General features: G+C 39.7%; 5 protein-coding genes and 1 pseudogene across 23 annotated transcripts; 2 read left to right on the top strand and 4 right to left on the bottom strand.

The window, feature by feature from the left end:
* Positions 1 to 58,103: 58,103 nt before the first annotated feature.
* On the bottom strand, positions 58,104 to 96,948 carry LOC106841589 (glyceraldehyde-3-phosphate dehydrogenase-like; annotated as a pseudogene).
* Positions 96,949 to 104,643: 7,695 nt separating this feature from the next.
* NHLRC1 (NHL repeat containing E3 ubiquitin protein ligase 1) lies at positions 104,644 to 111,858 on the bottom strand. Its single transcript, XM_070515597.1, has one exon. The coding sequence runs from the start codon at positions 111,783 to 111,785 to the stop codon at positions 110,598 to 110,600; it is 1,188 nt and encodes a 395-aa protein (XP_070371698.1). The 5' UTR covers positions 111,786 to 111,858; the 3' UTR covers positions 104,644 to 110,597.
* Positions 111,859 to 119,465: 7,607 nt separating this feature from the next.
* TPMT (thiopurine S-methyltransferase) lies at positions 119,466 to 139,905 on the bottom strand. 2 transcript variants are annotated; one of them, XM_044773182.2, is made up of 10 exons: positions 139,799 to 139,895; positions 138,992 to 139,061; positions 134,836 to 135,019; positions 133,568 to 133,660; positions 129,140 to 129,272; positions 126,175 to 126,227; positions 125,448 to 125,522; positions 121,980 to 122,065; positions 120,572 to 120,616; positions 119,466 to 120,144 (listed from the first exon to the last, which is right to left on the bottom strand). In XM_044773182.2, the coding sequence occupies exons 3-10, from the start codon at positions 134,973 to 134,975 to the stop codon at positions 120,032 to 120,034; spliced, it is 738 nt and encodes a 245-aa protein (XP_044629117.1). In that variant the 5' UTR covers positions 134,976 to 135,019; positions 138,992 to 139,061; positions 139,799 to 139,895; the 3' UTR covers positions 119,466 to 120,031. The 2 variants fall into 2 exon arrangements, with proteins under 2 accessions (XP_044629117.1, XP_044629119.1); XM_044773184.2 differs by lacking the exon at positions 138,992 to 139,061 and having other exon boundaries at positions 139,799 to 139,905.
* A 50-nt stretch (positions 139,906 to 139,955) lies between these two features.
* On the top strand, positions 139,956 to 188,103 carry KDM1B (lysine demethylase 1B). Of its 2 annotated transcripts, XM_014857687.3 has the most exons (22): positions 139,979 to 140,215; positions 140,530 to 140,573; positions 143,988 to 144,087; positions 145,039 to 145,166; positions 146,219 to 146,308; positions 146,844 to 146,955; positions 149,489 to 149,605; positions 157,571 to 157,609; positions 160,855 to 161,059; positions 163,028 to 163,212; positions 165,570 to 165,746; positions 166,121 to 166,195; positions 168,386 to 168,523; positions 169,455 to 169,626; positions 172,358 to 172,485; positions 173,722 to 173,853; positions 174,456 to 174,530; positions 177,490 to 177,606; positions 178,306 to 178,431; positions 179,319 to 179,441; positions 181,070 to 181,222; positions 185,575 to 188,103. In XM_014857687.3, exons 3-22 carry the CDS (start codon positions 144,001 to 144,003, stop codon positions 185,656 to 185,658), a joined length of 2,463 nt encoding a protein of 820 aa, XP_014713173.1. In that variant the 5' UTR covers positions 139,979 to 140,215; positions 140,530 to 140,573; positions 143,988 to 144,000; the 3' UTR covers positions 185,659 to 188,103. The 2 variants fall into 2 exon arrangements, with proteins under 2 accessions (XP_014713174.1, XP_014713173.1); XM_014857688.3 differs by lacking the exon at positions 140,530 to 140,573 and having other exon boundaries at positions 139,956 to 140,215; positions 185,575 to 187,569.
* Positions 187,961 to 218,337, bottom strand: DEK (DEK proto-oncogene). Its single transcript, XM_044773178.2, has 11 exons — positions 217,975 to 218,337; positions 217,405 to 217,558; positions 214,252 to 214,353; positions 213,928 to 214,037; positions 212,563 to 212,657; positions 211,065 to 211,185; positions 206,016 to 206,204; positions 194,579 to 194,714; positions 194,102 to 194,250; positions 189,987 to 190,055; positions 187,961 to 189,516 (listed from the first exon to the last, which is right to left on the bottom strand). Exons 2-11 carry the CDS (start codon positions 217,547 to 217,549, stop codon positions 189,505 to 189,507), a joined length of 1,128 nt encoding a protein of 375 aa, XP_044629113.1. The 5' UTR covers positions 217,550 to 217,558; positions 217,975 to 218,337; the 3' UTR covers positions 187,961 to 189,504.
* A 1,886-nt stretch (positions 218,338 to 220,223) lies between these two features.
* RNF144B (ring finger protein 144B) lies at positions 220,224 to 526,308 on the top strand. 17 transcript variants are annotated; one of them, XM_070515588.1, is made up of 12 exons: positions 220,224 to 220,459; positions 270,094 to 270,210; positions 323,242 to 323,442; positions 352,961 to 353,065; positions 361,881 to 361,941; positions 377,325 to 377,529; positions 379,627 to 379,771; positions 383,137 to 383,226; positions 384,388 to 384,478; positions 461,495 to 461,608; positions 493,322 to 494,060; positions 494,744 to 526,308. In XM_070515588.1, the coding sequence occupies exons 2-10, from the start codon at positions 270,130 to 270,132 to the stop codon at positions 461,545 to 461,547; spliced, it is 1,032 nt and encodes a 343-aa protein (XP_070371689.1). In that variant the 5' UTR covers positions 220,224 to 220,459; positions 270,094 to 270,129; the 3' UTR covers positions 461,548 to 461,608; positions 493,322 to 494,060; positions 494,744 to 526,308. The 17 variants fall into 17 exon arrangements, with proteins under 17 accessions (XP_070371689.1, XP_070371686.1, XP_070371687.1 ...); XM_070515585.1 differs by adding an exon at positions 252,451 to 252,573 and having other exon boundaries at positions 493,322 to 526,308; XM_070515586.1 differs by having other exon boundaries at positions 493,322 to 494,892; positions 497,814 to 498,443.
* The last annotated feature ends 1,849 nt before the right edge of the window (positions 526,309 to 528,157 follow it).

Raw genomic sequence — 528,157 nt, 5'->3', positions numbered from 1 at the left:
CAGTGCTCGCGCCCCGCCCGCCGGGGTCCCCGCGGCTCTGGGGAGGCCCTCCCGGCCGCGCGCGGCGCCCTCCGGAGCGCGGCGGAGCCCCGGGTGGGAGCGGCTCCGGGGCCGCTGGAATCCGGGGCAGGACGTCTTGTTTGCCCGGGCGGCGGCTCCCCGGCCAAGCCTGCACCGGCGCCTGCGGGGACCCCCGGGGACCGACTTGAACTCGAGTCACCTTCTGGGGCCGCTGTCACCCGCAGACCCAGAGCCCTTGGGCGTGCCGGGTGGGCAGGCCTTCCCCACGGGATGAACTGCGCCTCAGCCGCCGTGCCGGCACGCCGCCCCCGCCGCCCGCAGCGGTATTTTAAGCCGGTGGTGGTGACCCGAGGTTAGAAATTCATCTGTGCATCTACCACCGAAAGAGTGTGTGTCTGTAAATAGTGCTCTCGCTTCCTTTCCCTTCCCTTCCACTTCTCCTGTCGTGGGAGAGATGTCAAGTGGGCTGGGAGGGTCATTAACTCTTACATAAGAATTTAATAGCAATGGATTCTGTCGTGCTGCCAAATGCAGACCTCGCTGCCAGGGCGGAACTCGGTGAATCTGATTTATTCTGTTTGGTTCAACAAGTGCTTATTGGGTGCTTACTGTGTGCCAGGGATTTTGAAACGTGTAAAAGTCTCAAGTCCGGAGTTTAGATCTGGGGAAAGCTTTCCATTTTGCTTAAGTGTGGAAATTCGATTGTTCATAAGCTCATTGAACGTTGTATCCGGGGCCTACTGTGTGCAGGGTGCTCTGGAGGACACACAAGAACATGAATAAAGTTATGCATCCTGTACTCCGAGACGCACTCTCTATGTGGGGAAAATAGCGGGGAGTCGGGTAGAATGCTAGACTGTGTGGCAGGTGGTAGGAGAGAGGTTCGGTTCTGTCTCCAACAGGTGCCAAGTTATGGGCTTGACTTTAGGTGATGCTCAACTGATGTGACTTCTTCACCCTTACCTTATTTCAGGGCCGGCTGATTCAGTCCACCTCTGAAAGGCCTATGGCATCTTTCCTTCCTCTCCATTCCCACTACCAAAGCTTACTTCGTCCACCCGTTCATCTATTCAAAAAATGTGTACTGAGCATCTCCTATGTGACAGACACTGTTTAGGTTCTTGGGATATATTGCTAAACAAAAGAGGCAAAATTAATAGCCCTCTGGGTCTAACAATTTAATTCTGGGTCTATGTCCTCACCCTTGGGCCACTGAGACATCCTTTCACCTGAACGTCTCAGCTTTACCTCCTATAATATGTCCTGTAGCCAGCTTCCATACTGATTTTTCGTAACTAAAAGTTTATCCTTTGATCATGCATGCTGTTCCATGGTTCAAAAAAGCCCTCCTGGTAAACTGGCCTACCCTATTTGATATTACCTCCCCTGTTCCTAAAATTCTTCACTTTATCCAAGACATTTTCACAAGCAAGTTTCCATGCCTGTGCTAAGCCAGTGTTCTGTAGTTTCCACCAATGTGAATTACAAAGGGTTGAATTTGTCTCCCAAAGATAGCTTCAACTCCTAACCCTCCGTACCTGTGAACATGACCTTGTTTGAAAATAGGGTCTTTGCAGGTGTAATCGAGTTAAAATGAGTTCATACTGGGTTAGGAGGGGCTTTAAGACCAATGACTGGTATCTTTATAAGAGAAAAGAGAGGAAGAATTGGACCCACAAACACAGGGAAGAAGGCCGTGTGAAGAGATGGAGATAGAGATTAGAATGATGCAGCTACAAGCCAAGGAATGCCAAGAATTTCCAGGAGTTCTGAGAAGCTAGAAGGAGGCAAGGAAAGATTCTTCCCTAGAGACTTCAGAGGGAGCGTAGCCCTTCCAACACCTTGATTTTGGACTTCCAGCTTCCAGAACTGTGAGAGAATAAATTTCTGTTGTATTAAACTGTACAGTTTGTGGTAATTTGTTACAGCAGTCCCAAGAAACTAATGCAGGAATTAATCTCTCTCTCTCTCTTTGCCTCCTTTCTCCCTTCACCTTTCCCCTTCTCTCTTTTCCTTCATTCTCTGCCAGATCGTGAAAACCTTGAATGCCTGCTAAGAAATTTCAACTTTATTCTAAAGGCATTGGCAACTGAATGAAGGTTTTGGTTTTAGAGCGAGAGAATGACACGTTCAGAGCATTCTGAGGAATGACTCAGAAAACTATCCAGAGGATGGCTGTAGTCATCCAGATAAGAGGCAATGATGGCATGAGCAAAGCCAATGACAGTGCAGATGGAACACAAGGAACAGGTGCAAGATTTATTGTGGAGATAAGAGTGGAACAACTTAGCAACCAATGGGATATGAGGATTGATGGAGGCAAAAAGATTGCAAGTGACTGGGAAAGTGTCTGGAAGGATGATGGTTCATAACACACCAGAATGGATGAGAAGAAGAAGAAGTCTTAAGGTGAGCGGGGCATGATTAAATTGGTGTTGCTGGTTAAATAAACAGTTTCCATTGGTTCTTTGCTGTGTGGTCCCTCCTGCTTTTCACCTTTCCCAACCCTCTGCATCTTTAAAGGCTCAAATTAGTCCTCACCTCTTCTAAGAAGGTTTAATGAAATGTTTCTTCTTCAAAACAGTTTTAGCCTTAACTCATTGGGAACTATATCTTTTTAGAGTTGGAAAGTACCTTTGGGGTCTTCCAGACGCTTCTACAACCTCCCCAAAAGTGATCTTCCCTCTGTTTCAGTATGTCTGGTGACAGAGTGCTCACCGTTGGGTAACTGTTCTAAAGTTCTACAATTAGAGAAGACCTCCAGGAAGAATCAAATTTGCCTCTCTGGAAATTCCAATGGTTAATATTAGTGCTGCCTCCTAGAGCTTCATACGTCAAACTCCTCCTGTACATGACAGCCCTTCAGACGCTTGAAGATGGCTCTCATGTCCTTCTGAAGACTTCTGTTCCTCAGAATATGCTGTTCTGGATATGGTTGCTATATAACACACTCTCCCCAAACTTAGCAGCTTAAAACAGTTTGAGAAATGCTCATCTGGGCAGTTCTGGCTCTGGTTCTATCATGAGGTTACAGTCAGATGGTAACTGGAGCTAGAACCATGGGGGACTGGAATAGCCAGAGCAGGCCAGCCATTTCTCTTTCTCTAGGTAGTTTCAAGGTTTCTCCATATGGTTTTTCTGCATGCGTAGGCTTGAGCTTCCTCATGGCATGGTGGCTCGGTTCCAAGAGAGCATTTCAAGAGTACCAGCATAATCTATATCAGCTTTTATGACCTTACCTTTGAATTCCTGTAGTGTCACTTCTGCCATAGTTACACAAGTCCTCCCAAATCCATGGGGAGGACTATGGTTCCCTTGTCTCAACAGGGGAAATGTCAAAGTTAATATTTTAAGGAGATCATGTGAAGTAGGAGATATTTGTTAACAACGCTTTTGGGAAAATACAATCTGCTATGTAATATATTCCCTCAATTGTCCTTGCCATCCTCCTCTGAAAGTGTTTTACAATAAGGTATAGGAATTAGATGGCCTGTGTTTGAGTCTTGTCTCATGTGTAGCCTGGAACATGTTATTTAACTCCACTAATGTTCAATCAGTTCATAAGTAAGTGAGGAATCTGAACTCGTACCACACAAGACATAGTATACATTTTTTTTGAGTAAATGGCCAACATGCAATCTTCTACTTTTTCTGAGAACTGCTATTGCCTTTCCTCCCACACCCCAGCCCTTGGTTCCTAGGCGTCAGCTGCCATGTTTGAACCATATAACCCCACCTGCCTGGTACAGTTCGTTGGACCCTGAGGGCTATTCGTGCCACAAGCTGAGTCTATCAGATTCTTCCTCCTGGAAATCTGGGCTTTGGATTCAGAGGGTTGTGACTGAGGGTGTGACCTTTGGAATCAGACTGTCTGGTTTGAATCCTGAACCTTCCCTTTCTGAACAAAAAAATCTGTATTAACTCTTCTGGGCCTCAATTTTCTTATTTGTAAAATAAGATGATGGTGATTGATGATGTAAAAGTATTTACTTCAGAGGGTTGTTATGAGGATGAAATGAGTTAATTCCTGTGAAATTCTCATCACAGCACTGTGAATGAAGGCTGGCGCCTCCCTCAAGCCAACCTGAGGTCTGTGGAGTGGCTGTTTTATTTTTCATAGTCACAGGGAGGCCCAGAACACTGCTCTGAAGAAGAAAAATCATGAAGCCATTGTGTAAAAGAGAGAAGAGAAAACTGTTTAGGTTTTGAAAACCTTCCAGGTTCCACTTCTAGGCTCTATCAAGGCTGAGCCTCTTTCTTGCTCCTAGATTCTACAATGAGGATAGAATTAACCTTGGAAAAGTGCCAATGTGACTGAGAAGACAAGAAGATGCTCAATGAACAGTAGCTATTGTTATACTTTGTCAGCGTGGGGAATGTCAGTAAATTACCCAAAATATTGCTGACATCGCCATCCATCCATAAGTCCCCTTCAGAAGGGGAATATTTAGAGTTGGATACATAGATGAAAACATGATGCAAAATGAAAGGCAGCATCGTGCAAGGAGTAAAAGCATGGACTTTGGAGTCATGCAACCCAGGTTCCATTTCCAGCTCTACCACTTGCAAGCTGTGAGACCTTGCTAAAGTCACTTATCCTATCTCTACTTGCCTTTCCTGATCTCTAAAATGGTGATGATGGTGGGACTTATCTTGCTGTGCCAGACACACTTAGATCAGGATCTGGCACACCGTATGCGTTGAATAAGCATCGGGTGTTGTTGTTGTCATTATTGTTGTTATTACCATCGTCATCACTATCAATTTACTTATTTATCCAGGACTACCTTCAGCAAGCCAAGGTTACACAACATTATTCAATAGATCTGACCCTACTGTATTCCTTAAGTGTCTGAGGTATTTCATGGTATGATAAAGAGTGGTCCTTAAAACGTTCCCCAAGAGAGTACACCCAGTACTGATCAGCCCTCCCGGGAGCCCCTAAGAAGTGCACTCGAGGCCAAAAAGGGAACCTGTAGTCCTGCCACAATTGGCTCTGCAGGCCAGATTGCTAGGAAGGGGTGGGGTGGGGGCCTTCCCAGAGCCTTTCCCTAGAAAGGAGGTCCCAAAGGGTGGGAAGGGAGCTTGCGGGAACAACCTCAGACATTTGGCAAGCAGAAATCCCAGTAGTTATCCATCTAAGTAGTCACAGACTGTGGACCAGTGATTTTAACTGGATGACTTCTTAAGAAGAACCTGGAACTTTTTAATTCACTCAAGCTTGGGTTTTTTCTTATCCTTACCTATTTAATTGAAGTAAGCAGTAAAAAAGGCTAATAAAAGGAAGGAAGGCCTTTCTTCAGGGGCAGCAAGGAAAGTTCTGGGAGCTAGATGGACAGTGTCCCACTCTGGAGTCAGTCTGAGGAAAAAGAAGCCCAGGGAACATCAGGACATCTTGTCGAGGTCATGGGCCTGCTGGGTAGAAGTAAAGGTTCACCAGAGAGCCAGCCTAGCCTGAGAAGAGCCCTCGAGTGGGCCTGGGCTGTGGAAGGGCTGGTGGGGCTTCCCTCGTAGCACAGCCTGGCCCAGACATTCTTTTCAAGCATCTCTACAATCCCCAAAGACCAGCTTAACTAACTAATACAGCTGCTATGCGCAATAGTCACTAGACAAGCCCCAGTCTATGCACTTTATGCATACGCTTTGTTAGGAAATCTTGTTAAAAGGGCTTTACTTTAGAAACTGGAAATGCCATGGTTTCTGAAGAAATGACAGATACTTGATAACAGACATCCCGGAGACTCTGCAGTCATCCGATTTCTATAAGACGATGTTCCAAAGGTATTTCAGTTGGAAGTGGGCTGCCAGGCTGATGTAAAAATTGCTAATGGCTTAAGTCTACAGAGGATCAGAGACTAATGATGGAACAGGCAAATACTTAAATAAGAGGCTTTCTGTAAATCTAGTTTAACAACTGTATCTGTCAGCCTAGGCTAAGTTATACCATGATGACTGATGACCTTCTAATCTCAGTGGCTTATAAAAACAAGGCTTTATTCCTCACTTGCATGAGTTGTCCATCACACCCTGGTTGTGGCTAGGCTCCTTTCATTTTCATTCTGGGTACCAGGCTGATGAAACAGTCCCTAGCAGGGATAATGCCAGTTTTGCAGCAGAAGGCAAGGAGAAGGTGGCAGACCACACAATGTCTGTTCAAGCTTTTACTGAGAAATTGTGCATCTTGCTTCTTAATTTTTATTGGACAAAGAAAGTCACATGGTTAAGCCTAGCATCAATGGGGCAAGAAAAGGTAATGATCCCCCAAAGAGGGTGTGATATTGTCATATAAGAAGAAATGTATATTTTGGTGTCCATCCCTGGTTCCTGGCTCACAGCTCCTAAAACTCTGGTAATTACTTGTTATTAGAGCGTGGGATCATCTTTCATTACACTATTTGGTTTTTACCCTTCATTCCTGAAATAGCTCCAGAGCATTAAAGGTGAAATTAGGTGATTTTTGGAAAGCTCTTAGATAACCACAGGATGGGACTGGTTGCCAGGGGAACCAACCATGTGATTAGAGGATGGGAACTTTCAGCCTGCCTACCTCGGAGCGGGGAGGTGATGAGCTGGAGGTTGAATCAATCAGCAATGGCCAACAGTAGTCAATCATGTCTACATAATGAAGCCTTCATACAAAAACAAAAAGGATGGGGTTCCAGGAACCTCCAGCTTGCTGAACACATGGAGGTGCTGGGAGGGAGGGGTGCCTAGAGAGAGCATGGAAGCTGAACACCCCTTCCCACACACCTTGCCCTCTGCATCTCTTCCATCTGGCTGTTCCTGAGTTGTGTCCTTTTATAATCAACCAGTAATGTAGTGAATAAACTGTTTCCCTGAGTTCTGTGAGCTGCTCTAGCACATTATTGAACCGGAGGGGAACGTGTTGGGAACATATGGGCCTTGACTTTCACCTGGAGTCTGAAGTGGAGGTGGGGGACTGGTGGGGCATTGCAGTCTTCTGGGACTGAGTTTTTAATCTGTGGGATCTGACGCTAACCCCACGTGGGTAGTTTCAGAATTGAGTTAAATCGTAGGACACCCAGCTGGTGTTCCTCAAGAATTGGAGGATTTCTTGGTAAGGGGAAGAACCCCACACATTTGGAGGACGGAAGTATTCAGCGAGCAGTAAGTAGACAGAAAACACACTTTTTCTTTTACGGAAGGGCTCAAAACCATCTACCACAATAACGTTTATATTTCACAATAGTTAACAGGAGCAAACATTTATTAAAACTTGACTACTCACCAAGAACAGTTCTATTATTTAATCCTCACAATATGCCTATAAAGCATACACTATTGTTATTATCCTTCATTATACTGATCAGTAAAAAATAAAGAGAAAATTTAGGTAACTTGTTCAAGGTTACAGACCTGAGAACTGGTGGCCTTGGGATTTGAATGCACATACAAGTTGAAACATGCACGTGAGTGGTTTTCCTAAAGATGATAATAGACTTGCCCTGTCTTATCTATATTTTTCTGGCACAAAAAATAAGTAATATAAATAATAGTCCATTAGTATTATTCTTTACAGTTTAATACAATATGTAGCTTTCAAAAAAGAGTCACAAAATACTATGGGAGTTAGAAGAGAAAATAATTCTTTTGATGGCAGTGATCTAGTATGGGGGGTAGCATTTGCAGAGAATGTTGGGCTCAGAGTGGCATAGTAGGAAAAGCAGAGTTTGGCGTCAGACCAACAGTGGTTTGTTTTCCGCTTCTGTAACTTACTTGCTGTGTTTACCTTGGACACTCAAGCCTGGAGTCCCTTGTCTGTAAAGTGGGTACCATAACATCTGTTTCACAGGGTTATCGTGAGAAGTAAATGAGACAGTGTAGGTAGAATGTCTGACTTGGTGACTGGCACATACATAAGAGATGTTCAGCAAACGGTAGGTGTTCTTGTTGCTACTACTACTACTGTTGCTGTTGAGGAAACGATAGAATTTCTATATGAATATTCGTGGAAGAGCGGTCTATGTGGAGGCACCAAGGGAGCAGGAGCATGGAGGCAGGAAAACATTGAAATGCTGTGCTTTAAGAAGCTAATTGGGCATTGAAAATGATCTGGGAATGGACTGTCAACCTACAAAAACAGAAACCAGTTTAAGAGGCAAAATGTTTATTTGGGATCAAAGAATTGCAACTCAGGGAGCACAGATTCAGGTAAAAATCCAAATAGTGTCCTGCTAGGGAGTAAAAGTCAGGGGTTTTAAAGTTGAAGAAGGGAGGTTGTGTTACAAAGAATTTTAATTGGAGTTGAAGGTAGAGAGCTAGTCTTGTCCAAACATTGACTATTGATTCTATCTTCAGAAAGTCCACAATCCTCAGTCTTTGTGATCAGGATGTCCGTTCTCCTGCTGACTTCTCAAACAATTGCTTGTAAAACAATTGTCGTTTTGGCCCAGTCCAAAGGTTTGGCCCAGTCCAAGATTCAAGACAGCAGAGCAGTTTCTCTGGAAAGGCAGCTCTGACTCCATTTTAAAATGGCTCCACTATAGTCAGTTTTGACAGGACCGTCCAAGCTAGAAGTGACGTGGGCCTGAGTGGGAGATGAGCAGGGACAATGGTGAGGAAGAGAAGGGTCAGGAGACATCCCTGGATGAAAGTCTCCACCTACACCACAGGTCGGTAGAGCCCTCTTGCCCTGCCCTCTTCTGAGCAGTACCAGCAGCTGATCAGAACAGGGTCCAAGGTCTCTCTTGATGCACAGACTTGTAATCCACCCTCATAAGCACAGTGACCTAGCCAGGGGGTCCCAAACCTGCCTGGCCATTCTTTGGAGCCTTTGGAGAAGATTCCTGAGTCTTCTCTCAGACAGAGACTGATTCAAGAGGCCTGGGCTGGGCTGATTCTGGAATAGCCCACACCTGGACTGGCATATCTTGGTGAGGCCTCCCGGTTACACTGGCTGCAGCCCATAATGTCAGGGGAGAGGGATTGTCCCTGGCTGTTGTATAGCCTTAGTTCTTGAAGATGGAATGGTTTGGAACTAGCCAAAAACAAAACAAAGTAAGGTGAGAGGAAGCCCAAAACAAAATGTACGCCTTTCCTGAGGAATGTATCCAGCTGTGAAGACTTCAGGTTGGAAGTGGGTAAGAACTCAGTTACCTGCTTCCAAGGAGTGTAGGGGACCCAGTGTACTTTAGTTTTAATTCTACAGAGATCACTGATAGAAAGTGGAAAAGTCCCCTCCCACATACACCCATCTACTAATAACTCCATTCATTTATCAAATGTTTACTGAGCAGCTGGCACATGAGGTACTGTGAGACTTGCTGGGAATTCAGAAACAGACATTGTCTCTGCCCTCAATGAGATCCCGGGCAAGGAGGGAACAGCCAGATGCCAGCTAAAGTGGGTTACACTCTCATGGTTGTGTGAACCAGTTCAGCTAATCACACAGAGCAGCAAGTAATACCTTGTCTTCTAAGTAAATTCAGGTCCAGTTAAAGTCAGGGTGTGTGTGTGTGTTTTGAAGGGAGGAGCGGTTAGTGATTGAAAGAGTGGAGACAGAGGAACCAAAAGTGTTGACAGACTGAAAAAAAGGCTGAGTCAACTGGGCAGAAGAGATGAGTGTGCAGGGGAGAGTGGGAGCCAGCAGAGTGGAGGAGGAAGAAGAGGACATGAAGGAGGGGGGAGGTGGGGGCGGGTAGGGGTCAAGGGCACTGAGGAGGAAGGGAGGTTGTGTATGGAACTTGGAGTTTTCTGGTCCTCTGTGTGGTGGGGTTGGCAGTTAACTTCCCCATTCCCACCATGTTTATCCTGCTGCTGTGCCTCCACCGGAAAGGGTATTTCCTTTCATTTGGCAGAAAAATAGACACTGATAAATCTCGACATCACCTTTAAGTGTGAAATCCTTGTCAGACTCCTGTCCCTATGATCCTGCCTGTCATTTCCCTTCTAGATGTGAAGCACATCTAATCAACCACAGGAAGCAGCCTAAGTAGGGAGATGCTCCCGGGACAGGTGGGAGGGGATCAAGTCTGGGCTGTTCCACACATTCTGCACTCTCTATGAGTGTTGGGTGCTGGGGCAGGGGGGTGCAGAGGAGGGAGTGTGTGGGAGTGTGGAAGCAGCATAGTCAGTGACACATAAAGAAAGGATCTGGAAAACACAGGGGTGGTAGATAGAGATCCTCTTGAACTGTCATGTCACCTATGGGTCATAAACAAAATGTCCTGTTCCAGAAGTAGAAGGTCCCAGCACAGTCACTCAGTGAAATGGAAGGAGAGGATGAATGGCTCACTGAAAAGTCTGGGGCTAGAGTGCCTGTCTTTGGTGCTGTGCTCATCTTTACCTTCCCCTGGTCACTTTGGTACCACACTGCCCTAGCCCCCTCCCTTCTGTGGGGACCCTTATCTGTTTCTTGGCTTCTGGGCCTGCATATGCTTTGACACCCTCAGGTAGTTCAAATATCACATAGTGTAGAAGGATTTATAAAATTATAAGCCCTCGTCCATCCCTTCCTCCCTCTTGTCCTACTTCTCAGGGGACAACCACTTTTAACCTTATATACCTACTAGCTGTGTGACCTTGGGCAAATTACATAACTTCTCCACGCCTCAGATTCTTCATCTACAAAATGTCACTAATAATAGAACTACTTCATAGGGTTATTGTCAGAATTAAATGAGATAATTCATGTCAAGTGGCATTATGCCTTCACATAGTAAGAATTCAGTAAATGTTAGCTATCATTATCACAGCGCATCATAATCCATTAGTTTGATTGTCTATCTCCCTGCAGGAAAGTGAGATCCTTAAGGAATTAGAGTCTGTAAAGTGATGGGCACATTGAAGGAACTCAGTAAAAGGTAGTTATTTTTATTATTACTGTTGTTGTAGATGGGAGAAAATTTGCCTTGTTCATCTGAATATTGCCAGCCCATGGCACAGAACTTGGTATCTCATACCTTCTCAGTGAGATGTCCACTGAATGAATGAATTGTATCTCATACCTTCTCAATGGGATGTCCACTGAATGAATGAATCGAATAGTTGATTTTCTGTTCTTTTCAAAATAGCATGGACGTAAATGCACTGATTATTTGAAATTTCTAATTTTTTTCCCCTTCAGAGCCTGTGACACATTCTTGTGCATATTCTTAAAGTTGGCAGGTCTTCATTCATTACCTAGTCCTGGATTTTCAAGCTGGAAGGGATCTTAGAGATCACTGAATCCATCACTTTGCCTTGGACAGATAAATTGGCACCTGAGACATTAGGTGCCGTGACTGAGGTCACACAGCCAGCCAGGAACAAAGCCAAGAAGATAGGCTTGATTTTCATAAACTGCTTACAACTATTTGTAGTTAAGTCTGGAGGTAAAATAGGTGAATTGGCTGGGAAATATTGGTTGGTTCCAAATAGACGTATGAGTGAAAATAAACTAGACCGTCTTGCTCTCACGAGAGGGAAAGCAATTCCAACAGAGGAGTCCCCAAAGTGCTTAGATGTCATCCTTGGAATGTGTGAGCTGATTTTGAAGGGGAGTGTCCAGACCAGCTCCGCCTCTCCCTAACAACTCTGGGGCTGTCAACCCTTAGCCAGGTCACAGGTTTTTCACTAAAAACTCCCTTCCTGTGAGGTTGCAGGCCTGAAGACCTGAAGCATCTTAACTGACCTCAACTCCAGACATTGTTTGAGAGCCTCTGCCCAGGCTCTGCCCACCTCTTCTTCTGACTTGATGCTTTGGAGACTTTTGTCAAGCCAGGTTCCTCCTCCAAACCATAGAACATGGAAAATGATTTGTGTGATTTCTTTTCTCCTTTCTTCCAAGGTTGGTACACAACCAGCCCTGCTCTAGATGCCTAGGAGAGAAGTCCTGAATTAAGTACACACAAGGGATGCCTTGGGCCATTAGGGCTTAATTCTCTTGCAGAACCTGGTGAAGAAAGGCTCCCAGTTGGCCGTCCCTGTAATTCTCAATCTGCCAAACTCCAGGGTCTTTGCTTCACGTCACCAAAGACACAAGTCCACCCTGCCCAGCCCCGACTCCCTTCACCCCCGCCCCATGGGGATGTTCAGTTAGAACAAGGCTCTTGTCAGCAAACAAGCACTGAGATATTTGTTTTAAAAGAAAGTTTTCTCTTAGTCAAGTTAATATCAAGACTGACAACTAGTGAAAATTCCATGGGAAAGTGGCAAACGAATCTTGTTTGGAGTCAGTTAAAAACAGCTGTAAATTAAGTAATATTTCCCACTTCGTGGAAATGAAAAGACCCTTTTTGCTTCACTAGAAGATTCAGGATATGCATCTGATCCTTTGAACTATGACTCCTAACCTCCTAGGCCCTCCTTAAACATTCCTGCAGATTTTTGCCTACACGGATTATAGTTGTCTCCTAGAAGGTCTTTAAAATGGAAGGAAAACAATAACCTGCAAAATCTTTCTCCAGGCAGGGTGCCTTCTGGGAGCTAGGAGGAGTTCAGGTTTCTACGTGAAGCGCTTGCTGAGGCGTGGTTTATCTCCCTGCTTGCTGGCTCTGCCTTCCAGGTAGGGCTGCAGCTATAGCTTTGTAATTTTAGAAAGCATTTCCTAAAGACTTTGCCAAAATTCTGAAGAAATACGGCTCTAAAAATGACTGTTCCCTTTTGAACAAGAAAATCCCACATTTTTGTGGAGGGAGTAATGTACTGTAGTGGCAGCAGACAGATGTGTTTCCAAAAATAGATTGCAAGGCTACTGAGACCCTTGATGGTTATGTGAATGCTTTCTCAAGAAGAGCTAAACTAAGTTCAAGCATCTACTGACCTTAAAAAGGCTTTAGCTACATATATATTTATTGCCTCTATAGTCTATAAAATCATTATTACAAAAGGTCAAACGTCTTTATATATTTGACAAAGAGAGGGAGGAGTGACAATACATTTTTCTGTAAGACCTTTTAATGCAAAACTTGACCGAATGTAGTGTGTGGAGTGTTGGATTCTGATTCAAACAAACTGACTATAGGCAGATATTTGGGAGCCAATCAGAAAAATTTCAATATGGATTGGGTATTAGATGATAATTAAGGAATTATTGTGACTTTTGTGAAGCAATAATAGCATTTTGGGTATATAACTAAATGTCACTTTTTAAAAGATGCCTACTAAAGTAGTTAAAGGCAAATATCATGATGTCTGAGATTTGCTTTAAATACTTTATCAAATATGTATAGCATTATGCAAAAGTGGCTAAATGTCAGTTATTAATATAGGTGATTGTTATGTTGGGGTTTATTATAATCTCTCAATTTATAATGTTTAAAAATATTCCATAATAACGTGCTTTAAAAATAAAAATAAACACAAATAAAAAGTTTAAAAGAAAGGCTCCGAGACTACAAATGGGTAATTCTTCACAAAAGAAATAGATGCACTTTGCAAGTGGAAATGATAATGAAACTGAAATAGATCATTAGCAAACCTACTGCAAAGCAAATTAAATTTTTTAATGAACTTTGTCAATAATTCATGATCAGACACAACGAAGATTCTGAACGCAGGAGCATGACCATGATAAGGAAATCAGAAGGCTAAAATAACAAAATATGTTTCACTTACGTTAATCCCAAAATGCACTTTTAGATTTAAAAAAAGGGAAAATCAGAGTTTTTTTTTGGTACTTGTTTGATAATTTGTAATAAAATTGTTTTTATCTATGTAAATATACTATAATACTAATGTCTTTAGTGTTGGTTGATTTTTAAAAATATGTGAGTTAAATTTACAGATTCTTTACATTAGTGGAAAAGTAAAACCAAATTGCATAAACCCAATCAGGAGCAAGGCTGTTTCATTTGTGTCTAACACAGTAACAACAGGATCTCATTCAGGGATGTGTGCTATTGCGTACATTCGGATGTGTCTCAGGTCACGTTGTCTCTGAGGATGCAGCCCGTGGAAGAATGCTTCTTCATGACTGACTTCACCTAGACTTAAGTGGAGCAGGATTTCAGCTTATTCTGGCCGCTGCTGGGATGTAGGCACATCTAGACTGTTTTCTGAAAGCCTATCAAGGCCAGCCTAAAGGATATGGATTTGAATGTGAAGCTGAAGAGCCTCCTAGGACAGAACTCATTTGAAGGCAAGAAGAAGAGACTAGACACAAAGCCTTGGTCATTGAAAGATGGGGAGGGTTCTGCATAGAACAGAGTGCATTGTGCTCTAATTCTGTTTCAGTCAAAGCAACCCAAAGATGAGACAGAGGGCCTCCTTAAATTAGGATAACTCGAGGAGAGTTTGGGGACCATTTATACAGTGAGGGGCAGCTTCAGGGACAGGGGAGTAACCTGGGTTAGAACCAGTGGAGGTCTTGCACATGGAAGCTTGAGAGGAAGGAGTGATTACCATCAGCAGATGGAGGGAGTTGTGAAGAGAAGGCCACGGTCAGAGGATCATGGACCTTTAGTTCAGGGACACAAGCAGCCCAAGATGACCCTGCAGAGAAGGAGACAGAAGAATAAATGCTTCCCCACAACAGGTTCTATCCTCTTCAAGGGTTGACCCAGCTGGCGTCAGAGGGGAAGAGAGCCTGGCTGAGACAGAGCAGGAAGGGGAGCATGGAGGGTGGGTGTGGGGGGCACGCAAAAGAGATCTGGCATATACTCTCTTCTCCTCTGTCCAATATCCACAGAGCAGTAGGAGTATTGTTTTAAAAATATTTCTAAGATTGTGTCATTCCTATGTTCAGAACCACCCCATAGCTTCCCCTCACACCTGGAATTAATCTAAACTCCTTCCCAGAGCCCGTGAGGCCGTCATGGCCTCTGTGCTTCCTGCTCTCCAGCCTCACTCTGAACACCCTGCCTGGGCACCCTCAGCTCAGCCACACTGGCCTTCTTGCTGCTCCAGGACACACTAAGCTTTCTTGACTCAGGGCTTACATCCAAGTCTCTGTCTGGAAGATTGTTCATGTCCCGGCTCAAAGGCCACCTTGGAAAGGCCTTCCCTGACCACCCTATCTAAAATGGCTACCTTTCTCCAGGCATCTTCCATCCTCTTGCCCTGGGTTCAGTGTGCCCCTTATTCCTGGACACCTGATGCCCCTGATTGGGGTGCAATGCTTTAAAGGACAGCCCTGCTCCAGCCATGCCCTTCCCATAAGACAAGAAGTCCTCAAGCCCAAAGGGATGTGCCCACCAAGAGCCCATATCTCTGAATTAGGGTTCAATCTGAGAAGCAGAATCACTAGGGGATGTATCTATCTACACATATACACATATACATACACACACACACACATATACACAGAGAGAGGGGGGCAGTGGGGGAGAGAGATATATCACAGGGATTTGACCTTACACAGTTACAGGAGGATTAAGCAGACTCTGTAAGGCTGTTGTCATGGTGTCTGATGTTGGAGCTTGAAATTCACAGGGCAGACAGTTGGGAAGGGAAAATGGATGTAAAGTGGAGAGATGAAGGGCAAGCTGGAACCCACAGGATGAGCTGGAGCCCACGGGGACAGACTGAAAGCTGTGTCAGTTCTTGTTTACGTTCACCTTATATAATGTAGGCATCCTGTAGAAGCCAGTGTCCCTTGTCATGGAGCTAAACACACATCTGGCCTAGGAGTCAGGGGAGCTGAAACAGGACTCAGGGGGAGGAGATGCAAGCTGCTGCCTTGTGGGCATGAGGTGAACCAGCAGATTAGCAATCACGCTTGTGACTTACAAAATGGCTGATGCTTCCTTTCTGCCTACCAAATCTCCCACAAGAAACATGGGAAAGGGGATTCTGGGAAATAGAATTCAGCCTAGCCAGCTTGGATATGTTAAAAATCTACCACACCTGTTCTTGACTGCTCTCCAGGCATCTCATACCCTGAAATTCCCAAATGACCTCAGTGCTATCTCCAAAATCTACAGAGACCTCTTTCCTCATTCTATCTTTCTTTGGGCCAGCCACGCTGCTTTGAGGGGTGACCAAGGGATGGCTGTTTTCAGAGTTGTCAATGGCATTTGAACATGCAGGCTGGTCCACGTGTGTATGTGGGAGGCCACTCATGATTCAGGACAGAGTGGGAGGTGGCAAGAGAAAAGGGAGGGCCACAGGCCAGCCCTCCCCCATTATTACATTCCTGAGTGAAATCCTGAGGAAACCAAGAATTCTAAGTTTAGCATTAGGAAGGCATTTTATCAAGGTCGATGGATAAAACATGTTTATTTGTTTTCTACATATACATAAATTTATATAGTTATAAATTTTAAATATTTAGCTTTGTGAGGGGAAGGTATCCGTGTGTCAGTAACTGGGAGGCTGACCCAAGGAGACGTATGTCGAATAAATATCCCCTACCTGCACAGTATCCGCTTTTCACTTATTTAGGAAAGCAAGAGCATGTGTCAAGTCAGAAAGACTCTTCAATTCTTCTAAAATTTGTACTTATTTTGCGAATTCACGTGATTCAAAACTCGAAAGGAAAAAATGATATTTAGTAAAGTGTCCCTCCCATTTCTGTCCCCTTGTAGCCTAGTTTCTCTCCTCAAGATAAGAAATTTTGCCTGTTTCTTATGTTCTCTTCCAGAGACATTCCCTGCATATAAAAACAAATTTGTACATCTATACCCCCCTTTAAAATTTTTAACCTAAATTTTAGTGCATCATTTGTACTGTTCTTCACCTTGCCTTTGTCACTTAGTGTATCTGAGAGATTGTTTCGTACCAATACATGAAGAGCTTCCTCCTTCTTTGTTTATAGCTGAGTAATATTTTATAATTTGTTTAACTAGTTCCTTATTAAATGTACATTTAGGTTGTGACCAATCTTTTTCTACTACAAACAATGCTAAAGTGAATACCCTTGAACATACAAATGTCTCCAGGAAAAATTCATAGGTGTGGGTTATTGGTTCAAATGGCTTTAAATATACATTTAAAATTTTGAGAGGTGCTACCAACTGCCTTCCGTAGAGGTTACACCAAGTTCCACCCACATCAGAAATGTATGAGAGTGCCTGTTTCTCTCTACCTTTGCTAACAAAGCATGTGTGACGGCCTTGAAAATGCACCACTCAGACTTCTTGCTGCAGAAAATGTAATTACTGCTGGGTTCTGAATCCACCACTGTGAGTGCACTGAGGCCAGGCTTCCCACAGGCTGCTCCCAGCCAGTGACTGAGTGCAGCCAGGCTGCTAAGGAAGGTCTGTTCCTGCAAGATTCCAGATTCCTCTGTAAGTGACTTCAGCTCAAAGATTCTCCATCCAACTCTCTTAGAACTGTTCTGGAACCTGAGACTCATTCTATCCAACCCTCCCTCCTTCCCTCCCTCTCTCCATCACGTGGGTTAGATCAGCATCATGGTCCTAAGGCTCTCTCTACCTCCTCCAGCTTCCCTCCTCTTTTTCCTTCACAGGAATTCCCCCCAGTTTATCTCTTGCATATTTCATTTCATCTCGATGCCTTCTTCTCAGAAGACTTGAGCTAAGACAGCATGTTGTTCCATCTCTACCAGTATGATAGGTAAAAAACTAACATCTCCAAAAATTCTTTTTTTTTTCACTTTTTAGTATAATTTTAACTTACATTTTTCTTATTATGAGTGGAGTTGGGAATGTTTATATATTTGAGAATCATTTATGTTTTTTCATGAGATAGCTCCTCATCTCCTTTGCCCATTTTTCTATTGGGTTAATGGTCTTTCTTACTGACTACAGGACCTCTTTATATTTTAAGGAAATTGGACCTTGGTAATACGAATTACAAAAGTATTTTTTATAGTTTATATCTTCTGCTTTTGTTTAAGGTGTCTTTTCCCAATGCAAAAACTACTTATTTGTTGTCAAATTTATTTTTCTGTTCTTTCATGGCATCTGGGTCTTGCTTCACATTTTGAAAGTTCTTTACCACTCAGAGAGGATTTAAAAATCCTCCCACCAGTACTTTTATTTTATTTTTAACACTTAAATCTTTACTCTTCCTGAATTTATTATGATATAATATATGAGATAATAATCCAAATTAATTTTTTTCCAGATGGCTGCCAGTTGTTCCAACCCAATTTACCAAATAACCTTTTTCCTACTAATTAGAAATACCACCTTTATCATGTGGTGAATTTCCATCTGCATGTGGGTCTTTTCCTGCATGTTTCATTTGATTCTACTGATCTGTCTCAGAGATATGCTTTGGCCTGTCTTTTATTAGTTGGGTATCATATAAAACAAATAGGCAGATATCCAAGACTCTGGCATTTATTTATTCCAACTCCATCCAGAGCAATATATTCAACAGATGAATTTTTCTTTGGGGAAAATATTCAAAAACTCTGCATCTGCTAAAATCCAATCTTCTTCATCTGTTGAGGCTGAAGTCCAAACCATAACTATTGTCAGTATTAGTCCATGAATCTTGACTTTTCTATAGTAAAATAGCTGGCTAGTGTTGGTTTTGTTTGTTTTTGTGGGTGAAGTTGGCATGTTAGTGGACCATGCTCATAGTTAGGGTAAGACATTGATCCTACTATTTCTCTGCTCACCTTCTTGCTTTCTCCCTAAGCCTGGTTCTGTTTTTTTGTTTGTTTGTTTGGTTTCATCAGCTGCTTACAGTTAGTTCACTTAATTTATATCCTTACCACAAGCCACCATTTTCTCAGTACTAGTGGGGTTTTGATTTGTAGGTAGCTTTCAGAGAACCCTGAGACTATGCTTTACAGACCTCCAACTTTGAGGAATGTAACTGACCAAAGATCCCAGCTGCTGTGCTCTGAAATCCATTGAGATGCGTGCGCTGAGTGACGCCTCCCAAGGGCTGCTCCTAACTAGTGACCGAGGGAAGCAAAGATGCTAAGGCTAACTGTTCTGGAAGACGGGGAATGCCTCTCACGATTGACTTTGGCTTCCAGACTATGCTGAGCCTTCCTTTGATTGCACAGCAGTCAAGGACACTTCTACCACCTTCCTTCCTTGTCTCCTTCACCTGGGGTCAGATGTGCACGGTGATCTGATGGTTCTCCCAGCCTTAACCAGGTTTCTTTCCATTTTCTCTCACCCCGGCATTTTCCCTACTAAAATCCTTGCACATTTAATCCCAATTTGATATCTGACTCTTGGAAGACATGCACTAACACAAGCTTCCTGTTCTTATAGCCATTAAATGTATTTATTGGTGCTTTCCCTTCATACCCATCATAATTGTACTCATATGTTGGATCTTTGGCTCTTGGCCACCTGCTTCACTCTCTGATGGTGCATTAGGAATATAAGAATTTTCTCAGTTGAGCACAGCATCCTGCCTTTTAACCACAGAGATCATTAAATGTGTATGTCAGTAAGTTAGGGCTTTCAGACTTTAGAGCTCACACAGCAAAGATGAATGGAATATTCACCTTAGGAACAACTAGTGCCTGACTAATAATACAAAGAGATAATTTTAACGTGAGTTTCATAAGGGGTGTACCCAAAGAATAGAGCTGCTCCCGGGGCTGAGATCACCCTTTTGCCTGCAGGTGAAGCAGTACTAATGCATCATCTTGATCCACCCAACGATGAATAGACACGCCCTTGAATTTAGTTAAGTATCCACCCCTCCTGCCTCTTCTAAAGTTCAGTGTTTCCATTGCTGTGGTTTAATTACGAACGTTCTTCCTCTTTCCATTTTCAGGGATTCCGAAATTCTGTAGAAACTAAGTGTGATCTGAAGCTTAAAGTTCAGTTATTAATCGTTTCTCAGAGTTCCAGGATAACGTTACTAGTTTTCAAGCATGAAATGCTTCACAAGAGAGCTGTTGACTTCCAGCCTGACCAAATCCTTTCACGTTGTGGCGTGCATGATGCACGATCGTTTTGGAATGTCTCTGAGATGACTTCTGCAGGTGAGTCTTCCCTTTGAGTGTCTTTGGGGCTAGATCAGTCATGTCCGTTTCATTGCTAATGAGGTGTTTGTGTGAAAAGAATTTTCAAAGGCCTACTTAACAGCTCTGATTAACATTTAGCATTTGGATCCTAGTGTGTCAGTTATGGACATTTAATCTCTCGTCATTAAAAATTCCTGCCTCTTTCACTGTGCAAAGGAGGATGTTTATGAGCAACATGTGGGTGGATTTGAGCTGAGAAGGAACTTAAGGAGGGGAAAATTAGACAATCTCCAATTTTTTAGAGAGAACCTGAATTTTTACCGGCGACCCCACTAATTTTTACAGGCTTGCCTCAAAGGTTCCTGTCTGTTCACAAACCATCCCAGTTTGGTACTCCAGCTGAAATGATGTGCAACTCAACCCCATTTCCTTTTTTCCTGGCCCTTTATACTCCACTGTCAATGGGATGTACTCATCCCAAACTACATTCTCTAGCAGGTTGCTCTTGATATAAGGCTTGTTGAACAAGCCAGTGCTGTCATTCCCTGGGCTGGCATTCCTCACTGGAGTGGATTGTGAAGAGTCATTGCCCCCTATAGACAAATTCGAGTATTAATGAAAAGACCAGGCCTCCTAAAACTGCCTCAGAACTTTGACAACCCACCATTTCATAAATTTTAAAATGTTGCAAAGAAGAAATTCTAATTAAAAAGATGAAAAATCTCCACCCATGCTCATACCACTTTGTGCATCTATTTTATAACTATGAAATCCCTTCCAATCTGTATTGATATATGCATGTAGCTTTCACAGAGTTGGATCATAGTGTATATAGAATTGTATCCTACTTCTTTCACTCATTTCAATATTATGTGGTAATCATGATACTTATTATTTCAATAGCTACATGACATCCCATCCATGATATGTAGTTCACTTAATCACCCCCGACTGTTAAACATCTAGGTTTTTTGAGGTCTTTGATTTTTAAATGTCCTATTAATGCCACTATAAACATCACTGTATGTGGCGTTTTCAAAATGTATGTCCCTTGTGATCAATTCCTAGGAATAGTACTGGTGAATCAAATAACATAAATATTTTAATAACTTTTGGTAAGTAGCCAAATAGTCCTCCAAAAAATGTAATACAGATTTACAAGGCTACCAGTATAAATAACATATAAGACATATATTTAAAAAAATAATTCATTATGTGTTGCTATCAAACATAAAGAAGAATAAAGTTAAGTGCCAATGAGCAGTTCAAATCAGGAAGACTTAAGAAGGAGCAACACACAGGACAGCAAAAAGGCTTAGAGAGAGCTGCTCTGTTTTAACTGAGGAGGGCTCTGAGGGTGAGAATGTCATGTGTGAGGTATTAATGTCTTGTTGGCAGTTTCTTTTTGAGAACAATTGGGTTTAAATTGGAATTGGGAGAAGATTATGGTATTAGTAGCAAAGGAACCCATATCAGTGGAGTATAACAAGGATGGATTTTGGACCCAGAAAGACATGAGTTGAAATCCCAGACCCATTTTTTTTTAACTGTGTGGCCTTGGGCAAGTTGCACATCCTTTCTCAGCCTCATGGAGAGCTGTTGTAAGGATTAGGGATGGTACATGTGAAGAATAAATATGTGATAACCATCATCATCAAGAACAGTTTCACCTTATTAGTGGCAGAAGATGGCACAATCTAGAGATTGCCACAATTTTGGTAACAAGATCATAAAGCATACGAAGGGCTATGGAACATGAGGAGGTGAAGAGGAAGAAGAGAAGGAAGAGATGGAGAGAGAGAAGGAGAGAAGGAGTAGAGGAAAAGGAAGTAGAAGAGGAAGCAGAAGAGAAGAAGGAAGGAAGGATGATAATATGAGATGGGATGAAAGATAGGGCAACTCATTAGGCTCTAAGCTTTGCTCCTTGTGACAGCCCTGCACTAATAGCCGTGCAGGGAGTATTCTAAAAGTAGCAGGTATTTGAGTTAAATGCAGCACTATATCTATATCTGATGTGGGGAGACTAAGCTTGAGCCAGTGTGACTACTGTGATATGGATTTTTGATAAGTGACAGGTTTGCTTGCTGGTGCCCCATGTGGTTTGGAGGAGGATCCCAGACAGTGACTGGAAGCCTGAGGGTAGAGTTTACTCTCCAGAGTGGAGGATGGAGGCTTGCTAAATCTGAAAAGGTGTCAGGAATCAGACAAGGGGACTGGAATTCAGGCCAGCTTCAGTCTCCAGAGGAAACTGAAGAATTAATTGGAAAGTAAGAGCAAAAAAACCTTAAGTTTACAGACTGGATAGCAAAGACAGGAATTAGGGAGAGGTAGCAGGTCCCAAGCAAGAGGGTACCCAGGCATCACCCCATACAAGACACTGGTCCAACATTGAAAAATTGCTTTCAGACATCATCTGCCAGTTCATTCATTCACTTCTGCAACAACTTTTGCTTGAAGGCCAGACTCCGTGCTTAGTCCCGGGAATATAAAGGTGAGGAAGTCAATGTCTTATGCTTAAGGAGATCTCCGGTGTGAGAGAGAGAGACGTAAATACAGAGTGATCAGTGCAAGGAATTAAAGGATGCTATGCTGAGTTTTATAATGGCGATGAAGTTTGAGCTGAGTCTTGAAAAATGAATAGAGAGAAATTGGAACCCTCATGCACTGCTGGTGGGAATGTAAAACGGTACAGACACTATGGAAAACAGTTTGGCAGTTCCTCAAGAAGTTAAACAGAATTACCATATGACCCAGCAATTCCACTCCCAGGTCCACACCCAAGAGAACTGAAAACATATGTCCACACAAAAACCTATACACGAATGTTCATAGCATCATTATTCATAACAGCCAAAAGGTGGAAACAATCCAAATGTCTATAAACTAATGAATGGCTAAACAAAATGTGGTATATCCAAACAATGGAGTGCTATTCAACCATTGAAAGGAATGAAGTACTGATACATGCTACAACACAAATGACTCTTGAAATTATGCTAAGTGATGGAAGCCAGTCAAAAAAGGTCACATATTGCATGATTCCACTTACATGAAATATCCAGAATAGAGACAGAAAGCAGACTAGTGGTTGCCAGAGGCTGAGGGGAGGGGAAAAAGGAGAGCGACAGCTTCATACGCATGGTGTTTTCTTTTTGGGGTGATGAAAATATTTTGGAACTAGATAGAGGTGATGGTTTACAACATTGTGAATGTACTAAATGCCATAAAATTTTACACTTTTAAATGGTTAATTTTGTTATGTGAGTTTTACTTCAATAATAAAAAAAAAAGTAAATAGAGATCTGCCAGGTAGAGAAGGTGAAGGAAGCCATTCAATGGAGTACATATCATACGCCAAGGCCCAGAGGCACAAGAGAGCATGGATCATTTGGAAACGTGAAGTACTTAAGGGTAGCTGGAACACACAGGGGACCAGCAGGAGATGAGACTGGAAATTTGAGTGGAGGCCAAAAACTAAAAGAATACAGGGGCTTTATTTTGTAGGAAATGGGCACCTCCTGAATTGAGGCTCAAGAACTGGTCAGGGCTGAGACTGTAGCTGAAGGCCCTCTGTCCAACGTTAGCATGACCAAAATGGCTGCTTATCATTGTTCACAGAATCTTAGAAATGAAAAGGACTCAGAAAATATTCAGCATAGTCTTTCCCAAGGTGGAGCCATAAAACAATGGTCTCGCATATCACTCTAGGAGGAAAAGGGTTCTGTAGTCAAGTCGCTCATTCACTGCTGTGTCCCCAGGATCTAGAACAGTGCCTGGCACATGGTAGACACTCAATAAATAATTCTTAAGTAAATGGAATAAGTTTGGGACAAGCTGCATACTATATTTCCCTCCTGGAGGGTAGCTATGCACATTACCAAAATAGAGTCTCTGACGAGACCAGCAGTAAAAAGATCAGTTTTCACTTTCGTTCGTTTGGCATTTCTTAGCTAACGTGCCCACACGTCTCTTTTTTCATAATGCTTATGCACATCCTGTAGATCTAAGGCCCTGCAGAAAAGTTTGAGAGATGAAAACCTGGGTCATCTGTATTATACAGGTGAGTCATGGAATGCCAGACACACAATTTTAAATTAGACCCAATCGTAGTGAAAATTAGAAGTATCCAAATTGCAAGGACCTAAAGCCCAAGAAAAACAAAGTCTAAGATGGTAACAAAATGTTTTGAGGAGCGAATTGTCCCCTGGTTTGGACAGAAGCAGAGATGTCTGGGCAGCCTCTTGTTTTTCCTGCCAGCATAATCTGAGTTGTAACCTGGCTGAATAAAAGCTATTTCCACTAGGACACCCTCTGGTCATTGTTTATACTTCCCTGGGTTGACAAGCAGCAGAATGCTCAACCTTACTGACCCCAGCTCAGACGTATACTAATGGAACACCAGGTTTTCTTATCTGTAAAACTGAGATAAGATACTACCTCCCTCCCCGTCAGAAGATTTACTATGAAACATTTGAACCTTAAGCCACAGGTCTTCCACTTAGATGGGTCTCTTTTACAATTTTTTGCAATTTCTATATAAATATTTGGCATAATAAATTTGTATTCTCCTTCTTAAAGAGCCCCCATAATTGTGGCCCCATGCAACTTGGATCCCACACTCATGGAGCATGTTAAGTGACCAGACTGGATGCTCAACGAGGGCAAGAATCCTCTGCATCCACCACTCAGAGCCTGTCTGACTATTAGTAGGAACACAATACAGATTTGTCGAGGATTGACTGTTTAGAAAGCATGTACATTAAGCACTTGGCAACGAGTCCTCATTGCATGGAGTTTTTATGAATGAGCAGTCAGAGGCAGAAAGGGAACGTGCACCCAAACATGTTTATATGCAGAAATATGCAAATTTTTTTTTTTTTTTTTTGAGGAAGATTAGCCCTGAGCTAACTGCTGCCAATCCTCTTCTTTTTTCTGAGGAAGACTGGCCCTGAGCTAACATCTGTGCCCATCTTCCTCTACTTTATATGTGGGACGCCTGCCACAGCATGGCTTGCCAAGTGGTGCCATGTCTGCACCAGGGGTCTGAACCCGGTGAACACTGGGCTGCCAAAGCAGAACATGCGCACTTAACTGCTGCGCCTCGGGCAGGCCCGCGAATGTATTGGTTTTGAACTGACCCACAATTCCTGTGAAGAATATTCAACATCATAGGAACAAACTGCACGTTTAGGAATGTAAATTAGTCCCCTTGCTCCTTCCATCGTTTACTGTCATATAGTATATCCCGACTTGTTTGGAAGGCAGCCATGGCAGCCTGCCCTTTTCTGCAAGGGCATGACAAAGGGGACTTTGATGAAATGTTAATCACATTCTGAGCTTCACACAGTGCAGGTGAAATCATTAGAACAGAAAACACTCTGTCTGATGTTCCTTAAGAGATAGCTGATTTTTGCGTTCAGTAATAACCGTTCTTTATAGTAACGATGCGGAGCATGAGGGCTTCCAAGGAAGCCAATCGGAAGGCTGTTGGCGGAGTAGGAATAGTTGCATGTGCCCTTATGTGTGTGTGTGGAGTGTGCATGTATGTGTGCACTCTGTTACAGTTGCCTCTGTAAGTGGAAAACCAGCAGAATCCTCTGGGAATAGTAATTAATGGCAACAGTCAGCGCCTGAGCTATTAATGTGGTGAGCACTAAGGCAGCGCTAGGCATGAGAGACTCTGCTCTTCTTTCTTCCTCCACACCTCCCACCTTCTCCAGAATCCTTCCTAGAAGGTGCTCACCCTTCTCATCATTATCATAAATAATGGCCGGAAAGTGAGGATAGCTGGAACTAACCCCTGCCATTTTGTTGTCTGAGTCTTAAACACTGCTCCAGTCTAGTCAAAGGAAATGAAAGCAGAAGGACAGCCCAGCTTATTAACACTGGGGACAAGATGTCAGTGCCATCCACTGCTGGACTGAAACACTGGGCTATTTATCACACAGAGCCCCATCTGTTCAAGGCAGAGGAATGCTATTTGCTTGGAGAGGAAAGGAAGAATTGATAGCAATATTCCCTAGCTTTTTCATTAGAGAGTTTGAAAAATAGCCTTTCAAAAGAAAGACACCTTTATATTCCAACTGAGTTATGAATTTAAAAGCATCACTGGGCTGACATTCATTACCTGCTTTAGTCAACCCTAAGATGCAGCAGGACTCCAAACCTTTCCTTTGAGAATTCTGCTTTATGAATGAATCCCCCGAATCTTTGGCAATTTTTTGCTGCCAAAAAAAAAAAAAAAAAAAAAAGCGTTTGGCTTATTATTTTATAATGAGCAGAATTCAAAGGGCAAAAGGATGGAAAATACTAATGACTTTAGATAAGAGACAAGAACATTTGCAGAAAACTTATAAATGGTCATTTCAATCCTCAGCAAGGAATGTCTTTGAAGATGACCTCCAGAATAACCTAAATCCTCCCTTAATCCCCAGTTTTCAGAAAATTCATGATGAAAGTGCCTTAGTATGGGCCTTATTTTTATTACTATTATTATCATCATCTTCATTATGTTGGGCTTTTGTGGTCCCTTTAAATCTGAAAAGTTGTGTCTTGCAGTTCTGAAATATTTCTTTAATATGTCATTGATAATTTTCTCCTTTCTATTTTCTCTATTCTCTCTTTCTGTAAAACCTGTTAGCTGGATTTTGGGCCCCCTGGAATGATTCTGTAATTTTCTTATTTTTTTTACTCCTATTTTCCATCTTGTTCTACATTATGGGAGATTTCTATACAACATTTCTATGGAATTTTTTTTACAGGGTTAGTCTATTTGTTTTTTAGTTCCAAGAGCTCTTGCTTTTTTTTTTTTTTTCTTTTTGAGGAAGCTTAGGCCTGAGCTAACATCCGTACCCAACCTTCTCTATTTTATATGTGACATGCCTGCCCCAGTATGGCTTGATAAGCAGTGCGTATGTCCATGCCTGGGATCCAAACTGGTGAACCCCAGGCTGCTGAAGTAGAGCATACAAACTTAAACCATTGCACCACCAGGCTGGCCCCCCAAGAGCCCTTTCTTGAATTTTGTTCTCTTTTCGTAGAACCTTGCTCTTATTTATTATTATTATTATTGAGGATATTAATTCTAGTTTTGTTTTAAAAATTTTTCTTCTGTTCTTTGCATTGTTTTATTTCTTCTGTGTTATTTTGTTTGTCTATCTGTGTGTTTTGGACTCTCTTGTAAGCAAATTATTAGCCACTACCCATGGATAGATGTACATCCCTCCTTCTGGAAATCTCTCTTTCCAGGCAAAGTGAACAACTGGGGATCTTGCTTGATATCCTGTGCACCAGGAAGCTTTCTCTTTCCCACTCTCCTCCATGGCCACTCCTGACTGATGGCATAATGCTGCAGCCATCCAGCTGATGCCAGCATGTGGTGTGAAGCATTCTGTAAACCATTCTTGAATTTTTCTTCCTCAGTTCACTACTTTGTAGGAACTCTGGTGAGGCCATAGGTATGAGATGAGGAAAGAGAGCAACACAGCAGGAGAGGATGGTATGAAAGTCATGCTTTATGACCTGCTCAAAGCCAGTCTTGTTCTTTCCCATTTCCATTTGATGGTAGATAAAGCAGTAAAGAGCTGAATGGAAGTGATGTGTGTGTGTGTGTGTTTGTGTGTCTGTATATATGAGGTGCGTTTGTGTGTGTGTGTATGTGTGTGGTGTTTTTCAAATTGTGGGCCTTAGAACAGGATAACCATGTGACAAGCCAGCTTTTTCACTGAAACATTGAAAAACATTGGAACACTAAGCATTGGAAATGCCAGTTTCTAGACGTCTTTTTTCTGGGACCGCTGATAGCCTTATGAGAGTTCTGTTTTATGTGATGAGTTGTTTTTCTCTTGCTGCTTTCAAAATTCTCTGTTTTCCTTTGACTTTTAATGTTTTGATTATAATATGTCTTGGAGTAATTCTTTGAGTTGATCTTTCTTGGGGTCCTTTGAACTTCCCGTACTTGGATGTCCATATCTTTCCCAAGATTTGGGACGTTTTCAGCTATGATCTCTTTGAATAAGCTTCCTGTCTCTTTCTCTCTCTTGTCTCTTGGGACTCCCATGAGGAGAATGTTCATTTGTTTGATGGTACCCTATAAATCACGTAGGCTTTCTTCACTCTTTTTTATTCTTTCTCTTTTTGTTCCTCTAACTGGCTAATTTCAGATACTCTGTCTTCAAGTTCACTAAGTCTTTCTTCTGCATGATCAAGTCTGTTGTTGAAGCTCTCTACTGAATTTTGGTTTTGTTTTTGTTTTTTAGTTCTATCATTGTATTCTTCATCTCCAGGATTTCTGTTTGTGTTTATATATATATGGTTTCTATTTCTTTATTAAACTTCTCATTTTGTTCATATATTGTCTTCCTGATTTTTTTTTTGCTACTTCTCTGTTCTCGTGTATTTCATTGAATTTCTTTAATATAATTATTTTGAATTCTTTGTCAGGCAAATTGTAGATCTCCATTTCTTTTTTGTTTTATTTTAAGTTTGACTTCTTTATCATCCAAATATGAAATTGCTTCATAATTCAAAATTAATTTCATAGCCTCTTGTATTATATACTTTAATGTTGGTGATCTAGGTTTCTCACTTTCTTTGAAGAGTAGTGTGATTGTGTGTGATAAAGTTGGATCTCCATTTCTTTAGGATTGGTTACTGAAGCATTATTAGTTTCTTTTGGTGGTGTCATATTTGCCTGATTCTCAGTGATCTATGTAGGCTTATGTTGGTGGCTGTGCATTTGAAGGAGCAAACACCTCTTCCAGTCTTTACAAATTGGTTTCAGCAGGTAAAGACCTTCTCTTGTTGGTTCCTGGGCTGATGAGATTACCTCCAAAATCATAGTCATGCTATTGTTGGAGCCAGTTATGAGGCTGTTGCTGGGTCTGCAGTGGGGTCAGGCTTATTGGTTTTCAGGATTGTTACCAAGACCCTAGGTGGGCATGGATCCTGTCTGGTCCCTGGGTGAATGAGATTGCTTCTAGAGCCTTGTTCCGTAAGGTGGCAATGGGACAAGTGTCTGCTTCAGGGTCCACAGTTGGGTCCTCAGACAGCAGACCTATTACCAGCTGTGCAACAGGTGTGGCTCCCCCTAGATCCCTGGGAGGGCCCCTGCCTACTCACTGGATGGATCCCTGGGTGAAGTAGACTGGCCTTGGACCATGGCTGAGAGGGGCTAGAACTGAGGCCCAGGACTGTTTCAGGTTCCACAGCCAACACTAAGTTCTGCAGACCTGGCTCTAGAGGCATGGATGGGTGTGTCTCCCACCAGGTCCCTGGGCAGGCTGCACTGCTCCAGGATCACAGCTGGAAGGGCTGGAGCCTATTAAACAGCCCTTTCAGGATCCCTGATGGTGCAGTCAGGAGTGTCTCCTGATGGATCCCTGCAGTAGTAAGACTGTTCACAGATAGCAGCTGGGGGCGCTGAAGTTGAGTATAGGCCCCTTGCAGAATCTCCAGGGTTGCAGACAGGAGTGTGTTCTGCCAGGTCCCTTTGCCAACAGGACTGTTTGCAGACTGCAGCTGTGATGGGCTAGAGCCCAGTTACAGGACCCTTTCAGAATCTACAGTCTGACTGAGTTTGGCAGACTTATCTCTAGGGACTCTCAGACCATGGTTGAGAGGGCTGGAGCCAGTTCATGGGCCACTTCAAGGTCACAGCTGGGACCAAGGTCTGATTACCCCATACATGGTGGGCGTGACTCCTCCCAGGTACCTTGGAGTATGGTGTTGGTGACAGAACAAAAGCCAAATGGGGCTATAGCTGAGTTCCTAGGGTTATGGAGCTGTTTCTGGGTCTATAACCAGGAAAATGGTTGGTGATTCAGCTGCCTGTGTGTGAACTTGCCATCTCAAAATGGCTCTCCTTGGTTTTGGACTGCACTGGGGTTTCACAATCTTCTACCTGGATCCCAAAGCTCCCACACAGGTACTTTTGTCCGTGGATGGATGCCAAGTTGTTGTTGTTGGATGAGGGGATATGAGGATGTTTTATTTGGCCATCTCTCTGATATCACTTCTAAATTCTAAGATTTTGTGAGGTTCTACAGAGCATATGAGTTTACTGCTCATTTTTGCCGGCATGCAGATTTCTTGAGCTATCTCATCCACAGTTGTTTCTTCTATTGCCTTTCTATTTGAGTATTTGTCTCTTTTTTCAGTAGCTTTCATTGAGTGATTGTGAAAGACAATTCTAAGATGACGCTCAAGATTCCCACATCTTGGTATGCACACTTTGTATAATTGTCTCCCTCCTGAGTATGGATGGGAGCCAGTGAATATGACAGGACATCACTGCTATGATTAGGCTATTAATTATTTGGCTTTGAGTTAATGAAAAGGGAGATTATCCGAGGTGAACATTTTAAAAGAAGGTGAAACATCACAGAGATATACTTTTTGGCCTGAAAGAAAGCCACCCACCATGCTAGGAACTGCCTATGGAATGCTCCACATGGTTAGAAACTGAGAGTGGCTCTAGAAGTTAAGTGTGGTCCCAGGCAACAGCACCCCCCCCCCAAAAATACCCTCAGGACCCTACAACTGCAAGGAAGTGAATTCTGCAAACAACCAGAATGATCTTGGAAGCCTCAGATAATAAGCCAAACTAATGCCTTCATTTCAGCATGGTGATGCCCTGAGTAGAGGAGTCAGTTAGCCTGTACCCAGACTTCTCACCCATAGAAACTGTGAGATAATAAATCTGTCTTGGGGCTTGCCCCGTGGCCGAGTGGTTAAGTTCGTGCACTCTGCTGCAGGCGGCCCAGTGTTTCGTTGGTTCGAATCCTGGGCGCGGACATGGCACTGCTCATCAGACCACGCTGAGGCAGCGTCCCACATGCCACAACTGGAAGGACCCACAATGAAGAATATACAACTATGTACCGGGGGGCTTTGGGGAGAAAAAGGAAAAAAAAATAAAATCTTTAAAAAAAATAAATAAATAAATCTGTCTTAATTTAAGCCATTAAGATGGTGGCAATTTGTCATACAGCAATAGACAACTAATACAGTGGGGTTTTGGAGGTAGAAGAAATAGATTATATCTATATAGAAACATGTTTTTATTTACCAGTATCTTTCCTAGAAGAAAACCACCCTACTTAACTCTATGCAGTATCAGTGGGGATGTCAATAGTGGCATCACCTCTTCCCTGACTATAAGGGTATATGGACTCCAATTAGCCACACTAATTGTCTTAAGGATGGGTATGTGACCCCAGCTTCACTCATCAGTCTCTCCTGGAGACAGAAGCTTGTTTCCCTCTGGAGTTGTTAAGCTAGAAAGATATAAGCCTGAGGTGGCTGCATAAGTTATTTTCTGTTGTGTTTCTGACATTGCAACTGAAGAATTGTGACAAGTACATTACATTTGATGGTTTCAGAGACAGTGTTCAGAGATACTGAAGGATTTGACCAAGGTCCTATAACAAGGCAAGTATTTAGGTGTCTATCGTCTAACCAAGCATCAGAAATGTTGGCATATGGAAACTCTGAGACGACTTGCCTATCCTGCCCCCTATCCTAATATCTGTCATTTGGCCATAATCATGTTACCATCTTACCTCCATTTTCCCTTCTCGTCTCCTGCTCTATGTTCTTCTCGGCATCTGATTAGGTCACAGAGACAAAGCGAGGGCCAAGTCTGATATTATAACAATGTGGCTGCTGCCAATAGCAAATTTATCTACACTCAACCTGATTCCTGTGCACAGAATCATTTACCAGACCAAGAATAAGTCTTAGAAATCTTATGAGTACGTTTCCTCCATTTTATAAGTGAGCAAGCGAGCACTCAGTGTCTTATCCTGAGGTAGGGAGCTTTTCATGGAAGTGTGAATCAACCACAGGTCACCAGATTTTCAGTCAATGTTGGCCTCAAGGGGGAGTTGGAGGATTCTGGTCTGAATGGTGAAGACCAAGTTTTGTGACTTTGGTTGAGAGAATGGAAATTTTATGTGACAGACAGTAAAACTGTTGAGAGGAAGTGGAAAGCCTTCTTCTTGGATTGACCCTTTTGGATTGGTTTCCCCTACATAGCTGCTGGCCCAGGGCTATCTCCCACCTGAAGGACACTGGATAATTGGGGGAAAACACTTTAGATTGGCTTTGCTCAAGGCTTTAGATTCAAGTAGCTCTCTTCTTTCCTTGGCGCGCTTTCTTTAGGCATGTCTCTCCTTGTCTCCTCTTGCCACCAGAACACTAAGATCTGGAGAGCTGATATTAAAATGAGGACTTGGAGCAGGAATGCTGAATGGGTTTCAACTTGTTTATCACTCCAGTTGGTTTGTTGTAGTTACTTAGAGGACTTTTTTGAGAAAGATCCTTGAGATTTATCCAGGCTCAGCAAGAAAAAATAGGTAATATGATTAATTAGGAATGTATTCTGACATGGCCACTGTTTTAGGTGGATTTCACAGAAACAGATTTTGATACCCAAAGAATTGCTTGCAGGAGGTTTATTAGGCAGTATACTCAGGAACAACACTGGTAAGGAAACAAGGGAAGTAATATGAGAATTGCAGTTACAACAAAGGCCATAACAATCTCAAGAAGGATCTCTGAAGGTGGGTCATCCCAAATAAGACAAAATGCTAGGCCTTAGCACTAATCTCTTCCCGCCATTCTCCCCAGTGTTGACTCTGGAGGGCTGTCACCTTGGGCAAGGGAGAGCTGCCTTTGGCCAAAGCCATTCTCGGAAAAGATGCAATCATGAGCCATCAGTGGCCAACACTCCTGGCAGCTGAAGGAATGCATGCATGAGTCTGTAAAGGAGGATCTGGGTAGCATACCACAGTATCCACTATAGCCACAGAAGTGGGAGTAGCCACGCATGTGAGAGATATTTGTCATTCTGGCCTAGGGAAGAAGGCCAAAGAAATTCTCTACTACTTAAAGTGTGAGCCTTAGGCCAGAAGAATGAGATAAGACCATGCAACAAACAAGGCCCAGTCTAGCTCACTAGAGGACAATACTGAGTTTCAGGACCCAAAGTTGTTGTCATCATAAAGTATTTCTGTTCCTGGTCTTGTCTGTTGTGCATAGACCTCCCTTGAGAAACTCACATGGGGTGACAGCTGCTTCATTAGCAACTGGAGAGGATTTGGGAATTATGGGCCCTGAATTCTGGTCATCTTTCTCAACATCTTTCCACATCAGAGACATGACTAGCATCTATTTAACGCCAGCTCATCATAACTAATGATATGATTCTCCTTTGCTTACCCGACCCTGAGCCTCCTCCTTGCCTCTTGGCTCAGAAGGCGTCTATGTCAGAGGGTATCAGGGCTCCAGCTTGGCTTTCACCAGAGTATACACTGACTGCACAAGCAGCCCAACAGCCAGTGTGAGTCTCAGCCCTAGAGAGGGTGGTCTTTTGAAGCCTAGGGATTCTCTACAATTCTGCTTATTCTCAACCCCCCCAAAATTCCTTAAATCTTCCCCAATTCTTTATAAGAAATCCCAAGTATAGCTTGTCCGTGGGGCCAGAGTTAGAATCAGAATGTTCTACAGAGTCACAGCACTTGTTCTTTCACCCTGGTGCAGGCATACTGTGTTACTGACAAATTTCAACACCCCCAAGCTAAATAGTGGATAACCTCAAGAGCAGTCTGCCATCTATACTTCGATTAAGCTCAAGTTCTTTTTCCTCTGATGATTAAAAAAAAATCATAGACCTAAATAGGAAAGCTAAAATTCTAAAGCTTCTAGGAAAAACCATAGAAAAATATTTTCATGACTTTTGGGTAGGCAAAGATTTCTTTGACAAGACACAAAAGGGATAGAAGACAAGATTGAAAATTAGACTTGAACTGGCACTTCACAAAAGAAGATAACTGAAAGGCTATAAAACATATGAAGAGGTCCTCAAAATCATTATTCATCAGGGAAATTCAAATTAAAGCCACAATGATATGCCTCTACAGACCTGAATAAATGAATACAATTAAAAGACTGACAATAACATGTGACGTCAAAGATGGAGGAGCTGGAACACTCGTATGTTACTGGCAGGAATATAAAATGGTGCAACCACTATGGAAAGCTGTTTGGAAGTTCCTAACAAAGTTAAACCTTACAACTCAGCAATTGCACTTCTGGGTACCTACATATAAATGTTTGTATATATGCACAAAACAATTTGTATGCTGAGGTTCATAGCAGTCTTATTCATGATAGCCCCAAATTGGAAACAACCAAAATGTCCCATCAGTAGGAGACTAGTTAAAGAGATTGTGGTATAATAGTACAATGAAATACCACTCAGCAGTACAAAAAATAACAAGCCACTGATACAAGCAACAAAATGGATGACTTTCAAAAATATTAGAGTAAGTCAAAGAAGCCAGACACACTGAAGACTATATATTGTATGATTCCATTTATATAAGGTTCAAGAATAGGAAAAAACTAAGCTATGGTGGTAAAAGTCAGAATGCAGGTGAATGAGTCTTAACTGGAGACAGGAGGGAAGTTTCTGGGGTGATGGAAATATGCCATATCTTGATCTGGAAGGTGGCCACACAGGAGTGTAGCTATATAAATATTTATTGATTTTTTTTCATTGAAAAATTTGTCTTAAAACTTACGCATTTTGCTGTATGTAAGTTATATCACAAAGTCCTAGTAAAAGAATACATGATCTTAACATAAAAATTGAAAGTATAAAAAAGCAGAAAACAATTGCCCACAATCCGATCAGCCAGAGGCAATCTCAGCTAACACTTCTCCTCAGTCTGGTTTCAACATATGTTTTATATGGATGAAATAGCGTTGCTTACACATATTTTACTTTGCTTTCTCCCCTTATCATCACATCATAAGCACTTTCTCATGAAATAAAAAACTTCTCATGAATGGGATTTTAAATGGCTGTGTCATACTTCATCATCTACAGTAAATTATTTAACCATCCGTGTAATGGTTGGATTGTCTGCTTAGATTAAAAAAAACCGTGTACCTAAAGTTGTATTTCCTGCTTTTTTAGGTTATTTATTTAGGTAACATTGCCAGACCTGGATCAGTTGTAATCCTCTAAAAGAGTAGAAGAAGGAGCAGCAAAAACCTATCTCTAGAATTTCTACCCAGTGGTGCAGTGCCCTGGCATCCTGCCGTGGAGATGAATGTAGCTCCAAGCTGACTTATCATTCAGCAATAAGCGTTATTGATATGTAGAGGAGATCCTCCTCTGTGCCGACCCCTGGGGGAGATATAAGACAGACTGAGATGAGGATGGCACAGTCCCTGCTCTTATGGACTAAGCATTCAGGGAATAGGGAAGAATTCAGAAGAGCTTCGCAGAAAAGGTGACAGTTTAACTGGTCCGAAGGATGAGTAGAGTTTTGCCAGACAGAAAGGGAGCTACAGGAAACGAGCAAAGGCATGGAAGCACAATATCATTAGGTGCTGGGGTCATGGAAGTGTTTAAGGGTTAAAGTGACACCATCATATTTGTGTTTTAAAATTCTTCTCTGGCAATGTTCTAGGTCTAAGAGGATGGATTAGAAGTGGAAATTGAGACAGGTATTAAGAGTGGTGGACAAATTAGGGGACTCAATAAACAGGAAGGGTTTGTGGAAGTGGGATGGAGAAAATTAATTTGAAGGGTATTTGGGGACAAGCCTTTAGAACAAGTGGCTGCTGGGGGTGAAGGGGAGAAATCTTATTCAAAAACAACTTCCTACTGAGTTTACAATGATAGCTATGCCACTGACTGATTGTATGGCTTTTGGGAAATCTCTTAACCTATCACGGCTTCAATTCTCACCCGTAAAATAAAGAGATTGGACTAGATCAGGACTAGATTGAACTCAAGATGTCACCTGCCCCTCCTATATCAAAGGCAGATGTCGCTAACTGAATGGAGTGCCTTTCCCTGCTGAATTGAGACAGGACTTCAGGCAGCCAACACCAACGAGGGGTTTTGGAAGAGCTGGAATCTATATGCTTGCATTGCCAGCTCTGAAAGTACAACTGTAAATTACTTCATTGCATTCTTCGAGTAGGAAGTGAAATTAGAAAATCTGCTATTAAGTAAGGACCTGTAAGGAGTACTTCACTTGAAATAATGTGAACTTCTTCCCATGTTTGGGAGATTTGATTTTAACAAGAGGAATTTCTCACAGTCAGAGTATAAATAACAATCTACACTAAGCAATAAAAATGACACAATTTCCTATAATTAAAGAAGAGACTTAGTCCCTTAGTTGCTATCATTTTCCCAACCATATTCTCAGATGAGTTTATTATCGAAAAATATGTGTAAAAAAATAAGCTTACAATCCTCTTGAACTCATTATTTGCTTACTTATTTATTCACTTATTTTTTGTAAGAGAAGGTACATTCTACTATATACTAATTCTGAATGTAAGTAAAATCAAATAAAGAACATTGTACTTATGGTATTTTTAAAGGAAGAAGTAAGCAGTTTCTGAAACTTAAGTGAAAATATTATCTCTTCAAATGGGAGTACATCCTGGTTTTTTTGTTTTTTAACATTTAAGTAATTGTTTACAGTGTTGGCTACCAATAGCCTAATAAAAGTAAGAGAATTACAGCTAATCCATTCTTATCATTTATGTTTCTAAGAGTTAAGGATATTAACAGAAATAAGACTAAGTGAGATAAACCAAAATTATATAGACTCCTGGGAGTGAACTTTGACTCCTCTCTTTCCTAGCCCCTTCTCTCCTATTCTAAGGGTGATTAAGGAGAAAGCCCTGATTTGTAGTGTTTGCTGATGTCTGTGGTGTAAGTTCCCTCACCACTGTGACTGATTTCATGTAACAGAACACAGAGTAGGGAAGCGATGTGCGCAGTTAGCTCTCTTGAGCTAGTGATAGCCGACTCTAGCTCAGCAGTACTGGTGTTGACTCTTTTCCTTTCCCTCTGCTATCAGCTTTGCTTAGGCTCAGATTGTCGGCCAGTGAAGAAGCCTGAAGAAGTATTCGTTTGGCTGCCACAGTGTTTTTGTTTTTAATTTGGATGTAAATGTCTCCAAATAGAGCATGCCGTCTTCCCTGGCCACAGACTCCACTACTTTTAATGTCTCACACCAAGCCCACCTGTTCCTGAGGCTTTGAGTTTACAACTTCTGGTTTGGACCATTGTCATTTTTCATCTGTCCTGCTGTTTCTCTCCTAACACCACCTACATACCTCTGTCGCTGTCTTCATTGCTTCTTATTGAGAATCCTGGTGCATTCTCTCTACCCCTAAGTCAAGAGCTTTTGTATGTGTCTCTGAATCCTAGGGGCTTAACAAATATCTGATACATACTGGATATGTCATACAATATATGGTACATCATATATTAAATGTCTGGTGCATCAATAAATGTCAATTAATATATGAATGCATAAACAAATATTTACTTATTCCATGAGCACACTTTGTGTACAAAGCACTATGCCAAAACTAAGTACCTTCTAAGAAATAATTCCTTTGACATTTGAAGATCCTTCAGAATATCCCAAGATGTTTAAAAACTAAACAATAGGCAAATGGAAATGCCATGCATTAGATAGGAGCTGCTTTTGTATAAGGGTTTCTATCTACCATCATCATTTTTGTCAACATTAGACAAAGATATCCAAGGTTTTAGAAACAGTAACATTATCTGATTTCTAATGACAACCATATCCATAAATAATATTGTGCAATTAATAATAATAACAATACTAATGTGTTATATTTCTATAGAATTTTATAAATTTCTGAGTTCTGGTTTTCTCTCCTTCTTAAATTCCATACAACAAAAATTTATTGAACTACTATTATGAGCCAGGCTTTGTGTTAAGTGTTGGATATAGAGCTGTGAAGAAAATATAAGATGAGAATATAAGGAATTAATAGAGTGGGACTGGGAGAATATGTATGGATTCCTAACTTGGAAGTTGGCTTCCCACACGTGAGATCTGAGAGGTGAGGAAGAGCCAGTCAAATACATGTGGGAAAGAGTTTTCCAGGCAGATGAAGCAGCATGTGCAAAAACCTTGAGCTGGGAAAGAGACTGTAGCATTCAAGAACTGAAAGAAGGCCAGTGTGGCTACAGGAGACTGAGGGTTGAGACAGGGACAAATTGATTTGGGAGCAGTACATAGGGGTCATTTATGAGGGACCTAACAGACCAAGATGAGTTTGGATTTTATTTTAAATGCAATGGGAAAAAGATCAACAAAAGTGACAAACACTTAACTAGACCAACCAAGAAAAAAAAGAGAAAACTCAAATTCTAAAGTCAGGAATGAAAGAGAAGACATCACTACCAACTTTACAGAAATAAAAAGGATTACAAGGAAATACTGTGAAGAATTGTATGGCAACCAATTAGATAAATGAAATGGACAAACTCCTAGAAAGACACAAACTACCAAAAGTAACTCAAGAAGACATAGAAAATCTAAACAGTCCTACAATAGGTAAAGAGATTAAATTAGCAAAAAAACAAAGACAAAACCCAAAGCTAAACAAAACGCTCCCACAAAAAACGCTCAGGCCCAGATGGCTTCACTAGTGACTTCTATCAAATATTTAAAGATGAATTAACATCAATCTTTTACAAACTCTTTCAAAAAGCAGTAGAAGAGGGAACACTTCTCAGATGGTTCTATGAGAGTAGCATTACTCTGATAGCAAAACCAATATTGACAAGAAAGGAAAACTACAGAACAACATCCTTTCTGAATGTAGACATGAACATTCTCAACAAAATACCAGCAAACCAAATACAGCAACATATAAAAATCATTACACACTATGACCAAGTGAGTTGGTCAAGGTTGCAAGGTTGGTTTAACATATGAAAATCAACTAGTTTAATATACCATACCAATAAGATAAAGGACAAAAGCCATGTGATAATCTTAATAGATGCAGAAGAAGCATTTGACAAAGTTCAACACCCTTTCGTTGATAAAAGCTCTCAACAAACCAGGAATACAAGGGAATTGCCTTAGCCTGATAAAGCTCATCTATGAAAAAGCACAGTTAACTTTATTCTTTTTTTTTTTATTGTGCTCATAATAGCTTATAACATTGTGAAATTTCAGTTGTACGTTATTATTTGTCATAAACCATGTAAGTGTGTCCCTTCACCCCTTGTGCCCACCCTCCACCCTCCACCCCACTTCCCCTGGTAATGACTGATTTGTTCTCTTTGTTCATGTGTTTGTTTACCTTCCACATTTGAGTGAAATCATATGGTGTTTGTCTTTCTCTGTCTGGCTTATTTCACTTAAAATAATACCCTTAAGGGCTATCCATATGGTTGCAAATGGGACGATTTCATCTTTTTTTTCTGGCTGAGCAGTATGCCATTGTATATATATACCACATCTTCTTCATCCAATCATCAATCAGTGGGTGCTTGGGTTGCTTCCACGCCTTGGCTATTGTGAATAATGCTGCAATGAACATAGGGGTGCGTAATTTTCTTTGTATTGTTGATTTCAAGTTCTTTGGATAAATACCCAGTAGTGGGATGGCTGGGTCATCTGGTGTTTCTATTTTTAATTTTTTGAGAAATCTCCATACTGTTTTCCACAGTGGCTGCACCAGTTTGCATTCCCACCAGCAGTGGATGAGGGTTCCCTTTTCTCCACAACCTCTCCCAACATTTGTTGTTTTTTTGTCTGGGTGATACAGCCATTCTAATGGGCATAAGATGATATCTAAGTGTAGTTTTGATTTGCATTTCCCTGATGATTAGTGATATTGACCATCTTTTCATGTGCCTATTGGCAATCTGTATATCTTCTTTGGAAAAATGTCTGTTCATATCCTCTTCCCACTTTTTGATTGGGTTGGGGTTTTTTTTGTAGTTCATTTTTCTGAGTTCTTTATATATTACAGAGATTAACTCCTTATCGGATATATGATTTGCAAATATTTTCTCCCAGTTAGTGGGTTGTTTTTTCATTTTGATCTTGGTTTCCTTTGCCTTCCAGAAGCTCTTTAGTCTGATGAAGTCCCTCTTCTTTATCTTTTTCTTGTTTCCCTTGTCTGAGTAGACATTGTATTCAAAAAGATCCTTTTAAGTCTGATGTCAAAGAGTGTACTGCCTATATTTTCTTCCAGAAGTTTTATGGTTTCAGGTCTTACCTTCAAGTCTTTGGTCCATTTTGAGTCTATCTTTGTGTATGTGGAAAGGTAATGGTCTACTTTCATTCTTTTGCATGTGGCTGTCCAGTTTTCCCAACACCATTTATTGAAGAGGCTTTCCTTTCTCCATTGTATGTTCTTGGCTCCTTTGTCGAAGATTAGCTGTCCATAGATGTGTAGTTTTATTTCTGGGCTTTCAGTTCTGTTCCATTGATCTGTGTGCCTGTTCTTGTACCAGAACCATGCTGTTTTGATTACTATATCTTTGTAGTATATCTTGAAGTCAAGGATTGCAATGCCACCAATTTTGTTCTTGTTTCTCAGGATTGCTTTGGCTATTCTGGGTCTTTTGTTGCCCCATATGAATTTTAAGATTCTTTGTTCTGTTTCTGTGAAGAATGTCAGTGGGATTCTGATTGAGATTGCATTGAATCTGAAGATTGCTTTAGGTGCTAACTTTATTCTTAATGGTGAAATACTGAATGCTTTTCCCCTAAGATCAGGAACAATACAAGGATGTTCACTCTCACCATTTCTATCCAACATTGTGCTGGAGGTTCTGGTTAAGGAAATTAGACAAGAAAAAGAACTAAAACACAAACAGATTGAAAAGGAAGAAGTAAAACTGTCTTTATTCACAAATGACATGTTCTTGTAAATAGAAAATCTTAAGGAATCCACACAAAAAAAACACTAGAACTAATAAACACATTTGACAAGGTTGCAGGATACAAGATCAACATACATACAAAAATCAATTGTATTTTTTATGCAATTGAATAATCAAAAAATGAAATTAAGAAAACAATTCCATTTATATTGTTATCAAAAAGAGTAAAATAGGAAGAAATTCAACAAAAGAAGACTTGTACACTGACAACTACAAAACATTGTTGAAAGAAAATAAAGAAGATCTACATAAATGCAAAGACAGCCAGTGTTCATAGTTTGGAAGACAATATTGTTAAGAAGGCAGTATGCCCTGAACTGGTCTACGTATTCAGCGCAATCTCTATCAAAATCCTAACTGCCTTCAAAAAATGTTTTTTTTTTAGAAATTGACAAGTGGATCCTAAAATTAATATGGAAATGCGAGGCACCTAGAATAGTCAAAACAATCTTGAAAAGGAACAAAGTTGGAAGGCTTACATTCCCAATTTTAAAGCTTACTGTGAAGGTGTAGTAATACTAACAGTGTGATTCTGGCATGAGGACAGACAGAGTAACAGAATAGATTTGAGAACCTAGAAATAAACCTTTACATTTATAATCAATTGATTTTTGACAAATGTTCCAAGACAATTCGATGGAGGAGAGAGTATTCTTTTCAGCAAATGGAACCGGGACAACTGATTGGATATCCACATGAAAAGAATGAAATTGGACCTCTGCTTCACACCAAATATGGAAATTAGCTCAAAGTGAATTGCAGACCTAAATGTAAGAGCTAAAACTACAAAACACTTAGAATAAATTTTCATGACCTTGGATTCGGCTTCTTAGATATGACACCAAAAACACAAGTGAGGAAACAAAAAATAGGTAAATTTGTGGGCAAAGTATTTGCATAGAATTTTCTTCAGAAAAATATATATATAAATGGCTAATAAGCACATGAAAGACGCTCAACATCATTAGGCATCAGGGAAATGCAAATCAAAACCACAATGAGATATCACTTCACTCATGGCTATAACCAAATGACAGATAATAAGTGTTGGTGAGGATGTGGAGAAATTGGAACCCTCATTCATTGCTGGTGGGATTGTAAAACAGCACAGCCACTTTTGAAAATAGTTTGGCAGTTCCTTAAAAGGTTAAACATATAGTTACCATGTAACCTAGAAATTTTGTTCCTAGGTATATACCCAAGAGAATTGAAAACATATGTCCACACAAAGATTTGTACACGAATGTTCATAGCAGTATTATTCATAATAGTCCAAAAGATGAAACAACCCAAATGTCCATCAACTGGTGGATCGATAAACAAAATGTGGTAATTCATACAATGGAATATTATTGGGCAGTAAAAAGCAATGAAGTACTGATGCATGCTACAACATGGGTAAACTTTGAAAACATTTTGCTAAGTGAAAGAAAGTAGATATAAAAAATCATGTATTGTATGATTCCATCTATGTGAAATGTCCAGAATAGGCAAATCTGTAAAGGCGGAAAGTAGATTAGTGGTTGTCAGAGGCTAAGAGGGAAGGGAATAAGAAATAACTGCTAATAGGTATTTGGTTTTCTTTTCAGGGTGATGAAAATGTTCTGGAATTAGGTAGTGGTGATTGTTGAAGACCATGAATATGCTAAAAACCACATTGTAACATTCATTTGTAAGCTTAAAAGAGTGAATTTTATGGTGTGTGAATTATATTTTAATAAAGATGTCATTTAAAAAATATAGTGTAAAGCCATCAGAAAGATTTAAGCAGGAGAGTGGCATAACTTATGCTTTTAAAAAACATATGTGGAGTGTAGATTGGGGATGGGTGGGGGAAGCAAGAGAAAAAGTGGAGACACCAGTTAGTGATGCGGGGTCCGTGAGCCGAGGAGTCGAAAGAAAGATTTCTTAGACTCTCAAGATCTGGCAGTAGTGCTCTTTTATTTAGAGAATAGTGTGGAATAGCATGGGGACAGGACCCATGGGCAGTCAGAGCTTCTGCTGCCCCCGCTGGCATGGGGACAGGACCCATGGGCAGGCAGAGCTGGTGCGTGGGGACAGGACCCACGGGCAGTCAGAGCTTCTGCTGCCGCCGCTTCTGCTGCCCCCGCTGGCATGGGGACAGAGCCCATGGGCAGGCAGAGCCGCTGCTGCTGCCCCCGCTGGCATGGGGACAGGACCCATGGGCAGGCAGAGCTTCTGCTGCCGCCGCTTCTGCTGCCCCCGCTGGCATGGGGACAGAGCCCATGGGCAGGCAGAGCCGCTGCTGCTGCCCCCGCTGGCATGGGGACAGGACCCATGGGCAGGCAGAGCTTCTGCTGCCGCCGCTTCTGCTGCCCCCGCTGGCATGGGGACAGAGCCCATGGGCAGGCAGAGCTGCTGCTGCTGCCCCCACTGGCATGAGGACAGGACCCATGGGCAGGCAGAGCTGGTGCGTGGGGACAGCACCCACGGGCAGTCAGAGCTTCTGCTGCTGCCCAGAGTTGAGGGTTAGGGCTAAATTTAAGGCATAGGTATATGATTCATCTCTTTACAAGACAAAGGAAAGAACATGAGAAAAGTTAAAATGGTATCAGTACAGGTGGGGTCTGGTCATTGGGTGATCCCATGACTTTTAGACAAGAATCAAATCGGATTAAGTAAAGGTTAGAAAGGTTAGACGCCACCACCCTAAACCAGTTACATGAGATTGCCAGACAGCAACCAACTTAAGTTCTTGCCTTCCCCATTAAGAGCTTCTAGAGATAAGACCATTCCCCCTTCTTCCTGGCACAGAGAGGGAGGCATCTTCACAGATAGAGGTTTCCCTTAGAAATGTAAATGTTTCCCAACAAAGGGGCAAACAAATTCCACTCCTTGGATCCTGAATCTCATCTGTAGTTTTAAAACTAACCAGCCTAAAAATCCTCATCATAAGCCATTTTAAAATTAAGCAGCCTAAAAATCCTCATCAGTTAGGAGATCAGAGCTATAGTCAAAGTAAGAAACCATGATGTGTGAGAGAGTAACAGCTGTAGCAACAGAGACAAGTGGAAAAATTTGACATATATTTTGAAGGTCGAACCTACTAGATCTGCTTTTGCACTGTGGGGACCTGGAATTGGCAACCCCAAGATATGTCTCTTTGGCATCAGGATTATTTGAGGCTGATCGCTTTTGATAAACTGGGACAGGGAAGGAGGCTCTGAGGAATGGAACTTGCCCTTTGTTAGGACACCTTTACATTTGTAAGGTAAATCTCTATCTGTAAAAGGTGCCTCCCTCTCTGTACCAGGAAGAAGAAAGGAGATGACCTTCTCTCTAAAAACTCTTAATCAATACCAAAGGCAAGGACTTAAAATCTGCATTTTATTGTGCTAGTCTGGTAACCTCCTGTAACTGACTTCCCTCCCCCTCCCAACTTTGGCATTTCTTAAGGATTAAACACCTTTCCTTAGGCTAGGAACTGATTGCTGCACTCACCTGTGACCGCCCAGCTCCAGACAATAGACTTGCCTCCTGCTACGCCCACCGAGATAGCAGACCCACTACCTGCTGTGTCCATCAAGTGCTGACAGGGTGATCTTGTGACTATTGTGGGAGAGACATTTTAATCACATGTGAAACACCCTGTTTGGGGGTATATAACCACTATGTGCACCCCACTTCTTCGGTGCCCTTTCTTCCTTCGGGAAGAAAGACCCCGGGCCATGGTTCCTCATAAAGCTTTGTTTAATTTTCTCTTGCTATTCTGTCTCATGTGAATTTAATTCGTTCTCCGGCCAGACGAACCCCCATTTGGGAAGAGGAAATGTCTTTTCCCCTACAGCACTAAACGCAGGGAGTGAGAGAGCAAGAGGTATTAGGAATGATTCATAAATTTCTAGCTTGGGCAACTGAATGGATAGCAGTGCTATTCACCACTGGAGAAGATTCATTCATGTCTCACCGAAGACTTCTGAATAAGTCATACTCTAAATATTTGATAGACAAAGAAATTGAGGATCAGAAGTTGTTAAATTAAAATTTCCCAAACTAAACAGCTGGTAAGGAAAAGCATCAATATTGGGACCTTGTTCTAATTCCAAAGTCCATAGGCTTTCCACTGGGCCATCTGTTGCTTGTGTTTTCTCTACTATACCTAAAGGTGCTAATTACGTCAAGAATTTGCATTTAAGAAAGTAACATTTTCAGAAGATAAAACTAAATTTTTTTAAAAAGTAAATTGAGGTACGTATTTGGCTTTTAAGAAAAAGAGACAGATGTGCATATATTTTTAGCCTGATTGTTGACTAAGGTGAGGAACTTTTCACCGTGGAAGAAAATAAATTGTTTTAACGTTCGTATGTGAGAAAAGAAAACAAACAAATCACCATTTTTTTGTTGATTTATGACTTTTCTAATCACTGAATGTTAGAATTTAGAGGACAATTCCACGGTTCAGTAGGTTAGAAACAATTTTTGGTTCTTTGACAGCTGAAAGTATTTGTTCTGTCTAAATGCTGTTTTGAAAGTGCTTTCCTTGGCTTGGCACAACTAGTTTCTGTTACTAACTTTCACATGCAATTTGGGACAAATAGTTCATTCTTAGGTTAACCAATGTCATTAAAATAGAAGAAAGAGATCCCGCAGAATCCCTAACTCTGCTCCCCACAGGTCAGCCAAAGAGAAGGGGCATCCCTAAGGTAAAATGAGCATCAGGATTCAGAGAACTCAGAAGACACGAAGAGAGTGTAGAGAAAGCTTTACACAGAAGCAACCAGAGTAAGTGTCCACCACGTGAGGGTATTGGAGAGGCCAGAAATACTTGTGCCCGATAACATATGTCTGGCACTGTGCTGAAGTCTGAAATCGTGGCATCTAAGTTTTCTCTCTTTAGGTTAAGGCGGGTTTCTCAATCTTTTTAACTCTGCTCTCTCAGCTAAGGCTCCACTTCAGCTTCTCACAGTCCCCATTTTCTACCAGCTGAGATTCTCATATAGACTCCTGGGGTTTATCATCCTCAGTGCTTTGCCACCAGCGAGATTAATTGAACTTCACTGTCGGTACCTGGAATTACTTTAACATTTTCCACTACAAATTTGTGTTAAAATATTTAATGTGCCTTTTCAAACAGCAGTCCACCTATGCCTCTCCAGCCCCCAACAAAGGGAGCATTTCCCTTTTTTTTTTCTTCCTCCCTCTCCTTCCGGTTTGAAAATCAGGAATTAAGGAATTACCAGTAATTTCAATGTGGATACAATGGAAGAGAGAAATTTAACTCCAATTGTCAATGAGGTTTATTGTGAAGTGTATCAGAGAAGATCTAAAAGGATTGATTGGAAACAAAGGAAAAGATGCTGAAGGGCACTGGGGAGCAGGGGCTGCAGATGGGTGAGCTGTTGCTTCTTCTGGTTCCCCCGCCAGCCTCCCACTGCCGCCCTTGACCTCCAGGTGTTAGGACTTTAGGATAGGTGTTCTGTATAGTTTGAGGAGCTCAGTAATTTTCCAGCAGGGTGGGCTTCCACACACACTTCTTGCTTCTGTTGTAAGTTAATATGTCTCAAATGCTTTCCAGTGGGACTATTCTGCATTTTACTGAAATAGGTCGGGACTTAGGCTGGACAAAGAAAGCACAGTCCAGCACACTAGGGAGTCGAGGGAAGATTATTCTGGCTTGGATGCTTTGGATTTGAGAAAGACCCAATACAATTATCTTGAGAAAAACGTGATTTATTGTAACAATACCTAGGCACTGGCCCTGAATCTGAAAAGGAGCCAGGAATGGGTGCTGCTTCAGGGACCTGAGGCTCCCTGTGGTCTCTCTGGGGACACTCAGTACCTCTGCTTTTCTCTGTCACCTCTCTTCTCCCTTCTGGGTGTTTCTTCTGCTTATTCAGTTTCTATTCCTTCTTTTCTTTGGCTTAGCCCTCACAGCTACAAACCTACCTTGGGCATCACTTTCTGCATCCTTTTGACTTCTGCCCTTCTAGCTGCTAACTATCTCCATTTCTTGTTACTTTTCACTTCAAATTACTGGCAGAGAGAAGCTTCCTGGTTGTGTTTAGGCTAGAAGTCATGGCTGGTCCATGTAGAGCTCATACTTCTTTGGGTCCAGGGCCCCTTCTTGGTCCCATCAGCCGTGTCCAAAAAAGTCTGGTAGAAAACATGGGTGCCTGATCCTACCACTTTGACAAGCAGATATCAGTGGGCAGGCCCCATGGAAACTGCTTGGCCCAGCACTGCTGTTGCTGGAGGTAATGATGACCACAGCAGTAAAGATTTTCACTGCTTTACCAATGCTCCCCTCCGGAAATTCCAAGTCAGAGAGAGTCACGCTGTGGGAATCTCACACTAAAGATGGCTGGAAAGCTTCTGTTTGCTTTAATGTTCGCCTCTCAGACTGGAGAAACTGAGGCAGCTTAGCAGACTTTTTCCACAGATAGCTAGCATCGGAATACAAAGTAAATGCACATTCTTTGATATTTTCATTCTTCTGTGGCCCTAACTCCCTACCTGCCTTCCAAACTGTGACAAGGTGGGGGCCAGCATGGCCACCATATGTAGTTGTGCAGGTTGTGCATTGCACAACTCCAGGGAGTACCTTTTTCAAATCATCATCTGTATCCTAGCCTCACCTTTGCCCACAGGTCATTCACATTTTCCCAGCAGTAGAGCAGAGAGAACAAGGGCAAAGAAAGGGAATTCCAATCTTTCACCTTCTTCCTCCCATCAAAAGGTCCTTTTCCAAATACATGCACCCATGGTGGACCATTTCATCCTCCCTGTGCTGTGGGTGTGACCTGGGCCCATAGGAAAATGTTTTCTGATTCAGTCTACTCGAGCTGCTGAAAGAAAATACCACAGACTGAATAGCTTATAAACAATTTGGCTGCGGGTGCAAGATCAAGGGCCAGCACAGTCGCCTTCTGGGGAGGGTCCTCATCCTGGTTCACAGCTGCTGCCTTCTGTCTGTGTGCACGCATAGCGGAAGGGGCAAGGGATCTCTCTGGAGCCTCTTTTATAAGGCAGTAATCCCATCCATGAGGGCTTCTCTCTCATGACTTAATCACCTCCCAAAGGCCCCACCTACTAATACCATAACATTTGGGGGTTAGGATTTCAACATATGAATTTTGGGGGGACAAAAACATTCAGACCATAGCATGGTTTTCCTCTCTGGAGGTGAATTAAGGAAGTGTGTCCCAATTGCCTCTTGACTTTAATATCTGGAAGGGTTCTCTTCCTAGAGGTGATGAAGGTGCTAAAAAGTAAAGTGGACAACTTGTGGAAGACAAACCTGATCTGCTTCATCATTTTGGCCCTGCCAGCACTGGCGTAGGAGCTTTCACATGACCATTAGCACAAGGACAAGCAGCCTGAATCAGTGCATCCCAGGATAGAAACAGTTCCATGTGGGGGCTGAAATGATGTTTGACAAAGAAGCCCATGAGGCTCTTATCCCTCCTCTCCAGCACTTTCTGTCACCCCTTTTAGAAAAGAGAAATGTTGCAAAGGATGGAGGAATTGCGTTGGAAGTGGAGTCAGATAAGTCTCAAAAGGATTTCTGTACTTCCTTGGCGCCATTTCACATACAGTATCTGTATCTATTTGGTTGACAAAGAGGAAAGGAATCACTTCTCCCTGGCATTTCTTATCAGTTCATAGTTCTCTATTCTTTGAACACATCCAGTACTTTCTGCCTCAGACTATGAAGTTCTCTGCTTTGAACTCTGTTATATTGAAAGCTTAGCAAAATGTAATTCCCTTTAGCCAAAATATTTAAAAAGTTTTACTATAAAAATTTTTAAAAGACAAAAATAGGAAGAATGGTAGAATACTATAATGCTCAGTGTAGGTTGAATGGTGGCCCCCAAAAGGGTGTGTCTATGTTCTCACCCTGGGAATCTATGAATGTGACCTTATCTGAAAAAGGGTCTTTAGAGATGTAATTAAGTTACAGATCTTGAGATGAGATCATCCTGGATTGTTCAGTGGGCCCGAAATGAAATGACAAGTGTTCCCATAAGAGACAGAAGAGGATAAGACACAGACACAGGGAAGAAGGCCATGTGATCTTGGAGGCAGAGGTTGGAGTTAGGCAGCCACAAGCCAAGGAAAGCCTGGAGCCACCGAAAACTGGAAGAGGGGAGGAAGGATTTTCCCTTGGAGCCTCCAGAGGGAATGTGGCCCTGCCGAAACCTTGATTTCAGACTTCTGGTCTCAAGAACTGTGAGAGAGTAAATTTCTGTTGTTTTAAGCCAGGGAGTAATTTGTTATGGCAGCTACAGGAAACGAATACACCCATATACCCATCACACAGATGAAAATCACAATTTTGTCACATTTGCTTTATCTATTCCTTTCCTTCCTTCCTCCCCTCCTTCCTTCCTCCCTTCCTTTCTTCCTTCCTTCTTTCCTCCCTCCCTCCCTCTCTCTCTCTCTCCCTTCTGAAGTCTTTGAAAGCAAATTCCAAATATCATGTCATTGCAGCCCTATATACTTCAGTATACATCTCAGAATTTGTGGACATTTTAAAATTCAACCACCTTGCTATTTTAACAACTAACAACTAAATAACTAGAAATAAGTTTTTGGTATCCAAAATGTCTTTTAATATTTTTCCTTTACTCTATCTCTGAAATCTTATTAGATTTATCACTCCTCTTTGAATTACCCTGTGTTTTTTAGTTATCTTTGTAGAAAAGAAATGCCTGGGATTAAACACACCATTACAGGCTCCTAGGTGTTTGAGTGAGAAGTATCTCGATGTTCTTCCCCACTCAATGATGAAAAATTCTTGGAATTCTTTTCTCATGTTAAAAATAAAGATTTCTCTTTTCCTTTACAATGGGGGCTTTTGTTTAGCATTGACATTCAGAAGTTCCCCTTCAAAGTCATGTTAGAGGTGGATGAGAATAAAGTCATGATAGAAAAAAGTAAGTTGGATTCTAATATTTTTTCCCCAAATGTAGAAGAGCTTAGTTTTGAAAAATGAAATAGAAAAAAAAAAATGATGAAAACCAGGAAGTTACTCTACAGTGGCTTTTAAATGGTTCTCGCACAAGTTGCTCATTTCTTCAAGAAATTTCTCCACCAGTTTAAAAATGAAAATTGTTACGCTCTGAATAATTGCATTTGGTAGTCCTTTCATGGCGAAGTATGGTACCCGTGGACTGTATTCCAGTGTTTTCTCTTATAGAGGCACACTCCTTTGGCACTTTACCTGTGTTTCCAAAATTGCTTTTCTCTTCTAAGGAGAGTAATATTGATCATTCCCCCTGACTCCTAATAAAAGGGGCTAATGGCAAATCACTCTTATGAAAAGGGAAGATTGGCAACCATTTAGGGGATGTGGTATGAGAGGTACAGGTAGGATCTTTGCTTGAAAAATATACTCTCTATATCCTAGGTGACTATCTTAGAAGCTTCTTCATTCTAAGGTACTCCTTGTCAAAATTTGAATACTCCTTAGAAACGTTGCGCCTTTACATGTTCTGAGATATGTTGGTGATGGGAGCAAAAAGGTCAAGATTACTGTGGTTAACCACTACCTGAGAGCTGGACTTGCAAAAACTGGGTACTGAATATTTGGGGGAGACAGAAGACAGTTTAGTACCATAAGGAGTAGAAAGAGGCAGCCTGAATAACAGAAAAGTGTGAGGGTACCAAAGAGAAAACCCTCCAGTTTCTTTTTCCATTGTTCCTCCTTCAAACTCTGTGCCCCTAGGCTCAATGCTGACTTGGCCACCAGGGCAATTGCTGAGTGCAACTTTTCTGTCTGAAAACAGTGGAACCTCACCATCTGAGTGGTTTTAGTCAGATCTTGGGATCTAGCCAAGTGACTCCTCCTTCCTTGCCTCCAGTCATATATATTCCATGAATGGCTCTCTTTCAACAAGGTAACTACACCTCCTTCCTGAAGACTTTGAAGCTCTTGGTTTATGCAACTTGTTTGTTCATACTTAAATGAAAGCCTTGGCAGAGTAGAAAAGCTTATTTAAATCTCTTTTCCTGGTAATATTTTCTTCTATCATAACCCAGTCAAGGGGAAGGAGGAACACATATGACAAGCACATAGTTTATAGCGTAAAGAGTTAGGAATTAAGAACGATGCAGTTTGAATTCCATCACTTGCCTACCTTCCTTAATAACTTTCTGTCTTAGTGCTCTCAGCACTCTTCCAAAAGGAAGAGAGAATAGATCAGTGGAGGTCTTTCAAAATATAAGAGAGGTCTGGTTTCAGTACTGACATGTAAAATGTTTGGAAGTCATCACTCCTGTCCTTACAACAAGAAAAAAACTGAGTAAATTGAATATCAATAACTTTTCTTAGACTTACCAGAGAAATGAGGTCACAGGGCAAACTACCACCCTGACCTCTACCTGAAACTACCTGACGCTACCAGGTCAATAAAGAGAATAACTGAGATTAGCTTACCTGGATCAGCAGCAGCTAGAGCCATAAACTGGTAAAACTATTTAGAAGGTAATTTTGATGAATTGCTAAAGGCTGAGTGTAGATTAGCTGGAGAGTGATAAATTCAAGGGGGCCCAGTCTAGGAGGACCCCCCACAATTTCATGAGTTTGACCTCTAGGAACCCCACCAAGTTCTCAAGATGAATATCTGAGAAAAGTTGTCTCATGTTTCTGGGAGAGGGAGGGGAGAGCAACCATTTTGAAATTCCCCTGGAGTGCTCTCCATACCAAAGTCCTACTCTCTCAGGACAACAGTTTTACCTGAGCCTTGTCTGCTTGAGGAAAGGGCAATTAGCCAACTCCAACCTCCTCTAGCCCTCTATTTTCCCCTACTGAGAAGAAAAAAGGATAAGAAACATTTCTGAAGATCACACCCCAGGGACCTAGGCTTACTTAAAAGATTGGGATTTAATTATAAGACTATGGAGCACTTCTCCTCTCCCACACCTTACCATCAAACCAGCAGGGTTGCAGCATACTTACAGTAGGCTACAACTAAGGAAAGTGCAAGACACAGGCTCTATTTAAATTCTTGGGGAAACCCAAAGAGAAACAGGAGAGAAAAATAATAAGGACACCAGAGGAAATGGAAGCCTCTGGCACCTACGTCTACAGAAAACATTAAACAGCCAAGTTCTTAGCCAGATTAACATAAAATCTCACAGTAAGTCTTGTTTACTGCAGTTCCTATCATCCAAAACATCATGTCCCGCTTTCAGCAAAAAATGACAAGTCATGCTAAAAGGTGAAGACAAACACAATCTGAAGAGACAAACTAAGCATCAGAATCAGACTCAGATATGACATAGATTTTTGAATTATCAGATAGGGAATCTGAAACAACTACGATCAATATGTTAATGGCTTTAATGAAAAAAGTAGACAACATGAACAAATAGATGGGTAGTGGGAGCAGAGAGATGAAAACCCTAAGAAAGAATCAAAAGGAAATACTAGAAATGAGAAGCATTAAAAATAAAAAATGCCTTTGATGGCTTCATTAGTAGACTGGTCATGGCCAAGGAAAGAATCAGTGAACTTGAATATATGTGAATAAAAACTTCTTAAACTGAAATGAAAAGAGAAAAAAGAATTTTAAAAAAAGAACAGAATGAGCAAGAACTGTGGGAAAATTGCAAAAGGTATAACATATGTGTAATTGGAATTCCAGAAGGAGAAGAAAGAGAGGAATGGGCAGGAGAAATATTTGAAATAATAATGGCTGAGAATATCTCAAAATTAATGACAAATGTGAAACTTCAGATCCAGGAAGCTAAGAGAACACCATGCATGATAAATATCAAAAATCTATACCTAAAAATATCATTTCCAAACTTCAGAAAACCAAAAGACAAAGAGAAAATCTTAAAATAAGCCAGAGGTGGGGGGAAACCCACCTCACTTTTAGAGGAACAAAGGTAGAAATATATCTAAGTTTTTATCAGAAACCATGCAAGCAAGAGGAGAGTGGAATGAAATATTTAAAGTGTTGAAAGAAAAACCCCACCAACTATAATTCCATATTCAGTGAAATTATCCTTCAAAAATAAAGGAGAATAAAAGACTTAGACAAACAAAAAATGAGGGAATTCATCACCAGTAGACCTGCTTGTAGGAGATGTTAAAAGTAGTTCCTCAGAGAGAAGGAAAAGGATATAGATCAGAAACTCAGATCTACGTAAAGAGAGGAAGAATGTTAGCAAGGAATAAATGAAGGTAAAACTAGATATTCTATTTTTCTTATTCTTAATTTACCTAATAGGTAACTGTTTGTTCAAAGTAACAATAGTGACAATGTATTGCATGATTATAGCATATAGGTAAGTGAACTCAATGACACCAATGTCATAAGGGATGGGAGCAAAGAGTCAGGAATATTTTATGAAAAGCTATGTGCTTTTCTAGGGCATCCACTAAAAAAATCTTTTTGAAGAGGAAGTATAATTGATATACAAAGAGGGGAGAGAAAATGGAATCACCTAAAATGCTCATTAAAACCAGAGAATGCAGAAAAAGAGGATAAGATTTAAGAAAAGAAACAAAGAACAAGTGCAACAAATAGAAAACTTTTACCAACGTGGTAGATATTAATCCAATCTATCAATAATCATTTTATATGTAAATGGTCTAAATAACAACAGTTAAAAGACAGAGACTGTCAGAGTAGGTTAAAAAACAAGACCCAACTATATGTTTTCTATAAGAAACCCACTTTAAGTGTAAAGAAAGAGATAGGTTAAAACAAAGTAAAGGGATGCAGAAAGATATACCATGCTAACACTCACCAAAAGGAAGCTGGAGTAGCATATTAATTTCAGACTCCACAGTAAGGAAAATTATCATGGATTAAGAGAGCATTCCATAGTGATAACTGCGTGTTCTTCCTTTCAATAGCATTTACTGCTGTGGGCCAGGCACTGCCCTAGATCACCACAGACATTCAGATCAATTAGTGGGTCATTAACATCACTGTGTACATCAAAACAATGGTGACAGACTAGAAAAAGTGCAAATTCTCAGCACAAATTATTCACCCAATTTTGCATCTACTATCAACCAGGTGGATAGAATGAGAGTCACAGGAAATCGAGGCCGGCTCTTTATCTCTTTCCTCCTCTCTTCCTGTTCTCTGGCTGCACAGAAGCAGAAGTCTCAGGTAGCCAATTGGGCCTTTTTTTCCTGGAAGAACTTAATGAAAGTTTCATTAAACTTTTTACTAAACTCTTTTTTTCATTAAACTTTCATAACGTTCTCCCAGCCACATTGAACCCTTGGTGAGCTTCCTCTGGAACTCTAGGCAATTGTATTCATTCATTTCTTCATTCATTCATTGGTCACCAAGCGCAAGATGCTGCACTGGGGATTATCCCAAATGCAAAAATAAGTAAACCTCAGTCATTGCTCACTAGTAGTTTGCAATCTGTAATATTCCTTCCAAAAAATTCCTGCAAGCTTCTTACCTGTGTCCTGCATTTCACATACTTGGTTACTTTCACTTAATTATGTTTTCTTCCTCACTTTTCATATCTTTTAGAAGCACCATACATGATATGGGAATAATATTCTAATCTCTCTTTATACGTATATTTATAATTCCATAATCATCCAATAAAACAAAACAAAACCCCTTTAGCATAGATTTAAGAATCAGAAGATTTGAGTTTGAGTCCCATCCATGCCTGTGTGGCCTTGACTTAACCTCTGTGAGTCTCAGTTATTTCGCCTGTAAAATAGGGCTAAATATTTTTGCCTTATCTGTCGCACAATTTTTGTGTATGTGTGGATCAAATGAGCAAATGTGTGTGCAATATACATTTTCTATGATATAAAATGATATTCAGATGTATGTTATTATTAAGAGTTTGTAACCAGGGGCCAGCCCCGTGGTTGAGTGGTTAAGTTCATGCGCTCCACTTTGGTGGCCCAGGGTTCACTGGTTCGGATCCTGGGCGCGGACCTAGCACTGCTAATCAAGCCATGCTGAGGTGGCATCCCACATAGAAGAACTAAAAGGACCTGCAACTAGGGCATATAACTATGTACCGGGGGCTTTGGGGAGGAAATAAAGAAGAGAGAGGAAGATTGGCAACAGATGTTAGCTCAGGGCCAATCTTTAAAAAAAAAAGAAGTTTGTAACAGAATCAACCTCAGGATTTGCTTATGTATACAATACAAATGCCATAGAAATTGTAACTAGGGGCAGAATCTGGCCAAGGGCATTTAACTAAAGCAATTTTTTAAAAAAGGGAGCGGAAGGAAAAAAATCAAAGACTTTTTATTCAAAGTAGAAAACTTTCAAACTAGAGTCAACACTTGCCAAGGACATGGTTGCTAAGTGGATCTCCTCGAGGGAAATTCAGAGGCGAGCTTCAGAGAGGAGCAGCTGAAAGAGAAAAATCTTTCATGTTATCATCTTCCTTCCCCACCCTTGTTTAGAATTCCTTATCTAATCAACTGGAGACACACATCTTAACAGTCAAACAATAAAAATGGGATGCAGTTTAATTACGGATCATTACAGAGGCCAAAAAACATTAGGGTCAGGCTGCTATCATTGTGTCCAGAGGGCACTAGACTCCATTTTCATTTTTAAGGGAATTACAAATAAAATGGCTTTCTCTCCAGGGTTTCTGAAGTGTTTTGCGGTTAAATCTGGTTAAAATATAGTGGTAAAAATGACATTATGTTCACAGATCCTAGCAAAGGAACAAAGTTTATTCTCAGCCCCTCTGATTTGAATAGGTAAGTAAAAGGGAATGCAGTGAAGTGGGGGGAAGGAAGGACTTCAGCCACTCCTAATTTTTCCAGTTTGGACTCCTGTGTGTTCTAGAAAAGCAGAAATAGGAGAGATTAGCAGAAGTCCGCTTGGTGTAAGAGATTGGGATTGTTAAAATGAGAGGAGGTGAAGGGAATTGGAGAGCACTAACTACTTCAATTAAAAACAAAGAAGAAAATCTCACACCCATCAGGATGCCTACTATCAAAAGAACAAGTGTTAGCAAGGATGTGGAGAAACTGGAACCCTTGTGCCTTGTTGGTGAGACTTTAAAATGGTGCAGCTGCTATGGGAACAGTATGGTGGTTCCTCAAATAGTTAAAAATAGAATTGCCATAGGATCCAGCAATGCCAATTCTGGGCATATATCCAAAAGAGTTGAAAACAGGATCTCAAAGAGATATTTACTCACCCATGTTCATAGCAGTATTGTTCTCAATAGCCATGACATGGAAGAAACTCAAGTATTTACCAATGAATGAATGGATAAACAAAATATGTGACAAATATATACAATGGAATATTATTCAGCCTCAAAAAGGAAGGAATTCTGTCTCATGCTACAAATTGATGAACCTTGAGGAGATTATGCTGAGTGAAATAAGCAAGTCACAAAAAGACAAATACTGTATGATTCCACTTATATGAGGTACCTAGAGCTGTCAAATTCATAGAGACAGAAAGTAGAACGGAGGTTGCCAGGCCCTGGGTGGAGGTGGAAATGGGAACTTGTTGTTCAATGGGTACAGAGTTTCAGTTTTGCAAGATGAAAAATTTCCGGAGATTGGTTGTACAACAACGTGAATGTGCTTAACTGTACACTTCAAAATGACAAATTTTATGCTATGTAATTTTATCACAATTTAAAATTTTAAAATTATTTTCAAAATTGAAGAAAAATGAAGACGAAAAGAAAAACTAAATGAAACCTTACTGCCCAGATTAACTATAGCTAATGACCAAGTTCTAGGCTTATGGATTCTGACAGTTTCCAATGCCTACAGGGGTCCAAACCCTTTAGAACAGCATTCAAGGGCATGTTGGCGGTGGCCCCCATGACCCTTCTTCTCTTCTGCCACCTCTTGCAAGCCCCACGTTCCAAAGTCCCTGCCCTGGAGTTCACTCTTATCTCCAAGCACCTTCTCACACTGTGTCCCTTCTTTGTAGTGCCCTCCTTTCATCTTTGCCATCCAAAGTCTCATCCACCTACTGGGTCCATTCGAATGTCCTACTGAGCCTGCCCTGGTCAACTCCGAAGCAGAGAGCTCCCCTGTGCTAGGTTTGTAGTTTGTAATTCATCACGTCATGCCCTCTGTTCTACGTGTTTGTGCAAACATCTTTTAGGAGCGGTCAGCTCCCCACACGCAGGGTTGGTGACTTAATCATTCGGCGTCTTCACAGCACTGTGAGCCAACACATGTTTAATGTAAGGCAAATCATGTCACTCTTCTGCTGAGAATCCTCCAGTGGCCACAGTCACTTATATGAGGGTTTCAGACGACAGACAGAGTCTCCCCCAGCCTGCTTTCCCACTTCTCTGCTCTCATCTCCTACTACTTTCTCCTCACTCACTCCTGGGCTCCTTGCTGTTTCCTGCACCCACTGGGTATGTTCTCACTTTAGGGCCTTTACATGGGCTGATTTCTCTACCTGGAATGTTCCTCCCTCAGGTTCCTAACTGGCTCACTTCTTTACTTCCTTCAGGGCTTTGCTCAAAATTCCCTTCTGGAAACACCGTTTCCTAACCAACCCACTTACAATTACAACCCAGTCCCATCTCCACCCAGCACTCCCTACCTCCTTTCCTGTCCTTATTTTTCTCCATGGCACTTACCAACAGGTGATGTTTATTTTATTTATTTGTTCATTCTTTGCATCTTGACTGGAATGTAAGCTCGGTGAGAACTGGTATTATTTTATGTTTTTATTCACTGCTTAAAAAAAAAAATCCTCAGCTCCTCATACAGTGCCAGCACACAGTGGACTTCCAATAGTCATCCAATTAATGAAATGATTGAACGACCATGGAAAGCACTTGCAGTCTAAGATTATTGAATACTTTCTAATTGTTTGTAATCCAAATCTTTGTTTTCTGTGAGCACTCATCCTGGGCTTGGGAAAAAAAGTTGCAATACAAGCCCTTCTTTGTCTCCACTGAGCAGGATTTAACCTGTACTAAGCAGCAGTTGATTGATGTTTTTCTGTTGGCACACTGTTTAATCATTTCCTGTCAGGAATTAAAGCAAAGGTCATGTTGGATAAGCACTCAATTAAGTCTTTAGATGATGGTGGTGTGTAAACAGACTGATTAGTCCATGTGTGTAATTAATTCTCACACTATCTTGCAGCTTGCTTTAACACTGTAGTAACAGGATCCCTGCTAACTTGCTACCTGTATTCCGTAAGGAGTCCCAATCTTTGAGTAAGGCCCCTCCACCAACATCTTATTGTGAAAAATTTCAAAAGCGTAGGCAAATTGAAAGATTTTACAGTGAATCTCCATGTACCAGTCCCCTAGTTTCTACTATTAATGTTGTAGCATATTTGCTTTAGCCCTTAGCTGTCCATCTATCCATCCCTAATGAAGTTTTTTTTTCTTTTGGCTGGGTATGGTGCACTTTATTGATGGTGCATGACAGGGTAGAGCTCCCTAAACTCCTGCCCTTCTTCAGAGGGTCTGGGGTGGGAACTGTGTTGAGGATGGAAGATTCTTAGTGTGTTGGGAGATCAAGTTGGGGCAAGGACTCTCCAGCAACTGAGGGTGTCTCTCTTCTTCTCATGCTTTTGCTGGGGCTGGTGATCCAGGGGGCTCTTACGTATTGGAGGTCACGTGGACCATAAGGTCCATTGCCCTGTTGCTGTAGCCAAATTCATTATCATATCAGGAAGTGAGCTTGACAGATTGTCGTTGAGGGCAATGCCAGCCCCAGCATCAAAGGTGGAAGAGTGATGTCACTGTTAACATTGCAAGAGATAACCCGGTGCTCATTGTAGCCTAGGATGCCCTTTAGGGGCCCTCTGATCCCTGCTTCACCACCTTCTTAACGTCATCATATCTGGCAGCTTTCACTAGGTGGCAGATCAGATCTATGACTGACATATTGGGGATGGAGACATGGAAGACCAGCCAGTGAGCTTCCCATTCCACTCAAGGATGAACTCGCCCACAGCCTTGGCAGCACCAGTAGAAGCAGGGATCGTGTTCTGGCAGCCCCTTGGCCATCACACCATACCTTCCCAGAGGAGCCATCCACAGTCTCCTGGGTGGCAGTGATGGCATGGACCGTGGTCACAAGTTCCTCCACATTGCCAAAGTTATCATGGATGACCTTAGGCCATTTGTTTTTAACTATCCATTTATCCACCCCTAATTAACTCTTTTGTTCCCCCTCAAAGTGTAGTTGTGAGTTAGAAGTGCAAATGATGGAATCCTACCCTAGACCTGCTGAATCTAAAATTGGGAGGGAGGGCTGAAGGGTCGGGGAAGGATCACAATCTGGTTTTTTAGCAAACCCTCCAGGTGATTCTGAGGCTTGCTCAAGTTTGAGGAGCACTATTTTAAATAAACCAATATGACTTAGTCTGTTTCCATGGAGATCTACTCACATTATTGAAATTAGAGGTCTTCTCAGGTGTTTTACCAAAGAAAGAGACTCTAATGACACAGCTGCACACAGGAGCCTTCCCCCACTAATACACGCCAACTTAGTTGTCAACGTAAACTGGTGTGGTACAGTTTTAGTGAAGTGGTTAAGAAGTTCAGACTTTGGAGCTAAACAGATCTGGAGTAGAATTCCAGCTCTATCAAATGCAAACTATATGACCTCAGCCAAGTTACTTTTCCTTTTTAGCTTCATTTTCTGGTCTGTAAAATGGGGTTTTGAAGAATAAACACCTCACAACAGGTAGATATTGAGACCTTCCTATATACCGGGCATTGTAGGTCCTGTTCTAGGTGCTGGGGAAATAGGGGTGAAGCAAGACACAGCCTCTGTTCTCCTGGAGCCTCCATTCCACTGGGAGAGACTGACAACAAACACACACAAAAAGAAAGAATGAATTTCAGGGAGCAATGACTGTGAAGAAGAATGTAAAACAGATTATTGAGACATGGTGATGGGGATGGAGGAAGCTTACCATAAAATGCGTGGTTGGGAAAGCCCTCTCTGAGAATGTAAGGAAAGATGGAGGGACAGAAGAAGGTATGGACACAGGACAGTGGGAGGAAATGAGGCCAGAGAAGTAGGCAAGAGCCAGTGCAGCACCCTCCTCCATCATCAGGAGCGTGGATTTAATTCTCATTGCAGGTGGGGTCTCAAAGTTACAGTGGTGTTGGGTTAGCCCGTTGTCTAGGTGAATAAGTTTTAAAATTATTGTACCACAGAGAAACAAGCAAATTAAACTTGCATATAATTCAATTCTGGCTGATTTTGTTAGCATCTTCGCTCCAGTGAACGGTTCTGCAGACACTGCGTTTTGTGCTGCTTCATCAACAGTGGAACAGTGGAAGTCCACAAATGATCAGGTGCCCTCACAAAGAACCTTTTCCATTGTAATTGACATTTAAGCCTTACTTTACCAACCTCAGATTGGCTAAGAATTTGCAAAGCCAAGACACAGAACTGCTGAAAATGAAAATATTAGTGGGTAATTGGAAGTGCAATAAGGAAAGCACGCAAAGGTAAGAGGACATCTTATATGGACTTGATTGTAAACCATCTATGTTAGCATTTTGTGGTAAACTTTTTAATTGAAGTAGAAAAAGCACCCAAATCACAATTGTACATTTTGGTGAATTTTTCCATGTTAACACACCCAGGTCACCACCCCCTAGATCAAGATATAGGACGTTCCCAGCATCCCAAAGCTTCTCTTGTGCCACCTCCCAGATATTAGCTCTCCCTCATTCCTTCACTCTCTGCAAGAGTAACCAATGTACTGACTTCTATGCCATTTTACCTAGGTTTTTTTTCAATTATTTTATTGGGGTCATAATGTTTTATAACATTGTGTAATTTCAGGAGTACATTATTATTTATCAGTTTCCATATAGACTGCACTGTGCTCACCACCAATAGTCCAATTTTTATTTTTTGTGATGAAGATTGGCCCTGAGCTAATGTCCGTTTCCAATCTTCCTCCTTTTGCTTAAGGAAGGTTGTCTCAGAGCTAACATCTGTGCCAGTCTTCCTCTATTTTATATATGGGATGCCGCCGCAGCATGGCTTGATGAACAGTGTTCAGGTCTGCACCCAGGATCCAAACCCACAAACCCTGGGCCACCAAAGCGGAGCACAAAAACTTAACCAATACACCACCAGGCCAGCCCCCTAATAGTCTAATATTTATCTGTCACTGTATATATGTGCCCCTTTACACCTTTCACCCCTCCTCACCCCCTTCCCCTCTGGTAACCACTAATCTGTTTTCTTTATCCTTGTGTTTATTTATCTTTCACATATGAATGAAATCATGTGGTGTTTGTCTTTCTCTGTCTGGCTTATTTCGCCTAACATAATGCCCTTAAAGTCCATCCATGTTGTTGCAAATGGGACAATTTTGTCTGTCTTTATGGCTAAGCAGTATTCCATTGTATATATACACCACATCTTCTTTACCCATTCATCAGTTGATGGGCACTTGGGTTGCTTCCAAGTGTTGGCTATAGTGAATAATGCTGCAATGAACATAGGGGTGCACAAATCTCTTTGAATTGTTGATTTCAAGTTCCTTGGATAAATACCAAGTAGTGGGATAGCTGCATTCTATGGTATCTCTATTTTTAATTTTTCGAGAAATCTCCATACTGTTTTCCATAGTGGCTGCACCAAGTTTGAGTTCCCACCAGCAGTGTATGAGGGTTCACTTTTCTCCACATCCTCTTCAATACTTGTTATTTCCTGTTTGTTAATTATAGCCATTCTGATGAGTGTGAGGTGATATCTCATTGTAGTTTTGATTTGCATTTCTCTAATAATTACTGAATTGCCAATTTTTTTATATTTTCAAAGAACCATCTCTTAGTTTCATTGAATTCTTCTATTGTTTATTTCAAAGAAGATTTAATACCAATCCTTTTCAAACTCTCCCAAAAAATTGAAGATGGGGAATACTTCCTAACTCAATCTATGAGGCCAGCATTACTCTGATACCAAAACCAGACAAGGACAACACAAAAAAAGAAAATTACAGGCCAATATCACTGATGAACATGTATGCAAAAATCCTCAACAAAATACTAGCAAATCAAATACAACAATGCATTAAAAAGATCATACACCATGCCATGATCAAGTAGGATTTATTCCAGGGATGCAGAAATGGTTCAACATCCTCAAATCAATGTGACACACCACATTAGCAAAATGAAGAGTAAAAATCACATGATCATCTCAATAGATGCAGAGAAAGCATTTGACAAGATACAGCAGACATTTATAATAAAAACTCTGAATAAAATGGATATAGAAGGAAAGTACATCAACCTAATAAAGACCATATATAACAAACCCACAGCCAATGTCAGACTCAAAGGAGAAAAACTGAAAGCTATCCCTCTGAGAACAGGAACGAGACAAGGATGCCCACTTTCACCACTCTTATTTAACACAGTATTGGAAGTCTTAGACAGAGAAACGAAGCAAGAAAAAGAATTAAAAGAGATCCAGGTTGGAAAGGATAAAGCGAAACTGTCACTATTTGCAGATGACATGATTTTATATATAGAAAACCCTAAAGAATCTACCAAAAACTTTTAGAAATAATAAATGAATATAGCAAAATTGCAGGATACAAAATAAACATGCAAAAATCCGTTGCATTTCTATACACTAACATTGAAATATCAGAAAGAGAAATTAAGAATACAATCCCATTTACAATTTCAAGAAAAAGAATAAAATACCTATGAATAAATTTAGCCAAAGAGAGGAAAGACCTGTGCATTGAAAATTATAAAAGATTATTGAAATAAATTGAAGAAGACACAAAGAAATGGAAAGATATTCCATGTTCTTGGGTTGGAAAAATAAACAGTTAAAATGTCCATACTTCCTAAAGTGATCTATAGATTCAATGCAATCCCTATCAAAGTTCCAACAACATTTTTCACAAAAAATAGAACAAAGAATCTTAAAATTTATATGGAACAACAAAAGACCCCAAATAGCCAAAGCAATCCAGAGAAAAAAGAACGAAGCTGGAGGCATCACAATCGTTGACTTCAAAATATACCACAAAGCTATAGTAACCAAAACAGCATGATACTGGCACAAAAACAGACACATAGATCAATGGAACAGAATCAAGAACCCAGAAATAAACCCACACATCTACGGGTAATTAATCTTTCACAAGGGAGCCAAGAACACACAATGGAGAAAGGAAAGTCTCTTCAATAAATCATGTTGGGAAAACTGGGCAGCCACATGCAAAAGAATAAAATTACACCATTATCTTACACCATACACAAAAAATAACTCATGATGGATTAAAGACTTGAATGGAAGACCTGAAACCATACAACTTCTAGAAGAAAACATAGGCAGTACACTCTTCAACATTGGTCTTAGCAGCATATTTTCAAGTACCATATCTGACCAGCCAGGGCAAACAATAGAAAAAATAAACAAAGGGGACTACATCAAACTAAAAAGCTTCTGCACAGCAAAGGAAGTCATCAACAAAACAAAAAGACAACCGAACAATTAGGAAAAGATATGTGCAAATCATATATCTGATAAGGTGTTAACATCCAAAATTTATAAATAACTCATACATCTCAACAACAAGAAAACTAACAACCCAATTAAAAAATGGGCAAAAGACCTGAACGGACATTTTTCCAAAGAAGATATACAGATGGTCAACAGGCACATGAGAAGATGTTCAACATCATTAATTATTAGGGAAATGCAAATCAAAAACACAATGAGATATCACCTCACTCCTAATAGAATGGCTATAATTGACAAGAAATAATAAGTGTTAGAGACAATGTGGAGAAAAGGTAACTCTCATATACTGCTAGTGGGAATGCAAACTGGTACAGCCACTACAGAAGATCCCTCAAAAAATTAAGAATAGAACTACCATACAATCCAGCTATTCTGCTGCTACATATTTATCCAAAGAACATGAAAACGTGAATACATAAAGATATAAGCACCCCTATGTTCATTGTGGTATTATTCACAATAGCGAAGACAAGAAAGCAACCTAGCTGCCCATCAAGAGGTGAATGGATAAAGAAGATGTGGTATATTTACACAATGGAATACTACTCAGCCATAAAAAAGATGAACTCTTGCCCCATTTTCAACAAGGTGGATGGACCTTGAGGGTATTTATGCTAAGCAAAATAAGTCAGGGAGAAAGTCAATTGCCATATGATCTCACTCATAAATAGAAGATAAAAGCAACAACAAACAACCACATAGAGACAGAGATTGGATTGGTGGTTACCAGAGGGGAAGGGTGGCGGAAGAAGGGCAAAAAGGCTGATTAGGTACATGTGTGTGGTGATGGATGGTAATTAGTCTTTGGGTGGTAAACATGATGTAACCTACACAGAAATAGAAATATAATGATGTACACCTGAAATTTATATAATGTTATAAACCAATGTTACCTCAATTAAAAAAAAATCTTCTTTGAATGTTTGGTAGAATTCTCCAGAGAAGCAATCTGATCCTGGACTTTGTTTTGGGGGAGGTTTTTGATTACTGTCTCAATCTCTTTACTGGTGGTGGTCTATTCAGATTCTCTATTTCTTCTTGGTTCAGTAGTTTGGGGAGGTTGTTTGAGTCTAAGAATTTATCCATTTCTTCTAGGTTATCCAATTTGTTGGCATATGGTTTTTTATAGAATTCTCTTATAGTCCTTTGTATTTCTGTGGTATCCATTGTAATTTCTTCTCTTTCATTTTTAATTTTGTTTATTTGAGACTTCTCTCTTTTTTTCTGAGTCTGGCTAAGGGTTTGTCAATTTTGTTTATCTTCTCAAAGAACCAGCTCTTAGTCTCATTGATCCTTTCTTCTGTTTTTTTGGTCTCAATTTCATTTATTTCTGCTCTAATTTTTTTTTTTAAAGATCAGCACCTGAGCTAACAACTATTGCCAATCTTTTTTTTTTTTTTGCTTTTTCTCCCCAAATCCCACAGGACATAGTTGTATATTTTAGTTGTGGATCCTTCTAGTTGTGACATGTGGGACACTGCCTCAGCGTGGCCTGACAAGTGGTGCCATGTCCACGCCCAGGATCTAAACCAGTGAAACCCCAGGCCGCCGAAACAGAGTGTGCAAACTTAAGCACTCGGCCACAGGGCCAGCCCTCTAATTTTTATTATTGCCCTCCTTCTACTGACTTTGGGATTTGTTTGGTCTTTTTTTTCTAGTTCCGTTAGATGTAGTTTAAGATTACTTATTTGAAATTTTTCTTGTCTGTTGAGGTGGGCCTGTATTGCTAGGAATTTTCCTCTTAGAACTGCTTTTGCTGTATCTCACTTGAGCTGATATGTCGTACTTTCATTTTCTTTTATCTCCAGATATTTTCAATTTCACTTTTTATTTCTTCATTGATCCAATGGTTGTCTAGTAGCATGTTATTTAGTCTCCACATATTTGTGACTTTCCCAGCTTTTTTCCTGTAGTTAATTTCTAGTTTCATAGCATTGTGGTCAGAAAAGACGCTTGATATCATTTCAATCTTCTTAAATTTATTGAGGCTTGCCTTGCTTCCCAACATATTGTCTGTCTTTGAGAATGTTGCAATACTTCTATCAGAGAAAGTAGACTTCAAGATAAGACAGGTAAAGAGAGACAAAGAGGGGCAGTATATAATGATCAAAAATTCCATTAAGAAGAAATAACACTTATAAATATCTATGCACCCAACCCAGGAGCACAAAAGTACATAAATTAACCATTAAAAACCTAAAAGAAGACATTAATAATAACACAATAATAGTAGGGGACCTCAACACTCCACTCACATTAATGGATAGAAAATCAATAAGGAAACAGGGGAATTAAATGAAAAGATAGAACAGTTGGACTTAATAGACATATATAGAACACTCCATCCAAAAATAGCAGAATACATGCTCTTCTCAATGCATGGAACATTCTCAAGAATAGACCATATGTTGGGAAACAAGGCAAGCCTCAATAAATTTAAGAAGATTGAAATAATAACAAGCACCTTTTCTGATCACAATGCTATAAAGCTAGAAATTAATTACAAGAAAAAAGCTGAGAAAAGGACAAAGATGTGGAGACTAAACAACATGCTATTGAACAAGCAATGGATCACTGAAGAAATTAAAGGAGAAATCAAAAAATATCTGGAGACAAATGAAAATGAAAACATACCATACCAACTCACATGGGATGCAGCAAAAACTGTACTAAGAGGGAAATTCATCACAATACAGGCTCTCCTTAACAAACAAGAAAAATCCCAGATAAGCAATCTCAACCTACATCCAACTGAATTAGAAAAAGAAGAACAAACAAAGCCCAAAGTCATCAGAAGGAGGGAAATAATAAAAATCGGAGCAGAAATAAATGCAATTGAAACAAAAAACGCAGCAGAAAGGATCAATGAAATGAAGAGCTGGTTCTTTGAGAAGATAAACAAAACTGAGAAACCCTTAGCCAGACTTACAAAGAAAAAAATGAGAGAAACCTCAGATAAATAAAATTAGAAATTAAAGAGGAGAAATAACAAAGGATACCACTGAAATACAACAAATTATAAGAGAATACTATGAAAAACTATATGCCAACAAAATGGATAATCTAGAGGAAATGGATAAATTCTTAGACTCTTATAACATCCCCAAGCTGAATAAAGATGAAATAGAGAATCTGAATAGACCAATCACAAGTAAAGAGATTGAAACAGTTGTCAAAAGCATCCCAAAGAATCAAAGACCAGGACCAGGCAGCTTCCCTGGGGAATTCTACCAAACATTCAGAGACGATTTAATACCTATCCTTCTCAAGCTATTCCAAAAAATTAGGGACGATGGAATGCCTCCTAACACATTCTACAAGGCCAACATCACTCTGATACCAAAGCCTGACAAGGACAACACAAAAAGGAAAATTACAGGCCAATACCGCTGATGAACATAGATGCAAGAATCCTCAATGTAATATTTGCAACCCAAATACAGCAATACATCAAAAGATCACACATGATGATCAAGTGGGATTTACACCAGGGATACAGGGATGGTTCAACATCTAGCAAAATCAATCAACATGATACACCACATTAACAAAATGAGGAATAAAAACCACATGATCATCTCAATAGATGCAGAGAAAGCATTTGTCAAGATCCAACTGCCATTTATGATAAAAACTCTTAACAAAATGGGGATAGAGGGAAGTTACCTGAACATAATAAAGGCCATATATGACAAACCCACAGCCGACATCATACTCAATGGGGTAAAACTGAACGCCATCCCTCTGAGAACAGCAACAAGACAAGGATGCCCACTATCACCACTCTTATTCAACATAGTACTGGAGGTTTTGGCCAGAGCAATTAGGCAAGAGAAAGGAATAAAAGGAATCCAAATAGGGAATGAAGAAGTGAATCTCTCACTGTTTGCAGATGACATGATCTTATATACAGAAAACCCTAAAGAATCCACCAGAAAACTATTAGAAATAATTAACAACTATAGTAAAGTTGTGGGGTACAAAGTCAACTTACAAAAATCAGTTGCATATCTATACTCTAATAGTGAACTTATAGAAAGAGAACTCAAGAATACAATTTCATTTTCAATTGCAACAAAAAGAATAAAGTACCTAGGAATAAATTTAACTAAGGAGGTGAAAGACTTATACAATGAAAACTACAAGACATTATTGAAAGAAATAGATGATGACATAAAGAGATGGAAAGAGATTCCATGCACATGGATTGGAAGAATAAACATAGTTAAAATGTCCCTACTACCCGAAGCAATCTACAAATTCAATGCAATCCTAATCAGAATCCCAATGACATTCTTCACGGAATTAGAGCAAAGAATCCTAAAATTCATATGGGGCAACCAAAGGCCCTGAATTTCTAAAGTAATTCTGAGAAAAAAGAACAAAGCTGGAGGCATCACAATCCCTGACTTCAAAATGTACTACAAAGCCATAGTGATCAAAACAGCATGGTACTGGTACAAAAACAGACACACAGATCAATGGAACAGAACTGAAAGCCCAGAAATAAAACTGCACATCTATGGACAGCTAATCTTCAACTAAGGTGCCCAGAACATACAATGGAGAAAAGACAGTCTCTTCAATGAGTAGTGTTGGGAAAACTGGACAGCCACATGCAAAAGTATGAAAGTAGACCATTATCTCATGCCATACACAAAAATAAACTCAAATAGATCAAAGACTTGAAGATAAGTCCTGAAACTGTAAAACTCCTGGAAGATAATACAGGTAGTATACTCTTTGGCATCAAACTTAAAAGGATCCTTTCAAATACCATGTCTTCTCAGACAAGGGAAACAAAAGAAAAATAAACCAGTGGGAGTTCATCAGACTAAAGAGCTTCTGCAAAACAAAAAGAAAAAAAAACTAGGATCAAAACCAAAAGACAGCCCAACCCAGCAATTGGGAGAAAATTTTTGCAAATCATATATCCCAGAAGGGGTTAATCTCCATAATAGATAAGGAACTCACACAACTGAACAATAAAAAAACAAACAGCCTGATCAAAAAATGAGCAGAGGGTATGAAGAGACATTTTTCCAAAGAAGATATACGGATGGGCAATAAACACATGAAAAAATATTCAATATCGCTAACCATCAGGGAAATGCAAATCAAAAGTACCCTAAGATACCAACTTACACCTGTTAAAATGGCTATAATCACTAAGACTAAAAATAACAAATGTTGGAGAGGGTGTGGAGAGAAGGGAACCCTCATACTCTGCTGGTGGGAATGTAAACTGGTGCAGCCACTGTGGAAAACAGTATGGCGATTCCTCAAAAAACTAAAAATAGAAATATCATATGTCCCAGCTATTCCACTACTGGGTATCTACCCAAACAACTTGAAATCAACATTCCAAAGTAACATATGCACCCATGTGTTCCTTGCAGCACTATTCACAATAGCCAAGACACGGAAACAATCCAAGTGCCCATTGACTGATGATTGGATAAAAAAATATATGGTATATTTGTATACACAATGAAATACTACTCAGCCAGAAAGAAAGACAAAATCATCCTATTTGCAACAACATGGATGGGGCTGGAGGGAATTACGCTTAGCAAAATAAACCAGACTGAGAAAGACAAACACCAGATGATTTCACTCATATGTGGAATATAAACAAGCACATGGACGAAGATAACAGTTCAGTGGTTACCAGAGGAAGAGGGGTGGGAGCTGGGCACAGGGGGTGAACGGGAGCACCCATGTGGTGACAGACAAGAAATAAAGTACAACTGAAATTTCACAATGATGTAAACTACTATGAACTCAAATTTTAAAAAAGTTACTCTGGCCTCAAAAAATGAGTTGTAAGGTCATGTCATCTGGATAATTGTATGGAAGGTTGATATTATTTCTTTATTAGATACTTGAAAAAATTCCTGGTAAAGCCATCTGGGCCTACAGTTTACTTTATAGGAAGGTTTTTAATTATTCAGACCTTCAATTTCTTCTTATTTCCCATTCCCTTATTTCCCTTATTATTCTCTTTTAGTACGTTATGGTATACAAAAAAAGTGCCAGTTTTACCAAGATGTTCCATTTATTGGCATGAACTTATTCATAATATCTCCTTATTTTCTTAATATACATAGGATCTGTAATGACATTCTGTTTTTTATTCCTGGTGTTGGTAACTTGTGCTCTTTATTCTTGATCAGTTCTGCTAGGAGTTAATTTTTCAAAGGATGAAGTTTTAACTAAATTTTTTCTATTGTCAATTTGTTTTCTATTTCCTTAATTTCTGCTCTCATCTATATTATTTCTTTCCTTCTACTTTCTTTAATTTGTTCTTCTTTTCTCTAGGTTCTTGTTTGATCATTTGCTTTTAGGCTTTCCTTTTTTCTAATTCATGCATTTAAGGCTATAAATTTCCATCTAATCACTATCTTAACTTCATGTCAAAAGTTTTGATATTTTCTATTTTCATAGTCAGCTTGGACTGCTATAACAAAGTACCCTAGACTGGGTGGTTTATAAACAGCAGAAATTTATTTCTCACAGTTCTGGGGGCTGGAAGTCTGAGATGAGGGTGTCAGCTCTCTTCAGGGCGGCAGACTGCTGACTTCTCATTGTATTCTCCCGCGGTGGAGAAAGAGCGACCTAGCTCCCTGGCTGGTTACAAGGGCGCCAATGCCATCACGAGGGTTCCGCTCTCATGACCGAACCACCACCCAATGGCCCCGCCTCCAAGTACCAGCACACTGGGGACTGGATTTCAACATCATAAATTGTGAAGGGACACAAACATTCAGTCCATAACAATTATTATTTAGTTCAAAATGTTTTCTATTTTTTACTGTAACCTGCTCTTGATCTGTTGGTTATTTAGAATTACACTTTTTAACCTTCAAGTGCTTGGGGATAAATCTGGTTATCATTTGTTAATGATCTCTAGCTTAATTCCACTACGATGAGAGAAGTCTGTATAAATTTAATCCTTTGAAATTGTAGAGGCTTGCTTTTTGGCCCAGTTTATGATCCATTTCGTTAAATATTCCATGTGTACTAAAAAAGTTTGGGTATTTTGCAGGTGTTGGGCATACGGTTCTTTTTATATGAATTAGTTTGTTTTCTATGTTGTTTAAATCGTATTGCTAAATTACTGTTGTCTAATTACATTGTTTAGATCTAATCTGGTTATTTATCTGCTTGTTCTATCAGTTTCTGCACAAGGCACATGACAGCTCCCTACACACACACATTTTCTAGCCCAGCGAGTCAACAGTGCCAAGGTAAAGAAACTTGCCATAGGGCATAGTCCTTTAAGATTCTCAACTGAAAAGTGGAGTATTTAGCAGGCTTTGAACTCCAGCTTCTGTCTCCCCAGCACTGTAAAACTGCCAAACCTTTGTTTTCCTTTAAAGTCTCTCAGCGGCTGCCTTCTGCTTGGTGTTTCAGCCTCTTGCCCTATTTATACACAGTGTTGGAATCAGCAGCTGCTTCAAGTGGGAAAGGTAGTGGCAAACGTTGGTATCACCTAACCAGGGTCTCGGTCTCTGCATGCCTGGCTGCTTTGGTTGATTGCTGATGCCTTAAAGAAGCTGCCCTTTGTTTTCTTATTTATTCGTTTTGGTGGTGGCTGTTATTATTCTTTTGCATCTTATCCAGCTTTTATGTTTATTCTTGTTGGCATGGTTATTAGGATCCAGCCTTCTCTGTCACAGCCAGAATATGAGTGTGCTGTGCTTACATGTAACTGAGTCAGTTTAACACCAGTTGAAAGTCTTTTGGTTAGTAAAATCTCCGATGATTATTTTGATCACTAGTTATTTAAATAGAAACATCTTTAGGTTTTATTATCTGCCCAGATATATGATATGAGAAAATATTTAAATGATAATATACCTTTAACCTATTTCCTCACTGTAGATAATTTAGAAAAATCACAGGGCTGGCCCAGTGGCACAGCGATTAAGTGCGCACGTTCCACTTCTCAGCGGCCCGGGGTTTGCCGGTTTGGATCCCAGGTGCGGACATGGCACCACTTGGCAAAAGCCATGCTGTGGTACGCGTCCCACGTATAAAGTAGAGGAAGATGGGCATGGATGTTAGCTCAGGGCCAGTCTTCCTCAGCAAAAAGAGGAGAATTGGCAGTAGTTAGCTCAGGGCTAATCTTACAAAGAAAAAAAAGAAAGAAGAATAGAAAAAACACAAAGGATAAAGAAGAAAATAAAAAATAAAAATATTTTCCAGGACTCAAAAGCAGCCATCCACAATGTTTGTATAGTTTCTTTCAGTATTTCTTCTGTGCATTCCTAATAATGTTTGATTCAGGACTAACTTATAGGCCTTCATTAATTTACTCTGCATTTTAAAAACAGTTTTTAAACAATTTTATTCGTGTCTAATTTATGTAATAAATTAGTGTAATTTGTGTAATCTAATTAGCATAATATTTAGTTGCTTTAAGTGTGCAATTCAATGATTTTTAGTAGATTTAAATCTACTAAATGCAACCATCACCACAATCCAATTTTAGAACATTTCCATCCCACCAAAAAGAATGCCTATTTGCAGTAAGTCCTTGTTCCTGCCTCTGGGTCCCAGCAACCACAAATCTATTTTCTGTCTCCACGGATTTGCTTGTTCTGGACATTTCATATAAATGGAGTCATACAATATTTAGCTTTTTGTTTCTGTCTTCTTTCATTTAGCATAATATTTTCAAGGTTTATCCATGTTGTAGCACGTGTCAGTACTTCATTCCTTTTTATGGCTGAATAATATTCCATTGTACAGATACACCACATTTTGTTTACCCACGCATCACTTGATGGATATTGGGGTTGTTTCCACCTAAAAATATTTTAATCAAAATAATTTAACTAGTGAAATGGGAAAATATTATGATTCAAGTGGTATATCCATACTTTTAAAATATTCTCAAGAGTATGTGAACCAAAGGTTATATTAAAGAACCAAACAATATAACAAAGAAAAACAAAACAATAAAGCTTAACAGAAGAGCTAAGATCCTTTCAGTGGCTCTGCCTGACATGGAATAACCTCTATGCCCAGATTTTTCTTTATGCAAACTGGAATGAACAAAATTCTCAAATACTGTTATGAAAACTGAAAAATAACCACACAGAAATGCCCTTAGAATGGCACATTGAACAAAGAAGTATAATGGATAAATGGGGGAGCGATGGAGGTGGGCTCCAACTGGGTAGTTCTATTGCTGACGACAGAAATCTCTAGAGCACTGAGTCTCCACAATGGCAGTGTGATTGAGAAGAACAATATTTATTCCCCAATTTCCTTGCTCTTTGAGGGAGTGTCTTTGCCTCCTATCTCACCACCATCAAAAAGCACGCCAGCCGGCTCACTCGATTAGAGAAAGGGGCTCATGAGGCCAATTAATTCTGTTCTTTTTCAGAGTGATAGACTATCTTAGTTCCAACTGCCGTAACAAAATACCATAAACTAGGTGGTTTAAACAAAAAATATTTATTTCTCACTGTCCTGGAGGCTCAGGTGTCCAAGATCAAGGTTCTAGCAGATTCGGTGTCTGGTGAGAGCCCTCTTCCTGGATTGCAAACAGCTGCCTTCTTGCTGTATCCTCACACGGCACAGAGAGGGAACTCTCATATTTCTTCCTCTTTTTAATATGGGCATTAATTTCATCAGGAGGGCTCCACCGTCATGACCTAATCTAACCCTAATTACCTCCAAAGGTCCCAACACCAAATATCATCACAGTGGGGATTCAAGCTTCAACATATGAACTTTGGGAGGACACAAACATTCAGTCTACAGCAGAGACTATAATCTTAACTTCAGGCATTAGTTTTGCAAATGTGGGGCATTGTGAGAAACTATGAGTAGTTTGATCCCCCAAATGGCTGTGCATTTACACACACACACACACACCCCTTTCTCAGCTCCAGTCTCACCACAGGAGAGCCTATATTTTTATCACGTGTCCCAAGTGATTGTGATGTGCTCAATCTATGGACCAACCAAAACCACAGACTTAAGAAAAACGTAACCTCTGCTAGAAAAGTAACTCCCTGTAGATATTCTCTGAATGAGGTATACATGAATTCTAGTAGAATAGAACCACATTGTAACGGTTTATAGGGCAACCTCCGTCGGAAACATTCAGGGACCTTGTAAAAGTGAGTCTTATGAAGGAGTCATTAATCAAAAATTCATTGAATGCCTGTTGAGTGCCAAGCACACAGGTTTTGTGATAGTTGCTGGGGTCACAAGAGTGGACCAGACAAAAACTCATGCCCTCAAAACCAAGTAGAAAATACAGCTATGTAAACAAAAAATTACAGTAAAGGGAAGAAGTGCTTTGAGGCAGGTAGCCCAGGGAGGTGTGAGGCTATGAGAGCTGACAAGAGAGACACCTAACCTTATCCCTAAACATAATCACCCATAGGTGACCCTTGAGTTAGGTCATTACTGTCCTAGAATGAGTAGGAGCTGGCCGGGAAAATGAGACCGAGAAGGGCATTTCAGAAAGAGGAAACAGTAGTGCAAAGACATGAGTGATCATGATGTGTTTGGAAAAAGGGGTAGGATGCGCATATGGAGGCATGCAACGTAAAACAGGGAGGGGAGAAAGGGCTTGGAACCTGAAGGGTGTTCATGCTACATTAAGTATTTTAGACTTTATCCAACAAGAAAGTGGTGTCCAAAGTGGAGTATGGAGGAAATGTTAGAAATTCTATTTATATTTAATTATGGCATCCTTTTTCATTCTTAATTGTATATATTTTTAAATGTATTTAAAACATGCATGTTATTTGTATCTGATATTATTTGTATAGTATATTATTTCATTTGTGTAGTAGAACATGCATGTAAATATATATGTGGGTCTATATATTTTGGGCATGCTCAAAAAGTTTTCTTTGGAGGAGCTGGAGTCCACTGTCGTGGGCAGTGAAGAGCAGGAGAACAATGTTGAACAAAGGAATGACACAATCAGGAGGGCATTTTACACATAGCCCTTGGTACTGAGACATCACTAGCCTGGGAAGGGGTTTCTCAGACTGTGGTTTTGACTCTTGAAACTAGGGCAGACTGAAATTTTCCCCTCATTTTTCCAGTAGTTTGGCCTCCATGCCCTTGTTTAGCCTATTACTTCTGGTCAACTCTGATTTTCTGCTATTTCTCGTGAGCTCCTACAGAAGTGCTAAGGGAAGACAAGGAAGAGGGGGTCTTTTGGAAGGGAAAGGCCAGAGGCAGGCCCCCAGTCTGTCATAGTGTGGCAGCAGCAGAGGTGCACAGTTCGGGTCTCCCTTTAAGAGGACGTGTCGTGGGGAGTAGGGTTGGCTGACATCCCCAGCCACTGCACGCTCTCCTGGGCTGCTTCCAGCCGATGATGAGCATGGCAGGGGTGCCAGAGCCGGAGGATGCAGGACTTCTCTAACAGGCCGCCTTTCCTCAGGGACTCCCCATACAGTTGCCACAGTCTGAGGCTCGTCCTACCGAATTCTCCTTCCTCTTCTCTCTCACCCCACAGATGTCAAACCTGCACTGTAGTCTCAGGCACTCTCTACCTCCTTCTGTTTTCTCTCCCCTTTTTTCTTCACAGGCACTTTCCTCAATAAATCTCTTGCTTGTGCTTTTAGGCTACCACAGCAAATACTACAGACTGGGTGGCTTAAACAACAGAAATTTATTTCCTCACAGTTCTGGAGGCTGGAAGTCCAAGATCAAAGTGTTGGCAGCATCGGTTTCTTCTGAGGCCCCTCTCCTTGGCTTTCAGATGGCTGAATTCTCCCTGTGTCTTCACAGGGTCTTCCCTTTATGTGTCGGTGTCCTAATTTCCTCTTTTTTATGAGGACTCCAGTCATATTGGATTAGGGTCCAACCTAATGACCCTATTTTAACTTAATTACCTCTTCAAGACCCTATCTCCGAGTACAGTCATGTTCTGATGCACTAGGGGTTAGGGCTTCAATATATGAATTTTGAGGGGACATAATTCAGCCCATTACACCCATTAAATTGCATCTTGGTATCTGCGTCTCAGATGCCAGGTTAATCTAATAAGAGATATAACCAGATGACATACTCAAAATGACCAGTGAGTCCCCTGCTCCAGCCTGACTCCATAAATCCAATTACAAAAGACTAATCAATATGTAAAAACACGAAAAAATATGTTTCCAATATGAAATAAATCTCCGTTTTCTTGGGTAATCCCTAATCCCTTAGAAACCCATAAAAGGAATATCGTACCATGGAAAGCAGTGAGCGACAAGAAACAAAAAAGATTCTCCCTACCAGTGACCCCTCTAAGTAGAGCAGATGACCCTCAAGTCAGTAGGACTTCAAGTGTGGCTGACGTGAGGAAAACCACAGACCTGTCCCTTTGAGCCTCACACTAAATTCCATCACCAGCATGGGAATAGTCCTCTCCAGCCAAGATGGCAGATGAGAGATTTAAAAAGCTTGGGTTGGCAAGAATGTGGCTGAAAAATAAACTCCAGTAGAGATTTGGTGATTGTGTCACTTGTTGGCTGACATCTGAAAATTATTGGCAGTGTTTTAGGCATATTTTGCTTTAACAAGTAAGAAAATGCTTTAATTGGTGCCCTTTATTTACAATTTTTGTCATTCATGTACACGGAAAATTCCAACATCTTCCATGTTCATAATTTCTGGGAGTTTGGCAGCATACCAGACCAGCAACTGTTTTAATAGAGAGAAATCTCTTTTCTCATTCAGCAAACATATTTCACTGCTTGGAAGATTTCTGTCTATTAATACTACGTGGTAAATCTTAATATTGTCCTTATAGTTTATGAGCTATTCCTCTCATAATTGTTTTTTCTATCACTCCACTTTTTTAAGAGTTGGTCAACATTTAATGAGCGCTCATGTATGTCAAATTCCATATTAAACAGGATTGGGTTTACTCAAGGGTGATAAAAAACAGATACAATCTTTGTACACTATGTGTTATTTTTGAAATCAGAATTTCTTAATTTCATCAGGGTGACTTGGTTGCCTTTATTTTTTTATTCTGGTAAAGTACATACGTCATGAAATTTGCCATTTTAACCCATTTTAAGTTACAGTTCTGTAGGATTCATTACATTCACAGTGTTGTGCAAAAATCACCACCATCTATTCCAAAACTTTTTCATAACCCCAAGCAGGAACTCTGTAACCACCAAATAATAACTTCCTATTTCCTTTTCCCTTCAGTCTCCAGCAACTAGGATTCTACTTTCTGCCTCTATATATTTGTCTAGTCTAGGTATTTCATATAAGTGGAATCATAAAATATTTGTCCTTTGTATCTAGCTTATTTCACTTAGCATGTTTTCATGTGGTATCATGTATCGGAACTTCATTTGTTTTTATGTTTGAATAATATTCCATAATATGTATGTACCACATTTTGTTTGTCCATTTATCTGTTGATGGACGTTTGGGTTGTTTACCTCTTTTGGCTATTGTGACTAATGCTGCAATGAACATTGGCACACAAGTATCTGCTTGAGTCCCTGCTTCCAATTCTTATGGGTATATACCGAGAAGTGGAATTGTTGGGTCTTATGGTAAATCTATGTTTAACTTTTTGAGGAACCACCAAACTGTTTCCCACATAGACTGCACCATTTCACATATTCACCAGCAATACGCAAGGGTTCCAATTTCTCCACATCCTTGCCAATGCTTGGTAGTTTCCATTATTATTATTGGTAGTAATAGCAGTAGTTAGTATTGACATCTTGGTGGGTGAAGTGGTATCTCACCATGGCTTTGATTTGCATTTCCCTAATAGCTAGTGATGTTGAATATATATATTTTTTAACTTATTTGTTATGTTTTTTTGCAGGGGAAGATTTGCCCTCTGCTAACATTTGTTGCCAATCTTCCTCCTTTTTCTTCCTTTTGTTTTTCTTCCTAAAGCCCCAGTACATATTTGTGTATAGTTGTAAATTCTTCTGGTTCTTCTATGTGAGCCACCACCACAGCGTGACTACTGACAGATGAGTGGTGCGGTTCCTTGTCCAGAACCAAACCTGGGCCACTGAAGTGGAGCATGCCGAACTTTAACCACTAGGCCATCAGGGCCAGCTCTGAACATATTATGTGCTTTTCAGCCACTTATATATCTTCTTTGGATAAATGTCTATTCAGTTCCTTTGCCAATTTTTTAATTGGGTATTTTGTTGTTGAGTATTATGAGTTTATTATATATTTTGGATACTAGACATCATATATCAAATAGATATATGATTTATAAATATTTTCTTCCATTCTGTATGTTGTCTTTCACTTTCTTGATAATGTCCTTTCATGCATAAAAGTTTTTAATTTTGATGAAGTCCAATTTATCTCCTTTTTCTTTTGTTTCTTGTGTTTTTGGTGTCATATATAAGAATCCATTGCTAAATCAGAGGTAATGGAGATTTACTCCTATGGTTTATTTGAGGAGTTTTATAGTTTTACATCTTACATTCAGGTCATTTACCCATTTTGAGTTAATTTTTCGTATATGGGATGAGGTAGTGGTCCAACTCTATTCCTTTGCACATGGGTATCCATTTGTTGAAGAGATTATTCTCTCCCCATTGAACAGTCTTGGCATCCTTGTCCAAAAACATTTGGCCGTAGATACATGGATTTATTTCTGACCTCTCAATTTTGTTCTACTGGTCTATGTGTCTGTCCTTATGCTACTACCACACTGCTTTGAATATTGTAGCTTTGTAGTGAGTTTTGAAATCAGGAAGTGTGAGTCCTCCAACTTTGTACTTTTTCAATATTGTTTCGGCTGAGACCTCTTGCTCTTCCATATGAATGTGAGGATTGGCTTTCCAATTCCTGCAAAAGAGGCCATTGGCATTTTGACAGGGATTGCATGGACTCTAGGTTTGGGAAGTATTGACATCTTAACAATGTTAAGTCCTCCAGTCGATGAACACAGGATGTCTTTCCAGTTTTTTTTAAAATGTTCTTTTCTTTTTTTGAGCAATGTTTTGTAGTTTTCGGAGTGGAAGTCTTATATCTCTTTGGTTAAATTTATTCATAAGCATTTTATTCTTTCTGTTGCTATTGTAAATGGATTTTTAAAAATTCATCCCTTTTGAGTATACAGTGTGATGAGTTTTAGTAAATTTATACTGCTATGCAACCCTCACCACAATCTAGATTGTACAGTTAGAACACTTGTATCAGCCCAGAAAGTTCCCTTGTGTCTATTTGCAGTTAAGCACTGCTCTAACCCCCTATCCCAAGCAGCCTCTGATCTGTTCGGTTTATAGTTTTTCCTGTTCTGGACTTGTCATATAAGTGGGTACTTACATTTATATAAAATGCATTTAGGGGGCCAGCCTGGTGGTGCAGTGGGTAAGTTTGCAGCCTCTCCTTCAGCAGTTCGGGGTTCACAGGTTCGTATCCTCGGCGTGGGCCTACACGCTGCTTGTCAAGCCATGCTGTGGCAGGTGTCCCACATATAAAGTAGAGGAAGATGGGCCTGGATGTTAGCTCAGGGCCAGTCTTCCTCAGCAAAAAGAGGAAGATTGCCAGTAGATATTAACTCAGGGCTAATCTTCCTCAAACAAAAAAAAAAAGCATTTATAAGAAACACACCATCTCCTTCTCTTTTTCCTTTTTTTCTCTCTCTCACCCAGGACACAAACATATACACCTTCATTTGTCTAAATCCAGGCCTCCCAAATGACCTCACCTCTTACGGCATCAACTAGTTACCAAGCGAGAAAATCTTGGCTCATCCTCATGTCAGAGGAAGATGTCAAGAGCCAGGCTAAGCAGAGCAGGTTCTGAGTGGGCTAGATCTTGAGAAAATACCAATGTATATGTCTGATCCCCCAGGCATCTGCGGCTTATGAGTATGTGCTTAGTTTCTGTTACATAAAGCCATTGCAGAGAGAGACTCAGTATGACTGAGGACTGCTATGGCTTCCTTTACTTTATTGAAAACCCCAAATTATAGACATTGTTTGACCACTGCTTAGAATCTGTTAGAAGCTGCTGTACATGGTTAGCTCATTAGAATATAGTCTTGCTGTGGGCCAGGTTCAAAAACTTTAATTTTGTGAAATGTGAAGTTGCATTATTGCAAGTGCATGAAATGAAAATAGGGGCTGAGCGGAGGATGGGAGCCAATCACCAACTGCCAATACTGGATTCAAATACAGCCACACAGTCCAAACCTAAGCCTTCTGGAGGATGGCCCAGGCATCGTAGTAACTACACAGCTTCCTATACTCCACTTTCCCTGGTAGCCTTTGTTGACTCTCCCTTTGAATCCCCTAGACACCTTATTTGTACTTTTGCTCAACAATTCTCCTAAGGAGGGCCAATCCAAGGCTAACAATGACTCAAAGTGCTTTCATAGTTCAGATAAAAAGCTCAGTTACTTTAACCTACTTCTCTCAGCCAACTACAAAGGCAATGCAAGGCTCAGATGTTACTAGGAGTTTCTGAGCACTTTGCTGTTCAAAAGAATAAGAAGACCAGGTTTCTTAGAATCCAGCAAAGCCTCTTATCCTGTGGTTTATGAATTGTTCAAAGGGTGGGAGATGGGGTAGTACTTTTGGTTGAGATGAGGGGCAGAGAGGCTGGAAGTTTGATTTGTTTGAAATTAATGGGGGAAATATTGACTCAGAATTCATTTGAGTTATTGTTGTATCCTTGTCAGCTCTCAAGGATACAACAAATATTTGCCAAGGACCTACTATGTGCCAGGCACTGTTTTAGGTCCTAGGGATATAGCAGTGAACAAAACAGACAAAAACCTCTGCTCTTCTTTCATTCTAAGGGGAGAAGACATAATAAACAAAATAAACAAATGAAATGTAAGTCCTAGATGAGGAGAGATGATCAATGCCTTCAATCTGAAATAGAGTGGCCATGGAAGTCTTCACTTAGAAGGTAGAAAGTGAGTAAGGAGCTGAAAGGGGTGAAGGAGCAAATGATGCTGGCAGCTGAGGGAATGAGCAGGCCAGGCAGAAGGAACAGCCAGGGCAAAGGCCCTGATCTGGGAGTGAGCCTGGTGTGAGTAACCTGAAAGAGCCAGGGAGGGTAGAGGGGAGAGCGAGAGAGAGAGAGAGAGCAGGAGGAGATGGGGAAGAGGGCAATCAGGGAGGGAAAAGATCATGTGGGGCCTTGTAGGCCTTTATGATGACTTTTGCTTTTTCCCAGAGTGAGATGGGAACCATTAAAGGATTTTGAGCAGAGGAGGGACTAGATCTGATTTAAGCCTTGACTTTTTTTTTCTCTGGCTGCTCTGTTGATTGCATGGGATAAAATGCTTAACGTCCTGCTGGGCACATAATATGCATTCTGTGAATGTTTATGTTTTGCTGTATTCCAAACGCATGCAAGTTATCCTTGAGTTGAAATTTGGAACATTTCCCCACATAACTCTATGGCCCTGAAGTGGCACCTTCTTTAACATATGGATAGGTTGAGAACATTTAGACATTCACTTACTTACCAAATTGTTATTAATGGGTGTCTACAATGTGCCAGGCACTGCTTATTTCAAGCAGTGGGGACACAGCGGTGAGTGAATAAGCTAGAAAAAGTCCATGCCTCGATGAGGCTTTCATTCAAGTGATGGGAGGGAAGAAAGTGAACAAATAACATATAAATAAACAAATGCATATATATGTCAGGTAGTGATAAGTGCTAAGAAGATAAAGTAGGTAAGTGTGGGACCTCCCACACTTTTGTGAATTTTGCCCCCAGGGTCTCTGCAAGGTCCTCACAGTGAATATCAGAGAAAAATCCCCTCGTGCTTCCAGCAAGGGGAGGGGAAAAGGAACCGTTTGGAAAGAAATATACCTGAGCATTCTGTTCTTCCTAACAAGATCTGCTCTCAGGAGAACTATTTAAGCAGAGACAATCTGCTGGTGTTTTATCAAAGCCTAAATGATCTGGGGGAAGGGAAATACGCAGCCCCAGCTGGGTCTAGCCTTCCATGTGCGAGAAGGGAAATACACAACTCCAGCCCACTCTAGCCATCCTGCCCACTAAAAGGGTAGGGGGAAATTGAATAGCATGTGTGAAGTTCAAAGTCCAGAGGCAGAGGCTCACTAAAAGGCTGAGACCTAATTATAGGACTATAAGATGCTTCCCCTCTCCCCACCACTTATCACCACCTTACTGAAACCTCATTTACAGGGGTTCATTTTACTCAGTATATTGTGTCCAGCTTTCAACAAAAAATTACAAGGCATACTAAAAGGCAAAAACACAGTTTGAAGAGACAAAGCAAGCATCAGACCAGACTCAAATGTGGCAGAGATGTTGGAATTATCGGACTAGGAATTTAAAATAACTATGATTAACATGCTAAGGGCTCTAATGGAAGAAGTAGACAGCATGCAAGAACAGATGGGTAACGTAAGCAGAGAGATGGAAATTCTAAGAAAGAGCCAAAAAGAAATGCTGGAGATAAAAAAACACTGCAGCAGAAATGAAGATTGCCCTTGATAGGCTTATTTAGTAAACTGGACATGGCTGAGGAAAGAATCTCTGTGCTTGAGGATATCTCAATAGAAATGTCCAAAACTGAAGAGCAAACAGAAAAAGGCTGAGGAAAAAAATCCCAGAATACAATATTTAAGCACTGTAGGACAACTACAAAATCTATAGCATATATGTAATAAAAATACCAGAAAGAGTAGAAACAGAGAAAGGAAGAGAAGAAATATTTGAAATAATAATGACTGAGAATTTTCCCAAATTAATGCCAGACACCAAACCACAGATCCAGAAAGTCCAGTGAACATCAAGCAGGATAAATACCAAAAGAATTGCACCTAGGCATATTATTTTCAAACTACAGATAATCAAAGATAAAGAAAAAATCCTGAAAGAAGCCAGAGGGAAAAAACAGCTTACCTATAGAGTAGCAAAGATGAAAATTACATCTGACCTCTCCTCAGACATCATGCAAGCAAGAAGAGAGTGGAGTGACATATTTAAAGTGTTGAGAGAAAAAAACGCCAACTTAGGATTCTGTACCCTGGGAAATTATCCTTCAGAAGTGAAAGAGAAATAAAGACTTTCTCAGACAAACTAAACCAGAGAGTGCTTTGCCAGCAAACTTGCCCTGCAAGAAATGTTAAAAGAAGTTCTTCAGAGAGAAGGAAAATTACATAGGTCAGAAACTTGGATCCACATAAAGAAAGGAAGAGCTTTGGAGAAGGAATAAGTGAGGTAAAATAGAATCTAATAAGTGGATATGAAACGTATCAGCATCTGTATGACAAAGGTACTCACAAGGGGTGGGGTCAATCTTTGCTTTTTGAATGACAAGATGGGTAAATGACGAAGTGGCTTGTGAGCAGGCACAAACAGAAACTAATTTAAGACAACTGCATCTGATTTCCCTACTCACAACTTTATTTATGTTGTCACTGCCTTACTTGGAACTCTTCAGGGGGTGCCAATTGCTGATGGGAAAGTCTACACCTCTGAGTCATCTCCATAATCTACCATTCCAAACTCATCTCTTATTGTCTCCCAGACTCTCCACTTCAGACTGTCATTAAATGTTGAATTTAGCAATCCACTTTCCTTTGGATGGTCCAGAATGCCTTCTCCTCCATTATTTCACACCACTCCTTCAACCCAGAACACAGCAGAATCATTACAAACAAGATGAGCCATGTGGAGGCAAACATTTTAACTCCGGCACTTAGCCACAGAATCTAGACAATGAAGCTCTCGTAAATTTCAGAGGACATCAATCATAGCATGTCACCTCCTTGCCAAAAGTATTCAATGCTTCCTATTTCCTAGGGAATAAGATATCAGATCTTTAGACTGGTAATCAAAATCTTCCAAGATACAACCCTAAAATACCTTTCCAAAACCGTCTCCTGTTACATTGCCTCCAGCCCATATATTTTACTTACACTCTGCTGGAACTTGTCTTTGTCATTTCTGTTCTTTGCTCAAGCTGGTCCCTATTCCTGGAATGTCCTTTTCCTCTTTATCCATCCATCAAATTCTGAGGTTGAAAGAGGCTCAGTAACTTGCTCAAGGTCACAAAGTTTGGGTAAATTTCACTTTTTCCAAAACTTTTTTAGGTCAGGATCAATCTTTTCCTCCCCAACACTTTTGTAATACTTTAATCCCAGTACTTATCAAACCCTACCTTGTTTTTTAATTATTTATATATAGGAAGAGATTGGTGGATAAGCAAATGGCTCCAGAATTACACAGCTTAGGCTCAAAAACTGGCTCTGTACCAAACTATGTGCCTCGAACAAGTAACTGGACCTCTCTGAGCCTAAGTTTTGTCACCTGCAAAGTTGGACATAAGAAAATTTCTACCTTTCAGAATTTTATAATAATTTACTTCACAATTGAAATGGACTTTTTCAAACTTGTATTTCCTTTGGCTCTTAACCCAATGTCCCATAAACGATATAGCTCAAAAAAACCCTGACTGAACTAAGTACTCTGCACATTTTGAATCATGTTGTTAAAAGAAATTCTTCAGAGAGAGGGAAAATGATATAATTTTCCTTTTTAATTTTTAATTATTAAATTTCATTTCTTCTCAAGTCACAGTGAAACTTTGGTGTTCCTTCCCTTCTTAAAATCAGTACTTGTTCCATGAATAATAGGCATCTTAAAAACTTTTCACTTTTCCTTCTTCTTCTCAGGGGCATGATACTTTTTTACAGGAGCAAATGGTACCATGAGGAGTACGAGAATTTCTGTCAGGAAGGGTAGAAGTCATTTCCACGTGGGAGCTTTCTGGGATTGAAGAAGGAAGGTGTTTACTCAGAAGCTGTCTGGTTTCAGGAGGAAATCCAAGTGGTGTTTTCTAATATGGGGGAGGGTTTGCCTTTCCTTGCTTATTTAAGGAAAAAAGAAGGGAAAGAAACTTGTTTAAACAGGTTCTTACAGAATTGTTTTCGCCAAGTGAATGTTCTACGTGGTATACTCGGTTTGTTATAGGAGATTTAACAGGGACAAAGACTTTCGCTAGTTCTTGAGGAAGCTCTGTAAGTAATGCACATGAAGGGTAATCATTGTGCTTAAAGAAACTGGCATGAATGGGGTTCAGATTGAGTAGTGAGAAATGCACCAGAGTTGGGTTTGCGCCTTGATTCTGCTCTTTACAAGTTGTATGATTTGGGGAAATTCTCTAAAACTGTTTTCTTACTTCTAAAAGTGGAGATAATTACACCTGTCTCAACTATATCACAGACTTATTATAAGAATCAAGGGGGAAATGAATTTTGAATCATTTGTGAAGAATATAATGATATAAAATAAGAAGTACTATAAAGCTGAAATTTGCATGATTTTAACTGTCACAAATTCCATTTGGAAATAGATGGAATATAATAAATAAATAACGGCTACACACAGCTGAAGAAAGAATAGTATATGATTACTTAACAAAACGATATAATTTGTAGTTTGGGTTTGTAACAAATATGGAGTTATAAGATATTTAAAATACCTAAATTATTAATTCATCTTGCTGGCAAATATTTTAGTCATTTTTTTTGACAGGTGGCAATAGGTCATATTCATAAAGATATTTTCATTGAAGAGTGACAAATGGTGTATCCAATTTACTACAGCTTTTGAAGGAGCTCATAACCACAATTACAGGTTATGTTATGGCCAGGTGTATGTAGCATTCGACTGCCAAATTTTACTCTTTTATAAAATAGTGCTATGTGAGTTTAAAATTTGGAAGATTACATACAGCCTTGGGCTAGTTGGAATTTTTTTCTGCCATCAGGAGTATATATTAATAAGATTTGAAGATTCTGAGATTAGAATATTAGTATCTTCCAATATTATTAATTTACCAGTATGAAGCTGTGATAGGAAGCCTCTAAATGACACCCCCCTCCCCCCTCACACGCACAATGATCTCTGCCTCCTGGTTCACACCCTTGTGTAATTCCTTGTACGCGGGCTGGACTCACTGGCTTACTCTAAAGAATAAAATACAGCAGAAGTGGTGGATATCATATTGAGATTAGGTTATAAAAAACTGTGGCTTCCATCTTGGCCACACTCTCTCTAGCTCCCTCTTGGATTGCTCACCCTGAGGGAAGCCAGTTGTCTTGTCATGAGACAGCTCTATGAAAAGGTCCATCTGGTGAGGGATTTAAGTCTGCTAATAAACACGTGAGTGAGCCTGGAAGCAGCCATCTTCACTCCCCACCCCCGTTCACTTCACACCCTCCGATGAAACTGCATGGCCAGCCAACAGCTTGACTGCAGTCTCATGAGAGTCCTTAAGTCAGAGTCACTCGGCTAAGCTGCTCCTGAATTCTTGACCCACAGAAACTGTGTGGTAATAAATACGTGTTTTTCTGAGCCATTTTGGGATAGTATGTTATACAGCAATAGAAAACTAATACAAAGCCTCATTTATCTTCTATCCATCAAAATTAAAAGATATATTGGGCCAGCCCCAGTGGCCTAGTGGTTAAGTTCAGCACACTCTGCTTCAGCGGCCCAGGTTCAATTCTCAGGTGCAGACCTACAGCCCTCTGTTAGTGGCCACGATGTGCTGGTGGCCCACATACTAAAAAATAGAGGAAGACTGGTGCAGATGTTAACTCAGGGTGAATCTTCCTCAGCAAAAAAAATCAATAAAGTAAAATAAAAAGTAAAAATATAGAAGATATATGTTTAAAAATAAATATCGTCATTAATAACAACAAAGGCTTATTAAAACCAAGTAGTGCGAGACAATGACATGGAATGGGGAGAAGTTAGACATTTTAAATTAGGGAATATGAGACCTCTAGAGGTTATAATCTTAGGAGCTTCCATCAAAGGTAGGGGTGCTGTTATCTCTATAGCATCTGGTATATTATCAATGCATTATGCCTGTATCAAACTGCAGTGATGTTGCAAACTTTCAAACTTTAGACTAAAACTTTCGGAGGCAGAGAATTGTAAATAATGGGATGTTAAAAATGAGACTTTTGCTGGCTTGGTTTCAGCTGAGCTCCCCAAAGCTGAGGGCAACACAATAGTGTCAAGTGTCCCCAAGATGGTGGAGGGTTCTGGTTCACCCACGCAGGGCATCTTAAGACAGCTGATCACCTATACTTACTTTTTCGAGACTGAATTTGAATAATGTATCCTAGAAGGAGGATTTTTGGGGGGATAATTTTTAGTGTGCTGGGTATTCCAACCCCACAAGCAAGGAAAGAATGGGCTTCAAGTCAAGGAAGAGGAGTTTGAAGAGAACCACTTGAAGAGCTGGGGGTTTGGGGTCACGGGCAGTGGTGTCTGACTCTTGCCAAGGGATCCAGAAGTGAGAGAACATGGCTGGAACTGCTCCTGCCTTGTAGTGGAGTGAAGACTGGATGCCTTGAGGGTCAGCTGCATTTCCACTATGTTCTTCTAGGAGCTGGATTTGAAGGCAGCTGGCCTGGGATTTGCTTAAATGCAACTCTCCCTAAGAGGCCTACTTAGAGGGGTAATGTGACCCAGGCAGAGGTGGTGGACAGGGGAGGCCCAGGGGTCATGAGCAACTAGGGGGAGTAGGAGGGCAGATCTCTGAGGGGTCTTCAAAAGCTCACCATGACAGAAAGCACCTGCCATCCAGAGAGCCCAGCAGCAGGATCACAGCAGCCCAACTGAGTGAGGCTGTGTCCTTGTCCTGAATCCCCTCTCCCTGGACCCAGCCTTGCAGAGGTATAAACAGCAGTTCATTAGTGGGGAAGCAGAGGGAGTGAGGAAAGAGAAAAGAAACTGACTATACCCTCACTCCTGCCTCCTGGCTTGGGCCAGGTCCAAACTAGAGAAGAGAAGAAATCTTAATTGGATAAAAATCTAGAGTTCTGATTTTTATACTAGACTAGATGAGAATTATATGATTATTAAATGGACTTTATTTTTTAATGCCCAAACAAGGGGCTTTTCATTTATTTTCTAAGAATGACTAAGAAAGCCATGGAACATGCCCATGATTCCATCCTCAGGCAAGGAAAAATGAGACCATGAAGTGGTTTGAAGGGACAGAAGAAGAAAGAATAAAGTTATTTTATGCTTATACCCTGCCAAGTCCAGCTCATTCAAGATGACTACAAGCGTTTATGGAAAGAAGGAAGGGAGGGTCCTGCTGCCAGGAACCCGCCTCTACCTACAGAGAATGTATGGATCACTGAAGATAAGAGTTTCCCAGTGATGTCTTAGATATCTTCCACTTGCCTCCCCCAAGGTTCAGGCCCAACAGAGAACCCTGGGAACACCAATTCCCTGGCCTCACTCAACAGCTGCTAAGGAAATTTATCTCCTTGAGTAAGAAGGATTCTGGTTCCAGGAGGGCCAGGATTCTCTCCAGTTAGTCCAGAATCTTATAAGTCTAAAGCCCACATCCATGTTTTCAACAGTGTTTCCACAAAACGTGACATCTGCAAGATCTAAATAGGCATTGCCAAGGAAAAGAGGGTTCCATGGTCAAAACGTTTGCAAAATGCTAAGTTAAAACAAAAGAGTTACCTTTCCTTGAGGACTTCTCAGAGCCTTTAATAAGCTAAGGTACGCTCGTCATGTTTGTCTAAGAAGAGACCACATTGTACAGCATTTCCTGCAGCTTCCTTCACTGCAGAACATTTTCCTTAATTCCCAGGAAAACACCTTAGGAAACACTGATTCTTGTACCCGAGAATGGTACTAATCAGATGACCCACAGCTGCCGGAAAGTGTGGATTACGGTCCTGAGCTATCAGGGCAACCGTTTCCTTGGCACCCTCCTTGGTTCTTAGACCAACCCCCTTGAGGTTTCTGCTTTTCTCATCCAGTCTCCGACGTTGTCCTGCCTTCCTCCCTCTGGTTCCATGACTTCCCTCTACTTTTGTCCCTTACTGTATACCTACCCAAAGTTGATGGCATGTTCTCTGACCCAAGCCCTGTATCACTGTGTCCTGGAAGTCTCCTCCAGCCTGCTGGGGCTTGCAAAGCCTTGAATTAAGGAGAAATTTCATCTCCCCAAATATCATATGTTTATGCGAGATATATTGCTGGAAATTCAAGCTCTAGGGGATAATCTAAGCTTTCATGTTAAATCCCCGCTTAAACATGTCCATGTCTCCCCTTGCTCTTACTCCACACTCCAGCCAGCGTGGTCTGACCCTGGTTACCTCCTAAGTCTCACTTTTTGCCCCCTCCAACCCTGTTCTCCAAACTCTAGCCACATTCATCTGTTTCAACTCTTCGCAAGTACTCGCTCTTCCTCTTTCTTTCCCTCCATCTCCAAATACCATCACCACGGGGATTAGGGCTTCAACATATGAATTTTGAGGAGACACAATCAGTTCATAGCAGTCACGCAAACTACCCCTGATATGGTATGGGAGGGGACTGCATGAGATTGTGAATACTAGGAAGCAGAGATCTTAGGGGCTATCTTGGAGGCTGGCTACCACACAGGCAAATCCTCTCCTCCAGCTGGTCCCTTATGGCTCCCAGTTCGGCTCCTGGGCTTCTGGAGCAACCCGCCCCCGCCATCGTCACTGGAGGTTGTCTGCTCTTCCAAGTGACCTTTTGGTGAGACTTGCTATTGCAAACCGGCTCCCTTCTGCAGGACTATAGGTCCCCCATATAGTCCCTGGGAAATATACACCTTTGCCTGTAGTGGCTAGAAGCGCCGCTCACTCCCAGTGCAGTGCCCTCCTCCTCATCCTGTCAGCATCAGCCAGACTCCGGCCTTTGGCTTTCACAGGCATGTTTTAGAAATGAGCCCCTGTGATCTCTAACCCCATGGAAAGTTGGCAAGTTCTTTGAGTGGTCCTCTAGAACTCCCATTCTCACTTAGCTTAAGGTGAAGAAGAGAATCCCTTTGTCTTCCTGTTTGGAGGTGGGTATTGGAAATTTGCTGTACGCTGAAAATTTCTCCAAAATATTCCACTTTCTCTTTCTTTCCTTTAATTTTTATTGAGGTAACATTGGTTTATAACATTATGTAGATTTCAGGTGTACATCATTATATTTTGAATTCTATGAAGACTGCATCGTGTTCACCACCCAAAGTCTAATTGCCATCCGTCACTGTACACCTGGGCCCTTTTACCCCTTTCGCCCTCCCCCCTCCCCACTTCCCCTCTGGTAACCACCAAACTATTCTCTGTGTCTATGTGTTTGTTTCTTATTGTTTTTTTATCTTCCATGTATGAGTGAAATCATATGGTATTTGGCTTTCGCCCTCTGACTTATTTCGCTTAGCATAATGCCCTCAAGGTCCATCCATGTTGTCACAAATGGCAAGATTTCATCTTTTTTATGGCTGAGTAGTATTCCGTTGTGTATATATACCACATCTTCTTTATCCATTCATCCACCAATGGGCACTTAGGTTGTTTCCAAGTCTCGGCTATTGTGAATAACGCTGCAATGAACATAGAGGTGCATATATCTTTTTGAATTAGTGTCCACTTTTCTCCAGCCTCTTCTACCATGACTCTTTTATAACCTGAGGGTGATTAATGCCAGTTTTTTAATCTGTCCACATACCCTGCCAAGGGGACTGTAGCAGACAATTTCGGTGCCCTGCCCCTTGGCCCTCATGGCTGCCCACTCATGATGTCCTACTGTTAGTGCCTTTGACTCTTTACCTGGGGGAACATGATCAGCCTGGGAACAGGAAAACTCAGGACGCCTTGAAGTTAACACTCTCTGGAGAAGTCATCAACCAATGATGAGTGGGAGTTGGAGATTCCATTACCCGACTTCCTCAACTGGGACCACTCTGAGGCATATTCTACACTATCTCCTAGAAGTCCCCAGTGGGACTGAGCTGTTGCTGAGTGCGGTGGTAACCTACTTATTAACACACCCTAAATTGACTTCCTACCCTTCTCTGTCTCACTTCTGTGCTCCTCCTATGGATGCTTCTTGGAATTACTTCCCAAGTAAACCATAGTCCTAGGGTCTACAACAGGAAGAACGCAACTTCATGGGAGTGTGACCTGTGAAATGCTTGTATCTGGTTTAATGCTCTGCTGTTGCCATCTTGAAATTATTAATAATTTTTTAACAAGGAGCGCCATGTTTTCATTTTTAGCTGGGCCCTGCAAATTACATAGTCAGTCCTGAACCCAACCTAAGACAGCGGTCTAACACTTTCATCTAGGATCGAGGTACTTGGTACCTATTGTATTATTCCTAGCCTTTGGGCTTATAGTTCGTGATTCTATTACAAATGCATGATTGAGAATTCAGAGAACAGCTGGGTTTTACTCTTTTGTAAGGAATCACACTTGATTTTGTGCTATGTGATTTTCATTGGTTATCACATACTTGGATTGTGATTATTCCTTAAAGTTCAAAAGACAGCTAATTATATTTGTAATGTGTTATCATTAATGCTCCACCAGGCCTGTGTTCATTATTGTAATTCCACAGACTTTTATTTCCGTGACTTCTTATCAGTTTTCTCAGCCTTTTCAGTCAATTTCTAAACACGTGGAGGCATTTTACATGGGAATAGTCAGTTGGCTCAGATTCCTCTGTTTCTCTTCAGATTTGTATTAATATAGACTCCCAATCCATAAAAATCTGTTCTCATGAGGAAGTGATTAAAAGAAATATGGGAGAATGTTTCTGTGGAGCTGGGCCTGCTCTGAAAGACAAAATATGTAGCTTAAAATTCAGATTTAGGCAAAAAGAGGTGATCCTTCTCTTTTGTTATTGTTTGGCCAAGCCAAAGCATTTCATACCTCAAGGGGGCTGTGTTTTGAATTAACGGGGAATCTCTTCCGTCCGAGTCAATACACTGTTCAAGAAATGTTTCTACTTTCTAAAGATAACATCAACATACAGCTTTACCCTTTTCATTCACCCCATAATGATCAAATAAGATAGTTTCAGCCTCTTCAACTAAAAATATCCTCCCAATAGAATGTCCAAACATCAAGAAATTATTGAATGCAGGTGGAAAGTGGAATTTGAACTCTCTAAACTTAAAATAGAAAAAACGAGATTTCTGCAGGGGAGGGAAAGGTGGGCCACATGGCCCTAAGCTCCCTTCTAACACCAAAATTGCAGTTTTTATTCTAGGTAGTGGATCAATTATTATGATAAATGAATCTCATTTTATTCACACTTGATCTTGTTGTGTAATGATACGTTTCTTGGCAATGAATATGAATAACGATGACCATTGATGTGCCAGTCATCTGCCACAAGCATTCTCTCATTCATTTAAAGTAGATACTAATGCTCCCATGCTACAGATGACAAAAGTGAGGCTCAGAAAGTTTAAATAACTTACGAGAAGGCACACACTGAGTGGTGTCTAGATCCATCTGTCCATGCTCTCATGCACTAAGTTATATCACTTGCTTTTGGAGAGAGAATTTCAGCATCTGAGGTGTTATTTAAAAGCCTTGTTACAATAATCTTCCCCCAGCTTCATTTCTTAGGAGTCCAGTCTAGTTTCCATCGGGCCTTAACTTTCTACTAATTTTAGAGTCAATTGGCTGGTCAGGAAAAGCACAAGCAGCAACAGTGAAAAGAACTTTGGGGAAATAATGTCTTTGGAAGAAATCTGCTGCAAAGTAACATGCTGACTTAGCCATATGGAAATGGTTGATGGAGGTCTCTGCGGTAGATGCAGCTTTGCTCTTTCGGTCTAAACACTGTATTATTTCTTCCCTCCTTGCCTTTGCCCACATTCTCCCTTATACAAGCCCCTTTCAACTGGTCGCTCCTATTCACCCCTCTTAACCTCTGTATAGACATCATTTCCTCCAGGAAGCCTTCCCTGCCCTCTCCCACTGCCCAGTCCTGGGTTGGGTCACTGTGATTAATCAGTGCTCCACAGTGCTTCCCAAACTCATTGTGCATAAATCATAAATCCAGAACTATTAAAACAGACTGTCTAGTGATCTGCTTCTCCCACTGGACTCCCACTGGGAGTAGGTGTGATACTTTATCCATCTTTAACCTTTGCAGAGTTGCAGCTTACCAAACCTTTGTGGAATGACTTTCTGACTGGCTGACTGCCTGGTGAAACACAGGATCTCCTTCCCAAGAACCGTGTCTGCCTGAGCCTCTCTTAAGCGGAGGATGAAAAGGAACAGGCATTGACTGCACAGAGCTCAGAAAGTAGAACTCTTCTTGGTGAAGGAAAATGACAGCTGATCCAAGCTCAAGTGTGATCTGAAAGGAAAATTTGCTATCAGACCCCACCCTTGGACTTGGCTAGTTCTTCCTTATTTGAGGGTGTGTCACTCCCTTTTGTCAGATCTCAGACTCCACAAGGAGGAGTTATTTGTGTCTATTTTAAATGATGAAAGAAGTAGGTGCCCTGAGGGACTCTGAGCCTGTTATTGAGTGAAGGGCTTTCATTACAGACATAATGGCATCTTGGTATAATGGACTTCAATGAATACAGGGCCTGAAGTTGTGAATATGAGACAGCCATTTGACTTTCATCAGCTCTTCATCCTTTAGGCTTTACTGACAAATGCAAAAATAGACAGATTCCGGGAGTTGACACAGCAGTGGGCTTTCCGTTAGTAGTGGATTCAAGTTCCAGTTTCTTGGAGTTCTTAGACAAGTCACTTAATGTTGCTCAGTCTCCCGTTGATCAACATTAAAGTAGATATTATAACATACCTAATTTTGTAGTACTATTGTAAAGTTTAAGTGACATAATTTATAAACAAGATACCTAAAAGGAAATCATTGATAAATGTTTCCTTCTTTGCCTCCATACTTGTTTAGGTCAAGATCATTCACTTGGCGGCTTATCTCTGGCAAGCCTCCTTTGAAGACCCCTTTTTCAATCCTCAGTGGTTTAAGAATCACCTGGGATCCTTATTAAAAGGCAGCTTCCTGGCCCCACTCCCAGCGATTCTGGTGCTCTGGGTCTGGGTTACCACCCGGCAAGTTTCATTTTTAACAGCTGTCCCAGGTAATTCTAGGTCAGGTGGACTTCCAGAAACATGATTTGAAAACTAAAGTCTTTCTTTATCTTAGCACTACATCAGCAACAACCCAAAGAAAAACCCCTTTAAACCAAAATATTTAATTACATTATGTTACCACACCAGGTTCGTTTCTGCCCACCGCCTGGAAAGCCAAACACCAAGACAAGGAGGGTGCAGCAGAGAGAGGGTTTTAATCATAAGGCAGCCATGTTTGGAAGCAAGAGTATGTGTCTCAAATCCACTTCCCCGAAAACAGGGACTCACGGATATATATGGGATAGCGGGCAAGGTGGTCTGAAATGTAGAGAGAGGTGATTGGAGGTGGGGAGAGGTGAGGTTCTTGATCTGCACAAGTGTAGTCAGACTCCATGCCTCTTTATAGGAAGCATGCTCACAAAATGGCGGCATTGGCATGATCTGAGGGTGGAGTTTTTAGCCTCTTGAGTCAAAAGATCGCATATTGGATATCTGTGCAGGCCCAGTTGATAAGTTGGTGGTCTCAACTTGCCAGGAGTGGCCAAAGGGGTTCTAATTCCTGAAGAACAGCTCAAACACCCATTACCATGGTGACCCAGACCCTACGGAGATGTTATCTACAGGAACCTAGTGGGAGTCAGATAGCATATTCCTGAGCAACACACTTAACAATGGGTGGGTTAAACAGCTAAGAGCTATAATCAGTAATTGCAAAAAGGAAATAAATATTTTAGTTCGTAGCTACTTAATCATCAATGGCTGTTTGCAGTTTTCACAAACTCTGTCTTGAGAAGTGTTGAGAAAAACAGGCAGTAAGCTAAGGAGGTGGTAGAGGTGATGGTGGAGGATGGGGAAAGTTGGCATTTTTCATCAGTCTATGGAGTATGCTGTCCAGACCCCTTGGGGAGAGGTGAACAGGGAGAAATGGAGCAGATGGCTTATACTGGAAGTGGGGATGCAGGAAGGGAATCTGATGGGGCTGGAGAGCTTCCAGCTTATACCAAGTCAGTGCTTTGAAGTAGAGCTTTATTATCTTACTGTAAGGGCTATAAATTCCTTCTACATCAGACACATTCAAATGTAAGCATCAATACTCATACATATCCCTAAGCCAATGTGAGATACTTTGTGATCACCAGCGGTTGGGGTTGCCGAGTCCCTGAGGCTTCATTAGAATAGAAAAGTGAGAGGTGAGTAGACATCTGCTCTTCCTGCCTCTTGCCAAACCCCCACTGAGGCCTGCAGTAGACGGGGCCTTGGGCTGCCTCACCTTCTCAGGCGCTCAGCAGGGCATTTTGCCAAAGGACATCTGGCAGGGGCTCCCCAAAAGGCTGATAACTAACTAGGTGTGGTCTATTCCTGGAATTTCTCTCTTATTTTCCACTCCCCCCGCTTTTGGAACATCATTGGAATTTGGAATTCACTGCCTTTCAAGAAACACAATATGTTTCAGGGTTCTCTTGCCCTATGCAGCTTCCTCACCTTTGTCCTGCCGCCACCTAGTCACTAGTACAGAAGGCAAGTGGTTTTCTCAGCTCTACATCTAATCAACATTTTTTTAAAAAAATTGTGGTAAAATACACATAATATCAAATTTACCATCTCAACCATGTTTAAGTGTACAGTTGATCAGTGTTAAGCATATTCATTGTTGTACAATCAATCTCCAGAACTCTTTTCATCTTGCAAAACTGAAACTCTGTACCCATTAAATAACAGCTCCCCATTTCTCGCTCCCCCAGCCCCTGGCAACTCCCATTCTACTTTCTGTCTCTATGGATTTGACTGCTCTATGTACTTGATGCTTAAGTGGAATCACACAGTTTTTGTCTTTTTGTGACTGGCTTATTTCACCCAGCATAATGTCCTCAAGTTTCTTCCATGTTGTAGCACGTGTCAGAATTCCCTTCCTTGTGAAGGCTGAATCATATTTCATTGTATGTATTTACCACATTTTGTTTATCCATTCATCTGTCGATGGACACTTGAGTTGCTTCCACTTTTTGGCTATTGTGAATAATGCTGCTATGAATGCGAGTGAACAAATATCTATTCAAGACCCTGCTTTCAATTCTTTAGGGTATCTGCCCAGAAGTGGAATTGCTGGATCATATGGTAAATCTATTTTTAATTTTTCAAGGAACTACTATACTGTTTTCCACAGAGGCTGTACCATTTTACATTCCTGCCTGCAGTGCACAAGGGTTCCAGTTCTTCCCTATTCTGACAACACTTGTTATTTTCTGATTTTTTTATAGTAACCACCCTAATGGGTATGAGGTGGTATCTCGTGGTTTTGATTTGTATTTTTCTAATGATTAGTGCTGCTGAGTATCTTTTCATGTGCTTGTTGGCAATTTGCATATCTTCTCTGGAGAAATTCAACAAACGTGTTTTGGTTGTCTATGGGATGCCTGTCCAAGAGCCGTTTCCTCTTGTCCTCCTGCCTGACCTCTGATTTCATTTCTCCCTGATGTGTTTGAGGGATACATTGTGATTAATCTAAGTGAGTGCTTTTTAATCCTGGCTGCACATTAGAATTGCTGGGGATAGCTTTAAAAAATATCCATGTTTGGGCCTCCTCCCCAGGCCAATTAAAAATCAGAATGTCTGAAGTTGGTCCAGGGCATTGGTATTTTCAGAAGTTTCCTACTTAGCTCCAGATATCCAAATACACTGCCAGGAGTATGAACCACGGTTTTATACCAAACATGGTGGTCCCATTCCTCTTGCCAGTGATTGAATTAGGATTGGTCATATGTCTTGGTTCTAGTCAATGTGATAGGATGGCTTCTAGGAAAGAGTTGCTTTTTCCTAAAATATGACCTGGTACAGGGTGGGAGGTGGGACGGAATGGTTTCTCTTCTTCCATTGAGTATGACTCTTAGAACTAGGGCAGTGCTCTTGCATCTGTGAGAGCAGTTGTGTCAAAGCAGGAAGATGTAACTGAACATGGGTAGCTGATGAAGTTATTGAACTTCTGGCTTGACCCACCTTGGAGCCAGCCCACTTCAGGAATTCTGATATAAGATCATAAATGTCCTTCTTATTTAAGTTGTTTTGAGTTGGGTTTTCTGCTGCTTGTGGCTGAAAGTATCCCAACATTACACTTACTATGTGCTGGGAATTTCAGGAAGGCAGAGGGCCACCCATACGGAGTATCTGTTATGATAGAAGAAAGGAACAGAGACATTGTCTTGAACAGACTTAAACCCTGGATTCTCATGTTGAAAGTCTGAAGCTGTACTGTCCAAGGGTTTTAGGCTTCATTCAGAACCCAGGTAAGACAGGAAACCAGGAGAGTTGGGAAGGCTGTGCCATCAATAGCCAGAGCAGAACTGGAGGCATTCTGAACTTAAATCTTGTCTCTGCCTCAACTTGCCCTTTGGTGCAGCCCAAGTCCTTAAATCTGGGTCAGTTACAGAATTTGGATGCACCATGAAAAGCGAAAGAAGTTGGATACATAAGAACATTCTGAGTCCAAACCACATAAGTCTTTAGAGATTAAATTTAACACCTTGATGTGATACCTGAGCCCAAACGAGTAACTTATTTAAACTAAGGGCCAGCCAGGTAGTACTTATCAGGCTACCTGATTCTCAGGTTTGCAGTAGGAGTAATCTTATTTAGCCTCTTCTTTCCTGGATCTAAGTACTATCAGATCAGGCATCATGTCTGCTACATTTCCTTCAATTACACCTGTGGCAGCGGCTTATGAGTAGGCAGCAGATAGCACCACTTAGTGAGTCCGAAAAGCGAGGCTGGTTGAGGGGGTACACGGGATATTCTGTCAGTTGGTCACAGTTCTCTGCCTGTGTGCCAATTAGAGCATACGTTCAGAACTGACACATCCCAAGGTACAGCAAAACTTTCAAAAATGAGAAATGATCAGCTGCTAGCTCACAGCACTATGTGACAAGAACCAGCCATAGGAAGGTCTGATTCAATATAAAATAGTGAAAGGGTTTGCGTATGTCTCTAGGAAAGTCATTGAAGTAGAAAATACTAAAAGCATACTTACCATCAGCTTTTCAGAATCCATTTTCTGATTTATTCTTATAGATAGGATCAAAATTTGAAGTGAACATTAATGAGTATAAAGTTTATCCAGATCTCCACATGTCAATACTTCGTACCTGACCTTTGAAATTGCTTGTTTGGCTTTGTGGCCTCTATAGTGAAGCCAAAGGCCTACATGAGTATCCTTGAAATTCCTCAAAAGAGAAATTTGCATAAAGTGCACCTCAGTCTCAGATTGAATGTGAAAACTGTTAGGGAAAGAAGTGTGAGAGGGATAAAAGTCATGGGGTGTTCAATTAATTGGATCAGCATTAATGTTGGTTAATCATACACCTTTTCACCGACACAAGCAGCACAGTGATGCTCCCAACTCTGCCATTAGGTCTGTGAAGAGCTTTGAAAAGAAGGAGATTTTGAGTGTGAAAACTGTGAGTGAAGATAAATCCAACCCATGTGCAAAATATATTCAAAACTACTGCTAGAATTTTGAGACGCAAGGCAAAAGTAGAAAACACAGAAGAATACTTTAGAAAGATAAAAGACAGCCCCATACTCAGTGATATTTGCTGCAACTCTTAATAAAGGAGGCTGATTCTTCCAGTCAAAATATAAATGCTATCCTGGACAGAGTGTCAGCTTGTCAGGAGAGAAAAGACTAAATGCTGAGTTGAGACAGATCTGCTCATGAGATAATTGAAGTCAGGAGAGGGGCTTCTGATGATCGGGTAATTTGCAGAGAGGTTCTGCTGCCAGGCTTGTGACTGGAAAGATGAAGAGGACTCAATGAGTAGAATAGTGGCTTTTGTGGCACTTATGGGCAAGCCCTTGAAGGTATCTGTACATGCTGCTTTTTTGCACAAGCCTACCTTGGGGTGTGGGACATAGAGATATAATTAAGTCAAGGCTGATCTTGCCCTTCTGAGTGAGCACAAGCTGATCTTTCTTCCTTAAATCTGCCAGGAACATTGTCTCATCGTCTCTCTTTACCCGCAAATAAAGGCCACACACAAAAAGGCCAAGGGAGAGCACCATCACCAGAAAAGCAATCAAATATGGAAACTTGGGGAAATAGAGGGATGAGAGACAGAATGAGAATTGAAGGTAAGAATTAAAAGATGGAGATCCGGAAAGACACCAAAGAAAAGGGCAGAATTGAATCACAGGGTGGCTGTTCAGCCTTGGAAAAGTGTGAAAATTCAGGCCTTTAATACGGCATTTCCCAGAACACTAGCCCCAAGGGTCAGATAAGTTCGGAAAACACTGTATCCTATATCTAACCACCTCCTATATTTTACAACTTATAATGAAAAATAGCTTATTAAGGGCTCTGAGAAATACTGCAATAAATAAACCTGCTTAACTCATAAATTTATTTAAATACAGAACTTCTTTTTCCACATTACCCTGTTCTAGTAACATCCTGTAGGGCTGGAGTTCTACACGACACATTTGTTATTGCTGTATAGTATGTTAAGTAAATATAGCGGCCACGAGAAAAGTGTTTACTTATAGGAAGAAGCGTGATACGATGGGAAAACCTAACTAGGTTAGGAGTCAGGAGAGCTGACGTCAGCTGCTGACTCTCTCCAATTCTGCATATCTAGGTAGAAAAAAAGGCTCTGTGCAGCTAATATTGCTGAAAATCCAAAAATCAGAAAGAATTCAAATGGCAGCAAGCTTTAGAATTCTGGTTTTTCTCCTAAGAAGATTAATCACTTGTCCAAGTTACTTAACCTCTCCAGGCTTCAGTTGACTCATTTAGAAAGTAGGGGAGTTAGCCATCAAGATCTCTATGATCCTGGCACACTTTAAAACCTTACATATCAAAGGAGCTTTGAGAATCCAAAAAAATCCTTTCAATTGGTATCAGGCAACTCCCCTCCCTCTTGTCAAAATAGTGAAATGATCTGTTAGTAGTTTGACATCCCACTCAAAACTCAAGGGAACCAAATTATTTTCTTCTACTGCAGAACTCTGAGCACAAACTGAAAACTAGCTTTGTGCTGCCTTGACATAAAGCGTAAAGCCGAGTCCTTGTAATGTGTGATGGTTTCTAGAAATGTCTGCCTTGGACTCTCTTAAGTCTCCTTTAGATGAAAGTCACAGACACTCAACTCAAATTCATTTAAGGAGAATAGGGAACTTATTGGCTCAGATAACTAGGACATCCTGGGTTGCATCTCGCTTTGGGAACAGAAAAATTGGGGGACCCAAACAATGTTACATGGATGTTGACCTCCTCATTCTCTCAGCTCTGCTTTCTTTTCTACAGGTTTTGTTGTCAGGAAGGTTCTCTTTACAGGGGAAAAAAGGTGGCTTCCTGAAGGTCTAAGCTTCATGGTCCTTAACTTCTACACTTAAAAAAAGAGGTATTGCCTTATCCTAAACAGTTCAAGCAAAATAATGATTGCTAACAATTCCTGAGCACTTACCATGCGTCAGGTGCTAGTCTAATGCACATATATAAACTTATTTAGGCCTCACAACAACTCCAGAATGTGGGCACTGTTAAATTTCCATTCTACAGACAAGGAAACTAAGGCTCAGAGAGATTAAATAGTTTATGTGATCTTGGGCAAATTATTTATCCTCCCTGTGCCTCAGTTTCCTCATCTGTAAAAATACCAACAGCAACTATTTCATAGGCTGTAGTGAGGATTAGATAAGGATGTGTAAGAACTGAAGGATGAGCCCCAACATAGAGTTACTGCATTCAGCAGGAAGTCAATAATTCTTGGTGCCATTTCCACTTGCTATTCTCTCATCCCCTTGTTGGTTCACAAACTGGCCCCTACACACAGAGGGAAAGGAGAGACTGAAGAAAGAGGCAGACCACTCCAGATTGGTAGGCGGCAGGTTTAATATGCAAGGGAACTTACATACAACATTTGTCTTGGGTGGCTGCGAAACAAGTAGATCTCTGCACCCACCCTTCAGAATCTTAAGAGTTTATAGAGAGGCCTTAACTGGGCTCAGTCATGTATTCAGTCCAAATGGTCTCAACAACACATTGCTCTCTCGAGGCTGCATCCTTGAAAATGGCTCATACTGTGAGAATGGTGAGCAGAACATACATTCCAAAGACAAGCAGGGTGGGGTGAGGAGTCTCTGATTGCCCAGGTCCAGCTCATGGGTCAACCTGCGGTCACATCCTCTCAATGACCTCTTCTAATACCCCTGCCTGTATTGCTGTAATGGTCCAAAAAATTCAACTTCCTGCATTCCACAGTCTCTAACAGCATTAGATAAGAAAGCGTCTCAATGGATCACAGCTATGGATAGAGGGAAGGAAACTGAAAGTAGCAGAGCTAGGGCAAAGCTGGGACCAAGATGTAGTATCCTCGTTGGGACGATGGAACTGAGGGTAAAAGCAAAGTCAAGGCTGCCAGTCTAGCCTAGATGGGAGCCAGTAATAAGGCCTATGCTTTGGATGGCAGACCCCAGGCTCTATATAGGAAAACCTTTAACTGGAAGCCTCTTGTACTGCTCCTGCTGGGGCGGGAGCCAGCTTCAGAGTGTGCCGGCAGGAGAGCTGCAGGTGGGAGCCCATTCTCCCCACGGGGGAGATGGTAATGAGTTAACTTGGCTGGAAGAGAGAGTATGGAACCCAAGCGAAGGTCATATCCTGACAGGAAGCCTTTCATTGATGATGATTACATGAAGAGATGGTGCTAAATATTATTCATAAATTATTTGGTAAGTTTCACAACAAAATAGGATCTTATAGACAATTTAACACATGCCCTGGCAAAAAATACTTCTTAACACGTTTGTGAAATATCCCATCAAATAAACACATTATTGAAGGTGGTTTCCGTTGGAATTGGAGATGGTATTCTGGATATCCTGACTGAGTGATGGTGCCTGGAGTCAAAATGATTCTAAGGCTCCATATTTCTCCTATGCTGTTCTTCGAAATTAGTCAGTGTTTCTGACCTGTTTTAACATACAGTTCCTAATCCATTAAAAAGAGCTATCAGGTGAAATCTTGCAATCTCTTTATCTTGAATATTTTGCCTTTGCTTGGTCCTTTGATTATTGCACAGAAGCTATGCCAGCCGAGTTATTTAAGTCGGGTAAGGGGGGGACTCAAGGAACACCCTCAGTGCCAAGGTGTTCGGCAAAGTCCAGATTCCTCAATGCCTGCTGGCAGGTGCTGAGCATCCAGAGACAGGACAGGAGGACACACGAGGACACCCCCAACGACATCCTGAAATAGGGAAATATTTGTTATGTCAATTTGACTCCTATTCCCGTAAAATCTGTGGCTGCCATGGTGATGGGAAAGAGCTATATGATGATGGGAGAGGATTATAAAATATTTCACTGAGGGAAGTATTTTATTGTAACATAAATCAGCTTTGTTCAAAAATGGCATTTTTGACCTGAGCAGATATTGATCAATTTACTACTGTGGTGTTGAGCTAAATGTGAAAATATCAGTAAAATCTCCTCAGATGCTCTGAAATACAGCTGTCATTTTGTTTCTTTATATGGTCTCAGAATCTTGACTGTTACAGATATAGAAAGTGAATCCTGATATTGGTAACCCAAAGAACCAATGTAGGCTTAAATACAACTATTTACTTTTAGTTTGTTTTAGATGAAGCAAGCAGTATTTATGACATTGATCAATCTGGAATTCTAGGGTGACTTCATCTCTTCCAATACACCTTTCCAGTTTTGGCCATTTGGGCTTCTCTCTCCCTCTTCATAGCGCCTAGGACATATTTGTATGTAGCACTTACCCTTCTCCACACCAGAACTCTAGTGCCTTAAGGGCATCTTTATATCGCTGCTGCTTAGCACATTGCTTAACAGACAGTGAGCACAAAGGAAATATTTATTGTGTAAATTCTTGCCAAAAAAAAATCAAAGAAGTTTAAAAGTTATTTTTTTAATTGATAAACTTTATGTTTCGGCATGATTGAGTAAGCTCCAACTGGCCAATCTTTCTACAGAAAACAACCATAAACTCTGACCATGCCCAGACACAAACGCCAAGAAATCTCCCTTGCCATAAGATTTCACTGGTGAATTCTATCAAACATTTAAGAAGAAATAACATCAACATAACGCAAACTCTTTCAGAAAATAAAAGAGGAAGGAATATTTCTGAACTCGTTTTATGAGGCCACTACAACCCCTGTGCCGGAGCCTGCCAAAGGCATTATGAAAAAATAAATAAATAGGCTGATAAACTTCATACGTGATGGGAATGCATTTGGATGTCCTCATGGGCTTCACTTGTACAGATAGTGCTTCTAGGAAATTTAGCAAATTCATATAAATTATATCTTACTGATTATCAGAAGAGAAAAATTAAAAATTTTAAGATTTATATTTTAATGTTCACCATGGAGGACTGGTATAATCTTGCAGAAATCAACTCCAGGATGTAATAAATTGGCCTCCTATATCATCAATTTCACAGTCAGTCCAGATATATCAATTATTGGTTTGAAAATGGAAAAAGATTGCGTGGAATTGTATATCCGGGAGAAGGTCATTACGTTGAAGTCTATTCTGGAACACCTTGCTCGTCAGAATGCAGCCTGGGTAGAGGGCAGAAAGGGCTGACGTGAAGAAATTGGAGTAGCAGGCTCCTCTGATTCTGTCACATGTCACCACGCAGCTCCACAGTGCCCCAGGCAGCTCACAGCCCTGCTGTTGATGTCTGGTTTCACATATTTATGAGCTCTTCTCCCTTTGGGCAGCAGCAAGAGCGAATCACCCTCATGACTGGTGAAAAAAAACCCTGAATATATAGTCTAAACTGAACATTCCTGGTTATAGTGCAAATTTCGATATGATTGAAAAGACTAGGCACTAAATTAGAGTCCGCTTACATTTTACTGTATAAAATCTAAGCACAATATTTTCTCTCTGTAAATTATGATTCTTTCATTGTGAACCTTGAGACCTCTGCTTTAACTCAAAATTTACTGGTATCTTCACTTTTTCCTTCTTTTCTCATCTCACAGAAACTGTGCTGCTTCATCTTGGGTCCTGTTCACAGCTAGAGCTAGTCTCACGGCCGTGCTGAACTGCAGGCTGAGAAAAGGGGAAGGCGGATGCAACATTTGGTGGGTACCACTCTGTCGCTCTCTTGCCACAGAGGTTGTGCCTGCCATGTTGTGGGATCTCCAAACCTGAACTTCAGCTGAATGTCACTAAAATTCACTTTGCAGAAGAGCTTGCCATTTATGTGATACATTCACTGTTTTACAAAATTTCAGTCTACGAAGGGATTTCTAGGAATATTAATTCCACAGAGATGAGTCAACTCAATTTAAGAATGGTAACAGTTGGGGCTGGCCTGGTGGTGCAGCGGTTAAGCACACGTTCTGCTTCAACGGCGGGGGGTTCTCTGGTTCGGATCCCAGGTGCGGACATGGCACCGCTTGGCAAGCCATGCTGTGGTAGGAGTCCCATGTATAAAGTAGAGGAAGATGGGCACGGATGTTAGCTCAGGGCCAGTCTCCCTCAGCAAAAAGAGGAGGATTGGCAGCAGTTATCTCAGGGCTAATCTGCGTCAAAAAAAAAAATGGTAACAGTAGTTTTTGCTAATAAAAAGTGATTAAATATTTCTATGCTTATCTAGGTTTTATAACTCTACAACGAGCACATGTTACTTCTACAATTCACGGGTGGGGGGATTACGAAGAGACATCCACCAAGGAAAGGGCAGGTAACACAAGGGAGAAATGGAAGAGAGCTCTGGGGCCTCAATGTTTGGAAAGAGTGGCCTCTCACAGGACAGGCTTCTGCCACTTGGCTCCCGGCTCTTGAAGCCTCTTCCCACCTTAAGAGTTCAGCTCTACACTGGGTGTCAGAGAGCTACAGAGCACTGTAGGCCACGCAGCTAAAGAATTACACTCTCTGAGTTCTGAAAATAACAAGAACATTTCATTATCCTTTAGCAAAAGCATTTGGTTTAAGGGAAATATCAGAACTTGACACCCATCACTCGGAGCCCTCCTAACACCCAGTCACAGGCAGCTTCCGCCTTGCCATGTAAACAGGCCTTTTCTCTCCACAGAACCTCAAAGAAGGCGCCATTGTGTGGATCGTGTGGCACTTAGAAATCGACGGATTCAGTCGACATTATGAGTTGAAGCTCTGAAACCTGAGGAGGGTAGCAACATTTCTTCCCAAAGAGCATTCTCTAATGCTGATACAAGTTGATGTGAATGGGAGATGTGGTGGGGATAACACCACAAAGGGACAGCTGGGGCTTGTTTTTCTCTTAAGCCATGGGACCCAACCCTGGCTGCACACAGAGTCACCCAGGAGAGATTTTTAAAAATATCTGCTCTCCCCCAACCCAAACACAACAGGATTTGGTTATGCAATCTTGGGCCTCACAGCATCTTCACCTGTAAAATTACCTTAATAAAACCTGTTGTGGGGCTGGCCCTGTGGCCGAGTGGTTAAGTTCGCATGCTCTGCTTCGCCAGCCTAGGGTTTGGATCCTGGGCACGGACATGGCACCCCTCATTAGGGCATGTTGAGGCGGTGTCCCACATGCCACAACTAGAAGGACCCACAACTAATATATACAACTATGTACTGGGGGGGCTGGGGAGAAAAAGCAGGAAAAAAAAAAAGAGTGGCAACAGTTGTTAGCTCAGGTGCCAATCTTTAAAAAAAAAAAACCTGTCCTGTCCACCTCAAGAGATGTTGTGAGGACCAAATAAGTGAACAGTGTTGTGAAACAACTTTCAAGTATTATGAAAATGTTAGTTATGTTTAAGTTCTTTAATCACACTCGCTTGAAACCAAAGGCTCCTTTTTATAACAAGGGCATGCGCTACTGGCATACATTTAATGACCATGAAATAGAATGAATTTCTGTGGCCCCATAGGGACAGAGTCTTGTGACGCTGGACTCATTAGGGCATACTTGTGCCACCACTAAAGAGGCTGGCCTCATGGTTATGGTCTAATTGGTCAATTTGGAAATACCATGGTGTTCTCTTGGGCCAGTGTGCATACAAACCTGGATGCTATTTGAGAAAGAAACAGTAGGCCATCTCAGTAGATGCAGTGAAGGAATAAAATAAAAGTTGACTTAAGGAAACTTGGGACAAAAAAGGTCGATTTGTAAAGAATGTAAGAACTTTACCAGTAAAAGATCTCACGTCAGTGACACATGTGCATGTACACGTGTGTGCGTATTCCCAGACTTTGATCTTTAGATCCTTTCCCACCAGGGGGGTCAATGTAGAATATGGAAAGGTCCAGTTTCTAGTCCTGGTTCTGCCCCTAACTACCTGTGTGACCTAAACCAGTTCTTCTACAACTCAGTAGGCCTCGGTTGTCATTTCAGTGCATGGTAATAGAAAATTTCGAAGTTTCCTTCCAGTCCTAAAGTCTGTGGCTTGAAGCACAATTTCATAGGATCGTTCTATAAGTGATTTTAGATTTTTGTTGTCGCTACTCTTATGACCTTGTTAGTCAAACCAATGACTGATTTGACCAGAGGTCTGTCAGGAAATTAGCCCCCTTTTATATCATTATTTCTTCAGGAAAATATGAGCTGCTCTTCAACTACTGTAATGGACACAGCACGTATCATAATTTGCAGCCAGTCAGTCAACAAAGGTCTGTGGTTGGGCTGCCCATGCTGTATGAGTGGTTCCTGGGAAACTAGAATCCTCTTTATGTATCCATTATTAGCCAAAATTAACCCTGAGATGACTTCAACAGTGCTCCAAGCCCACCACCAGTGAGGGATAGAGGACACTTTCAGTTCCTCCTCTTCCCTCCTGGAGTTGACATCATGGCGATATTGGAGAGCAAGGACACTGGTGTTGTCTCTGCTCTTCAGTGTTTGACAAAAGATGCGACTCATGACTACTCAGGCAACCCCCACACCTCAAAGGCCCATGTGCTTGGTGAAAATGGAAATGTGGTAATTTTCTTCACCCAATATACAACCCAGGCTACCACAAAGTCACCATAATGCTTTTGTAACTGTCTATGAGTCACTCAGCAAACCCACCACAAATTGTTTTAATTCTAGACCAGCTTCCCCAAGCTACCCAGCTACATACAGCACTTCTCCTTTATTTTGTAAGCATTTTATTTTATTTTATTTTAAGATTGGCCCTGAGCGAACATCGGTTGCCAATCTTTTTTTTCTTCTTCTTCTCCCCAAAGTCCCCCAGTACATAGTTGTATATTCTAGTTGTAGGCCCTTTAGTTCTGCTGTGTGGGACACTGCCTCAGCATGGCTTGATGAACCGTGCTAGATCCGCGCCCAGGATCCGAACCAGCAAAACCAGGGGCTGCCGAAGCAGAATGCACAAACTCAACCACTTGGCCACAGGGCCAGCCCTAGCATTTCCCTTTTATCAGCAAAAGGAACACATAGTCTAGAAAAATTCCTTGGGAAAAACATATGAATTCAACAGATATTTCTGGACGCCTACAATGTGTCAGGCAGTGTTCTGGCCACTAGGGAAACAGCTGTGACCGACACAAACGTCTTTGCCTTGGGGAGTTGACATTCTAGTTGGTAAAGCTGCCAAAAAACATGCTTTTCAGATTCTTCTTCATATCTTTTAAACACAGTCCAGCTTGTCATGATCTTTCTTAAGATGTAGCACCCCCAAATTGAGCAAAAACTCCATCCAAGTATTCTAAAGTAGAACCTGGCCTTCCAGATGGTGATGAAAGTGTATTTTTAAACTTATATTTACCTTTGTCAAGACAGAAGGATTGGATGTATTTTATTTAAGAGTTTGTTGGCTTGATTTATAACTCAGATATTTAGACCTGTGGTATGTGGGCCTCCACTTGTGCTCTCGTCTCAGGACCCACCTGTACTGGGGGCGGATGCATTGACGGGACAGTGCTGCTCCCCTCAGAGTTAATGTCTTACTTATGGCATCAAAATCAGGAGGCTTAAGTTCAATTTTCTCCAAACAAATCAACAACATAGCATAATTTTTGTTAGGTACTTTCTGTTGCAACAAACTCGCACAGCTTAGCTTCCTGGGTGCGTTTTCTCCTCCCTTTCTAACCTGGATTCCTCGCAGCTGTCTCTCTTCTCTGCCCCACAGCTGCTTCCCAGCCCTGATTCTGGCTTGCTCACAGCTGCTGTGCCCCTCTAACTGAGCAGGCTTTCAGCATCCCCCCACAGGCTGCCATCTGCCTGATTCGCATTTGGAGGGACATTGATGGCTAGGCTGTTCTTTAGTTAGTTGTGCACCCCTGTCCAATCAGCTCTTGCTGGAGGGGGTCATGTAGTAGAAAATATGGTGGCTGAGAGCTGGCTCATCAGTAAGGCCTGTGGGAGGAGCCATTTTCCTTAGAAGTGTCTGTGGGCACAGGAGACACCATGATGGTTCGGTACAGTAGTTGTGGTGAGTCTTGCAGCCTCCCTATCATAGTTTCTACACATTCTTCCAGAAAACAGTTCATCTCCTTATTAACCGTGATACGTCACCATAGCGCATCACCGTTAGTGGAGCACTAGCCACCAGGACCCATGTTTTCTTTCTGTGGCAGATGTGAGGAGGATTAAATGCGATCATCACTAGTTCTTCCTCCTTTTTCTGAGGTGCACGGGACATACTGCTTTCCTCAAAAGGTGCATAACTCACCATTGGTGGGGTCTGCATCCCACTTAGTTGGGAGTCAGGAAAGGTCTCGAGAAGGCCCTAGCAAAATGGTGATGGTTTGGGTCCTGGGATCCAGAGTGAGACTTGCTGGAGGGGAGATTTATGAATCTGAACCAAGGTCCTTAGAAAAGGCCAAGGGAAAAGATTGAGAAAACCAAGTTCACAAGGCAGAACAAGGTCAAAAACAGGAGACAATCCAAGGATCAGGAATGAGGCAAAACTGGAATGGATGGAGAGTGATGTGAGAGCCGCTGAGATGGGAGCTGGAGTGCCTGCACTTGGCTTTTATGGACTCACCGGTGGCGCATGGCGGGCAGCACTGGCCTAAAGGCTTGTGACTGAGGGGGATGTTCAGGAAGAGCCTGTTTCTGCTCCTTCTCCATTTACTCCCGGCGACATTCTTTTGTCTCCACTCTCTGGAGAGTCATTCCAACTGCCCTCCATCACCTTTGACTTTCTGCTGCAGTTATTTCCTCCCGCCTGTCTCAGACTCTTCAATCTCCTTCATAACCTGGAATTCAGTGTGACATGCTGCAAGCCCTTTAACCAGTTTGCTTTAAGGAACACAGCCCAGAAGATGAATTTAGCATCTGCCTTGCAGGTCACTGAACCTGTTCCCTCAGCAAGCACACGCTCGGAGATCAGGAACAACAAGCCTTGTGTCTTCCCCAGGGAGACCCCGCTCCCACATTACGCCATTCCTGGGAAAAGCTGCTTTCTCTTTGTGTTGTATATCCTGCCCCACCCACTCCCAAGCCTAATAATCTACCAAGTAGAGGTATCAGTTAACAAAGTCACTTGTAGCAATTCTCTGATTGGCTCCCACAACCTCTCACAGGCTCACACCCCATTCTTCCAGTTGAGTAATCCACATGGTAACAAGTAATACTTTGGTCACACACCTCCACGTGTGCTGCATATACCTTTCCTACAAGTGCTGTCTGAAAAAGACACACACACAGCTCTATAGTCAAAGATGATGCCGCTGATAATTCCAAATAGGAGGAAGTCCCTTGAATTGGCTCAACTGAACCTGAGGCCATTAAAATGTCATTATTCCTAAGGAAACCCTTTTACAGATTAATCCACAGTTGCTCTACTTGCAAATGACGACGTCAGAACCCATATCTCTACCTGAGACAATTTTTCCTGTTACACAATGCAGAATACCTGTGAAGTCGCCAACCTAAGGGTGACTTCCAAGGGTGGGGTGAACGTAGGGGCAAGGGCGTCGTCCCAGAATCCCTATTTGGAATGCATTTACACATGGTGGTCCAAGGTGCCTGGCTTCTTACTATTGTGCTATAGGATGGGAGCACTGAAAGCAAGGTGGACTTTTGTGGACTGGCATGGGAGCCAAGCTCTCTCTTAGCTCTAAAGGACAGATTTACAACCTTTTGGAACATATCTTCCTCATCATTTGGGGGCTGTCTCTAGTGTGTACATTATATCTATTAAAACTTTGTAGATCCAGCCCTGATGGCCCAGCAGTTAAAGTTCTGAGTGCTCTGCTTCAGCAGCCCAGGTTTGGTTCCTGGGCACGGAACCACACCACCCATCTGTCAGCAGCCATGCTGTGGTGGTGGCTCACATAGAAGAAGCAGAACTTACAACTATACACAACTATGTCCTGGGGCTTTGAGGGGCAAAAGGGGAGAAAAAGGAGGAAGATTGGCAACAGATGTTAGCTTAGGGTGAATCTTCCCCTGAAAAAATAAAAAAACCTGATTCCTTCATGGATTCCTTAAAAGCAACAACAAAAAACAATTCTTTGCATAATAGAATTCTGTTGTTGATAAAGCATCTGCTACGACCTAATGCAAACTTTTACCTTTCAAAGCCAGTATTTTCTCCCTAAGGAAAAATTTTTGCTGCTGCTTCTGAGGTGCTGGTTACTTGGTACTATTTCAACACCCCTAAACTCTGAGGTATTTACACTAGCTGAAAACACCAACTTATAAGGAACTGGCCACTTCACCTGAAATTTCCACCTATTCATTTACTCAATTGCAACATTAAGCAGGCCTTATCTTGGTCAATGCTATACTTCAATTCAGGAAGTATTTAAGTGTTTACCATTGGCCTAGATGCTGACTTAGGCTCAAGGGAGGTGTTTATTGAGTACACAGTGTTTGCAACAGAGAAAAATCCCATCCTAGCAGTGCTTCAGGTTACCATTGATAATGAAAAGGCAGGCAAAATCACTTTTGCCACGAGGCGATCATGGTGGCTTATCTCCAAATTAACATAAACATGTAACAGGAACATCATCCAGCCCTTGAACACTGGTATGGATGTAGAGTGTTTTGCAGTAGTTTAGAATCAACGCCAATACAAGCCTTTCTCAACCAACCAACTAGTATTCCCTGAGCGCCTGTAGTGGGCGAGACACAGGTACTAAAAGACACATCTACCTTTTGAATAAGCAGTTCAACTGTTTTTCTTATTCAAGTAACTCAGGATCCACAGTAACTCCAGCCAATGTGCCATCAGAGGAGTTGCAAGTTGAACTGAAGCCCACTACGAAATCCTTTTTCTCTTGCCCTCTCTATAAAGTCTCCTTTCTCTGTGCATCCAACTAAAATTAATAGCTAGTAAAAAGAGCACACATAGCAACAATCTACAGTCACGTATTTTTTTCCACATCTCTTATTTAAGAGCCAGGGGTTTTGGAGTCAGAATTGAGTTCCAATTGTCAGAGTAAGGAAATGTGACCTTGGGTAAGTCACTTAAACTCTCTGGGTCTCAGTTTTCTCTTCTTTAAAATGGAATTAATAATCGAAATTACCTCACTGGGTAGCTGTAAGGACTAAATAAGCTAAGATTTGCACATTTCTTAGCACAGGGAGTCCATATTCAATAAATGGTAGATTTAATTATTATGCTTTAATAATTGCCTGAACCTTTACAAGTTTGCCAGGCAGTTATAATTCTCTCTGTTGGACAGAGGAGATTAAGTAATTTAGCGGGGGTTAAACAATTCATCAGTGGCAGTTCCAGGGCTTCTGAGTCCAGGCCCGGGGACCCCCACCACACCCCATCACGCCCAGTCCACCTTGTAGACTTTTATAGAATGGGCTGCACTGTCCAGCACAAGAAGAGCATTCTCCTTGGTGAAGGTCAGCGCCACAGGATGGGAAAGACCATGGGTGATGATGGGCTTCAGTACCGGAAACTCCTCTGGTTTTCCTAAGCATAGGACAGCCTGACTAGACGTGTCCGCAACAATGACATTCCCCTGGTGGTCAAAGGTCACAGCAGAGGCAGTTATTTTGGAGGGGAAGAAGAGGCTCAGTCCAAAGGTATCCACCTGGCCGATGAGCTGCATAGTCGCGTTGAACACCTTCACCGTGGTGCTGCAGGCCCCGGGCTCCAGAGCCAGGGGGCGCTCGAGGACCGCAATGGCACCGGTGAGCCAAGACACGGCCACCCCTCGTGGGTTGCACAGATGAGCTTGCAACCTTTCGGTTCTCCGGAGGACCCCTTCCGGAAAGTCGACTTCCAGGAGGTGCAGGGACCCTGCCTCCGCATCAGTTACCACGACGCCATTCTGAGGGGTGGTCTCCACGCCCCAAGGTAAGGAGAACTGGCCTCCAATGACAAGCTTGATCTGGCCAAAAAAATCAAACACTTTGATGGAGCGGTCGCCGGCATCGGTGACAACCACATGGCAGTCGTTGGTGACGGTGACATCAAGTGGGTACCTAATCTCCTGAGCAGCGTCCCCCTTCTCTCCAAACTGATGAGCACATCCTCCCCCGGAGTCAAAGATCTTGACTCGCCTCCTGCCGTCGTGTACCACCACGACGCGCCCCGTCTTGGGACACAGCGCCAGCCCGGTAGGGTTGACCAGGGTCCCCCAGCCGCCGAAGGTGTGGTGGCAGGTGAGGGCCCCGGGGCCGCAGGGGGCGGCGCAGTGGGCGGCCGGGGCCGTGCGAAGCGCGGAGCCCAGGAGCTCCAGGAGGTGCAACACTGGCAGGCAGTCGCTGGTGTCACAGCCCCGGCAGGCTCGCCGGCAGAAGGGGCACTCCAAGGCCAACGTCCGAGGGTGCGCCAGGGCGGCCACGCAGGCCAGGCAGACCACGTGGCCGCAGGGCAGGTTGCGTGGGCGCCGCTGCTGGCGGTGGCCGAACCTCTCAAAGCACACCTTGCACTCGAGCAGGCTGATCTCAGCCTCGCGCACGAGTTCCCGCAGCGCCGGCCCGCTCCCCGTGGCCTCGGCACCCATCGCGCGGCCCTGGGCGCTCCTCTTGAGCCTCCAGCCTACCCGGCCGGACGCCGCCCCCGCGCTGCCCTTGGTCACGGTCACGGGGCGGGGCGCTGGTCCTGACGTTGATCGCTGCAGGCCGCTAGGACGCGATCTGCTGCCCCCTGGTGGGCGCGCGCGGCAGTCTTTCCTGATAGTGGACATTTACAGAATGCAGCCGCAGCGCACGGTCAGACCTGTAATTTTCACAGCAGTCGTGCATGGAAACAAGCGGGTTGCTCCCTACCCTTAAGTGGCAATGCAAGAACCAGAACTCAGTCTTCCAACCCTGGTGCCCTGCACTTTCCAGTTCGCAGAGCTGGGTGCTGGGTGCTAGGACTGGCCGGGCATAAAACATGGTCTCATAGCTCGTGATGCTTATGATCTGATTGGCAAAACACAGACACACGAGGGAAGTTAAACTTCTAGGGGGTGAGGCAGGTGTGTGTACTTCTTTTGTGTCTTCTATCACATTGGTATTAAAGTAGATGCTTAATGAATACTTATAAAATGAATTCATGTGTGAACGAAGGAATGTTATAGAACAATACAAGAAACCTACCAGGTGAATGAGTGTCAGATGGGGGAACCAGGGCTGGGAATGTCTTCCAGAGGAATTAATATGAAATAAGAAAGCTGCTACTCCTAATTGCTAAAGAACCTACTCCATGCCTGCCCTCTTTTGAGTGGTTTCCATAGATTGTCTTATTTAAACCTCATGGCACTCCTTTAAGGGTATGTTACTTTCATCATCCCTTCTCTACAATAGAATTCACAGAGGTTAAGTATTTTGCCCAGGGTCACATGGCTAGGAATTTGACAGGACTGGGATTGGAAGCCACACTCTTAACTATCCTAGTGGTTTTCAAACTTGGCAAACTTGGCCCATGGTAAATACCTGGGTCTCATCCCAAGGTTTAATTCGTCCAGGGTGTGGTCTGGGCATCTGGAGTTTTTTAAAGCTCCCCAGATGATGACAATGTGCAGCCAAGTTTGGGAACCACTGTACTGCAATACTCCCTTCAAACAGCACCCAGTTCAGTTCTTCCAACCTCAGTCAAAACTGAAAGAAAAGAGAACCGACCATATGTTAGAAAATCTTCAAACAGGAGACAACGCAATGTCTCTCAGGAATCCATTGCAATACTACAATCTCTCGTTTTTAGGAGTTCCCCCTCCCCTCCAATGTCTTACATGAACGTTGTCTTTATAAAACCACATGTCAGATCACTTCTCTTCATTTAGAGATCATTACCATGACCATTCACCCTCTCGTTTGCTAGACTTCTGAGACAACAAGGAATTTTTATCCCCTATTAAAACCTCTGGAGGGAGCTTTAATGTAAGACAAGAAAGAACATTTTCTTGTTAAGTGTTGCATAATTCAAAGATTATCTGTGTAGTAGAACATAATAACCAACTTAATATTATAATTTCAGACTATAATGCATTTCCATTCCAAATAAATAGCCAACTAAAGTCATATCAAATAGAAATTACTGGGCCAGCCTAGTGGGGCAGCTATTAAGTGTGCATGTTCCACTTCAGCAGCCCAGGGTTCACTGTTTCGGATCCCAGGTGCAGACGTGGCACCGCTTGGCAGGCCATGCTGTGGTAGGCATCCCACGTATAAAGTAGAGGAAGATGGGCAGGGATGTTAGCTCAGGGCCAGTCTTCCTCAGCAAAAAAAAAGAGGAGGATTGGCAGCAGATGTTAGCTCAGGGCTAATCTTCCTCAAAAAAAAAAATATTAAAAAGAAAAAAATAGAAATTACTTTCTAAAGTAATCTTTAAATCAAGAAATAGATTCAAGACACCAAAAATGGAATACTTTTGGAATAGTATTGTCTAATAGAAATATAATGAAAGCCACATTATTAACATTAAATTTTCTAGTAGCCACATTTTAGAAAGTAAAAAGAAACTAGTGAAATTAATTTAATTGAATATTTTATTTAACCCAAAATATTATCATTTTGACATGTAATCACTATAAAAATTATTGAGGGTTTTTTTTTAGTGCTAAGTAAAAGCTAGTGTTTTATGCTCACAGACATCCTGTCACACTAGTCCCATTTCAAGTGTTCAGTAACCACATGCAGCTGGTGGCTTTCACACGGAGGAGGACAGATCTGAAACAAGTCTGTGCTATGATATATTGCCTTCTCAAGGTGCTTTCCAAACTAATTGATCTTTGACTTGTTTCTAATTTGTCTCTGCTCCAGCAATGTTTTAAAATGGATCCAAAGACCTCAACTCATTGCTGACGGTGGCGGAACTTAGACCCTTCAGTGACATTCTGCCAGCCTGGGTGTGACTCCCAGGAGAGCAACTGCAGGGCTCAGCAACCTTGCTCTGCTCCCAGATAATCTTACTTTCTTCTTCTTGATCCTTTGCTGCCCCCGCAGGGCACCCGGTAGTACTGCACCAAGAGCCAGAAGGTGTTTGGGGAGGTATACCAGAAAAAACCGCAATAAACCTGAGATATTTAAGAATTTCGCCGTAATCATTCTACCGCTTGGTAGTTAGGCAGCACAATGGCTCTAGAAAGTGCTGTGGCACATACATAGACAATCCACCCTAATGATTTGCTGTCAAGACTCTAATTGGTAAGTTTGAAGTATGGAAATAGAACTTCGTGGCATTTGATTGGGAGCTGTGGTTTTTTCAATTACACAAAGCCTCAGAACTAAAAGCATGTGGGTTTGAGTCTTTCACAATTGAGGATCCCCACATTCTAGCTGGGCATCCTTAGCAATCATTTTTTTCATGTTTGCTGCCTCCATGTGGAATTAAACACAGATTCTGTTCCAGCATTCCTGTCAATCCAGTCCTCTCTTTGCTCTTGTCCTTTTTCTACTTTACCAAGTATATGAAGTTCTATTTCTCTTTTTATCCATTCTTAAAATTGCTCTTTTTTTTTTTTTAAAGATTTTATTTTTTCCTTTTTCTCCCCAAAGCCCCCCGGTACATAGTTGTGTATTCTTCGTTGTGGGTTCTTCTAGTTGTGGCATGTGGAATGCTGCCTCAGCGTGGTCTGATGAGCAGTGCCACGTCCGCGCTCAGGATTCGAACTAACGAAACACTGGGCCGCCTGCATCGGAGCTCGCGAATGTAACCACTCGGCCAAGGGGCCAGCCCCTTAAAATTGCTCTTTATCTGCATCTCCTCTTTCTTTTGCTCCTGTCTCTGAAGAGATAAACTAAGTTCCAGGAGAGCAGGAACCACGTCTGGTTTTCTTTGATACCATATCCCCAGCGTCTGGCACATGCCTGATACACAGTAGGAGCCTAACAAATGTTTTTTAAATGGATGAATCAATGAATGAATGAATACTTAAAAGGATACTACTTCCAGGCAGCGAACTCAAACGTTATACCTTTTTTTTTGATGCTTCTCTGGTATTTATAAGAAGAGTTGTTAGGAAAGTAGCATTTATCCAGGAATCAGGCTAAGCATTTTGCTCATCTCTAGAGTCAATGCTGATAGGTTTCTCAAATACTTTGTAGAGTATAATCTTTGTCACATATATGCACACATTGATTAACAGAAGAAATGCCCTGACTCTGACTCTAACACTGTAAGTTTCCTGTGATGAATCTTTCCTCCCCATGGCAGAGACTCCATGATTTCCACTGTGATTCCTCTAATACTCCTCACTTAGAAGGTCCTGAATAGCATAGCCATCTCTTCCTGCTTCCACCTAGAATGAGCCCTGAGGGTTGTGAGGGCAGAGGGCTTGAAGAATAGAACTTGTGGTCAGTGGGTGACGTATGTGCAAAGGACCGTGGGGCAGAGGAGGGAAAATGGGGACCCAGCTTAGGATGGTTACAGCAGGGAAGAGGCAGTGCAGGGGAGCAGGCTGCGAATCTGGGGAGGGAGGGAGTGCTGAGGCAGGCAGCTCCTGGCTTTGCAAGTGTGGCAAGATACGCCACATCTGTGCAGTTTAGAAGGAGTCCCAGAACAAGTGCAATGATGCAGTTACATCCCAGACCGTACCTGACAATGGCCTGAGAGAAAGGCAGAGGAGCAAGCCATTTGGAATAGAATCTCTGTTAGGGAGGAGAGGCGCCACCTTTCAAAGGAGAAGTAAAAACAGTAGGCGCTTTAGTATGGGCTTGGGAGCCCACGAGAGCGAAAATGTGCTACCTTTGCCAACTTGAATCCCTCCTGGGTTGGTCGGTTTTGAGTTTCAGACCAGCTTCAGGGCACCTCCTCACCAGGTGAATTTCGTATTGCCTGTGTGGTTCCTTGGACTCTGAACTGAGCGCTGGTGACAGCTCCAGCTTTGTTCTCCCCCAGGAACATCCTGTCTTCCAGCGCCCCCTCTGACCACCATCTAATTTCGTAACTCACACTCAATGTGCTCGGCTTCCCAAGGGTGAGGGGTTTGGCGGGGAGGGGAAGAGTGGTTCGGCCTTGAATGTTTTGAGCACCTACAGAAAAATGAGCTGGAGCTGTATGGGTGGAAATGGGAATTTGGAGATTTTAATGTTTCTCAAATTTGAAAAATTGGAGTGTTTCTCAGGGCGCCATCTTTGGTCTTTTTCTCTTCTCTTCCTACCTGCTTTCCCTGAGCAATGTCTTCCTCATTTATTCATGGTTTAAGTGGCCACTTATTCGTTGACCTGTGTGTATCCCTAATGCAGTCTTACTACACTAAACAGTAACATTCAGTGTTTGGTCTCTGCCATTAGCACCTACAATTCCTCAGAACAGAACTCTTGTCTTCAATCATCAGTGAATGCTTATCTCCTAGCACTTTCAAGAGTACTTACATTTGTTGAATGACTCTAATAACAGGGAAAGATTAAATAATTATGGTACTGCGATGTGACAGAACATTATGCAGCTATTACAAAATCTTTTTTTAAAAAAAACATTTAGTGACATGAGAACGGGCTGATGAAATACTAGAGAAGATAGTAGAGATCCAATATCCATATTATGATCTCAACTTTACAACAATATACGTGTGTGAGCAGACAAAAAAGATAAGAAAACAAATCACCATTTTAATGGTAAACATCTCTAGTTAAAGGATTTGGCTGCCTTTGTTTTTTCTCCTTTAGAATTTCCTATACTTCCTCGATTTTCAATGAGAAAGTACTATTTTATTATTACTTAAATATAAATAAATGTTAATATCTTGTGGCGTATTTGATTTCTAAATGCTTCCCTTGATTATTCTCTTTCTACCTGCCCTTGAGAGTTAACACTAATATTGAAACAAATTTCTATTAATACCTACTGGTAGGGATCACGGATTTTCAGGCATATATTTTCAGTTAAAATTAAACTACACATTAAAGCTACACATAAAGCACATAATAAATGAAGCTGGACCATGATTATTTGCCACAAACCAGCAGAGTCACTGTGCTTAATGTCCTTGTATGAAATTCTATCCTCGCTGCATCAACTTAGCCACTTCAGTGAACTTCCAATATAATGTTTTATAAGAAAGAAAGCAGATCAGATAAGAAGCAATGGGAAGTCAGAGCAGTAAGGATTAAGGACAATTTTGGTTTTTTAAAAGCTCTAAGTAGAAATCTTTTTTTAAAGGAAAGATCTTTAAAGAGTGTGTGCTATATATATATACACACAAACACACATCTGTATCACACTCTTATTAAAATAAAACAGTGAGAGGTGTGCACTACAGTTGTGAGTGGGAAAAACTGGGACTAATTTCTCTATGGGTGAGATTTCTAATTGTCACTTCATTCTTCTGCCTGGGGAATCCCCTTTCATCTGACAGTATCTCTCACAAGGTACATCTTTCGGGCCACCTTCTGAGGTCCCCATACCCTTAACCCTTTAGAGAACCGCCAGCTCCTCAGAGGTAGGTGTTAAAGCTTCGGTTGTATTCCTTTGTATTTTTCCTTTCACACTCACCTAAATAGACTATGACATACTCCTCTTGTTTCGTCCAGCCACTGAAAACATTAAGGGTGCATATGCTGGTGCACACATGCCTGATGTTCAAGCAGGGCAAGGCATTTCCTAAATCACTGTGTGCAGGGCCCAGAGGCTCAGGTAATCTATTATTTGTATTACAAGGTTAAATAAAAGGCATTTTTGGAAGATTCTGAACATAATTCAATTGCTCTAAAAATGATGTATATGTAGTATATCCTCCATCTTGAGACTTTTTGAAAGGTATTTCCCCAAGGAGGATATGCAGTATGTAAAAGATCAACTACATAAGGATATCTCATTTAATTCTTTAGGCACAAGTTACAGAAACTAACTCCAGCCAGAGAAAGAGATAAGAGGTCTATCTCACAGGCACACAGGGTGCTCTCTCCAGGGCAGCTGGGCTTCACGAAGGATGAAAACGGAAACCCCGAACACCTGGGGCTCTCTCCAGCTTTCATCTCTGCTGCTCTTTCTGCAGATCAGCATTCTCTATTTCTCAGATCTGCATAGTGGAGTGTGGCTGCCCCACAGTTCCTGGGTTCACTTGCTACAGTTTCACCCACTCTAAGTGGCTAAGTTGTTTTTCCCGCCCCCATTCTAACTGTGAAGAGAATTGCATTGGTCCAGCTCAGGTCAGTTGTCCATTCAAATGGCTACGGAGGTGTAAGCCCACACTATGGACCAGGGGTAGGTCTCAGAGATGCAGGAACTGTTGTGAGCAGGGAGGGGCTCCAAATTAATAGCCTTACAAGTATACTAGAATAAGACCAGTGCCAGAGAGCGTGTAGGGCGGCAGCTCCTAAATGGGGGTGGACGAGGTGGGAAGGTCAACAACTCTGAACCCTATGGAAGTTTTCACAGTATTCTGCTTATGACATATCTCTGGGGAGGGTATCAATAGCTTTCATTGATATTAAAGGGGTCTACGAACTTCTCCATCAACGCCCTTTAATCCAGCACACACACACAATTAAGTAACTTATTTTTTAAAATACACACCATCCTATTAACATGAACTAATCACTTAGGTATTAGGTAGTGCAGTTAGAGAGGGAAGTCTGATTTAACAAAATGTAATTGTTAAAGGAAAACTGAGTTGTTGTTTTTTTGAGGAAGATTAGTCCTGAGGAAGTCTGGCCCTGAGCTAAGATCTGTGTCCATCTTCCTCTACTTTATATGTGGGACGCCTGCCACAGCATGGCTTGACAAGTGGTGCGTAGGTCGACACCCGGGATCCGAACTGGTGAACCCCAGGCCGCTGAAGCAGAACATGTGAACTTAACCATTGCACCACCAGGCTGGCCCCAAAACTGAGAAGTTTTGAATCTAAACTTTCATAATGAACAGTCATGAATCCAGCTCTAAGTACATTGCATTGCATAAAACTTTACCATTCAAACAAGATTAAATCAATAGAAACAAAAAACTGCCAAATCAGGAAAAAACCTTTTTTTAAATTTATTTTTACAGTTTGAGAAAAATATTTTGTTCCATATAGGATAGTTTATTTGATTAATTATTAAATTGGTTTCTTGATTCTGTTACAAATAAAATTATAGGAGAAAAAATGTTAAAAGGAGTGCTAGGATTAAGTATAACACGAGGGTTTATAGTAAAAACTAGTATTTTATATAATTTCTTGGACCACTATCTTTTACCTTGAAAGAAAATGAAAAAGTGTTACAGTTCTCCAATGATTCTAAATTTCCTAAAGAATGGCACTTTTCCTATGTCTATTACATTTCTTTTTTTTTTTTTAAAGATTTGCACTTGTGCTAACATCTGTTGCCAATCTTTTTTTTTCTCTTCTTTTTCTTCTTCTTCTCCCCAAAGCCCCCGAGTACATAGTTGTATATCTAGTTGTGGCTCTGCTATGTGGGGCGCCACCTCAGCATGGCTTGATGAGCAGTGCTAGGTCTGCGCCCAGGATCCGAACCTGCGAAACCCTGGGCTGCTGAAGTGGAGTGCACGAACTTAACCACTCGGCCACGGGGCCGGCCCCTCTATTGCATTTCTTTAAGTTATATACCTTGCGTTTCTCCTTTATTTTTAATTATACAAGTAGTGCATTCTGATTGTAAAAAATGATTGCAATCTCTGAGTAGAAGACATAGGTATTTAACATTTTAGTATATTTAACATTTAACATTTTAGTATGTGTTTTTTTCTAAAGATTTTTGAGCAAGATCTGTGATGTGATTTGTGAACAATTCTTTTCAAAAGTCATCCATTATATTTTCATGCCTTAGCATAATTTTCCATTGTTCAAAAACACATTGATATTACTTGCTTTTATTTAGGTCTCATTTACTTTTCTGTAAATAGATATAACGTTTCAACCAAGTAGTCAATTCCCCAACTTTTATGGCGTTCTTCCAAAGCATCAACTTTCTCTAGACAACGAATATTGCACACTGAATCTGAAACAAGAAGAAAGGGTAATAAGTTAAAATGTTATAAAGAATGCAAGCAGGAGTTCTAAAAACACATCAAATGATTTTAAAATAGTGTGTACTGAAGACTTTTCTTTTCTTCTTAATGAAAATATGGAAATGCTGAGGGAAAATTACCCGAACTCTGAATTGTCACTATCACTCATAACTCCTAAGAACTCAAATAAACACATCACCTCTCTAGAAGAATTTAAATGTCTTTAACATAAGCATAACACTAAGTTAAAAAGGCACATTACAGAGGTTGGTCCCTTTTCTAGGATAAAATCATCTTCAATAAAATGGTTTCTGACTTTTCAATTTTATATACTTCTAGATACTAATAGTTTGCTAACAACTCAAAACAGTTAACTGTTGACTTTATTTAAAAAGTTACAGCACGTCCATAACTTACCAAATAGTCTTTTAACTTCAGCATCCGAAACAAAAAATGGCGGGCCTAGGTAAAAGAGAAACAGAGTGAAGAATAATTTCTATAGATCTAATTCTAAAGAGCAATAAATTCTCTGCCCATTTCTCGGCTTATTTCCAATGACCTAGGTATACTTATTCCAACACAATTTAATTAGCTAAATGGGTGAGGATATACAGCTTCTTCTGCTTCTTCTGCACATCTCATACCAAAGTCTGGTTTATGCGGGGACTGGCAATGTGAGGTGCCCATCTCCAGCTTAGATGAGATGGCTGAGCCAGCCGTTGGATTTGGGAACACTGAAATCAGAATGGAGTTCATTAACAAATTCCCTTGGGGTTTCCTTCAACTTCTAGGGTATTGATTTTCTAGGACTCCTGCGCTCACCCATATTCTATACACTCTTCCCACTTTGCTGTGGGCCATTTACTTTAAAGGAAACTTAGCTTCTGCCCTTTCTAGAGCAGTCTTCTAAGCCTCCACTACCAGACAGAGCCCGCTGTGTTTTCTTCCCACAGGCTCTCCCTTAAGCTTCCTTGTTCAGGAATGGAATTTAAATCAGATTATCAAAGCGGATGTCTATCTTCATTAATTTCTATTTCCATTTGATTGTCCCAGACTTAATTACAGACCCTAAGTCTCATCTTTTAATGAGTTTTAAAATCCAATTTATTCAAACAGGAAAAAAATACTAACATATGTAAATATTTATAAAAAACAGCACTTTTAGAAAGCTCAATTAAAAATCAAAAAGGGATTTTTACAAATTAAAAGTCTACGCATTTGCTTTTCACTTCTTCCCGAAAATTAATGTTCAGCCAGGACAAAGGTTAAACTTTAATGTTCAAACGCATCAAAATGAGTCCAGAAGAAAACATCACTTTTTATAAAAGAATGCAATCAACTATAAAATTTCAGAAATTAAAAAACAGCAACAAGTAATTTAGAGATTTTCCTGCACACCCTCTATCCCCCAGGTTCACTTCTCACCCTATCATCCTATGAGGGTATATTTGTGTGAATTCATAGGCATCTGCCCAACACATCCCCAACACCATGGATGACAAATATGCTATATCCAGTGCAGGATAACCAAATCTTTCTTCCTCCTAAGCCAGGGCTCATGAGATTCCTTGTTTATACAGGGCCCCCTCTCTTTTACAGTTTGAGCTGTGAAGGGTAAACAAAATAGGAATGGAATACAAGAAAAACATGCTATCAAGTGGGAAGAGAAAAAAATGTTGGTAGTTTCCATTATCCAAAAGTAGACTTATCTTCATGTTTATAGGCAGTATACTTCGTATGAGATAAATTAGGAGAAAATAATGCTATCCATGTCATAGCATTAAATCAGGAAATGAAGCAACTAGAAAATGAAAAAGGACTTTACCTGCATGTTTAGTTGGGTCATAAGAAAGAACAGCCAAAAGGTAGTGAAACCCTTTTCTAGTCAGGGACAGCATTATATCCACATAGCTGAAAAGAGCACAGAAAGTTTGTGTTACATTTTTTGACAAAGGCGAGGCTGGCAGGGGGCAAGAGGCAGGGAGGGAAACCAGCATTTACTTTCATCTATATTACTGAGTTTAATCCTCCCAACAACCCCATAAAGCTGATTCTCATTCTAAAAGCCAAAAATGGGTTCAGCAAACTATGTCACCTGTCTAAGCTGGGAAATAGTAAAGACGGGAACCAAAACGAGGCCTGCTTCCAGAGGCCATCAGACCAGAAGACATCACACAAAGACGAGCAGAGGCTCTTGCAGCCTGACGTGGTACTCAGAGGCCTACTGACTTTGAAGACATCCTTTCTGAAGGACTGCCATGCTTCCACATGCTCTGGGGCAGTAGTTCCTAGACTAGCTGGGTATCAAAATCACCTAAGCACCTGACGAAAGGAAAGATGCTTGAGCTCCATCCCCAGGCAGACTCAGTTGGTCTGCTGTGGGGCTGCGATGCTGCAGTTGAACAAATATCCTGGGTGAGTGGGTCCCCTCCAGGGGCATGTGGAAGAGGTACAAACATGATCTCTTTCCTCCACTTAGTTGGAGAGAGAAAAAACGAACAAATAGGCAAAAATTCAGGGTATCAGCATCCTTGACATAAACTCCCCGAACAGAGCTGGCCTTGATGAGTCGCTCTTCCTTGCAAGCAAAGGAACCAGACCAAAGCAACCTTTTGAGCAGAAACCTTTACTTCTTAACTTCCTGACTCTTGTTCTTAAGAAGGAAGAAGGAACTTGGTGTCTGGGTGAAGGTGATCAGTCCGACTAGTTTAGCAGAGTTTCCCAGGACTGACAGACTTCATTCCTCTTGGCATATGGACTTTGTCTCTCAACCAGTTTCAAAAAATTCAGAAAAATGAGGGCAGTGTGCCCCACCAACTTACATTAGACAAGAGACCCGAGAGTCATAGCAGAAAACGCACCAGTACTTGCCCATGGGCAATGCAAGCAGAAAGACACTCAATACTAACGATAGGACTGAGATACAGTACCAACAAACTAAGTACCAGTACTAAGATATTGGCTCTAAATAAGTAGTTATTTTGGTAACAAAGGCCAACATGTTCTCAGGTGTGGTTGGGGCTGTGACCCCACAGATACACATGGCTGGGAGGGAAGGAAAGAAAGTGGGAAAACTAGGGAGGACATAGGGTCTGTGGCCATGATAGAAGTGGATTCCCTAAACAAGAATTCCAGAGGGCCGGACCAGTGGCCAAGAGATTGAGTTCACACGCTCTGCTTCGGCGGTCCAGGGTTTCACAGGTTCGGATCTTGGGCGCGGACATGGCACCGCTCATCAGGCCATGCTGGGGCATAGCACAACCAGAGGCACTCACAACTAGAATATACAACTATGTACTGGGGGGCTTTGAGGAGAAGAAGATGGAAAAAAAAAAGGAAGATTCACAATAGATGTTAGCTCAGGTGCCAATCTTTTAAAAAAAGAAAAAAGAGTTCCAGGAGGGGCCTCACTAGTCTTTGCTAACCATGAATTAAACAGCTCCAAGGCCACCTAGATGGCCTCTATATCTAGGACACAGGAGTTGGTGGTGGCTGGCAGGAAACAGCGTATTTCCCTTGCTCTGATTCCAGCTTGCTTCATTCATTCAACAAATTTTTATTAAGCTCCTACTATATGCTAAATATATGCTATGCCAGCTGGTAGGGAAATAACTGAACACAGTGTACGCTGTCTGCCCTCACAGTGAGCTTTGTGACTTCCAGTTTGGTCCCGATTGCCTTGTGGATTCTGACCATGCAAAGCAAACGCCCAGAGGGACTAACCTCCCTCTGGGCCTTTGAGCATCCTTAGAGAGTGGGAAACACCTCCAAAGTTAGACGTTTGGCAGAAGGAAGTTTAGCTGACAAACGTGGTGTTTTATGGACACAAAGAGGTCTCAGGTGATATTTCGAGTTGATAAAGGAAACTGATGTTACAATGGAAATGCAAAGCAGATGCTGGAAATGTGATGGGGATGTTTGGGAGAAAGAACAGAGCTGGAAATATAAAAATGATCAGGGCAAATCTCATGTATGATTTATTCAGTTATTTCCCCAACATCTGACAGAGTATTTAGAACAATGTAGGAACTTAATAGGCATTTGTGGAATAAGCGAATGAAAGTCCCGGGAGAACTGAAGCGACCATTAAAGGAGCAAGAATAAGAGAGAAAAGAAAAGGCTGAGGATGGTCCCTTAGGGAATGAGGACTTCCAGGCACGTGAGGAAGGTGAGGGCTCCAGAAAAGAGATAAAGGAGGAGTGGTGACAGAAAGAGAAGGGAAAACAGGAACATGAATTATTACTGAAGGAAAACATGTATGAAGAAGACGTGGCATGGTCTCATTAAAAAAGATTAGGTTTGGCAATAAGCCTTACTCATGAAACAGTTAATTTTTTAAAATAAAAATTTTGTTTCACTGATTCCAACCTTTTGTCCCATGTGTGAAAGAATCTGCCTCCCTACAACTAAATAATTCAATATTTATGTGCTATATCCAAGTAAGAAGGTGAATGATATTTGAATTGGAAAGTACATAGGTGTAGTCACCTTTTACTCAGTATGCTTTCACATATTTTAATTTTATTTTCTAATAAGGCTGGGTACAAGCATAAGCTTGGTCACAAAAAATGTCAATAACGACAGCCTTAATATTATAGCAGCTACTATTTAAACATTTATTTAGAGTTGACAAGGCACTTTCCACATGTCATTTCTTTTAATTCCCACAAAAACCCTTTGAAGTAGCCTAAGGTGGGGATCATGAGCGTGGACTTTGAAGCCAAACTCCCTGGGTTTGAATCTCAATTCTCTCATGTACTTGCTGCCTAACTTTGGATAAGTAAATTAATTTCTTTGGCCTTAGTTGCCTCATCTGTAATAACGGGAATAATGATAGCCTATGTATCACAGGGTTGTTCTGTGGATTAAATGTCTTGGTCTACATAAAGTATTTCAAACAATGCCTGGCACATGGCAGCTGCCCCACAAGTGTTGTTACTGTAGTACCTGATAAGATCAGTGCAGGTGGTGATGGTGGTATTAATAAACATACTACAATTTTGCAGAAGAGTAAACTGAGACGTAGAGAAGTTGGGTACCTCCATCAAGGCAACAGAGCTCAGAAGTGACGGAGCCACAAGCCTTGTACTCAGGTCCCTAACGCCAAATCCTATTATTTTTAGACAAAGATGGTATTAGATTTAGGTCTTTTAATCCCAAGTACAATAAGCTTTTTTCAAACTAGTAAAAGTCTAGCTAATTATCCGGAACTCAGAAAAAGTACAGCATACTATATTGAGAAGGCTACAAAAAAAAAAAACCCCAGCATAATTAAAGAAACCAAATTACTAACCGTTTGCGATCACCTGGATTCACAGCGACTAATGCTCCTCTATCCCAAATCCTGTCAAATTTGCCAATATTTGTTCTACCAAAAAGAAAAAGAAAAAAGAAAACACTTTATGTAAGAAAAATAAAATCTTTATCAAGACAAACAGTGTTGCCCGTGGCATATGCTGGTACTTCAGCAGCTGTCAGGAATTGAGATCTCACGTCCATTCTTCCTCAGAGTCCATAGAGATGTGTCGATGCGGGTATGAGGAGCTGTCCATTCCTCCTAGTTTTAGAGCTGGTGGCAGCAGCCTCCCCCTTCTGCTCTGACTTGGGAGCACAAAAGGGGAACAAAGGACAGTTTGTGACAACTCTGCCCCCAGCCTTTGGAAAAGGTATTGGAGACTTTCCAGAGATGAGATCTCGCCTCCCTCCGCACCTTGAAATTCATTTCTGTTACAGAGCCAGGCGTGAAGGGGAAGACGCCCTCTTGCTCTCCCTTCCTTTTCCCTACCTGCCTAGGGTCCTAGTAATGTTTTCCACAGTTTGGAAGCTATCCAAGGACAAAGATAGCAAGTGTACAGATACGTAGGCTGTAGTAAAAATAACTGTAGAATAGAGACTCAGATCAGTGCTCCATGGCCACTACCGTAAGTAGACAGGAGTGATGAAGAGACCCTCTCCCCACCCCAGCACTGCCTAGCAAGCACTGGAGTTTTTCAAAGTGCAGAGGTAGTATTCAGTCCTACCTGGGAAGATCAAAAATGTTGCAACAGTACAACGAAATGTTCCCTGAAGAACTCTGTAATGAAAAATTCAAGAAAAAAAATTCTATTGAATTAGGAGACACTTGAATGGTCAAGGAAAGAGGGACAAAGCGAAGGTAGTGGAGAGAGAATGTGTAATTAAACATCAAGAACATAATTTTACTTCAGATAATAAAATTTTACTGAAAATAATTTTTTTAACAACATCTTTTTTTCTTTTTTTAACCTGTATGGTGAATGATATTTGAATTGGAAAGTACATAGGTGTAGTCACATTTTACTCAGTATGCTTTCTCATATTTTAATTTTATAGGGTTCTTCTGGATTAACTCAAAGAGGAAAATTATAGAGAGGTTAATCCTGAAGATCAGTTAGCTATTATTCATTTCAGAGCTTGTTAAATTTTAGCAGTGTTTACCTTAGCAGAGTCCTGAGATTCTGACTCTGCTAAAGGTAAGTACACAGGTCAATCACCAGGCAGGCTGAGATAGAAAAGTCCAATATTTGAAAAGTTATTCATGAAAAGTACACATGCTGACTCTCCCTTTTCTCCCTTTCATTCCTCGGCTAATGGGCATTTATTTCTGGAGCACCTCGTGGACAGGACTATCCCAGCTTCCAGATAGTGGGTGTGAACTTGACACAGTCTCTAACCACATGAGGACAGCCTGGTGGAGGAGACATGCATGAGTACAGAGAAACATTACAATACAGAATGGCCTGTCCCGTTCTGGTTATGTGCCCGAGAACCATGGGAACACAGAGGACCAAGCACAGCATGGCCTGGGAGCACTGGGAGAGGCCAAGCAAGAGGCGGCCTCTAAAAGGGTGTCTGGATGCATCTGCTAACATCACAGGGGGCTGGGCTGGGGTGCATTCCAGGGGGAGTAATGTGGCATAGACTCTGTGATGTAGGGACGACGGTGAAGGGCGAGGTAGCCAAGGTCTGTCAGGACATGAAACTGTTGGATTTTATTCTGAAACGAGACGCCGTCAGAGGTTTACAAATGGTGGAGGGAGGGTCTTTGAAGACCACTCTGGAAGCCCTGTTAAGAGTCAGCTCAGAGAGGGGTGGGCCTGGAAGCGGAGAGAACAGCCAGTGAATCTTCACTTTGGCTGCAGATTGGAATCACCAGGGAGATCAATAGCACTGAGGCCGGGGCCCACCCCTGGAGATTCTGATTTAATTAGCCTTAGCATTGGGAATTTTAAAAGATCCACAGATGATTTCAAACGTGCCACCAGGGCTGAGAACCATGGCTCTGAGAGGAGTCTGGAAGCAGGACTAGCCTCTGAGGACGCAGTAAACTCCTGGGCTTCTCAGACGATGAACAGGGTGGGAGGAGGGAGGAAGCTGTAAAATCAAGTACCAGCAAGCCTCCTACTGACCTGAACAATTAATTTCAATATTTAGAAAAGAGAGTAGTTTGTGAGGGACTGAATGTACAAACACAAAATGGCCAGACCATCCATGTCTCGGAGCCATAAACCCTTCAGCAACCAGCCTGGGAAACCAAACCAAACCACAGCCTCTGCAGTGATCATGTGGTCAATAACCGCCAGCCTCCCAAATTTTTACCACCCTTGCTCCCTTCCTACTCAAGACCAACCAGAGAAAGCCAAATTCGATTCCCAAACCCATCACGTAGGATGCCCCCCTCTAGATAGCCTGCCCCCAGGTTCCCCATGCCAACAGCCTCTGATCGGGGCATGCCTGAAGCCTTAGCATTTTTTTCACAATAAATTTAGCTTTCCCTCTCCCAGGCCTGCTTTTGAGCCTCTGCCAAACGCAAGTGGCTGACTCCCTCTGAATAAATAGCCTCCTCGTGTTCTCATTTGGGTGGTCATTATTTCCACATTATTACCCAAGTTGGTGAAGCAGTTCCACTGGATGGTTCTGATCATAGGATGAAGACAACTCCCAGACCTATCATTTCCAGCCCAAATGCTGCCCTGTGCTTCAGAGTACAGAAAACCATTTACCAGCTATATCTTTGCCATTCCACAGGTCTGTTTATCTCATCATCTCCGAAACAAAACTCTTTTTTCTCTGCTTTTCAACTTGCTTCTCCTTTATTCTCTACCATCCAACCAGTCATCTGAGTGGAATTGTGAACTCATTGTTCCCCTATCCCCACTCACTTAATCACTAAATCCTCCCAGTTTGACATCTTCAACATTGCTTTAATCTACCCGTTTCTCTAAATGTCCCTATCATCTCCTCAAGCAGGCCTCAAGATCTCTTTCCTGGACCACTGCTCGCAGCCTCCTATTTGGTCTCTCTGCCAGGAGGCTGCTTTCCTTCAAATGTACTTCCATTGAGGACACAAGGGTGGTTTGTCTCCAAAGAAAATCTGGCCATGTCATGTTCCCACTTAAAACCTTACTGTGCAGGATGAAGTACCAGCTTCACAGGGCATCTGAGACCACGAACCTGAGCCCCTGTCTGTCCCATGCTTCAGGAAGCACCCCCAGGCTGAGTTAAGTAACTCTCCTCTCTGTTCCCTTCATATCCTATGTCATTACACTTAGTTCCATGTATGACAAACAGCTTTCTCGGTGTTTCCCTTCTCTCCTAAGCTAAGAGATGCTTTAGGGCAGGGACTGTGTTTTTATCTCTTCAATGTCTTATGCAGGGTGTGGCCCAAGACAGGTTCTCAGAAATTCCTGTTCATAAACAAAAAAATCAACCAAACCCAAACCTAAAACATGAATACAGATGGGCTTTCAGACCTCAGTGCTTATATATACATTTGTCCATATCTAGCTATCAGCATCTTTCATCTACCTTTTTAACCCCTGGTTCTTATACTATATAATGTCTAGGTGAATCTGTGTGATAAAGGGTGTCATCTGACACTCGTATAGTATTCCTGCTTACTCACGCTGAGAAAAACCTGTTTTTGTGGGCATATGGAAATAATTACTTACCAAAAACAAAACAAACCTTGAATACTTTGGCTCCAGGAATTTCTATGATTGGTTCTTCTGAATAAGAAAGATTCTGCTCTGTGAAAAATTCCCGTATCCCAAGTTCACTGATTTCCACGCCAACCACACTGTGTCCTCGGTCTGCAAACCTGCATAAAATCATATATTTACACTTAATTTTTATTTCAAATACAGTACGAAATAAAAGGCTATACCCCAATAAGCATACATTTTCCTTAATTTTAAGGGAGTTATATGAATTCAGGTTCACAGGGTTTCATAGAAAGGGTTTCATATGTAGATCCATAGAAAATGGATCTATATATTCTCAAACCTTATGTTATATGGGATTCTGAAAAACTGATTTCTATGACCTTAGGAAAAATTTTTAAAAATTGCGGAATTAAACCTTAAAATGTTGATTTACTACAAATAGATTTGATTAGAAGCATTTCTAATTGAAAAGCTTCGTACAGATTAGAAATGTTTTTCAATTTCTCTAAATCAGCTCTGTCCATTAAAACTTTATGGGATATGGAAAACAAATGGGACTTCATCAGACTAAAGAGCTTCTTCAAGGCAAATGAAAACAGGATTGAAACAAAAAAACAACCCACTAACTTGGAAAAAATATTTGCAAGTCATATATCTGACAAAGGCTTAATATCCATAATATATAAAGAACTCTCACAACTCAACAACAAAAAAATCAAACAACCCAATCAAAAAATGGGCTGGAGACATGAACAGACATTTCTCCAAAGATGATATATGGATGGCCAATAGGCACATGAAAAGATGCTCATCATTGCTGATCATCAGGGAAATGCAAATCAAAACTACACTAAGATATCACCTTACACCCATTAGAATGACAAAAATATCTAAAACTAATAGTAACAAATGTTGGAGAGGTTGTGGAGAAAAAGGAACCCTCATACACTGCTGGTGGGAATGCAAACTGGTGCAGCCACTATGGAAAACAGTATGGAGATTCCTCAAAAAATTAAAAATAGAACTACCATACGATCCAGCCATCCCACTACTGGGTATCTATCCAAAGAGCTTGAAGTCAGCAATCCCAAAAGTCCTATGTACCCCAATGTTCATTGCAGCATTATTTACAATAGCCAAGACATGGAAGCAACCTAAGTGCCCAGCAACAGACGAATGGATAAAGAAGATGTGGTACATATATACAATGGAATACTACTCAGCTGCAAAACAGAACAAAATCATTCCATTTGCAATAACATGGATGGACCTTGAGAGAATTACATTAAGTGAAATAAGCCAGCTAGAGAAGGATAATCTGCGTATGACTCCACTCATATGAGGAATTTAAAAATGTGGACTAAGAGAACAGTTTAGTGGATACCAGGGGAAAGGTGGGGTGGGGGTGGGCACGCAGGGTGAAGTGGTGCACCTACAACACGAATGACAAACATTAATGTACAACTGAAATTTCACAAGATTGTAACCTATCATTAACTTAATTAAAAAAAAAAACAAAAAAAAAACTTTATGGGATATGGAAGTGTGTGTGTCCGTGCTGTCCAATCCAGCAGACACTAACCACACTGGCTGCTGAGTACTGGAGATGTGGCTAGTGTGATTTAGTTTATGTTTAAATAGCCACGTGTGGCTAGCAGCTACTACATTGGAGTGCACAGCTCTAGAACATTAGCATCTATTTCTATAATAACCTCATAATTTCCATTTATTTACCATAAATGCTAGGCAGAAATTTATTTTATTACCATGTGCAAATAACCAGTGTTTTTCTGGCAAGCTTTATAGTTACAGAATTCACAGTCTTGGGATCTTGGACTCCAGAGAAAACAATACTAATGGCACAAATACCTAGGCACAGTATCAGTAGTGATTTTATGTCAAATGAAATAAACACAATCAGTTCTGCTATAATGCAACATATGCCTCCCTAAAAATCACCACACTATGCAAAATCATGCAATGAAAAACCACAAGGTTCATGGGGAAAATGGAGGATGTGGCACAATGTTAAAAAACTTCATCAGTGTCACCTTCAAAGGAAAAAGAGGGGCCTGCCCGGTGGCCCAGCGGTTAAGTGCGCACATTCCGCTTCGGGGGCCTGAGTTCACGGATTCGGATCCTGGGTGTGGACATGGCACCGCTTGGCAAGCCATGCTGTGGTGGGTGTCCCATATATAAAGTAGAGGAAGATGGGCACGGATGTTAGCTCAGGGCCAGTCTTCCTCAGCAAAAAGAGGAGGATTGGTAGCAGATGTTAGCTCAGGGCTAATCTTCCTCAAAAAAAAGGAAAAAGACAGAAACCTAATGGCAGCACTGTTTTACACATGTTAAATGGTTACGAAATAATATAAATGCTATGATGTGGCACTTTATCTCGAGAAAGACCTGAAGTTTACTGGTAGCAGTGGGCATTGGAAGGGCTGTAGCTTTCAAGTTACTGTGAAGTGATGGCAGGAGGATTACTGAAAATCAAATGGAAACTTCTCAGACCAGCTGTGGATGGGAGTGGCTGACAGCTGATAGGGTGAACTGAGGTATCAGAGAGATGTCTGAGGTGTGCACATGGGTGCGTTTTGTCTATTCTCACATGGCTTAGTTCAGCTGGGCATAGCTTTCTGGTTTCACCTCATGTTTCTCGCAGATGAAATCACACAGAAGCAAATGTGAAATTCACGTGATGCTCAAATTGTTCCCTCATATATCAATGGAGTTAGAAATGAAATTTGCACTTTCAAAACAAGAAGGACAGCAGAACTGACTGTACCTATTTCCCACACAAGACTACACACTTTCAATGTGGGCACAGCATGAGCTATTTATAATTCGAAAATAAACATACTAATAACTTGCCTTTCATATTTCCTAGGAAATTTGTAAGTTAACACACAGGGAATATATTTTTGTATTCTTCATATTTTTTTGAAATTACAAAATATAAACAAAAACATCATCCCAACAAGCTTCGTGGATTTTCCTTTCCATTCAACATATGGAAAAATGAAGCATAGCCTACTACAGACTGGCGTAGGCTGGATTATAGTGGAATATATTGCCCTTAAAAAAAAAATCTACGAAAATGTCTTAAACATTTTATTTTAATGCTTTTGGGCCTCAGCTCATAGTTTATCTATTCACATCTGCTATCTGTATAGACCTCAATACACAAATTAGTTACATAAGTGAAAAACCCTCTAATATAATAACTTACATGCAATTACCATGGCTTAGTTCTGGTATGTTTATTACAAATGACCTCAGACCCAAAATATTCAACGATCCCATTTAATTGGCTGTTTCATCATACCATTTCCTAATCTTGTCTCAAAACCTCTGCTACAGCTGAATTGTTAGCACTTATGACATGGCAATAAGACAATCCATTTATGTTTTTCTTGCACGTAGTTTCCAAAGTAACTCTTTCTTCTGGTTCAGTGAGTTGGTAAGGGTCTATATAAGTCTACCAATATAGTTTAAATGTTCTCAATTTCATGGCCACACTAGACTCTTACGCTATAGCAGCCATTTCACAAATTCTCTCACCTACAAGTTGAGACAGTGTGGGCTGGCTGCAAACATGCCCGCATTTCTACTCCAAATGCATACGTATTCCGTGGGTTGGCCACCTATATTTCTATAGGGAACAGAGCATTTTGAAGTTACTAAGTTTTCATTTACTAATCTTTTTCCATATATATTTTTCTTTTTCTTTTCCTGCTTAATGATCAAAGTTCTTAACATTCAAGCTTATAAATTAAGGGATGTCTTGGCATGTACGATAGTGTCTGTATATTATCATTACAAACAGACTTCTGTATAGAAAGGATTGCCAGGCTTGTGACTTTAGTGTAACTCGTAGGAATAGTAGCTTGTTAATTAAGATGAATTCTCTTCACAGAGAATTACTCACAAGAAATACTTTCTTCATCACTGGCTTTATAACAATGATTCATGAAAACAAAAACTCCTATGTGCTCATACTGGGCGAGGAGAGTTGAGCTGAACCGTGGTCTAGACACACTGTCTTGCTAAAAACTTGTAATTCATTTTGAATTTTTCTGTCCATCTCGACTTAAACTATCTAAAATTAACTTAGCTAAATTCCTAAACCACCTACAAAAACTAAACTGTGCACAAACATGTAGGAGATTTAAGAGGGAAGGGTGGTAGAATGGTCCCCCCACCACTATTGGTTCCAAACTAATTCTTTTATTAGAAACTAAATACAGAAATACTAGGTCACATCTGTTTCTGCTGTGTCTTACTATTTGATAATATTATCTCTATGAACCCATTAGTAATTGTCTACAAAAAGAAGGAATCCTTGTGCATTTCCTGAGAATGGAATTTTTTAACCTATATCCTGTTAAACATTTACTCAAGGTATTTATCATCAAAAAAAGAAAGTGTGTTAATGCTTATCTGCTCGTACCATTTCATCTCAACTGCTTTTCCACAAAGAGGAAAAAACACCTTCAGTCCACTCTCGCCTTTAAGAAAAGCATCCAAATGCTTCTTTAATAGCCTGGGGAGGAAAAAAATATTCTTTGTTTTAATTAGCCCAATGCACAGAGGAAAGGACGACACTTGTATGATGCTGCATACTTTTCATGCATTATCTCACTTAATTTTCCTAACATCTTTACAAAGTAGATAACATTAATTATTATAATCTCCAGTTTACATATGAAAAAACAGGAAGGTCAAGAAACTTACTCAGTCACATAACTAGTAAGTGGTCAATCTGACTTAAACCTGGAGCTTTTCTGATTAGTAATTAAAAATTATTTTTTTCTGTGGTTGATATGTTTTGAAAATTCTTTATTAATTTCCCAAATGTATATGTGTGTGTGTGTGTGTGTGTGTGTGTGTGTGTGTGTGTGTGTGTGATGTGGGGGAGCCTCTGGATCCACTGAATTTTTAATCTTCCTTTTATAGTAAGGTCTCTGAATGTGTACTCAGCTCTCAGAAATAGCTCTGAAAAGTTTAATTCTTGTAGTTAATTCCCTCTGTAAAGATGTGGCTCTTCCAAGGCCATCTACACGACAGAGATAACACATACAATAGTTCTGGGATGATACCCGAACTACCACATGTTGTGCAAGTGTAATAAAAATAATGTCCTTTGGGAAGTCGAGGTGGCTGTCTGGAACAAGGAACGTCTGTCATGATCACTTTACTCAGCACTGGCCCATCAATTATTCTTGCTGCTTCGAAGCCTACTACTACTACGAATATGTTGGTCAACATCCTAGCTCACTTATTAATTTCTCTTAACTTCTCTTCTTCTACCATACAGATAACACTTTATTTGAACACATGCTATTGGAAAGCAAAGTCAGAATACCACCATTTTTCAGTATAAAGAGATATAAGCATTAATGTCACTTGAGCACCTGCCATATATATAAATATGCATGACTGATACATAGATGCTACACGGGTTTAAAAAAAGAACATATTTCATAAATCTAAGATGCCTTCGATTGCAAGTCACACCATTATTCTCCATGAGAAGAGATAACATTGCCAGTTAACTTATGACATGCCATAGATGCTTTCTGATTTCAGAGATGTTAAAATGTGAAAAACTAAAAATGTACATCTTAAAATCAAATAATGTGTACCATATTATTATTTCTATTTCCAAAGTCAGTTTCTGATAGAGCATTTCTCTGGTATATACCAAACATTTCTTACTGATGTCCTTGTTCTTGATGAAATACAGTTTTGCCGGTCACCCATTTTTCTTGCCATTCTTCCAGAGTTAGTACTCGGTTTTTCTGTACCTCACTATCAGGGTACTCTTTAATATCAAGTACAGTTCTCGTCCCATCCATAGTTTCATAGACACCTTTGCCTCACAAGCAGATGTCTTCAATGCCTAAAGGGAAAATATTAGCAATGTTGTCATTTAAGGGCATTGCAATTCTATTGATGAATGAAATAAAAACCTATTATCATCAGCAGTATGGCTTTTTAAAAATATTTCAACATCCAAGGAAAAGCCATACAAAAAATTACTTTTCTTGAGTCTGATGGTAGAAGCATACCTCATATTACACATTAGGAAAGATGTTTAAATAAATTGAATTATATCTTAACATTAGAGTAAAAGGGTTTGATTTAAGTTAACAACAACAACAAAAAACAGAGAGGACAAGAAAATAAACAGCCATTCCACACTTCATAACTTTTGTAAGCTTAAAAATTTTTCTAGCATTTCACTTTTTAATTTAAAAAATTTCTTTTAATGTTTATTTCTCATTTTTTATTAATGTTATAATGCACACAATTTAAAGAGTTCAACAGAGTTATGAAAATAGCAGTCTCCATTCTCAATAAGAGAGGCAACCATCTTAACTCTTTTAATTGAGTCTTGAAATCTATCTCCAAATAGCATGCTTATTTTGTTTCTTCTTGATTTTTCATTTCTAGGTAGCATCTACAGAAGATAAGCACTTAGCTCTCTTTCAACTTTCCAAAACACACACACACACACACACACACACACACATATCACCTTCTCATTTTTCCTATCCTTTCAATATAGACATAGCATATTTTTTACTAAATATTTGGAGTACACATTATTATGACTAGGTAACAAGTCACAGCTAAGCCACATAGTATTCTATGCTTACTTTCCTTTTCTGTACAACTTTTTTACTCTGTAGTGAATAACTGTCTTGCTTTTTCATTTATAAAATTTCTATGTACTTGTTACTAATTCTCAGCTCTGCCAATTGTCCCAACCTCCTACCAATACACTCACCACCTCTTCAGTTATCAGATATTCTATCAACACCACCTTCTTGGAGAAGACTCTCCTGCAGCCTTCTGACCTGCATGCTTTCTACTCCTGGTGCACAGCTAGCATTCTAGGATCTCTCTTGATCATCATCCTGGATATTTCCTTATCTTTTGATGAATCACCAAGTTTCCTTCATCTGATTGGTTACCACCCTTCTACTGGTAAAGCACAATCTCCAGCAGCTTTCTGAGAGAGGGTGCACGGGAGAAAATGTTTTTGCAACTTTGCATGTATAAAACATCTTCATACTATTCCCCAGGCTTGATGCGTAGTTTTGCTGGGTATAGAATTTTTGGTTAGAAACCATTTTCTCTCACAATTTTGAAGGAATCATTCCACTGTCTTCTAGCATCCAGAGTTATCACTTAAGTTCAAAGCCATTCTGATCATGATACTTTCCATATGGCCAATATTTTTTTCTCTCTCAAATATTTTCTTGGCCCCTAGTTTTTGCAATTTCATAATTCTATGCCTTATTTTGGGTCTATTTTCAAGTTCTTTTAATCTGGAAGCTCATATGCTTCAATCTGGAAAAAAATCTTGAATTATTCAGATGGCAATTTACATCCTTCTTTTTTTTGTTTCTTTTTCTGGGACCCCTTTTATTTGGTTGTAGACTCTTCTGACCTAGTATTGTAAATTTCTCATTTTTTTCCTATTTTCTATTTCTTCATCTTTTTGCCCTATTTTCTGAGACCATCTTAATTTTTATTTCACCTTATCTTTACCTTTCTATTTAGATTTTCTTTTCTGCTATCAAGTCTTTAATTTTCAAGCACTCTTTTTTGTTTCTGATGTTCTGTTTTTATATTATTTGTTATTATTTCATGGATAGAAGGGATACAATATTTTCTCTTATTTATCCGGATAGTCTGTTACTTATGAGTTGCTTTTTCTGCTGGTTTGTTTTATCTTTTGTTTTGTCTTCTATCTTTCACTCTAGTGGCTTTCCTCAAATGCATAGCAATACTTATTATCTGTTCATATTTAAGAGTAGGCACCAAAAAGCTGATTAGAGGTTTAAGTATGTGGATGGGGCTTATTGACTGTAAGCTTCCCTGTAGAATGATGGATTTCATTTGGAAACCTAGATGTCATTATCTTTATTTTCTGTGGACTGGTCAGACTTTCCAGACTTTCTAATCCCTGTTGCAAGGATCAAGCCCTTGGAGCCATGATTTTATACTCCCAAGAGAAAAGAAGGGTAGAAGTGGGAGAGAGGCTCCCAGCATTCATTTCACCTGTGTTCAATTAATCCCCATATTTTCAGTATGGTACCCCCATCCTCAACTATGTACTGTGTCTTCCCAGTCCAGAGATTCTTTGCTTTGCCCTCTCCAGGGAATAAACCCCCAGAAGTCTGCCCGTGTGGCAAGGGGCAGATACTTGGTCACAGGGAGTGAGAAAGGGATCTGGAGATTGAGTCTTTGCTGAATCAGAATTTCAAGCAATCCTCCTAGTTTCAGCCACACCCTTCCCCCTACCTCCAGCTATCTGGTGCTGCTAATTCCTGAGCATTTGGGGATTCTATAATGCAAACAGGGTCGCTCACTCGCTTTCCCCATTGCTAGTTTAGAATTTATCTTTCTTCAGTTGGAAAAATCCTTTACTGCTTGTCCAGCTGCTTTCCAGATTTCAAAATTTTATTGCTTTTATCTCCTCTCCTGTCCTCCCTATCCTACTGGTTTATGCCTTAAAAAATCCTGTTGTCATTTTGGTGGGGTTTCAGGAGGGAGCAAAAGAAGATGCATGGGTCCAATAGCCTATCTCCACTCCATAAGTTTGTATTTTCAAATAATTTTCTAATAACTTCTTTTTTTGCATGGGAAAATGCACACAAAGGGAAATGAAAAACAAAAGGACACGTAAACATAACTGCAAATCTATCTAAAGGTATGAGGAAAATACCTGTCCTTTCAATGTCAACTTTGCAATATTAAGGACAATTTGTTGTTGTTAGTGTCCTCACGTAGATTCTCACTCCTAGCGACCCTGTGTACATCAGAGTGGAACCCTGCCTGGTCTTTTTTGCACCATCCTCTCAACTTCCAGTGCTATATCAGACAATGCTCTGCCGATAGTCATAGTTTGCATGGCCAACTTTTTCAGAAGTGGGTGGCCAGGTCCTTCTTCCTAGTTGGTCTTAGTCTGGAAGCTCCACTGAAACTTGTCCACAGTGGGTGACCCTGCTGGTGTCTGAAATACTGGTGGCTTAGCTTTCAGCATCACAGCAACACGAAATCACTACAGTATGATAACCGACAGACCGGTGGGGTGGTTCTCTGACCGGAATGAACCTAGGCAGTGAGAGCTCTGAATCTTAATCTCTAGACCACCAACTATTGTGTATAACACAATAATTCTAATATTCCTTTTGAATCATTAGTGAAACTAATTTAGTTTGGATTATAGTAGCATGCTATTATTGGAGGGTCTAATTTAATGATTTTTCCATGAGAATAGAAAAACATCGCATAAAAGCAGGTATTTCAGGTAAAGTTCCCTTTATTAAAAAGTTTGGCTTCAGTGTGCCTGGGATTTAAGGAGAAGGTACCTCCCTTGGAATTGGGACCATAAATTCACTTCTCAGCAAACATTTGTTGATAAATGGCTTTTTCAAGGCCCTGACATCAGGAGGTGACTCAGTTTTCTGAGAAGTCAAGAGGAAGTATCTGATTTTATTGTATATACAAAAGCAAAAGAAAGTTGCACTTTTCCCATCTCCCTTTTCAGCCAGAAACTTTGGAACCTAAGCTTGAGCCTTCATAAAGCAGTTCTCTACTTAAAACAAAAGAGAAGCATAATTTTATCATAGAGCCATGGCAACCTGGAATTGTACAACTCTATCCCTTTCACACAAACTTGAAATACAACTTAACATCACGAATATAAATTAGTCCTTAGCTGTTCCAATAGCTTCTCAACGGGTCCTTGTCTACGTCCTTTCCTGGAGAAATAAAAAGTTTCTCTCCACAACAAGATAAAAGTGCAAATTATAAGAATCAGGAAAGGCCAATTCCACAATCAATCCCACCCACGTACGGAAACAGCAGATGCGCCAGTGCCGTCACAGAAGTCCTCCTTGGACTCTCAAGTCTAGTTTCCTCCCTCACTTAAAAAAAAAAAAAGAAAAACATGTTTCAGCTTTAGGTTTATTTTTAAATTTCGCTAAATTAAAGAATAACTTCCCTAAAGTGCACAAATTGTAAGAGCATGGCTCAGTGAGTTTTTACACATGCATACACCTGTGTAACCACCACGGAGCAAGACAATATTTACAGCACACCAGTCCGTGTCCCCGCCCCCCCTAACGCGCCCCCAGGGCATCACTCACTATTATGGCAATGATTTCTCTTTTCTTAAAAAATCACTGATACAGGGAGCTGGCCCCGTGGCCGAGTGGTTAAGTTCGCACGCTCCGCTGCAGGCGGCCCAGTGGTTCGTCGGTTCGAGTCCTGGGCGCGGACATGGGACCGCTCATCGAGCCATGCTGAGGCGGCGTCCCACATGCCACAACTAGAAGGACCCACAACTAAGAATATACAACTATGTACTGGGGGGCTTTGGGGAGAAAAAGGAAAAAATAAAATCTTTAAAAAAAAATTAAAAAAATCACTGATACAAAAAATACTTCGGGGTCACTTTAAATCATGGACTCAGAAAGGTCACGGCCGGCCGGACTTTGTGATTTCCAGTTCCCGCTCTGCTCCCTGAACGCCATTTCAGGGCGCAGACGGCTGGGCCGTCCGCGCTTGTTAGGATGCCCATTCTGGAATCCTATCACAGGATCACGCCTAGCCAATCGTCCCATTTCTCACCGGCACCCTCTCCGCGCCCTGTGGAGCCTACCTCTCGCGCGCCCGGCCGCCTGCAGCTGGCTCCGGCGTCCCGGCGGCGGCCACGGGCTAGGACGGCGCGTCCCGTCTCCGCCCCCGGCCCCGCCCCGGCCCCGCCCCGCCCCCGCCCCGGCGGCCAGGCCCCGCCCCCTCCCCAGGCGCCCCGGCTTGCGCAGCGGCGGAAATGGCCAGGGCGGGGCGAGCGCCGCAGCGAAGGCGAAGGCGGGGACCGTCCTCCTCCCTGGGCCCGCCGGCTCCTCCCACCCCGGGTCACGCCGTGACAGGGGCGGAAGCGGCGGCGGCGGCGGCGGCGGCCGAGCGGAGGCTGCGGCTCGCGGCGCGGAACCTGCTGTCCTGTGCTCGCGGCGCGCGGCTCCGGAGAGGCGCCCCCAGCCCGAGGCGGCGCGCACCGTCTCGCCGGCGCTCCGAGGTGGGGGGCCGGCGGCTCCTGGGGCGGGCGTGGGGGCGGCGGCGGATTTCGGGTGACAGCTCTGCACAAAGCAGTTTAGCTGGGGTGCAAGCTCTCCCTCTCCCCCTGTGCAGCGCCCCTCGCCCGGGTGGGCGGTGGACGCGTGCCCGAGGGCTGAGACCTCGCTCCCCGGCTTGGAAGCGGGGTGCGGGGTGGGGATCCCCGTCCGCGGAAGGGGGACTTCTCAGGCTGGGGTGTTGCGAGACCGCGTTCCCCAATTCCTCGCGTGTTGCGGGTCTCTCCTAACCCCCCTACAATGTTTCCTTTCTGTCCAGCGGTGCCTTCTCCACGCGACTCCTTGCACCTCTTCAGCGCAAAGGTGAGCCCCGGAGGCTGTTGCTTCTCCGAGTTCGGAGAAGAGACGAGAAAGCTTTTCGGAAAGCGAGGCGGCTGCAGCTGGCCCAGGGAGCGTTGGGGCTCCCTCCTGGGGGCTGTCAGAGCCCTGTCACCTGGGGAGCGTCTGCTGCGGGGGGAAACCCATAGTCCGGGTGTGGGAACTCCCTCGCGTGTTCTTTCCAGCCGGTAGTGTGGCGGCGCCCAGCCGGCACAGCCTCGCAGGTGTTGTAGTAAGACTCCGGCGCAGCCGGCACGCGCCGAGACACGATCAGCATTGCCAGGTTGCTGGGGTAACTCCTCCGGGACTGGGGACCCGGAGGGGGCGGCCCGATTACGGTAGCTGTGTTAGTCAACAGCCTGGCAGCTGGCAGGTGAAAGAGGAAGGAAGAGGCAGGCCCAGCTGTAGAAAGTTGGGGTTCGGTGACATGGAACCCAGCCAGATGGAGGCCCAGCCTTCCCTGGGTGAGCGTGGAGATCCGGCGCTCCACATAGACGCACACAACTCAAGGCTTTTGCGTTTTGTTTGGTTGTGTTTAAAAAATCTCTCTTTTAGTGGAAGAAAGGCGAGTGGAGAGGTTTCTTCAGGAGGTACGTGGGAAAATGACCATCAATAATTCATTGTCTTCCAGGCAGAGAAAGTAGTCAACAAAACATTTAGGCAGTTGAACTGGATCCATATTTCGGAAAATTTCATTAGTGTGAGTGTAGTCAGGTGCTCGTCCTGCCGTATTTTAAGCAGCCCAAAGGGAAATTCCTGTTTCTCTGGTCTCTGAAGAAGTTTCTAGTAGTCTGTCCTATTTTTAGAAATTATGCTGACATCACTGTAAATTTTTATCCCAACCTGGAGTCCTTTTGATTCGTATTTTTATGAATTCTGTGTGTTTTTTTAAAAAAAACTTTCTGAATAAGCTACTTCAGAAAAAAATCCTGGGAATTATTAAAATAGAAATCTAGACATTGATATATCCGCTTACATATTTACCCCCCAAAAACCCCACTGTTTTTCTCTCTCTTGTCACATTAAAAGAAAACCAAAGCTATGAATTTAAAATTAGGAAGAAATACGCTTATAAAATCACATTGAACCTGAAACAAGTTGATTATAGTTAAAGTTAGGTGTGTTTGTTAATTTGAAAAACCAGGTGGGAAAGCACTTTCAGTGTACTAGTTTGTTTTAATGACACTTTGATCAGCATTTCTAAGATTGTATTTAAAAGCGCAATAAATGTAGTCCTTCCAACTTTACTTAAAAATTTTTCCCTCCATTTTAATCGACAAGAACTCAGTAATAGTGAAAGTACAGAATTATAGGAAGTGTCAAAAAAGGGTAAGGGTACATAACTATTAATTGTATAACTAAAGGTAAAAAATGTGCTGTCCTAAAAATCTTCAGTTATATTTTTCCCAGATAGCATAGACAATAATGGCTTTTGTAGCTGATATTTTCGTTTCCTCTTAACGACTTCCCGAATATATTATTTTCTATTGCAATTAAATACATATTTTCCAGTATACAGTTGGATTAAAAATGTTTGGTGAAATTTCCAGAAACTACGCTTTCTTTTGGGAATTCTTGCATTCCTGGATGACAGGGTCAAATGTTGCACAAACCTAGGCTAATTTTATTTACGTTCCCCGCATTAGATGCAAGTATTTTTGCTGCAACACTTACATTTACTGTACATTTACATATTTACATATGCTTTATTTGTGGTTCATTTTATGAATAATGTGAGATACGTTTTTTATATAAAGAGATTTGTTAGATTGGACAGCCTTTGGAAACTACAAATGTGATCCCGAAAGCCTTCTTTGGGTCTAACAATTATAGATAGACGGTAATACTTTAAACATGATTAGCGCTTTGTGTGGCAGTATAATGAGTGCTGCAGAACTAAATGGCAACTTATTTAATGCTTGAAGAACTATAATGCATTTCAGAATATGTATAGGCTTTACGTGTTCACAACTAACAAAATGGTTTTGAGAAAATGAAGACTGAGTCAAAGGAAAATTATCCATAACGTTGGTATCAAAATTTCTCAAAGTCGATGTGGATGGCATACTGAAAGTTTTCACATGATGTTAATAATCCATGAAAAATGCTCTTAATGAATGTTGGAACAACCCGGAGATGTGAAACATTAGGATTACAAGCTCCTCAAAGCTTTTCTCAAAGCTCGAGATTATATATGTGAAATTTGTATCTTACGATAACACTTTTCCACTTTCAAATTCCTTATCCATAGGTATATCCTATTTATTTTTCATGCTATCATTTTCTGTAAGTGTGTGTGTAGTAAATATGCTGGATCAGGGGAGGAGACGTGTGATAATTGTAGAATCCATATATTATTGAGTACTTATTTATGCTAAGCATCTTTCATTCCTTATCTAATTTAATTGGAAAAATACTTGATAACTCTTAATTATTCATGATTACTATGCATTATTTTCTTGTAGACTTTTGGTTCTTAATATTTGTGTAACTGTGCTGTTATTAGACTAGTTTGAGAACTCATAACATTTTTTCAGTAGAAGATACCAGTGACGCTCTAACCCAGATTCCCATATTCAGTAGTGACTGTACAGTGTGCCTGAGATTTATTTGTTGAGTTCTACTGGGAAGGAATGAGTGAGTTTTCCTTTTAAAGTATAATAAGAGATCAAAATTCAGGAACTGCTAAGAAGACACAGTAAGATGGAGAGGAACATAACAGACAAAAACTAGGTGTTTTTACTTATTGAATTTTAGAAAGATAGTGTAATTTGTTTGTTGGTCATTTGTGTGGTGTGTTTCTCATTTTTATATTTTGAAATGTACATACTACTAATGGATAACATTTGTTGAATACTTGTAATATGACAGGCCTGGTGCTTTAAATAGGTTATCTTACTTAATCCTCACTCCAGTACTGTGGTACACTCTTGCTATGCACATTTTATATATGAGAACACTGAGGCTTAAAGAGTTTAAGTAACTTGAAAGCAATGGCTTTACACTCAGGCAATCTAACTGCAGAGTATATATTCTTTTGTTGTTGTTGTTGAGGAAGATTGGCTCTGAGCTAACATCTGTTGCCAATCTTCCTCTTTTTGCTTGAGAAAGATTTTCACTGAGCTAACGCCTGTGCCAGTCTTCCTCCACTTTGTATGTGGGATGCAGCCACAACATGGCTTGATGAGCAGTGTATAGGTCCCTGCCTGGGATCCAAACCCATGAATCCTGGGCTGCTGAAGTGGAGCATGCGAACTTAACTGCTATGCCACTGGGCCAGCCCCCAGAGCATATATTCTTACCTACAAAATTACATAATAACACTGCTCCAGAGTGTTGAAAGTATTAGCAGATGTTAATATTTAATTATTTCTTTTCTTTTCTTTTTCTTTTTTGCAGACTTTCTGATACAATGGCAACTCCACGGGGGAGGACAAAGAAAAAAGCATCTTTTGATCATTCTCCGGATAGCCTTCCTTTGAGGAGCTCCGGGAGGCAGGTATTAGCCATTCATTCATTCAGTGCATCTGTTTTGAGCACACGGCATTATTATGATTGAGACTGAAGAATTAGAGATGAAAAGATATAATTCCAGTCCTCAAGGAATTTGCGATCTAGTGGAGAAATTCACCCCAGGACAATCACAGTCCAGTGCAATAAAGTGATAGTATGTAGAAAAAAGCATATCTGGCAGCAGAAACAGCAAAGATAAGGTATAGAGCATAAATCAGCATGGGTGTTTATAGAATTGCAGCTGTGTGATTGCCTCCAGGCTATGAGCTGGGGCCAGCTCATACTTGACTTGTGTCACTCACAGGAATTTGGACTTCAGCTTGTAGTTGGTTGGGTGCTGTTGGCGGGTTACTTGCTGCCATCTCTTTTGTAGGGCTTTTAAAAAAAATATTGAATGGTGTAATTCTTTTTCTAGAATTTTTCTAGTTTTTTAAAAATTATTTTATGGGGGTCATATTGGGTTATAACATTGTGTAAATTTCAGGTGTAATCACTATATTTCAGTTTCTGTATAGACTGCATCGTGTTCACCACCAACAGTCCAGTTTTTATCCATCACCTGGTTTTTCATCTGCAGTACTGAGAGGATGTAGCTGCTCTAAGTAAAGGAAAAAAAAAAATCTTAATTTGAGAGTGGCTTTTATTTTGACTGATCGCAGCTATTTCCTAAGAAAGCCTCATGTGCATTTTAGTTCTCTGCTCAGAGACCTATTGTTAAAGTGCTACTTCTATATTTCTAGCAAGTTAGTGAATTATTTACGCAGTGCAGTCTCAGGAAAATTGCTGTATTGTCAGCTCCTAAACTATTGCCACGATGTCGTTGACCTTCACGTTTAGACCTCCTCCTAACGTGGAAGTGATTTCAGTAATAAACCTTCCACCACCTTCACCCTTGACTATGCCAGTGAAAGGTTAACCTCAGCTGGTTCTTCCTCAGGCAAAGAAAAAAGCAACAGAGACAACAGACGAGGATGAAGACGGTGGGTCAGAGAAGAAGTACAGGAAATGTGAAAAGGCGGGCTGTACAGCAACGTGTCCTGTGTGCTTTGCAAGTGCTTCTGAAAGGTCTGTTTAGATGGTGTGTCTTGGCCTCACATTCCTGCCTGTGAGAGCATTCTTTGTGGGAACCATCATCCTCGAAGATAGTTTTCCTAAAGATAGATATACGTACTGTAAGTCATCTAATAATAGAGACAGTACTCGTATATTCTGTACACACCACCCCCTCTTATATGCTCCTCCTGTTAGACCTAGCCTTATCAGCTCTGCATAGTGGCCAGTGTCCTCAAATCCGACTGACAATAGCTGTACCTCTCTGGGGGGGTTGAAGGTGGGATAGGGTAAGAGGTGGGGAGACGGTAGAGAGAACCCTTGAGCTCCCTGTAAGACCACCATGTGTTTACTTTTCTCTGTGCTCTCCCTCATATAACATACCTCCTCTTCCAATAGACATATACAGGTCTCACTGAAACTCTGTAGCTAATTGCACTCTTGCCATTTTTATTAGGATGACCCAAGCATGACTTTTTACTTCTAGAGAAAAGTCTTCAATTAAGGCTTAAGATTCAATACAACCTGGAAAAAAATCGCATATTTTTTTTTTAATCACAGAGAGGTGAAGTGCTAGTGTTCATAATGGCATTGTATTTCATTCTTTTACTACATTATTGGCTGTTTGACAGGTTATGTTTGTCAGATTGCTTGCTCAGTGGTCAGATTCCAGTTGGCCAGACTTGTTTACTGTTCAGTATTGGGTCAGATGTTATTGCTAGAGACTGGGCTTCTCTCCTTCAACACGCACCTTACACCAAGCACAGTGACACCCTTTGTTTCATGTCGTAAAACGCTATCATTGCTCCAGGGCGTCTTGATAAAACTCCAAAGCCCCAGGCCCTTCTGAGGTGCAGCCAGCTGGGTTAGGTACCACTGGTCTAGTCCCTGTGTCCTCACCATGTCTTATTATGTATCATTCATCCATTTTGTTTCCCCTGTTGTTAGGATTCTAAGTGGAGATAATGCAAAATGGGCTCATAGGAGGTGCTTGATCCATGTTTTAAAAAAAAAGTGGGAAGAAATGTTTATTTGTCACCAAAGCTACATGTTTTTGCTGTTTTCAGATGCGCCAAAAATGGCTACACATCTCGATGGTATCACCTCTCCTGTGGGGAGCATTTCTGTAATGAATGCTTTGACCATTACTACAGAAGGTTTGTTCGCTAATTGTTTGAGGTTTCCGTGGTGGAGGGGACAGTGGCAGGGGCAGTGGAGGGAGTCAGACAGTTAAGACTGAGCCTCCAGGCTTACTGAATTATTCCACCATTTCAGTCAATGCCTGTGCTGACTACAGTTGTGCCAGAACTTTGATGACATAGTATGCATGTGTGTGCACGTGCTTACGTGTGTGCACGCTCAGGGCTCAAAAAATATCTGCTGTGAGACAGTTGTTTTCTTTAGTCTGCAAGTTCTGAAAAATCTAGGAGCTGCTTTGCTGTTGTGTGACGGTGCGTGGGGAGGGATGCAAAGATTTTGGGGAGGATGCTGACGACTAGAAGGCTCTGGACAGGTAGCCACCCCTTCTTAATAGTTTCAGATACTCAACTGACAACTCGTTTTATGGGTGCTGGAATAACATTCCCCCTCCTTATAATATGGCGAGTTAAGTCCTTTACATAAGATTTATTAACCTGCCTTCTGTTTTGAAAACCTGATTAACTTGATATGTTTATTATTTTTTTTTTTCAGCCATAAGGATGGATATGACAAGTATACTACGTGGAAAAAAATATGGACTAGCAATGGAAAAACTGAACCTAGTCCCAAAGCTTTCATGGCAGACCAGCAGCTGCCCTACTGGGTAAAAGGATAACCCATTATTGTTCTCTGAAACATTTGTGGAGCTAAAAGCAAGAGCATTGGATGAAAATACCAATTTTCAGCAAATCTTTTTCTCTTACTGCATTTATTGTTCTATGTCTAGTAAAGCAATTCACATTTTTTATTTTTGTAGAAAACTTAGATAATTTAACATAGTATAAAGAAGAAACTAAAGACTCACCACCAGCTGGTGGTAGCTGTTGCTAAGCTTGGTACATATCTCTCTGATCTTTTTTTTCTGTTCAATTGTTTTTTTTTTTTTGGTGAGGGAGATTTGCCCTGAGCCAACATCTATGTCAGTGTTCCTCTATTTTATGTGGGATGCCACCACAGCATGGCTTGACAAGCAGTGCTAGGTCCACTCCTGGCAGCTGAACTTGCTAACCTCAGGCTGCCAAAGCAGAGTGCATGAACTTAACCACTATGCCACTGGGCTGGCCCCTCTGTTTGTATTTTTATGTGTATGTTTAAACACGATTCCATGCTTTATATACAAATCCTAATTAGGTGTAAAATCATACTTTGCATATAAGTTTTTGGTAACTTTGTTTTTTTATTAATTTAACTTTATATTATTTTTCCATTTAGCCATTCTTTGAAAATATGTTTTAGTGATTGCGTATATAAGGTAAATATATCATCATTTAATAAATGATTTGCCAGTTTTTTTAATGTAGGTAATTCTGAGCTTCTCTTGCACAATTTTTTTACTGAAGTGTAATTCACATAACATAAAATTAACTATTTTAATATGTGCAATTCAGTGGCGTTTAGTATATTCTCAATGTTGTGCAGCCACTACCTCTTATCTAATTCCAGAGCATTTTCATCATTCACAGAGGAGACCTGTGCCCATTAAGCAGTCACCTCTCATTTCTCTCTCCTGTCAGCCCCCAGTAACCACTAATCTGCTTTCTGTCTTTATGGATTTACCTATTTTGGATGTTTTATATAAAGGAATCAGGCAGTATGTGACCTGTCGCGACTGGCTTCTTTCATTTAGCATAATGTTTTTGAGGTTCATCCATGTTGTAGCATGTGTTAATACTTAATTCTTTTTTATGGGTGAATAATATTCCATTGTATGGATTTGCCACGTTTTATTTATCCATTCATCTGTTGATAGTAATTCGGGTCATTTCTACCTTTTAGTTATTGCAAATAGTGCTACCATGAACATTTGTGTACAAATATTTGCTTGAACACCTGTTTTCAATTCTTTTTGGTATATACCTAGGAATAAAATTGTTATTGTCATATGGTGATTCTATGCTTAACTCTTTGAAGGACCGCCAAACTCTTTTCCTACCTAATAGCTGCACCATCTCTCATTCCCACCAGTAATGTATGAGGGTTCAAATTTCTCTGCATCCTCACCAGCTCATTTTCCATTTTTTTTTGATTCTAGCTATCCTAGTGGGTATGATGTGGTATCTCATTGTGGTTTTGATTTGCTTTTTCCTAATGACTGATGCATCTTTTTGTGTGCTTGTTAGCCATTTGTATATCTTCTTTGGGGAAATATTTGTTCAGATCTTTTGTCCATTTTTAAATTGTGTTGTTTGTCTTTTTTTGTTGAGTTGTAAGAGTTCTTTATATATTCTGGATACTAAACTCTTATCAGATGTGTGATTTGCAAATATTTTCTCCTATAGGTTGTCTTTTCACTTATTGTGCCCTTTGGTGCACAAATGTTTAATTTTGATGAAGTTCAGTTTACCCATTTTTTCTTTGGTTGCTTATGCTTTTGTGTCATATCTAAAAATCCATTGCCAAATCTGAGGTCATGACATTTGACTCCCATGTTTTCTTCTAAGAGTTTTATCATTTTAGCTCTTACATTAAGGTGTTTGATCCATTTTGAATTAATTTTTGTATATGTGTGAAGTAGTGGTCCAACTTCATTCTTTTGCATATAGATATCTGCATACTTTTATTTTAAATAAAATCTTTTGGCACAATTTTACATTTACAGAAAAGTTGCAAACATAGTACCGAGAGTTCCTATATATCCTTCACCCAGTTTATCCTAATGTTATCATACAACACACCATGATTATTTGTCAAACTAAGAAATTAATGTTAGTATAGTAGTAATAACTACGTTACAGACTTTGTTTGGATTTCATCAGTTTTTTCACTAGTGTCTTTTTACTCTTCCAGGATCCAAACCAGGAGACCACGTTACATTTAGTGTGTATGCTTTCTAACTGTAACTAAACTTAACTCTGATTATTTCCTTGGCTTAGAGCTGGAAAATCTTTCTGACAGCAGTAGTCAGATCCCCTTTGCACTTTCCTGGTGCCTGAGCTAGTATTGAATCAGAAATTACCCGGATGGGGTAAAAGTGGATTATGTGGGTGGCGGTGATGCAAGGGGAAGAAAGAGTACTTAGAAGTGCTGAAAGCTTGGTCAAATCATATGGAGAAGATGACAGAGTGAGTGGTAGAGGATAAAAATGTCAGCTGGAGATTAGGCAACTCATTGACCTTGACTTACTACTTTCCGTCTAGGTTCAATGTACAAAACCCGAGTGTAGAAAATGGAGGCAGCTTACCAAGGAAATCCAGCTTACTCCACACATAGCAAGGACCTACCGGTGTGGTATGAAACCAAACACTGCTGTTAAGGTATGATCTCTGTTGGTTTCCCTTTGGAATTAATTGATAGGTTAATTTAGTTGTCAGTAATGATGTATAGTTTTCATTTGTTGTATTGATCATTGTTTCAGAATTTTATTCATCTGCATATAAAAGAGCTCCAACTACAATGGCTTACCAATTAAGGATTTTATTTTTTCTCATCATAAGCAGCTTGGAAATAGTCTGTCCAGGGTTGGTGTAGTTGCCCATGGAAGTGTCCTTCTAGTTTCCAGTTTTGCCAGACAGTGATTTAGCCAAAATTTGGGTCAGCCACAAGATGGTTGTTGCACTGTCAGTCGTCGTGTCCAAATGCTAAGCAGAAAAGAGGGGAAAGGCAAAGGGCGGGAGGAGAGTACCAGCTGAGTCTTTCCCTCTTTTATTGGGAGATCAGGAGCTTTCCTGGAAGTTCCGACAGTGGATTTCTATTTATATCTCATTGGCTAGAACAGAATCATGCAGCTACTCTGAATAACTGTAGGACAAAGGGAGAAAATATTTTATAACTGAGCATGTTGCAATATCAAGCAAAATCACACTCCTGTTAGTAAGGAAGAAGGGATTAATGGATATGTGTGGGCAACTGGGAATCTGCCGTACCTGGTATAAAGTGCCTTTTTTGACACTTGGCAATTACTTAGTGTTTAAAAGTGTAATTGCCTTAATGTGTTAAAGCATTAGTCTGCTCAAATGTCCCTAGTTCCTTCAGTACATTAAAGAATATAGGAGACATTGTAATCTCAGAAGTAAAATACTTTTGTTTTTTTAAAATTGAGATATAATGCACATAACCATAAAATCACCTTTTAAAGTATGCAATTCAGTGGTTTATGGTATGTTCACAAAGATGTACAATCATCATCAGCAAAATATTTTCTTAGTTCAAATATTTCCCTTTTAAAGAATGAATGAAAAGCTTTATAAAGTTTATGTTCAAGTTTTTAAAAGTCTAGGGTTTAAGATATAAATATTATTAAAGCAACTCATGATTATTGTAAAAATATTTGGAAGCTTTTGCGAAGTGAGATGAGAAAAAGCATATGAACACTTGGGAGTTATTTTACTGTTTTAAATTTTACAGAAGTATTACATGAATATAATCTCAGGGGTTAAAAAAAGTAAATTGAATATATGTATACACACACACACACAGACATGCACATGCACGAATAAAAGTGGAAGTCTTTCTTAACAATCTTTTCCTTCCCACCCTAACAGATAATCACTCTTAATGATTGATTTATCCTACTGGAACTTTTTGAAGTGCATTTGATTACATATTTAGGGTAGGCACGTTTTTTAAGGCTCTTGATTCAAATATCTAAACTACTTTTTCAAAATACAGTTTTATTAGATCTATTTTTATTTTTATTATTTTTGTGCTGAAGAAGAGTTGCCCGAGCTAACATCTGTTCCTCTTTTTGCTTGAGGAAGATTCACCCTAAGCTAACATCCGTGCCAGTCTTCCTCTATTTTGTATGTGGGTTGCCACACAACATGGGCACTGTTGAGTGGCGTAGGTCTGCACCCGAGGCCTGAACCTGGGCTGCCGAAGCTGCGTGCGCTGAACTTAACCACTAGGCCATGGGACCGGCCCCCTTTAAACTACTTTTGAAGGTTTGAAGACCTATTGCTCAGTGATCATTTTATATAAACCTTACCTGCATTGAGTGGTAGTGTTTTTAATAGATGTAAACTGCATCTTGTTTTTTATTGAGGTATAATTACATCCTGTAATTATATGCACAGATCTTTACATGATGTTTTCACCATCCTAACAAATTCCACTTATTTCCTTCCCTCCTCCTAGAGGCAACCACTATTCTGATTTCTATGCCCTAAGCAGAGTTTTGCCCGATCTTGAACTTCATAAAAATGGAATCAGCCAATTTATACTCTTTGTGCTTGGTTTCTTTCACTGAGTAAAGTTCTTTTTGAGATTCATGCATATTGTTGCATGGATCAGTAGTTTTTTCCTTTTTATTGCTGAGTAGTGATTCATTTTATGGATATACCACGATTCTCTTAACTATTTTCTTGTTGAAGTGCACTTGAGTTGTTTTAGATTTTTGCTGTGATGAATAAAACTATGGTGAACATTCTGTTCAAGCGTTTTTGTAGACCTTTGTTTTCATTTCGTAAGAGTAAATACTTGGGTGTGGAATTGCTGAGTCAGAGGGCAAATTTATGTTTGTTTAAGAAACTGCCAAATAGTTTTCCACAGTTGCTGTAACATATTACAGCATTTGGTGGTGGTACTTTGTTTTTTAATTTTAGCCATTCTAGCGGGTGGGTACTGGTCTATCATTGTGGTTTTATGCATTTCCCTGATGACTAGCGATGTTGGGCATCTTTTCATATGCTTGCGGGTCATTCATAGTAGTTCTTTGGAGAAATATCTGTCCAAGACTTTTTTAAAAGTTGGATTTGTCTGGTAGGAGTTATGTAATATGGATATGAGATATGTATCTTAAATATTTTCCCACTGTTTGTCTTGCCTTTTCATTTTCTTAATAGGTCTTTTGTTGAGCAGGAGTTTTTAATTTTGAAGCCTAGTTTATCCATTTTTTCTTTTATGCTTAGGGCTTTTTGTATCTTTTCTGAGAAATCAGAAATCAGAACTTGCACAGATAGTCTCCTATGTTTTCTTTGAGGAAGATAAGCCCTGAGCTAACATCTGCTGCCAGTCCTCCTCTTTTTGCTCAGGAAGATTGGCCCTGAGCTAACATCCATGCCCATCTTCCTCTACTTTATATGTAGGATACCTGCCACAGCATGGCTTGCCAAGTGGTGCCATGTCCACACCCAAGATTCTAACTGGCAAACCCCGAGCTGCTGAAGCGGAACGTGTGAACTTAACCGCTGCACCACCAGGCTGGCCCTTTTGAGGAGCTTTATAATTTCAGCCTTTACATTTAGATCACTAATCTAGAGTTAACTTTGGTTTTGATGTGAAGTATAGGCCAAGATTCAGTTTTTTTCATATAAATATTGAGTTGTTCAGTACCATTTGTTGAAAAGACGATTTTTTTCCATTGAATTATCTTGGCACTATTACCAAAAATCAGTTGGCCGGACATGTAGGTCTATTTCTGGACTCTATTCCACGGATTTCTTTGTTTATGCTTACCCAATACACTGCTGTCTGGATTATTCTATTTTTATCGTAAGTCTTAAAATCAGGTAGTGTAAGTTCCTGTGGCTTTTTCTTAAGATCGTTTTGGCTATTGTAAGGTCCTTTATGTAACCATGTAAATTTTATCAGCTTGTCAGTATCGACAGAAAAGCCTCAGGGATTTTGATTGGAATGCATTGACTCTATAGATCATTTGAGGAGAATTGACTTCCTTTCACTTTTCTGTCTTCTAATCCAGGGGTCAGCAAACTCTTGTTCATGGGCCAAATCTGGCCCCCTGACTGTTTTTGAACATCAAGTTTTTTTGGAATACAGACATGCTCCTTCATTACGTATTGTGTATGGCTACTTGCATGGTACAATATCAGCGTAATTCCGACAGAGGCCATATGAGCCACAGAACCTACAATACCTACTATCTTTACAGAAAATGTTTCTTGACCCCTGCTCTGACCCATACGCACAGTATATCTCTCTATCTTTTCAGGGTCTTTAATTTCTCCCAACAATGTTTTCTGGTTTTCACTAAGGATGTCGTTTGTTAACTATTTCTAGATATTTTATTTTTTCTGTGACTGTAAGTAGAATGTACTTTTAACTTCTCTTTTGAGTTGTTTGTTGCAATTATATAGAAATACAATTTATTTTTGTATATTGACTTGAAGCCCAGAGACTTTGTTCACTTCACTTATTAAATTCCATAGATCTTTTTGTAGCTTCCTTTGGGTTTTCCACCATCGTATCAGCTGTGAATAAAACTATTTTTTTTTTTTAAAACTCTGTCTTTTTGCTCTTTCTTACCTTATTACATTGGTCAGGACCACCGGTACAGTGTTGAATAGAAGTGGGAAAGCAGACATCCTTGCCTGTTCCTGACTTTAGGAAGATCGTGTTCAGTATTTTATCATTATGTTTAATATTGGCTGTAGTTTTTCTCAGATGCATTTTATCAGATCAAGGAACTTCCTTTCTCCTCCTAGTTTACTGAGAATTTTTTATGATGAATGGATGTTGGATTTTTTGGGTACCTTTTATGATGATCATACGGTTTTTGTTCTTTAATCTGTTAATGTGGTGAGTTATACTGATTCTGGAATGTTGAAACAACTTTGCATTCTGGGGAAAAAGTTCTACTTGTCTTAATGTATTATCCTTTTAATGTATTGTTGGATTCGGTTGGCTAATATTTTGTTAAAGATTTTTGCATCTGTGTTCACAATGGATACTCTCTGTCATTTTCTTTTTCTGTAATATCCTCATCAGGTTCTGCTGTTAGAGTTATCCTGGCTCCATAAAATGACCTGAGAGGTATATCGTCGGTCTCTATTTTTGTTAAAGAGTTTGTGTAAGGTTATTATTTCTTCTTTAATGTTTGGTACCAGTTGGAGAGTTCAGCCACGGAACAGTCAAAAATAGCAGGCTATTTTAACAGATCCTCGCCTTTGGGCCATTTTCACTCACCCTATTTCTGTGAAGTTTCTAAACAACTAAAAAAATATTTTGAATGATTTGTGTAATAACAGCATGTTGCTAAATACTAGGTGTGATTTTAGTTTGTATTTTTATATAAAAAGTTTATATTAAAATCATTTTGTACTGTGCTTTGACTAGCTTTGGTTTAACTATAGTTTTGGTTTATCCATAGTCTGTCCTCTCTCTTACCTGCTTATAGGAGAATGTACAATTTTGACTTCATCTCTACTAATCATTCAACTTATCTGTGTCCCTTTTTTTGTTTACTTGATTTTTCCTTGGGTGGTATTTGTCATTTTCAATTTCTTCAATTTAAGTGGTTTTTGAAAAGTCTGAAGTTTTCTTTAGAATGAGTTTGTTCTTAGACAAATGATATGCGTTTATCATTGAAAAATTCAAGCAATATAGAAAAGAACAAAGATGATAGTGAAAAAAAAATCATGCAGACATCGTCATGAAATAGCCATCATTAAATGAGATTCGTTCAAGAGTTTTCCTGCACGTATACAAGGAGAAAGCCTAGCTGATAAAGAACTAGTTTTACCTAAAATGATTGAATTTAATACAACATAACTTAAAATAAGAAAAAGAAGCCAAAGTGAAGTAAGAAATTGCTCAACAAAGGATAATTATTTCCTCATCTCAAGAAATAGCAGTTTCTAAAAACTCCGTAAAAGGTTAAGAAAATGTATGATGAAAATGTTAAGAAGTTGGAATCACTCTTAACTTTTTAACAAAATTGCATGTTTCAATTTTGGGTTATATTAGTCGACACCCTGCTTTGAAAGAGGAAAAAGTAAATTACATCATACTTCAGCCCACTTCCCCATTCCCCTCTCCCTGTTTTTGTTAGTGTTTGCTTTGGGTTTTAGTTTAGTTTACTCTGTTGGAGTAAATGTATCATTTATTTTCTCTAACCATAGTCCCTCCATTGTTTACTCTTGCTTCTGTATTTATGTGGATTTACTGCTCCCCACAATTTCTCTAACCACAGTTCCTTCTCTCCCAAGTTCTTTATTTTGATTCGTTGCCTGGTTGGATGTATTTTAACATCAAGTGCTTTTTTCCAGAAGGGTTCAGAGGTGTCAGATTCCTTAAGCTTTTGAAAACTTAATTGCCTTTCTTTCCTCCGAGCTGTCTTAAAGTTGAAGGCTTTATGGTCTTCCTCAATTCCAGCTTCTAAGCATGGTTATCACACCTTTGAAATCTCTTCCTCCCACCTCCCCCCAGAAATCCTCCTTGGAGACCTTATTGCTCCAGCCCGAAATGATTGCCATCCAGAGCCTGAACTTTTGAAATATTTATCTAAATGATGTTTATTGACCCAGAGTCACTTTGGATTTCAGTGTGGTATTCCTTCAAGGACAAAGTCTGGATAGGTTTATTTGTCAAACAACATGAGAATTCAGAAGGGTAGCAAACTACGCACTGTTTTGGAGCTCACTTTTGTCATTTAATATATCTCAGTGGTGCTTCCGTATCAGTACATAAAGATCTCTTTCTCTTTAAAAACTGTGTAATAATCAGGCCACTGACTGGCTGTATCATGATGAATTTAGCATGATTGAAGGGCGTTTAGGTGACTTTTAGATGTTTACCATTAGTGACAGTGCTACAGTGAATAGCTCTATATCTATGCCATTTTTCAGTATATTTATAGGATCAATTCCTAGAAATGAAATTTGTGTCAAAGAGTATATGCAGTTGTTTTACTATGAAATAATTCATAAGGAGAAATGGGGATTTATAATTTGTATGTAAGGAATGAAGAATTAAAGCAACACTCGTGCACCCAGCACCCAGTTTTTGTTTGTTTTTTTTTTTTTTGAAGATTGGCACCTGAGCTAACATCTGTTGCCAATCTTCTTTTTTTTCCTTTCTTTCTTCCCAAAGCCCCCCATACGTAGCTGTATATTCTAGTTGTAGGTTCTCCTAGTTGTGGCATGTGGAACGCTGCCTCAGCTTGGCTTGATGAGCCGTGCTGGGTCCACGCCCAGTATCTGAACTGGCAAAACCCTGGGCCACCAAAGCGGAGTGCACGAACTTAAGCGCTCGGCCACAGGGCCGGCCCCTAGCACCTAGTTTTAGAAACAGCATTACCAGTGCCCCGTAGGAGCCCCTTGGTAGTTATCTTCCTCTCCCTCCCCTGCAAGGGCAAACAGTATTCTGAATTTTGCATTTATTTTTCCTCTGCTTTTGGTTATAGAGTTAATACATATTTATGAAACCCTAAATGACATTAAACTTTTGCATATTTTTGTACTGGTTATAAATTGTATCAAATTTTTGTATTCTTCTGCAGCTTGCTCTTTTCACTCAACAGTGAAGTTTTTCACATACATCCATTTTGATGCCTAAAGGTCTGGTTCATTAATTTTCCCTGCTGTGTAGTATTGCATAATGAGAATCTACCACAGTGTATCTATTCTCCTGCTCCTGGACCTGAGAGTTGTGTCTAGTTTTTGGCTTTTACATACGGTGCTCCTGTGAGCATTCTTGCGTGCCTCTCCTAGTGCACATGTGCAGGAGTTTCTCTGGAATAGATTTGAAGGGCCGGATTTGCCAGGCCATATGGTATGCCAATCTTCAGTTTATTTAGGTAACTTTTTAATTGAAATATAACACACAAACAGAAAATGCACAAATCAAAATGCATTGCTCAATGAATTTTCACAAAGTCCCCATTTAGCCGGCTCCCAGTAAAGAAATCAAACATTTACAGGCCCCTCTTATACCCTCTTTCACTCACAACTTCCATCCCTTGTTCCTCCACTTATTATTCTGATTTGCAACACTTTAGGTATTTTGCTTGCTTTTGAACTTTATGTAGATAGAATCATACAGTGTGTGTTCTTTTGGGTCTGGCTGGTTTCTCTCGCTGCTGTTTGAATGTAATACAGTGTTGTATTTACCATACTACTGTTGATGGACCTCTGGGTTGTTTTTAGCTTTTTTCTATTACGAGCAACGCCCCTTTGAACAATTTCTAGTACTTCTGTTGGTGCACATGTACGAGAATCTCTCTAGAAAATATAACAAGGTTGGAGTTCCTCGGCATGTAGTACATACATCTTCAGTTATACAAGATAATGCCAAATTATCATGCATTTAAAAGTTTCATATTCTGTCAAATTGCTCTCCAGAGTCGTTATATTCCTTTAGATTTCCCCCCAGACATCATTATTAGAGTGGCTGTCCTCCCCACATCCTTGCTTACACAGTATTTTATCACACTTTTTTTCTTTGAAGGTCTGATAGGTGTAAAGAGATCTCTTATTGAAGGTAAATTGACACATAAGACTATATTTCATGAGTAAACCTAATTAATGTTTGGTTTTCTTTTGCAGCCCGAGACCTCAGACCATTGTTCCCTTCCAGAGGATCTAGTGAGTATTTCTGCATGTTCTAGGCTAGAGTTCATTATGATAAGTACTATAAGTAAATGACAACAACAGTTTTATGAGTTTCTCTTTATTTGGTTACTGATCAAATGCTGTTTAATCTAACATGATAACTATACGATGAAAATGCTAGCAATAGTGGTATTATGGGTGATCCTCCACCAAGTTAAAAAAAAAAAAAAAGTAAGCTTATATTGCTCTGCATTAAAAGGACATTAAAAGGAAGAAACTGCTCCCTTGCATTACTACAAGGATCAGACTTGTTATACTTGTTTTTCATGGATGACTTTGTGACTTTATCTCCACTTGAACCCTTCCAAGAAAGAAACAAGAGGCCTGTAATTTAATGGTCTTGGCCGAGACTCAGCTGTGAGAGTGTTCTTGTGTATTCTGACCTCTGTGTAACTGCTTTCTCCGGTCCCTGCCCAGATAAGGAAGGACAAGCAGCATCTCCACCTGGCAAAGCCTCGGCCCATTTCATTTGTCTTATAAAATGTTGCTACCTGAGCTGGCAGATTCCATGGGCCGTGAAACCAGATGGAACGGCTGTTTTAGAAAATTATTTTTTAAAATTCTGGGTTATTCTGCATTTCAGTGATTCAGGATTATAATTTGCAGTTTTTCTAGATTTCTGAATCTCAGGGACTATGATTGATTTTTAGGCAAAGGGAGGATTGACACCTAACAAATCTACTGTAGATCCATTCTGTTATATAAAGGGGTGTGAGATGCACACACACGTGTGTATATATATTTTTTAAATAATTAGTTGCACCCTCAAACATTTTCATCATAAAGCGGTGGCCCAAATAATTTCTGGATTTAGGGTAGACAGGATGACATTATAGAAAGAAAGTAAAAAATCACTTTAAATACAGTTACAATACCTCATGAGTCCAGCCCCTAGTATTCAGACCATTTTGCATGCAGGAGAATCTGAACTTTGGGAGAGAGGCCATATTCTTGGGATCTAAGAACTTGAAAAAGCTGAGAAGAGTCCCTGGATGCTCACCTGCCAGTTATTTATTTTTTGCGTTCGGTTAAGAAAGAGCCAGGAGCAAGTTTATAGCCATAATCACTAACCTTATGCTTTTTCTATTACTATGGATGTTAGGGTCGCTTTTAAAGCGGTTTCTAAATTTTGAGCGCCTGAGTTAGTTTCCTAAGGCTGCCATAACACGTTACTGCAAACTGGGTGGCTTAAAGCAACAGAAGTTTATTGTCTTATGGTTCCAGAGGCTCTGAGTCCGAAATCAAGGTGTCAGCAGGGCCGTGAGGTCCCTGACGTCTCCAGGGGAGGGTTCTTCCTTGCCTCTTCCAGCTTCTGGTGTTGCCAGCAATCTTTGGCGTTCTCTGGCTTGTAGATGCCTCACTCCAATCTCTGCCTCCATCGTCACATGACCCTCTTCCTTGTCTCTGTGTCTCCCCTGTCTCTGTATCTCTTCTTATAAGGACACCTGTCATAGTAAATTTAGGGCTCACGTTACTCCAGTGTGACCTTGTCTTAACTAATCATATTTGCAAAGCCGCTGTTTCCAGATCAGGTCACATTCTGTGGTTTTGGGTGGACATGAGTTTTGAGGGAATGCTATTTAACATAGTATACTGGGTATTTCATTGAATATGCTAGTAAGTTGACTATATCAAGTCTGATTTCTTCAGAGGTTTGTGTATTAAAGGTAGGAGTGGGATTTTCGATGGCATGTTGACAGAATTATATCCAGGTGTTGAGGAATGGTGAGTGTGTTGAGAAACACACTTGGAATGGCAAGATCAAGTGGTGATTTATTAGTCAGCATTTGAGTTTCTCGTATTGCAGTGCAGAGGCTGGTTGGAACACCCTCAAGTGGGCTTAAAGCAGGAAGAGAAACTAGGAGGTTGTTACAGGATGGCAGGGTGTCTTTTGGGTCCTGACTCAATTTATCAACAAAGCTGCAAGACCCAGAAAATGGAAGAGAATGGAAAGAGCCTGAATTCATATTTTTTAAGGCACCTACCTTCTGCTCTCTACGTGGTCCTTTTGGAATGTTGGGATCTGAACACTCATTTTACTCTCTCCTTGGGGCTGAGCTCCAATGTAGGTCCAGAGAGGCGGCCCTGGTGTGTTGGGGAAGGGACTGAAGCTTCCCTTCTTTTCGCTACAGCACAGCCTGGTCAAGGGTAGCCAAACCTAAAACAAGCCTTGAGAACAAAGATTGCAGACTGACATGGCCTGAGGGGCCAGGAAAGTAAAATGAATGTGTGAAGCAGCTGGATTTATTTCATAGGGGATGTTGGGGCTTGTAGTAAACTGAAAAACGCTTTCCCCAGATTTTGACCCTGTGAAGTGTGGAGGCCAAACAAAATGTATCTCCAAACTGGATTCACCCTGTAAACTTTTAGTTCTCAAACCCCTGCTTGATGGCAAGTGGCATTTGCTGGGAGCCTGGAGAACTAACATCAGAGGGGCCCTGAGTTTGAGGTTTTTCTGTACCAGATTCTTAGAGTTCTTGGAGTATACATTCAAGATCATGTTTGGAAAAGGCTGCCTAACATAGGATTTGTGATAGTGTTTCTAGAAGCCAAGTAAATTTTATTTTTATTGCAATAATTAGTCATCACGGGATGCTTTGATCCAATGACTCCATATGTTAAAGCAACTCTGGAATGTGATCACATATTTTAAGACCGAAAATAGCTTTTCTTGTTCATTTCTAAATTTAGCATCTTATTTTGAGGATTATAGTGTATTTTTCCCTCTGAAAGTTTTTTAGTAGCCTCTGGTGAGAAGCAGGAACGCTTGACTACTGTTTAAGAGAATAATTTTTCATGGCCAGTTTCTCAATTTCAATTATCTTTCAATCCTAAATAAAAAGGGAGGATGGTTGATAAATGATTACTGACTAGAAAGAAATTTCTTGTATCACACTTAAACCTAGGCTTGCCATATAGTAAATAGATGCAGCTTTAAGACTTACCTGGAGTTGGAGGTTTTTTTTGAGGAGGAGAGGGGGAGAGGCGAAGGCTGTTGCCGTATATCTGAAAGGAAGCATTCTTTCTGGGTATTGCCAACCATTTTTGTTTCTAAATCTGAGTGTGCAGAACTCTGGTGTAGGATTCTTGAGTGGGAAGAGGCAGAGTAGAGGGTTAAGGGTGAATGCAATGAAGAGAATCATCTGTCCTTGGCTGAATCTGCATGTACATTCCTTGTCTGCCCTTGTCGCTCTTCGTCTCGCTCTGCTCCATTTCAGAGAGTGTCGGAAGTTTCCAACCACTGGTGGTACTCCATGCTCATCCTACCTCCTTTGCTGAAAGACAGCGTGGCAGCACCCCTGCTCTCTGCCTACTACCCCGACTGCGTTGGCATGAGCCCCTCCTGCACCAGCACAAACCGCGCAGCCAGCGACACCAGCCCCGGGAAGCTGGAGCACTCCAAGGCGGTCCCCTCTGTGCTGGGTGAGAGCTGGTCCTGGCATGCCCTGCTTTCCCTTCCCCCTTCTTTTCCTGGATATGTGTGGGTGAGCAGAATGGAAAAGACTTTTTTAATGTGTGCATCATATGACATAAAGCACTTCATTGTTTCACGGATTTGGTTATACTGTGGATCGCTCATATCATTTGTAAATATTGTGCAGTTATCCCACAACTAGAAGGACCTGCAACTAAGATGTACAACTATGTATGGGGGTGAGGTTGGGAAATAAAGCAGAAAAAAAAAATATTGTGCAGTTAATTTTTCCCTCAATAATTGGAAAGTCTAACACTTGGCCAGGAATCATGTCTACGGGTTTTAATGAGTATTTATTTGAAAGTTGGATAGCTGCATGATTTGATGATAATGCAAATTCTCACATATCAGAAGAAAGTTGTGACTGTATGAGCAGCTCTTCTTTTTTCTGAGTCTTTCTGCTTCTAATTATGCCATTGGTGATCTCGGCAAAATGATCCACTCTTGAAAAAACTCACAACTTCAGGTCAGGGCAGGCATGTACTTTAAAGGAATCTTAATTCTACATCAGAATTGCTGGTGCACAAGGAGAGGTCTAGATCTTCTGCCTGCATACTAACAAACTTTGTTTTTGGTGGTGCAAATAGATTTTTGACATTGTGGCCCTATCTTAAGGTTTCTAACTCATAACGTTGGGCCCTCTAAAAAGGTAGATATGGTCGAAATCAAAGCTGAGGTGATAAATTCCAGTGTTAATGAAGGTGGAATGAAACAGGAACTCACATACTCTTAGTGGGTGTGTACCTTTATGAAGGACAATTTGGCAGTGTGAATCTAAAACCTTAAAGTAGATCCCCTTTGACCCTAGGAATTTATCCTAAGTAAATTATCAAAGTAAATTATCAAAAGTCCAAACATTTATGTGGAATGAAGTTTGTGTGGCATTGTTTACAATAGTGAAATAATTAAATGAAATTTAAATGTCCAGCAGCAGGGGAATGGTTAAATAATAAATAAAAATTGTATGTCCTTTGAAGTCGTATTTAATGACATGGGAAAATGTTCATGATATCATGAATTTTAAAAAGCAGATTAGAAAACAGCATTTTTTTCCAGCTTTGGAAAAACAAGTATCTGTTATATCAATATTCTCTATTCGTAGAAACAGAACTGATTTAGATTGTCCTTCTAAATGTAACCCCACTACTCAAGGATTGTCAGGAATTAGAAATTGTTATTTACTTCTGTGAACCTATTCATTCCATAATCAGAAAAATCCAATAAAACTTACTTTTAAAATATATTTCCATAGGGAGTTGGTGTTCAGTGGGTATAGAGTTTCAGTCTCACAAGATACACAAGTTCTGAGGCTGGCCCTGTGGCCAAGTGGTTAAGTTTGCACACTCCGCTTCAGCGGCCCAGGGTTTGGATCCTGGGCGCGGACATGGCACCGCTCATTAGGCCACGTTGAGGTGGTGTCCCACATGCCACAACTGGAAGGACCTACAACTAAAATATACAACTATGTACTGGGGGGATTTGGGGAGAAAAAAGCGGGGAAAAAAAAAAAAAAAGATTGGCAACAGTTGTAAGCTCAGGTGCCAATCTTTAAAAAAAAATAAAAAAAACACAAGTTCTAGAGATCTGTTGCACAACATTGTGAATATACTTAACGCTACTGAGCTGCACACTTAAACATGGTGAAGATGGTAAATTTTATAGTGTTTATTTTTTTACCACAATTAAAAATCTAAAAAAATTTCTATGCCATGGAAATTAAATTTGTGAAAAAATAATGGGAAAAAATATTTAATTCAAGCATATTTTGTCTAACTGGATGGAGTAAGCAGAAATATTTCCATAGGACGGACTGTGGGCCTTGTCTAGGCTATCCTTTTTGGTTTGTTTTTGCCGTTTAATTCACCGGATTTGGAGGTTACAGCTTGTAGGATTTGCCTGTTTGTGTCTTCTGTCAGTTCCAGGCATGAACCGGTACTTCCAGCCTTTCTACCAGCCCAATGAGTGTGGCAAAGCTCTATGCGTGAGGCCGGACGTGATGGAGCTGGACGAGCTCTATGAGTTCCCAGAGTATTCCCGAGACCCCACCATGTACCTGGCTCTGAGGAATCTTATCCTCGCACTGTGGTACACTAACTGCAAGGTAAGTGGGGGCCATGCTAGCTAACAGTTCGTGGACAGAGCCTTCTCTGGAGAGAGAGGAGCCGTTCTACCTGTGGCTGAAACCTTATGACCAGGGTTTCTCCACCTCAGCAGTGTTGACATTTTGGGTGGGTAATTTTGTGTGGGGGGGCCATCCTGTGCATTGTAGCACGTTCAGCAGCATCCCAGCCTCTACCCACTAGATGCCAGTGGCACTTCCCAGTTGTGACAACCAAAAATATCTCCAGATATTGCTAACTGGGGGAAAGTCTCCCTTTGCTGAGAACCACCACTTTAGACCATATGTCATCAGAATTCTTGACTCGCTAGTGAGTGAGTATAAGGTGCAAAGTTTGGTTCAAAAAGTTCCAATGGCAATGTCACAGAGAAAAAATGAAACACCCAAGATTGGATTTTAAACCCCTTGAGGGCAGGGATTCTTATTCACCTCATTATCCTCGAACAACTGAGACCGGTGCTTTGCTCTCTGTTGGGACTGAATAAATGTTAGGGGCATCACACAGCACCGCCTTGAAGTTGGGTGGTGGGGGCAAAGCCTTTCCTGACCGTAGTATTTTTCTGATTTATTAATTTCTCCTGCAATTATTTGGGTAACTGCTGAATGCAGAACATTTTGCAAGACTGCCAAAGTAATCTTGATTAAAGCGAGAAATTCCAATTCCACTGAATTAGACTCCAGGATGAGATGACCTGATTAAGCGGTTAATGCCGTGTATACGTATTATACCCAGATGAGAAGGTAGACAAGGTAGATTTACTCATTTCCTCCCCAGTAGGCTTGAGGTGGGTGCTCAATAAACATTTGCTGAACTGAACAATATTGTGGTCAGAATTTCCTGTACATAAGTTGTAAAGAGGCACTTTTCAGAAACAACCTTGGATTCATTTTTCTTCACATTTTTTATTTGACTTTGAAATTTGACTTATACAGGGGAAGAATCTTATAGAAAAAAACCCCTGACCTTGTCAGTCTGGATCTATTCTAATTTTTTTTACAAGAAGATAGTATGTATTGTGTATATTTAATACTCTGGTGGAAAAACACAAATATGTTTGCCTTAAAAGAATCAAAGACTTTGAAATGAGTTTTTTTAAACTTTGTGAATACAAATTTTTTTATCTGCTGCAGCAATCCAAACCAATGTATACATGTTATTTCTCGAGCACTTTGAGTTATATAGTCATTTTCCTGTGTTTGATCAGGGTCTGGTGAAGCCTGGGTGCCGGGAGCCTGGGGTGGGGGCCCCCCGTCCCGTGCCTGTGGCACGCTGGGCCAAGGTAATGGCCTAGATGTTCTTGAATCTTTGAAATGGACCAAGGCCTTGCCAAAGCTCGGGTGAACTGAGAAAGGCAGTGTGGGTTTTTTTTTGGTAACAAGTTCCTAAATCAATTGCACCACGTCTTATTGGTGGTAAGAATCCAGCTTTTCCTGCTGACAATGCAGGCAGCAGCCTGGGTTTCTGTGGCGGCCTTTGTTGTGTGGTTTATTGGGTCAGGGGTATGTGTGGGTGTGATCTGCCCCCACGCTCCGTGTAGCAGTCATTCTCCATGAGGGGGAACTTAAGTGATGAAATACAAATGCCTGTTTCCTCCTTTGGTCCCTTTCTTCTTTTTTTACTTCACCAGGCAAACCTCCCTTTGATCTTACTATATCTTCTTGATAAATGATGGATTTGAATTACCCTGAGAAGTTTCATTTATTGTGGTAAAATACATACAACATAGAATGTACCATTTTTAACTGTTGTAAAATGTACAATTCAGTGGCATTAAGTACATAAACAATGTTGTATAACTGTCAGCACTAGCTGCTTCCAGAACTTTTTCATTACCCCAAGTAGAAACCCCATACCCGTTAAGCAGTGACTTCCTGTTCCTCCCACTTCCCTCAGCCTCTGGCAACCACTCATCTACTTTCTGTCTCTATAGATTTGCCTATTCCAGGTATTTCATATAAATGGAATCATACAATATGGGGCCTTTTGTAACTAGTTTCTTCACCTAGCATGATGTTTTCATGGTTCATCCATGTTGTAGCATGGATTAGTACTTCATTCCTTTTTATGACTGGATAATATTCCATATATGGATAGACCACATTTTGTTTATCCATTCACCCATTGATGGACACTTGGATAGTTTCCATCTTTTGGCTATTTGAATAGTGCTGCTTTTGAACATTTTGTTTGAACATATGTTTTCAGTTCCTCTGGGTATTTACCTAGCAGGGCAACTGCTGGGTCATGTGGTAATTCTATGTTGAACTTTTTGAAGAAACAAGAATTGTTTTTTATTTGTTTGCTTTGTTTAACAGTTTGGCTTTATTTCCAAACACAGGAAGCTCTTACTCCTCAGAAATGTATTCCTCACATCATTGTCCGGGGTCTTGTGCGCATTCGATGTGTTCAGGAAGTGGAGAGGATACTTTATTTTATGACAAGAAAAGGTCTCATCAACACAGGAGTTCTCAGCGTCAGTCCTGACCAGCATCTTCTTCCTAAAGATTACCACAACGTAGGTGACTGTCTCCAGCAATAACACCGCCACTTGTCGTGATAAATGCTAGTTCGTACGTTGTTAATAACACTAGTAAAAGTCAAATTATCACCATAAAAGTTATAAAGCAAGATTTTGTTAGTATGTGTGTCTCCGAGGAGGAGAATATCAAGCACTGTTTTCCTAGACTGTAGAAAAGAGGAAGGGATTTCTCAACACAAGTAGGACTGTAATCTTTACGAAATACGTAACTTTCTACAGACATCAAAGAAATGTAGATGAGCTAACATTGCCTGGCAGTTAGTACCTTCCAGAACAACTAAACCAGTACATTGTTTTCATTTCTCTAATTAGATTTTTGTTCCCTTTTCTCTTCTTTTTTTTTTTTAAAGAAATCAGTCATAATTGTCGGGGCTGGTCCAGCAGGATTAGCAGCTGCTAGGCAACTGCATAACTTTGGAATTAAGGTAAGATTTTTGGCACATGGAGGCAGAAACAGATGGTTAACTGCTCCTTTGGTCCAGATTTTCTAAGACTTAGAAACCAGTTCCTGATTTTAGCAAAGAATGCTAAATACCGTATGTCTTCATATCTTTACAATCGATCCTAGAAAAGATACAAAATTTGAAGTTGGTTTGATAAAAGAAAGGTAGAGGGAAATAGAAATTCCCACAGCTTTGGAGAGGGTTTTAGACTTGAATGAGCAAATCAGAAGAGGTTCTAAGATGGTTAAAGCAGAAATTCTGGACAGGTTGTTAGTGACATAATAAAGGGGTCATTGGGAAAAATCCCTGTTTCTGCAATAGTTTGGGACAACAGATAGCAGCTGGGAAATTCGCTGGTTCTTGTATAAAAGTTTCTGAAATACTCTTTTAAATTTTTTTACGCAAATCAAAGGCACCCTTTGAATACTTATTCTGAGAAACAAAAATCTTTGCTTTTGGAAGCAGACTGAATTAGTTAATCCATTGGTTGAGACAGAATTACATGACTTTTAAAGTACAGTATGTATTTAAGGTAGCCTGCCTCCCCAAGATGGAATATTTTTTCTTTCTATCCAGTATGTTGCCTTATTCCAGTTGTTCAAAATTAGGCAAAACAGAGACTATTACAGAAAACCGTTTGTCCAATTCAGTATCTCATTTCCGTTAGATTCATTCAATTAGCCATCCCCTAGATTTCTGTGACTTCCTAAGGTCTGACACGTTTCTCCTTTTTAAAAACTTACTTTGCAAAGATTTTGGTTTTCTGTTAAACCAAACGTGAAAATTAATTTGCTAGAATTGAATTGGTCTCTTCACTCTTCCTATCTAAAAGAAATGATGGCTTCTTTTTTCACAATATCTTCTCTGCTCAGAGTTTCAGAGATGAGAAAAGTTTTCAATAGCAATGCTTAGGAGAGGCTTTCCTTTTGTTTGAATGGAAGACCTAAGTCTTGAATTATACTATATTGCTCATCAAACAGAGGAATCTGAGTGAGATTTATAGGAAGTGTGTTTCCATTTTGAAATGTTTTTTAGTAGTGTTAACTATGAGGTGTTTTAATTGATCGCTTATTTATTTCAGTGTTAGCTATTAGGGCCCAAGGTTTCTTGTTTTTTCACTTGGCAGTCCTACAGATTATATTACAGGAAAAGTTATTAATATCCAAAGTCTGGGGGGCTGTCATTAATGTTCAGCGTTCCTCCTTCACTAAAAGGAAACTAGAAATGGAGGACTCTATGTTAATCTGAAGTCAGAGAAAGAGAGTGGGGAGGGGAGAACCAGCAGTTGTAGCCTTCGTAGTTGGAGAAAATGAGGAATTTAGGTCTAAGGAAGAAGAATATTCAGGGGACCCTTTTTACTATCCCCTTTCTCTCACCAGGTGATGAGGGAGACGCCTCTGAGACCACCCATCCCTCTCATGGGTGGGGAATAGATTCCTCCGAGTAACCTGAGAGATGGCTAACTGGGCACCCTCCTTGAGCACTTTGAAGGGGTGTTTTTTCGGGTCCAGAGATGAAATGACTGGCCTTGTACTGAACAGGACTTACATTTTCAGTTACTGCAGCCCAGGGAGGTGCTGCACTTGAGTCATAGGCTTTTCACCTGAGAGCAGCTCCTTGTGTCACCAGCATTAGTAGTTTGGAGGATGAGATAGCCTGGGTGTGGGACCAATCTGCTTAGACCAAGCCAGTGAGGTCCTCCTTAGATAGAATGGCATATGATGTTTTAAAAATAATAGTTATGTCTTAGGGAAGTTAAGGCCTGTTTGCTTTGCTAAACGGTTTTTGCTACATACACAGATGTTTCATAAGACAAAATCACCTCTCCAACCTAGTTTTCATAGTGCTTTTTAATTTATGGGATACTTTTTAGTAAGAGCTTTCAAAGTGCATTTCATGTGCTGGTTCATCCAATCTTATTATGGGATTGGAGAGGGAATAGTTTGAGGGATTTCTTCAGGAGACACTCACTCCTTGATAGAATCTGGATTGTTTGTTTTAACATCTATTGTGGCTTCTGTTCACACCGCCCTCTTTAAAATTGTTCCTCTGGTAATGTAATACGTTAACCAAATAGGGAACTTATTTAACTGTGTCATTCTGCATTTATAGTCCTGCATTTGATATGACTATTCCATCCTATTTAGCTCCCCTCATTGTCTGTCTTTTTAGGTGACTGTCCTGGAAGCCAAAGACAGAATTGGAGGCCGTGTATGGGATGATAAATCTTTTAAAGGTGTCACGGTGGGAAGAGGAGCCCAGATTGTCAATGGCTGTATTAACAACCCAGTAGCGCTAATGTGTGAACAAGTGGGTTTCTTTAAGATTTGTATTGTAGAGAAAGAAAAGAAAAAATGGTCTCAGTTTGCTGTGTGTAGTATTAATATGCTTCTAGATAGTATGTAACAACCCCAAATGTTTTTTTTTTTGCCGACTTATCCCCTTTGAAAAGTAAATAAAAACAATTACAGTTGTTCTTTTCTGAGAAGGTGGAACTAGAGGACTTAAAGTATTTTTTTTCTTTTTCTCAGCTCTTTAATTATCTTTGTGTGCTATTTGCAGGCCACTTGATTGGCTCAGAGTTTTAGGGTTGCCAGATTAAGCAAATAAAATATAGAATGCCCAGTGAAATTTGACTTTCAGATGAACAAGTAATTTTTTAGTATAAGTATATCCCAAATATTACACAGGCTATTTTCCATGCAAAATTTGGGATATACTTATACTAAAAAAAAATTATTTGTTGTTTATCTGAGAGTAAAATTTAACTGGACATCCTTTTATTCGGCAGTACGTAGTTTCTTTGAAGACCTGGTAAGCCCAAGGTTTTTTCTGAAATATTTGTTGACAGCAAATTCAATTACAACTTATGCTGTGAGTGAGTGTGTGTTTGTGTGCTCATTTACCTGAGAGTCTGTAGAGGAGACAGAATGTCAGCGCAAACAGAGGCAGTGCACAGCTATTGCATCTGAAGCACTAATAAATGTTGGCTGGAAAGCTGTGGAGTGCATGGCACAGAAGCTCTTGCTGTCACCCTCACGTTCTCATAAGGTCTCATAGGTTTCGTGCTGTTTTTTTCACTGCCTTAATTTGCTGCCATTCCCCATTAAACATATTTAGCTTTGTTTTTGAGAGGTACTAGACCATTTTCTCCCTGAGAGCTCTGTCTAATTTCAGCTTAGAACCTGTAAATATTCTTTCCAGGGAAAATTTTCACCTTCTTATTCTTATTATTTTGAAGCTTGGCATCAGCATGCATAAATTTGGAGAAAGATGTGACTTAATTCAGGAAGGTGGAAGAATAACTGACCCCACTCTTGACAAGCGCATGGATTTTCATTTTAATGCTCTCTTGGATGTTGTCTCTGAGTGGAGGAAGGATAAGACTCAGCTCCAAGATGTCCCTTTAGGAGGTATGGGGAGAATGGTGTTCTGATTGTTCCATCTGAGTCTCGTTCTAACCTAAGCTTGATGAGCAGTAGCATCACGCATCTGCAAGGTTGGACGTGTGCAGTCAGTCCTGATGAGCATTCCTTTTGGACTGATGAGTTCTCCAGACCGTTCCTCAGAGGAGAGCAGAGCTTCCTCAGGGACCCTTATGTGCTCGTGTGTGCATGCACACACACAAATCTTACTTTACACAATAGCTGGTGTTTAAAAAAATTATTTACATGTTTAATTTTCCATTTCCTGGAGGAACTTACTTTTAAGGAAACGTGGTAAACCCTATGTGAATTGTCACCCCATAATGTCTTTTCCTAGATAAAGGTTTCTGTATGCCAGGATTTCTTCTCTTTTCCTTTTAGGTTAAGATTTTTTCAGTATGTTTTGTTTAAGAATGCAAGAATGTGTATTATAATTTAAGAATTTTAATGCAAAATCTGTAGGCTTTGGTGCTCAATGGATAATATTAACCACAACCCTTTAGAAAACTTGACTGTCTCTAATGACTCATTTCCATGATGGTGCCAGCTTTAATGTGATAGATTTTACCCTTAGATAGATTTACTTTTAAATTGATATTTATTTATTTACCCTACAATTTTATGACCTGAGTGTATTCACTTGAAGTTCTTGGAGCCCTGTCGGAGTTTCTTAAAGTGTGATTATATGAACTCAATTTGCAAGATGCTGATTTTCTTCAACTGTACATTTCTTTGCAAGAGTTCTCAATTCTCCATCCTAGTGTATACTCCATCTCTGTTTGGAGTACGCTTCTCAGTAGCGGGGACTGTCTCTTCTTTTTATCCGTCCCTCAGCTACCTCCACCCACCACCTCTGAGACTGACTCACATTCTAATCGCTCTTAGTAAGTGTTGACAGATGAACCGTAACAGACCATTGTCAGAGATTTACTGGGGTCAGCAGGGATATTTAATCAAATGTGGGAGTGTCCAGACCAGGTGGTGAGCTGTTGAATTTTCTGGAATTGAAGACAGTTGATAGGCTGACTTGCAGGATGTTCTCAGAATTTGGTTAGTGTTTTGCACATGTGTAGTAGTCACTGGATGGGGTTTTTCATTACACTTCTTTTGGGGTCACCGATAAAAAAGTTAATAATACTGCTTTGTCTTGGCCTTACTTAAGAAATGTTATTAAGGGAAGATCAGCAACACTACTGTGTAAGTAGTTGTTTCATCTTTTTAATATATTTTTTTTAAAGTTTTAATAATAGTGCACACATCTCTATATAAGGTTATAGTTATAGCCTGCCTGGCAGTATCTGACTAAGATCTATCTTATTAGCACTTAGCTGAAAAAAACAAAACATAAATACTAAGAGGCTAGAGTTAATTTTGCAAAGCATATGTACGAAAGCTTTTAAATATTATTTACATAAAAATCACATTATGTCTTCTCTCAGTCTGTTTGTACTTAATTTTATGTACTATTCCAGCAATCTTGGTTCTTTCCAAACCTCTACAAAACCTAAAGGAAAATAGAAACCGCATAGCAGGAGGCAGGAATGGCACTGCTACAGAAAAGTACTGAAAGTGGCAGACAGGCCCAGTGGTGTAGGGGCAGAAGCTAGGCTCAAATCCAGAGGTGCTGTGGACGTCCCCCTATTACAATCTAGTGTAAGCATTGAAAATTTTAGTGAGAACCTTGAGTTGTCCAAAAGAAGTTAACTGATGTTCAGTTCTGTTTTGAGTCAAGCAGGTGCACAATACTTTATAGAAGCTTTGAGTCCGCAACCTATGTGTTGGATGGTTGTCATCACTGGGGAGATATGAAGAAGTAATCTGTGCTAAGATGCTTATAATTTGTGAGACTTGAGCCTCCCCTCCACACTCCAAATAAAGGAATCTAGGATGACAGTTGGAATGATATCACAGGGCTTGTGTATCTGTAATTGAAAGTTCCAGCTGCATGGGATAGATATGTGCTGGGATCGATAACAAAGGTGTGATTCCCGAAGCTTGCAGGTGATGCTGGGCTGTACAGGATGGATGGGATTGGGTGGGGAAGGGAAGTCCGGTGAGGTGAGTGGTAGTAGCAGACCTTACAGGGTTGGAATTTACTGGGAAAAGATTGAGCGGCAGCACAGCGGAGCCTGTAAGTGGGCAGGTAGTAGTTGCTATCTTTGGGAAGGCTAAAAATGTGCTCGTGTTGTCTGGCTGTGGGTTTTGGAACTTATTGCATAGGCAGTGGAGAACCAGTAATTAAAGGTATTGAGGCAGAGGGCTGATCTGACAAAAGTCCATAGAGGAATATTCTTGTTGGGGGATGATACTGCCAGTCGTCAGTCTACTATAGATGTCTTAGTTGAGGCGAGATGCTTTAAGCACGTGACTTTAAGCTGAGGACAGTGGGACCAGAAGGGGCATGGGAGCCCTCTGTGTGTGTGTGTGTCTTTATATGTGCAGGGGGTACTTCTACGTCTTGAGCAAAAGAAGAAACAGTTTCTCAACTAAGCAGATGTGAAACATGGTTAAGATATAGAACCTACATACTTTTGTCTCCAGTTAGGATAGGCGTTTAATTCCTGAGAGAAACCAACCTTATCAAGATAGCCTTTTCCTCCCGTTTACTTGGGAGAGGACTTTGGAAGTTTGGGGTTTTGTGGGGTGCAGGAGGTTGAAAGCTAAGGGTGAGGAAGTAGAGAATAATGTTTTTTTCCTGCTTTGATCCATTCCCTTACAGAAAAGATAGAGGAGATCTACAAAGCTTTTATTAAGGAGTCTGGTATCCAGTTCAGTGACCTGGAAGAACAGGTGCTCCAGTTCCATCTCAGTAACCTGGAATACGCCTGTGGCAGCAACCTCCATCAGGTGTGACTGGGTTTTGTGAAACGCGTGCTTCAAAAATGCTTGTTTTTGGTGTATGTACGTGTATTTTATATATTTAAATATTGAACCTTGGGCTGGTTTGGATAAACAGGAAACAGTGGTACTACTGCTTACAAGTTTGAAAACCACCACTTTAGAGCTTATTACCCCAAAGTGGTTTTGAATATTTCTTTTAAAAAAAAGCAAGAGAGAGGCTGGCCCAGTGGCGTAGTGGTTAAGTCCTCACACTCTGCTTGGCGGCCTGGCCTTTGCTGGTTCGGATTCCAGGTGCGGACCTACAACGCCGCTCATCAAGCTGTGCTGTGGTGGAGTCCCACATAAAATAGAGGAAAATTGGCACAGATGTTAGCTCAGGGACAGTCTTCCTCAAGCCAAAAAAAAAAAAAAAACAAGAGAAAGAGAAAGGTTTCTTCCAATACTGCCTGTGAAGAAGCTCAACATGTAAAACCCAATACAGGGAGAGGGCCGGTTGGGCTGAATCAGGGAGGGACCAGCAGCCCTGTGCCTTCACTGCTTCCTTGGCCCCACAGAGGCTCTTGAGGCATTTCTGTGGAACCGTGGTCTGAAAACACTGCTCTCAAGAAACCAAAATAGAGTGTCCTTGCAGTTATGGTCTGTTTGTCTTGCTAAAATAAATTTAAACTTGCCCAACTCATTTAACCAACTGTGGTCTTGATACTCAGATATTGTCTATTATGCATAGAGGCTCCACGGATGATTCCTGAGTGAATTGTCCTCTGCAGGACCCCTCTCTTTCCATTCAGTTCTTCACTACAGTTGGAATAACAATGTTTTCCAAAATCATGCTGCATTTCAGCCTCTAGAGAGATTCCATGTTGAAGACAAATAGTTGGCATGTTTCTCTGTGGAATTGATCAAGTGCAATTTTACTCCCGTAGAATTCTCCTTTCCAAGTTGATATATAATACAATATTTATTTTTATTAAGGAATGGTGCCCATGTCCAAATCATATCTACCTTTTGTTCTAAAATAAGCTTTCCTGTGTGTTATCGAGAGATTTCTTGCTCCTGACAGTGGTATCCACCGGGTTGTCTGTTTGTCCCCTCTGTCCTTCATATTTTGTCCTGTGCCTAGGCAGCCCTGCCCTCCTGCCTTGGATGGCTTTTTTCCCCTTGAGCTCCTTTATTGTCCCTGAGGCGCAGGCTGAAGGATTTACATGACCTTTTCTGTTCCCGTCCTCTCCTGTTGTGTCCCAGGTGTCAGCTCGCTCCTGGGACCACAATGAATTCTTTGCCCAGTTTGCTGGTGACCACACTCTCCTAACTCCAGGCTACTCTGTCATCATTGAAAAGCTGGCCGAAGGACTAGACATTCGGCTCAAGTCTCCAGTGAGTGTGGACAGCTGTGGGGGGCTCTGGGTGGGCCTTGTTTGTGAAGGATGTGAAGTTGGGGGCATGTGGGTTACACAGGAGACAGGCGCTTACTTTGATGTACAGCCGTGTCTGCAGGGACTTTTGTGGTACATGGTAGCCAGTGGGCAGCAGCATTGTCCATGTCAGTTAGGTGCCTGCTGCTGTTTGGAAACAGCAGTGGCTCAAAAGTATTTTCCTTAATAATATAGTGTTCAAGTTGCTTACAACCTCCCTGACCCAATGCAATTATTTTCACTTTTAAATTTTCCCTTCACTCTTTGTCCCTATGCATTTGTATTGCACCTCGTTAGAATCATAGAGGTATTTGTTTATATGCATATTTCCTTTTACACTGTATTATAAAGGTTTTCCATTTTCTGACATAGTGTGCATAACTATTAATGGCTGTGGTAGCTCCCTGAAGTAAGCTGTAACTGTTGTTGAGAGCTCTGAATGCTGGGAAATGATTCCCCATAGCCGTGGGGAGGGAAACGCACATCACAGGAGAATTGGAAAGGCTTCTGGATCATATGGTTCTCTCCCTCATTATGTTTGTCATCATTCTTTTTCTGGAGCAGGTACAGAGTATTGATTATTCTGGAGATGAAGTGCAAGTGACCACCACTGATGGGACAGGATGTGCAGCCCAGAAGGTAAGGCCTAGAATTTTACTAGCTGCAGCCGAGGGCCTGAGGGGAAGGAAGACAGTTTTTTCCACCAAGCAGTTTGCCTTTGACCTCTGAAGAGTTGTCTGTCTCTGCTTCATTGTGTGTGGATGTGCAAATCTGGTTTAATTAATCTAACACTATATAGGTTCATGGCAGATGGAATTCTGAATAGAGTTTCTCAAAATGGGTTCTATGGCACGTTAGTCCTGAGAGTTGAACAAGAAAAGAAATTCTTTGGCCAGATAAGTTTGGAAAAGTATTGTGTACTACTGTCGGCTTTTAGGGTTAAATATGAGCATATTAAAGGCTCTGAGGAGTCCTGCATTTAAAAAACTTATTTTGCTTAGTTCAGATAAATAGAGAAAGTTCAGATAAGAACCTACTTTACTTTGTTTAATTCACTGCTTTCCAAGTTGGTGTTGTTTGTTTGTTTGTTTTACCATGAAACAATTTTTCAAATAGAGAAAGCTCCATATTTTCATTTTGAAACTGGCAGGAGTACTTTCCTATCATTTGAGTTTTTGGTAAACAGCTTAAATAAGTGGACAGTGAAAGGTGCTGTCATGTAATATGTGAAGTCATACTGGGATTTCTATATTGTTGGACAACAAAGGTGCTTACTTGGGTTGGAGGGAGATAATAAACGTCCTAAGTTTAAGTTCAGGTATGTCTGAGGTGATTACCAAAATGTGGAATTGACGAACTATCACCTGTTCAAATATTTCACAGTCCTTGATATTCATACAGAGATGGATGTGCTGTAGTGTGTGAGTCCAGGGGCATGGGTTCTCCTGTTAATCCTGCCATTAACTAGCTGAATAGTTAGTAGTGATAGTGTAGCCTTTGGACTAGCTGTAGGGGTTGATGAGGTTCTCAACGGGGCTGCGTGTGCGAATCACCTGGGAGGTGCTTAACAAGAAGGGTTGCAGAGCCCCACCCTGCAGAGATTGTCCCTGAATGGGGCTGGGCCTGTTTGTAAAGCTTCCCAAGTGATCCCAACATGCGGCCAGAGTGGAGGCCCCCTGGGCCACAGTGTCCTTGTCCGTGAGTCCTGAGATGAGAATCAGGTTCCTGTCTAAAGTTCTTCCTAGTGGTAACTTCTTTTTAAATACACCTTTTTAAAACTTCAAGTTAGCTGGTGGCTCCAACCCTGTTATTCTGTGACCCTTCCTCTTGGCGTCCAGGACAGCACTAGTCCCCCTTACCCTGCTGACCTTCCTTGCCTGACCCTGGACAGGCCATGTGCTCTGCTTTCTTTGTCTTCTGGCTCTCCAGAGATCCTAGGGCGTAGCTTCAGGCTGTTTCCCAACCTGCTCTGAAATGTGTAAAGCAGGTATTTTTGTTTTTATGCTAGTCAGGACACATCACACTGTCTGAATTGGAAGTTTCCCCAGCCTATAAGTGAAAGATTTCCAACCCAACGTGATATGCCGATAAACATTTGACACACTGTAATTCACTCCAGGCTGCCTCCGCTGAGATCTAGCTGTAGTTCCTTCCCAGGGTATGTTTATGTCTTTTGCCTACTTGTTTACCTAAGTTCATGTGCTTTTGAAAGCTTTTTTGTCATTAAAATATCTAGGTCTTATTTCCTTGCAGTTCTTATGTATCCAAGAGAGTAGTTGCTCCTCTTTTTTTGTTGGGGGGGGTTGCATGGTGGCTGTTATCTATAACCAGATGGAAGATAGAGAACATGTTTTATACTCTATGGAATTTTCAGGTGGCAGAAAATAGTAACAAAATCACAGGAAGAACTCGGAACTTCCTATGGTCCTGGAATTGAGGTTTAAGCCAAATCTACTAAATCTGTGATGAAGGCTAGGATAGATACGGGGCTTGGTGTTCGTCCCCATGCCACTCTCATCATAGTGTGTCATCCTGTACTGCAGATGATGGAAAACACACACACTTCCCAGACTCCTTTGCAGCTGAGGTTCTAAATATGAATTAGGTCCAGCCAGTCAGATGCGCTTCATGAGACTTGGAAGGTGTGGTGTGGCTTTGCCTCACTTCTGCTGCCTCTGCTGACAAGCACAGTGGTCGTGGTGTTGGGTTCCTCTGCACCGGGGAGTAGAGCTGCCAGGGTCACTCAGGAACTACAAGGGAGTCCGGGCACCAGGCGGCTGTTTTGCTGGTGCAGGGTGTTCTATATGTGACATGATTCTGGTGCTCATGGCTCCTGATTGTGGCAATGGCAACGTAGTTCTGGAGCCAGAAATTTCTTGATTATATGGAAAGACAGCAGCTCTCTTTGATGGCCTGGTTGTGTGGCGTGACTTTGAGAGAGATTCTTGAAGGCTCAGCCTAGCACCTGCATCTTTTGCCCTCCTAAATGATTCTGTAAGCCATTTGCGACTGCAATAAACTACTTCCTCGAAAAAAAATTTCATGTGGCTTTTCATGATTATAATAATCTCTAATGTTTACCCTTTATGAAGCATATTTATGTATATTGTAAGTGTTTTAGTTTAGGCGTTACCACAATCCTTTGAGGGGCAAATATTCCCTTCTTTTTATAGATGTTTGGCAGAGAAGAGTGGCGGGTATTAGCCACGCATTAGGAAGTGTCAGGAATGACACGCAAATCTACTTCTCCCGACTCTGTTTAGGGCCGTTTCCTCTTATAGCACTGCTTTTCAGGATGGGGTTCTGTTGACTGTCCTTACCCAGGGTTAGCATTAACCATCAAGACCTTTATTCATATTCCTCCATTGGATGTCCCTTCCACTCAGCCAGGTAGCCGCATGCAGTGGACAGTCTGTACAATTGTACATGGCAGCCTTCGTTCCTCCCAGTATAGCAACATGGGATGTTGGCAGTCTCATGCCTGGCAATAGAGAAGAGTGTTCTTTAGGTGTTGTTTTCCTAGAAATGAACCCACTGAGTAGTTGTGGTGTTAGGTTCAGTTGCTATTTGTGTGTTAACTGTTAATTATTTCCCACAGGTATTAGTCACTGTACCACTGGCCTTACTGCAGAAAGGGGCCATCCAGTTTAATCCACCGTTGTCAGACAAGAAGATGAAGGCTATCAACAGCTTAGGCGCAGGCATCATTGAAAAGGTGAATGAGTTATTTAAGCCTCAGAAGTAAAGAGATTCATCTCAGATGACAGGAGTTCCTTAACTTCTGACATTGGGAAGTAGTGGGTAATTTTTCATCCCGAATAAAATTCAAAGATTTCCTTTTCATTGGAATAATTGTTCATGAAGAATACAAAAGGATATTATCAAGACCAAAGGAGGAGAGCTGGCTGAGGTCTGTGAGTTTTGACTTTAGGAGAGGAATCTGTTATTCAGAATTTGAATTTGGCATATAAATGAGCAATTCTTTTTTTTTTTTTTTTTCTGCCTTTCATGTCTACCCTCCACTAAATGGCCCCTCTGAGGAAAGTGTTTTACTTCTGCTTTTAAAATCTCCTTTAGCAGAGTCTGCTAGGGTTGGAGTAGATCCTGGCAGACCTATGAATAGTAAGAATTTGTCTTAGAGACATGAGCTTCAAGACCAAGTCTCGGGAATGCTTTGCATCTTCAGAATAGCCTAGAGGTTGTCATTGGGCCCCACCATTATCTGTGAGCGAACAAGACTGAAGGGCATGAAAACCCAGATGCTCAGAGAGAACAGAGGAGGTAGGAGAATGGAAAGGGATTTTGGTTTGATTTTCGAACACAGTTTTAGTTAAGAGCTATAGGTTGCTTATTAGAGATTGCTGTGCTTTTGGTTCAAGAAACTCTTAACCATCTTTCCCTTCTCACTTTCCAGATTGCCTTGCAATTTCCTTACAGATTTTGGGACAATAAAGTTCAAGGGGCTGACTTTTTTGGTCACGTTCCTCCTAGTGCCAGCAAGCGAGGGCTTTTTGCTGTATTCTATGACATGGATCCCCAGGTAAAATGATGGGTCAAATGTGGTTTTAATCCCCTCATTACAGTTCGGAAGTTGGTTTGGTAATTACTCAGGTGTCAAGCGCAGGATCTAATGGACATCGTGGACATGCTGGGTGTATGTTTATACTCTGGGAGGATACTTGGACTGGGAGATTTCCTAGAGGAACGGAGCCCCAGTGTCGGCCATATTTTCTTGAAGGACTAACATTGGTCCCTGGGAAATGAATTAGTCGCTTGTGGAAACCGTTGTTTCAGGCTGATAGAGGAATTCCTCTGAAGGAGAGCTGGTGACAACACAGTCATGAGTGGTCCTTGAAAAGTACTCTCCAGGGGTCCTCCAGGGAGCTCTGGTGGGGGTGGGTCCTGGTGTCAGGAGGTGTGATTGGTGGGAGGAGGAGGAAGAGGGGAGGGCATGCCCAGGACTTGAAAGCTCTGGCAGTGGTGATGTCACGCCACAGTCACAGTTGTTTCCTTCTTTCTCTCCTTCCAAGAAACTTAATCTTAAAAGGTTTCACCTGGGAGCCAAGGGCAAACTTTCTTTACCACTTGAGGTGGTTTTTTCCATTATCTTATCTACAGACTTGCCTTCTCAACCTCGTTCTACTTGTTCTAAAACAAGTTCTTATAAGGGAAAAGCCAAGGGCACCGGCAGTTGGATGTTTTTACCACTTCCCGAGTTTTTTCAGCAGGGAACAATAAAATGTATAGATGAACAATGAGTGTTTGTGAGGAAAATGGACTGGTGGTGAAAACGAGGAAAAGGGACAGTAGGAAATAATGAAACTTAACTTGTGAGGATGAGCTCCTTATGCATTGGGAGCCGTGCGTTTGGAGACTTCTGTACCCAAAGCAAAAAGTGTAAACTGCTTTTTCGTTTCGCATCTCCAGAAGAAGCACAGCGTGTTGATGTCAGTGGTGGCTGGGGAGGCGGTGGCGTCCGTTAGGAACCTGGACGACAAGCAGGTCTTGCAGCAGTGCATGGCTACCCTGCGGGAGCTGTTCAAGGAGCAGGTCAGAGAGACCTCGTTGACAGGAGAAAGACGTGCTTGCTGTTAACTTAGTGTGCTCTCCAGAGTGCTGGGATCCCGAAGCCCCCATCGTTCCTGACGAGGAAAAGAGCCAAGGCAGTGGGCAATGTTATTCTTTCTCCCATTATCCGACTTTCCCCCCGGATTAGTCAGCTCCAGCTGCCGTGACAAAAGACCACAGGCTGGGTGCTTTCAGCAGTGGAAATTTATTTTCTCACAATTCTGAGCCTAGAAGTCCAGGATCAAGATGTCAGCAGGCTTGGTTTCTACTGAAGTCTCTCTCCTTGGCTCACAGATGGCTGCGTTCTCGCTGTGCCCTCTCATGGTCACCCCTCTGTGTGTGTCTGTGTCCTAATCTCCTCCTCTTATAAGGCAACCAGTCATGCTGGATTAAGGCCCACCGTAACGACCCCATTTTGACTTAGCGGTCCTTTGTCGAATACAGTCACATGATGAGGTACTGGAGGTTACAGCTTCAACGTAGGAATTTTAGGGGGACACAGTGCAGCCCACAATACCCCATACCTCCTTTCACACTGTCGTCTTCCTTTTTTCTCGCATCATGCACACCCCTTTTTTTCTAAGGATGTAAAAGGCTCAGCATTTTCCATGGATTCTGTATTTACCCAAACCCTAGCAGGCTTTGGTGACAACTTCCCTTTTAACGGGATATTGTCCAGCATTTTCTCGTACCCCACATCTGCAGCCAGTCCCTTTTCTGTCTTTTCTCCAAGGAGCCCAAGGTACTTTATATTTTTATATTTAGTCAATTTATATTTTATATTTAGTCAGTTTACTAAATCTTGCAATCTCTGGAGATTTATAAATGATGTAGCATGTATCTTTTTCAAATAAAGGAGCAGAAGTAGAAAGAAGTGAAATGACTCAAAATTTACATAAATTAGAGAAAGGCACCCGGGGGTGTTGCTTATTTTGCATGATGTGATTATATCTCACAGTAGTCCCTAGCTTGGGGCTTTTGTCCAAAAATTGTTTCTAAAGTAGTTCTTTGGAACTTAAGACACAGTTTCCATAGAAATATTTTTCATGGTGGTGCTTGTCAGAGGCCAGCCTACAAAATTATTTGAAACTTAGTATGAAAGATATCTTTGTAATAATAGCTGTTTCGTGGAGAAGCAGCTAAAGAAACACAAGGAACGAGGTTTTTTGCTGGTGAGGCGCGTGTCATGATCCTGAAGGTCTAGGGAGGTCCCCAGACTTCCCTCTCCTCCTGTGGCCCAGAGACCCCTTTCCCTCCATCTCTGCAGCACATGCCCGGCGGTGGGAAAGGGGGTGTCAGCACCCTTAGCCCTTGGCGATGGCCCGTGGTAGGCGGGGGAATGCGTCTAGGAGACGCAGGATGAAGTGGAGAAGCGAGGAGGTGTGCGTGGGGGGAGGTTGCAGAGTTTGGGCAGGCGATAGAGGATGGTGCACATTTAAGTAATGGGCCTGGGTGGAGCTGCAAGGAGGTAGGAGGAGCCTCCTGAGAACTGCTGTTTCCGAATCAACTCATTTTCTAGAGGGAGGGAGGACTGTAGGTTTACACTTGGAGTCGCAGCACGTCTGAGTCCCTTCTTGATCCTGTTTTATGATTCCTTCTATTTGACGCAGGAAGTCCCAGATCCCATGAAGTATTTTGTCACTCGGTGGAGCTCGGACCCCTGGATCCAGATGGCCTACAGTTTTGTGAAGACAGGTGGGAGTGGTGAGGCCTATGATATCATTGCTGAGGAAATACAAGGAGCAGTCTTCTTTGCTGGTGAGGTGTGTATCAGAATCCTGAACCCAATTATTTTTATTTTGATTCTTCTCTTTTAATTAAAGTAATCCATGTCCAGAGTTTAAAAGCAGTCAAATACTATGAAAAATCTTATGACAATAAACAGCAGATACCCTCTCAACATCCTTCTCAAACTCCCAGTGCACCCATTGTTTTAAGATATGCTTTTGTCTACATATATAGAGAGCAAGGTTTTTTGTTTTTGTTGTTTTTTTTTTTGCTGGGAAAGATTTGCCCTGAACTAACATCTGTTCCTGATCTTCCTCTCTTCTTTTTCTCTACTTTTTTTTTGCTGAGGAAGACTGGCCCTTAGCTAACATCCATGCCAATCTTCCCCTATTTTTTTTGGTATGTGGGCCACCAGCACAGCATGGCCACTAACAGAGTGGTGTAGGTCTGTGCCTGAGAATTGAACCTGGCCCACTGAAGCAGCGAGAGCACCAAACTTTAACCACTAAGCCGTAAGAGCTGTCTCCAGAGCAGCCATTTTTAACTCTCTCTGCTGTTTCTTCTGGAATTTACTTCATGTTTTAAAATATTTATATTGTTGTCTTCTGATTTAACAAGTTATACATAATCTACTGACTTCCTATCAGGCTGAAGATTTAGCCCATTGTCTTTTGGCAACATGGTTATTTCACTCTTTTAATTCAGTTGGTATCAGTGTTTATGGAACGTGGCTGTGTCAGTGTTGCTTACCGTTGAACCAAGGAGGTGTTCATTGATTTCTTTCTGACAGTTTTCTGTTTTCTTGACAGTCATAATGGCCCTTTTCTCATTAGCTTTTTTTTTTTTTGAGGAAGATTAGGCCTGAGCTAACTACTGCCAATCCTCCTCTTTTTGCCGAGGAAGACTCGCCCTGAGCTAACGTCCATGCCCATCTTCCTCTACTCTATTTGTGGGATGCCTACCACAGCATGGCTTTTGCCAAGCGGTGCCGTGTCCTCACCGGGGCTCTGAACCGGCGAACCCAGGGCCACCGAGAAACAGAATGTGCGAACTTAACCGCTCCACCACCAGGCCGGCCCCATCATTAGCTTAATTCTTTTCGTACCTCTCCTCCAGCCTCCCCATCCTCTGGTCGTCTTTGAATCACAGTTGAATCCTGGTGAGCTGGCTTGTTCGCTCCGTCTTTTGAAACACCGCTTCCTGGCATCCTCGTCCCTTTGCTCCAGTCTGCACTGGGTGACTCCGGGGCTCCTGCACGGTGTCCTCCTGGGACTCCTCCTTAGCACTTTCCAGAGTCAAAGTTTTATTTTCTAGATCCCTCTTCTTTCTTTTTAAATTTATTTTAAAAATTGTAGTAAACTACACATAACATTAGGTGGGCCATCTTAACTGTTTTTAAGTGTACCGTTCAGTGGCATTAAATACGATCACATTGTTGTGTGACCGTCACCATTATCCATCTCTGGAACTTTTTGTCCTGCAAAACTGAAACTCTGTACCCATTAGACAGCTCCTCATTTCCCCTCCACCAGTCCCTGGCAGCCACCACTTTACCTCCTGTCTCGATGGATTTGTTTTAGGGACTCATCTAAGTGGAATCATGCAGTATTTGTCCTTATGGGACTGGCTTATTTCACTTAGCATAATATCCTCAAGGTTCATCTATGTTGTGGCATGTGTCAGAATATCCTCTTTTTTAAGACTAAATAATATATGTATATATATCACATTTGTTTATCCATTCATCGTCATGGACACTTGAGTTGCTTCCACCGTTTTGGCTATTGTGAATAATGTTGCTATGAACGTGGGTGTACAAATATCTTTCACGAACCTCCTTTCGGTTCTTTAGGGTATCTACCCAGAAGTGGAATTGCTTCATTGTATATTCATTCTATGTTTGATGTTTTGAGGAACCACTGCACTGGTTTCCACAGCAGCTGAACCATTGTACATTCCCACCAGCAGTGAGCAAGCGTTCTCATTTCTCCGCCTCCACCACTTGTTATTTTCAGTTAGCCATCCTAATGAGCGGCTTTTCTTCTTTCTCGGTTTACTTCTGTTAAGAAATGTTTTGCCGTTTTGATTTCTGATCTCTTCTGTGCCTTTTGTTTTGACTCCTTGTAGTCTAGAAGCTCTTGTCCTTCATTCTGAGATTTTTTTACTTTTGATCATTTTCTCCCATTTCTTTTTCTTCTTTCTAGATCTTCTACTATATATATTGGAACTCTTGAATTTGTATCTTATTTTCTTTTCTTTACTATTGCTCATTCTACTTTTGTTGTAAGAAGATTTTTTGTCTTCCAATCCTTGAATTGACTTTTAAAATTTTGGCTCTTTTACTTAATGAGCGCTTAGTGTTCTCAGAGTATTTTCCTTTATTGGTAGCTTCCTCTTCTTGCTCCATGACTTGTTCCTTGTGTGGCTCTTCAGAGTTCCTGTTTTGTTTCCTTTAGCCTCTGCCTCCCACATGTCCAAGTATCCAATCCTTGACTGTCTGCTTAGATTTGAGTGAGGTTTTTTTTCTTTTTTTTTTTTTTGAGGAAGATTATCCCTGAGCTAACATCCGCTGCCAGTCCTCCTTTTTTTGCTGAGGAAGATTGGCCCTGAACTAACATCTGTGCCCATCTTCCTCTATTTTATATGTGGGAAGCCTGCCACAGTATGGCTTGACAAGTGGTGCATAGGTCTCCAAACCAGCAAACCCTGGGCCAGTGAAGTGGAATGTGCAAACTTAACCACTACACCACCAGGCTGGCCCCTGAGTGAGGAATTTTTTAAAAAGCCAGTTGAAAGTTCCAGCAAACTTATCAATGGGTGGTTGGATCCCCAAACATCAGTATCTATCTGTAGCTCTTTTCTCTGGGAACATGTAGTTTCTCTTGTTTGCATGGTGGATGCTCAGCTCCTGGGATTCTGGGAGCTGGAAGCCTTGCTCTTGGTTATAAAGACTTGACCCACTCACCGTTTTGTTTGGCGCCTCACCTCTGCCCTCTACCTCAGTCTCCTGGGGGTTTGTAGCCCGTGGGAGTGGGGAACCTGGTGAGGGCCCAAATTGCTCTTCCATCATTAATCCTTAGTTTTCACCCGTGCCACACCTCTACCTCCATGGTTCCTGATGCCTCCAATGGCTGAAATTTGGAAAGAATTCTTTGGAGTGAGTTTGCTTGCTTTTATCATCTCCCCATCCCACCCCACCCCCAAACTTATAGTGAATTCTCAGTGTTCTTTCGTGCTTTGTGTATAATAGTTTGGGATTACACCATCTGCTAGTTTTCTTCTAAAATAGTGTATTTGTTTTTTCTCTTCGTAATTTTTGAATGATGACAAAAGAACATTTTAAAACCTCCTATCTTTGCTTATTCCTAGGCCTCTGATGAGCCAACTTTGTAGGAACAGAGCCAGATGGCTACATGGCAGGCAACTGTCAACGCTTCTAAGAGATGGCTGTAGTAGGCTGATGTGCTGGAAGGCCATGAGCAAGCTCTAGAACCTTTTTTGCTTTCCTTTGCTGCTTTGATAGTTGTTACTTCACCTTCTTATAAAACACATTTCTTTAAGGTTTCTGTCACTGCCATTCTAATAATTGTGTTCCTGCTGACCTCCTGATCATTATCCCATTTATTGAAATCTTTGACACCTGGATGTTTCCCCTTCCAGCTCAGCCATCACTTTAGATGACACAGAACCTAAATTAGTTCACATGGAACTTCTTACCCTTCTCCATTTTCTTTGACCTGCTCAACTCCACTGCAGCTACTCTTCCCCAAAGCCACGTCCCAGACCTTGTCTTGGTTACCTCCTCACAGTCACTGACTCAAGCCTTACTTTCCTGTCCTGATTTGGTTCTTGCTCTCCCACTATCACCTCCTTGAGTGAGGTTCTCCCATTGACAGTTCTCACCATTTGTCTTTTCTCTTCCTGTTGAACGAGGCTGTCCTTTGAGTAACTCAGCCCTCTATCCTTTTGTTCCACCCGTCTAGCAAAACTCCACCCGTGGATGAATTGTGATTCACTTTTGTGCTTGTTTCATTTATCACTGATTCTCGTAGCTAGATGACTTGTCTGATGGGAGGGACTGTGCCTTATTCATTCTTCTTAATTCTAGTACCTGGCATATATAGATAATATCTTAATGAATGCCACACAGTACTTCAGAGGAGTGCTGAATATATTGTAGAATGAATGAATTTGGTGAAGCATGGTGAGATAACCAGAAAAGTTCAAGTGCTATGATGGGTGAGTAGATTGTGAATATGAGCGCACAGGAGTGACATCAATCTTTATTTTAGGATGATCAGAGGAAGTATAAGCTTTTATTACCTTTTGCTTATTATCTGAATTCCTTATACATGATCTCAAATTATGCATTTTTTTTTTTTTACAGGCAACAAACAGGCATTTTCCACAGACAGTTACAGGTGCATACTTGAGTGGCGTTCGAGAAGCAAGCAAGATTGCAGCATTTTAAATAGAATTCGTCTGGACTCAGCTTTCTTCTCTCCCCCAAATGGGAAGTTTGAAACACATTAAACCTCACTTTCATAAAATCAAAAAAACCCTCTCTGGATAGCAAAACAGAAATGTTTGTAAGGTGGTATGATAATGTAAACCCATTTCACTACTCTGAAAGCACTAGATCCAAGAATCCTTTTATAAGCACTTATATTTAATTGCATTTTCCACAGGCCTGACTAGTGCTAAATCTTCTGGATTTCAGAATAAGGCAGAATATAACCTTAAATTAAGACCTTGGATATGATTCTTCCATGGTTGGAGAGGCCCTTTAAATCTGACATTTGGTTTGGCTGATTGATTTTCACACATTGAGAATCCAAGTCAGTCAAGCAGGAATCACTAAAAAAACCACATTTAAGCCATGTATTTTTCTTCTATGACAGTTTATCAGTATCTTTGCCAATGAGCCTTACGGTTTTTATATAGCTCCAATATTGAGCTTTTACTTATAATTTAGATAGAAATTTTCCTTTTTGGATACTGCACAAACTCTTCAGTCAAAGGTAAATGAAGTTTCTAGACTATTTTATATTGTACATATTTCTTCCCATTGGGTGTTCAAAAGAAATTTAAATTCAGGTATCTTTTGTGACAAAAGCTTAGATTTGTGCACTCATTGGCAAAACAGCAAAATTTTCCATTCCTTAAACAGCATAGGTGTTGTGTCATTGAGAATGGGGTAGAGGTGGTGTGGTGTGGTCTTCATACTGTAGACAAATATGGCTATTTTTCTTAGAGCCAAGTTTAAGCTGATAGCACACTTTAAACAGCCTTAATTTTGGCAACCACTGGCAAAAAGATCTTGTCAGATAACATAAAGCCTCTGCACTGCCTCTTTTAAAAATAACTGATTCAACCTGTAGGAGTATTTTCTACAGAATTATGTTTTCAGTATTCCATAGGCAGGTCCACTGGAAAACTGCAGAAAAATGTGAGCTATCCTGGTAAATATTACACCTTTTATAAGCCATATCTTAAAAGCCTGAGAACATGGCAAATACTTTTTCCTTTTTCCTTTTTTCACTCACGACAAAAAAATACATCATTTAAAATCCATCGGTTTCGGGGTCTTCAGGATGCTTATCTTGCCAAGAAACTTCAGTTTACAGGTTAGAAATATGGTGGCTAACTTAAGTGCTTTTGTTTTAAAAAGTCTTTGAACAATTCTTTCAGTTATATTGGTCTGCTTAAAAAAGGGACTCAAAATGACTTTAAAGCCACTTTTCAAAATATTAGGTATTTTTAAAATTTAAAATGTCAGCTTATAAGTAGAAATAGTATTTTATGCAAAGAATGTACGGTGAGCTTTAGACAGTTCAGATACACCTCCCTCCCCATCAAAGTATGATCCAAGTGAGAGAAAACAAATAGCGGTTTATTAGTTTCAAAGTTAATGCAGGGAAATGTTAGGTTAGCTTACCTGATGAGACTCATTGGTACTGACTGGGAAATATTCTGCTTTAAAGTGTTATGTATTCAAATGTTTAAAGAATAGCATGTGTTAAGTGATAAATGCAAAATATTTAAAGTTCGAAACGGTTCGCAGTAAATTATTACTTTAGTATCTGGGCACTTAAACTTGTACTGTGTTACAAGCAAACTAAAGAAAAACCGACTTTAAAGTATGGTAAATGTGTATTTAAAAAAAAACCTCATTTCTTGTCTCAAGTGACATACTTCATTTGACATTTTGTTCTTTAAGGAACCACGGTACTTTTATTCTTGAGTTACTTTGAGTATGTTTTCACTGTTGTCTGAAGATTCTGTAATTGAGTAGCAGTGACTACACAATATTTTAACTGCAGATTGTGAAGAGCTGGCTGTATAAAACTGCTTAATAAAAACTAGACTTGTTTTTCAAACACACTGTGCACTGTAGTGAACACACTCTTATAGCACAGGGACATCTTCACTGCCTTTTACATACACCAACTCACTCCCCTCACCTCCAAACCTTCTTGACACTTTTTAGGTCACAAGCATTACTACTTATCCCTTTGCAAGTAAATAGTCATAAAATAAACAACTGTTAGCCTTGACCAACTTGATAGTTTTGTGAGATCGCTTCAAATTTTCCTAGCAATTTCCTTGTAGTGTATTTATTCAAAGTAAAAGTGGTCAGTTATCACTCAAGTTATCCACATTGTAGAGGCTGTGGGGCTAAATTCAGTTAGTTAAAAATCCTTGTTTCAAAATCCTCAGAGGGGGAAATGCCATAGAAACCTATAATAAGATATCAAATGTAAGAGACAAGATCACTGGTTTATTATTTTTATTGACAAGGTTTATAAGAACAAATTAAATATTTAAAATCAAAGGCCAATTCTTAAGTCTGTTTTTCATTCCATTCATTTGTATTAACTATACCATTTCTCCAATGTCTTAGCAACTTTACCAAGAGACAATCAAACCTGTGAAAATACCTAATGGTCAACATAGATCATTTCTATGATGCAAAGATATTTTTATCTTAAACACTCAATTGGTTTGTGAAAGGCCTAATTCTCTCATAAGCAGCATGTTTTATTTTAAAATTCAGAGATTTAATAACTGATTAAGACAGTCAATTTAAAAGACAAAATTATTCTTTTTCAGGAGGGATCCATATGTTGATCACCTACAATCTTGATTGGACAAAATTTAAAACCCCACAGCCCTGATTCCACAAATACATTACATTTCTTTAATGTTAAAAATAAGTCTATTATCACTTTTGAGAAATACTTTGTCAAGATATCCACTATTGCCTACACGTTATCTTCTTCGGTCATTGTACCTGGTACTTTTACCATAATTATAAAGATGGCCAGGTTTCCTGTAAATATCAGCATTTTATATGGGCAAAAGCAGTTAATAAAAATCAGTTCACTATAAGCCAAATGTGCTTATACTTAATCTCACTCTTTCTCAAATTGGTGAAGTTCTGATGTGTTGATTTTGGTCTAGCCCCTATATAAAATGTATCTACAGACACTTGCAGAGTTAACACTAAAACTACAAATTGATGACACTTTCAAGGCAAAGCAGAGAACTATCAGTTCCTTCAGCGTTTTCTTCACTGAATTCTGACTTTCACTGCTCCATCATACCATCTGGCTGAACACTGACATTTCATAGTTTTTAACTGTAAAGATACCTACCTCTATGAGTTTAAAAATTGATCTGCACAAAAGAAATAAAAAAACTTTATATACAACAAATTTGTTTTTAAAAATACAAAAATAATATCTGTCACTTTTGTCATGCTGACAATCTGACATATATACACATGCAGGAGAAAAGTTCCAATTTAGTCATCTGGACTGCTAAAGCTCGTATATTTTTAATATGATGAACACACTCCCACTGAGGTTTTACACTGAGAGATGTGTATTCAAAATATTTCATATACTAAATACTGTAATACTCTCTGCATGTATAAATGCCAGTTATAATAGTTTCTGTTCTACTTGATTAAAAGTATGTCTTAAACAAGCTAATATTAAGCGCACTAAAAACTACAACAGTTCAAGAATCTATGACCTTATATAAAGAAATCCAAAATGTACAAAATACAACTATAAAAGCAAGGAATAATTACTGCCATGCAAAATTTTAAACTGAAAACTGCATAGAAATGCAATTTAAAACTGCAAACTCAAATTTACCTAACACTCAAGATAAAAAGGTCAGCAGGAAGTTCTACCAACACAATGCTTGCAAGGATTTAGAAAAGGAAATACATTCTCTTTGCTGGTATAATGGTATAAATCAGATCTTTAAATCCATGAGAACAAGTCATCGGTCTCTGTCCTCCATCTCAAGAAATTAGCTGTAACGAAAGAGAAACATCATTTTCCCATACCCGACATACAATATTAAGTACACATAAATCAAAACCTTATTTCATTTTCTAACCTCTATTTTACTACTGTGACCTTGGGAAATCAGTTGGGATTGATATAAAACTATAGCTACTGTGGCTCTTGTCCTGCCTTTGAATGGTGGACAGGAATAAGTGCTCAAGTCGTCGTGTGAGCTGCTCAGAGATAGCACCCGTGCACACCGTGAGCCCGCATCTTAATCTGAGGTCAGCTTTTGTCACTAAAGTTCAGACTATTTTCAAGCTCTAAAATGGGGATGAACATATCTTCCACCATCTATTGTGAGTAAATTTGAGGATCAAATGTGATATTTTGTGACCTGAATGAATATTTTGAAAAATAGGCAGTATTTGATATACATAATTTCTTTTGTCTTATATGTCCAAAATGATCAGTTGGAAAAGGTGGATATGTTTACCTCTTTAACAGTTGTTTTTATGAACTCTTTTCTTTCAGTTAAATCATAAGCAGGATAATTTTCATACACCTATAGTAAAAAGGAAAAATAATATTAAAAAGTAGATTAAAAAACCCAATATTCTCTCTGGATAAAGAAGAAACGTATGCTAAGTACAAATAGCTGCGCGTACGTTCTAACAGTACGCTGGTTCACCCTATAAAATTCTATTACAAGTGAGTAGTTTTAAAAATATTGTATACAGAGCAGAAAAAACTAGCATACAAACATTCTCAGTCTTTTTATAAACTGAGAGTCTCAGCTGAATGAACAGTAAACATGGATGAGGCTAGATCATGGATCAATCCATCTAGACAGACTTTATTTAGTCAAGTGGACTAAGTTCTTTATATTGGTAGGTTGTCTGCAAGCTGTTTTTCAGGGATACCCTCTTCTCTGTTACGTCATCCAACATCACTCACAATTCCTCAGCTTGAACTCTGATGAACTTGAGCCTCTACTCCACTGCTCAGTCACCTCCCCAAAGTTAAATCACTGAGATCCAGGTGGTCTCAGGAGTCCTCTACTCCTAAAGTTTTATTCTCTAAATTTCCCTCTCTTTTGTCAACCTGATACCTGCTGCTTGACTTCCCAATGACTTCTAGTCCTGACTTTCCATATGCTCACAATCTGTAAGCACCTTGCTGGCTTCACTCCTGCGGTAGAGTTCAAGATCAGCAAACTTCTGTAAAGGACCAGATAGTAAATGGTTTCAGCTTTTCCAGTGACAGTTTGTCGCAACTACTCCATTATGCCATTGTGGCATGAAAGCTGCCGTAGATAACACTTAAATGAATGGGTGTGGCTGTGTTGCAATAAACTTTATCTATAAAAACAGGTGGTAAGATGGATTTGGCAACCTCTGCAAATATAGTCAATCATTGAAATTACTATGGCTACTGTTCTTTCTCTGCAAAACTCTAATCCTGAATTGGTCTAATTACCGTCTTTTCCATGGTTAAGCCCAGACACAAGACTGCTGTGGGAAAATATAACAACTTTGAAAACAGTGGTCCTGTTTTAAGTTCATGGTATTCAATGTCAAAGCCTCCCCAGCAATCCCAAGTATCTCTGATCAGGTCCTCCTTTCATTCCCATCAAGGACAATTTCCTCCCCACTCAAGTGTCCCACAGTCTTGCTCTCAGCCAAGAAGTCATTTTTATGAATTCCTTCACCTTTCTGACATACTGCTTCCCCTCCAGTTTATTTGTATCTGGATTCACCAATATTACCCGTTTCCTTCACTTCTGCAAGGACGCATCCCTCAACTCTCCTTATCTTTGGCTTCTCCTCCTTTCACAGCACTGTCCCTTCGGCCTAACACACGCTTTCTCTCCCTTTCCTTCTTCAAAAATATTTTACAAACTAATATCCCTATTTAACAACTTCCCTTCTAAAGTAAGCTGCTAAAAACAGAAGGTTTAATTCATTCACTTCCCTTACTATTCATTAATTCTCAATCCAAAAGTAAATAACCCTTACATTTACCACCCCTCAAAATTTCTATGTGAAAATTATCTCCCAACTGCTGAGTCCAAAAAAACTCCCTCAAGTCCTTCTCACCTGACCTCTTCATGTTATTAATAGTCCCTTTTAAAAATTACACAAATGTATTCACAAAAACCATCAAATGGATAAAACGAGTTTCCCTTCAATTTCCCCTCCACTCTACCCTCATCCCTCTCCCCTAAGGAAACCAGGTATCAGTTTGGTCTATAATCGTCCAGACCTTTAAAAATGAGTTTATAAACAAATGCATAAATATATCAATGGCAATATAGTTTTCCTATATTTACATAAATTGGGTAATATTCTTTATGTTTAAAAAATTTGACAATACCTGGAAAATGTTTCCATGTTCTTTTGAACTGCTACAAAGTATTCCAAAAATACGGATGTACCAGTTTAACCATTTCCCTATCCATGATCATTTAGGTTGTTTCTGATTTTTCAAAATTACAGACACGCTGAGCATTATTGTAATAACTTTGAGCAGATGTGACTATGTCTTTAGGATAGAGACCTAGAAATGGAATCGCTAGGTTAAAAGGTATTTGTAATTTAAATTTTAAGATAATACCTAATTGTTCTCCAAAGAGGTGGTTTGCATGAGAGTACCTGTTTCCTTATATTCTTGCCAACCATGAAAACTGTCAATCTTCATAGTTTTGGTCAAGCTGATGAGCAAAAATATTTCCTTTTAATTTCTATCTTCCTGATTAGTAGGGAAGGTTGAGTGTGTTTTCATATGTTTACAGGTCATTTATTTTTTTCTGTGAACTGCCTCTCCATAGCCATTGCCCACTGTCTCATGTAAGTTAATTACCTCTTCTTAATTGGCACTACTCTTGCCCCTTCTTGAAACTCGCTCTTCTCCTGGCTTTCACAGCACCACTCTTGCTGGCCTTCCTTCTACTACTCTGATTCTACAATTTCTTACATTTTGCAGAAATTAAAATTACTTCTCAAGTCTGATGTTCACAGGCTCCAGGACTCTGTCCTTCGCTTTTCTCACCTTTTATCTTCTTCCTTGGGCTACCTTATCTATACTTCTGGTTTTAACTCCCAGCTACATCCTCGTCAAGGTTTCTCTAACTTGGAGAATTACAATGTTCACAATTTCTCCCACTTGGATGTTCTAAGCACCCCATCTCAAATCGTCTAGAACAAAAGTCATCTTTTCCTCACAAAGTATACCTTTTGCTCTATTCCCTATTAGGATTAATGCACTCAAAGCCCTTACACCCACACTGAAGCAACCTCTGATCAGGCTCCCTTGATTTCTGACTTGGATTATGGCAACCCTGTAACTTTGATTATGACATAAACTGGGTTTCTTGCCTTTTGTCACATTCTTCACCAGTTTGTCCTTCTTGATGCATGTAGGATGACTCATAAAAAATAAAAATCTGATTGGGTTATTTCCCTGCCAAATAGCTGTCAATTATCTACCTAGCCTCCCAATTCCCCATTAGTTTCAACAATACCAAACTCTGTAAGAAAACCACACCCTAAATATATACGATCTGCAAAACTCGTTAGTATTCTCTCCTAACTTCTGTGAAGACTTCCTTTCAACTCTAGTCTTCAGCCACGTTAAACTAATTACTATTCCTTGCTGTCATTATTTGTCATATTTTATGTAACTGTGTCCATGTCCCTTAATTGTATGGAACAGCTGATGCTCTAAGATCTCTTCCAAGATGCTTTTCCAGACTCCCCAACCCCCTTCCCTCCTCTTGATCCAAGTAGGCACTTTCTGTTCTGTGGTGGTGTGGCACCTTCTGCACTCCTTTTACAGAGCCCTCACCTACTGTTGTACTCTAATTACTGAAACAGTGGTCTTTTTCTATCCCACTATACACTAAGCCCCCAAAAGCCAAGTAATGGCTTCTCTAGCTCTACCTCTAACATCTATCCCAGTGTCTGATGTGTTGTAGAGACTCAGTGGATGGTGAATGAATAAACAAAACAATAATCAATGTCTTAAAAAAGTACAGAATATTTCACCTTTGGTAAATTTCAAATTTTAATTTCATTCTATCATAAGAAACTAGATTCTAAAATCTCCCAATTTTGATCTAGGGTATGGAATTTCTTTGGAATCATAATCAAAACTCAATCATTTTATTTCCAGAGAAGTATGAGAAGAACTTCACAAAAGTTTGAGCTAAGAACCTAATCTATAACATCTCATTTACCAGAGTAACACTAAAAATAAAGTGGTCCATGAGATTCTATTTTTTTTAACTAACAGAATCTAAGGATGCATCAATAAAAACAGTTTTCAGATCAGGAAAAGAAAGTTTCTTATGCAGTTTGGAACGTATCACTTTAACTTTATTCACTGTATACATTCTAATGCTATTTATGAAATAACTCCAACAGGAGAAAGACCTTGACTATTTTATTTAATGTGGTATCCCAGCACCTGTAAGAGTGCCTGACATGTAGCAGAGTTCAATAAATATTTGTTCAATGAATGAATGCACACAAGAATCTAGCTTTGAAGTGAAGGATGGGTAAGAGGATTTTTTAAATAAAATCAAAATGATATAAGCATTTGTCCAATTACCTCTTTGCAAATCTGCTTCATTGTGACTTCCTCCAAGTTAGCATTGGCCAATAATTTCTTTACTGTTTCCTTTAACTCTTCATCTGTTGGAGGTTTCTTCAATTTTTTAATTAAAGGTTCATCATCTGAACTATCCTCAGATTCACTTTCTAAAAGTAAGATTTTATTACATGTGAATAAATATTTTTCTTACATAGCAAAGTAACATTCAAGACAGATTGGGAAGAACTCTGTAAACATTCACCAGATTTTCAAAGGGATATTATATTAAAAAAATCATAAATCACAACTCTATAAATAAAGCATGCATTGAAATTTTTGTCAATTTTGAAAAATTATTAAAAAAAACTGTATACTACTCCCCCCCCAATGTTCTTTGCAATTTGCCTATTTTCCACACACACTTAAAAATTATGTTTGTTACAGCACATAATTTCTATCTTTACAGTTGCTGAAAACGTGTCATTTCCAACATACCTTTTTTGGAACTGTTTTGATTCTTCTTGGTGGTGCTGCTATCTGCTTTCTTAACGTTAGCACTTTTTATAGATTTTTTACTTTTAGGAGTGGCTTTCTGTTTAGCTTTTTCCCTTTTGGATGTCTTTTTTGGTGGCTGTTGGAAAGGAAAGCAGAATACAGACACTGATGAGATTAACTGCCATCCCTCTACTCCTCTACACACTTCAACAGTATTAAATTGATGTATTCAATATCAATGAAAAGTTATCAATTTTTGAGATGACTAATACACTCAACAAACTTAATTTTATCCTAACAGAAGACTAAGTCATGTGAAGTCAAGATTCAAACACTGAAAACAGATGCCCACATTCATTCCACACTACAGATAGAAAACTTTATATGCATTACCTTAATCTTGGAAAAAACCTCTAAAATATAGGTACTATTATTATTCTGTTATTTATTGTCAGTCTCTCTCAACCAGAAAGTCAGTTCCGTGAGGACAGGGATTTTTTTTTTTTGACCCTGCTGTGTCCAGTGATGTATCCCTAACTCCTAAAACAGTGCATGGTGCGCAGGAGTTGCTCAATAACTATTCATGAATACAAGAGGAAACTAAAGCTCAGAGAGGTTATTTGTTCAGCTTCATAACTAATAAAGAACTGAGATTCAAACAGATCTGACTCCAGAACCTGTTTTCTTAAATATGAACTCATAGCTGATAAAATACAAGCAAAGTATATATATGTGTGGATAGATTGAAATGACAAAATTATAGTTTACAGTTACTTTGTCTCAACCAGGGTCTATGAAATTAGGCAACATTAATTCTATATTTAATTAACATTCCCAAATGTAAAAGCATCCCATAAAAGCAAATATCTCAAGATAACTTAAAATCTCATCTTTATACACCAAAAACACTGCAAATCACTTTTGATAGAATGTTTCTCCAAATGTTTTAACACTCAATTTCTGCTTATCATCATAATTCAATCTTTTTTTTTTTTTTAAAGGAGAGACACTGTGTTGAACTTATCCTTAAAGAAAATTTAAAGTGTACAGACCAATCTGTTCCAAAACTTAAGTGGGCTCAGGCTATTTTTAAGTGCAGTTCATTGGATTTTAGTGTTTGTTTTTCCTCTTGCTATACTGCCATCACTGTACATATTTATACAAGCCTAATAATACCCTGCACTACCTCAATAATATCCTGTTAGCTGGGAACTAGCTAACCTATCTAGTTTAACTGCTACTAAAAATGCATTTATGCGATGTCAAGGGGCCAACATGCTTCTAAAAGTAAAGTGTATGAGCTTTACTTACGGATTTTTCCTATTTAGAAGCCATTTTTACTTCTTAATTCTCAGAAGTGTTCCAGATAGTGGGGGTCACTGGAATGGCAGCTCAATGGTTCATCAGTTTTATATGATTAGCTTGAACTAAGTTTTAAGTTTATTAAGTGTCCACCTAATTTGTAAGAACCACACTAGACTCTGAAAGGGAATGCTAAACATTCCTAAGTTCTGTTGATGCACTTAGTAGACAGAACAAACTAACCACCATTACACGTCACTCTTTAGTCAAAGGTTAACAAAATCTGCACCTGTAGGTCATTCAAATATTTTACCGGAAACTAAGTTATTACAAAAAGGGTTGGGGAGGGTGAGCAAGGGATAGCAACAATGTTATAAGCATTATTATGGGATCCTCATTCAAATTAGATAATTAGAATCAGATAATTAAAATACTTCCAGAGCCTTTTAAGACCAGGGTATAAGGCTGTCATTAAAAAGCACACACACAATGTGGCATCGTTTTTAAACCTGCAAATTGGGAGTAGTAAGTTTGACAAAGCATAAAAAATTGCAGTGATAAAGGATAATCCAGCCATCTCCATAAAATGTTACTATTGGACAAACACAAAGAATTAAAACTATGCTTCTTACTATATTTAACATCATCTTCTAGAAGGGATAGTGTTCTACAGTGTTTTAAATGGATAAGTAGCCTATCGTCTATTAACAAAAGACTGCAAACATACTGTCACAAGCACTATAGAAGATACAACCTAATAGGTAAGAGTGTGAGCTCGTTTTAATTTCTAGCCCCAGTACACCTTTGGGCTCGAAGGGAAATAACAGTACTTAATGGTTTTATAGGGAATAAATGCATGAATACACAGAAGTGCTTTTAATGGTGATGGGCACATAGGAACCAATAAAAACTAGCTATTATTACTATGAAGGTTTCCTTTCATAAAGAAAAATTCATTATACAAATGTAATTTCCTCAAATAACTTGAAGTTTATAAGTTTTCTTTAAAAGCAAGGCAGATACATAGAAGAAAAGCAGTAAGATAGACTCAACAACACCCATGTTAACTAACCATGATACATCACATTTATTTCATTAGATTCCGGTAGAACGGTCTGGACCCAGCAACATCTGAATCTCCATAATAAATTATATTACCTTTACTGGATTTCACTTACAAACATCCAAATCTCCATAATGACAAATTATGCTATTTATACTGGATTTCACTTATCTTTAGTAACCAGTTACAAATGATTCTGGGATAAACTTACGGCAGGAATTCAGTAAGATCTTTTTTAGATAGATAAATGTTGGTACAGGGAAATAGTGAAAGGTGAGTAGTAAAATAGACTCTGTAGAAACCCATTCCTATGAGTTTCACTTTGAGCAGAGGGCAATCAGATAACTGATTAACTCACACTGCGTGCTGTTGCCTTGCAGGTGTTAAGAATCACTTCGGGTGCCCTGAAGATAAGTCACGAGGTAGAGGAGCAAGAAGTAACTTTGGAAAGTGGGGCATCTCAAAGGAGAGACCTTGGTATTGGGACACAATGGACAATTTCTGGAAGTTAAGGCAAATAGAAGTGATCTGGTATTTTGGTGGCAACGAAAAGGAGCCCTGGGAGAGCTGAGAAGGAAAATTAAACCATGCCCAGTTAAATTTTACATGAACTTCCAAATCTTCATTACTTTCATTCTCCCTCCTCCACTTAGGAAAATCTCACTCATGATTCTACACCCAACTTAACAATCATCTCCTCTAAATCTTTCATAATATCACCAATTTGATTAATCCATAGTTCTACAGTACTTGACCTACAATTTATTTATTCCTACTTTATGAAAGGTATTAGAAGTGGTGACTAAGAACACAGATTTTAGAGCCAAACTTCTTGGTTCAAATCCTGACTCCACCACAGACCTATTTTGCATTCTCTCAAAAACTTATCCTGCCGCCTGCCTGTTTCCTCATCTGTAAAATGGAGGTAATAGTACCAGACTTTGCTGAATTGAACTTTTCACACTTTCATCTCTGATATTGGGGTACATTTTACAATTTACATTAAAATGATTCCCCATAGGCACTGTAGATTTGATGAACTATGGCTATATAGGTAGAATTGTTGTGAAGATCAAATGAGTAAATAGATATAAGGCAGCAGAGAAAACATTTACGTTTATTAAACTGTATTTATTTCCATATCTGTTTTCCCACTACACTGCACGATCCTTAAGGGCATATCTGAACCTCCATGAGAAGAGACACGTGACTATCATATTTAGCTCTATCTGTCCCTAGCAACTATAAGAGTGTTTGGCATGAAGTAGCCACTATCTCTGTATCATCTGTGGAATCTGGTTTACCTGTACTCTGAACCCAGGATGTAGTTAAAAATGCAATTAAAAGGAAAAAGCACTGCTTTCATATACACTATCATCTCATTATGAGCTAAAAAAAAAAAAAAGCCAAAAAAAAACCAAAGACAAAACAAATGGTTTATCTCATTATAAATGAGGAAAATGTATCTGAGTAGTTAAGTAAGCCAATGCCTTACAGCTAGTAAGAAGCAAGACTTGATTAAGACCAGTGTGCATCCTACTATATAAGTTGCTTACCCAGTCACATGCTGCATTATGCCATTTTGGTCAACAACGGACCGCACATATCACGCTGGTCCCATAAGATTAGTGCCACGTATAGCTTAGGTGTGTAGTACACTATACCATCTAGGTTTATGTGACTACACTTTATGATGTGTGCACGACGACAAAATTGCCTAATGACGCATTTTTCTCAGAACGTATCCCTGTCATTAAGCAGCCCATGACTAGAAATGACTAACGTACTTATGTTTCTTTAAGCCAGAGTTCAAACTACTGAACTAAATTATAGTAATAAGCCAGTGTATACCATAACCTGCTTATCATATTGTTAAATTTAACTCCTCTTCAATTACATGCATGCTACCAGCGATAACAAAGAAGAAAAAATGCTGGCAGGAAATACAGAATGGCAACAAAGGACAGCCATCTCTGTATTAGCGTTGTCTCTGGCCCTGACCCTCCAAACTTTGTATGGGCTCCAGGATCGTTTCTCTAGAATTTTTTTAAGCTAAGATAGGCCGTGGTGTAATCCAATTTTGTATAAGTAGTTTTCTCTAAGTCCCTTTCTTTCACTATGCCAGCCTTTCCTGTTTGTCCTTTAAGACTCAGATCAAACTGTTACCTCCAGTGAAGTTTCTGTCTGGACCTTTGCATCCCACATGCCCCCGGAAAGGGGTAAATACTCTATCTTCTTAGCTTTCACATTAGGATCTTGTCCATACCTCTTTTTTAGGTTCTATTCTACTGTACTTTTTCCCTCCTAATCTTTGACTTCTCTCCTCCTACCAACTAAATTGAAGTGCTTAAGGGTAGAGACTTTGTCTTATATGTTTCTTAATCTCCAGTGCAGAGCTTAAAACCGGCACTTAGTAGTTGCTACGTAATTATTTAGAAAATTGAGATGGGAAAAGATCCTTGGAGACTACACACCCTTTAAAGAGCTATTCCAATCCCAAGATTCTATTTCATTAAAATCACTCTGCTTGCTAAGACAAACATGTTTTCTATTAATAGCAGTTAGGCAAACTTCTTGATTTTTAATCACTGTCTTCTGGCACAACTTACCTATATAAACTGTCTATTTAAGAGGAAAAAAAAGACAATTAGATCAAATCATCAAGGGTGGGGCCCAAGCATCTATGTATTTTTTTAAAGCCCCACAACTGACTCACCCAGCTATAATCCACATAAAATGAGAGATAAATTTATGGTCTAGATCTGACACCAAACTTTTTCTATAAAGTGCCAGGAAATAAATATTTTAGGCTTTGCTGGCTACATATGGTCGTTGTTGCACATTCTTCACTTTTTGTTTTTTACAACTATTTTAAAAATGAAAAAACCATTCTCACCTTCCAGGCTGTACAAAAACAGGCCATAGACTGGATCTGGCTTACAGGCCATAGTTTGCCAACTCCTGTTTAGATTATGAATTACTGGAGATACACAGGGAAAAGGCAAGAACCAGACAGAGCAATCAATAAGATAATTCTTCAAGTTATAAATTTATGGCAACAGCTTTTAGTTTTAAGTTTTTAGAAACAGAAGTGGATACTCACATTAACTTTCTGAAAGCTACTGCTTAAAACCAAATTTGGATCTAAATCAGTAGTTCTATATAGACGATTCTGAAGACAGAACTACATGAACTAGAAGCTCTGGAAAGAGTGATAGAGAACACATTTAAAAAATTATATATTTATTATATCCTCAAAGTACAAAAAATGAGGATATATTGTCTTCTCTCATGGAGTCAAGATTAAATGAGATACAAGATGTGCAGTTACAGGACACTCAGTAGTCTCAATAGTTTCCTCCCTGCACGTATCAATAAATGCTGAGCGAACGAATGGTCCTCTCTCAGGTAGACTGGCAGTTCCTGGAAGACGGAGGTTATGTCTCACTCTCTTTTTCCACACTTAGCAAAATGCTCAGGCAGAATAAGACAATCCTTTTGAATACACAAGAATGATGAATCTATCCCCAAAGGTTGTATTATTCACACAACGCCTAACACCTCATGGGTTCTCTAAAATCTGGCTTCAGTGTATGTTACTGTAGCTTCATCTCTCGTTGCTTTACTTCTGGACACACTACCTAACCACAAACAAGTGTTTGTCAAAGGTGCCCTGAACTTCCTGCTCCCCATCTTTGTTCACATGTCCAACTTTCCTTCCTATTTCCAAGGTCAATTTCAATTGGTACTTCCATTTCCTCCTAAAACTTTTCTTCATCAACAGATAGGGAGATTCTCCTTCTTTTGAAATCCTATAATATTAAGTAGCACTCAAATGGGATTTGAGTTGAAAATATCTTCGGTAACCTACACAGCACTTAGCACACTCCCAATTTACTCAATCGAGTAATTGAAAAGCAATTACATTAGAAAATAAGTACTAGCCCTCTATTTTAAGTCTCTTTTAAAATATTCTGAAAGTTTTAGTAATTATAGTAAATACATTATGTAGCATCATAAAGGAAAAATGTTGGGGGTATTCATGATAGTTAACGATTCTATTATTTAATCAAATAGGAGCCAAGACTTGAGTCTTTTAACAAAATCTATGGGAAAAAATGAGGTGGTAATTAAAAAAAAAAAAAAAAAAGAAGACAGAAAAAGCTACTTTCCAATTCTCATAGGAGTTAAGATTCTGGCTTGCTATATTTGAATAAGCTGTGAGTGGCTCAATCAGGACCATCCAGTATTGTAAGTATTTTTGATGTGCTAAAGGGAAACAGATAAAAATTGACAGCTGCCATTAACTTCAGAGAGTACAATGTACTGTAATTAAATATTTAAAAGGTTAGTAATATAAATTTTTAAAAATTTGAAGGGGATTTTCCATGTCTCTGATAACCATGAAGGTACAGAATCAGAGGAATGACACAAGCACTTTTTGAAGGAAGGCAAAAAAAAAAAAAAAAAAAAAAATCTTGGGAGAAAAGGCTTACCTATCTTTTATAGGCAGCAGGGCTCTTGAAGGAGGGTCTCCAAAAAAGACGCCCGTCACAGAGCCAGAATCCTGTCCTCACAGCAGAAAGGTTGTACTGGGTGAACAGATGAACAAAATAAAAATTAGCTTAAATACACTATTCTTTTAACAACTTGGCTGAGAAAACTCAAGAGTGCCAAGAGTAAAGAATGTGCAAGCCTCATCATATTTCACAAAAGACTATGAAAGCAAGTTTAAGTCTAAATAGACTTTATTATGATAATTATTCAACTCTGCCTTCCAACAAAAAGTTACAATAGTTTACACAGTTTTCTAATTCCTCTGATCAAATTATGAGATGGCGGAATTCTTATTTTTCAGAACATAATTAAGGACTAACAACTTTCACATTTACTCTCCCACCACGACCAAATAATTCCTCGAATGGTCCAAATATGTAAGTTTACCAAAAATGATAACTGAAAGCTTCTCTGATTGGGCAAACATTGTAGGATGGCTCACTCAACACCCCACTTTTTACTTGCCTTCCCCCTATAGAGACAGTAAAGCTAACACCCAGATCTCACAGCTTCCCTTACAGCTAGAGATGGCCAGTAAACAAGGTTCTGGCCAATGCAATGTACATGGAGGTCTGCAGTAAAAGGCATCCCTTCTGGGGAAAAATAAAGCCAAAACATCACGAAGAAAGCCCTTTGTTCTTCCCTATCTGCAACAGGGATATGATGCCTAAAGGTAAAACACCAGATCACGGGATTAAATGCTACATATAAAGATGGTGGCTCGGGAAGAGAGAGAGCACCCAAATCTTGATACATTTCTTGAGCTGCTGTACTGGCCCAGAATGGCCCGTCTGCAGATTTCTTGTCACAAAAGAAAAAGGAACTCCTGTTTTGGACATTATTAGTGAGGTTTTTAAGTATTTAGACATTTGAAGACATTCCTGATACAAATGGGAACATTCAGATAAATTCTCAATACTCGCAAAGTAAAAATTCAGTTTGTTTAATACTTTTCTAGAGGTAAGAGTGTATTATAAAAACACTAGGAGACAAAAACTCAAGTATTTGGATAAAATGAAAAAAGGAAATTAAGCATGCTTTTAAGGGTCTAAAAGATTATTAGAATTGTTTTCTCTAATGTAGGAAGCACTGCTTCTCCTTTCTTTTTCTGTACTTTCAGTAATTTCTCTGTGTCTAGGGTCTAACACCTATGAATGGCATGCCTGAGCATGGTTGAATCTCACAGGTTCATTTTCATCTTAGCCATCTTCCCCTAAAGATGCTAATCCAACAAGAGAACCAGTTAATTTTCCGAATAAGTTTATAGAAAATAACTAAAACTGTCATTTTCCTATTCTCTCATTTTAAAGAAACTTCATCTACCAATTTGTTCCTGGTCCCAAACTGTTCTCCTTCTACTGCCCTAAAAAACAAATGTCCAAGAGCCAAGATGATAAAGAAGTTTAAAACATCTCTTTTATGAAGGAATTACTACCCGAGTCACCAAGAAAGAGCATCTTGTTATTTGAATTAATGCTAAAGAAAAGGAGGATTAAAAAGTGTAGTGAACCACTCACCACATATTACAGAAACAGAGGTGGACAGGTACAGAGAACTTCAAACAAAATGTCTTAGCAATTACTGGCTATCATGCTAAATGTGACACATTTTCTTATAAAAGACAAAAAAACCCTGTCAATTGTTTTAACTATGTGGTTTTTGGGAATTTCAATCCTACATTCAAAACGTAGTAAGTTCACTTATAAATTAAGTTTCCTAATCTTTCACACAGCTAAATGTGAATATTAGAAGGTGAATGAATATTCAACCTCACATAACCACCGATGGATAACTATAACTTGAACTGGATTTCTGCTTGAGTAAGATTTTGGACTTCAGCAATATAATATAGATCACTCAGTCCAAAGTCCTCAATTTATAAAGGAAACCAGAAAAGGTAAAATTAAACTACGACAGTTCAGTTATTTACTCCAAGAATCTAAAACAGAACAAGAAACTGATATTAATGGGGAGAAGTCTTTTATTTATGAAAGAAAAATTCATTTCAGGAAATAAACAGAATAATATTAACTTAATTTTCTACGAAAAAATCTGCAAAAAAAAAAATCCATCTATAGGTAATCCACAACTTTTCCAATCAAGCTGCAAGTCTTTATGGCCTCTTAGAAAAGACGTCCTTTCACAGTAATGACCAACACCTCCATTTATGAAGTCCCTGAACAAGGTTGCCACTTAACTGAGTCTTCAAAAAATGAAAGAATAAGGAAAAACAAAGTTACCATAGAAATACTATTCCTCTTGCTAGCACTTACCTTTTAAAGGCATCTAGAACCTTTCACAGAAACTGAATCAGCAATAAAGTTTTAGAGGATAGCCCTAAATTTGAAAGTCTTCAGAGCAATGAAGAACACCTGTGCTTACTGGAGGAAGATTTATTGGGGCGGGGGGGAGATTTCTCAGTCCAGATTTTACTGGCATTGAATTTTATGAAGTCTGTGAGTACCAGCCCAAGCAGAAAAATCAAAGAAGAAATTAGAGCATCATGATCATAGCTTTTATACTGTGTGACTTTATATACCTAATGTCTGTTAAAGCATTTTTGTGTCTTCTTTTTTTCCATCATTTGAGCTGGGTTTCTAGCAAAAGATCCTCATTTATGGCAAGGCAGAAAGAAAGACTTTGATTTATAGCAAGACAGTTCCACCTGTGATCATTATCCAGGAACCAATATGGTTATAAATCAGGGGTTATCTATATTCACAGACCTCAGCTACCTCTACTTAGAAGATAATCCGGAAAGCAAGTAAGAAAATGAGCATAAAATACCCTAACCTTTTAACCTGCACCTTAGTAATGATAGGAAGATTAGATTATAGAAATCTTACATATGATAAAACGTCATTTTAATACTAACAGTAATAGTATCAGCTAATACTTACATAGTACTTGTGCCAAGAACTGCTCTGAGTGCTTTAAAAAAGGTCATTTAACACAACCCTTTGAGAATGGTACAATTATTATCCCCATTTTACAGATAGGAAACTGGGGTATAGTTTATAACACAGTGATACCTGAAGGTACAGCTGGTATTTGAACCTAGATAGTTTCCAAAGCCCATGCTTTGGTAATCATATTGCCTCTACGAAAAAATTAGATGTTTAAATTCTATGACAACTTTTTACGCTTTAACTCTGCCTTTAAAAAGGTTTTAGGAAACAGAGTGGATACACGTAGCAGATAACCAATAATCCGTTGAATAAGGAACACTATTACTGCAAAATTGCCACTATTATATATTCACATATAAACAAACATGTTTTCCTCCCAGACGTTAAAATTTATTCCATAAAAACCTTAGTGCTCAGATTACTCATCTTCCTTCTCACCAAAAATATATTAAGATATTTATGAAACACATGCTAGATTTGTAATATTCTTTTTTAAATTATGAAGCATTATATACTTAGCTTTATAGAAGTCTTTATAAGAAGTGACATTAAAACAAGCATGGATTTTAAATACCTAAAGACAAATATACGCAAAATATACACATATATAAAATCAGAGTTCATCACATCTTTATTCCCTCCAATCCAACAGTTATCAACTGGAGGTAATTTCGTCCTTCAGGGGACATGTGGCAACGTCTGGAGACATTTTTGATTTCCACAACTGGAGGCTGGGGAGGTGTGCTACTGTCAAGACAGCCTTCCACAACGAAGAATCATCTTGGCCCAAAATGTCAAGCCACATTAATCAAGTCCCCAACTTACAGACCAAGTTCTGACCACTGAAGGGGGCACCAAGACAAAGTTAAAATAGAGTCTACCAACACATCACTAATAGGAACCCATCTCCTTGTACCCACTCTCCCTCATCTACTTGATTGAAGACACACATCAAGGAGAGGGTAAAGTTAACGCTTTAAATGGTTCAGCAGCTCTCCTCTTCCTGAAGTTTCACTTTGGAAACTAAATATTCTCAACATTTTACAAAAACTGCCAAGTAAAAGAAAATGGGAGGCATTCCTAAGTGATACCAAACTTGCCCACCAATCAAATAAACTTCAATGCTGTTATTTTCATTAAACAATCCCGAGAAAAAATGGTGATCCTTAAACTCCTTGCTTTTTGCATAAAACAAAACAAAATGGTTTAATTCAACTATAAAACACTAACACACTATGAAAAAGTCCTTAAAAAACCTACTCCTTTGTGCTCCTGTTCTGGATATGCACCCCTCTCCCTGTCCCTTCCCTTCCCATTCACCTACTGTAGTCTTCAAGGTCCAGCTCAGGGCCCATTTTAAAGCCAGGCCACACCAACCTCACTCTTTTCCAGCTCGTATGCTCTGGCATGGCAACAGAACTAAAAGCTCCTTAAGGGAAAGAAGGGGTTTACACTTAACTATTCCTGTGGCTTGGAATTAAAAACAACCAATATGGTACTAATAGTTCCTAGAATCTATGTTTTCTGGCTATAACTATTACATAGTAGGAATATTTAACTCTCCCAAAGGAAACAGAAACGAAAAAAACCAAACCCAACATTTTACCTCCTCTTCACTTTCTTTATCTTCATCATCTGAAGACTCTTCCTTGTTTTTCTTTTCATCTTCATCACTGCTAGACTCATCTGACAGAATTTCAGGACATTTAGTTCGCTTAGCTTTCCTTGCCATTCCAGAACTGTTCCGTTCCTTTTTGCTGCCTTTGCTAGAAGTTTTTTTAGACTTTGGCAACGGCTGTGTACAATAAAATTAATAAAGATAACATTAATGAGGTACTATATTTCCAAGTCCATCAACTGTTTTTGATAGCTACTTAATTTTTCTTGTTCCTGTCTAAGAAATTTTATTTCCAAGTTTAGCAGTTTTACAGAGAATGATTAATCTTTAACTTGATGTTTCAAGTTAATCTAAAATTCTGTCTACACTATAAATACCCTTTCATTTGTGTTCTAAAAACCTAGGCAAGAGACTCTTCAGAAATAACGAAAGAAACATGTATTCTACATTCTGACACAGGCCTAGAAGCCCAAGTACACATTGTGTTAAGCTTACACAGTTGTTTACACTTTATCAAGACAATATTTTGAGTTTAAGACTTGTAATTTACTGCACTCCTATAAGCATTAAAAGTATCACTGTCAAAAGAGCTTCTTGCTTTAGGGGACCCTCCAGCCAAAGAACGTGGAGGAACCATCCATAAAGGAAATAAAACCTCCCCTTACACATCCTGAATTTATGAACTATATCATTTATATTCATATTACCTCCAGGCTCTATGTTCAATAATGTCAGGATTATATTCTCACTGATGATTCTAAATGTGCAATGTGTTGAGTATGTTAATTATGAAACTAATTAAGAACCACAAATGCATTGCTATTACTTTGATATTCAATTAAACCACGCATATTTAAAAAGCAGAGCAGATCACATGAGGAAAATGACTTGCTTATACTAACCAACAAATTTAATTTCTAAATAGTTTAAGGAAGTAGTTGATAACTTCTGAAATTGAAAACTATAAAATAACCTTGCATAAAGGATCCAAAAAGATATACACTAAGGAATTAAAATTACTTCTGGAATGGGTATCTTTTATTTTTGCCTATTATTTTACTTTCTGCAATAAGCAGAAACATTAAGGAAAATTCCTTAATATAACCTTAAGATATACCATTGTATAAATGCTGTTGGTAACTTTAGGCAGTATCTTTCCTGAGACTAGAACATCCCGCAGGTCCCTTCTCTCCCAGAAACTTCCAGTCTCAGGGGTCAACGTCACCTCCACAAAACTTAAGAGAAGGTGGGTGCTTTGTGTAATGTAGTGTTCTCAGGCTATCTACAATCCACAGGTTATCCTTTAGCTTGTCCAAACAACCTATCTTTCTAAAGGCAGATTGGAAACAGCCAATCTAGGTCACTCCAGAAATTTTATGTTAATGAACCAAAGATAGTTTTCAGAGGGATTCTTTAGAGGAAACTTCCTTGAATGTATACAGATATCCTTGTTATGTGAACTAACTACCACCAGGAACTAAATCCATTTGGATAAATTCTTTGATACCAGTGTCTGGAGAAAAGGTGACCCTCACCATTGAAACTCTCACTACTCACTATATGAAATCCAGGACTTAAATGTATTAGAAAAATATGATACTCTCTATCTCAGCTCAGGAAGCCGATGCAGGTACTGAGAATATAATCTGTGTATGGAATTAGTAATATGAGGACTGGAACGGGTGCTGGATAAATCTATACAGAAGAGTGAAAGGATGTTAAATCATTCAAGTAACTAATCAAGAAAAGGCATTTTCCAAAAATAAATGAAGAGCTTTTAATTAAAAAAAGTAATAAAATATAAATATTTTTGGAGCTTTCCTATATTGGTTCTAAAAATAGCTGAGTCTCTTAATCAGAATCCAGTGTCAACAGCATAATCTCTTTTGGGAAACGAAATCTGATTAACAAATAAAGTTAGAAGGTAGAAATACAAAAGGATAGTGGGCCGGCCCTGTGGCTGAGTGGTTAAGTTTGCGCAGTCTGCTTGGCAGCCCAGGGTATTGCCGGTTCAAATCCCGGGTGCGGACATGGCACTGTTCATCAGGCCACGCTGAGATGGCATCCCACATACAACAAACAGAAGGACCCACAACCAAAATATATACAACTGTGTACTGGGGGGTTTTGGGGAGGAAAAAATAAAATCTTAAAAAAAAAAAAAAGATAGTAAAACAATGTTAAATTCAGTAGTTTTAAGGTTATTATAGAGGAGAAAAAATTAGTAGTAATGAGTTAACAGTGTTTTTCTTAAATGATAGATGCATATGATAGTATAGAAAATAGCTTGAGATTGATACCATTAAGGGCAATCATCACAGAATCAGAAGTGAAAAATGGATCTAAGAGTTAGATTCCATAAGAAAGAAGAAAACAGTGGGGTTTCCTGAGACCTTTTCAGAAGCCCACAAGGTCAAAACTATTTACATAATACCAAGACATTATTTATTTGCTCTTTTCACTGTGTTGCCATTTGTACTGACTGTACAAAAGCAAAGGTGGGTAAAACTGCTGGTACCTTAGTATTACTCAAGGCAGAGGCAGCAAACTGTGCTGGCAGTAGTCGTCATTTCTCACAAACACTTGTGGGGGGGGGGGGGCAGGGAGATGTTCCACTCAAGAAAGTCCTCGATGAAGCAGCAAATACTAATCATAGTAACTCAACCTTTGAGCACATGTCTTTATAATATCTGTGTAACAAAATGGGAGGTACGCATAGAGTACTTTGGCTACATATTGAAGTTCACTGGTTTTCTCAAGCCCTTGCACAATTGAGTTGTAAACTAAGCTAGCTACTTTTTTCATGGAATACAACTTTTAGAAGAATAATTTAGAAACTATGGTTATTTAGCCTTAGCTATCAAGGAAACGTGTTCTCAAAATGGAACAATGTGAGCCTGCCACTTCAAGGAAAACTGACAGTATTTATTGCCAAGGATAAATTTCAAAATTTCAAGTGAAAATTAGAATTCTGGAAAATTCATCCACTACTAATGAATTTGACAGCCTCCCCAAAACTACAGATTTTTCTGATGTGATGGTGGTTATATATATTAATGATTATGACGTTTAAACTTTTTTTTTGCTGACGAAAATTCGCTGTAAGCCATCATCTATTGTTAATCTTCTTCTTTTTGCTTGAGGAAGATCTGCCCTGAGCTAACATCTGTGCCAATCTTCCTCTGTTTTCTACATGGGACCCCATCACAGCATGGCCCACAAAGAGGTGTAGGTCTATGCCCAGGAACCAACCTGGGCTGCCAAAGCAAAGCACGCCAAACAACCCCGAGGCCACAGGGCCAGCCCTTGAATGTGATTTGATAGTGTTTAATGAAATATGACAACATTCGGAAGATCTGCGTAATTCAGGGCGCCAATATTTCCAAACGGTGAATGCATATTACTAACTCACGCATAAGTAAAAGGTCCAAGTTCATTAACATGGTTTCAGATACCACATTACAACCTACTTTTAAGAAACTACCACTACAGAGTCTTGGTGATGTATCAAAGGAGAATATGCACAATTATCTGAAGAACTTCTAAAATATTCTCCTTTTCTAACTACATATCTGTGTGAGGCTGGACTTTCTTCACATACTTTAAGCAAAACAATACATTGTGAAAGACTGAAATACAGAAGCAAATGAGAAAAGAGCTGTCTTCTCTTAAATCAGATATGAACACATTTATGAAAACATAAAACAATGCCATTCTTCCAAGTTTTTACAAGTACAGTTAATTTTCACACAAAATATTACTTTTGTTAACATGTAGTGGCCTTACTGTTATTTTAGAAGTTTTTTAGTTTTAATTTAGAATAATTTAAAATATAAAAATAACCCACATAAACAAAAGCTCTTGGGGTCCTCCTTAATTTTTAAGACGATAACGGGATCCTGAAACCAACACATTTAAAAATCACTGAGGAAAAGATGAATATAAACATATCCCTCATAACTTAGGCAACTTAGTAACTGCTTCTGGGGAAACAGTGTTCAACTTGTCACATGAAAATTCTAAAAAGGTAGAGGTATAGCCACAATAAACATTTAGAAAAATAGAAAGATAATCTCTTATCTTTAAATAAGCCAATTAGAAACACCAAGGAAAAAAAAAATCCCCATTTGTAGCTGCATGACAAAAATATCCTTTATCTGTCCTTGTCCAGCTAACAGTATGCAGGACCAAGAGCAGGCAAAAACCAAGCCCCAGAGCTATTTTCTGGTTTCGAATCTTAATGCCCTCTCCCCTCACTGATGGTGTTCCTCTGAACTCCTAGGCCTTCTAGATCTCGCCACATTTCTTATCAAAATGAGGAAGAATATGAAAATATTTCCTGATAGACTTAAAACAAACTGAAAATGCAAGGTCATGTAAATAACACTTCAATAGACATTTTCGTCAGTGATGTCACTTGTTAACTGTTAAACAATTAGGGAAAACCTAATCTAGATTTTAGGAAGAGCAGGGGAAACTCCAAGTCCATTTTACTTCCCTGTCCAGATCCAGAGCTCTGCTGAGGATCCTAGAAACCCAACCCAAAAAATGTGTAAGAGTCAGCCTTTTTCATGTTACTTTTTCACAGCCTTATTCCAGTATCTAGAAAACATCTGGTTCTAATATACCCCATCTCGTCTTTCCTGACCTGATTATAGGTTGTACATCCCTCTCTGCCAGCCCAATACACCTCTTCCTTAACTCAACCTGTTTCTGTTCTTCTAGTGCCTTCTAGATATACAATCCTGGATACTTTGTATTTCAGTCCCAACTGACATTAACTTAATTAATAATTACTTTTCTTAATCTTATATTCTTGATATCTCATAAAGGAGAACATATCATATGCCTTCTGTGTTATTTCTATCATGCAATTGTTGCAGATATGTCAACAGAAGGCATATTCTTTGAATGTACAAGATATTCCTGAATGTTGACAGTAATACTGCTAACTAAATTTGTTCCTCAAAAAACAGAAAGTAGGGAGAGGCTATAAATAACTGATTTGTTACTGAAATAGTAAAAATTGGTCCTCACTTTGCCAGAAGGCTTTGGATGCATTAAAAAATTCAAGATCCTCTTCACCAGCTCACTATTTACACCTGATCTCTCCAAATCAAGAACCTCACAGATGCTCTTTAACATGGCATTCCTAAATCTGAAACAAAATGGAAGAAACCAAGGTTATTACATAGAAAAGTTTATAAGCGTTAGCCACAATACAAAGGCAACAGCTAACCAAACTGGCTCAGCTACAGACATTAAAAAAGCAGCCAATATTTCCGAATCTTAGAAATACTCCTAACAATCTTGACTACTGTACAAAATATAACCAGGTATGATTATTAATAAATTGAAGACACCATTTATCAATTAAGTTTTAAAGGTAGTAAAAGAATAAACTAAGTTATCCACTAGAAAATAATGTAAAGTTTTCAATACTATAAAATTCACAGACTTGATAATAATTCTGGCTGGTGATTAAACATTATATTTTTCCCTCAGCATTACCACTATGATAATGTTTCAACAAAGGAATAGGTAGGGGCCAGCCCAGTGGCACAGCAGTTAAGTTCGCACGTTCCACTTTCTGGCGCCCCGGGTTCGCCAATTTGGATCCTGGGTGTGGACATGGCATCGCTTGGCACGCCATGCTGTGGTAGGCATCCCACATGTAAAGCAGAGGAAGATGGGCACGGATGTTAGCTCAGAGCCAGGTTTCTTCAGCAAAAAGAGGACTGGCAGCAGTTAGCTCAGGGCTAGTCTTCCTCAAAAAAAAAAAAAAAAAGAGGAGCTGGCCCCGTGGGCGAGTGGTTTAGTTCATGTGCTCTGCTGCAGGCGGCCCAGTGTTTCATTGGTTCGAATCCTGGGCTCGGACATGGCACTGCTCATCAAACCACAGTGAGGCAGCGTCCCACATGCCACAACTAGAAGCACCCACAATGAAGAATATACAACTATGTACCAGGGTGCTTTGGGTAGAAAAGGGAAAAAAGAAAAAAATAATAACAAAAAAAAAAAACTTTAAAAAAGGTGGGGAAAAAAAAAAAAAAGGAATAGGTAATCATCTTTTCTATTTAGAGTTCTTTAACTCCAGGGGATTTAATAAACAAAAGCTCTAAGACTCTATCATCTTGCTTGCGTTACAGTGAAGGACACTGTTTCTATCAAACTGATTACCTTCAAAATAGTTTAAATAGTACCTAAAAGAGGGGGAATAAAGTAGCTAACAGGGGACAGGAATGAGAGAGATTTCACTATATTACCTTTAGATCTGAATTTTGGACTGTGTGAACAATTTACCTGTGTGTATCATTCTTCTAAAAATAGAAATGTTTTGAGTTCAATAATCTTGACAGTCACTATTTATTGGAAAGTAATGAACATCCCAAGTCAACAGTTATGAAGATAAGTCAGATCTTGGCATTTAATGAAAGAATTAGCAGTCTATTGAAAATATGTGTGGGCATATTTAAATGCTTAAAAGTAAATTTAAAGCACATTGATCAAAACATTATTCATAAAAATAACTTACTTTTTCAACATTTCTTCCTTCTTCTTATATTGGATACTTCCTTTTTCAAATGGAAATCCACTGAACTGACCCACATTCTTCTTTAATGAGGACACCTGAAAATATTTCTCTTATTACAGCTATTTATTACGCAGTAATATACATAAGAAAAAATTCAAAGCCAACAACATCTTTATAGTCATATCTGTTTCCAAGTTACAACATTGGTTTATTCAATATTTCTTATTCACAACTGAAAACTATATTTGTTACTAAAATATTAACATTATAAAAGGCTTACAAACTTAATTCTCTGAAAATAATAATTTCAACAAATTCCCACCTGGGAATTTTTACTGGTAATTCTGAAAACACAACTAAATGTTCTCAGACAGTACCAGGGGATGTGGAAAGTTACTACTTAAAAAGACACCCTTTCCCTAAGTAACACAAGTTAATAGTAATATTTCCTATTGTCCAGATCAGAAACTCAGGGATTTTATTCTTTGAAAAGAACAGAGCACCTCCAAAAGTTAGTATCACTTAGCAATAATGAGACTTGTGGAAATTAGACTGCTGTGAGGATCAAATGAGATAACAGGCATGAAAATAAATTATAACCATGCTTCAGACATTCTAACAACATCAAACTTTACTTTGCCCACGCACAATCCAAAGCAAGGTTTCCTCAATTATACAGAACATTGAAGTTGTGTGTATGGTATAATAATTCAATAAATAAGACACTGATCTATTCTAACAAATCCATTCTCAAAGAATTACCACCTAATTCATGAGATATCTGTTCAAATGAGATAATTTCAGTCATGCATTGCCTAACGATGTTTCAGTCAATGAGTGACTGAGAGACTGCATATACAACGGTGGTCCCATAAGATTAGTACTATACAGCCTAGGTGTGTAGGAGGCTATACCATCTAGGGTTGTGTAAGTACACTCTATGATGTTTTCACAACGATGAAATCACCTGACAACGCATTTCTCAGAACATATCCCTCTCATTAAGTGACACATGCCTGTATACTGCATCATTTATTCTGAATGGCTAGAAACATCCCAAAAATAAATATCCTCTAATACATTTAAAGATCACTAAAAGCATCATAATTTGGATTTCACAATTTGAAATTTCAGTTTGGCATAAAACAACTTTAGTAGAAAGAGCTCTAATTGCAAATATCCAGCTCTATGTCTTGCGATAAGCCATTTAACAAGTACGTGCCTCAGTTTGCTCACTTGGTATGGTACGGAAATTGAACCAGTTGATGGCTAAAGTCCTTTCTAGGACTAAAATTATGGTTTTTCTTGTGAAGTATTTTAATATATAAATATGCTACTAGGTTAAAGGTATAAAAAACATCTTACTGTGCCTGGTCTGTTGTAAAGCAGTTTATGTAGATTTCTAAGTTCATCCGTTTTCTTCTTACTCAAGAAAAAATGTATCCTTTCAATTTCACAAAGTTTCTGTCCCTTTCCTAGAAAAAAAACACCATAGTAAGTTAAATACCCATTATGCACTAACACATCTACAAAGTTAATTTAATCAGAATTATTCTTACAGCATAATTTATATATAACTTTTGTTCTAATAAGGCAAATTAAATAAAATTATACTAGTATATTACTACTTCGTAAACACTAAAAAACTAAGCATTTTCACAAAATGAAAGGAATATAGAATAAACTTACCCTGTGCAATTGTAAATGGCTCTCTCTGTAAGGAAGAGACTTGCATTGTCAACCTCTCTACTTTCTTCTTTTCCCTCTTGCCTTCCACGATGAGACTCTTTTCTAGAAATTAATTTAATACTTCTTAAATAACAAAAAGCTTAAAGAAGGCATTAACCCTACTGGATAAACATACACAAAAAACTGCAGAAACCTAATACCTTACTCTTCTTCTGACCATGATTCTGAGATGCAAATGACATAATGGAGATGAAAATACTTGATAAACTAATAGCATCACCAAAACTTTTTTGGAGAGTAACATTTTACTTACCGGGTAACCTCACAGAGGATCCAGTTTAAAAAAAAAAAAAAAAAAACCAGAAAGCAAGCAAACTTTTATCCAACTACAATTATTGCTATGGAAGAAGTCCAGTCACTCTATTTGTGAAAAATCACCAAGGCCCTCACAAGCCTACTCTTTGATTAGACATAATTGTATTAATTGGTATTCACAGTTTACATCAGAAAATAGCAAGTTTAGATTAAGATTATAAGAACTTCAAACGATATATAGAGGAAAGCAATAATTTAGTAACCTGACGAAAGAAACAAAAATGAGGACCCTACGTAAGGCAGAGCAGCCCGGAGTTACTATGGATAGGATAAAATTCTACAAGTTTACATTTACTGCAATCAACTGGGAAGGCATTACTTTGTAGTTTAAGACACGATGTTCATAACAATAGCGATAAATCATTCTAAAAACATTAAATTCTGTTTAGTCCAGACTGCTTTAAAAATAAAAAAGTCCTAGAAAATATATAACATATACTGTAAAACTTAAAACATTAAGCTTGATTTATCTAACACCATTTACTTACTGGCTGAGATAAAGTCAGATAAAAGGACATTATTTATTGTTGGAGGTCCTCCCATTCATTCAACTGAAGGTTTTGTGCAAAGCTGCACTAAATACTAAGGGGGGGATGAACAGATGCTTAAGACACTGAATATGTCTTGAAAGAGATCATGCCTACTGGGGGCGATGAGATACAAATATTATAATTCAAAATAGGTGATAAAACACCTTAAGGAGGATACAAACAAAAGTTCTGAGTTGAGGAAAGAGTAATTATTTATTTTTAGATTAGGGAAAACAGGATCAAAACACTGCAGCTGGCTTTGAAAGACAGGTAAGCTTTGGAGATGTAAGGATTTTCACAGAAAGAATGAGTAAGGAGAAAGGGATTCAGCAGGCATATTTCTGGCAATGATGTATGGAATGAAGAGAGCACTCTAAAGCAACACCTGTTAACTGTTATCGCCCCACTTCCTTTCCCACGAGTGATTTAAATCATTTGCTTGCCTCTGATTACCATCTATAAGCCAAAGACTTTCCTGATTTATCTTCAGGCCAGAGCTTTCTCCTGAGCTGCAGACCAACTAACAAGGCCATCAACTGGACAGCTCCACTTCTCATCCTACAGGCACCTAATTTAATGTATCCAAAACAGAAGTCACAATCATCTTATAAACTCCCTCACCTTCCTAAATTCTATTTTTCTGAAAACAGTAATATTATCCACCCAACTGCCAAAGGCAGAAACCTCGGAGTCATCTTTTACTAGGCATCTCCCTTCCCCACCCCTGCCAAAACCACAGCCAAGTTAAGTCAATTCCATCCCTTATTTGGCACAGACTTCATTGCCTTGTTTCTATGATGCCTCAGTAGCAGAGTTAAATTTTCAGGGCTAAGTCAGATAAAAACATTCAGAATTTTAGTTGTTCCACAAACACCTCAAATGAAGGAAACAATAATATTTTAGAACATAGAACTGCTTGGGGATAATTTTTTAAAATTTTCATGTTTAAAAAAAAATCACAGTTTGAACTACCAGTCCCCCAAGCATTACTGTACTGGCCATTTATAGTATTGTTACATGACTTCTATAATTTTTTCCTAACATGAAGGAATTCATCACTTCTGTGGTATGCAAACTGCATCTTAAAAAAGACTAAAAAACAAAAAACTGGAGGAAAAAGTGCTGAGAAAGTCTTGGACCAGTAGTGAGATACTGCAGTCAATTTTCAGTTATTGTATCATGAATAATTTTTATTTTTTTCTAGGCATTTCTGTGCTTAAACGTAGGCCTGCTCCCTTTTTACAGCACCTACCACTTTAAACAAACCAAAGGCATCCCATGGAACCTCAACCCAGATTGTATCTAGAAAATGCTGACCATGCACTGGTTTAGGTATAAAAGAAACTGACAGACCTGGAAAAAAAACTTCAAGCCTCTTCCCAAGTTTGGCTCAGTTGTAGCCATATATTAAGTAAACCTAGATTGGACTAAAATCATCAAAGAACGCTAAAATCTGTGAGACGGAGTTCTAAGTGGTTGGAAACATCCTAGGAAGCTGGCATACCTCAAGGAGAGACCTCCCCAGGCATCTTGAAGGAACTGACGCAGGGCCATTCCTTAATTCCCCTTAATTCCGTGACGGCCTGTCTCACGCCGCCAGGCAAACAATGGTTAACACCGCTCTCCCTCAAGTCCAAAACCGAGACAGCTGTGAGCTCATATTCAACTTTCAGAATTCACTGCCTTCCTATTTAACGACTTTCACAAGTAGCGAGAGCTTTCACTGGTGTTTCCCCGTGAGAGTAACTCCCCTAAGCCTCTGAAAAGAACCTCCGCTGAAGTCCGCCCGATACCTTACAACTACTAACCTATTTCCAGGACTAGCATGAATAACTGAAGTCTCCCGTGTGCTTGCGTTAAAAACCTGACAATAACTTCAAAAGACAAAAGATGTGTACTTAAGTTAGCCGAAGATTAAAACCAAACGTTGCTTTAGTAACGTCAAAGGCTAAGTTTTATAAAGCAGGTCTGAAACTTACAAACTTCCTGTCAAATGAGATGTGACGAACGTACACCGCTGGCGAGAAGTCAACTGCGCTCCGAGACACCTAAGAACAACGCTGACAAGCATTTTCTAAAAATTCGAATTCACAAAGTTAATTCTCCGCTATTGCTCAACACACAACCTGAAAAATTTCGCAAACATCCTTGCTGAAAAACACTCGGATTTACCGTCTCTAAGCGCAAAAAAGAGCAAGAAAACTGTTCTCTGTGAAACCCATCTCTAGGGACACGACTTCCTCCCCACCTTTTTCTTCCTCCTCTTCCTCCTCCTCCTCCTCCTCGTCGTCCTCCTCACTCTCCTCCGTCGGACCGGGCATTTCGGGTTCCTTCTCCGACGCGGGCTGGGCGGGAGTGCCCTCTCCCTCCGCAGCAGGGCCGGTGGAGGACATGCTGTCGACCTGCGGGCGGGAAGGAGGCCAAACGTCTCGGTCCCCTCGCCTCGGGCAGGAGGAACGGGGCGGCCACCGCCACTCAGCCGAGCTTTGCTGGCCCCAGGCAGCCGGGGGCCGCGAGAACCCTGGCCTCAAAGTTGCCGCCTCCCGCAGCCGGGACAGCGGAGCTCCCTCCCCCGGGGCGGCTTCCCTCCCGCTCCGCCCGCCCGCCCGCCAGCCAGCCGGCAGGGCATTCCCGAGGCGGGAAAGCGCGGCCGCCGCGCCGCCCCTCCCACCGCCTGCCTCGCGCCGCCCCCGCCCGGCCGAGCCGCCGGCCGCCCCGCGTCCCCTCCCCCGCCCCAGGCCGCCGTCCAAATGGCCGCGGCGGTGCGGGCGGGCCCGCGGCGCCCTCTCGGCCTGCCCTCCCCCGGCGCGGCCCTCACCGCGGGTCCCGGCCGCCGCGGGCCTGGCGCGCGACGGCACAAGCAGGCTCCGGGAGGCGGCGGCGGGAAGGCGCGCGGGCCGCTCTCTGGCCTGCCGCTCGCGCTGCGCTCTCTGCTCCCCAGAATCAACAAGATTTTCAAAATGGCGGTTCGGGAAGGAAAGCGGGAATGCGGCAGCCAATCAGGGCCGCGGGCTGGGAGTTGGCGCGCGCGGGGTGGGGGAGGCGGGGCGGGGCCGCCCGGGCCGCGGGCGGAGGGGCCGCGCGCTCCCGGCCCGCTCGGGGCCGCGTCTGGCGTCCCGTCGGCGCTCGGCGGGCAAGAGCCGGCTGGCCGCGTCCCGGGCGGCGGGCAGGAGCGGGCGGAGGCCGGCCTGCCGGCGAGGAGCGGAAGAACGCTAGCGGGCCTGCGTGTGTATTGTCTCCCCGCTTCGTTCCCGGAAAAGAGGAGGAGCAGTCAGTGGCCCGGGAGGGGGCGGCGGGAGGTGGAAAGAAGTTTACAAAGCACGAAGTCGCTATCTACAGTATTTCACCCAGCTCGGGGGGAATTACTAAATGAACAGACTCATTTAGGTGCCGGAGACCGTGCGGGGCATGACTCCTGAATCTGCTGCATCTGAGGACCTCATCGCTTGTAAGGTGCACCGTAAGGAAAAAGACCCTACCGCGTTGAAGGTTCACGTCACCAGAGACATAAATAGATTTCCTGATGTGTAAATGTAGGGGGGAAATGTGTGTTTGTGTGTGTTATAATAGGGGAAATACGGTATTGCTCAGTCCAGACCCTTCTAGCCGAGTTCTAGGCCAGCTCCGCGGATACCTTTGAAGCTCAACATTTTAGAAACTCAACGCACTATTATCCCCCCTCATATGCTGCCTCTTTCTGTATGTGATTTCCTTAATTTTCTCCCAAGTCCTCAACCACTACCTGCCCAAAGGATGCTTTTACTCAAGGGAGTCAATGGAAATGTGATCAGTTAAGTATGCCTGAATGGACTCCAGGTTGCAGGGTGAAAATTGGACATTTTCTTTGAATCCTCTCTTTTCCTTTTATGCCTTTATCCAAAACGTAAGCAAATCTTGTCATCTCTACCCTCAAGTTTTATACCATTTCCCACTCTACTGATGTCACTCAACTCCTGTTCACTCTTTTTTGCTTGGATTTCAACATAGCCTCTCACTAGTCCGCTGGCGTCCACATTGCCACCCCATCCCCTACTAGTCACACACGAGCCAAGGTGATCTTTTTTAAAAAAATTATCAGATTGGTTCCTCTCTTGCTTAAAACACTTTGGTGGCTCCCCATCATACTTGGAATAAAATTCAAAATACTTATGGTTTGCAAGGTCCTATGTAATCCAGTTGCTGACCATTTCTGATCTCATCTCTGACAGCGTTGGCTGTTTCAGTGACACAGGCCTTTGATGTTCCTCCAGAAAGCCAAGCTCATTCCTACCTTTGGGCTTTCCACTTATTTTTTTCTGCTCTTCTCACAGAATCATCAAATGATTTGCACCTTCGCATCATTGCTTCTCTGCTCAAGTGTTTCTCCCCCACTACCATCACTATTCCCTTTCCCTTCTTTTTCATTCATTCATTCAAAAGTACTTATTGAGCACCTACCCTGCCTGGCACTAGGAGCTAGAGAGCAGGACTAAGTCTCTGCCATCTTCAGGCTTACGTTCTAGTTGAGGCAATTAATAAATAAACAAGTGAATATTTTGTATGACAAATAGTGATAAAAGTAAAGCAGGTTAAAGGAGATAGGAAGTATCCTTAGGGTGGATGGGATTTTATTTTACATATTTGTGATCATTAAGGAAGATCTTGTTAATAAGATGACATTTGACAAGAGATCTGAACTAAATGAGAGCAGTGGAGACAGACTGGATATATTCTAAAGAATTGTCTAAGGTATTGGATGTGGGGTATAAGAGACAGAAGTCAATGATGACTTTGGGTTTTTTGGTTCAATAATCAGGACGGAGCAGTTATTTACTGAGATGAGAAAGACATCTGGGGTTAGTGGGGGGCAGGGCTTTTTTGGGTGGGGGCAAGGAAGGGGTATTGGGAAGGGGATCAGTTGTTTTGTTCTGGACAGGTTAGGTCTGAGCTTCCTGTTGGTATCTAAATGGAGATTCAGAATAAGCAGTTGGATATGAGAGCCTGGCATTCAGAGGAAGAAGCTTTAGCTCAAGATATAAATTTAGCAGTTGTCAACATGTATTTAAAGCCCTGAGACTGGATGAGATGACTAACAGTGAATATTGGTAGAGATGAGGAGAGGGTCAAGATTATACCCTGCAGCTCTTCAGTGTTTAGAGGTTCAGGAGAGGAAGTGGAACCCGCAAAGAAGATGAGAAAGAGCAGCTGTAGCCAGTGAAGTGGGAGGACAATCAAGCGAAAGTTGTGTCTCAGAAACCAAAAGATCAAGAAGTGTCTAAGAGGGAGACCGTGATCAGCTGGCTTAGAAGTTGCTAAAAGATCAGGTGAGATGAGAACTGAGAATTGACCACTGGATATAACAATGATGAGTTATCAGCGACACTGATGATCTGCGTCTGTGGGGTGGTGAGTGTGAAGGTACCAGGAGTGGGGATCTAGAGAGACAGGCAGGCAAAGAACGGATTCAGACACTCTTTCCAGGAATTTCGCTATTCAGGGGAGCAGAGAAATGGAGTAGTAGTGCAAAGGGAGTTTGGTTTTTAAGAAGGGAGGTATTACTGTATGTTTATATGATGATGGAATGAATCAGTTGAGTGGGGAAAATTGATGATAAAAGAGAGAGAAGGGACAATGGTTGGAGCTGACCTAAAGTAGGTATGTCAAGCTGGGTTCTCTGTAAGCACATGCTAAAGCAGAATTTGGGGTACCATATGTTTATTAGGGATCAATACCTATGAAAGGAAGGAGGAGGAACCAAGATTGGTCAAAGGAAGAGGTCAAACTTTGAAGCAGATCTGACAAAGCCTCAGCCAACTCTGAGGGGAGCTCTGGAGTGAGTACTGCTCTTCAGAGTGTCCTGCCTGCCTGGGCTTTTATACCCCTTGCTCAGTCACTGCATGCAGGCTGCCCCAGGAAGGGCGTGACCTAAGGTGAAGTGACTCCAGAGCTGTGGCAGATCCTGAGGGAGATGACAGATGGAGGCTGTGTGCTCACTGTGGGCTCTGCAGCTGGGCTTCTGGGTGGCACATCTCCATGTCTACTACAGGACATGAAAGGAGATGGAATCTAGTGTACAAGGGGAGGAGTTGTCCTTCGTTAGGACAATGAACAGTTTCTACACAGTAACATGAGGAAAGACAGAGGAAATGGGTACAGACGCTGGATGGGGGTTGGCAAATGTAGTGGGCGTTTAGGAAGTGGCCATGAAGTCAAAGTGAGACCAGTCAGCATTATTTTCTCCAGCCATATTCAGCTCCCTGGGAGTAGGTGTGAAGATGGCAAAGACTGGCATTTAACCAGGTTAGGATTTCGCCAGGCAAGTATGAAGGAAAGAGAAGGGTGAATTGAGGATACGGGCAGGACAATGAATATAATGGTGGAGCACAGAATCTGAGTTAAGTAAGGAGGAAAGAAAGGAAATGAGAGGGGTGAGAGGGTGAAAATGGGGCAGGATCAAGAAGCAAGGTCTTTCTTTCTCTGTTGTATTTATCACTACCTGAAAAATTGGTTTATTGTCTGTCTTCCCCACTAAAACATAAGCTCCTTGTAGCTGGAAGGACTTTGTCTTGTTCATTACGGTATTCTCAGCACCTAAAGCAGTGCCTGACACATAGTAGTTAGTCAATAAATATTTGATGAATGAATGCAAACCAAAGTAGACTCTATCATGAAGATTCAAAACTTTTTGTTTAATGTGATGATACAGTGTGTTAAGATATGACAGGTTATTTCAACAAAAGCTTTTTAATAGCAGTTCAACAGCAAAAGTTTATTGCTTGCTCTATAACGCTCTCCATCAGTTCAGGCAACTCCCCAGGCCCTCCATTCATGTGATTTACTCATTATTCTTGGTTACTTTGGTCTTGTAGATCTACCATCTCAACACAAGTCCTTGGTGTTCACTGTGGTAGGGGAAGAGAGCAGGATGAGAACGCATACCCACTCTTCTATGATTCTGCTCATTGGCCAGTGGCCACATCAGTCATATGACCCCACCTAACTGCAAAGAATCTAGGCAATGTGGGGCACATATGGAATAGTTGGTGAGGATTGCTGTCTCTGCACACAATGGGCTGATAATTGCAACCAGATAAGGTACACTTAGGATGAACAGGAGATGTGTCTGAAAATAACTATTGGTTTTATTTTGGAAATACTAAAATGCTGAATCTTAAAAACAAATTTTCATTTTGCCTTAAGTTTTTACATACACTGGACACATGTATCTATTTATCTTATACACATATCTAGCTCTTATATATACATATCTTTCCCAGACTATAAGCTTCATATGGGTGGAGACCATGTTCATGCTGTTTATTATTCTCTCCCAGTACTTGGCACAGTGCCTGACACATAGTAAATACTTTTAAAATATTTGTTTAATTGAAATGCACCCCCTTTTAGTTCTTAGAGAGTGACATGAGTCTGTTGTCTTGGTGCTATTTAAAGACATTCCAGCAATATCAACTCAGTAAGTTAACATGGCTTGAATAAGCTGATGACCAGATTCTTGGTCATAAATATAAATAGAGTGACACATTTGGTTCTTCTAAAAACAAGATATCATACTCTATTTTGGTAGAAAGAATTAGCCGAAGTATGGTTTAGTAATTTGAGATTAGGTTTGAAAATATATGAATACAGCCGTATCCAGTTGGTTGATAAACTGGATATTCTAACTCTGACAATGGCCAGGGAAGACTATTCAAGGTAAGTGGTAGAAGACGGTGAGGGAGATGGTGTGAGACTTATGTAAGTAGGAGAACAAAGGATAAATGGTTACAAAATTTTGGCTCGAGAATCTAATTTTGCTTTAATTTTAGCAAGTGTTATTTGTAACACATTTCATTAATATATCCTTATCAACTGTTCCATGGAATGAGACCAAAGAAATAGAGAAGTGTAGAGCTTTGGCATTATTTTTCATGTTCACTGTAAAATAAAGAGATCCTCTCTGTTGAAGGGGACTTTTCAGCTTATAGTCTAACATTCAGTGCTTAGATTATATTTAATACCATCGTTATTGGTGGAATCATAAAATCAGAGGCAATAAAGTGTTTTCCAATATAGGTTGGCTAGAATCCTCAACAATGTCACAAGATTGTCAAAATGGAGTGCTATCGTAGAAAATAGATATGTCTAACTCTAAAATATCCCCATAAATCTTAATTTGAATCTAGACTTTTATAAATAAAATATTTCTTTTTATCACTTATTCTTCATTTAAGGGAAGTAGAAAAGTGTTGGGTGGGTATCTGTCCCATAGGCAGCCTGGGTTTAAAGAATTAAATTTAGAGTTAATAGATGTTTGCAAATTAGGATAAGAAAAAGATTTTTAAAATGTGATGCCACCTCCTAGTAATATGTTTTGGAAAAATACATTTGTTCTGTTTGTCTGCCATCTACATCTCAATATAATGCAGTGGTTCTTAAGTAGGGGAGAGAGTATTATGTTCTCAGGGGACATTTGACAATGTCTGGAGGCACTTTTGGTTTTCACAACTGGGGAGAGGTACTACTGGCATCTAGTGGGTAGAGGCCCAGGATGCTGCTTAAATGTCCTGTAATGCACAGGACAGCCCCGACAACAAAGAATTATCTGGTTCAACACATCAGTAGTGCAACGATTGAGAAACTCTAATCTAAAGCAACGTATTTTCCTTTCTTAGCACTCCACTAAAACCGCTCTCATAAAGATCAACAATGATCTCCAAAAAGGCAATTGAAAGGCTTCTTTTGAAAACTCCTATAATATTACTTAGTTTCTATGCAGCATTGGATACTGTTTAGCATCCACGTCTTTCAAAAACTTTTTCTCTTGACTTGCATGGCATTGCTTTCTCCTGGTTCTCCTCGTTTATTGGCTGTCCTGCATCTGTTGGCCTCCCAAATGTTGGTGTTCTTCAGGGATCCACCTAGGCCCTTGGTTCTTTCCTTACACATGATTTCCTAGGTGATCTCATCCACACCCATGGTATCAATGACCTCTAGATTAATAAAATCCAAGTCAATATATTTAGCAATTTACTTTGTCTTTGAGCATCATATGCTTAGCAATTGCGTATCAGATTTCTTACTCAATATCCCATCAATACCTGAAATTTAACACATTAAAAGCTAAATCCATTCTCCTCTTTGGCAAATCTCTCCTCTTTTTACTGAGTCGGTTAATTGCTTTGTTGTCCACCTTGTTGCTCAAGCTTGAGTATTTGAAGTGATCTTTGGCTTCTCCCTCTTCACAACTCCCCATATCAAGTCCTCTGGATTCAGAACCTCTGAATGTCTCTCATACACATCTCCTTTTCTTTCAGGCCAAATCACCTCTCTCCTTAACTGTTGTAGCAGTTTCCTTACTGGTCTCTCCCTGAAGCCTTGTCCTTTCCCTTCCTTACTGAAAAATTAGTCCACCAAACAAGGAATAAGCTTACAAATCCTACAGACTAGCTGGTGTGTTTGTCTGGTTAACATATATTAACCTTTTAAGACTCAAAACATTGCCTTCTCCATAAAGCATTCCTTATGTCTCTCGAGTTGAGACTCCTTCCTTTCCCTCCTACACTGTGTTCCCTTAGTACGTTGTTCATATCTTTATTATAGTATTTATGAAATTATATTATCATTACTTATTTACATATCTACCTTTGTAGTAAACATCTCTTAAGTTGTCTGCCTTTTTCTGAAGAAGCGTCCTCCTCCCAAGCTCCTCAAGGACCCTTCCATCCTTATCCTCGATCCTAGCTAGCCACCATCTGTATAGTTACATGGAGAACTTATGTAGGCATGTTTTTATGTCATGACCCTGACATCCTGTCCTCCTTGACTGGGCATCTGACCCAAGTAAGGCCAGTTAGTCCCTGGGAATTTGGAAGTGAGAGAATGAAGATGAGATGTGAATTAGGATAAGGGAAGAACAGAGATTTATGATTGTATCCAATCTAGAGAGCATGGCCTAGAGGAAGCAGCATGAACTTTGATTTCAGACAGATGGGTTCAAACTGAGGGAGGTCATAAAACAATTAGATGGTCAGAGTGAAAGATAATAGGAATATAATAACTCTCAAAAGGAGAGGGGAGCTGGGTTAAGAGCATGCTAGTTTGCTCTTACATAGTGGGAAATTTGGAATATATATCAAAGTGACTTCTGTGTGTCAAATTTTCCTTTAATTTATTTCACCACTCAGTTACAAATCAACATTCTTTTTATCTTTGAACTGTATGAGAGAGAGTTACTGTGTATTTTGTAAAAAACAAAACAAAACAAAACCCAAACAAACCATTTTTCTCTTTATCTCTAATTTCTTTTTACCTCAATTGTTTCTCAGTTGTTTACCACCACCGACTCTCCTCCCTCCCCACCGCACTTCAGGAAAAGTTTGTCTCTCCAGGGACTTGTCATGGGATTCAACTTAGATTCCGCAAAGGCATGAGGATCTATACACTGGTATCATTGATCACATGCTGCTTCTAGAGCTCTTCTCCCTGACTCTCTCTCCTCCTCATTTGTCCTCTGCCTGTGCAGTAGTCTTTCTCGGGTAAAAATCTGATCTCATCCTTACCTTGCCTGTAACATTTCAGTGCCTTCCCCTTGGGGAATAAAGTGCAATTTTGAAAACATAGCCTACAAGACTCTACATGATCTGGCCTCTGCTTACCTCTCTAGCCTTGTCTCTCCATTCTTCCTGCCAGCCATTCCCACTCCCACCCCCAAGAAAAAATCCTCCACAATAAGCCATAATAAGCTTCTTTAAATTCTTTGAGTTGCCATGTTCTTTCTTACCTTTGGCCTTCTCCATGTTATCCCCCCTACTGGAAAACTCTTTCTCCTCCTACTCTCCCGTCCGTGACCAAGTTATACTCGCCTCCAGGTCTTAGCCTCAACGTCAGTTCCTCTGTGCTTCATGTGTACTGCCCTCCACGTGTGCCATCCTCCATCAGAGCGTCTACTTTTAACAGCCTGTTTACTTGTCTATGCCCCTGTTCAGCTGGGTGAGGGTAGAGATGTTGCCTTTCTTGTTAACTCTCCCATCCATACCACTAGCAGTGTCTCAGACTAGCAGGCATTCAATAAAATATTGGTAGAACGAATAAGAAGGCAAAGAGCCTTTGTGGTGACCACCACCTACCCCCTTCCTATATCACCTAAGCTGGTCCTTTCAGTTGCAGTAATTTATATGATGTGTTTATCTTCAGATACCCACCTCCTACCCAATGGAAAAACCTGATAATTCTAGTAAGCATCCATTTTTTTCCAGCCCTCAGATTAGAAAGTTATCTGATAAATTTAGAAAAGATAATGGATTAATATGGAGTCTCTTTTTTTTTTTCCTTTTTCTCCCCAAAGCCCCCCCCCCCGTACATAGTCATATATTCTTAGTTGTGGGTCCTTCTAGTTGTGGCATGTGGGACGCCACCTCAGCCTGGCTCGATGAGTGGTGCTATGTGGAGCCCGGGATTCGAACCGAAGAAATGCTGGGCCGCCTGCAGTGGAGCGCAGCGAACTTAACCACTCGGCCACAGGGCCGGCCCCAATATGGAGTCTCTTTAATAGGTATGCATTTATCAGGGCTCTGTAATAAACTAGTTGCTTCTCAAGTTAATTCCTAGCATCCTTTAAATTACAGCATGACTGATTATGAATAATACTGCAGTGCTTCTAACCTACTCCATAAATCTATTTTATATTGATAGGTAATGAATGAATAAATGGAGTGCCGTTTAACAAGTCACCTTCCACATTCCCAGTAGGGATTAGGTGACAGGTAGCTCGTGCATGCTAGTGATACAGTGATGTTTTCAAGGATCCCTTTGCATCGTTCTTGTCTTTTATATTATTCAGTATGGTCTGCCCATTGCTAGTTCCTTCGCCATTAGAAGTCTCTGAATACATCCACCTGCTCCTTCCCAGAACTTTGGCTTCAGAACTGCGACTCTCCTAAGTGGGAACGGAGGTTCCAGGCTCTGGGCATGTTCAGTAACCAAAGCCAGGTGTAATTAACTTCCCTTGCTCTGACTCCGGGCCCTGACAGGTGGCAGGTATCGACAATGCTGGCAAGAAACTTGCCTTGTCTTGTACAGCTGAACATATGCTTCCTGAAGCCAATCTAACATCCTGGCAACCTAAGTTTAAATAGTGGGGACGCCTGGGTTTTTAAAACAATAAAATGGAAGTTATTGTTTTGGAAAAATTAAAATGACTGGCAGGCGATTCTCAGAACACTATGTAGATGAATATCAAGTGTTAAGTGATGTTGTGGTTAAGACAAACGAGGACGGAGACGGGATGAATGGAAGTCGTGCCTACCTTGAACCTCACAGGGCAGATGAAAGATTTTAAAAGGGTTTTTCTGAAATCGCCCTGCCCCAGAATTTCAAGGACCACAATCGCTGCCTCCTTCCTAAAGAGAGTGCGTTCCTGGGGGAGGTGTGTGCGTGCACGCGCTCGTGGAGGGAAGGCTCGGGAGAGGGGCCACCGCTCTCAGGAATAAACAGCAGGGGGAGAAGGGGAGCGCGACGCAGGGCCGCCGGAGGGGGATGAGCAGGCAGGCAACAGGGGCGAGGGCCGGAGGAGGGGGCCCGAGACGCGCGGAGGGGCTGGTAGCTAGGAGACCCGAATGCCTCTGATACCTGGAGCAGCTGCCTGGCGAAGCTGACAGCGGACCCGCAGCGGGCGCACGCCCTCGCCCTACCCCTCCCGGGTCTCCCTGCTCCTTACTCCGACCTCGCGCGCAAGGTAAGAGGGGCGCGCCGTGCCGCCCCCGCCTGAGCACCGCCCGGGCCCGCCGTCCCAGCTGCCGGTTCGGCCTCCCCGGGCTGTCACCTCCTTCTTCAGGGACTCCGATCTCCGCCATCCTCGCTTCTACTCTGCGGCCCGCGGGACCCCCGTGTCCTCTCCACCCTCACCCATCACTTTTTCCTCGAGCCCTGGGCGCTGGGGTGGGTTGGGAGGGAGCGCGGGGGAGGAGGCAGGATGTCTTCCCCCCTCTCCAGGTGTGTGGCGCAAACACCGACGCACCGTTTTCCCCGAGTCTCATAATCTCCGGGCGGAAAGATCGCAAATCTCCTTTCTAAACATATTACTGTCCTAACTTTGCAGGGGGGAGGGGCTGGGTAGATACTAACGCTTCGTCAAGGTAGGTGTGCCGTCTTGTCTTTTGTAGCTGCACTAAACAATAGGTTGAGGTTCTTTGGGGTTTATCTTTTGTGAAAATTAACTACTGTGGTAAGTTTACAAGGTTTTCTGGGTGGCTACGGGGCTAGAACTTTATCACAGCCTAAAGCAATAGCTCCTACTCGGGCACTGAGATCCTGATTCAGAAATCCGGAGTTTGTGTGTATGTGTAGGCTTCAGTGTATTTAAAAAGCACTCCAGGTGATTGCGATGCACTCTCTTGTCATAATCCCGTGAAAGTATCTGTAAGGTCTGCATAGGAGAGAGAGGGGGTACCTAACTGTTGGTAAGCATCACCTGGAAATAGTGTGACTAGAGAATAAAAACGGAGTGAAAGCTAGTTCCCTTCAAGTCGATGAATTTCTTGTGGTATCATTGGTTCTAAGAGGGCAGTTTTAGGAAGGGAGACTTAAGGTTCATTGAAAACTCAGACATACGGTGGAGAGAAACATCGTACTTCTGAGTCCTTGTTAAAGAGGTAGCTTTTAAACGTCAATTTTTACTTCACAAGTGCTCTGGCGATTAGAAAAGACTGAGGCCTTTTCTCGTGGGAATCAGAAAATTTTTCTTCACTATGTTTGCATTGACTGACTTTCTGTTAATGACCACTGGCATTTTTACATGTTGATTATTTTAAGGCTGAAGACCCCAGTGGTCTTTGGAACCAGAAGGAGAAATTATCATATAAATTAACTTAGATACTGTTTACATTCCTAACTATTTGAACCAAGCTCTTCCACCCTGACTTGGTTAAGAGTGTCTGTAAATTATAGTATATTTGAATTTACACAAATACTGTTTCTCCATTTTGCACTTTGCCATAGATGTGCATCTTCTGCTTTTAGTATGTGTCTATCTATGTACCTGAACCGCTCTAAGTACCTAACTTAGCATGTAACTACCAGGGGAAATAAAGATTTTTATTTCTCTGTCTTTTGGGAAATTGAGGTCAAGGACTAATTTTTAAAAGTGCTATAAGGTAGGTATGGTATTAAATCATACAACTGTTTGTGAAATGAGATAGATGTTCCTTATGAAACAGGGAGGATATTTGGTACCTGCTTTCAAGGATATTAGGGAGAAGTAGGAGACTGTAAAACATTTTGAACTTTTAAGAAAAGAGTCACTGTCTAGGTGTTGAACCAATGTGATTGTTTTCGTGGCAAACTTTTTCTCCTTTCTAAAATTAACTTTCCCCTCGGAAAATAGCGCAGATGCACACAATTCAGCCAACCAAGTCCAGAAAATACTGTGTTTGAATTTTAAAAGTGACCTTAATGCATCCCTTATAGATGCAGTGTTTGCAGCCTATGCCACAAAATATGCAGAAATATTCATTGCTAGCTGACCTTTTCAAAGCATTGCCTTAATGAGGGGCGTTAAGGACAGTACAATATTATGTTATGAATGTCATTGGCTCAGGCAAAACTATTATTATTTTCCTAAGGTTTTTGTGTCTATATGTGTACACTGGGTCTGGGACTTACATAATTATGTATATAGATGTAACACATGTTTTTAATAGGAACAAAAACCCACAATATTTTTCTTTGTGGCGGAACACTGTAAGCATTAGGTTTTGATTATTTTTTCATGGAAATTTTAGTATGACAGAACTAAAAACTTCAAGGAAATATATCTATAAAGACCTGTTTGGAATGAGGGCCTTTTTAATAAAAGATGTTTGAAGCCCTTCGTCTGTGTACTTAGCCTTCATCGAGCAGTCCTTTGTGAGCCAGTAAGGGTGGTATATCCAATTCTGGCAGCCTCAGTCAGTGGATGATTAGACCCTGCCACTCTTCTCCAGACCTTTAATTTGGTTTGTAACTTGATGCTTCACTGACCCTACACTCTCCCTGCCATGCTAGCTCACAGAGGAATTGCTGGCACTCTGGATTGAATTTTTTTTTCCCTCTCATCAATTAGAACATGTTTGTATCGGTTGCAGAATGCAGTTACATTTTTAGCTCAGTATTCTAAGAAATTGCTTTAGCCACGAAGAGTAGCTTTAGTAAAGCCTGGATCACAAATTGCCTTATTTCCTTGTGCTATGTTAATTTCCCAATGATTCAACTGTGTAGAAATAATAGAGTGATAGAGTATTAAAATTGAAAGGCATGTTAGAAGTCATCGAGACTCTCATTATTTCTTTCTACAGATGAATATTGAAGCACTCATAGCCATAATCTCAAACTTTGAGAGTAGACATTAAATTTTATATTCTTTCCAGTTCTTGTAATAATGAAGATTTTGCTCATTTGAAATGATTTTATATACGAATTCGATAATGTTGGATTGGCAGCAAAGGTGCGAATCTTGGCTAGATTTCCAGTGAAACTCAAAGTGTGACGTTAAAGGCAATGTAGGTCATTTACAGGGGCCGTGAATTATTCTAAACTGGCATCCCATGTTTTTCATTACCTTGGGTGGGCACTACTTCAACTGCTGACGGAAGAAAAGGATGCACTAAGAAAGATGTGTCTAAAGAGAAAGGAGTAAGGTAGTGGGGAGTATGAAGAGCATGATTTTCTAAATCAGCAGATCATTCAGGAATGATTAGCCTCCAGGCCTCTGCTCAGAGATTTTAATCTGAAATAATGGAAACAATTGTTGGAGGTTCTGGCCCTCAAAACCCTACTTAATTGAGGCTTGCCTTTTGGAAGAACCACTTATTTTTTTACGTTTTATTGAGGTAACATTGATTTATAACATTGTATAAATTTCAGGTGTACATCATTATATTTTGCCTTCTGTATAGACTGCATCGTGTTCCCCACCAAGAGTGTAGTTAGCATCTGTCACAGTACAAATGTGCCCCTTTGCCCCTTTTGCCTCCCCCTCTGTAAGTCCCACTTCTTGATGTTTCTATCTTTTAAGATCTTCTGTCTTAAAGATCTATCTTCCCAAGATCCTAGTGTTGAGACATTTTTCTTTTGACACTGATTGTAAAAGAATTTGTCTTGATATGTAGGCACTACAAGGATTGGATCCAATCTTAACAAACCATAGAATCTATGGAAGTACAGTAGTCCCCCTTATCCATGGTTTCACTTTCTGAGGTTCCAGTTACCCATGGTCAACCATGGTCCAAAAATATTAAATGGAAAATTCCAGAAATAAACAATTCATAAGTTTTAAATTGCCTGCCTTTCTGAGTAGTGTGATGAAATCTCACACAGTCCCGCTTCGTCCTGCCCAGGACGTGAATCATCCCTTTGTCCATTTTATCCACACTGTTTACGTTCCCCGCCTGCTAGTCACTTAGTAGCTGTCTGGGTTATAAGATCAACTGTCATAGTTTTGCAGTGCTTGTGTTCAAGTAACCCTTATTTTACTTAATAATGGCCCCAAAACACAAGCATAGTGATGCTGGCAATCTGGATATGCCAAAGAGAAGCAGGAAAGTGCTTCCTTTAAGTGAAAAAGTAAAAGTTCTCAACTTAATAAGAAAAGAAAAACAATTGTATGCAGAGGTTGCTAGGATCTATGGTAACTTTTGTTACAGAATATTGTTATAATTCCATTTTATTATTAGTTATTGCTGTTAATCTCTTACTGTACCTAATTTATAAATTAAACTTCATCATAGGTATGTATGTAGAGGAAGAAACATAGTGTATACAGGGTTTGGTACGATGCGTGGTTTCAGGCAGCTGCTGGAGGTCTTAGAACATATTCCCTGTGGATAAAGGGGCCGGGGCAGGGCGGGGGGAGGGAGGGGACTACTGAATTCTTGCTAATGCTACAACGCACTACCATTTATTGAGATACTTTACATACAGTAAGAAAATATCTTTAGAGTCCTAACAGGTAGCAATCCAGGCAGAGTGCCTCCGTCTACACACCCCTACCCCCACCCCCTCCTGGAGAGTATCTAAGTGCCTCGGGAAATACTGCTTTAAGTTTTCAGTATGGCAACACCTGCTTTCCTTTGTTTACTATTAGCTTGGAGTATCATCTTCCATCCCTTCACTCTGAGCCTGTGTTTGTCTTTAGAAGCCGAGATGTGTTTCCTGGAGGCAGCATGTAGTTGGGTCTTATTTTTTCATCCATCCCACCACTTTGTTTCTTTTGATTGGAGAATTCAATCTGTTTATGTTTAGAGTGGCTATTGATGTGAAGGCTCAATGCTTCCATTTTATTGCTTATTTTCTAGTTCTTGTGCAATTCCCTCACTTCTTGTCCTGTGTATTTTGGACTACCAATTCAATTTGGTAGTGCTGTATGATGGATTTCATAGTTTTCTCTTTATTTATCATTTGTGTCTCTGTTCTGATTATTAGTTTAGCAGTTACCATAAGGTTTGTATAAAAAAATCTCATAGAGGGGCCGGCCCAGTGGCGCAGTGGTTAAGTTTGCACGTTCTGCTTCTCAGCGGCCCAGGGTTTGCCAGTTCGGATCCTGGGTGTGGACATGGCACCACTTGGCATGCCGTGCTGTGGTAGGCATCCTGCATATAAAGTAGAGGAAGATGGGCACAGATGTTAGCTCAGGGCTAGGCTTCCGCAGCATAAAAAGAGGAGGACTGGCAGTAGTTAGCTCAGGGCTAATCTTCCTCAAAAAAAACCAAACTCATAGATAGTCCATTTTCTGATAGCCTCTTATTTCCTTAGACTAAGCTGGTTTAATCCCTCTCGTCTTCCCCTTCTAAGATATTATTGTCACAATTTATTCCATCTTGTGAGTTTGTGGTTAAAATGATGAAATTATATTTATTTTTGATGTTTTCCTTCTCTTTATCTTTAATGTTATAATTGTTTGCTAACCTGTTCTGATAGAGAGCTGCAATTTTCTGATTTTTGTCTACCTATTTATCTCTTTGCTCAAGCCTTCATAAGCCCGTTTTTTTTTTTTTTTTTTTCTTTTCAGGTATGAGGGCCTTCTTGAGCATTTCTTGTAGGGGGGTTTTGTGGCAATAAAATCCCTTAGCTTTTGTTTATCTGGGAAAGTTTTTATTTCTCCATCAACTCTGAAGGATATTTTCATTGGATAGAGTATTCTTGGCTGAAAGTTTTTGTCCTTCAGAATTTTGAATATATTATTCCACTCTCTCCTAGCCTGTAAAGTTTCTGCTGTAAAGTCCGCTGAAAGCCTGATAGGGGTTCCTTTGTAAATTCTTTTCTTCTGCCTTGCTGCCCTTAATATTTTTTTTGTCATTGACTTTTGCCAGCTTCACTGCTATATGCCTTGGAGAAGGTCTTTTACATTAATATAATTAGGAGATGTATTAGCTTCTTTCACTTGTATTTCCAGTTTCTTCCCCTGGTGTGGGAAGTTCTCAGCTATTATTTCTTTGAACAAGCTTTCTGCTCCATTTTCCTTCTCTTCTGCCTCTGGAATACCTATAATCCTTATGTTGCATTTCCTAATTGAGTTGGATATTTCTTGTAGAATTTCTTCATTTCTTTTTAGTCTTATTTCTCTCTCCACCATCTGAAACATTTCTATATTTCTGTCCTTTAGACTGTGGATTCTCTCCTCCATAATATCAGCTCTGCTATTCAGGGAGTCCAGATTTTTCTTTATCACATCCATTGTGTTTTTAATCTCCAACATTTCTGATTGGTTTTTCTTTATAATTTCAATCTCTTTTGTGAAGAAGTTCCTGATTTCATTGAACTATCTGTATTTTCTTGTAACTTTTTGAGTTTTTTTATGATAGGTATTTTGAATTCTCTGTCATTTAGATTATAAATTTCTGTGGCTTCAGGATTGATTTCTGGGTGCTTGTCATTTTCCTTCTGGTCTGGAGAATTAATATGTTTTTCATATTGTTTGATGGTATGGATTTGTGCCTCCACATAGTGATAGGATTTGGTCACAGCTTCCACCTACCACCACTGGGGGTGGTCACGAACTGTGTATTCTAAGCCCACCACTACCCTGGCTCGCTAGCTCACAGGTGCTGCTTTTCTAATGTATGCGCAGGTGCTCTGGCCAACGGGCTGAGCTGAAGTGCCAGGCAGGGGGAGGGGCACTTTCTTTCATCCGTGCAATCCAGGGAACTTCTTGCTCTGCCCTTGCTATGTGCTCTCCTGGGGTACTGGCTTGATCAAGACACCCCTGCAATAGCTTAGCCACCTCTGTGTGGGGCTTTCCCATGGGCTTGAAGGAACGTGGAGAGTGAGGTTGTTCCCATGGAGGGCCACCCCTCCCCCCTCTCCTCTCAGAACTGTGTGGTCCTGTGCTCTGGGTCCGTGACATTGGGGAAAGGAGAGGAGATCCCCTCACCTCCTTCCACTTCCTCTGGGAGGGGGTCCTCTACCTTCAGATGTGTAGCTGTGTGGGTCTCTCAGATGTCTTTTGTGTTGTGTGAATGTCCTCTGTTGGTATATGAATGTCCTTTTCATTGTATCTTAGAGGGGAGAGTCTAAAGAAAGAGCTCACTCCTCCATGATGCTGATGTCACTCTTGCTTTAAATTTTCAAGGAAGTTCTTGTTACTTAATACTTCTTTTCCATAATACTTAATTAGTCTTGACTCTGACTTTTTTTCTTTTTGAAATCACACTCTCCTTTAGCATGTTTCAGTACTTTATCACTATTTAAATGTTTTCTGGGAAACCGTGTGAGCAGAAAGAGGTAAGAGTGTTTGGAGTATTGAGTTTAAATTTGTTTATAAATATATTTAAGTTTATGAAGAAAGTTAAGCATTTAAGACAATTGACTAATTTTCCATTTTGGTTTGGAAAATACAGTGAAGGGTAAAGGTGAATAGCAGAATCACCTCTAATCCCACTGCCCAGAGATAACCACATGTAACATTTGGGTATAGCATTTCCAGTTTTTTAACTATGCATATGAGCGTATATGTATATGAATGTCGTTGTTACAGAATTAAGATTTTTTCCTATGCATTCTTTTGACCTACTTTAAAAACATTTAACAATATGTTATAAGAATTGCTCATGCTATTTCATGTTTTCTTTTAGTTATCTGGACTAGATTATATTTTCTCACTTTTCCTCTGATAGATTGAAAGATATAAATCATATCTTAAAAATCTGTTACTGCCTTCAAGGTGTGGGTTTGTTTTTTTTTTTTTTTTTTGGTGAGGAAGATTGGCCTTGAGCTAACGTCTGTGGCCAATCTTCCTCTTTTTGCTTGAGGAAAATTGTCCTTGGCTAACATCTGTGCCAGTCTTCCTCTATTTTGTATGTGGGTCACCACCACAGCATGGCTTGATGAGCAGTGTGTATGTCCATGACTGGGAGCCAAACCCATGAACCCCAGGCTGCCAAAGCAGAATGTGTGAACTTATTCACTACGCCACTGGGCTGGCCCCTTGTTTGTTTTTTAATATATGTATGAGCTTCTTTTCCCTAATCAATGTCAGAAAGAAATGGTATTTATTAACTTGCTTTCTGTAAGTTGAGAAATTTGATACATTTACTACCTCTCTTTCTCCAGCTCCTTTATTTCCTAGTTTTTGTTTATATAATCTAATATTATTAAAATCAAATTTATTATTATTAATAAATGCTGAAATCATTTTTTTATTTAAAGAATTGCTTTTGACATTTTTCTTTAAGATTTATGCTCATATTGACCAAGACTTAACTCTGAGTGATTCTGCTGCTTACACCAGTTTGATAACAGTACAATTCCTCCATCCTTAAATTCATGTCACAACAAATTTAAGTGTATATTCAAGTAAAATTTTTAGGGAGCCATCTGTAATTGAGAATATGTTTAAGAAATTGTTTGGGGAAGCCTTGTATGGGTGAGAATCCTCTTCTGTTTTCCTTGCTTTAGATAAAACGCTTGAGTCACAGTCTTTACCTCAGTGCTCTCTAGGTAATGCTTGTTTGAATTTTATCAATAGGGTTGCAGAGGAGAAGTCTGAGTTCTGTTTGATTGCTATTCTTTTGTGGGTAATCTGTTTTTCTGTCTGGATCCTTATAGCAGTGTTTTCTTTTCTCTAACACTAAAGAAAATTTTTACCACATGATATCATGGTAATATTCTGTTTTATTAAATTTTTCCTGATACTCTTTGAGCAGTTTTGATTTGAAGACTTGAAATCTTTTTTTTTTTGTCTCTGTATTTGATTATTTTTCTGATTATTCTTTGTTGGTATTTTTCTTTTTGGAATTATGCATACCTTCTCTATTCATCTTCTGTATCTCATCTTTAATAAATTTAATTTTTGCCTTTTCTCTGAATATTGGCAGAATTTCTCAAGCATATCATCTACTTTGATTAGGTTTTCAGTCATTTCCAATCTGTCAGTCACTGCCTTCATTGCAACTTTTTATTTGGCAGTGATATTTGGTATTGAGGTTGTCGTTGCTCATCTCAGATCCTTTCTGCTTTGTGATTACCTACTCTGGCTTCATAGCTATGGTGTCCTTTTCCTTCTTACTGAGTCCACTAAATAGAAAATCTATAAAAGTTATATATATATAAAAGTTTCTACTGTGCAGCTACTGTATTTTAGTAGACACTATTTATAGTGGTTCCATAGAAGAGTCTCCTTTTAAAATACAGTCTTTTCATACACCTAGTATTTTTTGTCTGTTTGTTCTACCTTGGAGAAGTAATCCCTAAGTCAGTCCAAAATCAAGAGTTAAGATGGGTCCTCTCTCTATATATGGACCCCTAGCTGACTCCATGGTCAGTAAAAGGAGAAGGAAAAAGTTGAAATGTGCTCTGATTTACTTTACCGCCTTACAGAGAAGGGAGAGAGCAAGAGACAGATAGAATTAAAAAAGGGAACTTTGGCTCTTTACAAAATTTTCATTACTGTACAATGCCCGAATTTCATTAAAATAGAAACCTTTGTCTCAGTTTCCAAACACTTTTATATATTATTTTATCCTTAAAGCAATTGCTTTATGTCAAAGGGCTATGGCCTTTGGATTCAGAACATTGTGGGTTGAATACATTCCTTAACATTAATAATATGACCTTTGTAAATTTTAATTTTTTTAGCCTCATTTTCTTCACCTGGAAAAAATAATATTTACCTCATGGAGGAGTACAGATTACATGAGATAATGATATAGGAATTGTCAAAATGCAGATGGTGGTAGAAGGTGTGGATGACATGGCCTCCGGAGAGTGTGGAGCAAGAAGAGGCCTTCATCAATGGAAACCCTGAGGACATAGAGGAAAAGCCAATAAAATAAAGATCAGGAGAGAGTAAGATCAGGGAATCAAAGGGAATTTAGAAACTTAAGGTTAACTTTCATTGGCATCATGAGGTCAAAGAAGTTACCATGGGGCTTGGCAAGTAGGTTAGTGTGACATCAGCCACAGACAGTTTCTTAGAGAAATGCAGACTGAAGGAAGACTGCAGTGGAATGATTAGTGAGTGTAAGGAAAGTAGGAAAATGTAAACAACTAATAAAAAAGTGTTTCTTCCTTAGGAGAAAGGAACAAGATAGGAAAAGAGACAGGTCAGTAGCTAGACTGATACTCAACATTGGGGAATTGGATTTGGATTTGAGAGAATAGCAAAATTTCAAAAAAATTTTAAAGACTGAAAGCTTGTTAAGTTTAAACTCTTTTCAATGAAGTATTAAAAATACTACCATCTTGGGACCGACCCTATTGCCTAGTGGTTAAGTTCAGTGTGCTCCACTTTGGCAGCTCAAATCTGGTTCCCAGGCACAGACCTACACTACTTGTTGGCAGCCGTGCTGTGGAGGTGATCCACATACAGAATAAAGGAAGGTTGGCACAGATGTTAGCTCAGCAACAATCTTCCTCAAGCAAAACAAAAGAAAATGAGAATACCACCATCTAATATTAAATTATTTCAGAAAAGAAAGAAAATATTCACATTAAAAAGCTAAATAAATTTAGCTTTATGAGAGTCAGTATCTTAGATAGTGAAGTTTTTTCTCTATTGTCCAAGATTTATCTTTTTCCTTGGGTTCAAGTTTCCATCTCTCCTTTTCCTTTAGGGATCTGGTTTCACCAATTGTCTTCTCTCTCAAATATTTTCATCTCTTCTTCTCTGTTAACTCTTTTCCATTACCATATAGATGTGCTCCACTGTCCTATTTTAAAAAAAAATAGATAAGAGTTGAGGACCTAAATGGAAACCATGGCAGAGGGGATGAGAAGAGAGGTTAGATAGGAGGGATGTTTTATAAATAGCATTAATAGGACTTGGTGACTGATTGGATATGGCAGGTGGAAGAGAGGGAGGAATCTAAGATAACTCCCAGGGTGACTATGCTACATGGTGCTATCATAGAGGAGGAGTGGAGCTGGGGGAATAAAAGGTCACGAACTCAATCCAGGGTGCAGTAGGCTATAGGGGTTGAGAACTCTGTGTCTTTGACTCTTTGTCCTGTATGCTTCTAACCAGGACCCCACCTCACCCTGACACCCACCTCAGCCATTGTCATTTCATCCTTCATGGTTGGTGCTTAACCCTCAGTTTCTGGAATTATTTAACTCTTGGGTGTTCAAACCCTGCTTGTCGGAGTTTGTGAGCCACCCAAATACATATATTTTCTACTGGGAAAAAATAAAAATGAACCAATTGATAGAAATATGAGTACACACGTAACAGGATGTTAAAATGGAACCTTTTTAGTTTTCAATTTTAGCTGTGGCTTAAGACAATAGAGGCCATATTCCAAAGTCAGGTATAAGACTACAATGCAGACTTGGAAAAGGAAGCACAGGACAACAGTTGTTCGCGGTGAACTCATCGATCACCTACAGCTGATAAAACAGGTTGGCGAGGCCAAGAAAATAATGATTAGAAGAAGATTTTTAGACAATTGGTGGCAGGTTTGATTTCCCCCTCCTGGCCACCCTGACAGAGGGCTGTGAGGTATTTGCCCATTCAACTCAAGTCTAGAGAAAGGGGTTTTATGTAGACCATTTGGAGTGTTTAATGTGTATCCCCTCCTGATTGGGATGCATATTGGATCAGAGATTCATGCCTGAGAAATCTAAAGGGCAAGAGACTGGCTGCCTAGCTTCTCTGATGGTGGATCAAAAGAGCAATAACTGCATTGTTCCATAGTTTGGTAGAGCACAGAGTGCAGGATTGCTCCCCAAGGACCAAAGGTAGACCATGCTGGGGAGTGAGCTAGCTGGGGGTCATCTCAGGTCATATGTAAGAGGGCCACCTGGACCTCAGCAGAGTAAACTGAAGAGACAGCCATAAATAACCATCTGCAACAATGGATCTGTAGGTGATAGGTCCTCAGTGATGGGGGTAGAATGGAGGCTTTCCACCTCTCTGTGCCCGATTCCCCTCAGCACCATTCCATCCCTGGCTCAAGAGGAAAAGTAAGCTTTAAATACCTGCCAAGCTTACAGATCGCCAGCATTAGATCATTACATCTGTACTAGTCAAGGAGGAACTCTCTTGCCGCCTCTTCTTCCCCCTACCTCATCCCTACTTTGGTATCAGAAAGTGGGGCAACCTACATTAAGAATCAGCTAAAGAGAGAAGAATCTTTCCCTGTCTACCTTTCCCAGTACAAGTGGGAAAGTGTTCAGTAAAAGTGCTCATTAAGCCATAATGGAAGGAGGGAGAAATTTAACTTTACATAAAGTTGGAAGAGTTTGAGTGCTATATTAGATTGGACATATTAATTACAAAACTGTGATTGATTTTTTGGACTTAGAGTGATTTGAAGTGTCTTCATTGTTTAAGAGTGACTAGAAAAGTCATGACAGGTGTCCTGAATGTCATCCAAGGATGAAGGAAGAACCATTCCCACAAACTAAACTTAAAGAGGCAGTGGAGAAAATAGATAAAATCATTTTCTGATTATACCCCATGAGTCCTGCTTGTTCAGTATGAGACTCACACATACAAAACCATCTATAGTTTTTCAATAATACTTAATTGACAAGACGATAGAAAGGAAAGGCAGAGATGGTTATTATAGGAATTAAACTTATTCACAGGAATGTCACAATAACTATTTTCATTTCCTAAATTGATGCTCGGAGAATTTTAATTAATCAATTAAAACATACATTAGGTAATTTTAAAATGAGGTTTGCAATCTGTTCCACAGCTGGGGAAGTGATCTGAAATATTGCTTTTGTGTAATAAGCACATAAGACATTTTTACCCTTCTGTTTCCAGAGACTCACAGAAGCAATAAACAGTTAAGATTAATTGTTCACCATTTGTATTCTACCATTGATCAATTTAAAAAAATATGTGTTCCTGTAAAACAATAAAGATGATGCCCATCAGCCAATAAACTCTAACATAAACAAGAATGCTAATAGATTTCTCTTTTCAGCTTTTGGGAATTTTAAAAGGGCTTTAAACTATTAGCTTTCATATTATCTTCCTAGAATTTGTAATGTTATTCAGTCAAAGTCTTTTAATGTAAAAGAGTGACAAGGGGAAAATCTAAATAAAGTTCCTCTTAATGTGTTCTTAAAAGATGAAAAGACATCTTGAAAAATACATGTGAGTCACACATAAAGTGTTTACATTGGCAGAGAACAAGTGCAGTTTATTCCATAGAAGAGGAGTTTTGTGTCTGGAGGTAGGATATTAGATTGACCTGAAAAGGTGGAAGAAAGGTGATGACCTGGCATGGGGACATGAGTTAGTCTTCTACGGCTCTAGAGGAAGCCCTGCTGTGCCCTGAGGATGCTGAGGGCAATGTCGTGTTGTGCCAATGCTCTGCTAAATGCTATGTGCAGATCCTTTAGTGGTTAAGAGCAGAAGTAATAGAAGTGGTTTGATCAGGAGCATAGCTTCTAATATTGCTTTTTCCCTGTGGTAGGCAAAATTCTGAGATGTCTCCCAAGATTCCACCCCCTGGTGTACACCCCTGTAAATCTCTTTCCATTGAGTGTTGGCTGGAGCCTGTGAAGATGATGGGATAGTTACTCTCTTGATTATGTTACATTATTTAAGACTGGAGTGGGATTCATCTACTGGCTTTGAATAAGCAAGCTGCCATGTTGTGAGAGGGCCACATGACTAGGACCCTGGAGCAGCCACTAAGTTGATGGTAAATTGTTTCATGGCAACAGAAAAGTAGTACATTCCCCATTTTCTCTAGTCTATACTGTCAGAGTTATTACAAGCATATGCTGAAAATTCTTATTCTGTCCTCATGTCTCTTAACTTTATATATTTTCCATTAAAGTTGTTTCTCTGTATTATGTCCTGGGCTTTCTTTGGATTTATCTTTAATTTCACCAATCTTCTCTTCAGCTGACTGCATTGATCAGCTTTTGCTTTTTTTTTTTTTTTTGAGGAAGATTAGCCCTGAGCTAACTACTGCCAATCCTCCTCTTTTTGCTGAGGAAGACTGGCCCTGAGCTAACATCCATGCCCATCTTCCTCTGCTTTATATGTGGGACACCTACCACAGCATGGCTTTTGCCAAGCGGTGCCATGTCCGCACCTGGGATCTGAACCGGCAAACCCTGGGCCGCTGAGAAGCGGAATGTGCAAACTTAACTGCTGCACCACAGGGCTGGCCCCCAGCTTTTGCTTTGATAATACATTGTAACAAACACCTTTACAAACTCAGTGGCTTACAACAAGTATCTCTTTGTTGCTCACATTGCACATCAGAGGCTGCAGGTGTCTGCTCCAGAAGGTGGGTCAAGTTCAGTCAACCCTATATGCCTTCTTATTCTGAGACCCAGGCTAAAGGAAGACAGCACCCTCTCTCTGGGATGTGAGGTTCTCAAGGTATGCAAGAGGGCAGACCAAAGCTTGCAATGCTTACTCAAGCCTCTGCTTAAAACTGGTGTAGTATCACTTAGGCCATTGACCAAAGCAAGTCATTGGCCAAGTCCAACGTCAATGAGATGGAGAGCTAGACTGTTCCGCAGGGGAAGATGAGAAGAAAAGTTTTAAACAATACAATTTTTTAAATGGTCTACTTTTTTCTTTTTATAAATTAACGATATTTTTAATTTGAGATCTCTGTGTGATTCTTTTTGAAATCTCCTTGTTCTTTTGTTTTGTAATGTCTTGCCCTTGATGTGTATGTTCTGTTCCATCCTTTATCTTGTCAAACATTTTAAAAACATTAAAATTCTTAGAGTGCTCTATTATCTGTACTTTTGGTGGAGTAAATTCTCCTTTTTGATTCATCTGTTAATTTTCTCTTTCTCATGGTGGTTTGCTTGTTCACGCGCCTTATCATCTTTGTAAGTTTGGCATGTGAGTTACGTGTGTCCTGGGTTGTGGTGGTGTTCCTACGAGGCAGTTTTACATTTCATTTGTTGAGGTCTGCATGTTTCCTCAGTTTGGGATCTGGTTTCCAATCCTGTGTAGTTGGGCTTCATTTGAACTCGTTTCTTGTGCCCTGAACAGGCTTAAGTTTCTCATGGGTCACTCTTTTTCCATCTCTAGCTCAGGGCCAGGCTTTTGTACTGCTTCCCTTCTGAGAGGATGGAGCTTTTCTAGTCCTTCCCCCTCCTGACTTTATATAAGGTGCTTAATTCCAGCTCCACGTGATAGATAAACTCTACACTCCAAGGCAAATATCCTATTCTCATATTCCTACTAGGTCTGCAAGTCCTAAGCACAATTGTGGGTTTTGAGTTTCTTTTTTGTTTCTGGGAGATTTCCCTTTCTTGCTTTATGCCCAGCTATATATTTTTAAATACTTTGTTATATTTTATATATGTTAGCAGAGAAGAATGTGGGATGGGGTGGCAATGAGTGGGGATGAAGTAGGCTTCCTAAGTGAGCCCAGCATGCTCTATTGGCCTTATTGACAAGAAGTCCTTAAATTCATTTTGTGACCTTTTCCCCAAAAAATACCAGTTTACTTTTTATTGGAATCACATTGAATCAATTAGTTTATACAGAGTTTATTTATTTACAGTATTGAGTCCTTCCATTTATGAATCTGGTGTGTATCTCACCATTTATTTGAGACTTCTCTTTAATGTCCTGCTGAAATTGTGCAATTAAAAAATAGATACTGTATATTTATCATTAAATTTAGTTCTAGGTTTTATATTTTATTCTTAAGTATTATTGTTGGTTTGTTGAATAATCATGAACAAGTTATCTAGTCATTGAAGTTTTAATTTGGTTGAACTGTTTAATTACTATTATTTAACTCAGTTACTGAGTGAATATGAAGTGACAAACTTACTGGAATAATTCACTTGTTTCATTTTCATTTATGGGTTTAGTCTTAATGTGTTATTGTTCAGAAATTTAAAGTTGTGCATTAATAAAATTACCCGAAATGCACGAAAATAAAACTTTTTGAAACATAAGTAAAAATAGAAACTACTGACAGAGCAGTGAACTAAATTAAAACGTATGATTTTGCTGCTTGATGCATACCAGGATTGATGCAAATCAGGATTTGTAAAATCATTGGTTGAAAGAAGGAAATTGTGGAACCTAGGTCTGTTGCTACACCCAGGAACTCAGCTTTAGACAACAGACATTAAGTGAGCTGAGTGATCTTCATGGCTAGGATATGGTGAAAGTCAACCCAGTCAGAACAGAAATATTCAGTTCCTGAAGAGGCCTTGTAGAGGCATCAGCAGAAACTCTGGGACCACGCCCTCTATTGGCAGCATAGAAACTGCATACCCTGGTCTCATGTACCCTCAGTTTTAAAGGATTTTGCAAAATTATTGTGAAAACTTACTATTTCTTTTAATTAAAAAAAAATAGATGTATGGGGGGCAGCCTTGTGGCCTAGGGATCAAGTTCACATGCTCTGCTTTGGCAGCCTAGGATTCACCAGTTCAGATCCTGGGTGCGGAACTGTGTACTGCTCATCAAGTCATGGTGTAGTGGCATCCCACATAGAGAAATGGAATGACCTACAGCTAGGATATACAACTATGTGCTGGGGAGAAAAAAAAGAAGAAGGTTGGCAACAGGTGTTAGCTCAGGGCCAATCTCCTCACCAAAAAACAGATGTATGGCACCACATGTCAGATGATATAAGAATCGAAAGAGGCAGCCCCAAATCGGCCAAGCCTAACTGGGCAAATCTTCAAATATATCAGGGATTTCTGGACAATATTATCTACATTATCTTCAGTTATTCTGATATGCTTAGATAGCATCCTATATTAAAACTTTCTCATTTGAGGAAATTACAGCTTTGCTATTTATTTTGTTATTGTCTTCAAAATTATTAAAAAATATTTAAAATATAAAGTCTTAAATATGCATATGTAATTATTATTCCACAGAACTCTTCTTAGGTTACATTAGGGAGGTTGTGGGAAATTAAAAAGTCTCAGTATGTGATTTACTAAAGTGAAATACATATGTGAAAGACAAGTAGGATATCCATTATTGAGGTTGAAACTCGTATATGATTTTATGGTTACAAATCAACTTATTTGTTAGGTAAATAGTATACTTTCTTCACATTTAGGTAGTTGGTTTTGTTTTTGTCTTTATTCTTTCTTCTTATAATATGGGAATGAAGAAAGAAAACTAGGGTGAAAGCAAGTCAAATTTGTCACCTCTGAGAAGCCTGATGAAAGACTGTTAAGAGTTGCTATATGATGACCTCCCTTTATATTTGCATAATATTAAATATGTGGTAAATAACTTGCATATATATAATCTCACTTGGATCTCACCACAAGGTATGAAGATATTGTCATTCCTACTTTACACAACTAAGGCCCACAAGATGAAGTGACTTGCCCAAGGCCTTCTATTTGTTTAATTAATTAATTTATTTATGTATGTATTTTTTTAGGAAAATTAGCCCTGAGCTAACATCTGCCACCAATCCTCTTTTTGCTGAGGGAGTCTGGCCCTGAGCTAACATCCATGCCCATCTTCCTCTACTTCATATGTGAGACGCCTACCACAGCGTGGCTTGACAAGCAGTGCCATGTCCTCACCCAGGATCCTGGGCCGCTGAAGCGGAACGTGTGCACTTCACTGCTGCAGCCCCTCCAAGGCCTTCTATTTAGAAAAGGGGAGGTTTTGACTTGGAAATAGAAATGACTTAAGTGAGGTGTGGGGTTTAGGAAATAATAATAAGTAAACTCAGGTTTGTGGACTATTGGGTATAATATTTCACCTATCTACATGCCATAACTAGAAGGACCCACAACTAAAAGATACAACTATGTACTTGGGGAGAAAAAAAGCAGAAAAAAAAAAGACACTAGAGTTTTCTCTTTAAATCAAAATGTTTTATTGGTTTTATAATTGGTTATAAAACACAGGAAAAGGCTTATCTTTAGAGAAATGAGGAGACAGAAGCAGGAGAAAGTGTGATGGGTTGGGAAGTGACCTTTACGCAGCACCTGTTATACATCCAGCCCTGCGTGAGGCACTGTCCGCAGGTGAGAGAGTGATCCTTATTCCCGTTTTACACATGACAAAACAGGCTCAAAAGGTTTAAGTTTAGTAGCTAGTGAAAGATTAGTTACCCAGCTACTAATGAAGAAGCAATAATTTGAACTTGGGCCAAAGCCTGTTCCCTCTTCTGTGTACAAGACCATCTGTGAAATGCAAATCTAATATGAAAGGCTTCTCAACAGCTGTACGACAAGATGGAGACCAGGTGTGGTTCTCCTTTCACTACAGTGCCACTGTGTAATCAGTAAATCATTGTTGCTTGCAGAGCCTTATTGATTCAACCCTGTAGAGCTCTTTTCTGATTGGCGTCATTTCTCAATGTAGAGCTTAGAGCTGGAAGGGACTTCAGAGATTTAGAATTTACAAACTGAGCCAGCCCCATGGCCGAGTGGTTGAGTTTGCGCGCTCCGCTTCGGTGGCCCAGGGTTTCGTCGGTTCAGATTCTGGGTGTGGACTTAGCACCGCTCATCAGGCCATGCTGAGGCGGTGTCCCACATAGCACAACTAGAAGGACCTACAACTAGAATATATAACTATGTACTGGGAGGCTTTGGGAAGAAGAAGAAGAAAAAGAAGATTGGCAACAGAGTTAGCTCAGGTGCCAATCCTTTAAAAAGGAAAAAGAATTTACAAACTAAAAGTGTATATCAGAATCCTTTCGTGGGACATTTCCAAAATATATGTGCTGCTTTCTTATTTGGTAGGTCTGAGATGTGGATGGATCTGTGCGTTTGGAAAAATTTCCTAGGTAATCTGATGTACTTGCCTGGTTAAGAATCATTTCTCTAATCTAATCCCTTAATTGTGTAGATGAAAAAGTTTTCTTGGAAGGAAGAAAAATGCGTCTCATTTAAGATTGCCTTGGTTAACATAGGTAGTTAGAAAATCTAAGCCTTAATGATTCTATTTCTCCAGTTCTTTCTGAGCTCTTATTTCACCACCATCAACCTGCAATTTAGTTTCTGATTTAATGACTTGGGGCTTTAGGTAGACCTTTATTTTCAAAACAAATCTCTATTTTTCTATAATGTAGATGAATGAACAATGCTCTGCACTGTGTTTTGGGTTCAGAAATTGTGAGAAGCTCTTTAATGATAATAATTCAAGTTAGTTGCAAACAGCTGCAGTAGGGAGGGAGCAGACAGAGTTGGGTCCGATGCTGGAGGCCACACTGATGTTTGTGCAGTGTTGATGGGACCAAGACTTGGCTCTAGGCAGGAAAAGAATTTTTTAAAACCCACTAAGTTTAGTTTACATTCCTATATATCTGAAGTGATTAACAGCATGTACAGTTTATGACTTGGCATCATCTCCCGCCCTGTTCGTGTTTAATGACTTATGGAGACAAGGAGAGCAAGAGTGTCTTTTCCTTACGTTAGATAGTTGGGAAAAACTCCATGGAGGAATCTATCATTTGTGGAAGAGAAAAGAGGATAGTTAATTTTAACCTTAGTTGAGACCATCCACCTTAGTTAATCAGTAGCTAACAAGGGCTCTCTTTTCATTCGTTACGCCCCAAATTCAGGTTCCTTAATAGCACAGATCAAGATATTTAATAACCTAGGATTCACATAGAGTTTTTTGGGTTCAAATGACTTGCCCTATAATCTACCTTTTATTAAAATGGATTCACTTTTTAAAAGGAGTCATATTTCTAATTTCACATTTTCCTTTCTCAAAGAGAAGCTTATACAGTTCTCTTTCCATATTTTGTAAAACATTTTTTTTTCTGTTAAGATTGTTCTTAATGATTGGGAGTAAATATGAGTATCCATGTCTCCTCAACTGGTTGGACAGAATGACCTTACTTCAGGTAAAATGTCACGGGCTGATCCCTGTAAGGAAGAAGTATAATGCTACATTATTGCCTTTCAACCTGCTAAGAAAAGGGACAAATATAAGCAGAGATAAATAAATAACAAAAAGATTGTGCATCTAAGCATGGTAGAGCGTGGTCAGGTCCAGAGTGAACAGAAAACTCTTGCTTTGGTTAAGGAAACTATTCCTAGATGTTGCTGTAGGATTCTTTGGAGCAAGCTCTCTGCAAGCTACATGACATAATTTCTTGAACAAGGTGAGATTTTCAACTTCTGTGACTATTTTGGGTGGCGGGGGGTGAGGGGGGACAGGAGGATAACAAAGTAAAGAAAAAAAAGAAAAACAAGTAATCACCATTTTTTTAAATTGGTTTTTTAAAATTAATACTTCTGTATTTGAATACTGCATTTTCAAGAGAATATATCTTGATTTTAGCATTACTAATGCAACCAGTGAGAAGTCCTCCTGTACACACTCATAAACTCAGTAAGTTAGGATTGCAGGTCTTGTAAAGGCTAGATGGGACCTTAGAAGTCACCCTTTCTTGCCTGTTATTTTGCAAATGAACAAACCGATGTGTCTTGCCAGGGTCGTTGGTTATCTGGTGGTTGAACAAAGTCTACTGCTAAAGGTTCTTGATTCTTAGTGACATTCTTTTTAGCTTCTTTCTGCTTATGATAAAAAAAATTAGACGCTTAATAAACTTGTGTATTCAATCAAAGAAGGTCAATGCCCAGTTTTTCGTATTTCTGACTTTTTGCCTTGAATATTGCTTTTCTTGACCCCATGTGGTTGGGTGGGATCATGTGACCAGTTTAGACCAATGACTCGGGAGCAGAACTGTGTGTCACTTCTGAAGCAGAGTGTTTAATCCATAGTCTGACACCCTCTGGGGATCTGTCTAGGGTAGCTCTCCAGGGTCCTGTGTCTCTGAATGATGATAATGTCCAGTGCCCACTGTTGAACCAGACTGGATATTTAGCATGAGTGACAAAACCCTTTTTGTTTTAGGCCACTGAAATTTGGGGCTTATTTGTAACCTCAGGTTACAAACCTGCTAAAGGGTTTTTAAAGAAGAAAGTGCTTCTAACTTAGGCGATAGCGTTAAAGGGAAATGAAGAAATTAGGTGATACGTTTGACAATTTAAGGCAAAAAGAGTGATAGGAATATTTTTGCTCATTGAAGTTATCTTTGGTGAGTGGGATGTTTCTGTGTCATTATCTTGATTCTTCACTTTGGTTATTTTTTTAAAAATTTTTTTCCTTTTTCTCCCCAAAGCCCCCAGGTACATAGTTGTGTATTCTTTGTTGTGGGTCCTTCTATTTGTGGCATGTGGGACGCTGCCTCAGCGTGGTTTGATGAGCCGTGCCATGTCCACTCCCAGGATTCGAACCAACGAAACACTGGGCCGCCTGCAGCGGAGCGTGCAAACTTAACCACTCGGCCACGGAGCCAGCCCCCACTTTGGTTATTTTTTATCACCTATGGTAGCAAAGTATACATGGAATGACTGCGGCAACCAGTCTCAAAGTTTTTTGAACTATTGTCATTTTAAATCACAAGTAAGATTCAGTAAATTAAACTAGGAATCAAGGAATCTGGGTCCTAGTTTTCATTTGGCCACTGCATGACCTTCATCCCATCTGGGTCTCAGGACATGTATCTATAAATAGGTGTTGAAACAAATCATCTTGAATATCTTTCTAGCTCTGTGGATCTGTAATTCCAGGAAATCAGAGTAACATGCTGCTAGCTATTTTGGGTTAGGATCTGAAACGCAATTTTAAAATATAAGAACCAGGTGTAAGTATATCTTGGTATAGCAAGTCAAGGAATAAATGATACTTAACCGAAACTTAAACTGCCCCAGAATGTGATACATTGTACTTTCAGGGTCCTATTTCTTTTGTAGGTGCTACCCATGATTTTTTTGCAATGCATTTTCCAGGTTTTTCTGATATATAAATATGTTTTTCTTGTATTTGAGAACTTTTTTCTTCTTTGGCATTCAGGAAAAGTCTCCCAAGGATGTAGTGGAACTGTGTGTCTCTTCTGTTTAACTTGCTTTGTAAATTTCTCCAATTTCTTATAGAGTTGTGGAAACCGAGATCTCTAACACTTTTTCACGAGATTTGTCAACTTTATCTAAATTTACCTTACGCTTTCTGACTTCTAAGACCTTGGGAAAGTACTACCAGGCTCAGAGTTAGCCTCTCCTTTGGTTGGAAGTACAATGGCTGCACTGAAAGGTTTAGCTGTCAGATCTTGAGAATGTGCTCATTTGTAGTCGCTTTGGAAGGCTCAAATGACAGAGCCTTAAGGGTCAATTGCTGTGTGTCTTAATGGTGGAAGTGGTGTCACTGGTTTCTTGCTCTGGCTTTTGTCTTCTTGGAGCCAAAAGTAAGCCGGCCACAGAGCCATAATGCCACAGTCCCTGGCCAGGAGATACCCACCTAAGTTATATTAATTTCATCACTATCCTAATGGATTGGTAAAGGGACTAAGTGATCTATGAAAGCCAGTTCAGTTGTTTGCTTTTATGTGGACAATGTTCTGGATTGTTCATTTTTACTTATTTTTTTGTATATAGTTAGTTTTGTAGCATGATATTCTTTTATCTTCTGGAGGTATTCATGATGGAGAAGGTTACTCATAGTCATTGTCATTCTTGTTGGTTGTAAAATACACTTCTAAGAACCAGACACTGCGTGAATATAGAAGCCTATTGAATTGCACTGAACTCCCGGCATCCTTTTTTAATTCAATGGCAAATAAAGTGCTCTTTATGTAAAACTCAATTGTTAATAAAGCAGAAATGTGACATTTTGACTAGTGTTACTTATTTTGTGTTCCTAAAACATTTTTATTTTGTTTTCATCTGAATCTTAAATATAAAGACATTTTCAGTGAATTTACCCAAAGAAATAAAGGTAACACGAATACAAACATTACTCGGTCACGAGAATTCTTATTGAGCTGAAAGTCCCCTGTACAATGCACCATTCAGTGCTTTAAAAAGCTGGAAAGGGTGATCTTAGCAGTACAATCTTATCTTCAACTAGTCGTCTTACCTGATCTTAAACATTGACTACTTACAATGGAGTGCAGTGTTAGAAAAGGTGATTCAGTGCCTCCAGATTTCGGTTAACTCTGAGGAATGCATCAACCCCCAAGGCCGAGGTAATGCACTGTAAGCTTTCTGTATCTTTGTGAACCACAATCTTGGGGTCTTTCCATAGGCATGAGAGGTATGCAGGGCGAGGTATTTTACTGACTCCTCTATACCACCAGGCTCACAGCCCTCAACTGAGCTAAGCCAGGATCCGCATGTCACAACTTGGGTGGCTTAATTGGTGAGAAGTGTAAACTGGATGGAATGTGGTAGCAGAGGATGTCCTGAAATACATTCAGATTTGATGATGTTTGAGATATGTGTATTTTGCATGATTATTTCCAGTGGAACACTTGCTATTTTTGACACTCTTTCTTAGCCTTCTAAAAACAAGTAGTGTTGTTTGCTTGGTTTATCATGGCCCTTTCTCCAAGTCCAAGGGATAATATTAAGAAATGATGGATGTTAACCAAACCTATTTTGGCAATCATTTCACAATATATGTAAATCAACCCATATGGTGTGTACCTTAAACTTGTACAGTGATGTATGCCAATTATTTCTCAATAAAACTGGAAGAAATTCTAATAATTACATTACCCTGGTCTTTCAATGTAATACAACCATATGGTTTCTCTTAGTTGAGCAACTATTCACAAAGGGAATGAGCTATGTTCTTAGGGTGCTTAGCATTTGAGGTAAGTGCAGAGCTTTTCATTCACAATTGAGACATTTTACGACACACATAAACTCTACCTACATGCCCTAAGGAGATGTTAACAATGATAGGTTTGCTGTTTGGAAAAAAAAAAAAGAAGTTTGAGTGCATCAAAGTAAAAGCAAATTAAAGAGCAAGGAAGCAATAATTTTTGCATAGTGTTCTGTTAACCTGTCTTTGTTGGGCTGTGAGGGCAAGAGTGAGCCGTTGCTTCTGGGTGCGTGTTGGTGCCCAGCTTGCATCAGCTGCTGCTTTAAGTGTCAGTTATGTGGGGCCCCTGACCCCTTTCCACTTTCAGAACAAGAATAGAACTAATTGTATCATCAGGATGCAATGCATTCTGAAATATGTTTACACTGAAGCAGTAATCTCTTCCACATCCGGCAAAGCAATCAAGAAGGACATATTTTTTGTCACTTAGGATTTTTTTGACATTGGATTTGAAACTCTACACCTCAAATGTGCTGGAAAAAACAGTACAAATAATCCAGTTTGTATGTAGTTCAAATCTTTTAATAATGAACTCCGTGAAACCATCCACAGTCTCTACTATGTTGGAGTTGTGCTGTGTTAACTTTTACTTAAAATAAGAAAGCCAGTTTGTTTTTTTGTTTGTTTGTTTTTGGTGAGGAAAATTCACCCTGAGCTAAAATCTGTTGCCATTCTTCTTCTTCTTCTTTTTTTTTGGCTTGATGAAGATTAACCCTGAGCTAAGATCTGTGCCAATCTTCCTCTATTTTGTATTCAGGATGCCTCCACAGTGTGACTGATGAGCGGACTAGGTCCACACCCGGGATCTGAACTCATGAACCTGGGTTGCCGAAGTGGAGCACATAGAACTTTAACCACTGGGCCATGGGGCAGGTAGAAAACCAGTTTTATAGAGAATCTTCTGACAATGGTAGTTGCCCTAATGGCCTTGGGCATTTATATCCAATCCTAGGCCAAATCATCAACTTGGCAGAGTATGCAGCTCTTTTCTTCATTTTCTTTATTCTTTAAAATTTGTCTCCTGCTCAGAAGCCCTCTCCCTCTTTCCAGTAAATTCCCAGTATTGGACAAAGTCCCTCCTTAACCGCAGTAAAAAATCTGATCTTCAGAAGGAATGTAAAACAAATACACACAAAGGTATCATTGATCAATAATAACGAGCAGAAATAGGAGACCTCTAACTTTGATGCCCCTGGACTAACTTCATCTAACAGTAGGATGTTTTCATAGTTTATGCAGCATTTGGAGCCAGAAGACTTGAGTCGAAGCCTGGCCTGGTCCCTCTCAGCACTCCATCTTTCTCAGCTTCCATTTATGTCCATTACTTGGGGGCTGCAATGATTCTACACCATGGTATGTATTGAAGTGTTTTGCAAAACAGGAAGCATTTTGCAAGTGTTCTTTTTCACAAAATTGCTTTAAAATCATGCAAAGAACTCTAAATAGGAAGTCAGACATCCTAACCTTTGGGACCATGGAAAGTCTTCTAACCAGGCCTGTTCCCTTGTCATAAAAACCTTCAGGTTAACCAGGATATCTTTAAAGTCCTTTTCAACCCCAGGCATTTTACAATTACATGAAATAAAATTATTTGCAGAGAAAACATTATGACTCTTAGCGTCAGGAATACAGAAAGTGGCATGAGTTTGAACTAGGAGGCAAGTAGAGGCATAAAGGAGATGATGATTATGAGGGAATCAGGCTTAATCCTCTCAGAGGAGTGCAGATGGGAGCTGGAGAGCAAGCGGTCCATGAAGTGTATGTGGCAGGACCCCTAGAAAGTGGGAGCATTAGTTTGGACGGGCTCACGGTTTGGAGTGGAAATTGCAGGGATGTCTGGGAGCCAAGTGAATAGGATTATTAGACTTTTGGGAGGCAGTGTTGCCAGGTGAGTAGGATCTAAGGCTGCAGGGATTTTAGAGGTCAACAAATGCAGGCGTGAAAGTGACAGGAGTACTACTAACACAACAACCAGCTCCTTAACTTGTCTCCCCCTCCAATCCACTAAGCAGTGAGACGGACCAACTTAAAATGTAAATCAGATGACTTCTCTCCCTTGCTGAAAGCCCTTTAATAGCTTTCATTGTATTGAGATTAAAATATGAATTCCTTATCTGGGCTTTCAGTTGCCTGAAGGAATTGGTTCTTGCTTATCTCTTTAATCCTCCCCTACCCCTTCTGCCATTCCACTCTGCCTCTTCCTTTATGAATTCTAGTCACAAAGTCATCTTGAAGTCCCTAAGGTTTTCCTGCCTCAGGGCCTTTGCACATACTGCTTCTCCACCATTCTTCACAGGGTTAGCTTTGATTCTTTGGAAGGTTAGCTTAAGTATTTCTTCAGATAGACTTTCTCTGACCACTCCACCTGTGGTACTCTCTGCTCCTTGTCTAAGCTCTTTATTTGTTTCCTTAACAACAGCCACAATCTATAATTATTGTGCCCTACAATGGTGTCTGACTGAAGAATTCTTTGTCAAATGACTGAATAAATGAATGAGGAGTTCACATTCTCTTTTCCCTTTTCTTTCTTCTCTTCTTCTTCTTTTTTTTTTTTTTGAGGAAGATTAGCCCTGAGCTAACATCTGTGCCCATCTTCTACTTTATATGTGGGATGCCTACCACAGCATGGCTTGATGGGCGGTGCCATGTCCACACCTGGGATCTGAACAGGCGAACCCCGGGCTGCAAAAGTGGAATGTATGCACTTAACCACTGTGCCACCGGGCTGGCCGCTTTCTTCTCTTCTTAAATCTTTTTTCTACTTATTTGGTCTTTCCCTCACTTTTTCAAAGTCAATAGAGTTTACATATACTTTTGATTATAAAAAATAGTATGTTCCATGTCCAAAAATTAAGTAATACTTAAGTACCTAAGGAAGAAAATGAAAATCACTGGAATTCCTTCACCCAGAGAAAAACCAGAACTAACTTTTATTGTATATACTTAAAATCTGGTTCTTAATTTTAGAAAGCAGTTGAGATCAATGTTTTTCTTTCCAAAATTTGACAAAACCAAGTTGTTTTCTCCTTACAAGGCCTTTGAGTAGTCAAGGCTGTGCATTCTTCCCAGAAAGCTTTTCCTCCCGTTGACATTGGTACCATTCTTCTTTGCCGAGGAGTTAGACTGACTTTCCTTTTTCAGGCATAATCCAGCATTTATCTTTGGGAAAAAAAAAAAAAGTAACTGTTATTCTGGTCTTTCACTGCCAGCATTGCAGACTGTGCATTTAAATGCCTCGGATTGTGTATTTGGAGAAGCTAACAGCTGCATGTGTTATTTCCAATACTCTTTAAGATCCACCCAGGATGTGGCCATGGGAATGCTTGTCATTTTTTTGAGGGGGGCGGGGTTTAGATGTAAAATGGGTGACTGACATGCAGAGGTGAAAACTAGGTGAGAAATTCTTCAACAGATTCTAGGCTTGCCATGTGATATGTAGAGAAAACTGCATTCCTTTGAGCATCTCTTAGAAGGCTCATTGCCTGAACTTGGGGCAGCCACAGAGGGTGAGAGCTTTGGAGACTCAAGTAACATCAGTATGCTTCCAAAACAAAGAAACAAACAAACCCCACTCTCTCCTGGAGAACATCACCGTTGCCTAGTCTGTCAATTACCAACCAACCAACCAATAAACGAAATGAGAAACCTTGATATTTCTCTTTAAAAAAGATAAACATTTGGATCCATTAGGGGGCCAGGGACAAGGCCTTCCCTTTTTTGGAGTGTTGGAATACACAGCTTCTTGTGTTTCTAGTTGATATTCACCTCCAGCTCAATCTATAAATGATTCATTGACACTGTTTTGGGATCTGATTAGGCTGGGAAATTCTTATTATATTTTAGCGGGGCCGATTTCATAGGTTTTCTCAATATTTTGCAACGCAAAGCCTAATAGAAGTTTAAATTAAATCTTTATTTCTGTGCATTTCATATAACAATATTAAATTATTTGATGTTCTAGGAATTTTTTGTTTGGGAAAGGATGTTTAAAATTACAATTATTTTCCTTGGCTCTAATTGTTTAGAAAACTGCCACTGCTGGAATTTTTTCTTTTTTTTTTTTGAGGAAGATTAGCCCTGCCACTGCTAGATTTTGACTATTTGTTTTGGTGTGGAGAGGGGGCAGGCAGTTAGCTGCTAGTATTTGCATAATTACTCCATGTAAGAATTTATTATACCCTGGGAAGGGTGTTGCAGATACTGTCGGTGCCCTGCCCATTTCCTTTAAGACCTTATCATTTCATTGGCGTCAGACTTGCAACAGCAAGTGTCTGGAAATGCTGGGGAATTAATACCAACCTCAGGAAGCCTCGATCAATGGCTGATGGGAATTAGGGTGTAATTACTCCAGTTCCCACACTCCTTGGGTAGGATGGTTGTTGTAAGGCCAGTTTGTCTCAGAGCTTCCTGGTGGAGTCAAGTTCTAGTCATGGCTTAATGACCCAGCCTTTCTTAACCATCTTCCCTTTCTGGCTGCTCCTCTCCCATTAATCCCTGTACCTCCCTAATCAACTATTTGCAATCAAATCTGTCTCAAATCAAACCAAATCCCCACTTTGGGGGATCCTAATCCAAAACAAACCTCTTCAGGCAACAGTTTATTATCCTCAGTAGATTCAAAAAGTTATTTTGGCTTAAATCCAATTAACAGGTCCTTTATATATTTTCATTACCTAGTAGCGATAATTGTTAATTATCTACTAAATAATGCCTTTTTGTTATTGTTCTTTTTAAAAGAAAAGCTTTTGTATATCTAAAACATGATTGAGACAATTAAAATACAATGAAAACATCAGAAAAACAAGTACCTAGGTTAAACATGATCATATTTTAAGAGTTCTCAGTCTCAATGGTGACACTTAAAGACAGTAGAATATGTACCAAGTGCTAAGTTTAGTGATTAAATTTATTATTGTTGCTTTTGAAGCATCTTCTATATGATAGGATAGCTAGGGACTTATAAAGAATTTGTACTTTTAGTGAACGTAAGGTCTGAGATTGAACACCATTTAATTCACATCAGTGTAAGAACTCTACGTTATAGTCTTCCCCTTAAGTGTCTTGGATGCTACTGAAAATAAGATTTTGCAGAACTGGAGGTTACACATGCGAAAGTCACTCACACCTTGAGAGATGTGGGGTAGGTGTGACTCTCCTAAGTTCTATGGAGCCGCTTAATTGCTAGGATTTGCAGCAGTAGTCTGGCCTCCTGATTGTGCCAGCTATCCTGAAAATGCACAGCCTTGGCCACGTGGGTGATGGAGTTGGAGGTCAGGATGGAAGCAAGTTCATGATAATTACCTAGCAGTACACTCTGTCTGTGGTGGGCATGTTGTGTGTCTTGTAATGTAGGGAGGAGGCAGCAGAGCATGGTGACTGAGGAGCACAGGCCAATGTTGGGACAGCCTGGGTACAGAATCCTTACTCTGCCACTTACTGTCACCAGATAAAATGAAGATAATAATTCCTATGCTTTGAGGTGTTTGTAAAGATTAAATTGACAAAACTATTCAAATATAGTGTTTGATAAGTAGTAAGCTCTTGGTAAATGGTAGCTGTTATTAGGGTAATTTATTATCCAAACTTTTCAAAATTGAAAAAGGGTGTTAAAATGATACATATTATATAATTTATCAATATTATATATAATTTAAAAATTATTTATATATTGACTGAAAATTAGTTTTATTATATTGATAGGCCTACTGAATAGTTCTATTTAAAAACTTTTGAAATTGAAATTCTTTCCAAAAAATAAATATCCATGTGCATTGAAGCAAAATAAAAAATAAAACATTTATGTTGTCTTATTTGAATATTAAAAATAAGTAGAAGGATTTATGTTACATCTTTACATACTCAGTTTTTTGGTCATATCTGGCAATAATACCACATTGCTGGCATTTTTCTAAAGAATGCACTTTTTTTCCTGATATGGACACATTATTTTTAATTTTTCATAACGTCTAATATTTTCTGAAGTTGTACACTATGTTAACAAGTTGAAATTGACTCTTATCTGTAAACCATATTTTTCCTTGAGAAACATAATCTCTCTACAGAACTGAGTTATTGGGTGAAAACTGAATTCTGCTAATGGATAGTATTCTCAATTGTAACATTTTTGTATTAAAATGTATAAGTAATCAGCTAAAATATAACCTTAATACTGTTTGGGTTTTTTGGCCTCTGTTCAGAGCACCTTTCCTTGACAGATATTTCTAGAAGACGAAGTTCATCAAATTTATCTCCAGATATGATTCTTTTGGTGTTTCCTCAAACTGAGATGCTACAAAATCGTAGGGCCTCTTAATTTTGTTCCATTCTAGTGGGCACTGTAAAAGTTTTGTTACCCACCCAGGTTCATTTTGCCTGCTGCATGATTATGCCAGTCACCAAGAGGACAAGTTTGCAAAGAGAAAGGGTTTAATCACAAGGCAGCCAAGTGAGAAGGTGGGAGAACCAATCTCAAATCCGCCTCCCTGACAATGGGGACTTAGGAAGATTTATGGGATAAAGGACTGGGTGGCCTGAAGTGTGGGAATAGGTGATTGGAGGTAAGGACAAGGGAGATAAGTGATGATCTGTGCAGTGTAGTCAAGCTTCATGGCGCTTCATAGGACGCATGTTCACAAAATGGCGGCATTACCATGATCTGAGGGTGGAGTCTTTAGCTCCCTGATGTCAGGAGAGGTCATCCTCAAAGGCACAGCTGATAACCTAGTGGTCTCAACTGGCCTGAACTGGACAAGGAGTCGACTCTCAGTTCCTGAAAAACTTCATTCCAAAGAGCAATTTCAAAATTAAATCTTAGACATGACTTGAGTGCTCATCATTTAATTTGTTCACTTCTTTCTTTACTGTAGTTGTTTCAGTGTCTTCCTTTTTGCAAGATTTGCTTTTCAATAATTGTAATTCTCCAAAAGCTTAAAAAGCTGAAGGTTTTTGGTGCTCCTTGAATTCTTTGATTAAAATTTCTAGGTGATATTGAACAAAATGCACCCAAAATCTAGAGGACTCAATTACAAAAAAATTCCATTCTATTGTTAGGACACAGATTGATTTCTTAAGTAGTTCCAGCTGATGATGGGCATCAGCGAGAGAAGTCAGAACTACCGTACTGAAGTGTTTTTATTTTTTAATTCGACATCAGCTACATCACAAAAATTTTGTAGTTTATGCGGCGTATTCAAAATTTGTGAATTTTGACAAATTCAGCTTCTATTTAAGTTGGTACAGTCATGCAACTTCTTTGGATGAAATTATGACTTACATTTACACTATAACCAATTCCAGTTATATTTCTGCTCCATATCTTAATTTTAAAGTTAGATATCTTAGTAAAATATAGTTTTTACCGTGCACGCCAGGCTCCACCAAAATTATATTATCACTTCAGAAACACTCTTATTTTTAATGTTGAACTTTTAAACTAAATTTACAGAAAGATTCACAATAATGTCAGACGTATCATCTTAGACTAAATTTCCAATAGCTTTACTGTGATTCTATGAATTAGATGAAAGAAATCAAAACGTTATTGGAATTAATTGATCTTTCTAGGTGAAGCCTTGGTAGCATGGATATAAAATTAGCAACATTGTACTGTTTAGAAAATTCTTCTGCTTTCACTGGGAACACATTATGGCTTTTGCTTCCCTTTCATACACAAACAGTTGAAATAAGAAATTGGCAGAGGTGATTTCGAAGAGCAATCGCTGGATCTGTTATGTAAGCACCTTCTGCAGCTGCGTGGGATAAATCATAAACTACAAGTACAGGATGCTCAAAATAGCGACTGATTTTTGATGTCCATTTTAATGCCTCTTCAGCAGATGTGTTTTTCCATTTTCTCTCAGTTAGTGATATCATTTTGTCCCTCATGGCTGTGGGGGTGGCAAATGATGACATTTTGTGCAATTTCACATTCATCATTAACTTAAGAATTGGAAATTCAGCACTTAATAGTTTACTAAATATAGACTTCCACTTTTGAGCTTATTGCGGTTGAAAGGGCTTATTGCAAAATAAAATGTCACCAAACAATAACGTGATAGTTATAGATACGTCATACAAGAGATGACTAAATTGTTACGGCAAGAGTGTCCAGATTGGTTTCTATATGCTCTAAGGCAGCATTCTTGGCCTCTTTTCCCTGCAAATATTTCACATATCCCTAACCCATAATTTCCCACCTTTCCTACTGACCCCACCAGCTGTGCTGTGGCAGTGCCATGCATCTTCTAAGGTGGGAGCGTGGCACACCCAGCTGGTAAATCCAAAGGGCAGCAGCTCTCAGAGAGGCTGGAGGGGTTAGCTGGCCTGGCAGCTCCTGTTTGAGTGCATTTTCCTTTGTAAGCAAGTGCCCTGCTGTCCTGAAAAGGAAATGTTAGTGCCATTGTGTTTGGAAAGGATTGGAGAAAATAGAGATGGGTCATTGTTAGCTTTCTTTCGGATTTAACCACATGTTAGGGTGACCTCTCTGTCCACTGCCTGTTTTAGCTCAGGCTGCTGTAACAAAATACCACAGACTAGGTGACTTAAACAACAGAAATTTATTTCTCACAGTTCTGGAGGCTGAGAAGTCCAAGATCAAGGTGCTGGCAGATTTGGTGTCTGTGAGAACCCTCTTCCTGATTTGCAGATGGCCAGAATCTTGCTATGTCCTCACATGGCCTTTGCCTTATATGCGTAAGGAGGAGAGAGACAGAGAGATTGAGATCGACCTACCCTCATGACCTCATCTAAACCTAATCACCTCCCCAAAGCCCCTCCTCCAAATACTATCACATTGGGAATTAGGGCTTCAATATGTGACTTTTGGGGACACACAACCTTTCAGTCCATAGCACACTCATGTGCCTCACACTACTGGATAAGATCATGGAGGAAACTTGGAAATACAAAGCAGAGGGATACTATGCCAATCCAAGCGTCTGTTAGTGCAACTATTAATATTTTCATTAGACTGAAAATATCCAGGCAAATGTTAAACCAAACAGGATGGCAGGACTGTCCAAGGCCAAAAGGGACCCTAGCCATTGCTAGGAAGGATGGCCCCTTGTCTTGAAGTTTTTACATATGAACACTAGAGGGCGCTTTAGACTATAATTAAGAATCCTGCTTTAGTTTACACAAGGAAACACAGAATGAACCAGCTTGATGTAAATTTCAATAGTGAATGGTTTGTAAAAACTTAGGTAAATCCATATCAGATGGTTTTGATATTCCAAAAACATGAACAAATTCAATACAAATGTTTTGGTGTGTTTGTTCCCACACCCCAGGCCGGAGATTATGATAATCCTAGTTTTGTTTTATTTCAGACTTTTTTTTAATCTTTAGGAATTTAGGAATGCTTTAAGGTTAGATAAAGATTGGGTTGCAATCTGCCCTCACTAATTGGGGTTTCGTTTTCTCTTAGTAGTGATAGGGAGGGAGCCCTATACAGCCAATTAAAACAATTATAGCGTTGTCCTTGTTTAGAGATGAACCTACTGATATTGTTTTAGATACATGAGACACCCATTGTTCTTATCCTAAGTGTTGATAGGTGAGGGTGGATTGTTAGGGCAAGCACTTCAGTCTTCAGGGAAGCAGTATGAACTGTGAGAGAAAACGTTTGACCTGAATCTGGTCTGGAGCCTGCAGTTCCGTCCCCACTTCTGTGACTTTGGGTAAATCTTATAAGTCTTTCTCAGTGTGTTCCTTAGGAAAGTGATGCAGTTGAACTAGAATGACTCCTAAATCTTTTTCAAGTCTGAATTTTCTAATCCCGACTTTTACACTTGACTTTGATTTGGTCTTAAATTTGCATTTGCATATAGCTGTCATGTCTAGAAATTACTTTTAACTCAAATTGTGAAGTCTGTGATGCTGTGAAAGTAAGGGGGGAGGTAGGTAGTTTCCTGTGTGGTGGTCCTGATAAGTTCTTTACAACGGCTCATGTTACTTTAGAAACAGATAGCTTTGTCAACCGCTAGAAGATGCTCATACAAGCACTGTTGCCCAACCTCAAACCTCCCTTGAAGCAAAAATGATGGTTAAATATTTATATTTCATTGACTTTCCTGTTAGGATTCAGACTAGATAAAAAGCGAGAGACCCAAAGTCACTTGAGTTGTTAAATTAAGTCTAATTAGTTTATTTCTGATGCTATGAAAACACCTGAGATAAACATTTGCCAGGTAGATGTAAGCTTCGTTTGCCCTCATATATTTGAGGCCAGACTGTTTAGTCATCTGGGGTTTTATTGAATATTGTTGCCACACAGTTTTTTAATTCCTGAAGAATGCTCTGATTTTCTACTAAAATAAACATATTGTTGAATAGTGTACTCTTTACATGGGAAAATGAAATGTTAGCAACATTTGTCTCTGTTGGGAGGAAAATAATTTGGTTGGAGGATTGTGCAACTCCTGTCTTACACCAACATAAAGTGATTCTTAGCACGTTTCTAAATTTGTAAAATGTTCAGTAATCTTTTGCATGTGTTTATGAGAGTGTGTGCAACTGTGTGCACGTGCTTGCACGTCTTTTGTCTGCAGGTGTGTCTCTGGATGCTCAAACCTTCCAGTATATGGTCATCTACAGTTCGTAGCTCCTGATAACTCATTTTAGACCTTGAAAGATTCTGTACATTTCGTAGTTCCCCATCTGTGATGGTGAAATCAAAATTCAGCAGATCCCAAAGGGGATTTTCATCTCTTGATAATTTCTTCGTGACTCGTAATGTCTGAACTGAGCCTTGGGAGCAGCAGGCAGATTAGGGGAGGAAAGGACACAGAGGCTGGGCCAAAGAGCAGCAGGGGGAGGCAGGGGTCCTGATGGGTCTCACTCAGAGAATGTGGGCAGGTGGTGAACAGCTGGTCCAGTGTGCAAACACACCAAAAGCGGAAGCCTAAGGAGGTCAGTGTCAGGAAGATTCAACCCATTCGTTCATCACCCTGTATTGAGTGCCAAGTTTGTGCCAGATGCTGTGATTGGTGAAATGAGTGTGGAAGTCTCTTCCCTCAAGCATGTTAAGGACTAGTAGGTAAAACAGACGTAGAAATAAAAGATGATAGAATCATAAATGCTAAGAGGAGTGCCATGGGAGCCCAGGAGTTCAGGCTCTGGGCAGGGGAAGACCTCACTGAGGAGGCAATGCCTAATGTCTTTCAAGGGACAGCAAGGGTACCCCCAGTGGACAGCAATCTTTTCTAGGTGTGAATGGAGGCAGCATGAACCCCTATCTTTTGTGCAGTGTGGTTGAGGGTGGAATAGGCATTGAGGAAGGAAAGAAGTGCCTGAAGGATGGGGCTCTTAGTTCTTTTAACACTTTGTAAAGTCTTTGATGAACATACTGCCTTGGGTTCAAGATGATGCCTTCTAAACCCGTTTTTGCTGTTCCTAAGAGCATCTTCACTTATTGAAGGTGTGCAACCGTTTCCTCGGGCCTTTACCCCAAAATTAGTTTTATTACTCTTCGTTAAAATTACTTCAAAAATAACACTGGGGAAGAGCTCAAAAGGGTATCAATATTTTCACTGTTGTTTTTAATGAGATCGTTGTTGAGGTTATCAGTCATAACTCTCTTAGTTGAAAGTGACTGAAACTCCACACTCAAACCAGTTTATGCAAAAAAGGGAATTTGTGGGTTCATATAATTGGGAAGTCTGAGGGGGTAGAGACGGGAATAACTGGCCAGAGTTTCAAACATTACCACAGAACTCTTTGTCTGTCTACACCCCTCCGCTCTATTCACCTCTGCTTACATCTTTTGGATCCTACAGGTTTAAAAAAAAAAAAAGGTTATCTTTCTTGAGAATTCTAGTGAGGTGGAGAACTTTGGTTGGATTAGTATGTGCCAAATGGCTGGCTGGTATTTTGACTCGTATAGTACAAGAGATGAAAAAACTGTAGAGAAAATTATTAAATAAAAAGTGAAGTCACCTTGTATCACATGCCTCTACTTTTGTGGGGTGAAAGTGTCAGACATTGGAATTAAAAATGTCACATCAGCAATGAGCAATGAAAATGGAGGGTGATAAAGCAGTTCAGATAACAAGAAGAACAACTTACTTTGAGTGCTCAATATGTGCTAGGTGATTTCCTAACCATTTTTTATGTGTAACACATTTAATTTTTTACAATCCTATGAGATAGACACGACTATTATCTCTACTTTATGGATGAGGAAACTGAGGCACTGGGAGTTGAGGAGACTGTCCAGGGTCACACATTAGTGCATGGAAGTTTGTCTTCAGATATGTGCTCTTAAACATTATACTATACAACACAGTTGCATGGCATAATAATTAGTGGCTAATATCTAATGAATGAATGAATAAATGTTGCATTACAAAGATACTAAGCACATGGTAAAGAAAGGAGGAGGCAAAACTCCACTTTATTTATTTATTTTTTTTTTTACCAGTAACTAGTCCAATTATTTGAGGCATCCCACCCCAGCTGCCAAGGGTCCAGTGGAGTCCACTCAGTGTCGGGAATGGATTTGCCTGGGTCATAGCAAGGCTCACCTGAACATAGTGAATGCAGGAGCAAAGCCACCTACTAATTTGGCCCTGGGGAGTTTGGTTCAAGGATGGAACAGAGGAGCTTGGGGAACAAGAGTGGGGTCTGCTGCTGGAGAGAACAAGAAAAATGCAAGAAGGAGACATTGCTTGAACTCCCTCTGCAGCTCTGTTCTGGAACATGCTATCAGGAACCACTTGAGCCTCTCTATGTCCCTCCATGGTCTGCTCTGGGGGCCAGACTTGCTCAGGTTGACAGATGTGTCCAACTTTAGTGGAAACAGAGAGGACAGACAGACTCTGAAGTTCCAGGACTGAAACTGGTTTCAATGAGGGATGGGTGAGTTGAGGGTTAGGGGAGCTAGGTGTGAGATTAGTCTCCCTTTGCTAATTTTTGTTCGTTTGTTTTTTATTGTAATTTTAAAATTGTGGTTAAATATACATAACATAAAATTGACCATTTTTACATGTACAATTCAGTGGTATTAAGTACATTCACAATGTTTTACAATCATCACTATTATCTATTTCCAGAACTTTTTCATCATCCCAAATAGGAACTCTCCATTGCCTCCTCCCCCCCAGCTCCTGGTAACCTCTCTTGTACTTTCAGTATGAATTTGCTTAGTCTAGGTACCTCATATAAGTGGAATCATACAATATTTGCCCTCCTGTGTCTGGCTTCTTTCCCCTAGCGTAATATGCTCAAGGTTCATCCACGTTGCAGCATGTGTCAGAACCTCATTCCGTTGTTAAAATTAGAAGACTGGAGGGGAGGTGGGATGAGGTGGTCTGGGCTTGTCTTCCTTGACTGGCAGTGGGAGAAAGGAGAGCAGGGGGCCCCTTCAAAAAGTTCCAAGTTTCACCTGGCTGTTTCCTTGCCACTTCCCAAGGCCAGCAAGTGGTGTGATTGATGGGGCAACAGAAAAACAAACAACTCCCCACCCCCAACCTATCCCCAAAGTCCTCCAAACTGCCTAAAATACAGGGACTAGGAGATTGACTAGATTTAGCAGCGAGAGAGAGTGGGGAGTTGAGGTGGGGAGAAGGCCTGTTAATTATTCACACTTTAATGTGAATTAGTATCTTCAGATCATCCTCTAGCATCCCCAGCTCAGTTGAGCAAGAAGAAATTGGAGTGGAGAGTAGAGTAAGGCAAAAGTTTTGGAGTATACGTATGGCAGCTTTATTCACACACCGTCTAAGTCCCGGACATCTGGGGAGAAGGAGGGAGAGAAGAGGTGAAATTGAGAGGAGAAGGCAGAGGAGCTAACCTTGCTCTTGCCAGTCTTAACCAGGACCAGATGGGACACGTCCCTCACTCACCCAGCCCACCTAGAGTCTTGGAATGGGGAGAGATGGGTTTTGCAGCTCCCCCCTTTCCCTCCCTCCCTCCTTTGCAGATTCTCTGGTGATAGAGATATGGAAGTTTCCAAGGCTGACTCCTGGTCAAGCAACGCAAAACTGTTCTTTGTGGAGACAGTTAATGTCCTATTCAGCCGTACTCGCACGTCCACTTCCAGCTCTAAGTTCCTATGGCCCTTGGCTCTGAAGAGGCGTAGGTTTACATACTTTGATGCTCTCATGGGGGCTGGGGGCCTCCTTTCACCTAACTGTTGTTCTTTTCTAGCTTTTAAACCCTGGATTGGTTGGTGAAAATGTAGCCAGCATTGACTGAAGTACGCATGGAGTGGGGAGACAGGAAAGAGGTTTCTAGGTCTGTGTTGTTGACCTGATTCTGTATTATGTCTTCAGTGTTGCTGACCTAATTCTGCATTATGTTTTCATTGAATGAGTTGATTATTTTTATATCATTTCCTGGTAAGTGAATTACCTTCACTGCTTTCAAATTTTCCATGTCCCAACTTCCAGTAGCTTACCACATTTTACATGCGCTTGAAAATTCCCTTCTTAAGCTTTCTCATTCTTTTAATCCAGTAGGAACAATATTGCCTGCTTATTATTTGAACAGCAGCATCGCTGCTGGTATTATAAACACCTTTGTCTTACACATAATTTGTATGAGGAATAAGTTAATATGTATTGCCAAGACTTTAAAGGATCTGTGTTCTTCATGTTGCATTTTAATATTTAATGTCCCAGTGGAATCTTTTTACTTTCATCGTCTTCCGTGAGTGATTAAATATGCGTCACTAGACCTGGCTTTCTTTCATGAACTCTGAAAACTGGTTCCTTGTTAAACAAGTTAGTAATTTGTTCCCTGAAGTTATATTCACTGTGTCCTGCGATTACTGGCATTGCTTTTTGTGTTTCAATTTCAATAAAAACCTTAAAACAACTCTCTTTAAAAAATGTATGTTTTCTTTGTATTTTGAAACTGTGACCCTCCTGTTATCTTGCTGTTAGGTCGGGCATTGGAGAGACATTCTAAGTTCAAATTCATAGGCATCATGACCTTCTTGTTTCTAAAACTTGCTCAATGATGCCCAATTTTTATTATGACCTAATAAAAAGACTCTTTTCTCTTGTGTAAATTTGATTTTTGTGTTTCCTTCCTGCTTTTCAGAAAACTTTGAGATTCTTTTCAGTCCTAAAAATTAAGTGGGAATATTAATTCAATTGTGTGGCTATTAAAAATGTTTAATAAGACATCATTGCCTCAAAATTATTTTAAAAAATTAGGACATTCTAAAAGGAATGATTCTCATGGCGTTATTGATCCCTGCCTGTTACATGTGTTGTGAATGCAATTGATTTATTTATGTGTGTGAAACCTATGTTAAATGTAAATAAATACATTTAGTAACCCTTTCAGGAAGAATTCCCCCTCCTCCATAAAAAGGATAAATTTATTTTACGAGAAGTGATAAAATTTATGTTTTTAAGAAATATAATTTTTAAATTATTTAATACCGTGTATTTTTTGCACATTAAATATGCAATCTGGTATTTGTACTTCCTTTTCCTGTTACTAAAGAGAAAAATGACTTTAATGGAGAAAGCAGAAAAAAGCTTTTAAGTCTCTGTCCTTAACTCTGCCTGTATTTCTTTAGTGTAGCTGTATTCGTTGAATAGATTGCTCTAATTACATAGTTCATCTTTGCAGCAGCCTCAACTAATTCAGTTTAAAATCACATTAAGACAAAACAAAACTTTCTTCTTCTTGTGTGTCCAAACCCATAATTTAGTCTGTTCTGAACTTTGAAAAGAATGCTGAACCAATTTTTTTCTCCAACCACAATTCGATATAATTTCCTTAAAAAGCAAGAAAATTGTGCCACATTCAAAGATCTTAGATTTAGCTGTTTAGGTGCTGTTTCTGATGATGGGGAGAAATTAAGTGGACCACCATGTACTATTTTCTTTTGCAAGGAGTGAAGAGAACTGGCGCTGGGGAGTCAGGAGTTACTGTTAATCAACTCAGAAGAAGAGTTGGCAAGGGCGGGAATCTCCATCGTTGACCTCAGCGTTTCAGTGGCTCCTTTGTTTTACGTGGACTCTTTCCCCTCCCCCACTTTTCCCCCCATTTTCTTCTCCATATGACCTTTTTTGGGGGGAATATTTGGATGCCGTCTGAGCTTTGAAAAGCCCTTTTCTTTGGGTTCAGTCCATTGGGTCCATTTAGTTCTGCTGTTTTCATCAGAAAAACCTTTGGTCAAATGAAGCACACAGAAGTTTTAAATGATCTCAAGTTCCTTCTTGAGTCGTTTCAGCTGCAGAGTTTCTCTTCCTTTTGCTACTCAGAAAGTCAGGGGCTTTGGAAGCAGGGAATCCCCAAGCCACAACAGCTCCACCGTAGCTCAAAGTCCTGCAGACCAAACGTCTTTCCACTTCCCCCTGTAACTCCATTTGCGTTATGATTTGGGAAATGCTGAACACGGGGCCTCTGGCTTAAGCAATTATGAGAAGGAAACTGTTAGCTCTAGTGCCATAGCATAGCACAAAGAGAACCTAACTATGTCAACTTGGAGATTTTTACTAGAGAAACAAGGGATTGGTTTAAATATGTAGATGGTTTATGAAGAGGATGTTTGGAGTATTGATTAAGACCAGAACCATTGGCATCAGATAAACCTGGTTCAAAATCTGGCTCAGCCATTGACTAGCCAGGTGACCTTGATCTAACTAATGGATTTTCATCTGTAAACATAATAATAAATAATATTTAGGGGATATTGTAGGACTAGCATCTTATTGGGATTTCTAGCACAAGGTAAATGGATCATTTATTCATACATGTGTTTATCCGTAAATATTTCGTTTTGTGTATACAAAGAGAAATAGACATTACAAATTTCTTTGTGGCTGTCTAGCTGAAGTAAGAGTCATGGATATTGTCTCCAGTATTAAAGGTACTTGTAGGTGAGGGAATTTGACATGATGTTCACTAGTACTGAAATACCAGAGGCAATTTTTTGGCCTCCTGCCTAGTGAACTCCTGTTTGTCCTTTAAACCCAACTCTTTTATCACCTTCCCTGAGCCTCTAGATGGCAATCATTCTTTCTTCTGTGTTTCCTTTGTACCTGGGCCATGTTCTGTTGTTATCTTTATCTCAGGGTTCCTGTAGTCTCCCCTTGTGGACTCTGAACCTTTTGAAACAGGGATTCTTTTATTCATCCTCACCTCCATCCCCGACTCCCAGCCCCCTACCCCCCAGTGTCTAGCATGGGACCTGGCACAGAGGTATCTATTACTCACATTGAAATGGATTGAATTTTATTAAATCAAATAGCTATATAGAAAACAGGGCCATGCAAAATATTCGGGGCTCACAAGACTGCTAGTTGAGTCTGTGAGGTGTCTCCTTTTCCAGCCTTGGTTTTGATTTCAGGACCCCAGTCTTGGCTTAGCACCAGATTGCACATCACATTTGATGCCACTCAGGACTGCAGTTGTCATTGCAGACAATGTGGTGTGATTCATCTGCCAGCAGATGTTAGGTTTCTTGAGGTTTTACAAGTGGATTGGCTGTTCTTTGGGATATGAACAGCCATGTGGTTCCATCTATTAGAATTAAGAAAAGATTGCCAGTGTGACCCTAGAGAATAAGGGCTCAGATACCAGCTCAGGAATTGTGCTCATATGTCATGGTTTTCCTGGGGAGACTACTCAAATGGATCTAGTACTTGTTTTTAACCTGTATTAAAACAGGGGTATCTCAATAGGGACATCTCTTTATTTGTAGCCTCTATTGAGGCACAAGTTTGCTTTTGTGTCCTTCAGTATCCTCTTCAAGAAAATGAGAGTAAGTTATTCCTCTTCTGGTGGCAGTAAAAAATAACACTGATACATACATAAAAATTTTGTACATAAAAATGGCTCAAACGGATATTTGTCATAATTGAAGATATAACTACAGCCATGTATTGCACAGTGATGTTTTGGAAAATGACAGACTACGTATAGAATGGTGGTCCCATAAGATTAGTGCTATATAGCCTAGGTGTGTGGTAAGCTATACCATGTAGGTTTGTGTAAGTACACTCTGTGATGTTCACACAAGGGCGAAATCACCTAACAATGCATTTCTCAGAATGTATTTAAGCGACTGTACTTAAATGCATGACTATATTTAAATTATACCTCCCTCTCAAGAATACCAAAATACTGCAAAAGAATCTACACTTAAACTGCAATCTTAACGCTTAAACTACAGACGTAGCAACTATGTATATGTTCTTCTACCTCTTGTAGTTCTTTACTCTCTATGTCCTTTTTTTTTTTTTGAGGAAGATTAGCCCTGAGCTAACTACTGCCAATCCTCCTCTTTTTGCTGAGGAAGACCGGCCCTGAGCCAACATCCATGCCCATCTTCTTCTACTTTATATGTGAGATGCTGCCAAAGCATGGCTTTTGCCAAGCGGTGCCATGTCCGCATCCGGCATCTGAACCAGCGAACCCCGGGCCGCCGAGAAGCAGAACGTGCTGCACCACCGGGCTGGCCCCTGTATTTCCTATCTTATTCAAGAATTGACTTAAAACTCCTTTTCCCTTGGCCTTGGCCCACTAAGGGTGGGACAGTAGGAGTGGCCTGCCATGGGTGAATTGCAATGACAGTTGCATTGTCTATGTATAAATGTAAAACAGTAATAAAACTGACTAAAAGTCGGTCTGCTTTTTAATACATGATGACAATTCTAAACAAATGTCACTGATAAAATACTCTTCCCTGAAAAAACTCTTTTGTTGGCCTAAGTTCTAGGCAATTGCTGTGGATATCACTCAATTTTCATAATATATATGTAAGCTATCCATTAGCACACTTGTATTACTTATTCTTTAATAAACATTCGTTCCATGTGGAGATTAATTTTGGAGAACTCCTACTTAAACACTGAGCTACTTGCATTCACTTCTTTTTTCTTTTTTTAGTAATGAACATTTCTTTTCTCACAGTTTCTCAGGGTCAGTATCTAGGAGCAGCTTAGGCTCATGGTGCTGGTTCAGCTTCTCTCAGGAGGTTGCAGTGAAGATGTTGGACTGTGGCTGCAGTCATCTGAAGGCTTGCCTGGGGTAAGATCCACTTCCCAGCTCGGTCTTCAGTTCCCCACTGGCTGTTGGCTGGACGCCTCAGTTCCTAGGCCTGTCCACAGGGCTGTTCATCATGGCAACTGGCTTCCCCTGATGTGAGTGATCCACGCACCTTCATTACGTAAGTTCCTAAAAGTTCAGCAGTATCTGAACTCCCTTCAGGTGTTCGAATCTCTGACCCTTGTGGAGCCACACGTGTCTGTGTTTAAACCATAGATTCGAAATGAACAATGATAGCACAGTGATTTTACAGATGAAGAAATCTGCTTACTTCAATTCTGTCGCTCTTTGTGGCCATTTGGACTTTTTATTTATTTTTAAAATTTGAAACAGTGAAACAGTGCAAATTGCAAGGGGTACAATTTTTGTTTGTAAGTGTAAATTTTAGTTTACATGTGACATTTTATTCAATTTGAATAACATCTTTAAAATTAAAATTTGTTTTTCTTTTAAAATTCTTGTTTGTTTTAAAATTAAAGAAGGAACAAGAAAATACAATATTACATCAGTGTGATTTAGTAGTTAACCTAAATTGTAACTTTTTCAGACCTTTTAAATTGAAATTAGCTTAGTTACTGTAATATTCATTCTATATAGATAAATTAATATTCATTATTCACATATAAAGTTAGGCCAGTATATAGCTATGTTTTCCCCTCTTTATTCTGAAAATATATTAATTAAAGGGTATTGGTTCATTACTTTTCTCCCTTTTTTTGAATGGTGATCTTTGTGGTTTTTTGGGCATGATTACATATATTGAGTTAAGATAAATATAAGGATCCCTGCCTACACTTCTTTTCTGGCCATTGTTATTATTTATTTCCTTTTACAGTTGTAACTAAAAATAGTTTTGTCATGTAGAGAAGGGTGATGTTTGATTTACTCCAGGTCGAATTGGCTGGGTATGTCATTGCTTCTGGGATAATTTTCCATGTAAAGTTTATGTTCCCTAATAACTTTCCTTGTACTCCATACTGACTCAAATAAGCATAGCCTTCTTTTATATAATGACCTGTTCCTCAAAAATCTCCATGTAATCAGAATCTTTGGAAAACAGAGATATTTATAATATATTTTTTTGAACATACAAATTATTCATTTTCTTTTCAGCATGCTCATACCACATTTACCTTTTTTTCCCTTTTCTTTTTTTGGTCAGGAAGATTGAGCTAACGTCTGTGCCAATCTCCCTCTATTTTTGTATGTGGGATGCCGCTGTCGCATGGCTTGATGAGTGGTATGTAGGTCCATGCACAGGATCCGAAGCCACGAACCCTGGGCTGCCGAGCAGAGCGTGTGACTCAACCACTACACCACTCGGCCAGCCCCACTTTTTTCCCTTTTTACTCTTAAAAGAGAAGCAGGAAGCACCCATAAAGGGATATTCTGTGTTTTGAGCAAAGAACGTTAGATGCTTCTCCCACCCACCCTACTCCTTACTCTGATTAAGAGAGGCATAGCTCCTTTCAGCCCTGACACAACTTTGTTACAGCCTCGTGGGTCCTCCCTGGTATTAACGACTCTGCTTCCCCTAACTCTGAAGTCACAGGCCAACTTCTTACCCAACTAGGATGAAAATAGCAAAAAGTTCCCTGCCAAACACAGTCCATGAACCATTCAGGCTAAAGATGAAGACATTTCTGGTTTCCCTGATGAAACCTGGGGACTTAGCTGAAGGAAATCTATCTGGGAACAGGCATGTAACATGTGCTTGAATATATTGGTTAAATGAACGAGCTCCTCAGACTTAATGTTAAAAATCAACCAGAAATTTCTGAATGTCCCTTAACTTTTTAAGGAGTAGCAGCATCAGATTCTTTGAGTCCGTCATATCCATAGGCTTGGATGTATTCACTTGTGAGTTTTCCCAGATGTATTTTCAGAAGAGTTCTTTCATAGGATGGTTTGGGTTGAAATTATCTGTAATTCATTCTATTAGTTCAAAATATGAAAAAGATACCTATGATGGGGTGCCTTGCCATCTGAATATTGCTCTCATACTGTCAGAGGCCAGCCAGCCCCGCAGTCCTTAATTTTCCCCGCTTTGCTTCGCACAGGCGAAACCTCCCTGTCCTTTGGCCTCTCCCCACAGAGCCTACTTTCTGTTGAACAACAGTCATTGTTAATCAGACATACTCATCTGAGTGAATGCTTAAAGTGTGTCACTGTCTCAGATAAAATAGAGACATTTCCTGAAAACATTTAAGGGGAGCAAACAATGGTGTAAATTTCAGGCCAGTGGGGGAGAAGTCACATGGTATTTCTAGAGAAGGAATTCTGGCTTTGGCATTAGAAAGATTAGGGTACAAATCCTGGCTCCTTAAGCTATTAGCTCGGTGATCTTGGGGAAATGACTGACCTCTTCAAGGCTTGGTTTCCTCATCTCAAAAATGGGGATGATAATTCCAGTTGGCAGGGTGGTGGTTTGGGGTAGGTGGGAAAACAGAGGGTAGAATGCTTAGCACATAGTAGGCTGTATTGGCAGGTATAATTGTGATATTTAGGGCCATTTTAGACTTCTCTGAAGGCTCAACCCATGTGTGACTTTCTGCCTAGATAGCTGATACAAAGCACTGGTTTTCCTCGGATTAATAGGAACACACTTTTAATTGAAAATGATACCCAAACACTTGGGAATTATTAGTCTGGATATTAGTTTTATTATTTGCTTCGTGTAGGTGGTTTTATTATTCTTAAATCATCTCCCTTTGAATTTATTGGCGTCTCTTCCAGTAGACGTGATGCTAATCACTGAATCACTTGACGATCAAAGGGATGATGCGTTCAGTTGGAGGCAGGAGCTTCTCTCCAACAAAGGGTTCAAGTTTTCCTCTTAAAGATGTGGGTGTTTTTACATATAGTCACAATAAAGGTAGGAAAATATTATTTTGGATGAATGTGTTACATTTACAGGGTCTAGAAGCTACCCCAAGAGAGGCACACAATTATAACTTGAATATATGTTAAAATAACAAGCCCCAGGATTTTCAACTTGAGAGAGAAACAAGGGCTGTTAGTTTCCCTTGTATGAAAACCCCAATTGAAATATTAAGGAGCTTTAGAAGCCTCTGATAAAAGACCCTGAGAAGGAGATCTGGGCTATTTAATCCTTAATCCAGTGTATTTAATTTCTTTTGGCTAAGGAGGAAAATTATTTTTTTCCTTAAAAAAGTAATTTCCACATTAAATGAAACACTTAGACTCTGGTGTCTTTTTGTGTGTGTGTGTGTGTGAGAGGAAGATTGTTGCTGAGCTAACATCTGTTCCAATCTTCCTCTATTTTATGTGGGATGCTACCACAGTGTGGCTTGAAGAGTGGTGCTGGGTCCGTGTCCAGGATCTGAACCTGGGAACCCTGGGCCACAGAAATGGAGCATGTGAACTTAACCACTCTGCCACCAGGCTGGTCCCTCTGGTGTCTATTTTTAATGAATGAATATGAGAGTTCAGAAAGACATTTAATCTGCCTATGTGCCAGTTTCATTCTCTATAAAATGAGGGAGTTGGACCAGGCCCTCAGACCTCTTCTGCCTTCACATGCTCTGATTTGTTATGCAGATCATAAGGATTGAATGACTGTTGAACATCTGTCAGTCACACCATACCCTTTAAATAAAGTTGATTGGCCTCTGGAAGATTGTACACTTCTAATATCCCAAGGAAAGGAGTCGTTTAAGCTTTTACAAATGATTAAAAAGGCAGCAAGAGAATTTTGGTTTTTCATTCATTTTTTTTCTTGTCAACAAGCAAGTCATTCTTCTTCATTGAAGTTAAATGCTTGTGGCCATTGAGTTTTTCTAGGTGGCTTCTCAGCGTTATTGTGCTTTGCTCGTATAGAATGTGGTATGTTAAAAACTTTCTTCCCCCTCTCCGGAAATTCTTAAACTGTGCCCACTGGTAGGCACACCACGCTATTTCTGTAGGTTTTATTACAAATTTGCTTCAGGAAGCTTGAAAGTGCAAAGCTCGGTAACCTGGCATTCATTTTTTGTGACATTTTAAGTTTATACTTCCTATAAAATTTGACTTTCTCTTCTATTCTTTAAATTTCACTTAATTTTTACTAGATATTTTGGTGGTAAAATTGAAAGAAACATCTATTGTGTTACTCCTTCCAGGAGTTTATATTTAGTTAGTACATATATTGCATTTTAACAGTTTACCAAGTGCTTCACTTGTACTAAACCTCATTTAATCCTCATGAAACCAATGTAAGTCTCATAAGATATTTCTAAAGTTAAGCACTGTTAGAATTATCAACTTTTTGTATATTAGGAAATTTACGTATAAGAAGGTTAAATAACATACTGGGCATATTGGCACAGACACCCATAGCCTGAATTCGGCTTCCACAGGCTTTCCACTTTACCAGCTCAGTTCAGCTCAGTTAAGTCTGCTGTAACATACCCCTTTTTGCAGTTTAAAGGTTTTTGGAAGAGGGTCCTCCAAGAATGAATTTATTTTGTGAGGAAGATTGGCCCTGAGCTAACATGTGTGCCACTCTAACATGTGTGCCAATCTTCCTCTGTTTTATGTGGGATGCTGCCATAGCACGGCTGGACGAGCAGTACTGGGTCCACGCCTGGGATCCGAACCCGTGAACCCCGGGCCACCAAAGTGGAATGCACAAACTTAACCACTACACCACTGGGCTGTCCCCAAGAATGAATTTTTAAAGGTAGATTTTTACTTGTTGTGACATTTTGAACAAGTTGATTTTCTCTCTTTCTTAAAGTACTACATAGATCACTCCTCACTCTTTCCCAAAGCTGGCCCTGTGAAATTAATATGGTACATTTTTAAATTAAGAATTTCAAAATGTTCAACTGAGGAGGATGCCATAGGCCACAGTCAAGTCATTCATTCAACAGTTAAATGAGGGTCTGCTCTTCCAGGGACTGGGAAGACAGCACTGAACCGAAGAGACAAAAATTCTGATCCTCATGGAGCTGATGTTCTAAGGGCCTGGGTGGGGAGACAGAAAATAAAACAAATGAGTAAAAACATGGTGTCTCATCAGACAGGGATATGTGCTGGAGAGAAAAATAAAGGGATTGCAGTTTTTTAAAGAGTGTGATTGAGAAGATGACATTTAAGTGTCGACTGGAAGGAGGCAGGTGAGGGAGGAGCCTCTCTGGATAATGGGAGACGGAGGCTCCTGGCAGGGGAAGCAGAAGTACAAACACCCTGAAGTGGACACACTCCTGGCATGGTCACCGAAACCTCCAAGTGGAGGAGAAGAAGCAATAAGGACAAATGCAATGATTATATTAGAAACTTCAGCATGGATTAAGCAGGCCCCTGGATGGGCGTTTGTATGATTATAAGATTTCATAATGCTTTCGGTGCTATAATGGAAACGAGACTCCCCTCATCTCTTTATGTAAAGGGTAGTATTATTGCTGATTTTTGTCAATTCTCATAGCAATTTCAGTTTTCAAAAGACTTTTTTTAGTGTATTATTTTTCTGAATAGGGAATACATTCATAAAGTCTAAAGTTCCAGGGACACATAAGGGTGTATGAGTTAAAAGTATTCCTTCAGTACCATAGACTCCCAGCTCCTCTCCTGGGAGGCAAGAAGATTACCATTTTCCTGGGCCTAGAGACAGTCTGGGCCCATAGATGCAAATATAGCATAGAGGCTGGGGGAGCCAGCTTTGGAGCCACACTACCTGCAAGTCAGTCCTGGTGTTGGTGCTCACTACGTATGTGACCTGGGCCAAGTAGCTAAATGTCCTCATCTGTAGAGTGTAGAGAATAATCATAGGGTGGTTGTGAGGATTAAATGAGATTATATGTGGATATGGTATATAAAGATATAAAATATCTTTATAAAATATCTGATATAAAAGGTCAATAAATTCCCTAAGACATCATGGCTAGAACATGATGGCACAGTGATGCTCAATTGGAACTCGAATACCACGCTCCAGGCTTCCTGGATGAGTGTCATTAAGTAAGATGGCTCTTACGTGACTTCCTTTCAACTAAATAAGGTACATAAATGCCAGAAACATGTAAATGTAGAAAAACATGTAGGTGTTTACTTGAGAGCCTAATCAAATTCATATCTTTCATTTTTTTATGGTTTTAAGCCAGAACAAATGCATATAAGTTTGTTTTTACATTAGGCAACTTCTATTCTTCTAATGAATGTTTACCAAGTGTTATGTTCTATGCAGCCTCTTCGGCACAGTGGGGAGAAAAGTAGACAAAGTCCCTGCCCTTTGGGCTGCAAACAGCCAATAGGTATTTTCAGAAACATTTCTTTTGTTGAGAATTCGTCAGATTTATTGTTCATGGACGTACATCAAATAATTCTCAGAAACAATAGGCTTGTTTTTCATTTGATATGCCTGAGAATGTACTAAGCATTTGGTGGTGGTACTTGCTTTGAAGGTTCAGTGAGTGGCAAGCAGGTATTGCACCGTTTGCCGACAGAGAAGTCATTATCAGTGAAGCACATAAGGGAGATTATGACTTTATAATGTACGAAGGGAAAACAATAGATAGGGATTTTAAGTGGAACCTATTAAAGGTGGGCAGTATGAGTGCAGTCTGCCTCAAAACAATGTTGAATTATAAATGCTGCCAGCTATTATTTCTTGAATAGAGGAAGTAAAAAAGCTTGGACCATTAATTCTGGTTTGCCTGATGTATATGGTCTACTCAGCCCCATGTGCCCAGGGGAAATAAAATACATAGTGGAAGATTTGAAAAATAATGAACCCTTCAATCAGCTTCAATCAGGCTTTTTTTCTTTTTTTGGGGTAATGCTTGTTTTGCAAATTTGCTGATAAGTCATGGTAGGAGCGCAATAAAAAAGGAATGATGTTTAGAGTGATTTCAATATTTACTTATTATTTATTCCGTTCGGTGAAAACCATTGCATGTGTTTCCTTTTGTTTATTGGACATTCTTTTTGCCTTGATTACAGTTTCTCTCTTTATTTACTCCCCTCACTCCTGTGATTCTGTCGCTTTCATTCCCTAACTTGCCTGTTATAGTCGTATGTGCGAACACATCTTTCCTAGAAATCCTAGCTTTTCCATCCCCGCTTCAGTTAAGGGTGGGATTCACCTGCAGGATTTTGCCCACCTTTCAGTTCCAGTTAATGCCTTGAGTGCAGAGCTGTCCATAGCCCACATGAAAAGACCAAATAACTCATATTCTAGGATTAGAGGTATAAGTCGTGAGTGCTTTGCTGCTGGGGGCAGGTTCTTTGCCAGCCCCGCTAGGCCTCCCCTTTACAACCTCCCTGGAACCTCTCTGTGCATCTAGCCCCTGGTTTATTTTGGACCCTTTCTGGTCAGCTGTTCAGTGTAGAGTTCCAGCTCAGCTAGGACCTCATTGTGTGCCCTGTGACCTGGCAAATAGTATCAGACCTCCAGAACCCTGGAGACCAGGCAAGTTTCCTGGTGGCCCTTCTTAGACAGATGGGTTGCTTGGGATTGGCAATGTGTGGTATCACTAAACAGAAATAGGAAAAAGGTGGTGCTTAGCAGCCACTCACTGTTGTTTTCCCAAAAGACATAGGCAGTCTCTCTTGGCCGCTTGCCAAATGGCTAAAGGCCTTGGAGTTAAAGGCATCGGGTTTGCAACCCCTTTGTCCCTCCTTACTACTCCTCAGGGAGAAACCTAAAGCAGGATAAGAGGAATTGCTGCTGTGTTTCCCCACAGGAGTTGGAGACATCAGCTTTTCTTTTAAGGTAGCATCATGTCACGTCATTCCTCGAAGTGGGTGGACCTCCACCATTTGTCCTGACTTGTTGAGATTTGCCCTGAGGAGCAGTATGTCTGAATGAAACTCCTGTCCCTTCCTAAGACCTCAGGAAGCCCTGTTCTTTCTCTGAGTCAAAGGTCTCCCCAGCTCCACCTCCTTCCAGAATCCTTCCACAGCCAGCTCCAGTCACTCTCCACTCAGCCTCCTCTCACCCCAACATGCAGCCCCACAACTGGCTTGCTCTTCAGTATCCAGCCACCAAATCCACTTGGAAGCTTTCTTTGGCTCTTTATTTGTTTTTTGCAGAATGCTCTGCAACTGTTAACTCTTCCCATTACTGAGTGAGGCAATAGAGTGTGTCCTCAACAATAGGGATTATATCTGACTCTTGGATTTGGTGAAATAATATATATAAACCTTCTAGCCAAGCACTTGGAACACATGGTAGGGAGTCAATATCATCAGCTTCCTTGATCCTTTCTGTGTTCTTATTCTGGCAGCAAGCAACGTGTAGTCAGGGTCTTCAACTTTTGTTTGGTGAGCATCATTGTGGTGTTGTGGGTAGGAGAATGGTAGGCCTTGGTTCCCCATGTTTGGGTTCAAATTCATCCTCTAGGTGACTTTGGATAACTTAGGCAATTTGCTTAACATCTGTGCCTTAGTTTCCTTATCTACAGAGTTAGGACGAAGAAGAGCTCCTATCCATAATATTGTTGTGAAGATTAAATTAGTTAATATATTAGGTGCTGATAAGACCATGTGCCTGGTGCATAGTGCTAAGTAAGGGGGAGAAATATCCTGGTATATTAATAATAGAAGTGAGGCTACCCAGGTCGCTGCAGTATATAAAGCAGATATATCTTTACAACTGCAGATATAAAGCAGTGGGCTTTCATTGACATGCAGCATTTAGTAAGGTGAGTTCCCTTTCTCTCTCTCTCTCTTTGGGAAAACCCAGGACAGATTGGAGCTGAATACGTGGAATGGGGGCTCCAAAACTGAGGTCAAAAGGTCCACTGGTGCAGCCTTGCTGGAGATGGGAGTTTTGAGTCAGCTAAGTAAGATAGACACATTGCTGAAACCCCATGGTAAGAATCACCCAGGGCACTTCTTGGACACATAGACTCTGGAGTCTTGCCTCAGAGAGTCCTATTGAATCAGAATCTTCAGGGAAGGCCTTGGAATCTGATGTCTGACAACCTAGACAAAGAGTACCACCCGGAAACACTAAACGTTCAATGACCCGGGAAGCTTGAAAAAGCACTCATGCCTGGGTCTCATGCACTGGGTGTTCTGACTTGATTGTTTTAAGGTCTTGGTGAACAGACGTGAGAACTTTTCTTTTCAAGGCTCCTCACAGAAATCTAATGTGAATTAGGGTTGGAAACCACTAACAGAGAGAGAGAGAGAATCAGACTTAAGTCAGTATTTCTCAGAATCGATTGGGGCGTTTTATAAAGGCAGGTTTATAAGCTGAATCCTACTCTCTGGTAGTAGAAGGTGGGGTGAGGGTAGGGGTAGGGGGAGTGAGACCCTGGAATTTGCATTCTAAACAGACTTTCCAGATGATTCTTCTGCATGCTGGACTTTGAGAACTACCCACTGAACAGTGTTTTCCCTTAGCAGATGTGTGAAAGTGGCTGAATGAGCGAAATGCAATCATTATTTCCTTTCTTGCTAAACCAATCTATTAGAAACAAGCTTATTCATAACTGTATGTAAATTCATTACTTGCTCTCCTTTGATTGTTATAGGGTTTCTAGATATGCTAATTTTTAGTATGCTTTGATTTGACCTGGCAGAAATTTACGGGAATTACTTTTGGGTTTTTGCACAGCCACGTGAAGATAAAAGTTCAGATGATGAAACCAAGGAAAAGCGCTCTAGAACACGGTTGACTGGTTGAGCAGGTTGTAGTTGAGCATTGGGTGCCTGTGTTCTCAAGGCTATTCAACCAAGCCGCTGAAAAAGTTGAGGCTGGCTGGAAGGACAAAGTAGAAGTTTATAAGGTTAAGTGTTTTAGGTAGCTGTTCTAAAGACAGAAAGTGTGCCACCTTGCACGAGAGGTGGAGTCTCATCTGCTTTTGTTCACCACTGCATCCCCAGAGCCTAACAAGTGCTTGGCACTCAATCAGGGCTCCGCAAATAGTTCAGTAATGAGAATCTTTTCTACTGTGGCAATAGTGTCAGGGTAATGTTTCCCCTTTTCCATTAAGACTAAGGGAACTAATTTCTTTAGAGACCTATCCTAGGAAATGTATACATGCTAGGTCAGTGCAGAAATTATCAGGTCCCCTTGGAGGGAATGACTCCTCAGTCTGCAAACCAGCTCATGAACCAATTGAAGGCATTTTATTTGCATATATAAAGAATTTGTTACTCCCACTGGGGGTGGAAGGAGATTATGTAGAAGTATAGATAAGATGAGTCTCTGATGCTGCATATTGACAGTACTCATGTGAAAGGGTGAACTGCCAAGGATAATGCAACCCGAGTGCTAGTAGGTTTATCTCTGTTATGGAGATAGAGGCATCAGGCAACCAAAGCTTGATGGCATTAAATAGTTAAATAGTCAGCCTCTCCTGTGATCTAATTCATATTCAGCTTGCCAATAAACTTGATACTTTGGTTTCCCATGTAGCTTGTCTAGACTCTTGCTATTCAAAGTGTGGTCCGCGGATCAGCAGGATTAGCATCATCCGGGAGCTTGTTAGAAATGCAGACTTTCAGGCCCCACCCCACCAAGCCCAGTGTTTGCCTGACAATGTGGCATTCTGGTTTTCTATATCACATTCACTGATGTTTACTTAGTATGAGTCAGCATCCATGAGTTTGATTAAGTTCAAGATACCAATGAAGTAGTTGCTGAACCTGTAGGGCTGAGAGCAGCCCTGGGTAGAGGTGAATTCACCAAGAGAATGTTACTGAGTTGGGTGGCCTTGTTCAGGTGACCTTCCTTGTTGTTGTATGCTGCCTTTTAGTTTCAGCGCTGACACCCACTACAAGTTGCCTCAGATAACTGTATGGGGCTTATTTCCGTTCTGGCATGTGCACTAAATGAACTTCCTCCTTTTCAGCTGCGTGAGAATACTTCCTCCAGCTGCTTTGCAGCCAGCTGGGACTTCAACAGTTTCTGACAGTCCTTGCAATGGTGAAGAAAGGAGACTTGTTGAAATTCTGTAGGGCATATTTGTCTATAGATTATTATCATCATTTTTTAAATTAACGGAAGTCCATACTTATTTAGACTTCCTTGGTTTTTACCTAATGTCCTTTCTCTGTTCCAGGATCCCATCCAGGATACCATATTAAATTTAGTCATCATCTCTCCTTAGGATCCTCTTGGCTAAGTTTCTCAGACTTACCTTGTTTTCGATGACCTTGACAGTTTTGAAGAATACTGGTCAGATATTTTTAGACTATCCCTCAAATGGGATTTGGAGATTTTGTCTGATGTTTTTCTCATGATTGGACTGGGATTATGGGTTTTCAGGAGGATGAGCACAGAAGTAAAGTGTTGTTCACATCAGCATGTCTTGTCACTGTTGATGTTGGCCTTGATCACCTGGCTGAGATAGTGTTTGTCAAGTTTCTCCACTGTAAAATGACTCTGTTCTCTCCCTTCCCTACAGGACTCTTTAGAAGGAAGTCACTATGTGTCGTCCATACTTAAGAATCGGGAAATTATGTTCCACTTCCTTGAGGGTGGAGTATTTACGTAATTTATTTGAAATTCTTCTGTATGGGAGATTGGTCAGTTCTCTGTCATTTATTTATGTCAGTATGGACTCATGAATGCCTATTTTATGCCTTGTGTGATAATCCAATACTACTTTCTTTTGCTGTTCAAATTATAGATTTATTATTTTTTTGATATCCATAAGAATTTTGCCATTGATTGGGTCTAGGACTACCTGCAAGCAAAGGAGATAACTGTTGAACTGGTGTGATTTCAGTGGGGCTTCACACCAGTTCTAAAACTGGTGCTGTTTGAAATACTTAGTTACTCCTTATATTTATTTGCCGGAGCTGTCATGACAAAGTACCACAGACCAGATGACTTAAACAACAAAAATTTGTTTTTTCAATTCTGAAAACTAGAAGTCTAAATTCAAGGTGTCAGCAGGGTTGATTTCTTTTGGGGCTTCTCTCTTGGCTTGTAGATGGCTGTGTCTTCCTGTGTCTTCACATGGTCTTCCCTTGGCACATCTCTGTGTCCTGATCTCCTCTTCTTATAAGGACACCAGTATTATTGGATTAGCACTCACCCTAATGGCCTCATTTTAACTTAATTACCTATTTAGAGACCCTAGCTTCAAATACAGTTGCATTCTGAGATACCGAGGGTTAGGACTTCAACATGTAAATTTTAGGGGGACATGATTCATCCCATAACACTCCTAAAGGGAGTCTTATATAGATACACATTTTCACCAGGCATTAACTAGAAGGGACAATCATTGGTTATGGTCTTTATCTTACTAACACTACCGTCATTGCTGTGAGGCAATAGTGTACCTTCTCTAGGATGGTCTGAGACATAGGCAACTTCTGGGGAATTTGGAATCATCTGCTTTGTAATGGGCATGCTATGATTAGGACTCTAATCTGTCGGCATCATGAGGTCACTGGGTGCCTAAATGGGTGTGGGAGGAGTGAGAGGCAAGCTGCATAAAATAGGTAGTGGGACACAAAAACAGAAGTTTGTGGTAACCTGCTTTCTGTGCAAGATGGTGCCGCCCATTAGTGAAAAGCATCTTGCTTTAGCTGCTTGATCTCACGCAAAGTCTATAAGAATGGCTTCAGGGTCAAATATATATAAGAAAATTGGGTGATTTATATTGGAAGAGTGAATACATTTTTGTATACCTGTTCTCAGCAGGATGTAGAAGAATCTCGGTATCTATTCTTAGCCTAGGGTTATGTTAAGAAAGACCTGGCCTGGGGGCTGGCCCCGTGGCCGAGCGGTTAAGTTCACACGCTCCGCTGCAGGCGGCCCAGTGTTTCGTTGGTTCGAATCCTGGGCGCGGACATGACACTGCTCATCAAACTACGCTGAGGCAGCGTCCCACATGCCACAACTAGCAGGACCCACAACAAAGAATATACAACTATGTACCGGGGGGCTTTGGGAAGAAAAAGGAAAAAATAAAATCTTTAAAAAAAAAAAGAAAGACCTGGCCTGATGCGTACCTTGCCCAGAAGGGGTATGGGTATTGTACACTAACTGCATAGCCTTTGATCCTAATCCCATTCTTTGAAGTTAACTGAGTCCATTGTGACCTTTTGAACAACAGATCCTGCTAGTGCATGTGGTTTGGTGTTTTCAGTTTATTCAACCGTGGCAGAAGATAATGGTGTCAAGTTTTAGGACTTCATGTTTCCTGTCCTACTTGTTTCCTAAGGCCAGTAACAATTTGGGACACCATACAACAATGAAGTGATTCAAGCCAAAGAGAGCAGATGGAGTGGAGAAAGCCTGAAGTTGTGTTGCTGATTTATTCATCTGTGGCAGAGACTACTAGTTGCCTTCCTGAATTCCATTTTCAACTTCTCCTTTAGCAACAGAACCTTAGCCCAGTTAAAAACTACACTGTCCAGCCTCCACAGCAGCCAGGTGTGGCCACATGTTTAAGTTACAGCCAGTAAGACTTGATATAAGTGTTTGGGAAATTCTAGAAAGGTTGTTGAAAAGGAGGGCACACATGCTTTTGCTCTTTTTTTCTTTCCTCCTTCTTCTAGTCTTGAATATGGTAGCTGGAGTTCCAGCAGCCATCCTGGACCAGGAAGAGATCTTGAAAACAGAAGCCCAACACGGGATTGTAGAACATGAAGACAGAATAAACTCAGGTCCTGGATGACTCAAGGAGCTACAATACATGCACTATTATGTGCAGACTTTCAAAAAAATAATTTTTCATTTGAAAGAGGAAAAAAACCTTCTGTCTTAAGACATTACTATTTTTTTTTCTGTTATACATAGCCAAAACTAGTTCTTACTTAATGAACCTTGAGTGCACATTAAAATCGTCTGAGGAATCTGTTTAAAAATACTACTGCCTGGACCTCTCTCCTGGAGATTCCAATTTCATTGGTTTGGCAAAAAAGCCAAAACAGGCAAGTGTTGTTCTTAAAAAGCACCCTTAGGTGATTCTAATGTGTGACCTGGGTTAAGAACCACTGTCTTAACTTACGTTCTATCTCCTCCAAGTAGCTGCTCTATTTTAAGAACTATGCCTCCTGATATCAGTGGGGCACTTGTTCTATTTCTGTAGCTTTGTTAGGGAAGGGAACAGACCTAGGGATAATCCAAAAGAGAATTAATTTAAAACAATTTATATTTTAGCTATTGAAACTAATTTTGTGGGGGGCGGTTAGAATGATAATGTTGTGGATATCAACATATTCTGAGAATGAAGAAAGCATCAGAATAATGACAGTATCCATGAAGGCTGCACAATATGGCTTTATTTCTGAGGAAATAGTGAAACTCTAGCCTTCCACACTTCTTTTCCCTCCACCAAATTCAACATACTTCTCTTGGGGATTATAAAGAGCTTAGCAACACAGTGCTTGGAGGTAAATACATGCCTTTAAAGCTGAGCTGTAGCTGAGCTGGGTTGAGGGAGAACAAGGGCAGCTTTAGATCTTTATTTTCCATTAGTACAGTTAATACTTGGGTATCTGAGGAAAATTACTGGGGAAGGAAATTCCAACCTAATTTCTCAGGCTATCAATTATACCTATTTGACAGTGATTTCCCCCTCTGGGTGTTCTTTTAGTTCCACTCCTTTATTCAAAGTCTTAGACTGATAACCCCTAATTTTATTTTAGAATGCATACTATAACGATTGTGATTTATAGATCATGTCTAATATTCCTGTCTTTGTGTTTGTCAGTAGCAAGATCAGTTTTTGTCATGTGGTAAGAGAAATTTCAGATACGAACATGATGTCAAAACATCCCTTTCTCCAGTGTCTTTTGGGTTATTTATGAAAATTGTAATAGGAATTCAAGAGTGAAGAAAAGTAAATAACCAAGGACTGTGAAATCAATTTGATTGTGAATGATGAAGAAAGTTAGCATGTTGTGTTTCATTCTTTTGATAGCAGTTTCCATCAAAGCATCTTAGTATTTTAGAAATAATGAGAATTAACTATACAGATGTATTATTACATTAGAAATAATCAGTATGTTAGAAATGTACTAACAGACAAAAGTGCCTTTGTGGGACCTGTGGAATTCAGTACCATATACCAAGGGACCTGGAAGAAGTCTTGCCACCCTGTGCATTGGGTAACAGGCATACAGACCTTGGTCCTGGCTGTGGATACTGCAGTGACGCATGAGCTGGCTCTAGCTCCTCTTAGCCATGGTCCAGGAGCTCCTGGAAAGCACTGTCTTAGACTATCACCCCTAAATGAGAGAGCCTTTGTGTAAGTTCAGATTTCTAGAGAAGGAGTTCCAGCATGTTATTGGAGCAAAAACATAGAAGTTGAACACATTATATAATGATAATGAAGTCATTCATCAAGAAGATATAACAATAATAAACATATATGCACCCAATATAAGAGCACCTAAATATATTTAGCAAATACCAACAGATCTGAAGGGAGAGGAAGACAACAATACAGTAATAGTAGAGGACTTCAAGTTCCCACTTTCAACAGTGGATAGAACAGTGAGACAGAAAATCAACAAGGAAATGTTGGACTTGAACCATACTTTAGACTGAATGCACCTAACAAACATATATAGAACATTCCATCCAACAGGTGGAATATACATTCTTCTCGAGTGCACATGGAACATTCTCCAGGATCATATGATAGGTCATAAAATAAGTCTCAGCAAATTTAAGGAGATTAAAATCATTCCTTGTATCTTTTTGGTATAAAACTAGAAATCAATAACAGAAAGAAAGCTGGAAAATTCACAAATACGTGGAAATCAAGTGACACACTCCTGAATACCAATGGGTCAAAGAAAAATCAAAATGGAAATAAAAAAACTCTTGAAACAAATGAAAATGGAAACATAACATACCAAAACTTATGAGATGCAGCAAAAGCAGTGCTAAGAGGGAATTTTATAGTGAACAATGTCTATATTAAGAAAAAAGAAAGATCTCAAACAACCTAACTTCATACCTCAAGGAACTAGAAGAAAAGAAGAAACTAAGCAGAAAGTTAGTGGAAGAAAGGAAATAACAAAGATTATAGTGGAAATAAATAGAGACCAGAAAAACAATAAAGATCAACAAAACTAAGAGCTGGTTTTTTGAAAAGATAAATAAAATTGACAAACCTTTAGCTAGACTAAGAAAAAAAGAAGACAAAAAAACTTAGGAACAAAGAGGATACATTACAACTGATAACACAGAAATACAAAGAATCATGAGAGATTGTGATGAATGATTATATACAAATTGGATAACCTAAAAGAAATGGATAAATCCCTAGAAACATACGATGTACCAAGACTGAATAATGAAGAAATAGAAAATATGAACAGACCAATAACGTAAGGAGATTGAATCAGTAATCAAAAACCTCCCCATAAAGAAAAGCCCAAGACGAGATAGTTTCACTGGTGAATTCTACCAAACATTTAAAGAAGAATTAACACCAGTTCTTCTCAAACTCTTCCAAAAATTGAAGAGGAAGGAACACTCCCAAGCTCATTTTATGAGGCCAGTGTTATCCTGATGCCAAAGCCAGACAAGGACACTATAAGAAAGGAAAACTACAGGCCAAAATCCTCAACATGAAATGATGAAAAAATCCTCAACAAAGTATAAGCAAACTGTGTTCAACAGCACATTAAAAGGATCATACACCATGATGAAGTGGGATTTATCCCTGGGATGAAAGGATGGTTCAACATATGCAAATCAATCAATGTGATACCCCACATTAATCAAATGAAAGAAAAAAAATCATGATCATCTCAATAGATACAGAAAAAGCATTTGAGAGAATACAACATCCTTCCATGACAAAAACTCTAAACAAATTAGGTACAGAAGAATGTACCTAAACATAATAAATGTCATATAGGACAACTCCACAGCTAACATCATTCTCAACAATGAAAAGCTGAAAGCTTTTCCTCTAAGTTCAAGAGCAAGACAAGGATGCCCACTGTCACCACTCCTATTCAGCATAGTGCTGGAAGTCTTGGTCAGACTAATCAGGCAAAAATAAATAAATAGATAGAAAAAGATAAATAGGCATACAAATTGGATAGGAAGAAGTAAAGTTGTCTTTGTTTGCAGATGATATGATCTTATATATAGAAAATCCTACAATGCAAATCCCTATCAAAATGCTAATCACCTTTTTGACAGAAATAGAAAAAACAAGCCTAAAATTTGTATGGAACTGCAAAATACCTTGAATAGCCAAAGCAATCTTGAGAAAGAAGCACAAAGCTTGAGGTATCACACTTCCTGATTTCTAACTCTACTACAAAGCTGTAGTAATCAAAACAGTATGGTACTGACATAAAAATTGACATAGACCAATGGAACAGAATAGAGAGCCCAGAAATAAAACCTCATGTATATGGTCAACTAATATTTGACAAGGGAGCCAAGAATACTCAATGGGAAAAGGGTAGTCTCTTCAATAAATGGAGTTGTGAAAACTGGATAACCATATGCAGAGGAATGAAATTGGACCCCTATCTTACACCACTCACAAAAATTAACTCAAAATATGTTAAAGACTTAAACACAAGACCTAAGACCACAAAACTCCTAGGGAAAACATAGGGGAAAAGCCCCTCGATATTTGTCTTGGCAATGATTTTTTGGAAATGACACCAAAAATACAAGCACAAAAGCAAAACTTAATGTCACTACATCAAGTTAGAAAGCTTCTGCATACCAAAAGAAACAATAAAAAGGAAAAGGAAACCAATGGAATGGGAGAAAATATTTGTAAACCATATATCTGATAAGAGGTGAATATCCAAAATATATAAACAACTCATACAACTGAGCAAAAAACAAACAATCTGATTAAAAAATGGGCAGAGGAACTGAATAGACATTTTTTCAGAGAAGACATCCAAATGGCCAACAGGTACATGAAAAGATGTTCAACATCATTAATCATCAGGGAAATGCGAATAAAACCCACAGTGAGATATCACCCCACACCTGTTAGAATGGCTATCATCAAAAACACAAGAGATAACAAGTGTTGGCGAGAATGTGGAGAAAAGAGAACCCTTGTGATTGTTGGTGGGAATGTAAATTGGTTCAGCCACTATGGAAGACAGTATGAAGGTTCTTCAAAAAATTAAAAATAAAACTACCACATGATCCAGCAATCCCACTCCTGGGTATATATCCAAAGGAACTGAAAACAAGATATCAAAGAGATATTTGTGCTCTCATGTTCATTACATCTTCACAAAAGCCAACATATGGAAACACCCTAAGTGTCCGTCAATGGATGACTGAATGGAGAAGATGTGGTAGACACATACCATGAAATATTATTCAGCCGTGAGAAAGAAGGAAATCCTGCTATGTCACAATATGGATGGACCCGAGTGTTTATGCTAAGTGAAATAAGTCAGAGAAAGACAAATACTGTATGATATCACTTATATGTGGGATCTAAAATAGCTGAACGCATAGAAACAGAGGTGGTTACCAGGGCCTGGTGGGTGGGGGAAAATGGCGAGATGTTGGTCAAAGCATGCAAACTTTCAATTACAAGATGAATACATTTGGAGGATCTAATGTAAAGTATGGTGATTATAGTTACCAATACTGTATTATATACTTGAAAGTTGTTAAGAAAGTAGATCTTTAATGTTCTCACCACAAAAAAGAAATGGTAATTATGCAAGGTGATAGAGGTGTTAGGTAAAGCTGTGTGGTAATCATTTTGTGATATATAAGTGTATCAAATCAACACATTATACACCTTAAACTTACACAATATTGTATGTAAATTATGTCTCAGTAAAGCTGGAAAAAAGGGAAATATACTACTTTAGAAATATCAGTACATTGGTACTTCTGAAGGGCACTAAATTTGTTCATAATATTTTGTCCTTTTGAGATTGCTATTTCGTGGTGAAATTTGCTTTGAATACCATTTAGCATTTTATATTTGTAAAAGAATCTTATTTTAGCTAATTGCTTTTAAATTGAACACTAGTAATTTTATTCTCTTTTATTTAAAATGCTCCGGTTCCTCCCTATCCACCCTACCTCCAACAATCATTAGGTTTATTGGTAGCTCAACCTTCGGTTCCTTTTACATTATGTTATGTACTCTAATGAAAATGCTGAATCATTCTCATATTTGAGTATTTGTGCATCTAATGTAATTTATTCCTCCAGAGTCTAATTAGCAAAACAAGCAAAATTTTGAATTGTTAAAGGCTGAATAAAATATTTTCTTTCTGTTGTGGATTCAATTTTTTTTTATACTTTGCATTGAATAATCATTTAGGTTTCTTAAAAAGGCATCAAGTTTTAGCAGATCTATACATGGCATTCCATGTTTTTTTTTAAAGATTGGTGGGAATCTAACCACCAATCTAACCACCTGAGCTAACAACTGTTGCCAATCTTCGTGTTTTTACCCCCTGCTTTTTCTCCCCAAATTCCCAAGTACATAGTCGTATATTTTAGTTGTGGGTCCTTCTAGTTGTGGCATGTGGGACGCTGCCTCAACATGGCCTAATGAGCGGTGCCATGTCCGTGCCCAGGATCTGAACTGGCAAAACCCTGGGCTGCCGAAGTGGAGCACACAAACTTAACCACTCAGCCACAGGGCTGGCCCACATTCCAGGTTTTTATAGAATGAGATTGGAAATAGAACAAACCAGTTATTTCATTGGCATCGTCTCTTACAGGGTCCATAAAAGGAATAAAAAGGAGTACTATTTTACCCTGTAAGCAGCAAACTTGAAGATTTAGTTTGGGTTAAAGATATAAATGCTAAGTTTGATACTTTATTTTGTGAGAGGCTTATTTGACTCATTTTGGAAAAGTAGCATGTTGCTAACATTCAAAGAGGCTGCATTTGAGCCAGATCCAGTGTGATCAATTGTTCCAGTTTGCTGGCACTGAGAACCTTTCCTGGGACAGACACAGGAATTTTAGTGCTAAAACACTAAACAGAGAAAGTCCTGGGGAAATTTGAACAAGTTGATCACCATATAGTTTGTCTGACCAGGGTTCTTATGTTCTCAGGACCTTGTCTGAGAATGTACGTTAGAGCTCATTGATACACTGAAATGCTCCAAGTAAGACTCATTCTCAGCTGCTCCCTTAATAAGTGTAACAATAGTATTTGCAAATATTCCAGGGTTTGTAATCACTCTCCTAATAAAAACACAGAATGAAAGCGTATACAGATGTATGTGCCTCATTGCCTGTCCTGGCGGTGAGTCTTCACCTAAGGAAGAGCTGTCCCTCCTTATCTAAGGCAAATTCTATTCTTGGACTCCTGGTCCAGCCCTTGCCATCTTTTCACTGGCCTTGTACTATAATTTATCCCATCGCTCTCCAGTATCTTCTCCCTTTCTGTATTTTACTTTTGCTCTTAAACATGCATTAAAAAAGTATTCAATTAATTCCACATCCCTCTCTAGGGAGCAATCTAACTCTTCTTTATAATCAAATTTCTCGACCATGCTGTCTACTTGCTATCTCCATTTCTTTACCTCCAGCTTATTTTTCAGCCTATTCCAAGCTAACATTTGTCTCTTCCACTTTCTGAGAGTCTTCTTGTTGAAGTAGACATTGACTTCTAATATCATTGGTCCAGTGGACCTATTTGGTCTTTACCTTGCTCGAACTTGTACCAGCATTTGATTCTGTAGTCTTCCCTTTGTTTCTTAGAGCTTTCTCTTGCCTTTCTGGCCATTTCTTTTTTTATCCTTTCCTATGTCTTTCTCTGTTATCTGTTTATCGTCTTTCCTAGTGTTCCTAAAGGGTTAGGTTCTAAGCTTTCTTCACCTCAAACTTGAATTACTCTGTCAGTTGTATCATTCACATTCATGGCTTCAATAACCGTAAATAAGCAGACTACTCTTAAATCAGCATTTTCACAGACCTCTTGTCAAAGGGCCTCTTAAACATTTTCACTTTTATATCCCAACTTGAATTCAGTGTGCTTAAATCTGAACTTGTGTTTATCCACCGAATTGCTCTTGTCAGAAACATGGAAGTCAACACTGAGTTCTTAACCTCCCACATCTCCAACATCCTACTAATACCTTACTCCTATCAGTGCTCTTAAGTGATGTGTGAAGCTATTTACTTTTATCCAACCCCGTTGCTACCATTGGTATTTCTTACCTGGACTACTGAAATAGATTCTTACCTAGAAGCACCTGCATTAAATTGTGCTTCAGTTCAATTTATTTCTACACTGCAGCTGGGGTGATATTTAAAAAATAAAGATCTGGTAATGTCAAGTTGCTTAAAAAGGCTTCCCATGGTCTTTGAGTTCAACTCTTAAGCTTACAAATTCCTTCTCTATCATCTGGCCTACCTCTTCACCCTAATCTCAGAGCGCTTTTCCCCACCCTCTCTATAATCCAGCCCTATGGAAGTCTTTAAATTCCTTAAACACACCACACTTTTTTCTGCCCTCTGTTCTTTAAACTTGCCGTTTTCTCTGCCTTGAAACCCCTTTTTCCTGTTTATTTACTGACTCTCATTCATCCAGGTCTCAGTTTCCATAGAGAGGTCTTTCCTCAGCCTGTGGACCAGCAGTTCTCAACCCGTGGCTCCACTTTAGAATCAGCTGGGGATGTTTTAAAAGATCAGTGATGCAATTTAACTGCTATGAGATGGGGTGTGAATCACAATCCCCTGGAAGTCTTGTTAAACCCACCAGGCAACGCTGATGCTGCTGGTGTGGGGACCACACTTGGAAGCCGTAGCTTTTGATTAGGCGAAGTTTGGGCTCCAGCTAAGTGCTTGCAGAGCACCTGTGCGTCTCTTTGCACAGCACTCATCACACTTTATTGTCATCACTTTAAAAAAAATTGTCTTCACTTCTAGAAAGGAAAGACAACTCTTTCTTTGTAAGATCAGACACCCTGTCTTTCTTGTTTACCTTTGTATCGCTAGAATCTAGCACTGTGCCCGGCACATAATAAGGGTTTATTTAATAATTGTTAAATAATTGTTAAATAATTCTTAAAAGAGTCTATGATTTCTACAAGGATTAGAACCATTGCTCTAGTGTGTAAGCTGATGGGGGAGAAAGATGAATGGATAAAGAAGTTGACGTGTGATTAGAGTTGCTTCTGAGATTTCCCTAGGACTTTCCCCATAAATCCAGAAGTAATCTGTGGTAGATAATATATTAAAAAGTATTTTAAAAGCAAACCATGCTTTGTATATACCAGAGTATCTCAGTAAAGAAACTTGGATTGAATTATTTTGTAAAGTAAAGAATTTAAGAAAAACATCTTTCTGTATTTGTAAGTTCTGGTTTTTGTATGTAACAAAAACTGTTGAAACATCCATTGCAATACCACTACCACCACCATGACTACTGCTCCAATGAATTCTAATAGAAGTTATCATTTAATTTGTGCTTACTACGTACCAGAGGCTCCATGTATTTTTTTCTGATTTTCACTAGACATGACAGTTATTATTTGCATTTTATAGGTGAGGAGCCCAAGGCTCAGAGAGGCTAGGAAACTTTCTCTAGACAAGACAGCTTATATTCAGTGGAGCCAAGTTTTGAACCCAGCATTGGCAGCTTCAAAAGTCTATGTTCTTTTCACAGCGTGATGCTGATTTACTTTATGGTAATATGGTTTAATCAAGATGTTTCTGATTTTAAGTAACTGAAATAAATTTGAACTAGTTTTAACAAAAAAGGAAAATTTGTTATAAGGACAGGGAATGTCTTGAACTCAAAGATAGAAATGCAGGTGGCTTATAGAAGGAATTGTAACTGAGAACTGGAAAACCATCATTCTCTTTCTCTCACTCTTATCTTCCTCTCTTGCACATCTGCTTTATTGTTCTCTCTCTGCATTTTTCTGCACCTCATATTGATGATGGAATATGGCTGCTACACAGCTTCAACCAAGCACAAAGATTAGCTGTCCCTAAATCCAAATTCCAAATTCCTGGTAGAGAAAATATGATTGGCTCTGCTTCAGACAGGCATCCATTCTGGGTCCAATCAGCTTTAGCCAAGGAGGCAGAATTACATCATCCAAACATGACTGCCATGGGATTTGGAGGCACCATCCTTTACTGGTTGGAACGTCTGACTCTTGTCTTTTCTCACTTATCTCCTTTGACTACAGCCTATTCTGGGTGCCCTGATTGTTACATGGAGAAGTCTAAGAGTTCCCTTCCAGATTTAACCCATGATTACAGTTCTTTGAAGAGAAACAAGACTAGAACAGGCTCGGCCAATATATGGTTATGTCAATGATTTTCCCCTTTTGAAGTACATCATCATTGTCCCCCCAATCTCATTCCTTATAGCTCAGTTGTCTTCATGTGCGCGCACGCACACTCACACACACACACACACACACACTCTCTCTTATATGGGAGTACACTTACAGTATCTGGTTAGAAGAAACCACCTGCCTCCTTGGAGTTTGACTTTTGCCTTGGGCTGCAGTAGTAAAGGTTCACTGACTCTCTTTGCCAGTAGAAGGTGAATAAAACCCTCCCCCAACCTGTTGTCCTTACTATCTCTTTATGATAATGTTGAGAGTCCTTTCCCCGGTACTCATTGCTTATCCAGAAGTGGGCCCAGTTACTCTCATTGGGCATAGTGGGAAGAGTACATTCACGTGGGACTCTTAGGAACAAATGGTGGTCACCAACTCCTCTCAATTGAAGCAGCTTCTAAGGAAGGAGGTTAAATCTCAGCATCCAGTAGGTTGACTTTCTATTTTCTTCTGTAGCTGTAAAGAGGAAGAAACTCAGGGGAAAAAATTATTGTTACCTTTTTTTGTAGGTGGGCCAAACTTATGAATATTTAGTTTTCCAAAAGTGTGTCTGAAGGTCAGTTGTTTAGAACTTGGAACTCATTTTACTATGAAGACAATGTTATGCTTGCTATTTTAGGTTTCCAACCAAACTGTAAGTGATCATTTGCTGTACAACATCACTGAAGTGGTAGTTATGATCTTGAAATTTTTCTTGCCCTTAAAATTGGAGTCTGAGCTCTTCTCTGTCGAAAGCCCTGAATCTGGTACCTTCCTGAATACTAGTCGTCTGGAACTCCTGTAAAGTTTGATACTTCCTGAACCTTTGTTTTCTCTCACTCTAAGGGAGGTCGGGAGAAACTATGGAGGTGTACAGGTGGGTGATGGCTGTGGGCTCCAGGTATTGAAAGATCCAGGAGTAGTACTAGATGGCACAAAAGGAAGGATAGAGTAGAGTAGAGAGTAGTAAGCTTGATGTCCTTAGTGACTCCAATAGGAAAGATAGGGCAGTCTGGGGAGGAGGAGTAGGGAGGAATGAATGACTGGCTGTGTCATTTGATAAACAGATATTGTCATTAGTTAGTCAATGGCTGTGTGTAAACTATTTATTAACTGTTTTTTCTTATATACAGTTCTTTGAGTTGTTCTTTCCCCTTGATTAGCTTGCAGTAAGTTAATAATGAGTTTTATAGCATTCTCCCATTTGTTTAGCTGAATCCCTCAACTCACTTTCCTGGGATGAGGCATCATGACTGCACAGAGGTCCAGACAGGTAACGGGAAGGTATGTACTGGCCTCTAATCGCACGGCTGTGCTATGTAACCACAGCATGCCTTCCCAGGGTTCCTGCTACGTGGCTTGAGCAGATGACTTCATCTTCTTTCCTGATGTGCACCCAGACAACTTTACATTCTCAGCAAACAGTTGGACAACAAGGTTGAAACAGGATCTTGAACTAAAATAGTCTTTGAGTCATACTCTTTTGACTGTTCACTCTTCCAGGAAACTTGCCCCTTCCTTCTGGCAGAGGCTAGTGCTGAGAAGTAATGTACTCAGAGTTGTTGAACTCTCTTCCCAATGTATGTGTTATATTTTTTTTCTTGCTGGAGATTGGGCTTTTGCTAAGATACGAATATTGTTTGATTTGTTTTGGCCAAACCCCTGGCCTTTTGCCTTAAGTAGATGTTTAAAAATAAAATTAAAAGTTTTACATCAACTTTCTATTTTTGTCCTCTTTCCATAAAAGGTTCTGATATGAGAACAAGGGGAGCTTGAGTTCACCTATAAGTTTATTTTAGGAAGCAAGGGTGCTCTAATAGAAAGTCACTTGATTTGGTTATTAGGTTCTAGTCCATGTTATTCTGGTAACTGGCTGTTTGACCCAAGGAAAATCAGTTCATTATTCAGTGCTCACTTTCCTCATCTGTAAAGGTAGAATGATAAAACTTCATCTGAAAGGTTTTTGTGGGTATTCAATGAGTTGATGTTTGTGAAAGCACTCAGATGACGTAACATTGCTGTACTAACACAGCAACTAATCAAAATTAGTTTTCAGAGGTTACAGCCATCCTTCCTCTATAACAAATAGTGTATAATGAGCAAGGAGTAATTCACTTAAAGATTTATTTATTTATTTTAAACCTAGAGTATTGTGCTCAAAACCTGTTATTCAATCCTTGAAGAAAAAGGGTAATAGTATTCATTCTTTTGTCATTTCATCCTCCATTTGATTTTTTGACTGTAGCATAAAATAAAGCATAGTGGAATTCAGGGCATGATGTGGATCACAATACCTCCATCCCGTTCATTTGCGGTGTTTATTGTTATCGTGCTTTCTGGTAAGAGGCACAAGCTGATGTGATATCAGATGAACAATCTGAACTGTTGAACTGAAACATTCAGCATGAACTGGGCAGGCGGTCACCCAAGTTTACACCGTTTTTTTGAGGATGATGGTATCTGATTTCTGCTTCCTCGTCTCCAGTTTTGGTAGCCGTAGGCCGGTAGTGCAATGTCTATGTTGTCCAATGTCCTGTGGGAGTATGATTAAAAGTTGCAGGTTGGGAAGATTGGAAATGCTTTTTTTTCAGAATTTAAGTAAGAGTAGGTAATAACCTTGGTTACTCTGAAAAGTTTTGTCTCTGTTGGTCAAAGAGGATGCAGTTTTGGATTGGCGATCTTCCACGTAACCACTGAGGGAGGAGAGCCTCAGCCTGTCTATGCACATTAGGTCATAGGAAAGGAAGATAGATGCTTCACAAGGGCCTCGTAATTGCCGTAGAATGGTCTAGGAGCCTGGTACCAAAGTTTTGATCATTTGTCTTGATTTGTTCTCACCCTTAGATCAGGAGGTGAATGAGTCTCTCCTCTTCACCCCTTTTCTCAGTTTGCTATGTTAATGTTTCACATGACTGAACTATTTGTCTTTATTCACTATTGCTTATCAGAGCAGTCACAAAATACCCTTTCTAAGATAAAATTTGAAAAGTTTAACATCACTAATGAGCCTTGTTTGGTTTAAGAAAGCACTGGATATTAATAACAATTAGGAATAAAATTAGGGTTGACGTTCTATGATTACCTTTTGCTTTTATTATAGTTTGAAAATGTTTATAAATGAGTAGTTTTAAACTTTTCTTAAGTAGAATGCTTTGGTTGGAGAAATTTTGTTTTTGCCTTCAATAAAGCTTACTTGTTATTCATCTCTCTACCTTTGCTCATGAAATTCCTTTTGCCCAACCTCCTCCCTCTTGGCTGCCCACACTTCTGCCCTTAAACTCTCCCATCCTGCAGGGCAGGGCTCGCAAGCTGTCTTCCTGGATCCGGGTGGCGCAGCACTGCTCTGGCTGGTTTACACACGTCTGTCTTTTGCGACACCATTTGAAGTCTTATGGTTTATTTATCTTTGTATTACCAGCACCTAATAAAGCACGTGGTAGATAATAGGAGCTTAATAAATGTTTGCTGAATGAAGGAATGAGAGCTATGATAGGGTAAGAAGTAGGGGAGTTGTGTCCCAGAAACAATATAGCTTGAGCGACATTTTGTGGAATGAGAAGCTATTTGTCAGGTGGAAAAGGTAGGGAAGAATGGCCTGGGCAAATGGAGAACCAGAGGAATTTGTGAATGAGAAATTTGGGTGCCTGAAAATAGTTTAGTATGGCTGGAACTTACATGTAAAGTGAAAAGGGCAGAAGGTGAATCTAAAAAGGTAGGCAGGTTATATGTCACTTTGAATTTTGGGCCAATTAAAAAAATCATTTAGATTATTGGCCAGAATTACCTCTGTGATGTACTGATCAATTGTATAACACCAGGTAGGGTTAGATCTCATGAGGTCATTTGATTAGATGAGTTATTATTTAATTGATTTTTATGTAACAATTACTTCAAAGTGAATGGATCTATTGGTCTGTGTTTAAAAGAAAAATTTGCTGAAATCACAAACTGAAATCTTAGAAGTTTTAGGGGATTCTTCCTGACTTAGGACTAAAAATATTGGAGTCTTACTTTAACCCTAAATGGTCTATATAATGAGACAACTTTACAGCTGAATCTGTGCTTTAATGAGCCTTTCTTGGTGTATCAATTACTAGCGATTTAAAAATATGACACTTACAAAGAGTTTGTAATTAGATAAACTTAGACTATTTTCTATAACGACTACTTTTGTGAAGATTAGTACCAAGGACTGTGCCTGGCACACAATAGGTGCTCCAGAATATACTCTTTTCTTCCTGAAACTCACCAGACCTGAGGAAGCTTCCATTTACTTTATGAACTTTCAGGAGAAACTTTAAGAAAACAACACCCTGCCTCCAAGTGTATCTTTGCTAATTCTTCTGTAAGAACTTGGAATTTCCTTGGTGATTTTAAACAAGATTTCCTCTCTTAAGTGTGCTCATTGTATGAGTCTTAGATCACAAGGCTGATCTGATTTGAGTACAGAATCTTCAAAGCCTTGGCAGGACTAAATATTTTAGCAGTTACTTGCATTTAAAGTAGTTCTAGGCTCTTTCAACTCAAGGTTTCAGTGTATCATGCTGAGGCACTCTTGACGTGCAAGACAAGTGCTTTTCTCTTGGATTTGTAAGTGGGCAGCAGGTTTGCCTGATGCCTACTGACGCTGAGGAGGAATTGAGATGCCAGGTTGGAAAACAAAAACTTAAACTGGGTGTTTGCTGGGCGCCATTCAGAAGTATTGCATGCCTTTGTTTGATTAAATTCCAAGGTGATATAATCATCTGTCTATAAAAAGTAATTAATTGCCTTGTTTTCTACCTAGAGGTGTAATGGTTCCAGATTTGCAAGTTAGAAAGCGTTTTGTAATGGGACGGTGAAAGATGAGCAATTGTTACTGGAGTTAGCCTTCAGCTGAGCAGGGGAGGGTACCTGGTCACATCACCAAGACACCTTCCAGGGAGCATTTCTTTGGAGATGTGCAATTTTTGAAACCTCAATTACTAGGGATAATAGAATTATTAACCTATTTGGCCAAAAACAAGGCAAAGCTATAAAAAATATAACAAGTAGAAGGGGCTGGCCCCGTGGCCGAGCGGTTAAGTTCACGCGCTCCGCTGCAGGCGGCCCAGTGTTTCGTTGGTTCGAATCCTGGGCGTGGACATGGCACTGCTCATCAAACCACGCTGAGGCAGCATCCCACATGCCACAACTAGAGGGACCCACAATGAAGAATATACAACTGTATACCGGGGGGCTTTGGCGAGAAAAAGGAAAAAAATAAAATCTTTAAAAATATATGTATATAAAAGTAGAGATCTTTTAATCACATTCTGATCATAATCCAATTAAGTTAGAAATCAATATTAAAAATATGACCCAAGAAGCTAGCTTGGAAATTAAGTAACATTCTCACAGGTAAAACTTTGATCAAAGAGCAAATCAGAGAGAAATGATAGGTTCTTTAAAAAGCAAAAGAAAGTGCACTTTATACCCAAATCTTTAGGGTATAGTATATACCCAAAACTTTATTCAGAAGGAAATATAAAACAGTGAATATTTTTCTTATTCGTGAAGAAAGGACTAGCAAAACACCTGCTACCTTCAAAAAGAAAAAGGGCAACTGATAAAGTTAAAAGTTGGAAGTAATGGGATAGGAAAAAAGTAGAAAAGCTAATAAATAAGACAAAAAACTGAGAAATGAGTAAAAATATACAAGATTAGGAATGAGGAAACTGACACGACCACAGAAGCAGGAGACTTGGAAAGAATTATAAGAATTATGCATGGAGACTCTATAGAAACAAATTGTGAAATATGGAAGAAATGGATAATTTTATAAGTAAAATATAGATGACCAATATTTACTCATGTAGAAAATTCAAACAGACCAATTACTAGATGTCCCAGTTTGTGTCTGTTGTCATGTCCCATTTGACATTAATTCTGGACTTCTTTATTTTCAAGGAGGTGTTATTATTTTCAAATGCACTAAAATAAGATGAGATAGTAGTCCTCCACCTTATAATATCAGAGTTTACTATGGTCTCCTCTAATAGTGTGTGAGATGCGTGTGTTGCGAAGAGCATTTTACTTTAACACGTGCTTAAATGTGAAAGATGATAAGTATAACCCTGTGTCTTTTCCCAGTTCTCTGCAAATGCAAGTTAACTTACATCTTTCTTTAAAGAACAGCATGCAAATCGCATGCTGATAAAATGAAACATCTTCCTACATCGCTGGCCAAGGATAACTAACTCTTTCCAGTGTTGGGGGTGGGAGAAGAACTTGATGCTACTACTCTTGTCAGCTACTTGGTCTCCCAGTCAGTTGTGCCATGGCCCCCACTGTGACCTGCCAAAAGCGTGAAACTGCCAGGCTGACTGTTGGTGAGGTCAGTTGGAAGTGTGGGAAGTCAACGCGCTTGGTATAGTGGTTTTGTCATTTTTGTTTGGTGTAAAGATTTACACCATACGAGTTAGCTATTATTTTACTGTTTAATAACTTTAAAATTTATTTTGGAATAATCTCCTTTGGCAGAAAATGTTCTAAAGAAGTGTAAAGTTTAATGAAAAATTAGTATTGAATTTCTGCTTCTCAAGAAAGATGGTGATGAATGTGTATTTCACACAACTACTGAAGCAACATCAATATCTACTTCAAAGGTTTGTCGTTACTTTAAGAATACTTGATTTAACACAGGCAGCCACAGAAGGTGTCATTACATTTCATTCTGTGAAGCATGACTTTTCATTTAGATCGAATAACTCTTCTAAATCTATTTCACCCATTGTCAATTTTAAGTTTTCTTCTGCATATATGAAAAGTGAAGTAGTGGCTGTTAATCTGTTGGCCCTATTAGAAGAGAAAATTGTACACAGATTATGCTAGTTTTATATAAATATTACCAGATTCTTCAAATAGAAATTCAGTGAAATTTTTTACCTGAATGTTTTAATTATTTTCATGTAATTTATGGAATCAAAGTCAAGCTTTTAGAACATTCTATTGAAATTAGGATATTTAATATTATTGTGCATTCTATTGTAAATTTGTTTAAAAAGTTTATCATCAAAAATAAGATTTTTTTCTATTTTTTTATTGAGGTTATGATAGTCTACAACCTTGTGAAATTTCAGTTGTACATTATTATTTGTCAGTCATATTGTAGGTGCACCACTTCAACTTTTGTGCGCACCCCTCACCCCCCTTTTCCCCTGGTAACCACTAATCTGTTCTCTTTGTCTATGTGTTTGTTTATCCTCCACATATGAGTGGAGTCATACAGAGATTGTCTTTCTCTATCTGTCTTATTTTACTTAACATAATACCCTCAAGGTACATCCGTGTTGTTGTGAATGGGATGATTTTTATCCTTTTTCATGGCTGAGTAGTATTCCATTCTATATATATACCATATCTTCTTTATCCAATCATCTGTCGATGGGCACTTAGGTTGCTTCCATGTCTTGGCTATTGTGAATAATGCTGCAATGAACATAGGGGTGCATGGGTCTCTCTGAATTGCTGATTTCAAGTTCTTTGGATAGATACCCAGTAGTGAGGTGACTGGGTCATATTGTATTTCTAATTTTTTAAGAATTATCCATACTCTTTTTCCATAGTGGCTGCACCAGTTTGCATTCCCACCAGCAGTGTATGAGGGTTCCTTTTTCTCCACAACCTCTCCAACATTTGTTATTTTTTGTTTTGGTTATTTTTGTCATTCTAATGGATGTAAGGTGATATCTTAGTGTAGTTTTGATTTGCATTTCCCTGATGATCAGTGATGATGAGCATCTTCTCATGTGCTTATTGGCCATCCATATATCTTCTTTGGAGAAATATCTGTTCATATCCCTTGCCCATTTTTTGATCGGGTTGTTTGATTTTTTGTTGTTGAGTTATGTGTGTTCTTTATATATTATGGAGATTAACCCTTTGTTGGATATATGATTTGCAAATATTTTTTCCCAGTTGGTGGGTTATGTTTTTGTTTCAGTCCTGTTTTCCTTTGCCTTGTAGATGCTCTTTAGCCTGATGAAGTCCCATTTGTTTATTCTTTCTATTGTTTCCCTTGTCTAAGAAGACATGGTGTCCAAAAAGATCCTTTTAAGACTGATGTCAAAGAGTGTATTGCCTGGGCCAGCCCCATGGCCGAGTGGTTAAGTTGGCATGCTTTGCTTGGGCAGCCAAGGGTTTTGTTGGTTTGGATCCTGGGTGCAGACATGGCACTGCTCGTCAGGCCATGCTGAGGCAGCATCCCACATGCCACAACCAGAAGGACCCACAACTAAAATATATAACTATGTACTGGAGGTACTTGGGGAGAAAAAAAAGGCAGAAAAAGAGAAAAGAAAAAAAAGAAGATCGGCAATAGTTGTTAGCTCAGGTGCCAATCTTCAAAAAAAAAAAAAAAAAGAAGTGTACTGCCTATATTTTCTTTCAGCAGTCTTATGGTTTCAGCTCTTACCTTTAAGTCTTTGATCCATTTTGAGTTTATTTTTGTGAATGGCATAAAAGAATGGTCTATTTTCATTCTTTTACATGTGGCTGTCCAGTTTTCCCAGCACCATTTGTTGAAGAGACTTTCTTTCCTCCATTGTATGTGCTCAGCTCCTTTGTTGAAGATTATCTGTCCATAGATGTGTGGTTTTATTTCTGGGCTTATCAATTCAGGTTATTTATTTTTTAATAGCTTTACTGAGGTAAAATGTATATACCAGAAATTTCACCCATTTTAAGTGTACAGTTGGAAGGCTTTTAGTAAATTTATAGTTGTGCAATCATTACCACCATCCAGTTTTAGAACACTTTTGTCACCGCCAAAAGTTGTCTCGCACCCCTTTACAATCAATCCTGCTTTCACATCCAGCCCCAGACAACCACTGAAAATGATTTATTTCTTTCAAACAAACTGCAATGGAAATAGAGCATAACTGCCAAATTTTCCAAATATTTTTCTACGTACACTAAGTAGTTGAACTACAATGTTTTTGTGATGAAGCTGATGTTGGATATAAAAAATCCTTCAGCATGCAGTTATGTATTTTCTCTTTGCAGTCCATTATCAATCAGAGGTTGGAAATGTTTTGAGTCTTTGAAGAACTATTTTGTAAATCAGTGCCTATTGATAATATTGGCCTTTTTTTGGTAACAGAGTCCTGTAAATTTGAATTGTATTTGTCTGAAATCAGTTGGAAATTTTTAATCAAAGTATTCATTTAATGGAGCAAGGAAGATATTTAGCTTTTGAAGTTTTACAGATTGCAGTTATGGAAAACAAAGCTTGGAAACAGGAAAGCACTAGAATTTATCCTTGCAAATACAGGATAGGAACTGAGCAAATTAAGTGATAAGAATTCAAACACAGCATACAAGATTTAATTTTGAAATTTTATAATTGTGCTTGGAATATCTGGACTTATCAGAAGAATCTTTTGATGAAAATACTATTTTTAATAGGATAAATTTGTATTTTCTACCAGAATTCAAAGTATATTGAATTTTAAAAGGTCTGTGATCTCAAGGTATCTAAGTTGGGTGAATCAGTAAAAAGAAGCATAAGTAGATACAATTTACTTGATGAGTTTTTGTATAAATATTTCCCAAAGAAAGGTGGTATCGGCCAAAATGCAGTGTCTTTTAAAAGACTTTGGCTTAAATATTTTTATATTTCAGTATAAAAATATAAAAATAGGAGAACTAAGAATATACTTCATTTAGTGAAATACTAAAACCAATTAAAGAAGGATCTAGATTAAATGCCTATGACCAGCATTTTTATGTATCATTATCTTTAATGTTCTAGAAAATACAATAAGACAACAAATTATATTGCTATTATATTTACTGGAATCAAAGAGATAAAAAACATCTTTTTTTGTTGCTGATATGACTATGTGTACATCCCCAAACATGAGACTAAATTAAAAAACAATCAGCCACTCTAGTAGAATTAATAAAATATTTGGGGAGATGGCTGGATGCAAGATAAGTGAATAAATTGAAAGCTTTTCTCTACTTAAGTAAGGAGTACTAAGAAATGAAGGAATTATTCCCTTAAATAATAAAACTATAAAAATATACGTAATATATAAATTTCCTGCAGTTCAAAAATAGAATAGCAACATGGGTTTTTAAAAACTGCATAGAATGGCCATAAAGTTTTATATTGATAAAGAAATACCATATTCTAGCCAAGAAAAGTATGAAAAATAAGAATTCTGTGAAGTCACTATAATCAAGATAGTATTGGTTTAGCAATCGACAAATGGATCATTGGGACAGAGTAGACTCAGGAATGGATCATTCAGAACAGAAAATTCTAAATACAGAAAACTTAATATTTAATACATGTTGCATGCAAGTCAGTGGAAAATCTTGGATTACTTAATAAATTGTTCTGGCATAGGTAGTTCTCTATCTGGTTGAAATATAACAGGGCTCATCATATGTCGTTTAAAGATAATTTCTTGATGGATTAAAGACAAATTTAAAAAACAAGACAATAAACATCTCACAAGACTACCTAGGAAAGCACACATGTACAAGCTGAAGCTTGGGGAACCTTCAAGACTGGAAACCACAGAAGCTATATAAGAAGAGGAAGGCGTATCAGAATATGTACAGTCAATAACCATTTTATGGAAATAGTAACATAAAATCAATAGACATCAGCTGTGTCTGGAAAAAGTATTTGTAAAATACATTACAGGCAAAGTGTGAATATCTGTAATTTACAAAGAGCTCTTATAAACAGGAAAACTATAAACTATTCTAAAGGAAAATGGACAAAGAATATGAACAGACAAGTTGCCGAGCTAAGATAAATGATGTGCTTGTGTTAGCATACATCAGTATGATTCAGTGAGCCCAGAGAAAAATGCTTAGAAAATACCACAGGCTGTTAACTTTGGTACATAGGTGAGTGAGGGGCTGATGTCAGTGGAAAGTGAAAGAAATATAACACTCTTCTCACAGACTACTGAGGGAGATAGCCATATAAATAAAGTGCTCCCTAGGTGCCATAGTTGAGGAATAAGGAGAGCTGAATTAGAGGAGGAAGGAAAGGCCTGTGTATCTGAATAGAGAGGACTCTGGACAGTAAATTACCTTCTTCCCAAGAAAGAAGAGATCGTTAATTACTTGGAGTTAGTGACACAGTGACTTCCATGAGATAAGTATAGTTATGTGGGTAAGTCATAATACGAGTTTAAAGATTATTGTGAGGCCCTTGGACAAAGTTACTCTGCAAAACATGTCACATGACTGCAATTATTGCTTATTTAAACTGATCTTCATATATTTAACCTGAGTATAATTCTTCTCCAGGGCCAAGGGGAATGAGAAGGATCCGCTTAAGGAACACTGATTTATAAGAAGGATCTCTCTGAGATTCCCTTTTGTTGGCGCCGCAAGCATTATTGCACAGTCTATGGGTTTTGCTACAACTGTTACTACCTAGCAAAGTCCCTGAGGTGCTCTTCCTGAGGGTCATGCTGTGGCATGTGCTGTGGGGCGTTAGATCGAAACAACAGCCAGCCCTCTTAAGATCTGAGGAGGAGGAGATGGAGGACTTCAGGTGAAAAGTGGTAGACGTGGAAGGAAAATAGATTTTCTCACTGTAGGGGATTTTTTCCTTTTGTAGGGTACAGAATAGGATCCCTCCCTCCCAAGGTGCCTGCATTTCTCCAGCATTCATCTAGCTCTGGGTTCCATGCCCCTAATTGTGGTTTCTTTGATCTATTGTACGTGATAGCTTTCATTCTGTCTGGCTCCTGGTTTCACTGGGGACTTTATGATTCACTATTTTGCTGGAAGAGGGAGAAGGCGGGAAAAGACAAGAATCAGCCATCTATGTTATAGAGAAAACTTAAGTTTTTAAGGTGCCTTTCAAAATAAAGTCCTACTGGAAAATTAACATCTATAATATGCCCATCTGTGAGTAATTTGGCCCCTGTAGAGTGGAATCTTAATTCCAAGAAGCTTAATTCCTAATGATTTAAGCCAAGAAATAGTTTGGCTTTTATTTCAGCTGAGTCCTTTGTATCTATGTAGGACATGGATGCACAGTCTTTCATTTCCTGTGAGCCAATTTGTACTTTGGCTGGGATGACGATTTAGAGAACATTATTTGGGGATTTTTTTCATTAATTGTCTGATCTGCAGGAATTTGGAGATGATAGTGTTAGCGGAAGCATTAATGCAAACTTTGCAAACATAAGGATTCTCAAGACTATGGCATCTGACTTGTTAGTGGAGAATCTTAGTTCAAGGCTAATGCAGTCATTTTTTCTAAAATTAGGTGATGAACAAGAGTGCTGAGTTCCATTTTCTCATTGGTATTATAAGTGGGATGTTAAGAGCCTTGAACCACTGAGTCCTTTGGAGCATTGCTCTCTCATTCAGTTCTCCACCTTGGGTCATGATGGGTTCTCGTATGGCATAATGGCAATGGCAGTTTGAAATTATTCTTGTCAGGTTTTGCTTGTTGGGGCCAAGCTGGTTTTGACTTGCTCTGTGAGATATTGAGATGCTCTTGTATGTATGAAATAGAACAAAATGACGTGTGTTCAGCTTTTTGAAAACTTTTATTATCAAGTTTGAGGTAACTGGATGATCATTTCTGGGTCATATGTATATATGTATATAAATATGTATATATATATAAATTGAGGTAACATTGGTTTATAACATTGTATAGGTTTCAGGTATACAACATTACATTTTGACATCTGTGTATACTACAGCATGCTCATCACCAAAAGTGTAGTTTCCATCTGTCACCATATAATTGACCCCCTTTACCCATTTTGCCCTCCCCTCAGCCCCTTTTCCCTCTAGTAACTGTCAATCTGTTATCTGCTTCTATGAGTTTGTTTTGGTTTTGGTTTTTCTTTTTATATTCCACATATGAGTGAAATCATACAGTATTTGTCTTTCTCTGTCTGACTTCAATTAGCATAATACCTTCAAGGTCCATCCATGTTGTCACAAATGGCAAGATTTCACTTTTTTATGGCTGAGTAGTATTTCATTGTATATATGTACCACATCTTCTTTATTCATTCATCCAATGATGGGCATTTAGGTTATTTCCAAGTCTTGGCTATTGTAAATAATGCTGCAATGAACATAGGGGTGCATATATCTTTTCAAATTAGTGTTTTTGTATTCTTCACATAAATACCCAGAAGAGGAATAGCTGGATCATATGTAGTTCTATTCTTAATTTTTTGAGACATCTTTGTAGTGTTTTCCATAATGGCTGTACCAATTTACATTCCCACCAGCAACGTACGAGGGTTCCCTTTTCTCTACATCCTCGCCAACACATGTTATTTCTTGTTTTTTTGATAACAGCCATTCTAACAGGTGAGAGGTAGTATCTTGCTGTGGTTTTGATTGCTTCTTCTCATATTTTGACTTTCCACATAGTTTGACTGCCATACCACCCTAAGTGTATCTCTGGCATAGTTTTATCATATTATTTTGTAATGTTCTTAGTCTTACTTTGTATTGTGTCTTACTCTTAGTTCTATACTGATTACTCTCAATATATGTTGGATTGAAGGTATAAGATAAGCACCATTAGATGTAACAGAAAAAACGCAAAGAAATTGTAGCTGTCTGGAAATGAGAAATGACCAAATTGTCAGTAGCAGAACACCATGACCTTTGCTTTAAATCTTTTCCTGTGGAGACGGAATTGCACCTATTGCAGAAGCTGGTTTCCCAATACTTGTGTTCTTTCATCTGATTTCTTGAAACTGAACAAATCATTAAAAAAAATTTTATGTTTTAACACAGGATGTAATTAAGATGTCAAGTCTAAGATATGTGTTACTAACTTACAGACTAAGGTAGATTAGAAGAGTAATTTCAATAGCACAAAAACAAATCTTGGTTTCCCTTTGTATTAATTAAAGGAATAATTTTCCAAAGAAGAAATTCCACTTGTTGATTCTCTTCTTCTATAGGACTACAATGCATTTTATAGTACATATCTATTATCTATTACATATTATATACTATGGTATATATTATTATACAGTATCTTACACATGAGTATATAGTAATCGATTAATTATATTTTATCTTTATTTTTTTGGCCTCATATGTAGCGAAAACTTTATGCTCTGGATTTATTGTGGTTTTGCTTTCATATAACTTTAGGTATGTTACAAGTTAATGCAATTCCTACAGTTTGGATTACTTACTAGTAATGTCAAGATTTTGTTTGCCTTTTCTTTAGGAAGGGCCGTAATTCAGATTAGGAAATGATTCTCTATTATGATGGAAGTCAACATGACTGCAATCTCTGGTGAACAATTTGGAATATTAAGTCTGGTATTGCTTAGGAAGATAATATTTTTGTATATCATCGTGGCTGTGTTTTACTTCTCAGTCTGAGATATCAAATGTTACATTTATTTTTCAGTCAAAAGAAGCTATTCTTTCTTAGGCTTATTGAGGTCTCCTCTTTTACCTACCCTTTAAATACTAGTGTTCCTTTGGGTTCTCTTTTCTGATCCCTTTCCTTTCGCTTCCCTTTCACTTCCTTCTTAGATGAATAACACTGACCGAGTTCCTACTGTGGATCAGGACAGGGCCATGCTGTACAGCTGAGCAGGTTGTGACTGCACAATTCCAGGAGGTGACATTTACTGCCCCACCCCCAAGGCTTATATAGTGCCATCAGACACTGTACTAGCTAATTTACAAACTTCTCATTTACTCTCACAACAACCTATGAGATGAATATCATCATTCCTATTTTATAGATGAGAAAACTACATTTTGGGTACGTTAAAACTTGTTTAAGCTTACATAATAATGAGTGGGTGATAGAGTTTGTATGGGTCCAAAACCTCTGCTTCCTTCTACAGCATGCTACCTTTTGTGTTGATCTAAGCTCTTGGTAATCTCATCTATGGCCACCATCTAAATGATGGTAATTCCTACAAGGCTCTCCTCCCCAGATCCCTCTGGGTTGATGGCCTACTAGATAAGTCTTCCAGTGTGACCCAGAGACACCTCAGATTCTGCAGGATATTGGTGGAATCACCATGATTTTCCTTACAACTGCTCCTCCTTTTTTTTTTTTTTTTTTTTTCAGGAAGATTAGCCCTGAGCTAACTACTGCCAGTCCTCCTCTTTTTGCGAGGAAGCCTGGCCCTGAGCTAACATTGTGCCCATCTTCCTCTGCTTTATATGGTGGGACGCCTACCACAACATGGCGTGCCAAGCGGTGCCATGTCCACACCCCGGATCCAAACCGGCGAACCGCGGGCCGCCGAGAAGCGGAACGTGGGAACTTAACCGCTGCGCCACCGGGCCGGCCCCCACAACTGCTTCTCCTTTATTTCCACTCTCAGTTAGTGACATCAGCAGCCTGGGCTCTTCTCTCTTCTCATCCCCCACATCTAATCAGATATCAGATCCTATCAATTCTGTTTCTGAAATCTCTCTCCATTTGTTCCCTTCTCTTCCATACCAATTGTCACTCCTGTTAGTTCAGGTCCTCATTCTTTTCTCCTGAGTGCATCTGCTCTGTCTCAATTATGAAAAGCATCACGTAAAGTCTCATATCCCTAGGCCTTGGCGCTGGCTGTTGCTTCTGACTGGTTTACCTTTCTCCACTTTCCCCCGTCGACTACTCGAAGACTCAGCTTTAAGTCATTTTCTCAGGGAAGGCTTCCTTGCTGCTTTTGATCAACTCCTTTAGTTAAATTATTTTTCTCTGTGCTCCCCCAGCACACGGTGTTTAAGTCTATCATATCACTCATCAGAGTACCCTGATAATTGATTTGCTTGCCTGATTCCTTCCCTGGACTGAGAGCTCTTTGAGGACAGGGACTGTGTCCAACTTATCTCTTTGTCATCCTAGCATCTTTTCTGGGATAAGATCAATAAATGCTCGAGAGAATGAATGAATATACACTGTGGACTCGTTAGGCAAATCTGAAAGAGTTTTGATTATGATAGTTTTGTAACATGGTTTAAAATCAGGAACTGTGATGCCTCCAGCTTTGTTCTTTCTCAAGATTGCTTTGGATACTTGGGGTCTTTGTGGTTCCATACAAATTTTAGAATTGTTTGTTCTATTTCTGTGAATAATGCTATTGAAATTTTGATAGGGATTGCATTGAACCTGTAGATTGAATTAGGTAATATGGACATTTTAACAGTGTTAATTCTTTCAATCCATGAGCATAGACTCTCTCCATTAATTGTGTCTTCCTCAGTTTCTTTCATCAATGTCTTGTAGTTTCAGTCTACAGAGCTTTCATTGCCTTGGTTAAATTTATTCCTAGGTACTTTATTCCAGATATGAAAGAGTTGTTCACATAATACTATAGTGTTCTACATGTTTATTCAGTCTTACTAAAATTTGAATGCAATTTTTATAAACTTGCATGGTAGAAAATAATCAATGCTGCTGTTATTTAATTATACAATATATTTTTTTCTTGCCCCCTGCCATTTGCAACAACAGGCAGCATGATTATTGCTTAACTCATGTTTTCATTCACGTTGGTAGCAGCATCTTCCCTTATCCTGTTGACAAGAGATTGTGAGTTAATTGCACGGTAATTTAAAAGTAGATTCCACGTTGAACTTTGGTTTAAGGTGCCAAAGTTTTGCATCAGCCCTAACGAATACACTAACCTATCAGAAGGTGCTTTGTTTGTTTCCTGATTCCTGGTCCATCAACACTGGTCACTATACCAAGAAAATACCTTGAGATTGATTATCTCAGAACCTAAGCTATTGCTAAATTTGAAATGAGACATTCATGGGGTAGTTTTCTTACCATACTTTCTAACATGTTCATCTAACACAGATTTAGGTCTCATTCCTGCTCTGCCCCTATCTGGTTCAAGCCTCATAAATTTCCTCATCTTTAAAATCAGGCATTTTAAGGCATTTAAGTTTGGGCTGTTTAAGCTCAAATATCTTCTGATTCTATTACTTGGGGTCCCAAGTATATGTGTTCTCTTAGTGTCTCATCTCCCTTGTCCACCTTCCCTTCCTCTCCCACTAGTGGACTGATCATCCTGCTTGTCTTACCGTCATACACGTAGACACACTGTGTTCTTCAGCACTTGGCTTTGACCTAAAGCTTTTCTTCAACAGGGAGAGCTGAGAAGCAGTTCACTTGTGTCACCTGGAACAGTGCCTACTGCTGCTACTTCACTGGCACGCTCAGATCCCTTCCACAAAGGGCTTGTGACTCCCTTCCTTTTAGGAAGCACATTCCTGTGTTTGCAAAGCTGGAGTGACGTTGCGGAGTGAGCACGGAAAGATTCCTGTATCAGAGTAGCGGCATTTCCAAATCGCAATGTTCAACAGATTGGGGACTGTGATTGTAACCTATGGGGGGGTGTGGGGAGTGTGAGTAGGTTATATAATCTGTTATAAACATCACAAATTAAGCCTCCAAGGTTTTGGAGTGAGGAAGGCTTACATCATAGTACCCCACAGCTTCTGGATTACTTTGTTACATTTTCTTTGAGTACAACCTGTTAGGTTACTTTGCGTTTCCCACATAATTTGTTGACAAAGCACTTCAAGCAAAATCATTGTTTCATGACGGTGTACCTGTATTATTTGGGGGTAAACTAAGACTACCCTACTCTAATTTGCCTGTGTTCTAATTTTATGGTTAGATGCAAAAGGATAAATCAGGTACAAGGTGTTTTTGGTATGTGCATGGGAAGTGTTTCTATAAAAACAGTTTTCTGGCAAAGTGGGAAGGCAGGTGTGGGCTGTAAGAAGTAGAAAAAAGAGATTTAAAGAGCTGGGAAGGAGGGAGAGGAAAGGTGCCCTGGGAGGACACGTGTAAAGGAGCAGCAAACTCTGAAAGCTAAGAGGTGAAATGTCCCCGTCTGGGCAGGATGAAGGACACTAGAGGTTGCTGCCGGACACCCTGCTCGAGATTGCTGCTGCAGCTGTCCCAGAAGGACACGAGAGAGGTCCTGACAAGCGGAGAGAGTGCAACAGGGCTGGATTGCTCGGCGCGCCGGCGGCTGGGTTCGGACAGGGTTAAGCCCATCACCTGCTGCTGAAGTGCGACCCAGATGGGAAGTAGGAAGTGCCGCGCCTGAGCTTCCTGTATAAATAAACGCGCGGCTCCCGGCGCTGCTGCTGGCGAGCTGCGCCCCACGCTCTGCAAGGTTCCCGGGCATCGCAGCTGTTCCCGAGGCAAGGAGGCGGTTATAGGTACTCCTCCTCCTGCGACCCGATAGGTCTGGGAGCCCAAATCCTGTTGTAATCCCGCAGAGCGTAAAGCTGTCAGCCGCAGAGCTCGGAGGAAGAGGGAAAGAATGAAACAGCTCCTCCTCCCCCGTGTGCGAGCAGCCCCGGCTGGCGGTGCGCGCGAGGGAGGCTGCTGAGAAGCCTGGCTGCCGGAGGAACGTAGCTCTCCTGCCAGGTAGGTTTAGCGAGCGGTTTAAACGCTGCAGGCATTGCAAGACAGGAATGGTGTTGGACTAAGAAAAGAAAAACGGACATACGACTAACTCTGACACCATGCTTTTTAGCTTTGTTTTCTGCCTTCAGTGCTTAAACCATACGGAATTGAATTCATTCTGAATGCCTTAAACACCTAACTTTTTAAAATAGGTATCTTTGTAAAGGTAAAAAGAAACTAGCTTAATTTCTAATAAAACAATCTCTACAGAATGTGTCGTAAAATTCAAGATTAGATCAAACCTCTCTGTCTTAAGAGGAGACCAAAAGTTGGCATAACCTCAGATATTTACCCTATGTTATTTGGAAATGCACAGCACTAAGCTGACATAGATACGAATAAGATATTATCCCTGAGATCTTGGCTATACTTAATACTGATTATTTTGTCAGGTAATTGCTGATGAAACAGAGTAGAACTCTGATCCTACACTGCTATTCTCAAGTTGAAGTTAAGATAAAGCTGATTCCTGGTTCAGCAGAGAAAAGGTATCTTTAGCTTACCCTTCCCAGGACACCTTTTGCTTTTCTTATTAGTTTCAAGGATTCTGCTATAAATCTTCTCCTGCTGCGTATACTTCTCACATTCAGATTTCTCAGAAATGAGTTCCCCTTTCTGGGAAAATATTCTCTGTCCTCACGCTTCTGCTACAGTCTATCACTTTCTTCTTTCTTTCTGCCCCATGTATCTTATTAAAACATCAGCTGGGGCTCCTAATAGGACTATCCCTGTTCTTCTGATTTGGCATTTCTGGATGTTTTTGGAACATTGCAGGGTATGAATTAAAGCACAATGTATCTAACATTTCTGAAGCAGCAGATTGGGGGTGTCTAGGCCAGAAGCAAAATAAATGAAATTTGAGATGACTCAGTTTTTAGGGTGTGGGTCATAGGCAAAAGGAACCCAGCCAGTCTTCACTGTGTTGCTGGCTAATTAAAGTATCTGGCTGCTTCAGCTTTCGCTGAGCTGAGCCTCTTGGTCTCCAGTCCCTTTCATATCTCCTTCCTCTGTCCTCCCTTCCCAGCCCTGGTCCTTTTCATGGGTAGCAGTCCCTTAAGTACTTCCAAAACTATCTTGAGGAGGAGAGAGGAGAGAAAAAGAAAGATACCTATAGCAAATCCACAAAGCCACATGGAGAGAATTGTATTCTGGAATCCAAAGCCTGTTTTCACACAACTCCTGCCTTACTGTTGCACACCTGTGACTGGTATTTTATTCTTTGTGATGGGCATAAACTAAGAAAAATGGGAAAGAAAAAAACCCCTTCTGTTTCTAAGGTGGCCTCTGACTAATTGAAACTGTCTTGATGAGTAAACAAATGCAGGGTAAAAACATACAGAGAATGTAAAAAAGATGTCGAGTGGCAGAATCAGATTCCTTGGCTTTTTATTTAAAACAAACAGAAAAAGACTCAACCAAAAACCCCCTCTAAACCAATTACCCCAGATAACTTGCTCCTCCACTACTGGAAGTGAGGTTTGAGTGTGGTCAAACACTGTGCATTTACCCAGAGTTTTACAAATATTTACAGTCGTCTCTGCCAAATATCTTTGTGCTGAGCCCCAAAGAACATTCTCAGCATTCAAAAGCCCCATTCTCATGAATGGTTTCAGTTCATTGGCAATTTAAAGGAATCCAGGCTTTTAAACTAGGTCAGTTTAAGACGGGTCTTTTTTTTTTTTTTTAATAGTAATTGGTTTTTGGGTCTCCCAGATGATGAACCAGGTTTTCAGAGCCAAGCTCTACAGCAGAGTGAAACGTTATACTCTATCCAGACAGAAAAAAATCTTATTTTATCTATATAGGAAGACCGTTTAGCTTCCTGGAAACTATCTTTCCCTTCAACACTATGAATACTATTAATCTGAGACAGTCTATTTAAATTTTCCTTTTTGCAAAGTAGTTTCAGTATTTCAGATGTTTAGAAACATTTATAAGGGCATCCAAATCATTTCTCTGTGGTGTTTCTGCTACTTCTGGCTTCTGTGTTTCCCCTGGCCATGACTTATGACATTACTCTCTTGTTGAGTTAGATTCTTGGTGTTTGAAACCACCCGTTTGAGGTAGAGGTCAGGAATCATGCTGAACCCAGGTGTTGGTGCAGGGACAAAGTCCAGACAGTTTGGGGACTAAACCTACTTTGTGCAACTGATTATTTTGGATATGGGAAACGGGCCAAGCTGCCGTACAAGTCCTGCTTTCCCTTTTGAGCTTTGGGGAGTGGGTTTCTGCAGCCTCTGCTCCTGAGTACTCGTTTTCAGGGATGCCTGCCTTAATTTATGCAAGATCCTTAGCTACAGCAAATTATCAATATTTTCAGCTTTTGAACTGCTGGAAGAGACTAGAGATGAGAACCAGGCCTTTAGTATTTTCTTCCTCCATGTACATTCAAAGAAGTTATCCACTGTAGTATTGAGTGACTGCTGTTTGCCAGGTGTACACTAGATACTGAGGCTATAAAGATGTATAAGATGTGGCTTCTGTCTTGAAGGAATTCATGTAAGCTTAGAAATGACTTTATTTTTTTTTTAAAGATTTTATTTTTTTCCTTTTTCTCCCCAAAGCCCCCCAGTACATAGTTGTATATTCTTTGTTGTGGGTCCTTCTAGTTGTGGCATGTGGGATGCTGCCTCAGTGTGGTTTGATGAGCAGTGCCATATCTGCGCCCAGGATTCGAACCAACGAAACACTGGACTGCCTGCAGTGGAGCGCGCAAACTTAACCACTCGGCCACGGGGCCAGCCCCTGGAAGTGACTTTGGATTATAGTAGTAATTCTTAATTCATATTGTTTTACTTGAGTATGAAAAATACTTTGATGTTTGTCATTTTGATCATTTTTTTTCCTGAAGATTGTCCCTGAGCTAACATCTGTGTCAGTCTTCCTCTATTTTGTATGTGGGATGCTGTCACAGCGTGGATTGACTAGAGGCGTGTAGGTCCCCCCCGGGATCTGAACCTGCAAAGCCTGGGCTGCTGAGCTGGAGCATGTGAACTTAACCACTGGCCCACCCCCAATTTTTTTTTTGGGTAATCTATTTTCCTACGTCATCTGAGCATTCCATACCTTGAAGAGGCATAACAGCACCTAAGTTAATTTATTTAATTATTTTAATTTTAGTTTGTTTTTTCACTTTTAGGCATAGTGGTAGGTCTTGTGCTAAAGTTTTATCTTTGTTAACTTTAGCATTTGCTGTTTACTTGGTCGATGAGTACTTCTAAACTCACTGCATCATACTGTAGTGGTGATTAAAAAATGGAAAACTGTACATCACAGAGAGTAAAAGTGATCAATGCTTTTGCAACACGGAAGGAGAAACTTATCTGTGATGGGATCCCTTCCTTGAATTGAAAAGCCAACAACCCAAGTGACATATGCTTCTCTTATTCAAAGCTGGAGATACTTGTGATCACATGGCTTGTGGTATCTATTAAAGAACAGACATTGAAAGCCGTGTCTCATTGGTTTCTAGTTCCTCTGCAGTCACGAGTTGGAGTCCCAGACCTTTAGTCAACTGGTTCTTTGTCTTTCTTGGGAAGATCCAACAAGACGTCTCATTTCTCTCTTTGCTGGACTTGTGGCTGAAACTATAAACCCACAAATCATCCTGTGTATGATTATGTGAAACTATCTGTTGAGAACCTCCTCAACTAGTTTACTCTTTATAAGTGTGGACTGGGTTTAGTTTCCTTTACATCCCTAGCACCTAATGTGTGGAATTTGGGTCCTTATGGGATGACTTGGTTTCCTGCATTATTGATTCCTTAAGAAACTGATTTGGCAAAGATGTACAAAAGTACACACCCTGAACCTTGCTTAGCTTAGGATGGAGGAAATTCCTCTTCCAAACTGGTTTTAAATTTGTTTCTAATTAAAATTTCTGTATGAAAGTTTAACTTTCACAGAAGAGAATAATATTTATGCATGCTTTTATTCATTTGGAGAAAAAACTTTGATTTAGATATTCCTGCTTTAGCGTCTGTAGCTTCCTGGTAATGTCATGACCCAAGAAATCAGCCCGTCTCTTGCTCTGTGAGGCTTTCTGAAATAACACTTCTCCTTGATCTGTTAATTACATCATTGTCTGACCTGCCTTTAAGTGGCGTTCCTTCCTGCTTCTGAGCTTTGTTGTTATGCCAGGCAGGGGGAAGAAAATTATTCAGCAGGGCTGTATGAATATCTGTGGGAGGCAAGGGAACCACTGATTACAAAAGGGGTGGGCAGGGAACAGTGGTGGTGTTGAGGAGGGAGCCACTACAATGAATGTAAAATTACATCGCCAAAAATACCATTGAGCTGTTATTCTCATATTCACTCCTTCCGTCTTTGATAACTTTTTGTTGTTAGGAAAGCTGGGAATGGATTTCCTCCTCTTAGGCCCTTATCCTGTAGTGGTAACAAGACCATGGAAAGAAGGCGAGAAAAAAGAAATGTGCATTTTAGAAAAAGGATTGGCGTTTTGCAAATGTTAGAACTTGACTTCCCAGATGCCCTGTACTCTGTAGGGTTTAGAGTTAGCCTATCACAATATCATGTGGTTTATTGGTCATGATCTCATTTCTCTTTCCTTATGTTCTTCCTATATATTTTGTAGGAAAAAATATAAAAATAAGATTTATTCTTACCATAAAAAAAATTGTAACTCTGTGAGGTGCTGGATGTTAACTCACTTTATTATGGTAATCATTTTGAAAAAAATATAGATATCAAATCATTATGTTGTACACCTTAAACTTATACAATGTTATGTATCAATTATATCTCAAAAATGCTGGAAATAATTAGATCTTATTATAATAGTTGTAACAGACTTTATTCATAAGCTAATCTCAAATAGCAAAGAGACTGGGGCTGGGCCCAGTGGTGTAATGGTTAAGTTTGCACGCTCCACTTCAGCAGCCTGGGGTTCACAGGTTTGGATCCTGGGGGCAGACCTACACACTGCTCATCAAGCCATGCTGTGGCAGCATCCCACATATAAAATAGAGGAACATTGGCACAGATATTAGCTCAGGGACATTCTTCCTCAAACAAAAAAGAGGAAGACTGGCAACAAGATGTTAGCTCAGGGCCAATCTTCCAAAAAAAAAAGAATAATAATAATAAAATAAAATAATAATAGCAAAGAGACTGCCTAGAAAAGTTCTTGCTAATATTTAAGATGCTCCTCTTATCAGTTAGGATGCTTCTCCTAATACTCCTCCTCATTTTCACCCATAAAAAAAGTTAATAGAGATATATTTGCATATCAGTTCCATTTTTAGAAGATAGTGGTCTCCAACGTACAAAATTATAATCTTATTACCATCCTGGAAACTGTTGAGATGAAGATGTTAAAACTAGGAATTATAGACTGAGTATTTTCTCTTTTCTTGGTTTCTTCTGAATGAAGCTGTGAAACAGTGGGGAAGAGAACAGAAGTTCCCTTTCCTCTCACATGAGGCACAGTGATAAACAGAGTTTTACAGCAGTGCTGCCACCTCACAAAGCCTGAGTAGGTGAACATTTGCTTTCATCACATCTAAGAATTAAGTATTTCTTGGGTTTGTTTACACTAGAGAATAGTTTCTAATCTGCTAAATTTTTTTCGAATAATGACAGAGTATCCTATATATGATGTATCTATTTATTGGCCTTGAGCATTATTCATTTAAAAAATAGATATAAAATATGCTTGAGTAATTGCATTGTGCTGATTACTAGCAAGGTTGCCTATGTTTCCATTTGTTCATGCCCTCTTAGGGTCTGTACTGGAACTAGTTTTCTGCTCTCACTAGATGTGCATTGGGTTCGTCTAGTCCCTGAATGACCTGAGGGTAGGTCACAGATGTAAGCAGGGAGTTGAACCACAACGCTGGCCAGTATGGAGGTCTGCCATAAGTCCTTGCCTCACGAACCCCAGCACCCATTGCCCTTGTTACTTTGCCAGCCAGCTGGTCTACCTTCCATTCCAGACTGTATTTAGCATAGAACTTCAGTAAATGGCTAATAGCTGATGATGGTCAGCACTTTACTAGACTCAGTCAGTACCATTTGAGTCACTAATAGCTTCTATTAAGAACGTGAACCAGAAGCTAAATAAATCACTGTATTGGGCAAAAGTGCCAAAGTCAAAACAATACTAATTTTCAGATTGTGTGGAGTGGAAGCTGGTTGCCTGATGTGTCCTCCTTAGTTGGTATTGGGAGAGCTTTCCTAACAAGGCAGACATGGGACCTTTGGATTACTGTTTCTTTCTGCTCTATTAGCATATTGGGTTCCTGAGAATATCTCTCCGTGATTCATGACACCACTTTAGCCCTACCTTCCTCACCACCTACCCTTCCGGAAAACCCTTCCCTTTGTTAGCTCCCTCTCATAGTCATGCATTCATATCTTTTATTCCAGCTACCTCCCAGGGATGACTCAATGTCTTGCTTGGGCATGTAAACATGTTGAGAGTGTTCATGTGTCTCCTCTTCTGTTTTGTCTCTTGTTCTTGAGTAACTCTAAGACTTTCACAGCATGGCCTGGAATTAAGACCTCAGCACAGATCAACTGGATTTTTACAAACATTAGTATTTTGTTATGTCAGTAATATCCTGTTGATTCATTTTGGTAGCTTTCTGTTTCTCTGGGTCTCTTTAATCATACTATATCAATTTATCTAAATTTTAAAGTTTTTGCATAATGGTGTAAAAATTCCTGAATAACTAGATAAGTATCCTAGTAAAACATTATCTTTTCCCATTGCATTATCTTTTTGTGCAATGGAATAAGTGCTGTGATTCTGAATCATGAAACAGGCGTAAACTGCATTGGTTAAAAATACTTTGAATGTTGGCTCTCTCACCCTCTGCATTTTTGGAGCAAATTGCTTTTTCAGGCCGACAGCAGAATATGAAAATTCCTTATACATCCTGTGCTTCAGCACAGCTTCTGAAGTGTTCCTTTCTTTGGCAATTCTAATGAAAACACAGGAGGGAAAAAGTGACTTTTCTGTTCTTTCCTGTCAGATAGTACTTGCTTCTTGTATAATGAACACTTTATAGTGCAAGAGACACCTAAAGGGTAGGTAGAACTGCTGATTCCCCTTTCCTGGTAATTTAGTGCAAAATCAAATGTTTTAGAGTGGCTTTCCTTCCTTGCATGCCCCAGCCACTCTGTCCTGTTATGTGGTTAGCTATATTTAAGCAAGAGATACTTGTAAAATTTGGGTGAAGTCTGCCCTCACCACCCCACCCCCAGCCCTGCCACCAGCTTTGGAAAGTTTAAACCTGAAGGCAGCCGTCAGGTTTCTCTTCTTTTCAACATGCCCCTTGCATTCTCTGCCCCAGTTCTCCCAGTGGGTTCTTGACACCCAATCAGAGGCTCAGTCACATTTGTAATAACTGTAAAAGTAATTAATGGTTACTGTTTTCCATCAAGCAGTAGGGTGGAACATTCAAGTCACTTTCTTATTTTAGGTAAAATGTGAGATATGAGGCAAAACAAGTTGAGCGAGCCAGTAAGAATGGGTTATCGGTTCTCTGGAAGGAAGATTTTTCTCAAAACTTGGAGGGGAGTGGGTGTGAATTGTCAGTGTACCTATGAAAAGGTGGTCCCGTAAAAGGGTCGGGAGTTTCTGTGAGTGTGTGGTCGGTCTTCCCGTGGGCACCCCCGCTGAGCTTCATGCCATTTACTGGTGGTTTGGTTGGGGAGTGAGTTTCTACTATTTGTGGTTTTCTGTTGTGGAGACCACTGAATCTTAAGAAGACATAGTGAAGAAACACTAGGACACCTTGGAGCCATTCACATACCTCTCACGTGTGCGGGAATTCATTGGAGAACTTCAGGATTCTCCTGATTATTCCTTGAAGAGCTCAATGTCTAATTAATCAGTGGTTAAAAGATTTCTTGGTTTGATAATCTTTTTTTATGAAGTGCTCACTATGTGTCATTCATTTTTAAAACATTCACTATTAATTTTGCCCCGAGTGAAAAACCAAAGGACTGGTTTTCAAACTGTACATGGTGAAGCCTTTGGCTTCTGTGGTGATGCCTGGGAAGCGGCTGAGGGAAAGGTCAACGGACCTGGCTGGGGTCTCTCACTATTGGTTCAACCAGCACTAGTTTACATTCTCTCTTTTATATCGTGGCGGTTTACTTGAGATTTTTGTTTTCATAAAATTCCATTGCTTTAAAAATATTTGAAAGCCATCACTTTAGGGAATTGGTGTTAGTGTACACCGAAAAATAAATCACTCCTTTTTGAAGGATCGTTTTGGATTGTTCGCATCTCAAGAGATGAAATATGTGACTTCTTTCCTCTATCTCACTGAGTCACAAGTGCTGCCTCGATTGGAATGCTTGGAATTTTTTTTTTTTTTAACCAAATAGGTCTCTGCTTTGTAAAAAGTATTTATGTCATAAAAATATTTTTATATATAAAATACATATTTTAAATTTTTGTATATATATTTTAAACCACTTTATTAAGATGTGATTTACAGACAAAATGCTGTACATATTTAACATATGCAACTTGAGTTTGGAGACAAATATATGCCTGTGGAACAACATAATGCCTATAATTAAGAATGCTGTATTGTATACTTAAAATTTGGTAAGAGGTAACTTGTGTTAAGTTTTCTTATGACACACACACAAAATAATGATAAATAAAGAGGGCAGGAGGAAATTTTCAGAGGTGATGGATGTATTTATATTTTTATAACTTTGATTTCATAGCCCATAGGCATGTAACTCACAAACTAAGGAGTAAAAACATATGTATATGGCGAGGGACAAGATTATCTTCCCAATGGCCTTGATTAACACAGTTGCTAGTTCTGCCTTCAAAAGAAGACCATTTCTAAGAAATGCATTCTAAGAGGTGTTCAGTTATGTCTTCATTTTTCTAGTACATTAAAAATTTGGCCTGTTTAATGTCGTCTTCTAAAAAATAATATAGGTTGAGACTGTGAGAATTAATTGACTTTCTTGAAGAATACCTAGACCTCTTGCTAGACTGGAACAACAGGATATTCACAGCAGCTTCCTGCAAATGGGCTCTTAAGTGTAATTGACGTCTGTGGTGTGGGATGGTTCTGGCCTGTGTCTTTTCCCATTTTTCTTATTCAGGAAGCTTTTACTGGCTACATTTCTTTTTGTTCTTTGACTTGGGATTTCTCTTTTTGAGGGAGAAGATAATTTAGAATATATTGTATAAGCACTGTTGAGAAAACAGAGCTGAGGGGACAGTAGTTGGAGAAGGTTGATAAGATTATGTGTGCTATGAACTGGGCAGTCTTGGAGAAATAAATAGTGGTTTAAGCATAAACTGGGAAGACGGGAGAGGTAAAATCGTTCATTTTCACCCACAATCGACCCTAAAGAGAGAGTTTTTTTTTAAACTTCAAAATTCTGAATTTGATGTGCAGGTTAATTTGAATTTAATTTGCTGTTAGGTAATAGCTCATCAGTAGTTAATCAAATAAGAACACCAGGTCTTAAAGTTTATTGGGCCTTTCTCAAGAAGTATATACGTTGTTGGGGCCGGCCCTGTGGCCAAGTGGTTAAGTTCGCACGCTCTGCTTCGGCAGCCCAGTGTTTTGTTGGTTCGGATCCTGGGCACGGACATGGCACCGCTCATCAAGCCATGCTAGGCGGCATCCCACATGCCACAACTAGAAGGACCCACAACTAAAAATATACAACTGTGTACTGGGGGGCTTTGGGGAGAAAAAGGAAAAATAAAATCTTTAAAAAAAAACAAAAAAAATACGAAGTGATATGTTGGAAGCCAGTCCTTGGTGAGCTTCCTGTTGTTTGTAATCAAGCCTTCTGGTGTTCAGGGAGTAGGTCAAAAACCTTAGTCTTCAGGTTAGTACACTTAGTAACTTTTGACTCTTTCTGGCATGACATTAAGAAAGTGTAGTTAGAGCTCAGATTTTTTTTCATTCCATCTAATCCAATTTGTTTTTCCCTGCCTTGTTTTAGTACTTTTGTACCTAAATATTAAGACTTATGTCATTCTGGTACTCTGCAGCAAATGCTGAACATGTAAACTAATTCTTTTGCCCAAAAATTGGGAGGAAAATAGTCTGGATCTTGTGTGTGGGGGGGTATTTACAATTATTTCTATGGCAGAATTTATTGAACTTGGCTACACTCTTTTAAGATTCTAAAACCTTTAGGATTTTGCTTTTATTTAATCAGAACTTGAAACTTCTTAATGTGATATAAAATATGTACAAGAAGATTATTTTCACAATTACTCTGAATAAAAACAATCTAGTGGAAGGGTTTCAGTTATAATTTTTCTTTTTTGGGGGGAGGTGAGGAAGATTGGCCCCAAGCCAAGATCTGTTGCTAGTCTTCTTTTTGCTTAAGGAAGATGGTCAGTGAGTCAACATCTATGCCAATCTTCCTCTAGTTTGTATGTGGGATGCCGCCACAGCATGGCTTGATGAGTAGTGTGTAGGTCCATGCCCAGGATCTGAACCTGTGAACCCCAGGCCGCCAAAGTGGAGCATGTGAACTTAACCACTATGCCACTGCGCCAGCCCCTCAGTTATAGTTTTTATTTTTTGGTATAGAAATATCCTTTCCTATAGTCTTGCTATGTGTGGAGATAAGTTTTATTCCTGTACAGCTTCAGTGAGTTTAAGGATTGCTGGAGTCATGAACTTCATCTGTCTCTTTTTTCCCTCTCTCTCCCTGCTCCATCCCTCCATATAATACCTCTGTTGTGAGACAGCTTTAGTGTAATGGAACAGGCACTGGGCTTGGCCTCAGAAGTTGGAGGTTTTGAGTTTTGCTCTGCCATATACAAGCTCTGAGAACTTCAGTGCACTGCTTAACTTCTGAGGACCTCAGTTCATCTATAAAATGAAGAAAATAATCATTGTGCCACATTTTGCTTATCCATTCATCCACTGACGGACGTTTGAATGGTTTCTACCTTTTGGCTATTGTGAATAATGCTACTGTGAACATTGGTGTGCAGATATCTGTTTGAGTCGCTGTTTTCAGTTCTTCTGGGTATTCACGTAGAAGTGGAATTGCTGGATCATATGGTAATTCTTTGTTTAACTTTTTGAGTGACAGCCTGCTTTTAAGTATTTTTTGAATCTGTTGAATTGATTATAACAGTGTGCCTCCTAAATAGTGTGTTTGTTCATAGTGTTCTTTTAATTCCCATAGTTTACATGTTAGGAATCAGAACAGTGAGGTCACCTTAAATATCAGACTCCAGGAACACCTGGCCAGGGTGGCAAGCTTTCTAGCCAGTGCTTCTCAGAAATGCATTCATTGTGTGCTTAGAGATCTTTGAAGGTGAGGATTTGCTCTGCTGGCTCCCAAATGTGTTGGTTAAACAATGGCTGTATCAATGGATGTAATATTTTCGGCTTTGGACCTTTTTATAGGGGTTGAGGAGACTGAAGAAGGCGGAAGACAGGCTGATGGGCTCAGCCGGTAGGCTCCAGTATCTCACCATGACCGCTGAAAATTCGACGCCAGGAGACCTGGCTCTGGCCCCCCTCGTCACTTGCAAACTCTGCCTGTGTGAACAGTCTCTGGACAAGATGACCACACTCCAGGAATGCCAGTGCATCTTTTGCACAGCTGTAAGTTTTCTTTGGTGCTTTCATCATGAGAACATACAAAGGGAAGAATTATAAAAGTACAGGATACATTTCTGTAGCTTACTGAGAAGCCAAGGTTTGCTACAATATGATCCTGCTTTGGAGAGCAATTCCACATTTGGATCTGTTTCCAAATAGTATCTTGAATGGTAAATCCAATATTTACTAGTTTTTAGTCAAAGTGTAATCTGTGTGTGAAATTTAATTGTTGGTTGAATAAGCAGAGTCTTTCTTTTCTTAAAGTTCTAGCTAAGGAACGAAAGAGACATTTTTAACATGCCTTAGTTAACTACTATCTGTAAGAAGCTGATCAGGTATTTTGAATGATGGAGAAATCAGGTAGCAATTTACATAATTTTCTTTTATATACTTGCTCATCTCTGCAAAGCACGTGGCGTACAACTGTTTTACTTTGTCGTGTCTTCTTTTTTTTTCTCCCTGTTTTCACAATATGCTGAGTGCTGCTTATTCCTCATAATAAAGAGAACCCTACAGATCTCCAGGGGTGGGCTTGTCTCTGTTAGTCTGACCCTTGGCATCAATGCCCATGACCTTTATTGCACGTTTCCCTAAAGGTCAGTTGGTTAAGGTATAAAGCTAGGAAACAGATTGATGATGAATTCAAAGTGACTACTAGAAGTGTGAACCCAGGTGCTCTTATTCAAATTTTCATTTCTTCAAATGTTTTTTGAGCTTCTGTCATGTGCCAGACACTCTGCTGGATGTCGGGAATATAAAGATGCATCAGGTACTTCCCACAGGGAAGATGAACACTGTGAAGGAACTGTGCAAGAGTTTGGTGAAGCAGGCATGGCTCAAGGTGGCATACCACAGGAGTGTCTCACCATGCAGGTGGTGGAGGTGGGAGGGGCTTCCTGGCAGCTGTGAGCTCCAACTGAGGCTTTGAACAAGAGTTTGCAAACTGATGCCCCTGGGCTAAGTCTGGCCTCAACACATTTTTGTTTGGATCCCCAATCAGGAAATTTAAAATGACAAATTTTATAAATTTTTCATGAAAAGATGAAAAAGTGGTAAGATATAGCTAGTCTGGGCCTGCATTCATAGGCCCAGAAATAGATGACCCTTCCTCTATTTGTAGCACCTGCCTCTCTCCTGTATGTATTTAATCAGTTACACTTTTAAACTAAGGATGGGTTAAGAGTCAGCCAGAAGAGTGCTGGGCATCTCAGCGTTGTAGAGGGGAGAGCCCAGTGCCTAAATTACAATATTTACCGTTTATCTTTTCTTTGGTAGGCCTTCTATTTGCGGAGTGTTAATAGTTATTTTACAGTAAGTACAATAATCACCAGACAAATGTGGGTTTAATCTCCTGACTTGTAAAGGAAATTGAATAGTTTAGTTACAGTGATCAGTGCTTAAATCAAGGAGAGTAAGGAGAAAGGAATCATTTAGGAAGTGGAATTGTTTATAAAGAGGCATGTTTACTAAGCATACTTTTTTTAAAAAACAGATAAGGTGAAATAAATTTTATTCCATCTCATTTGCTAGTTAATCAACATGATGCATTTTCAAGCTAGTTTATATCAATTTTCTTAAAAAAATTTTTTTGGTTAAAAATGATTTTTAGGTAAAAAGGAAAGTGACTAAAATCCTTTTCTGTGTTTTGAACTCTAGGATCTGAAGATAGAAAAGAATAGTATTATTTATCCATTCACTCTACAAATATCTAGTGAAGCAGCAACTGTGTCCCAGAAATTGTTCTAGGCACCAGGATTATTCAGTTAAAGAAACAAAACCCAGCAGAGATCCTTGTTCTTAGGAGCTTATGTTCTGTTGAAGGAAGTTACAAAATAAATATAATAAATAGGTAAGTTAAATAGTAGTGGGCAATAAGGGCTTAGAGAAAAGGAGAGCAGGAGGTTAGGAGTGTGGGGGAGGGGGTGTTGCATTATAGTAGGGCGGTCAGGAGGAGGCCTCACTAACTAATATTTGTGCTGCATCTTCCTCGTCTTGTCGGCGTGTGTTGCTTTATAGGAAGTGAGGAAATGGCCTTGTCATCCAGGGGTGGCTTCAGTTTCCTTTGGTCTTGCTTTGTTTCTTGACGCTGTGCTTCAAAACAATTATTTCTCTGACTTTCTCACATGCGTTTTGGACCTTTGTTAATCCTTGAGACAAATGAGTCAGAAGCAACATTTAGTTCAAGCCAGGATGGAAATTTTTGTCTGAGGGTTACTGATGTTTAAAAGCTGGATATAGAATTCTGTTTTTGCAATGAGATTTAATGGTGTGGAATTCAAATATGTGCCTCAGTGTTGGGTAAAGAGTACACAAGCAAAAATTGTATTTCGTGTTTCATTATATTTCATTTCACAAGGAGCTGACGGTGACATATTATTGTTTCAATAGATCTTAGTTCCATTCAAAAGCAGTGCAACTGGTTCTCATTTCTGCTTCAGCAATTTGGGGGTGGGAGTTAGTACAATTTGATTATTCTGTCATCTAGATTCATACTTCCTCATTATTGGAGAGCCCTCAAAAGCAGACAGTCAAATGGCTTGTTATTTTCGGAATCCCTCCAACTTTGCAACTTTTCATATCTGTAAATGTTACCGTTCCCAGACTTCCTGATACCCCATTCCCTATGATCTGCCAAAATAGTAAGCTGTATGTTTTGATTACATTAGTGTCTGTAAATTTGCAGTTGATATCAGACTCACCTGAAATACTAGTCTAACTTTTTTTTTAGAGCTTTTAGTTCTTCTTTTTTAAAAACTATTTAAAAAGTGTCTAATCGACTCATTTTAATTTGCATTCAAATTAAAGATATCAAATATATTTTGTGTTTTCAAGGCTGAAAAGAAATTTGTGACCTTTTTTAGTATGCCATATACTACTAATTTCCAATTTTAAATATGGTTGGATGACACGTCCCAATTATTGGCTGGGAAAGACTTCTTGTGCATACCATATATTTAAAATGATTTTGCTAGGACAGTTCCCTTCACCCCACCTCAACAGGTGAAAATTCATGTGTAAAGGTCCTCCTGCTAGATATGGTGGTATACTGGTATATTTCTATCAGTTTAATAAAGCTTTTTATACAGTCTGTCGTTGTCCTGTTTTTCCCTAAGAAGTATCTTTGACCATTTTGCTGTGAGCTTAAATTCTTTTGTTTCCAAGATTTGTGTGCCCTGGGTGTGTAGAATGGACAGATATGGAGTGTCTGACTTGACCAGTGGATATAAGCCAGCTCACTCCCTGTTTTTAGGGAGTCCTGGCCTTTAAGAGGCTCTGTGAAATCTTGTGGTTAAAAGGAAAGCAAGGGGATCCTGTTTAACTTCTCCTGAAGAGGCATTTCCATTTGACCAGGCTACCTTTTCCAGTGGAATACCTATTAACTTCCCTACAACCAGTGCTCTGAAGAATGCTGCTGTAAGTTATTCCATGTAGATAGTTTCTGATTTAAATGAGATCCAGAGAAATGAATATGATGGGTGTTGCTTCAAATAATCCATCAATATATCTAATTTCTTGTTAAAGGAAACTTAACACGTTCTATTTGTGAAGTTGGCTTCTGTTACACTATTTGCTCAACTTTGATGTGCAGAAGAAAGTACAGTATGAAGCAAGGGAAGCTGAATATACAGAACAAAAATGGGCGTAGCTCTCAAGAGCATGACTAAAGTCATAGATCATAGGTGTGTTATAGAGCCAAAGAAGTTGACATTTTGGGGTTATGGAGAGGTGTTGTAAATTACTTGCTCTTGTAGTTGAAGGTTGAATATCTCAGGGATGTTAGTCTACTAACTATATGCAAAACGTATCTCTCTAACTCTCCTTTTTGCCTGTGGATTTAAATAACACAAATGTGAAAATTCAAATTTTCTTTTTCCGGCTTTTGCCACACCCTCTTTCAGATAATACCATACAATTATAATTTAAGTGAAAAAAAATTCACAAAAGTCAGTTATCAAAGGAGGGAAAATTTGTGGGTTTACTCCCTTGTGAGCAATATTTGCCTCTTTCATTTATTTTGGAAGCTATTTCTGTCAGCCACGAATTAAGGAATAATGAAAACACAGTTGTTGCTTGTTTTTATAACCTAGATAATTTCACCTGAAGAGAGTTGGTATGTTGGGCATGGCCTATTTACCTTTCAGATTAAAGACAGGATGTGCTAAGCAAAAAGAAAATAAAGTCCAGCCATATTCTTGCCTTTTTTCCATTACATTTTGTTGGCTCTAAGTAGTTAGAACTCCTTTTACTATTCATTTCTCTGAGCCAAATGGATTTTCCAATGTTTAAAAAAGTGAGAGGAAATATAAAACTTTTTAGACCAAACCCTTCTTTTCCTTGGAGCCTGTTGGGTGACCTTTAAGAAAAGCCCACATATGGCCTGGGGGAGATTTATAGTTTGGGAAGATTGCAGTGTGTATGTTGGATGTACGTATGCACCCGCATGGGTTGGTAACTTCCAGATGAAGCAAAGAACACACAATGGTTCTTTTCTGGATTCTAACTGATATCTGCATTAGGAGAAAGGAATGCTGTTTTTTTCACTCCTACCTACCTCCATTCTTTCCTTCCACTATCACATGGTAGTGAAGAGTACAGATATAGAGATAGGAAGACCAGGCTCAAGTTCAGGCTTTGCCGCTTAATGGTGTGTGACTTTAGGCAAGGTCTTTGGCTTCTCTGAACCTTAGTTTCCTCACCTATAGGATGGAGGGAGGTAGGGGATGATAATACCCATCTCAGAGTGTTGCAGAGGTGTCTAATGAGAAGTCTAGTAAAGGAACTGGTGCAGTGCCAAGCCTCTAGTAAGCTGGCATTGTATTATTCCTTTCTTTCCTCAGTTCTACCAGTATGCTGAGCTGTTCTGTTTTTCAGAAATGTTTCAGAGAAAGGAAATTCTGTAAAGACTTGACCAGCTTCCTCATTAGCCTTTTATCAAAGGTGGTTGTATAGGTGATTTCCACCTCACTACTGTTCCGAGACACCTACACACTAGCAATTAGGATAGACAGAGAAATTTCTCTGTTGGGTTTGCCCAAAGTGTGGCTTATGGTTGGATATTTCAACTGAGGATCTAGAAGTAAGACTTAGAGGAAAAGACAAAAATCAATACAACTTTGAAAGTGAATAGATGAGCATATTTCTGGTGGATGTAAAAGATTCAACGGAAGAGTGTCTCAATCTACCATTTATTTAAGAGCTGCTTACCCTCAATAAGAGTATAATATAATTACTTGTTGGCTTGATATTTTTAGTCTAGTATCATTTTAAGTATCTTTTATTGGAAACTCTCTGGAACTGCAAGAAATAATGAGGCATCTTACTCCAGTAGTGTCTCAGAACAATTTTCTGTCTCCTTTCCTGGTTGTGTGACCTGCTAACCTTCCCTAAAGCTTTCAGATTCTCCAGTTCTCTGGATTCCCATGTCTTCTAGTACAGAAGTAAATGGACAGAAGGAAATTCTGCCAGTTCAAATCCCTTTCTTATTCTTTTGGTTTCTGATACTAAAATATACTGGATTGCAAGGTGGGTTTTATGCTTTCCCTTAACTTTATCTTGGGTGATCAACATGAGTCAGTGAATTTATCTTTATCTTTGTTTACATGTAAATGACTTCAATATACTTGGTGCTTATACTTAAGAGTTTCAATGATAGTAATATGGTGACTTTTGTATTTATCAGTCAAGTCACTGGTTTAAAACACAAATTTCACTGCTATATTTTTCCACTGACAACTGAGCTGCTGCAGGTCAGATAGCATCTGAGAAATAGGAGCAAACTGTAACAGCATGAGAAATGGATTCGAGATGACTCAAGAAGGAGTTGGCTTCCTGGACCTATGATCTCATCCGTGCCTAATGCTCACCACTTACTTATTCAAGGAAAGTGGTAAAATTTGGTGAGAGGAAAGAACCCCAAAAGAAAACCCTACTCTTAAGGCCCTAATGACTGTGTCCTGGCATCATAGTCTGAGAATTGGAAGGGAACTTAGGTGTTCTAGTCTCTCTACCCTCCTGACGAAAGAAGTTCTTTCCTTGGAGGCCAGTATGGTTTGGCATTTAAGAGAATGAATCTCAAATCTGGTTGCCTGGCCTTCATTTATTCAACAAATATTTATTGTGCTGTGTATAGTTCTGATGGTCAGGGTGTAGTGGTGAGCCATCAGATCAAGGCCTGGTTTTCAGACTGCTGAAATTTTAGTGCAAGGCACAGACACTCACAAGTGAATACAGAAGCCAGGTGAGGATAAACAAAGCAGAGTGAGGGGAGAGGGAGGGATATAGGAGAGGGGGTTTCTACTTTATGTTAGATGGTCAGGGAAGTCTCACTGATAAGATGTTATTGAAACAGAGACCTGAAGAACATGGGGAACAAGCTGTGTAGACATCTGGGAGAAGAGAATTTTAGGCAAAGGGAAGCAGTGTGGAGGTCTTAAGCTGGGAGTGTGCTTGGTACATTCAGATACAGCAAGGAGGCGTGTGTGTGTGTGTGTGTGTGTGTGTGTGTGTGTGTGTGTGTAGGGGGAGCAATAGGAGATGAGGTCAGAAAGATAGTGGTGTTAGTATGTAGGACCTTCGGACTATTCATGGTAAAGATTTTGGCCTTAGGCTGATGTGAGAACAGAAGCCTTTGGAGGGTTTTGACCCACAGGTTGACATTATCTAACAATGTTTTAAATGGATTAGTATTAGTAAGTGTTCTCCAGAGAAAAAGAACCAATAGGATGTATATATAGAAAAATACATATATATGTTTATATGCCTAAGTGTATAAAGAGATTTATTATAAGAAATTGGCTCATGCAGTTGTGGAGGGAAAATCTCATGATCTGCTGTCTGCAAGTTGGAGACTCAGGAGAACCAATGATGTAGTTCCGCTGAGTCCAAAGGCCTGAGAATGTAAGTTCCACTTCCAGCCTGAGGGCAGGAGAATACCAATGTTCCAGCTCATGCAGTCAGGCAGAGAGCATGAATTCTCCTTTCCTCTGCCGTTTTGTTTTATTGAGGCCCTCAACTGATCAGATGAGGCTCACCCACATTGGGGGGGGCAATCTGCTTTACTCAGTCTACTGATTCAAATGCTAATCTCATCTGGAAACACCCTCACAGGCATACCTAAAATTAATGTTTTACTGAATATCTGGGCACCCTGTGGCCTAGTCAAGTTGACGTGTAAAATTAACCGTCACAATCACCCTGGCAGCTACATAGAGAATGAACCACGGGGGCAAGGGTGAAAGCAAGGACACTACTTAGAAGGTAAATACAGTAATCCAGGTCAGAGATGATAGTGGTTTGGACCAACAGGTGGTAGCCATTAATGTCTTCTGGTGGTCTAAGTTTTCATTTTCTTTTATATAATATAGGGATAATAATAAATCATCTCAGAAGGTTATAGAGAGGGCTGCAGTAGATAATCTAGATACAGCACTTTGTGCTGTGCCTGGAATACAGCTGGCATGTATAGCTCTACTGGTTTTAATGTGACCATCCAGATTTTTCTTGAAAACCTCCAGGATTGGAGCATACCATAACACTGGCTATTCAACTATTGAAAATTGTGGTTCTAAACTATCTTTTCCTCTACATTCATTTGAAACCTGTTTCTATATAAACTCTACCTATTAGTACTAGTTCTGCTCTCTAGAACAAAATTGGTTGAAATGTAATTTTTATTCTACTCACTAGCTCTGTATTATTTGAATGAAGGTTATCTTTCTGTTAGAGGGCAAGGACAAGATTACTTATTAAAAATTCTCCCACAGTGTTCCCTCCATTGTGGAGATATTAATAAATAGTACTTTATCTCCCCCTTCCCCTTCGGCTGACACAGTTCTTTTGGAATGAGCTCTATTTGCACAACATTCTTGACTTTGATCATAGGTTGAACAAGTACTTCAGGCTTTTCTATATTCTTTGAGAAAAGCATATGGTATTGGAGTAGGGGGTGGTACTATAATATGGAACAAGACTTAATTTTTTTTTCCCCAAAGAAAGTTATCAAAAGATGGGAAGTTGGTAATCTATGCTTGTATGTTGTGGAGACCGCCCCCCACCCCCCGCCCAGCCCCACACATCCTTTTTTAAAGCATGCTTTGCCAAAGTTTAATTCTTTGAATCACATATCAGAATGTGATAGCCTTGTCAAACATGCATACCATGACCAGAGAGAAGGCAAAAGTGGTCAAAAAGTGAAAGAACTTTCCTTACATCTGCTGAGTCACCACAGTTTATTCTTTTGAAGTCGAACCTTTATTCCAGTTTCCTCTAGGTTTATTATGATCTTAGTCCTGATTCTGGTCTTCCATTTGGTACTACTGTGTACCTGTCAGTGTGCTAATTGTATGCATAAGACATCACCTGTAGACAGGTGCTTCTCATGTGGGAAGCAGACCCTCTGAGAGAGGAAGTACAGTGTGCTCTGGGAACAAATGGGATCCCACCTAAACTCGACTTGAGGAAGTCAGAGAAGGTTTTGCAAGGGGCTGAGACCAAAAGATGAATAGGCTATTGCTTGATGGTAGTATTGGTGGGACTCTAAATAGGAAGAGTGCTACAGGGAGGAGGGGCAGCCACATGTTGAGGCACAGAACAGAGGAAGAGTGGCCAGCTGAGGAACTGAACTGAAAGACATCCCTGGAACTTACTGTTGGAAGTGTGAGTATGCTTGGACTTGAGGCTGGAGAGGCGAGCAAAGGCTAGATGAAGGGGCTTGTACACCATGTTAAAGAGCATTATGGAAAGTTAAAAGAGCTTTGGGAATGGAGTCGGGAGGAGGAGGGCTTTGGCATAGGGTGGAGAATGGTCTGAAAGTGGGCAAAACTGGAGTAGGATAAAGGAAGGGGAAGGCTGAGAGCTCGGAGAACATCCTCATCACCGTATTCTATATTTATTATGGTAGACTGCAGTTTTGAGGTCTGGAGTATCTAAATTATTTTCGTGTCCCCAATTTCTCCTCGTTCCTATCCATTTGGACACTAATATCAGATCTCTTAAAATATTGCTGTCAAAATGCCACTACCATTAGTAAGGAGTCATGTGCTCCTATTTGAATCATATTCCTTAGTGCTGACTTTGAAGTTCCTCTGTGAACTTTTTCTTTTCCCTAAAGATTTTATTTTTTTCCTTTTTCTCCCCAAAGCCCCTCGGTACATAGTTGTATATTCTTTGTTATGGGTCCTTCTAGTTGTGGCATGTGGGATGCTGCCTCAGCGTGGTTTGATGAGCAGTGCCATGTCCGCGCCCAGGATTCGAACCAATGAAACCCTGGGCCGCCTGCAGCGGAGCGTGTGAACTTAACCACTCGGCCACGGGGCCAGCCCCTCCTCTATGAACTTTTGACAGTGGTGATCCAGATGCCCTTCTGCTGCCTCTTAAATGAAATATCTCATACTTCCATGTCTTTCCTTCTTCCTAGAATCCTCCCCTTTTCTTTTGTTTTAACTCCACTAGCTCAATTCCTAGTGATGTCTCATTGCCTGGTCAAGGTGAACCTCCTTTCATTGTTCAACAAATATTTATTTTGACAAGCAGCATATTAGATTAGGGGGGATTTATGGGTGAAAAACTCACACGCGGTTCTTACCCTGGTGGTGTTGGCTACTCTAGTGTGAAATGATCATCTCTTCTCTGAAAGCATTTAGCATTTAAAATCAAATCAAATAGAAGATTTCATACAAATGTCTGTATTGCCTTATTTTCTAGCTGTTTGACATAGATCCGTTATATCTTCCCCCTAGACTTGAAGTTCGCTGAGGGCAGAAACCCAGGAAGGAATTAGGCATCATGAATTGTCATTGTTGTTGTCATAATAATAACAGCTAGCATTTATTGAACTTATTCGATGTGAAGCATTGTTCTAAGTGCTTTTTTTGTTTTCCTCCTTCTTTGCCCCAAAGCCCCCCAGTACATAGTTGTATATTCTAGTCGTAGGTCCTTCTAGTTGTGGCATGTGGGACTCCACCTTAGCATGGCCTGACAAGCAGTGCCATGTCCACACCCAGGATTTGAACTGGTGAAACCCTGGACTGGCGAGGTGGAGCACGTAAACTTAACCACTTGGCCACGGGACCAGCCCCCTCTAAGTGCTTTCTCTCATTTTATCCATATAGAGGCCCAAATCGGTCATTAAAAAATATCCCTATTTGAAACATCATGAATTAGATATACTGTAGTTCCTTGTTTACTAGTATAACAATTTTTTGGATTTGTGCATTCATGTTTTGAGAATCACTCAGCCATCCTAAGCAAATCATTTGCCTGATTGCCAGTTTCCAAAAGTACGAGGGACAGGCAGGAGCTATTGTGCAGAACCAGATAGCTGCTCCAGTTAACTGCGACTACTCCTACAAAGTTTGCAGTAATTTAAGGGTGGGATGTGCAGGATTTTAGTTCCTCTGTTTCTCTCTGTAGAAATAGGAAGCCAAAAGGCAAACGAAGGCACCCAACAGAAGAGTAAGAAGAAAAGGCTAATGGCTGAATTTTCTCTTCCCTTGGCTGCCAACTCCGAATGGCTTTCAGTCCTAGGCTGAGACCAGCTGGATGCACAGTTTTTGGTGATGAATTTCATTTCACGTACACTGATGGGGATAGAGAATTTGATTAGAAGTATAGTGAAATGTCACTTACTTGTTTCCCTCCCTTCTATCCAATTTTGCCTTGCTCTCTTTAAATTATGTAATACAAAGTGATTTTAAAACAGAAGAAACCAGAAACCTCTAAAATATTGGTTATATGAACAGTTCATGTGTACCCCAATCCAGACTCTTTCTCTGTGTAACATATAAATATATAGATGGGTACATATGCACATCAATTAATACAGAAATGAAATCTTTATTTATAGGTACTCTTCTTTTACATGAGTTTTACAAATTTAATGTAGTGTATTGTGGACGTATTTTTATGTTAGAGTATCCAGACCTACCTTCCTTTTTTTTTTTTTAAAGATTGGCACCTGAGCTAACATCTGTTGCCAATCTTTTTTTTTTTTTTTTTTTTTTTACCTTCTTCTTCTCCCCATAGCTGCCCAGTACATAGTTGTATATTCTAGTTGTGGGTCCTTCTAGTTGTGGCACGTGGGAGGCCGCTTCGGCATGGCCTGATGAGCGGTGCCATGTCCGCGCCCAGGATCTGAACCGGCAAAACCCTGGACTGCCGAAGCGGAGCATGTGAACTTAACCACTCGGCCACTGGGCTGCCCCTGTACCTTGTGTAGTGTTCTATGGTAGGGCTGTGTCAAAATTTATCTAACCAGGTCCCTCCTAATAATGGGCTAGTTTTTGCTATTATAAATGAAAATTTTTGTACTTATGTAAGTGTGAAAATATATCTCTCGAGGATAAATTTCTAGAAGTGGAATTGCCTAATCCAAAGTTATGTGCTTTTTAAAATCGATATATGTTGCCAAATTGCCTTCCCAATGTGTAGGAAAGCCCCGTTCTTTGACATTCTGAGTATTTTCAAATTTTTCACATTCTCTAATCTGCTATATGAAAAGAAAATGTCTCATTTAATCCATGCTTCTTTTAAGGAGAAAGCAAATTGTAGCAAAACAAACTCATCCCGTGAATCTAACTTCAAAAAATATATGTTCTGTCCAGTGCTAGTACAGTTTCAGCTGATTTTACACCTTGGTATTCACAACACTATCAATTTAGAAAAATGGACCATATCAAGAAAAATATAGGAGACATGGATGAAGGGAAAAATAATTCTCATAATGGTGGTCCTAAGGTGGTGGGAGATGCCTTATCACGAAAAAGTCTACGTTAAGTTACAAGATGTTACCAAGTAGGAAAGGAGCTTTTAAAGATTTAGACACGTGGAACCCAAAAAAGGTTGTGAGCTAAATAGAAAATTCAGTTAACCCTAAAACCTCGTTTTCTGAACATTTAAGTTCATCACAGACTGGTTCTGTGGTGGATTCCAGATATGCATGGCACCTCCTGGAATCAGGCTGGACACAGTCAATGCCTCATTTCCATGGAAATAAATAGCTCTGTGTTAACTGAAAGCCTCAATGGTTTTGAATCATTTCCACTGCCAGGAAGGAGGTCCTTTTGGTTGGACTCTTCTGGAAAGTGTTTGTGAGTTATTAGCCATGTGAATGTAGGGTTTTTATTCAATCTCTTTGACTCTCCATTTATTCCTCTATGAAAAAGAAATCAAGGACAAGCAGGGACATTTGAGTACCTACCATGGAGTGTGTATTATGCAAAAGTAGTTTTATCCCTGTTTATTCTTACCCTCCAGTTTACAGATAAAGAAACCAGTGCAGAGTTAAGTAACTTGACCAAGATCCATACTCTTAATTCCTGGATCATAACGTGGTTTGGATGAAATGAGAACAAGCTCTGTGAAAATGCATAATAGACTGCCTAGCACATAGCATGTGCTTCCTAAATTGGGTTTGTTAGCATGGACAATGGATGAGCACCATATTAGGTTTTATGATCCTATCTGTGGTTTCTAAAGGTTGACAATGGCCTATATAATGCGAAACTGGTTTTTATGTACATAAAAGTTTAGTCAGTACAAAGAAGATGTAGGGAGCAATTGATTTAAAAAACCCAAGGACTTTTCCAGAAACCAGAGAGCATGTAGTCTCAATACACCTGTGGCCATAGCCCCAGATTGAAGGAGTTGAGTGATGTGCCGTGAACTTTCAACTGTGTGACTTTGGGCAAGTTATTTTAGGAAACCAAGGACTGAGAGATTAAGAGGTCTGGTTTGCACACCTGGAGGCTCCCAATGTACTTGGTGTATATTCAGATGTTGAAACTGAAGTCAAGGTTCAAGCCGAGACCTCCTGGTTCGAAGACTGGTGTTCTCCCCCTGACACCCATCGTGTTTGTAGAAGTTACTGGTGTTCCCAAGAGGACTTCGTCTGGTGCTTGTTTCCAAATGATTCTGGGTGCTGAGGGTAATTAATGAATGGGTAACTCTCAAGCACGAGACCTTTACTGCAACTTGAAAAAAAATATTTATAGCTGTAATATCTGCTTTTCCTAGGTAGTGGTAAATACAGATTGTTTTAATATGGAATGGTGCCTAGTCTTTGAAAAACTTTATGATTTATGGTGTTGATAACCTTCAGAAGGAAAAAACGTAGTGTTTTCACGTTGTAAAGATTCCACTATTTTCTCATGCGTTAGTTCTAATAACATGGAAATCATTGTGAGGTAGTGGGAAAGCAAGCAAGGGCCATGTCTCAGACCTTTGTTTAAATCTCAACTCCTATATTTACTAGTCATGGGAATTTAGGGTAAGTTACTGAACTGCTTTGTGTAAAATGGGGATCATACTAGACTCAGAGTTACTATGAAGATTAAATGAGATAATTTTAAGGTGCATACCATAGCTATCATAGGAGCTTGACAAATATTCTCATTCCCATCGTCTCCTTTCCCTTGCCTCTCATATAATGAATATTTTAGTTCCAGGCCAGTGGTTCTCAAAGTGTGGTCCTCGGACCAGCAGCATCAGCAGCAGCTGTGAACTTGTTAGAATTATACATTCTTGAGCCCCATCCTAAACCTACTGAATCAGAAACTGGGGATGAGGCCATCTGTGTTTCAGTTCATCGTCCAGGGGACTCTGATGCACTGGTCTAGGGTATTTGCGGAGCGCTCCACTTGTGAAGCACATATGAATTGCTCACTGTCATATGCTTTGAAATACATACTGTCCCTCTGTGTCTTTTGTGTCCACTGACACACATTTCTGAAACAACTGATCACGTGGCTTTGACTTATGATCTTTGCCTTAATAGTTTCGTTTGCTAGAATATGGTGCTAACTCAAAACATTTGGAAAGTGGCAGTTCACGGATAGTAACTAGGTTAGCTTTTAACAAGAGAGTTAACAGCAGTCTCGGATATGTAAGCCTATAGGTTTACTAAGAGAAAGAAAAGGAAGACTGGTTCAGATTACAGCAGTTAAAATGAAAAAAGTAAGCACCACGTATAAACCCCCTGATTTCTAGAAATGTGTTTTTTAGAAAATGTCAAAAACATTCACATTTTTGCAAAATAAAGCCTTGGGGGAAAATTATGAGGTGAGGAATAGTTGCGTCTACATTATAAGTAGAAAGATATTCTGATTTTGCTATGGAGTAATTGAATAAAATCATTTCAAGTTAATTTTGAATAAAACAGGATTGTTCCTAGTCAATCTTAGTCATTGTCCAACTTTTTCAGAGTTCACGTTTCTTAAATCTAATAAATTCTCTTTTGTAAATGTAACCAAGGAGGAAGTTGCTTAAAGTTTAGGTCTGTTCTAAACTGATAGTACTTAGTTCCTAACCACTGCATGGAGAGAAATAATATTCTCTTGGGGAATAACAGTATTGCTGTTGTCCAACTTCTGGGTCATTGATGTGAGCTGTTTTGCATGCTGGCTTTTAAGGTTATATCTTGTAGAAAAAAATGTAATTGCTGATGAATTAGCATCATTCTCTCATTTATATAGTGTAAATATTCTTTTAAAATTTCAAAAATTTAGATAATCTCTAATATTGCTACCATTAGTTTTAATTAAGATTTTATTTCACTATAATTTATTCAAACTCTGATTTAAATACTAATACAGACGTTGGGGAAACAACAAAATCTGAGATTTGGTGAATGGTGTAATTTTATTTTTGCTTTTTAGTTAAAAAAAATTGTACAACAGTTCGTTATGATTGTACAGTTGTATTTCAGACGTACAACAAAGGTGAAAGTATTTTAACAATGTATATCTGTATTCCCATGACCTCTTAGATTCTAACATTAACTTTTTTTTTTTTTTTTAAAGATTTTATTTTTTCCTTTTTCTCCCCAAAGCCCCCCGGTACATAGTTGTATATTCTTCGTTGTGGGTCCTTCTAGTTGTGGCATGTGGGACGCTGCCTCAGCGTGGTCTGATGAGCAGTGCCATGTCCGCGCCCAGGATTCGAACCGACGAAACACTGGGCCGCCTGCAGCGGAGCGCGGGAACTTAACCACTCGGCCACGGGGCCAGCCCCTCTAACATTAACTTTTTACTGTACTTGCTTTATCGCACATCTATCTATCCATTTATCCTTCTGTCCTTCGTAGGGTGTAGTTTTAATACACACTGTGACTTCTCTAGTAGAATGTAAGTACTACATTCTCCAATGTGTTTTCTTAGACTGATTGAAAGGTTATACTTTATGCAGATAACTTGCATAGCCCTACATCAGGGTTCGAGGAGTTTCTTGACCCTTTATTAACTTGGGGTTCGTTCCCTTCCATGTTGCTGAGACTTTATGTGCACTCTGAAAGAGTCAGAAGGGCTGCTTGAGAGTTCCAATAGGGGTTCTTTAGGTGCACAGGAGGAGAAGGAAGACACTGATAAATGAATCCAGTGGAATCTACCCATGTTTAATCCAGAATGTGCTTATTCTCACTGCCTGTCCTGGGCCCTTTGGCCAGGGCCTTGGGGCCAGCTGAGGGCTGGCAGTTCTGAGGTCTAATGTTTCTTTGGAGGAAATGGAAGGACGTGAACTTGGCAAGCCTTGTTGTTTCCTTTCTCCTGGAACCATTGGTTGCTTTTCTGGGCATACTGTGTTGTAAGATAGCACCTTGCACAGCTGGTTCTCTTGGGAACTAGTATAAGAATTGGGGCCTCGCTCTGTTCAGAAATGCAGCACAGGTGGGATAAAAGGGAAAGCTTCTGAAAGGTCAGTCATAGAATTATTGAATTACTTGTGTTGGAAGCAGATCTTTCTGATGCCAGTGTCTGCTCTCTACTCTGATTGAAATTTCTTCCAGTTTAGCAGATTTAATGGGCTTTGTTGTGTGGACTGGACCAGACTGAAGCATTTCGAATGGATTTCTCTTCAGAGCTATTTCTATCTCTGAGTTTCTTAATTTAGATGTTTCGTGATCACTTGAGATAAAGATAGGAGTGTTTGATCACTCTTGTTTGGTGGGAACTGGAGGTACTTTTGATTGGGGCCCGGATTTAATCTCCCATTTTGAATGACTGTTCTCAAACTTACAAGGTGGATCTTAGCACCCTTTTCTAGAAAAAGTAACAGCACTATTTTGGGGTAAAATGTTTAAAGGATCTCAATCAGAGCTTTAAATTTTGTATTTATATGTAATTTCCCCCTTAAGCTTCCTTTACTATTTCTTCTGGAACTAGCCAAATTCATGCAGTATCTATGGAGATGTTGGTTAGAAAGGAGTCCTTCCTTCCTATGAAGATCATGCCTCTGAATATTGCAAAATTACTTAAAGGCAATGACGATGGATGATGGATGTGTTTTCCTTGATAAGACTTGAGGGCATGGATAGTGTCGAACTAGAAGTTTTTAGATTTGGTTACACGTTGGAATCACTTTGAGAGTTTAAAAATACTGATGCCAGTTTAACAAGGATGCAGACTGTAAGATCAATATACAAAAATCAGTTGTATTTCTATACACTAGCAAAGAATAGTATGCTAATGGCATTAAGACGACAATTTCATTTACAATAATATCAAGAGGAATAAAATACTTAGGATTAAATTTAACAAAAGAAGTACAAAGGTTATACTCTGACAACTATAAAACATTGTTGAAGGAAATTCAAGAAAACTAAATAGAAACACACCGCATGATCATGGATTAGAAGACTTCATATTGTTAAAATGGAAATATTCCCCAAATGGATCCACAGATTCAGCTTAATTCTTTTTAACACCCCAACTATCTTCTTTGCAGAAATTCACAAGCTGATCCTAAAACTTATATGGAAATTTGAAGGACCTAGAATGTCCAAAACAATCTTGAAAAAGAAAAACAAAGTTGGAGAACTCACTTTCTGGTTTCAAACACTACAGCACTATGTTAATCAAAACTGTGTGATACCATCATAAGAATAGACAGACGGATCAATGGAATAGAATAGAGAGTCCAGAAATAAATTGTTATGTTTATTGTCAATTGATTTTTATCAAGGGTGCCAAGGTGATTCAAAGGGAAAGGAATAATTTTTCAATAAGTGGTGCTGGGACAACTGGATACCATTTGCAAAAGAATGAAGTTGGACTGCTTCTTCACAACATGGACAAACATTAACTCAAAATGGATTATAGACCTAACTGTCAGAGCTAAAACTATAAAACTCTCAGAAGAAAAAATAGAAAATAGAATTTCATGACCTTGGGTTAAGCAAAACATGAACAACAATAACAACAAAATACATTGGATTTCATCAAAATTGAAAACCTTTATAAACTTCAAAAAGTGGACACCATCAAGAAAGTGAAATGGTAACCCACAGAATGGGAGAAAATATTTGCAAATCATATCTGATAAGGGACATATCTATAATATATAAAGAACTCATAACTCAATAATAAAGACACAAATAACCCAATTAAAAATGGGCAAAGGATCTGAATAGACATTTCTCCAAAGAAAGTGTATAAATTACCAGGAAGCTGGGGCTGGCCCTGTGGCCGAGTGGTTAAGTTCGCGCGCTCCGCTGCAGGCAGCCCAGTGTTTCGTTGGTTCGAATCCTGGGCGCGGACATGGCACTGCTCATCAAACCACGCTGAGGCAGCATCCCACATGCCACAACTAGAAAGACCCACAACGAAGAATATACAACTATGTACTGGGGAGCTTGGGGGAGAAACAGGGAAAAAAAAAAATCTAAAAAAAAAAAAAAAATTACCAGTAAGCATATGAAAAGATACTTAAAATTATTAGCCATCAGGGAAATGCAAGTCATAACCACAATGAAATTTCACTTCACACGCATTAGGATGGATAGAATAAAAGTCAGACAGTAACAAGTTCTGGTGAGGATTTGAAGGAATTGGAAGCCTCATACACTGCTGGTGGGAATGTAAATGATACAACTGCTTTGGGAAATAGTCTAGCAGTTCTTCAAAAGGCAAACATAGAGTTACCATATACCACATCCATTCCTAAGTATATACCCAAGAGGAATGAAAACATATACCTACATGAAAACTTGTACATAGATGTTCATAGCAGCATTATTCATAATAGCAAAAATTGGAAATAACCCAAATGTCCATCAACTGATGAATGATAAATAAAATATGGTATATAAATACAATGGAATATAACTAAGCCATAAAAAGAAATACTGATACAAGCAACAACATGGATTAACCTTGAAAACTTTATACTTATTGAAAGAAGCCAGTCACAAAGGACCACATATTGTATGATTCAATTTATATGAAAGTCCAGAATAGGCAAATCCATAGAGACAGAAAGTAGACTGGTGGTTGCCTAGATTTGGGGGGGTGGGGAGGGGATTTGGGGGAGAAATGGGGAGTGACATGGGGTTTCTTTTGGGATTATGAAATCTTCTAAAATTCGTGTGTGATTGTTGTACAACTCTGTGAATATACTCAAAACCGTTGAATTGCACTCTCTAAATGGGAGAATTATATCGTGTATGAATTATAGCTCAATAAAGCTATATATATACAAAATACACAGACTAGTACATATACTTGTGTATAAAATGCTGATGCCTGGTCCTTCCCTTAGATGTTCTGAATTAATTGGTCTGTGGTATGGTCTGCACATTGGACTTTTGGAAAGCTCCTCAGATGATTCTATTAAACACTCAGCGTAGAGAGTCTTTGTCCCAGACCTTGCTACTCAAAAGTGTCAGCAACATCAACAAGACCTGGGAGCTCATAAGGAGGGCCCACCTCAGATCTACTGAATCAGAATCTGCATTTCTAACAGGATTCTTGTGTGCTTCTAATGGACATTAAAGTTTCAGAAGCATTGTCAGTAAGGAGTTGAATAGTAAGGCAGGTGTATGTTATCTTGCAGTTCACTAACCTCCTGTTGAAACACTCCTCTTCCTTCTACCTGGGGCTTCCTCTGAAGGCTGCTCTTTTGGGTTCCTGTACCCTATTCCAACATGGGTGTATACAGAGGAGGGTCTTCCCCCACACCACCTAGCAATTCTTGGACACCAGCAGGGTGTCTGAGAATTCAACTCAATTCTGACATTGTCTGCCCAGGGATAGTGCCAAATTCTATAGGTTAAGAGTTAGTCCTACAAGCCTCCCCACAAGCTTCGGACACCAGGCAAAAGCCCGGGTTGTTAACTGTACTTCTGACCTACTGGCTATAAATTAGAGGTTCCCACAGCCTCCTCCTTGGATTCGGTTAATTTGCTAGAGTGGTTCACAGAACTCAGAGAAGCATTTTACTTACGAGATTACTGGTTTATTATAAAAGGATACAACTCAGGAACAACCAGGTGGAAGAGATGCATAGGGCAAGGTATGGTGTCCTCCCAGAGCACACCACTCTCCCCAAATTCCATGTGTTCCCCAATCAGGAAGCTCTCTGAACCTTGTCCTTTGGGGTTTTATGGAGGCTTAATTACATAGGCATGTTGATGAAATCATTGGCCATTGGTGATCATTCAACCTCTAACCTCTCTCCCCTCCCTGGAAGTCAGGAGTGGGACTGAAAATTCCAACCCTCCCATCACAGAGGTGGTTCCCCTGGCAACTAGCCCCCGTGCTTAGATGACCTAGGGGCATTCCAAAAGTTACCTCATTAACATAACAAAAGACACCTTTATCTCTCTCACCACTAAGGGAATTCCAAGGGTTTTAGCCCCTAAGTGCTTAGAAACAGGGACAAAGACCAAATATGTATCTCTTATTATGAATCACAATATCACAGCTGCCTTTCCTAGTAGTGTCCCATAGTTTCCAGTGTTTCTTGTCCCTAAAAACATAGCTGTCTTATATCCATTTCTTCAGGGCTCTCTGCCCTCTGCTAGGGAACAACTGGCCTATGCGACTAACCAGTGTTAATATCTTCCTGCCGTAATTATTTGTGAATGGTGACAGGAGCATTCTAGAGATAAGGTGTTTTTTTTTTAATTAATTGGAATTTATTTTTATTGCGGCAACATTGGTTTATAGCAATATATAAATTTCAGGTGTACCTCATTATATTTCGATTCCTATGTAGATTACATCATGTTCACTACCCCAAGACTATTTACAGTCCATCACTGCACACAGGTGCCTAATCATCCCTTTCACCCTGCTCCCTCCCCGCTTCCCCTCTGGTAACCACCAATTCTATCTCTAGAGATAGGGTTTTAATCAAAGAAATCTAAAGGTTGAAATTTCTGGTAACATTGATAGGTGGAATGAGTGGAGAGAGTGAGACTTGGGGTGGGGGATACATAATTATATACACCTAATTTTCAAATCCTAATTATAATAAGTACTACAAAGGAGAAATAAAGAATCCTTACAATTATGGATGGGTTTTACGCAGGTGACAGAGGGGATCAGACTTAGATTTTTTAAAAGTTCCTTTTGCCTGCAGTGTGGAGAATTAATTATAAAGAAGCAGAAACAGATACAGGAAGACTAGGGAATAAGCTAAGGCAGAGGCCCAGGTACCAGGTAATGGCAAGTGGTCTGGAGTCACAGCAGAGGAGATTGAGAGGTGAGCAGTCCTAATCAGTATTTAGGAAATGCGGTTGATAGGACTTGGGAATTTATTAAGTCATGGAATAATGTGTTGTAGTACCTTCTACATGTTTTTCTGGGATCCATCATAGAGCAAGACAAAGTTCGGCTTCTAGCCAAACTTCCAGTGGGGCAAGAAGACAATACACAAGTGAGTAATATTATGTAGTGGTAAGTGCTGTGAAGAAAAATAAAGCAGTGTAAGGAGGCCTGAAAGGGGAGAGAAGGTTGGCCTTTTTAGCCAGGGAAGGACTATCTGAGGAGGTAGCATAGAGCAGAGCCCTGAATGAAGTGAGAGTGAGCCATCTGGGAGAAGAGCATTCTAGGAAGAGGAAATGGCACAAACCAAGAAAGGAGAAGAGCAAGTTTGACATGTCAAAGAAGTAGTGAGAAGGCTCGTATTCCCAGAGTAAGGAGGGAGTCTGGTGGAAATGAGCTCAGAGCGGTAGCTAGGTCCTTTGGAGCCATGGGAAAGAGTTTAAGAGGCAATCTAAATGAGATGCGTGTTCATTGGAGAATTTGGGGCAGGAGAATAAACTATAAGTTACATTTAAAAGAAGATGTATTAAGGAGCACCCTGGCTGAGTGTGAAGTAGAAGCCAAGAGACCAGTGAGGAGCCTATTGCAGGGGTCCTTGAAAGAGGAGATGGTGACTTGAATTACAGTGGCAGTGGTGAGAAGTGGGTAGATTTGGGACCTGTTTTGGTTGTGGAATTTGAGGAAAAGGGGAATCAAGGATCACAGTGTTTTGGGGGTTTTCTTTGGCTAAGCAACTGGGTAATTGGTTCCATTTACTGAGATGGGGAAGACCCGGCATGTGGGGAAGCAGATTTGTTGGTATGTTGGGGAAGGTGGCTTCAGCAGCTCTGTTTTTAGACAGCCTGGTGAAGATGTCTGGTAGGCGTTTGTTGGATATAAGGGTAAGAGAGAAGTGTCATAGATGACTTCTGGGTTGTACAACCGGATGGATGGAAATGCCATTCACAGAAAAAACACAGGACAAGGACTGGATTTAGGGGAAAGGATCATGAATTCAGTTTTGTATTTGTTTAGTGTGAGGTCCCTCAACACTCAACAGCCATTCGAGGGTGAGTATGGTAAGTACCCAGTTTGATGTACAGGTTTGGAGTACATAAGGAGAGGCCTGGCCTGGAAAAATCACATTGTGATTATTTGGTTTACTGACTGAGATTCAGCTAAGAAAACGGAAATCACTCCAGGTCTTTCAAAAAAGGCAGTTTGATAGAGGCGATTGGTTATAAAGGTGATGGAGGACTGAGAAGCCAAATAGGTCAGTGAAGTACCTGGATATTAGCAACAACAGGAAGCCACTACTACCCTAAGGGCTGTGGGGAAAAAGAGGAAGAAAAGGTATTACTAGGACCCAGAAGTTGGGCTGTCTGATGAGGGCTAGAGCCATGGTGGGAGCTGGGACCATGGGGAAGAGTTCTATCCAGTAGGAGCAGGAAGTACAGCCATTGTCAGATCATTATAGGAAGCAAAGAGTAGGGGAGGAGAATTGCTCCTTCCCACCCTCCCACACTCAATTTTTTCAGTAATGCTTACCATTGCCAAGTCTCCCTGGAACCTGGGAAATATATTCTCTGCATTAAGAGCAGAGCGGGAAAGTGGGGAATGGATCTGAGAGCAGATAGACAGTGGACAAACACAATTGGTTGTATCTAGTTAATGAGGTGACCACAAGGAAAGTTTTACACTTTCTCTACCAGAGAAGAGAGTTTAGATCCCATCCTGAAATTCCAGCATTTAAATATTGAGTGGAGGAAGACAAAAGAGGTTGAGAAAGGGTGGCCAAAGAGGAAGAATGATAATCAGAGAAGTGAGGAATTCTGAGGGCAAGGGAAAGAAAGTTTCAAGAAAGTAGGAGTGGTTAGCAGTCTTATACCACTGAGAGGTCAGGAAGGAAGAAAATGTGTATTGGATTCCTTGATCTGGGAGTCACTGGTGACTTTAGACACCCACTTCTGTTAAGTTGTAGGGGAGGTACTGTGAGGGAGTTGGTGAAGAAATGAGAGAAGTGAGGGCAGATAACTCTTTCAAACATTTGACTCTCAAGAGGAGAGGAGTGAAAAAGGCAGTATACAGCCAGGAAGAGGAGTAAGGGAGGACTGTTTTTCTTTGTGGTTTTATTATTATTTTTCTTTAAGTAGGATATTTTTGGACATGTTTAACTTCAGAAGAAGGACCCAATAGATAGGGAAAAATTCAGGACATAAGAAAGAAAATAGATAATTGCGTAAATTTCTTGAAAGACAGGAGGGAATGGGAACCAGAAATTAGTGGAGTTGGCCCTGGAAGGTGGAGTTGGCTCCTATGTGTTGAAGGAGGGAAGAAGAGAGGAAGAATGCAGGTGGGGTTTATAGGTTTCAGTGATTGGAGCTCAAGGAGTTTTTGCCACAAAGCTGGTAAGTGATAGATTCAGGCTTCCAGCTCACACAGAAATCTGAGCGTCTGCCATGTGCTAGATCCTGTGAGAGATGTTTCTAGGGGATATGAAGAGGAATAAGATATGATCCAGACCTTGATGGAACTCCTGGGCTATTGCGGAGACAAGTGAGTTCACAGTCACCTGGAGTGTAGGGTGCTAACCACTGTGTTGTCAACATGAACAACATACTTCAATTGTTAACATCTAGTGTTACCTAAGGTGGTGAGAGGAATGTTGGTAAATAGGGAGGAGAACCCATGTCTTCTGGAGAAATGAGGGAGACGGGGCCATTGTGTAGTTTATAAAATTCTCTTTGGATAATCTGATATTCTGATATGTTCCCAAGGGAAAATGCCATATCACCAGCCCCACTGCCACTGAGAATCACAGTGTTCTCCTCCTCTTTATGGATTTATAGGGATTCCTTTAGAAGGGGAACATAATTGGAACCCCAATACTGAGCTATTTTCAAATCACTTTTATTATGGTCTCACTTAAACTTATACAAACGTAATACAAGGTACAAGCACATTTAGACTTATATCACTTAAACAACAAGAGCATCAGAATAAATGTATGAGCTGAATATTAACTAAAATTATAGACCAGTAAAATTTAAGTTGTGGTCTAGTGGTTAAGATTCGGCACTCTCCCCACCATGGACTGGTTGTCATACTGTGGTGGCTGCGTGTTGCTGTGATGCTGAAAGCTATGCCACTGGTATTTCAAATACCAGCAGGGTCACCCATGGTGGAGAGGTTTCATCAGGGCTTGCAGACTAAAACAGACTAGGAAGAAGGACCTAGCCACCCACTTCTGAAAAAATTGGCTGTGAAAACCCTGTGAATAGCAGGGGAGCGTTGCTTGATACAGCACCGGAAGGTGAGAGGATGGCACAAAAAGACTGGGCAGGGTTCTGTCTGCTGTACACAGGGTCTCTAGGGACTGGAATTGACTCCACAGCACTAACAACAACAGAAATTTAAGTTAACGTTAATATGATAGATGATGTTTAGTTTCTACTAAATCACGTTTTATAGTTAGGCTCTAAGTTTGGCGTGTTCCAGTGAAGAAGTGGTAATTCAATCTTGCCGCTTGTCTGCGTCGCAGTCACTAAAAATCTTGCCTTGTACAGCTTTCACTGGGCCCGGATACTTCCATTATTTTTTAATCTGCTTGTGACAGTGGAAGCATTCCTACCTGGCAAAGGAGGACTGCACCACAAACTCAAGTGTGAGCGTTGAAATTGAGTGGAAATGGGGTGTTCCCTGAGGTGGTCCAAAGCTTGCTTTTTTTAATATTAAATAAACATAAAGTGGAAAAAACCTTGCTATGAAGAATTCATAGGCTCCCAAGAATACACCTTTGCACCTGGTTTGAAAACTACTGTGCTAGCCAGGTGTCAGGACGCTGTGAGAGCAGATGGGCTGGGTGTCATACCAGACTTGGGGGCAAGAAAAGGAAGACTTTCTTGAATAACAGAAGCTTAAGGATGAGAATTGTAAAACTAAGGTCTCTTTTTACCCATACTTGTGGCTTGTTGTTTGACTTGGGGCTTCTTTTTAATCATCTGGTACCAGGTTTCCCTAGCAGTCCTCTGATGTCCTATATGGTTGGCAACGGGATTTGAAGGTGATCTCATCACTAGTGGTATCGTATTTGTGAAAAACCAAGGTTTCTGAAAGGGGTTTTGTAAGGAAAATTTCAGGATCATACTGCATCAGGAAACAACTTATTGCCTACCTATAGGTGATTGCTTTCTTTGAATTTTTTCAAACCATTATACATTTCCAAACCAGGATGCTTTTGGTGTGTTAAAAGGATTTTGAATTGGGAGAGATTCCATCTTGAGTTGTACTAATAATTTAACTCCACAACATCCAACAAAGAAGGCTTTATTCTTGGATCATGTGTAGAGATCATAGTCCAAACTGGAGTAGCCAGAATATTGGCCTCCATATGAGATGTTGTTTAGAACACACTTGAGACGTTGGGATGTACTTGTGTACTGAGGCTGAGAAGTGTTAGCCTACATTTTATTAAAAATCCATTTATTAAATACCCTACAGCATTGTACCAGGAATGATAAAAAGCAAAACAGACATTCAGGGCCTGTCTGTATTTTGACCTTTAAGTACTTTCTGCCTCCTCACCTTTCTTCCCACCCGTGGCTGAGCTAGGGATGAGAAACCCTAGGTCAAGAGTTCACTAGCTCAGCCTCAAGTCAAGGGGGAGTTGCCAGTCCTTCTTTGACCTCAGGGCTACAGCACCTGCATCCAGAAGCACCCAAGATCCTGGGGATCACTTTAAACTTTCAACTAATGGCAGCTATTACCTCCTTCCTCCCCAAAATACCTGTTCTCTTCTTACCTTCCTTCCCCACCCTCATGAGACTGATCTCCAGGAATTACATCTCTTTGCGGACTTTCATGTCTGCATGCTTGTCAATAGTTCAGAAACATCTATTTCATTCTCCAGTTACACTTTACATTTGCATACCCCTTTTCACTTTTCAGAGTATTTTCACCTATTTACCCTTGTGGAAGACTCTCCATTTCCGTGAGAGTAGCCTAGGCAGGTGGTATTGCCCCATTTTATCATTGAGAGTGCTGTAGCAAGAGAGGTTAACGACTTAACCAAGATGCAGAGGGGACTTTACAGCTCGTACTTTAATCTTGATCATTAGAATCTAAGTTCTGTTGATGATTCATTATAATGCTTTTTTTTTCCTTAGAGAAAACCCATAAGAAAGGTAGAATCTAGTGATGGAAAATGAGCAGCAGTATAGTAAATATATATATATGTGTGTGTATATATATTGTTCTTGGGTGCATACATAGCAGCTTTGTCTGAATGTTGTAGCCCTTTTGGCTTGTCCACCTAATAGAGGAGAACACCTTATGAAGAATGCCCTTTGGGACATCGGAAAATAACACCCCTGAAAAGGGTCTAGGAGAAATCTCTTTCTGGGAAGATTCCATTGTACATAATTCATAGGCTCTCAGGGTTGGAAGAGACAATACAAGTCATCTGGTTCCCCAGGTGTTTGATGGTTAAATCCTTAGTTAGATCCCGTCTGAATACTTGAGGGCAGTCGAGTGATTTTGAGGAACAGTCTTTTTTATTATATATAACCCTTCATGGCTTAAAAATGTTTCTTTGTTCTACCAAACTAATTAAGTGAATTGTTGACTATTCAAAAGGAAGAGTTGGGGTTTTTTTTCTTGGGTCATCAGGATTTTTGAAATGTTCTGTTTGAAACATCTCCTTCAGTATGTGTTAGCTGCTATGAAAATTGCATATTTAGACATCTGTTTAATGCTATTGTTTAATGGAATGTAATTTTTTTTTTAATGTGACTAAGTGATGGTTGTTTTCCTTTCTCTCAGTGTTTCCCTGTCTTTATTTACAAGCTAAATGCCAGTTCCTTCCGGAATTGTTAACCGTTTATTTATGTTTTATTTGCATAATGTGCACTGGGGTGCGTGTGAGTGTTTTCACTTCTTTTGTGCTTTAGCTAGAGATATTGAAGAGGAGAGGGAGGGTTTGAGATTAGATTTTTGGTGAAAGTTGATGGAGGACATATAATGAACCTAAGGCACTTGAAAATTCAAGAAGCAACAACTAGAGCTGATTGTTGTTCCTCTTTGTCTTTGAGTAGGAATGGATGCTCATAGTGATGGAGTGTCAATTGCCTGTGCTGTACCATTCCTTAGCAACTTGCACTTATAAATCGCCATTTTGAACTAGTGTTTCTTAGAATTTAAAAAAAAAAAAGGAAGGGGCATATAGACTTATACCCTGTAGTCACTATATACAGCTCTAACTTCTCTTCTAAAATCGTGGTCACATAATATTGTGGCCAGGAGAGTCCTTGTGGGAAGCTTCAAAATTCATTGGGTTTATATATATGGTGGTAACAGTGTATCTAAGAACGTTAGATTAGAAATAGAACATTCATTATAAACTCTTGGGAAAGCTTAGCGATTTCAACTTTACACATTTGCAATATAAGTTGAAATGAATTTTTTTTTTTTTGCCCATAAAGACTCACAAAATCTCTTTAGTTCCTACTGAACTCTAAGCTTTTTCTATAGATGCAAATAGTTCTAAGGAGAGGCTTGAACTGAGGTGTGTGTGACGTTCTGTTACAAATGTCTGCTCTGTTTATGGAGCTTCTCTACCACAAGTGGTTTAACTGGTTCCCTGAAGGGAGTGGAGAAAGGGTAGTCCCAGAAGGTCAAAAGATTAACATTTCCCCACAAAGTTTTTGGTAGAAAAATCAAAGACCAGGTGACATGAAGTAGAAATATAACCAAATATTCTGCAATTTGCAAATTTTCAAAGGGCTTCCTTGTACAAAATTTCAGGTTTGTGTTTGTGTGTGTGAGTGTTTTAAACTCTGTGGGGTAACCATAACGGGTGTTATTATCCCCATTTTAAAACTTAAGGGAAGCAAGTCTGGGTCATAGTTTAGTTTTCCCCTTGTCGCCTGATAGAGTGGCTCTGGGGCCAGAGCCCAGATGCTAGGATTTGACGTTCATTACATGGTTTCCTTTGCTTTCCTCAGACACCTTCTCCTTGAGCCTGGAGACTGTACGTTTCAGAGTCTTTCTACTTACATTTCAAGTGGCAGCTGGGAGATCAAGGCAGTGACACTGGGATCTGTGTGGCAGATGGAAGGCCGACAGGTCCTCAGGGGCAGAGCAGGGTAGACAGGTCTTCACATGGTTCATTCATTTGTCCCTTGGTGTGACGCTCCTTTTTGTTAGCTGTTCCTCTTGAGTTTCACCTGCACATTGAAATTCTTCCCCATATTTTCCTTGCTGCTGCTCTCTTCTACCTACCATTCTTCGTAGTGCTGGAGACCATTTGGCACAGTAACTCCTAGAGCAAGTGCCTGTATACCCTCTCTTGAACAAGAAAGTGAAAGTTAAAATATATTTATATTGCAGTTAACTGAAGTAGAAGATGACTTAAGAGGACCTGCTCCCAGATATGTTTTCTTCTCCAATTCATACTAAATCATCTTTTATTCCCTAATTCGTACTAAATCGTGAGCATTTCCCATGTCTTTAAACATCACTTGAAAATATTTTTCATGATTCTTCAGCATTCCATTGCATGAATTTAGCATAATTTATTTACATGTTCCTCTATTTTGGATATTTAGGTAATTTTCTGGATTTTTTTTTTTTTTCTGTGATGAACATCGTAGGAAAAAATTGCCTCCTTGGAGAAGGGAATTATTAGGTACTTGAAGAAATACGAATCTGGTTTAAATGGTTTGCCCTGGTTATTGATTCATTAGTCCATTATAACAGTAATTTCAATCAGATAAATACACGATTGTTTTTCTGAAATAATACAATTGTGATATTTTATTTTTGTGATGGGGAAAATGAATAGAGATCATTAATGAAAGGAATAGATTTCACAATTAGGCCATCAGTATTCTGACCGTAGGATTTATTTAGTAGTTAAGCTTTTATAAAAGGTTGGTGCAAAGGTAGTATTTTTAATATAGCATGTTGATATACAAATGTAGACATTTGAAAAATTCAAATCCAATTATACATAATCATCACTTCATAAGAGTCTTTAATTCATTGACTAGTTTTTGTATTTTGGGGGTATCCTCCTCAAACATTTGTGCTTGACTCTTTTTCATCATGAATATAGAAAAGAGATCACCAATTATGAGGAAATTGGTAGAAACTGAAGAGCCAACTTTTGGATTTCTTGAGTTTTATCTTCTGGAGCTATGGCCTTCAATTTCCTGTGGGTCTGTGGGGATGGATTGGGAGGGAGAAGGGAGGAGTTAGTGGTCTCCATAATGCTATCAGTCTCTCTCCTACCTTCTCAGTCTGACTCCCATCTCCACCCACTGTCCAAGATCCCAGGTGCAACAGGCAATGGGTAGACCAAGTTTGTCCTTGGTTATCTCCGTCTCCTCTCTGGATTTCTTTCTCCCTATCCAGTTTCTTCCTTCCCCACATTCTACTCAAACCTCCTAATCATAGCATCCACTAAGGCCCATCATTTTGGCAAAGTCTCATTCTCTCAAATTGTCTCTGACATTAACTTTTCCAGGTATATTTGCTATTAAGAGTGTTCTTAGATAAGTCCGTGCCTTGTTCTTATTTGGTTTTCATTTGGCTAGCTCAGCATGAGGGTCAGAGTTCTACTTTTGGGTGAACTTTGAGGGAGAGGACCACTAAGTAAAAATGGAACTGGGAAGTCAGATAAGTTTAAAAAAAAAAAAAAAGTAAAGCATTCATACAAACGAGTGTTTCTTCTTTTCCCAGTCTATGGTGGATAAAATGTGTGAGCATACAGGAATTTGACTTGTTGCCTTGAATAAACTCAATATTCTTAGGTTGAAGTCATACATAATTAATCTCCTGTCTCTACATTCTTTCCAAAGTGATGGCTGTTAGTATTCACACTTGTGATCACTTATATTTCCTGAGAGTCCCAAGACTGCCAATTAAGGAAGAAGAGGCAGTGGTGATCATGTAGCTTTTGTGCTACTGTCATACAGTGGATAATTGTCTTTTTTCTTCTTAACTTCTAGTGCCTGAAACAGTACATGCAGCTGGCAATCCGAGAAGGATGCGGGTCTCCCATCACTTGTCCTGACATGGTGTGCCTAAACCACGGGACCCTGCAGGAAGCTGAGGTATGGATGAGTGCTGTGATCTTCCTCTCTTTCCTGTTGACATTATTTCCTAGGATCTTGACTCTTTAGGTACTTCTCTCCCAGGAAGTCTAGGAACAGAATGCAGAGGTGCACTTTTTGAAGGAGTGCTCTATTGCTGCATACCTGTGGATTCCTTATACAAACTGTTGAAGCTGTTCTTTACCTTAGTTCTATTTACGAATGCGATCTGAGTGCTGAAGGAGCTCTAGAATAGGCAAAGCTGCTAGAAATCAAATGTACCAAACGTGAGATTTGGAGGTTGAATAGTGAGTGGTCTTGTGATCTTCAATACTTTAAAGATAAACCTGACAGATTAGCCACGCGTATCGACAATAGAAACTCTTGTGATTCTAGCCTGAGATGAACCATTTCCAAAGAGCGGAGAAAGGCCTTTCATTTGATCTTTATTAGGCATCAGAAATGTCCTTTTCAAATGAGCTCTTCTCCCATTTTCTTAAGACTCTAATAGATCTCTCCTCCTTGTTTCTTCAGTCCCCAATCAGTAACTTGCCCTTAAATCTGCTCTTAATCTTCACATCCTGCTTACTTTAAATCAGAAGATAACAGACTCTTGTCCATTCTTAGGGAGTTTGTAAGCCTCTGAAAGAGATCCCAAGAAGCAGATAAAGTAAGTTATTTATTCAGCAGGCATGTCCCAGGCTCTTTTCTAGTTGCTTTTATAGCCAGTATCGCATCTAATGCTTTTGACAGACTTATGAAATTGAGGCCCAGGGGTTTAAGTAATTTGCCCAAGAGTGCATATCTAAAAAGCAGAAGAGCTAGAATTCTAATCCAGTTCTTTCTGACCACCATAATTACATGACTTTAAGAGTAGAGCTGGGTAGGGCCGGCCCTGTGGCCGAGTGGTTAAGTTCATGTGCTCCGCTTCGGCGGCCCAGGGTTTCGCTGGTTTGGATCCTGGGCACGGACATGGCACCACTCATCAGGCCACGTTGAGGTGGTGTCCCACATGCCACAACTAGAAGGACCTGCAACTAAGATATACAACTGTGTACGGGGGAGATTTGGGGAGATACAGCAGTAAAAAAAAAAAAAGATTGGCCACAGTTGTTAGCCCAGGTGTCAATCTTTAAAAAAAAAGAGTATAGCTAGGTAGGTAGATAGAATGTATGATAAAGCATTGGTAATTAGAAGCTCAATAGTGTGTATGTGTATATACACACACATGCTTTGTTGGCAAATATGTGTGCTTTTACATATATATTCTTTGCTTTAAAAGCAAAGCAGTCAGAAAAATTTTATAGACCATTTCTAACCAATCTGCATCTGGGTGCCCTGTATTCAGCTTATGGAATATCAGCTAGTGGTACAAGCAAGCTTGAAGTATTTTTTAGGGATGAATAAAAGGAAGACATAATGGTTTAGAAGTAATTCATTTTAGGAAAATCATAAAATGAAATTTTTTTGATAAAAGTAATATTGAATATGTAAATCATGTGGTGAGAAATATTGTTTACTTTTGTGTGAGTAGTGAGTAAAAGGAAATTAAAGTGGGGAAAGTGTAGATTAGTTACCAACAACACTCTTGATCTGTACAGCTTGGAAATGGTTTTTAAAATGAGATTCAGATATTCAGGAGCATCTTTCGATGCATAATCCTTCCAGGAAAGATGCTTCCTTTTTGACTCGCTTCTCTCATGTCTGATCAGTCACAAAGTATTTATTAAGAGTGCACCATCATATATATATATATATATCTCTCTCAAATCATTATGTTGTACACCTAAAACTAAGACAGTGTTGTATGTCAATTATATCTCAGGAAAAAAAAAAGTACACAATGTGCCAGGCCACATTCTAGGCCAGGATCCAGAGGTGAACAAGGCAGGCCCAGTGCTATCGTCACGGAGCTTCTGATCTACCAGAAACACATTAAAACAATCAGTCAGATAATTATAAAAGTGAAAAGCATGAGATGGAGCAGACAGGAAGAGCTGTGTCTGGTATGAAATCTTATTTAATTCATATATCCAAAATCTATTAAATATAAATGAAATGAATAGTTTGGTGAAGTTTCAAAACAAGGTTTTGAAATTATTCACAGTCCTATATTCCAGACCCGTGCTGTCCAATCTGGAAGCCACTAGCTACATATGGCTATTTCCATTTAAATTAATTAAAATTAAATAAAATTAAAAATTCAGTCCTTTGGTTGCACTAATCACATTTTAAGTGCTCAGAAGCCACGTGTGGCTAGTGGCTACCAGACTGGACAGCACAGAACAGAACATTTCCCTCGTTGCAGAGAGTTCAATTGCAGAGTGTTGCTCTAGACTTTTAAATGAATGGTAGCTATTGGCCATGGACACTTTGACATCAAACGTTAGGGCTGGTGTGTTCAGACAAGCGAGTATAGACAGGCCATGGTTTGTCTTGCAGCTCTCTAGAACAGAGTTTAACTTTTCTCGTTTTCTTAGTGTGGACATTTTCTTCTCATATCCTCCTGAAGTTCTGCTCTCCTCTTTAATCCTTGCCTGCTTCCCCTTATATACATTCTCATTCACACTTTCTTAGTTCTAATTCCATTTACCCAGCTTGACTCTAAAAACAATTTTACTTTTAAGCTGTATTAAAACCAAGCAAACCCATCATGGCTCTTAAAAATTACAACAGGATATTTGAAAAAACAGATCAAAAACATATTCCAAACTGCACTATGGTATTTCTTAAATTCTCCAAAGTCTGTTTCCCATTAGGTGAGTAAGAAGACACTCCAGGGCATTAAAGGGCCGTTTCTGTGCTCACTGGTCTTGTGAAGAGCCTGACTGAAGATGGGCATGCATGTACAGTAATCAAATGTTCCCAACCAACTTGCCACTATTTTTTTTTCAGAGTAAAAAAATGTGGTGGTGGTGGTGGTGGTGATTGTCTCTCATTTTGAATTGAGAAATGTGTAGAAGGTCATATTGGAGATAGTGGTAACATCATCAGTTTATATAGGACTACTCCTTTCAAAGCAAATGCCACATACTCATGAACTAGGGCTGGGCCATCTTCTTTTCTGACTTGTTTGACAGCAAGCTTTCCTCCTGTATAGCTGTTGTCATAATATATAGCTCTTAATCTGGTTATTATCGAGTATATCACAATGGGGTTTTTCCGTGTTGTGCTTGACTAGATTCTTCTCTATGACTACTTCTTCCCACTTTTAAAAAATGTTTGATTATATGGGTAACACATAAATATACTTTGTTCGTTAAAAATAATTCCGGTTAAGGCTCAAGTTCCTTTTGTGCTGCTACTATTTTTATTGCAATATATGATTCTTCATCATTCATTGTCTTATAAAATGCGTATAGTATAACATTTATTCATCTTCAAAGGACACCAGGAATTAAGCTCTTTCCTCCGAATGCTTTTCTGCGTAGCTCTTGCTCACCCAGTTGGCTGTGCTCCATGTGTCGGTCTCCTGCAGGCTTTAGGTCCTGCCTGCCTTCTTAATGCTCCCAGGTTGGCTCTGCTGCGGCTCTGCCTCTTGACTTTTATTTATTAGGGATAGCTTCATTGGCAAAGCATTTAACGTCCAATACAAGTACCGTTTGCTTCATGTAGGAAACAGGAGAAAAGGCAGCTTCCCGTCAGCATCATGGAAGCTGATGGAGGCAGTGACTCTGGAGACCTGTGGCTGGAAGTGCACCCACTGGGAACCAGGAAAAGGAAAACTTTCCTTTCTTGCGTCATCTGGTCCTTTCAGCTGTTGCTCTGCAGGGCTTCTCTAATGTACTTGATCCAGGAATCTTGTCCAACATGGAATTATGAAAGACAGTACACAGATTGTTTGTTCTGATAGCATTACTTCAGCCAAGGCCTTTACGTGAAGTGAGTAGCACTGTTAAAAAGGTGATGATGAATTTAAGCAGTTCTCTTACAGTGTTAGGGAAGTAGCATACTGACACTTGCTGGGAGAGCCTGAACCATTTGTCTGAGCCATGTAAAGTTTGTGTGGCCAGCACATACCGACCATTACATGGCCTGAAAAATTGAACTTCTTCCCAGTGCCAGCTGGCAGTAGAGGGCAGGGAACCACTTTTCACTCACTAATCTTCCTTCCAAGTAGTGGAGCACTGAAATGACCAGCCTCCTTTTACTGCCAGTGCCACAGCATGCATCAGAGGGAGGATGGGTGCACCTGCTCTTGCCAAGAAGGGGGCTCCAGAATTTCTATACGAAGGGCTTTGGGGGGGCGCATTGTGGAAGACTAGGATAGAGTGATGGGCGGGGCGGGGTGCTAAGAAATTTGAAGCTACATTTGCAAAATAAACACAGTTTTTACTTATATTGCAAAGGGTGGCTTTGGTAAAGGCTGCTGGAGATCCAAATATTCCCCCCAAATCACCCTTTAGCCCTGCCTCCACTCACCATCTCTTCTTTTAGCACTCTTTCCATTATCACTGTGTGAAGCTGGGGCAGAGGGAAAATGAGGATGCCCAGGCTAGTGGCCATATTTCTGTTACTATGGTTTAATGATCTAAATGGGAAGGCGCTGAGTGTGTCTGTCATAATCTTTGGCTGCAGTATGTGTTGCCTGGAGCAGAGTAAAACTTCGGGGTGGCAAAGGACAAAGGAATCTGCTATGCCAGAGTTAATAGATATTTTTGAGGTTCCCAACTGAATATTGTTTTAGAATGTGTTTAAAACTTTGTTTTAAAAATGCATGTAAGTGGAGAATAATGTTTCTTGGCTGCTTCATTAACTAAAGGCAAATATAAGAAGACTAAGCAGTAATGGATTGAAGGTGTCACATGGATGTGCTCTTGGGCATATCCCTTTTAGATGAGCGGAGGGAGGAAGGCGGGATGATATGGGGAGATGTGTAGAACAGGTGAAAAAAGAATAGCAAGAGCAGCCCTCTGCAGGGAACTGTGGAAAGGATTCCTGGCCTGGAATTCCAGGTCTCCGCCACCTTTCACTTCCCCAGTGGGCTGTGCCTTCAGGCTCTCAGACAGTGATGGCCTCTTGCTTTTTCAGCCAGCTTTTGGTGTAAGGAAACTTGAGTATGGCTTGTTGCACTCAGGTGAATGAGTGAGTGTGCCTTTTTTCTTTTTCTGATAGGAAGTGTGGTTCTTATTTTCTGGGCTGAGATAGGAAACATTCTTAGTTTATGTATTAGTGTGATGAGACACTTAAATCTGTAAGTCTAGTACTATTTCTTTTGCTGGGATTTTTAAATTTTTAAATGAAGATTTTTTTGAAGAAGATTAGCCCTAACATCCACTGCCAATCCTCCTCTTTTTGCTGAGGAAGATTGGCCCTGAGCCAACATCCATGCCCATCTTCCTCCACGTTCTATGTGGGACACCTGCCACAGCATGGCCCAACAAGCGGTGTGTAGGTCTGTGCCCAGGATCCGAACCAGCAAACCCTGGGCTGCCGACTCAGGGAGCGTGAACCCAACCGCTACGCCACCAGGCTGGCCCCTTTTGCTAGGATTTTTGCAAGTCATAGTATCTCAAAACTTGCTAAAATATTAACATGCTGTAATGATCTACCAGTGGTCAATTCCCTCTCCAAATATACTGATCTGTTGTATTCTCCGTTTAGCCTGTTTCTTTAATTTTTAAAAGTGCTGTAGCAGAGGTATGATTTAAAGGACCAAACCTAGGTAAATAAATAAATAATAAACAAATAAATGGGGCAGAAGGGACAGCTCTTCCTTACAGTAGAGTTCTAATTAACAAATACAGAATGAATGATGGAAATGGAAAATCATCACTAAGAAATCACCACAGTAATAATTACTGTAGGCAAAAATTATCAATAGATATGAAAATTAGTGAACAAAGGTACAATGAGAAACAGGATATTTGCAGAATCTCAAAATATCTCCCTATACGATACTTGTCGATTACAAAGGATGAAGAAATCTGGCAGATAGCACCTTAACCAAGTTAAAAAGTTAATGTCACCAGTAACGAGACAGGTTGTCTTCATGTACTTCCTCATGGCCCAACAACACTTCTGGGATATTCTTGCCAAAAATGCAGTCTCGACAAGGAGTGTTCTGATATGGTTTTGAATTTCTTTGTTGGCAGGAAGAGGATAATTGTATACCACAAGATGCCTCTTTATAATCTTTTATTATTCTCTAGGATTTTCAGTTTTGCAATCAATTTTAAAGTTCTTGTGATTTTCCTTTTTTTTTTTTAGAAAGGAATAGCCCTTTAACCTGTGGCCTCATTGAGCCTTGAGTAAGCATCCTGACATGTTTATTTCACTTTTGTAATTGTGCAATAGTGACTTAGCTCCAAATGACAATGGAACCAGGAATTTAATACTTTGGATCATCTTTTTTACCAGATCCAGCTTTTTCTCATCTAAAAGCCAGATTTAATAGAAACATTTCAGGAAATTAGTCTATTCTATGAAATCCAATAAATGATAAGATCAAGGAGTAGATTCTTTTTAAAAAACTTATGTGTATTTCTTACCTTGTGAGTCACTTAAGTTCCTTGGGAGCAGCTCCTGTATCTCCTTAACTCACCTGTATCCCCAGGCTTCCAGCCAGTGCTTTACTCATAGTAGACGTCAACAAGTATACTCAGAAGATGCAAGTCTATGTGCTGGGGGCCGGGGAAGAGAATGGTGTGCTCTGGGGGTTATCTTTACTCCAGAAGGATCAACCAGAGTGAGAAGTGATGGAACTAATTCTTTGTGATCACAAATTTCAATAGAAAAATTGATTTACCTTATTAAGGCTAATTCCCTATAAACCTCTGACCTATAAAATAATAAATAGGAAATTCAAAGTGGAGTAAGAGAAAAAAAATTAGAGATCTCTGACTTCCCTGTTGGCAGTGATGTGTCCTCTGATGAAATTTATCTTTCTAATTTAAAATTAACATCCATCTCTACTGTCGTTGACTTTTTATCACATTAATTCTTGTCATTTTTCTCATTAGCATTTCATCTGTGTCTAAAATATCTCCTGTTTGATTTGTCTCTCGTAAACTGTATTTGACTTAGCTCTTATATAAATTACTTGTCATTGAAAGAAATCAGAATTTTTAGGAGTTGACCTTGAGGGGTTTGAAGAAGGTCTTTATCAGTCTAGAAATGATTTTAGATGGGGGCAAGTAGGGTACAGGACTGTCCCATAGGATTAAACACCTCAAATAGCGTTTTTGGGGGAGGTGTTAAAAATAGATTTATAGAATATCGCTGAGATCTCCCAGGCCCAGATGATATCAGCCCCCAAGTCACCGTGGCACAAAAGTTGAGTAGTATTAGATTATTTGTCGTCCCCCTACAATGAGTCAATGACTAAGTCAGAACCTGAACTCTGATTCCTTAATGTCCCCCATCCCTTCACTTGCCTGCACCTTTTGTCTCCAACTCTGAATTTTATTTGAGATACCTTTGTCTTTCAGGAAAGATGTCCAGGCATCATTATAACAGATGAAACAAAACTACCTTACAGTATAATAAAGGTCTAACCATACTTTAAAAAAATTATGGTAAAATACATATCATACAAAATTAACCATAATTTTTCACAATGATTGCTAAAGAGCTTTTATGTAAGGTGCCAAATGAAAATGCAATATTTTCCCCCCAGCTGGAGTAAAATGTTATAATTAAATTAAATTTATGTTTTACCATACTTTTCTTGGAATGGAGAGGACTGAACTTGCCTGTTTGGTGGTTCTTCATACATTTTAGCTAACTTAGTTTAATTCATGTGCAAAATCAGCAAGTTGAGTTTTTTTGTGAGGGGGAGGATTAGACTTTGAATCCCTTTTAAAGTATATTATATTTGTAAGTACAATTTTAGCTGCCTAATTTTTTTACTCTGGTTTTCTCAAAGCAGACTTCCTTCTGTTGGTTGTGAAAACTTCCATCTAGATATATTTTATACCGAAGAATATGTAATGCTTTAGAGTTGGAATTGCCAGGGCTAAGACTGTGTCCTGTATCAACTTGCTGAATGTCTGGAAGCCTAATATCAAATCCTTTCATTTTCTCAGTTATAAATCTTTTAAGCAACATCAATATACTTATATGTTGACGTCAATGGAATTTTTATTTTTAGAATCCAGTTTAAGAGCCATTAGCTCCTCCTGCATCTGCATTTGAAATGTAATTTAAAAATGATTAATCTGAAATGTCATTTGGTTAAGTATGAATCATTGTTGTTTACTAGTAAACCTTTGGTTCATATTGCCATTTGAAATGGAAATGGGAGTCTAGCCGCAAGAAATATCTTAGGCGTTTCTTTTCTACCAGGACATGAATGGCGGTGAGTGATAACCAAGGGCCCCAAGAAGTGATCTTTGTCAGAAGAACTGATTTTTGTATTGCTTAGCAGGTACTATTCCCTAGGTGATTAATGAAGTTTTCGTAGCTCCTGAGGCACTGTCTGCCTGCCCTTAGTTTTTAAGGGTTCAAAAGTTAGAACTATAATCATCTTAAAATTTCTTAAAGAAGTGTAGAGAGAAAAGGAGCATCTTACATACATATACAAAAATAATTTGGAAAGTCCAAAAATTGGGTTGTCTGGTCTTAGTAGCTGACAATAAAAGAATGGAAGGTGATCATTTAGTTCTGTAACTGCCACCTTGAGAGGCGTCTCCCAGCCGTGGCAGAGGATTGGTGATGGTTTGGGAATTGCTGCTTGTGTGACTGCATGAACAGTGTAGAGAAAAAGAAGTTTGCAAACAACTGGTGTAGAAAGGAGGATACAGTAAGCCAAACAAGAAGGAGAGAGCATAAAAGGCTGGTAATTTGGGGCTCCAGGATGACTGAAATCTCATCTTTCTAATGTCTCTGGTTTCAGATTGCCTGTTTGGTACCTGTGGATCAGTTTCAGCTTTATCAGCGGTTAAAATTTGAACGAGGTATGTATGCGTTGTTCTTCTTACCCTGATGGTGAATGTGGTTTTACATGTGTCGTCTGTATACTTACGTACAGGGAAGGTTAAGGCAGCTGTGGGCTGTCAGCTAAGCCATGAGGGTACTCTGAAAGGGGAAATCTGTCATTGCAACATAAAATTTCAGCTTTCACAGCCACAGCCAGAAAAGATGCAGACTAGCAGGAAATAGAACTTTCTTTATGTTGGTTGTTTTGTATTTTCAATTTGGCTCAAGTGAGAGAAGTTCTGCAAAGATTGCATAGTTTCACAATAACAGTATGAAAAAAGAAAGTGACCCTCAAAATGGGTTTTACCACCAATTTTCCCACGCTTGAAGATCACTTCAAATCATTAATCAGCCCAAACATTTTTCTACTCCTTATAATATTCACCATTTGTTCTTTTGATACTACATTTGTAATCATAGTGATGGCTCAGTGTATCATTCTATTGTGATTTACTATGTGTTGGACTAATTTTCTTTCTGACTTTGGCCTTGGGGTAATTTATATAGCTTTTCTATCAATATTGCTTTTATATCTGTAGCAATTATTTTTTTACTCCTTTTGATTTCTCATAGATCTTTCTTCGGAGCCCTTCCCTCCTGTCACACCCTATTTGTTCTTGAACTAAATGGTCTGTTTTTCCATGTCTAAGAAGTAGGAGAAAATTCTTTCTCCTGGATATCATCAGACTGGTGTGGTCTCATTGATTATATAAAATAAACTCTAATCTAGCATGAACATACAGTTTTCTAATAGCTGACTTTTTAATCTGGATTAATAAAGTCTAGAGGTGAGCGTAGGGGGAAAGATGAACATTTATCTCTCATATGCCAGTAACTTTGGTAAACACAATCACGTTTAGCTCATTTAATTTTTGCAATTACCCTGACAGATAATTCTTACATGAAGAAAGAAAGAAAACCATGCAGGGCATGAAGGGAGTAAGAGTAGGAATACTTGCAGGAGCGTCACAGTGCAGTGTTCACTCTCTAGGGTTAAGGTTTGGTCCAGTCTTGGGCTTATTTTTTTTGGCAAGCCAAAAGCAGATTAATCTCTCATGGTAGCTCATTTAACTAAATTTATAAGACTGATATATTAAGGTGGAATTTACTGTACAATTCCTGGACTGGATTACTTGAATTACACTTTTGCCCTAAAGGAAGATGCAGATAGGAGGGTAGGAAATAGAATGTTGGTGAACATGGAATCAGAACAAGCAGAGTCATGAACTTTAGGTTTAATGGATGAAGGCATAGCCCGATGCATCTGTCCTGTGTGGATTCTGAGCTAACTAGAGAAATTCATGATAGAGTAGTTTATATTGGCCCCCCTAGTCCATGCATGTGGGCTGATTAGATTGAGCATTATAACACGAGGTGCTGATTTATTGGACGTGGGAGCCAAAGATAATAATGGTATCAAACATCGACCCCACCCTTCACCCAATATCCTCTTTATCCCACTATCCTCCATTATAAAAATAAATGACTATTGGAACATACACATTCCAAGTATTCACTCCATGGATGGACGTGGCTGGTAGCTACTGCCATGATTTGAGAGCTTTTACCAAGAGAAAGTCAAAGGAGTTAGGTTGGAGTTTCAGGCTTCTTCTTAAATGGTGAGACCTGTCAATCTCACCAGTCCTACTCAGTCACTCGGACCCAGCCCATTTACAGTATTCCCCACCTCTCCTCTCCCACGACCACTGACCTCCTCCCTACCCCCCCTGCTGCACTTCTGCCCCTTATTCCTCATTGTTTACATTTTACGGACATACTTATGAGCTAAAATGTCTTTTTGTAATTAATTAGACAAATTCTAATAGTACCAGGAATTAAAACTTTCTGTGAGTTGGTTCTCAGTGATGAGTATACACTTTTAGTGTATTTTAAAAACAGTGGCTAAGAGCCTGGGTGGGAATGCAAGCTCCACCACTTACTAGCTGTGTGCCCTTGGGCGAGTTACTTAATTTCTGTACCTCAATTTCCTCATCTGTAAAGTGAGGATAATAATAGACCCTGGACCATGGGGTTGGGATGAGGATTAAATGAATTAATACATGTAAAGCACTTCCATGAGTACTTCCTATGTCTCAGTTTCAAAATATTAACAGTTGGTAATAAAAATACTAATAACTTAAGAGTAGCACCTTTTACATTAAAGTATATTCAAGTTTCTTCTCCTATTCTCTTTTTACCAAGATTAGATAATCATAACATTCTCTAGGAAATATCCTCATATTGACACAGATATTATGAATGCCTTGTTATCAATCAAAGGGATTAGAACAGTTGAAATTAGTTGGCTACATCCATCTTTTTTTTCCCTTAGTGTTGTACATTCTATGAGTTTGGACAAATTTATAATGACATGTATCTACCATTATAATATCACAAGGAGCAGTTTTCATTCATAAAAATCCTCTATGCTCCACCCATTCATCCCTTCCTCCCCCCAACCCCTGGCAACCACTGATCTTTTTACTGTCTCCATAGTGTTGCCTTTTCCAGAAGGTCATATGTATAGTTAGAATCATACGGTATGAAGCCTTCTTAGATTGGCTTCTTTCACTTAGTAATATGCATTTAAGTGCCACATCCATCTTTACGGTAGGAATAGCCTTGCCATAGGCAAGGTACACATGGAAAATCATTGACTCTCACTCTTCCCCAGATAGTGCTTGGATAGATGTCACTCACTTTGCTTTGTGACTGGGACTTGTTGAGGTTCTTGCGCTGTTCAATCCTACTTCTGATTGACTTATTTCTTCATTAGGTGTGATGATATATTCAGTCTGGTTACAATCAAGTTGAGCAAGCCTTGGAGCCAGTCTTGTTTATAGGTGGTCTTGCACGTCTCTGCTTCGATGCATATAAATTGATCAAATAGTTTTATTTGTACATGGAATTTGTTTTTCCTTACAAGTTCTGGGAAAATGCCCCAGTATAGGTCCCATGAATTGACAATTGATTTTATTATTCCTATCTTATAGATAAAGAAACTGAAAATTGGAGAGGTTGAGATTTGTGTAGGATCACATAGACTATGTCGCAGCTTCCTCATCTATAAAAATTTTTCAATTCTGTAATTTTTTTATTGGGATGAAATATATAAATAAACATAAAATTTACCATTTCACCCATTTTAGGTGTATAATCCAGTGGCATTAAGAACATTCACAATATTGTGCAGCCATCACTACCGTCTATTGTCAAAACTTTTATCACCCCAAGCAGAAACTCTGTAACCGTTAACCAGTAACTTCCCATTCTCCTTTTCCCATAGTTCCTGATTATCTCTAATCTACTTTCTGTTCTAAATCTTTGCCTAGTGTAGATATTTCATATAAGCGGAATCATACAATATTTTCCTTTTTTGTCTGGCTTCTTTCAGCCAGTTAGTTATATTTTGTTAGTATATTCAGTTAGTATATTTTGAAGGTTCATCCGTGTTGTAGCGTGTATCAGAACTTTCTTTTTCTGGCTGAATAATAGTCTGTTATGTGTATATATCACATTTAATTTATCCATTCATCTGTTGATGGACACTTGGATTGTTTCTAACTTTTGGCTATGGTGAATAATGCTGCAGTGAACGTTGGGGTACAGGTATCTGCTCGAGTCCCTGCTCTCAGTTCTTTTGGATATTTAGCTAAAAGTTGAATTGCTGGGTCATGTGGTAATTCTGTGTTTAGTTTTTGAGGAACTGCCAAACTGTAAAACTGTGTAAGTTAAGAATACATTTAATTCGACACTTTTACTATTGTGAATTATGGAAGGATGTTAAATTTGGAAGTATGTTAAATCTGGTGGCTGTTTGGTTCAGCTCCCTCATTTTGTGAAAAAGGAAACTGAGGCCCCGAGACATTTTGATCTTAGGTGATTTTGGAAGGCAATTTGTACTTAGGCAATTCTTCATTATGATCCATTACAAATAATTATTTTTAGAAAATAGACATTCCAAGTAAGAGTAAGTTTAAGTTACTACAGTGCTACCTAATGGAATTTACTGATTGTCATAATATTTATCGAAACCGTATACCTCATGTTTATGTAATAGACTTCGTGTTTACCTCAAACTCCAGGTTTACCAGCTAGGTGACTTTGAAGTCTATGCCATGAAAATATTTTATGTGGAACTGTTTAGAAGGGAATCTTGGGGTGCATTAATGCTAATATTGTGAATAGGTTAAATGACTAACTGGTGGAAGGTAAAACTCATTGACTTGGGCTCTGAGATAGAATTGTAGAGATTTTCGTTGCTCTGAAAAAATGTAGAATCAGATTAGTGGCAGTGCTATATCTTAGTTATAAAAATTATCATTAGTTTTGTTCAATTCCTATTGCCTCCCAAGTGCTTTTCTCAGTTTTTAGTTTGTCATCCAGCGTTTTAATTGCCCTCTGCTTTATGTTACATATATGATCAGCTTGCCTTTTATGTCTTTGTTTTCATCTAAGTCTTTGTATGGAAAAAACCTTTTGAATAGAAATGGGCCCAAATCATCACTATGTTTACGCAAAGCAGAGAAATGCCGTTTGGCATTGATTGGTTATTCTGTGAATCCACTTTCCATCCATCTGTGACTTTTCCATTGGCTACGACTGTGTTTGTGGCTCTCCCTTTCCATGTCTGTCTTCCAGTATTAACAAAGAAAGGGGAATGCTAAGTTTGGCATGTGTTAGTGATTATTGCTTTACTTTCTACTGGTTCTCAAAGCACATGCCTGATGATTAATGCTAGAATTTTCCTTGTCTCTTGTTTCCAGAATCTTTTTCAAAAATTGGGTTAAGATTATCCATTTCTACTCCTTAAGCACTTTTCCTATTTTGTGTGACCCTGTTTTACTTACTGTAACTGCAGGTTGCCTCAATTCCTTGGTAGGTTCACATGTCTTTTCTTGGATATTTGCATTATCACATAGTGATTAGAAACTCTTACAAATGGTTTGAGTGCCATATTGTCCTCCTTCTAAAAAAGTGAAGGAAAATAGGAATTGTTTTCCTGTTGTCTATTAATCTTGCCACATTCATTCGTGTATTCAATATGTACTTATTTGTGTACTGAGTATCTGTTATGTGCCAGGTGCAGGTCTAGATGCTGCTTTAAGCTATGATTCCATATTTCGTTGAAAGCCCTTTTGTTCTCAGCATTTCTCACAAGCCTTTTTTTCATTTTGAATCTTAACATTTATGAGATGGCTCTTCAAGTTTCATCTCAGTCTTTTATTTGTCCTTGGTGAAATGCTCCCACTGTCTCTTTTATATCTGATCATTCAGGTTTTATCTCACTACTAGAGCTCCTTGTGTAGTTATTTGGTTTCTTTCAGTGTCTTTTCAAGACTGGGTGATACTTAAAGACCTTACTGTCAGTTCAGTTTTATTTTTTAACACCTCCCATCTCTCATTAGTCATCTTCCTTTTCATAGTTTCTGATCACAAGGCCATTCTTATCATCTGTGTGTGTGTGTGTGTGTTTTCTTTTTGAGCCTGCTTTTCTGGTGTTTTGTGGTAAATGTATGACTAAGTCTGGGCATTCCTTCCTAAGCTATTCTGTGCTTTCAGATGATAACACTTTCTCCTCCCCTTCACGCTTCCTCAACTTTACCATCCAGTTCTTTCTTGTTGATCAGTTTTAAATCTAAAACAGCACCCTCTAGAAGTTTCAGCTTTCCTCTGAAAAACTAAAGTATCTGCAAGAAAAGACATTTGTTAGCAGGTAGGGTGAGATTTCTGTAGGGGACCTAATAAGAGGTACAGTGTTAAGTGTTTGCCTCTCCCCATGTGCACTTTCTTCATCTATAAAATGGGTATAATAATGGAATGATTATCCTAGGGCTGGAGTAGAGAATAAATGAATTAACAGTGTGTCTGTCACAGTGTGCATTCAATAAATCATTAATGCTCTTATTGTTCTTGTTATTATTCATCACTACCACCAGCAAATCTTTTCCCCTGTTTTCTAAACTAAACTAAAAAGCATCTTCTAGGATCCAGATCATACTTTGGATTGAATATATATTACAATAATATCACTTATGTTTTTTTTTATCTCAATCCAAATTTTTTCCAGCATGTTTCCATCCGTAATTGTCCTAGATTCTAGAGAGTTGTATAGAAACTTGATAATCAATGCCAATTCCGTACACTACCTCTCATATCAGTTTCCTTCATACAGTATACTCTTAATGTAAGCGTGAATCCACCTTCTCTGACCACCTCCAAGTTGCTGCTTTAAAAAGAAAAGGTTCCCATGGTGATAGAGGGAATTAAAATTTATTTAATGACATGATTATGTTTTTACATAAAGAATGGTATTCTAGGAGTAAAAAAGCCCTGATCCCATCATATACTTATTAACCATGAATTATGCAAACTCCTAACATCTGTGGGTTTTAATATAATAGTATTAGACCAGATAACCTCAAAAGTTGTTTCCAAATTTGAAATTCTATGGTTCTCTTCAACTGCCTTGAGAGTAACCCCTCTACGGATGGCCACCTCTGTTTGAGTATATTTACTGTAGCAGATTTATTCTGATCAGATTAGTTTAATTGCATTTTAACTGTCTGCATAAGACCTTCGTTCTTTGCGATATCAGAAAGCAAGTTCACTTTGGCATAGTTCAAAATGCAATGGGTCATAAAAGTTAAAACAATTTGATTTATTTCAGCTGATAATTAAATTAGCTTGGGTGCATGGTGTTTCCTTTAATAATAAAAATTCATGTGATGTCTTTTTTGGCAAAGTCTTGCAATGGTAGAGAATGGCAGAAAAACACTCTTGTCAGTTGAGAGAATATGCAAGAGAATAGAAAAGAAAACCCTACATATCTAATGCTGATAGTTCCAGGTGGAAAACCGAGAGGCTTCAGTCCAGTTTTTGAAAACTGAAAACAATCACTGGGGTCAGACGTGGTCTTTAGGTCTCATGGCAGTTTTATTTTCTTACAATATTTCTATTTTCCAATAATTTTTGGAATGCAGAAGTGGAAAATAGTTTTAAATAGCATTTCCTTCCTCACAAAATTTACATGAAGAAGCAAAGTCTTAAGATCAAATAGTCATGGGGCTTTACTTCAGCAATCAATTCTGATTTTCACAAGTAAATTCCACTTCAAGTCTGTGAATTTGTCTATCTCTGATGATAGTGTGGTACAATTAATCACTCCTCAGTCATATTCATGTTAAAGTGTTGGGCGCACTATTAGTTGTGGGCTGATTTACACAGATCCCTGGTTTCTCTTTTTCTGGATTTTTGAACTTTTCCCCATCTCAAAGCCACATGAAGCTTTCATCAGCGCCAATGCAGAAGAAATAGTTGACTATGCATTACTTTATTTTTTTCCAACTTTGGAATAGAAATTTGAAAGGGGAAGAAACCAAACCTTAAACATTTTGGGTAATTGGGCTTTTTGTTTATCTCCGTAATTACTGTGTTTCCTAGGCCAAAAGCCAGGAGGTAGAATTGAATGCACGATAATAATAATAAATGTTTTAAAGTCTCCCACTAACCCTGTGGGGCCCTGCTTCCTCTCAAACTCCTCTCAGATCGATGGTATGGAAGAGAGAAAGAGAAGACAGCTTTCTCATGTGATAGCGATGTGGCTACCACCTGGTGTCCACCAGTCTGTTCCTTTTTGGCTTGGGTTCTGGGAAGTCCTATTAGCTGCCACGGCTGCCAGTATCTGATGCCCCTTCAGCATTTTTTCCTTTTCTACCAATCTGGCCTCTTGGCTCCACTTGTGGTACACTCTGTACCTGAGGTATATAAAGCAAAATTGTGCTCTTTATGGCATATTGGAATTATAATAATTTTTAAAAAATAAAACAAGTCTTTTAGCTTCTATTAACTTTTATTTGTAGCTGCTCTTCTAGGAGCTGGGCTGAAGGGCAATCTGAAAGACAGATGCCATGCTGTGCTCAGATACCTTTTTAGTATAATCTGGCTGGACTTCTATGTCTGGATCCCTGTACCAATGGAGGAAGCCCTTCTCCAGGAGGCTCCAGTATGCCCTTGCAAAAATCTCTCTGGGCATTTGTTTCTGTTCTTCAGAAATATCTGAATGCAGGACCGAACAATACAGAACCTTGCCATATATGCTGTCATTATCTTTTATTACCATAGGGAGCTGATCGCAGATACTGTTTCTTATTCTTCTGTTATGTCGCTTCATTCATTTATTCAATGAATACCCTGTTCCAGGCATCTTTCTAGGTCAGTGGTTGTCAACTGGGATGATTGCATCCAAGTGCATCTCTACTAGGAAATCTTGATAGTTTTCACCTTCAAAGCGTGCTCCAGATTTTCAGTGCTTCCACTTCTAACCTGTAATCCAAGGCATCATCTTGGATTGGATCACCACAATAGCCTCCTAACCCATCTCTCTGCTGCCACTTTGTTCTGCTACCATCCATTTTTCTGGCTAGAAGATAGACAGGGTGATCTTCTAAAAATGGGAATCATCTCATGGCAGCCCCCTGATCAAAGTGGCACCCCCTTCCAGTGGCTTCTCATCATGCTCAGGCCTTATCCTCCTAATCTGTGACCAGGCCCTTGACTGCTGTTCCCCAGTTACCTTCTATGACTCTTCCCTCTGCTCACTTAGTTCCTCGTAAAATTGGGCAGCTTTATTACATGTGTAAATCTCTTCTTTTCCATTATTTGGATAAAAGTTGGAAATCTTCCAGATCAAAATCGTGTGTAGATTAGCTGCTTATAAGGAGTTCAACCTATAGACTTAAATGTGATTTCTAAAAATGTACAGCTGTGAATAACCATCAAAAGCGGAACTAATGTTTGCTAGTGTCATCTGATTCTCACAAATGTAACAATCCTAAAGGCTTACCTCTAGCGGTTCTAAGCAAATTAATAGTTAGTTGAAAGAGTGGAAAGTATGCATTCGAGCTGAAGGGTCTCTGTCATGAATGAAAAATAGAGAAGGCTGATAGAAAAACAAGTTATGTAAGTATTCTTTGGGCCTTCAGGCTCAGAGGCACCAATATACCTTTTCTTCTCATTCAGAAATGTCCTTCATGAATTTCTATAGAAGACCTGTGTGTGGCTGTTTGACCACAAGGAGTAAATCTCTTCAGTCCTGTCTATCTCTCCAGTAAGAGAAATTGGGTTACTACTCCTTTGAATGTTCCACCCTTAACGCCTTGTTAACTTACTCTGCTCCTTACTTTAACATAGAAATAGAAAGTTGAGAGGACTCTCTGGAATTTGGCTAGATTTGTCTCTTTCCCTTAGAATAGCTATTTAGTCTGCTTTTAGTGGTTTATCAAGAAGACAATGGCACAACTCCTTTGGCAAGTATCTTACATAGCCGGAGCAGTGTTGAAAAGCCGTAGGTCAAGCTCAAAACCTGTGTAAAAAACATCTGTGCCCAAAAGCCAACATTACATAAACAAATGATACTGTATTGCTCCTGTGGGTGCCTCCAATAGTGATGGACATTTCTCCAGGCTTTAATCATGTCCGATTTTAACTAGCAGTGCTTTCTTTTTATTTATATTACTTAAGAAGGGAGCTGATGGGAGAGGGGGGCTCTGTTTGAGAGAAGTAATTGGTATAAATTAGTAGATATCTAATCTTTGTTTTCTCCCCTGACCCTCTGTTTTATAAAGGGAAACATTTTGATCTGCTGGGGTGGACAGGAATGTACTGGGTGCATCCTGCCTGATTGGTGTGGTGAGGGATGCTTGGAAGCCTGGCAAGGAGATCCAGAAATATCTACTTGTGACATGCTGTGGTTGAAGGTGGAAGAAACAGCCTGTCCTCTAGGGTAACTCTCACTGGAGTTCAAGATCCCAGACAATATACAAGAAGCAATTAATGAACAGTAAACTAGAACATATAACCAAATACTCTTAGAAGAAGAAGATGTGTATATGTGAGTGTTACTTGAGGTATAAATACCTGTCTGTATATCGGATGTTCAGGAAGTGGAAAGATGGGTCAGAAAACACAGCTGAAAGACTGTCACTATTCCGGTTTTGATTTCTCTTCTTTTTGTGCTAAGTTCTGTTGTTTACCTGCCCACTCTGTGCTTTACACTTGTCTGTGCTGGAGTAGGTTATATATTTATGTGTTGTTCACTCTCAGATTTTTTTGCAGGAAGAAAGGGGTCTGATGTATAGTGTTTGCTAATTTCTGTGGTGTAAATACTTTCCTCATGGCTGATTTCAAGTAACCAGTGTGATGTCTCTGAATGAAGAGTTGGGAAGAGATGCAGCTGGTTCTTGTGAGCTGGCAAGAGCCTCTCAGGACATGGCTGTTGGTGTCCTTGCTCAGGGTTTCCTTTAAATACAGAACCTTTTTTCTGATATCCGGAGGGAGACCGTTCTTTCACTTTTACACCTTCCAGACTCTGGCTGCCTACAGAGTTGCTATTCCAGGGAATTCTAATTTTTTTAAATCTCTGTTTATGTGATGCTTTAGCTCTTTCTAACTTAATCTCTTTGTGTTTCATCTCAGCGTGTGTCATCTGCTTTGCACCGTGATCAGGACAGACCAGTTTTACCTCTTGATTTTAGAGCTGATTAAAAGGGGAAGCTTCACTGTGGGTAAAAAACTTTCTGTACATTAAAATATTTCTGTATTTAAAAAACTTTCTGTGTATTAAATATTCCTTACCTCCACCCCTAAGATCTGCTCACGGATACCTGTCAACAATTTCGTTTTCTTATCTTGTGGGATGCTCTGTCAGTTATTACATTGCTTGTTTTTTTACATCACATTGTTTTAAATGTCTCTTTCCCTTTTCATACTGTGAGATTTCTGAGGAGCAAAGCCTCTATTTTTCATCTTCATAGGCCCAGAGCCTCTAACAAGTACCTGAAATCAGTCATTTGTTGAATGAACAATGAATCATAGACATTTGCCTAATTTTCAGTCTTATCATCACAATAGGTCAGGCTTGAAAAAGAAGTTTGGAACAGTTCTAATTAAAGTGAGAAGTGAAGCTTAGTCATGGCATGAGTTCTATAAATAAGTAAAATGTGGGAGAAATCTAGGACTAAGTCTTAGGTACCATCGATAGACGGGAGCAAAGGAGGCAGTTTTGATGATAAAGGAGAGAGGACTGTGGGAAGAAAATAGAGAGGGCAGTGCCTTACCCACGGGGATAGAGTTACAAGAAAAGTATCAGACAGAGAATGGATTGAGAAACATTTACTGGATGTGACTAGAGGGATGTTAGTTGTAACTTTCAGAGAGCAATTTATTAATGTGTTGAAAGTTAAAACTTTATTTTAAAGACTTAAGGAGGCTATGAAAGGATACGAATGAGAATCAGTGAATGTGGATCACTCGTCCAAGGATTGAAATTAGATATGAAGTAAAGTGGATGTTAGGTATAGGACAGTAGGGTTCTAGAAGGGGTAATTATTACTTATTTTAATGTTATAAAAATTTTTTATTGTTGCCCTTATTTATAAGTGACACTTCATAAAGGAGGTTCAATTTTGAAAGTACTATATGTAAAGTTTCGTGTTTTGCCAAGTTGACATCTTTCCAAATGCAGAGAGCCCTAACTGAGGTGGGTGGAGATGTATGGTCTAATATAGATCATAGCATACTTTGAACACCAGGACTGATGTTGGATGATTTTAGTGTGCTATGCACGTCTGTTGATGAGAGCACCAGAAGAGAATGGAAAATAAATTCCAGTGCAAGGCAATTCAAGATGGTATTATAAGTCCATTGTTTGCAGAGGAGTATATCTCTGCTTTTGAAAAACCCAGGAATTACTGCTTTAAATTAATAGGTAGCATCCCATCACTGTGTCAGGTACATGGAGCACACAAATAGGACAGAAATAGCCCTTGCCTGCAATCTAAAAAGAGAAAGCCCATCTCCATGAAATGCACAGAGAACAGCAATGAACAAGATGTGGATTCTGTGACGCCAAAATGAAGACAAGCACAAGGAAGTAGGTCCTTTAAGAATGGATAGACAGGCCATGACTTGGTAAAGCAGAGAGGGGATTTTTTAGAGGGAAGGAAAAGCATAGAACAAGAGTTATTTATGTATCTGGAGAAGAAGGTCACACAAAGGGGAAATTTGAATATGTTTCAATGCTATAAAAAGTGAATGATTTTCCAGAGGACAGCTTAGTTGCAGAGTTATTTTATAAGTTGTCTTGTTCGTATGCCACGTTGAAAGTAGCCTTTTTAAACTAGCTTTTAAAAATTATAAAAGTTGTATTGGTTCAGGTTTTTTAAAATTCAAGTTTAGTAATAAAGCAAATCTTTGCCTCCTCCGCCAACCCTCCTGCCCTTTACTCAAGGGTAACTGTTGTTATGTTTCTTAGATATTCTCCTGGAAATGTTAAAACAAATTTCTATATATACATGTTTTTATAAACATAGTTCATTTCTGCTCTTCTTCAATCTACTTTTGTTGACATATCTTAGAGATCTCTCCATATTGTCACATTGATTTACCTTATTTTTTTAAAGCTCCATTGTGTTTAACTATATGGATGTACATTATTTGTCTACTAAACATACATAAAAACCTTATTGATCTGGAATAGTGTGTTAACTTTTTAAAAAAGTTAATGAATAATAAAAATAAATTTTTGTTATGGTTGATAAGGTTTTCTACAGGCTAATGTATGTGGTATATATTTTATTTCTATTTATATACAGACATTTCCATGTGCCTCATGGATTTAGAATATAGAATGATAAAATCAGTGGGTTGGAAAAGACTTTAAAGGTCCTCTTGGACATGGTGCTTTAATCCTCTTTATAAAATATCTGCCACATGAGAGGAGCAGTCCTTGTTTGAACTGGGGATTTGCTCACTATTACTAGAGGTAACCTCTTCAACGAAGATGCTTTTAGCTTCAAGGAACAGAAAACAGCGAGGGCATTGAATTACCTCTCACACAGGAAGTCCAGAGGTAAGCTGTCCCAGGTTTGGTTGATTTAGCAGCTCAACTTCTCTAACTCACTTGGCTTTCACTCAGAGTTCCAGGATTGTTGTCATGGCCCAAGCATCATAACTTCACACAGCTGTGTTCAGAGGCAGAAAGACCAAAGGGTGTTTCTTCCCTGTGTATCAAGGAGGACGTCCTATTCCAGAAGCCCCCTGGTGGACTTTCCCTTTCCTCCCATTGGCCAGAATTATGTCACATGCCCAAGCCTCAGCTGCAAGGAAGGCCGAGAAAGCAAATTTCTGGAATGTTCCACCTCTATAGAGATAGACAAGTCTTCTCAGTGAGGAGAGTTGAAAGGAGTTGGGATAGATATTGAGTAGAGTAGAGTTCGCTAGAGTAGCCAATTTCATTTCTGGATAGAGTCAAAATCTATCTCACAGTAACTCCACTTTTGGTGTTAGTTAAACTCTATAAGCTATCCCTAAAGAACAAGACTTCTAGTGAAAGAAATAAGTAGGAAGCTATAATGTCTCTCTTCTTCCCCTTCCTCTACTCTCGTGTACATGGTCATTTATGTACTGTCATAGTAGGGAAAAGTTCAAAAGATCACTGTTTTCTGTGGCTCAGACTCTTCCTTTGCTTTTCCTTTGGACTCTTGTGTCATAGCCACACTGCATACTAAGGTCCTTTCTTTATAGGAATTCATCGAAATCTATAGTTGCTCCCATATTTACTGTTTCTGTATCTATTGTGCCATTCCAGATACCTGAAATAAGTTGGTAGGAACAAGCAAGTCAGAACATCTACCAAATAATTTTAATTGATTGGAGTTATGAGGACAAGTTGCATCCTTGTATCTTTTTAAGGTGATCAGTAGTGATGCCATAAATTTTAACTATAATATGTGTCTTAACTGTCCTTTCCTTTCCTTTCCCTTCTTTATCATCACACTTTTAAAAGATCTGTGATGCAGAATGGATGGTAGGTAGATATTTGATGTGGGAGCCCTTAGCTCTAAGTTACATACTAGGCTTCAGATCTTTGGGCTTAGTATTTGTGAAGCAGTTAGAAGAGTTTGGAAGAAAATATAAATGGTGTAGGAAATAAAAGGTTAAGACCTTGGGGCATATGTGTGTCACTCTCCCCTTGACTTTCTAACTAGCCTGTCTCAGAGTTTTAGGGATCTTAGAGGGTCTGTCTCTCTTAGGGTCTGAGGATCTGTGAATCATAGGCTTCCCTTTCTCTGGTTATATTTAGCCCATCGTTACCTAACCCCTGCTCCCCAGAGTGATTAGATAAGACAGTATGTTTAAGGATGCTCTTTTTGAATGAAAACCCATAATAAGCTTAGATCCAATTGTTGCGTTTTCTAGGTGAGACGTTAATGGAGATGGTGTTTACTAGAACAATTCAGACATTTTTTCCCTGATACTGAATTTGTAAAATTATTACCTTTAAAACTAAGCTCATATTTAATACCTTCATTTGTTCTTTGTACTACCCTTTGGGTTTGTTTGCTTGCTCCCCCGAAATTTCTAAGAATCGCAAGCCTTAGGATATTTAAGGCTAGAATCTCATCAGTTCAAACTTTGCAAAATACATTAGTTCAGAGAAAAAAGGGCTACTCTACCCCTCAAATAACATCATTTTTCACATGATATGTTCCCTTAAAGGTCATATTGGATGACAAGAACACAGAGTCTGTTGTTGAATAGAAAATGGAAAACTGAACAAGATTTATACACACTTGAATAGAAAGACAGTTGTCCACCCCCCAACCGTGTCTTCTTTCCTGCATGCCGCATGAATTGAGCCAATGCAGTATACGACTGACAGTCATTTTATGGATTGTGAAAGTTCTTACCGTTTGTTTTTAGATCATGTAGGTCTTTTACAAATTGTCCCTAACTAGAATATTTATTGGCAGCTAATCTGACTTCTTGGCTAAGCGACACCAGACATTGTTTGGTCCCTAAACTGCTTGATTCTTCCTTGATCTTTAGTTTCCCTCTGAACGACAGAAGAAACCTCACTACCTATTTTTCAGTGCCTGAAAGCACAAAATGTTTTGTGAATTTTGTTTTTCTTTTGCTTTGGTAGGGCCTTCCAGCCCAATTTTCCTCCAAGCTAGTACCTAAAATAATAGTAGAATTGACTAGAGACTTTTGCCTGTTATGAGTGCTGGAAGGTGAGAAATATTCCAAAAGAATTGCAAATTTTGGTTGGTGAGAATGTTCCTTATCTATTCATGAAGTCATGGTGGCCTATTCCATTAGTACCTACTTGAGAAATGTGGCAGGGCTGGGTGACCTTGTAAGTTTGCATCCATACGAAGACCAATAGTAGAAATCACCACCATTGGTTGTACTAAGCTTCCATAGGTGTTAGCCTATACAAGTATAATTGAAGGGGAGAAAGCCTCAGGCTTGAATGGAAGATAGATAGACCATCACATTTTGTTTCTTTATGCTTTAGAAGTTCACCTGGACCCCTACCGAACATGGTGTCCCGTCGCAGACTGTCAGACAGTGTGCCCCGTTGCATCAAGTGAGCCAGGACAGCCTGTGCTGGTGGAGTGCCCTTCTTGCCACCTGAAGTTCTGCTCATGTTGCAAGGATGTCTGGCATGCAGAGGTCTCCTGTAGAGAGAGTCAACCTATCGTCCTGCCAACAGAGCATGGGTAAGAAAAGAGACTTTGTCTTTGGGATTACTCACTAGTTTTCTTAGAAACCCCAAAGATGTTGCATGGAGAAGTTATCTTGAGATGGAATTTAGAGATTAGTTATTTCCTACAGAACTTTCCTGTGAAGTGTCTCCGAATTGGTAAGCTGTTAACAAAGAATAACCAAAAAGCATTTCTAAAGGATTTTAGTTATTTACCACCAGAGAATCTTCCAGATACTGCCGAAGTTAGGGTTTCTATGAGTTTTGATTTCTCTTTAGGTAGAGAGGCACATGGTCTGCTGATTCTCAGTAGGAAGTCATGGCTTGTCCAGAGCAATTTGCTCAGGTGCCATAACCATCTCCTATGGACATACCTCGTTCTTCCTGCTTGCAGAGTGGTGCAGAGATTATTTTCTTACGTGACTAAAGTGTCGGCTTCTGAGGTGTGCCAATCATATCAGAGAGAACACAGCAATAGAAGCAATAGCCCTTCAGTGTAGCACAGTGCTAAATTTATAGGTGCTTGAGAAAAAGAGCTTATCTCTCAATACGTTTATGCTCTGAAAAGATGGTGCCAAGGTTGAGATTTGTTACGATGAGAGGCAATTAAATCTGTTACCTTCCAGTATGGAGGGTTTTATGGCAACAGCAGGGCCCAGAGTGAGAGACCTTTGTGTTTGATCCCTTGCTTTGCTTGAGGCTATGGCTGTTCTGCAGCGGCAAGAACAGAAATACCAGTGTTATAGTCCAGTTGGCTTAATCACCCAGCGCCCTCAGAGTGTGTAGAACCATTCTTCAGGAGCAGTAATGCTACCTGGCTGTGAGACTGTGCTTGAATCTCAGACCAAACAAATCAAGAGGAAAAAAAGCTCTAATACACGTGGCAGGCACGTGCCCTCTTAGCTAGTGCTTTGTACGTTCCCCCTGCCATGGCAGTAAGGTCTTCAGGTATCACAGGACAACGTAAAGATCCCACAGGAGAGAGGATTGAGTTCTAACATTAATACTTGGTATCTGTGTGATGTCCTGCAAGTCACTCAGCCTCTATGAGTCTGTTTCTCTATTTGAAAAAAAGGGAGGATTAGAATAGTAACTGTCCCACTGCTATATAAGGTTATTGTGAGTACCAAATACCATTGTAGATTTGACAATACTTTGCGAGCCTGATGTCTGTGTGTGCTGAGTGGTGGTTTTGATGAACTAAAGTGCGACCCAGTGCTATGGCTCACCAGGCCCTCCTTTTCACCCCAATTTGTTCGCCTATTTTCTGTTCTCCTTTAGGCTGTGAGACTGTGCTGGCCTATTCATCTGTTTGCAACAGGTCTTTTCAATGAAATTGGGCATTTGTATTATAGAATTGATTATTGACTCCCCCAGCCTCCTCTATTTGTTGACTGTCACTCGTTGCTTGAAGGGGATACATTCTGAGAAATATGTCGTTAGGCAATTTAGTCATTGTGTGAACATCATAGAGTGTACTTACACAAACCTAGATGGTGTAGCATACTATACACCTAGGCTATATGGTACTAATCTTATGGGACCACTGTCACACACGCAGTCCGTCATTGACCGAAATGTCATTATATGGTGCATGACTGTATTTGGACAGGTCATTAGATCATCTATGCCCCTTAGGTCCTGAGCTAGTTTTTATGCTGTACAACAGACTTCTTGTACTTTTTATTCAGGCAGTGTGTGCTCAGGGAATAAAATAATAATTTGGCAAAACAATGAGTTAAATCAGCTGTGGAAAATACAATTATATTATTCACGCAAAGCCAATGATAAATAAATTAGGGTTCTTTTTTATTTTGAGTTATCTGAACCACTAATAATCTGTATCTCTTCTATTTTTACCTCCACCCTTTTCCTCAGAAGTGAATTAAGCAGCAATAACGAAGAGTTCACTACCCACCCATCAGGGGAGCTGGGAATTCAGTTGACCATAAAGTTGAGTCCAGAAGGGCATTCTTTAACTATTTAATTAATTAGAGTCAGCCCGCTCTTCCCACAGCTCTGGTTAGTGTACACCCTTGTGGTCCTAGCTTTTTAAAAAGTCAGGCAGCGTTCTCAATCCCCACCCTATAATTTTCATCCGTTTTGTTTCTAGGGCCCTCTTCGGGACAGATGCAGAAGCCCCCATTAAGCAATGCCCGGTTTGCCGAGTTTATATTGAACGCAACGAAGGCTGCGCTCAGATGATGTGCAAGAACTGCAAGCACACATTCTGCTGGTACTGTCTCCAGAACCTGGACGTAAGTTCCCCTTGGAAGAGTCTTCTCTGATGGTCTTTCTCCATATCGGATCTGTGCAGAAGCCAGTATCCTACAGGCTTTCCTTTTAAAACATTGAGGCTATTTTTGTCCTGCAAAAGAAATTTGTTTCTCTTAATGAGACTTTCTGAGCCTGCTGTTTTAGATATCTATAAAACCTCTCCCTGATTACCTTAGATGTGTCACCTTAGTTGTAAAGACAAACTTTTGTTTTAGGACATTTCCTGCTTTTTGGTCATTCCCTCATTCTAGTATGTAAAGGGCTATTAGTGTGTTAGTTTTACATTGCTATTATAACAATTTACCACAAACTTGTGGCTTAAAACAGCACAAATTTATTACCTTTGGTTCTGTACGTAAGAAGTCTGACATGACATGGGTCTCACTGGATTAATATCAAGGTGTCCTCAGGGCTGCATTCTTTCTGGAGCCTCTGGGGGAGAATCCATTTCTTTGCCTTTTCCAGCTCCTAGAGGCTTCCTACATTCCTTGGCTTGTGGCCTCTTTCTCCATCTTCAAAGGCAGCAACATCGCATCTCTCTCACTCTTCTTCCATAGTCATAGCTTCCAGAGTCATTCCCTCTGACATGACAGCCAGGAAGCTTCTCTGCCTTTAAGGACCCATGTGATTTGATCAGGCCCAACGGATAATACAAGATACTCTTCCCCATCTCAGGGTTTTGATTTAATCACATTTGCAAAATCCTTTTTGCCATGTAAGGTAACATATTCACAAGTTTTGGAGGATAGGCCATGGGCATCTTTACAGGACCAATTATTCTGCCTACCACAATTAAGTTGTTTTCCTTTTTTTAAATTTAAGAAAAAAGCCGTTCAAGGCAATGGTGACTCTTAAATAACCATCTCGTTGTTTGGCCTGACAGCGGTATTGCTACTGTATTGTCAAGCTCCCCTTCCCAGATAAAGGGGTGTAGTCTGATTATTCTTTTTCCTCACCCTTCAGGAAGCATGTCTTCTCAAGTTCAGGTGCAGTTTCATTCAGTCCTGTGCTAAGGCTAGTGGTAACCTCAGAGTTAAAAGGTAGTGTGAAGGATTGGTGAGAAATCTATGGTTTTCAATTCTAATGTTTTAAAGTTTGGGGTAGCATAAGTTATTTGTAGATATTCCCTATTTTGGCAATTTGGACCTTTAAAATATGTCCATATCAGTGTAAATCCTCAGTCATGGTTGAATGACCACTCTCTTCTCAGCTTTTCATTTTAGTTGCTTAGTTTGCCTCAATTCGATAAATAATTTGTGTCGTGCTTTGGTATCATACACCCTCAGCGAGTGAGCGTGTGGTTAATATGGGATGCATCCTGGCCACCACATGCCTGACTTTTACCTGAAAATGAGTTAAGCTGTTTAAGATGATATCCAGGAGCAAGAAGCTTAATCAGCTTGATGTCAGTGTTTCAAGAAGAGGCATAAACTGAGGAGAAGAAAATTGACATTTTAGGCCCCAGAAGCTCAGCAACGCAGGTTGAAAGAAATGTTTTCATTCTTTAAAAAAAATTTGTTTATCATAACCCCTTGAATTACAATTATGTTTGATATTTGAGACCTCTCATCGTTCCAAATGAGTGGTATTCTGGATGAGGATATGACTGATTGTACACCCCTCATGCTTTACAAATGAAAGAAATCTTTTTTGTTTTCCTTCAGGTTTAATCAGAATATTAATTGGGTTCGTATCCACAATGAGGCCGAGCCCATGAGGTTCTCTTTAGGAGGCAAGAGTGAAGGGAGTAAATATGTGCACCAGATCGCTCCATCCCTTGGCTGAAATATGTTTGGGGTATGGTGTTGCAAGGAACACATTGTTCTGTCACTTGTGCTGCTCTGGTCTCGAGATGAAATGGAGCAGATGTTAAATGTCTACATCTTTTTCTGGTCATTGTTTTTTGAGATCTCATTTTCTCGGTTTTTACCCGGGGGTATTGGCCTGTTGGTAATGATGTTTTTCTGTAGACGAGTGTTCGATGTCAGATGGAGGTGTTGATCTTTGTTTATAGGAAAGTTTTAGAGCATGGGCCTAGGAGAAGAGCGACTGTCCAAAAGCCCAGCCTGAGACAGACACCACAGTGATTTTGAGTTTGGCTGTGGCACTGAGTTTGTTCCTGCCTTGGTCCTCATCCCTGCTGTTTAGAGGATGAGGTATTTTCAGTCTTCTGCTTTGGGAACCTCAGAGACTTGTCCCTCAGTTATCTCTTCTCTCTCCTGTGACTTCAACTTCCGCTCTTTACTCTCCACTCTAGCATATCCACACATTCAAGTGTCCCATTTAAAAATGAGTAACACTTTTCTCAAGCCTCGGTCTTTCGCCTTCTACCATTCTATTTCTCTCCTTCATTTTGGCGCCACGCATCTCAAAAAAGCATAATCACATCTAGTTGTTGACACTTACTTACCTCCAATCATTGTAATATACTCAGATTGCCACCTAGTCACACCCTTCCAAGGCTTTGAGTGATTTCTTTTGGATAAAATCCAATGGATCCTTCAATCCTCATCTTACCTAAATTCTCTGCTGCCTTTGAATCTTGACCACCTCTGTTTCAGTGATACCATCTCTTCTGGTTTCTATTCTGTTTCTGGCCACTTCTCAGTTTCCTTTCCAGGCTCTCCCTTGACCCATTTTTAAACGTTTGTTTTCAACAGCCTCTTTGCTTCTCAGTCTATACTCTCTCCCTGGGTAATCTCATCTACTTCTGTGATTTCTTCCACCTCATGTACACTTATTCCCGAGTCTTTTTTCCAAAATCCAGAAGTTTTTTGAACAGTACTGCTTGAATGTCTCAAATCTCTTTCAAGTTCAACATATCTAAACTGTGGTCATCATCTTCCCAACCAACTCCATCTCTATGTTGTCACTTCTCTCAACAAAGCCACTGCCTCCTACCCAGTGGCTTTCCCCTCCTCTGTGATTTCTTCTCCCTCCTTCCCATCTAGTAAGTTACCTTCTTAATATCTCATGACTGTGTTTTCCTCTTCTCCATCTCAGCCACTGGCATTTTGTCTCACTTGCTTTACTGCAATAGCCTTTTAGCTGCCTGGCTCATGGTCCTCTCATTCCGTATTGCACTGTTTGTTAGAGCTACCTTTTGAAAATAGTTGGTCAGGTCATTAATCTTTTTTAGACTCAATCAAGAGCCTTGTTGATTATGATCTGTTTTCACTTGATGATTTATAAAACTACTGATTAAGATTACAGGCTTGGAATTCCATAGGCCGTCATTAATATCACCAGAAAGAGCCTTTGCTTCCACTAAGGTGATCTGATGTCATTAGTGTCCATCTTTCAGTTCAAAATTGCATGTTTACTGAAACCTCTCTCTGTTTTTCAGAATGACATTTTCCTCAGACATTATGACAAAGGGCCATGTAGGAATAAGCTCGGCCACTCAAGAGCCTCAGTGATGTGGAATCGAACACAGGTACCCTGACCCCAAAAGGAGCATGAAATAAACCAGACTTATGATGGCTTAAAAAGCCCACCACTCATCCTCCCCTCTCTATTCCCTACCTACCCATCCCAGCCTGGGAGGTTCTGGGGAGTTCTGGGGCAGGGCTAGGGAAAGTAATGGAGCAACTGCCAGAAGTTAATTCATGAGCGCAATCCCCTTGGGGATAAGTAGGGGGGCAGGGCACCAGAGGAGCCAAGTAATTAACAGTGACCTGCAGAATGAAGGCAGATGTTCTTTCCTCCTGAAAAAATGCTAGAATGACTTTCCTAAAGCCCTTTAAGGCATATTTGCTGTGAAAGGCAAGGCTCTAAAATCCTTTGAGCCCCTGCTGGGGCTTAGATCTGTCTGTACATACCATTGTGTGTTTATGTGGAAGGTTCAAAGGGAGTCTGGTTTATTTTTAATAGTGTTTCATATTTATTAAAGGCCATGCTCCTTTTGAGGGAGTCAGTGTTAATAGCCTAGTAATCATTATTAACATACCTATGAGACTGTTGAGGAAACTCAGGTAGAGAGAGAGCCAACACCAACAATTCACGATTATTCTGAGCTTGCACCAGAACCTGATTTAGCATTTGGGTTGTTCTTCTCATCTTTGATTTAGTGCTTGGTATCTCCCTGGTTTATATCCAGTTTAGAGCATTGCTGGGCACTGACTAAAGGGGCCCATAATTATAACTGTTTTTTGTGTGTGAGATGGCCTCTTGGTCAGTTCTGCTATAAGAAATTACCATAGTCTGGGTGGCTTAAACAACAGGAATTTATTTCTCACAGTTCTGGAGATTGGATATCTGAAATCAGGGTGCCAATATGGTTGGGTTCTGGTGAGGACTCTCTTCATTTACAGATGAAGCTCTTCTCACTGTATCCTCACATGGCAGAAAGCAGAGAGAGAAGAAGCAAGCTTTCTGGTGTGTCTTCTTATAAGGACAGTAATCCCATCATTTGGTCTCCACCCTTGTGTCCTAATTACCTCCCAAAGGCCCCCATTTCTAAACATCATTATATAGGGTATTAGAGTTTCAACATATGAATTTTGGGGAGACAGAAACATCCAGTCTATAGCTGATGGTATAGTCTACATAGAGGAAGATTTAACTGCTAAAATAGGTTTTTCTTCTACATTTCCAGGTGGTCGGGATTCTTGTGGGATTGGGCATCATTGCCTTGGTGACTTCACCCTTGCTGCTCCTGGCTTCCCCGTGTATAATCTGCTGTGTCTGTAAGTCCTGTCGGGGCAAGAAGAAAAAGCATGACCCATCCACAACCTAAAGATTTCTGTTCATGTCATGTGCCACAGATGTCTGGGTTATACGAGACAGCACAGTGATAAAACCCCACTTAGTGAACTCACCTCCTTCTCCTTGCCAAACTTTGGAAGTGCCTCTGTGTCCAGACCTTGAACTTGTCTGCCTGCCTTCAGTATCAGAAAAGGCCAAGCACTAGTGTGTATGTTCCTGTGTAAAGAGAACCGGGTTCTACAGTCCAGGCTGTGTCTCTGGAGCATGTTGAAGCTTTGGAGGTGCTGAGGAGGAACTAACACGTCAACATTTTATCATCTGAAGGATCGCACTGGACTGTTCAACTCCGAGCCAAATTCAAGGAGCCTGAGTGAATATTCAGTATAATAAATGTGTTGCCATGGTTGGCAACATACATTACAACTGAGAAGCCAGTATATCCTGTGTTGACCACCATGAGAAACATGGGGGAAAGCTCCCACGTAGGAGAGGAAGGGATAAGACTGTCTAAGGGAGAATTCTCATGAGAGCTATAAAGCAGGCTGCTTATCTTAGGAGTCAATATGGTGGCTCTGCCTCTGCCAGCTACCGGGTGTGCTTTCCCAGCATTCCCACAGTGACTTGGCAGAAACACAATGGTTTTCTCCTCGTGTGATCTCAGCTTCAAGCAGGAGAAAACTGCTGTGCGGAGGGAGTTGTCCCTTCCCAGTAAAAGGGTTGCAGCATGTAAAACAATATGGTCTGATTTAGTCTCTCTCCCTTGGCAAATGTAACATTTTTAAGGTGATAAACTCTTCTCTTAAAGCCAGTAGCTGCGGTCTACAAGATTGTTTTATAAGAAGTCTGGGTAGAGTGGCAAGGTTCAAAACTTCGTCATAGATAACAGAGACCTTTCTTGAGCTCTGTGTTCATACACCCAACAGATCTAGAATTGGACCTAAAAGTACACACCAAAAGTGAACACGAAAGTCCATATGTACATCTAAAATCTGTGTACTTGCTGCCTATCTAGAATTTCTATCCATTGGACAGGCATGGATATACCCAGTAGTACACACAAAATAAAGGTTTACGTAAAAGCCATTCTATCTTTCCCTCTATCACTAATATGGTTTAATATAAATCACCCTAAAGATTTTTTGCGTATTATATATGTAAATTTTGGTTGCAAGTTCATAACTTACCCAAAAGTATAGATTCATAAACATAACTCTTTTAAAACAATACTTAGAACGATATCATGCTGTCTCAGTTTGTAAAAACACTAATTGATAATCAAGTTTACGTATTTTCAAACAATTCAGAGCAGCTCTCAGCAAAGTTTTGTATTGCTCTTTCAGCATCTGTTAGGGCAATCTGAATACTTTCCGTATGAACGAGGCACTGATAAAACAACAACAAAAAATATGTAAGAAGTAAAATGTAAATGCTTTATGTATCATAAACAGTTTGGATTTGTATCACCTCATTGTGACTTACTTTTCCCATCACACCTTTAGTTAGATTTTGAATAAATGAGTTTTGAAAAGACAGTAACTTTTTCTCCAGTGACAGGATTCCATAATTGCTATTAACAGTGTATCCTGGTGCTTCATGAGAACATAAAACTGTTGATAGAGAGCTCTCCTTGAAGTCAGGGACATCCCGTCAGGAACTATCAGGACCTATACTTTCTGAGGTAACTGGGTAACTAGATTATTAAATTGCTGCTATTCCGGACCTATTATTAAAGAATGATGCTTTTCCTATGTAATGGAATGTATCCTAAATGGGGATGTGTATATTTAAGGAACTTTAATTCACACGTACATATTGATATCTGATACATGTATAGTACAGCTGTTGGTTGTGTACATTTTTATTTCCAGTTTGTACAGAACATAGATGAGAACTCTGGGAAAACTTTTGAATGGCAACCAACCAAAAACATTTTTAATCATTTATTAGAAATTTCTCAATGTTAAATGTCTTTATTTTCCTTCAAAGCTCTAAACACTTCAGAAAAAAAAAATCAGTACCCTCTTCTATCAATGTATTTCATATTAGGATGAATACAAATGTACATGTATTTGAAGAATTTGCTTTGTCTTACACTGCCTCCTTATAGTAAAGGGCATTTATAACTGCTCAGGGGATCACAGGAACTCAACCGAAATTGAATTTTTGTCTCAAGAATGTCAGTAGTGGCAGTGTACGCCTCCACTAGTAAACTTTCTGAGCTTGGTTTCACAAAGAATCTTTAAACAGGGACTGATTTCAAGAAACCTAAAATGCTGTGTTTTCAGAGGCAGAGCTCCTGAATGTGGAGTAAAGATGGAAGGAAACATCTCTGCTATTTCCTTGGCGAAACGGAAGGAACTTATCTTCTCACAGAGATATTGTAACAGAATTAGCTACTTTTTCATGGGGGATAGGGGAGTGAGGGTTGTTTGTCAAGTAGACTTTAAATAACTTAAATAATTTAAGTTTTTAAATGTTGCAAAGTGCCTGAAAAATGTTGACTTTTTCCTTAAATAGCTAAATGAATTGGCCTGTGTGAGGTGGTCGGAATCAACAGGTTGGCAGATTAAACCCAGATCTCTCTCTGGTACATCAAAGGGCGAGATTCAAGCGCATCTAGAGATTTTGTTTATAAAGGAGAGAGCTGACCACTTTGATAACAGAAACTGATGTTTGCATTTTGGATAATTGGTGAGCAAAAGAGTTTAATCTGTCTCCTTCCTCTGTTTGTCAGCTTTAACCTTTCCTAGTGATTCTCTTTCCTTACTAGGAAGAAATATGGGTCTACATAATAATGTTTGGATGGGTGGCAGAAATCTTTTTATGTTTAGAGTGGTTTAGTGTGCTTGAAATATAAATCAAAAATCCTTCACCAAACTGGAATCTAGATGTAATAACCCCCCATCCAGAAACGTCATTGGATGTAATGGCACAGCCTCTAGCCGCTGCAGGAGTTTTTCTCCCGTTGTTAGGTAGGGAGGTGAGAAGGAAAGCCATATGGAAGCAAATTTTAGAATCTTAGGCATCCTATTTGTTCATGCCATGGATATTTGCTCCAGACTTGAAATCTCCATTTTGAGAGAGGCCTTTGGAAAATGAGTAATTCACAGTGTGAATTTTCTTGTAGCCTGCATCAAAAAATCTTATCTATCCAGGTTTGAAAATCTACATGTTCATTTGAACGTAAATGACTGTTGCTTGGAACCCCAAATTGTCTCCTAAACATTATTCAGAATCTAAATGTGTGTTACTCTAGCCTTCCCTACACAGTGTTTCTAAAAGACTTTCTGTTCATGAATGGATGCCTTTGTGTATATAGAATCATGTACATATGTGTAACTTTAAAGACAATTTCAGAATGCCTTAGATGAATGACATTTTATCAAGCTGTCACAATTGATATCTATAGGCTATTAACATCTCATGTTGAAATCATGATCCAGAAAGTTTTGTTATGTATTTAAGAAATTGCTGTTGTATTATATTTTTGCAGTTATGTGAGAGGAAAATAACAGTTTTAGTCTCTCTAGCCCCAATAAATGTGGAGCAGGAAATCAAGTGTGTTAACTTTTGTTGTGTTGCATGTTTCTAGTCATGTTCAATTTTACCATTCAGGAGCCAAGTCGCTATTAAATCCGAGGTTCAGAATTGACAAAAAATACCCAAGTCTGCAATATCATTTATGGAAATAACTCTTGCTACCTTGTTTCTTAAAAATAAATGGAAGCAAGTGTAATGTCTTCACTTGTTGCAGACTTTCTTGTTGTGCGTGTGATATTCCACACTGCCATTGCACAGGCATTGATCATTATCCAGAGAAATAATCAAGGCCAGCCCAGTGGCGTGGCAGTTAAGTTCATGCACTCCACTTCAGTCGCCCGGTATTCACTGGTTCGGATCCCAGGCACAGACCTACGCACTGCTTGTCAAGCCATGCTGTGGCATGTGTCCCACAGATAAAGTAGAGGAAGATGGGCATAGAGGTTAGCTCAGGGCCAATCTTCCTCAGTAAAAAGAGGAGGATCTGTGGTGGATGTTAGCTCAGGGCTAATCTTCCTCCTAAAAAATGAAAAATAACAATTTAGGTCTTTGACCCTTCTAGTAAAAAATGCTGGCAGGCATCAAAGCCACTAGTTCTGTAAAGTAAGAGTTGGACTCTGTGCTCTCTGAGGTCAGTTCTGACCTTCCACAAGTCTATTAGAGGAATGTGTTTCCTTGTTATGATATTTGAAGAAAGGATTTACATTAGAGTGTTAACTTAAGGTCATTTCCATTTGAATTTGAATACCAATATACTCAAGGCAGGACTCTCCTAAAGTAGAGTGCCAGGAGTTGGCTAACAACTGGAACATCTGTTTCTGCAAAACTGAAAGCTCACATTCCTGTGCTGATGTTGATGTCTTTTTATTGAATGTTACATGCTTTTAATGTGATACCTGAGTATGAAGGTTAATAATTGACTCATAATTCAAATTTCATTTTCTAATTCAGTTTTGAAGAAATCAATAAGATCGTTTAAAAACATTCTGGGGTTATGTGGTTTCTTAATTTGCTTAATCATCTCCTAGAATGTCAACATTATTTCACTTTGGAAATGTACTTATTGTTGGCTGAACTTGAATTTGCATTCCCAAAGAATTATTGAATGAACCATTTTATACAGCAGTGATTTTAATCAATGCCCTAAGCAGCAAACTCATTGCAATGTAAATTATGAACCTAGTGAATTTGGAGGAGAATTATAATTAGGTTTTTCTGTAATTCAATTATTTTCACTTGTTAGATAATCTAGTTTTTCTTTAGACTCCAAAGAAAGTATCCAACTCTACGTTATGAGAAAGAAAGAAATTTCTTCAAATAGTTAATGAAAATTATGTTTTATTTATATATTTTTACATATGCTTTTTAAGGAGTTTTTCAGAACAATCCTATGAGATAAATGGAGCAGACATTAGATCCATTTCATAGAGAAAGCAATGGTTTTGTGTTCATGCCTTGCCAGGGGTCATACTACTGATGAGTGGCAGCCAGAAAAAGAATGCCAGACTCCTTGAAAGTACTTTCATGCTCTTTCATTAGTCAGTAATTCTGAGCTTTCCTTCACTCTCAGTTTTTGTGAGTCCCAAGAAAATGTATTCTTCTCTCAATTCTCTGTATCAGTGGAGGTGTATGTAAGAGAATAATTTATTATTTCAAAAAATCATTGAGAGTTGGTGTGTTAGTGTGTCTGACAACATGCGTAGGGCAGATGGCCACCCCTGAGATCAACCCCAGTCACTCCCTGGGCTTCAGCTAGAGGAAGAGGGCAGGAGACGGAAGATGCTTCATTAGAGAAATAACTAGGTGGTGTGTATCCACCTTGCTAATTTGGGAACTAGAATTATAGCTGGATCTGTATACTTACTCCAGAAACCAGTGTTCGCCTCTTCCCCACAAATACAAAGTACATTCTCACAGCTTCCTTTTAATGTTTACAATCAAGACTCAAAGCAATTAACTTGGATCCAAATCCTTTCCGATTAACATTACTAACTTGTACTCTAATTTGTATTTGTGGCCTTTCATTAAATAAATCAGTTGACTGGCAGTTTTAAAAGCAAGAAATGAGGCTCTAAATAATGAACTTACTGAATGAATTTGTGACGTGTATAAAGAAGTTGTGCTTTGAATTCCATTATCTGCCTTTGTGTTTTCCAATTTTATCAGTGCAATTTTATCAGCTTTCCTTTTTTTGTGTGTTAAAACTAGAATTCAGGCTTTTGAGGAGAAGGTAATTAAGTCTATCATTAGCCATTTTATCTTGTGCTTCCTTAATGATCTGGCATGATTCCGGGGGTATATCTTCTTTTTGGAGGAGTGGATAAGTGGTTAACATTAATGCTATTGAATACATTCAAATAAAATGAACAAGAAGGTTTTCTTGAGGTGAGTTGTGAGACTTCTGATTATTGATCAGTCTGGACTTATTTTTTGGTGCCAAGCCAGTTTGTTTAACTAGAAGCAAACAAGTCCAGAAATCCACACCCCGCCTGCATGGTGTGTCCCAAATTCCAGCCTGGCCTTGGGACTTTGGCACCATAAGGATATGTGATTGGAGTGTTGGGAGATAGCTGGCAAATCTGGTGTCACCCTGGGCACAGAAAAAGCTTGCAGTGTCCTCTCCAGGTGCTGTGGGGTCGGGGGACACACACCCAGCTCTGCAGTAAGATGGCTTCAGTTCCAGGCCTGGCTTTGCTCTTGACTGGTGGTGTGGTCCGGGGCCAGCCATTTATCATGCAGTGTCATTTTGTCTGTCTTAGCTCAGGCCTGGGAGGATCGGATGAGATGGAGAATGTTGAAGAGCTTCTAAGTTTTATTGGTTAGGAGGTGAGAGCAGAGGGAGCCATTGTACTGTGCTGCAGCTGTAAGTAGGGGTGACCAGTTCAGCCAGACTCTGTTCCCAAAGGAGAAGAGGGCACTAAGAGATTGGGTCCCACAGTACCTTTCAAGCTTGTGAATGTGTGTTGAGAAAGGAGTGACCTTCTCAGTAAATATATTGTCTTTTTAGATTTAAAAAATTCCTTTATGTTGCTTTTTCACAAATATTTCACAAAATAAATATTTAGCTAATTTCATGCTCAATTAAAATGGAGGATATGTGGAGAGAGAAATGCAGAATTCTTATCAACACAATGATTTTGGGGAGGAGGTTTATTGTAAAAACTTGTATTTACAAGATGCGTTAATGTGCGCAAAGGAATTTCAAACACATTTTCTTTTGTTCTTCACACTAGTCTAGAAAGCAGATATTAATATGCTCCTCCCCCAATTTACAGATGGGAGATGAGACTCAGGGGCTGGGTGACCTGACACAAGTCATACAATGAGTGAGTGGTAAAACTAGAATTTGAACCGACATCTTGTATGAGCCAGCCCAGGACCTCTTAGCATTATTTTCATTTTTTTTTTAAGTGGCTTAAAACAACACGTTTATTAATCTCAGTTTCTGTACGTCAGGAGGTTGGCATGATATAGCTGGGTTCTCTGCTCAGGGTCTCACTGGGCTAACGATCGAGGTGTTGGCCAGGTGTGTTCTCCTTCGAGGCTCAGGGTGCTCTTCTAAGCTCACTGGTTGTTACCAGAATTCAGTTCCTTCTCATGCTTTCCATGTGATCCCTTCCATCTTCAAGCCACATCGAGTCCTTCTCATACATCAGATCTCTTTGACTTCCTCTTCTGCTGCACCTGACTGCTGTTATTTTAAATTTTAAAGTGGTTATGGGAGCATGTTTATGTTTGTCATTTTCAATAGGAAATTTAGCTTTTTGCTGTTCTGTTTCCCTGCCTTGTGAAGCCTAACAGTTTGCAGACACAATAGTATCAGCTAGAGGAAATCACAAACTCGGGGAAGAGTTAAAAGCAATATCTAGCTTTCTACAGGGGAACTGTGGATCTCAAGTTTCAGCTGAGCCTGCCATAGCCAAAGTGTTAGCAGCAACCCTGCTCTGGCCAGCGTCCTTGGGAGGTCCACGTGGTCTTTACATGAGACAGATTTTCCCAGATGGACTTAGAAGAAACCTGACCTCATCTTTCTAAACAAACCTTCAGAAGATTCAGGATTGGATTGAATCTTGTGTTGGATTCAGGAAGGACTATTCCTTTCAAGAGCTGGTTTAAAGAATAGGATGGTGTTTCCACTCAAGTCAGACCAATTAAAGCAATGAGTTCGAGTTAACCAGTTGCTGACTGTTCCTGAGGAGCCTGCACCAAAGGTCAAGGTCATCACTTCTCCATCTTTCCCGCCCCAGTGCAGGAATACAGACCCTGACCACAGGTTTTAGATGCTTCAGACTAGAATGGCTGTTCTTCTGACGGGAAATGGAAGACTAGGGGGAGAGGTGAGAGCTCTGCTAGTCCCTTGTGGCTTTGGACCAGTTACAATTTATCTTGGCCTCAGTTTCCTCATCAAGAAAATTGGAAGTGATTGTTTTCTAGGTCCAGTTCAAATCTAACCTTTTATGTAAGATGGGAAAGATCTCCAGCACCCACTGTGAGCCCCATATACATGAGAATAGTTAGCACGAGGGAAATTCTCCTTATTAAACAAGGAACTCATCATTGCCAGAAAAAGCTTCCCGGTGCTAAATTATGGATCATTCCAGAAACATGTGAAATATATTACCAGCTTATTTAAAATGAGCAAACTCAAAGAACAATGGCTGAACGTCACGGTTTGTTTACAGCTCTTGATGGCTGAAGAGACTTACAACACAGTTGCTTGGGGAATTTCCAGGGACGTGTTTCCTCAAATACTTCTATTAAAAACATCAGAACGTCAGTATCCTTATTTGAAGCACACAATAGACTATTTATTCTAAGTGTGTCAGTCTGAGGGTTCTTTTTAACATTCAGTTGCTTGTTATTAATAAATTTTTCTCTGTGTTTCCAGTACACTTTGTATGTTCTGTGAATTGAATTAAATTGAAGGTACATATGTATATGTTGTTAATGGATGATATATAGGATAGTTTTTATAGATAGTGTGTGTCTATGTGAATGAGTAGTGGATAGATAGGTGGATAGGTAATAGGCATATCTCCTTAAGTACAAAGAAATTTTTATTTAGGCTTAATTAATACATTTTATTTTCAAAAGCAGAATGCAAAGCTACTTCTGGATTTCAAAAACAGTAAACTAACAAGAAAAAGTTAAATATTCAAAGAATATTTCCAAAATATTTTGATTTTGGGGCCAGCCCGGTGATGCAGTGGTTAAGTTTGCACATTCTGCTTCGGTGGCCGGGGGTTCACTGGTTTGGGTCCGGGGTGCGGACATGGCACTGCTTGTCAAGCCATGCGGTGGCAGGTGTCCCACATATAAAGTAGAGGAAGATGGGCACAGATGTTAGCTCAGGGCCAGGCTTCCTCAGCAAAAAGAGGAGGATTGGCAGCAAATGTTAGCTCAGGGCTAACCTTCCTCAATAAAAAATATATATATTTTTTTATTTTCAAACTAAAGTGTGTTTTTTTCCATGTATTACTTGAAACCCTCAATAAGCTATTCTTGCAGCTGATTGCTCCCATTTGTGACAAAATGTTCCCACTTCGGCCTTTAAACATTTGAGTACTTTTTAGAGTGGTCATACTAAAACTCACTTCTAGTATTTATGTCTGATGTCACAAATATATCCTAAGAAAGTCAAACAAAGACTTAAAAGAAATCTTCAGACTTAATTTCTATTACCTATTTTAATAAAAACAAAAATGCATGTTGATTGCATCTTAAAACGGAAATGATGAACAAAAAGGAAATGAGTGTATTCTTTCCTTATTTTCCATTTATAATCTATGGGGCATTTCTCAAATGTTTCCACATAAATATCCTCAACTGGTGTAAGAGCACTAATTCACCCCTGGAAGGAAGAGAAAATGACCTGGAACCATTGCCCAAAGTGAACTGCTGAGGATTGAAAACTTGACATCTCTAGTTTTATTTTTAAATTTTGTCTTTAAAAGTCATTTAGAATTTGGAGCCGGACCGGTGGCGCAGTGGTTAAGTTCGCACGTTCCGCTTCTCGGCGGCCCAGAGTCCACCGGTTCGGATCCTGGGTGCGGACATGGCATCGCTTGGCACACCATGCTGTGGTAGGCGTCCCACATATAAAGTAGAGGAAGATGGGCACAATGTTAGCTCAGGGCCAGGCTTCCTCAGCAAAAAGAGGAGGACTGGCAGTAGTTAGCTGAGGGCTAATCTTCCTCCAAAAAAAAAAAAAAAAAGAGAAGAAAAAAATTCATTTAAAAATTATAATCTACTCCATATTATTTTGATTTAATTTTCAAGATAATATTTTAAATTCTCTAAGTAAAATTAACTTTAAGACACTTCATCTTTATCCTGTTTCCTCCAGTACCCACAGTGTACCCCTGGGTGCATGTAAATCTAGTAGAGAAGCGTGGGCCTATAGCTGAGCACACTGAAGAAGTCAAGTCTATTAGGTTACCATTCTAATTATGAAGCATGCATTCAGTGCCTTCTTTGTGCAAACAAATGTGTGGCAGTTAGTTGCCTAACATGGCTTAGTCTGGTTTTGGAGAAAGAACGCCTTGGGCTAAAGAAAGATGAATAACTGTATCAGGTCATGCCTGATAAATGCCAAGTGAGTGGTAGAGCTGTGTTATGAGCTTCTGGAAGAGGATAGACATTGCTGACACTTTTTGGTTGGGGCTTTACAGAGTTGGTACTGGATCTTTTGAAAGATTGTTAGGATTGCAAAGAGGGGACAAGGGCATTACAGAGAGGGAGCATGGTGCGAGCACGGTGGTTTGGGGAGCAATAAATAGCCTAATTAAGCAAACCACTTGGAGGGCAGAGGAGAGCCAGCAAATGACAAGGAAAGAGAGAGCCTTGACTGCCAGGCCCAGGAGTTGGTGGGGTCTTGTTACAGTGGGGGCCATTTAAGGGTTCTGAGCTTGAGGGGTGACGTGCAAAAGTACACTTTAGCGGGTTAGTCTGACAGCAGTATATTGGTTGAATTGTAAGGGGAAAGCTGGAAGTAGCAGGACTAGTTGGGGACTACTGCAATGGCCTAGGTATTATTTAATGAAGGCCTGTTCTAGAAAAGTGTCTGCACAGAAAGAAAAAAAAAAGCAAATGAGAAAGATGTTATATATCAAAAAAATTCAATATCACTTTGGTGATTACATCTTCTACAGAGTAACTGCTTTTTGAAAGTTTTCTATTATATTGTTGATTTCTTACTTGACATATTAGTATATTGAATCTTAAATCCTCCGTACAATTGCTATCAATCTTTACCGGGAGCCAGCTTGGAAAGGCTTACTCATAGGACTTACCCTTAAATCCTTTTTGGAACAAAGCAGAGAATAAATAAAATTACTCATAGGGCATAATGAAAGAGCAGCCAGATTGAATGCAGAAAAACTGTGAGAGATGTATTTCTACTTGGTTTTATGAGTTTAGCTAATTCTTATAAAAATAGGGGGCAGAGGAGAGTTTCTAATATTAATGAACTCATTGACGTTTAAGAAGTGCTTTCAACCCAACTACCTTCTTTTTAGGGGAAAGCCAGGAGCACTGAAGTACTTAACTAATTTAACAAAGACCGGAAATGGAGCTGAATTCTGGAAATGCTTTGAGGAAGTTAATTGACCATGTTGTTTTCATTTACTTGGAAAGGAATTCCTTTTGAAAGTGCCCGAAGGTGTGTCTGTCCCCTTACTCAGCTGCCACTCTGTCTGCTAATAAGATAAACTGATGTAATCTTATGTTACATACTTCCGTCTCGTATATGAAAAACTAAAGCTTGTAGTGATACCACTTAACCCAGCGATTCTATTTGGTAATTGATAACTAGCCCATTCTCATTAGAATGTTCTTTTGCCCTCTGCCCACAGAAACCACTTGCTCTCCGTACATCTGATACAGTAGCTGTTGGAGCCCAGCTTAATGCTGCTGGACACAGACACTGGGGATGAGAGAGGGGGAACACTGAATTCTGGCCAATTTGGCCTTCGGTGAATCAATACCCATTATTTTAGGAGGAAAAAAAGGAATAGCTGCATATAATAATCAGAGATCAATATGGCCTTCCCTAAAACAAATAGTGGAAGGAGAGCTCAGCCACCTGTAGATCTGGTGTGCTGACTAATTGATGCTCAGGGAGGAAAAGTGAAACTTGGAGAAATGCTTGGACCGTATTCCTAAGTTCTTTCACTGAGATCGGTATATGCCAATGTTCCTCTACCAACTCTGTTAATTCTTGTATTGAGAGAGTGAAGAATTGAGTCATAGAGAGAAGACTTTTATGATTAAAAACAATCTCTGATTCTCAGGATGATGTTTTTATCTGATTTATTCTCGGTTGTTTCGTAATAGCCAGGCATTTGTCTGTTTTCTTAGTCTCTTCAAACAACGAGCTCTTGGATTTATTTTATTTTCCTTTCTAATTCATTGATTTGTTTTCATATTTATTTTTTCTATGCCTTTTTCAGTTTTTTTAATTGTCTTCTTTACTTCTTGGATTGAATGCTTCCTTATTTTCATTCTTTCTTGTTTAGCTATAAAAGCATTTAAAACTATCACTTTTCCTTTCAATATAACTTTGATAGCATCCCCAAAATTTTAATAAGCAGTGTTGTCATTATTGGTCTTTTCTACAAAATAATCACCATATTGATTGCTACTTTCCCCCAGTAGTGGTTTAGGTTTGATGGGCTTTGGTTTCAAAGTATGTTTTCTTTTCCTTTAAAAACATGACAAATTTCTGTTTGTTTTGTTTTGCATTGGGATCATGTAGCCTGTACGATTTCTACTTTGGGGAGTTTACTGAGAATTTCTTTGTGGAAAAAATTTAGAAAATATTCCGTAAACAAGTATTTTCTCTAAAGGGTACAAAGTTTATTTCTTTATTTATTTTTATTTCAGCTTTATCAAGGTATAGTTGATAAATAAAATTGTAAGATCTTTAAGTGCATTTTGTAGTGATTTGATATATGTATACGTTGTGAAAGGATTCTCCCCATCTAGTTAATTAACAAGTCTGTATTAACATGTCTATCACCTCACATATTTATCTTTTTTTTTTTTTTGGTGAGGAAGATTAGCCCTGAGCTAACATCCATTGGCAATCTTCCTCTTTTTTTACTTGAGGAAGATTAGCCCTGAGCTAACATCTGTGCCAGTCGTCCTCTATTTTTGTATGTGGGATGCCTCCACAGCATGGCTGATGAGTGGAGTAGGTCCACGCCTGGGATCAAAACCCACGAACCTGGGCCGCCGAAGAAGAGAGTGCAGAACTTTCAGCACTCAGCCACGGGGCCACCCCATATTTATCTTTTCTGTTTGGCAAGAAAATTTAAGTCCTACTTTCTTAGCAAATTTCAATGATAACACACAGTGTTATCAACTATAGTCACCATATTTTACATTAGATCCTCAGACTTTATTCATCATATAGCAGAGTTTGTACCCTTTTACCAACATCTCTCTATTTCTTCCACCCCCAGCCCTCTGGCAATCACTTTTCTACTCCCTGTTTCTATGAGTTTGACTTATTTTTTTAGATTTCACGTATAAGTGATACCATGCAGTATTTGTTTTTTTCTATCTGACTTATTCTACTTAGCACAGTGCCTTTAAGGTCCATCCACATTGTTGCAAATGGTTGGATTTCCTTCTTTCTCATGGCTGAATAATATTCCATCGTATATATGTGCCATATCTTTATCCATTCATCTGTTGAGGGACACTTAAGTTGTTTGCACATCTTGGCTAAATAATAGTAAATATGGTAAACAAATGCTGCAATGAACAAGAGAATGCAGATATCTCTTCAAGATTCTGTTTTCATTTCCTTTGGATATACCCAGAAATGGGATTGCTGGATCATGTGATGGTTCTATTTTTAATTTTTTGAATCACCTCCATACTGTTTTCCATAGTGACGATACTAATTTACATTCCTACCAACAGTGCACAAGAGTTCCTTTTCTCCACATCCTTGCCAACACTTGTTATTTCTTGTCTTTTTATTAATAGTCATTCTAACTGGTGTGAGATGATATCTCATAGTAGTTTTGGTTTATATTTCCCTGATGATTAGCAATGTTGCACACCTTTTCGTGTACCTGTTGGCCATCTGTGTATCTTCTTTGGAAAAATGTCTATATAGTTGCTCTGACCATTTTTAAATCAGATTGTTTGTTTTTTTCTTATTTGTATGAATTCTGTGTATATTTTTGGTATTAACCCCTTATCAGATACATGATTCGCAAATGTTGTCTCCTATTCTGCAGTTTGTCTATTCATCTTGTTGATAGTTTCCTTTATCATGCAGAAGCTTTTTAGTCTGATGTAGTCCCACTTGTTTATTTTTGCTTTTGTCTCCTTTGCTTTTGGTGTCAAATTCAAAAGATCATAGCCAAGACCAATGTCAAGGAGCCTATTGCCTATGTTTTCTTCCAGGGGTTTTATGGTTTCAATCTTACATCCAACTTTTTAATCCATTTTGAGTTGACTATGGTGTGAGATAATGGTCCAGTTTCATTCTTTACCATGTGGCTCTCCAGTTCTCCCAGCACCATTTACTGAAGAGATTACCATTTCCACATTGTATATTCTTGGCTCCATTGTCATAATTTAATTGACCATATATGCATGGGTTTATTTCTGGGCTCTCTATTCTGTTCCATTGATCTATATGTCTATTTTTATGTCAACACCATGCTGTTTTGATTACTGTAGCTCTATAATATAGTTTGAAATCAGGAAATGTGATGCCTCCAGCTTTGTTCTTCTTTCTTAAGATTGCTTTGCCTATTTGGGGTCTGTTGTGATTCCATACAAATTTTAGGAATTTTTTTTTTACTTTTGTGAAAAATGCCATTGGAATTTTAATAGAGATTGCATTAAATCTGTAGATTACTTTAGGTATTATGGACATTTTAACAATATTGATCCTTACAATCCATGAACATGGAATATCTTTCCATTTATTGGTGTCTTTTTCAATTTCTTTTATCAACGTCTTATAGTTTTCAATGTACAGATCTTTCATGCCCTTGATTAAATTAATACCTAAATATTTTATTCCTTTTGATGCTGTTGTGAATGGGATTGTTTTCTTTATTTCAGATATTTCATTGTTAGTGTGTAGAAATGCAACTGATTTCTATGTCGTATGTTGATTTTGTATCCTGCAACTTTACCAAATACGTTGACTAGTTCTAATGGGTTTTTTGGTGGAGTCTTTAGGATTTTTTATAAATAATATCATGTGATTTGCAAATAGAGACACTTTTCTTGCTTCCTTTCCAATTTGAATGCCTTTTATTCTTTTTCTTGCCTAATTGCTCTGGCTAGGACTTCCAGTACTATGTTACCTTATTCCTGATCTTAGAGGAAAAGCTTTCAGCTTTTCACCATTGAACATAATGTTAGCTGTGAATGTGTCATATATGACCTTTATTATGTTGAGGTACATTCCCTCCTTACCCACTTGGTTGAGAGATTTTATCACGAATGTATGTTGAATTCTGCCAAATGCTTTTTCTACATCTATTGAGGTGATCATATGATTTTTATCTTTCATTTTGTTAATGTGGTATATCACATTGATTGATTTGTGGATGTTGAACTGTTCTTGCATCCTTAAAATAAATCCCACTTGATTATGATGTATGATCGTTTTAATGTATTGTTGAATTCGGTTTGCTAATATTTCAATGAGAATTTTTGCATCTATGTTCATCAGGGATATTGGCCTGTAATTTTGTTTTCTTGTAGTGTCCTTGTTTAGTTTTGGTATCAAGGTAATTCTGGACTCGTAAGATGAGTTTGGAAGTATTCTCTCCTCTTTAGTTTTCTGAAAGAGTTTGAGGAGGATTGGTGCTAATGCTTCTTTAAATTTGATAGAATTCACCAGTGAAGCCATCTGGTCCAGGAAATTTTTTTGTTGGGAGGTTTTTGACTACTGATTTAATCTCCTTACTCATTATTAATCTATTCAGGTTTTCTATTCTTCATGATTCAAGTTTAGCAGTTGTATTTTTCTTGAAATTTATCCACTTCTAGGTTGTCCCATTTGTTGGTGTATAATTGTTCATAGTTGTCTCTTATGATCCTTTGTATTTGTGTGGTATCAATTATAACTTCTCTTCTTTCATTTCTAATTTTACTTATTAGTGTTCTCTCTTTGATTCTTGCTAAGTGTAGCTAAAGGATCATCTATTTTGTTCACCTTTTTAAAAACCCAGCTTTTAATTTTATTGATCTTTTCTATTGTCTTTTTAGTCTCTAGTTCATTTATTTATGCTTTGACCTTTGTTATGTCTTTCCTTCTACTAACTTAGGGCATAGTTTTTTCTTCTTTTGCTAGTTTTTTGAGGTGTAAAGTTAGGTTGTTTATTTGAGATGTTTCTTTTTTTCTTAATATAGGTGTTTTTCACTATCAGCTTCCCTCTAAGAACTGCTTTTGTTGTAGCCCATAAGTTTTGGTATGTTGTATTTTCATTTTCATTTGTCTCAAGATTTTTTTGATTGCTGTTTTGTTTTTTCTTTGACCCATGGGTTGTTCAGTAGCTTGTTGTTTAATCTCCACATATTTGTGAATTTTCTGGTTTTCTTTGGTAATTGATATCCAGTTTCACACCACTGTTGTCAGAAAAGATGCTTAATATGATTTCAATATTCTTAAATTTATTAAGACTTGTTTTGTGGCCTAGCATGTGATCTATCCTGAAGAATGTTCCATGTGCACTTGAGAAGAATATGTATTCTGCTGCTATTGGGTGGAATAGTCTGTATATGTCTACGAAATCCATCTGGTCTAATACGTAGAAGTACCAATGTTTTCTTATTGATTTTCTGTCTGGATGATATATCCTTTGTTGAAAATGGGGTATTGAAATCTCCTACTATTACTGCATTGCTGTCTATTTCTAACTTCACGTTTGTTAATTTTTGCTTTGTGTATTTAGGTGCTCCTATGTTGTGTACATAAATATTTACAAATGTTATATCCGTTTTTTTGGATTGACCTCTTTATCAAAATATAGTGGTCTTCTTTCTCTTCTTTCTCTTATCTGATGTGACTATAGCTACTTCTATTTTCTTTTGGTTTCCATTTGCATGGAATATCTTTTTCCATTCCTTCACTTTCAGTCTTTGTGTGTCCTTAAATCTGAAGTGAGTCTTTTCTAGGCAGCATATAGGTGGCTCTTGTTCCTTTTTTTAACCACTCAGCCACTCTATGTGTTTTGATTGGAGAATTTAGTTCATTTATATTTAAAGTAACTATTGATATATATGGACTTACTATTGCCATTTTGTTAATTGTTTTCTGGCTATTTTGTAATTCCTTTTTTCCTTTCTTCTTTTCTTGCTTTGCTTCTTTGTGATTTGATGATTTTTCTATAGTGATGATTAAATTCCTTTCTCTTCATCTTTGTGTGTCTATTATAGATTTTTGTTTTGTGGTTACAAGGAGGCTTACATAAAACATCTTATATTTATAACAGTGTATTTTACACTGATAATAACTTAACTTCAAACACATGGTAGAGGTCTACATTTCTCCCCACACATACATTTTATGCTTCTGATATCAGATTTACATCTTTTTACATTGTGTTTCCATTAACAAATGATTGCAGTTGTATTTTTAATTTTTTTGTCTTTTGACCTTCATACTAGAGTTATAAGTGACTTATCCATTTTATCTTTGTTTACTGTTAGTCTACTTTATCTACATGAAAGGAAGGTATTAATTTCCCTCTATGCTCTCAGTTTTATTAACTCCCTTGTATTTCTAGTGGGTTTTGCTTACGTGTTTTAAAAATTATTTTATTTCAATCAAAATAACATTCATATTTTAACATATTGTTAGTATAAAATTAAAAATTATAATAGTGTACAATAAAACAGAGCCTCTGACCTCTTCTCTCCATCTTAATCCACTCTGCAGACCAGCTCTTTTAACTGGTTTGGTTTTGCATTCCTCTAGTGGTGCCTCTGTGTGTCTGTATAGTATGTATACACCACAGATTCTTGTTTGGGAAGTTCATTTTGAAATAACCACAATATCAGCTGATTCCTTGCCACTAGTCATGAGCATTTAACTCACTTATACAAATGCCCTCCTACCCTCCCCACATATTCCTAATATTATTACATTATTACTTTTAATTCCTTTCTTGGTTACCTTTCCAACCTTAAGTATTAAAACCTCCGTTTCCCTTTTCATCAACTATAAGCAGTATCTCTTGACCCCTTACTTTATAAAATAAAGTTATTCGCATCCTTATCCTTCCCTCTACCTTTCCCCAACACTGACCCCATTTTAATTTGTAAAATCTATCAGTTGTTCTTTTAGTGTTTTTAGTAAAAATAAAAGAGGCTAAGAACTCGGCCTCTAAAGCTAGACCATCTTTAGGTTTAACCCACCCGTTACTATCTCTGTGACTTCGGGCAAGTTATGTAACCTCACTGTGCCTTATTTTTCTTTCTATAAAATAGAAAAAGAAGCTGTTTCTAAGTTTAGTATCTGATACATAGTAAATGCTCATTAAATATTTGTTCTTTTTTTTTTAAAGATTGGCACCTGAACTAACAACTGTTGCCAATTTCTTTTTCCTCCCCAAAGCACCCCAGTACATAGCTGTATATTCTAGTTGTGAGTGCCTCTGGTTGTGCTATGTGGGATGCCGCCTCAGCATGGCCTGATGAGTGGTGCCACATCCCTGCCCAGGATCTAAACTGATGGAAGCCTGGGCCACCAAAGCAGAGCTCATGAACTTAACGACTCGGTCATGGGGCTGGCCCCTAAATGTTTGTTCTTATTTTTATTATTATCAATGCATTTCAAGATAGATAATTATTTTCAATGTCCTTCTTTATGTTTACATTTTTAATAGATTGATTCAAAATTTTGAAACCTAGTAAATGTTTTTATTTTATGAATATTTATTTTCATTATAGAGTCAAGCTGTGTGGCATGATTATATTTTCTTAATAAGAGAACCACTTAAATGATAGTGTCCAAGTGGATTTTTTTTCTTACTAATTGTTAAAAATGCTACTAATTTTTAAATTGTATAAAATGCTACATTTTTTCCATGTCTTTGTTGAATAGTGTTTGTTTATCGTGGAGTTTCTAATTGCCTTTTCTTTCCCTAGTTGATAAAAGAAACATTTATCTTTCATTAGATCATTATCATTTTAATGAGTTTTAATCATTCTATATTTTGCTTGAAATTTGTTCTTTGTTTCAGAACCCATTGAGGTGCTGTTCTAGTTGGTTCATTTCCTTTATATGGGTACATGACTTTGTTGTACAACATTTTGCTTTTCCCTGGGTGTATTTTATATCTTTTTAACTGTACTTGTGAATTTTATCATATATTCAGGTACTTCCTTTCTCAAATTCTGTCTATTCAGTGGTGCTCCTTCTTCCCCCAGCGACTGCCCTCTCAGATCTCCTCTTCTTCCTGCCTCCACGTGTGCCTCTAGGCCAGCTCCACAGCTGTCATGCTGAGATATGTCTTCTTGCTTCTGATTCTGATCTACTGTTTCCTGGATCCCATGTCTTCTTTTTCTTAGTTTAAACCCTTGTTTTGCTGGAGTAAATCCTCAAATGTGTGGGAGGCAAACCTTTTGAGTCCTTGTTTGTCTGAAATATTTTTTAGTCTTCCCTTGCACTTAACAGAGAGTATGGTTGAGTATTGAATTTTAGATTGTAGATGATTTTGCCTCAGAATTTGAGACATTAATTCCATATCTTTCAATATCTAGCTAGTTTGTAGGGGATTTGGATTCTCCTCTTCTTAACTTTCATAGTAATGTTTATAGTATGAGCCCTTTTCCTTCATCCTTCTTATTATTTGGCAAATCTTTTTGATGTGAAGACATGTTTTCTCCTTAAGCTCTGGGAAATTTCCTTCTGTTATTTCTCTGCCTCCATTTTCTCTTTCTAAAACTCCCATTATGTATTAAATCCTCTGTTTTGATCCTACATGTTTCACCTTTCCTCTCATGTTTTCCATCTCTTTGTCTTTTTGTTCTCCTTTATGGGAGACTTCCTTTCAACTGTCCTATTTTATTGTGTATCTTAGCAATCACATTTTTAATCCCAAGTTCTGTTTTATTTTCATATTCTCCTCTTCCATAGCATCCTGTTCTGAATGCAATATCTATTCTAATCTCTCTAAGGATACTAATTAGTATTTTACTTTTGAAAAAAATTCTCCATAGTTTATTTCTTCCGTGCTATGGCTTCTCTTAAATGTTTGATGTTTCTTCTTTGTCTGTTCATATTTAGAATGACTCAATTGAATGAGCTCTGTGCATATTCCATTGACTAAGAGGCTTCTGTCTGAGTTGAGTGGTCATGGAATTGACCTTTATACTGTAGCCTCTGAGTATTTCAATTAAGAGGGATTTCTAAGGTGTCAATATCCACATTAATTGCCCCAGTTCTCCCTAGATAGACATTTTATTGGCTTTCTTTAGAGAAGAGTCTATCTATCTATCTATCTATCTATCATCGATCTATCTATTTATCACCTATCTATTATCTGCCTATCTACCTATCATCTTTTTATCTCTGTCAATCATCATTTTGGCCAAGAGGTAAATGCTGGCAGAGTGGGGAGAGGCAGATGGAAGCTGTAGTTGGCTGTTCCTTATATAGACCTTTAATCAATTCTCCTATTTTCAGATCTAATTCTTGGTCCCCATCTATATTCTACGTGGTGCTTCTGAGTCCAGATCCTCTTTTGGGTTCTGTCAAATAGTTAATTCCCTTGATTTCAGTAGCACCTTCTCCCTTTGTTTATACAGTAAATGGCTACTTTCTTTTGGCCCTGCTTTATCCATTGATCAGTGCTTTTCCATCTGTATTCTGTTGTCTAGCAATTTATTAAACTCTGTTCTTTACTGATTGCCCCCTCTCATTACTCTTTATTTTAGAAGGCTTATGCTTTAAAAAATTACTGCAGTAATTATAATGGGATCTCAGAGAGAGAGAAGAGATACTTCTTCAGACCTACCATTCTGAAATGGAGTTCTGTTTTATGTAATTAAACACACATATACTATGTCATTTTGTGCAAAAACACTCAAGATTATTACACCTATATTTACCTTCTACCTTATACAAAAATAAAATTCCTTTCTTTGTCCCTTTTAATACTTTTGTCTTGAATTTAACTTTGATATTAATATTGCAGCTTATATTTTTTTAACTGCTATAATTTTTAAGTCTTTAGAATTTCTTTTATTTATTGTATTGAGCAGATATTACAGAGAGTTCTCCTATCTGCTTTTTCCCTTATAGATAGTTTCCTCTATTATTAAATCTTTATAGTTTTCACACTAAGATGAATACAACATCTGATCAAGAAGGAATATGGTTTCTAGCAGATAACCAGGGAAACTTCAGTAATAATACTCACAGGAAAGGATACACCCAAACCAATCTGGAGGGAGAGTCCAGTATTAATAATAGAGAAGACTTAATATGTCATCCATCCCAGAGCTATTTTAATAATTATAGAGTATCCACTTGCTTGAAAATTTACATGATAAATGTTAATGTGGCCTTGGAAAGAAAAACAAAATACACTGGTTCTGAAATTAACTAGTTGTTTTATCTTAAACAAATTATTTATGAAGCTCCTACTGTGTACTAAGCACTTTGCTGGGTGTATTGGATACAAAGACAAAATATGAGCTATGCCCTGAACCTGCTCTAAATGAGGAGATAGACAAGTAATCAAATAATTTAATGCAGTGGCCTAAGCACAATAATAGAGTGTATTCTAGGTGGAGTGATGGGACAAACGAGGGGGTGATCAGTTTTCCTTGAGTTGGCACAGAAATGGCTTAACATAATTGTGGCTCTGATTTTCTGTCTTGTTTGCAAAGATTCTTGTAATTTCTGACATGCTCATTCTGTGGTACTATACCCAGAGAAATAGCACCTTCTAGGGGGCTGGCCCCGTGGCCGAGTGGTTAAGTTCGCGCGCTCCGCTGCAGGTGGCCCAGTGTTTCGTTGGTTCGAATCCTGGGCGCGGACATGACACTGCTCATCAAACCACGCTGAGGCGGCGTCCCACATACCACAACTAGAAGGACCCACAACGAAGAATATACAACTATGTACCAGGGGGGCTTTGGGGAGAAAAAGGAAAAAATAAAATCTTTAAAAAAAAAAAAAAAAAGAAATAGCACCTTCTTTCCTTAAAACAATGGCCTTTGTGTACCTGAGTGAATTCACAGATGGTACCCAGGTGTAGAAGTCAAGATCCAAGCAGAAAACAGAGCCATACAGTAATTAGAATAAGGAAAGTTTAACATAAAGAATTTCTACCCATAACAGGGAGGTAGAGTAATGGGGGACTGGCTAGTAAGAAGTGAAGAGAACTCTGAAGAATTCAGGAATCACAAGTTTAAGGAGCAGTCATTACATCTAGGACTGAGATTGAGCACCTAAGGAAGAACATTCCTTCTCCTTCAGGGCTGAGATACAGACTTCATCGTAGTGGGCACAGCTGTGGCTCACTGGATAGTGAGAAGTTACTGACATGCTGCACTTGTGGAACTTGCTGGAGATATACCCTCTGAATTGCTGGGGAAGCCATCCATAGGGAAGTGCCATGCCTTGCAATCCACTGCAAAACCAAGTGAGGGAGTGCTTTGGAAGCTACTGATCATTGAGCGCTTTTGGCTATCTTATGCTGCAGAAGCCAGGTGCTGGAGAAGCCGTCCATTGAAGGAAGTGTTCATTGTAAGAGTTGGATAATGCATAAGCCGTGTATTGCAGGGACCCAGTGTTGGAGAAATCAGGAGCTGTAGGAGGCTGGCAAGAGGAGCATACCAGAACCAGAAGAGAAAAATTCCTTTTCCCCTCCAGTGTCCCTCCGTCTCCTTCCACTGACAAGGCTTAACATTGTGCCAGCTGGCAAGAAGAAATATTTAAAGGGCCCATATCCATTTTTACAGAACAGGCAATGAAGGATGGATTTGGAGCTTAGAGGCAAATAAATTGATAACTGACAGAACAGGATAGATTTTTGCAACAGCTTCCCTAAAATGGATCATCTCTTTGAAAATTCAGATCATCTTTCAATGTTCATCCCTTATGTTTTATTGATGGTCTACTGGTTTACTTTCTTCCAATATTTGTTTAGAAAATTTTTGACATTTCCATGTTAACAGTTCCCTTAGGAACTAGAATTCAGAGACAGGTCTGATTTCAAGGTGCTGTTTCTCTCCTCTTATAGAACAATGAGATTTTATAGTTTTCTATTTCTAGAATCCTAGATTTGTGGTTCCTTTGTTAGCTAGTCTAATCTCTCACTGAATCCCTCCATGGTAACTCTGGTCAGCATTATCTTTCTCTGGTCCCTTGCTTTTCATTATATGTTGTAACCTTAGTCTTCTCAACAGTCCAAGGAGCCCAGGACTTATTATGGGTGGGAATTTGAATTAGTTTTATAGTTCTTCAGGCTTGATTTTAATACTCTAGAAGTATTTCATAGAATGAAACACATTCCAAATGTGGTGTCTGGCATTGAATATAGCTATCAAACAAACTGACTTCCTGTAATCAAGGTATTGTATATTTCCTGGCAGTTGAATTTCATGTCTTTTGGCTCCATAGACTTTCTGTTTCTTGGTTTCGAGAAAGTTTAGCAGGTAGTGGGTGTAGTGGGGAGTCACCTATGTGTTAAAATGTACCTTGTGACAGGATAGTTCAGTGACGGAGAGATGGAAGCAGAGAATCTGCAACTGGCAACTTGATTAAAAGGGATTTTCTTTAACAAATATAGGGTCTAAGCCATTGATGTCTTAGAAGAGGGAAGATGGCAGTCTTTTAAAAAGAAACAGAGTGGCATTCCTGCTGAAAGAACCATTGTAACCAAGCAGTAATGCAGCAATGATCAATGACTAGTGGTGAAAGCAATTCTAGGAATAGTAGCCCAACCGATGTTGGCAGAAAATGGCCCAGAACTGTAGAATTGAGTCCAAGCCTCCTCTCTGGCGTTCTTTCCAATGTTTATGGAATTCTTTGGTATTATGTGTGAATCCAGTCAGAGTAGGGATATTGTAAGACCTTTCAGCAGTGATACATAATCTGAAGAATTAATGCTTGCCACATAATCTTGTTTTTCCCAAAGTAGTGATGATAATGACAAAAATGGATAATATTTGAACACCCGCTATATGCCAGGTGATTTGGCATTACCATTTAAAACAATATTTACCACTATTTACAAGGTGTAAGTTATAATCATTTTTAATGAGAAAACTGAGTCTTAGAAAGTTCAGAATAGTTGATATGGTAAATGAAGGGCCAGGTTTTGAACCTGGGTATAAGTTCTGTGAAGGCAGATATCATAGCTATTTTGTTCACTTGGCACCTCGGTGCCTTGAAAGAGTGTCTCTCACATAATAGATGAGCAATAAATATTTGTTGTGTGAGTGGATGGTTCTCATATCCAAGTGTCTTCTATTATCTCCTTTTTATCAGTTTGTATTAAGATTATTTAGGAGTTTGGGCCATAGTCCTCCTAATTCTGTATAGCAGATATTCCAAGGGTTTCTGAGAGTGGGAGGATATTAGATGAGGGTAGTAAACTCTGACTGGTGAGCTGGAGGTCCTTGTAGGAAGGCACAATTGGCTTTGACTGGCAATAAATTAGATAGAAGCGATGACAGACTCATAGAGGTAAACCATCACTTAGTAAACAGTTTTGTCTTTCCATTTAATAGATTTAATACAGAAATCTTTAACCTAGAAAGTATAGAGACCACAGGGGTCCTGGTGAGATCCTCAGGAATTCTCTTAATACTGAAACTGAATGCAAAATTGTGTTGTGTAAGTATTTTTCTGGAAAGAGGTGTCCATGATTTTCAGGGGGCTGTGACACTGAAAAGAATAACAGTGTTCAATGGGAACATTTATCATTTAAATTCTAGTGGGTAGATATTTCTGTGTAATGTTGGAATTATAAAGAAGCATTCTTTTTGTTGGTTTTTATTAAAAGGAGAAATTTTTTTTTCTCCTACAAATAATGGATTTAAGAGTGTTTTTAGGTATTATTGACATTTCTGAGCTTAGGGCTGATGTATATTTCTTACTGGAAAGCCTAAGTCACTCATTATATTGAAGCCCCAAAGAGAATATTAATTAATTTCCACCATACTTGGTGGCAGGATGAAAATAAGTTGGTCTCTCCTTCTGACCACCCAAGCTGCCAGCTACCCTGAATGCTTTTTCTTGTTCCTTCATGTTCTGGGTCCAAACTAGCTAAATCAGGGTCTTCTAGAGGTTTTCTCTAAATAGGCTAGTGGGCATTTACCTGTCCCTAAACAAAACCCACAGACCTGCCTGCCTAATTTTGGCAATCAAAGCCCTGTGGCCTCTAGCAAGCTTGCCTCTGCTTTGATCTGTGATGTGTATGACACTATATTTTTTGGCTGCTCTAAAGCAGACAGTCAATTAGATCCAAATGTGTCGGACAGCCTCAGAGAGTGTACTAGTGGCCAAGTTTCCATTAGTGGTTACTACTGATTGATGCCTGCAGCATTCTGTTCAATTAGAAATAGAAATCTATTCTCATCTTTAATCTTGGGGTTGGGAGTTGAGGTAATGGGGAAAAGAAAGTCCCAGAACACAATTAAATCTCTTTATACCTCTCAACTTTTAACGTTTGTTTTTCCTTTAACGCAGGAAAGACTCAAAATAGTAGGAGGTCGTGATTCTCTTGTTCAGACGAGGTACGCTTTTCGTTTTCTATAAAAGGATGAAGGGAGGTGGGAAGAAAGCCACATTATTGAAAAACAGCTCTGTACCTGCAACTGTTAGATGCTTTCACGTGTGACCTCGTTCGCGTCTCTAACAACGTGAGAAAATAGGAATTAGTGTTCTACATACTGTCGAGGAAGCCAGGGTACAGAGAAGAAAAATACATTTTTCTACACTGTGTTCATGATAAGTGGCAAAACAAATTCGCACAGGCATCTGTTGGATTCAACAGCCTGTGCCATTTCCACTCCACTGTACAATAATGTGAGTCATTATGGGTTAATCCCTCTAGTACCCGAAAAGGGCTTTGAGAAGGCCTCTAATGCACAATGGAAATGGAGATATTTAGGCTAGAAGCTTACCTATGGGTCACTATAGACCAACCTAGAAAAAATAAGACCAGGGGCCTAATTTCTAGATTTCAGCTTTTGAGTTAATACTTAGAAATGGGCTGGTGTTAACTTTTTTCTTCTCATCCTAGGCTGTAGTTTCTTAAAATCAGATCATTGTTCTGAGAAGTAAACTGCGCCAGGGGAAAGGATGGAGGAGGAAAAAACAACAAACTTCTCTTCTTTGTTAATGAGTCACATTGTCTTCATTTGGTTTTCATTGACACCAGCTGGGGTGGTTTTTGCCCATCTCTCAAGGAGGATCCTAATGATGGTTCACAGGGCTTGCATCTCATTTGTGGTACCAGTAATTCTGGAAATTCAAAATGCATTCAATTGAGTGTATGTTTAAAAACATCTTTTTCTTTCTCCCCCATGCTTATTTTCAAGGAGTGCAATTTGGTATTTGGGACTGTATTACACAAAAGTTGGTGAAGTATACTTCATACAGCTCTTCAGGGAAGGGAGGCTTATTGTAACCAGAACTTTAAGCTATGGTGAATGGCCAAGAGCAGAAGTTGGCAAACTTTCTGTAAAGTGCCAGATAGTAAATCCTTTAGGCTTTGCAGGCCATATGGTCTCTGTGGTAACTGCTCAACCCTGCTGTTGTAGTGTGAAAGCAGCCATAAAGAGTGTGTAAGCAAGTGGGTGCAACTGTGTTCCCATAAAACTTTATTTACAAAAACAAGATGGGGGCCAGATTTGGCCCGTGAACTATAGTTTGCCAAACCCTAGCCTAGAAGAGTCTCAAGTTTTTCCATATATATGACACCCACTGCCAAGTGTATAGTAAGTGATGAATAAATGTTTTTTTTTTAATGACTGAATGCATATGTGAAGGAACAGCAGAACTTGTTTGCTATGGTCTGAATTCATATGTTGAAATTCACATGTTGGAAACCTAATGCCCAAGGTAATGGTATTAGGAAGTGGGGCCTTTTGGACACAATTAGGTTGTAAGGGCAGAGACCTCATGAATGGAATTAGTGCCCTTATAAAAGTGATCCCAGAGAGCTAGCTTGGCCCTTCCACCATGGGAGGACACAACAAGAAGTTGGCAGTCTGCAACCTGGAAGAGCTTTCACTAGAACTCGACCATGATGGCACCCTGATCTTGGACTTCCAGCCTCCAGAACTGTGAGAATTAAATTTCTGTTGTTTATGACCCAGCCCCCAGTCTGTGATATTTTGTTATAGCAGCCCAAACAGACTGAGACATCTGTCCAGACTTTATTACTATCAATTGTGTTATAAATTAAGAAAGGAGTTGGTAGGAATAAACTCAATTGATAGACAGAAGAATAAAGCATGATAAACTAGGGCCTCAAGAAGTTGCAGGCAAATTTTCATTTAGAATTCAAGCTTCTTCACTCTATTCAATGCATTTACTGAACAATCTTGGTTTTATATTATCTTATCATTTCTTCTAAGGAAAGATGCTTCTTTCAAAGAGAATACTATTACTTTCTGCTGCATCAGATAAAGTTCTCTGTGTTGCAAGAGATGGGAAACCCATTTCTAGTGGGATTAAACAATACAAGGAATTTGTTGGCTGATGGAATTGAAAAGTCTAGATATAGAGCAGGCTCCAGACAGGCTAGACTCAGTCACTCAAAGTTATGAGGACCTATTTCCTTTTGCCTCTTTGTTCTGCCTGCCACTTGGTTATCTTCACTATCAGATGCCACCCTCTGGGACACCCCTTAAGATTTTCCTGCTCGGGGATGGTGGAATGGGGAAAATGAACTCCTCCTCAGACTTCTGCTGACCTTGGCCAACTAAAGGAACAGAACATAGATAAGAATAGACTAATGTGTCCTGGTTTGGGCATGGGGAGCAGAATGAAATTAGACAAATCAATTGAATATTTGGTGGTCTTGAAAACGGGGAACAAACCAGAGAGTAGATGTACTCTCTGGAAAGGAACACCTTTGGAGGTATGCAAGAGCCTAGCAGGTATGCTTAGCCCAAAGCCATTTGAAGTCACTGGAGTCTAGAGGGAAGGTAAGATATAAGGTGGATGGACAGGTAGGGAAGGACCAAATCCTGAAGCCACCTGAAGGAGTTAGTTTTTATCTCCAAGATGAATAGGACATTACTGAAGAATTTTGAGCAAGAGTGATGAAATTGGACTTTAAATGTCAGAGGAAAATTACTCTGACAGCTTTGTGGAAGGAGGTTCAGGGAGAAGCAGGGAGAAAAGCAATGAACAAACAATCAGCAGGATGAAATGCAGTGATGGCAGGATGGAGAAGAGGAAAAGAGTGAGAGAGCCCTTTAGATAGAATTAGCCCACTGAACATGGGGAAAAGTGAAACAACCAGAATGGTTTCTGGGCTTCTTTTTCAGCAGCTGGGCACATGGTGGGACCATAAACCTTTATGAGTAAATAAACATCCTTGTGCCCTTGTTTTTGAGGACGTGTATGTGGGAGTCTGGGATGTATTGTGTATTTTTCCAGATATATGGACGAAGAGAACCCTATTAGAGGCGACAATCCCTAGATGTATCGTAGTTGCTCAAGTCAGGGTGGGGTCTCTGCAAGGATCTGCAACCAGTTTATAGCCTTGGTGCCTACTGTCTCTGAGAAGTTCAGAGCACTGGCCAGATTGAATTAGGTGCAGCCACAGAGCCTCTGGGCTACTCAGCCTCTTCAGAAAACCGCTGGGTGGAATCACTGTGGAGGGAAACTGGTCTTCTGTCTAATCTCCTCTGGCTGCTCTTGCTAACAGAACATATTCTAATGGTCAAAGCTACCAAGAGCCCTGAAGGGAGAAAATGGCTTTCTTTTGCTTTTGTAAAAAGCCTAGAAGGAGGATTCAACGTATGCAAATGCCTTAGGCATCTAGGTGGTGAGCTATGCAAGGGGGGCCGTCCAGAGCCCTGTGTCCATCTGTGACTCAGCCAGGCCTCACAAAGAGCATTCTCCAAACCCATGGAGGAAGAAAGAGATTGAAAGGAGCTTTGCCACTCTTCTGGCCTTGGGAACATATGTCGAAAACATTGTTCCAGCCACTGCAAAAAGCTTCCAGCATTGCCTCCCAGATATCAGGCGTTAAAACCGTAACAGTAGCATCTGCCCTGCCTGCCTGTGAGTGATCAAAAGAGGAGATGCATGGAGATAGCAGTGTGGGCAATCATGACTTTGCAGACACCCTCCCCTTCTTCAGGGCCTCAGCTCAGCCTACCTGCAAAGACCTGAATGCAGGGAATTGTGGGTGGGTGGCAACGTGAAGATATGGTTTAATCAAGGTTGGTTCTTTAGTTAGGAAATGCCTTAGAGATTATGGTAAAAAGGATTCCACATTGAAATGCAGTGTCATTCTCATTAGAGATTCATGAAGCCTTTGAAAGCTCCAGCGCGAGTGAGCTGCTTTTCAGGTAAAACCAGTCCCCACTCATAGGTGAACGGGCGGGCGGGGCGGCTGTAGGTAAACAGGCCACGGATGCGGCATGCAGAGAGAAATGAGCTACAGCTCTGCCTGGAGTGAAGAAAGCTTTTCTGTCTTCTCTTTAGCTTCCTTTCTTCTCTGGACCTTCCGTTTCTTCCCTGTCTATTAAAATGCTCTCTCCTGGAGCCCGCCATGTTCCGCTTCTCCGAGGCCCCGGGTTCGCCGGTTCAGATCCCGGGTGCGGACGTGGCACCGCTTGGCAAAAGCCATGTTGTGGTGGGCGTCCCATGTAGGGGTAGAGGAGGATGGGCATGGATGTTAGCTCAGGGCCACTCTTCCTCAGCAAAAAGAGGAGGATTGGCAGTAGTTAGCTCAGAGCTAATCTTCCTCAAAAAAAAAAAAAAAAAAACAACTATATGGCCAAGAAAGAAGTCCCCGGGACTTGGCATAAATGAACAATTGAAGTGGTAGGGAATCTCCAGTTAAGCCAACTCAACAGCCTATGTTGAATGTACACAGTGGTCCAGACATTGCATTATGGATGAAGGTCAGGGGCAGGGTGATAACAAACAAGACATAGTCCACGCTCTCAAGGGGCTCCCCATTTGTGGGGGAGGATGGGCATCTTTTCAAGTAATTGTTACACATTTCAGGACATAGTAAATGATCTGGAAAAGGTATAAACAAAATAGCAGGTAATGTAAAGACAAGTATTCAGACAAGAGACGTGGGAAAGGTTTCAGGAAAGAACTGACATGGAGAGAGAGAGAGCGACAGTGAGAATAGACAGTATTGTTGATGAGGAACTAGAATGTTCCGAAAGGAAATGTCGCTCCACAGACTCTGCCAGGTTGGGCAACACAGCTGGGCAGGGGTGGGGGGACGGGGAGCCACCTGTGATTAACTTGCTTCCCTCAGGGTACTGAAATTTGGGACAGTTGCTCTTTCATAGTTAGAAAAGTTTAACCCTGACTGAAAAGTCTGAAACTAGTGGGTTTCCACAGGCAGAGATGAAACACCAAGGCCCCTGACCTTTCAGAATTAGATGGCTATGCCAGAAAAGGAGAAGAGTCGTTTTTCCTGGTTTTTTCCTAGTTAATATTTATTGAGAGTCCCTGCTGGGTGCTGTGGAAACTGCCTGATCACAAGGAATGTGGAGTCACGTGAAGGAGATACAGAAGTCGTTTTCACTGGGTAAAGTATGCAAGTGATGTTTTTCAGAGCCCCTGAAGGTGCTGAAACCATTCACCCTACAAAACATTTCTCTTAGGCCACCACTCTGAGCAAGCCAAGACAAGTAACAGTTCTTGAGGTCTCATTTCACGTATTCTTTGAGATACGTGTTTCCAAAAACTTGAGTAGATTATATGCTCACCCCATTTTGATTCAGTGACTTCTTCTGGAGATGACTTGGTTGGATGGTTAGGTACCATTTTTAGGGGAACCAAAGGCTCTCCTAAGAAAAGTGTGAAAATGAAGAGTTGACCCCACAAGCCCTACAGAAGGGATGGTGTTGGGCAGGGAGTGTGGACAGGGCAGGAAGCCACAGTTATTGAATATCTTTATTCGCTGGGCGCTGTGCTAGGTACTCTGTAGGCACTATCTTAGTTAGTCCTCAAGACTCCTGAATGAAATAGTAGCATTCCTATAGAACAATGAAGAAAGTGAGACTCTGAGAGGTGAAATAACTTGCCTTAGGCCTGTCTACTCAGCAGTGATGCAGCCGTGATTCATAGGACAGATCCGGAGCTTACACCACCCTGCCTGGTAGCTCATAGGGTGAGTGCTGCTCTATCAGAAAACAAACAATGCTGTTCTTTCCTTGTCCTAATACCAGGAAAGGAGAAAGCGCAAACAGTACTGTTCCACCAACAACCTTCCTACTGCTGGGGCAAAGCAGTCAAACTTTTTTGGCCACCACTGTAGTTAGATATAAAGACCCAGTACAGTTTTGTTTGTTTTTTTTTTAAAGCTTGGCACCTGAGCTAACAACTGTTGCCAATCGTCTTCTTTTTTTTTCTCCCTGCTTTTTTCTCCCAAATCCCCGCAGCACATAGTTGTGTATTTTTAGTTGTAGGTCCTTCTAGTTGTGGCACATGGGACGCCAACTCAATGTGGCCTGATGAGTGGGGCCATGTCCGCACCCAGGATCTGAACCAGTGAAACCGTGGGCCATGGGAAGTGGAGCGCACGAACTTAACCACTCCGCCATGGGGCTGCCCCCCAGTACAGTTTTATATATAATATTTCAAAAGTTTCATGAAGCAATTCTTATGTTTACTAAGTGTGAAGTACTCTGTTCTTCAGCTGAAGTACTCTGTTCTATTGATTCAATTTTTAAAAAATGCAGGGGTGGGCCTGGTGGCATAGTGGTTAAGTTCTTGTGCTCCATTTTGGTTACCTGGGGGTCATGGGTTCAGACCCCAGGTGCGGCCCTACACACCATTCATCAAGCTATGCTGTGGTGGCATCCCACATACAAAATTGAGGAAGATTGGCACAAGTGTTAGCTCAGGGCCAATCTTCCTCACCCCAAAAAAAAAGCTCAACCATTCCTGACTGTCCAGTTTGGGGGTGGCTTGCATAGTGAAAGCACTTATTGGGTGTAACAAATTGGAAATTTGTTTGTAGCTGTGGACAAAGGAATTTTGATGACGTCTTTCCTCTTTTGCATACGCCTCGTTGGCTAAGGATCCTATGTTACCCTTTTATAACTTATTTTTTCCGTAAAGGTTGTCTGGTTCTGTTGTTCATGAAAGAAATAGGTAAAACTATTTGTCAATCTCTAAGAGCCTTTCACTCTAACTGTGTATAGGGTCACATCTGGGGATGGATTCTGCATCTTGCACCTTCCTAGGAACGAAGGGCTCCAGCCAGCCCTCAATCCAGGGGCAGTTTTGAATGCAAGGAAGCTGGATCATGTCTGCTTTTAAAGATTTTTTTTCTTGTCTAGTTCATGTACAGAGATTCTCCCCTATGACTCCTACCTGTGAGTAAACAGAACTTTGAAACCAGCACTCTTTTTACTTCAACCATTGAAGTTTTGCTAGATTCGGTGGTCTCGAACATGTAGGAGAGAGCTAGGCGGTGTTTGATGAGCCGGGCTTTACGACTCCATCCACCCTGAGAGCCTCCCATCTGAGGATCGTGCTCGCCAGTTTGTTGGAAGACACTTGTAGGAATAATCTTTTTGAAGGCAGTTAGGGGGCTATGAAGTGCTAGACAAATAAGAACAATTATTGCTAGTAGGTGTGACGCTGAGAAAGAGCAAAACTCTCCATAAAAGATGGCAGGCCTCTCCTTGACACAAGCGGGGCCTGTAACAAATCGTTGCTCTTTACCCAACCACAAAAGTCGTTGCTCTTTGTTTGACCAATAAATCAAATACATATTGATTCCCTATTATGTGCTAAGTACTACACCAGGCTTTGTGGAGACTGAAAACAAGTGAGATGTGGTTTCTGCATTTTAGGTGCTTATAATTGATCTTCAAGGAGAAGAGAAATTAAAAAAACAAAATAAAACGAAACAAGAATGCGAAAAGTCTACAATGACGTGTAACACAGTGCCAAATGGCCAGCTGCAGATCATGTGGGAAAAACACATGATCAGATTAGTCAAAGGAGTTCAGACAGGAGCCTCGTGGTCTGTGAAGAAAACTCCATGTCGGAAATTAGAGAAGAATGAGGAGACAGCAGAAGTCTGTTTATCCAGAAAACTCTACTCAGTAAACAACGACCCTTGGGATTTATTTGACCTGCTTTGTGGTGTTGATTAAACTCAGGCTTCAAGACATCCCAGGCACTGGATCATGCACCTAGGCCTTGGTAAAGATCTTAATTGAAGGACTGTACTTTTGAGTCTTAGTGTCTTAGCTCAGGCTGCCATAACAAAATACCATACACTGACTGGGTGGCTTGAACAGTAGAAATTTATTTCTCACAGTTCTGGAGGCTGGGAACCCCAAGATCAAGATGCTGGCAAGGTAGGTTTCATTCCGAGGCCTCTTCTGTGGTCTTGTTGGCTACTGTCATCTCACAGGACCTCTTCTTTGAGAGAGCTCCAATCTCTCTTCCTCTTCTTGTAAGGACATTAATCCCAGCATAGGAGCCCCACCCTTATGCCTTCATCTAAGCCTAATTATCTCCCAAATGCCCCACCTCCAAACAATATCACATGGGGCGTGAGGTTTAGGGCTTAAACATATAAATTTTGTTTTGTGCAAACATCCAGTCCATAACACTTAGTATGCTCAAGTTCTGTGATAAAAGGGAGAAAGGGAAAAGCGTAGCAGAGCCTCCGTCTCCTCTGCCACCTTTGAGCTTGCTATAGAGAGAGTGCATCCTAAATATTCTGCTATCATTTCATGTGTTCACTGCTTTCAAGGCTACACTGATTTCAACATTTTTGTCATATTTGAATCAAGGCTCTGAATGTTAAATTGGAAGGCTGCTGTTGTGCCGTGCATCAAATTATGTGTTGAATACTAAGGCCGTGAATGCAGGTACTTGAGAAATGTATACTCTGTTGGGCAAATCATACAACTTACCCATCAGCTTCCACAATTAATCTAACATGTGAGTAGAAGAGAAGGAACTGCTTGGATCCTTCCCAGCTGACTACCTGCTCCTGACTTAATGATCGCCACGAGTTATTGGCACTTTTTTTCTCCTTTGGTTCTTCCATTCAATGACATCTTCCTGTCTGAGCCTTCTCCTCTGCCTCTTCTTCTTTGCTCAGAGAGACATAAATAAAGTAGCCCTGAGTTGTTTATCTCCTTACTTCCCTGGCTCTGTACCAGGAGGAGCCATGCCTGGTAACTTCATTTAAGATAAGCTGGGCTGGACTGTAGCTAAGTGTTTATAAAGAAAGTTCCAAGCAAAACAGAGTGTGGGAGCTTGGATGGGGTGAGTGCCCTCTGAGCCAGTATCAGAAGAGGCTGTGTTGTACAGGGCAACACAAAGCTTGGGCTGTGGGGAAAGAATTCCACAACCTCAATAATGGCCCCTGGCTGCTGGCTTCTGAGGCTTTTCTTCCAAGAAAAGCAGGCCCCTGGGCAAATTCCAAGTAGGAGGACACTATTCTTTTTAACAGAAATTTTTCTTATCAACATTCACTCTCCTAAAATGCTTTGCCAAAGTGGTCCACGGAGGCATGTCTATCCTTCTGGATGAGCCAATGTAGTCACATCGCTCCTCATCACGTCACAGAGGATATCCATATGATTATGTGGAATCACAGAAACTTGTGGGTGGAGGAATTGAAGGGGTTGTTAGTCAAAAGTTCTTGATTTCAGGTAAGGGAAAGCAAGGTCACTGGGATGGTGTCTTGTGTCAGTCAGCAAAAGGGCTGAGACTATATCTAGGCCTTCTGACTTCTGCTCAGTTTGCTGTCCTGTTCACTATGTACCAGCCTGGAAATTGAATGCATTTTTTGTGGTTGAGAAAGACTTCCGTTAAGGATTGCCGGTAATTTTAACATCGTGCTGGGAATTTTATATGCTCATAGTTTAATAGGCAAGGTTTGGCATTGATTTTACATCTTTAGCAGGGCAAGTAGCAGATCTAGAGGTGATAAATAAGGTTTAGAAAATGTGCTGGGACAAAATCTCTTAAGTCAACAAAACTAAGGCCATGTTTTGTTCAGGGCTCTGAAATTTGTTATTAATTCATTCTGGGGTCAGAATGAGACACTGTCTTTCTAGGCAGTTTTCATGGGCAGTTGTATGAAGACATACTCTGTCCTGGGGCATTGCCATGTATGTTGGCCAGGGGTGAGAGTGGATGGGTGGGTGTGGTACCAGGGAGAAGGAAAGAAGCGGGCAGTATAGCCAGAAAAGAAATGGCACTTGTGTCAGGAAATGTATTTCTTCTCCATCATGATTTTGTTATTGAAATATGGTCCATTTCACATCTTAAGGCTTCTTCTACTAGTAAGAAAAATAAAGATTAATTAAAGGTATATCTTGGGATAGGTTGTGTGTTCACAAAAGGTCCCTCAATAGGAAGTCAGGAGACCAAATAGCCTCAGATGTGCCACTAAAATGGCTGAAGAGCATCCAACAAGTAATATCTACCCCTTGGATCCCGATTTCTTTATCGGTGTCACAAAGAAGTAAATTAAATGACTTCTTGAGTTCTCTTGTGGCTCCCAAATTCTAGATAATCCCTCATGGCAAGATACCCTGTTCTTGAAATCATTCCGATTCGGTTGGGTACTCTGTCAATCAGTGCAACAGACACTAATATATAAAATTCAGAATTGCCAGGTTTGCTGGTTAACACCCTGAAGGTCATGAGTAGGAAGCTTCCTTCCTTCTCCTAGCAAAAACTCATTAGGAAGATTTTGGAATTTGGGGTTAGATGGGATGTCCAGAAGGCATCTTGCCCAAGGAACTCTTTCCATTCCTTGTCTTAAAGGCTTGTTGTGATAAAAACACCCAGCTCAGTATCTGGCGCTGCACAGCTGCCCTAGAAATGTAGACTCGCGCTCTCTCACAGAGCCTCTCACCATGTGGAGCTCATGAAGGATTCTTGGTAAATATTTTTGCTTGTTGGAGGCAAGACCTTAGGTGGCTGAAATAAAACTGGCCTTGGGATATCCTCTGATGGATCAGCGCTCAACCACTTCACCTTTGGCCCACCAATTAGCCTTTTCTAGCTCTTCCTTGGAATTGCCTAGTTCCTTCAGGCTGCCTCCTTATGCTTTAGAGCTGTTTCTTCTCTCTGGACTCTCTAAAACTTGCCTGTCATGTTTCCTATTCCCTCAGGTTCTGACCACACTTCCACATGACAGCCAATGATTTCCTGCCTCAACATATATACACATATAAATACATAAATATATATATATATAATAAAGTGGTGAGGGAAAGGGATCACCATCTATGAACTCAGTCTGTGACAAGTCAAAGAAAAACAGTAACTTCAAAGCTTCCACCAGATGCTAAAGGTGATGAATCTTTTGTTTAGGAAAATACTGGGGATCATTTTTGGGGGAAAAAAAAAAGGTTATACCTCTTGGAATGATCTAAAGGAGAAGACGAGACAAAAGTGCTAAATCATTTTGTGTAATAAAATTGAGGGAATGTGAGGTTTCTTGGGTTGTAGCTTAGGAGAAAGATGGTGAGGACCCCTGGGACTACAAGAGGAGGAAAGATGGTAGAAAAGTCTAGTTGGATAGGAACATGGAAAATTGTTGATGACTAAGGGAAAAAAACCAGTCAGTGGGAATCCCTTGCAGGAGGACTGAGAGACTTTAAGAACAATGATGCCTAATACCCAATGCTAAGTTTTATTTTAGGAGCTGTAATCTCCTTCCATTAAACCTAAGCTTTTAGTGAAAGTTTTTCCACGAAGTAATGGTGATAGTATTACTTTGGGTGTTGAAAGGAGGTGGGAAGGTGGCAGCCAAAGGTGAGGGGATGGGCTGAGGAAATAGGGCAGCATCTGCAGGCAGCAAGATGGTGAGTAGGACTGAGAAACCAGCATCAGCACGAATTTGGAGTGAGAACCAGGAGCATCTGCTTCCTGGACTCTTTAAAAATATTGGGGAAATGACTGGATTTCTTACCATAAGTTAGATGGTGGCTCAAGTCATTCTATTTGAATATTAGTGGAATAAGTGACCCCTGAGTAGCTGGTGAACTTGGGGACATTTGGATTACAGAAATGGGGTGTGTATACACACACAATGCGCAAAATGCTCTGGCATCAGGTGGTACACTGGATGACATCATGTACTCCCATACCATCTAAGTCCATGGTTTCACATTAAAATCCTACATGCAGCTTTAAAAACTTACTTTGCCTGTCCATCCCAAGACAGCCTGCTTCAGTTGGTCAGGGTTGAAACCCAGGCATTGATGTTTTTAAAAAGATCCTCAGCTGATTCCTAGTATGCAGGCAGGGTTGAGAATAATAGACGAAATAGCTATTTTAAGATAAGTAGTATTCATATGATTTTTGCTCATTTCTCCTTTGAATTTAAATACTACAGACATAAAAAGTGATCTGCGGGGGGGGGGGCATTATCAGCAAAATAATTCTTAAGATGGATTTGTAAAACATTGAAAGTTTATATTCCAAACTGCACAATATGTAATTATTGTACAATTGTTAAGCAATATCTGTTAGGTGCAGGGTGACATGGATAAGTCATTAAACCTGGAGTCTGGTTTTGATTCAAACTAGTACAATGTATTGGAGGTTTAATTTCCTCATCTGTCAAATAGGGCTAATAATAATAATAATATCTGCCCAATTGACGTCATGAGTTAGAAATGAAACAATATAGTAATAGATGCAAAAGTTTTTGATGAAGGTAGAAAGTTTTATAGAAGTGTAGGGTATTGTTATTTTTTTCCTTTGTAGTCCCGTTTCGTCCCATTCATGAAGGATTGTGTATGTATGTATCTGCATATACACACAAAAATATATATAAATATATGTCGGCACATATATGCGGGTATATATATGTATATCCAGCATCCAATGGGCCTTTGGAAGCAAGGATGTGCTAGGGCAGTGCTACGCCGTGCAGAGAGAAACCACTAACCACAGTTGTTGATAAGTCCCAGGGCAGCAGTGACCACAGCCTCAGCTTTGTGCTGACAAGTCTTCCTGAATGTTCTTAGGATGACTGAATAAGCCTCAGGCCTTGTTTCTGTTCTTGCCCTTGCATGCCTTCTGTGGAAATCATCTCTAGGTATGGGATATAACATGGTGGGCAGTGTGGGGACTGGGGTGCCCTGGAGAGCCACAGCCACTTTCCTAGCTCTCAGATGAAAGTAGTTCATATGGATGTCGAAGGGTTTTTAGAGGGGCCACTGACAGGACAGCACCTTCAGCAGATGGGGGGCCCTTCTCAATAGCTCTCTTCAGTTCTTCTTAATCCCCCTTTATCTCCTTCACCTTGTTGAAACACTCAGGACTGAAAGGTGTCTGGGCACTTCATTCCTGTTTGGGGCCAGGGAATCTCTTCCCAGGCCTTGGGCTTTCCCTGGTGGGGCAGGAGTACCAGCTCTTACAAAGGCTTTACTGCATGTGTGTCAGGAGGGGGCTGTCCTGGTGAGGGGTGCGGGGGAGGGGGGGACCTGAGGGGAGCGGGGGGGGGGGGGGGGGGGGGGAGTGCCTGGGGAGGGGGAGGGGCATGGCAAGTGTTGTGGGCCAAAGAGGAAGCCCTAATGGGAATGGTCTAGGGGGAAGAAAGGGTGTTGGTGGGTATACAGTTAAGTTAGAAAAGGGAATTTCAGTAAAAACACAAAAAGTATTTAGTGGTTCCCTTCTTTCACAACAGCCTGGAATGCACTTTCCACGCGGGCCGTCCTCAGAGAGGATTAAGAAATCTGGAATCAAGATCGTGGTTTTACTGCCCTGATTTCTTTGCCTTTTAGAGAGCATCTTTCCTCACCTATCTCATGGTTTTTCAAGGTATCCAAGGTCTGAGGTGGAATCTGGAAAAGGAAATGGTACTCTGGGTCCTATTCAGCTCAGGGTGGAATTTGTCTTAAGGGTATCCGAGAGACAAAACAGTGGCAAGGGGCTGAGACAGCACTTCTCCATTCCTTCTCCTCCCCCAGCCCCAATAATAGCAAGGTCACCAGTGCTGCCTATGGATATGATCTGTCTCTGGTCCCTATGGGAAGTCGGCAGCTCTGGAGGTGGAGATGTGGGGTGTTAGGGCGTTTCCATGGCAGTATCATTCTGTTCTTCAGGTTTCACTTCCTTAGCTTCCAGAACAGTCCTTGGGCTGCCAAGAGTCAGGGGTCTGCATTTAGGTCTGAATCCTGCTGTGACCTCAGGCAATTTACTGCATGTCATTTTCTTCATTTTACCTGCTGGATGGAAACACTTTGTCAATTATAAAGTGGTACAAAGAGTTAAAGTATTATTGCCAAGTTCTGCTGCTTACACGGTGGCTAGCTTGATTTCTGTTAGGTGTGTGTGTTCAGGGAGGGAGGAAAGTCTCAATACCGAGTTTAGGGTCAGAAAGAAAGATCCCCTAAATTTAATAGTGTGGTTGCTGAGGGGGATAGAGGGAAGGAAAGAGCACAGTAGGTACATCTCAGAGTGTGGTCAGTGGCACAGACCAGAGTGAAAAACTTGAGGGGCCAAGGAGGAAAAACTGGCTGGGCCTTCCCTTAAAAGCTATGTGAGGCGACTTTTCTGGTAGGAAGAGATAGTAACTTAAAGCCTGTCTCTGCATAGTGCCTCCCATTCGATCATTAGAGATTTATTCTTTTGGATGGAACACCGTCCTTTTGTTACTATTCTCATTTAAAATATAGATGTTTCTGGAAGAGGTCACATGTTAAGCCATCTATTCCTTTTTCTGTTCATTTCCCTACCTGACAGCAACAACCTGGGTAAAAGTGATGGTATGGGATTATCTGGGAAGGAAAAGTTAAAATCAGGGTATGGAAGAAAAACAGGACTTTAGAGACTCTTTTCAATTACTTCACTATTTGACTTAGTTTTCAGTTTGATGTGGAGTCTGTGGAGACGACAGGCAATGTGTGTGCTGGGGCTTCTGCCTGAGACTGGAACTGAGTCAGGGGTGATGTTTTAAACAGAAAGCAGGGAGAGCAAATCCCTGATGTCCAGAAAGAAACTGAATAACACCTCTGTTCCCTCACTGTGTGCTATTGAATCTGTTGGCCAAGCTTGATGGAAACATTTCATTCCTGGGCAGAGCACCTCACGCCTTCTGCAGAGAAACTGCTTTTCCCTCCTCAGTCCTTGCTGACCCAGGACAAGCTCTGATCTCGGGGAGGGAAATGTGTGCTAATGGCAATTAATAAATAACCCGTCACAGTTTACAAAAGCCTTTCAAATCCACTACAGCATTTGGTTCTCACACATTCCTCTCAGGGAGCTAGATGAAATTCTGACTCTGATTAGTATATGAGGAAATGAGAACTCAGAGTTGCTTGGAAAATCGTGAAGTTGCCTCAAAACCACATTGCTGGCCCTTTGCATTAGATCAGACTGTTGACAGTGATGATGGTATGTGCTTCTTTTGTCAGGAAGTCGGTTTATTTTTGTTTCTTTAGCTCTTCTCTGAGGAAAATGATACATTTGAGGGCGAATCTGAGGTGCTATATGTGAAATGTTAAGAACCCTTGATGAGAAGGGAGACATTGTAAGCTAAGGATGCTGGAGCAGTTACTCTAATGCGGCAGTTTTCTTGTGCCATCTAGTGCTTCGTTGAAGTAATGGTGGATGAAAGGCTCTTGGTCATAGAAGGACAATGTTGCAGTGCAGTGGGTCTTTAGGGTGACAGAGTTGAGTTTTTCTCAAGCTGGGGTCTATAGGTCGTTGTATTTACTTCCCGAGGTTTGTGAGAATTGTTTTCTTTGAAAGTTGTCTTCTCTCACAGATACTCTAGGATTGGGAGGAAGAACTGACGGACAAATTGATAGTGCCATGTTATTAACTATACTCACGAGGAGTTGCATACTGAAATGGCTACAGAGAAAGAGCAATAATTAACCTCAAAGAAGGGATCCTCTAATAGACTCTGACTCCCCTGAGGGTAGGGACCTAGCTGGTTATGTTTGTATTACGAGCCTGGCAAACATCTGTCACATAGTAGGCACCAATAAATACAGTCAATCTATCAGTGGTGGCATGACTTCAGGCACAGTGGTGTCTGGATGAAGGAGATACATGCCCCACTGGCCAGCAGTCTTCTCAGATAGTGAGTGAATTATGGGATTCTTCGTTTATTTCCACAGCGGCAGGTCGCCCGAGCATGGGGGAGGGAGACACACTCCTTTAAGTGACAAATACCATCCTTTTCTAGAAACAGTGCTGGATTTTTATTTTAAAGGATAGTTAAGGCATATGAAAAGATAAAAGCATTTAAGGCATAAAAAAGAGAGAATGTTAAAAATCCATTTATAGGCTCCATCCTTAATATGCAGAATTAGGATTAGAATCAGGGACCCCAGTTGAGGGATGGGGCAGGCATGGGACCTAATTTAGAATAGTTTCCAAGGAGGCAGAACTTCCTGAGATATAACTGTTGCCTCTAAGGAAGAGCTACAGAAGAGATATTTGGAAATGAATAGTTTTCTCTTTAGATATTTTAATTCTTGCTCTTGGTAACGCTATGTGTAAGGTGTCACCAAACGTCCCTAGCTCTAGATTTCACTTGGCCACTTATTGAGCTGTGGTGGGTGCATGTAGCAGTGTCTGCTAACATTCAGTCTAACATCTAAATAGAAAGGCATATGCTCTGAGCCTTTCTGCTACAAAACGGGATTCAATCTGATGAAGTAGAGTCTATAGGCCTAAGATAAGAGTGATGGACTTAACTTTTCATTTCTATTTCATTTTTACACTTGCTTTTAGCAACAGCTGTGTGCATCAAAATGTGTGTCAGTCAAAATATGCTTTTACCTGTGACAGTTTAAAGGACACTGGTTAATTCTTTTGACAAGTAAAGAATCTTTTTGCAAAATGAATGATCACACAGTTTGACCTGATAATCTATGAGTTGGCCAAGATGTGTTCATTAATGGCCTCTGTTGTTAAACACATGGTGCATGCTTGAGGGAGTACAGAAATTCTTTTAGTCCTGGAGCAAGAAAAGGATTGCCTTGTACATCTTTATGGAGCCAAAAATTTACACTCCTTTATTTACAAAATTATGAATTAAGGATAGGTTTCCAGATCAACTCTCCAAAATCTATTAAACTCAAGATGTAAGTTAAATAATAAAATTTATAATTGAAACAAGTAAAAGGAACACTGCTAGAACATTCAAAATTATAAAGGAGATAAAGAATTCGACAGAAATATAATTTTAGTTATTCAGATATTCGAGTAAATGTAGTGTTAGAGAAACGTAAAGAAGGCTTTTGTAACGCTTGAAGGACTCCAAGAGTTTGGATGTTGGTGGCGTTGATTCTTGTATCTAAGTCAATCTAAAAATGTGTAGCTTTCTTCTGTTTGAGTAGATCTATGCCAGCTTTTGCTTATAAAATTTGGCCATTTCTTCTCTCAGAATTGAAACAGAAGGAGTAAGAAGAGGAATGATTTTTCTGGACTTACTGGGTAAAATCTAGAAGATGAAGACAGAGAAAGAGAGTTGGGAAAAAATATGTAGGGGTATGAAAAAGAGATATTGTGAAGTTAGCAACTGGCTTGTTAGTAGAGAAATTAAGAAAACCGGCTCAAGAGAGTTTGCACAACTTCCCCACTTTCTGAAGAAAGGGAGTCTGTGTCCACCGGTTTCCATGTTGGCTGACGGTTATATATGTTGAAAGGAGAATAGTATTTTGTATGTTTAATGACTTTTGAAAATCATAGACCAAGTTGTTCTTTTCACATAGCAACATGATACAGTGTTTGGGAAAGGAATTTCAATTCAGGAATTTTCTTTAAAATCAAAATCTAACCCCCTCTTCAGCCCTCTTTAGAACTGCTGTTTTGATTCCAATACCGGTGAAGAGCCTAGCCTGGGCTTCTCAGGGTGAGATCCCATTAAATCGCATGGCAACCAAGCTTTTCACAACAAGTATCCAGCTGGCCTTCTGTCTTTATATGTGTCAAATAGGCAGGCAGCTGTGAGTCATCAAATACACATTGGGGTCATTTGGGAGCTAATTTTTATAAAGATGAAAAATGGATTGGAGTGTTTATTGATTTCTTCACTTCAGTGCGGAATGAGGAAGCTCCATCGAGTAATGCACTGGGTCCTTAATGTGTGGTCCAGCAGCATCCAAGTGATGCACTTGGGAACTTGTTAGAAATTCAGTTATTGTGCCCAACCCCAGACCAACTGACTTGGAAACTCTGGGTGTAGGACTCAGTAATCTGTTTTTTAATAAGCCCTTCAGGTGATTGTGATGTATGTTCAAGTTTAAGAAGTACTGAGTAATTTGTGGATGAGGTTGAGAGAATTAAGGAAGTAGGCTGGGGAGAAAAACCAGTTTAGGCCAACTCCCTCCAAAACACCTACATTACTGTATGGGTAGAAGAAGTTTGAAAAGAACATTAAGGATGATCTTCCTTAGGGTTAGGAAATAAACCAGACACAGCCTGAGGGAGAGTGGACAGGGATGGACAGAGTACTACTGATTTTTCTCTTGGGGTTGTGCTGTCAGCTGATCTGACCTAGGCAAGTATTGCCAGTGAAAAAACCAAACTCAAACCCAACTGGAAGAAAGAATTTCTTGATTCATGTTCTTACAAAACCCAGGACTGGTTTCAGGCATGGCAGGATCCAGCAACTCAATCACAGTCATTAGGAATCTATTTCTCATATATTGACTTTGTTTCTTTTGGGTAGGCTTCACTTTTAGCCCAGTTCTCTCCAAAATTTAAAAAAAGATGATTCCTAGGAACTTCAGAATCTTTATATGATCCTGAGAGCTAGAATTTTCAGGGAAAAAGAGCTTGTTTTTATGAAAGTCCAGCAGAAGCCCCAGGAGAGAGTTTCCTTGTCTCAGTTTAGGGTGGATGCTTATTCCAGGATCTGTGGCTGGGGAGGTGCTGCTCTGATTGGCGAGGGTTACATGCCCATTTCCGGAGCTTGAAGGGTGGGGTCAACCCCATGCAGACCACACGTTTTGCAAAGCAGAGAGGGGAAAGAAAGGTAAGTACACATATGGTCCCTTTACTGAGTTATCTAAACTTATTTGTTAAAGTGGAAATAGTAGAACGTACAGGCAATGTTCTGAGTGTAAAAGAGACAATTTATATCCCACCTAACATTTGTTTGATGCTTTTCTAAGCATTTTACATGCACCAACTCATAATCTACAGAACCGCCCTAAAAAATAGACACCAGGATTACCTTAATTTTACAAAGGGAACCCAGGCACAGAGAGATAGGTTAACTTGCCCACAGTCATACAACTGATAAATGGCGGAGACAAGATTCACCCAGAGGCTTTGACCTGAGATGCTCTTAACTATCTTATGTTACCTACTGAGAAAGCACTGGGCAAAGTTAGTGTGGTGCATGCTGTGGTGCGCGGCTCAGAACTCCCTCTGGGGCCAAGGCACTCAATTCACTCATTTCCGCAGTTGCTGAGAGTGTTGGCTGTTACTGCTATTGGAGTCCCTTGCTCTCAATTGCCTTCTGCCAAAGGGAGCAGACTAGCCAGGGTTCATTCTGACCTTGGCGACAGCTTGCATCTAGTGAGTGGATGATGCAGGAGTCCAAAGGCCTGTCCTTCTGGCCTCTGTAGAGCCATCCTGGCTCCAGAGCTCCTTATAAGACCAGTCAACATGTCCCTCTGCCCAGTGCTGCTTCCCCCACTCTCTTACAATGTTTTTTCCCCAAAGTGCTCCCCAATAAAACTCCTTCCGGCACGCAAACCTCAGTCTCAGAGTCTGTTTCCCAGAGAACCTGACTCAAGACAGCTGATAGTCGTTCTTTATCTTTGTGTCTTCCACAGAGTCTAGCATAACAAGATCACTGTCTAAGATATTCCAGGATGAAAGAATGGAGCTATGTAGGCATTTTTCTGGGGACATTAAGATGAAACATACTGACCCATCCCCTCCCTGATGTAAGGACCCAAAAGTACATGAAATATCTACTTAAAGTCTCTGATAACAGATTGCTCTGTTAGCAAAGTCTTTCCTCACCATCTGATAAAATTCCAGCTCCTTCTCTATACTTTATCACTCTTAATATCTCTTTCTCTGCTTTATTTTCCTGTCATAACACTTATAAACAAAGCTTTCCCTCTCCCCCCCCCTCTGTGTCTGTCTATGTCTGTGTTTCTTTCTATCTATCTATCTATCTTCCTATCTATCTATTCCTTTATCTATTATCTATCTATTCATCCATCCGTCTCTCTCTCATCTATGTGGATAATAGATGGATAGATAGAGATATTTAGGTATAGAAGTTTCTCTCTCTCTCTATTTCTCTCTCCAACCCCACTCTCTCTCTTTCTCATATATTTCTCCTCTTGCACCCACAGAATATAAGCTCCATGAGAGGAAGAATTTCTATTTTGCTCACTGCTTTATCTTCAGTGTCTTCATCAGTCTCTGGCTCGTACTAGGTGCTGAGTAAATATCTGTTGAATAAATGAAAGATAAAGAAAGCAGATTAAATGAAGAGAGGGGGCAGAAAGGCAGCTTGCAGAAAGAATAAACTGATGGCACAGACAACATCAGCAGCAACCCTGCTGAGCACATGTGCCAAACCATGGGGCTCAGACGATGGCTGTGTCCTGCACAGCACACCCTGCTCCTTCCTGGCAAGGGCTGGCAGCCTGTCCTTCACCCCTAGAGCCCTTTCCAATAGGCAGTCTTAACTCTGCTAGTTACAAGGTGTGTAATCCCAGGCAAATGGCTTACCCTTTCAGCCTTAAATTTTTTACCCAAAGATGGGGTTTCTGTGCTTCTTACCTGATAGGGACTAAGTGTGATACCTTATATGGAGCTCTTAGGAGAGTCATGCACCGAGTATATGCTCAATAAATACTATCTCTTATTGGTTGTGGTATTTGTGGCAGTACTATGAGATGTATGAACTGTTGGGAAGTTTATAGAAAGGAATTTTGCTCGGGACTGGAGATTGGACAAGATGATGGCTCAGCCTCTAAGTCTGTAGCTTTAGGTGACAATCTGAGTAGCGGTAAATTTTCTTTTTCTAATAAGAGCGAAGCTCACTCTTTGTTTTGGTTTGAGTAGGGTAGTTTTCCTTAGAAACATTTATACACAGTTTTGCAATACAGCACAGGGCAGTCTTTGATATGAACTCCGGAGCTCTATCACTTGGGTTCAATTTTCGGCTCTACAGTGCACTAGCTGCGATGTTGGGGGTTATGTAACCATCCTCTGCCTTGATTTCTTCATCTCTAAAATGGGGATAATAGAAAAGGGGTTAGGTCTACTATGCTAAATTTTTCTTAGACCTCATAGATACCTGTTTGGGTAAGCACATGGACTGGTCAGGTCACAACTGAAATGTGACTGCCCATCTATTACTGTAATGTCTCTGGACAATAAAGCAAGATGGCACCAATGGGGTTGTAAATGAATGCACTTAGAACTGAATGGTAGAGCCAGCTGATGTGGCTAACTAATGTTAGTTTTACAGTCACGTGAAGTAATTATTCAGAACTTCACGGTGGAAGGCCTTCCTGAGATCTGGCAGGGTCTCTCCTTGGACAGGTAGAATACCATTGTCACCAGCCTGAGGCCCTCTCCTATCAGAAACTGAGGAGAGTTGAGAATTCTCCCTCCCCTAGGATCTCCCCAACTTGATGTTCTCTATTGACACTTGCTGATACTGTATTCTTTATTACGCCTCCAAAGCAAGAGTCCAACTCTATGTCATGCATCACTAATGACAGGCATGTATCCTGAGAAATGTGTAGTTAGGTGATTTAATCCTTGTGTGAACATCACAGAGTGTACCTACACAAATGTAGATGGTGTAGCCTACTACACACCTAGACTATATAGTTTTGCTCCTACGCTACAAACCTGGATAGTATGTTACTGCCTACGCTACAAACCTGGATAGTATGTTACTGTACTGAATACTGTAGGCAATTGTAACTCAATGATAAATATTTGTGTATCTAAATATAGAAAAGGTACAGGAAAAATATGGTATAAAAGATAAAAAATGGTACACCTGTATAGGGCACTTACCATGAATGGAGGTGGCAGGACTGGAAGTTGCAGTGGGTAAGTCGGTGAGTGAGTGGTGAGTGTCCGTGAAGGCCAAGGACATTACTGTATGTGACTCTAGACTTTATAACACTGTATGCTCAGGCTATGCTAAATTTATTAAAAAAGTACTTTTCTTTCTTCAATAATAAATTAACCTTAGCTTACTGTAACTTTTTTACTTTATAAACAATTTTTTTAACTTTTGACTCTTTTTTAACTAACCCTTAGCTTAAAACACAAACTTATTGCACAGCTATACACAAGTATTTCCCTTCTTTATATCCTTTTTCTATAAGCTTTTTTATTTTTTAAGCTTTAAATTCTTTTTACTTTTTAAACTTTTTTGTTAAAAACTAGGACACAATCACACACATTAGCCTAGGCCTACACAGGGTTAGGATCATCAATATCACTCCTCCACCTCACATCTTGTCCCACTGGAAGTTCCTCAGGGGCAATAACACCTGGAGCTGTCGTCTCCTATGATAACAATGACTTCTTCTAGAATGCCTCCTGAGGCATTTCTTGAGGCTCTTCTTGAGGAGCTGTCACTCTTTTCAGAAACGTGTCCATGGTGGTTTGCTCAGTTTGTTTATTTTTTTCATCGCAGATTTGCTTGTAAGCAGATATTGCACCATGAATGTTCCTCTCTCTTGATGAAAACTTTTGGTGTTGAAGTCCATGTTTTCAAACTTTTTGAGGAGCTTGTTCACGTCTGCAAAAGCTTCTGCTAAACGCTTCACTGTGAGTTTTTTTGAGGATTCTTCTTTTTCTTCCGTAGTTTCCTTTTCTCTTGCCTCTTCTTCAGCTATGTGTTCCTGTTCCAGTTCCAACAACTCCTCCTTAGTCAGTTCCTCAGGAACCACCTTTAGGAGTTCCTCAGGGTCATCCTCGCCCCAGGTTCAAGTTGTTTGCCATCTCAACTACAGCCTTGTTGATTTTTGCAACCTCTTCATCCTTGGCAAATCCTTTTAAGTCACAGATGAACCTCTAGAGTGTTTTCTTCCAGATGCTATTCATACACCCCTTGAAGACATCACCGAAAGCCCAAGTAACATTCTTGATGCAGTCATAGATGTTGTAATCCTTCCAGAATTGCACCAGTTTGTTCTCAGTGTCTTTCTTAGTTGCAGCAATAACCTGGGCAAATGTTCTCCTTAGGTAGTAGACCTTAGAAGCTGCTATAACTCCTTGATTTATTGGTTGGATCAAAGAGGTGGCATTGGAGGGAGAAACATCACTTTGATATTGGGATGAAGATCACCCACAAAAGGAGGGTGTCTGGCACCTCACTCCCATCAGAATGGCTATAATTAACAAGACAGGAAACAAGTGTTGGAGAGGATGTGGAGAGAAGGGAACTCTCAAACCTTGCTGGTGGGAGTGCAAACTGGCTCAGCCATTATGGAAAACAGTATAGGGATTCCTTAAAAGGTTAAGAATAGGACTACAATACGATCCAGGTATTACACTGCTGAGTATTTATCCAAAGATTATGAGGACACGAATGTGTAAAGATACATGCACCCCATGTTCATTGCAGTATTATTCGAAATAGCCAAGACTTGGAAGCAACCTAGGTGTCCATCAAGGGACAAATGGATAAAGAAGATGTGATATATATGCACAATGGAATACTACTCACCCATAAGGTTGATGAAATGTGGCCATTAGTGACAACATGGAGGGATCTTGAGGGTATAATACTAAGTGAAATAACTCAGAGGGAGAAATTCAAATACCATATTCTCTCACTCACAAGTAGAAGATAAAAACAACAACAAACAATCAGAGAGAGACAGAGATTGGATTGGCGGTTACTAGAGGGGAAGCGGGGAGGGAGGAGGGTGAAAGGATAATTAGGTACATGTGTGTGGTGACAGATTGTAATTAGTCTTCGGGTGGTGAATATAATGTAATCTACACAGACATTGAAATATAGTGATGTACACTTGAAATTTATATAATGTCATAAAGGAATGTTACTGCAATAAGAAAAATTAAAAAAAAAAAGGAGGATGTCTGGGAACATTATCAACAGTAAGCAAAATATTGAAAGGTATGTTACTCTCCAAACAGTACTCCATTTCACTGGCATAGCAATTCAGGAAGGCATCTTGGAAGAGGAGCTGGGTCATCCATGGCTTCTTATTGCTGCTGAGGTACCCTGGCAATGTGTGCTTATTGATATGCTTGGAGGCCCTGAAGTTCTCTCTGTGCCAGATCACAAAGGGCTTTAATTTGCAGCCTGCAACGTGGCCCTGAAGCAAGACTGTTATCTTGTTCTTAAGAGCCTTGAAACCTGGCATTGACTTGGCCTCTTTATGGATGACATTCCTTTCAGGGATCGTTTCCAGAATAGGGAGTTCTCATCCATATTGAATATTTGCTCTGGCAAGTAATTTTCTTCCACAATCAGTGTATCTGGAGTTTCCAAAAATTCTTCAGCTGCCTTCACATCAGCACTCACAGACTCACCACTCACTTTTACATTATGTAATGAATAACAATCCTTGAATCGTTTAAACCACCCAGAGCTAGCAGTAAATTCAGCATTGTAGTTGGGTCAAGCCTTTTCTTTCAACATCGCAAACAAACTTTTTGCTTTGGCCATGATTGTCATGGTGCTGAGAGGGATACCCTTCTGTGTCTGGTCCTCAGTCCAGGTCATTAGAATTTTCTCCATGTCTGATATAGGTGCTTCTCGAATTTTTGTTAGACTTGTTGCCTTTAATAAAGCAGAACCTTTGACAGCTTCCATCATTTTGTTCTTGTTCTCCAAGATCATGGCTACGGTGGAATGAAATATGCCTGACTGGTGACCAATAACCATCACTGATTTTCCACCTTTGTAGTCCGTAATCGCTTCTAATTTCATTTCCAGGTCAATCACTCAATGTGGCCTGTTACTGGTAACATTAGCAGTGGATTTTGTGCACTTCGGGGCCATGATGAACAAAATAACACAAGATTAAATCAAGCACAAGAGAAAATGATGCAATCAAGGGATGCGGTAAACATGAGATATATAAGGCTGTTGCTGGCATAACATGGCATACTGTTTTACAGTAAACTTTTTTTAATAAGTAGAAAGAGTACACTCTAAAATAATGATAAAAAGTATTGCAAATACATAAACCAGTAACATAGTCATTTAGTATCATTATCAAGTATTATGTACTTAACATAATTGTATGTACTAAGTTTTACATGACTGGCAGTGCAGTAGGTTTGTTTACCCCAGCATCACCACAAACACATGACTAATGCATTGTGCTACAACATTATGACAGCTATGATGTCACTAGGCAATAGGAATTTTTTGGCTCCATTATAATCTTATGGAACCACCTCCATATATGTGATCCATTGTTGACTGAAACATCAGTATGGGACACACGACTATACTCTTGTTATGCTTGTCTTATAAATCTGTAAGAGTGGTGAGGGGGATTAGCACTGCTTTTCTCCATGAGGTAAGTGGACTGAGCAGGACCTGCATCAGCAGATTCGCCATCAGGCCCAGCTTCTTCACCAGTACACATAAGGGTGACCTTGATTGCAGATCTGGATGTCTACATGTCTGCATGTCAAGGAGAAGATGCAAGAAGAAAGTACAGTCTTGGCCTTGGAGCTCTGCTTTCATTTTATGCTTTTAAAGAAGATGAAATATCAGCCATTAATGAAGGTGATCTTCTGATTGCCATTTGGGCTGGTGAACTTTGTTTTCCAGGTGAGAATCGTGAGGAGTGGGAGTGAAGTAGGAGAGGATATTGACTCCCTAATCTCTAACACTTTGAAGTGTACAATTTGTTTTTTTCATTTTAGAAGTAGTGAGACAAACAGGTTGATGAAATGATTTGTTGAGAGGTGAGGCTAACTTTTAATGTTCCTTTGAAAGAGAGAATAATTCCATGTCTTCAAAATTCCAATTGGCCTTTTAGTTATCTTGAGGCCAGTGGTGTGGCTCCTACTTCTCCCACATATATCTGGATAGATGGTAGCTAGGAATATACAGATATAGATGTGAGGAATCCCCAGATCCAGGGGCTGGGATTGGATCCCAACCACCTTTAATGATTCAGGATCTGCAACTTCGTGTGTTGGGTGCACAGTGAAGTGGAAAGCTCACAGCTCTCTGAAGGCGTCTCTCTTTCCCTTGATGGGTCTGTGGCATCTCATGAAACGAGAACTTTGTTCAAAGGTGAATTGATTCAGAGTCATTACGTTTGTGCTGTGTCTGCAGGCAGCACATGGGTAGTGAAAGTATAGAAAAAAAGCAGCAGTGTCTCCAAAGGGTGATATTATTCCAAGAAGTTAATGAAGATTTTTCATGCATTCCAGAGCTGTGGAGCAGCAGTTCACTGCTGCTTGCTTTTAAAGCCTGCCTGTCACTGCTGTCAAGGTCAGATTGTTCTTGCCATCCCTCAGTGCCCATCAAAATAGTGCACAAATAGCAAGTTTACAGTTGCTTGACAAACCCTTGCTGCATTCTGGATGTTTTTTGTGTAAATTGCAAGAGGTTGCATTGACTTTCTCTGGTGCACCAGAACAACATCCACTCCCCGCTAATGATGCCATATTAGGAGAAGATAAGGATTTGTGGGAGGTAATATCAGAGCTCAATTGAGAGCATTATTAAAGAAAATTAATTATTTGTTAAGCTCTCCTTCATTCCCTTTTCTCTGGATTAGCATGGTTTCTTCTGAAGTCTTTCTATATAGCCATGTCAATATTCAGGCACGTTTCCTCTCGCTATTCAATGCTTGTTAAGCATTTGATACTTATGTTTATAGTATTTATGAAATCTTTTAAATTAGATTTTTCATTAAACATTTATTTTTAAAATAATATTTTTACTATGAAAGAATTATGTGATTATTATATAAAACTCGGAACATAAAAAAATATAAAAAAGAAAATAAAAGCATCCAGAGTCCCCATATCCATAGATAACTGTGAGAAGGAGTGAAAATTAGGACCCTAATAACACACCAACTTAGTGATGGACATGGAATTACTGTGGCTCAGTTCAGCTCTCTGTTCATCAATCAGGTGGCTGCCCTCTCTGGGCAAAAGGACTTTTAATTGTAGGTGTACCACATTGAAAAATTATTACCTATAGTCTCACTTAAGGGCAGGGACAGGTCTCTTACTCATCTTTTCTGTGTAGATTTTATATAATCATTATTATTATTTTTACAGCTTCTTTGGGGTATAATTGGCAAATGATAAACTACACCTATTTAAAGTATACAATTTGATGAGTTATGTATATATATGTATATATGTCTACAAGTATATATACATGCACACCTGTACTTGATTTTGGCCATAGTTTCACAGATATGTGTATATACATATAGTATTGTATCTATGTTTCACATGTATATATTGTAATATATATATACATATTATACATATATATACATATATATAATATAATATAATATAATATAATATAATATAATATAATATATATGTATAATATATATGTGCCTGTGAAATCATTACCAAAATCAAGTTAATGAATATAATTATCACTTCCAAAAATTTCTTCATGCCGCTCTCCCACCCCCAGGCAACCATTGTTTTCTGTCACCATAGATTAGCTTGTATTTTTGAGAATTTTATGCAATTGGAATCTTATTTTTTCTGACTTCTTTCACTCAGAATAATTATTTTGAGATTTCCCCATGTTGTGTGTATCCATAGTTCATTCCTTTTTATTACTGAGTAGTATTCCATTGTAAGAATCTGGTACAATTTTTAGCCATTTACCTATTGATAGACATTTACCTTGTTTCCAGTTTTTGGCTGTGACAGGTAAAGCTGCTAAGAACATTCATATATGTCTTTGTGACATATACGTGACTTTCATTTCTCTTGGATAGATACTTAGGAGTGGAATGGCTGGGTCATACAGTAGGCATATATTTACTATCTTATAAACTGTTTTCTAAAGAAGTGGAACCAGTTTATATTTTCACTAGTAGTGTATGAGAATTCCAGTTGCTCCAGATTCTTGAAAACACTCAGTAAGTTCAGTCTTTTAAATTCTAGCCATCCTAGTGGATGTGTAGTTGTCTCTCATTGTGGTTTTGCTTGGGACTAATTACCCTAGTGACTAATATTGTTGAACATCTTTTCATGTGATCATTTGGCATTTGTATATCTTCTTTGGTGAAGCAGCTGTTCAAATATTTTGCCTGTTTTTTAAAAAAATTATGTTGTTGTTGTAGGAGTTCTTTATATAGTTCAGATACCAGTTTTCTGGTAGATATATGCTTTGCAAAGACGTTCTTCCAATCTGCTGGTTAACTTTTCCTTTTCAAAAGTGTCTTTGGATGAAATCCAGTTTATTGATTCTTTTTCTTTTTGTGCCCTGTTTAAGAAATCTTTGCCAAACTAAGGTCATGAAGATTTTTTTCCTGTTTTCTTCTAGAAGTTTTATAGTTTTAGCTCTTATATTTAGGTTTATGACCCATGTTGAATTAATTTTTGTACATAATATAAAGTAAGAATTGAGGTTCACTTTTATACCTATGGACATCCAGTTGTTCTGGTACCATTTCTTGAAAAGATTATCTTTCTTTTTTGAATTGCTTTGGCACCTTTGTCAAAAATCATAGGTGTTTGGGTCTGTGCTCTATTCTAATCCGTTTATTGATTTGTCTATTTTTATGCCAGTTCTACACTGTCTTTACTAATGTAGCTTTATAAAATGTTTTGAAGTCTGGCAATATAAGCTGTCTGTCTCCTTCTTTCTCCAAGTTGTTTTGAATTTTCGTATACATTTCAGGATTAGCTCGTCAATTTCTAAAAAAAAAGGCCTCCTGGGATTGTGATTGGGATCACACTGAATCTGTAAATCAGTTTGGGGAGAATTGACATCATTACTATATTGATGTCTCTCATCTATGAACATAGTATATCTCTCCATTTATTTAGGTCTTTAATTTTTCTCAGCAGTGTTTTGTAGTTTTCAGCGAAAAGGACTTGCACATCTTTTCTCAGGTTTATTTTTAAGTATTTAATATTTTTTAGATGGTATTATAAATGACATTTAAAAAAATTTCCATTTCTGATTGTTTGTTGCTAGTGTATAGAAAACTTTTGTATATTGACCTTGCAACCTTGCTAACCTCAGCTTATTAATTCTATTAGCTTTTTCTTGGTGGACTCCATAGAATTTTTTACATAGCTCGTCATGTAATCTACAAATGAAGACAGTTTTATTTCTTCCTTTCAAACTGGACACCTTTCGTTTTTATTTTTTTCCTGTTACTTTGAATAGAATCTCCAGTACGATATTGAATAGAAGTGGTGAAAGCAGATATCCTTGCATTCTTCCTCATCGTAGGTGGAAAGCTTTCAGTCATTCACCACTTAGTATGATTTTAGCTCTTATTCATTTTTAGGTGTGTCTCTCATATTGTACACACATTTTAGTGTTTAATAAGTCAAACATTTAGTAAGTCAGAAATTCTGGCAAATTTTATAGTTCTTTGATCCAACACTGGATACATATATTCTCTGTCATAGAGGTTAAAATGATCAATTGGAGGGAAGATTCATTACATATCTCTTGGTTTGTGATATTTTAGACCTAAGTTATAGAGTAAATAGACTCTGGTACCAATTCCAATGTTTGGTGGGGGATGGTTCCTTATACTAACAAGCAATTCTCAAGCACTATCAGGGTGTCCAAGAACTCAACTCAGTTCTGACACCGTCTACCCAGAGATAGTACCAGATTCCACAGGTTAAGGGTTTAGTCCTACAAGACTGCCCTCCTCCCGCCCACACACTTCAGACTTCAGACATCAGTCAGTCACAAGTGCAGTCCGTTAGCTGTGTTTCTGACCTACTGGCTACAGATTGGAGGTTCCAATGACCTGCTCCAACTCAGGATGCCAATGGCAAGTCCCAATTGTTACTTATGTTTCTGACTGACTGGCTATAAATTAAAGGTTACCATGACTCCCTCCTTGGGTTCAATTAATTTGCTAGAACAGCTCACAGAACTCAGCAAACATCTTACTTATTAGATCTCCAGTTTATTATAAAGGGATATAATTCTGGGACAGCCAGATGAAGAGATGCATAGAGCAAGCGTGGAGCTTCCACGTCTTCTCTGAGCGCACCACTCTCCCCTTACCTCCATGCGTTCACCAATCCGGAAGCTCTCTGAACCACCTTGGGTCTTTATGAAAGCTTCATTACATAGGTTTGACTAATTAAATCATTGGCCACTAGCAACTGTTCTCAGCCTCCAGCCCCTCTCCCCTCCTGGGAGGTCAGCAGGTGGGACTGAAAGTTCCAATCCTCTAACCACATGGCTGGCTCCATTGGCAACCAAACCTCATCCATTGGTACTTTCCAAAAGTCACCTCATTTATATAACAGAAGACACCTTTATCACTCTCAACACTTAGGAAATTCCGAGGATTGTGGGAGCTCTGTGCCAGAAATGGGGACAAAGACCAAATACATATTTCTTATTATGAATCACAATATCACAGCTATAGAGTGAGATTGTCTTTCTCAGGATTGCCCATCTTTCAACCTCTGACATTTTCCTCTTAGGCAGGCTTCCAACATTATGAAGATACTGGTGTCTAAGAGAATTACAGTAGCTAGATGGAAGGGATATGATTCATAATAATTATCAGGGCAATGTTATTTGCGTATATACAGATATAGAGAATAGTGATGACAAATTCAATGATAGATAGAAAGGCTATGAAAAACAAGGTTTGAGATAGGACCTAAACACAGTTTTTGAAAGAGATTAGTATCTTCAAATATCTTATTGGAATACAGATATCTGAATTTCCTTCTTAATTCACAGGCCTCAAAAGTTTTAACCAGGCACAGTTCTGAAAAAATAACTTGGGAGCATGTATTGCCATCTGGTAGTAAATACGCACAGAGCCATACTAAAATTTTACATGTGGAAATATTCCATACTTTGAAGTTAATAAAAGATTTCAAAACTTAGGGAAATAGAACTGGAGAATAAATCTATTTTTGTCCTTTTCTTCAGGTAAACTTTCTCAAAGTTTTTATCTCTGAAAACATTGTAAAAGAAATTTTTTTCAACATCTTTTCCTCTATGACTGCACTTGACACTTCTGAGGAAAACAACTGGGTAAAAATTTGGTGAAAAAATATTTATCTAAATGGTTAAATATTCTAAGTTAAGCAAGAAGCATTTCTTAGGTGCCAGTGATTGAGTTACCAGGGGTAGGTGTTGCCAACTTAGGGTAGAGTGAGCCCAAGAGAGACCTGGCTATGTGGATCTCATCAATGAGTCCATCGTATGTTGGAATTGTTGGGGCTGCTTAATCGCAGAGGTGGAGAAAGAGTTTCAATTTAGAGCACGTATTACCTGCAGTTCTTTTGTGACAATTGAACATATTCAAGCTTGCAAGCTGTGAAGAAGAGCTTGCAGACCTTAAAGAAGAGAGGATTAAAAAAAATCATTTCTTGGTCGTCTTATACAGGAAATAGGAGTTCTTATGGGAAAAAATTTAAAAACATATGCTATTATTCAAGTAAACATATATATATATCTCCATATATTTTAAAGAAAGTGGAAATCAATATATAGATATGTATTTATCCTTTTAAACTTGTTTTGTAATACACAATTTTCCATACACTTAAATATTCAAGATCACAATTATAAATATTTTCATAACATTGTATCGTATATACATAATTATTAAGCTAATTCCCATGTTTAACAGTTAGATGTTTCCAATTTACAACATTACAATGATTAAAGAGATTGATATTTTTGTGTGTACTTGAATTATTTTCTCAGAATAAATTTCCAGAAATTAGAATATTGGTGAAGGGTTAAAACAATTTTGGGAGTTTTATATGTATTGACAAATCGCTTCCTGGAGAGTTTGAACCAATTTAGACTCATCGTAGCATTAGATGAGAATACTCATTCCATCACATATTTGATAGCAGGGATATTAATTTTAAAAACCTATTTGCCGAGTTAATGGAATAAAATGTTATTTCTGTTTCATCTCGCATTTCTTTGATTACCAGTGATTTGGACTTTTAATATGGAGGTTTTATTGGCCATTTCTACTTATGCATCTTTAAGTTCTCATTATTTTATACCATCAGTATATATTGGTTGCTTGCTATGTGTGAAGCACTCTGCTGAATGGGCAACATTCGGGAGCAAACAAGAGACAATCCTGCTCTAATGGAACTTAATGCTTAGTCATGCTCTTTCGCTAAGTAAAAAAATCAAAATAGTTTTCTTCTTTTATTGAAATATAAGATCTCTCTATATTAAGAATTTTTACTCTTTGTTGGATTTGTTGCAGGTATTTCCCTAGTTTGTCTTTTACCTTTAAATTTTATTTATGGTGGTTTTTGACGTGAGGAAATGATACATGGAAATGTAGGAAAATTGGTCTCTCTATCTCTCTTTGGTTTATGTTCTTCCTTTAGCATTTTACTTACAAAAGTATTCTAAACCCTCCGTCATGAATTCACAGGTATTACTTTTAGGTCTCCTGAGTACACTTTTTACATTTAGCAACTTAATCCATCCAAGATATATATTGTTGTATATTATAAGATAGAGATTTATCTTCTCCATCAAATAGTTAACCATTATTTTAGCACCACTTATTAAATAATCCTTCCTCCTACTCCATGACTAGGAATGCCACCTTTATCACATGTTAATTCTTTTTGAGTAGCTATGTGTTAGATTCCATTTCTAGGTTGATTTGGTTCCACTATCAATTTTTATGTGTGTACCACATTACATTATTATAGAGTCATAATATTTTTTTATTATGGGTAGTGCAAGTTCACTTAATTACTGTGAGGATCACGAAACTTGTTTCAGTAGCTAGCGGAGTTCAGGCTGACTCATGGGATTGTATGGTTTTTGTGACGTGATCTAAAGATATGAATGCTACGTATTTTACTTTTTTCAAAATGAACTTGTTTTCTTCTGACTATAATGTATTACCAGTTTTTTGGAAAAATTTATTTAATCCAGAAAAGCATAAAGGAGAAAATAAAAATCACCCCAATTTCATCACTAGAAATAGCCATTTAAAATATTTTGAATCACGTACTTTCAGCCTTTTAGGTATGCGTATGATACATGTATTTTATATTGCCCTGCAGATATTGCACCTTTTATTCCAAACAGTGTCTCACTGGAGCATTTTCTATGTCATTAAATATTATTAGTCTTTTAAAACATTATTTTAAGGATTTCATATGACATATTGGATGTATCATAATAGATTTAATCTACCCTTAAGATTATTTGCATTTTTCTCTATTTGAAATGGTGCCATGATTAACCTTCATGGATGGCAGCATGGAATTTTTTCTCCTTTGCATCTTTCTTTTCCTTCTTTCCCCAAACGTGGTGGGGAGGGTCTTTTGGTACACTAGAGAACAGTGACAGTATTGATAGCCTAAAAGCATCAAACCTATCCCCAAAAACTTGTCAAGAGTAGCAAGGTGATGGTTGTTATAGAAGTCATGATTAAGAGATGGAATCCTACAGTTATACTGAATCTTGGCTTTGCCTTCCTAACAGGATGGTCCTACCCATAAAATGTGGATTATGTGGTCACAGGTATTAAATATAAGATACTTAGATCTGTACTTGACAAATCGAAAGTTTAAAACAGTTAGCAGTTTATATCAATATTAGCAGGAGAAAGTTAAAAAATTGCTTTTCAATGATATTCTGTGGAAATTTTGATAGACTGAAAGCTTCCTCTGGAAACCTGGAGAACTTTGAGGATCCTTCAGCCTCACTGGGTAGAGCTGGGAGCCTGTGTGGAGGGCTGGACAGCTAGAAACAAACCTGGGTTATCCTGAGTGAGAAGGAATAGGAAGATCAAAGAAATGAAGGAATTCCAGAGTAGGTTTCTGAAGTGGACTTGGTTTTGAAAATCTTTGGGTATATATTTGATTATTCCTCACAATAAATTTCTAGAAAGAAAAATGCTGAGTGAAAGGGTGTCAATAAGTTTAGAGCATTACATTTTCTGGAATCTGATTTGGGAAAATCACGGCTCTTGAAGCATGCCACATTCTCAGACTAAGTTTAGAGTTGGTGACTGAAAAATTGAAAACGCCCTCAAGAAATTGGTATAGAAGTTGCTATGAAGTTCCCAGATCATGATTCTCGTATATTTACTATGTGTTTCCCCCTCTACCCGCAAAGTACACAGTAATATTAAGAAGTTTAATTAAGAGAGATACTTTCCATTTACATTCCTTGTTTTTAAAAGATATCCTAAAAAATATAATGGATCCCATAGAACTAATGAAATAAATATAGCTAAGTTAGACACGAGTCTCGACTTGTTGCAATTAAACATGAAATGTTTTAATTCTCTCAAACCTGCTACATAAAACTTTCTTTTCCTGCTGGCAAGCAGGTCCCACACACAGCATGTCAGTCCAGTTCTGTAAAATTTTAGCTGTTGGGCTATCAAAACAATCACATTTAGGTAACTCACTCTGCTCATTTTTAAGCTCACATTCTCTTTAAGTTCTCCTTTGCTGTGCACTGGCAACACTCCACCCCCCAACTTTCCCTCAGATTCTTGGTTTTTCTCAGAAGACAGGGATGTGTCCGTTCTCACACATCTTCTTCTCCTACTTTCTGGCATTCACTTTCTTGGCACTCACCGGTTGCCATCTGACAACTACATTTTTGGCGGGGAACACAATGTAGTCTACACAGAAGGAGAAATAAAATAACGTACACCTGGAATTTATACAGTTTACCCAAAGAACACAGAGACACTAATATGAAAAGATATATGCACCCCTATGTTCAGCAGCATTATTCACAATACCAAGGCTTGGAAACAACCTAAGTGCCCACTGATGGATGAGGTGTATAAGTATACCATGGAAGACTACTCAGCCATAAAAAATAGCTTTTTTTTTTAAACCAAATATTGAACTCTCTCAAAAGGTGATCTCCAGCTCCCTTGCAGCCTTCCTATTATATGGACCAGGAGCGGGAGGAACCTTGAATGTCAAGACGGAGGTGTTAATGTGCTTCTGTTGAATAGGTCCCTTCAGGGAGCAATTGGCTGCAACACCTAGAGAGCCTCTGAACTTAGAATGTGCTCCCCTTAGACGCTTGTTCTCAGCTGCGGGACTAGTCACCAGTTCTGTCACTGACATCAGGAAATTGGAACCAAAAAAAGAAGATTGGAAAAAAATACAGTAGAAACTAAGGAGAAGTGAGTACATGAAATGTGTGCCATCAGTTCTTTGAAATTACTGGAGGTAGTACAGATTCACAAAATTGGGTCTGAGTTTTCTTAATACATTAGGCAAATACCATCACTCACAGAAATCTTATTTTATCTTTAAAGAAAAAAAAGCAATTGTTAAGAAGAAGTAAAACTTTTCCTAGTACTCAGATAAACTGCTCCCTTGGCCCTTGTGGGGAGAACCCTGTGTATGGCAGTGAACAAAGTCCTCAACGATATCCTCAATGTATCACTTTTTACATTCCATAATGTGAGCCCACAGTGTAAACATCATTAAAAAAAACAGTAAAGTTCAGAGCCAGCCCTGATGGCCTAGTGGTTAAAGTTAGGGGCTCATTGCTTCAGCTGCCTAGGTTTGCTTCCTGGTCGTAGAACCATACCACCAGCCTGTCAGTTGCCATGCTGTGGCAGTGGCTCACATAGAAGAGCTAGAACGACTTACAGCTAGGATGTACCACCATGCACTGGGGCTTTGGGGAGGCAAAAAAAATTAAACTGAGTCAATTTTCAAGATTGTATTGGCTTTATTCAACGATTCATGAACCAGGCAGCATCCAATCTAGCATATAGAAAGGAGCTCTGAGGAGCTGTACAATATGAAAGACTTTTACAGGCAGACTTGACTAGTGCTGATCAGGCAATTCCTGATTGACTGGTTTAAGCGTCCATTTCTGGGAGAGCTGAAACTGTAATTAAGTCTCAGTTTGGTGATGTGGGGCTTAGCATAAGCAACTCTGTTTTGGGCCTGTTGTCTTGTTTTTAACAACGTAGAAAACAATTTGGTGAGAGCAGTTCTATGGGGGAAGGGAACCAAACAATTTCGTCCAGACTAGGTAAGTAGCAATTTGACAAACTAAATTGAGGTGAGCATTGAGTTGAGCATACACCTTTTTTTTTTTAAACAGCTTTATTGAGGTATAATTGATGAATAGGAATTGTATATATTTAAGGTGTACAATTTGATGTTTTGACATACGTATGCAGTGTGAAATCACCACCACAACCAAGCTAATTAACGTATCCATCACCTCACATATTACCATTTTCTTCTTTTTCACCTTTGTATGTGTGTGTGTGTGTGTACATGTGTGTATGTGTGTGGTGAGAGTACTTAAAATCTACTCTGTTAGAAAATTTCAAATATACAATCCAGTATTCATAACTCTTGTCACCATGCTGTATGTTAGATCTCCACAACTTATTCGTCTTGTGTAACTAAAACTTTATACCCTTTGATCAAGACCTCCCCCTTTTCTCTCCCCCAGCTCCAGGTAACCACCGTTCTACTCTCTTCTTCTATGCGTTTGACTATTGTATATTCTGCATATATGAGAGATCAGTGATCTGAGCACAAATCTTAGAGGAAAAGAGAGACTCCCCAGAGTCCTTTATGAATACCAAATCTCTCAACTAGGTTTTGATAAAATGAAGCATTGGCGAATTCAGGGTTACCCTTTCAGTAATAGCTGAAGAACAGGTAATCCATGTTGCTTGCTAAGCCCAGCCCCACATGCTTAACAGCTGAGCACAGAGTGGGTTTGACATTTTGTGAAAGTTGAGGAGCCTAATAGGACACATGCCACATGGAAAGTTCCCCGATGTCCATTTAGATTTGGGTGGAGTCCAGGCAAGGCTTACATTGTTTTTGATTAACAGCTTCAGTTTTTCTCTAACACAAGGACAAATGGGCCCACAATTTCCACTCCAAGGAGAATGGCCCAATCTGTAGATTGGGAGCCAATCCTTATAAGAATGGTCTGTAGGCTAAATATCGTCTATGTAAGCTATTTTTTTCATTCATTCAGTAATATTTATTGAGTACCATCTATGCATTTGGCACACATTCTCTTAAAGTGTGTCAAACATTTTCGAGTAAATGAACACTCAGGGCAGTACTATTTCTTATGAGGGATATGTAAAACTGTATTTTGATATTCGAGAGGTTGTCACACTTTAAAAATTTGTGAACCACTGCCAAAGGCCATACTGCTACAATTTTAGCCTGCAAAGCTTTAGAGAGATGTCACAAAACGTTTACTTTGACCATTAAAAAATCTCATAAAACTCCCATTGCGTGTCAAGCACTTTCATGATTATACCACATGTATTGAAACTTCTCAATCAAATCAGTTGCCTTCACAGAACCTGGAAGCTTAGAGATGATAACCACTTCTTCATGCCAGCTTCCCTAGGGCTCCATTGAATATTTTCCTTAGAGGAATTTTATGCTATTTTTTCACTCTGTTAACAACAGCCATTTAAATTTGAAAATGGTAGGAAAACCTTCTGGGAAAAGTCCTACAAACTGCCATCTAGCTTTTCTTCTGCTCTCTCCCCTTGACTTCTCTTTATCTCTTTTTCTGGAAAAAAAAAGAGAAACAATTTCTTGGCTGCAGGAGTGACAACAGAAGTCCTAAACTTGCCTTGCCCTCAGTGACAGACCCAAGGAATCTTGCTGTAATAGTCCTGGATTACCCAGGTATTCCAGTCAGTATCTCCAAGTGTTGAAAAGTAGATATATTGAGTTGGTGGATACCATGAATTTTCCTTTGTTTTTTTTTTTTTTTAAATGATACTTTGAAATCTCAAAGCATTTGTTTGGTCTCTCTATGCAGGGAGAGAGCGTGTCTAGCACTGCTGTTTTTGCCTGAAGACGTCTCTGGCTTTCAGAGTCTCCTCTTCATCCTTCACCTCCCCTCTCCTTCTCATTACTTTTTCAAAAACTGCAGCCAAAGTCCAGTTGTTGCTATTTTGGCAGACTGTGCTTCCCAAGGGCTCTAGGATTACTTCTGAACTGCAAAGTTATATAAGTCCTACTATTTTTAACCTCCTAAATAGTTCTACAATCCATCCACTTTCCTCATGTCATCCACCTAGCCAAGTCACTCTCGTCTCTGGCCTGGAGAAGTTCGTGAAACAATGTTTGAGTGAGGACAAGCTAAGTGTTTTTGCCCTATTTCCAAAATGACTCCTAAGCAGAGGAATGGCAAACATCTAGGACAATAGGTTAAACATTGCCTTTCACAACATTCCTTGGAGTTCTACCATTTCTTGGGTAAGGTAAAGGTGTGCAAAACCTTCTTAATCCTTTGGTGGTGTTTCTACTGGAAAGAGAGGCTAAAAATAATAATTTAGGATTTCTAGCAAGATTCAAAATAGTCATTCAAAAGAGGCACATGAAGAAATATGAGACCTAACAAAACTTTCATTTTTGTTTTTAGTACAAGCATAATACAATATCATATATTTTTATATTTTTGTTTTACTCAATAAACGTTGTGGAGCACTTACTATGTTTAATTCCTATTTTAAGAATTTGCAAATATTGACTTATTTACTAAATAACATAGAAAGTAGAAGTCCTTCCTACTGCCATTCCCCAAAGACGATCATGCTCAATCACTTTAGATATTTTTCTATAGCTTGTTTTCTTTCCCTTGAACATATATTAATGTTTTACGTTGTTATTGCTATAATGACTATCCTTATTTGTGTTACGATGGAATAATATTCTCTTGCAGTTTGCTTTTTCAGTTGGCTACGTGTCTTGGAATCTTTTTATATGAGCACATCTAATTGTACATCATTGTGTTCATGAGTTGCATTGTTTTTCATTGTATAAATGAACCACGGTTTATTTCGCCATCTTGTACTGAAGGAAATCTGTGCTAGTTACACGTCATCACTCATAACCTTTGCATAGTATGGGAGTGCTTTTGAAGGCTAAGTTCCTAGGAGTAGAAACGCTGGTTCAACATATTTTCTAGTTGCTATCCAATATACATCTCCTCCAGCAATGTATTAGTGTACCCATAACCTCACACCATTGTCAACGCTGAATATTATACATTTAAAAAAATTATAAAATTGATAGGTAGAGAAAAATAAAATAATATGCATGTTACTAAAGTATTAAAGATGAAGAAAGAAAGGAAACAAGAAAGAATTAAAAGGTAATAATGACATCTAATGGAGAAAAAAATCCACGTTGAAGCCTGGGTGACTGAAAGTCTGGAGGAATAGAGAATTTTAAATCTCAGCGTTTACAGTAGATGAAGTTCAGCTGCTCTTTGAAACTATACACATGTAAGTCTGGAATATTTTCACACTAACTGTACTATGTAAGCTCTGCCCAAGAGAAAGTAAGCTGCTGTGCTTAGTACAATGCTGCACATAGTAAGTGATCAATGAATATATATATATTTTTTATTTTCTGGGGGTGCCATTGGTAAAGGGAGAGAATAACAGACCTGCTACAAACCACCTGCTTTCCAGGATCACAGAGTTTCAAAATTAAAGATTAATCACAGTAATTTATGTAGTTATCACTACAGGAAAGTGTCTTGTGTGCAAGTTATCAATCTATTGACTCTCAGCTCTAAAGCTGTGCTTGTGCGTGTAAACAGATAGTGATGACAGGCCACAATAGCTGCTATAATAGAAACATGAACGTTTTCCTTGATCTGGAACAAATCCTAAATCCCAGGCCCCTGTTTATACCCACTATTTCGTGCTCCTAGTAAAAATGACACTTAAAAATATCAATAGGAACATCGAAATAGATAAGCATTCATGTCCTATGTTCTATAGTATATTGCGTATCCTACGTGTACAGGGTCAGTTTTGCTATCTTTCTGAGCCAAGCTCCCACATTCATCACTCATGGTTCTAGTTTCCTCCATTGTTTTCACTGATTCTTAGCCAGACCCTGGACAACTCAAGTCATTTGAAAATGTTACATTTGGAAGTTGTACTGGTTAGCTATGGACTGCCGTCTCCTAATCCATTTAGAAAGATGGGGGTTGTCAACATGCCTGTCTTTCATTTCAGACTCTTGATGTCTCTGTTCCAATCAATCAATGAATGGTCCACATGGAAGGTGGCTGCTGTCCTACCTTGTGAGGGGCTTAGCTAATCAACCCTTATTAATTAGTCACTAATCTGTACCATGTACCAACAGCTAATTTCACTAAGTGGTAGCAGCATTAATTAATGGAGGATAACAAGCCCCTCCCTAATTACAAAGAAACGCTGCTCCTTACCTTGTGCAGATGATCCTTTATAGACGAAGGGCCATGGAGGGAAGCCTGGGACAGGCACAGGATGGCAAGGTTTAATTTGTTTTTAACCTGCTTCTGAGGAGCTGTTTAATTAATGAGATCAGCACATCTGAAGGCTTGAACAGGTGCAAACACACACTTGTAACCAGCTGTGTAACTGACCACAGTGTAACAAGCCAGGGCTGGGATACAGACCTCACTAATCACCTGCTCACCTCCTACCTGTGGCTGTAAAAATACCTGTTCTTTTTAACACAGGATTCTCTGAATCTATCAGGAAGGCCATATTGTGTTGGGATGAGTTTAAATTCTAGGTCTTCGAACAAAAATTTGTAAACGAGTTCATCTCTGTTCATTACACACCATAAACGTTCCTGCTCCCTTTTCTTGTTAGTTTGCTTTTGCAGCTTTCCTAAAAATCTGGGGTTCATGTGGATATTGTATATGGTTGTGGGTAAACATGTTTCCAGGTTGAGATCTCAGAGCCAAAGTATTCTAGAGTTCTAGAGCCTTTAGGAGCAGCTATCTAGTCTGAGGATTGGAAAGCAGCAATGCAGGGCCAAGCAGCCTGAGACCTGCTTTCGTAAATGAAGTTTTACTGGAACACAGCCACACTCCTTCGTGTCTGTATCGTCCATGCTGTTTTTGCGCTACGGCAGCGGAGTTGAGTAGGTGTGCCAGAGACCGTACAGTGCAGGAAGCTGAAATTGTTGATTATCTGGCCCTTTCTAGAAAAAGTTTGCTGACCCTTGAGGTCAAGGGCCAAATTTTCACAATATCATTGCATCTCTGTGAACACCTCCAGGAAGAAACTCACTATCTCACAGGGCAGCCAATAGCATTTTAAGATAGTTCTGACTCTACAATGTGGGAAAGTACTTCTTAGTCTCTTTCACTTTTTCATTCTTGTTCTACTCTCCAGAGTCATATAAACTAGACCCAATAGAGGTTACGGATAGTTAGAGGTTATGGATTCTTCCTTAGAAAACACACACACTCCAAAATAAAATGTTACATACAATTTTATGAGACTCATAGAGTCTTTGAAGAAAATCTATGTCAATTGACTCTTGCTGAAGAACCTCTGTCTAAATTATGTCAGCCAGGGCCGGCCCAGTGGTGCAATAGTTAAGTGCACACGTTCCGCTTCTCGGTGGCCCAGGGTTCACCAGTTTGGATCCCGGGTGCGGACATGGCACTGCTTGCCAAGCCATGCTGTGGTAGGCGTCCCACATGTAAAGTAGAGGAAGATGGGCACGGATGTTAGCTCAGGGCCAGCCTTCCTCAGCAAAAAAAAAGAGGAGGATTGGCAGCAGATGTTAGCTCAGGGCTAATCTCCCTTAGCAAAAAAAATAAAAAATAAGTTATGTCAGCCAAAACTGAATACAGTATTTGCTCCAGTTGGATAACAGTGCAAGTAGAATAAGATGTATTCAACATAGCATACTTAAAAAACATTTAGCTTCAGAACTTTTATCTCATGTCAGCAACTAAAATCCCCAAATCTTTTTACATATACTACTGTTTCACCATACATCTCCTATTCTATTCTTTTGCAAATGAAAATTTTAATATGAAGGCAGGACTTTATGGTTATTTTTATTAAGTATAGTCCATTTTTTTCCTGTTGTAATCTTTTTGTATCTTAATTCCATCATCTAATGTACTTGCTGTCCTTCCAAGATTTATCATCTTCAAGTTGGATGTGAATGTAATTCTTATCTGCCCAAATCATTGACAAAATTGCTGAATAAGACAAGGATGTGTAGGGCTGTCCCATGGCTTTGATGACCATTGCCAAGTTTGATGTCTTTCCATTAATCAACTACTTTGATAATTCTATCCAGTTCACATTATATCCAATTCCTCCCAAATTGTAATTTCTCCTTATGCGAAATCTGAATTTTAAAAATTTGCTTCTGAATATTTTTTTCTTTTTGACACAGTAGATTGGGATGTAGGCTTAAATCTAGTTCCTCTCTCAGTCTCCATCACAGTACCTAGCTTCAATGTGTCCTATATTTGCTCATTTGTTTATTATCCATCTCCCTCACCACCATGCAAGTTCCGTAAGAGACAAAATTTACATTTGTTGCTCACATATCCCCATGGTCCAGAATAGTAGCATAGAGCATACTAGATGTGCTCAATAAATTTTGTATTTTATGGAATCTAAGAGGACATTAGTTATAAGCTATATAATTATTTTATCTACCACTAAGACAGAAAAAGCACTGCCAATTAATCTATGCCACATGCTAAGATATCGGTTAAAAGACGCATCCTTGTTTCAGAGTTGTTATAATGTGAAATAATATGCATCTTAAAATCAATGAATGAAGGGCCAGTCCTGTGGTCCAGTGGTTAAGTTTGGTGCACTCCTCCTCTGTGGCTCGGGTTTGGTGCCCTGGTGCAGACCTGCACCACTCCCTGGCTGCCATGTTGTGGCGGCGACCCACCTAGAAAATAGAGGAAGACTGACACAGACGTTAGCTCAGGCTGAATCTTCCTCAAGCAAAAAAAAAAAAAAAAAAATCAATGAATGAGGGTAATTGTCAAATGAATGAGAGAATTGATGATCCTGTGATGATTTTCAAGATTTAGCTAATATTTCACCTCAAATCAAATCACAAACATTTATTGAGTAATTGCTATGTGCAATATTCTGGTCAGGTACTTCCTTCAAGTCATCTCTGACCATATCACCTTGGGGAACTCCCCCTTGTGCACACTCAAGCTATAGAAACTCAGAGGCTGACAATGTAATTTAGGACTTAATTATATACTACCTTTTATTGATCACCATTGTTGCTAGTAAATTAGTATTCTTGTTTCCTCAACTACATTATAAGCCCCTTGAGCATAGGGACACTTTTTTTTTAAATTACATATTCTTCACAATGCTTCCCCTTTCTATTACCCAGAAAGTAGGACATGGCAATTTAAGGGTTTGCAGGATTGAATATTAAGTATAGAGAAAACCTAAGAAACGCTTTTAGACAGATGGTTAAGAGACGAGTAAAGACGAACAGATTGAAGGAATGTGTGAGAAAGTCTAATGTAATGAAAAGAAAATTTACGACACACGGTTCCAGAGGGTGCTGGTGAGTGATTCAGAAGCACAGGAGCAGAGGGCAGGCTCAGTGAGGAGCAGGGAGAAGTTTGCAGATGCAGAGTGAATGGGCAGAAATAAGAAAGCCCCTCATCAATTATTTCCCTGGGAAAATCTAAAAGAGGGAACAAGGAAAAAAAAGGACTGAATGGGAAGAAATAGAGAAAATCAGTTTCATCTAATTTCATTAGCTTAAGCCTCTCCTCCTTTTTCTTCACCATCTGCTCAACACGCTAGAGAGTTAAAATTCAATCGAAACCCTTTCCCTGCTCTTTCTAGTCAACACCTACCTCCTCTTTTCCACTTCTTCTTACTACTTTCCTCAGCTTTAAATCCAAGGCTTTAAATAGGTAGGTCTTTCTTAGCAAGATATCGCTACTTCTAGATTTAGACGTCTTCTGGGAATTATGAGGAGAAAGAAATGGTAACACAGGGAAATATGAGGAAGAGGAAGAAGCCTATAATTATGGACCACTTTTTTTGGCATCTGCTAGGATCTTTACATAAGATCTTTCATTTAAGCATAATCACTCTCCTTAAAGATTTTAGATACTTATCCAATGTCTCAAAGACATTAACTAGCAATGATGTCATGCAGACTCTGGTCTGTCTGGCTGCAGAACTCAGAACCCATGCTGACTTTTTACAACGTCATGTTGTCATTCAATAGAGCTTATTCCCTCCTAATTATGATGGTTTGTGTTTTTATGCATTTTTGTATTTAATGCCTAGGCATTTTTCATCACTTAAAGAGATTTTGCCAAGATTTACTGTTTAATTACACAAGTTATACATGTTCATAGTAAAAACAATAGGAAAATACTTGTAAACAAAATGAAGAAAATAAAAGATTATCCACCATCTAGGTACCATGACTTTTAAAATCACAAAGATGAAAAAACAATCTCCTTGCATTGCAAAGCATTTTGAATAGGAATATAAGCTAAAGTGCCCACTCAGAGGCACATACTTGGACATGGATTAATAAATCAATGGCCTGGAATTTCGTCCCTTGACCAATGTATTAGTTTTGGGCCTTTCTGTTGTGGCGTTTGTGTTTTGTTTTCTTTTCTTTTCTAATGAGCAGTTGGACTAAAGGATCAGGTTTAATTATAACTAGAGTCCCTTTTTGTGTGTACATCACTGCAGACCTAATTGTAGGCTGGCATCCCTACTGTGGCCTGAGTGGTCATTAGCTGCTGATAACGGACTGTTCCTGTCAACAAGGCCTCATTAACCATTGTGTTTTTGCAAAATAGTTATAAGGGTTTGAACTTGTGATTCAGGACGCACTGGGCTCATGGTGCTAAGGGAAACTTGACTGGTTATGTGGCTAGTCCCGAACCAAGGACTTTTGGGTCAAATAAGTGATGTTATCCGGGGAAGGTCTGGCTCTATGCTGCAGTACCAGGACCTGAGAGTGAGCAGGCCAGCATTCTAGTCTCAGCTCTGTAGCTGACTTTGGGCTAATCTTTTGCTTATTTCTCAGTTAAGGCATCTGAAAATGAGAAGGTTCTACTCGATGAATGGTGAGAGAACTTCTTGCCAATAAAAAGAATTCTGCATGGTGCTCACGCAATTTCTTTCCCTGTATCCATGATTTTATCTTCTTAGGTTATACACTAGAGGGCAGTAGTACATTAATATTATAAACTGTGGATGCGCTTGGTACTACATTCAGCTGAAATTTATAGACATTTGGGTTAGTAAGGGATCTTATAGACTTATATACTCATACAAAATATAGTAAGCTGTTCTGTAGTATCCCCAGTTTATGGTCATCTTACTCCTTTTGCATATTTCCAGTGTTGGGAAGCTTGCTACTTCACAGCTTTTTCTCTTGTTAGTTCTAGTTATTAGAAAGTTATTTCTTTAAAGAAAAACGTACTTACCTATAACTTTCACCCACTGGTCCTACAACACTGCATAAAACTTTGTCACTTTTTTCTCATAAGGCACTCCTAATATTTCATAGGATTGTATTATGCAATAGTTACAATTACCATTTGTAGGTAATCGGTAATGGAGTACTCTGAATTTATGATCTACTATGTATCAGACACTATACCAGGAGTTTTATTTCCATGACTTTATTTAATCTGCACAATAAACTCTGAGGGAGATTTCATCTTTACTTTTCTTTATTTTATAGAGTCTCAGACAAAAACCAATAAGCAATGAAGGTGGGATTTGGATCTGGGCCTCTCTGATTCAAATCCCTGCCATTAGCCATAACACAACACCTCCTTTTTTAGATGTGAAGACCAAGACCCAGAGACAGCAAGCAACTTGCTCTAGATCACACAGCAAAATAGGAAAAAAATGGGAGCTAGATGCTAGATCTTTGTGGAATGGTTTGGTTTTTCTTTGCACTACAGTATATGTACTCGAGACTGCTGTCGTTTACTTCCAAGCCCTTTCTCTATATGTGAAATGTTCCCATTTTCCTTCATGGCTATTCTGATAGCTTCCTTGCTATCCTGTCATGTTGTCTGAGCATACTCTTAATATGATGCAGTTATAATTTCTAAATTATAAAACTCAGAATTCAAAACAATGCTGTCTAAACAGTACAGAAGGCACTGAGACTGTACTTTCTGTCATTTGGACTTAATTTTCCATTAACATTGTGTAAGGTCACATTAATATTTTAGTATAATGTTGGCTTATTTCAAGCATAAGGTCGACAATACTCCTAATTCCTTTCAATTGTAATTGTTTTGAAATGTAAGAACAAGACAAAATGATCCTGTCACATTCTTATTGAAAGAAAAAAGTCCTCCTGATCTGATGGGGAGTCCTGCTGAGTTGATAACAACCTTTAATAAATTCTTGGTTTCTTAAGATATCCAAGGGATGTGAATAGAAAAGTACTCCAGTTTCTGGGATGACGACTGGATTCATGTTATACGTCAACGTCCATATTTGTTTTTGCTTTTCTATCAGAAATGCACACTTGCTGTGTTTGGTAGACATCTGTTGCTTTTTTCCTGCCCATTATCTTTTGCCATAGCACCACCTGAGAGGGGCTGATGATCAAGGGATCCTGCTCTCGCCAAGAGACGGGCATGTGAAACAGTGCCCTCTGTCTTAAGATTGGGAATCTTAAAAGAAAAATTTAAATTTATTTTCTTGAGGTCACATTGGTTTATAACATTATATAAATTTCAGGTATAGATCATTATATTTCAACTTCCATATAGACTGCTTTGTGTTCACCACCGAAAGTCTAGTTTCCAACTGTCGTCATACATATGTACCCCTTTAACCCTTTCGCCCTCCCCCACCCTCTTCCCCACTGGTAACCACCAATCTGTTCTCCATATCTATGTGTTTGTTTGTTTACCTTCCACATATGAGTGAAGTCATATGCTCAGTATTTGTCTTTCTCAGATGGAGGAAGACATATATACCATGTCTTCTTTATTCGTTCATCCGTTGATGGACGCTTAGGCTGCTTCCAAGATTCCAAGGCTTGGTTATTGTGAATAATGCTGCAATGAACATATGGGTGCATTAATTTTTTGAATTAGTGTTTTCATGTTCTTTGGGTAAATACTTAAGACTGGGAATCTTGATTCAAGCAGTATAGGATGGAAAACATGCAGGCAGATTCATCCTGATGACAGTAGTGCCCCCTGACTTGTCTTCTCATTAGGTCCTGCTGTCTTGATCTCATGGCCTCACTCTTCAACATCTGCTTTGATCTGTGAGCCACTTGACATATCATTCCAATAATATATATGTGTGTGTGTGTGTATATATATGCATATATATGTTATTTTTAAAGTCAGAATTAGTTTCTGATAATTGCAACCAAAGAAGTCCCTAGTTATTCATTGATCTTTGGAATATATACTTTTTGGAAATAGCCTTACCAGGAAGTTCTACTGTTCCATGACATAACAGAATGCTAGTCTAACCAACAGAGTTTGTTGATCTAATATATTTATTGTAGAAACTATTTTCCAACAGATTTTTGGGATTCTAGTTTTAAAATATGTTTGTCACATCTAATGCAATAGATGTGTTCAAAAACTAGTGATATATGAAATTTTATAAATTGACTTCACTAAAGGCAATTGCTAATCAATAAAAATCAGTGTTGACATCTGATGTTGAATCTTACAGCATGCTAATCATTCACCTGTTTTATAAACTTAAAATTTGATGAATTTAGTTTTCTTTCCAAGAGAGAAACATTTTTATGTTTTCAATTAAATATTAATTCATGTTTGAAACCTATTGATACATAATCTTAGTGACAATTTTATATCTTTATTTAGGCAGTGTTTTCTATACCATAGACATAGACATAAGCCCTAAGTGCCAAAGGATCATTCCCATTCTATTTCTCTTACTGTGTTGTCATCTACCCACCAGGCATCTTTCATGTGGGAAAATTCCAAATTCATTTATAGTTTTATTGCTGATTTTCTTCCTGAGCTTCAGATTCACATTCTCAACTTTCTGTGGGAGATATTCACTTCATTGTTCTAAGGGCACATACAGTTCCATGTGACGTTGTCAAGCCAAATTATTTATATCCAAGGCCAGTATTGAGAATGTTGTTTGCTACATTATAAATCTCCTCTTTGATGGTTTAAGGTGGAAATTTCTTCCTGGTTTCAGTACAAAGAAGAAATGGGCTTTCCCCAAGTAACTGATTTGCTTTGCTCTCATGGATCCTGAGAAGCTTTTCAGGTTGTGATTGCAAGGAAGATTAAAGCCAAATTCTTGGCCCTCTTCTGGCTCACTCATGGCTTCATCTTTCTATCCTACCCTTATTTTTCTCTGTCCTCATTTTTTCTCTCTTATTTTTATTTTATCTTATGTTGTATTACTGTACTGCATAGTAATCATTTTTGTAAACATCTGTAAATCCTTTTTTAACTAGATAGGGGTATAAATAAGTAAATACTAAATATGTGGATCTACACATTTTTCTATCCACATCTCCTCCTGTTTTCCTTATTTATTTCTTTGTTAAAGGCATCTTTGAACTGCCTATCTCTGAGGGTTAAAATGTGGAGCTATTTTAAATCCACTCTATCCCTCATTGCTCATATCTAGCTAGTCTTCAGAAATTGTCCAGTTGTGCTTTTACAATATCACTTACACACCAGGGGAGAAAAAGAGAACTGTGGTCATCTGTCTGGGAAATTTGGGACAGCATTTGAAGAGATGTGATGACCTGCATCCGTCAGATCACTGAAGTTTTGGTGAAATCAGCTGCTTTTTCCCCATCTGTTCTATCCTTTACCTTCTTACTACAACTACTTTATTTGGATTAACTCTTCATTACTAGTTATCTGGATGATTAAAATTACCCTCTAATTGATTTTCTTGTCTTTATATCAGTGTTTTTCAAACTTGAGCTTGCATCAGAATCCCATAAAGGACTTAAAACACAGATTCCTGGGCCCACTTTCAGAGTTTCAGGTTCAGTAGGTCTGGGCTGGGGCCTGAGAGTGCGCATTTTGGGTATGGCCCCAGGTGATGCTGCTGCTGCTACCCTGGGGACCACATTTTGAGAACCATTGCTCTAGGCTACTCCCCTCATCCATTCTACATCCTACTCCCGGGGTGTAGCTCTTTTAGGGGCTGCTTCTTTTCTCAAAATCCTTCACTTGCCCTTCATAGTTTACTGAATTTAGTTTCACATTTCAATGTCCTACCTAGTATTCAAGACCTGGAAAAATAGTCTAAATGCAACTTGTCTTCTTCATTTCCCAATATTTCTTCTTAGCCTTGCGATACTCTTCTTTTCCTTCTTTCTTCTCTACTCATTAATGGTCAAATCGTTCTCCAGGGCTCTAATCAAAGGACATGCACTTCATGAGGATTTGCCTGAAATTCCCAGTTGTAAGTGAGAGCCAGCCCTCTTTTATTCTCTTATAGTATTTACAGCATTATGCCTTTAATTATTAGAATAGTTATCTTCCCTCATCTACTGAATGTAAAAGCCTAAAAAAGGAGCAAGGACCCTCAGTCCCTATTGCATGCTTTTCACAAGGAAAGTCTTTAAAATTCATTTGACTAGCTACTTATACAGAGATTTTGGGGGTGGGAGCATAGAAGATGAATGTTATTATGAAACACTTGTAGAATTTCCCTGAGATAGCATATTTTTTGTGGCAAAAATCATAACATTGCTCACTTTCATTAATACAAATGAAATATATCACAAAACATTTAACAAATACTTAAGAAATAAAGACTCAAATTGACTCGTCATGCCACAGGATTTCAACTGAGAAGTAATTTTTGTCTCATCTTATTGTCAAAGTTTATTAATTATTATTCCCAGTTTATGGACCAAATTATATAGATGACAATCTATAGTAGAAGTACTCCGTACATTTGCCAATTTGTAAATAATAAAATGTTCTGTTTTGATACAGAGAAATGAGGCAAAATTGCATGGCCATGAAACACTTTTTCTGATATAATTATAGGTGTTGCCTGTATAAAGGAATTTTCCATCAAATACATTTAGAAAATTCTAGATTAAACTGTGTTAAATTTTATTGAGCTTCAGGACCCCTCAGAGTCCATAATGTGCTAATGAATTTTAGAAATCTTTGAAAGGGAGCATACAATATTCAGAATTTTTTCAAAATTCTTTTTATATTTTAATTATTTTATTTTATTCTATTTTAATTTGCAGAGCAACTCACAATGTAACACCCCTTGCATCTCTATTTTGGAACCCAGTCATAAAACTCCTGTGTAAAATATTTGGAAAAGAGGAAATTGTCATTCCAGTGACCTGAAGTAAATGTGAAAGGGGTAACATTAATCGTTACATGTGTATATACCTTCACCCAATAATAAAAGTGGCAGGGTGACAGGATTTCTCTGATTCCTTCAAGTCACTGGGCAAGAGTTTTGTTGAGGATGGAGTAGGGAGGTTGCTGGACAAATTGTCCAGCTGGTTACTTCATTTGGCTGCAATTAGCTCTTGCTGCCAGTGCAGGATTCTGCTCAACCTCATTGCCTGAGTAAGATCCAGACCCTTGACAGAGCTTCAACAAGACATCTCCTTATACAGGTCTCTCTGGAATATACTATATTCAGATGTGTTGATAGCAATTTAAAGCCAACTACAAAGATTACTGGTAATTATAAAAGGTCACATCAAGGAGCTGTGAAACCAAGGATTTCTCTGTCATGCAGTTTGTTCGTGAGGCTGAGTGTGTTGTCCTGATATTGCATTCCTTTGGGAAATGGGGATGGTGAGGCAGTGGCTGTGTTAATAGAGTAATACATGTCCCTAGCCAGTCTTTTCCTACTGGTTTTCTAGATGATTATTAACTCTACACCTCATCTCATTCCATCTGTTCTCTGACCGTCTATGAGAGAGATATGCTTTTGCATACTTCATGAGACCTTGATTAAAAGGGCAGCAGCAGAGTCAAGTATTTTGATGTCTTTACCTCAATTAGTCCTCTTAGTAGCATTTTCTGTATCTTAGTAAAGTCTTTTCCTTTTTCAATCTATCAAGACTCTTTTAGATTTTGACATCTCTAGTTTGGATCAGGGAAATTTTTGTTTATACTATTTTCTTTAAATAAATAAAATTCAGTGTAGTAAAATATTTTTGAAGCATTTGTTATCTTAATACCCAGGGAATGGTATAATACCTTTTTCCAAGAATGTTGACTCACAATTTTGCGAATTTATTATCCTATCTCTTCTTATTATTAATCTTGTACTTTGCTTGATTCAGAGGTTCTTTCTGAATCCAAGAATCAATGTCCGGATGATTACTATGACACATCTACTTCCTTTAATCACTGGGCTAAGGGACACTTACTTATAATTATTTCTTCTGACTTAGACACGAGGTCCTGTTTCATTTACGTTCTAACTGCTTTTATCTACTGTTGGGGCACACTGTCTTTCTGAATGATTTTTGAAACCATAGGTGTTAAATGTTGAGGGTGGACACTTTGTTCCAGTTTGATGGAAGAAGGCAAAACATTCTTGAGATCTGCTTTTAAATCAATGTCTCAGCCATAGCCTGGGTTTTAAAATTGTCCAAGCAGGGATTAACAAAATCCATCAAATACCCATTTTCATATCAGATTTTTATAAGTTTCAAGTGACCTATTAAATGTCAACGTATCTTGGGATCTAATGTTCTTTTCTCCCAATATTCTAGAATTCATTTCATCATCCTTCATTCTTTCGTCGCTTCCTTGGGTTGCCTAACTTTGCAACTTAACAAACTAACTCCAAAGTAGATTTGCCTTTTGCTCTATTTCCTAGCAATGACAAAATAATAGACGGACATCAACAACTAAGGATTCTTCTTTTTAAAATAGGAAACAACAGTGAACCTGTCAAAGTGGGGCTAAAGTGTCATTGTCACCATGATATACACGTGGAAGGAGGGGATGCCAGCGACAAGTAGGATAACTCCCACCGTTGAATGGGAAGAGCCAGCATCTGCTGCTGTCCAGGAGGACATCACTCTTACTGCTGTAGAAAGGAGGGTCAAGGAAGTCATGGGGGAGAACCCCACCTAGTGATGTCAGAGCTCCTTTCTTTCTTCCATATTGCACTCTAAGTTTGCTGTGTAAGAGTAAGAAATGGATAAACTCTACCTCTGTCTATAGCTTCCCTAACAACCCAAAACCCAAAATCAAACAAACAAAAAAATGTGCTTGAGAGAAGCTACGTTCCATTGAACCTGCAGGTGTTGGCTTTTGATCATGATTGCTTTTGCATCTTTCCTGGAAAAGTCTGCATCTTGCTCTGTTTTCTTCCAGATTATCAGCTGGTTCTCCTGAAGCAGAAGGTGTTACTGCCTGACGCTTCCTGAGGAAGATGTGCTCCTCAGAAGGAAAAACACAGGAGAAGCTTGTGGGAACTTGATGGGGCAGGTGAGGTCCTATAAAGCTTAATTGGCCAAGGAGTGAGACACTCACTCTCCAGAAACTTGGGTCATAACTACCCATCTTAGATATTTCCCTCTGCTGATGTCATGTGGTACGGAAACCCTCTTCTCATCGCTGAAAACAATCCTAAAGAAAGTCAGCATTATCAGGGGAGGAGGGAGAATGGGAGGAATGTCCCTGGCCAGGAGGCCGGAGGTGCCCCAGGAAGCTGTTTCCTCTGAATAGTTAAATGGCTGCCTCTCAACTTGCACAATGTCACATTGAATTTGAAACAGGGAACTTTTTATATTTTTCCCCTGATTGTGCTGGCACCTGGCAGATGCCTATTTACCACAGGCATCAATACACATAGTAATCAAAGGAAATCAGAGGCACAGATTAGCAACAGCTGCAAGTCATTAGTGACAGACACGGGAAAGCACAATTCTGCACCCAACTTTGAAATAACCAATATGAGTATTTCAGAGCATGAGGGTTACCGCAGGGCACTCGCTAACATGAGAGCAGCCAAACAATAGCTGGGCTTGTCTCTCAAGAGAGCCCTCTTCTCAAAGGCAGCACCACATACTCCATATTAGAAACCAATCAATCACACAATATTGGTCCATTGAGCATCAGCCCTTTTCGGAATGTATATGCCCATCTTCTCATCAAAGGTTGTCTCGACTGAGAAATAACCTCTGGCCAGTGGGAAATCTTGTTATCTCCTATCATAATTTTAGTGGGAGTTTGCGTGTATTCCTAAGGACTTAATTATATTATTGACCTAGTTGGAAAGGCGTGGATAGAAGGGAAAATAAGACATTTCGCTTTCCCATTTAATTTCATTTTTTCCACATTTCTATTTGAAAATCAGCTCTGATTGATAGCTGTTCTCTTGGGTAGTTACATATTTTCACTGGCAGCACTAACCTTAGCCTACTCCAGAAAATACTATTCAGTTTTTAGCTTTTCCCTAATCAATTCATTCATTGCCTCAGTGGAATACAAGTTGGTCATTTAAAAATTTCTAGCTGTTGCCTGATATGTCCCAAAACAAATTTAGCCAGCATGGGTTTCTATTTTAGACCATCTCTGGAAATGCAGATTTACTGTACAACTGGGTAATGGCTCAGAGATAAACAGACACAGTGAGCTGCTGTCTGATTAGCAGGACTGGGCAAAATTTAGCATTATATATATATACTGCAATAATTGGACCATTGGACCATAGGATGTAGATTAAATTGGTCTCAACACCACATGTGGTCTCTTCTCCTTTTGCTTGATATTAAGGTTGGATTTTATTTTCTGGTTTAGAAATTTTTTCTTTCCCCTGATCTCCCTCCCCAAAAATATCTTCTGAAGGCTTTTCGAAAAATTCTTATAATAATAGGTAACTTTTCTTGGAGATTAGGATAAGGAAGGGAGAAAAAAGCTGCCTTTTATCAGTTCAGAGACAAAGTATCAGCTCTTTAATAACAAGTGATACACTGTTATTTTAGAAGAAGGCTTCCAGGGAACGTGGGTTCCATGGGGCACATGGCAGGCACAATGTAGGCATTCAGATGCATATTACAGTCTTATGTATTGTTTTTTAAACTTTTGGAGGAGAGATATTATTTCATGCTTGATTAAACACCATAGTCTGTAGGCTTAGGGAGATGTGATTTCTCGGGGTCATTTTATAAGGAAGCAAAGACATGATATTATTTACTAATTCATTCACCGGTTATTGAACCTCTGCTATGTCTCAGAGAATGTTTAGGCACTATGGATACAGCAGCAAAATTAACAAGTGATCTAGTTGTAATGTACTCAGTTGATGTTGAGGATATAGGAGGCTTACATTTGAGATGGAATTTTGATGACAATGCTTCATTGTATACATCTTTTTTCTTCCTCCCTCCCTCCTTTCTTCCTTTCTCTTCTCTTCCTCTCCCTTTCCTCCTTTGCCTCCCTCCCCCCTTCCCTTCCCTCTCCTTTAAGATTTAGACCTTAGAGGGACTAAACATTGTTTGTTACACAGAATTATTTGATTAAATAAAATAGAAATTTTTGAGAATGAATCTGTATTAATTAGGGTAAAGCTACTGTAATAAACAAAGTCCCAAATTTCAGTGGCTTAACACAGTAGAAGTTTATTTATTGCTTACGTAACTATCTCATGAGGGTATTCCTAGTTGGTGGAAGTCTTTCCTCCACACAGCCACTCAAGGACTCAGGTTCCTTCCATCTTGTGACCCTGCCAGTCCTTGGAATCCACTGCTTCCGGCTGGTGGAAAGGAAAACAGAGGGTGAAAAAGGCACAGTTACTTCTTAAGTAGCTTGGCCTGAAAGAGATAAATGTCACTTTTGTTCATAGACCGTGAGGAGAGCTGCCTAGATGGCCCCACCCAGATGAAAAGGGGCTTGTGAAATTCTTAGTCTTGGGCTGCATAGACAGTTGGAGGTGACAATTTTATACCATGGAAGTGGGAGGGCAGGTATGAGTAGATATGATTATGTATCAGGCACCATGCTAATTTCTGGAGATAAAAGATTGGTAAATCATTGTCCTTTAGGGTGGCAAGAACCATGTAGGTATCCAACTAACCAAGCATGACATCCAAGTACTAAATAAAGTCATATATGAGCACAGATGCAGGGACAAATACTTCACTCAGGGATGGACTCCGAAAGCAGAACCTCAAAGGGCTTCATCTCGCAGAGAAGAGGAAGGACGGCATCAGCAAAGACCTAAAGCTGAGAAGACGCCTGACACGTACAGACAATGGGGAGCTGCTCAACATGTCAGGTGTCTGAGAATGTGGGGGTAACTGGGGCCAGATCAGAGAGGACCTCATGGGCTGTGCCTTTTGCACAGAGAACTAGAATAGGAATGTGCAGCATGCTCGAGGCTTCAGACACAGGTCCTCTTGTCCCATTCCTTGCTGAAGCCCTTGTTTCTTGGATATTTCATTACATATGTGCAAGGAAATGGAGGTGTAAAAGTTGAGGAGTCATATAAGACCTTTTAAGATAAAAGTTGTTTGGTTTCTAAGAAAGGGAAACATATCCTTGTCAACTTTGTTCCTTGTTGGGTAGGAATGTGTCATCTTACAAAAGAGGCTCATTAAAATTTATGAATTCCCCCATATGGACTTCAAGGTTGATATTTCACCACAGATTTAAGGTCCCTTTCCTTTCTTCCAATACTTGCAGTAGTGAATGTGCTTTATTATAATGCCAGAGGGAATTTGGAGTTCCCGGTACGAAAGAGGCTGAGGTTGTCTCAGCCGTTCTAGGTAAAGAGCACCTTGTGCCATGCAGATTGAGCTTGGCCCAGGCGACATGGCAAAGAACCAGCTCACTAGAGGATGAACATGGAAGGCCAACTGCAAGACACACACATTGCTTTTCCCAAAAGTTTTTATAACTAGAATCAAGGGGCTGGAAGACACCACAATATTTTGATGTCCCTGTATTTGCGGCTTATCCTTATCATATAACACTGTTAGATTTATAATGAATATTTGCTTTCCTTTTTCTTAGTCTCAAGCTAGTTAGCAAATATGATCTCCCCTTTCTATGCCCATTTATATATAAAGAGAGACTGGCACAGTGAAATAAATTTATAAGCTTTATTTATTAATCTAATAAATATTTAGTGACATCTGTTAAAAGTTGAGACTCTGAGTTTGGGCTGAAGAGGAGAGGAAGACAGAAATGTGCGTAAACTGAGGTTTCTGCCTACATCTAATAGAGAAGATATGGCTGTATATACATAACTCTAATACCGTAGTGAATGTGAGAAGTTCCATAAGGAAGGAGTGGACAGGAAGAAGAAAGAATTTTTTACTGGAGGAAATCAAGGAAGGCCTGATGGGGTAGGTGCCTTGGGAACTGGGTCTGAATATTACAGGTGGAAGGAGGTTAATCTAGAAAGAGAGGGAAGCTGGAACAGACGTGGGGATGAGTTGGTATGGGGGGCATATTTTGGGGTCCAGGTGTCCTCTAGCCTGCTGGAGACAGGGCTGTGTGCATTGGGGGGATGGGAGGAGGAAAAGGGAGGAGAGGAAAGGAGTGTCAGGGATGTTCGCATTGGGACCAGGCTGTTTAGGACCTTGAATACATGGTTAAGCAGCTTAGATCTAAAACGAGAAGCGTCTACTTTCAAGCTGTCAGGCAGAGAAGATATTACTCAGATTTTCCTGACAAAAATCCTGAAATGCAGAGAAGTTACCAGAGATTGGCCCAGGGTTATACAGCCAGTTGCTGCATGAGGAAGAAGAGGGTCAGATCTCTTGGGGCAGGGTTCCTGGCTTTCTGCACGACGACAGGTCAGAGAGAAGGTCTGAGGACAAAGGCCAGGGGATATGAGCCCTCCGCTTTGCACACAGGACAGCACTTTCTCCCAGTGGACACTCAGCTGATTGTGAACACATTTAGGGTCCTTTGATAAAAAAGATAGTCTACCCCAACTCAACAACCCCCGCCCCCCCAACCTGAAGCTTTGGCGTCTGTTTATTTATCTATTTATTTCCTGGCAAGTGCAAGTCCAATTATTCTCATTACTTTGGGGAGTTGGAGGGTTCCATGGGTTAGAAAGACCTCTTAGAAAGACAAATGATGACTATCAGAAAAAAACTTTTGAGAGAATGAAGAGACAAAATTTACTATAGCTTGAAATGGGTAAGTGTTGTCCAATTGGCTTCTTTTTTTTTTTTTTTTTTTTACCGTAAAATACAGAATAGAGAATGCTAGAAGATTTCCTTTTTAGAACTTGGTACAAATTATAGCAGATGAACATTAGGCGAAATCAAAGGGGGATTTTGCTCACATATGAAAGTTTATAAGAAATCTAGTTGAGTCTGGTTCCAGTATTTGCTGAAGTTTGTGGCTGTGTCAACAAAGATGGGTTAAAGTAAGCATATTTTAGATCCTAAACAGAGCAGTCTCATAGTCTGGAATAGAGAGTAGCTTCAAAATGTTTTCAAATGGGTTTCCTTTTCTTTCCTTCCAGCTGTGCCTAGTGCTGGGGAAGATGAACTGGCATGTTCTTTGTTACATAGCAACACACCCACCCAGGGGAGTGAGGCACATTAGGTTTTCAAAACCTTTAAGTCCTTTCAATCAGTTGATAGTGGAGTTGAGGAAGATAGATTAAGAGAAGCTGCCTAACCATTCAATATGGCACTCTAACACCTGGGGCATATTAGCCACATTCTCTAAAATAGAGATAAGGGTCTCATTGGTAAATCTGGCCCCCCAAAATGGAGTAGCAGTTAAGATACTCTTACTGGCATTTGGGCATACTCTTACTGCCGTGGAAACATCAAAGTATGTAAAATGAGGTTTGTAAAGTCATTGCATTATCTGAGTACAGAATAAAATAGCCATGTGGGTATAAAATTTTAGGGTTAGGGTTAGTTTGTCTTGGCTGCAGCTCTTTCTCTCATACTTCAGTGCCTATAATTTGAATAGTGTGAAGAAGGGCATTAATTTCAGGTGAACATCCTAGTTTTACTTTTTTACCTTCTTGACTTATAACTCTCTACTCTGATCAGAATTGTCCTTATTTTATGGATTTGATTAGCCTCCTGAGCACCTAGGACCAAGTGACCCTTTGATAACCCAGTGTTCCTTTGTTATCGTCCTTTTTCTCCCTGGTGCAAATTCAATTTTCTAAAGACTGATAGGAATTTTGATTTTCTTCTCTTTATAAAATGCTCTGTAGATTTTGTGCTTAATAACTATTATAATATAAAGGTTTTATAAACTCACATCCAATAACGAAGTCTTCTTGAAATGTTTTATGTTTATTTTCTTTCTTCACCTTTATAGCTTAAATTGGGGGGAGGGGTTGGAAAAACATTGCTTTTCTAAGTCTATTTCTGGTTCTACAAAAACAAAGCCTACATTTTGAAGGCAAAGGATTTTTAAACAACCTTAATAATAGGAAAACTCGACATTAACATAAAAGTTAACTACATATAATAACGCATTGTTTAAAGCTTTACATTTTCCAAAAGCTCCCCTATCTCTGCCCTCAGTAGGACAGGGACCCTGTCTGGGGTATCTCAGAGATTTATCCACCATGTCTACACAGAGCCTGGTGTGTAACAGGCATTCAGAAATAGTTGTTAAATATTGCTTAAAAAATATATTTTCTCATTTAAGCATCACAACTACTTTATGAGGCTGGGGATATATAGTTACTTCTCATTATTCACGGTAGTTATGTTCTATAAGTCACTGCGAACACTGAATTAGTAAATACTGAACCATTGCTTCTAAGCAAATACAGGGTTAAATCCCTTTGAGCCTCTGCTCACAACATTTTAATCAGTTGGTCAATATATAACCTTGTTTTGTGTGTGTTTCTTTTTAAAGACACCATATTTAATATATATTATTGATTCATTTACGTTGAACTCACGGCCAACAATGCTATAACTCATGCCTGAATGAAGCTTATCCATCACACGTATTGAAGTCACGTCTCAGCCTTCTTGTGTTTAGGAACACTAGACAGCTCCACTTAGGGAGAATTTTAAACAGTGAAATCACCAACAAAAACACAGAAAGTGTGAAAATGTTGCACTAAATAGTCCACAAAAAGGACGTGTTTATAGTATGAGAGCTGAAACTGGAGGCAGTGTCACCTTATTCAACCTCAGCTGGCAACATGCATATTGGGCAACTCAAAGTTTTTGCACTCTGTGCATGTGAGTGTATGACTGTGAAAGCATCATGGGTGTTGATTTCAGAGTTATAAATAAATATTAGTGACTAGGTGACTTTGCAAATATGAAATCCTTGAGTAATGAAGGTTGATTGTATTAGTATGTCCTTTTTGCATACTTGAAAACTCCAGAAAGAAACTCCAAGTTCAGATGTCTGTGATCATCCAAGTGGAACTGAAACTTGGGTCTTCTGACTTCTGGGTCAGTGTCTATTCCAACAGGCTGCCTTCTCAGGAAGTGGAGGGGGAACATACAATCAGGCTCCTTAGCATAAAGGTAACGCCTATTTTTGAACAATGTGTGGTATCTGTGCTTGGAGTTATTGAGTTCTATAATTTGAAATGACTCATTGAAAACTTTCTTGCAAATTACCTATTTTGCAATTCATAACTTTTCTCATTTATATTAAAAACATATAATCACTGAAATCTTATCCTACTATGTCTGTAAAAGGAAGTGTAGTTAGAGCTTATTCCCCTCACATATAAATTACATTAGTGCAAGAAGGAGCATCACAACTCACTGCTTTGTTCCTAGTTAGTGGATAGCTAGTTAGGGCTTTTATGTACAAGGTGCCAGTATTAGGAGGAGACTGGAGAAAGAAGAAGGGGAAATGGGTCACTGCCTTCAAAAATATCTTGAGGGTTATTCTGTGTTGGTTTGGTGCTTCATCCTCTACAGATGCCAGCTAATTCAGGGTGCTCAGCTCAAAGTAGAAAAACCAAAATTGGTCAGATGAACACTTTAATTTTAGGTCTATGTTACCAAGATGACTTAAAATACAGCTGTGTATTCTAATGTTGGGTATGAGAAGACAATAACTGTTGCTTTTAATTTTATGACACTCTCAATATTTTCAAAAATCATTTCCCAATTGCGTTCTGCAGGACGTTAGCATTCCACGAGATCTTAAAGGACATTCTGTTAAAAAAAGGTCTTTAAGATCAAGACAGCTTGGGAACATTGGATTAAATGAGTTTAACCAGGTTTCTTTACTAAAGTACTAAAGCCCACTTACTTTACTATAGGCTTCTCAGAGCCACTAATAAGCTTGAGTGTGTAGTCACTCTTTCAGAGCATCTAATTGTGGAACACTCAGCAACGTCTCCTGTTCTACAGATCTTGGTTTGGAAAATGCTGTCTTGAAGTTTTATGTATAAATTCCAGGGAAGGTGAGAGAAAAGAAAGTTAAAATTTCCATTCTGCTGAGGGAGATGGAAAAGTCAAGTGAGATTATTGCGTTCCCTACCTTACACTCCTGTAGAATTCTAGCGTGTGAAACTAGATTTCTAGCAGCATTTCTCTTTGTGGAGAGATAGTATTCACCTGCCCTAGGGTAAAGGGAACTGGGTTCTCTCAAACCCATGTAGTGCACAGTGGGCAAACTGTGATCTCCTTCCTCAATCTAGGGGTTCTGGGGAGGCTGTGGGAAGGATGTCCTTCACAGATAAGGGTCAGGCCAGGGCTCTCAGAAGTCTGGGGCTTATAGTGCACCGAATGGTTCTTCCTCCTTGCACAAAAGATATGTCTACCTGAAACCTGTGAATATGACCTTATTTAGAAATAGGGTCTTTGCTGGTGTAAAAGTTAAGTATTTTGAGATGAGATCATTGTGGGTTATCTGATTGGGCCTTAAATCCAATAATAAGCATCCTTATGAGAGAAAAGGCAGAGGGAGAATTGAGACAAAGATAGAACAAGACTATGTGAAGGCGGATGCAGGGATTGGAATTATGCAGCCACAAACCCTGGAATTCCTGGAGGCATCAGAAGCTGGAAGAGGCAAGGGAGGATGCTCCCCTAAGAGCCTTCGTTGGAAGTGCAGTCCTGCTGATACCTTGATTTCGGACCTCTAGACTCCAGAACTGTGAGAGAATAAATTCCTGCTGTTTTAAGCCACGAATATTGTGCCAATTTGTTTGGGCAGCCCTCGCAAACTAACACACGGCTCTAGGTGAAGAAAGGTGGAAAGTGACAGGTTAGAAGATGAGGACTGATAAGTTCAGATGGCAAGGATCATCTCAGATAATCCTCTGGAAAGTAGTTATACAGAAATCTGTCAGAGCTTTCACATGGCAAATAAAGGTCATGCTGGAGTAAGTACAAGCTCATGGCCAGGTGTTGTGGGAGAGTTGAAGCAAAGGTACGTGTGGATTGTTTGCAGAACAAGGCCACCATGGGAGGTGGGAACGATGTTCTGCTGTCTGTCAACGGGTTAGAACAGGGTACCTCTGGGAGAGTAATGAAAGATGGCTTGGCAAGGAAACAAATTTCCCTTGCCTTAGAGAAATCAGTGGTCTTGGTGGACTTGTGAATGGGTTTCGGAGTGAAACCCATAGTTAGCAGGGTTCTTGACTACTGCTGGGTCCCACATTTTTCAGGACTGCAGGAGAGCATTCCTGGGACACTTCAGTGTGAGTTTAGGGAGTTGGGCCCTAATTAAAAGACTTTCCACATGTTTAGCCATTGTGGATACAGCAGGAAGGAGTTACTAACAAGTGAAAAATGTATTACTGTTTTAATCTTCTAGGGAAATGGCATAATATCTTATTCCCAAGGGAATGATTCTATTGCTTTGGGAAAAGCCCCAATAGGCCTTTTGACTGGGAAAAATAAGACTTCCTGGGCATATTGAGCAAGAATCAGGATGAGACAAAGATAATGCTTTATTGCCCTGCATGATAAAGTAAAATAGATAGGGTCTGTGAATGGACAGGGAAGGGGGCATGCGAGGAGGACAGAGTAAGAGGGAGAGCTTCCAGGAGCTGGAGGGAGGCTGTGTGTGGCCTATGGAGGAACTTGGCTCCTGAAAAATTTCTTGTAGTCCATTTTCTTATAGTTAGCGATGCTTCAGGAAATGCAGACAAACCAGCATGTCCGGTGTGTATGTGTAGGAAGTGGCTGGAGAGGAGATATCTGTCAGAGAACCCGAGGACGGAGGAGTGGGGGAAGACAGGTTGCAGAGTGGACCAATTCAGAGGAGGCAGAGGCAGATCCTAAGGGAAACTCTAGACCTCTTGCCACGTGTGGTCTGGGAGCTTTGTCTGGCTGTTAAAGGGAGGGTTTACCCCAGAAGGATGGAGGGTCGTTCAGACTGGAGATATATAGGCACCTGAATAAACCAAGATATGCTCAGGAGTTGGGGATGGGTGGCTAGAGTTCGAATGTGCTTGAATGAGGGAGATTTATCAGCTTATTATGCAAAACAATGAATTGTTTTATGTTATTAAATTCAATATAATTCTTTGGTAAAGCATCTTCCCTATATTCAGAATATTGCTGAAAGGCTCTGTATTTATGAGTGTGTATTTGATGGGAAGGGTGAATATTAAGCACTAGGGAAAGTGGAGGGAAAATATGCCAATTAAAAAATGCCATAAAACCACTGACTGATGATGTATAAACGTAATCCTCACTGAACAAGGAGCAGAGAGAAATGGGGCTGGCAGCATGGAAAAAGTATTGGTGGGACCCATTGTGGATGATGGCAGAAGAAACAGTTATAATCCAGGAATGTCCCATCCAGCACTGAAATGCGAAGTCATTTTGAGAATGGAGAAGTGGTTGGTTTGAATCTACTTGGTAAAAACCACGAAAGTGGGAATTGATGCTAAATGTGTTTATTCTGCCAGGTTATCATGCTTATTCTTGTTAGATATATAAAGGTTTTAAATATTCAGTGATGGGGTGAAATATCACTCAAGACTGAGATTCTGTTTTGCCTAAGGATGTCAGATTTATGTTTGTATAAGTTAACAGGACATCAAATATTCCTTTAGAGATTATAATGACCTGCTGAACAAGGGTTACTTTGGGAAAAAAAAACATGTTTGTGTAACAGGGACCCTTTACTTTTCTGTGATGTCTTCCTGTGTGATTAGATGGATGTCTGGTTTCCGCCTCCTTCTGAGGCTTGAGAGAGGATTAGATCACTCTTTCCCAACTGGTCATTTCTCTCTGTAGATGGGAGAATCAGTGCTAATTGATACTTTTTATATTTAATTACACTTAATCTCTTCTGTCTGGCTGCCCTGAAACCAAGAAGACGAAAACAGTGTTCTACATGCAAATCTTCTAACATAAACACTTCTTAACCTCATTTGCTTCAGGATTGGTCTGAATATAGAATCCTTAAAATAAAAACTGTTTAAAGTGGTGTCTTATCTGTATTTTGATCCTGTCTCTTGAGTCCCTCTTTCTGGAAACCATCTCTGTGATTTCTGTGATGGGAATTTGCTCATTCTCTGCTTCCTTAACACTCAACTTTTCTGTATTCATTATTGTTTATAATCGTTTCTCAGTCCTTTTGTTAGTTTGCCTAAACTAATTCCATAACCCTTAGGTCCATCTCTCTGGACTATAAGGCATGGGGCTCTTGTCATAGAGCTCTTCCCAATGGCTTTGATGGCATCACACCTCCTTCAAAACCCTGATACATTCCACTTCCTCTGGATAGAGTTCCCGACCCAGTCCCAACTCACCATTCCTGATTTGTTACCATTTCTCTGTAGCTATAAAGCTGTTTCATTTGCTCTCCATGCAATGTCCCACATTTCCCCACCTGGAACATAATTCTGTTCTCTCTCTCTGAATCCCACCCATCATTCAAGAAGCAGAGCCCATCTCTCCTGCTCTGGAATACCTTCTTTGACCTCTGTGGTCAGATGAGATCTTTCCCTCCTTTAACATCCTATGAATTTATTGTCAAGTGCATTTATTTGGCAACCTAGGGAGTCAACCTAGGGAACTGAACAGCTAGAAAGGAGGGTTTGGGGAAGAAAAGGATTCCAGTATGTACTTTGCTACTTATAGATAATCGAGTTCAGATAGGTTTGTTAATCTCTGTTGAATTCCATTTTCTTATTCCTAAAATGGAGGCAAACTATTCTGTCTCCTCTTCCTGGTTGTCATGAGGATTAATAAATGTAATATATGTAAATGTCCTTGTAATCTGTAAACTCTAATACAGGTGTAAATTATCATATCTGCTGTTAGAGATCTCTGTTATTGATTGACAATATCAAAACCCTCTGTTGTTATTTAACACGTCTTATCTCTATATTTAATCAATATAACTCACTTCACCAGCCAAGGTACAAATACAATAACATCGCATGTTATTTTTTCTAATTCATTGCCTGATCTACTCCCTCCCTCACCCGCTATATGTACTATTATTAGCAGGAAATCTGTTGTCTCCCTCTTGAAATTCCCCAACAGCCCACTTCTCTGATTGTTTAAAAATCAAAGGATTTATTCAGTCTGAAAAAGAGGAGTCTTGTTTCTAAAAGAAAGGCAGAGAGAGAGGACTGAAAATTCCAGTTAGTCCACTGTTGAACATTAGTTTTGTCAAGCCTGGTGGACACTTCTGCATTCAGGAATAATCCTCTTGCAGGCCCAGATGCCTATAGAGGCAGAGGAAGCTGTAGGTCCCCAAGCATGGTGGCATGATATTCAGCCTGATTACCTATGACAGCCATAGAGGTGACCTGCTCAACCCTCCTTTCAAGAGAACACACTGTGGGAAGCATAGCTGATTGATAGCCTCCACCAGCCCACCTTTAGATTGATGGAATGGGGTTGGGGAGGGGCTGCTAGGACTAGGATATTCCTGCCCAACACAGATGCTTGTAAGAGGCGGCTGCGGCATGGGTATGCCCCATTGGCCTGGCTGAGACCTTTTCAGAACTTAGTCTTGCTTGCCTTCCTCTCTCCCTTCACAGGAGTCAGTCCTGCATCAGGGCTGACTCTCCTCATCTTCTCTTGTTCCTTCCCCCATTATTCTTGAGGATCATTTCCCTCAAGAAATATCTTGCCCTAATATCTAATCCTGTATCAGTATCTGCTTTTGGGAAGATCTAAAATGACATGGAAGGGTTTCCAGTTTCACCTCAAACCTACCAGAACTCTTAGACCCTTGCTTTGACCATATGCCCCTTTTCTCTTGGTGAGCTCACCTTTGGGACTTCCCTTTCTTGCCAGTGGACCTTCAGTAAGGGACATTCTCGTCCTTTCTGACAGATATACTAATTGTGAATCTTAAGGAGTTTGGGTTGAGTTTTCCCTCCTCAGAAGACTCCTAGTTTCTTTCTATGAATTGTTGCATCCCATCCATAGAGTTCAGAAATTGAAGGAAGAGACATCTTCTGTGTCTGCTTATGGTACATATGTCCTGTTACATCCTTTCCTTAGAGCAAGAAGGTGCCTATTACTCTTCCAGTTTGAAATCCAAGGCAAGAGCAGTTCCTAAAAAAAAATAATAATCTGCTCCAAGTGACTTGCTATTTCCCCCCTGGACTTAATAGAGGCTCACGTAGTTTTAGGTGACTCTTCAGTGAACGTTCTTTTCATGTGTTTTGCCTTTGCTGCACTGTAAGCTTCTTGTATTTCAGAAGGCTCCTCTGTAAAGTTGAGGGCTAGATTAAATTATCTTGAAGATCCCTTTTAGTTGTGTGATTTCCAAGGAAGATATAATATTAGAGATGGGCTAGTAAATGATTTTCTGCCTTTAAATGTTGTGTCCATTCTGTTTGATAATCTACCTTACATTTAAACATAATATTTTCCTGGTTTGCTTACATGCCTTACATTCTTTGATCCCCATATCCACCTTATGAAATGTTGGAGTAAATATTAGCTGCCTTTTTCATGTTAGGAACTTGAGAGTTGTTGAAGTCAAGTGACAAGTCTCCAAGTTCCTGGAGGCGTCGCTGGGTCTGGTGCTCCTTGTTCTACTAATCCCCTAATTAAGATGCTACATCATTTTCTTTTCACTTCATGCCTTGTGACTACTAACTCCAGCATCCTTCATGAAGCACCTTTATGTATCTCTTATTCTCAGCCATCTGCACTGAGGGGCAGAGGGTTAGAGAAGGTATCCCAGATTCAAATGCCTAAAAGGGGCCAAGTAGGGTGGGCTAGTGAATCAGGGTCAGAATTCTACAATAGGGAGGGAGCGGACTGTGGCAAATGGAAGAGCACAAATCCTATATGGAAGGAATGGCTTCTCTTCAGTCCTAGCCCTTTGCTGCCATTCAGGAATGCTGGACCAGGGTGGCTAACTTTTGAGTTTTTCAAGAGAAACTGGAAATATGTATTTTAACATGAAATCTGCATTTTAAGATGCTCAAAATAAATCTAAAAAAAATTAAACTTCTGTGAGGCCAAAACACACAGATCTATACGTGGTGTTTGGTCCCACAGATCCTCAAATTAGGGACCTCTGATTTGGAGGTATGAAACATGTTTAACTAATTCTGTTCAATCCTCTGCAGTGATTTGGTAAATTTTGCCACTTTCATTAAAAGTTTGGTATAAACAACATAAATAAGAATAGCAACCAATTGTTGGATGCCCGCTGTGTTCCAGGGAGTATGCTAGGTGTTTGACACACATCACCACCAATTCTCCTAGGAACTCTGTGAGATGTCTATTATTATCCTTGTTTTTCAGATGAGGGAGCTAAGGCCCAGGGCTGACTTAATTTGCTAAGGCCACGCAGTCAGTTAGAAGCAGAACCAGGATCAACCCAGGTTTCTGTCCTCAAAGTGTGTTCTTTCTCTTTATTTATTACACTATATTGCCAGCATCACCAGAGAAGAGAAAGAAAGGATAAAATGAAAAATGTGCTCCTTCCATAATTTTGAAACAAGTCAAAAGTGGTCTCTCTCTATGGAGAAATTTAAAGACGAGCAAAATCCTCTTTTTTTTCTTTTTGAGTGGAAGTGTGCTTTTCTTTGTGAACATGGGGAGGAAGGGAAGAGAAAAGGAGATTACCCACAATAGGATGAGCTTCTCCCTTCTTTCAAAAACTCTAAGCCAGAAAGGCTCCCAACCAGCCAGAGTTTGGCTTTTGTATTCAAACTGTCTGTCTGCTTTGACCATAATGTCCTGTGAGATGGCCACTAGCTTACTATCGCTATCCTTTACTCCTATTTCCAGAAAGCAAAGCTTAGGAAAAAAAGATCTTTTGTTTAGGGTCTGAAGTCAAGTCCAAATATAACAAGATCCCAGTAACTTCCTCCACCCCCTAGGGTTTAAAACTAAATTCCCCCTGCCCAGATGGCTGCTACAGAAAGACAGAGCATTCCCCCACTGCTTCCTCTTTTTGTTGGCTGCCCACTGATTACAGCTAATGACTCCCAGCTGTACTGCCTCCAAAGACTAGGGGAAGATGAGTCTTTGAAAAATAATTTAATAACAAGACTCCTCCAGGGATGGGTGGGGCTGATGCCAATCCTCTTGGAGCACTCTCTCATTCAGAATCTAGCTGGATGGTGTGCCTTCGAGAGAGAGGAGAGTTGCTAGTGTGTTTTGAAGTCTTTGGCGTTCCTTATAAGAATCTGATTGACTCTATTTCCAAATCTTGGTTGAAAAAAATTCATCTCCAAATGCTAAAAAAAAAAGTTAGATATGTGTAACATATTCTTCTTCAGCTCCAATCCAGAGAATTTGAGGAAATATCTTTTAGGGTTATAACTTTATCCGAATCAGACATACTTTAGGATCAATCTCTTCGGAGGATTTTCCAGCATGTGTATGTCATACAAATAATTTGATGTCTACAAGATTTTAAAACTTGGCAACCTGGAGTTTCCATTTTGTCTTGAAAGGTTGACTTCAAACATTGTGACTCACGAGAGTTAAAAATAAAAGCTCAAAGGATACGAGTCATGAAAACTATTGATAACAGACTTGTAGCGATCAGGAGGTCTTTTCTTCTTTCTCCTCTTCTTCTTCCTCTTCCTTTTCTTCTTCCCATTCCTCCTTCTCTTACTCTTTCCTGTTTTTCTTCCTCTTTGTTGACAACGAAAATAACAATCTGAATTGCTGGGTGGGTGGATGGGGGAAGGGGAAATGAAAGAATTTCACCAACCTAAAATTTGACGGTTTTCTCAAATCCTTTTTCCAGAAGTGTCTGATGGTATTTGGAATCCCTCCTCCTCCCTGAAATCTTCCCCCAAAACTGCAGACGTGATTTATTCCAGATGCTCGTATTGAATATCTCCTGTGAACTGAGTCAGGTGCTGAGGTTAAAGACATAAACAACCTACTGGCTTCTTCATGTTCTTTCAGAGCACTGGCTGAAGAAATCACATTCTCGAGCAATCGTTTACTGTGCTGTCTAGTTCTGTAATGATTTCTTTGTGGATAATCTTGTCCTGGGAGGTAATGTGCCTTAGTGGAAAGAGCACGAGGTCTGGAGTCAGAGCTAAGTTTGAATTGTGCTACGCCCCTTGCTTAAACTTTCTGAACTTTACTTTCTTCATCTAGAAAATGGGACTTGCAGGATTGCTGTGAGGAATAACATCATGCTGGGATCCTGGAGGGATGTTTTGTAAGCCTCCTTTTAAATACTTTAATTATAGTCTTTATTATTATACTTTCTATTCATTATATATTGTATAATTATATATTTATAGATACATATATATGTAAATAAAATCAAAGTTTCCATAGTGCTTTCAATTGGCTCAGAGGGAAAAGAAATAGGGGAATGTGGATTTCTATTATAAAGTGCTGAGAATTTTAATGATATTTTCATCTTGTTTTAACCTTCAGAGTAATCATGAGAGGTAAATACTATTAAACCCATTTTTTTTTTTTTTTTAAAGATTGGCACCTGGGCTAACAACTTTTGCCAATCTTTTTTTTTTTTTCCTGCTTTATCTCCCCAACCCGCCCCTGTACACAGTTGTATATCTTAGCTGCACGTCCTTCTAGTTGTGGGATGTGGGACACTACCTCAACGTGGCCTGACGAGCGGTGCCATGTCTGCGCCCAGGATCCGAACCCTGGGCTGCCACAGTGGAGCGCGCGAACCTAACCACTTGGCCATGGAGCCGGCCCCTAAACCCATTTTAAAGACAGAAAATTAGTCTTGGAAGGGTTAAGTTCCTTCCAAGCATAATGTCTTTGGAGGATTTTCCATCGTGGTTATATTATATAAATTTGAAAACTTGGTATTCCGGCATTTCTGTTTTGGCTTTGAAATGTTGGATCATCTGAAAGGATGTCTTCAAATACTTGTTCCATTCAGGATTCCGTTCTATTCAAGAATGCAATTAAACATGTACAGTATATCCTAGGAACGCAGAGGCAACACAGGGGGCCTGCTGCTTGTTTATGGTTACTGCTGGGCATTAAGCCCTTGGAGTGCTGAGAAGATTTTCAGCTTGATTCAAGGGCTGGCTCTCCGGAGAATGAGTTCAATCAGAGCAAAAGATAACTTACCATGAGAAACTTATTTCAGATTCTGACTTCAAGGGAATCTCTTTTTTTTCTAAATATGTATAAAATCCAGAAAAAAACCCCACGTTGCATAGTATTATGAATGAACACTATTTTTACAAGCATACTAAAGGGGCAGATACAGGGCTTAGCACTTTACAAGAGGAGCTTCCCTCCCTCCCTCCCTCCCTCCATCCCTTCCGTCCTCTCTCCCTCCATTCCTTTTTTTCCTTCCTTCATTTCCTCCTTCCTTCCTTCCTTTCTTTCTTTCTCCCTTTCCTTTCTTTCTTTCCTTCCTTCCTTCTTTCCTTTTTTCCTTCCTTCCTTCCTTTCTTTCTTCCTTCCTTCCTTCCTTTTCTTTTCTTTCCTTCTTTCTTTCCTTCTTTCTTTCCTTCTTTCTTTCTTTCTTTCTTTCTTTCTTTCTTTCTTTCTTTCTCTCTCTCTTTCTCTTTCTTTCTTTCTTTCTTTCTTTCTTTCTTTCCTTCCTTCCTTCCTTTCTTTTCTTTCTTCTCTCCCTCTCCCCATCTCTCTCCCACCTTCCTTCCTTTCTTCCCCTCATTTTGTTATTTGGGAAGTGCTGTGTGCTTCTCTTTCTTTCCTTTTTTTTTCTGAAGAAAATTTGCTCTGAGTCAACATCTGTGCCAATCCTCCTCCACTTTGCATGTGGGTCACTGCTACAGCATGGCTTGACAGTGGTATAGGTCCATGCCTAAAACCTGAACTTGTGAACCAAGATCGCTGAAGCAGAGTGTGGCAGACTCAACCACTATGCCGTGGGGCCGGCCTCTTATCACCTCTTCCTCCCATAATGAAACCCACTCCCTGATTATGGAAGAGGACATGATCTAGACTAGGCCAGTCAAATTCTTTCAACCAGGAATTTGAATACTGAGTGTAGACATTAGGGACAAAAAGCAACCAGATCCATGTGATGACTGGACTTTAGCTGGCAGTCCAAGAAAGGGCTCCTGCTGCGGACCCCTGGGGCTGCCTATGGTTTTTGCCTTTCCTAAGGCCTAGTTGTTCACCTCTTCCATAATTTGATGAGCTATCTCAGTATCTTTCCAATACATTAATTGTTTTACTTAAATAAGTCAGTTTGTTTATGTTGCTTAAAACTAAAGAAGCTTAACTGACTAGACACGTATTATCTATCTTAATTTTCCTATCAGTCCTAATAGTAGGTATTATTCCTCACATTTTGCAGATGAGAAACTGAAGCTTTGTGAGGATAAGTAATTTGCTCAAGACTATACTGTTAGGAAGAGGCAGAACTGATGTTCAAATTCAGTTCTTCGTGACTACAAAAGCCAATATCATATCTACTATGTTTCAACAGCTTAAAGTTGAAAAAGAATGAACAGTTGGAAAAAATATTTGTTATGTTTGAGACAATCCACAAAACTTAATAGCTTTAAGATATAGAGTTCTGAGGAATCAATGAGAAAAAAATTTAACACACTGATAGAAAAACTGGGCAAAGGACATGAAAATCTATTTCTCAAAGAATTAATAATGATGTGTCATATATGTAAAAATGTTTCATCTCATAAATAATACAAAGAATGCAAATTAACACAGTGGCATGTCATTTTCAACTACCTGATTGATTCAAAAATTATAAAACTAAGATTTTGAAAAAATGTGGTGAAATCTTTTTCTCATTATAGGTCAATGTAAAAATCTGTGCAAACTTTAGAGGGAAAAATTTGTTCAAATACATTTAGAATCCCAAATGTGTTCAAAATCTTTGATTTGACATTTATTATAAGAAAATAATCAGGGATATACTGAAAGATTTGTGTACTAGAATATTCATCGGAATGCTATTTATAATAGCAATAGTAAGAAGCAAATTAAATGTCTAATGATCTGGAAATGGGGATAATTGGAAACAAGGCTATGATATGATATGAAGTTTTTAAAAAGGAGGAGGTCCAAATATTCACTCACTCACTCAGTGATTATTTATTGAGCTTGTAGAACTTGCAAGGCACCACTCCAGGCATTTGAGACACCGCAGTGTACATCTCATGAGCTTACATTCTAGTGGGGCAGATAAGCAGCAAGCAAACACATATATGACATGGTATTGTGATCAATATTGTGCATAAATATAAAGCAAAGTCAAGGGCATAGAAAATGATTCAAAGTAATTCAAAATATGAATCAAGATCTGAATGAAGTACAAGAATAAACTATGCAAAGATACAGGGTATACCCATGAACAATTGCCATTGCCATAGTAATACTGGGTAACCACCCCAAAACTCAGTGGTTTAAGAGAAATTAAAATAATTATTCTCTCATAATTTATTTTCTCTGAGGTAGGTAGACAGGGTTTAGCTGATTCAGTCAGAGCTTGACTGGGCTTGGCACCAAGTTCAAATTATGCCTAGGTCTGTGTCATGTGAGTCTCATCCTTCTTGGACTAGCAGGTCAGCTGGGGTGTGTTCCTCTTATGTTGATGACAGAGGTACAAGAGGGCAAATCCCACCATACAAGCATATTGTGAACCATTATTTGTGTCCTGTTTGCTAATATTCCATTGATCAAAAAAGTCATGCTGACAAGCCCAATATCAATGGGACAAAGAAGCATATTCCATCCAGAGTAGGAGAGGAGGATGAATGAATGTTTGATGAACAACAATTCAAACAATCACACAAGGGATGAGAATCCCAGGAATAGAGAATATCATGTGCAAAGGTACGATGCTGGAAGGAAGCTTGGTCCAACAAGAAGGCTAGTGAGGTTTAAATAGAATTGGCAGGGAGGAGGGTGACAGGAGACGAGGCAAGCAGACCTACATCATATAAGGTCTCTGAGGCCAAGGTTAGGTAAAGGGTTTAGATTTTATACAAAGGTACTGGAAAGCCACTAGAGGTTCTCAGCAGACAAGTGACAATCTAATTTACTTATGAGTAAACATGGCCCTAATTTTACATACAACGATATATGTCTGCATAAAAGAAAAGACTGAAAGAATGTGTACCCAGATATAAACAGTGGTTTTCTCTCAGCAATATGATTATGTATAATTTCATATTGCATTATTTATAATTGTTGTGGTTTGCAAATATTCAGAATAATTATAAATTGATTTTTCAAACAGTAAAAAAAATTATCAAGATAAAAAGGAGATCTTTATGGAGATCTCATAGAAAATTAGTTAGCAAGATGTATCAGTGGACTAGTAAGCTACTTTCAGCTCTAATTTCTCTGATCTTTACACTGGGAATTGCTGGTGAGTTAAAGTTGAGTTAAATCTGATCTTGTTTTGGTTATGTCTATATCTCTATATCCATCGACATACATATAAATATATATATATTTAAAGATTAGCCTATCTTTCATTTTATTATAGGCTATTTCACACATAGAGAAAAGTATAGACACTAATATAACAAAAAATCATGTATTTACCACCCAGCTCATCCATATAATAAAATTTTTCCTTATTTGCTTCAGATCTACCTTCTTCCTTCCCTCCCTCCCTCTCTCCTTTCCTCACTTCTCCCTTCCAAGTTAAAATCTTACATATATAGTTGAAGCCCCTGTAACCTTATCCCACTCCTTTCCTATCATCTGCAGAGGTAACAAGTATCCTGAATTTAGAGTTTTAATTCCTGTGGCTATTTTATACTTATACAATATGAGCATTCATAAATAATTTATAGCATTGCTTTGCCTGTTTTCCATGTTTATTAAATGATATATTCTATGCTTCTCTAACTTCCCACCAATATACATTAATATATATCCTCTAGTGCATTTAAACTGTTAAAGAGTATTCAATTGTATAGAATGATCACAATTTATCCATTTTCTTCTAGAAAGATCTTTTAATTTATTCTTTCTCAAACAGTGCAAAAATAAACATTCTTGTACATATCTCCTTGTGAAAGTATCGCCGTAGAATCTATACCTAGGTATAACATCACTGAGTGGCATCAGTCCTGTTTTTATTGAGATATAATTCACACACCATAATATGCATCCATTTAAAGTGTGCAATTGCGGTTTTTAGTGTATTCATAGAGCGTGCCATCACTACAATCTAATTTTATTTAGTTTTGTTGAGATGTAATTGACATATAACATTATATTATTTTCAGATGTACAACATAATGATTCGATATTTGTATACACTGTGAAATGATCATCACAATAAGTCTAGTTGCTGTCCGTCCACACAAGTTGGAAATTTTTTTTTCTTGTGATGAGAACTTTTAAGACTTACTCTCTTGGCAATTTTCAAATATGCGATACAATATTATTGACTATTGTCACCATGCTTTACATTACATCCCCGTGACAATTATTTCATAACTGGAAGTTTGTGCCTCTTGACTCCCTTTGCCCATCTTACCCACCCTCCAACCTCCCTCCCTTCTGGCAACCACCGTTATGTTCTCTGTATCTTTGTGTTTTGTTTTGTTTGTTCATTTGTTTTGTTTTTCAGATTCCATATATGAGTGAAGTCATATGATATTTGTTTTTCTCTGTCTGACTTATTTCACTTAGCATAATACCCTCAAGGTCCATCCATGTTGTTGCAAATGGAAGATTTCACTCTTTTTTTACAACTGAGTAGTATTCCATTGTATATATATACCACATCTTCTTTATGCATTCATCCATCCTTGGACACTTAGGTTGTTTCCAGATCTTCGCTATTAGAAATAATGCTGCGATGAACATAGGGGTGCATATCTCTTTTTGAATTAGTGTTTTTGTTTTCTTTCTATAAACACCCAGAAGTGGAATTGTTGGATTATATGGTAGTTTTATTTCTAATTTTTTGAGAAACCTCCATACTGTTTTCCATAGTGACTGCACCAATTTACACTCCCACCAACACTGGACAAGCATTCACTTTTCTCCACATCCTTGCCAGCACTTGTTATTACTTATCTTTTTGATAACAGCCATTCTAACAGGTATGAGGTGATATCTCATTGTGGCTTTGATTTGTATTTCCCTCATGATTTGTGATATTGAGCATCTTTTCATGTGCCTGTTGGCCATCTGTATGTCTTCTTTGGAAAAATGTCTATTCAGGTCTTCTACCATTTTTTAATTGGATTGTGTTTTTTCTTTTTTTCACTATTGAGTTGTCTGAGTGCTTTATAAATTTTGGATATTAAGCCCTTATTAGATATATGATTTGCAAATATTTTCTCCCATTCATTAAATTGACTTTTCATTTTGTTGATGGTTTCCTTTGCTGTGCAGAAGCTTTTTATTTTTTATTTTTATTCTTTTAAGTGAAACGCCCTGAGCTAACCAAAGCTTTTCTTTTTTTTTTTTTTTAAGATTGGCTCCTGAGCTCACAACTGTTGCCAATCTTTCTTTTTTCTGCTTTTTCTCCCCAAATTCCCCCAGTACATAGTTGTATATCTTAGTTGCACATCCTTCTAGTTGTGTCACTTGGGACACCGCCTCAACGTGGCCTGACGAGCAATGCCATGTCTGCGCCCAGGATCCAAACCGGCGAAACCCTGGGCCGCTGCAGCTGATTGCGCGGACTTAACCACTCAGCCATGGGGCCGGCTCCACAGAACCTTTTTAGTTTGATATAGTCCCACCTGTTTATTTTTGCTTTTGTTGCCTTTGCTTTTGGAGTCAGATCCAAAAAATCATCGCCAAGACCCATGTCAAGGATCTTACCACTTATGTGTTCTTCTAGGAGTTTTATGGTTTCAGGTCTTATACTCAAGTCTTTAATCCATTTTGAGTTAGTTTTTGTGTGTGGTATAAAACATAGTCTAGTTTCATTCTTTTGCATGTGTCTGTCCAGTTTCTCCAACACCATTTATTGAACAGACTGTCCTTTCTGCATTGTATATTCTTGCCCCCTTTGTCGTAAATTAATTGACCATCTATACATGAGTTTATTTCTGAGCTCTCCTATTCTGTTCTATTGGTCTATGTGTCTGTTTTTATGGCAATACAATGTTGCTTTGATTACTATAGGTTTATAATATGACTTGGAATCAGAAAGGGTCACACCTCCAGCTTTGTTTTTCTTCTCAAGATTGCTTTGGCTAATCAGGGTCTTTTGTGGTTCCATACAAATTTTAGGATTATTTGTTCTATTTCTGTGGAAAATGCCATTGCAATTTTGATAGGGATTGCATCGCATCTGTAGATTGCTTTGGGTGATATGGACATTTTAACAATATTAATTCTTTCAATTCATAAACACAGAATGTCTTTCCATTTATTTAGTCCTTTTACCATTTAAAGTAATTATTGATAGGTATGTACTTATTGTCATTTTGTTAATTATTTTCTGGCTGTTTTGTCATTCCTCCCTGTTCCTTTCTTCTTCTCTTGCTCTCTTCTCTTATGATTTGGACTTTTTTAAGTGTTATGCTTAATTCCTTTATCATTATCTTTTGTGAATCTATTATAGGTTTTTGGTTTGTGTTTATGATAAGTCCCACATATAACAGCCTATATATATATAATCTGTATATATATATACTGTCTATTTTAGCTTGATAGCAACAACATTTTTACTCCCCCTCTATGTCTTATGTTTTTGCTCTCACATTTTACATCTTTTTGTATGTCCCTTAGCTAGTTGTTGTAGTTATAGTTATTTTTACGACTTTTGTCTTTTAACTTTCATGCTGGCTTTGTAAGTGATGAATTCACTCCTTATACTATATATTTACCTTTACTAAACAGATTTTTACTTTCATGTTTTCCTCTTACTAATTAGTGCCCTTTCTTTTCAGCTTAAAGAAGTCCCTTTAATATTTCTTGTAAGACCAGTTTGACCGTAATAAACTCGATTAGCTATTGCTTGTCTGGAAAACTCTTTAACTCTGGACAACTTTGCCAGGTAGAGCATTCTTGGTTAGAAGTTTTTTCCTTTCAGCACTTTGAACACTCCCTTCTGGCCTGCAAAGTTTCTGCTGAAAAATCTGCTCGTAGTCTCATGGGGGTTCCCTTGTACGTAACAAGTTGTTTTTATCTTGCTGTTTTTATGATTCCCTTTTTATCTTTAACTTTTGAGGTTTTAATTGTAATGTATCTCAGTGTCTATCTCTTTGGGTTCATCTTATTTGAAACTCTCTGGGCTTCCTGAATCTGGATGTCTGTTTCCTTCACCAGGTTAGGGAAGTCGTCAGCCATTACTTCTTCAAATAAGTTTTCTACTCCTTTCCCTGTCTCTTCTCCTTCCGGGACCCCTGTGATGCAAATGTTATTCCACTGATGTTGTCTCATAGGTCCTTTAAGCTATTTTCTTTTTAAAAGTATTTTTCTTTTTGCTGCTCTGTTTGGGTGAGTTCCACTGCCCTGTCTTCTAGACCACTGATCCTTTCTTCAGGCTTCATCTGGTCTGTTGTTGAACCCCTGTAGTGCATTTTTCAGTTCAGTTATTGCATTCTCCAGCTCTGTCACTTCTGTTTGGTACTTTCTTAGATTTTCTAACTCTTTGTTGAAATTCTCACTGTGTTCATCCATTCTTCACCTGAGTTCGGCGAGCATCTTTGTGACAAATACTTCGAACTCTTTATAAGATAAACTACTTAGCTCCATTTCATTATGTTTTTTTTTCTTTTTTTATGAGATTTTATCTTGTTTTTTTGTTTGGAACATATTCTTTTATTTCCTTATTTTGCTTTACTCTCTATGTTTGTTTCTGTGTATTGGGCAAAACAGCTACCTCTCCCAGTCTTGAAGGAGTGGCTCTGTGTAGGAGATGAATCTTATTGTTCAATCTTGCCTTAGCTCTTGAGCCTTTGTGATTGTCTAAGCAGTCTGATTTATTCTTAAGAGGTCCCAGTTGTTGAAGGTGTGTCAAGACCTGCCAACATTCCAAAGGGAGGGATCTCAGCCAGAACCTAGTTAGACTTGTCTATTCTCCAGTATTTACGCTCATTTTACAAAAGTGTTAATAATGCTTTGTACTTAAGAAAATCATGAAGATGGAGAATGGTTATATATGTAATATGAAGTCCCACAGTGTACTATTTGTAAATGCTGATTTTCTTTCTTAAACCTGAAAACTAGAGACGACAATGAAGGATGAGGATGGAGTAAACTGAATGAAGAAAAGACTACATATTCAATTCTGTGGCCTAAAAGATATAACCAGGGCTTGATTTTTATTTTCTTGGACAAATTATGTTTGTCTTTGGTGTATCCTCCTATTCTTTTCTTGGATAAAAGGATAAGTTGGCTTTGACAATTGTCACCACATTGATCCCTATGGTTGACCTTTCTGGATAGCGGGATGTGTTTTTCTTTTTTGATATCCATGTATCTTCCTTCTGAAGCTGCGTGTTCTGTTGAAGAGAATGACCTTTATTTCAGTGTTTAGCTAAGTGTATACACATTGCTAGACACACCAGTCAACATTTCTCATGCCTTCCTCTACCTATTGGTACTTCTGTCCTCCCTTCTCCCAGGTGTTCAATATTCCTTGTAAATCTTGGGGGGCCCAAGATGCAATGCTGTGATTCTTCATGAAGACATCCCTCCCCCAACAGGCTCCATGCTTTGCATTTCATTATCTGCTTCTCTTCAATCCTTCCTTTGAAATTTGCCTTCCTTTGTGATCAAGGAATTAATATATGTTAAGTGTCTGTCCTGGCTTAATACAGTGTTTGGATCTAATGTTTAGAGAACTTATCTTTTAGTTTGAAACAAAGTTTACCAGCATAAAAATCACAAAAAAGCAATTAAGAATCAAATTATATTGTATCAGCCATAGGAATAATTTTCAGAGAAAGAAGAGGTCAATATGGGCTGGAGTAGCTTGAGAAAGATTAGTGGAATCCAAATGCACTAGTATCTGGAGATAAAAGGTTAATGTTTAATTTCCTTATTGAGCAGTTTACTGGAATAGCTGAAAATTAATGAAATTAAGATTTATAGCATTTCAGAGAAATTTCTGTTCAATGCTACATATACCCCTAAAGTAACTTAGTTTCTTGCATGGTGCACTTTCTTCCTATCAGTTGAAGGCTTGCAATCCCCAATTTTTTCTTATTCATGAGGACACTATGCAGAAGACAAGGTCAAACATGCACAGGGCTTTGCTCCCAGTGGGGTCTCTATGAGTGTTGACTGAAGATGAAAATGATTCCAGTGACATCGTCCTGATCACCTGAGTCTTTGGATGCATTATGTCTGTAATTTGGGAAAGGGCTATAAGCTAACACTTTTCAAATGCTTGGAGCTTATCTAATTTTAATAGCTTTTCAGTGACATGGAGAATCAGACTTTCTTCCTGCAAAACCATTTTCTGAGAATTAGACCTGATACTTCTGTTCCCTCTGGTAGACCAGTTAGCCTGCCATTCTTTCTCTTTTTTTAAACTAAATTTGATTTTTGAGGGATTTAATCTCATTCCCTATCACAACATTATTTTTCATAACAGCAGGAAGACATTTGATGAACTATTCTAGTTTCTTACATTTGTGAATTTAATTCCCACTTCGTCAAAGTGGGCTTCTATCAGGGGATGAAACCAGATGCACTGAGTTGTTTAAGTCTTAAATGTCTCTCCAGCTTGTTGAAGCAATTGCATTAAAGATCTTAATAAATATGGTTGCTGACTTTCTCACTCCCTCTGTATTCTTGCTGCAGTTATACTATTTACACTTGAGCTTTTGCCACATCTGGTTAGAACTCAATGACTGTTCCCCCTACTCTCCCTGTTTTAGGTTACTATCTCCATTAAGGTTTCTCTTCCATGCATTGAACTTCCATTAATTCCTTTCTTTGATTGAAAAGAGGCAAAGTGGAATGGCAAGAAGAGTATGGGCATTGGTCCCAGAGATGCCCAGGTTTGAATCCCAGCTCTAGCATTTGCAAGCTGAACGATCTTGGATATTTTAACTTTTCTGACACTCAATATCATTACACTTACCTTGAAGAGTTGTTAGGATTAAATAAAATGACCCATGCAACTGCATCTGGCACAACAATTTGCATATAGAGGCACTCATTCTGCCTGCTTTTCACACTTGTATTTATGAATTTGGCCATTATCAAGAAACAACAATTTCTTACTCAAAGAGGGTTTATTCAAAACCTAGTTCTGTGTTCTGCCTACACTCTATGTAGGCTGTTATTTAACTTTCTTTACGATTTCTTAGTTATCAGTGTTTCCTACACTATTTTTATTATTACTTTTTATCCACATAGCACCTCATGCTTACAATGTGCTTTTGTGTGCCTTACTGTGTTTTTGTAATGTGTCGCATACATGCTCTGAAATTCATCTTGATGATTCATCATTCTGCATGGGGTATTGCTTACATGGTCCACTTATTCTGAGCAGCACAGTCTTAACGGCAGAGTTCACTTGGTCAAGAAATTCAGTTATAACAGAAGTGGGGCTCTTTAACCTGGAACTCTATGAAGACAATAGGAAATATCTCTTGAGCTCCAAATAACACAGTAGAGGCTTAATCTGAATTTTTCCACTTCTCCTCTTGGAAATCATATACAGCAAGAAGTTGAATGAGAAAAAAATTCGTAAATTCCACTTTCAGTGAAACCAGGAGACCCAGATATCTCTTTGTCTACAAATTATGTATGTGTGCGGCCGAAAGCAACTGAGACCCATGGAGGAAGGAAAGAAACTGCGTGGTAAATGGTGATGGGCAATAAGAAGCATGGTGAGGAGGGCATCAGCTGTGGTGAATTTCAGAAAACACTATAAGTATTCACTTCCAGAAGGGGAAGATCCCGTTCTGAATGGCAACTGCAGTGAGCAAGGATAAATTCAGAGTGACCGACTTGTCCCAGGTTGCTGGACCTTTCCTAGCTTTAGCTCTGAAAGTCCCATGTCCTAGGACTCTCCTCGATCCTGGACAAACTGGGATGTTGTCCACCCTAGATGAGATGGAACAGGATGTGGCATTATGGAGAGATGGGAATGGCCTGAGGGTCACACAGGTGGCAAACTACAGAAAGCACAAGCCAAAAATGCACCAACAAAAAGTGGGGCTACTACTTTGGAAGGCAAGAGATGCGTCATGTGTGTCAGTGGCTGGTGAAGAAACTGGAGGGTCACATTGGTACAAGCCATTCTGAACCTCACATGCAAAGGGAATGTGGTTGAACAGAGGCATCATTTTAAAAAGAAATAGTTTGTTGCGACAGACTGGAGCAGAGGAAGCCCATGAGCTGTAAAGCTTGGCAGACTGGAGCTCTCAGTCCTTCCCTTCTACCCGCTAGTAACCTTTGCAAATAGCTGGTCCATGAAAATTAAACTCATTCAAATATGAGTAACCAAAAAAGTAGTCGGAAGAGCATCTGTACAGAGATACTATCAAACTGTGGAAAAGAATAAACAATTTTTCCTATAGACGAATGAAATGCACCAGAAAAACTACTGCCAAGAAGGAGAAGAAAATTGTAATTTAACATCCCATGTATAAAAAAAAAACTTAGCTGAGTAATAAGTGCAATCAATGAAGGTATACTAAGCAGAAATGCAAAGTCTCAGGACTGGACAACAGGAGATGATGAATGAATTAAAGGAGGAGGTGAAATGAGATTTGGCAGAAATCATGAAAGAAATACAGGAAAAAGACAAAATTTTTCAGAAATAAAGACTAAATTAGATAGAACACAAGAAGAATAGACACCATTGAAAGCACAGCAGGGGACAAAGTAGATGGATATGAGAAAATTGAGGGAAATGAAAAAGAAATACAGAGATAAAAAAGATTAGAGACACAATTACGAGAACAAAACACAGGCAAATAGATACCTATGGAGTCTCTCAAGAAGAAAGCCAAAGCAAAAGAACAGAGCAAGTATTTAAAAATATGATTCAAGGAAACTTTTCTAAGAATAAAATAAGGCATGAATCTACGTATTTAAAGGGCTTACCACGTACCGGGAAAAATTGCTCTAGAAAAGGCAACATCAAGACATATCCTAAAGTGATTAGAATAAAGAAAGAAATTTTGGGCTCGCAGGTAAAAATATCATGACTTGTGGTGGAATGAAGTTGGACAGGCATCAGATTTTTCTAAAGATACAAATCCTTCCCAGAAGACAGAGGAATAATCTTTCTAAGATATGCAGGAAAAGAAAGAATGAGCCAGAGATTTTATACCTGGCCAAGGTGTCCTTTGTATCTGAAAGACTATAGAAAACCAGTTTTGAATGTGCAAGAACCCAGGAAATATTATTAATATAAGCCTGTTTTGAGGAAATGATTATAAGGTGAACTTCCATCAACAAAACAATGGCTTGGGGAAACTGATGAAGAGACTGCCAACGAGCATTAATGTATTTAACTGAAGATTTAAGTCCAAAGAGAAAGCGGGAAACCCAAGGGGTAAAGTCTAAAAGCTGTGGAGGGGGTAAGACCCAGAATATCTTTGAAGGGGCTGAATCTTGGTTGGAGGTGGGATACTCCCTTCTTTGTACAAAAAGAAGAAGGAAAAGCTGATTAGATACAGGAAGATGGCTTTTATTTTCTCTGTGAAGTAAAAGTCAAGCCCATCCACTGAAAGTAGGGGGCTAAGAGTAAGTAGGGTGAGGGTCAGCAGTATAAGGGAAAAAATGTATGGGATAGAATGGGAGATGAAGCTTCTAGAGAATCATAGTAGATATATATATACATATATATATATGTGAAGAGTTTTCTGTTTAAGGAAAACTTGTAATGAATCTGTTAAAGGGAACTATTTATCTTGAGGTACCTGAATTTATTTATTCTGTAAGTTGGATGCTGAATAGTATACAGAAGTTTAGGACAGACTTTTATTTTATTTTGCACCTGTGGATATATTACTTTGCATGTTTTTTGTGCAACCCATTCATTAGTTATATTACGGGGTTTTTTTTCCTGCTTTGCTATGACATGTTAGGCTTTTTCTGCTATGTATGACACATTGAAGGTAAGGAGTGTCTGCCTTATTGTACTCAGTCCACTTCAGGTGTTCATTCAATAAAGATTTGATAAATTAACAAAAGAAACATTACTTTATTGTTAATTTACTGTGAAAATGTCATTATCCAAATATAGCACACTGTTCACAATTTTGTGTGAAAGAGAAAACATCTGAGGATTAACCAGTGTCAAAAATAACGCATGGTTGCCAAATTATTGCTTACGTAAGTAAAAGGAAGGCTGAGGAGGTGCCAAAAAGTAAGCAAAACAGGAAAGAACTATAGAAATTTTGGATCCCCTATACGTTATATAATGTGTTTCTTTAATGGAGGGCAATTTCACAATGATAATTCAGAAAATCTGTAGCAGTCGCTATGCCTCTGCTATGGAATAATTCTGAGGCTAGAGGTAAAGAGGTAATCCAATTCAACATGAGAGAGCCACTCCACCTTGACATACTATTTTATTCTTTGAGAAGTGCCCCAGATCTAATACCCACAGCTTGAACCATTGCATGTTTTGGAGAAAAAGATTGTGACACAGTTGAAAGAATACAAACTTTGGAACCAAGCAGAACTGGGCCCCAGTCCTCACTGCAGTCTGTACTAACTGTGGGACCAGAATATAACAATAGCTTTTTTCTAGGATTGTTGTTAAATATTAGCAATAATGTGAGTAAAGTACTTAGCAGAGTGCTGGACACACAGCAAGTGCATGATCAATGAAAAGCCATGCTTATTATTGCTATTGCATGGCAAGAAATTTTATTAGGGTTAAAAATCTCAGAGAAACAAAACATCCACACATCTCAAACAGCCATCTGTTTCGAGCAACATTCATACTATGAAACTCTAGCTCACTGAAATGATTTGGATTCCCTCTTAAAACTCACCATAATGAGATTTGGCCTGCACCAGAGAAAAGCCATTAATGACCTAATTGTCAAATCTAATGGCCTGTTTTCAGTCATGTTCTTATTTATTTCCTCTGTGGCATGTGATGCTATTGACTATTCTTAATTCATTCATTTGGATTCCTCAACAATCCTCTCTCCTGGTTCTTCTTTTGTTTCAGACTCCTTTCCTGGGGTTAGGATTTTGAAGGGATCTTTTCTACACTTCCTGATCTTGTCTTCAGTGAAGACTTCCCTAAAGTTTATCAGGGAGAGTCAATGCAGTCCAGCAAAACTTTATTCAGTACCTAACACATTTGCCCGTCTTCCAGATATTGAGGTCACAAGGACAAATGAGATTGGAGGGGTAGGAACTCCCAGTGCTTATTGTATTGAATTCTTCTCTCCTTCTTGAACAGACAGGAGGTTATATCACTTGGCCCCTTGCAGGAGATGGGGCAATGTAACTAGTTTTAGCCATGATATGTGAATGCAAATGATATGAACACAAATCCTGGACTAAAGCATTTAAGAGCCAGTGCACTACTTCCTCTCTCTCTCCTCATGACCCAAGAATGATGTGTTGACCTGACAGTGCCACACAGTGGAGGGGGCCTAGGCCCCTGATTGCCAGATGGAGGAAATTCCTACCAACTTGCATCAGACTTTGTATGATTGAGAAAACCACTTGTACTAAGCTGTTGAAATCTCAGAGTTTGTTATTGCATCTTATTTTATCCTATCCAATCCTATCCTAAACTATTATAGTATGATATCCTTGAAGGAATTGGGTATATGTATAAAAACAGATAGTACCAAAAAAATGTGCAAAGTGCTATAATGGAGTAATAGCAGGATGCTTTTGGAGCATTGAGGAGGGGCAGTAAACTTATTCTGAGTGAGGAGTCTTTAGGGAAGATGTGACTTCCTGGTTCTAATTCATCTTTTCCCATGCTTCCTTTCCATCCCTGGGTTCAACCTTCAAGAGATGCCAGGGGAGAAAGTGCCACTCCGAGCAGTCGTCTGCCTGGATTACTGTGAACAAGAAACCAAAGACCAAACATCTCCGTTTTCTCAGTCCAGGTTTCTGGTACCTGGGGATTTCGTTCAAGTCGTGATGCCTGAAGGACCAGATGATACACTGAGGATATGCAGCTTCATGATGTTTTACTTAGTGCTGTTGGAACAAAGTCAGCCAGAGAAGCTATCTATATCTGAAACATGTCTTGGATATACAATCTTAAATTAACTCTTTTATGCATGTCTTATTTTTATTTCCATATTCTTTGTCTATGTTCCTAACACCTCACAAATTTCTCTCTAGATCTCCCTGTAAGGTAGAGCTAATTGGAAAACTTTCTTCCTCTAGTTACTCTGTATTCATTTACATTTGTTTTTTTCTCATTACAATGCCATTACTATAAGGTTTGTATCCTATTGGCGGGGAAAATGCTGGTTTAGCCCTAACCTCCTTCTTTGCCTCTGCTCGGCCACAGTCCTTCTGATATTTTGTTAATTTCAGTTTTTTAAAGTTAAAAATTTGTGAGCTATTTCACAGTTGTGACTTCTTCTGTTTATTCTCATTCTCCTTCTCTCCCCTCAAGGTGTGGCTGTCTTATAGTTTCTCCTGAATTTATGAATTCAACTCACTGATGCCTTCCCTTCCCTCTACATCCTGGATTTCTTCTCTGATCAACAGTTTCCACTGATCTGCAGGTTACATGGGTGAGGGGACACTTGAGATGAATATGGAAGATCTAGTATCATTTATCCAAGTAAACAAGAGTTAAAATATCATTTTAGACAGAGCATTGGCATAAAACACCATGGGAGTGTTAAGGGAACTATAAATAATTTGGTAATGAGGGGGCATATTGAAGACAGCGTATTAATGTCCCATTTCTGGGTGTTGGGGCTAGTCTTGTTAGGTGTTGGTTGAGTTACAACTTGGAAATGAATCCTGAGTTTTTAAGAGTTGGTATATGATATTCATGCCCAAAGCAAACAAAGATTCTAAGGTCTTGAACATCAATCTAAGTCAAAGACTGTTAGAAGGAAGTCTAGATTCACCAGAAAGTTCAACTAAAAATACCAAACTTAGAAGGCCATAGTAGAATCCAAGTTGAAGTTACAGAGCTGAAAACACAGAGCCAGGAGAAGATGACGTTGGAGCAGAGCTAAGTAGGGATCAATTAAGGTGGTTGGAGTCCAGCATGAGGGTTCTAAAACCTAGTGGGTATTTGTGATTTGTCTTCATGAACTGGTAGGTTCAAAAAGGAATCATGGCGAGATTGGGTTGTGCTGCAGGCCTAGGGCAGGGCAAACATATAGGAGATAAGGTTGGAAAGAGAGCTATAGATCACATCATGAAGAATTCTTGACTAAGGAGTTTATAACTTATTTTATAGGCCATACAGAATGAATAAAGGATTTTACACAAGAATGATAAATGGTGATATTTGCACAGAAGGGAGCCTTCAAGCAACTGTGTGGAGGTTGGACTGGTGGAGAATGAGACAAGAGGTCCTCTGGTTATGCAGCTATTGTAGTTTTTCAGGTGAGAGAAGAGGGCGCTGACTAGGACAGGCAGTAGGACACTGAGCGTGGGACATTTAGTTCAGGACAAATTTAGAAGGTAGATTCAACAGCGTCTTTGCCTCATTGTATGTATGGTGTGAGGGAAAAAGGAGAGTCAAAGTTGACTTGCAGGTTTCTAGGTGGATGTTGGTGTCAGCAGCAGGGATGTAGAGGTCCAAGAGAGAAGAAGTTTTTATGAGAAAGATGTTGATTTAGTTTTGGACATGATACTTTTGTGGTTCTCACAGGATATCTAAGTGCAGAGATTGGCAATGCATTGAAACTACAAGCCAAAAACTACCGGAAGGAAGAGCATAGAGATAATTTGGAAATTCTATCAGAGAAGGCAGGCTCTCACCCTGAGAGAGGATAGAGAGTGAAAAGTGGGCTGTAGACAAATCTTCTGATTTTTAGATTAAAGACGCAAAAGCAAACACCTGAAGGAGAGTGGCTGGAATCAAGGGCCAGAATGGGTGGATTGGTCTTGAATCGGAGAGGAGGGACCTACATCTACTGAGTCTAGACAGGCCCAGATGGGAATAGGAACAGCTATGGGCTGTTTAATAGGTGTTGGGTGAAAAAGTTGAAGGAATTCACTTTCGCATTTTCTTGACGAAGTAAGAGACGTTGTTTTCTGCTATGCGTTAGAGCAGGGGTCAGCAAATTACTTTTCTGAAAGGCCAGATAGACTTTGCAGGCGATGTGATCACTGTCATAACTATTCAGCCCTGCCGTTTTAGAAGGAAAGTAGCCACAGACATTACCTAAAGTGAATTCTGTGTCCCAAGAAAACTTTATTTACAAGAGAGGTGGTGGGCTGAATTTGGGCTGCAAGCCATAGTTTGCTGACCTTTGTATTAGAGGGTCGAGGCTTCGGCTGCAGTTTGAATACTGGGGGTTTGGAATAGTCTTTGTGGAAAGTGGGAGAGAGTGTTGATGGGTGACAAGTAAGAGCATACACATGGAGCTGAGTGTCCAACTGACATTGGAAAGAATAGGTTGGCTGTGGCCCAATTTGCATTCTTTTGGGAACATCTAGCAATTCTTTCTTTACTTTTTTTTAATCTAAAAGATTTGTTTTTATTGAAAAAATTTGACACTTAACACTGTGGAAATTTAAGATGGACAACATGTTACTTTGGTATGTTTGTATACTGTAATACAACTGCCAATGTAGTGATGTACATTACATTACATAATTATAATACAGTATTATGGTATATAGTCATAATACTGTGCATTAGATCTCTGTGGCTCAACATCACTAATTATCAGGGAAATACAAATCAAAACCACAGTGAGATATCACCTCACACCTGTTAGACTGGCTATCATCAAGAAGACAAAAGACAACAAGTGCTGGTGAGGATGTGGTAAAAAGGGAACCCTTACACATTGTTAGTGGGAATGTAGATTGGTCCAACCACTATGGAAAACAATATGCAGGTTCCTAGAAAGATTAAAAATAGATCTATCATGTGATCCAGCAATTCCACTTCTGGGTATATACCCAAAGGAAGTGAAAACAGGATTTTGACGAGTTAGATGCATTCCTGTGTTTACAGCAATTCTGAGTTACTTCCTCCTTTGTGATTGGAGATCGTTGCTTACATTTCTGGCTAATCATAGTTGCCCTGCCTCTAAATTTTGACATTATGAGGGCAAGGTCCTTGTCTTATTTATTTTCATAATAGCCTGATTTTCCTCACTTTCTGGCTAACGATCACATCCTTTAGTTGTAGGCATTTGCCCCTCACCTTGCTATGACACAGTGAGAACCCTTTCCGACCTGAGACACAATTGCCAGGCCTGTCTCACTTTGTGTTGAATCCACCCAGGCCTGTCTGATCCCTTGAGGACTGGTGACTAATGTGGTGACTATTAGCCGGTCAGAGAAGCTGAAGTCATACAGCAATTATGGCTCCACACACATGCATTCACTGTTTTATCTGCACATCCCCCCCCCCCCCCCCCATCTTCCTGTCTTTGAAACAAAAAAATTCTCTGACTTCACATGGCCAACACAGCTGTCCAACTGGCTGCAAACACAGAAGTGGATGAAGTCAGTGAAGGGATGAGTCACTGCACAACAGTGTCATTTACACTTGCCTCCATCCTCCTTTTAACTGGGATTTACTGCTTGAGAAGGAGCCCTTTGCCACACCTCCAAGGGCAATGTGCAAGGAAGTGGCTTTCAGGGGAGAAAGTAACTCACTCGGCAAATGGGTTGTTCACTCCTGCTCCACCTAGTTGAGTAATATCCTTTAGATCTAATGAAGAGATGGTAGGATTTAAGGGGCATGGAGAACTGGATGGGTGGCTTAATGGTGTTTAAATATCTTCTAGAAAAAAGAGTACACAACATACAATTTAAGACAGCAATCCACAGTTTAGTTATAGTCTAATAGTGTTTCCTGAGTTATGAAACAGAGTGAACCTATGACCAGGAAAGCTCATAGGAATCAATGGTAATTTTTCCCCTGTTGCTGTTGTCCATATTAATTCATGAAACTTTGTGAAATTGAGCATCCTTGCAGAGCAAATGGCACTGCCTGATAACCTAAATCGAGGCTGTTAGTTTTTATCATGATCAATGTTTTATTTGGATCAACGTTGGCATGGATTTAAACTCTATGATCAATAATAATAATGTCAATGATATTATTAAGAAACAATTTATTTTCTCACTGTAATCTCTGCTGTTCTGTTATGAATGTGTCCTTTTCTTGAGGATGATGCCATTCAGAATATGGGAAGCTTAGACTGGTTGAAGTTTGTCCTAGTTCTCATATTGACCGTGTTTCCTGCTTTTCATGCCTTTGGTCAGCTTTCTGTAATCATCACCCTTGCATCTCCCTCTTTCAATGTTCTCTTTCCTCCTCTTTGTAACGGGCCTCCCAGGGGACCGCACTTGATTCTCAGACTGAGGAGGAGAGAGAGAGACAAGACTGAAGCTGGAGGAGCAGCTGCTGGTCCACCCTGCTGCCAAGCCTTGGCAGCAGGTTCCTGGGGAAGCAGTAGGCACCTGGTTCACACAGGACCAGCACAGCTGGCCCAGCTTTTGACTGGCAGAGCGTGGCTTCCTTCGTCACCAAAGTGACTGGCCCTGTGATCTTGCTACAGCCTGCTGAAACCGAGAGGGACACAGTGAAAGCAGTACACCTCAGCGGAGCAGGTGCAAGTCACATTTCACTAATGAACAATGGGCACTTTGCATACAGAGAGGCTTTGATCTGAGAGCTAAAAAGCTCTTCTGTTGGACAGGATGTTGGCTGAGGCAGGCAGCAGTGAGAAGCATTGGGAAGGATACTTTATCTAAGAAGGTCAGTGCAAGAGCAATCGTCAAATAATACTTGCAGAGTCAAACACTCCCATTCTCAGATATTTCCTTGGGAGAAAGCAATGAGTTTGTGGAATTCTTTTAGTTGATTCTATATATGGACCATCCCCCAGATGAATAAAACATTTTCTCTATATTAAACTCAAATCTGTCTTCTACCCATTGGTTTCAGTTTTGCCTTGTGAGTTTATATAGAACAAGTCTACTTGAGGAAGAGGGTGTCCATGTGAGAATCTTCCATATGTTTGAAGACTACTCTCATGTCTTCAAGGAAATGTTAATAGAGCATCTTTTAACAAATTAAAAAAATAAAAATAAATAAATTTATAAGTAAATAATAAATACAATAAGATAAATTGCTCTCTTCACGTACTAAAGGGTGCATTCCTCCTGCACGGTGACCTGAAAGGCTTTATACAAATCTCTTGTCTCTTCCCCTAAAAAATCAACACAATTGCAGATTTTTAAAAATTTTTATTTTTATTGCAGAAACATTGGATTATAACATTCTATAACTTTCAGGTGTACATCATAAATGTCAGATTCTGTGTAGATTACATCATGTTCACCACCCAAAGACTAATTATAATCCATCACTACACATATGAGCCTAATCACCGCTTTTGCTTTCCTCCCTACCCCCTTCCCCTCTGGTAACCACCAATCCAATCTCTGTCGCTATGTGTTTGTTTGTCATCATTTTTATCTTCTACTTATGAGTGAGATTGCATGGTATTTGACTTTCTTCCTCTGACTTATTTCACTTAGCATAATACCCGCAAGGTCCATCCACGTTGTCACAAGTGGCCAGATTTCATAATTTCTTATGGCTGAATAGTATTCCATTGTGTATAAATACCACATCTTCTTTATCCATTCGTCCCTTGGTGGGCACCTAGGTTGCTTCCAAGTCTTGGCTATTGTGAATAATGCAGAACTGAAGATTTTTTAATGATGGAAAAGACCTTAGAGATCATCTTTTCTAAACCCTTATTTCACAGATCGGGAAATGGATGCTGACAGAGGTGAAATCACACAGTAGTTCAGAGCTGAGATGAGATCCCAAGCCAGTCCGGGCCTTGTGCCTCTGTGTCATGCTGCCCTGATGTCTGTGATCAACTGTAGGAGTGAGTATGACTCTGTGCTAGGCAACAGGCAGATTATCCATTCCACTCTTGAAGTCCACAGGACTTCTACCATCTCACCTTCCTTTTCCCGCAAACCTGCTCTCAGAGGGTGACCTGATCTGAGACTTTATGTGAATTTCAGCCAATGTATTCCTATTCTTGTGAGTATTTGAATTCTTTCCTCTTACTTTTCATTGAAGAGTGTAGAGTGTTGGGTAAGGGATTTGAGGCTTCATAAAGCAGATAAGGGAGGGGAATTTAGGGAGAGGGTAAAGAGGGAATGCCCATCTGAGGAGAAGATCTCCTTGGGGCAAGGGCTGGGGTATCTCCAAGTCTGTAAGGACATGTTTGGTGTGGCCAGTGTCAGACAAATGGGCATATTCTCTCCATGTGAACACTATGAGAACAACTTATGACTCAGGAAATAAACTTCAAAGAAGGAAACCAGAACAAGTGAATTATTGCTCACAAGCTGGATACGCCAGGAGGCAGGTGGGTTCACAGCAGTAAAAATATGATCACTGTCCATAGACCTATATAACGGGGTGAAATGGCTATAGAGCAGACACTGCACCTCAGCTCAGTGGGTATCATGTCAGAGGCAGAGGAGGATACCTAACTAGGCATGTATATTTGAAAGAGGTTATGCTGGATTGAAGTATGCAGAGAGAGTGGTAGGAGCACGGAGGAGGAAGAGATGTATGAAAATCCATGGAGGAAAGGTAGAGAGATATGGATTCAAAGCCTAATGTGGAAAGGCTTTGAGCCATCGTGTCAGCAAGGGTCCTTAGTGCCTGGGAAGGTGTTTTATTTTGCCATTCTTGGTTAGGCTCAGAGCAAGTGGGAATATAATGTTTCCGAGAGACAAGCATCACTGTTTTCAAATCTTTGCTATTGCTCCTGGATCAGAAGCTTGTTTAGGTGGATACTCTATAGAAGATTAATTGACTCCAGTGGTTACCCTGCTGGAGGGGATCCCCCCACTAAAATACTTTCTTTTCTTGTCAGGACTGGGTCAGGACCCAAACAAGGTCAGACCTCTATGAATTCCTCTGAGCAGGGCTAAGAAAAGCAGGGACTGATACTATGGGTGTGGACAACACTTCACATTTTCCTCTTTTTCTCCTTCTCTCACCTGATCAAAACATGCCTGTCTCATGTACCATACCCTCTGGACCTAGCTGTTCATTAAGAAACTAATCAATTAATTTTGCAGGAACATTATGACTGCATAGAATGTAATATCATTATCAGAAAACATTGGGCATAGAATTAGGAATGGGCAAGACAGGTTGAATTTACTCAAAGAAACGGGAAAGTTGAGTATCAGTGTTTGTGTGTGTGTCTGTGTCTGTGTGTGTGAGAGAGAGAGAGAGAGAGAGAGAATTAATCAACTTGAAAAAGCTATCCCTCATAAGGATTAGAGTTATAAGACTGAAGATATGTTACAGATCTCTCTACTCTATGTATGTTCCTTCAAGTACCTGTAATTCTCTTCACCACCGCCAGAAAATTATTGCCCTCCCATGGTCTGTCATATGTATAGTTTTCACCATTGCTAACAGTTTTCAAAAGTACTCCACTCCTCAACAACCTTATTTTTTTTAAAAATAAACTACATATAAATCAGTGGATTATGTTGTCCTTTTTTGTTTTGTTGGAATTTGTCATTTTGAATACAGTTGGTATTTGCTTCCTTTTTTTTTTTTTTTGAGGAAGATTAGCCCTGAGCTAACATCTGCTGCCAATCCTCCTCTTTTTTTGCTGAGGAAGACTGGCCCTGAGCTAACATCCGTGCCCATCTTCCTCTACTTTATATGTGGGACACCTGCCACAGCATGGCTTGATAAGTGGTGCCATGTCCTCACCCAGGGTCCAAACCAGTGAACCTTGGGCCACCTGAAGCCAAACTTGCAAACGTAACCGCTGCGCCACCGGGCCAGCCCCAGTATTTGCTTCCAATTTAAAAAAAAGTTTTTCAGACTACATCCTTCCCTTTGCTATTTTTAAAACTTTAAAGTGTATAGTTGAGTCAACAGTGACAGCCCAGTTTTTCAGCTTACTTCTACTTTTGATTTGAACTCTGCTCTTCACTCAAAATCTTCATGGGGAATTTGGGCCCTTCAAATCCAAAATGTCCTGACTTTTCTACATATCTTCACAAGCATTGTTTCCCTAGACTTGAAGTGGACAAATGCCGATTCTTTTTATTATGGTTTTCTCAGAGAAGTTGGGAGGGATGTGAGTCAGGGTTTAGATCCGCCCACAGATTTCACTGTGTTTTCTCCTAAAATTTCCATTTCATGTTTCTTCCACTATTGAACATTTACTTTGCCAATGTCTTTTTTTTTCTGGTCTCTTTCATAATTCTTTTATTTACTTTTGCTTTGCTATGGTTGAAAAGTTTGTACTGGGATTTCAATCTTTATCCTTACGTTTTGCAATTTGTATTTTTTTATTGTTTTGAAATTTGTATTTTGACTTTTGTGGCGATCCCAAATTGCATAAATGCCTATTCCTGCCCTAGGATATAGGTTTATAAACTGCTAGGATTTGCTTATTTACTCATTTCTTCTTCATTTTCATCAGAGAATCCATGGGTTCCGGTGTGTGAGCAGATGGCAGTCCCCAAAAGCCTTTTTTGTCTATTTTGTACTCTCTGGTCAGTTTCTCTCTTGTTCGTTCTTCAGCATGGTTGTGCTTGGCTCAGTTCTCCCTGCCAAAGAGTTTGGGGACAATTGGAGAAGAACCTTGAAATCTGTCCCATATTTCATTTTTGTGGTCAAGGGGGGAACAGGTGGAGGGAGGCAGAGTAGAACAAGGTCTCTTTTGCCCACCTGCTGAGCTCTAGTCTCGTGTTGTGCACAAAGTTGTTCTCAGCTTTGTGGGCCCTGGGAGACCTCCTTAGAAGTCCTGAAGCATTTATTTCTTACGTCTCTCCTCTGTTAATTGGAATGTGGTCTGTATTCAACTCTCCAATCAGCTCGAAGTCCTTTCAAAGACAAAGATTGTCTCCCATCCCCCCAGCATCTAGCACAGCACAGAGTCTGGAACATAACTGGGAGTCAATATATATTTGCTGAACAAATAGGTAAATATGTTTATTTTTCCCCCAAAGCTATATATGGTAGAAATTTAATAACTGTTTATTAGCAGTTACTAGTAACGTATTTAAAAATCACTGGCAATTTATAGCTCCACACTTTTTTGGCCCACGTGAAACCTATCCATTTTTCCTTGGTTATATGTAATTCTTGATTTTGTCTTTTAGAATAAAATATAAAAAAACCGGGATTGTTCAGTTTTTTTGAGCAGAGTTTAGGAGAACTGGACTGTGAGAATAGTTAACATGAGTATATATTTACTAACAAACCTGGTTAGGATGACTATTAGCTCTGAGATTGTGAAGGAGAAAGATGGGGGATCATCAGTTTATTTTATCAGCTGACCCTGAAACTTTCTCTTGTGTGGTCCTCTCCGTTGATCAGTAAGCAAAGCAGCTCACTGCTAGATCTCTCTCTTACTTCATTCTGTATAGATGCAGAAAGGGTTGTGCTTTCTTTCCTATCTTGATGGCAGATAATTCAGGCTAACGCAGTATTATCTTGGTAATATAATGATTACTTAGATATAAAAATCATAATAAGATGAATATTTGAGGCTCCCAAAAATTATTTGCTTAAAGCTAGAGGGGGTAAAATTCAGTGATTTTGAGCAATTCTGTTAAAAAGGTAAATCTTTGCATATGAAATGGTGGCATAGCCATCCTTTTCATCTTATGCTATATGCATCTCCTTACTTTCTCTCCAACCGTTCCCCAATCAAGTACTGCTTGGAGCAAAATGTGAAACATATCTTGGATTGCTTGAAAATTAAATTGCAAATTATGTCAATAGGAATATCTGCAGAATTTTGAGTTGTAAGAATAGTAGAGAAATAATGAACAACTACCTTGAGTATCTGGCACATAGTGGATGTTCAATAGCTATGAACTTTATAAATGAATGTGGACGCTGAACACAAATACAGAAACAAAGGCAGCAGTGAGGAAGCATATGTGCACACCAAACTTGAGTGCCTGTAAGGCACTAAAGAATCAGGATGACAAAATGGCATGTGTAGGAAGTAATCTCAAGTTGATCCAGTTTGTCCTTCTGAAACTCAGAGAGAAGCTTCCAGAACACAACAGAGCTGACTGGACTCGATATGAACTTAGTAAGTAGTGTCATGGGTCATGGTTGGAGCTGTACAAATGACACATTGGCTTCAAAATCTTGTTCATGCTTTTTGGTCAAGCTTTTATTCTTCTTTATATTAAGTGTTTTATACCCTTGGGGTTTGGAAAAGTAATACTTTTTGAGGAAAAAGAGCATTGAAACTAAAGAATTAACCAAGGATCCCCTCAATTTTCCATTTGTCTCATGTGCTCACATGTTACACTAGGGTTTTTTGTTGTTGCTGTTTTCTAAATTAAGTCATTTAAAAATCATGTGAAAACCACACTTTTCTTTTTTTCTGGGAAAGGAGTGAATCCCTCATTCCAACGTTGTGTTTCTTTGTTCGATTAGTGGAAGATGCTCTCATTATCCTGCCGACCACTGGGTGGGTTCACTCAAAATTAATCTACGACATTACTAAAGAACAAGATTCCTCATTGTCATTGTAAAGGACTATAGAGAAAAATTAGGTCTTGATCTTGTGCCCCAAGGACCAATAAAGTTTCAGTCGTATAGAAAGAGTTCCAGAGTCAAAGGTTCCCTATTTAAAATGCCCACATCCAATTCTTTAGCGTTCAGCTTGGTATCATTAGCTGAGTCTTCCTGCTATGTCTCAAGAGATAGAGACAAGCTCTTAAGCAGCATTTGTCCTAATTGCCTTGTTTGTATTAACATCCCAGAACTTTAATTTAACTTGTTTGGAAAGGTTCCTTTTTCTTTGTTGCGTTTCCAGCTCCCAAAATGATTTGAACTCCTGTTGTATGTAAGAACCTTTCTGGACCTGGCTTTTCAATATCACTTTGCTCTTATGAGTTTTTAGCTGTGGCTATAGAACATCATAAAAATGGATTGAAAAATTTAGGCTGACTCTACAATTACTTTTCCATTCTCATGTCTCATTGCGCTCTTTCGAGAGTGACTATCTTTCCTGTCTAGACCCCGAGCATTCTCCTCTCTGTGCCTTTGCTCATGTGATTAACTCTACCTAGAAGGTCTTTTCCCAGCTCTGCCTATTAAAATTTCTAACCATCCTTCAATGATCAGCTAGCGGTTCACCCTCTCCATGAAATCCTTTGGGGTTCTCGCAGCTAGAGACACACTCTCCCTTTTCTGCACTCCCGTAGCTATCACATGACTCCTCACGGCCACCACCACATACTGCAGTGAATTACCCTGTGTGCCTTGGTGTTTCTCTCCCAGTATTCCCAGGCTGAAAGCCTTTCAAGAGAGAGGACTTTTCTTCCTCGATGGTTTCCAAACAAGAGCCCTCTTAGAGAAGTTGCTCAAAAAAGTTTATTGAATGAAGGCACAAATAAATACACGTTGGAATAAAATGACCTGTTTACTAGACTAATTTTTCCCCCATTTTTCAACTGGATTTTGAAGTTATATAGACATAGACAGCTGAACAATGCAAAATAATTTCCCCCTCTTCCCAAGACATGGTATGTAAAACATCAGAATCGTAAGTATGAAGAAACACAAGTGTGCTTACAAGTGTAGGCCTGTGCTTTTGGGTAAACATAAGATGAAGTTTTGGCAAACTGGTTAAAAAATAACAATTATCTCATGGTATGTGTGGCCTATTATTTTATGCAAAGTATTTCGTATCCTGGGAAAGGTTGTCTTGGTGTTCTCTGAAATCTGAGACATATATCATGCCTCTAAGTTTGGCTTCACTTCAAAGTTCCTAGAGTCACAGCTCTGCTCCTGGGTGCTGACTCACCACCTCTCTTCACTCTTGTTAAATTTTCTGGCACCAGCACATGTATTGTGACGTTTTTTGGTCTCCAAAGAATACACAGCCACATCAGAGAAGGACTTCCTCTAACTTCTTTCCCCTCAGTGCTCCCTAATTCTAAAGTAATTTTATAGTTGAAGGAAAGAGTTCTATACCCTGAGAGTTAAATTTAATTGCTGTTTCATAAACTTTCAACGAAATTCTGCTTTCTTCTTTGGGACATAAGGGATCTTTACGCCACAAACTCTTCCATTCGATTCATAAAACTTCAGTAGTAAATTTAGATACAAAGAAACAAATCCTACTCAGGAAGGTCACCCACTGCACATAATAAAGTTATTTTATAACAAGAAAATCCAAAGAAATAAAGCATGGACCCTGCCCCCACAGAACTTAAGGCATCAACAGATATTAAATAATTGAAACACTACAATGTCAAAAGGAACATAACATAGGTGTTATAAAGAAAATACAAAATTAAGCATTTAGTAGTCTCACAAGAATATTTTCACAGTTAGAGAGATAATGTGCTTAAAATCTTGGAGATACCTTGATGAAGGTGAGCATTTCTGCTGAGTGGGGATATCAATGGTAGTTATATCATAGGTTTATTGTATGAAATAAATGAGTTAATAGAGATTGAGCATTTGGAATACTTGTTGGCACATATTGAGCAGTCAGTATGTGCTAGTTGTTTTCAATGATCGTTTCTCATCTTGATGAGCTATTTCAAAGCTCTATGTAAACGGTTGCTATATTGCCACCATTTCCCAAATAGGGAGAAGGACCTGCTAATAGTCATTCCAAGTATATAAAATTTGTTGCAATGAAGAATTATGCCACCTAGAGCTATGGAGCTATCACAATTAAGAAAAGAAAAATTCTGAAGGCTTCATTATATTTTCATAACAACTTAACTAAGGGAACAGAACGTTAGTATCAAATGTGTATTCTGCACATCTGATGGACTTTCAAAGATTCATATAAATTAAGCAGATCTTGGATGATGCACAGTACCGAACCTGACCAGTTAGTTCCCACATCCCTATATAAATTGAGCTATTACTTTGTGCCAAAATGAATAACAGGAGCTGAGTCTTCTGGATGACTGAAATCAGACCTAAGGAGTGAAAAAATAGACTGAGCATGCTATTTATTGCTGCAAAAACAAAATAAAACAAATTGATTGCTTAATTGTTTGTTGTTTTTATGTTGGCGATAGATAATGTAGGCGGCACAGCCACTAACTTTCAATTTATTTTTAATCACACAGCGTGGTCAGGGTTACAGTGTGGAGAGGCTAGCTGTGTGACCTTGAGCTAGGTACTACCAACACTGGGCATCAGTTCTACCCTCTAAAATCAGAGTGCGCCTCTACTGTTCCTTCTGAATTAAAATACCTGGCTCTAGAGAATAGAATTAAATTATGGATACTATAGGAAAATGGTTTACCACTCACTTGAAGGTTTCTTTTAAAAGGAATAGTTTAAAGTATGTGCATAACAAAGTGCAGAGCATTGCTCAATGTTGATTTGTCAAATGATTACAATTTAGCCCTTGAAATAAATGTTTCCCAAAATAACAGCATTTGGGAAACTTTGAGCCCTGTTTGAGTCCTTTCACAGGAACTAAGAGGTCTTTCACATTTTGAAGGCAGAATACTGAGTAACAGAGGAAACAAGAAGTCCTCAGTCTCCATCGCTCTGCCTGAGGACCCATTGGACTATTATTAGCATGGGATACAAAATAGATTTGGTAAACATTGGAAAAGTCTTGCTTGCCAAGCAGTGTCTCAAAGACATATAGTCTTTTGTAAGTGCCATGATCATTATAAACAAGCAAGATGTTCTAATTAAGAAGAAGTCTTTGTGAGACAACTTGTTCTATAACTTATCACTGAACTTCTGAAACAGACAGGCAACGCTTTGGGGGTTGGGTAACCCCTTTTCCTTCTTCCGTCCAGACCCTAAAGGCTGAAACAGAGAGCTGCCATCTCTACTTTGACCACTAGAGGGCGGGCAACTACGTGGAATTACTAAACCAGGAGGGTGGTTTGTTTCGGACGACCAAGCCACGTTTGCCTTCTCACCCTGGCCTTCACAATAGATCAACCTATAGTAGAAACTGATTTTCTTTGGCTTTTTGAGGAGCAGAAATATAGGGGAATGTTTCATTATTGCATATCAGCCCCATCTTTTAACTTCGGTGGGGTAGTGGTGTGGATATTATTTTCTTGTTTTTACAAACCTCATTAAGCACAGCACAGATGTGGTTGGTGATGGAATGAGGGAATAAACGGCCATTCTTCTAATCTCCCCTGCCTTGTGCAGAAAATGCCTGGATTTTCCACTATAAGATTATCTCTTTTGAGTTAAAGCGTTGAATCTTTATAACGATTTCATGGGATAGAGGTTGGGCTGGAAGAATTTTGAAAACTCTCCCAACCCGAAAATTCTATGATTCTGTATTTCCTAAACCTCTCGAGGGAAGCAACTATGACTTAGATTTAACACCTACTGCCAAAGCTGATCCTTTCACAGATTCTCAAGAGTCCACAACTGAAGTGATTGCTAAGACTGGCTCATTTATATGATTATTTATCATCTAGGAACACCATAAAGAATGGGACATAGTTTTGATTCTCAAGGCATGTAAGTGTATCTCCTCAATATTTTCTAACCGGTTGAATCTCAGAACAGTAGTGGTTAAACATAATGCTCAAAAATAGTACTCTTCTCTATAACTACCTCCTGCAACATACATACAATATATACCCATTATAGACACACATATCCCACACATCAAACACACACACACACAAATTCAGATTCTAAGGCAAAAATCTCTACCTAAAGACATTATGCTGGATAACAAGTAATTGTGGGGAAAAAAGTCTTTCTCATCCCTGTAAAGCAATAACAAGGAGGACAGTAAATTTGTAAAAAAAAAAAAAAAGGAAGTATTTATGATTCACTTGTGAGAAAGGTATTTATAGGTCTTTTATAACAGCCTGTTATTATAATCGTAGAAGGTAAAGACTCACAAAAAGTTTAGAGATGATAATGATACTAAAAATCATCCTTCCTCTTTTTATTGTTGTTCTTTTTTCCTTTTTTTAAATGAAGGGGAAAAAACTGATGCTAAGGAATCATACAGGTGGTTATTGGTGAGCTGGGCCCAGAACTCAGGTCTCCTGGCTCTGAGTCCCTCCTGTCACATCTGAGTCCATCCTGTCACATCTTGCAGCGGAACTGTCTCTGCGAGCTGTCCCTAGCATTCAGAAGCTGATCTTTCTATACCAGATTCTGAAGCCAAACTATGCAAGGACTTAGAATCTGGAAAGGAAACTGAGTTGGAAAATATTGCTAGATAAAAAATGAACTAGGACACACAAAGTAAGCCTTCCAGACAGAGCGGAATTCTAATTGGAAGTAAAATTGCCTAAAAATAAACTAGGGAATGAGAAGACTTTGCTGTTCTAATTTAGAGCCATTAATAACAAAGACATAGACATTAAATAAATATATTGTTCATGTGCTGCGCTTGATTGAGCCACAGAAAGAGCTATGAATGAGGACATAAGGATGGAGTTGAGCCTGCTTTGTGTTTAATTGGACACTGTCTCTTTAATATAAAGAATGAGAAAATATCAAAACCTACCGTAATTATCTTAATACTAATAATAGAGTTGCTGTCTCTGTTTGGTGAGACCACAAATTCAATTAATTCCAGTGCTGCTTCCAGTAAGCTCTTTGTGAGTCTAAGGGGATTATTAACACAGCAAAGTTTAAAAGATTGAATCACAATAACAATTTCTTGCAAGATTTTTGAAGCTTCGAGCAGGTTTGCTTTCATGAAAATAATCATTTATTAGCCTAATGCAGGAGAAGGAGCAAGCTGGGAAGAGCGGGAGCAAAGGGATGAGGGATAAAAGGTAGGGAGAGGATTGACAGCCTCATTCTTATTTATATCTGCCAAGTGAAAGTCAATGACAATGGCAGGGTTTTTTTCCGGCTGATCCCAAAAGGACAAGTTCTATTCAGGATCCGTTTTGTAAGACCAGGATATTTGACAGGACTGAATAAGTTGTACACCATGTGTGCAACTGTAGGTACACTGACTCAATCAGTCTGCACACCTGGGCATGGAGATTAGACAAACGTGTCGAATATGCACACATGGTGTTGGTTGTGGTGCTGGTGGCAGCAATGAGGGGTCATTTCATAATCTGGGATTCAAGAAAATAGTGAAAATATTACTCGAGAAGACCCTCCAAAAAAAGTAGTAGTAAAGTCTCCATTGGTTTATTAAATGATTAGTTTAAGTCTAAATATTACAGGTATCATGGACAGAATACTCCCATTTAGTCAGGAATCAATACCGTATTCATGCATGGATGGCTAGAGGCAAATCTCATCCTTAGCTTGAGTCTTTATATATATATATTTACGATATTCTAGGTTTTCATACCTAAATTGAATGATCTGCTTCTCCTATTTCACAAGAAGCTATAGGGGCCGTTGTCATATTATGTGGTATAAAGGTTGTGCTATCCTTGCTATAAAATGCCTTCTTCAACTCATATTGTCACATTTCCTTCTCTTGGCCTTTGTGGGTGTACAGATCACGTTACCCTAGGTTGGAATAGGTTCTCTCTAGTACGAGTCTGAGCTATTTCTTTCTTCTTCTTTTTTTTTTTTTTTTACAGATTTTACTTTTCCTTTTTCTCCCCAAAGCCCCCCAGTACATAGTTGTATATTTTTAGTTGTGAGTCCTTCTAGTTGTGGCATGTGGGACGCTGCCTCAGCATGGCTTGATGAGCGGTGCCATGTCCGCGCCCAGGATCCGAACTGGTGAGACCCTGGGCCACCGAAGCGGAATGCACGAACTTAACCACTGGGCCACGGGGCCTGCCCCCTGAGCTATCTCTTGAACAATCTTGTCCCAATGCAGGTCTCATGCATGCCTTCACCATGGCTGATTGAGCTCACATAGTGACATAGTAACTGCCCAAGTCTCTCTTTTCTGGACGTGATAACTCCCCAGGTTTCACCACCAACACTGCCAATTTGCCTCATGCCTATTAGCCTAAGCTCAGAGTCAGGTGCTGCCTATGACATCTTTCTACCAGGCGAGCCCTTGTCTGCTCTGCTGGTCCCATGACTAGTTTGTTCTGATTTGTAGATGCCTGTGGGCTGATTGATCATCACACTGAAAGGGCTGGTCATTTCCTCCCCAAGTTAGGGACAGGACAGGCAGAGCCCGCAGGCAGAGAGTTATTAGAATGACCATTTCTTAAGTACAATCAAGCCCTTTCTTTCTTTTTTTTTTCCTGCTTCCCCAAGACTCCTTTGCATATCTATCTGGGATGAAAGTGGTGCCTTGGGCACTTCAAAGATCCTCTGAAGGAAAAGCAGGGGGCCTTTGAAAATCCTGTTGCTCCACCCTCCACTCTGCCCAGTACTGTGGGTGACACAGACTCACTGATGTCCTGTTTCACTTCCATCAAGTCTGGCTTTCTTCCTGGAGTGAAATAGTCATGGGGCTGGGTGGGTTGGCTCAAGGGAGTAGGGAAGCAGTTTTTTTACTTCGTCCTTATTTTGAGTCATAGGAAGGGGAATGGGGTTTAAAAATACCCATTATCCCTAGTAACAGAGAAATATTACATTCTGGTAAGTTTGTAACAGTGAGAGGAGAAAATAAACGTGGAGGTCATAGGAAAACGGACTTCTTGGGTCTTGAGCCTAGCAGTTAGATCAGCTTGGTCTTCCAGGCAGTGGGGTTTCTGCTGGCTTCCCTTAGCATAATCAGATTTTATCACTACAATTCTTTTCTGGTTCTCAGAATCAGCACCGAGAGGGATGATTTCTTTCATTGCCGGGTGAGTTCCCTGTTTTCATCACGAGATGAATATAAGAGCATTTTCAGCATCTCCTGCCTATTGTTCTTTCAAGATCTTAAAAAGAGAAGAGGGGAGAAATAAAAAATCAGAAGCGGAAGTGACTCTGGGCATCCCCAGGGGGTGCTCTCCCACAGAAGGTGGTCCCACGGACAGTGCTATCAAAGAGGTAATCTTCTCCAGGTCCTGAATTCTACAGGTCCTGGGGTTGAAAAGAGCCCGGAATCATGATTCTTAGGAGAAATGTGGTCATCGAAAGTGTGCAGTGGGCAGGAGAAACCTATGACACTATGTGAGAAATAAAGTCAAGAGGTAGAGAATTGAAGCCAGAACTGCTCAGATAATTCCTGAAATCCACCCTCAACAAAAACATTACTGAGAATGACTGACTACCCAGCACTTTTGCACCTGGTCGTGAGACGGGGCTGCTCCCATTGAGCCGGGAAAATAAATAACCTGGACTTTGGGGTGGAAGAGAAGTTGTCTGCTTGTCTCCTGCTGAGTTAGTGATTCAGTGTCTAGGGAGACGGGATAGAGTCTGGGAGAGAGGAAGAGTGCTGAAGAGGAAGGGGTGCCAAGGAGATGTTTCTGGCGATGGAGCAGCTGGCATCCTGCTCTCATTGAGATTGGCTGGCCCAGGAGGATCCTAATTACTGTACAACTGCTGCCTCCATAATCACTGTGACAGGAGCAGTGTGGGCCGGAAGAAGATGTGAGATGGAGCTGGTGGATGCTGAAGAGGATATTGGAATCACTGTTTCTTGCCCCAGCTTCAAACAGGAGGCCGTTGCCAGCTGCCTGCTAACGCTGAACCAGCTGCCACCAAGAAAAGGGCCAGCCCCTTCCTGCCTCATCTCCAGGGGATGCACCAGCCCCAGCCTGCAGGTCTTTCTCTGTGCCCTCTGGCCAGAAGGAGTGGGCAGGTTGCCCAGTAGGCCTTTAGGATAGTTCTCGTTATGGGAGACCAGAGGGGGAATTCGAAAGTATAGTGAGGGGTTCAGAGAGAGCCAGGCGGGGAAATGAAGCTAGATTAAAAAACAATGACACAAGAGACTTCTGTGGAATTATCCTCAAATCAAAGAAAAGAACTATGAAATTTATCATTTGGGGATATTGGTTAGGTCATCTCCTCAATTCAAGTAATCAAGGAAAAATAAAACTATTTTACCCTTCCTCATGACTTATGCTTCATGTGAGACAGTTTTTACCCCCCTTTGGATAAATCCCCAGATTTATCCTGGGAATCCATGGGTGGACAGTCTCTCGGGTGATAAGACAAATAGTAGACTGAGGCCAATTTTCCAATAAAATGTGAGAATTAGCTGAGAGCTTCCGTCTGTTTGAAGGGAAATTCAGAAATAAACCAGGGGCGCTAGAACCAGGGTGAAAGGGGCATGAGATTGGATGAGGAGGGCTGCAGCTTTGCGGAAGGATGTATTTGGAGAAGATATGTATGGAGAAGGATGCTTTGATTTGCATATTGGTTGCCTGGCTCTCAGGAAAACACCAAGACTGGCTATTTACAGGGACTTCTGATGAGGCTCTGGTATCCTCTGCAAGTCTTTTATAGGGCTGTCTGACTTCTGACACCACAGAAACTTCTGAAAGAAGAAAAGGCATCCTGGATTTGTTGCCTGATTTTGTACCCCTCAGGAGATGGGTGACTGGCTACAACATAGTGCTTGACTTCTGGAAATCCCACTTGCCATGTTTATACTTAGACTGGGATCATTGGGAGAGAAATCTTGTGGAGTCCCAGAATTTAATGTTTTTTTTATTCTATTTTTTTCATTCCCCTTTAATCAGGATAGCGTTAGTTTTACTGGCCTCTGCTCCAATGCATTACACAATCACAGCATTCTCTATTATGTTGTACCTTGGGTTCCCATGTGAAGCCAGTCACCCTCATATAGTCTTTTGAGGATTTATCTCTAGATTATGGCTCCTTTTCAGTTACTTCACAAGATAGTAGGACAATATTGAGAGTGGTAAAATTGGGAGGCGAAGATGTTAACATCCTAGTTTTTTGTATAAAAAGCCACAATGAAATAAACCTGGCTTTTGGGGCACAAACTTTTGTTCCCTAGGCTCTTCTGTTAAAGTCCCTCCAAATCCTTTTAGCTTGGCTTATGACTCTGAATGTGATTCTAATAACCATTCCCCTGAAAAGCATCTCTCACATGTTATCATGAGAGATTGCAATCTCACCATGAACTTTCAGTTGATCGTTTTGCTGAGAGCCTTTGGAAGAAACTGTGACTTGAATCTCTTTGCTCCAGTTCTGGGAGTGTGGTAGTAGCCCCTGGTCTTTGACATTCTCAGTAACCGTAAGAGAGAATTTGGGATTTTGACAGGGAGGTGGAATTGGGATTTGGAAAAGGGTAGAGCTACTATTTTAAGATACTATCACCACTGTAACATTTCCTCTGTGTTCCAGCTCTAAAAGTCACAGAGTCATTAGAGTGGTGATATGCTAGACAAATTGGGCATAGTTTAACTGGAACATGTTTAGCTGTGAGGCAGTGGTTTTTCTCTTAGATGACAACCCAAGCATAAAATCTCAGGAAGACAAGAATACGATGAGTGTTGGCATTTTAATGAATATACATTTGGAAATATAATTAGAATCATGTATTTGGGAGTCAAAGATTAATTAGTGGAGTAAATGACACAATATATCAATATATAGATTATGGCTGGTTCCAATGCATCATAAATCAGTTACTAAATGTTCACATATGGAATCACTTATGGCACTTTGAGTAGGCAGAAGGGAAACCATGCAGCCTGGACAGTCTGCTGTTAACATACACCATTAGAAAGTATATGGTCTTTCTCCCTCTGGGTCCTAGAATCTCCCCACTTCCACCCCTGCTCTGTGTGGTTTCAGCATTGGGCAGTAAGGTTGGGGTTGAGGGTAGAGGAAGAGGTCTCTTGGTTTCCCAGCTTCACATTTGGGTACTTTTAGGCTGGCTCATTTCCCTGTAACTTCAAAACTGTCTTCCATCTAGGCTAAATAAATTAAATACAAAGTTATATGATGCATGCAAAAGAATTAAATCGAACCTTTACCTAACATCATATCCAAAAATTAACTCAAAATGGATCAAAGACCTAAATGTTAAGACCTTAAACTATAAAACTCTTAGATGAAAACATAGAACAAAATCTTTATGACGTTGGATTTGACAATGATTTCTTAGGTTGATGCCAAAGGCATAGGTGACAAAAAACCAAATAGACAAATTAGACATTACGGAAATTAGAAAGATTTTTCCATCAAAAGACAATGTCAATGGAGTAAAAAGACAACCCCCAGAATGGGAGAAAATATTTGCAAGCGATATGTCTGATAACGGATTAATATCCAGAACTCCTAAAACTCAACAACAAAAGAACAAACAACCCAATTTTAAAGATGGGCAAAGAAGTTTAACAGACATTTCTCCAAGAAGACATACAAACGGTCAATAAACACATAAAATGACACTCAACCTCACTAATCGTTAGAGAAATGCAAGTCAAAACCACTATGAGATACCACTTCACACCCATTAGAATGGCTACTAATAAAAACTCCGAAAATGAAAAGTGTTGGGGAGGATATAGAGAAATTGGAACCGTTGTGTACTGTTGGTGGGAATGTAAAGTGGTACAGCCACTGTAGAAAACAGTACAGCATTTCCTCAAAAAATTAAAAATAGGCTTACCATATGATCCAGCAATTCCACTTCTGGGTATGTACCCCTGAAATTGAAAGCAGGATCTTGAATAGGTATTTGTATACCCATGTTCAGAGTAGCGTTATTCACAATAGCTAAAATGTGGAAGCAGCCCAATGTCCATTGACAGATGAATCAAGAAGCAAAATGTGGTATATACAATAAAATATTATTCAGCCTTCAAAAAGAAGGAAATTCTGACATGTGCTACAACCTGGATGAAACTTGAGGACATTATGCTAAGTGAAATAAGCCAGTCACTAGAAGACAAATACTGAATGATTCCACTTATATGAGGTATTTAGAGTATTCAAAATCATAGCGATAGAAAGTAGAATGGTGGCTGCCAGGGGCTGGGGGGAGGGAGAAATGAGAAGTTATTGTTTAATAGATAGAGGGTTTCAGTTTCATAAGGTGAAGAGAATTATGGAGACAGATGGTGGTGATGGCTGCACAACATCATGAATGTATTTAATACCGCTGGAATGTATGCTTAAAAATGGTTAATATGGTAAATTGTATGTTATGCATATTTTACCGCAATAAAAAAATTGGAAAAAAACGTGATTATTTACTATGTTGTCTGTTGGTACTCTAATTGTCTTTGTACACACGTTTTTATCACTTGATCAAATAGTTGATTTAACTTGGGGTTAACTTGGCATTTATAAAATCTAAGTGCTAAGTAATAGGTGAGGTTATGTAAATTAGTGTGCATATAAGTGGATTAATATATTGACATTACTAATTATGTTTATGAATGGGAAACCACTCATTATATAATGTTAAGTACCAGGATCAGAACACAAAACTATGTACTGTGGTGACGTCATATCTGTAAAAATATGCAGAGAAAATAAACTCGTAGGAAATATGACACAATGTAAACAGTGGGTATCTGTTGGTAGTCAGTTTGCAGGTAATTTTTCTTTTCTGTAAAACACTTTCTACAATAAACATATGCCATTTATATAATCAGAAAAATATTTTTATAATAAAATATAGTCGTAAAGTGGATATTTTATATTTAGATAGCACTGGATATGTGTCTCCTTTAGACTTGATCGAAGAATTGCTTGAATATACCTGAATAAAATCTGGGAATCTGGCTCCTGATCAGGAACACAACACTATTATGAAATAGTTTCTAAAGAAAAATAAAATCTGTCTTACAATATTTTGACTTCCAGTGCCTTTTGCAGACACATAATCTGCCGTGAATTGGAGGCCTGCCAGCTGGGGCAATACAGCTTAACAAATGAGGTTTATAAGCCTTTCTTCAGTTCATATCGGTAGCATTTTCTTACTGAGATGTAAATACCACAGCTGGTGAAGTGGCAACATTAATTAGCATTGTGAAGTGTGTTGGATAAGAAAGAAGAATCCCTGGAACTGTCATGAGCTATAACTTCAGGTAAAAAGCAAGTATAAAGGTAAGTAATGCTGTTTCCTCCATTCTTTGAGAAGCTAGTATTAGCTGGGTCATATTTGTAAAGGAGAAAAAAATCTGGCTTTAAGAGCTGAGCACAGAATTACTTTTATGGAAGCTTCCACTGTTTGGCTTGATATCCGCGTTGACCATTTTGGTTGGGGAAAGAAAGCCCTTATGGCTCAGATAGTATGAGTGAGAGAACTCTTAGCTGAATGACTCTGAATGAGAATTGAATAGGACATTTGCAGTATAGGGGCAAGTGAGGTAGAGAGGAGGGAAAAGGAGGAGGGGGAGGTTAAATGTGTGCGTGTGTGTGTTTTGGGAGGGGTGGTTTAGCGGTGGAGAGAGTCTTAATAAAAGGCAGGAAAAATTCTGCAGTGACAGTGGAGTGATGGCCGTGGATGATAGCTGCAGAGCTTTTAAGAAGTGGTACAGAAGTCTTTCCTCTGTTGATCTGTGTTACATTGTAACTAGGCATCCCGTCTCCTCAGCCAACATTACCTTGGATTTTTAGTGAAGAGTGTACTGCATCCCATGGCCATGTATGAGTAGTCTTTTTGGAAAATCAAGAAGGAGCTATAGGGGCGGCCTGGTGGTGTAGCGGTTAAGTGCCCATGTTCCGCTTTGGCGGCCCGGGGTTCCCCAGTTCAGACCCCGGGTTCGGACATGGCACCGCTTGGCAAGCCATGCTATGGTAGGTGTCCCACATATAAAGTAGCAGAAGATGGGCATGGATGTTAGCTTAGGGCCAGTCTTCCTCAGCAAAAAGAGGAGAATTTGCAGCAGATGTTAGCTCACGGCTAATCTTCCTCAAACAAAAAGAAAAAAAGAAGAAGGAGCTATATTCCATGAATGGGTTGACACAAAGAGGACAGAAGAGAATGACCACAGGAAGAGAAGAGAGAGACATCATTAGAATTTCAGCAGAGAATTGGAACTAAACACGTCAAGGTAACACATAAGTCTCCCAAGAATCCTCAGGAATATTGAGAGGCATGCTGGGCTACCCATTGTGGTTACAATGAAATTTGAGATCAGAATCTCAAAGGCAGGGTCACCCCAGCTGGCATATGTGTTACATTTGCACTTTACAGAGGCAGATATTTAATAGTTAACACTTTCAGATTGATTTGTTGATTTTTGGTTAACTAAATGCCTAGCCCAGGAAATGCTCAGTCCAACGTTTGGATTTTTATCAGTTCACAGGTTTAGTCTTTCCCTGTTTATTTTAAGCAATACAATTTGTAGTTGAGATTTGCAATTGTCAATTATCTGTTCTCCTGCCAATATTTAAAAAAATAGGCATGGGAAGAAAATAACCATAAAGACGTTTAATCAGTTACTAGAACGGGGTTTATTTCTCCCTACTGGGTCATGTTTTCCAAAAAGTCTTCAGAGACTTTAAGCTGATTAATATTTGTCATGTCAAAAGCACATAATTGCAATTCAGCCCATTAGTATGCCCATAGTCTTATGGCACAGGGCAGAGCAATCAATTTATCACTAAAATTTCATTTGTTTATTACCCAAACAAAAGAGCAGGATTGGAAATTACAGCAATGCTGTTAGTAGTGATTTTTTGGTGGCTTTTATTTTTCCTTAGTAATTGAAGTGTTGGATCCAGGATTGTTCTACTTGTGAGGGCCAAATCTGTGAGCATTACAATGGAGCACATCCTGACTATCAGTTATTAATCAAGGTATTCAAAAGTGAGGGTGAGAGACCTAAGTTTGTATAGTTCGATTTTTTTATTCATGAGTTCAGAGGGCTTTCTTTTTTTAGATGCCTTTTTCATTTTCCACTCTGTTTTTTATTGGATGATCTCATTTTATTGGGACCAACAAGGAAAAATGAGTATGCAGGGATTATCGGTGCTTAAAAAGGCACATTTATGGAAGTGCAATTTCAGGTTGAAGTATTATTAGAAAACTAAATATGGCATACTAAAAAAGCAGTAGAAAGTAGGAGATTTGGCTTTTAGTTTATGCTTTATGTCTTGCAAACTCGGGGATGTTAGGCAAGTCACTTAGTTTTTCAACTCCTCATTATCTAATTTACTGGATGGGGATAATAATACATGGCCTACCTGAAGACACAGGATTGAACTAAATGATCACCTGCCTGCCCAAGCTGTATAGCACTTTTCTACTATAGCCCCTTACTCTATTTTTCTTCATAGCATTTATCACTATCTGATCTTTTACTATATTTATGCTTATCTTTTTATTTTCTATTTATCCAAAAAGAAAGTAAGCTTCATGAAAACAGGATTCTCTCTGTGTTATTGCCAGTGCTAGGGCAGTGACTGGCACATAGTGTTTGATCAATAAATATTTGTTGAAAAGATGAATTCCAGCTGGAAGACCTGAGATGATAGAATGTGAGGCAGCACGGTGGTTAAGCTCTGTTGTCAAGATGCCGTGGTTCAAATCTCAGCCCCACCACTTTCTGGCTTTGTGAGCTGAGACAAGTCAATCAGCTGCTTAGGGCTTCAGTTTCATCTTTTGTCATGGGTGAAATGGGCCCTAGTAACAGTACCTAACTCTGAGTTGTTATGAAAATAGATAAGATAATTCATGAGCACAGGGTCTGAGTTTATGATCAGTTGTTGCTGTGAGTTTCTGGATTCATAAAGCATGGACTCAGCTTTTCCTAGCTAGAGTGAAAAAATTAGATGATGTCATAGTAAAGACTTACCATGACAAAGATTTGTTGTTGTCTCATAACAAATGCTATCTCCTGGTAATCCAGGTTTTGAGGTGCAGTTATGTTTGCCGCGTTTATACTTTTGAGAGGGGAGGAGTGCAGGCTGAGCAGAGAGTCTTTGACAGAGTGACTTTTTGTTACTACCTTATTGTATTGATTAAAGTGACAATAGTTGTGCATGGTTAACACGACAATTAGGACAGTGGTGAGCCAAGCTGCAGTGGTTGGTGAATTACTCTGGAGTCCAAGGGCTATGAGGAGCCCAAATGGGATCACTATCCAGGCAGCAATGAAGGTGTTGTTGTTGCTGGGGCCACAGGCTAATAGGGGAAGAGGACAAAGCAAGGCGGCCCCAGGACTTAGCAGGATCAGATTGTACCTCTGCTCAGACCCGAACCTGTTCCACTGCTGCCTTAGAGCCGCAGAAACCCTGACAGCTGAAGGAGATTAGGGATGAGGAGTAAGAAAGGAAGGAAGCTAACATTTACTTAGCATCCTCTGCTTGCCAGGCACTGTTAATCATTTAAAAAGTTGTTGTCTCGTTTAGTCTTTATAATAACCCTTGAAATGAGTGTTTTATTTATTTAGTAGTTAAAGACCTAAAGCTGAGGAAGTTTAAATAACTCATTCAAGGTCAATAGCAAGTAAAGGATGGTCCACAAATTCAAATTTAGATCTCGCTGACTCCAAAGCCTTCAGGTTGGAAATCTGACCTTCAGAGAAAGAGTCAGGGCTTGGATGAGCTCTGCAGTTGGATCTAAGAAACACATGTGGAGCACTAGCAGCAAAAGGGGGTGCTGAGTCAGCTGCCTCCTCAGGTGGCTCTTACATGTTTCAGTCCAGCTCAACATCTAAACTGGAGAGAGCCTAAGGTAGAACCGTATAGGGTGATGGAGAAGCAGACTTTTGGGAACCAGGGAAGCCTTCCCTGACCCCTGCAGGCCCCTCACTCCCCCAGACTATGCTGATTTATGTGTTCTTCCACACATCGTTTGTGAGTGTAACTTGCTCTGTACCTGACACGTTGTTTTCCACCTCTCCTCTTATCTGTCTGCCTTCTGCTCCAGTATGTGTTCTCCTCAAGTGCCAGGAGAGTAGCTCAGTCATCATTTTGTCCTTAATACCCACTACACTGCCTGTCACATAGCTGGTGCTTATGGCTGCTGCAGAGTTGACTAAGGGCTATAGATGGGAATAATAGTTGGAATTGGGCTTGAGAATAGCAGCAGCTCATGCCCTACTTCTTCTATAATGACTCTGTTTTAACAGCTTTTGTTCCATGACCTTCTCTCCTCCTGCCCCCTACCCTTCTTGCCTGTAGACAAGAATAAAATTGGCAACAATGGTTCCAGAAGCAAGGTCACTGTTTTCCCTGCTTGAGAGTATACGAAGAAAGCAGTGGAGGTAGTAGACCCAGGACTGTTCTGTATCACAGTTAGACTGTTTTGGACAAGGCCAAGAGGTATGTGTAAAATACAAATGGTTTGCCAGAGTTGGAAAATATCATGAAGTTGCTGACTTGGGAGATGCAGGGTATATAAGAGAGCACACCCAGCAAGCATGGGAAGGAAATAGACTTCTGCCTTGAGGTTGGCTCTTATAGCATTCTCTTTGGTTAAGCATCATGTTTTAATTGACTGTTACCAATTTTTATGTGTATAATATAAACATAAGCTTAGAAGCCCTGAAGTTTAGATTAGGGAGGCAGTTTAGCGGAGTAGTTATGAACATCGACTCTGGATCCAGTCTGCGTTTCAACATGGTTCCATCACTTTCTGACTCTGCTTGACTTTGATAAATTTACCTAAATTCTGTACCTCGGTTTCCTCATCTGTAAAATGGCAATGCTCGGAGGACTAAATGAGTTAATACATACGATACACCTAGAAACATGCCCGGGACTTAGGAAGCATTATTGAGTGTGTTATTATTATTATAATGGGATCTTCAAACCTTTGCAGCAATGTTGTAATGTGGATTTTAGAGCTTTGAGGATATGTCTGCCAAACTAGATATATTGAAGCCCATTGTACACTTCGGTTTCCAGTACTAAAGAATGGAAAAAGCAAATGACTAATAAATAACTTAGTGTGGTGAAACAATCACTAGACTCCACTAGATTTGGAGTTGAACATCTTAACATCATTGCAGTGCAATCTTGGAAAATCCCTTCAGCCCCAGGTCTCAATTTTCTTTTCTTTTCTTTAAAATGAAAGAGTTGAATTAGATCTGGGATGGCAAGTAAGTGCAAGCAAGCTGCTAATCCAACCTCTTGTGACCATGAAAAGCATGGCTAATGGTTATCAGCACACTTTCCTGCTGCTCATAATTTGGCTCAACACTGCTGGCCAGGAAGCCGTTGCCAGTTGATTCGTGCTGGCCAATAACAAAAAAACGATTTCCCAATCGTAGCATCGTATGCTCTTGAAGGTCCCTTCCAGCGCTATACTTCTGTGATTTGATTTAATGACTCAGAAGTGAATGAATGTGTTAGAAGTTGAGTTTTGTAGATTTAATATAGCTGGCATTTGGAACTTTCCAAGAGGCCAAAGGATTCAGGGAAATTGGAGAGCTTTCTTCACAGTCTGGACAAGAAAATATTCCCTGACTGCTTACCATGATCCTTATGTTTCAAAGGGAAATGTTGAGAGGTAAAGAAAGACCCAGTAAGGAGGAAGTCTGGGTGATGGAAATTCTTTCTTCCTGATATTGCCCAAACCTGCTTTTTGGAAGGCTTTCCTATGACTCATAGGAATGGTGCAGGTGTTTTGTCCTTGTAACCCTGAAGATGTTGGAGTATACTAATGGTAGATTTTGAGGCATTTAAACTGGAGAGCTTCCCAAGAATAGGGATGGTTTCTGATTTATGAGTTGAAAGCAAATTTACACAGGGGCGTAATCAGAGGCGAACCACCTTTTCTGGTTTCTGTATGTGCTGTCTACAGATGTTTTGATCAGACATGTTTGACCAGAAATTGAGTACCTTGCTAAGCCAGGCTTTGTGACAAGGTCTCCTTTATTCAGAGTTCAGAATTCAAGCCTATTTGTATAAACCAATTTCAGAAACATGGTGATGTGGACGTCCTTCAGAGAGTGGCGCTCATTTTGAGGGCTTTGGTGCCGAGTTCCGCTCTCCCCCTCTTGGCACCGGGATTTTATATTTACTCTGGTATTGGACAACTCTGGAGCATCCGTTTCCATTCCTATAATGTTTGAGCTGACAGTTTCTTTTTATCTGAGACTGGTAGACAGAATATCTCAGAAATTAAGCATCGTAGTACCAGAGAAGTCATTGTTTTGACAATGTCAGGTAGGAAGATTTTTGAACATCTGGACTACCTCCTTACCAGATCTTATTTTAATCAGTTGAAAGCTTTCTTCTGGTGTCCTGAGAGTAAGATTGCTACATACATGGAAAATTGACTAAATTTGCTTACTCGTAACAGGATAAAGCACTAATTTCAGCTCTCTACTGACCCAGAGAGAAATGTTTTGTGAGAGCTCTGGGTCTACAGTTCAATGTGCGTGAAGAACGAACTGCCCCATTACAAAGCCCTTGACTCTGCCCTGTGAGGGCAGCGAGTGGAAGGCCTTTGTTACTGAGATCAATGGTATTCTTTTTTGTTTTGAAGTTTCGATCATAACTTCATGGACTGCAAAGAAAGTCCTCATGCTTGTATTATTTATAACATTTGTGGCTCCGCCTTTTCTTTGGCAAATCTGTAAAAACCAGCTTTCTCTATACGAACCTGGAAAATGCAAAGAACTCTTTTGCTGGGAAGTGCTGGTACTTCTGGAACAGTTTTGAGCTTTCTTGAAAGTTTTATATTTTTTATGCCTCTCAATTTTGATTTAAAGAAAAATCGGAAACTCCTTTCCCTTTGTGGTTCTTTGAGGCAGTAGGTGAAACTAGAGCCAAAAAAATGGTAGCAGGAGAAAAGGATAAAGTAAACCAGCTATTGGGTGGTGAGGATGTTAGATTAGGGTAAGTGAAGTGTGTCTTTGGCTCTTGTAGTTCCACCAGGATTGTAAACAATTTCCCCTCCCTCCCATCTGTTAGCATTCTTATATGTCCCTGTCATTAAATTCGTTAGAACTTTGCCTAGGAAAAGCAAAGGTACCACTTAGGAACCTGATCTTCTCACCTGCTCTCAGTGGGAAGTCACTGGTTTATCTTAACGTGCCTCCTTGTTTGGACGACTGTCTACTCTATCCTTCTGAAATCACTCTATGAGCAGCTGATTACCTGCCATGATAATCACAGGGGCAGCTAACATTACCTGAGCACTTGTACGGGTTAGGTGCTGTGCAGGCATACTGTGTACTTCCTCATTTAGTCCCGCAACATCCTTATGCATTTGGTGTGACTGTCATTCCCATCTTATAGACAGGGCATCTGAGGCTTAGGCTAGTCAAATGATTCAAGTTACCTGGGCTCATGCGGCCAACACGTGCAGGAGTGGAATTTGCAATCTACAGGCCATGCCCTTAGCCAACTTGCTATCAATAGTTTTCTAGCATTTTTCTGATGACAGCATTTGACGAGGGTTGTTTGATGACACAGTCAGTGGAATATCATAACTGATAAGAGATACGGAGATGGCTTAATGTTTCTTTGGTTTGGCCTATAACGTCTTGGATCCCATTTGCTTGGGCCTTTGCTTCCTCTTCTATTTGATTATATCTTGAAAGCAATGGGTTCTCCTCTCAAGTATGATAAGAAATCTGAGAAGGAAGCAACCTGGGAGAAGAAAGGGAACCATTACAGATTGACAGCTAGGATGGAAATGACAACACAGAGGTGTCCCTAAAGTCTCGTCGCTAGTGTTATCCTCCAGAGAGAAACTTTGATACTCAGCATCAAGAGTTCAACCCTCTTCCTCATTTCACATATTGCGCATATAATTTGTGCGGGGATTACAACCTGAATCTTCTTACGTACCTCTAGTTTCTGACACAGCAGCAGCCTTTGAATCACTGAGTGTTTTTTCCCTGCTGCTTAATCTCCGGAGCAGCCGATTTATAGACAGGAGGAGTTTTTGCTTTATCTGTTCCAACCACACTCCCACTTTATGCCTTGGTATCAGGAAGCAGCTTTGACTTTCTCTTGCTCGGTGTGGGTTTGCCAATGTGTGTGCACTTCTGTGTGTGTGCATCTGGATATTCCTGACGATGCCAGAAACATAGTGGACAAGTGTGGGAGGGTGAGGACCTTTATTGTGTAACAAACCGAAGGCACCAAGGAGGCTGCGTTTGTTGTGAGTTAAAAGGTTTATACAAAGATTTTCTCAGTAATGTCTAAGTTTTTAATAGGGTAATTAATCTTTCTAAGTGTTAGTGCCAGATTATGGGATCAGCTATTATCCCTGGCTGCAGAGTAATCCTTTGTGTGTTGCTATGAGCAGGACTAAGTGAAGAGAATACTCAGGTTGCCAAACAAAGATATGGCTGCAGTGAGCTTGTTTAGGTTTTTAAATGCATTTTCTGGTGCAGTTAAAAGAACCCATGTTTCCGTGGGACTATCACTGCCCTTTAATAGCCACTGAGTTGAGGAGAAAGGCAGAGAAATAAATATACGTGCTTTGTGGCTTTCTATGCCTTAACAACCAATTATTGTTATTTTAAAAATAATGACAGGCACATTCATTGGAGACCTTATTTTAAGCCGGAAAATACAATTTCACAGAAAGAAAGACCTGCGGGAATAAGGGCAAAAGGTTTTCATCTAATTCCAGAAGTTCTGCCTCTTTTTCTTTCCTTAATTGAAGTTTAATGAGAATAGCCAAACAATTCAGCAAGTTCACAAAACTCGAAGGGAAAACACAGCAGCTAATGAGACTTGGCTACAACCTTTAAGCAAAATTGATTGTTTAATATAGCCTATCAAAATATTGATTACAAATAGATAGCTTGTTTCTGTGCAGTTTCTACATATACATATATATGAAAGACAAAAGTTCAGAACATACGGTACCATGTGAAAATCCTGCAGGTATAATGATTGTGTTGCAATCCAGTCAATGGCCTCTTCTCTGGCTTTGCTTAACCTTCCTCTTAGCTGTGATGAGGGTTTCAGCTCTGGCTGTCTAAATGAAGCAGTTATTCAGAACTATATGTCTATTGGTTTGGCAATTGATTGTGGTTAACACTTGTTTTCCCTAAACTGCTCCAACTATTTTGTTTACATGAGCTCTTGTAATTCTCAACTGCTAGTGTCAGTTCTCTGGTAGAAGTGATTTCTCCCTTGAATTGTAACTTCTTCCCTCTCCGTAGGGCTCCAGTCTTTGTGCTGGCTTTGCTGTTATGATTGGTGGCTTACCATAGGAAGGGTCACTGGGTTTGTTCTTTCTTGAATCATGCCTGTATTTTGGCATTAAATTGTACTTACGTTCGAGATCCACCAGAGAATGTTCGTGGGTGGTGGGGAGACATTCTGTAATTTGTTTTTCTTTTATACAGAAGTGGTACAAGAATGACTTAAGCAAGATGTAGCCAGGATTCTCCTGTGTAGGGCAGAGCAATGTCTTTTATGGAGACTTTTAAGGAGGGAGGAAGAACTTAGGCTGGGTGTTCTGGTGATCTTAAAGCCACTTCAGTGCTTTTTCTATATCTAAAGCAGTTATATAGTTATATCATTCTCTCTCTAGATGCCAAACTTCCAGCACTTGAGCTGACAGGAGGAAGGCGAGCAGAGAACAGAGAAGTGTTCGTGAAAGTAAGATGCTGATCAGGATGCATGTGAATATCAATCAGCCTGCATGCCAAAAAATGGTTCATGCAGCAGCTTGGGCTGGGGTGCATGCCAGTGTCGCCCCCATATATTAGGTGATGCTTGCACATAACATTCCCAGACGGCTGCTACTGTTGGAGAATATTACCCAAGGATGGTCATGGTATTATTCAGTGAAGGTCAAATAAGACGTTGTGTTTCCCAGCCAAAGGGATTTAAAATGCTCTTTGCATTGTTAGTCCATGCAGAATACTGGTCATGGTGGAGGAGGGATGAATCAGGATATCACATGTAAAAGTGAGTGAGAGAGCTGCAGCATCAAGCAGTTATTCCTATTAATGAACAAAGACAGCAGTCAATATTTTGCATATTTAGCACATTTTTTCACAGCCTATTGATGGGAGAAAAACATCCTGGAAAAATCAATTAATAAAGACTCATGATTTAAAACGAATGTTTAGTCTTTGTGGTGAAAAGCCTGAGCCTTTGGGATAACTCTTTTTTTTTTTTTTTTTTTTAAAGATTTTATTTTTTCCTTTTTCTCCCCAAAGCCCCCCCGGTACATAGTTGTGTATTCTTCGTTGTGGGTCCTTCTAGTTGTGGCATGTGGGACGCTGCCTCAGCGTGGTCTGATGAGCAGTGCCATGTCCGCGCCCAGGATTCGAACCAACGAAACACTGGGCCGCCTGCAGCGGAGCGCGCGAACTTAACCACTCGGCCACGGGGCCAGCCCCTTGGGATAACTCTTAAGGACAAGCATATTGAAACTATTCCAGAACAAGATAGGGATATGCACACTCTGGAAGAATTCAGGTTGGAGAAGATGAGAAACTATTTGATGGATGCAGAGGAGCTAGATGTTGAAGTTAGGAAGCACTGTGTAATCCCTATTATTGGTTTACATTAGTGTGTGCATGTGGGTCTTATTTCAGAGTGTGGATTTTAACATATCCTCTTGTTGTCTCACTAAAACTCTTAGCTTTTGAGTACCTCGTCCGGGTGGACTCTTTTTGACGATTCCAGGCAAGATTCTGGGTCCCACACTGGCCCAAACAGAGAAGTAGAAGCTCAAACAGAAAGCTACCTTAGCCAAGTGTAACTTCTGAGTACGTTTGCTCAATTCCATCATAAGAGGACAGTCACTGTGGTAAAGTAAATCCAACAATTCACAGGTTTAAACTCCACCTTTTATTCCTCTTATTAAAAAACAAGTCTGCAGTCACTTATCACTGAAATATTGGGAGATGCAATGAAATGCTTTTGAAATATTGCATTTGAAATATTGCCAAGGTCACACGGTGAATGTGGGTAGGTAAGAATCATTTTATGGGCATTTTTTGGGCCGTTGTATAGGTGAAGAAGATGGGAGCAGAATAAAGAGGAAGAGATTGCAGGAGAGAGGATGGGCTTGATTTCTCTTGATGGAGGGCAGGGCAGAGGAAGACTTCATTTTGCCGCAATCATTTCTCTTCTCGCCAATGGTGAGGTCAAGTATCCATATGTTGGAATTCAAATAAATTTTTTTCAGTTTCTCAGTGGATCTGAGTGTAAGTCACCAAGAAAAGTGAAAAGTAAATAGAGAATCAACCCAGTTATGGGAAGAATGGCTACACTCTCACATTATTTATTATAGTTTCTCGTGCTTCAAAAAATGTCCAGTTACAGAATCACTTCATGCATGTCAATATATTTATCAACTCAGTTTACGATAGTCCCAGAAATTTCTTCATATCAAACAGAGGTAAGTAATAATGCCATTTTACGTGGAGATTTTTTCTTTTTTTTCCTTTTAAGATTTTAAATTTGTTTTTAAAGACAATCCATGGCCTTAATAAAAAAATCAGAATCTGCAGCAATAAAAAAGCATTTGGTCTAAAAATAATCAGAATATATGAAGGAGTATATAGTAAAAATTAAGTTACAGTGATTTTTTAAAATTTTAACTTTTTTTTTGAGGAAGATTAGCCAGGAGCTAACTTCTGCCACCAATCTTCCTCTTTTTACTGAGGAAGAGTGGCCCTGAGCTAACATCTGCACCCAACTTCCTCTACTTTATATGTGGGATGCCTGCCACAGCACGGCTTGACAAGCAGTGCATAGGCCTGCACCCGGGATCCGCGGCGAACCCCAGGTTGCTGAAGAGGAACCTGCGAACTTAACCGCTAGAGCCACTGGGCTGGCTCCGAAAATTTTTGCTTTTTGAGCATAGAGTTTTTGTGTAGCTCTCTTGCATTTTTTAAATAAACAGAAATATCAAATATATGTTTTTAATTTGGAAGCTTCTTCCTTTGGAAAATAGTCCATCAGGTGAAGTTTTGGGAGAATTAGACA

Source organism: Equus asinus, chromosome 8 (assembly GCF_041296235.1).
Source record: "Equus asinus isolate D_3611 breed Donkey chromosome 8, EquAss-T2T_v2, whole genome shotgun sequence".
NCBI classification, from domain to species: domain Eukaryota; kingdom Metazoa; phylum Chordata; class Mammalia; order Perissodactyla; family Equidae; genus Equus; species Equus asinus.
The sequence above is the reverse complement of the archived record's forward strand: the minus strand, read 5'-3'. Positions and strand labels throughout refer to the sequence as shown.

Coding starts and splice junctions, on each gene's coding strand:
- NHLRC1 (XM_070515597.1), bottom strand. CDS start 111,785: ATGGGTGCCGAGGCCACGGGGAGCGGGCCGGCGCTGCGGGAACTCGTG.
- TPMT (XM_044773184.2), bottom strand. CDS start 134,975: ATGGATGGGACGAGAACTGTACTTGATATTAAAGAGTACCCTGATAGT. Junction 133,661..134,835: donor CATCAAGAACAAGGACATCA/GTAAGAAATGTT, acceptor TTTCCTCCCCAG/GCTATTAAAGAAGCATTTGG. Junction 125,523..126,174: donor AACATTTTTGATCTTCCCAG/GTAGGACTGAAT, acceptor TCTTTTTGGTAG/AACAAATATTGGCAAATTTG.
- KDM1B (XM_014857687.3), top strand. CDS start 144,001: ATGGCAACTCCACGGGGGAGGACAAAGAAAAAAGCATCTTTTGATCAT. Junction 146,309..146,843: donor TTTGACCATTACTACAGAAG/GTTTGTTCGCTA, acceptor TTTTTTTTTCAG/CCATAAGGATGGATATGACA. Junction 163,213..165,569: donor TGTGGTACACTAACTGCAAG/GTAAGTGGGGGC, acceptor TTCCAAACACAG/GAAGCTCTTACTCCTCAGAA.
- DEK (XM_044773178.2), bottom strand. CDS start 217,549: ATGTCCTCCACCGGCCCTGCTGCGGAGGGAGAGGGCACTCCCGCCCAG. Junction 214,038..214,251: donor GCCATTTACAATTGCACAGG/GTAAGTTTATTC, acceptor TTTTTTTTCTAG/GAAAGGGACAGAAACTTTGT. Junction 206,205..211,064: donor ATCCAAAGCCTTCTGGCAAA/GTGAGGACCAAT, acceptor TATTGTACACAG/CCGTTGCCAAAGTCTAAAAA.
- RNF144B (XM_070515588.1), top strand. CDS start 270,130: ATGGTGCTGGTTCAGCTTCTCTCAGGAGGTTGCAGTGAAGATGTTGGA. Junction 361,942..377,324: donor GCGGTTAAAATTTGAACGAG/GTATGTATGCGT, acceptor TTTATGCTTTAG/AAGTTCACCTGGACCCCTAC. Junction 377,530..379,626: donor GTCCTGCCAACAGAGCATGG/GTAAGAAAAGAG, acceptor TTTTGTTTCTAG/GGCCCTCTTCGGGACAGATG.